The 490,557-nt window shown below is 44.7% G+C and overlaps 1 protein-coding gene, 1 non-coding gene and 2 gene segments (V, D, J or C); 3 read left to right on the top strand and 1 right to left on the bottom strand.

The window, feature by feature from the left end:
* Nucleotides 1-87,017: 87,017 nt before the first annotated feature.
* On the top strand, nucleotides 87,018-87,753 carry LOC115094113. The segment is given in 2 exon segments: nucleotides 87,018-87,091; nucleotides 87,350-87,753. Coding segments are annotated over 2 exon segments (453 nt in total).
* A 12,933-nt stretch (nucleotides 87,754-100,686) lies between these two features.
* On the top strand, nucleotides 100,687-429,799 carry LOC115086821. The segment is given in 4 exon segments: nucleotides 100,687-100,754; nucleotides 100,963-101,260; nucleotides 424,392-424,426; nucleotides 429,233-429,799. Coding segments are annotated over 4 exon segments (711 nt in total).
* On the top strand, nucleotides 150,723-150,794 carry TRNAP-AGG. Its single transcript has one exon. It is a non-coding gene; the product is annotated as a tRNA-Pro (tRNA).
* LOC115086813 (gastrula zinc finger protein XlCGF57.1-like) lies at nucleotides 225,527-270,464 on the bottom strand. Its single transcript, XM_029593185.1, has 7 exons — nucleotides 270,145-270,464; nucleotides 268,161-268,287; nucleotides 256,407-256,520; nucleotides 249,303-249,416; nucleotides 230,276-230,359; nucleotides 229,954-230,061; nucleotides 225,527-227,348 (listed from the first exon to the last, which is right to left on the bottom strand). Exons 1-7 carry the CDS (start codon nucleotides 270,166-270,168, stop codon nucleotides 226,054-226,056), a joined length of 1,866 nt encoding a protein of 621 aa, XP_029449045.1. The 5' UTR covers nucleotides 270,169-270,464; the 3' UTR covers nucleotides 225,527-226,053.
* Nucleotides 429,800-490,557: the final 60,758 nt, after the last annotated feature.

Here is a 490,557-nt window from a genome sequence, read left to right as displayed (position 1 = left end):
CTGGTACCTGTCATTTCAAATGTCATTTCAAATGACATTTGAAATGACAGGTACCAGGAAGTGGATCCCAACTTTAAGCAAAAGAAAACCTAAAAACCTAAAATCCAACGCACCGGGAAAGCCACTCTTCAGATCGCGACTAATCCCATCCCCCAGCCCCCGTTCACCTGCCCTGGCCATGTTCATGGGTGCCGGTCTCCTGGGCAGCCCCAGTCCTCTCTCCCATCCTCCCGGGGGCAGCCGGCGGCGAGAGTGAGAGCAGCCCGGGGCGGATCACGAGGCGGCTTCCAGCAGCCCTCGCCGGCGATGGTGAATGGGCGCACGCCATGACCTCTGACGTCCAGCCGGGCGCTCAGGTCACGGTGTGCATGCGTTCATGCACCTTCGCTGCCATGAGCGCACGCTGTGACCTCGGACGTCCAGCCGGGCGCTCAGGTCACGGCGTGTGTTCATGCACCCTCGCCAGCGGGGGCTGCTGGAAGCCACCTCGCGATCTGCCCCAGGCTGCTCTCGCTCTCGCCGCCGGCTGCCCCCGGGAGGATGGGAGAGAGGATTGGGGCTGCCCCGGAGACCGGCACCCATGGATGCGGCCAGGGCAGGTGAGTGGGGGCTGGGGGATGGGACTAGTCGCGATCTGAAGAGTGGCTTTCCCGGCGCGTTGGATTTTAGGTTGGGCAGGCAAGAGTTTAGGTTATGCTTTCCCGGCGCGTTGGATTTTAGGTTGGGCAGGCAAGAGTTTAGGTTATGCTTTCCCAGTGCGTTGGATTTTAGGTTGGGCAGGCAAGAGTTTAGGTTATGCTTGGAAACAACAGGTCCTTCCTTCCTGCTCCGGAGCTGTCAGCGCACCCGCATGGGAGACCGGCACCATGGACGCGACCAGGGCAGGTGAGCGGGAGCTGGGGGAAAGTTTGCCCGATCCTGGCTCTTGTCCCGGGGGGGTGAGGGGGTCGTTTGCCTGTGAAATTTCGTCTCTCTGACCTGACGCTCCACACTAACGCAGGGGTAAGGGTAGGCAGTAAATTAGCAGGTTAAACATGCGGCAAAACTGCAGGTTAAAAAAGCGATAATCGAGGCGCACGTTACTGTATGGGAGGGAAGAGCTAATCTGATCGTTTACATCTCATATACATGCCGCGGGCGGAAAGGGTTTCCCGTTGATTTAAAGAAGCGGTAAGGATGGGTTGGACTAATGCGGCCAAATTGTGAGTAGAAATCGGGTTAGAAGCAGGGTAACCGCGGCCGCACTTTACTGTATTGGCCTGAATGAAAAGGGAAAAACTTGCACTTCAAAAACCTCTCTGACTGGGGTGATGCTATCACTGGTTTTGCTTATTCTCTGGAGTAGAAGGATAGCTCACAGGTCTTCAGCCCTTGTCCTCTGGGTCCAGGGGAGAAGGTTTAAGGTTTCACACCAGTCACAAAACAGCCAAAATCTCAATAGAATCTCTCTTCCAAAAATGAGGCAGACCTTCTCAGGCAGGGAGTGCACTGATAAGGAATCACCAAAAGAATGAAAAACACCAAGTTGGGTTAGTAGGCCCAACTCAGCAGGGGAAACTTACAACAGCTCCTCACTCGCCAAAAACCAACTCAAAATTATCACGCCCCCCACCCCCCAAGTGGAATAAAGACTACCAATCACAGGCAATCTCAGGGAAGGTGTTGCATAAGAATGTCTCTCTCTCTCTAAGCTATTTAATATTATGGGCAGGGATCTAGGGCTAACTAATGACCAATCAGGGGGTTGCCACACTAGGGCAAATACAAGTAATGAACCCCAGGGAGTCATTGCATTGTAACAGCCCCCAGTATCTCAACCTTTTCAGCTAACAATTGCCATATTTTCTGCTTCAGATGCTACATTGACAACTTCATGTTACTCCCCTGTTAACCTATCTGTTCTCTCTCTCTAACCTCTGCCTAGGTTCTCTCATCTTGTGGAACTTCAACACAGAGGATTAGCAATTTATCTTCCAATTCTTCCTGCTTATCACTAGAGACTTCCATCCTCTATAGTGATGCTTTGTGATCTCTCTTCTGGATCCATCCTTCTCCTGTTCCAAGGCTCTTCTGCGAGATCAATTTGTAACCTCATGTGGGTGATAGTACAATATAAGGCATCCTCCAAATCTATCTGAGACATGACCAGGCAAACTCTTGTGGCACCCTACTGGGTCTGGCCATATGATGTCATTCTCCCTGTCCTTAGAACATACTTGGTAAGAAGCCATCCATACCTTTCAGTCCCTCCCACCTTGAGACTCTGGACTGGATATCTGAACAGTATTTTTAGCCCAGCCATTCTAATGTTCAAGAGGTTCAGTTTGAAGAAGCAGTCAAGAAGTAAAGATGTATTTTTCCACACTCTGGTGGGGCTTCCCAGCTTCAGCCAAAAGAGTTTAATTTAGAAGAGACACCTCCCAGTGCTCTCCCTGCCTGAGGGTCCTTCTTATAATTTACAGAGAGATAGATTTGTAAACCTCATACTCTTTAGGGGCAAAAGGGCTCTCACCAAGTGACCAAAGACCTGTGAGCCTGCTCTAAACTCTAGGTGGGCAAGCACCAGTGATGGATCCTGCTGTGAGAGACAGTAAAGGCAGAGAAGATATCCAGTTTAAGCTTTAATGTATTTTTGGACTTTGAGTTAAGTTGGGGGGGGGGGGGTTGGATTCCCCCCCCCCCTTCCCTACTGAGATTCTGGAGCTGAGAGCTTGTTTGATTCCCATTGACTTTCCCCTAAGAGATGTCCCCAGGAAAAAGAACAATCAAGGATAAAAGGAACAACTAAACCAAAGGAAGGATGAACAAGCATCAGGAGATCCACTCCAGAGTTCCACCCAAGGGACCAGGACAGGCTGGGTGTCTAAGGAGAAGAAGTGGTCGGATTCTTTAGTACAGAAGGAGATACCTCCCCTAGGATTCCCACACAGCTGCTGGGAGAGGGTGCGCAGTTAAAATCACCATGGGTTCTATCCAGAGGTCATCCAGTGCTCCTACCATGTGACAGGGGCCGGCCAATGGCACGGTTACCCTGTCACATGGTAAGGGCACAGGGCCATCGGCGCCATTTTGATTAGTGGCAGCCGACGGCCCGAGAGCGGGAGATCGCTCCCGGGGCCCACTGGACCACCAGGTAATTTAAAAACATTTTTGGGGGGGTCAGGAGGGTGGTGGAGGCTAAGGGAGCGGTTTTAAAGGGTCGAGGTGGGTTTTTTGTTTATCGGATCGGGCACAGCCGATAAAAAAAACCGACTGGGCCGGACGAAGAAAAATGCACGATTTGAATTGGAACTGGAACCGAACCGATTCCAGTTCCGATTCACATCTGTAATGTGTATACCAAGGCAATCTTCAGTTTTATCTCCTTCACTAGCCGCAGTTTAGGTTCCAACATCTGGCTGCACAGGTCGATGCATCTAAATCTGTCTTATGTCTTTAATAATATAGATAGCATAATTGCCATTTCATAGAATAATTCTGAGAAAAACAGTAAAGGAGTAACTCAGTAGCAGAAAGGCATGATGGAAATGGCTGCTACAAGGCCTAACAAAAAGATGCAACAACAAAGAGAAACCAAAATGAAGAACAGGTCATGTGGGAATAGAGGAAGATGAGAAGGAAACCACAAGTTAAGAAAAATTCAGAATCAGAGAGGGTGAGAATTTGATCGCAAAAAGTCACTTGTATTATCTAGTGACCAGTCAGTGCACTACCATCCCCTTCAGGATCCTAGGATGTTCACCTTCATCCCAGATCAGCATTGTTTTTGATTGTTCAGTCGCATCCTATAAATGGATTTTACGTATTGATCCCATCAAGGGTCACCTCCCAGTCTGACTGCAAGTTCCAAGAAGATTGTGTTCACAGTTTAGCTTTGGCAGGACACAAAGACATTCATTCTTAGCCAGTTAAACTGTTCCAGCAAGTCTGGAAACATGTCACAACTCTCAGTCTGCAGATCTCCAACAAGAATGACAGCAGTTTTCAACAGTGGTAGCCCAGCAGGATTCTCCACAGGCCTGATTGCACACTCCATCTTAAACATATAGCAGCACGCAGAGACACTTTCTTGAGCCTGACTGCTCCAATGGCACTCTGCACACTCCTTGTCCCCTCTAAAAACAAGAAAGCTAAACTGCTGGAGCTTTCTGATTCCTCCCATTGCTGATATACATTGCAAATAAAAGGGATCTAGGCTATAATATGCTTTCAGGTTTTAGTAAAGTAAGAGCCAAATTTGAAGAAGACTGCCAAAAACATTTTGCCCTTCACAGCTCTGATTAACACAGTCATTCCTTGCTGAGTAGTAGGATACAGATTTACTAGAGTAGTCACATTACTATGTCTAAAGCTGCTAGAGAACTTTCCAATTTATAAGAAGTCCATGTCTATAAAAAAGTTTAATGAAGTTTGTGTACTTTTTGTATGCAAACATATAAATGTTGCAAATGGTCTGCTATGAAAATTCATAAAATGTGTTGTGGCAGGGAATAAAAAGGACAAGTGGGGCACATTACCAATAGAATATTCATTCCGTGTGCAGCTCCAAAACAATTAATAACTACAAACAAACAGACACTGCCCTTCAAGGGGATAAAAGGAAAAAAAGACAGAAAAAGTCAAATGTCTGCACAAAGTAGAAACTTGAAAAACATTGTCTAGTCTTTTCTATAGGAAAATACTACAAAACAGAGGGAATGAAGCTCCATATGCCAATGCAAGCCTAAAATCCTGTTCCATATTTTCTATCTCTTCCCATAATAAAGTGGACAGGAATTGGGTGTTAAGGTTTTAGCGCTTGCTTTGATGTTCCCAGTTTTCTTCCTCCTCTTTTGATTGGGATCTAAATCCCAATAATGTGATTAATTAGAATCCTAGTGAACGTGATAGCACATAGAAGTAAGTTTTCTGAGATCTAAAGATGATGTTTATGCTTGCCTTCCATTCCTGCTGTACTACCACTCTTTCAGGCACAGGTTAACCTGCAGTTGGATGCGCTATTTGGACGTGCATCCATAACTCCGTATGCAATAAGGGGATTAGCGTGTCTAAAATGTGCATCCAAACCAGTGCGTAGCTAATAGTACTCATCACATGTAAATGCCACATGGATGAAACTATTAGCTGTACCCCTGTATATAAAAAATAAATGTGCACCCAATGTGCACATTTTTACTCTTAAAAATTAACACTAGCCCCAGAACTGGTGTTAAATCTTGAGGAGCCTCAAAAGTTTACAGAAAAGCAGAAAATTCTGTTTTTCTGTGGTTCCTCCAACTTAATATCGTGCACGGGTTAGGAAAATGGACACTCGTAAATTGAGCTTCCGTTTTCCTAACCCCCACATAACCACTTCTCCTGGTGCACAATGCCACAGACGCGCTAGGGATGCACAGTTTTTCCCTAACGCACCCTTTTTAGTGTGGTGGCTCATTTGCCTATTGCATTGAGAGCCCAGGAGAGGTGATTGTGTGTGAGTTCAAAAAAAAAAAAAGTGCGTCCAGTTTGGATGCACATTGTTAGCGCGTCAGTATTGCGTCGGCCCTTTAGTGTAATCTGAACATGCCATAATGTTTTGTGTTCCTCAAAATGATGTTTTGTGCAGTGGAGGAGTGACATGGCAACCTTGAGTGAAAACGAAGCCACTACTTGGCAACTGTAACAGAAAGCAATCATGAGCAGATCCTTTGTAAGAAGCCTGTGAGACCCTTGAATGTTGCCTGGAGAGGGCCCATGATAGGGAAGACCTGCCCCTCTGCACCCTTCTGGAGGACAGAGGTGTGGTGATCTGCTGCTGCAAAGAAGCTTCTGATGTTTTGGAGACTCCGTTTTTGGGAAAAGACCTTTTGGTTACAAGAGCTGGGAGGAAGAGTTTTGCTGCCCCCCTTCCTGCCCTGAGAGCTGTGCGTTCCTATGTAGTTCTGGAGAGTGAGCAAGAGAGACATTTGGAGAACTGTGAATTAGACCATTTTAAAATCTTTAGAAGGCCTTGGAGGCCTCACCCTGAAGAGATGCATTGGGATTCTGTGCAGAGACTGTGTCACCATTGGTTTCTTAGTACTACTTGGAAGTGTTTTCCTGCCCACTCACAGATGCCCAGACCACTCGGGGCCCTCATTCGTCCATGCCCTGGAGGGTGAAAATTTTCCCTTGCCCTGGTGAGAAGAGATTCTTGCACAGATAAAGACTAAGAACTGTAAATGCCAGCTGGGAACTGATGTGAACGGTGTCATTGAGTTCTCAACAAACCCTGTCAGTAAAGTTTAATTTTGGACACTCCTTCAGGTTTGTTGGCATTCACATCTATCTAAGGGAAAGAGAAAGCATTCCTCTCCCAGACAGAAGAAAAAAGTGTCACCACTATCACCCATAGGGCCTTAGAGGAGAATTCCCTGGCCCCTCCAATAAAGAACCCGGTCCCTTGAGGAAGAGACTTGTGAAAGAAATATTGTAAGTGGAGCCAGTCCCCAGAACTATAAATTCTCTTATGGCCCCTGCATTAATTCAACACCCGAACATGGGATTACATACACACACACACCATCCCCACTGCCTTCTCTACCCCCACCCCCCCCCCCCCCCCATATAACCCAACCATGGTAGTTCCAATACTTTAGATTGAGGCTTCCTCTGGATAATGGTCCATCTCTGCCCCTCAAGTCTGGAAATTAAGAATCAATTATGTGCAATGACTGGGACCTCTTCTTGCTCTGGGGCTGTGGATGCTGCCTCTAAGGTTTCCCTGACCAGAGAAGCAGAATCAAGGCTTGGGTGGGGGATCTCCCACAAAGCAGCATGCAGCACTTCCACTGAGTCGTCTCACTGATCCTAGTTAACCAGGCTTTTTTTGTTTAAATAGGTTTTTACCCACAGGGTTGGCTGCAAAATCAAAGTAAAACTAGATAGGTTATTTTGCTTTCATTACGGCCCCCTTAAAAGTATCCAAACAAATTTGCACCTGCATTTTATGGAGGTACTTTTTAAGGCAAAAAACATGCATAGTTGCCTACCCAGACCTAACCCTGACCTGACCTAGGAACACCTACAAAAGTATGTGCATTGTTGATATACATGTATACTTTTAATTACGTAGAGAATGGTCAATAGTCAAATAACTCAATGGTTCCCATTATTGTGTCCTCCATGTTCCTTTTAGGGGTATTTTTCATGTTTTGTATCTTCCTCTAGCAGTTATAAGAACAGGTAAGTGGGGAGAACAAGCTGGTAGGGAGCTCATCCTGGATGCTTTTGATTTCATCCCTCTTTCTAGTCTTTTCCCTCCCCCACACACCTTCTTTCTCTTCTCTTTTACTTTTCTCCCCGCCCCCAAATAGCATACCTCGACAATCTTTCCCCAGCACAACAGTTGGCTATCTTCACCACTCAGGTTGATCAGAGCTAGCTGCTATCCCTGGAGTGCATTGGAATGGCAGATGCTCATTCCTATCACTCCTGGCTGCCTTTTTCCCTTTTTTTATTCCTCTGCTAGATTGGAGAGATGGGAACCCATTCCTGCCACATATGCCATCTTCCCTTCCCTGGATCAATCAGAGTGGCAGGAGCCCATACCACCACCTTCTTTGCTATGCAGGCTTGTGTGACTGAGGCTGTGTGTATGTGCATGTGTTTCTGCCTGAGGGAATGTATGTTTTGTAAATAGGACAGGAGGTCTCAAATCACATTTTGTGAACTATGCACATGCCTCTAGATAGTAATGTTTTAAATTAAATTGTATAACTTTCATGGATATTTGTCTTATTCAATGTCATTTTCTTCTTTGTATTACATACTCTAGTTATATTGTATGCTTTGTAAGTGATTCTGCAAACCCTTGCTAGGAATTAGAATTTAGCTTTCCAGGGGGCCGATGCAATAAATGTGCACAGAAAATGGTTCGCTCTAAAAAGGAGGCACTAGTGACAAATGTGCATTCCTAGATCCTCCTCAGAATCGGGCGCACAGGAGAGGTGGCTGTCAAGCTAGTTGTGAAAACGGATGCTCAATCTACGAGTGTCCGTTTTCTCCTGCTACCTGCACATACACCAACACAATACATGGCCTGGACCGTGTAAATTGTGAGTGTATTGGATGTCCACATTTTTTTTTAAGAATTTTTTTTTTAAATAATAATGCTTTATTTGGTTCTTCCTACATATATCGCTACAATACTGTCAGGAGGAATCTCAGAAAGCAGGATTTTTCCTTTTTTTCAATGCGCCCTTGAGTGTGACATACCTTTACGCCAGCCCCGGGATAGCATAAAATTTGCCATGTTGCAAGGGCGCATTGGCCACATAGAAAGTTTTTTTGGATTGTGGGGGTTAGCTAATAGCCTCATCTACATGGATTTCCATGTGATGAGCACTATTAGTTATGCGGAGATGTGGATGCGCTAATCTCCATATTAGATCGGATGTTATAGACGTGCGTCCAAAACATTTGTCCAATTGCGTGTTAGGCCGTGTTAGAGAAGCAGATAGATCTACCATCAATGGGTTTCTATCATGCTTAGGGACTTGGGCTGATTTCATTTCTCAGTGCTTGACAGGTCTAGATACAATATGGCGGATTTTCAAAAGGTTAAATCTGACTAACTACAGGAGTTAAAAATAGCTCCCTTCTGACCAACTAAATTTAACCTACTAAATTCACAAAGGAGGTAATTTCAAAAGGATTTACATGTGTAAATGTAACTACTATTGCAGCAATTTTCTAAAGCCATTTACTCAAGTAAAGTGCATTTACATGTATAAAATCAGGCCCCTAGTGCATAAGTTTTGTTGGTTAAAAAGGGGTGGGACTAGAGACACGATTACTGATTAGGTCAACAGATGGAACTGAATAGGTTTCTGCAATTTCAATACTAGCCAGTTAATTTAGCTGGTTAGCTGTGAGTGCAAAAATGGCAGTCTTAAAGCTAGCTGCTGAAATTTTTAGATGAATTTTCAGCCACGAACTTAGCCAGTTATGCTTAATTGAAAATACCCCTAAAGAAAAACCAGTTAAGATGAACCAGTTATCATTGCCTCTCAGCAGTTGTTTGAAAGTTGACCCCATTATGTCTTTTAGCAGAGCTGTCATATGAAGCACAGGTACTTGAAGGTAATTTGGAACCTCTGATGGCTGCCCCCTTCATATGATCAGTTCATTTATTCAGGCATGATGCAGTTATCAAAGTTATTAAAATCTGAGAGGCAACTACTGTGGTATCCCTTCGGATAAGAAACCCAATGCAGTTTGCACTGACCGAAAGATGTGTCTGCATTGCCCTTTGAGTTGCATTGGTTTTGAGAGTTACAATGAGGATTTATGGGATAATGGGTTGCTACAGTCCTTTACTATCTCTCTGTTTCAACTGTTGTGGGATGGGCTGAGGGGGAGAAGGGGCAATAGACCAGAGAAGGGGGTGAGCCAATGGTGTTTGACTTAAGCACTGCGTGTTTATACCTTTGAGGTATTTTAATGTTTCTATCTTGTCTCTCTTCTGCTCTGGGGTATATGTAAGCTACTGGGAAGATTGCAGTTCATTTTTCCTGCTGATTAGTATTGACTATACATGACCTTCCTGCTATGCCTCAAACCGCTGCTCTATGCATCCATTGTATATGAAATCTACTATGTACCCATTGTAATCCTAACCTGTTGTAACATGCTTTGAACTCTCCGGCTGGTAAAGCATGATATAAATAAATGATGAGGAGAAGGAGGGAGGATTTTGACATTTTTTATTGACTTTTACAGCAGTTGCATAGTTTGGAATAGTTAATACATCAAAAATGAAGCCCATCACCTATTCATTAAAAAAAAACAACTAAACGACAGAGAACAGTGACCAAGTAGAAATATATCCCCCCTACTAATTTCAAAAGGACTTGCTCAATACTGTGATAACATCAATAACCTGAAACTGGTGTCATAAACGGTGCAAATCTTTTAAAGAACTATTATTATGATAAGGAATTAGATGTTGGTGTGATTCTGATAAGGATACCCCTGATGAGGCACTGAGACATTGAAACCCTGCAGCATCGGGTGGCTTTTCTTGGACACAATAGAGCTATGGCGGTTTTCTACAATTCTGTGGTGAAAATGGAATTTTTTGGATCAGTGTGCTTTAATATTTGGACTTAAAGATCCTTTGGATAAAATACGTATTTTTCACTGCATTTAGAAAACATTTTTTTTAAATTTAAAGACTCTAAAACTGAGAATGAAACGCTGGTGAGTGATTACAATCTGGTGATGGTGCAGCCAGTTATAATAGAGATGTCACCAAATAATTACATCAGCTTCAGTATTGAACGAGTCCTTTTGAAATTAGTAGGGGGATATATTTTTACATAGATGGTCTCTGTTCTCTGTCGTTTAATAAAATTTCCATGTTCCACTGACATTTCTCCCTTCAGGCTCTCAGACTATGGATTCAGTTCATTAGAGATTTATACATAAAGGGGCCGACAGTATGTATTAAAGTGCATTAGTGATAACGCATTAAATAATAGGATGGGTCCCATTAATGAAGCTTGAAAGCTGTAGGGGCTGGTGGGCTGCATGGCTGCTTTTGATTATTCTGGGCTGTGTATTCAATAATTATGTTTGTAGCTGTGTTTCTGTGTTTGATGTTTTTAGATTGCTGCTACTAATAGCTGTTAACATGACTTAATGTCCAAGTAAAATATGCATGTAAGCCCCTTTTCCCAGGGCACTCCCTGCTTAGGTGAGTGGCTACCTATGAGTACCGCAGAGTACAGAAAAACTGGCAACAGTTTTGGATTCGGGTTTTTCCAATATGGGATAGCTCAGGCTGTAAGACCCAAAGGGATTGTACACAATCACTGCAAAAACAAAATCTTCACACCAAATGTGTCCCAAAACACAAAGTTTACTGAAAAACATAGTAAAGTGGCAACAAAACAAAAAGAATCCATTTCAGACTTATGAATTCTCCAAGAGCAGTTTGTAATTCAAGCAATAAAATTACATACCACAGAGCAATAAAGATTCCAGGTGTCCTTCCTGGCCTCCCTTGTCTTCAAGACTTTTCCAGAAATACTGTTAGCCTTGCAGTTACTTTGGCAGATTCTTTTAGTCTTTCAGCAATGGTTCCATTCTCCTCCCTTTGAGATTGACACCCTCCAAAATTTGCACCTACAGAGTCCTCACCAGCTTGCTAAAAAAAAGCAAACATCTCACGACTGTGGATTTCTAAAATCTCACGAGAGATCTTTGGACACATTTGTAGAGGGTTTAGTTTTCCTCCCTTTCCGGAAAAAGCAAAGGGGAAACTCTCCCATTTTCACAAAATATAGAAAATATGGGAAACTGGCCCACTCAGTCTCTGTGAAAAGAAAAATGGCTTTCCTTTGGAAACAGGTGAGAAGTTGGAAAAACCTCTCCAGAGAGCAGGTCAGCTCCATTGCTTCCGCTCTCCACTCCTCTAGGACATCAGACTTCCTTTAGCATCTTGTGGAGACACCTATACAGATTGACTTGGTCCATCCTGGGAGGATGGACCAAGTCAATCATTCACTGTTAGCTATATTCCCTTTATCATAACTGTTGTTAGAAATTTCCACATGTTAGCGTATCATATGGTAACAAAATGCATATGCAAATAGAACGATTACATAGTAATAGGGAACAAAATTAACCTACACAACCCTCCTTCCTCCAGACTTCTTGAAAGTGATGGGGGCCACCCATCCCCCAAAAGTGACATGGCCCATAATGGCTGCTCATCTTCTAGGCCCCCCCTTTACTTGGTAGAAACTTCAGTCCCCAAGCCCACCCAGAAAAGATGACCTGTGACCCCTCCACCAACACTCCAAGTTCCTCTTAGTTTGTGTGCAAACTCCTCTAAAATCATGTCCGGTGCTGCAGCCAAAAGGAGGGGAGACAGCTCCCTCCTACTGGAAGATTCTGGAGGGTATGTTTTTGAAGTAAATAGAGTCTGGGGTGTTGGTGACAGGGCTAGTGCCTCCCACTAGCGAACTAGGCAGTCACCTAGGTCACCAGCCATTAAGGGGTGGCAAAGAGCAGCCATATGGGCCCACGAGCAGAGCCCATCCCACTCACGGCTGAGAGGAGTAGAAACTCGGCAGGCCATGAGTGGAGCGCCTCTGTTTGTGTATATGGGGGTGCAAGAAGGATTGTGTGTGTACAAGAGACGAATGGTGTTTGTGAGAGAGAAGGAGGGAGCCTATGTAATTAAAGTGTGTGAATGACACAAGGAACCTAAGTGTGTATTAGAGAGGGAGCCCGTCTGAGTGAATGAGGTTGGGGACAGAGCCGAGGCCTGGACCAGGGGGGGGAGAGGGCGAAAGGCAGAAGGTTTGCCTAGGGCACCTAATACCCTTGCACTAACTCTGGTTGATGAAGGTGGGATCATGATCTGTGAAAGCTGGCATGACCTTCAGGGATGGGGATTCACCATCTCTTATGGGGGGGGGGGGGGGAAGCTGCAATGGGTTGCATTATTATTATTTTTTTATTGGAGGGGGTCTCACTATTCTGTTGGGGTAAGGAACGTTTCTTCACATTAAATGATCTTTCACTTTGCTTCACTTAATGCAGGGAAACCTTATTTTCCCGTTAATAGCAGGGCTGAATTAGCCATCCTGTCATGGGAACTGTCAGTCAGGGCCCGGGAGGCGGAGCTTTACCAAGCAGAGTCTAGAGTTTTCAGTCTCTGCGGTTGCGCGTTTGTTCCCACACAGGAAAGTAACAGATTCTCCTCAGTCTGTTTTTTCTGCGCGTGGGAGCGCACGCGGAGCTTGATTCTCCTCTCTCTTTTTTCTGGTTTTCTGGTTTTAAACTGTGTCCATGCAGTAAGGTCATGTCTGTCACAGACGGACCTGACCACTGTTACCGCTGCCTTGGTCCGGACCACAGTCAGGCGGACTGTGAGTTTTGTTCAAAAATGTCACCTCGAGCCCAACGTCAACGGGCCTATAAAATGAGGGACCTACTGAGAGAAAATCCTCCTTCCGAGGCACACTCATCTCCTGGCCCATCCAAGCATCTGGGCCCATCGAAGAAAAGAGTCTTGTCATGGGACCCTCAGGCCTTCAGGACTGGAGGTAGGGCAGATAGATGACAAGGTCAGGAGCTGCGCGGAACCCAGGGATCTGGGCCACAAAAATTTATCACACCCGAGCTCACTGCCTCGCAGTATCAAGAGCTGGGACAAACACAAGCGCCTACTAAAACAAAAAGGGCACCGGAGGTACAACTATCGACGCTTGCGCCGAAGAAAAGACATATGACGAGAGACACATCTAAAGATAGACTGGCGCCGAAGATGGCACCGACGATGGGGCAGCAGGCACCGGAGAGGGCGCAACCAGTGCAGCCGGTGCTGAAGACGGGCTACCCTGCGCCGAAGACGGCACATCCAGTGCCAAAGATGGGCCACCCGGCGCAGAAGACGGCGTATCCCGGCGCCGAAGACTGCACACCTGACACCAAAGACGGCACACCCAGCGCCAAAGACGGCGCCCGAATCGTAGGAATCATCCATGCCGCAGCTGTCAACCAAACAACGGATGACAGAGTCAGGGGATGCGGCTCATTTGAAGAGAAGACATTTTTCTTCACGGTGTTCCACTTCGGTTGATTCATCACCAAAGCATTCCCCATCAGTGGGTCACACATATGACTCTACTAAACATTTGAGACAGGACATTACTCTGCGTCAAGATCACAGATCATCATCTACTGGACATTGCCACAAGCATGTCCATCGACATAAACGCAGACATAAAAACAAACACTCGCAGGTTACAGAGTCTGATGTAAGCCCTTCGGCATCTGGCTCATCCCAACATACAATACCATCAAAGTCTGAATACCCTTCGGAACAGGAGGTAGTGCATATTCCATCATCTTCTGCCTCATCACATTCTCGCAGCACATCAGAGTGGACAAGAGACTCCAGTTCACTACCGAGACGGGACGATCTTGAACCCTCTGATGCTGAAAGGAGTTCACGGGACAAGACACCGCAGTCTGGTCACTTAAGTATGGGACCTCGACATGCGTTACCACCATTGACACAGCATGAGAAACCACAAATGCCGCCACAAGCTCGGCAAGTGTTTTTGGATCTATCTCAGTCGCTGTCAGGGTTCTTTGAGAGCCTACAGTCATCCTTTACCTTACCTCCGGAAACACCGTCCAGTCCTAAGGAACTGAGACAGACCTCAAGTGCGTTGTCTGTGGAGCCCCTACAATCACCAGCACCTCCCCTCCCTACATCTCCAGCTCACACACATTCATCCCATGGAGATTCCGTGTCCCCTCCAACTTCGCCTACCTCCTCCACAGGCTAACCTTTGGACCCGCCGGAGCTAGGTGGTGCTCTACATCTTTAATGTCTTCTTGGATTACAAATTTGAGATATTTACTACGATGTGCCCACTCGGACATCGTGCTGAAGGACTACAGCACTGTTGATTCTGAAGAAGAAAAAATCTCTAATTACCAGCCTGGTTATCTGCTGGTGCTACCATCAGTTCCAAAGAAGAAGACATCTCTAGTTACCAGCGTTCGCAATTGGTTCACTCGAAGTAGTGCAAAAAAAAAAATCTTTGGCACTGTTGATTCCGAAGAAGAAGATGTCTCTATCTATCAATCCTATGTTTTACCCATTCGGAAGTCATGCCCAAAAGCCTTTGGCACTGTTGATGCCGAAGAAGAAGATACCTTTCACTCTCATACGTTTGGATTATTCGGAAGTTGTGCTGGAGGTTTTCAGCACTGTTGATTCCGAAGATGAAGATATCTCCATCCATCAGCCTGTTCATTTTGCTGGTATTGCCATCATTTCTCTTCCAGCATCCTGCGGAAGAGCTACTCAGAAGTGGATTTTGGATCAGTTTCTACATCACCACTTCCACTGAAACCTCAGTGATGTCCACGGTAGCCCTCTCATTGCTGCTGACTTCATTATACACTCTGCTAGATTTTTCAAATCTCAACATCTATCTGCCATCGTGATTATATGAACTTGAACTCAAGAAATTAGAGACCCTGGATGTTTGTGCAGAGACTGAGTTTTTGTTGCCTAAAGGGCTTCAGCCCCAAAATCATCTTGGGAGCCTCAGACCTATTGGATAAGAGATGCTTCATCAGTTCCACTCACGCATCTCTGGTACTTAACCTGGTACCCAAAGAGGAGAACGCCCTTTGAAGGGGGGTACTGTTGCGTTCATGCCTATTCTAGCCCTCACCTCACCCTCTACCTTTGTGGCGACTCCCTTCGGGTCTGACGGACAGATGCTGCCGCGGCTTCTCCCTGCCTCTTCGCCCCGGAATCCCTGGGCTGGCTTGACGCTACAGATCTGCCATGTTCCTGATGACATAAGGGCGCGTGCATGCGCACCAGACTTTGTACCAGCAAGGGCGCGAACCTCGGGGCGTCCCCCCGTAGTGACGTCATCCGCTTCCAACTTAAAAGGTCTTTGCTTGCAACTATGAATCGAGTTAGCAAGGGGGGGGAAATCTCTCTCCGCTGCTCTACCTCTACAAACTTACCTAGGGGTACCCGCTCCTCAGGGGCCCCGCTCTCTCTCTTCTTGATTTCAGATTGCTAAGACGGGACCGGTACTCGCTCCTCGAGGGCCTACGTCCCTGAATGTACGGCCTACGTCCCTGAATGTACGGCTCCTGTTCCCGAATGTACTGAAGACTCTCTGTTACATAAGAGACCATTACAGATATCTACAATTGTGAGTGTACCATCTTCTACTGGTTATGTATCCAGCATACCCTGTCTACTCACTATCTATAGTCTCTCTCTACAGCTCAGCAACCCAGAGATTGTAATTCCAGTATCTGAGGGACTTCAGCCCTGCCGGGCACATCAACTCACTACTGCCACCTCTGGTGGTTCAACTTCCAGTCTAATAAAAAACTATCTGTGTTTGTCTCATATCCAGCCTAGCCAGTGGTCCCTCTCAGGATCTCTTCCTGGGGGCGCTGCCATCAGCCCAGGGATTCACTATTTCTACTAAGTGTTTATTCTTACACTACTAGAGCAGGTATCGTACCGACTGCCACTCTGGGAGCCAACTCCACATTAGATCACTAACTACGCCTACGGAGTATTACATATTGCTAGCTCCTCTCCTTGGGGAAACATCATTCTACAGTAGACTAACTCCACCTCTCTGGTGGACACATCACTAACAGATTGCTATCCTTCTCTTCTCAAGGAGTGATTACAATAGATTGCTATCATCTTCCCTCTTTAGGAGTGAAGCCCTACATATTGCTACTTCTCCCTCCTGGCAGGATGAACGCTAACAGATTACTATTCCTCCTGGCGGTGTTATCCATAACAGATGATAGCTCCTCTCACTACAGAAGTATTCAGCAGCCAGATCGATACCAGCATGTTAACTCCTCCCCTTTGGGGAGTAGATCCATAACAGCCCACTAACTCCGCCCTCCTGACGGGGTGAGTGACAACAGATTGCTAGCTCCGCCCTCCTGGCGGGAAAATCTATAACAGTTTGCTACTCCTTAGCAGATTCCATATCAGACCCACAACAATATCAAAACGCAATGTTGACCGTCCGCATCCACCATCACCAATTCTATATGGTCCAGTATATGTATGAATGCATCCAAGCGACCAAAGGCATGCTCACCTCCACTGGAGAAATTATCCCATCTCCACTCCAAGATATGGAGGAATGCTCTCATCATCTCTTACGAGCTGTATACGAAGGATTCGAAACCTCGTCCAGAGCATCAGCTACAGCCATCGCAGCGCAAACATTGGCATGGCTACATGCTAGTGCCATAAGAGAAGAATTGCACAACAAACTGGCCAACTTGCCCTTTACAGGAAACAATCTGTTCGGGGAGCGTTTCCATGACACAGTAAGAAAGCTTAAAGACCAAGCTCTAGCGGTGCAATCGTTAACAATTCCGATTCAATTCCCATCTTCCAGACGGTACTTGAACAGTTCTCGTCAGCAACAGTTCTCTCACAGTCCCTATCATTTGAACCAACAGTACAGAACTCCATCATATTCCACTTATCAAAGGCCACAATCACATCAGCCTCAACAACAACAACAACAAAGGAGAGGCAAACCGAGATCTCAGCGACAGTAAACATGACAACCAGCAGCCCCACTAAAAACGCCACAATCTTTTTAAGTTCACGGCCGCCACCACTCCCTCCAGCACCCCCGGAAAGAATCACGGCTCACCTCTATGCCTGGGAGCCCATAACGTCAGACCAATGGGTGCTAGAAATTGTAAAGAACGGCTATCAAGTTCAGTATATAGCAAGCCCATATTTCCTCATTTGTCCATTCAAGTGCCACAAACATCTCATCCCCAACTCGCCCAAGAAATAACCTTACTTCAAAAACAATGGGCAATCAGACAAATTTCTCTAACAGCCAGTTTCAAGGGCTTCTACTCCCCATATTTCCTAATTCCCAAGAAATCCGGTGGCCTTTGTCCAATTCTGGATCTTCTGGAATTGAACACATTGCTAGTCAAAGAGAAATTCAAGATGGTATCATTAAAATCAATTCTTCCCCTCTTACAACCCAATGATTGGATGTGCTCCATAGATCTGAAGGATGCATATACCCATATTCCAATCCATCCATCCTCATGGCAATATTTTTGTTTTCGATACAAACATCAGCATTACCAGTACAAGGTTCTTCCCTTTGGCCTTTCGGCAGCACCCAGAGTATTCACCAAATACATGGTGGTGGTGGTGGTGGCCTTCCTTCGGCAGCAGGGTATGACAATCTTTCCATACCTGGATAATTGGTTGATAGTAGCCTCAACTCCAGACCTTCTGCTGGAAAAACTTCAACAAGTAATCTCTTGTTTACAAGGATTGGGGCTAGTGATCAACTTTCAAAAATCAATGTTGCTACTTACTCAAATTCTACAGTTTATCGGAGCTCGCCTGGACACCACACGCACCAGAGCATATCTTCCGAACGACAGAAGGCAGGAGATGTGTCGCCTACTATGTTCCCTATATGCAACACAACATCCTACAGCTTGGGAAATCTTAACAGTCTTGGGCCATATGGCGGCAGCAATTTTCACTGTTCCCAACACAAGACTACACATGAGATGCTTACAGTGGGGTCTCAAACGCCAATGGAAGCAACACTCGCTACCATTGACGAAACGCCTATTGCTCACGTCCCAAATGAAGATGGATATCAATTGGTGGCTCCTCAAGCCCACACTAGACAAGGGAGTGTTGTTCAACTCCCTGCCACACAACGCAGTCCTAACCACCGATGCGTCTTGCAAGGGTTGGGGAGCACACCTAGACCTGTTCGAAACACAAGGCCTATGGTCCTTGTCGGAGCAGAACCTTCAAATAAATTTACTAGAACTCAGAGCGATACGCAATGCCCTACAGACCTTTCAAAGATATCTGCGGGGTCGAAGAGTCATGATCTATACGGACAACCAAGTAGCGATGTTCTACATAAACAAACAAGGAGGGTCCAGTTTCTGGTCCCTCTGCAAGGAAGCCCTCCAGATCTTCCACCATTTACATCGACATTCCATACATTTACAAGCTACTTACCTTCCGGGAGTGGCCAATACCAGAGCGGACAGGTTGAGTCGAATATTCCACCCACACGAATGGTCGCTCAGTCCAGAAATAGTTCAAGAGATCTTCGTTCAGTGGGGTGTACCATCGATAGACCTCTTTGCCACAGAAGCCAATGCTCAACTTCCACGGCTCTGCTCAATTCGACCCAGTCACCTACGAATCGCTCAAGATGCCTTCCTCATTCTGTGGACAACCAATCTCCTGTATGCCTTTCCTCTGATTCCACTCATCACCAGGACAATTAAAAAATGCATAACAGACAGGAGTCAACTGATCCTCATTGCCCCAGCTTGGCCCAGACAGCCATAGTACAGCTATCTCTTACGCCTCTTGATCAAACCTTCGATTTGACTGCCGGATTGACCAGATCTTTTAATTCAAGAATACGGCATGCTCCTCCACCCATCCACTCATCCCTCCATCAGACTGCATGGAGATTGAGCGGACACTATTGACTGAGCAAGGTGTCTCAACTGCAGCCCAATTGATTCTTCTGGAATCCAGGAAACCATCAACCAGGCGCAATTACAATTTCAAATGGAAACGTTACTCTACCTGGTGCATAGCAAAGGGTATCCCACCAGTAGACTGCTCACCGTAGTTACTCATGGACTATCTCCATTCCCTGTACATGGCAGGCTTGGCAACATCGTCCATTAGAGTACATCTTAGTGCTATATCAGCCTCCCACAGACCAGTTAATAATCACCCTGTCGCTAGACATCCTTTGCTATATCGCTTTATCAAAGGCTTAACTCATTTTCGACCGCCAGTCACTAAACCACCGGTTCCATGGAACCTCAACATAGTACTAGAACAGCTCATGCTCGCACCGTTCGAACCCTTGGATTCTCCACACATGAAATTCCTCACATGGAAAGTTGTATTTCTCGTAGCAGTAACATCCACACGATGAGTTAGTGAACTACAAGCCTTAGTCCACTACAATCCATACCTACAATTTTACCACAACAAAGTGGTACTCAGGACTCACCCAGCTTTTCTGCCAAAAGTAGTCTCACGATTCCACCTCAACCAATCCATAGAACTTCCAACTTTCTTCCCAAAGCCTCAATCTAACGACAGGGAGCACTTATTGCACACACTGGACTGTAAACGTTCATTGGCATATTACAAAGGAAAAAACACAAACAAATTCTTGTGCATCTCAGCTTTTTGTCTCATTTAACCCGAACACCCCTGGCTTGCCAGTAGCTAAACGCACCATATCCAGCTGGATAGTACAGTGTATCCAGTTTTGCTATGACAAACGGAACTTATGCCTCCCTTCTATCCCCCATGCTCACCAGGTCAGAGCAATATCAACTTCAATAGCACATCTCAGGAATGTGCAGCCAATGGACATCTGCAAGGCGGCAACATGGTCGTCTCTTCATACCTTCACTTCCCATTACTGCCTAGACAAACAGCAGCAGATGTGAAGCTGGGACAAGCAATACTGCACACTTTCTCAACTTAACATACTCGACTACCACACTTAAAGGATCATGCAATCTTAATACAACTCTCTTAACACGTGATCGGGAGCTTTGGACTCCCATGACAGCATGGCTAATTCAGCCCTGCTATCAACGGGAAAAAGCAAGTTTGCTTACCGTAAACGGTGTTTCCGTAGATAGCAGGATGAATTAGCCATGCGGAACCTCCCTCCTCCCTGGTAGTCACCCTTCTATTCCGCTACGCTCAAGCTTAGTTACAGAGTGAGGAGAATCTGTTACTTTCCTGCACGGGAACACACGCGCAGCCGCAGAGACTGAAAACTCTAGACTCTGCTTGGTAAAGCTCCGCCTCCCGGGCCCTGATTGGCAGTTCCCATGACAGCATGGCTAATTCATCCTGCTATCTACGGAAACACCGTTTACGGTAAGCAGACTTGCTTAAACAGACCACAGGCTGCATTCACTGCAGTTGCATGACTAAACCTTGCACCCTGGCAAGGGTTGCTTTCAGCATCCCTCTTCCCTTATGAGCTCACATGCTCGCAGATTTACAGACTGACTCAGAAAGGATATGTGGTGCCTCACTCCCCCTGCTTGACACCCTGGGTCATCACTCTCCTTGTTCACCCCTTATGATGGCCCTGCATGCATTACCATTGCATACTATCTTGAACATGTCATGGTCCCACTGTTGCATTCTGCATATCGCAGTTTTGTACATCGGACATTAAAGCCCAAAGTAATGCTAGCATTAAAACCGAGAGGTAACAAATTACCATGCCGGATTTAATGCTGGTTAGTACATATACCGCCAAATTAATAGGAGTTATGCTGCCGAAAAAAAAAATGTTCATTAATTCCCACTTTTCAAATATGTGCTGATTAATCAATGCAAAAAACCTCCCACAAATATGAATTCATGGAATAATTTGTAAAAGGGTCACCCCTTAGCCTAGCGGTTGAGGAAACCTGTGATTATTTCCCCAGCTGATTTCTTCCTTGGGAGGGCCAGGTCTTGGCTAGCTACTGAAGAATGATTCTCATTCTGTATGGCAAGGACAGAGGCATATACCTGCTCCTGGGGTGACATCTATTGGACAGCTAAAGAGCTGCAAATCTAACTGCTGTGCCTGGCATATGGAGTAGTACATGGGCAGGAATTCAGTCAAATACTAAAAAATGTGCTTCATGAGATGCAGATGAGAGCAATTATGGAAGGTTTTGGAGAAAGGTTGTAATTGGTACAGTAAGGAGATAAAACCGTAAAATGATTACAGTTTTATCTTTTTTTTTTTTTAATCCTCAAAGGACTGTGACGTGTGATTGCAGTAGCTACTTGATCATCATGTTCTTTATAATCACAAATTATGTTGTGAAACTGAAAGCAAGTTACTTTTGCACACTGATTTTGTTAACCATCTCAGGGACATCAACAAGAAATGAATGCCTTCAGGAATGAGGGGATGTATAACCTCTGCTCAACTAACGAGAGAAATAAGCAACAGGAGCTATCAAAAATCCAATAAGCTGTCTCCTAACTGCTGTATCAATAAAGTAATTAGACTTAGACCATAAATGCTTCAGCCAGGAGCTATCAGTCATCTTGATGTTCTTAAATTCTTTCCCTGTATTATTAGAGTAAGAGTTGCATATTCAGAGCTGCTACTAACTTCAGTCTGGAGGTGTTTTAAAAGTTTTGATAAGAACAAAAAAAGCCCTATGGGAAAAAGGATAATTTCTAAAACATTTTTTTAGAATCCTAAAAGAGACACAACAGGATTGGGGGAATTTGATCTGCTTTCAGAAGATGCACATAAAATCACTGCTGAGCAGACTAGATGAACCTTTCTGATCTTTCTCTGCCGTCCTTTACTATGTTACAGTGCTACTATGTCTTTATCCTTTGTAAAAACGAAGACTAATTGTCCCAGCCTTCTACCTTTCCAAAGAAGAAAAAACGAGTATGACTCAGAGCTGCCAAAAGGGAGCAATTTTTAAGGACATTTTCAGTGTGCACATACCCAGAGCCACCAAGGTCCCCCAGTTCCAAGAGGGAGACTTTTCGCCCAATCCCAGTTTTGAACTTACATCCCAAAGCAGTGTGGTGTTTGTAGTCCCTGATTCTACATAAGTACATAAGAATTGCCATATTGGGTCAGCCCAATGCTCCCTCTATTACCCTATCTACTAATGCTGCTCCAGTTTTACCCACTTCTCATGCTCTCCAGCATTCACCCCCTTTTATGCCACTCTGACAGTGGCCAATACAAGTTGCAAGTATCTGGCAGATCCTATAAAGTAGATGTCTTATTACTCACTCCCAGGGATAACAATAGCTATTAGTCTGGCTGGATAATAATGTGTTATGGACATTTCCTCCAACAACTTGTCCAAAACTCTTTTAAACTCTGCTATACTAGTCAAAAATCAGTGCTACAAGTCCCATAATGCATCAGAAAAGGATTGTCAGAAATCCAGGACTGGCTTATATCTCCCTCCTGGAGCTGGTTAACTTGGCAGCTCTGTATGCCCCCTTTGTCCCCCAGTCATTCCAAAAAATGACACCCACATCCTTGGAGCAGCTGATACCGCTTTCCCTTCCCCACCAGCCACACCCTCACACATCCTACTAGAACAGGGTTTCCCCCAACGTTTTGATTGCTTGGGATCAGCTAACTACCTTCCTTAAATTACATGGACCAGTTGCAGTGCTGATGAATGTGTGTGTGTGTTTTTCAGGGATGGGGGAGGTCCCTGAAAATGAAAGAGTATGGGGAGAGGGGGATATATTCCCTCCCCCACCTGATTTTAATCTAATGGGTCAGTCTGCTGCTGGTCTCTGTCATTTTATAAAGGTAACTAGCCAGCTTTAAAAAAATTGTGAAAAAAGGAATCTCTCGTTCTCTCTATCTCTCACCCCTTCCCTTTCCCTGCCAGCTAACAGTATTGTCCTTGGAAAAGAAGAAAAATACCTCCTTCTCTCTCACCAGCCATTCACCAGACGATCATTGAAAAAAAAATCTTATGCCTCTTTCTTTCCCTCCCTATCCAATCAGCCACTGTTATTCATTTAAAATAAAAATGAAAAAAAAAACAACTCCTCTATTCCCCCTCTCCCAGTCAGCAACACTACTACAATTAATAACTCCACCCTGTGGACTTTTATTTTCAGTTGGGGGTCAGTCCTAAGGCTTGATCTCTGAGAGGGGACCAACTGCAATTGAATGTTACAAGCCAGTGGGAGACTGAGCGAGCGAGCATCTGCTCCACTCTCAGGTCTCATGATGCTCCCTCTTCTCCTGGCCTCTGTAGGGGGAGGTGGAGCCGGAAAGTGACGCAGACCTTGACTCAACCTCATGTCTGCTTATGAATATTCAGCTCCCAGAGATGAAGCCTCAGGATTGGCCCTAACTGAAACAAAAAGCTTCATGGGGAAGGGAAAGGGGGAGGGTTAAGAAACGTCTCTGCTAGCTGTGGTGCAGTGTGTGTGTGTGCAGCTATGGAGCAGGCCTCGCTTCCTCCTCATCCTCCTGCAATCACCCTTGCTCCACAGACAAGCAGAAATGATGCTGGGGACTAGTGCCAGTCCACGGGCTGATGGTTGGGAAGCATTGCCCTAGAACAAGTGACACCCTCCATCCCACCTCCGCAACACACACTCACACACGGAAGTAACTAAAACCCCCTCCCCCAGCATGGTTATCATGCACCCCTACCTTGTTTTTTTCTCACCCCCCTGTAATTCCCCCACTTTAAACCAGTCCTATCACACCTACTGGAAAAGACATGGCACCACAGACTCTGGACAGGAAAGAGGTGCCAGGCAGCCCATATTTTCATGGGCTTCAAAGAGGCAGGGGAGGAGATGGAATTTAGTTTTACCGCCTTCCTCATGCTCCCTCTATTACCCTATCTGCTAATGCTGCTCCAGTTTTACCCCCTTCTCATGCTCTCCAGCATTCACTCCCTTTTATGCCACTCTCAATAACAGACCCCTCCTCACCTCCCCCAACATTCATCCCTTTGTGCCATCTCACCAAACATTCATTCCCTCCTTACATCCCCCAATATTCATCCCCTCTCACATGACTCTCCTCTCCCAAAAACATTCTTCCCCTCTTCACCTCTTTCCCATTCAGCAGTTACTCCCTGTTCTCCATAAATCACTTTCAGTTCTCTGACTTGTTCTCCAGGGAGTCTTTTTCCCTCTGTCCCTGGATCCTAAGCCATGCCCCTTTTGAGATTTTAGCTTTTTCTGAGCCATAACTATTGATCTTCTGTACAGTATGCATGTCCTGTTTCAGCCTTTAATTCAGTCTAGAAGTGGCTAGTGTGACGGACAGCCAGATAGATGGACATTTGTGAATGTCCCAGTGTTCTCCTTAAGATTAGCCAATGAAGCCCTCCTTGCTGTGCCTCTGTTGTCTGAGATGAAACTTGCTGGAATCTGGACAAAGGTCTTTTCTTGTGTTAGTACCAGTTTTTGAATTCTGTTGTCAAAGGAACAACTATCTTGTCTTTTAGGAGTGTCAAAAGGCAGAATATAAGTACAACTAACTAAACTAACTAGTTAACAAGGGGGAAGGGGGTGTTGGAAAGGGAGGATTAGCCTAATGGTTGGAGCAGCAAGCTATAAACTAGGACAACCAGTATTCACATCCCACTCCTGCTCCATGTGATAGGATAAGTTGCTTTACGCTATGTTGCTATGTTGCTGAATTTTTGGGGGGCCCAAGGTTAACATGGATGGGCAGCAGGCATACAGGTCTAGGCCCTACTAGTTGTACTCTTATTGATAAATAATGCCTTAGAATGCACCTGACAATAGATTTCTGAGTAGACTGCAACAGCCAACATGCATCATGAGTGACACTTTAAAATATTTTAATTCCTTATTTCAAGCATTTACCAACATTAAAAATGCTTTATTAATCTGAATTCATTTATTTTATATTTGTTTATAAGTACACAAAATGTTATGTAAAAGCTAAACAAAGAATAACAAAGGCTTCAGATTCAATCATGTAATAAAACAAATATCAATGTATCCCTTTATAAATACTCTTTCCAAAAATGCAGGGTATATCATAACTACAATAAAACAGCAATAATCATAAGAACTTAAGATTGCAATGGACGCACAACAGAACAAGAACAGTTCATATTACAACCCAACATGCAAAACAAATATTCAAATTCTGGTGTCACCTCAGTAACAGTAAAATAAACTCCCTCCACTGCCAAACACTGTGAAGTAACACAAACCCTTACAAAAATATAATAAAAAGCCACCTATATATATTTACCTTTGTTGTCTGATCTTATTTTTCTAATCATTTGGTCCCAGTCTCTTTTTTCCCCTCGTCTGTCTTTTCCAGATTCCTTTTTCAGGGGCTTTTTTATTATTTCTATTTCTTTTCTCTCCTCCTGCCCTTTCCTTCCTCCCTGATACACACACATATAGGCTCAATCTCACACACACATGCTTTCTCTCACACAGGTTCTGATTCTCACATGTTCTGTCTCACACACACAGGCTCCCACTCCCACACACTCTTTTACCCAGGCTCCCACTTACACACACAAGTTTCCACTCTCACATGAAGGTTTCTACTCCCACACACACACACAGGCTCTCTTACATGCTCTCTCCCACATGCTGGCTTCCACATGCTCTTTCACACCAACTGTCTCTCACACCCACATGCTTTCTTTCAAACTACACATACAGGTTTCTCACTCCCATGTTCTCTCTCAGATTGTAAGCCCTCCAGGGATAGGGAAATACCTATAGTACTTGAATGTAATCCACTTTGAAGTGCTGAAAAAAAAAGTGTGAAAAGTAGAATATAAATCTAAAATAAATAATTAAAATACACACGCACACACACATATATACAGGCTTCTCACTCCCATGCTCTCTCTCTCATACAAACACACACAGGCATCTCACTCCCATGCTCTCTGTCATACCTACAGAGGCTTTTCACTCTCACGCTCTCTCTCACATATATACACACACACACATACCGGCTTCTCACTCCCATGCTCTTTCACACACATGCACACGCATAAGTTTCACTACCTTTCTGTCTCTCTCTCATACATACACAAACACACACACACTCAATCAGGGCCTCGCCCTCTCTTCCGGGTCTCCTTGCTGCAAGGCCTCTTCTTGGACTGCGTGGGATGAGCTCTGCGATGGACAGGCCTCTTCTCGGGCCCTGCGGAATGAGCTCTGCAATGGCCCTGAGATGGTCGGGCCTCTTCTCAAGTGTCGGGCCGCACAGGATGAACTCCACAATGGCCCTGTGACGGTTAGGCCTGTATTCACGGGCCTCATGGGATGAGCTCCACAATGGCCCTGCCAAGGCCAGGTCAGGCCTTGGGCCGCATTGGATGAGTTTCGAAATGGCCCTGTATTAGGTCTCTCTTCTCAGGCGCTGGGTAACTCTGAGTGGGTGGGCTTGACTGCAAAGTGGGTGGGCCATGGCCCACCCAGGCCCACCCGTGGCTACGCCACTGCTTCCAGTTGTGATGAGGTTCATGATGTGCCCAGGGAGGGTAACCCGGCCCAAATCATCCCAGGGAGGGCCCAGGACAGACCCAGACAGCAGAGACTGCCAAAGGTTCTTGGGAGGACAACATTTCCCTGGCTCTCTGAGGCGGGGGTAAACCAATGGGAAGACGGAGTCAGGCTTGATTGGATACCTGGGGGTGGCACCCTGGGGAAGGGAATACACACACCTGAGCTCATGATGACGGAGGAGGAAATGGAAGGAGAAGCAGTGGGGTTTAAAACAAAACCCAATTCCACTGGGGAGGAGGAAGAATGGAGGTGGGTGTCCCCATAGTGGAAATCGAAACTCTAGGCATGGAAATAGAGTAAGTATGGCTACTCAGGGTTTTGTTTGGTTACTTTCCTTTTGGCTGGCTTGTTTGTTCAAGGATTGGGAAGACCGTTGCCTGCCGCAGAGCAGTGGGAAAAAGGGGCTTGTTGTGCTATTGCCTAGCAGGCCGGTTCGCTTGCTGGAAAGTTAAACTTGCGTGTCTCTCCCAACGAACTGAGGGGAATCTATAATTTATATTGTTTCATTTTTTGAACTGTGAGGAAAGACTGAATCTGACCTGAACAGGACAAGGAGGGGGGGGGGGGGAACTTGCCCCGGAGTGGCCCCCACAGCCATAACTGTGAGAAGAACAGGACACGGGGTTGAGGAGCCCATCGGGAAATAGTTGTCTGGACCGGTGGGCTCGAGAAGGGGGATCACCCTGGACACTGTGCATCAATAATGTGTTTTGGCTGCAAGCTTCCTTTTGTTGTTTCTTTGCTTTGGAGCTGAGCAAGCATTGGACTGTGGCGCTGGACATGAAAAATAGGCTGGATTAGGTGTGTGAACACACCCGGAGGCGACCCCTGAACCAAGAATCTCACTGTGGTACGAGGAATCCTGCAGTGTGGAACTATCCTGGGAAGCTCAATCTGTGGATAGAGGATACTTGGGATCCTCTCCTATTTAGGCGTATGTGAGCCCCTAATTTTAAACATTTACACTAGAAAAAGTTAATCGCATATTTTCCTTAGTACTTATTGGCTTTTACACACACAACTCAGCACATTTTATAACAGGTGTGCGTGAAGGAAATTACCAGTTTGGCCAGTCAATGTCTAGGTCATCAAGACCCCTCTGGTTCTTCAGCCTGAACTCCCCCGCCCCCAGTTTATGCAGACCCTTCATGCAGTCAGTTTTTGGCTATAAAGAATTTTATTCTGACTTAAACCTGATAATTAGCAGAAGTAAATATGCGCAGGTAACAGCTATGAGCGAGCTCCATTCACGAGTTATAAAATCACAATTTCTGAATGGAAATATTGGCCACGCCCCAGAATGTCCCTGACCTGCCCCATTCTGCCCATTTTTTACACAAGCAAAGTTATTCACATACAGGTACTTGCATGCGTATGTGCGAAGTTTATAAAATAGCGCTATCTCAAACAAGTACTATTTGCGAGTATATGTGCTAATTTGTGCATGCTCATCTCTTTTAAAATTCATCTTTAACTCTGATTGGCAAATAACAGTTTATGGACTTCTTCAGGAACCTGTTCAAACCATTTTTAAACCCAGTTGTGCTAACTGCCTTAACCACATCCCCCGGCAATTAATTCTAGAGCTCAAATGTTTGTTGAGTGAAAAAGAATTTTCTCCAGTTTGTTTTTGAATGTGCTACTTACTTTGAAGGTGCTACTTACTAACTTCATAGAGTGTCCACTAGTCTTTGAATTTTTGGAAAGAGTAAATAACTGGGTAAATGTTAATCATTCTGTTCTACTACTGATTTTATAGACCTCTATCATATCCCCCCTCAACGGTCTCATCTCCAAGCTGAATAGCCCCAACCTCTTACAGCCTTTCCTCATAGGGGATCCATTCCAGACCGTTTATCTTTTTGGTTGCCCTTCTCTGTACTTTTTTCAATGCAACTATTTCTTTTTTCAGATGCGGTAACTAGCACTGCACACAGTACTCCAAGTGTAGTGTTGCGTCCATCGGTCGCAAACGGCTGCGACCGCTCTGCCTTACCTCTTTTCTTTCCTTTTCCTCCTCCTTGGGCAAGATGGCTACTTCCGCTGCCGAGTGCCGAGGGCCTCGGCATCTCCAGCTCAGCATGGGCGTCCCAGTCCGCCATGCTCACTCCCGTGGCCTCCTAGAGCGCACACGCGCACATCTCCTACGCTCAAATACACATCATGCTGGGATCCTCGGGGGCGTCCCCACCACATGACATCAATACCTCCGGGTATTTAAAGCTTCCGCTACGCTTCCACCTTTGAGTTAGCAAAGAATACGGTCTAACTTCTCTGACCGCTTTAAGCTGCACGCTTAGACACTGCTATTCACTCCAGGGCCTCGCTCCGCTAGAAGCTCTAGGCACCCGCTCCTCAGGGGTCTCTCACTTCTATCCACCCTTTGGGGCCTCTACTAATTAGACAACCACTCCTCGGGGGTCAATCTCTCTTATTTATTTCAGGATCTCTGGACTATCAGGTTCTCGTTCCTCGAGGGCCTACCGGTCTAGTATCCTGCACCACGGACCTTCGGTCCTACCATCTTCACTACCAGGAAGATGCCTGTACTACATTACAGTGAGTACCTTTATGATCCGGTTCTCAAACTCCACCCACCAGGCTCGGCTTATCCTGCACTGCGGGGTCCTATCTACTTTGAACATCTGGGTGAGATATTGACATCTGAGACTGTCAGAACGTATTGGCACCTTGCCGGACTCCAGGGCCTTTCCTTCCTGCCTCATACCATCTATCTACAGCAGTACAATAAAGCTTTCCACCTACAAGTGTCTGCTCTATGCATTTAGCCTATCGCTGTGGTTCCCCACGGGGCCCCTCCCCATGGGAGGAGTCATCTCCTCTTCGACTAGGGGTCTACAATGCCACAAACATAACATGTAGCCTCACCATGGAGCGATATAGAAGCATTATGACATTCTCTATTTTATTCTCCATTCCTTTCCTAATTCCTAACATTCTGCTTGCTTTTTTGACTGCTGCAGCACACTGTGCTGAGGATTGCAAAGTATTGTCCACGATGATGCTCATATTCTTTTCCTAGGTGGTAACTCCTAATATGGAACCTAACATGATATAACTACAAAAGTGGGTTACTTTTCTCCATGTGCATCATTTTGTACTTGTCCACATCAAACTTTATCTGCCATTTGATTGCCCAGTCTTCCAGTCTATTAAGGCCCTCCTGCAAGTTTTCACAATCTGCTAATGATTTAACAACTTGGAATAATTTTGTGTTAGTCTGCAAATTTCATCACCTTACTCATTGGTTCTCTTGTAGCAGATTGAAGAGGCAAGACTTTCCTTGTGTAAATCCATGCTGGCTATATCCCACTGAACCATGTTTTTCTACATGTTCTGTGATGTTGTTCTTCAGAATAGTTTCCACCATTTTTCCCAGCACCGCTATCAGACTCACCAGCCTATGGTTTCCCGGATCACCCCTGGGGTCCTTTTCAAAGAATGGGGCTACATTGGCCACCCTCCAATCTTTGGGTACATTAGATGATTTTAATGTTAGATTACAAAAATTATTAGTAATAGATCTGCAGTTTCATTTGTGAGTTCTTTCAGAACTCTGGAGTGTATACCATCTGGTCCAGGTTGACTTGCCATTTACTTGTTAATGAAAGTCATTGGAAGATGAACTTCTGAAGAAGTGGACATGAAAGTTCACATACAGTAATATTTGGATAATTCAATAGGATGTATCACAACCTGCAAGAGCCCATATTTCTTCAGAACCCATAAGGCTACTGCACTGTTATAATACTAGCAATGTATAATTTACCTGACAACTGATTTGAAATCTAAACACGTAAGATGCTAAAGAGGAGTGAAATTATCTATCCATAATAAAGAGGAAAGATGCCTTGCCTTACACCTGCATAGCCGGTATGCAAACTGAGCTGTGCCCCTCTCCCTCCCTGTACTTTCCAGCTCTGCCCCTATCTCTCTCTGTATTGTCCAATCTACTCTCTACTACTACATTTGAAAATTGAGCTCCGCCTCTATCTAGCTGTACACTCTAGCTCCACCCCTATCTATGAATAATCAATCCACTCTCTACTACCACACAATACTCCTGAGTTCAGCATGCATGCTCTGTTACCACACTTCCTTCACAGTATTTTCCCATCCTTCGACAGGTTTCTACTACAAGTTTTATTTAAAACATTTATATTACGCCCTTTTCAACAATAGTTGTTCAATACAGATTACAGCACATAATCTTACAATATAAAAACAGATAAGTCATTGCATCAAACAGGACATTAACAAACACCAATTAATAAAATTAAATCACAGTAAATAAAATATTCCAGCATGAAATATAAAATCAACTCAGATCTAAAAAAAAAAAAAAAGAGTATGCCTGATTAAAAATGTTTTTATCTTTTTCATAAGGATTATTATAATTAAATATTCGGACCAAATTTACTACATTTTTTTCCCCAGAGGCCCACAGAAAGCGAGAAAAGCCTTTGTAAATCAGGCCCTTAAAGTTTTATGTATTCAGTTCCCTCATAAAATAGTCAGTGCCTAGTTTGGATGTATGAAGTGATTTTGATATCATGTAAAATAATAGTTAAGTCATCTTCATACAGGGGATATTTAGAGTAGATCTGCATAGTCCCAAAGGTGCAAAGGCTTTTAATGAATATACTTTGTAGTTAATTTCCATCAGAAAATTAGCATAAAGTACACATTCTAAAACCATCCTCATACATTGCACCTGCTATTTGATGAGGTGGCTATGGTGGGGAGGGGGAAAATAGCACTTTCACATTTGAAAATCAAATGCATGCGTGTTGTTTTCCTCTTGTGACCTAAGCATGTTGCGTGGAATGCCTCCTCTAAAGGTATGTGCACTATGGAAACCCGTGTTTACTTCTAGCAGGGCTGAAAAAAAGAGCAATTATCAGACAGGCCAATTTACATAGGTAATTGGCTTTGAAAATTGCCTTGATAATGAAGAAAGCTCTGTTGTGTGTGAGTATGCAAGGCAAGAGGGGATTCACAAAACAGCTATGCCCTATAAAAATGAACAGAATTACAGGCATTTGCATTTTTATGGTGAATGATTTAATCAAGATTTGTAACAAAAGTAGGCTGTTTACCAGTGACTGCGCACCTCTGTTATCAAGGCCCATAATGAGTCTCAAACACTCTCCATTCAAGCAGAGCTTTGTTCACCTCTGAATACCCCTAATCAGAAGATGAATTAATGACTCACCACAGCACCTTTTACAGCTTATCAACAGTTGTTTGGTACAGATTGCATGTCTCGCTAATTTTATTGTTATTGTTTCCCTTCAGTTTACACACTGGAGAAGAATTTTTATCAGCTGCCAAACTAGAATATTCCTTGGTGCCTGGCTCTGCAAGATGCTTTACAGCATAAATTGTACAGTAATATTGAAGGGGTTGCCCTGCAAGGGCCTTTAGATTGTCCGATTTGTAAGAGTGTAATTGAAAAGTGCAGTCGGTCAGATAGCATGATATTTATTTATTTGTTTTTTTTTTAATTTATCTATCTGATTTATATTCTGCATTTCAGCACTGTAAAGTGGATTAAAGTGCTGAATGTATTTATATACAAGGCTTGAAACAATAATAAAACCATAAAAGGATATTCCATTTTACTATCATTTGGTTAATAACAATAAGGGTAATTACGTCCATGTGATGCCATGAAAATTAGATTGTAAACGTTTCTGCTCTGGTTGTAGGAGAAGACTGGAATATAGCATGTATCTCACATTTTAAAATATCTTTTCTGATCACGTTTTTGCAGTTAAAATCAGGAAGGAAATGGGACTGGTAGTTAATATATAGTACTGAACTATACCATTGACTCTGCCACTGGCCATGTACTCCCCTGGAAAAATAATGTTATTTCCTTATGACTAATTTGCAGTTAGAAATAGGATTATTTGCAGGCTGTGATATCTTTTACTGGACCAACCTCAAAAATATCTAAAAATGTTAGACTTCAGCTATTAAACCATATAGGTCCCTTCTTCTGATGGACTCTTGAATGCTCCTCTACAACAGTATTTTTGATCCAATCATCCAATCATCTTGATCCAATTAAAGGCATCACAACCTGAAAAGGATTCAAGGTTTCTTCTTTCCAGGACAAACATGTTACTAGAACTTTACTAGATAGTAGAAACCTGCAAACAAATCATGAAGCAGATCCCCAGGCTACTGAATTATCCTCCCTTTTCCTCATTGGTGGTGGTGGTGGTGGGGGGAGGGGGCAAGGATTCCTGGGTGTAAGGTGACCAGTCTCTAACCTCCTACCCTCCTTGGCCTTGCCAGCAGTCTCTCTTCCCCTTCTCACCTGGGCTGGAGGAGAAAGGATCCTGAGCTTTTCACTATGATATCTCTGTCTCCTTTATTTTATACCAAGGCACCAGACAGATTTATAGTATTTTTGTTCTTAGTGTAAATACAATCATTTTGCTAATAAACAGGATTTGTTGGCAAGACTATAGCATTGACTCTTTCAGAAGGCACCTCCACCATGTAGAACAAACTGAAAATAGCTTTTGTCAAAAATACTCAAACGTTTTTGGGCATTTTTGTATTTGTTGCATTTGGAAAAAAAATCCTCTGACAGCTTGGCACTGTGGCCTAGCAGTGGGCTGAGTCTGAAGCTGCAGCCTAGCATTGGACTGGGTCTGGCACCAAGGCCTAGATATAGGCCTGGCCAACCATCAAGGCCTAGGCCCGCCAAGGCCTATCCCTGAGCCAGGCCTGGAGCCAAGTCCTAGCCCCAGACCAGGCCCAGCACCAATGCCTAGCACTGGTGCTGGGTCCAGCACCATGGCTTAGGCCCAACACCTAGACCTAGCCCTTGGCCATGCCCAGCACTGAATTCTATTCACAGGCTTGGCCTAGTAGTGAAGATTAGCCTCGGTCAGACCTGAGACAGGCCAAGCTTTGAGGCCTAGTCCTGGGACCTGCTCAGATAGGGCTATGACAGTGGAGCTCTCACCCCGGCCCCATCTTACCACCTTCCCAGCTCTAGTATTGAAATGGGCAGGAGTCACGCTGATTTAAAAATGGCACTGTCTGCCTAGTGATTGTGCCTTCATTTTCGCATGATCCTCTGGTATGGCTTGAGGCAGTTGTTTGGCCCGGGAAAGCCAACCAGGGATCACCAGAGGCCTACTTTTATTTTTTTAACAGTTCTTTTTTTTTTGTTTGTTTTTTTTTGTGGGTTTTCTTTGCTTAATTTGTTTTTGGTTTGGTAAAAGTACCAAACTGAATAAAATTCAACAAACTGATGTAGAGACTCCTTTGATTCTCTACCATTGTAGGAGAAAACTACTTTTGTTTTGGCGGGGGGGGGGGGACATAATAGCAATATAGTGTGGGTATAGAGCTCCCCCATGTGGAAGAGAGTACTTGGTAAGTTCCTCTGGTATATAAAACCAAACCACCATTTTCTAGGTGTCGATTTACTGTTCCCTTCCAGGGCAACATGCCAGGGCTGTCCCCTGATTTTTCTGTTGTTTTAAGTTTTAATACTTACATTGAGACTCTTATTTTGGATATGAGCGTCTCTGGTCACCTTCCCTATCTCTTTTATATTGTTTATACTGATTCTTTTAAATTCTGAGTGCCCAGTACCTAGGGACTCATTTATTTTCTGTTTTCTACTCTAATAACAATGAAAGAAGTTCCCTTCAATAAGAGGATTCTGAGATCATAGGGATCTGTGGAGAAGCATGACTTTCAGCCATATGGAGGAAAAGAAGGAAAGAGGGGAGAAAGAGGTTGGAATGGACCCCCTTACAGGGTACATGAACATATCCTAGAGATTTGGAGGAGTAATAGGATTATCTCTCACTTACAAGAAGGGAGAACAGGAGAATAACTGGTGCCATTTAGGTATTTATTTATTTATTTAAACATTTTTATATACCGGTATTCGTCGAAACATCATATTGGTTTATATGGAACTGAACATGGAAAGTACACAAAACAGGGTGGATCAGAACTGGGAGGAGTAACTTGAAAAGTATTAATGGGTAACAGTATATACAGTAGATACACAGGTAACATCATAAATACAAGGGTTTAGTCATGTTATGTACAAATGAGCAAAGAAGTTCGTGGATATACAAGGGTACCATGGCGTTCCGGTTATTTGCTGAGGTACAGTGGGGTTCATGAAGCGGTAATTAGGAGGGAGGTGGGATTTAGGGGGAGAATGTAAGGAGGATATAGGAGAAGGGAGGAGGAGGGAGGAACATTGCAGAAGGGAAGATTTCAAGGGCTTCTGCAAGTATCCAGGGAGGGGTGGGGGGTGGTATTATTCCGGGAAGGCTTTTTTTGAATAGCCAAGTCTTGAGGTTTTTTTTTTAATGTTTGTGTACTTGGCTCTAGCCGAAGATCAGTTGGCATCGAGTTCCAGAGGGTGGGTCCGGCTAGGGAGAAGGCGCTGTCTTTTGTGGCACATAGGTGTGAGGACTTGAGGGTAGGGGCATGGAGGGTTCCCTTGTAGGTGTATCTGGTTGGGCGGCTGGATGTGTGAAGGCGGAGGGAGTTGTCGAGCCAATGAATGTCATTGTTGTGGATTGTTTCGTGAATAATGGAGAGGCATTTGTAAGTGATACGAAAGGAGATAGGGAGCCAGTGAAGCTGCTTGAGGACAGGGGTGATGTGGTCAGTTTTGCGGGTGCTTGTAAGAATTCTTGCAGTTGCATTCTGTAACATTTGGAGGGGTTTAAGGGTAGAAGCAGGGAGACCTAGTAACAGGGCATTACAGTAATCGATTTTTGAGAAGATAGAGGGTTGGAGGACGGTACGGTAGTCATTAAGGTGGAGGAGAGGTTTCAGCTTTTTGAGTTCATGGAGCTTGTAGTAGTATTCTTTAATGGTAGTATTGATGAAGGTTTTTAGGTTGAATTGGTTGTCAAATATGACACCAAGGTTTCATACATTTTGCTGGAAGGGAGTTGGGCAGGGGTGGGGGTTGTAGTTGGTATGGGGTGTGGGGTCATTGTGGGGGGAGATGATGATGAGTTCAGTTTTCGCAGTGTTAAGAGCAAGGTGAAGGTTAGTGAGGAGGGAGTTTATGGAGAGGTACTGTGATGAAACGATGTATTTATTTATTTAACATGTTTATATACCGTTTTACCAATACAAAGATTGAACAAAGCGGTTTACAATAATAAAGATAAAATAAAAACTATAAAATAAAGTAAAGTAAAAGTAAAAAATAAAGTTAGAATAAAAATACAATTATAATTTTGATCAATCAAACTAAAATATACTATAATAGATTAAGGCAAACATTAACTGCTATGTTATAAAAAAACAAAAGAAGGAAAAACATAAACAGATAAAATTTAAAAACCCTAAAATAAATGCAGCATATAACTGTCTTTATCTCCCTGAAGTTAACTACTGTTAAGCGAATTCGAGATTCCCAAATGCTTCCTTAAAAAAATGAGTTTTTAAAGCTTTTTTGAACTCCTTTCTATTGTATATTTGTCTCAAGGAGTCCGGTAAAGCATTCCACAGAGTAGGTCCAGCTACTGAAAAGGCTCTTTGTCTTGTTACATTTAAAGTAGCCATTTTCACTGTGGGAACTTCTAATACATTTTTCCCAGCTGACCTAAGATCTCTTGAGGGTTTGTAAATTCGTAATGTGGAACATAGCCAAATGGAGTCAATATTATTTAACAGAGAATGAATAAGTGTAAGTATTGTATACCATATTCTGTATTTAACTGGTAACCAGTGTAGTCTCTGCAAAATAGGAGAAATGTGCTGTTTAATGGGCGTTGCTGTGAGAAGTCTGGCTGCTGAATTCTGGATTAACTGAAGAGGTCTGATAGTTGATTCAGGTAGACCTAGGTATAATCCATTGCAATAATTTATTCCCGAGAAGATCAAAGCCTGCAAAACTGATCTGTAATCATGAGAAAATAATAGAGGCCGTAATCGCTTTTAACACATGAAATTTAAAAAATGAGTTTTTTACTACTTTGGCTATATGCTGCGATAAAGATAAATTAGAGTCAATCCAAACTCCCAAGTTCCGTACAATTTTAGTGATTTGAATAACATCTTTTCCCAACGTAATATTAGCAGGGGGAGCATTACAAGAGTTCGGTATGAAACTGAGAAATAAAATTTCTGTTTTTTATTTGTTAAATTTTAAATGATTATGGGCCATCCATTGTTCAATGATATTAATGTATAGTTGGATCATGGAGAAAGTTTCTGACCAGGATGATTTATAAGGTACAAATAGTTGGATGTCATCTGCATAAATTTTGTATTGCACACTTAAAGAAGATAAGATGTGACACAGCGGTAGAAGATATATATTGAATAATATAGGTGATAATGAAGAGCCTTGAGGTACGCCTGTTAATTGAGAGTAAAATTGGGAGAAACAGGAACCGATGTTAATTTGACAGGAACGATTAATAAGGAAACTTTCGAACCAACTTAATACTGTGGAGTGAATTCCTATGTGTTGAAGAACAGATACCAGAATTTTATGGTCCAGCATGGCAAATACCACTGAGATATCTAAAAAAATCACTATATATTCAATATAAGAGTCAAATCCTCTTAGGAAAGTGTCAAATGAGGAGAGAAGGAGGGTCTCCGTGGAATGCCCCTTTCTAAAACCATGTTGATTAGGGTTTAGTATGTCATATTCGGTTAGATAATCTTTTAATTGAAATAAATCAACTGATTCCAGCGTTTTTGCTAAAGAGGACAACGAAGCAATAGGTCTCAAATTGGAAAAATCCATGAAGAAGTATTATTCTTTAAAATAGGCAGTACAGAAGTTTGTTTTAATATATCTGGGAATTTCCCTGATTTTAATGACTGATTGACAATCTGACATAGATGGTCAGGGCAACTTTCAGCGATGTTTTTAAACAATGTGCCCGAGCATGGATTAATTGGGGAATTTGATACTTTTTGCTTACTTACAATCTTTTGGATAGCTGCAGGTGTTGTTAGATGAAACTCCGTCCATTCCGATTTAACTGCCTTCTGTTTATAATTTGGAAAAGGTAGAGTAGAAAATTAATGAGTTATGGTTTCAATTTTCTTTTGAAAAAAGTTTGCAATGTTTTACAAGTTTCATTAGAAATTTCAGGATTCACTGTTGAGTGATCCGATGTTAATGATTTTACTATATTAAACAATATTGAGGGGTTGTTATTTGCTGAAGCTATTTTATCCGCATAATAGTTTTTCCTTGCTAAGTTAACTTCTTTCCTGTACATCTTTAAAGTATTATGAAAGTCAGTTTTCGCATTAGGGCTCTTCCGCTTTATCCAGATACGTTCCTTTTTTCTAAGACTAGTTTTTAAAAGATGTAACTTACTGTTAAACCATGAAAGGTTCAATTTATTTTGATTTTTCTGTGTTATTATTTTAAATGGGGCAACCGCATCTAATGTCTTAGTGATAAAGAGGTTCCATTCATCCACCAATTTATCTAAGTTTTCTGCAAGCTTGCAAGGTATATTTAAAGCAAATCATTTAAAAGGACTTCAGATGATATAGTCTTTCTTTTTTTAATTTGTCTCACTGTGTTTTTTTGACCTTTTATCTCCATAGGTGAGACTGAAAAAGATATCAAGTGATGATCTGACCATGGGACAGCTTGGTTATTTAGGCCAGCTAATAATATAGTAATATAGGAAGGATTATAAAACACTAAGTCTAAAATACCACCTTTGATATGTGTCGGACCTGAGATTAGTTGACTCCAACCTAACCCAGACATAGCGCTTAGAAAAGATGTAACTAAAGTGGAGGGAAAGTTGCTATTTACTTGCAAATTGAAATCGCCTAATAGAATTGTTTCTTTTAAGTTCAAAGATAAGGAGGAGATAATTTCTAAAAATTTAGATAAATATTGGCTTAAAGTTCTAGGTAGACAATAAGTTAAAACCAAGTTCAGATGCTTTGTAGATATAATTAAGAACTGAAAAGGATCTGTATTTGAAATCAGTTTCCTAACTGGGTTAAGGGAAGAGTTAATAAAGGCTAGTACCCCTCCGCCTCTATGACCAACTCTAGATACAGAAAACGCATTGTAACTGTTTGGGCATATGCTATTACTAGCACCGAGTCTGATTCAGTTATCCATGATTCTGTGATTAACAGGCAAGCTGGCTTTTTTTCATTTAGCAGATCTATAAAGATGGGAGCGTTTTGTCTAATAGACTGTGCATTACAATAAAGAAATGACAGAATCGGCAAGATTACAGAGGAAAACATCATAACAGAATTAATAAGCTTTAACGAAGACCTGCAGATATTTGTGTGTATATGATAACGCTTTGGATAATGTTTCGACATTTTACCATATCTACCATTACCAGTCACTGTCAGAATACCGAAGTAAAATACTTTCACTCTAAGTCCACTCCGGTACTAACGAAGGGGCTAACAAAGGGGTTCAGAGAAGAACACTACATGAAGAGGTAAGAGATAAAATGGATTTTATCTTTAACAGGTCACATACTCTGGAAGGGAAGTAGTCAACGTGCCCTCTGCCAATGGAATGGGAGAAATAGATTTAAAACTGAATCTACTGGCTTTACCATCTAAAATTTTATAAGACTTTGAGAAGTCATAAATTTATTTAAAAGTGCTTGTAACATCAATAAGTGAATCAAACAAGTGTAAAAACTCCTTTCATCATTTCGCAAAATATCAGTAAAAATACTTTTGGAAACTACCAAAGCTTCCAACGTTGTTTTTGCTGGATAGTGACTTTAAAGCTCATCAGTGCTGTTATCACTGTGGTATACAAGAACTCATACTGGGACTTAAGTATTGCAATGTGAAGGGCCTTGTAAGTATTCGTTTTCCCTGATCAGGGAACCTTGAAATTTAAGACGTTAAAATTATGGGAAGTTTACCATCTGAAACTGTATTTGAGATATGGCCTATGGTACTTCTGTTCGGATACAACCTTCCCAGGGTTACAGTGAAGAAAAAAAAAAGAAACAAACAAACCAAACTGAAAATGTTCATGAGTATTGCCATAGATACAGAACATAAGATATGCAATACTGGGTCAGACCAAGGGTCCATCAAGCCCAGCATCCTGATTCCAGCAGTGGCCAAGTCAAGTCACAAGAACCTTGCATTTGCAAGTGTCCAAGCATTAAATAGATCCCATGCTACTAATGCCAGCAACAAGCAGCGGCTAATCCCTATTAATTAATACCAATTTATGGACTTCTCCAGGAATTTATGCAAACCTTTTTTAAACACAGCTACACTAACTGTCTTAACCACATCCTCTGGCAATGAATTCCAGAGCCCCCTAGTCCATGTATTATCCAAAAGAGTAAATAACTGATTCACATTTACTCATACAAGTTCTTTCATGATTTTGTAGATCTCTATCATATCCCCCCTCAGGCATCCCTTCTCCAAGCTGAACACCCTAACTTCTTTAGCATTTCCTTATAGAGCAGCCGTTCAATGCCCTTTATCATTTTGGTTGCCCTTCTCTGTACTTTCTCCAGTGCAATTATATCTTTTTGAGATGTGTCCACCAGAATTGCACACAGTATTCAAGGTGCGGTCTCACCATGGAGCAATACAGAGGCATTATGACATCTTCTGTTTTATTCGCCATTCCCTTCCTAATAATTTCTAACATTCTGTATGCTTTTTTGACCGCTACAGCACACTGAGCCGACAATTTCAATGTAATATCAACTATGACTCCCAGGTCTTTTTCCTGGGTGGTAGCTCTTAATATGGAACCTAACATCGTGCAACTACAGTAAGGGTTATTTTTCCCTATATGCAACACCTTGCACTTGTCCACATTAAATTTCATCTGCCAAATGGACACCCATTCTTCTAGTTTTGCAGGGTCCTCCTGCATTTTATCACAATCCGTTGTGCCTTAACTACTCTGAAAACAGACCATTTAATCCTTCTCTCTGTTTCCTCCCTTTTAACCAGTTTGCAATCCACAAAAGAACATACAGAAGTGAGATTTTGGGATGATCATGTCTGATGATCTTAAGATAGTGAGTGTTTTAAGATGGCCAGAACCAAAGGGCTACTATGTATGTATTAAATTGTAAATCGTGTAGGCCTCTTTTGTATTAAGCAAATAATTCATTTTAATAAATCAAAATGAAATGAAATGCATAGCCAGTAGAAAAAAAGGAGAAGATAATGGTGATGCCTCTCTAAAAGGTGACTTTTAAGAGATATCATGTCAAAATCGGCAGATGTGTTCATATATAGGGGTAGATTAAAAAAAAACGCGCCTAGGCTCGTACGTGTTATAAATATGATATCCGCATGCACATGTGCAGCGGATTTAACATCCGCGCGCCCATGTGTGGGCAGGTGGCGACCTTCACGCGCAGGGAGTGATATTTTAAAAGACATTGCGCGGTGACATGACTAGGGCGTCCCTAATTCCCTCCCAGTAGGCTACTTAGTTGGAGCTGACTGGCAGGGAACTTCCCTATACCACTTCCTACTCTGCCTCCCTTTTCCCCTCTCCTCCCTGACCCCAAAACCCCTTTCCCTCCCTTTTTTCCTTTTTTTTTAACTCCCTTTTCTGCAGTGCTGTGTGCTTGTTCCTGGCAATTTATTTGGCATAACTGAACCCACAGTGCCAACAAGAATGTATATGTAGATAGTCCTAGAAATGGATTTTAATTTAAATTTAAGAAAACATTTAAAACGAATTTCAAAACAGTTCATATATCTGAAATCAATAATAAAAAAAAATGTCATAAAGCATGGATCTGTTACCTATTTGAATTTTTACCAATGTGAATTGTTATATGCTGCATGGAAGAAACCCACTGCATCAGCAATATGAGATTTGAGCTTTTTAATTATTTTAAACCGAATATCCCTCTGCAACAGTTTTTTTTTCTTTATTGGTTCACGTCAGTAATGTATTCATTATTTCCACTAGATGTCACCTTCTCCCCACATTTGCCACAATAGTTTTGTTGGTTTTAGGTTGGTCTACTATGCACTGTATGATGTGTTTCTCAACAAAATTTATTCTTTGGATTTGAGGCTAATGGAATATAATTTTATCTAGTATTTTGCTTTGAAATAGATCTGAAAATGGCTTGCAATCATTTGTAGAGGGCAATTATCAAAGTATATATTTTGAGACCGAATCACTGGGTACTTTTTACCTCCAGATTTTGCCCCTATTTTCAGAGCAAAAGTATACATGTACTTTTGCATTCAAACCTGCTGTAGCAACAAAGGGGTGAACATTCAAAGGTACTTAGCTGGATAACTTATGAGTTATCGGGCTTAATGCCGACTTTCGAATACGGGGACGGGAGGGCACTTAACTGACTAAAGTTTAGCCAGATTACCTATGATCGGTCTAAAAACAAAGGGACATTCCAGGGGTGTTCCAGGGTGGAGTAACGTTATTTGGCTAACTTAGCCAATTTTTCAGCTGTATCCATCTAAATTAGCCGGATACATTTAGGGTTGCCTTTGAGTAATCCTAAACTTACCTCGCTGTGTGTAGACAGGTAACTTGCCACTTAACCAATTAACAGGCCATTACAATACAGTGCGCTCCAGTGGAGTGCACTGTTAACCTGCATTTGGATGCGCGTTTTGGATGTGCTAGCTTTACCCTTATTCAGTAAGGAGTAATAGCGCGTCGAAAACATGCGTCCAACCTCCCCGAGACTAATAGCGCCCGCAACATGCAAATGCATGTTGATGGCCCTATTAGTCATTCCCGCGCGATACAGAAAGTAAAATGTGCAGCCAAGCCGCACATTTTACTTTCAGAAATTAGCGCCTACCCAAAGGTAGGCGCTAATTTCTGCTGGCACTGGGAAAGTGCACAGAAAAAGAAAAGTTTTAAAAAGTTAAAAAAAAAAAAAAATTGAAATCAGCCCGCGGCGCGCGGGTTGAAAACCAGATGCTCAATTTTGCCAGTGTCCGGTTTCCGAACCCGTGGCTGTCAGCGGGCTCGAGAACCGACGCTGGCAAAATTGAGCTTCGGCTGTCAAACCCGCTGACAGCCGCCGCTCCTGTCCAAAAAGAGATACCAGGGACGTGCTAGTGTCCCTAGCGCCTCTTTTTACCACCGGCCCTAATTTAAATATTTTATTATAGTTTACTGAATTGCGCACACAGGACACTGGCCGCTCGCCCGCTCTCCCGCGAACTTTACTGTATCAGACTGTAAGTGATAGCAAACTAGAGGAAAAAAATTCTTGGGGCCGTTAGGCCTGATTCCCCAACCCTCCACCCCTGAAACCAAATGAAAATGATTGCCGACATAGCATCCAATCCCCCCTCTACCCCCAAACCCACCTGGCCCTAGTGACCCGAGGCTGGCTCCAGCCCTGGTTTTCAGTTTGAATCATTATTGTCTCCTGCCCCCTTGCCCACTCACTAACTACATTGCTCCCTCCCCATTCATTGACTCACACCCCACCCCCAACCACCTTCTGGATCCCCAAAACCCCTGCTAGGAGCACAGGCATCTCTTACCCCTCATTGCGCTCTCTCAGGCCTGCTGGACTATTTTTATTTGGTAGATTAGGGAAAGTATTTTCAGGGGTGGGGAGCTAGGGAATTGGGCCTAAAGGCCTTGAAGTTTTTTTTTTTTCCCCAGTTTGTATCCACTTAACTGGATATAGTTTGACCACATCCAGGTAAGTGGCAAGTTATGTGGGTGCACAATCATGGATAAATTTGTAACTTATCCAATTCTTTTTAAACACAGCTATACTAACTGCACTAACCACATCCTCTGGCAACAAATTCCAGAGTTTAACTGTGCATTGAGTAAGAAAGAACTTTCTCCGATTAGTTTTAAATGTGCCACATGCTAACTTCATGGAGTGCCCCTTAGTCTTTCTATTATCTGAAAGAGTAAATAACCAATTCACATCTACCCGTTCTAGACCTCTCATGATTTTAAACATCTCTATCATATCCCCCCTCAGCCGTCTCTTCTCCAAGCTGAACAGCCCTAACCTCTTCAGCCTTTCCTTATAGGGGAGCTATTCCATTCCCCTTATCATTTGGTCGCCCTTCTCTGTACCTTCTCCATCGCAACTATATCTTTTTTGAGATGCAGTGACCAGAATTGTACACAGTATTCAAGGTGAGGTCTCACCATGGAGCGATACAGAGGCATTATGACATTTTCCGTTTTATTCACCATTCCCTTTCTAATAATTCCCAACATTCTGTTTGCTTTTTTGACTGCAGCAGCACAGTGAACCGATGATTTCAATGTGTTATCCACTATGACGCCTAGATCTCTTTCTTGGGTGGTAGCTCCTAATATGAAACCTAACATTCTGTAACTATAGCATGGGTTATTTTTCCCTATATGCATCACCTTCCACTTATCCACATTAAATTTCATCTTCCATTTGGATGCAGAACACAGCTGATTATACGCACACTGCTGAATATAGCTGGATAAAGTCCAAGTTATTCGGATAACCTTAGGACTGCTGTCTGGTAGAACCAGACTTACCTGGGTAACTTACTTGGATCACTCTGAATATCAGCATTATTCAGCTAAATTAGTCCTATCCTGGAATTCTTCCAATTTATCTGGATAAGTTTTATCTGGTTAAAATCTTACCTTGATAAGTCAGAGGTGGTTAGAGTGGTAGAATTTGTGAATCCTGCAATTTGTCCAGCTAAATCTAAAACTTAGGTAGGCAAACTATTTCAATATGCAACCATGCTCTATGTTATGGCTCGAGTCCTGGCTAGATGTAGGGAACACCATCCTTGGAGTGACACAGGACTGCAGGGCAAGGCTAGGGTTGGATTTCTGCATAACCAGCCCCTCCTCCATAGGTTGAGCCAAGGTCTCTGCGGTGGCAGCCCATCATGGTGAGTTGGGAGCAAGGCTTGGACAGGCTGGTAAAGCTCGAGCAAGGCTTGGACTGGAACATAGTGCAGATAAAGGCTGGAACTGGAACTTGAGTACAGGTAAGAACTGGAACTGGACCTTGCGTGCAGGCAGGACTAGGACTGGAGCTTGAGTGTGGGCAAGGGCTGGAACTGGAACTGGGAGTACAGGCAAAGACTGGGACTGGAGCTGGACTAAGATAGGACAGCCAAATATCAAATTAGACTTAAAGAGTGTAAAAAATATTGATAGATAAAAATGAAAGAAATACACACCAATAACTTTCAGCTATTGGATATCAAAGTGGCTATATATTAAAAAGATGTGGCATAGTCTAAAGCAATATAAACATTTATTGCAAATGTTTATTATACCAAAACATACAAAAATTACAAAAAGTTAAAAAGAATAAAATCCAATCACATAACTGAGCACTCTTATAATAATGCACAAATGTTACTTGAAAAAAATGAATAATGATATGAATAAACTAATTCAAAAGAACCAAAGAAACTCTGCAGATATCCAAATTCGAGGTGAGGAATAGAGGTCACCAATCAATACAAAATCACATAGACCATCTAACCTCAAATATGTCACAGAAATTAAAGATGCTGAAATTAATTGTGAATGACCATTATACTAGGCCTCATCAGTAGTGAACCACCACTTTACAAATCAGCTTTATATATAATCATAGGTTAATATTTAGTCCGAAAGATTCAGCATGAATATTTTTTCAATTTTTTTTTTTTCTATTTAAACTTTATTCAATTTTCATTCAAAAACTTGAAACAAAATAACGTAAGTAACTGATACAATAATATCAAACAAAATAATTATTCATAGCCAATTTTTTAATGGAAGTAAACACAGGAAACAAAATTTCTTTACAATGCAATTCCAACAATAAATTAGTTGTATCCAAATGATAAAAATGCACTTATCTTATCAACGAAGCAACAATCCCTGTTTTATTTCAAAATGTGAAAGTGTAGGTTACTGTCGCTGTGTGTAAATGTAGCCCATAGCGATGCCCATTTGAACACTAAACGTTGCCAGGATTGTCACCGATAGTACTGCTCAATACCGCCGAAAGTACTGCCCGACACGTCGGGTCCGTGTTTCAGATGCTAGCCCTTTTTCATGGGGCTGACGAGTTGCGTTTTATTAGTATGTTAGCATATTCTTATGTCCTTAGCGTTCACTTCTGGCTGTAAGGAATGCAATTGTAAAATTATACAAAAGTTAACACAGCATTCACCTTAATTTTTAGGGTGGTTCACATCCTCAAAAAATATTTTCTCAGATAGTGACACTTGAAATGTTTAAGGTACATCAAATACTTCAATTAAACAAGCTTCATAACACCCGTACGTGCAACAAACGTTTAAGCACTAAATGTTAGTTGCTGCCGCTGCTGTTGCTCTGCACCTGACAAATATAAAGGGAAGTAATCATTTTATTTGCACACAAAAAAAAATCAAACATTGAACCACAAATGCTAGTCTGCATGATAGCAATGGACCAATGATTAAAAATGACCCGTGCATTTCGAGCTTAAACTTTTGTTGCACCTACGGGTGTTATGAAGGTCCTTTTACAGCTTGCTTAATTGAAGTGTTTGATGTACCTTAAACATTTCAAGTGTTACTGTCTGAGAAAATATTTTTTGAGGACGTGAACCATGCTAAAACGTAAGGTGAATCCAGTGACAAAACCAAGCCTGGGATCTTATCCTTTTCGGCCCAACTCACAATATTGAATAGATGCCTGGTATCGGCATTGGAGTCTCATTTTGTGCTTTTTGTCCTTAATTCAAATCAACACAATGCTTCCTCTGACTAATTGCAAATATGGGAGGCATTAGGAGATTGATTCCATATGTATGAAAAAAAGATAATGAGATTGCTATATATTGTACAGAGGCCAATAATGATTCCAAGTGAGCCAACAATTTGTGTAGTTTATCTGGAATATGTAGGTCTCTGAGCTGCTTTTTTGAACATCCCATGCAATTAATTTTGTTTTCCAAAATTCCTGAATATCTTTTGGCCAATATTTTTCTAACCCCTAATTTTGGATAAATTGTATCTAAAGGATAAGAAACTGTACTAAAAAAAAAAAAATTTGATAGCCAAAATGAATTTCAAGTGAATACGTTTAAAAGCTAGTTCAGAAACAGAACGCATATTAAAGTATGTGTCCACTAGGTGTCTCAGAGAACACAATGTTTACAGTCTCGAAATAGCTACAAAACACACACATGTAAATTTCCTTATAAACAAAACAGAGATTTTCCTGCAAGAGTGTTTTATAAAATTGTGATCACAAAAACAACAAAAGGAGGTTGATTCCTCAGTATATATATTCCAGGCACACACGTGGCTGCTGCTGAAAACTCTAATACATCAACCAAAAAGAAATATACAAACTCAACAATGGGGAACAAGATTAATAAATAAACTGAGTGGCAGACTTGGACTCTAGAATCCTGATTGGTATGTCCAGAAAAAAATATGCCACCATCAAATTCTACAGACATTAGCATTGAACTAGCCTGGTATGAACAATCTGACAAACTCCTAAGCTTCCCCTTGAATATATCATCAAACTTCTTCAGGGTTCTTAACTGAACTAATGGAGAAGAGGGGAAATAGATCTGGAACTAGAAAGCTGATGTTATTTCAAATCCTTATAGATAACTGCACACCACAGTGATACAGACTGATACAAAAACCTTCCTTTACCGTTGCAGTATGTTCATATGTATGCGGCAGTGTAACCATGTAATATAACAGTAGTATAACCTATTACTGTTGTGAAAGTATCCAGAAGTCATTAATATTAAACCAGTTTCTAACACATTTAATACACATAGGAAACTAAAAAGCTTTGTCTTTTTTGCTAGTTAACAGTTCCCCATTCGTTCTCCTGGTTTATGAATTCCTCCTCTCTGCCTACCACAGCGATAAGGTGATTCTGAGGTAATAAATGCTCCTCTCTCACACAAGTGAGTGGGCTGCTTATTGTGTGTGAAGGATTTCAGATCAGAATTTGTTTGAAAGACACTATATCAGGCCAAAGCACTTTTCCATCCTCCAGGATCTTCCATTCTGCCTCCTGGGATTAAGCACAGAGGAGTAAGAGCAGTAAGGTAAAATGTCAAGATTTTCAGCCACATTGAAGTCTCGCAGACAAGTGAGGATCTCTTCACAATTTGGATTCTGCTAAAAAAATTTAGGATACTTTACAAATGATCTCATTGCATTAAATACAAAATCCTTCTCCATATTTCTGTACTCTTTTTACAATGGCTTCACCACAACTGAGTGAGTGTGGACAAGAATGTGAAAAACTGTACCAAAGCCATCAAAATCACTGAGGTTTTATTTTTCTAAAACTAGAATAACTAAAAGTAAATCATAAAGGGAGCAACAAAATAAACATGTGCAAAATGAATTTGTCATCTTTTTATTCAGATGTTTGATAAATGGTTTGATTCTACATGCTTCCTACTGAAAACTGAGTTTTTGCTCCAAGAATGAAATGAAAGGCATTTTTCCAGTCCAAATTAAATTGTAGGTGTGACATCTGACACCCCCCCCCCCCTCCATCACCAATTTTCACTTTAAATTATCAAAAAAGATGGATAGGGCCTTTCCATTGGCTTAAAGTCCTTCAGGGTTGCATTTTAGTTCCCAATAAAAATCCCATACACACCTGCAGAAACAAAATAAATGTTATTGCCAAAAGCTAAAAATGTAAACTGAAGCAAATATATTAATGCATTGTTGGTCATCCTGGGGTGTGCAGGTCCGGTAGAGGGTCAGACCTAGGACCCCTGTTCTTGCTTCAGCCTTGTCCTGCTCTTATTACCCATGCTCACACCAGCTCACCTCCTGCGGTGTATCTTGGGGCTCCTTCCTGACTCATGCCGCAGCCCAAGGGCTCACAACACCCGCTTTAGAGACAACCGCGCCTACGAGCTCGTGACAGTAGCCGAGGGCCTCCAAAGCCTCGGTTCGTAACAGCTGCCGGAGGCCGCGCTCGTAACATGATCTACTCATTCATCCTCCACTCCTCTCAGTCCTCCTAATGCAGGTTTCCCTGGTCAGGTGCTCTACCTGGACCCTCTGGGCACTCCTCCTAGAGGATTCACCCTGCCTCGGACATTTTCTCCCAGACTCCTGATTAATTCCCTTGGAGGGGGGAGTAACCCATTCCAAGCACCTCCTTGACATTGACCTCTCTGCTTACTCCTCTCTGGCTGACTCTTCTGGATGAAGAGATGACTTCCAGTTCTTAACATAGTAACATAATAACATAGTGAATGATAGCTATTATTTTGGTCTTTAATGGTCCATCTAGTCTTCCCAGCAAGTTTTAAATTTTTTAAGGGTAGTAAGCCTTCTGTTAAGTGTAGTATACTAGCAACTGCCACTCCGTGCAGACTACCCCCAAGCTCCTACGGGGTTCCACTCCCCTCAGAGGGTCCCTGGACCTCCCAGCCAACAAACTGAGTACTCCAGATGATCAAATTCTGGAGGTCCCTACCCTGAAACGGCAGGGGAAGATAAGAACAAAACCTTGTCAAACTTCCATACTTTTATACCTCCCACTTCAACCATGGGCACTCAGTCAGAAAGCCCCGACACTTTAAGGAAGCAGACGCACATTTCCCCAAAAGCACATTATTACGTGTTAATAGAATGCTCATACATGCAAAATGCCATCCAGTTTGGAAAACATTTAACATTTTCCAAAACAAGGCTGATTAATAACTCATGGGGTTTCTTCTCACCCAGAGCCTTCTGTACACCCACTAGGCTCAAAGAAGAGTGCAACAAGAATTGGGAGGGGCTCCCTACATTAACTTCATTTACAGTCAAGCTGGATTCAAAACATATACTACACCAAAATTAAAAGATGAGGGACTGATCTTCCTAGAGAGGCATATACAACGAGACTGAGCTGGTTCACATATCCCCCAGGCTGGGAAAGATCCTTTTCGGATATTAGATACTAACTGTTTAAATCAAAGGTGTACTTTTCTCAGGGAGGGGCTTCTTCATGCTAGCCCTCCCCGCATGAGATTAACTTTCCATGAACAAGTATTAAATAAATTCAAAAGAGTCCACAAACCTATGACTTTTCACGATGTCCCCAGAGTGAGATACTTCTGGATTCCATTAGACACATGTGCTGTCCTCTGCTGGGAAAATGGAGGAAGAAAGATTTGGGATCTAGGATGGGAAATTCTGAGATCGGGGACTCTGTTGGTTTGGCTCTCTTTACCCCCAAATCAATACCATGAGCCCCTCCTTACCCTCCCAGGAGTTACCTCTTTCATTCCCCAGGCTCTCTTTACCTGTCACTCCTCATTCTCCCATCCTCTGTCCCCCATCCCTATCCTCATCTAATATCCCCAGTTGATCCCCTTTTTATCTCCCCAGCTTCTCTTCACCCCTCTCTCCCCCCACCAATCATTTCCCATCCCCATTTCCTATATCCCCATTTCCCCCTCTGATACCTTCCCTCTCCCCAATGATTTGAGCCAGTAGTGGAAGGAAGAGTTTGCTGGTACCTTGGGCTGTATCCTCCTCTTTTGCCACTTAGGGTCTGACTCATGCTTTGAACCATGTAGGTCACTGTAGTGCCACATGATTTGTAGCACTAGCCATGTCTCGGGTGGCAGGGAAGGAGAATGTGGCTGAGAAACTGCCACTCTCCTGGCTTCTGCTATGGGTCTAGATCAGCAAGAGTGAGAAAGATATCAGTGGGGGCATGACGAAGGGAAAATCAGGGTATATTGGTGGGGAAGAATGGAAATTTAGGATAGAAAGGGGTTGGTGTGAAAAAGAGGGGCAGCCATTCATCCTTGACGTTACTCCTGGTTCTTGTGATTCCATGGAGGACTGGCAATTCTGTGGTCAGTCAGATTTTGCAGTGCTTGGCAAGGCAGCAGAACTGTTACGCTTGGACTCCGGACAGGAGTCGTGCACACCACCCAGCAGGGTGGCTCCAGGTGGAGAGAGACAGGAAGCTCGAACAGAGTCAGGTACCAGGCTGGGTCAGGGCAGGCAGCAAGAATCAGAGTCTGGGTTCAGGCTGGGTCAGGGCAGGCGGCAAGTGGCAGTGTCTAGTACAGGCTGGGTCAGGGCAGGCGGCAGTCAGCAGTGTCTGGGTCCAGGCTGGGTCAGGGCACAGTAAGCAGGGCAGGGCAGGTCAGAAGGCCCGTAGGCCACACACACACACACACGGAGGGCCCGTAGGCCACACACCAATAGCGGGGCAAGGCAGGTCAGAAGGCCCGTAGGCCACACACACACACACGGAAGGCCCGTAGGCCACACACCAATAGCGGGGCAAGGCAGGTCAGAAGGCCCGTAGGCCACACACACACACACGGAAGGCCCGTAGGCCACACACCAATAGCGGGGCAAGGCAGGTCAGAAGGCCCGTAGGCCACACACACACACACGGAAGGCCCGTAGGCCAGGTATGGAAATCAAGGAAGAAGGCCAAAAGGCCGCACAAGGCAAGGCAAGGAAAGGAAAGGCCCGAAGGCCACGCAAGGCAAGACAAGGCAAGGATAGGCCCGAAGGCCACGCAAGGCAAGGCAAGGCAAGGATAGGCCCGAAGGCCACGCAAGGCAAGGCAAGGCAAGGATAGGCCCGAAGGCCGCGCAAGGCAAGGCAAGGCAAGGCAAGGATAGGCCCGAAGGCCGCGCAAGGCAAGGTAAGGCAAGGATAGGCCCGAAGGCCGCGCAAGGCAAGGCAAGGCAAGGATAGGCCCGAAGGCCGCGCAAGGCAAGGCAAGGCAAGGATAGGCCCGAAGGCCGCGCAAGGCAAGGCAAGGGTAGGCCCGAAGGCCGCGCAAGGCAGGCTAGAGCAGGGAGCCCAGGTGAGCTCGATGCCGAAGCACCGAGGCAACTGTCAGGCAGGGTTAAGAGGGCACACCCAGAGCATAGAGTGGACATAGGAGATGGACTGGGCCTGTCAGGAAAGTCAGCACTAGAGGGACCCCTGGTGGTGAGGCGGTAGCACAGCAGCCACAGCTGTAACAGTACCCCCCCCTCAAGGCCTCCCCCTCCTCCTGGATCCCATCTGTGCAGGAGGTAGTCAAGAATAACGGGAGACCACTCCGGGGGTGATGCGGCAGGTTCAACTCCTTTCCGAGGCAAAAAGGCAGTCCATAACCCCTCCTGGGACAAGGCGGCAGGGTGAGACCCCTCCTGGGGTAGCAGAGGCGGTGCAGATTTCCATAACCCCTCCTGGGGTGACAAGGGGAACACAAACCCCACCTGGGGCAGAGAAATAGTCCGTAACCCTTCTTGAGGCGATAGTAGGACCGGTCCGGACCCTTCCAAGGTCGGCATTAAGACCGGTACAGGCCCCTCCAGGGGCGGCAGCTGGGCCAGTACAGCAGGCTCGGATCCTACTCGGGCAATTGTAGCAGGCTCGGACCCCTCTCGGGGCGTTGTAGCAGGCTCGGACCCCTCTCGGGGCGATGAAGCAGGCTCGGACCCCTCTCGGGGCATTGTAGCAGGCTCGGACCCCTCTCGGGGCGTTGTAGCAGGCTCGGACCCCTCTCGGGGCGATGAAGCAGGCTCGAACCTCTCTCGGGGCGATGAAGCAGGCTCGGACCCCTCTCGGGGCATTGTAGGCAGGCTCGGACCCCTCTCGGGGCGTTGTGGCAGGCTCGGACCCCTCTCGGGGCGATGAAGCAGGCTCGGACCCCTCTCGGGGCATTGTAGCAGGCTCGGACCCCTCTCGGGGCGATGAAGCAGGCTCGGACCCCTCTCGGGGCGATGAAGCAGGCTCGGACCCCTCTCGGGGCGTTGTAGCAGGCTCGGACCCCTCTCGGGGCGATGAAGCAGGCTCGGACCCCTCTCGAGGCATTGTAGCAGGCTCGGACCCCTCTCGGGGCGTTGTAGCAGGCTCGGACCCCTCTCGGGGCGATGAAGCAGGCTCGGACCCCTCTCGGGGCGTCAGCAGGACCGGTATGGACCCCTCCAGGGGTGGCAGCAGGACCGGTATGGACCCCTCCCGGGGTGGCAGCAGGGCCAGTTCAGCAGACTCCGATGGCTGACTCAGGAAGTCTGTCAGTAGGACTGGTTCGGACCCCTCTGAAGACGGCAGCAGGGCCGGTTCGGCAGGCTCAGATGGCAGAGGTAGAAAGTCTGTCAGCAGGGCTGGTGCGGACCCCTCCGAGGACGGCAGCAGGGCCGGTTCAGCAGACTCAGGCTCTTCTCGGGGGTAGTGCAGCAGGTTCAGATGGCAGAGTAGCATGGTTAAAGGTGGTGTGCATGGAAGACACAGATTGTACTGCCGTGGGCTTGATACCTCGAGCCAAAGTCTGATGCTCCTGATTTTGTTTCTGGAGGAGCAGTTTAGAGAAGGCACAGGCAGTTCTAGGACGTCTAGGGAAGGTGCTCGTTAGTGTCCACTTGGCAGCTGTGGGAAGCTGAGCCCTGCTAGAGTTAATCAGCTCTCTCCGTTGTAGAGAAACCTGTTCCCGAGGCTCTAGCACTGGTCTCACAGAAGCCTTCTTGGCCAGGTAAGTCCTGGGTTTTTCTACCCACAAACTGCCAGCAAAAATGTCTGTTTTAGTCGAGCCAGAAACAGAAAACTGGTTAGGAGAGCTGATAGCTTTTTCTAATTGCACAGCTGGTCCTAGAGCAGAACAACAGGGGCAGGGTTTGCCTGGAGGTAACAAACACGGGAGACAGGAGCATTTCCACCACCCTGGTTTAGGAGCCAGACAGTTCAAACACTCCTGATAGACAGAGACATTTTTCTTGTTGCAGTTATTGCATGACCAGTGTTCCTGACCAACAAGTTCACAGGCAAGACAGTTCTGATAGCTTGGATAATTCAAAGTCTGACAGGAATGGCAGGTATAAAACTTTAAAGAAGGAGGCATCTTGAATTAGTGAAAAGATGACTCACCGGCAGGACACAGACCTATCTCTTCCCCTGGAAAATGTGATGGCTTCGGCATACTGTTACGCTTGGACTCCGGACAGGAGTCGTGCACACCACCCAGCAGGGTGGCTCCAGGTGGAGAGAGACAGGAAGCTCGAACAGAGTCAGGTACCAGGCTGGGTCAGGGCAGGCAGCAAGAATCAGAGTCTGGGTTCAGGCTGGGTCAGGGCAGGCGGCAAGTGGCAGTGTCTAGTACAGGCTGGGTCAGGGCAGGCGGCAGTCAGCAGTGTCTGGGTCCAGGCTGGGTCAGGGCACAGTAAGCAGGGCAGGGCAGGTCAGAAGGCCCGTAGGCCACACACACACACACACGGAGGGCCCGTAGGCCACACACCAATAGCGGGGCAAGGCAGGTCAGAAGGCCCGTAGGCCACACACACACACACGGAAGGCCCGTAGGCCACACACCAATAGCGGGGCAAGGCAGGTCAGAAGGCCCGTAGGCCACACACACACACACGGAAGGCCCGTAGGCCACACACCAATAGCGGGGCAAGGCAGGTCAGAAGGCCCGTAGGCCACACACACACACACGGAAGGCCCGTAGGCCAGGTATGGAAATCAAGGAAGAAGGCCAAAAGGCCGCACAAGGCAAGGCAAGGAAAGGAAAGGCCCGAAGGCCACGCAAGGCAAGACAAGGCAAGGATAGGCCCGAAGGCCACGCAAGGCAAGGCAAGGCAAGGATAGGCCCGAAGGCCACGCAAGGCAAGGCAAGGCAAGGATAGGCCCGAAGGCCGCGCAAGGCAAGGCAAGGCAAGGCAAGGATAGGCCCGAAGGCCGCGCAAGGCAAGGTAAGGCAAGGATAGGCCCGAAGGCCGCGCAAGGCAAGGCAAGGCAAGGATAGGCCCGAAGGCCGCGCAAGGCAAGGCAAGGCAAGGATAGGCCCGAAGGCCGCGCAAGGCAAGGCAAGGGTAGGCCCGAAGGCCGCGCAAGGCAGGCTAGAGCAGGGAGCCCAGGTGAGCTCGATGCCGAAGCACCGAGGCAACTGTCAGGCAGGGTTAAGAGGGCACACCCAGAGCATAGAGTGGACATAGGAGATGGACTGGGCCTGTCAGGAAAGTCAGCACTAGAGGGACCCCTGGTGGTGAGGCGGTAGCACAGCAGCCACAGCCGTAACAAGAACAGTGGGAAATCAATTGCCCAGATTATGGCTATTATAACTTGTGCTGTGAATTCATACATTATTCTTCTCAATGTTCTTCTTACTCTTTAGATACTGGAATTGTAAAGAATGTTTTTCAGATATAAATTTTGCAAAACTGTCTGCAAAATACTGTGGGATTTGGAACAGTTGAAAATCTGTTTCAGAGAGTGGCAGCAGCATACTGTGAAATGATATTATTGTTACCAAATATTACCAGTTATATAACTATATAGGACCACAGAGCAGAAATGTTAGCAAATCACAAATCCCAATAACTTTATTATAAAACCCACTACAATGTATAAGTAATAGCACCTACGACCTTCATCTAGATAAAACCAAAGAATAGTGACAAAATATAACATTTAAAAAATTACCAGGATCAACTGGCCAGACTGAATACCACCATTGTATTCCTTCTGAGTACTCTGGGTGAGGGCAATAACTGAATAATATTTATGCAATTCATTCTCCAAGTATCCCTCTGTCTACTGGATTATCTTCCTTCCCACCTATCTCTTTCTCCCCATCTTCTACCTTAATTTAAAACAAAAACAAAAAATCCCTGCTGCTGAAAATTCCATCTCCCCCCCCCCCCCCCTCCCCAGATCACAGAGCAAATTATCCAGGCCCTCCTTTTTACTTTCTTGTGATATGGCAGATTAATGGTGCTTGCTGCAAGATAAGGGTGAACACTATTGTTTACAGACTATTTTCATCACTTAGATTAGCAAGGAATCTGTCTTTGCCCAATTGTTCTAGCCTGCAGTTGTCTTTGCAGATATGGAGACCAGATCTGTATTGTTCTTGGGATGAGATCATACCAACCTGCATGCTTTATTTCCTCATCACGTGCATACATGATGCAACGGAGATGATACCGGTGTGAGTATCATTTCTTGTTCCAAATGAAGAATTGGGGACACTGGATCTACATGCAACTATACCTGTGGTAGGCATCAGAGAAACTGGCTAGGCTTGCAATCACCCAGCACCGTTTATCCTTGCCTCTGGCCCCTCCCCAGTCCCCCTGTCTCCCCAGTAACCATTGATCTGCACTGAGGACATGGGGCCAGAATCAAAGGCCAGATTGCTCTCCAGCTGTAGCTTGGTAACCCCCCCCCCCCCCCCCCCCCCACCGTGCGGCCGGCAGCTAAGTTGTGCCCTCGGCCACATGGCGGGGGCAGCAGCCTCATGGTCTTTCCAGTCACAATGCCAAGTTTATCAAAATACATATTTTTGCAATAATATACTTTTTAATGTATTTAAATGTTTTTTTTAACATACAGCCAGAATAAAAGGATTACATATCATGTTATATTAAAACAATTGAACTTAATATACAGAGATCAGAACAGGCCATAAAATGAAGAAAAGAAAAGAATACAACCTGCAGATCAGCTTGATGAAAAGAATCTAAATTATCCAGGAAAGTCCTGACTATAGGGTTACATAAACAGTTTAGAATATACGATAGAACCCCATATTATAACATATTTATAGGTTTCACATTTAAAGTCAAATCGTAACTTTTCCTGGTCTGCAATATCACGAACCTGAGTTAGCCAATACTCCACACTGGGACTAGTTTTCCCAAAAAGTGGCTATAGTGAATCAGGCTGCCAGAAGGAATTGATTGAACAAAGGCCTATACTTAACCATAATTCCCGAGCCAGTCCATCTGCTCAGGAGTGCCAGTGAAGGACCAACAAACAAAGGCCGGTCTAGAATATCAGCAATCTTCTGTGCTACCTGTGGCCAAAATTGACGTGTAATCTGACAGTGCCACCACATGTGAACGTACATGTACCCGGCTTCCCACATCCGCGCCCAAAAATAGTTTGCACCTGGACAAACTTTAGAATAAAAGATGGATGTACGATATGTTCGGTGTAGTAATTTAACTATATATTCAGTTTGTCTGTTCCATATGGAAATGCGATGAGCTGCCACCCGTATAGATTTCCATTCTTTGATATCAAGATTAATGTTTAAGTCAGTGTTTCAAGCATCTATAAGAGTTTGTGGATTAGCAACCCATAATAATAATTTTTGAGAAAATAAAACAACCTCACCAAGAGATAAAAAGATGCTGCTAATATCTGATTTATTTGATGCTAAAATTATGGATGTACTATCATAAGAGCTGGGAAAAGCAGCATCATACCAGTGTGTCTTGTAGATATTAAAGTCCTATCATAAGTATGTTCTGTCAGGGCTGAGAAGTACCTCAAAGATGAATTGAAACATCAAGCACTAATGTTTACAATATATTTTTCCTGATTTTTTTCATTTTTAAGATGCTCTAAATGAAATCATGAATAAATACAGAATTCTTTGTCTTATATATGATCTCAAGAAGAGCACTGAAAATAAAAGTACTGGCACAAGATATCAGCAGAGCTGTACTGCCTTAAACACAGCTTTCCAAGTCACTATTTACTAGGGATGTGAATCGTTTTTTGACAATTTAAAAAAATTGTCAGATATATTTTAAATCGTCAAAAATCGTTAGAGTCGCGATACAATAGAAATTCCCCCGATTTATCATGAAAAATCATAAATCGGGGGAGGGCGGGAAAACCGGCACACCAAAACAACCCTAAAACCCACCCCGACCCTTTTAAAACAAATCCCCCACCCTCCCGAACCCCCCCAACATGTTTTAAATTACCTGGTGGTCCAGTGGGGGGGTCCCGGCGTGATCTCCCGCTCTCGGGCCCTCGGCGCCATTTTGGCTGCCACTAATATAAATGACGCCGATGGCCCGATAAAAAAAAAACCCCACCTGACCCTTTAAAATTACCCCCTTAGCCTCCCCCACTCTCCCGACACCCCCCAAAAACGTTTTACACATACCTGGTGGTCCAGGGGGGCCGCGGGCAGCGATCTCCCGTTCCCACGCTATCAGCTGCGCTAAAAAAAATGGCGCCGATGGCCCTTTGCCCTTACCATGTGACACGGCAAAGGGCCATCGGCGCCATTTTTTTTAGCGCAGCTGATAGCGTGGGAACGGGAGATCGCTGCCCGCGGCCCCCCTGGACCACCAGGTATGTGTAAAAAGATTTTGGGGGGGGTCGAGAGAGTGGGGGAGGCTACGGGGGTAATTTTAAAGGGTCGGGGTGGGGTTTTTTTTATTGGTGCGGGCCTCACTAAAAATAATTAGTGATGTGAATTGGAATCAGAACTGATTCCAATTCACATCTCGTAACGATCAGATTCCCCCCCCACCCCAGCCGAACCCGATCGTTAAAACGATCGGGCACACGATTCACATCCCTACTATTTACTAAGGGATCCATTTTCAAAGAGCCACTGAGCAGTGAAGACAACCAGAGTCATTTTAACTGATTATCTGGAATTTGTTGCCAGAGGATGTGGTTAGTGCAGTTAGTATAGCTGTGTTTAAAAAAGGATTGGATAAGTTCTTGGACAAGAAGTCCATTACCTGCTATTAATTAAGTTGACATATAATAACCACCGCTATTATTAGCAACAGTAACATGGAATAGACTTAGTTTTTGGGTACTTGCCAGGTTCTTATGGCCTGGATTGGCCACTGTTGGAAACAGGATGCTGGGCTTGAAGGACCCTTGGTCTGACCCAGTATGGCATATTCTTATGTTCTTATCTTTAGCCAGCTTTTCAGCTGAACCTAACCAGCTAGGTTTTCAATTGAAAATGTTCCTAAATCTAACTGGTGAAAGTTAATTTGGTTACATATATAGGCCTGATATTTTTGTGGCTAGGGTTGAACGCTTATGCTGTGGGTGGATGTTGAAAAACACCATCAACTGGCTAAGTCTTAAACATGCCCTGGGAATGCGTCTGGCAATGTCCATTTTTTAATCCGCTAAGGTTGCGCATTTTTGGCTCAATTTTAAAAGGACCACAAGTGTAAAAAAACGGGGGTTACACGTGTGGCCTGGCCTTGCAGCACTGCGCGCATTTTAGAACGGGCCCAGCCATGCGTGTAAACCCCATTTCACGCCGAAGTGCCAGGCTGGGGGGTGTGGTATGGGTGGGGGGTGGGGAGGGACAGCGCCATTAGCCACTGTCCTGGGGAAGCATGCTCCGGCAGCTGCCGGTGCGGAGATTACTTTTGGTCCCGGGAAGCAGTATTAAAATAAAAAAATTAGGGATAGGCAGGGTTAGGTTAGGGGTTGGGGAGGAGAGGGGAAGAGGTAGGAAGGGTAGGGTTAGGAACAGGAAAGCTCCCTCCTGGGAGGGAACTGGGGTAGGCCCCATTGCGTTGCTGTGCGTATTTTGCTAAAATGGCCCCCTCTGTGTGCGCGTGGCCATTGGATTTTATAACATGTGCACATGTAAAATCGGCACGTCCATGTGTGCACGCCGGGAACCGCACGCAGTTCTTAAAATCGACCCCTTAGTGCAGTTTGCTGGATAAATTGAATTGGTCAGAGAGGGGATGTTTTTAACTGTTGAGGATTAACCAGTTAACTCCCAAAGTTGGCCAGTTAAACCTTTTGAGAATGGACCTCTAATTCTGCTCCGCTTGAATTATGTTGGAGGTAGCAGGGTATAAAAAGACATATATAGATCAAATAAATAAATGGTACGTATCTAAATAATCATATTCAAATATTACGGTTACCTCCTCCTCTCTCAGACAGAATGCCTGCTTCTAATTCTTCACTGGCCAATTGCAGTTCCGAGCAGACTATTTTTTTGGCACTCTTGAATGACTTTTCTCTAATGAACAATAATAAAATCATAAAACTGAAAGAGATCTAAAATACCCATCATTTTATATTCCTGGATTTCAAATACAGTATTATGTTTGCATACATCAGATATTTGAATATTCACACATGAGTGACATTCCTTCCTGTTGTCATGAATTATAAATGTCACATTCTCCCTTTCTGGTTAACTGATCATCAGCTGTCAGCCTGGAACTATTAATATGATGCAGCTCTCTCAGCTCACTCAGCTCATGTTGGCACTTGCTATCTGGATCCAGGGTAAAGCCATACTGTCAATCAGAATATAAATGTTTGTTACACTTTAAACATTACAATGAGTCAGAAATGTTATATTGATTTGACAGGCACTGAAATATTCATTCATGGGACATGTGATCATGTCATTATTAGTAACTTTGAGGCACTGAAATATTCATTCATGGGACATGTGATCATGTCATTATTAGTAACTTTGTATAAATAATTTCATTTAACTTATTTTTTTCCAGATTCCAGTGGACAGATTGTGCTGACTCAGTCTCCAGAATCCCTGTCAGTGTCTGTGGGAGACACAGTCACCATGAACTGTAAAGCCAGTACAAGTGTGAGCAGCTATGTAGCCTGGTACCAGCAGAAATCTGGGCAGGCTCCCAAGCCTCTTATCTATGATGCTTCCAACCGTCCATCTGGGATCCCAGAGCGATTCAGCGGCAGTGGATCTGGGACTGATTTCACTCTCACAATCAGTGGAGTTCAAGCTGACGATGCTGCAGTTTATCACTGTCAGCAGCGACAAAGCTTTCCTTTCACACAGTGATACAGACCTGTACAAAAACCTTCATGCTTAAATCTACACTGTCACCATTAATCTTGGGTGATAACTGTGTATGAAAACATGGGAGGAATACAAGAATCAGGCAGGAGATTGTTTACTTTTGACTACTTTAATGACATTTGCTCTTTATTATTATTATTATATTAGTAATAGTAGTAGTAGTGGAGTAGCAAAATGCATTACTTTAACATTATATTACTTAGAGGTCAATATTCAGTAATCCGGCAAGTGGAGAAGTTGTCCGGATAAAGTTACCTAGATAACTTTAGCTGAATATACACCAGCACTTATCTTGGTAAAAATGCTGGTGAATATACTTGGTTGACATTACCTGGGTAAAATTATCCAGATACCTTTGCTGTGCACTGGGCTTTTGAATATTAAAAAAATGTGAAGAGCAGTTGCAACCTGATCCCCCCCAACTCTTTGGTTCCCCAGGATAACAAAATGTAGTGGGGAACAAGCAGCCCTCATATCCCATCCCTCCTGCTTCCCACAATATTTAACAAAATATAGCATGGGCCAAGGTCCCCAATTCTCTCCCCAATCCTCTATCTTTAAAAAAGTTTTGCTGCAAATTGTCACCCCCATCCCTTTCCCAGAGTCCCCCAAAGCACTGTGGAAGCCCAGCGGGTTGAGGAAAGGCTGTCAGTATCAGGCCGATTCAGTATGGTGCGCTCAGGCTGAGCGCACTGTTAGCCCCCGTTTTGGCCCCCGTTTTCGATGCGCTATTATTACCCCTTATACAGTAAGGGTTAATAGCACGTGGAAAACACGCGTCCAACCCCTCTCCCCCCGAAACTAATAGTGCCCACAACATGCAAATGCATGTTGATGAGCCTATTAGTTAGTCCCGCTCGATACAGAAAGTAAAATATGCAGCCAAGCCGCACATTTTACTCTCAAAAATTAACACCTGCCCAAAGGCAGGAGTTAATTTCGGCCAGCACCGGGAAAGTGTACAGAAAAGCTAAAAAAACTGCTTTTCTGTACACCCTCCGACTTAATATCATAGCAATATTAAGTCAGAGGCCCCAAAAATTAAAAAAAAAAAAAAATCTGCCAGTGGCCCGCAGGCTGGAAAATGGATGCTCAATTTTGCTGGCGTCCGTTTTCCGAACCCGTGGCTGTCAGCAGGTTCGACAACCGATGCCGGTAAAATTAAGCATCAGCTGTCAAACCCGCTGACAACTGCCGCCTCCTCATTAGCGTGGGCCCTCATTTGCATACTGAATCGCACACCCAGGAGAGTGGCCTGGGCACACGTTGGGAGAGCGGGCACGCACCTTGGAGCGCCATCTCTCCTGCGCATTTTACTGAATCGGCCCATATGTCAGGGAAGGGAACAATCCCAGTTTGGAATTAATTGACAGAGGAGTCTATCCCCCTTTCAGTACTGAGCTCTAAAAGGGGATTGATCTAATTGCTCTGAGTACGGTGAATATATGAATATTATGTGCTGGTATCTATCAATTCTGCCAGCACTTAGGGGCCGATGCAATATTTGTGCACAGAAAGCGGCCGCTGACTTTCCTAACACACCCCCAGGCGCCCATCCTGGGGGTGCCATGCAATATTTAAATTAGGGGTCGCGTTATCAAGAAGGCACTAGGGTTGCTTGTGTGCCCCTAGCGCCTCATTGATAACAGGAGCCTGAGAGTGTTGGTCGTCCACTGGTTAGGAAAAGTGATGCAAAATTTATCGGCATCGGTTTTTTTGAATGGCGCACAGCCAGGAGTTCAGGAAACGGATGCTTGTCAATTGAGCGTCTGTTTCCTGCATCCGACTGCAAGCACTTTTTTTTTAAACTGGTTTATTAAAGATTTTTCCTCCTACTTAATATCGCAATGATATTAAGTAGGAGGTTGTACGGAAAAGCAGTTTTTCTGCTTTTCTGTACTAGTTTTAGGAGCGCTCAGCAATTAACGCGATCCAGGAAACTACAGAGCGGTTAGCCTGACTTCAGTGCCAGGAAAAATAATGGAAAGTGTTCTAAACATCAAAATCACAGAACATATAGAATTAGAAAGACATGGTTTAATGGAACAAAGTCAGCATGGCTTTACCCAAGGCAAGTCTTGCCTCACAAATCTGCTTCACTTTTTTGAAGGAGTTAATAAACATGTGGATAAAGGTGATCTGGTAGATGCAGTGTACTTGGATTTTCAGAAGGCGTTTGACAAAGTTCCTCATGAGAGGCTTCTAGGAAAAGTAAAAAGTTATGGGATAGGTGGCAATGTCCTTTCGTGGATTGCAAACTGGCTAAAAGACAGGAAACAGAGAGTAGGATTAAATGGGCAATTTTCTCAGTGGAAGGGAATGGGCAGTGGAGTGCCTCAGAGATCTGTATTGGGACCCTTACTTTTCAATATATTTATAAATGATCTGGAAAGAAATACGACGATTGAGATAATCAAATCTGCAGATGATACAAAATTGTTCAGAGTAGTTAAATCACAAGCAGATTGTGATAAATTGCAGGAAGACCTTGTGAGACTGGAAAATTGGGCATCAAAATGGCAGATGAAATTTAATGTGGATAAGTGCAAAGTGATGCATATAGGGAAAAATAACCCATGCTATAGTTACACAATGTTAGGTTCCATATTAGGTGCTACAACCCAAGAAAGCGATCTAGGCATTGAAATAGTCGGTTCAGTGTGCTGCAGCAGTCAAAAAAGCAAACCATGTTGGGAATTATTAGAAAGGGAATGGTGAATAAAATGGAGAGGTCTAGAATGGGTAGATGTGATTCGGTTATTTATTCTTTCAGATAATAGAAAGACTAGGGGGCACGCCATGAAGTTAGCATGTGGGAATTTAAAACTAATCGGAGAAAGTTCTTTTTTACTCAACGCACAATTAAACTCTGGAATTTGTTGCCAGAGTATGTGGTTAGTGCAGTTAGTATAGCTGTGTTTAAAAGAGGATTGGATAAGTTCTTGGAGGAGAAGTCCATTACCTGCTATTAATTAAGTTGACTTAGAAAATAGCCACTGCTATTACTAACAAAAGTAAAATGGAATAGACTTAGTTTTTGGGTACTGGCCAGGTTCTTATGGCCTGGATTGGCCACTGTTGGAAACAGGATGCTGGGCTTGATGGACCCTTGGTCTGACCCAGTTTGGCATGTTCTTATGTTAGAATAGTTAATAGTAGAAGTAACTGAACAGGAACATGGTAATTTTTTTGGCTGTTCTAATTAGAGAGGACTGGGATTTTTTTGTGTGTGAAAAGTAACTGCTGTTCCCCTGAAATTAAAGACAGGAATTTCATGATTATCATTTATTTTCTTTAGCTAGCTAACACAGTTTCACCAAGCCACCAAACACCTGCAGTCGAAACTTTTTTAGCTTGCAGATGATAACCGAGTCCCAGGGAGATAGTCTTTGTTTTTTAGTTAGTATACTTAGGTAGTAGGTACCCCCTTGGAGGCAGACACCAAAAGAGGACGGCTGGATGTCAGTGAACTAAGGACTCATCGCCTGGAGGAGACAGTTGCTGTGCCAGAGACCATAGCATTAGAGATTGCATTACAATGGACTGAGCTTGCATGCAACTACAAAAATCACACCTTAGGTCTGGTCAGACTAGAAGGCTAGCAAACTAGCAGAATCTGTTTGAGCTCAATATCGGGCCGATACAGTACAGTGTGCTCCAATGGAGCACACTGTTAGCTGGCATTTGGATGTGCGTTTTCAACGCGTTAGCTTTACCCCTTATTCAAATGCATGTTGATGGCCCTATTAGGTATTCCCACGCGATTCAGTAAGTAAAATGTGCAGCCAAGCCACACATTTTACTTTCAGAAATTAGCGCCCACCCAAAGGTAGGCGCTAATTTCTCCGGGCACCGGGAAAGTGCATAGAAAAGCAGTAAAAACTGCTTTTCTGTGCACCCTCCGACTTAATATCATGGCGATATTAAGTCGGAGGTCCCGAAAGTTTAAAAAAGTTCAAAAAAAAAAAATTGAAATAGGCCCGCGGGTTGAAAACTGGACACTCAGTTTTGCCGGCGTCCTGTTTCTGAACCCATGGCTGTCAGCGGGCTCAAGAACCGACACCGGCAAAATTGAGCGTCGGCTGTCAAACCCGCTGACAGCCGCCGCTCCTGTCCGAAAAGAGGCGCTAGGGATGCACTAGTGTCCCTAGCGCCTCTTTTTACCGCCGGGCCTAATTTAAATACATTTATTTACTGAATCGCACGCACAGGAGAGTGGGCGAGTTTTTTACTGTATCGGCCCGTAGGAAAGTAACACAAAGGAACAGGTGACACTGAAAGTGAACATCAAACACAAAAGACAAAAAGAAAAAAAAAAAAAGAGGATACTTATCATAAGAGGGACTTTTGGGAGCCGATGCAATAAAGTGCACCCAGCCTAGTGTACAGGTTTACATGCGGTTGGATATGCGTTTTGGATGCACTAGACTAGCACTTGATGCAATAAGGTGATTAGAGCATTCAAAAAACACGTCCAAATAAATGTGTAGATGATAGCGTTCATCACATGTAAATTCCATGTAGATGAGACTATTAGCTATTACCCCTGATGCAGAAAATCGCTGGGCACCAACACACACTTTTTAATGCAGGGAATGTAACTCCAGCCCCAGAGGTGGTGTAAAGTCAATCCGCGAGTCAAGGACTCAAGGGAAATTTAAAAATACAGTCCTCTCTGGTTCCTCCTACTTAGTGTTGTTATGACACCTAAATTTACTGCTTGATGGATTGAAAAATAAATGTTCATTGGCTTGATTTAAAAAAAATAAAGAAGCATAATTTAGATGCCCATATCAAGGGGCGCTTGGCTAATGGCGTCTTCAACAACCTCAGCAAAATCAGTCAGAAGAAGAGGGATAAAAACAGAGGCTCGTATTGAGCACCCATTACAATTGTGGGCGCTTGATGCAATTGAGCGCTAGGGATGCACAATACTTCCCTAGAGTGTCCTTTTTTACTCAGCCCCTCATTTAAATACTGTATCAGGTGCCCAGGTGATGTGGCTGCATGCGTATTAGGAAAACGGACACTCAATATAAGCACATGTTTTTAAAGCATGTCTTACTGCATTGGCCACTTGATTTTTAGAATAACCTGGAAAAGAGAAAACCCCCCACAAAGTCTTAATTTCTTATCATACAGATCTGAAGGTTAAACACAGAGTAAAGTAAATAAATCCCAACACACAAAAGAATAAAAGCAATACTTATCTGACTTGGAGTTAAATGCAACAGAAGGTACCTGGAAAAAAAAAAAAAAAAGAATAGAATTGTTAACCTTGTTTTTGCACTGCTACTGTAATAGCTGACCCGACCGAGGCCCTTCCCCCCCCCCCCCCCCCGAGCCGAAGGGAAAACAAAAAAAGGGGGACGGCTCAACACTAAACAAAAAATAAAAAACGCCGGGAAGACCACCCTCTAAGGCCCGACATCAGGACAGGTGCCCCAGAGCCATTTAAATCTGCATGCAAAGGCGCTAGGCGCCCTTTTGGATCCCTGCCTCCCTCCGCTTCAGGTCGGCCCTCCCTGCGCGTCCAGCGCGGACCTGTCGGGGTCAGGGGAGGAGGACCGGGAACCAGAGAAAACTTCCCCACCTGCGAGGCAGGTGAGGCTTGCGGCCATCCCGTTGACCCGACCGAGGCCCTTCCCCCCCCCCCCCCCCCCCGAGCCGAAGGGAAAACAAAAAAAGGGGGACGGCCCAACACTAAACAAAAAATAAAAAACGCCGGGAAGACCACCCTCTAAGGCCCGACATCAGGACAGGTGCCCCAGAGCCATTTAAATCTGCATGCAAAGGTGCTAGGGGCCGCGCGTCGAAGCCCCTTTGTGCACCCCTTCGTGCACACCAGAACACAGAATGCGGTTTCCGAATCACTCACCCCTCCAGCAAACAGTAACCAGCAAACAGACCCACCTTAGAACTTCAGCCGAACTTCAGCCCACCTTCCGGACCCAGTCCTCCCCTCTCAGTCTTCAGCTAGCTCTGCTTCCCATCAGACGGACACCTACCTGACATTCTCAAGCAACATTCACAAGCAACTGCTCAACACCTCCCATCAGACGGACTTCTCATTAGACGGACACCTATTCAACATTCTCTCAAGCAACCGTTCAACACGCTCAGACAGACATCTCCCATCAGACGGACTTCCCACTAGACCAGGGGTGGGCAATTAATTTTCCAATGGGGCCGCATGAGAAATTGGGATGGTTTTAGAGGGCCGGACTAATATAATTAACTCAGTTCTACCCAATACTGTATATAGTATATATACTATCCCTTCATAAACAAACAGTAAGTTAAATACAAAGATTCAATGAAAATATGGAGGACCTAATTACATCATTATTTAATGATGAGATGATGAACTTTAATGAACTAAGCACACAGCTTTACCTTTGGCTTCAGTAAATAAATATTTAGAAGTCCATTCCTTGTTAAAAACTCTGCATTCTCCATCAATCTTTCTTTTTTTAACGTTAGCCGACATATTTAAGGGCTAACAGCTAACCTTGGCTAATAGAGTAATACACAGCCAGCTGTTTGCATATAATACTATACCCCAGCAGAAGTATGATGCCCCAAGAAGAGAGCACAGAGACAGCAACAATAAAAAAACGCGAGTATGATCAGATCTGGGTATGACTTGTATATAATCACCCTGTATCCATACTTACGTGCTTGCTCTGCCTGTCACCGGTGTATCTGGACCTGCTGCCTGTCACAGAGCGCTAAATATTCACTGGATTCGGGCAATAACTACATAGCAGGCAGGAAGGACTGATTACTGCAGCTCTCAGTCTCTGAGGTCACAGATCCCGGCAGATACTGCTACACGGCAGGTATGTGGGGTCCAGCTGCAGCATTTCCCTCGCGCCGATGGGCGCGCGCTCAGGCCCTGTAATGGCGCACGCTCTGTGCTGCGAGGACGGAGCAAGCAGCTTCAGATCATCTCACCGCCACCCCTCCTTGTTTCGTTCTGCTCTGCAAGGGAAGGCAGTGTGCCTTGGCTCGAGTCACTCCCTCCCCCCCACCGGACGCTGTAAAAAAAAGTTCATTCTCCGCTCCCTGCCCCTTTTGCCCAGCACCGGCCAATCGGGGAGCGAGGGAGCGGAGAATGAACTTTTTTTTTTACAGCGTCCGGTGGGGGGGGGGGGTGGAGGAGTGACTCGAACGAAGGCATGCTCCCAGATTGGCCGGTGCTGGGCAATCCGAATTTGGCGGCATGGAATTTTCAGAACTTCAGAAATTAAATTTTTACAGTCCTCTCTAAAAAAAAAAAAAAAAGTTCACACCTCCAACTCTGAGCTAAGACGGGCGGGCTGGTCACAGACAGTAGGCGGGCCGGATGCGGCCCGCGGGCCGCCACTTGCCCAGGTCTACACTAGACAGACACCTATTCAACATCCTCAAGCATCCCTCAGCACTCTCAACCAACTCGTCATCATAAAGACACGCACCCTATACGCACCCTACTCCCAGCGCTCCAGCACCAGCACCTTCCTGCTCAGGCTCCAGCCAACCACAACAGATGAATGCTTACGCAACTCTCTCAAACAACTCCCCATACTTAAGCAGTTTCCAACACTCTCATCCAAACTCACCAACAGTCATCTCTAAGACCAGTTCAAAGACACGAGTCTCAAAGACCACAAATAATAACTCCTACACACAACAACACCCTCTTTTACACCCCCTAAAAAGACACTATGCAAACCTATCCCATCCCTATCATTTACCATCGCCACTCGAAGTGTTCACTACTTCCCCCGATCCATACTACTAGATCACTCATTCCAATCATGACTTCACCCCTCACACAGCTGCTAGGGCTCACGATATTCTCTCTAACCCTCTTCAATGCACAGTCTCTTACAAAGAAAACCTACATCCTTAACAATTACCTCCTGGACTCAAAGCCCGACGTCTGTGCCATTACAGAAACCTGGCTAAAAAGCTCCAACATATCCCTGATAAACTAATTACCAATATACCTTTATGACATTTTCTCAATCCCTAGACACAAAAAAAAAGAGGAGGCTGTCTCCTCCTAGCCACCAAAAACGATCTCAGACTCAGCCAGCAACCTGTCAAGACCTCCTCCACCAATCTGGAACTAGGCCTGTTCAAGTCAAAACATATTCAAATTCTACTAGTATACGCTCCGCCAGGATTACTAGACACTGATGCCTCCCCCCTCATAGAAGCAATTGCCAAACATATCAACACAGACTCACCAGCAATGATCCTGGGGGACTTCAATCTGCATGTCGACGCCTCACCACCTACTCCCAATTGAGAAGCCTTCCTCACCACACTTGGGGCAATGGGCTTTGAACAAATCATCAACAAACCCACCTATAAAGCAGGACACATGCTCGACCTCATCTTCATAAACTCCAGCTTATTATACAACAACATGCCAGACTGCACCCCTGTTCCCTGGTCCGACCATTCCCTGATATCAGCCACCCTCTTGACTCAAGGAAACCCTACTCACCCTCAACCCCTCTCTACCATCCACTTCAGGAAACCTTGTGCATCTGACATCCTCAGCGAATATCTATCCAAAGAACTCCCTAGCTTAGATTCCACCAACCCCAACTCAGCCCTTCTATCTTGGCACAATATCACAGAGTCAATAGCCAATAAACTATGCCCTAAAGTGATGAAAATAATCAACTCAACACAAAAAAGGAAACAACCCTGGTTCTCACCAGAACTTAAGCGGATGAGGCAAGACCTCAGACACAAGGAAGGCATTTGGCGGAAGGCCCCCAACACCACAACAATAGCAGACTATAAATGCACCCTCCATCTCTACAAGAACTCCATTTTACACACAAAAAGACTTTTACGCTAGCAGAATTCACAATATACAATATGATGCTAGGGCCCTGTTCTCCTACATATCCCAACTCACAAAACCCTCTGCCCCTACTATCCCAGACGACCAGGCTCAATCCAAAGCAAATGAGCTAGCACTTTTCTTTCAAAAAAAATTGCAAACACTCTGGCGCTCCTCCCCACCAACTCAATCCCCTCCTCCACTAACTCCACACCATATCGCACCCTGGAGCTACCCTCGACTCCTTCGAGCCCACAACCCCCCTGGAGATCGAGTCCACTCAAGAAGATGAAAGAAGAGTGCTAGTTCATCCCAACAAAACTCCTGTGTCTCATCCCGGGCACTATCTCCAGACCATTGGCTAACATCATAAACTGCTCCCTAGCCCAAGGAATCTACCCTGATGAGCTTAAAACATCCTCCCTCAAACCCCTTCTGAAGAAACCCAACCTGGACACAAAAGAACCCTCCAATTTCCGCCCAATCTCCAACCTCCTTTTGCTAGCTAAACTCACAGAACAAGTGGTTAACACACAACTCTCTGACTACCTGGAGGAACACAAAATCCTATACCCGTCCCAATTTGGCTTCCGGAAATCATCCAGCACAGAAACCCTCCTCATCTCCCTATCAGACCACATCCTCATGGGCCTAGATAAAGGGCTCTCTTTCCTTCTAGTCCTTCTAGACATCTCTGCTGCATTTGACACCGTGAACCATGACATCCTTCTAAATCGCCTCACAGACATCGGATTATCAGGATACGCCCACAGATGGTTCAACTCCTTCCTTAGCAACAGAAGCTTCAAAGTCAGAATCAATAACAAAGAATCCCCAATCTGCAAATGAATTCTAGGCGTACCCCAAGGCTCCTCCCTGTCACCTACCTTATTCAACATCTACCTCCTGCCCCTCTGTCAGCTGCTCACAAACCTAAACTTAATACACTACCTCTACACAGACGATGTTCAGATCTTGATCCCCATAACAGAATCCCTTCCAAAAACACTTAACCACTGGGAAAACTGCCTCAGTTCCATTAACCATCTCCTCAGCAGCCTGAACCTGGTTCTCAATGCAGCCAAGACAGAACTCATCTCACCCGACCACTCAGTCCATACCGATCAGACACCCTTCAAATCCCAAATCACACAAGTAAGAGACCTAGGAGTAATTCTTGACAATCACCTGAATCTAAAGAAAGCGGTCAACACCACCACCAAGGATTGTTTCTATAAACTTCAAGTTTTGAAAAGGCTCAAATCCCTGCTTCATATCCAGGACTTCAGAACAGTCCTTCAGTCTACACTGTTCTCTAAGTTAGACTACTGCAACGCTCTCCATCTTAGCCACCAAACCACTTCAGATGCTCCAGAACGCAGCGGCTAGAATCCTAACCAACGCTAACCGGAGAGCTCACATTACTCCCATACTCCGAAACTTACACTGGCTGCCAATAAAATGCAGAATCTTGCACAAGGCACTCATCACAATACACAAAACCATCCACAATCAGCTAACTCTAGACCTTCAGATCCCTTTCAAACTTTACACATCCTCAAGACCCATCAGAGAAGCGTATAAAGGAACCCTACAAGTCCCACCAACTAAAGCCACGCGTCTATCATCCACCAAAGAACAAGCATTCTCCACAGCAGGCCCTGTCATCTGGAATAACTTGCCAACTGACCTCAGATTGGAACCCTGCCTTCTAACCTTTTGAAAAAAAACTCAAGACTTGGATTTTCCTTCAAGCCTTCCCCTAATTTCCAAAACATCAATATACCATGCAACCGGACTTCATTCACCTGACTAGACGCTCTGCCTAGTTGCAGTATATATTTTCCTTCTAGTTATATTGTCCTCTTCCTTCCCAGCTACTCTAGCCCCCCCAAGTTCTATCTCCCTGTTATATGTAACCTTTTGCTATTTGTTATATGGTTATTTAGTTAGTCCCTATGTTCCATGCAAACCGACTTGATATGAATCTTTTTCATGAAAGTCAGTATAGAAAAGTGTTAACTAAATAAATAATAATAGTCTAATTATCTATTGTTAACATACATTTTTGAAGTATTATTCCAAAGGTACATGCTAAAGAACTTGAATACTTGTATTGTTTACTACAAGATTACTTCTAATCCTTTTCTCTTTGGTAAAAAAATAAACCTATTACTCAGGAATTGTTTATTTCCAAGTTACTCTAGGTAACATCTTCCCTCAGGATGGTTATCCTAAATTTCTCTCTGCTTCCCCTTCCTACTCCTGGGAGACTTTGCTGGGTAGATTCTGGACCCCATTCCTTTGTAGGAGACCCAGTAGGAAAGAGGGCATCGAACAGCAAACCCTGTGAGATTCCACCTAAAGGCCTTGCAACATAGCAACATTTCATATACCATTAGCTTTAGCCATGTGTTACGCTCCACGGTCGCAGACCACTGTGACCTCTGTTGTTCACATCCTTTTTTGCTGCTTTGGCTCCTTTGGGCAAACTTGCAGCCTCTGCCAGCTACCACCGGCCTTCCTGCCTCCGTTCCTAGGCCCACCTGAGCAGTATGGACTCTGCTGACCGCCATCTTACCCTCGGGGTACCCTAGGCACGCGCACTCCTGGGCCTGCTTTAACCACGTCATGGCGGGAACCTCGGGGCCGTCCCCCTCAGATGACATCACTCATCGTGGATACTTAAGCCCGCCTGCCCAGACAGCCAACGACTTGGCAACGAGTTAATCTTGCTGAATCCACCTACTCTCGCTTCAGTGCTTGTTCCGGTTCCTGCTTCCGTGGTGTGAGACCATCGGGTACCCGCTCCTCGGGGGCCCTTCCTTATCTCTCGGCTATCCGATCCTCGGAGGGCCTTCACCCAGATTCCTACCTGCCTCGCTCCCCGAGGCTTCCTACGTAACTACTCCTTGTCTTCAGCCACTGTGAGTAACCACACTGTGGACCTTTGCTGTGATATCTACTTGGAATCCTCTCCGGTGTACCCTGCTCTGCGGACCATTGCCGGATATCGCTAGAAGAGTCCTCTCCGGGTCTACACCGCTCTGTGGTGTGATATCCTAGAGGAACCCTCGCCGGGGTAGCCCGCTCTGCGGACCACTACTGTGACCTCCCACCGAGGAATCCTCTGTGTACCATCTATACAGACCCTAGTGTACTTCTGTGACTGTACTTTTGCTCGACACCCCCACTCCTCGGGTAGTGCTGCACTTATTGCCTGACTCCAGTTATCCCAAGCTGAGTCTGACGTCAGCACCCATACCGTCGTTCCATGGTCCTCCTCCTGGGGTCACCCTCTCTCTCCTTCTGTATCTCATCCCACTGCAGAGAACTTGTCTCTCGACGGTGAGGCTCTGTGGGGCTCCTCCCCTGAGCAGTACCATCTCTCACCTTGGCCAAAGGGCCCACATACCCATAAATTCTAACACCATGATAGCAGGAAAAGGTCTCTGCCACAAGGGGGCTGTGACGCTTTCACCGGTCTGTATACTGCCGCTTGCGTCTGTTCCCGGGATCCAATCCCTGAATGAGCTTCCCTGGTCACTCAGGGACTCAAATAATAGTTAAAGTTATTTTCCTTTACAAAGTCCTCAGGTGGGGTTTGAACCCTCTCCAGCTGGATGGGAGGCGGATGCCTTCCCCACTGAGCCAACTCAGTCTCTGAAGTCTGGCTTCAAAAGTTCATCTCCAACAAATAGATCCAATGTTCAAAAGTCTGGCCCCACTGGGCCTAACTGCCACCACCCACCGTATCTCTTGGGATGGCATCCAAGGGCCGGCAGAACTTAGGAGCAGGTCTCCGAACGAAGACGAGTCTGAAGACGGGAGGCGAAAGCAGAGTCAAGCATGCCAGAGGTCGGGGCCAGCAGCAGGCAGGGGGATCCAAAGACGGGCAGCAGGGAAGGGTAGCAGGCGAGGCAGAATCCAGGGATGAGCTGAGTCAAAACAAGAAGAGCAAGCTGAAGGGATGAGGAACCAGGAACACACAGAGGCAGGAGCTGGAACACGCAGAGGCAGGAGCTGGAAAGCACCGAGGCAGGAATTGGAACACATGGAGGCAGGAGCTGGAGCACACAGAGGTAGGAGCTGGAACACATGGAGGCAGGAACTGGAACACGGAGCAACCAGCGACTCTAGCGAGCGGGACCTGTTGCTGAGACAAAGGTTGGACAGCAGGAGCTGCCTTAAGTAGTGCTGGGGCTGATGACAGCATCCGGGGCCGTGGGTGGTTTTCCTGCTGCAGCCCCTTTAAGTCGGGGGAGAGCCGCACGCGCGAGCGAGCTTAGCAGAAGCTAGGGCCAGCGGTGCAGTGGCGGCTGGGTCGGCTCCCCACCACGTTGGAGGAGGGCGATGGCAGCGACCTGGGGAGCCGCGTGGAGGGCCCGGGTCGGCTCGGGAGGTGAGTGTGGCCAGCCATGAGGTTCTGCGGCTGGCCACCATAACATGTTGCTACTAGCGAATAATGGCATGAGGGGTGCTTCAACACCATATTGAGACAATCTTGAAGTGCTCCTAGTGACTTAATTTGCCAACAGTAGCTTTGCAAGCAGGAGAACACTAACATCCTCCTTCCTGTGAATAATTGCCTCTCCTTAATGGTAGGGCATGGTTCTGGAGGAGAGGGTGGGAGGTCCTTTGGCCATGAGGGATGATGCCTATCGAATCAATGTCTATTGGGGGGTTCTTGATTAGGCACATGAAATTGGCTAATATTATAGCTACGAGCCATGAGAAAATAAGAGTGGTTAGCAATACTCTAACAAAATAACAACTGAAACAACAAATAACAAACACCAACACTTTTATTTTTCTCAACTATATATCTACATTTTTTTAAAATGTTATACCAAATATTTAATATAAAAACATAAAATGGAGCAAACCAACCCACAAATAATTAAGTTATCAAGATTGTCCATGCACTAAACAGGAACATATGTAATTATTCCCACAAGGAACAAGAGAGATTAATTATGAATGAAAGAGAAACTCTCCAAATAAGCCAGAGTGAATATGCAAAAGCCTAACAAAGTTATGAAAATCTAAAAAATGTGCATCCCAAAATACTCAAGAATGTCTTCAAAGAGAGTGTTTCAAGATACTCTCACAAAAATTTAAAGATATAACTTTTAGAACTGTTATCAATTTTTAAGATGACATTCCCAAAAAATGTACACAGGCTCCAGATATAGAAAAAATACTCTCAAATCCACTGCTGACTTCAAAATAGCACTCCTGCATTCAAAATGACACTTCTCAAGTGAAGCACTTGTTGTGATGAAACTCCCACACATTCAGAATAACACTCTCCACCTGGCTGTAAATTTTAAGATGATACTTCCAAAGCTCTCAAAATGATGCTTTCGAATCAGTTGTGGATTTTAAGATGATATTCATGACATGGGCCATGTCTCTGTTGCACTTGGAGGTGGACCCTTGTCCTGAGGCAGAGGAGGACTGCCTCCTGGTAGGGACCAGGAAGCAACTGCCCCCAGGGGGCGGAGCACTGGAAGAGACAGAAGCTAGGAAGAGCTTCACCACTGGAAGCCCGAGGTCCCCACGGGAGGAGCTTGGCTGCTTGGACTGGTGGTGGGCCTCGCAGGGTCTCCTGGGAGAATGGAAGTCCGGAGTGCCCACAGGCAGAAGGGGTTCTAGACTGGAGGTCAGATGGAACAAGGAGGACCAGAAGAGTGTAGGCAATGACAAGGCTAGGAACAGAGCCAGAATCTAGAGACGTAGTCAAGCAGGCAGAGGTCAAAGTCCGATAGTCAGTCCGAGGAGTAGTCAGCAAAGCAGAGGTCAGGTTACGGAGATCAGATGAGGTCACAGGCAGGTCGAGGTCAGAAGGCAGGCAGCAGGCAGGCAGGTCGAGGAACGGACTGGAGTCAGAAGGCAGGCAGCAGGCAGCGAGGTCGAGAAACAGACTGGAGTCAGAAGGCAGGCAGCAAGCAGGCAGGTCGAAGAACGGACTGGAGTCAGAAGGCAGGCAGCAGGCAGGCAGGTCGAGGAACAGACTGGAGTCAGAAGGCAGGCAGCAGGCAGGCAGGTCGACAAACAGACTGGAGTCAGAAGGCAGGCAGCAAGCAGGCAGGTCGAAGAACGGACTGGAGTCAGAAGGCAGGCAGCAGGCAGGCAGGTCGAGAAACAGACTGGAGTCAGAAGGCAGGCAGCAAGCAGGCAGGTCGAAGAACGGACTGGAGTCAGAAGGCAGGCAGCAGGCAGGCAGGTCGAGGAACAGACTGGAGTCAGAAGGCAGGCAGCAGGCAGCGAGGTCGAGAAACAGACTGGAGTCAGAAGGCAGGCAGCAAGCAGGCAGGTCGAAGAACGGACTGGAGTCAGAAGGCAGGCAGCAGGCAGGCAGGTCGAGGAACGGATTGGAGTCAGAAGGCAGGCAGCAGGCAGGCAGGTCGAGGAACGGACTGTAGTCAGAAGGCAGGCAGCAGGCAGGCAGGTCGAGGAACGGACTGGAGTCAGAAGGCAGGCAGCAGGTAGGCAGGTCGAGGAACACTCTGAGGTCAGTACCAGTAAGACAGTCCAAGGTACTACCTGGGAAGACAGACAGACGAACAAGAAGGATGCTGGAGTACTAGGAAGCAGGAACAGACTGGAGTCAGAAGGCAGGCAGCAAGCAGGCAGGTCGAAGAACGGACTGGAGTCAGAAGGCAGGCAGCAGGCAGGCAGGTCGAAGAACGGACTGTAGTCAGAAGGCAGGCAGCAGGCAGGCAGGTCGAGGAACGGACTGGAGTCAGAAGGCAGGCAGCAGGCAGGCAGGTCAAGGAACGGACTGGAGTCAGAAGGCAGGCAGCAGGCAGGCAGGTCGAGGAACACTCTGAGGTCAGTACCAGTAAGACAGTCCAAGGTACTACCTGGGAAGACAGACAGACGAACAAGAACAGAAAGATGCTGGAGTACTAGGAAGCAGGAACAAGGCAGGAACAGAAGGATCCTGGAACGAGACTTGGAACAAGACTGGAGCAAGAACAAATGCAGTGATAATCTAGCACAAACGCCGTCCCGATTGCCAAGGCAAGGAAGTACAAGCAGGGACTTCCTTATAACAGGTAAACAATCAGGGCGCGCCGCAGAGCTAGGACCCGCCCTTGGCCCTACAATAGGCCAGGCGGTCTGCGCGCGCGTGCAGGGGCATGGCCAACACAGCCGAGGATGCCGAACTCTGGCGTGAGGCTGGTGTGCAGTGGAAAGCCTGACAACCACCGTCGTGGGACGCTGGGGCCTGGAAGCGATTGCAGCTGCCACTAGGGAGGCCGACCCAGGACCTGCTGTGGAACCATGGAGGTGAGTAGGCCCGTGCAAGGGCTGGGTGCGGATGGGATGCATAACAGTCTCGCTGTATATATGACTGTTTCAGGGGAATTCAACAATAGAAGATATATGATGAGCACTAAAAAACATCATGGAACCAACAAAATAAAATAGCAAACACAAGAAAGCAAAAGGGGAATCATTTACTTTATAGAAGAGAGAGACACAATTTTTCATTTAAATGGAATCAAAAGGTACCACCAAACTTCAAAACCAAGAATTACTTGATGGCCATACAGCAACAGGAAATTTATAGAGGAATGAAATAAAAATGTCACACATAACACTCATGACCAACAAAAACATTAGGGACCCATCACATTTAAAGCACCGTAATCCTATACAATTAAACAGGAATCATAGACAGTCTTACAAGAAAACTTCCCATTCAGTCTTGGTATTAAGGCCACTGGATTCAATAGTATTTAGACAAAAAAATTCATTTTTATTCAGCTCATAATAAAGAAGCATTATTGTCACTCCCACACCTCAAAATGTTATAAATCAACAAGTCTCCTGCTGAATATAGTTAATCAATATTACGCAGACAACATCTATTGCCACTCTGTCGCCTCCTCTCCGACCTAGGCCTAAAGTTTTTCTATATGCAGATTATTTATTTATTTATTTATTTATTTATTTAAAGGCTTTTATATACCGGTATTCGTAGGGACATCATACCGGTTCACATTTTAACAGCAGGTTTGAAAATACATGTTAACAGGGAGAAAGGAACTGAGAGGGGGATAACAAGTGAAAGTGCAGCAAGAAAGTATAGGTTAACAACAACAATTGAACATAGGGTTCCTTAACATAAGGAAAGTAAGGAAAGCAAATCCTCATCCCCATCCAAGAATCCCTCACCAAATCCTTTCAATTCTGGGAATCTTGTCTTGCATCTATCAACTCCCTTCTATACAACCTCCATCTTGCTCTGAATGCATCGAAAACAGAAATCCTCATTATCTCCAACCAACCTGACAGTATACCCCTATCCATCTCTCACAGCACCACCCCAGTAAACGCCGCCTCGCACACAGTCAGAGACCTAGGTGTCTCCCTAGATCAACATCTAAATTTCAAATCCCACATCAACACTCTACTAAAGGGGGGTTTCTTCAAACTCCATATCCTTAAAAAACTCAAACCCCTCCTCCATGCCCAGGATTTCCATTTAGTACTTCAGGTGATCCTACTATCAAAACTGGACTATTGTAACTCCCTACTTCTGGGCCTCCCCTTTTTCACTATCAAACCCCTGCAAATCCTGCAGAACTCCATGGCCAGGATCATAAAGAATACCCGTAAAGGTGACCACATCACCCCTATTCTAAAGGATCTGCATTGGTTACCTATTTTATTCCGCATCCAATACAAAACCCTTACCATCCTACACAACTCCCTGTACAATCACAATCACTCCTGGCTCGAGGAAATGCCACGCTTTCGTTCATCCAACCGTCCCACCAGAATTTCCCTTGCAGGCACTCTCCATACCCCTTCTCTCAAAACCTTTCACCATGCCTTCACTAGAGCTAGAGCATTCTCTATTGCTGTCCCTCCCTCTGGAACTCCTTACCCACCAAACTCCATCTGGAGCCATCCCTATGCAATTTCAAAAAAGGAATCAAGACCTGGCTCTTCAAACAGGCTTACCCTGACTCGAACCAAACATAGTGAGTTACACAATCTTGGTAGAGCCCTCCTATCCCTTCCCTATAGTCCCTCCAACTCCCTTCGCCAGCACCCCCTTAGCACTACCTTTCGCCCCCCTCATTGTCATCAGAACTGCACAGTTATTGTAATTTTGTAATTTTTGTATGTAGTTACTGCTTCCTATTTATTATTATCCCAAGATCACTATTGTACCCTTCACATGGTGTAATTTTTGTTCCTTAATAAGGTTATCTGATGCCTGTAGCTCTCCTTGTCATTGTTCTTATTTTGTCTCTCTCCTTTTCTCTCAGCTCCACCCCTCTTCCCTCTCATCTCTTCCAGCCTGCTTCCATCTTTCCCGTACCCTTGTTCATTGTAATTTTCTTCCTATTTAGTTATATGTAAACCGGCGTGATGTTCCCACGAATGTCGGTATATAAAAGTTCATGGTAAATAAATAAATAAATAAATAAATAAATAAATAACTTTATCCTGATAATTTTGGCTGTGATGTTGAATATGCTTGGCTAAAATTATACTGGAAAGTTTACCTGGATAACTTGTAACTTAATATCACCGGTTAATCCAAAAAATAAAAACTTGGTTAGCAGGCCCTTCCTCCCCTTCAACCCCTTCCCCCAAAATGAATGAAAATCCTGTGGGAGCGTAGTGCCTGATCTCGCCTCTCCAAAACAATTAAACTCCATGGCCCATTGTGTCTGATGCCCCTCCACAAGCAATTAAAATTTAAAGAATGACTCTGGATCTTCTCCAATCATCCCATCTTCTTGCCACACTGCCACCACTACTCCCAGAAACCCCCAAACCCTTCAAGCCACACAGTGAGCTGGCAGCGTCTGTATCGTGGTACCGGAGCGGAGGCATCTTCCATTGCTCTAACCACAAAGCTAGTAGTATATTTTCTGATTGTCTGAATTTAGTCTTGACTAACTTTCTTGTCTTTTAACCAAGTCTCTTGTCCTCTATGTTTGTCTTACTAGATTGTAAGCTGTTTTGAGCAGGGACTGTCTTTTTTGTATGTTTGTACAGCGCTGCAAATGTCGTGTAGCGCTATAGAAATATTGAGTAGTAGTAGTCGTAGTAGTGGTATATGTTACTATGCTAACACTACTGTTAGAGAAAAACTCTGACAGCATCGTAAGTAGCATACTCTATTACAGTGGTGTAGCCAGAATTGATTTTTGGGTAGGCTATAGGCATGCAGGTCTGATCCCTACTAGTTGTTTTCTTATTGATAAATAATGCCATATACTGCACCCTAGAATGGCTTTCTAAGTAATTTGCAACAGTCATTATGCATCATGCGTGAAACTTTAAAACATTTTACCTCAATTATTTCAAGCACTTACCAGCATTAAAAATTCCTTATTAATCAGAATTTATTTTATATTTATTGCAGTTTATAAATGCACAAGTATAGAAAACAATCAGATCCAATCACGTAATAAAACAAAAATTAATGTATTCTAAAACCCACCCCGACCCTTTAAAATAAATCCCCCACCCTCCCGAACCCCCCCAAAATGTCTTAAATTACCTGGGGTCCAGTGGGGGGGTCCCGGTGTGATCTTCCACTCTCGGGCCACGGGTGCGTTAATAGAAATGGCGCCGGCGCCATTTTGGTTCCTGTCCCCCGACGTCACGAGCGCAGGAGATCGCTCCCGGACCCCCGCTGGACCCCCAATACAAAATGGCGCTGGCCGTATGGCCATATTGCCGTATTGCAAAATGGCATATTGCAAAATGGTTTTAGGGTTGTTTTAGTGTGCCAGTTTTCCCGCCCTCCCCTGATTTACAATTTACACGATTTAAAAAAAAAACAAAACCGCGACGATCCGATTCCCTCCCCCGCCCCAGCCAAAATCTTGCAATACAAAATGGCGCCGGCCGTATGGCCATATTGCCGTATTGCAAAATGGCGCTGGCCGAATGGCCGTATGCCCGGCGCCATTTTGCAATACAGCAAATCCTGTTCGAGTGCAGGAGGTCGCTCCCGGACCCCCGCTGGACTTTTGGCAAGTCTTGTGGGGGTCAGGAGGCCCCCCCCCCAAGCTGGCCAAAAGTCCCTGGGGTCCAGCGGGGGTCCGGGAGCGATCTCCTGTGCTCGTGACGTCGGGGGACAGGAACCAAAATGGCGCCGGCACCATTTCTATTAACGCACCCGTGGCCCGAGAGTGGAAGATCACACCGGGACCCCCCCACTGGACCCCAGGTAATTTAAGACATTTTGGGGGGGTTCGGGAGGGTGGGGGATTTATTTTAAAGGGTCGAGGTGGGTTTTAGGGTTGTTTTAGTGTGCCGGTTTTCCCACCCTCCCCCGATTTACGATTTACACGATTTAAAAAAAAAAAACAAAACCAAAACCGCGACGATCCGATTCCCTCCCTTCCCCAGCCAAAATTGATCGTTAAGACGATCGATCACACGATTCACATCTCTACTAGCCAGGTTCTTGTGGCCTGGTTTGGCCTCTGTTGTAAACAGGATGCTGGGCTTGATGGAAACCTTGGTCTGACCCAGCATGGCAATTTCTTATGTTCTTAATTCTTATAATCTGAATGTGAATAGTAACATTGGTCCATCAGTCTGTCCAGCATGTGGGCTGAAGACACAAATCAGACAAAATTAAACCATTCAATGGAATACAAATCTTAAAGATGATTGAACTGTGATATACACAAGACTGAATAATGATGCTTCAGAAGCCAGATATGACTAATACAATTGAATACTCTAAAGCGGACCAATAATCACCTCAAGGAAACATCTAAAGGTTGATTGTAATTGAATAATAAATATACATCTGAGGCTGATTCCATCATCACAAGCAACACACTGATTTAATCATTCTCAATACAACTATACTACACAGCAGTGTGTGTCCAATATTCCTGCAATTATTGCGCAAGACTATAAAAGCAGAAAAGACACTAAGGAAATACACAAACAACACAAGATCCACAAAGACTCACAAACCAACAAACAACAGATGAAGAAACCAAGAGAAGAGAAAGCAAGAAAACAGAAGAGATCAGTGGATCCAGATCTAGCAGTAAACATAAAAGAGAAGCCAAAAGTGATTTATTATTGTAAAGAAAACAGCGCTCTCTCTTGCATATTTCCCCTAAAAGATTCCAAAAGATAAATTCCAGGAGTTTTTGGTGATGCTATGATCTTAAATTATAATCTAGAAGCATTTAATTTATTTATATAAATAAAGTACTGATTTTGAAAAGAAAACCAGTTTGTTCCTTTGGATTGATCTGCTACCATTTGGGGGCAGCAGACATTTATTGTATTTAACTTTTACCTTTCATGTTAGTTCATGCAAGGAATTACAGTTAGGTAATAATCTTGTTATATTTAATAAATACCTGCCATTCTTATGCTACAAGTGCATCACAATTAAAATATTATTTGCATAATAATAACCCAAATTTGGCACTTTAAAAGCAGTCAAATATATCTGGATTAAAACAGCAGGTAAGGTATTCTGATATGTCAGTTCATTTTGCATATTCACACCCAGGGGGCATTTCACTAATGCTCAGAGGATTTATAAATGTTTCCTTTCATTCTTCATGGTTTATTAATCAGCAGCTGGCAGTCAGGAAGGATGAAGATATCTCAGACTCAACTCATCTGGATCCTGTTCCTCTGGATAAAGGGTAAGAACTGTGTTTAAAACTGAGAAATAGACTTCTGTAATTTGAAAATGGACTAAAAGTGTATCTCAGTCAGTAAATCTTAGTTTATATACACTGCCATAAAGCAGTTGACTTTGATCCTTTTTTATATGTCATTATCAAGTAATATATTCATGTGTTTATATTTTCTTAATTCAGATTCCACTGGGGATACTGTGATGACTCAGACTCCAGAATCCTTATCAGTGTCTGTGGGGGACACAGTCACCATGAACTGTAAATCCAGTAAAAGTGTCAGCAGCTGGATAGCCTGGTACCAACAGAAACCTGGGCAGGCTCCCAAGCCTCTTATCTATGCTGCTTCCACCCGTGTCTCTGGGATCCCAGAGCGGTTCAGCGGCAGTGGATCTGGGACTGATTTCACGCTCACAATCAGCGGAGTTCAAGCTGAAGATGCTGCAGTTTATCACTGTCAGCAGCATAATGAGCTTCCTTTCACACAGTGATACACAGCTGTACAAAACCTCTCTGCTCTGTCTATTGCAGCTGCTCTTCTATTGCTGCATAAAGCATGTAGAAAACTCATAGCTTGCCTGTAGCACAGGATCCTGACTAAAAACAGGACAGTCAGGCCTGGATTATAGCATTGAAAATCAAGTTCCCCCATATCATCTAAAATAGTGGTTCTCAACCTTTTTTTGGCCGGGACACACCTGACAGATAGTGCTCACATGCATGACACACTGAAAATGTGACCATCATGGGGCAAAATGTAAATATACATTCTGCATCCTCAGGAAGCCCCTCGACCCCCAAAAATGGGTGCAGAGCAGAACTAGGGCATTACCAGTACATCTCACCATACAATAAAAGATATTCTGGATCTGATGACATCTCAGTAAAAGCAAAACAAACTCTCTTTACTGGCAGGCACAATACCCCTCCTTATGAAAAGACAGTAATTTACCACTACAAATATTTAACCAGGCCCTAAACACTAATACTCCTCCTATTAGGAAAACAGAGCAAGCCAAGTTGCTATAGATAGATACACACTTAGAAATAATTGTAAAACTATACTAATAAATGTTACAAAACAGCTGATGAACAGAATAACATCCAACAATTAAAAAACTCATAAAACTTATTAAAAATTGTCCAAATATCAATAAAATATTTCAAAATAGCAGACACATCACATAATACCCAATAATTAAAATGGCAGTCAATCAAGAAAAATAAACTTAAAAAGCCGCCTTTACTTACCCTGTCCAGCAACTCTCCTACTCCTTTCCCTTGCAGGCCAATAGCACACACCAGAAGCAGCAAGGGCTGCTGAAGCTCTGCCCTCACAGTCCTCTTCCTTAGGGCCCTCAACCAGTCACAACCAGTCTCTGTCTCACAAAGACCAGTAACCTCCCTAACTAGTATCTCTTCCTCACACACACACACACCCCCACACACACCCCCACACACCCACACCAGTCACCTCGCTGACCAGTCTCTGTCTCTCACACACCAGTCACCTCCCTGACCAGTCTCTGTCTCTCACACACCAGTCACCTCCCTGACCAGTCTCTGTCTCTCTCTCAAACAAAGTTACCTCCCTGATCAGTCTCTGTCTCTCTCTCTCTCTCTCTCTCTCGCACACATGCACACACACACCAGTCATCTTCATGACCAGTCTGTCTCTCTCACAGAAACACATCATCTCTGACCAGTCTCACACACATGCTCTGTCACTTACATACAAGCTCACACATACTTTGTCACTTACAACCACACACACACACACTGCCACTCATGCACCCATTCTACCACACACACACACAAAGTTGCCACTCACGCACCCAGGCACTCATTCTACCCACACACACACACACACAAGCTGCCACTCACGCACCCAAGCGCGCATTCTACCAGACAAACACACACACAAAGCTGCCACTCACGCACCCAGGCACGCATTCTACCACACACACACACACACACACACACACACAAAGCTGCCACTCACGCACCCAGGCACGCATTCTACCACACACACACACACACACACACTCACACATACACATACACAAGCTCATTGTTTGGCCCAATAAGCCTAGCCTCCGCTTATCAGCCGCCACTGGCCTGACCTCCGGTGGTGGTGCACAGATCTCTCCACTCTTCAGCCACCAACAGTGGCACACAGCATCTCTCTTCTCTGCCTGGCCTCCAGCAGTGGCGTGCAGCGTCTCCATTCTTTGGCCCTGCTGGCGGCGGCGCACAGGTGTCTCCACTCTTCAGCTGCCAACGGCAGCGCGCAGCGTCTCACCATTCTTCAGTCCCGCCAGCGGCGGCACACAGGTCTCTCTTCTCTTCGGCCCCTGCCGGCCTGGCCTCCAGCGGTGGTGCGCAGCGTCTCTCCATTCTTCAGTCCCACCCCTAGGGAGAAGGGAAGCACAAGCTGGGCTGTGGAACACAGGGAGCCGCGAAACACCTGCCGGTGCTTGGCGACACACTGGTGCTTGGCGACACACTGGTGCTTGGCGACACACCGGTTGAGAACCGCTGCCCTAAAGAAACCTTTTCCAGCCCCTAGACACACAGAAAAGAAGTCCTCCAAATGATCCCCATCCTGTATCTTCCCAAAATCTGAAGTACCAGATCAGTGCAGAACACCAGTACATTAAGAAGTTAGGAGCTGTGTTTCTGCTCAGCAGGGGCTCTTTTGCAAGTGTCCTGGGGAGATTCAGGGGTTGAGAGAGGGGACCTTATTCTGGAGGGGGAGGGTCATCAAAATAATCAAAGGGGGTTGCCTGGGCTAACTTGTCATTTGGAACAGCCGGCACAGGGAAAAATATCAGAGGCATATGAAATATTAGTTGTGCAATACATGTTACATAAAATCTTTGGGCCATGTGCTTTTTGTGGTCACCTTTTCATAGTCCACATTTATGCATGCTCTAAAATATGTGTTCTAATTTTTCAGAATCATTTTTAGCAAATTTTTATTAAATCTGCCCCACAGTTAGGAATGATAAAATAAAAAGCAAACAGGCATTTTCTGCATCTGCAGCTTTATTTCAATCTCTTGCCTTGTGGAGGAGTAGTCCAGTGGCTCAAGCAGGGGGCGGGAAACCAGGGTTCAAATCCCATTGCCTCTCCTGGTGACCTTACGTAAGTCACGTCACCCTCCATTGCCTTAGGTACAAAACTTGGATTGTGAGCCCTCTGGAGATAGAGAAATACCTAAAATATCTTAATATATTCCCACTTTGAAGTGGCTGAAAGACAGAATATACATTAAAAGATGAAAACATTTCTCAAGAAACATGAAAATGGCAACAGAACAGGTTTCACTGGCACAAATTCCTCACATCTTTCTGGTTTCTTCAGAAATGAATTCTGCAAATTAAACTGCTTGGCAAGAATAAACATGACTGAAAAAAGTTAAATAAATGAGTAGAACTTATGCTCGTGTGTTTTAACTGTCTGAGTTCTCAAAGGACATGGGGCGTTCTAGCAGTGATTTACAAGCGTGCAGAGCTGTAACCACTGGAGGGCAATGGCATCATGTGAAACTCAGCAGAAGCTGCTGCCGCTGCTTCATAAGAATCAACTAGGGAGAGTCTTGATGATCAGCAACACCAGTCAAACACTTAATGAAAAGAAAGATTACATTTATACAAGGGGTAGGCAACATGAGGAGATTTGGTGTAGTTTGGATTTCTTGAGTTGCAACTATAGTGCCTCTGTTTCCATACGGCTTGAATTACCTCTGAAGTAACTTGACTTTAACTCACCCAAATGTAAGGCAGCCCCCTCTCAGCCCCTGTTCAGACACTGAGCTCCTTACTCACTCACAGGTCAATATTTGAAACCATTTAGACGGATAAAGTTATCCGTCTAAATAGCAGGTTTCTGAATACTGAGAAAATTAGCCAGCAAGATTTTAGGTGGATGTCATTAATCGACTAAAACCTAATTGATAAAAAAAAAAAAAAAGTGTTCTGGGGGTGCTCCTAGGCAGGGTTAAGTTATCTGGCTAACCTAGCCGAATTTCAGTTCCATCCAACTAGGTTAGCGTGATAACTTAAGACCCGTTTCGGTACAGGTCTAAACTTCCCACCCTCGTGTGCCTGGATCACTTATGATATAACTGAATATCTTCAAAAAATAACTAGTTAAGTAGCTATGTCTTATTTTAAAAAAAGAAGAAGAAGAAGTAATGGGGCCTCTGGACTGATTTCCTGCTTCCCGGCCTCCATAGTAAATAGATGCTCTATTGGTCCATTCAGCCCCAAGCCACAACCCATATTAATTATTAAATTGTCCCAGGGTTCAATGCTGGCCTGTACCCCCTCCCATTTCTATATATATTAAAATCTTGTGCTGCCACCGAACCCTCCAGGTCCAAAGATGCAGCATGACACTCCTCCCACCCACCTCCACGAACCCTCCCCCTATCCCCCCAAAACCAAAACTCCCGACCGGGAGTGAGGTGTGAATTCACCCACTCCTGGCTCCAGCATAGCTTCTGACACAAGCTGCACTGGAAGCATAAAACGTGTGTAGTTTACCTTTTCAAGATATCTGGTTAAGTAACAGGTTTTCCGGTCACATAAGATCTAACAGCTATATTCAAACATAGCCTGTTAGAATTTTTAGTTATCCAGCTACATGTAGCCAGATAAATTTGGGCAACTATATTCAGAGGGAAGTTTATTCTGCTGAATCTATGGGTCAAATTGTCTGGTAAACTTTAGCCTTATAACTTATTTGCTTGCCAGCTTACTAAATATTGGCCCGTGAGCATCTACGGTAAGATTAATGTCATAATTATCTGGTAGGTGAAGAGCTACACAATGACCACGGGAATGGGCAGGAAAAGCTAGCTTCTGCCCATTCTGACACTCACACTAAAATCCAATTTAGGTTATCGTAAAATTTCACTGCTCCATCCTAGAAATCCATGATGAGTTGCAATAGAAATAGAATATCAGACAATGTGTGGCAGGCCATTCTAAGTGAAGCCAGAAATTTAAATATCAGTGTTAGTTGAGTACTCATTCTGAAAACTGGATTACAATCTAAAACTATACATTAACCAAAATATGGGAAAAGCTTGCAATTCCATCCTCACGTTACAGGCCATTTCTCCACAGTATTTGCATTGAATGCAAATGCTGATGAAAATTTGCATATTTATACCCAAATGACATTTCCTTGATGCTTCTTATATAAATGCATCATTTTTTCAAGATTATTAGTAAAAAAAAATCCACGCAAAACAATCATCATGATCTCATGGACTCTTGTTATCTGTTTAGTAGTGCTCTGGATTCAAGGTGAGAATACAAGAAATGGGTTAAAAGAAGCAGTATCTATAGCCAAGATCACAATTTAGAAATGCTCAAGGGATTTTGATGACAAAACTGCTAGTATTCTTTACTTATGATTATATACAACTTTTATTTAACTAAATAAATGCCATGCAAATTAATGTATTAAATGGTTTAATAATTTATGTATTTATAAATCATTTATAGAGAAAAATGCTAGGAAATCAAACCTTATTAATACCAATATTTTCTTTCTATTTCCAGTTTCCAGTGCAGAGATTGTGCTGACTCAGACTCCAGACTCCTTATTAGTGTCCGTGGGGGACAGAGTCACCATCAACTGCAAAGCCAGTACAGATGTTAGCAACTGGATAGCCTGGTACCAGCAGAAACCTGGGCAGGCTCCCAAGCTTCTTATCTCTTATGCTTCCTCCCGTGCCTCCGGGATCCCAGAGCGGTTCAGCGGCAGTGGATCTGAGACTGATTACACTCTCACAATCAGTGGAGTTCAAGCTGACGATGCTGCAGTTTATCACTGTCAGCAGTATGATGAGCTCCCTCTCCACAGTGCTACAGACCATGACAAAAACCTTCCTCTTCTGTTCACTTTGTGCTGTGCTTTGCTAGATACTGTGCTTGTTCCACTTACATGGAAATCTAATTGTTAAGGTTACGTCAAACTTTACAAGCATCATGAACTAGATATTTTATTGCAAAATGATGAAATACTATAATATTTCACTTTTCAAAAATATACAAAATCCTTATTTATTAATCTAAAGCAATTGTTCCATTACAACGTTAATACTGAGGCATAACTCACATTATTAGACTGAACAGAGATTGCATCTAAAACCTGTTTCAGACCAGTCACTTACAAATTAAGGAGTGAATAGCCAGAAAAAGAGAGAAGAAAAAGGAAAGTGCATTATATGAAGGTGCATTTAGTCACAGGAAAAGAGAAAATAATTTACTGGGGCTCTTTCTGCAGAATTCTTTGCAGCCTTCCTCTTTTTTTTTTTCTTCATTTAAAGTTGTGTAAAGATTTTCTCAATACAAATGCAAATGGCAAAGTGCAGGTTTCACTGGCACATGTTCCTCCTCTAAAATACTACATCTCACCTTTATCTTTCATTCTGAAATCATGAAAGCCTGCTTACAGAGGACAATTTCCACACAGCTCACAGGAACTTTTAGTGCGTGAGCTTTCAGGTAATTTTCAGAAGGGACCTGCCTGGGTAGTTTCACTTTGGAAATGATTTAGCAGAAAGAAATGAGCTGCGAGCATGCACATACTTTGCACAGGATATCTGTGCAGGCGACGGGGATGGAGGGGACAAAATAGCACATGCATGCTTGAAATTCTCATGTATGTGTACTGTTTTCTCCCAACAATCTAGGAAATACTCACCCTGGGAATTCCTCCTTCTAAAGTGGTAACAAGTGTGTGCACTCTGGAACCTGCTCCCCTTTTAGTCAGGTTTAGAAGCACAATTTTCAGACAGGGCAACTTACATGATTAAATGATTATTTACCAGGGCAAATGGCTTTGCAAATTGCCCTATTGTACCTTCTTAAAAGAAGCCTCCTACATCCTTTGCTTCCCCCCAAAAGTAACCCCCCATTAAGAGGACACAAAAGTAAACCCCTGGATGCCACACCCAGAATAATGTACTCATTTCAACTTCACATTCTCTCAAATGAAACTTCCTGAAGAATTTCCCCACAACTTGCATCTCTGAACCAAGACTCCCATGAATGGCCCTCCTGCCTCCCCCTTGACCTTCCTTTAGAAAAGATCCTTCTACCAAAGTGCTCTCCCACCCTGGATCCTTTCAAAAACACTCAGCCCCGTTGTACCCCATGATGCCATTCAAACCCTCTCAAAGAAGGCCCCCACCCACCCTAGGGATCCATTTCCTTCCACTTGACCCTGTCAAAACAAGCCCCACCATGACCCTCCCAATAAAAAAAAAAAACAATCCTCTAAAGAACCCTTTTCCAGTCCCTGGACACACAGAAAAGAAGGTCTTCAAATGACCCCCATCCTGTATCCCACATCGTCCCAAAAATCTGAAGTGCCGGATCTCTGCTGAATGCCAGGACCATAGGAAGTTAGGAGCTGTGTTTCTGCTCAGCAGGTGCTCTTCTGCAAGTGTCCTGGGGGAGATTCAGGGATTGCGAGAGGGGACCGTATTCTGCCAGCTGTACTTTTTGTAGTCAACTTTTAGCCACCTTTATGCGTGCTCTAAGATACGCGTTCTAATTTCTCTGGCTCATTTTTAGCACAGTTTTAGTAAATCATCCTCACAGTTAGGAATGAGAAAATTGAAAATAAACAGGCATTTTCTGCACCTCCAGCTTAATTCGAAACATTTTCCTTGCTTTTCATTAAAGATGAAAAATGTTTCTCGGTAAACATGAAAATGGCAACAGAGCAGGTTTCACGGGCACAAATTCCTCATCTCTTCCTGCCTCTTCAGAAATCAAATCTGGAAATTCAACTGCGTGGCAAGAAGCAATGCTATCCAAATCTAACACCTTGAACGTCAGCTATGTAGAATAATTATAGTTAAATTCTAACTTAAACAAACAAGATTGAAGGAAGTAAAATAAATTGTTAGAATTTAAATGCCTGAGTTCTCAAATTATATTGTGCATTCTAGCTGCGCTTTACAAGTGTGCAGAGCTGTAACCACTGGAGGGCATCATGTGAAGCTCAGTGGGAAGCTGCTGCCTCATAAGAATCAACTAAGGATTAGCAACAACAGTCATGCACTTAATGAAAAGAAAATATTATATTTGTATGTGATGGGCTGTATCAGTCAGTAAGTTATTCATAAATGAGATTTGAATATTCAGGGCAGAAGGAGGGATTTAGGTATGTTTTAGCCCTCTCGAGATGAGACCCCACCTGTTTGGGGATATGGCATCCACGGGGTATATAACAGCCAGGAGCATGCTCTGCGCATCAGTGGTTGGAGTACTGGGTAGGAGAGAACGATTGAAGAGGGTGAAGGAGCTGGAATTTCAAAGAAACTGCAGGAGAAGTAAGAGATCCCCCCTCAGGATTTCAACTATTTTTTAGAAGACGTTTGATCCCCTTAGGATCTTAGAAAAGGAGAGTAGAGTTTGGGACTTTTCACAGGATCTCAAGAGAAGATTTGATTAGTGCTTTTGGATGGGTCTTGCTCTGCACTTTCTGCAGGTGATATTGATGGAGCTCTGAAGGAGATTTTGGAGTTTTTAAATTGACCAGTCTAAAGGGAAGGGTGTGGCCCCCATTCTCCCCCTGGAACCCCAAGGACTGGGGCAAGGATCTGAGCAATCTGGAGAAACAAGGGTAAGAAGAGATTAAGATATTTGAGGATAAGGACTTATGGGTTTACCCCTATTGAGCAATTCCCTATGAATTCAAGAGTTGAAGAATTGACCAAAGTGGAGTTTTGGGATACTGTGTACTTCGAGACAGTTGCACTACAGTTTTCTTGCTTGGGAATATTTTTCTACCTTTTGATTACATTTATGCTGGAACCCCATTCCAGTTACCCCACATTATAAGGGAGAACTTCTTCTCCATGGATCATGGTACAAGGGAAATGAGGAGGGAGCCAACACCTAAGATGGACAAACTGACCATAATTTACACTGCTTTTATATTCCTGATTCTATTTTTGATTTTTGGCATTGTAGCCCGGAATATTCTGTTTAACTTACAGTAAAATCTGTTTTATTTAAACACCACTCTTGGACTCCAGTGAGTATCTTTTCAGATTTTCCTACCCTAATCATTGGCTGAACTGTACGACTGGACATTGGTGTCCATTTATATATCCTTTGTGCTGGTATTGGCTTCATTACTCCTTCTCTGGACTGTTTGGCACCTGTTTGAGGTCCCCTACCTTTTTTAATACTATCTCTACCCTAACTATACTACCTAAGTGTTTAAATTCTGATTATTTAGCCTACTATTTAATTTACTATGTTATTTATATTATGAAAAAATGTATTTACTTCCTTTCTTCTTTTGAAATGCAAATAATTTTAAATGATTAATTGCTAACTACTGTAAACCGATTTGATAAGCTTGCATGAAAAGTCGGTATATAAAAATTATCAAATAAATAAATAAGAGTGGATAGGCACGCTAGGGGATGCAGAAGATTATTCTTCTTTCCTGTCCGGACTGAACCCGAACCATAGCACCCCAAGTTAAGGCTAATACACTGAGAATGGGTGACCTGCTACATAATTTGGTGCCCAAACAGGATCCCACTGGTGTGAATTTTTTGGACAGTATGGAAGAAGAAATCCCCAGTTTTCTACGTGATTCGTGTGGATTTACAGTGGTTTTTGATTTACTGTAATATTGGACCAAGATGGCAGCTTTCCCTCCATTGCAGCAAGAAGATGGTGGTTTGGAACCAGAAAGCCAAGATGAAGAACCTGGTGTGCAGGAGCGTTATCATCCCTCAGCAGTCACTCATTGCAAACCAGCATTCATGGACAGAAGAAGAATCCCCCCAACCATGAGGATCAAAGCATAATTGGCCTGCTTGCCACACTCTGGCACAATTCATAGCCTGATCCAGACCTTTGGGAGATCCCACCATGAGGGTTTGTGATGGATGACCTGGTCAATCGCTGCATGGAGAAGGACACAAACTGATTCAGCTGGAGGACAGGAGGAGCCAGTCAACTATTGAGAATCTTCAAGACTGGGCTAGATGCAGCAATTCTGAAATTTGTAGAGCTGTTGTGCCTACAGTAGAGAAAAGAAATATCTGATACATCTACCATCGAGGACGGCTGAAGCTGTCCTTGCAAAACAGAATCATGATGGAATCAGCAGAATGTATAAATTGCTACATATTCCAGAGACCCCAGCCCAGGGCCCTACCGTTTTGCCAATGTCTGTCGGCAATACTCATGAATGTGGACACCAGTGCAGAGTTACCCAGAGTGACAGATACAGATGCTGCACTGGTAAGTGAGCTAATCCATGAGTCTGCTAAGTGCTGGGTGAGGGCCGCTGGTGATAGAGGAGCTCAAATGACCTACCCGTGTTGTTGGAAAGAGAGACGATGGGTATGGAGTGGAAACCCATAAACCAGAGACCCGGGGTGGTGAGGAGGAGGAGGTCATAGAGGATAAGGGGCAACCCCAGGAGGAGCCTGTGTTTGCTGTGGGAGTTACTGAAACTACACCAGATCCAGAGGTAATAGTGAAGGAAGTGATTGAAGGGAGCACCTGTATCAAGCGGGAATATGAAGAATGAGCCCACTTGATGAGAAGCCGAAGAGGAAGTGGTGCAGTTGGCTCGAGCAGTAGAATTGCTCGCTGTTGGCCAGGGTTCCCCTTCATTAAGGCGTCTAGCTTCTGTTGGGAATGTGAAAGTTGCATGATCTAACTGGGGAATATCGTTGTCGTGAGACCTGCTCTCACCCCAATCGAGATCATCTGATGAGAGCTCCCAGGAGTCCCCAAGTTCTCGAGGGAAGATGTATTGTGGTGCTTTACAAGTATGGTTCCTGCGAGTGGAAGGTGACGGTTACCATAGGCATAGCATCCATAGTGCACAGTGGTGTACAGGCACCACCAACTTTGAAATGGGTTCTGCTGAGCAACACCAACTGTGTGCATATCCAGGAGAGCAGCGGTGAGGAAGAGGCCCAGGAGGCGGACAGTGTACTCCATCTCACTAGTGGACGAGAAGAGGAAGAGGCACAGGAGGCCGCCTAGTGGACCCATTTCATCAGTGGCTGAAGAAAGAAGAGGTCCATGAGGCTGCAGGTGACCGAGAAGAATAGCAGGCCTGAGAAGCCACCGGTGGCTGAGAAGAGGAAGAAGCCTGTTCTCCCGCTTCTCTGTTTGCCGACCTTCAAACCATAAGCACCCAGTATGCATTCTATGCTGATCTCTTGCATTGTGAGATCAGCATAAAGGAAGTGCTAGCCCAGTGAGTTTTGAATGGCGCAGAGCAGGAACATGAGGAACAGCAGGAGAATCGGTTCCTTCCTCTTCTCAGCTGCCGGAGGCCAGCCAGGCCTGCTATTCTTCTCGGCTGCAGGTGAACTTCCGGACCCAATGGGGAGCCTGCTTGAGTTTTGTCTTTGTGTATGTGAATGAAAGGGAACCTGCTTGGGTTTGAGTGTTTATGTGTATGAATTTTAGCCTGCCTGGGTGTGTGTATGAGAGAGAATGGTAAGCTGCCTGGGTGTGTGTGAATGGTAACCTGTCTAGGTGTGGGTGGGTGTAGTGTGAAAGGCAACCTACCTGTGTGTTTGTGTGTGGGGGTGTGTGTGTGTGTGTGTGAATGGGAGCCTTCCTGGGAATGTGTATGTGTGAATTTGGGCCTGTTTGGGGAGGGGTATGTGAATGGGAGCTTGCCTGAGAATGTGTGTGTGTGTGTGTGTGTGTGTGTGTGTGTGTGTGTGTGTGTTAGAGAGAGAGAGCCTGTGGGTATGAGAGCCTATGTGTTGATGTGAGTGAGTGTATGAGTGCGTGTGAGTGGGAGCCTGTGTATCAGAATGAAAATCAGCTTGTGTGTGTAGATTTGTATGGGAGTAGGAGCCTGCATGTGAGAAAGAACATTTGAGAGCTTATGTGTTTGTGTGGCAATATGAAGCTGTGTGAGAGAGAATGTGTGTGTCTATGGGAGGGAATGGGATCCTGCATGTGAGAGACAGCATGTGAGAGTGAGAGCCTATGTGGGTGTGGGTGTGTGTGTGTGTGTGTGTGGGTGTGTGTGTTTAAGAAAGTGGCAGTCTATATGTAAGAACATAAGAACATGCCATACAGGGTCAGACCAAGGGTCAATCAAGCCCAGCATCCTGTTTCCAACAGTGGCCAATCCAGGCCATAAGAACGTGGCAAGTACCCAAAAACTAAGTCTATTCCATGTTACCATTGCTAGTAATAGTGGTGGTTATTATCTAAATCAACTTAATTAATAGCAGGTAATGGACTTCTCGTCCAAGAACTTATCCAATCCTTTTTTAAACACAGCTATACTAACTGCACTAACCACATCCTCTGCCAACAAATTCCAGAGTTTAATTGTGCGTTGAGTGAAAAGAACTTTCTCCGATTAGTTTTAAATGTGCCACATGCTAACTTCATGGAGTGCCCCCTAGTCTTTCTATTATCCGAAAGAGTAAAAAAACGATTCACATCTACCCATTCTAGACCCCTCATGATTTTAAACATCTCTATCATATTCCCCCCTCAGCCGTCTCTTCTCCAAGCTGAAAAGTCCTAACCTCTTTAGTCTTTCCTCATTGGAGAGTTGTTCCATTCCCTTTATCATTTTGGTAGCCCTTCTCTGTACCTTCTCCATCGCAATTATATCTTTTTTGAGTTGCGGCGACCAGAATTGTACACAATATTCAAGGTGCGGTCTGACCATGGAGCGATACAGAGGCATTATGACATTTTCCATTTTATTCACCATTCCCTTTCTAATAATTCCCAAAATTCTGTTTGCTTTTTTGACTGCTGCAGCACACTGAACCGATGATTTCAATGTGTTATCCACTATGACGCCTAGATCTCTTTCTTGGGTAGTAGCACCTAATATGGAACCTAACATTGTGTAACTATGGCATGGGTTATTTTTCCCTATATGCATCATCTTGCACTTGTCCACATTAAATTTCATCTGCTATTTAAATGCCCAATTTTCCAGCCTCACAAGGTCTTCCTGCAATTTATCACAATCTGCTTGTGATTTAACTACTCTGAATAATTTTGTATCATCTGCAAATTTGATTACCTCACTCATCGTATTTCTTTTCAGATCATTTATAAATATATTGAAATGTAAGGGTCCCAGTACAGATCCCTGAGGCACTCCACTGCCCACTCCCTTCCCTTCCACTGAGAAAATTGTCCATTTAATCCTACTCTCTGTTTCCTGTCTCTTAGCCAGTTTGTAATCCATGAAAGGACATCGCCACCTATACCATGACTTTTTACTTTTCCTAGAAGCCTCTCTTGAGGAACTTTGTCAAATGCCTTCTGAAAATCCAAGTACACTACATCTACCGGTTTACCTTTATCCACATGTTTATTAACTCCTTCAAAAAAGTGAAGCAGATTTGTGAGGCAAGACAGAGCCTGTGTGTTTATGTATGTCAACTGGTCTATACTTTTTTATCTGGTACCTGGCTTTCATATTGTCTGGTATACACTTTTTTATCTGCTACCTGGCTTTCATAGACCGTCTTCTGTGTTGCTTTTGGGAGTGGGAACCTGCATATGAGAGCCTCTGTGTTTGTGTGTGATAGTGCATAAAAGATTGAGAGCTTGTGTGAGTGTGTGTATGTGTGTAAGTGTGGGAGTGTGTGTGGGAGTGGGATCCTGTGTGTGAATGAGAGCATGTAAGAGTGAGAACTTTCGTGTGTGTGTGTGGGAATGAGAGCTTGTGTGTGAGAGATAGCATGTGAGAGTGAAAGCCTTCATGTAACAAAGAGCATGTGAGAGAGAGCATGAGAATGGGAGCCTGTGTGTATGTGAGAGAGAACATGCAAGAGGGATGCTATGGAAGAAAATGCTTGCCTGTGAGTGAACACATGTGAGAGAGAGCCTGTGTGTGTATATGGAGGAAGGAAAGAAAACAGGAGGAAAGGGAAGAAACCAAAATAATAAAAGAGACCATGAAAAAGGAATAAGAAAAAGATAGACAAGGGGCAAAAAGAGACTGGGGCCAACTAATTAGAAAAATAAGATCAGACAACAAAGATTAAAAAAAAATTATTTTGCCTTTCAGCAATTGTAATATGCCATCTTTGGGAATGTGCATTTCTTATATATATATATATTATATATATATGTATTTTGGGTTTTCTTTGGTATTCCAGAGTTCACAGAGTCTTGATTTTCCTGCATATTTCTGTTTATAATTTGTAATCCCTTATTCTGTATTATGTAAGGGTCTGTTTGTGATGTGCATGTGTGACAGAGGTGCAGTATTTTGACTAATGTGTAGTTTCTCTGTAGGGATTTGTAGCAATCGGACTTGTTCTGTTTTCCCAGTGGGTGGTGTATTAGTGTTCTAGGGCCTGGTATATCACACACATGCTCTCACAGGCAGGTGTTTGGGAGAGAGAGCCTGTGTGTGTGTGTGTGTGTGTGTGTGTGTGTGTGAGAGCATTGGCATGTGTATGAGAGAGGAAATGTGTGAAAGAATGAATGTGTTAGTATGTGTATGTGAATGAGAGAGAGAAGATATAGTTTGTGTGGCTATACCTCCCCTAATCTATGATAATCTCAGGGTGAGTAGAAATCAAAAGTCCCAGGTATGGAGAGCAGGAGATTTTTTAATCCTTATTATTTTTAATTATTGAGTGTAATTTGATGTTTCTATTGATTTGAAATATTTTATTGTTTTTTCAGGGGATATTGGAACATTTTTTAATTATTGGATTTTTTATTCAGAAGTTTTGAAACATTTTATTGATGTTTTGGAAATACTAAAAAACATTTATGCAATTTGTTTTTAATTATTGGATGTTCGTCAATAATGTTACCATTTATTCTTTTTATTAGCATTGTTTTAATATTATGAATGATGTTTTATATCTCTTGATTTTATTGCTTGATGTTATGCAAGGAATAATAATACATTCGGGTTTCTGGTTTCCAGTACACTTTTTGGTGGCAAATTTCTATTTTGTATTGGGTGAAGATCTGTCTGTATTTAAAAGATCCAGTTCTTGTGTAACTTGAATTTTAAATATGAAAATGATGATACTTATCATCACTGGCTTTTATGGCATTATAGTCCTCACTTCCTCATTTCTGTTTTAAACAGAAGTTTGCTCTTTTAATAATTTCATTTGCATGCAGAAAAAATGGTTTTAAATGTTCTTGCGTACAATTTATTTTTAATTCACATATTTTATTGTAACTGATGTTAGTAGATTAGGCGATTATTTAAAGGGATGGACTTAGCTAATTTTTCCTCTTAAGGATTGGATTGCTGTGATCATAAAATTGATAGGCTTTTTGCATCAAAGAAAGTAGTGCTCACAGGGTAATGTAGAAGGGTGGACTGTGTTCTAGGGCACCTGACAACAGCAAATTTTCTGGTGGATCACCAACTTTAGCAGTCACCCTACGCCTCTGGTGGCTACTGCTGTCATGGCTCGCAGACGCTATATATAGTCACACCTAGAAGCAATGCATTAGTGCGGGGCTCTCGGACTATGCTTGAGTTTTACATTATGTGCACTGATCACACATTTGCATTGTCTGTGGTAGATGAGGAAAGTGATTGATGCCGTGGTTAAGTGGGTACTCTGAGAGGCATATTACATTCTTGGAGAGCGAAATGGCCGAAGACAGTGGATTCTGAGAATTGGTGGCATCCAAGGTATTGGACCATGGGATCCCCGCTGAGATACAGCATCAATCGTGGGTTGTCCCGAGTACAGTTGAAAGAGAACAGTCATTGAGATGGGCATCCGCTGCTGAAAAAATGATGTGACGAAAAGTGTGGGTTACATTATCCTTATGTGCCCATCTCTGTAGTCAACTATATTGAGCGCCACCATGATGAATTTGTCTTTGAGCATACCAACAAGTTGATAATCAAAGCTAAGCAGGATAACATTTTTGTCTGCAGTCATCTGAGTATCCTGGGGCTATTGAACATAAAATCTGAGATATTAAGGTGGGGTGCAATATCCATAATGACAGTGTTCGGTACTACCGCTGAGACGGGTGGGTGGATAAAGTCCTAATTTAATGCCTTCTCCCAAATGGGACTGTGGTTGAAAAAGCACATCTGGACCATTATGAACTTTTACCTTTTGAGGAGTATGAGGAGGCTTATGAGTGATGCCTGGGGTTTATTATATGAGATGTGAAATTGCGAGATATTTGAAGCTGCTGTACTGTTTAACATCAGTTGTGATAAATGTCCATTTGTTATTATTTGCAAATAAAAGCTGCTGCTGCTGCTGCTACTATTTCCAGAATTTGAAAAAACCCATGCTACCTCAAGTTGGGAGGGTTTTTTGTTCTGTTTCAATTACAGACTTTCTGATTATAGCCCTCAGATAGCAACAGGCACCTGGCAATCAAGAGCCATTGATTAGCCAGACCAGAGTTTGAAGGGGGCTATGAAGACCCAGCAAATTATAAAATGCAGTTGGGCTTGTGATTGATTATGGGTTAATCCCAGTTAAGAGTGGGAATATGATATTTGGGTGATTTCCATAATATGAGTATTGTTATGAAAATGGTTATATGATAAGTTAACACTGTTGAATAATGGTTATGATACAGAATATGATATTGGTTTCATATATTTAATTTAATATGAAAAAATTCATAAAAACTACAAAAACATATATAGGTGTTCAGAATAATTATTTGACACTTACATAGAAGCATGACGGCAGAAAAATACCATATGGCCTATCCAGACTGTCCATCTGTCCATTTAATTTAGCATCACTTCCTTCAATATCCCCTGTATTTATCCCATGCTTTCTTGAATTCAGATATTGTTTTTGTCTCTACCACCTCCGCTGGGAGGCTATTCCATGCATTCACCAACCTCTCTGTAAAGAAATTTTTCTTTACACCTGAATCTTCCCCCTTTCACCCTCATAACCCCCTCATTCTAGATCCTCCTTTCCATTGAAAAAGGCTCACCTTCTGTGCATGGAAAGCTTTGAAATGCTTGAATGTCTCTATCATATCTCCCCTATCTTGCCTTTCCTCTAGGATATACATGTTTAGATCTTTAAGTCTATCCCCACATGCTTTAGAATGAAGACTACTGAGTATTAGGGGAGTGCAGAGAAAAAAAAAATTGTTTTTATTTTAGTTTGTTTTTGGGAGGTTTTTTTCCCCACGACTTTTGGTTCATGGAATGTTTGATTCATTTCTTTCATGAGAAAAAAAAATCAAACATTAAAAAAAAAAACTACCCAAAAAAGAAAATGGGGCCCACATGAGGCCTCCCACCCACCTGGAAAAATGCTGGAGCCAGAATTTCCCCAGCCCCCACTTAACCGGTCTGGTGGTAATCCACCAGGAAGGCCTAGGCCTAGGCAGAAGCATCGGCCTTGAATAGACCGAAGATACGTTTGGTCACCGTGACCTCGGCTAACTCAAAGAACACGGCCCAACACCACAGCTGAGGCCTAGGCTCAGGCTGAAGCTTCGGCTTTGCATAGGCTGAGGCCACAGTAGATCCCCATGACCTCAGCCCCAGCCTACTAAATGCTGAGGCTTCTTTCTAGACCGGAGCCTGGGCCGAGGCCCAATGCTGTGGCTGGGCCAGGAGGCCGGGTTCCAAGGCTGAGGCTTTGACTTGGACTCAGGCCTGATGCTGGGACCCAGTCTGGAGGTGTCTAGGCCTGGACACAGGCCAAATGCTGGGGCCCAACCAGAGGTCAGGTCCCAATTCTTGGGCCTCAGCCTAGGCCAGGGCCAGGGCCTAGATCCTATATCTTGGCCCGGTCCAGAGACCAGGTATCAATGCCAGGGCTTTGGCCTAAACCTGGTCCTGATGCCTGGGCCTCAGTCTAGGCCAGAGCCCAGGACCAGCATGATGCTGCGGCCCTGTTCAGGGATCGGATCCCAACACTGGGGCCTTGGCTCGCACCCAGGCCCTATGCTGGATCCCGGCCCAGAGTCTGTATCCTGACACCTGGGCCTTTGGCCAGAGTCAGGCCCAGGCTACGGAGCTCCTCTTCTTCATCTTCTTTCTTTGTCACTTTAAAGCCAATTGATACTGTCCACTGGAGTCACACCAGAGTTAATTAACTCCAGCACATTTATATCAGTAAAATGTATTTTCCTACCTGAATGGCTTTGAAAGTTGCCCTCCCTATGATATCTGGATGAATTTACGAAATAGAGGACTGAGCTCTACATGCTAGATATTCAGGAAGGTCAGATGAATGAATATTTCATACACTATTTTAAGTTTGAAAAGAGGCTCCTCAGGAGCCTAGATAGGAAAATGTAAGCCAATAATGAGCTATTCCTTCCTGCCTTCCCTTCCCTCTACAGAACTCTCTCATCCCCCTTCCCGCAACCGTCCAAGCCAAAAGTGAGTTATTATTGTAAAGAAAACAGCGCTCTCTCTTGCATATTTCTGCTAAAAGATTCCAAAAGAGAAATTCCAGGTGTTTTGGTGATGCTAACAATTCATAAATTATAATCTAGGAGCATTTAATTTATATAAATAAAGTACTGATTTGAAAAGAAAACCAGTTTGTTCCTTTGGATTGATCTGCTAGCATTTGGGGGCAGCAGACATTTATTGTATTTAACTTTTACCTTTCATGTTAGCTCATGCAAGGAATTACAGTTACGTAATAATCTTGTTATATTTAATAAATACCTGCCATTCTTATGCTACAAGTGCATCACAATTAAAATATTATTTGCATAATAATAACCCAAATTTGGCACTTTAAAAGCAGTCAAATATATTTGGATTAAAACAGCAGGTAAGGTATTCTGATATGTCAGTTCATTTTGCATATTCACACCCAGGGGGCAATACACGAACGCTCAGAGGATTTATAAATGTTTCCTTTCATTCTTCATGGTTTATGTAATTTATTAATCAGCAGCTGGCAGTCAGGAAGGATGAATATATCTCAGAGTCATCTCATCTGGATCCTGTTCCTCTGGATAAAGGGTAAGAATTAAATTTTCATACTGGGTTTGAAACTGCGAAAATGAATGAATTTGGAAACAGACTTCTGTAATTTCAAAACGGACTAACAGTTTGTTTCTCAGTCAGTAATTCTCAGTTTATATACACTGCCACAAGCAGTTGACTTTAAGCCTTTTTTATATGTCTTTATTAACTAATATATTCATGTATTTATATTTTCTTAATTCAGATTCCAGTGGGGATACTGTGATGACTCAGACTCCAGAATCCTTATCAGTGTCTGTGGGGGACACAGTCACCATGAACTGTAAATCCAGTAAAAGTGTCAGCAGCTGGATAGCCTGGTACCAACAGAAACCTGGGCAGGCTCCCAAGCTTCTTATCTATTATGCTTCCACCCGTGCCTCTGGGATCCCAGAGCGATTCAGTGGCAGTGGATCTGGGACTGATTACACTCTCACAATCAGTGGAGTTCAAGCTGACGATGCTGCAGTTTATCACTGTCAGCAGCATAATGAGTATCCTCTCACACAGTGATACACAGCTGTACAAAAACCTCTCTGCTCTGTCTGTTGCAGCTGCTCTTCTATCACTGCAGATAGCAGAAAGAAAGCTTGGTTGCCCAATAATAAATATCCAGAGCTTGCACCATTTATATAAACTGATAACAGCACATTATGGGACTGAAAGTCAAGGGCCCCTTTGTTATCTAAACTACAGAAAAAACTCATTATATATTTTTAATTTTATTTTAGTCCTTGCAAATACATTTTTACTAAATATATAGAGGTAATATTCAGTAGGCTAGCAAGCAGTTAAGTATCTGACTAAAGTTAGCCGGAAAACTAAAAAACCTAAATGGCTATTTTTGAATATAACCAGATTGGTTTTTAAGTTAGCCGGCCTTGTGTGCCAGATGACTTGCTATTTAACCAGATATCTTCAAGTAGTACAGTACAGATAAACACCAAATATGTAAGGTGGGTCTGTGGCTCAATTCCCTCCCATCCCTACCAAAGTTGAATATAAGTCCTGCCGGGCTGTGCACTCCCTATCTCACAAAGCTCTCCTAAAATCTGAAAAACATTTTGCAGGGTCAGGCCCAGCCTCCCCCTCCTACCTTCCCTGGTTCTGTTTTGAAATTGAAATTGGGCTCCCCAAAATACATACAATACAATAGCGCTGGAATCATAAACCACCGCTGGCTTACGCTTCCAGCGCTGCTTCTGACTGGAAAAATCTAGGTGTGTGTTTCCTGATGCAAAGTGTTAAACTTAGCCCTCTGTAATTTTGGAATAAAGGAGATTTGTTTTGTTCAGAAGTTTGGCTAATTTTCTAACAACGAGCCGGAGGGTCACTGGTAAATAATAGGTACATACATAAAGGAAGGTGGGGTTAGAAATCAGAGCTCATCTCTGTACACCCCAAGTCCTCCATGGAGAAGTTCTGTTGTGAAAATAGTGGAGGAAACTGAGCAGAGCATGCACAGAGGCCTTGGGGAAATTAAAACCATGAAAAAAATATTCTTATAGAGGCCAGTATCCAAAGTATCCTAAAGTTAGCAGGATACGTTATCCAGGTTATTCAGCAGGATAAACATCCCACTGAATATTGATGAATAAAGTTACCTGGATATACTTACCCAGATAACTCTGAAGCCTAACCGACTATCTTTGAATATCTCCAGTTAGGTTTCAAAATAATTGGCAAAGTATTCCTAGATAATTTTAACTTAATGGACTATATTCAAAGGGTATAGCCAGCTAAGCAGTGCAAGTTTAAAAAAAAAACAAAAAACTGAACAGGGCCGTCCAGTCTGATCCCCCACTCCAGCAAAAAAAAAAAAGACCGGACCTGCCAGCTGATTCTCCCAACTCCCAAGCCGTCCCTTAAAAATGTTAGTTCCATTCAGGTCTATCCAGTACCGAGCGGTAGGAAGAGCTGCGTTAGTGCCCAGGGCACCTGCGGTTGCCGCACGCACAGTGCAGCTCACCTACCGTTCGATCCTGAACAATAATTTTATGCAAATGAAAACCGCGTCTAAGAAGGGTCTGTGAAACCTTAGGCCCGCGCAACCCATTTTACTGGATAGAGTGCCTATACAGTATCCTGGGTGCGCGGGCCTAACGCTTCACGCCACGCTGGTATCTGTCATTTCAAATGTCATTTGAAATGACAGATACCTCTCCCCTCCTCCCGAAGCAAAAAAAAAAAAAAGTGAAAAAAACGTAAAAACAAAAAGTAAGTCGCTTCGCCGCTTCACTGTCAGTTTCTCTTCTTCCCTCCTCCCGGAGCAAGGCTGCTTTTCGCGCCCTGCTCCGGGAGGAGGGGAGAAGAGACACTGACAGCGGCGAAGCAACTTACTTTTTGCAACCCCGATCGGAGCTCTCCTGCCTCCCGCTGGCGACTTACTTTTTTTGCAGCCGTCCGGCCATCTGGAAGAAGGTATCGTGGCTCCCTTGCCTCCACCTGCCTCCCGGGGAAGATGGATGCCAGCACGGGGGAAAGCGGCCCCTGTGCATGCAATTGGCTGCTCAAGACGTGACGTCACGACGTTTGGCGTCACGGCATGTGACGTCACGTCTTGAGCAGCCATGCTGGCATCCATCTTCCCCGGGAGGCAGGAGGAGGCAGGGGAGCCACGATACCTTCTTCCAGATGGCCGGACGGCTGCAAAAAAAGTAAGTCGCCAGCGGGAGGCAGGAGAGCTCCGATCGGGGTTGCAAAAAGTAAGTTGCTTCGCCGCTGTCAGTGTCTCTTCTCCCCTCCTCCCGGAGCAGGGCGCGAAAAGCAGCCTTACTCCGGGAGGAGGGAAGAAGAGAAACTGACAGTGAAGCGGCGAAGCGACTTACTTTTTGTTTTTACGTTTTTTTCGCTTTTTTTTTTTTTTGCTTCGGGAGGAGGGGAGAGGACTGGGGCTGCCCCGGAGACCGGCACCCATGATTGCGGCCGGGGCAGGTGAGCGGGGGCTGGGGGAAAGCTTGCCACCTACCCTTACCCCTGCCTCTACCGCAGGGGTAAGGGTAGGCGGTAAGTTAGCAGGTTAAACGCGCGACAAAACGGCAGGGAAAGATAGCGATAGTTGGGGCGCGGGTTACGGGATGCTAGGGAATAGCTAATTCGCTCGTTTGCATGCAATATACATGCCGCGTGCGGAAGGGGTTGGCCGGGGATTTTAGTACGCGGTAGGAGTAGGTTAAAGTGGATTCGGGATCGCAGGAAGGGATAACGCGGCCGGAAAGTGAGTAAAATGCGGCGTAGGAGCAGGGTAAACGCGGCCGCATTTTACAGGATAGACCTGATTGTGAGCCTGTAGGCTGAAAATGCCTCCCTTTCTGCTCCCCCACACATTAAAGTTTAGATATCAGCTCAGCCAATCAAGAGGGTATGCACCCCCCCCCCCAACCCCTTCACTCCCACCCTATCCTTCTTGCCTTGCCCAGAGCCCCGCCCCTCCCCCACCCTTCGAAACTGAGACCAGGAGTTTGAAACATGCATCCAGTGTTTCTGTCAGAGCAATGTCGGATGCGCTGGGAGCTGGAAGCTTGTTCCAAGCTCCTACTTGCGGTAAGGGTTTTGGGGCCACAACTTGGGATAGGATAGTTAGGATGGAGTGATAGGGTTTGGGTAGGAGGGACTTTGAATGAGCTAATATATCTAGACTTTTGAAAGGGGGGAAAGGTGGAATAGGAAAGGCTTTGCAGGGCTAGAGACCTACAGTGGAACTATAATTTTTTGCGGGGGCTTCAAGGGGCAGGGGTATCAACCAGCAAGGCTGGATTTGTTTTGCTGGGCTGGAATGGGGGGCATCTGACCAAGAAGCCCACTCAGATCATTTATTTTTTTAACTAGCACTGCTTAACCAGCTATTTTCTTTTTATAGCTGGTTAAGTTAAAATTATCTGGCAAGCATCTAGAGACAGCCAAATAACTTACAGGCTGATAACAGTACAGTGCACTCCGATGGCGCGCACTGTTAGCCGGCATTTGGACGTACGTTTTGGACGCGCTAGTTTTACTCCTTATTCAGTAAGGGATAATAGCGCGTCCAAAACACGCGTCCAACCCCCCCGAACCTAATAGCGCCCGCAACATGCAAATGCATGTTGATGGTCCTATTAGTTATTCCCGCGCAATTCAGTAAGTAAAATGTGCAGCCAAGCCGCACATTTTACTTTCAGAAATTAGCGCCTACCCAAAGGTAGGCGCTAATTTCTCCAGGCACCGGGAAAGTGCACAGTAAAAGCAGTAAAAACTGCTTTTCTGTGCACCCTCCGACTTAATATCATGGCGATATTAAGTCGGAGGTCCCGAAAGTTTAAAAAAGTAAAAAAAAAAAAAAATTTGAAATAGGCCCGTGGTTCGCGGGTTGAAAACCGGATGCTCAGTTTTGCCGGTGTCCAGTTTCCAAACCCATGGCTGTCAGCGGGCTCGAGAACCGACACCGGCAAAATTGAGCGTTGGCTGTCAAACCTGCTGACAGTCGCCGCTCCTGTCTGAAAAGAGGCGCTAGGGACGCACTAGTGTCCCTAGCGCCTCTTTTTACCACCGGGCCTAATTTAAATAAAATTATTTACTGTATCACACGCACAGGAGAGTGGCCTCTGCGTGCGTCAGGAGAGCGGGCACTCGCCCGCTCTTCCACGATTTTTACTGTATCGGCCCGTTAATCAGCTAACTCCACTTATCGGAGTTAGCTGGATAAATTTCCTGGGTATCTGACCTCCGATCTGGAATGCCACCTAAATGCCTACCATTTATCCATCTAAATTTTACCTGAATGACTTATCTGGATAAAATATAGCAAGATAAGTGTTGGGAATATTCAAATGTCAGCATATGTTCAGAGTTCTCAAAAGTTATCTGGATAAATGCCTTTGAATTTTGACCTCATAGTATTTTATTTTGGAGACAGGGACCAAATCAATTTAGTAAATCAAGCTTATTTCCAGTGATTTTTCTCCCTGCAAGATCATTTTTGGACTTTATTAATCTGATCCATTTAGGTTTGAAGGGGTTTAGATTTATTGAAGAGTTTGGTACATTACTATTTTTCTTAAAAATGCAAATAAATATGAATTTGTGCAAAATGAGAATCAGAGTACATCAGGATTTCAAAAACAAAAAAGAGTCAGATCTGAATTGGGTTTAAACTGACTCTGATTATTCTGGTCACTCCAAGACAAAATTTGAAAGATCTGATCCAGATTATACCTGAGATAAAAGAGAAAGTTCATCATCGAGTCCCATCTTTGATATCAAGGTTGATAACTATATTGCACTAGATCATTGTGCTCAATTTTCCTCTTTATTTTCCCCATATTTCCACATTTTTGACATTTAGTGTTTTTGGTCTAACACCTTCCATCTGTTCCATTGGGTTTCCAGCTGTAATGGAACAGGTAATGATATTATGAGCCTTCATTAACAACTTCTCAAGGATTTTTCTCCTATTTTATAAACCTCTACCCAGCCCCACCATTCCAGCGACTGTCCTTGGCCAGGGGCCACAGACCACAACTCCTTCCAGAACTCTGTACACTTGCACCAGGCATATTCAGCCACCAGGTGTCACCATTGGCTGAGACGTCCTTCCCTTCATACTCCCCCCTCACCCAAAGGGGCTGTAAAGTTGCCTCACCTCGACTAGGGAGCAGAAGCAGGGCCTGGGAATTGAAACCTTGGTGCACCTGATGGCAGCAACCCGGCCGGGATCCTGCTCTTTATTTTCCTCTGTCTGTTTTGCCTTCTATGGTGATGTCCATCAGCTAGTTTGCCATCAGAATTTCAGAGTACATGACCAGCAAGTCTCATTCAACCATCTGTAATACTGACTGAACTGAAGCACAGAATGTTAAAGTGACTTGATTAAGATTGCAGAGAAGGTCAGTGATAGGGAGAGGAATTAAAAACTGGTAATCTGAGCTGTAGTTCATTCATAGTGCTGTTTCTCTGTTCACTGTCATTGTATATGAATGAGAAGATTGTGCATGTAATAATAATAACAACCCATATCATGGCAATTATTAAACCGGTCAAAACGAAATGTCTTTAAAAGCAGGTGATGTGTACTGATATAGAACAGTTTGTTTTGCATATTTATTCCCAGGAGACATTTCACTACCGCTCAGAGGATTTATAAATGTTCCCTTTTACACTTTATGGTTTATCAATCAGCAATTGCCAGTCAGGAAAGATGAAGATATCACAGACTCAGCTCATCTGGTTCCTGTTCCTTTGGATAAAAGGTAACAATTTGTATTATCTCTTTATTCAGCATGAAAGCATTACCGTAATTAGGAAAATCTATTAATTTTTAAATATATTTTAGGTTGCTTTTTAATAATTGATTCCTTCTTTATATACACTGCCGTGGAGTATTTGGCATTACGATTTTTCAGATCTCTCTATAAAATAACTTGGACATGCCTATATTTATCTTTTCTTTATTCAGATTCCAGTGGGGATATTGTAATGAAGCAGACTCCAGAATCCCTATCAGTGTCTGTGGGGGACACGGTCACCATGAACTGTAAAGCCAATACAAATGTTGGCAGCTATGTAGCCTGGTATCAGCAGAAACCTGGGCAGGCTCCCAAGCTTCTGATTTACCTTGCTTCCACCCGTGCCTCCGGGATCCCAGAGCGGTTCAGTGGCAGTGGATCTGGGACTGATTTCACTCTCACAATCAGCGGAGTTCAAGCTGACGATGCAGCAGTTTATCACTGTCAGCAGGGTGCTGAGCTCCCTCTCTCACAGTGATACACAGCTGAACAAAAACCTCTCTGCTCTATCTGTTGCAGCTACTCTTCTATTACCGCATAAAGCATATAGAAAGTTCACAGCTTGCCTGAGGCACAGGATCCTGAGCATACACCATTTATGTAGACTAAATACAGGAAGTCAGCGGAGTTCAAGCTGATGATGCTGCATGTTATTACTGTCAGCAGGGTAGCAACTGTGATACAGACCCTTACAAAAACCTTCCTCTTCTTTCTAGCTGCTGCAGCTGATATTCTGTTAATCAAATGCAGCACAAAGACAGCACAGAGCTCATCCCTTTACATGGGATCATGTGCATAATGCATACAACATTTATCTAAACCAAAAACCATATTATCAGAACTGGATTAAGCATTTTTGGACCCTTGACAATGAAAAATCAGAGGCTCCCAGATCTCACTTAACATATATAAAAAATTCTCTCTCTCTCTTTTTCTCATGATATAAATGAGATCAATATTCAAAGGGTTTGTCAGGGTAACTTTTGGAATTACCCAGAAAAAACTTTAGATTTCAAATTTTCTCCCTGCTGCCTGTATAAATTTGTCTGGATTACTCATTACCTAGACAAAATGTATCCAGATCCAAAAAAATAAGTTGTTGGTGACTTTCTGGGGATGTGGTTGAGTATTAAGCAGTGAGTGCTGACATTCAGCTAAAATTAGCTGAGTAATTCTGGACAGAAAAATATCTGACTTAGAGTTATCTGAATAGCTTTAACCGGACAACTTTAGCCAAGCATATTCAGTGGCAGATGTATCCAGGTAGATTTTCAGCTCACCATTAGTACTCTGAATATCTACCTCACTATTTATATTCTTATTTATGGCTTTTCTATGGTGCCCTTAATCAAAGTATCATGGAGATTATAGGACTCAAGGGAATTGTCACAGCCTTTCACCGTCCTCTGTAATTGGCTCAAATTCAGGTTGGATCAGTAGGGATCTTAAAAACTTGGCCCTTGTGATATGAGTTGCTGGTTTCTGTCATCTTCCAGAGGGGCCAGAGCAGAAATACAGTCCTGGTCACATTCCTGCCAGTTTATGTATTTGGCTGCACATTACTTTGGCAAGACATATACAAATTGTCACGTCAATACAGTTTCCTAATCTGAATCCTCTCATATTCTCAGGTTCTTCAGGATTAATTGATAGCTTCACTCTCTCTCTCTTAGGAGTAAGGCAGATGGGCTGTTCCTCTCCAACTCTCAAGATCTAATGGTGAAGCTGAGGTGCACCTGCTCATTTTGTATACTGCTAAGATCAATTCTGCAGGGAGGAGGACTGTGATGCAGGAGGTACAGAAACAAAGAGGGCTGCACTATCAGACTGAGATTAATGACAACAACAACCTCCTTAAAAACATCCTGAAGTTGTAAAGTGCCACTGCAAGACAGGAAAAATAGTACATTTTACTCTTGAAAAAAAAAAATCCTGCATATACAGGTAAATCCTAATAAAAAATATTTACAGCAGGTTACTGTTAAATTTTGTGTGTTTTTGTAGGCCCTTGGCCCGAGGTGAGAGATGGTACCGCCCACGGGGTGGAGCCCCACTCAGCCTCACCATCGGGAGGCAAGGTCTGGTAACTAGGTATATAGTACAGCAGTAGCTGGAGAGAGAGAGAAAGAGAGAGAGAGAGACAGAGCCCGGATGGGCTGGTATGAAGGTTTTTGAGTCTCTCCAAGTATAAGTAGGCGCAGCCCTGCAGGGTGGGGGTGCGCAGGGAAATCACACAGTCACAAATGGTGCTAAAGCCGCAGTGCGGGGTGCACCAAGGGAGGGTCCTCTGTAGAAGACGGCAATGGTCCACGGAGCAGGGTACTCCGTTGAGAAGTATTCTGTAGAGTTGTCACAGCAATGGCCCGCAGTGCGGGGTACACCGGGTGAGAGGTCCTCTGTAGAATTATCACGGCAATGGCCCGCAGTGCGGGGTACACCGGGTGAAAGGGCCTCTGTAGAATTATCACGGCAATGGCCCACAGTGCGGGGTACACCGAGTGAAAGGTCCTCTGTAGAGTTGTCACAGCAATGGTCCGCGGAGCGGGGTACACCGGGTAAAAGGGCCTCTGTAGAATTATCACAGCAATGGCCCGCAGTGCGGGGTACACCGGGTGAAAGGGCCTCTGTAGAATTATCACGGCAATGGCCCGCAGTGCGGGGTACACCGGGTGAAAGGTCCTCTGTAGAGTTGTCACAGCAATGGTCCGCGGAGCGGGGTACACCGGGTAAAAGGGCCTCTGTAGAATTATCACGGCAATAGTCCGCAGCGTGGGGTACACTGGGTGAGAGGTCCTCTGTGGAATTATCATGGCAAAGATCCGCAGAGCGGGGTACTCACTACAGGAGAGTCTCTGGTAGAAGAGCAGGCATCTGAGGCATAGGCTCTCTGAGGAGCGGATAGCCAGAGACGAAGGAAGGGCCCCTGAGGAGCGGGTACACAAGTAGTCTCACGCCAATGAAGCAGGAACTGGAGGAGAAATCCGAAGTGGTAGTATCGGATTCATCAATGAGGGAACTCAAGTCAGGGTCAACGGGCTTAAGAGGCTGAGATAGATCATGTCATCCGAAGGGGACGCCCCCGAGGTCCCGCCAAGACATGCTTAAGGCTGGCCCAGGAGCGCGCGCACATGCCTAAGGGACTCCGAGGGTAAGATGGCAGTCGGCAGCGTCCTCACTGCTCTGCAGGTCCGAGAACGAAGGCGGTAATTGGTGGATGCTGTAACTCTACCCAGATGAGACAGAGCAGTGAAACAAGAGGTGATCAACAGCGGTCACAGCCGTCTGCGACCGACGGGCATAACAATTACAGTATCTTTATTAGAGTTTACATTTTGGTGGCTCGGTAGATATGATTCTAATGTTCCTCCTGTTTTAAATCAAGATTTAGAAATACAATTTTATGCCATTGACCCTACAGTTATGTCATTACTAAGAGCTGGGTGAGCTGTTAGTTCAGCTAGAGATAGTGCAGGTTGGTATGAGGGGAAGTTTACCATTTAATGCAGCCCCACCCTTTAAGGGGTCTGGAATGGCCATCCCCCTGAGAGTCTATATAGAAGCTCCCTACAGAAAGCTCAGGAGGCACCACCTTAGGTTTGCTGCTAATTAGGAGGTAGAGAGAAGGTTTTCTTAAGTTGTTTTACAGGTTTAGACAGAGGAGCCAGGCAAGCTCTTCTTGGTGATCCTGACCAGGGTTGGGAGGGTTTTCCTTTTCCAGTCTACTCACTGGCTGGTTAGGATTTTCTCTCTGGGTCTATTTTTCAGGTTTTAAGATTTTAAGTGGTAGGAATCTTCACTGGACACCTGGGCCTTTCTTGGATTCAGAGCATGTGTCTGGGATGCCCAGTGTGTTGTGATAGTGATTGTGGGCTGAGCCGCAAGCAGCCTCTCACCTTTCCTGCTGCACTGCATTTCCAGCACGGCCGGGAGGCCGCCGACACCAGAGCTGGATCTCACGGCAGTCAGGGACCACCGTCGATGTCGTCCCCTGCGGCCCGGAGGGCGCAGCCAGTTCCTGCTCCTCGCAGGCAGCCTGTGCCATCTGATACATCCTCTTCGTGGCTGTGCCACTGCCGGAGTCTTCACATGGCAGGGAAGCCTTCCCTGCCAGTGCCTGCTTCCATCCTTCGTCGTCAGCAGCAAGGTGCCATGAGTCAGTCCACCTTCGCGGAAGGAACACCGCCAGCACTCTGTTCCTGCTCCTGCCTATCTGTAGGCACCGGCGAGCGCCTCTTCACCTCATTTAAAGGGCCCGCGGCCAGATATGCCCCAGGCCCCACCTGATGACTCTTTCAGGGCGTCTTCTGGCCAGCCCTATAAAAGGGCTTCACCTTCACTCCTGCTTTGCCTTGCATCAGAGTTTTTCGCTCCTGGAAGTCCTGTCTTCCAGCGCTCCGTCAGGTCTTCGTTCTTCGTTGGAGCTCCAAGTCCTGTCTTGGTCTTTGATTCCTTGTTACTTGTCCTGATGCTTCATGTTCCTGTCCTGATGTCCGTGATCCAGTCTTTATGTTCCGTGATGTTCCTGCTTTGATGTTCTGAACCCCTAGTTCCTTGTCATCACCTTTCCTGGCGTGCCATGTCCTGGCACAAGCCTGCTTCTTCGTCCGCAGCACAAGCCCCCAGATGGTCATTCTTTCCTATAGCCAAGTCCCTTCTTGGTCCTGTTTCCTGAGGCTCGTTCCGGCCCTCAGATTCCCTTGTGGCTGCTCCGTCCATGCCTAAGACTCTGTTTCAACTTGCACTGCTCCAGCGTGGTCCGCGACCAGCCATGGGCAGCTTTGTAGGGCACATCTTGGTGCAGGCTTCTTCTGAATCTTCGCCATGTTCCAACTTCATCTTCCATGAACTCGTCTGGAGTCTGCCTCGCATCAAGTGTGCTCCGCGACCAGTCCCGTGGGTCCGCCCTGTGGTGGGCTGTGTAGGGTGTGCTACGTCGCAGCCTTAACCCAGTACTAGACTTTGTTCCTGAACCTTGTTCCTGAGATTCCTTGTTCCAAGTTCCTCGTCTGTCCTTGGCCTCTGTCCGGCCTGCTGCTCATTGCCATTACCCAGCGGCAGGTCTGAAAGGGCTTGGAATGGTCGGAGGACCGTTCTAAGACCACCATTGCATTGTTGGTCTTCCTGAAGCGTGTAGGTCTGGTGGAGAGTTCGAACCTTCAGTTTCCACCCATGCTTGAACATGCCTCGCCTACCTCGGTACCGCCTTGGAGCCCTCTGGGGTTGTGCCGTGGCCTAAGGACACACATTTCCCTTAACTGTGACCACTCTTCTAGCATCCCAAGAACAGAATGCAAGGCCATGTGTCCGGTGACCATGTTCCTGTGATGGGACTTGCCTTGTTCCTGGCGTTCTTCTTCAGAGTTTTCGTCCCGAGTTTGTTCCTGGACTTGTAATTGGTCCCAGAAATTTTTTTTTTGACTGGGGACTTCCTTTCTTACGACCTGATGGAGGCGCCAGCTGTCTGGATTCCATGACCTGCAGGAGGCGTCTGCATCCAGACATTCTTTTCCCACCCTTTTCTAGATTGAAGTTTTACGACCTGCAGGAGGCGCCTGCACCCTACCTGGTTTCCTGGTTTAGCCTGTTCCCACCCTGGATTCCTCCTGGGTCTTTCCGGAAGTTCCTGTGTTCCTTGTCTTGTTTCCTTGCTCCTCGTCTGGTCTCTTTGCTTTCTTCCTTGTCATGTTTGTTTGCTCCTTGACTTGTTCCTTGGTGCTGTTTTGTTCGTTTGTTTGTGCTGTTTTGTTTGCTTGTTTTGTGCTGTTGTTGTTTGCTTGTTTTGCCGCTTGTTTTGTTGTTTTGTTCCCTTGTTTCTTGCTTGTTGCTTGTTTTGTTCCCTTGGTTGTTTGCCTGTTGCTTGTTTGTGCTGTTCTTGTTTGTTTGTTGCTTGCTTGTGCTGTTTTGTTCCTTTGTTTTATGTTTTTTTGTTGTTTGTTTTGCTGCTGTGGCTCCCTGTTAGGACTTGGGAGGTGGACCCTTGGTCCGGCGATGAACGAAAACGTCCTATCGTCGGAAGGCGAGGCCAGTTCCGAGGGTCACAAGAAGTGGAAGAGGGTAATCTGGATGCAGGCGCCTCCTGCAGGTCGTGTGGTCCAGATAGCTGGCGCCTCCAGCAGGTCATGTGATCAGAAGCTGGCGCCTCCAGCAGGTCGTGTGATCAGAAGCTGGCGCCTCCAGCAGGTCGAAGGATCATCATGCACAGTCCAGGGATCGATGCCAAGGGAAACTCCGCAGCCAGTCCAGGGGTCAAGAACCATAGAATACTCCGCAGCCGGTCCAGGGGTCAAGAGCCAGGGGAATCTCCACAGCCAGTCCAGGGGTCAGGAACCAAAGAATACTCCACAGCCAGTCCAGGGGTCGAGAGCCAGAGGAATCTCCACAGCCAGTCCAGGGGTCAGGAACCAAAGAATACTCCACAGCCAGTCCAGGGGTCGAGAGCCAGAGGAAGTCAGCAACCAGTCCAGAATCAGATACCAGGGATGAACAGCAGCCAGTCCAGGAATCAGGCACGGAGGATCAAACACAGGAACAGAACTCAGGAACAAACCACGAGAGCCAAGAAGCCAAGGCAAGATCTGAGGTGCAGACCTTGCCTTAAATAGTCTCCAGCTGCTGGAGCCTACAGGAAGGAACCAATCCACTTCCTGTATGGCCCTTTAATTATCTTCAGCCGCGTCGCGCGGCTCAGGAAACCTCGGCGGGGGCGGAGCCAGAGCATGACGAGGGATAGCCGACGCCGCGGCCGTGATGGCAGCATCAGGGAAATCCACCGACACCGACACCGACTACCGTCGGTGATTCAACATGCCACGCCGGTGAGTAGCTGACCCCGGTCCTAACACTCCCTTGTTTTTGTTCCCTTGTTTCTTGTTTTGTGTTTCTCGTTCCATGTCTGCCAGTTTTTGTCCTTTCTTTGCTGTAGCCCTGGAAATTCCAGCTTTCATTTTTGGAGCCTTGATTTCCCTCTGACGGTATGGACTGATACCTTCATCCCCTCTAAGCTGTTGATATGAGGCTTGAGGAGGGGGTCTTTGAGGAGGGGGTACTGTTGTGATACTGCTTGTGGGTTGAGCCGCAAGCAGCCTCTCACCTTTCTGCTGTGCTGCTGTTCTGGAGGCTGCCGACACCAAAACCGCATCTCACGGCAGTCAGGGATCGCTGACGATGTCGTCCCCTGCAGCCCAGAGGCCACGGCCAGTTCCTGCTCCTCTCAGGAAGCCTGTGCGCTGCTGGGGTCTTCACACGGCAGGGAGGCCGTCCCTGCCAGTGCCTGCTTTCATCCTCTGTCGTCAGCAGCAAGTGCCGTGAGTCAGTCCACCTTCGCGGCAGGAACACCGCCAGCACTCTGTTCTTGCTCCTGCCTGACTCTAGGCACTGGTGCGCGCCTCTTCACCTCAATAAAAGGCTCGCAGCCAGCTGTGCCCCGGGCCCCACCTAATGATGTCTTTCAGGGTGTCTTCTGGCCATCCCTATAAAAGGGCTTCACCTTCACTCCTGCTTTGCCTTGCATCAGAGTTCTTCGCTCCTGGAAGTCCCATCTTCCAGTGCTCCGTCAGGTTTTCATTCTTCGTTGGAGCTCTATGTCCTGTCTTGGTCTTTGATTCCTTGTTGCTTGTCCTGATGCTTCGTGTTCCTGTCCTGATGTTCGTGATCCAGTCTTCATGTTCCGGATGTTCCTTAATCCAGTCCTGATGTTCCGTGATCTTCCTGCTTTGATGTCCTGAGCCCCTGGTTCCTTGTCGTCACCTTTCCTGGCAAGCCATGTCCTGGCACAAGCCTGATTCTTCGTCCGCAGCACAAGCCTCCAGAGGGCATCCTTTCCTGTAGCCAAGCCCCATCTTGGTCCTGTTCCCTGAGACTCGTTCTGGCCCTCTGATTCCCATGTGGCTACTCTGTCCATGCCTAAGACTCTGTTTGAACCTGCGCCTCTCCAGCGTGGTCTGCGACTAGCCACGGGTGGCTGTGTAGGGCGCGTCTCGGTGCAGGCTTCTTCTGAATCTTCGCCATGTTCCAGCTTCATCTTCCATGAATGTTGCGACCATCACTGCCCGACGTCTCCACTCCGCTCATCTTACCTCTTTGGTGACTCCCTCTTTGGTTGATGGAAGTTTGGCTGCCGCGGCGTCATCTTACCAACCTCCTCCGGTGTTCCCGGACCGGCTAGACGCTGCCTTCCGCCATGTTCTCCTGAGGCCTAAGGGGGTGCGTGTGGCGTGGCCCCGACTCAAGTACCAGCTGTGGCGTGAACCTCAGGGGCGTCCCCCTGAGATGATGTCATCCTCACCGGATACTTAAGGTCTTCGTTTTTGCTAGCTATTTGAGTTAGGAAGGGGGATTCCTCCAGGTATCACTGCGGATGGGATTCGTTCTCTACATACCTTGCTATTCTGCTTCCTCGGACTTTACCAGGGGTACCTACTCCTCGGGGGCCTCGCTCTCTCTTTTGCTTTTCAGGTCGCAGTCTGGAACCGGTACTCACTCCTCGAGGGCCCATGTTCTCAGACCTGCTACCGATTACAACTTCTGCCAGGAAGTCACTGCTGCCTACAACACCAGTGAGTTACCATCTCTCTCTCAGAGCTTTCCCTGGAACCAGGTACTCGCTCCTCGAGGGCCTACTTCATTGCAGCCTCTGGGCTGCCTCAAGAGACTATTGTGTGAGTGTTACCATCCAGGTTCTGTTCCTGAACTCTGCATACTCTGCCTACTCACTAAATTTCAGTTTCTCTACAGCTCAGCCATCCTGGGATCGCTGTTCCAGTGCCTGAGGGTCTACAGCCCAGCCGGGCTCTTCTGGCTCACTACTGCCACCTCTGGTGGTTCACTTACAGTTTAATAAAAGATCTAGTGTGTGTCTGTCTCCCAACTCTGAGCCTGACCGGTGGACCCTCTCGGGATCTTCCCCATGGGCGTTGTCATCTGCCACCGGCCCAAGGATCCACCCACAAATATCACAAATAATAACAGATTGCTAACTCCATGGATCCGGCATAGCTCAATGTCTTGCAGGCCATAATGGGCCTGATCCGGTGCATTTTGGAGCAGCAAGACGCCTTGGAGAAACTTACTTCAGTGTTTCATCAGCTACACACACAGTAGGTTCAAGGCACAGCTTCCAGCCATGAAGGTCAGTTACAGAAGGTAACTTTAAAGACTGCTGTATCACTGGCAGCTCCAATTTGCTTTCCCGGAGAAATTCAGAAGACCCGGGGCTTTTTAAACCAGTGCTGCATGCATTTTGCCTTACAGCCATCTTTATTCCCTATGGCTTTCTAAAAGACTACCTACATCCTTTCATACCTGGATTGTAGAGCTTTGTCTTGGGCATTTACCTTGTGGGAACGCAAGGACCCCACTTTGCAGGATATGGAACCATTTATGGACTTATTTAAATCCATTTTCAATGACCCTGCTCGAACATCTGTCGCCGGTTCTGCTTTGGTTGAATTGAAGCAAGGCAACAGATCATTGGCTGAATTTGCCATAGAGTTCAAAACTCTTGCGGCTGAACTCTGCTGGGATCCCAAATGTCTCAAGATTCTCTTTTTCAGAGGCCTGGATAACCATTTAAAAGACGAGCTGGCTGCTCGTGAAACACATGACTTGCTGGACGAATTAGTAGCCTTGGCCACTCGGATTGATCACCGGCTCCGGTACAAGGTGAAGGAACTCCGGCCTAAGGGTTGAAACAGGCTAGTGCTATACCTGCATCTGAGATGGTTCCAGTAATCCCTGCTGCTGAGAAAGATGAACCGATGCAACTTGGTCATGAACGTTTGACTTCTACAGAGAGAAGACTTCGGAAGAGGTGTGGCCTTTGCATGTACTGTGATCTGCTCAGCCATGATGTCTCTACATGCTCCATTCATCCGGAAAATGGACAGGGCCTAAGTCCTTCAGGAGGACTGTTCTTAGGCCTCACTATGCCCTCTCCTCCGCTCTCTGTCCCAGTCTCCTTGACCTACGGACCAGTCACGGTTCAGACTCCTGCCCTGGTGGATTCAGGGGCAGGAAGCAACTTCATTCTAAGACGTCTAGTGGAATACTTGAGGATTCCCCTCATCAAGTTGAAAGATCCACTACTGTTATCCTCCATTCATGGAGAGCCCTTACCGGGCGACGTGACTTGCCAAACTATACCAGTTACTCTCTGCACCGGAACTCTCCATACGGAATCGCTCTCCTTCTTTGTACTGGAAAAGGCCATGCACCCTATCGTCCTGGGGTTACCCTGGTTGCAAGTGCACCAACCCCAATTTGACCGGGCATCCTTGGATCTCTCCCGCTGGGGCCCAGAATGTCATGGGAATTGTCTTAAGGAAATCTCACCTATTATTTGCTTGCCTACAACTCCAGTGATGCCAAGTCTGCCGCCCCAATATGCATCCTTTCAGGGATGTATTTTCCAAAGAAGCGGCTGATATTATTCCTCCACATAGGCCCTATGACTGTGCCATAAGACTGAAGCCCAATGCTGAGCCACCGAAAGGACGGGTGTACCCTCTCTCAGCCATTGAAAATAAAGCAATGTCGGAATACATTGAAGAAAATCTCCAGAAGGGCTTTATCAGACCAACTATAAATGATCTGGAAAGAAATACGACGAGTGAGATAATCAAATTTGCAGATGACACAAAATTGTGCAGAGTAGTTAAATCACAAGCAGATTGTGATAAATTGCAGGAAGACCTTGTGAGACTGGAAAATTGGGCATCCAAATGGCAGATGAAATTTAATGTGGATAAGTGCAAGGTGATGCATATAGGGAAAAATAACCCATGCTATAATTTCACGATGTTGGGTTCCATATTAGGTGCTACAACCCAAGAAAGAGATCTAGGTGTCATAGTGGATAACACATTGAAATCGTCGGTTCAGTGTGCTGCGGCAGTCAAAAAAGCAAACAGAATGTTGGGAATTATTAGAAAAGGAATGATGAATAAAACGGAAAATGTCATAATGCCTCTGTATCGCTCCATGGTGAGACCGCACCTTGAATACTGTGTACAATTCTGGTCGCCACATCTCAAAAAAGATATAATTGCGATGGAGAAGGTACAGAGAAGGGCTACCAAAATGATAAGGGGAATGGAACAACTCCCCTATGAGGAAAGACTAAAGAGGTTAGGACTTTTCAGCTTGGAGAAGAGACGACTGAGGGGGGATATGATAGAGGTGTTTAAAATCATGAGAGGTCTAGAACGGGTAGATGTGAATTGGTTATTTACTGTTTCGGATAGTAGAAGGACTAGGGGACACTCCATGAAGTTAGCATGGGGCACATTTAAAACTAATCGGAGAAAGTTCTTTTTTACTCAACGCACAATTAAACTCTGGAATTTGTTGCCAGAGAATGTGGTTCGTGCAGTTGGTATAGCTGTGTTTAAAAAAGGATTGGATAAGTTCTTGGAGGTGAAGTCCATTACCTGCTATTAAGTTCACTTAGAGAATAGCCACTGCCATTAGCAATGGTTACATGGAATAGACTTAGGTTTTGGGTACTTGCCAGGTTCTTATGGCCTGGATTGGCCACTGTTGGAAACAGGATGCTGGGCTTGATGGACCCTTGGTCTGACCCAGTATGGCATTTTCTTATGTTCTTATGTTCTTATGTTCATCAAAGTCACTAGCCGGCGCAGGCTTTTTCTTTGTGGGGAAGAAGGACGGTACCCTACGTCCATGTATCAATTACCGAGGTCTAAACGAAATCACGTTCAAAGACCGTTACCCCTTACCGTTAATCTTGGAGCTGTTTGACCGGCTGCAAGGGGCCAAGATATTTTCAAAGCTCGACCTGAAGGGGGCCTACAACCTCATTCGCATTCGGAGCGGCGATGAATGGAAAATGGCCTTCAATATGTGAGACGGCCACTTTGAGTATCTAGCAATGCCGTTCGGGTTGTGCAATGCACCCGCCATTTTCCAAAATATGATGAATGACATCTTGCAGGATCTGCTGTACAAGAATGTTGTGGTCTACCTGGATGACATATTAATCTTCTCCCAGGATTTGGACACCCACATTGCAGATGTCAAGCAAGTACTCCACCATCTTCATAAACACCAGCTGTACGCTCTGTGCCTTTTCTAGGCTACATAGTGTCAAAAGAAGTCTTCCAAATGGACCCTCACAAACTTGAAAGTATCAAGAATTGGTCCCAACCTACCAGCCTGAAGGCTTTAAGGAGATTCCTGGGGTTCACCAACTATTATCGAAGCTTTATAAAGAACTATTCTTCTTTAACCGTACCCTTGACTGCGATGACCCACAAGGGTGCCAACGCTTCAAAATGGGCAGCGGAGGCCATTTCTGCGTTCGAGAAATTGAAGACTGCCTTCTTCACAGAACCATGCTTGTGGCATCCAGACCCCAACAAGCCCTTTATTGTCTAAGTTGATGCTTCAGATGTGGGTGTAGGGGCTGTGTTGAGCCAAACAGGAGACTCGAAATCCTTACGTCCCTGTTCCTTCTTCTCACAAAGATTTTCTCCAGCCGAGAAAAACTATGGGATTGGCGATAAAGAGCTCTTGGCAATAAAGCTTGCATTCGAGGAATGGCGGCCTTGGCTCGAAGGCGCTCAACATCAAATAACCGTATTCACGGATCATAAAAATCTAGAGTATCTCCGCTATGCACAACGTCTGAATTACAGACAGGCCAGATGGTCCTTATTTTTTAATCGTTTAGATTTTGTGTTGAAGTTCCACCCTGGAGATAGAAACACCAGAGCAGACGCTCTGTCACGCTCTTTTCATTCGGAGGATGTGTCTGATGAGCCACAGCACATAATTGACCTGAAGAAGATCCTCTTGGCATCTACCCAGTCTGTACCCACTGGTAAAACAATTGTTCCTAAAAGACTCAGGAAGAAAGTGATCTTTTGTGCACACAATTCCAAGCTGGCTGGCCATCCTGGCCAACGCCGTACCCTGCTCAAGATACAGAAGCTATATTGGTGGCCTACCATCAAAAAGGATAGCTATTCCTACGTGGCATCCTGCACCAATTGTGCCAAGAACAAACCAGCTTCTGGACAACCATGAGATCATATGCAACAACCACTACCAGTTCCGGAACGGCCCTGGTCGCACATCGTTACTGACTTTGTAGTGGATTTACCCACTTCCAGAGGAATGAATACCATCTGGGTGACAGTGGATTGATTTAGCAAGATGGCACACTTCATGGTGCTCCCTGGCATACCTTCAGCCTTGGAACTGGATTTACGAGTGTAGGGGAGTTGCGCGCCGGCATGCCTATGTTGCATAGGCCGCCGGCACGCGCAAAGCCCCAGGACGCACGTAAGTCCCGGAGCTTTGCTTGGGGGGCGTGTCGGGGGCATGTCGGGGGTGATGCGGCATTCTGGGGTGTTCCGGGGGCGGGAACGTGGGCGTGGTGTCGGCCCGGGGGCATTCCGGGGGCATGACTGAGGCCTCCGAACCAGCTCCCGGGCCGGTGCAAGTTATGCCTGCCTCAGGCAGGCATAACTTTCTGCACAATGGTAGGGGGGATTTAGTTAGGGCTGGGGGGTGGGTTAGGTAGGGGAAGGGAGGGGAAGGTGGGGGGGGGCCGGAAAAAAAGTTCCCTCCGAGGCCGCTCTGATTTTGGAGCGGCTTCGGAGGGGACAGAGGCAAGCTGCTCGGCTCGGCGTGTGCAGGTTGCACAATTGTGCACCCCCCTGCACGCGCCAACCCTGGATTTTATAACATGCGTGCGGCAGCATGTTATAAAGGTTGATACTCTTGTTACTCCTCCCAAAATCTCCAGGAGATGTTCATGGGATCTACTAGGGTCCATTCCAACTCCTTTCTCCTTCTTTTCCTGCAGATGGATGTAAATCATCCTTCTCCACAGATCCAATGATCTCAGATTCCTCTTTGATGAAGGGAAGCTCTCCGATTGTTAATACGATAGAAAACAGGTTGCGCGAACAAATCTATGCCCGTGCATAACTTTAAAAATCTACCCCTTTGAGAAATAGCATGCACTGTTTGCAAATAGTACATGCTATTTGGCACTATTGTTTTTTAAAAACAAATAACCCCCAAAAAACTAATGAAAACATCCCACATAACAAAAGCTGGCCAAAAAACAGGCTAAAAATGAATGGAACAATCTGAAAACAAAACCTCCATGTGCATCCTTAGCTTTTGTTTCATGGCAGCTAGGTAGAGTAGATGCAAGACTCCCAAGCTGGTAGATCTGGGAGATGCTAGTTAGGTGATGCATCAGGGGCATGGCAGCTAGGCAAAGCAGCAGCAAGCCCCCTAACATGGTGTATCTAGAGCATGGCAGATAGGCACTGTAGCAGGAAGACCCCTAAATTGGTAAATCTGGGGCATGGCAGGTAAGCATAGTGGCAGCAAGACCCCTAACGTGGTACATCTGGTCATGGCAGGTAGACAGCTTGGCAGAAATGCTGCCAAGTTGATATATCTGGGGTATCGCAGGTAAGCAGGGAGCGGCAAGACTTCCACGGTCTTTCAGTGTTCTTGCCACTTGCATGGAAATTCAGGAGAGCCCAGCAAAAGCAACATGATTTTCAAAAACACCAACTTGTCCATCAGATCTGGTTCCTACCATGAATGATGACGACTCATGATGTCCCCGGCTGTTGAGAAGACACGTTCACAGAGTATACTAATTGGTGGGCAGGAAAGATAGTGCTGAGCCTCTTTTGCTAGTTCTGGCCAGACTGAGGATTTGTGTGCCCAGTATGCCAATGCATTTATTGCACAGTAAACCCTCAGTGAAGCTTAGTAAATGACCCCTTAAATTTGTACCTGAGACAATGGAGAGTGAAATAAATTCCCTAAGGTCATAAGAGCAATTTAGATCTGTGTCCAAATACAAGTCTCATGTCTCCTACTGCTCCATGTTGTATTATCCTTTGAACTCAAATTCTCCTCAAAGTATCAGGTTGATACTCTTTTATTCCTCTTCTCCCAAAATCTCCAGGAGATGTTCATAGGATCTACTGGGGTCCATTCCAACTCCTTTCTCCTTCTTTTCCTCTGGATGGATGAAAATCATCCTTCTCCACAGATCCAATGATCTCAGATTCCTCTTCGATGAAGGGAACCTCTCCGATTGTTAATACGGTAGAAAACAGAAAATAATTTAATCCCTACTTACTAGGTTCTCAGAACTTAAAAAAAGTCAGTATCAAAAGTTTTAGATAAATAGGGAAGGTGGAAAGAAACTCCCATATCCAAAATAAAAGTCTCCATGGAGAGGTTAAGTGTTAAACTAATAGAAAATTAGGGGTCAGTCATAGCATGCTGCCCCTGCAAAAGAAAACAGAAAATCCTGGTGATCTGGCTTTATATAGCAGAGGAATCTACCGAAAACCTATTCCAGATGTGGGAGCTAAGGTATATGCCCACACTATTATCATTATTTTTCCTCCTAGAACAAAAAGTAGTTTAATCCTATACTGGTAGAGAATCAAGGGATCTCTACAAAAGTAAATAAATATGCCCCTCCTTGTCTTCCTTTAGATAATGATTCAACATAAGAACATAAAAAATGCCATACTGAGCCAGACCAAGATCCATTGAGTCCAGCTTTCTGTCGCCAATAATAGCAAATCCATAACACAGTCACCTGGCAGATCCCATAAAGTATATCCATTTCCTCTTTCTCATTCCCAAAGATAGCAATAGCTTTCTTTGTATGCTTGGCTAATGATATGTTATGGTCTTTTCCTCTAGGAACTTGTCTAAATCTCTTTTAAACCCCTCTATGGTAGCTGCCACTGATTGAAGATTTGATAATTTTGCACATTTATTTGTTGAATATAATTGTACTGGGAGATTTCAAGATTCATGTTCATGAAATCCCTTTATCCATCAAGTGTGATGATTTCTTAGTAGTTATAAGTGCTTTGGATTGGAAACAAATGATCCAGGAACCTACACACAAATTTGGACATACATTAGATTTAATGCTCCTAGGCAAGCCTTCAAGCTCTGAAGCATGTTATGGTCAGACTTGTGAGAGAGTACTGTGGTCTGATCATTTTCTTTGGAAAATGAAAATTCCAAATCCAGAGAAAAAATGCCTGGTCATTGTGCCTAAGAGAGACCATATTGAGGTAGATGAGATATGGCTGTTGTGGATACCCTTGCTAGACATAATAAAATTCTCTGATATTGAGACAGCTCTTAAACTTTAGCAAAGATCTTTACAGAAAACTTTTGTTAGGATAGTTTCTGTGAAGACAGCTATCATGACGAGAGGCATTTACTACTGATCTTAAAAAGACTAAACATCGTGTTCGGTGGGCTGAATGAGTTTGGCAGAAATCTCTTTGTATAATCAAACCAAGAGTATTATTCTTACTGTTTGGATGAGTAGTAGCCAAGTCCCAACTCCAGTCTGGTATCCCTGGTGCTGCATGGAGGAGGAAGGTCTCCAATGGGTAGCCTTGTGGCCTCCGCCAGCTTACGCCAACCTGCATGCTCATGTTCTCGGGCCTCCCTGGATGACATGGATGCTGCTGACCACCATCTTGCCCTCAGAGGTCCTTAGGAGCATGCCTCCGGGCCAGTCTTAAGCACGTCATGGCGGGAACCTCGGAGGCGTCCCCCCTGGATGACGTCATTCTCCATGGACTCTTAAGCTGGCTGGTCCTGCCTGCCTACGACTTGGCTTCACTCACTACGGACTTCCGTTCCAGCTCCTGCTTTCCTGGCGTGAGACATTCCTGGGTACTCGCTCCTTGGGGGGCCCTTTCCTCATCTCTGGCTATCCGCTCCTTGGAGGGCCTTATGCTGAGGACCACTTCATGCCCCACTCCCCGGGGCTACCCCTGGAACCATCACATCTCTACTGTGAGTACTCCACTCTGTGGATCACTATCATTCCATCTCTACAAGAGCCCTCATCGGTGTACCCCACTCTGCGGACCACTACCATATCAGTTCTACAGAAGAACCCTCTTCGGTGTACCCCACTCCGCGGACCACTGCCGTATCATCTCTACAGAGGAACTCTCATCGGTGTACCCCGCTTTGCGAACCATTGCCGTATCATCTCTACAGAGGACTCTCGCCGGTGTACCCCACTCTGTGGATCATTGCCGGACCTTCTCTACAGAGGAATCCTCCTTTGGGTATACACCACTCTACAGACTCCGTGGCACCCCGGTGTCTTTGTGACTTTCTACTATACTCCCCGCTCTGCAGGCAGTGTCTCTCTCTCGCTCTCTCTCTCCAGTTCCTGCTGTCCATCACACCCAGCAGCCGAGACCTCACCTCCCGACGGTGAGGCTCACAGGGCTCCTCCCCATGGGCGGTACCACCTCTCACCTCGGCCCAGGGCCCACATACCCACAAACCAAAACATCCAGACATAGGGTTCCCTGTGCCCTGAGTCTAGGTGATACTCAGGGATCCCACAAGGTTCCTATCCATGAAAAATTGCAAAATCCTAAAACAACCCAGAGGGAAGCTCCAACCATCCAGAAACTTTGCTTAGGATCCCCAGACAGGGTTTACTTGGTTCCTGAAAACACAACAAAATCAATGCTCCTCACTGCCACCTAATTCTCCAGATCCTAAAAACACTGCCCAGTGCTCACAGTCTGTCAGTGGAGAGGTTCCTATAAAACCTTATACAAAGGAGAGGCTATTCCAAGACCCTCAAAGGGAACAGCTGCAACAAATGGAACCTCCCCTATTATTCCACTTTAACTGCACTATCCCTAACTGAAAGGAGATCACCCAGGGAACTACTGTTGCGATCCCCCCTGTTGCTGCCCTACAGGAGGTATCTTACCTTCCTCCCGGAGGCCGCTGCGAAGCCAGGGCCTCTCCTGTGCACCATCCGGGACTTGCTCCAGGGCCTGGGAGGCCTAGCTGTTCCTGAGGTCTGCCTGTGGCTTGCATACCTGCGTTTGGACTTCCTGTTTGGCGACGCCCTTCCCTAGGGGCCGGCCCGCAGCTCTCTACCCCACTTATAGGGCCAGCGAGGGGCGGTCCTGGCAAACTCCTCCCAGGGAGTTGCCTACAACCTCCAGTATATAAGGACTTTCTTGTCACTTGCAACTGGCCTTCGGATCGGGTTCTACAGTCGCCTGTAACCTTCTCCTCGATCCAGGTCATCTGTGGTCTTGCCTGTGTTGATGGTGCCTTGTCCTGTTTTGATGTCTGTTCCAGTCCGTGCTTTGATGTCTGTTCCTGAAGCCGCCTGATCCTGTTCCAGTTCCGGTTGTTCTGCCCTATGTCCTCGTCTGGCTCCTGAGCCTTCTGGCCTGTTGGGCCCTGGTGTGGCCAACAGGAGGGATTCGTCCCCCGGGCTCTTGAGCTTCTGTTCCTGCCAGCCGACGGGGCTTTGGATGTCACTTGTCCCGGCATCGGAGTTCCTTCTCGACTGGACCTTCCCAGCACTCTCCTGTTCCCAGCATGGTCCGCGACCAGCCTCCCTGGGCTGTGTAGGGCGCGTATGGGACGGGGTGGTCCGCGACTCAGTCCCGTGGGTGGGCTGAGTAGGGCGCCCTCAGGGACAGTGCCCATGTCTCCTTCCAGCCCTCGTCTACGATGTCTGCACCTGCCTTGTCTACGATGTCTTCAGTGTAAAGGACTCTGTCTGCCCTCGCCTCTGTCCGGCCTGCCGCCCATTGCCGTACCCAGCGGCAGGTCCGAAAGGGCCGGGAACAGTCGGAGGACCGTTCATCAATCAACTTCCCAGTGTTGGTTGCCATGGGCGTGCAGGTCCGGCTGAGGGTCAGACTCTGTGCCTGCTCCCCTGCTTCTGTACCCGCCTGGCTCACCATGCCTGCCCAGCTCACCTCCCACGGTGTGGCTTGGAGCTCCTCCTTGAGTCCTGCCGTGGCCCAAGGGCTCACCACCCGCTTGAGACGACCGCGCCCGCGCGTGCTCGTAACAACTACTGGCAATTTCCCCAGACGGGCCATTACATTTTTTTTATTTATTTGATTCATATTCTGCTTTAGTTTTTTGACTGCGATAATTGATTATCCCTTTTTGATTGGTTGCATCAACATAAACACACCATCACTGAATTTCAGTGTGAATGGTAGGAAAACTGATTTCACAGCTACAGTGAACTAAGGCCCACAGTTTTTTTCCCATCATTTCCTTGTTGTGTTGTTGCTAGCTGCCACTCTTGCCACTGCTGCCTGGCATACTTCTCCCACCTTTCCTCTCGCCTGGATCAGTGCTTCCTGTATTGTTTTACCCCTGTTGCTGCCTGGCCATCTCCTGTTGCTTTGTCCGTTCTTAGTACCCTGTCTCTCTCTCTTAGTTCAGGGCCTTGCTGTGTTGTTATTAATACTATTACTTTTTTTGCCTGCTCCTCCTGTCCTGCCTCTCTCTTGGCTATACTGGGTGATTTTGTCCCCAAAAACAGAATAATAATAATAATAATAATAATAAAAAGAAACATTCTCTTCTCAAATTGCCTCTTCTGCTTCATTTATTTTATTGTATCTATTTATTTAAAATTTTCTTTCCTTCCCAATCCAAATCCAATATCTTCTGGGCAGATTACATCAACACAGATATCTGTAAATGGGGTAGATAAATTATATATATTTGCCTGGGGTCATGATGTCCAGTGGGGCATGGCAGGGCTGGAGAGTGTGCCCTAGTTGCAAGACTGGTGGGGCTGGTGCTGTGCTGAGCTTAAATATACCGATGCTCAAGACCAGGTCTTATCGTACCGGCTTACAATAAACTAGGGGGGGAAACCAGTTAACACAGAAAGCGAAAGTTACATTAAAACAGGGAATGTAGCACAAGGCCGTTTGAAGAAAAGGGATAGATTAACAATTTCTAACTGGAGGGCAGTGCAGGTAAGCAGAGAGCAATTGCTTACATGGTAAAATTATATACAGTTGACATAGTGGTGTCGATTTGACAAGTTATTTGAGAGAGCAGTTCTAGCATAACAGTTCCTTTGTGAGGCAGAAAGAGGACGCAACCGAGGGGTGCTGGCTAGTGGGTTGTTATCATTGGGTTATTATCATTAACATTAGGGTTAGAAATCTTTAATGAAGGCTTTTATTATTATTTTTACAATTAGTTCTCTCTGGTTTTTTTTTAAATGTTTTCCCTGAGAAAGACATTGTTTAAAGTTATAACATAGCCACCTTATTTTTTTTAATGGGGAGGGGTAGGTTGTATTTTTAAACATCTCATAGAAACAGAGAAACATGATAGCAGAAAAAAGCCATCACAGTCTATCTAATATGGCAATCCACATTAACTAATCAACTGTACAGTCCCTACCATTGTCTCAATTATGCATTTTTTTAAAGTAAATATATATCTATTTCTTAAATTTTGGTGTTGCCACACCCATAAATGGTCTGCCTGTATAATAATGGATTCCCCTTCTGCAAATAGACTGATGAGAAGAGCTGTCCCTGAAATGAGTGATTCTAGGAGTGCACTCAGTCCCTTTAACTGTGAGCCAGTGAACACACCAAGATAAAGCAATGCAGCTTTATTATTTCACGATCCAGGGCAACTTAAGAGAAATAGGCATAAAAGGTTAATCGTAGACAGATCTTTATATTTATTTATTTATTTGTAAAATGTGATAAACCACCCTTCCCTTGGTACATTAAGGTGCTATACAATGAAAAATCCATTCAGCATCTCTCCAGCATCCACTCCACACAAATAAAAACACATATAATACACAGTTTTAAAATCTTTCCCACATAACAGAGCACACCCATCAGCCATACTCTGTTATTAGGGCAATAAATGAATTTCTCTCTGGGGCTGTCTTCACTAACTCTTTTCCTCTTTCTGCTTGTTCCCAAGGTGTGGGTTCTTTTTGTAAGAGGGTGGTGTAGCTTTTCCTTTAGTTGTATGCATTACTATCATTCTCTGTTTCCTTCTATGATGCGGTGCTGCTGGGACAAACAGGCAGTTGTCGGTGGTAAAATTAAATTTACTGATTCTTTAAAATGAAATCAGATTCCAAGAATCGATCCAAAATTGTGAGATTTACAGCCGCCGTTGTTTATACTGCTCTCGCTTGCTCTGGGTATGTGTGCTGCCTCTCAGGATCCTGGGAGGTGGCTCATCACTCCTACACATGAGTGCAAACATTGTCCCAGTCGGCAAGGGAAATCCTACTTGTGGGGAATCCCCTCAATCCCACAAAAATCCTGAGTCCAAATGTTCAGTCTCTTTCACCCAGCCTGTGTCCTAGTCTCTTGGGGTGGAGATCCTGTGGAGGGTCCCCAGATCCTGCTCCTTCTTCCTGAACTTCTGATGGATGTGACTTTTCTGAAGAAAAAGCCTAACGAGAGCAGGAAACCAACTATCCCAGTCTAGCTTCCCTGTGAGGAGGGGCCCCTCACAAACACAAAGGGGAAAAACCTTCTTCAAAGCCAAAATCTCTCTTACTGGGGTGAATGCTGTCACTGATCTTGCTCCTTCTCTGGACTAGAAGGGTGGCTCACAGGTCTTTAGCTCCCTGGCCTCCGGATCCAGGAGATGACCATCACCAAAAAGGGTCCAGGGTTTCACACCACAAACCTTATGAAAATAGCAAAAGTCTTAAACTGTCTCTATGAAAAGGAAAGCAGACCCTCACAGGCAGGGAGTGCACTGCTGGGAATCTCCTTGGTAAGTAAATGAGAGGAGTATGGGCGTCACTCAGACCTAGGGGAAACACAAAATAGCTCTTCACTTCTCGGAAGCCAACTTAAACAAACTATACTACTCTTACTCCTAACCCGCCCCCTCTTAGTGGACTAAGAAACTACCAATTACAGGCAACCTCATTTGGCAGTGCTGCATAAGAATGGTCTCTCTCTCTCTCTCTCTCTCTCTCTCTCTCTCTCTCTCTCTCTCTCTCTAAGTTGGAAAACCTATGGCAGGGATGCAGGCCCATCTAGTGGCAGACCAGGGTGTCACCACATTTTCCTCTCCCCACAAAAAATATTGTTTGAGTGGATGGAGACATTCACAGATAACAGTTTTTAATTAGCTAGACATGACAAACATACAACGTAGTAAGTGGTGGTAATATTAAATCTAGTCCCCAAATGAAGACTATTACCAACCTAGCCTGAAAATCCAATGTCTTACATTAAATGACTAAAATTTAGTATATTACCATGTAATATAATGGTATTACATGTAATTGTATTACATGTAATACATGTAATACCATGTAAGCAATTACTCTCTGCTTACATGCACTGCTCTCCAGTTAGAAATTGTTAACCTATCCTCTTCTAACAGCCTTGTTCCACATTCCCTGTTGTAATGTAACTTTTTCGCTTTCAGTGTTAACTGGTTTCCCCCCTAGTTTATTGTAAACCGGTAAGATAAGACCTGGTCTTGAGCATCGGTATATTTAAAAAAAAAGAATTTAAATAAAATAAATATATTAAGGATATAAACCTTTAATGAAGGCTTTTATTATTATTTTTAGTATTAGTTCTATTTTTTCAATTGTTCTCACTGAGAAAGACATTGTTTAATGTTAAAACAAAGCCACCAAATACCAATCTACGTCTGCTATTCTCCTCGAGAGAGAATCCTCTACTCCACTACCTCCATTCTCCAGAGAGGGGAGAACAACAATTTTTGAGTCGTCACCCAACATCCTGACCATTTTAATGGTCTCTGTTGGACACCAAGGGGGCATCCACATGGTGGTGGGCCTGCTAGCCAAAACCCACGCCCAAATCCAATATACTAGCCCATGGCAGGGACATGGACATCCAGGAGCTGCTTGTATCCTGGCTGTCATGCACTCCCATGTTCAGTTTACAACAGAATTATTTAAGTCTTTATTAAAAGACAACCTAATACATTTTCCCTTACTGAGACCTGCACTGGGGCAAATCTCAAACAGTCTTCTAGGGCTCTCCAGGGAGGAAAGCCTACCACTCCACTACTCCATACTCTTACTCTTTACACCTGGCATGTGAAAGGAAAACTATCATTAGCCAGGGTCACATGACCACAGGAACACAAAAGAATGCCAGCTATAAACTCAGTATCTGTAAATGAGAAATAGATCAGTGCCTAAATTACAGAATCCCATTGGAAAGACTCTAATCTAAAAATGAAATTGCATGGTTAAGCAGCATTTACTTTAAGTGGGTTTTTTTTAGAAATTTACTATTTTTTTGGTATTTTCATTTTTTGTCATACTGATGTTTTGCTCAGAGTTCCATCCCACTTAGTGCAGCGTCACAGGAATATTCCAGGACCTATAAGAGAAAAATAGAACACGCACTCATATAAAGTTCCTTTATTGATTCATCTCTTTTTATAACTGGAATAAAGAATATGCAGTCAACAGCAAAGGGTTGCCTTCTTCTTACACAGGTGCCAACATTGGCAGGTCATGAGTGCCAGCCCATAGCTGATAGGCAGGCACACACTGCTGCAGATGAGGCCAGGGTTCTAGCCCACCATGTCCACACTGCATGCCTGGACCCCATTCTGGACTACTGGGGAGAGTAATATACATATTTGAACATACACAATTGTCTCCAGGCCCTCTGAAAGCACTAGGCTATAATAAAGTGCACAAAGAATTCAACTGAGTGAAGGGATGCCCCTTCTATCCCCGGGGTATGATGATGAGACTGAGGATTCAAGGGTTAACCTTGGAAACACAAAAAAACTTGTTTTTCTGTAATCCATAGGCTCACGTATGACACAGGGAAATAACCATACTTTTAAGGTGGTAGCTTGAGGAGAGTTATTTTCAGCCACTATCCTGGAGTAAAGTCTGAGGGGTCACTAATCTTTAGGGGTGTGCATTCGTTTGCAACATATTGGTAATCGCAACTTATAGGGCCATATTCGTTGTATTCGTGGGGAAGCGAAATGTATCGCGATTCCCTACGAATACAACAAATCTTCACCGAATTGTTCGGTCGTCTAAAGGAGCGAATTTAAACAAACCCCCCACCCTCCTGACCCCCCCCCCCCAAGACTTACCAAAACTCCTTGGTGGTCCAGCAGGGTGTCCGGAAGCCATCTACTGCACTCACGCCGTCAGCTGCCAGTATTCAAAATGGCGCCGATAGCTTTTGACCTTACTATGTCACAGGGGCTACTGGTGCCATTGGTCGGCCCCTGTCATATGGTAGGAGCAATGGATGGCCGGCGCCATCTTGTGCTCCTACCATGTCACAGGGGCCAATTACCGGCAGCACCTCTGCTGTCCTACTCTCTCTTTCTAACTGAAACAAACATCCTGAGCAGATTTGAAAATTCTTATCCTCTCAGCACTCTGATTGGACATTGCTCCTCTGCACTCCCATTGGCTCCGAGAGTCATATGATCATGGGCATATTGCATTCCCATGAGGAAATTATAGGGTAACTCAGCAATGTTGAGAAGGGCTGCAAATATGTTAGAAGCAGCAGTTAATAATGTGGTTGCACTTTTGTGACAGACATGAAAGAATGGGTTGACTGCACAAAGAGCAAGGTTGGAAGGATCTACATTGGGAGCAATTTTTAGACTGTCCACACTGGCACAAAGTTTGCTGATACTTTTTACCATGGCCTTTGCAACCAATTTTTAAAAAGAAAGTACAAATGCACTTTCACATTGAAATTTACTGTGCAAATTACATGCAGACTTACGCACCTGCTTTTTGTGCAGGTATTTTTCCCATGAAAAATCACATTATTTTCCACCTCAGACCTAAACATGGACTTGGAAACATTTACTGTAGATGTGGCTAAAAGAATGCCCATTGTAGAACAATGCATGTGCTTTTTGATTTATTAAGAGAAGGCAATTTTCCGATAGCTAATATATTCATATAAATCACTTATTTAATTGTGTAAATAGCTTTGAAGATTGTCCTCTGATTTGATAAAGCTTTTTTTTTTCTCTTTAAATATTAACTAGACTCTGAGTGTTCTAAAGTGGTTAGTGGAATATCAAATTGTTATGTTCTTGATTTCTATGCATACAATTATGTTTTTTGGGTATATGTTCCTCTATATTTATTATTCAAGAGGCAGTCACCTTGAATTTGTATAAAGGAATTTACATTTTCTATTTTGCTTTAAATCCTTTCTTAATAACATATTATTATCTTTCATGACTTCAGTTGCACATTAGACTCATGTTTTAGAGAAGTGTCCGTATGTTAGGAACAATAAGATCTCTTTCCTGAGGGGTACCAGCCAGACACAGTATAGGAGAAGTAAGGATTGTGTTTTCACTTAGTGCTCAAACTCATCTGCCATAGTACTGTCTGCTCTGAAATATTTGCAAGGTTGAACTGAGACTCAGAGGAAATTAAATTTACATAATCAGACTTTTGCATACTCTCCTGCAGGTGTCTCTCCAGACTGCTCTGTGCAGCTATAAAACTTTCATTTTGTATCTGAAGATGATGCCACAGATTCAGTTTATCTGGATGCTGATCTTATGGATTTCTGGTAATAATTAAATGAAAGAGTAATTTAGCAATCTAATATTAGAAACATTTAAATCTAATTATTACATGGATTATTAGAATATGTTACATTTCTTGTCACTTGCCATCTAATAGTAATGCTAACTTTTCATCAAGACATGCATTTGTCAGTTTTAGCATTCTCTCATAATTTACAGTATTTTCCATGTCTTTTTTTTAATCTTCAGACTCCAGTGGGCAGACTATGATGACTCAGTCTCCAGAATTCTTATCAGTGTCTGTGGGGTGCACAGTCACCAAGAACTGTAAAGCCAGTACAAGTATAAGCTCAAGTTATTTACACTGGTACCAACAGAAAACTGGACAGTCTCCCAAGCTTCTTATCTATAGTGCTTCCATATGACCCTCTGGGATCCCAGAGAGGTTCAGCGGCCATGGATCTGGGACTGATTAAACTCTCACAATCAGTGCAATTCAAGCTGACGATGCTGCGGATTATTAACCCAGAAATCCGGACACCTGTGGGCTCTTATCCTCTCCCCACCCCAGCCCCGCTGGCCTCTCCTGCTTACACACAAGGAAAGCACGACACAGGGCTTGGATGGAAAGGGCGCAGCAGCTTATTAGAATCCCTAACATGGGAGCCTAAATAAGCGCTGAGTCCGTTCATTAATGCTTACAAAATCGCGGTCGGGCAGGTGCCGGTGCTCTAATATTTGCCCAAGCGGAACCACAGGGTCTCACACCCAGTGAGCCCCCGGAATAGGTGTCGTGACCACCAAGAACTGGATGGGATCCTGGCTTCGACCGCCACAAAGCGAGCCCACTGCCATATCCCATTCGCTGGAGGGGATCCCGGCCCAGCCGCCACAAAGCAAGCCTAGGCGGAGCCGCTCCCCATGTAACAGCCTCGATATGTCAAAGCCCCGAGAGCGGGCTCAACATTGATAATTCGTGGCAAGTGGGTGAGGGACCCCAGGCCTCTCACATACGTCTCGGCACCTCCCGGCTTCCTTCTAATGCTTCTCCATTTACAAAGGCACTCCTGGATTCGGTCGCTGCCGCAACAGAGTAACAGATAAACATAACCCACTATCTAACAGAATTCTCTAACTACCCAAGGGGAGAGGGGAGCAAGAAGGAAAAGAGGCTGGCTCGAGGGTGCCGGCAGGATTTAAATCATCCACCGGCCACCTCCCCCGACGTCAGCCATTGGAGCTCCTGTCTGGCCAATCAAGTGGCCCAGCGTCTGGGCATGCTTTGATGACATTGTTGCCCCTGATGTTGGGCCAATTAAGGGAGGAATGTGTCATCAGTGTGGCACCAATGACACAAGGCCGGAGCCATTGATTCCGGCATGTGGAGTGGAAGGGGGGTAGGACCCCTTCCCTCCTGTCCGCACAGGTATGTCGCGGGTCATGGCGGACCACCAGCACAGGTGAATCGGTCGCCCGGTTACCTGCAGCACCCGCACATCCGTGCTGGGGAGGCCGCCCATTACTGTCAGCATTCTAGCAGCTACAGTGATACAGACCCTACAAAAACCTCCCTCTTTCGTTTTGTCAGTGCTCCATTAATAGCTCTCTTAGGAAATCAGGAAGAAGATCTGTCTTAGCAAAATGTAGGTATTTAGTTTGGAGGATTAATGAATGCACTTTTGTACGGGACATTTTGAATGTTGTAACTTTATTCATATGATTCAATAAAACTCTTCTTGTACTAATTCTTTTTCTTGTCTGATATGCAAAAAATTGAATGATTTTTTTTTTAACAAATTAGTGTGGTTACTGTGTTAGTCCTCTTAGATACCTAGAATTAAAGGTCAAATATGTTCTAGATCAGGGGTGGCTAACTCCGGTCCTCAAAAGCCACAAACAGGCCTGATTTTCAGGATATCCACAATGAATATGCATGAGTTAGATTTGCATACAATGGAGGCAGTGTTTGTAAATCTATCTCATGCATATTCATTGTGGAAATCCTGAAAACCAGACTTGTTTGTGACCTTCAAGGACCAGAGTTGGGCACCCCTGTTCTAGATAATTCCTTTTTATTGAACTAACAATGTATTTGTGACTAGTTTTAAGGATTAAAATATGCTTCTTTCATCAGAATGCAAAGAATGCTTTCAAAAATACATTTACAACAGGTTAATTATCATAACTGTAATAAATATAGCCCCTGTCCTGTTCTGGTTCATATGGAGAGAGCCACGGACCATGCAAGGATCCATGACCACCCCGGGGTTCCCTCATGGGGGGGGGGGGGAGTTTACTTTTTTCAAGGCCCTTAGGGTTTTGTACTAACGGGGTTCTTCCAGCTCACCAGTCAAGCATTCCACGTCTGCACCAGCTCTGTTGTTCAAAATGCAACCCCTGAGTTAGGGTCCACCTGAGGAAGGGCCACATCTCAAATCCAAGTTTAGATGTCATGGTCCTCTCCTGAAGTTAATTTACTCTGAGTGTCCCCTCCTCTCTTCCCAGATGTGGGGGGAGAGGGAGGAAAATCTCTTCCTAGGCCTATAGCATTGCTCATTAGTCCCTTCAGATTCCCCTTACCCATCAAACCCAATTATAAACAGCAGTAATAATCACTCTGGAAGAAAGAATTGGTTTCCAACCTATCTTTACTAATTTATGATGAAAATTGATCAAGGTTCCTTTACAGTTCTTGATATTGACAGTATCCAGTTCCACAATTTAGGTCTTAAATAAATTCTTGATATTTTGCTTCCAAATCAATTTAGTAGATGATTAAAGTCATTTTATTAGCTGAGGTAATTTTTAAGCTTCCTCCCCATTTAAAGATGACCAAGAAGATATTCATGCTTTTTGCTCCTTTAATCAACAATTTCCATTCATCCCTACGGTGGTACCTGGGTGGTACTCTCCAAACTCCTTTTTCTCCTGGTAATCTCATTGAGATAGACGTGATCACCCTGAGTGTTTCCACGGGTCTTCTCTCTTCTCATACTTGATTTATTTGATTTCTTGATTTCTTACTTGCCTCTACAAACTGTGACTGAGGTGGGTTACACTTAAAATATTCATAAAACATTCTCCTCCCTGAGAATGAATATCGTCCATTCATCCTTGAGGATACCAATGGTCCTTCGGATCTTTCTCCACAAAAGACCCCCTTCCTCATGATGGTAGAAAACTGCCAGGTGCAACATCTGTGCAAAGTAATGATCCCCAATAGCCCCTGTCTTCCATTGTCCTAATCATATTTTTTTCACCACTATCTATCACGAGAAATGTTGTATGAATATTCTTGCCTATCCAGCCTAGTTTCCAGCCTTCCAACTTATTTTTTTTGTTACTATTAGGATATTGCACGACATATGGGTGATATCTATCACCTGAGTGTGCAGTGCAGGCCACCTACCACATGATGCTTGTTTCCCACTAAAGCTGCTCCCTGCCCCTGCATAGTCCAGTTCCTAACAGTGCATCGTCAGAGAGAGTTAGGCATGTGTAGTGTTTGCATTGGTCCAGACGTCATTGTACCTAAGGCAATGAAGGGTGAAATGACTTTACCAAAGTCACAAAGAGCATCATTTGGAGAAGAAGGTTCACTGGTTCTCAGCCTGCTGCTCTAAGCACTAGGCTACTCCTCTACTATTATCTCCCTACATGAATGCAAAATATTCCTGATAGCAAAGACAGAAGTGTGATTTATTCCAAACCCAAACCAATATCATTAATCAGAGGAAGTAGTACATTTCCATAGATCAGGCTTTTTGCATATTCTCCTGCAGATGTCCCTCCTCATTGCTCTGTAAAATTATAAAAGTTTTGTTTAATAAGGTTTATAAAGGAGAAGACCTTAATTCTGAGTAATGAAGATGATATCGCAGACTTACTTTTTCTGCATGTTACTTTTATGGATTCATGGTAAGAAATTCAAATAGAATACCATTGATTTAAACAGTTAGGGGCGGATTTTCAAAGGCCCGCGCCCACCGGCACGCCTATTTTGCATAGGCCGCCGGCCCGCGTAAAGCCCTGGGACGCGCGTAAGTCCCGGGGCTTTTGTAAGGGGGCGTCCATGGAGTGTGGGAACCTCATGGACATGTCATCCTTCTGCACCACTGTGGGTTCATTTTCCTGCCCATAGAGCATGGGAAGCCCATAGGCAACCTCATCATTTGGCGTCTCCTCAGCATCTTCTTCCTGCCTCTGGGACATGGAACTTCGGCAGGTATGTCATCAATTGGTGCCACCGATGGGGGCCTTCTTTCTGCCTGCAGAGCAGTACGCGTGACCAGATGGCTTGTTGAAACTTTGTCACTAGATATAGTTCCAAAAACAAACAGATAATTATTTTTTTTTTCTAATCTAAGGTGTCCTTTGAGGCAACAAGTGACACGTGTGATGGCTTATGGTGGTTTGTATATACTTTCTTCCTTGCGCTGCAGCAGTTAAATATATATTTTCTGTAGCTCCCTTCTAATAAGCCCTTAAAATATCAGGACCCTAGTTCACCACAAAAAAAAGGAAATATTAAATGGGGAAGGTTTAATATGTTATGCGGCAGATCATTCTTGGCTGATGAAAGCCAGTTTTTTTTCTTCTGCCTTTATGGAAAAAGACGTGTTGAAATAAAATAAATACAGCATATATTCACCTCTTTCACAGGTTTCACAGTTGCTGCTATCTCTGAGCAAATTTCCTTGAGTATCAAAGCATCAGAATTAAAAGTACTCGATTCTCTATTATACATAGATTACGTACAAAGACATATTTGAGATGGGTACTAATGTTGAATCCCTGAGTGACGTAGTGCTCAAAGCTTAAGAGGATTCTGCTTTAAATCTACCTCACTTCAACATTCACTTCAATTTACTAACAAACAAATTTAGCTAAATTAAAATACCCTATTTCAGTTCTCTTATTTTTAACAATATTACTCTGTGCTTTTAGCTTTAATATCTCCACTTTGAGAAAATTGCTAGTTTAAAGTCACTCACACACTCACTCACTCAGTCCTGTGTGTGTCTGATTGTTCTCTCGGTGTCTTTTCAATTTAATTTTACACTGAGCTGCATTTTTGACAGAACTTAGCAATGCACATCTGCTCAATATAGTGTTAACTGTCGCTGTATCCCAGAAATCTAAACTGTAACATCTGTTTAATAATAGAGGCATTCTTGCCCCTCAGATGTCACTCACAAATTGGTGCATATAGGATTTGTGAGTATTCTTTATTACCTATTTTCACCTATTACACTCCTCCTAGAGGTGCAGGCAACCTCTTCGTAATTGATATGTTCTTATTTTTGTTGCGCCCGTCAGTTGTAGACGGCTGTGCCCTCTGTTGCTCACCTTTCTAGTGCCTGCCTTAGTCTCTATGGGCAAAATGGCTGCCTCTGCTTCCACACGCCGACCCCTCCAGGGTCCCCGGACCGGCATGGGCGATTGCGTTTGCCATCTTTCTCCGGGGATCACCTAGGGCAGGCGCGCGCTGCCTCCTCTTTTATGTGCATCATGGTGGGAACTTTGGGGGCGTCCCCTCCCGCATGACATCACGGACTCCGGATATTTAAACTTCCTTTGCTATACCAGCTACGAGTTAGCAAGGATTCCTTCCTGCAACTTCGCCTTGTTACCAGACGCTACCGCTCTGTGTTCTCACTCCGGATGAAACATAGAAACATAGAAATGACGGCAGAAAAAGACCAATCGGCCCATCCAGTCTGCCTAGCAAGCTCCCACACTTATTTTCCCATACTTATCTGTTTCATTATTTTCCCATATGACTTAGGTACCCGCTCCTCAGGGGCCTTGCCTTGCTCCTATCTACCCTTCAGGGTTACCAGCTTCCAGCATGGACGACTTAGGTACCCGTTCCTCGGGGGCCTTGACTCGCTTCTACCTAACCTTCGGGGTTACCAGCTTCCAGCAAGGAAGCCTAAGGTACCCGTTGTTATCTTTTCTGCTGGGAGTTAGCAATCTGTTATCTTTTGATATCTTTTCTGCTAGGTGTTGGCAGTCTGATAGGGTTTGCTCCTCCTAAGGGGAGGAGTTAACAATCCTGTGAGCTTTGCTCCCCCAGAGGGGAGGAGCTAGCAATCTGTTAGCGACTCTGCTAGGGTTAGCAATCTGTTATAGGTTAGGACTGCAGAGTAGCAATCTGTTGTAGGAGCTGCTAGGATTAGCAATCTGTTGGCAAACTGTTATGGAGTTGCTCCCCAGAGGGGAGAGGTCAGCAACCATATAAGATCTGTTCTTCCAGAGAGGAGGAGTTAGTATCTGTTATGGATCACCACACAGAGTGGCAACCTGATATACGAGAGTTCCCCTGAAGGGAGGTGTTGGCCATCTGTATGGTTCCTGCTAAGAAGTAGCAAATGGTTATGATACAGTTCCTGAGGAAGGAGATGTTAACAACAGTTGAGGGTAGACTGCAAGGTAGCAGTTTGTTGTACTCAGCTCTTGAAGTGTGAGAGATGAGCACTCTAATGTAGAATGGTGAATCCTTGGGCCGATGGCAGATGACAGTGCCCTCAGGAGAATATCATGAGAGGGACCTCCGGCTAGGCTGGAGTATGGAGACAGACACAGATAGTTCTTTATTAGACAGGTAGTAAAACCACCAGAGGTGGCAGTAGTGAGCTGATGTGCCCAGCAGGGCTGAAGTCCCTCAGATCCTGGAACTGCTATCTCCGGGTTTGCTGAGCTGTAGGGAGACACTCATAGATAGTGAGTAGACAGGGTATGCTGGATACATAACCAGAAGTAGAGAATAGCCAATGCCATTAGCAATGGTAACATGGAATAGACTTAGTTTTTGGGTACTTGCCAGGTACTTATGGCCTGGATTGGCCACTGTTGGAAACAGGATGCTGGGCTTGATGGACCCTTGGTCTGACCCAGTATGGCATTTTCTTATGTTCTTATGTTCTTATAAGAAGACTCAGTAGCTGGAGAGAGTTAGGCCCTCGAGGAGCGAGTTCCTGGTTCCAGGGACAGCTCTGAGAGAGCGATGGTAACTCACAGTTATCTATCTCTGTAATGATTTCTAGGCAATAGAGAATAGTTAGTATATTCAGGAACAGGAGCCTCTAGGCGAGTACTGGTTCCTATATGCAAACTGAAATAAGAACTCACAATATCTGTGTATGAAATAACTTCTGAAATAGAAGAGAGTCTTTGGAGGGTTTTAGGAACATGGGCCCTCGAGGAGCGAGTACCAGTTCCTATCTGCAATCTGTAATAATTAGAGATGTGAATCGTGTCCTCGATCGTCTTAACGATCGATTTCGGCTGGGAGGGGGAGGGAATCGTATTGTTGCCGTTTGGGTGTGTAAACTATCGTGAAAATCGTTAAAATCGTGAGCCAACCCCCTAAAACCCACCCCCGACCCTTTAAATTAAATCCCCCACCCTCTCGAACCCCCCCCAAATGCTTTAAATTACCTGGGGATCCAGCGGTGGTCCAGAACGGCGGCGGTCCGGAACGGCCCCCTCAATTGAATCCTGTTGTCTTCAGCCGGCGCCATTTTGCAAAATGGCCGCCGCAAAATGGCGGCGGCCAAAGACAAAAACAATTTGACGCAGCAGGTCGTTCCGGACCCCCGCTGGACTTTTGGCAAGTCTTGTAGGGGTCAGGAGGCCCCCCCAAGCTGGCCAAAAGTTCCTGGGAGTCCAGCGGGGTTCAGGAAGCGATTTCTTGCCGCGAATCGTTTTCCGTACGGAAAATGGCGCCGGCAGGAGATCGACTGCAGGAGGTCGTTCAGCGGCGGTCCGGAACCCCCGCTGAACGACCTCCTGCAGTCGATCTCCTGCCGGCGCCATTTTCCGTACGGAAAACGATTCGCGGCAAGAAATCGCTTCCTGAACCCTGCTGGACTCCCAGGAACTTTTGGCCAGCTTGGGGGGGCCTCCTGACCCCTACAAGACTTGCCAAAAGTCCAGCGGGGGTCCGGAACGACCTCCTGCGTCAAATTGTTTTTGTCTTTGGCCGCCGCCATTTTGCGGCGGCCATTTTGCAAAATGGCGCCGGCTGAAGACAACAGGATTCAATTGAGGGGGCCGTTCCGGACCGCCGCCGTTCTGGACCACCGCTGGATCCCCAGGTAATTTAAAGCATTTGGGGGGGGTTCGGGAGGGTGGGGGATTTAATTTAAAGGGTCGGGGGTGGGTTTTAGGGGGTTTTAGTGTGCCGGTTTTCCTGCCCTCCCCCTTCCCCCGATTTACGATTTTTTAACGATAAATCTGGGGAATTGGTATTGTATCGTGGCCCTAACGATTTTTGACGATTTAAAATATATCGGACGATATTTTAAATCGTCAAAAAACGATTCACATCCCTAGTAATAATAACTCACGATCTCCGTACCTGCGCTAGCGTCTTAGACAGAAGAGAATCTTCAGAGTTCTAGGAACATGGGCCCTCGAGGAGCAAGTACCGGTTCCTATATGCAACTGGAATTGAAACTCACAATGTTCACGTCTGTGATCGCTTCCAGGCAATAGGGAGTCTTCTGAGCGTTCAGGGACGTAGGCCCTCGAGGAGTGAGTACCAGATCCCGTCTTAGCAATCTGAAAACAAGAGGAGAGAGTGGGGCCCCCGAGGAGCCGGTACCCCTGGTAAGTTCGAAGAGGCAGAGCAGCGGAGAATGAAGCAGGTCGAGATGATCCCTGCAATCAATCCCTTGCTAACTCGATTCGTAAGCGTAAGCAAAGACCTTTTATGTTGGAAGTGGATGACGTCACTACGGGGGGACGCCCCCGAGGTTTGCGCCCTGGCTGGTACAAACTTCGGAGTGCGTGCCCTACATCATCAGGAACATGGCGGATCCTCAGCATAAGGCCAGCCCGGGGAATCCAGGAAGAAATGGAGAGGAGAAACCACGGCAGCAACTGTTCATCAGACCCGAAAGGAGTCACCTCAGAGGTAGAGAGGGTGGAGCGAAGGCAAGAGCAAGCACGAAACCAACACCCGCTCCTCGGGGGCCTTGCTCCATCCCAGACCTCCACTTCTCGGGGGTCTCCCTCTATACCAACTTCCAGCCTCAGAGTGAGTACATCTACCATTGGTCTGCCTCTACCTTTGTCTCATCTCCTCTAACATAGATTCTCAGCCTACCCCACTCTGCAGACCACTACCGGATCTACCCTCACTGGCATACCGTCAGTGTCTAAATTCTTGGCCTACCCCACTCTGCGGACCACTACCGGACCCATCACCTTCCCAGGACCTGGTGAGACCCTACATCCGCATCTCCACGCTATGGAACAGCTCCCCTATGAGGAAAGACTAAAGAGGTTAGGACTTTTCAGCTTGGAGAAGAGACAGCTGAGGGGGGATATGATAGAGATGTTTAAAATTATGAGAGGTCTAGAACGGGTAGATGTGAATCAGTTATTTACTCTTTCGGATAGTAGAAAGACTAGGGGGCACTCCATGAAGTTAGCATGGGGCACATTTAAAACTAATTGGAGAAAGTTTTTTTTACTCAACGCAAGGTCCGGTTGAGGGTCACACCTTGTTCCCTAGCCCTTGCTTCAGCCATGTCTTGCCTTGTTACCCATGCTCGTACAGCTCACCTCCCACGGTGTGGCTTGGGGCTTCTCCCTGGGTCATGCCGTGGCCCAAGGGCTCATAACCCTGTTTAAGAGACAACCGTGCCTCCGTGCCTCGGAGAGTAATGGCCGTCGGAGGTTGTGCTCGTAACACCTCTCCCTCCAAATCCCCTCCAAGTAGAAGAGACCCTCCCAGAGTATACCTCTCTCTCCTCAATGGAGTGCCTCGGGGATCTGTACTTGGACCAGTGCTTTTCAATATATATATAAATGATCTGGAAAGGAATACGATGAGTGAGGTTATCAAATTTGCGGATGATACAAAATTATTCAGAGTAGTTAAATCACAAGCGGATTGTAATACATTACAGGAAGACCTTGCAAGACTGGAAGATTGGGCATCCAAATGGCAGATGAAATTTCCCTATATGCAAGGTGTTGCATATAGGGAAAAATAACCCTTGCTGTAGTTACACGATGTTAGGTTCCATATTAGGAGCTACCACCCAGGAAAAAGATCTAGGCATCATAGTGGATAATACACTAAAAGCATTGGCTCAGTGTGCTGCAGCAGTCAAGAAAGCAAACAGAATGTTAGGAATTATTAGGAAGGGAATGGTTAATAAAACGGAAAATGTCATAATGCCTCTATATCGCTCCATGGTGAGACCGCACCTTGAATACTGTGTACAATTCTGGTCGCCGCATCTCAAAAAAGATATAGTAGCGATGGAGAAGGTACAGAGAAGGGCAACCAAAATGATAAAGGGGATGGAACAGCTCCCCTATGAATAAAGGCTGAAGAGGTTAGAGCTTGGAGAAGAGACGGCTGAGGGGGGATATGATAGAGGTCTTTAATATCATGAGAGGTCTTGAACGGGTAGATGTGAATCTGTTATGTACACTTTCGAACAATAGAAGGACTAGGGGGCATTCCATGACGTTAGCAAGTAGCACATTTAAGACTAATCGGAGAAAATTCTTTTACACTCCATGCACAATAAAGCTCTGGAATTTGTTGCCAGAGGACATGGTTAGTGCAGTTAGTGTAGCTGGGTTCAAAAAAGTTTGGATAAGTTCTTGGAGAAGTCCATTAATGGCTATTAATCAAGTTTACTTAGGGAATAGCTACTGTTATTAATTGCATCAGTAGCATGGGATCTTCTTAGTGTTTGGGTAATTGCCAGGTTCTTGTGGCCTAGTTTGGCCTCTGTTGGAAACAGGATGCTGGGCTTGATGGACCCTTGGTCTGACCCAGCATGGCAATTTCTTATGTTCTTATCTTGATCCCTCATCCAAGAGGAAGAGTCCTTGCTGGGGCATTTCCTCCCAATCCCCTCCTGCAAGTTAAAAGATCCCTCCTCTGGAGCATCCTTCTCTCTTTTGACCCCCTTCCCCAAAGTAGAAGACCCTCTTCCAGGTCAACCCTCTCTCCTTCCCTCTTGATGCCCCACCCCATCCCTCCTGATTCCACCTAAAAATTCAGAAGAGCCCCTTCAGTGGTTAGTCCCAGACCTCCCACCCCCTCTAGATTGGGAATTTAACCATACTGGAGCTCCCAGTAGCATATCACCAGATAAAAAAAGTGAGAATATGAAAGAAAGAAACTGAATATGTGCAGCTTCCTCAGACGTTCGCATCACTTTTAATGGTGAAAAGATTTACAGGAAAGACATTTATCATGCATTTATCATGCACCTTTTTATACCTGTCACTTTAAGACCAATAAATGTGTGGGTATTTTTCTCCAAAGATTTACAATCTAGTTTTTACCAGTTTTCCTTTTACCGTATAAGAGACAAGAGTCTAATAGAGGCCACAAACTGAGCAGGGAGAAAAGAATTAATGCAAACAGCTCAAACAATTTCTTAAATACAACTAACAATCTTTTGAAAGTGATTGTTTCCTCTCTCTGCATCCCAATAAAAAGCTTGTGAATTTTACAATAATTATACCATTAGGGTAATTTCATAACCAGGTGATGTGTACAGATATAGAGTAGTTTGTTTTGCATATTCACACCCAGGAGACACTTCACTAATGCTCGGAGGATTTATAAATGTTTCCTTTTACGCTTCATGGTTTATTAATCAGCAGCTGACAGTCCGGAAGGATGCGGATATCACAGACTCAGCTCATCTGGATCCTGTTCCTCTGGATAAAGAGTAAGAATAAAACCGATTTAAATCAGAAATAAATTTAGAAATATAATACTGATGTTTAAAAATAGATCAATAGGCTTTTCTTGATACATTTTTCTGGTTCAACAGTTGTTTTTAAGCCTTTTCAAATTTCAATATAATGTTTTTGTTTTCTGTATTTAGATTCCAGTGCGGAGATTGTGCTGACTCAGTCTCCAGAATCCTTATCAGTGTTTCTAGGGGACACAGTCACCATTGACTGTAAAGCCAGTGATGACATCAATGTTGGTTTGGCATGGTACCAAAAGAAACCTGGGCAGACTCCCAAGCTAATTATCTATGAAGCTTCCTACTGTGACTCTGGGGTCCCAGAGCGGTTCAGCGGCAGTGGTGATGGGATGGATTTCACTCTCACAATCAGTGGAGTTCAAGCTGACGATGCTGCAGATTATTACTGTCAGCAGGGATATGATAACCCTCTCACAGTGATACAGACCATGACAGAAACCTCACTGCTCTCTCCGCTCTTGCTGGTATTTCTCTGGTGCCACATGAAGCACAAAATGAATCTCAAGTTCAAAGCTCCTCACACAATACAGAATGTATCCTAAACCACACTGTGGTCACATTTTACATGGAATAAGGAAATATACTTATATTTCTGTCCATTATTTAAAAAAATTAACTTCAGTTGTCAGTAACCTTTCTTCTTAAATATCTTATTTCTCTCATACATGCTGTCTCAATCACACACAAAAAAAGTCCCTCAAACACTTATGCTTGCTCATTCACTCACCCTCCCCCCTGCTGAACTAGTGGCAGCAGCAGTCTCTTCCACTTCCAGCCCAAAAGGCAGTACCAACCTCCTTCACTTTCAGCTCTAGCTGAGAAAGGAGTCCCATCAGCAGTGAGGGATGACGTTGTTCTTCGTTTTTCCCCGCGCTACGCTGCTCATTCCTCAGGCCACGACTCTCTTCTCTTCTTTGGGATGACGAGCCCACACTAGCATGGTTTCTTCTTACCGCGCATGAACTCGCTGATCACCACTTCCTCTTCTGGGCTGTGTGAGAGGGCGGGAAGAAGAGAGCATGCCGGTGACGCAGACTCCAGCAGTCCTCCTGTGTTCCACCCGCGTTATCAGCATTTTAAGCCCGGGTGGAGGACCTATTTTACTCAGGTAGGGGAGAATCAGCTGGGTCAGCAGATGACCAGGAAGTGTGGTAACACAGCCGCATGTGCTTGGCTTGTTGGTATAGAGGTATGATTCTCACTTAGGATGCAAAAAGTCCTGGGTCAGACCAAGCATCCACCAAGCCCAGCTTCCTGTGGCCAATCCAAGTCAAAAGTGCCTGGCGAGAATAGTTCCCTCTAAGCTGAGCACGTGAGCAACTGCTCATTCATTTTGCAGCGTCATTCACAGATTTTACATGGTCGCTCACATAAAATTTTTCTTTCTGCTACCGGCAGATATGTAAGCTAATACCGGTGCTAAAAACTGATGCTTAAAAAAAATTGTTGCTCACGTGAAAAAATATTTGCACGCAACTATTCATTGCTTGGAGGGAACATTGCTGGCAATGACCCAAAATTTAAAGAAATCCCATGCTACAAGAGGCGCAGCAGCACGTGCTTGACCCGTAACCCAGAAATCCGTAGATGGGGACAATCCCCTGCCATTGATTTCAATGCCACCCTGTTTTCGCCCACTATACCTTGCTGTAGCAGTCAAGCAGGAGCTGAACCTTCCCATCCACTGGCTCGTTGGTCTAGGGCAGAGCTTTCCAAAGTATGTGTCGGGACACATTAGTGTGTCGCCTGTAGTGTGGAGGTGTGTCGCCCGGTCCACAGGGCCGGCGGAAGCAGGGAACTATAGCAGGAAGATCGGCGGGCAATGGTGGAGCTTACATCACCATGGCCCGAAGAAAAGGGTCACGTTCACTCCTCCTCCTTCCTGCCTGTGCAGCCCTGGAAGAAAAACGTTGCCGGAGCCACGTGGGCAGGAAGGAGGAGGAGCATCTGCTGCGTACAGAAGAAGAGCAGCATTAATGGGCCGTTGCGGATCCCAACGTCGCGACGGCCCGAGAAGAGGAGGAAACCCGATAGCAGGGCCGCTGCGGATCCCACGTCGCGGCAGCCCGAGAAGAGGAGGAAACCCGATAGCAGGGCCGCTGCAGATCCCATGTCACGGCCAGGGAAGATCAGGGCCTCTGAAGAGCCCATCCTTCGGCAACCCGTGCAGAGGGACAGCATGTGCCAGTGAGAGCCTGTGCTTGAGCAAGAGAGCATGTAGGAGTGAGAGAGCCTGTGTGTGTGAGAGTGAGACAGCATGTGCACGAGAGAGACAGTATGTATGTATGTATGAGAGAGTGGCATGTGAGAGTGAGAGCTGTGGATGTGTGAGATTGCATGTGAGTGAGAGCCTGTGTGTGTGAGAATGTGTGAGATAGCGTGTGAGAATGAGAACCTGATTGTGTGTTTGAGGGAAGACAGATGGAGAGAAAAGAAATAGAAAAAAAGACCCTGTAAAAGGAATTGGCAAAAAAACAAGAAAGGAAAGGTGGAAAAAAAAGCCTGTGACCAACCGATTAGAAAACTAAGATCAGACAGCAAAGATAAAAAAAAATTACTTTTTAGTGATTGGCACATGTAATCTTTGGGAATGTGCAAGAGTAGCACTTTCTCTATGCCGATCTCACAATGTACGAGATCAGCATGGAGGAAGTGGAAGCCTGCAAATATTTATTATGAGATAGGTTGTGTTGTGAAACATTTTATTTATGTATATATTTAAGGAAACATACATAAATTGTTGAAATACATTTTGTTCGTTTAACCGAAATTATGTTTGTCTAAAAAGTGTGTCACCAACATGAAAAGTTTGGAAAGCTCTGGTCTAGGGGTATGATTCTCACTTAGGGTGCGAGAGGGCCTGTGTTCAACTCCCAGACGAGCCCTTGCCTTTGTATGTGTGGAGCTTCAGGAGAAGGCTGATACTAGTCAAGCTTTTGCTGAAAAGAATAACCATTTTAAGGAAGGGGCATCTACGAGATACAGAGTAGACATGGAGAGCAAAGCCAAAGGAGCAAGTGAGACAAGCAGAAACAATTCCTAATTTTTGCACTAGTTTTAATGTTCTGCCTCCTCACAGTCTTCACCTGTCTCGGGACAGACATGCCGAGTAACATTCTAGAGCATATGCAGCCCTCCCTAATCCAAAGTGATGGAGTGCCTATCAGCACAGGCATTTTGCATTATTTCTTGCTAACCATCTCAATTCCTTAATATACAACTGTGGATGTTAAAGTGCTTTATAAGATTTCAAGAAATATTTCAAATATTACACATGAAATAAAACATCGAACCCTAGTAACCAAATATGATGTAATAATGTGCGAAAACTTATTAAGAAAGACAAGTAGAGACACAACATTCATATCAGAGATAAGAGCTGAAAGAACCACGTCCCGCATCTTTGGCTCGCTCTGTCACCATCAGGTTGGAGATAGGAGGTAAGCAATCAGGCCTTAAGCATAACACAGCCTCGATCTTTATAACACGTGACGATAACAGTGGGTGTGTTGATATCATTCCTGTGGTGTTCAAAGGCCTATTTAACGGAGGTGATACTTAGCTTGCTAGAAAGCCAAGAAATAAAATTTCTGGAAATGACATTTCAGAGAGATAGCATCCACTGGGAAATCACCTGCTTGCGATCTCTGCTTCCTTCTCGGTTGATCCTGAGTTTACACTTTATGTTGATTCATTCTGTTAGCCCTCCTGAAGTCAGCAACAGAAGAGACCCTTGAAGAGTCATAGCTGTGCTGTGATATACACCTCTGCTCCTAAGTGAATACTCTTTTGTAGGGGTGTGCATTCGTTTTGAACTTAAATGGAAAACGCAACTTTTTTTTTTTTTAACTTAAAAAAGTGATGAGGCGTAAACGATCGGATTTCCAACGTATTCAACATAGCTATGTTGAATACGTTGGAAATCGCGATTGTTGATCTAAATAAAAATTTAAACCACTCACCCTCCTTAATCCCCCCCCCCCCAAGACTTACCAAAATTCCCCAAGCTGGCCAAAAGTTCCGTGAGGGTCCGGGAGCGGACGCGTGGGGAATCACGTGACGTCCGCGTCACTCCGACGTGACGCCGATGTCACGTGGTCCATCGCGGTTCCACTCCCGGACCCCTCGTTGGACCCAAACGGCACTTTTGGCCAGCTTGGGGGGGCCTCCTGACCCCCCCAAGCTGGCCAAAAGTGCCTTTTGGGCCCAACGAGGGTTCCGGGAGCGGACCCGAGGGGAATCACGTGACGCCGCGTCACTCCGACGTGGCGCCGACGTCACGTGATTCCCCTCGGGTCCGCTCCCAGAACCCTCGTTGGGGCCCAAAAGGAACTTTTGGCCAGCTTGGGGGGGCCTCCTGACCCCCCCAAGCTAGCCAAAAGTGCCTTTTGGGCCCAACGAGGGTCCCGGGAGCGGACCCGCGAGGAATCACGTGACGCCGCGTCACTCCGACGTGACGCCGACCTCACGTGCTCCTTGCAAAGGAGTTCAGAAATGGCGTCCTGACCCCGCTGGACCACCAGGGAGTTTTGGTAAGTCTTGGGGAGGGGGGGGATTAAGGCGGGTGAGGGGTTTAAATTTTTATTTGCACATATGGACATAGACTCAACTTATGGAATTCTCCATATGTCCATATTGACCGCAAATGATCCCCCTTTTCGACTTATGGACTTATGAACTTAAACTTTTGGTCTGCACATCCCTACTCTTTTGAATGAGATGGATAAAATATATGGGGAACAGAGAGAAGGCACTGGGTTAGTCAGGAAATGATGTGGAGAGGGTGTTAATAGCATTATAGTCTAGCCTATTGATAACTGAGGTAAGTGTGAAAAGGCAGCTGGAGCTGCTAAGGGTTAAGTTCACAGAAAGCTGTGATGAGTCATGAGGCCATTGTCTAGGTCAGACCCAGGGTGATGCTGTTCATTTTGTGAACGAGCTCCAGTTACATCCTGGAGTTACATGCTGGAGTGCTCCTTTGAAGTTCCTCTGTAGGAGAATAGCTATTTTAAGGTCAGATAGAGAATGTCCTGGAAGGTTGAAATGTTCTGATACTGGTTTCTGAATGTTGCCATTTCTCATGAAAGATTTATGTCCATTTATTCTTTTCCTTATAGATTGACTTGTTTGTCCTAGGTAGACATCAGAGTGACAAGGCATGTATCACATTGGAGGAAGAGCAGAGAAAGGGGCCGGATGTTGTAGTTGATGTTGTTGGGTCCCGTGATGGTGTTGTCTGGCTTAATCTGTGGACAGAATTGGCATCTGGGTTTCTGGCAGGTCCTGGTACCTAAATTGGTGTCATTGTTGTACAATTCACGGTTGCTGGTGAATATCCGTTTCAGATTGGGGATCAGGATACTGCCCTAAATTGACCATCTGTGCGACCCAGCTTGTCATGTCTGCTTTTCAATAGGAACCTATAATGTATTGAAAAAATAAGCCTAAGTTTCTAAACTATACGATGAGCATGTCAGAAGTGGGATTTGAACCCACACCTCCATCAGGAAACCAGAACACCCAGCACAGGGAAGTAGGAAGACTTGAGTTTGGCACCTTAGACCACGCAGCCATTCTGACAACTGAAAACAAAACTTGGGAAGATCTCCACCTGTGCGGTACAGGTGGTGTTGGGCGGGGGGTGGGGGCGCTACCTTTAACCGTCCTCTCCTGGCAAACCTAGTTGGAGTGCAGGTTGGCGTTAATCCAGCACGACCTCGGCATTTCAACTGCAGATATACACTATAAGCAGGTAAATGGTCTAGGGGTATGATTCTCTCTTAGGGTGCGAGACGTCCTGGGTTCAACTCCCAGACGAGCCCTTGTCTTTCTATGTGTGGAGCTCCAGAAGAAGGCTGATACTAGTCAAGCTTTTGCTGAAAAGAATAACCATTTTAGGGAAGGGGCATCTATGAGATACAGAGTAGAAATGGAGAGCAATGCCAAAGGAGCAAGTGAGACAGACACTTCTTGAATGAGAGAGCTCGGGGCACGAGAAGAGCCCCACGAAGGCATAACTGTTGTGACAGGGCAGTGTGCAGGTGCAAATTCTTCCTGATGTGCAATGTGAGGAGAAAGTAAATACAAATGCCATGCTGGGTCAGATCAAGCATCCATCAAGCCCAGCTTCCTGTCTCCGACAGTGGCCAATCCAAGTCAAAAGTGCCTGGCGAGAATAGTTCCCGCTAAGCTGAGCACGTGAGCGACTGCTCATTCATTTCGCAGCGTCATTCACAGATTTTACATGGTCGCTCACATAAAATTTTTCTTTCTGCTACCGGCAGGTATGCAAGCTAATACCGCTGCTAAAAACTGATGCTTAAAAAAAATTGTTGCTCACGTGAAAAAATATTTGCACGCAACTATTCATTGCTTGGAGGGAACATTGCTGGCAATGACCCAAAATTTAAAGAAATCCCATGCTACAAGAGGCGCAGCAGCACGTGCTTGACCCGTAACCCAGAAATCCATAGATGGGGACAATCCCCTGCCATTGATTTCAATGCCACCTTCTTTTCGCCCACTACGCCTTGCTGTAGCAGTCGAGTAGGAGCTGAACCTTCCCATCCACTGGCTTGTTGGTCTAGGGGTATGATTCTCACTTAGGGTGCGAGAGGTCCTGGGTTCAACTCCCAGACGAGCCCTTGCCTTTGTATGTGTGGAGCTCCAGGAGAAGGCTGACACTAGTCAAGCTTTTGCTGAAAAGAATAACCATTTTAAGGAAGGGGCATCTACGAGATACAGAGTAGACATGGAGAGCAAAGCCAAAGGAGCAAGTGAGACAGGCAGAAACAAATCCTAATTTTTGCACTAGTTTTAATGTTCTGCCTCCTCACAGTCTTCACCTGTCTCGGGACAGACATGCCGAGTAATATTCTAGAGCATATGCAGCCCTCCCTAATCCAAAGTGATGAAGTGCCTATCAGCACAGGCATTTTGCATTATTTCTTGCTAACCATTATTGCAGCTGAACAGCATACCAGTGTCTGCTAATGCTCTTACTGGATAGTAAAGCTAGGATAGTAAAGCTGGATAGTAAAGATAGGACAATTTCAGGTAATTTCAGGTAATTTCACTGCAACATGTTTCTTGTAACCTTTTTCTTGCTCACTAGGTTTTGTGGCAGTAGAATTACAATCTACAATGCTCAAAACCTCTTGGAATAATTCATTTCTTATTTGTTTAAATGCTAATTTTAAAAAAAAGCCTCAGACAGTAAGAAGATTCAAATGTAAGGAACCAATGGATCCATTCTAAGAAAACTATGTCTTTCATTAGAGGAGACATATTGTGGTTGGAGCGAGGCAAAACACATGGGAGGTTCAGGTTAATAGAGTAGATCATTCTAGCTGTGTTACATATATTTATATATATTTACCAGGAAGGAGAATAAGAGAGAAGAGAATGTGCTAAGGAGAGGAAGTATGTTTTTCCTCTTTCCCAAACAATTGTACAGGATACATTCCTACTAGGGATGTGAATCGTTTTTGAACGATTAAAATTATCGTCAGATAATTTTAAAATCGTCCAAAATCGTTAGAGTGCACGATACAATACAAATGCCCCCGATTTATCGTCAGGGGCATTTGTATTGTATCGTTAAATAGGGCGCGGGAAAATCAGCACACCAAAAAAACCCTAAAACCCACCCTGAACCTTTAAAAAAAATCCCCCACCCTCCCGAACCCCCCCAAAATATTTTAAATTACCTGGGGTCCAGTGGGGGGGTCCCGACGCGATCTCCCTCTCTCTGGCCATGACTGCGTTGAAAGAAATGACGCCGGTGGCCCTTTGCCCTTATCATGTGACAGGGCAAAGGTAGCGCCGGCGCCATTTTGTTTCCTGGCTCCCGACGTCACGCGTGCAGGAGATCGCCCCCGGACCCCCGCTGGACCCCCAGGGAATTTTGGCCAGCTTGGGGGGGCCTCCTGACCCCCACAAGACTTGCCAAAAGTCCAGCGGGGGTCCGGGAGCAACCTCCTGCACGCGGGCCGTATTGCCAATCTTCAAAATGGCGCCGGCGCTACCTTTGCCCTCACTATGTCATACGGGCGATGGTCGCCCGTATGACATAGTGAGGGCAAAGGTAGCCATTTTGAAGATTGGCAATACGGCCCGCGTGCAGGAGGTCGCTCCCGGACCCCCGCTGGACTTTTGCCAAGTCTTGTGGGGGTCAGGAGGCCCCCCCAAGCTGGCCAAAAGTCCCTGGGGGTCCAGTGGGGGTCCGGGGGTGATCTCCTGGACGCGTGACGTCGGGAACCAGGAACCAAAATGGCGCCGGCGCTACCTTTGCCCTGTCACATGATAAGGGCAAAGGGCCACCTGCGCCATTTCTCTCAACGCAGTCGTGGCCAGAGAGAGGGAGATCGCGTCGGGACCCCCCCACTGGACCCCAGGTAATTTAAAATATTTTGGGGGGGTTCGGGAGGGTGGGGGATATTTTTAAAGGTTCGGGTGGGTTTTAGGGTTTTTTGGTGTGTCGGTTTTCCCGCCCTCCCCCGATTTACGATTTTTAACGATTTAAAAAAAAAAAAAAAAAAAACACGACGATAAGATTTCCCTCCCCCCCAGCCAAAATCGATCGTTAAGATGATCGATCACACGATTCACACCCCTAATTCCTACAGTTTTAGATCTGAGAGTTTTTCCCTGAAGCCACAGACTACTGACCCAGAAGAAAGGGATCAGAGAGTTGCTATCAGTGACAGTGGAAGGGGTCTGACCACCACTCAAAGGTGGAAGGAACTACAACTTTCCATCCTCTGAACTTGGAATGAATTGTCCTAAGATCTGGGACCTAGTTAAGGATTAAAGCTTAACTAAGAATGGATGTCCCTTTGAAGGAAAAAGAGAAACATCACCAGTCCACATAAAATAAATAAAAAAAATATAAAATCACCAGCAGTAAAACCATAATAATAAAAAGAACAGATTATTTTGAAACAGCTGATGAATGGAATATCCAATAATTAAAAACTCATATCAAATATTTCTAGATACCAATAAAATATTTAAAAATAGCAGTCACAAAGACCCAATAATGAAGAATAATAAGAATAAAAAAATGCTTTGCTCTGCATACCTGGGAATGTTTGATATCCAGCTGTCCTGATATTGTTTTGCATTAGCAGGAGGAGGGATGGTTTGCTTCCAACATTCTCCTTTCTCTCTCAGCCTTACATAAGCTCTGTCTCTCACACTGGCTCTCAATCACACACATATACTCATGCTCTCTCTCTCTCACTTACATAGGCTCTGAATCATGCACATATACATCTGCTTTTTCTCTCTCACTTATATAGGTTCTTAATCACACATCTACACACACGCTGTCTTTTCACCCATACACACATAGGACACATAGGCTTTCAATCACACACTTACATATATCTCTTTCTCTCACACATAGATGATTCTTTCACACACTTACACTTTCATAGGCTCTCAATCATACACATATACACATGCTCTTTCACTTATAGGCTCTTAATCACACAATTACACACATGCTGTCTTTTCACACACACACACACACAGGCTTTCAATCACACAGTTACATACATGCTGTCTCTTTCTCTCACACACATAGACTCTCATTCACACACTTACACAACTGTTCTCACTCTTTCTCTCGCTTACACACAGGCTCTCAATCACATTCATACTCTCTCATCTACACCAGGTCTTAATCACACACAGACACACATGCTCTTTCTCTTACTTATACACACAGTATCTTAATCATACATACACATGATCTCTCTCACTTACACATACAGGTGTGTCACGGTGGGAAAAAGGTTGAGAACCACTGCCTTAGACTATCCTTAAGGTTTACCTTCTGTATAGAGTTAATACTTTCATGGACAATCTAAAGTGCCATTACTCCCGCAAAGCACAAAACAAAAATACCCCTGAAGTGAGAGGATTGCAGCAATGGTGTGCCACACAACATTTACGTTAATGTAGGTTTGGCTTGGGCTTGAAAAGGTTGGGAAACACTGGTATAAAGACTTATCATCTTCAAGTGGCAATACCCTCTTGAAGATGATAAGAGATAATTTTTTTTAACAAAGTAGCAATTGATGATTCTGCTGTGGACCTGGCTCCTACTTTGTGCAGTATCCTGATGACATGTGTGCATGTGGTAGTGAAGGGGGGGGCATGCTGGATCCTCCTCTATATCCCGGTTCATCTCAGCTGGGATAACAAATCGATAGGCATATTGTGATGTATACAGCAAGCAGCACTACCTCTGCAACTGTGAGTCATATATTAAGACCCCACCACCACCACCCCCACCCCCACCCCCACCCCCATTTTGTCAAAATAGCAGAAGAGAAGTGACCATTCAACACGCCAAAGGAGTACTTGATAACCGATTGTATGGATATGAGTGCCTTAATTTACCTTCTAGTGTCCTAGGGACAGCTACAGGGGTGAGAAGCCATGGCAGGTAGCTATATCCTGCACCACCTGTTCCACAGAGAGACTGCACGAGACACACTGACAGCTATCTCACATCATCATAGCTCAGAGGTTTACCTTTAGCCATGAGCACCATAAAGAACAAAGTTATAACTTGAATAGTAGCTTTTCTAGATACAGCCAACCTAACAACCTCATACTTTGCCCAGTAACACCACCATGTACCACATGGCAACTGCAGTAAAACCTCTTATTTGCCTCTACATCTAAAACCTGTTTCTTATATGTTGTCATGTCAAATACATCAACCACCCAAACATGCACCCATGAAATTTCCAGTGCTGCACTCTGTGCATGTAGGTGTCTTTATACCAGTGTTTCCCAACCTTTTCAAGCCCAAGCCAAACCTACATTAACGTAAATGTTGTGTGGCACACCATCTTCCATTGGGCAGGCAGCGCAGACATGGAGAGGACTCACGGTCAAAAGAAGAGCTAGGGAAGCACAAAAAGCTCCCATCAGTCTCTTCCAAATTTTAAAATAAAGGGAGAGAGGAGGCAGAGACACACACAAACTCATCACAATGGGACACTTCATTCTATATAGAAGTGCAAGAGAAGGGAGAAGTCATTGTGTTATGAGCAGCTGGCTTGGTTAGTTATTTTAATTGCCATGTAGGACTGCCTGAACTTCTTCACTGCTGCTGCTCGCAGCACTCAGAATGAGTCATGTCCTGTGCTCAGTTCACAATCCCCCTTTTTCATTTTGAGGTAGATTTTAAAAGGTTACGCGCATAAGTTATGTGCGTAACCCTTTCAAAACCCCCCTGCGCGCGCCGAGCCTATTTTGCATAGGCTCGGCGGCGCGAGCAAGCTCTGGGACATGCGTAAGTCCCGGGGCTTTCCTGGAGGGGGCTGTCAGGGGCGTGTCGGGGGGGGGGGGCGTGTTCCGGGGGCGTGGACACGGGCTTGGTTCTGGCCCGGGGGCATTTCTGGGGCATGGCCGAGGCCTCCGAAATTGCTCCCCGGGGAATCACGTGGCTGCGGCCGACCAGTGCACGCGAGTTACGCCTGCCTGGGGCAGGCATAACCTTCGTGATAAAGGTGGTGGGGGTGTAGATAGGGCTGGGGGGGGGTTAGGTAGAGGAAGGGAGGGGAAGGTGGGGGGAGGCCGAAGGAAAGTTCCCTCCAAGGTTGCTCCAATTTCGGAGCGGCCTCGGAGGGAATGGGCAGCGCGCGCAGGGCTCGGCGCGCGCAAGGTGCACAAATGTGCACCCCCTTGCGCACGCCGACCCCGGATTTTTGTTTGCGTCTGGTGCACGAACAAAAGTACGTGCGGGCGTAGTTTTATAAAATCTACCCCTTTGTCTGGGGATAAGACAGACGCTGGGAGGAAGCTCAGGAGGGGGAAGATGAGAAGGTTCTTTTTGCACTGTATGAGCCACACAGAATTGAGCCTGGCTAACCATAGCCTGCATGCTGCCCATTAATTAGGACAAGCCACATTTCATGCTGTAGCTAGGAAGAAAAGACATACTTGATTGCCTATGTTCTCAGAAAGGAGCTCCTACTGTTGCGGTGAGATGCAGAGAGCAGAGCCCTAGTGCAGGTCTGGATCTGAGCATGATGCAGTGGTGACATTTCTGTGGCACACTTGATAGGGTCTGAAGGCACACCAGTGTGCGATGGTACACTGGTTAGGAAACCCTGCTTTATACTATGAAGATGGTTATGATGAGTTATGAATAGGCCAAAATTAGATCCTGTACTACAGGCCCATTTCCATGGATTTTTCTCCTTGTTCAACAAAGAAAGCAAATCAAGTGCTAGAATCTGACCCAGCAAGCTTTATAACAATGCTTTCCTCCTCCTCATAGCCAAGGCAGCACTAACAGAGCTGGAAGAAGTGAATCCCCTGGTACTGAAGCCTGGTGGTGAGAGTTCAGATTGGAGGTTTGTGCCTTCATGACAGCATCTTCAGCTTCTCTTAACATAAGTTTCCCTGCATCTATATAGAAGCTATGTGTGACATTTAAAAGAGGCGTAGTGAATCATGTGTAGAGGTCTTTGTGACATACACCTCAACTTGTACCCTAACCCTTACCTGTAGGTGCAAGTAAGTGAAAGAGAATGAAACATTACCTTATATGTGGCATAACATGGGCTAATAAACCATATAAAAAGTGAGAAATTGCCTTTATATCTCCAATAAATAAAGATGTATACCGATGCTTATTGTTGTGTTTATCAGTTAAATTTTACTTCAAATTAAAACTTCATTAAATATGATATTATCATTGCTTCCCATATAGATTTATCAAACGTTATAGTCCCACGGGATATCCTGTTTGGTATGCTGAAGGAAATGTTTCCCGGCTACAGTCCCTCCCAAAGAAGCCGCACGGGGACTATAACGTTTGACAAGTCTATATGGGATACAGTGATAATACCATATTTAATGAAGTTTTAGTTTGGAATAAAATAAAATTGAACTGATATAAAGACAATTAGCATCGGTGTACATCTTTATTTTCTGGACATATAAAGGCAATTTTTCTCACCTATTATACGGTTTAATATTTATGTGAGGTTTTGATATCTACCTTTGCCTGATAACATGGGCTATAGCAGATGTTAGGACTCTGTACATGTACATAGTAATAATGCCTATACATCAACAAAGGACTTCTAAGGCACACATAGGGTTGCCATCTGGCTCCAGATTCTGCCTCTAGCCATGATCCTCTAGCCATGAGCCTCACCAACTCTAGTTCTCTTAGACACTACCAATTTTATATTCTACCTCTACTGTATTCCTATTATACTTTTTGATAACTGTATGATCTGAACTGTAACTGTTATTTGACTTTTATTCTAATATTTGTACCACATTTTAAGAATTACTAATTAGATTGAAAGTTGTAAACCATTGTGATGGCGAAACCGAATGATGGTATATAAAACTCAATAAATAAATAAATAAATAGATAAATAAAATAAAAAATAGCAACATCAAATAACAACACCAGCCAGTTATCTTGAGTGAGGAAGAGGTTATGCCAACCTTCCATGCAAGCACCAAGAGAGGAGTTGAATAGCAGAAGCAGTGGCAGTCAAGGAAGCAAAGGTTCTGGCATCAACATTCCAAGGCCTGAAGGAGGACCATGGGAGCAGAAATGGAGATACTAACACCACTCCAAGGCAGCACAAAAAGTGGAAAGGAGTACAAGCAATGGCATGAAAACCTCAAGTCAGCATGAGAGGAGGAAAGAGGCACTCACAACAATGGTATGAGGACCCCCAAAGCACCATAGAGGGGAAGAGCAGCACAAAGAATGGCATGAACAGCGCAAGGCACCAAGAAAGGAGTAAAGTGACACAAACAGTGGCCTGAGCAGTTCAAGGCAGCAAAATAAGGGACAAAGCATCGCAAACAGTGGCACAAACACCTGAAGGCATTCTGAGAGGGGAACAGCAATAAAAGCATGAACATCCCAAGTACCATGGGAGAAGGAAAGCATCATGAACAGTGACATGATGTCAGTGAAAACTGTGGAGAAGGTCCATAGCAATCCTGGCATGCAAATCAATTCTCAATCTTGGGTATAGGGTGGTAGACTAATTGAACCATCTAGTTTCTGGAAGATGGTGAGCTTACTATCCCCGGCAAGATAAAACCAGAGGAAATCTCTGGAAGTGGTCAATAGCAGTCCTGATGTATTTTCCCTATGACAAAAATGGGGGAAGGGTCTAGGGAGTCAGGTTTTGAGGTTGACTTCCCCTTTGCTTTCTCTTCACTAATAATTAATCTTTTATTGAGGGATGTGGTCTCTAGCATGCCATTCTCCCCTGAAAACACTGACAGGAATAAGGTAGCAGGAGTAGAGACATCAACATGCCGAGTGCCAAGGACACAACAGCTGTGGCACGAACGTTCCAAAGTATTGAGTAAGGACTAAGGGAACTGAGGGAAAAACACACTAATGTACCACAAGAAAAGGAAAGAAGCTCAAAGAATGGCATGAACACCTAAGACACTATGAGGGGGGCAAAGCATCACAAACAGTGACATGAAGATCCCAGAGCACCATGAGAGGGGTAAGTCAGCACAAAGTGTGACAGGAAGAAACCAAGGCACTCAGAGAGGAGAAAAGTGGCACAACCATGGCATTAGTAGTTCAGGGCATCATGAAAGGAGCAGGGCATCAGGACGAGTGGCATGTACTGCAACACGGTTTGTTCCTTTATAAAGACATCACAATTTCTAAATAATCTGTTTCCTGCAGGAATAATAGAACTCCTAAAACTCTTCTTAATGTGCTAAAGAAATAATATATTTCTTCTCAACAAACAAATTCTTGTATAAAAATAAATAAAGCCTTTATAGCAGGCCTGTAAATGTGTGAAATTAAAATGACATGAAGGTATGTTTTTATTCCATATTCTCTACTGAAACATTGATATGCCTGGAGTCAACTCACTTTACTGTTCATGCTGATGCCCAAGGCATTGAGTAAGATGTAGGGCAGTAGCAGCAATGACATCAACACCCTGAGGCACAGAGTGAGGGCCACAGCACAAATGGGCTGATTCTGTAAAGTGCGCTCAGCCATGCGCACTGTTGAACATGAGTTTGGCCGCATGTTGTCGAGGGACGTCTATTACCCCTTATACTGTAAGGGGTTTAGCGCCTCGAAAAAGCTTGGCCAAACCCCCTGAAAACTAATAGCGCTCATCAAATGAAAGTGCATGTTGATGAGGCTATTAGTTAGTCACCTGGAATTCTGTAAAATGTGAAGAAATTTTCCACATTTTATACTCATATAAAATGCAAATGAGGGGTCGCACTAAAAGGATGCACTAGGGGCAATTATGCGCCCCTAGCACCTCCTTAGCCCAAGAGAGGTGGCTGTCAGTGGGTTTTGAAAACAGACGCTCAATTTTATGAGCGTCCATTTTCCAAACCCACTGACAGCCATGGGTTAGGAAAATGGACACTAATAAAAATGAGCATCCATTTTCCTATCCTGACCAGCCGGCACAATTCTTTTTAGTTTTATTTTTATTTTTTTATTTTTTTTTATCATTTTGGTTCACTAGGATATTAGGTGAAAGAATATATTGAAAAGTAGTATTTTCTGCTTTCATGTACACGTTTTCCATCTGCTCAGAAATGAATGACTGCCCTTGGGCAGGCGCTAATTTTTGAGCATAAAATGTGTGGATTGGCCATACATTTGTTTTTCAGTATCCCAGGTGAATAGCTAATAGCCTCATCATCATACATTTGTATGTGATGAGCGCTATTAATTTCCAGGAAGGTTGACATGGGTTTTAGATGCGCTAAACCTCTTCCTGTAGTGGACGCGTGTTGAAAATGCGCATCCAAATCGTGTAAAACAGTGCGATAGCCTGGGAGCACTTAGGGGCGGATTTTAAATGCCCTGTGTGCGTAAATCCAGCCGGATTTACGCGCGCAGGGCCCTCACACGCCGGCGCGCCTATTTTGCATAGGCCGCCGGGGCACGCAGAGCCCCGGGACTTGCGTAAGTCCCGGGACTTTGTAAAAGGGGCATGTCGGGGGCGTGCCCGGAGTGACGCGCCATTTTGGGGGCAGCGATACGGGCGTGGTTTCGGCCTGGAGGTGTTCCGGGGGCATGGCCGCGGCCTCCGGATGAGCCCCCGGGTCTGGAACACGGATCGGGGCTGCCGGCCAGCGCGCGCAAAGTTAGGGGGGGGTTTAGATAGGGTCGGGGGGGTGGGTTAGGTAGGGGAGGGGAAGGGAAGGTGCGGGGGGGTGGAAGGAAAGTTCCCTCTGAGGCCGCTCCGATTTCGGAGCGGCCTCGGAGGGAACGGAGGCAGGCTGCGCGGTTCGGCGCGCGCAGACTGCCGATTTTGGGCAGCCTTGTGCGCGCCAACCCCGAATTTTATAAGATACACGCGGCTACGCGCGTATCTTATAAAATCCAGCGTACTTTTGTTCGCGCCTGGTGCGCGAACAAAAGTATGCGATCGCGCAAATTCTTAAAATCTACTCCTTATTGTATTGGACTGACTGTGTATACTGCTGTTATGTGTGTTACACAATACACTATCATTTTTAGGCCAATATAGAGAGCAAGCTATTAGTTACTACATAGTACATGCTAAAAAAAACAGAGACAATCTTTGTGAAATAGTACGTCTTTCCTAAGGACATACATTGTAGCTGTTCTTGACCCTGCTGACATAATATATCACTGTAAAAGTAAGTTTACTTTTCCTTCTGTTAGTAACACTGCTGTGCACAGTACACATTAAGCATAAGCAGCAATACAGTAGTATACAGAACACCTTCTCTCAATTATATTTTACAACTTTTCCTGGAACTCTCTGAAGCAAGGAGATTCACAACCTACGTGCTGACTCTCGGAAATCAATCACTAAAGTCACCTGAAATGGAATCTGTTACAGTTTAGCTTTTTGTTTCTATTTCAGGTAAAATTAAAAAAAATATAATCATGCAAGTTGGATTAAGCTACTTGAAAAACTGCTTACAAATGACTGCTCCTGCTCTTTGTTCCATTCCCCACTCCAGACTCCAGGCTCTTTGAGACTCAAGTTTATTTTGTTGCAGATGAAACAAAAAATTTTTTTGCAGTTTTCACTTCATTTTGAAACAAACGGGATATCTCTCAGATATATGTGTGCCATAGAATAATATTTGTACTACATAATTTTAACATCCAAGGAAAGGGACTTGCATTACGGATATGCATTTATTTTAAAACAAGTTTTTAAAAAATTTTCAGATATGCTCTGGTCATTCAAACAAATGTTAAAAAAAAAATGTAAAGGGATGACCCTGAATTGGCCACTCCGCTACTTCCTCAGAATTCAGGGTCTCCTGTGAACTCTCAGTGCATCCTCATGCCCCCCCCCCCCCCCCCCCCCCCACCATTAAGCTGGTGTTACGGCTATGGCTGCTATGCAGTCGCCTCACCACCAGAGGTCCCCCACGAGCATGTTCTTCTGGCTGGCCCACTCCTTCCTTCCTGTCTACTCTATACCCCAGACTTTCCTTTATAACCCTGTCTAGCAGTTCCATCGGTGCTTTAGCATCGAGCTCGCCTGGGCTCCCTGCTCTAGCCTTCCTTGCTTTGTTGCGTGTGGCCTTCGAGCCTTCTACCCTGCATTGCCTTGCCTTGCCTTTCCTTGCTTACTCTGTGTTTGGCCTTTGGGCCTTCTACCCTGCATTGCCTTGCCTACTCTGTGTATGGCCTTCAGGCCTTCTACCCTGCATTGCCTTGCCTTTCCTTGCTTACTCTGTGTTTGGCCTTTGGGCCTTCTACCCTGCATTGCCTTGCCTTGCTTACTCTGTGTGTGGCCTACGGGCCTTCTGCCTGCTGTGTGTGTGTGGCCTTCGGGCCCTCAGTCCTGCCGTGTGTGTGTGTGTGTGTGGCTTTCGGGCCCTCAGCCCCGCCGTGTGTGTGTGGCTTTCGGGCCCTCAGTCCTGCCGTGTGTGTGTGGCCTTCAGGCCCTCAGTCCTGCCATGTGTGTGTAGCCTTCAGGCCCTCAGTATTACTGTGTGCGTGTGGCCTACGGGCCTCCTGCTTTGCAGTGTGTGTGTGTGTGGCCTTCGGGGCCTTCTGCCATTCCTCGCTGTGTGTATGTGTGGCCTTAGGGTCTCTGCCTTGTCTGGCCTTGTGTTAGACCTTCGGGTCCCCTTCTTGCCTTGTTGCCTTCAGGCTTATGTGTTTCATGTCCAGTGTAGGGTTGTCCTGGGTTGTCTGTCTGTCTTGTCTCCTTAGGTTCCCTCAGTCTAATCACATATACCTCCAGTCAGTTTCACCCTTACCTGCATGCTTTCAGTATTCAGCCTTACCAGCACCCAGTTCCAGTTCCTGTTCACTTTTACTTGCAGTCACTCTCATACATACCTTCATGCTGATCCAGTACTAAAGCTCACCCATACTTCCATGCATCTAGTATCAGATATTGCCAGCCTGTGTTATACTCCATCTGTCTATTCCACCTTCAGAATTACCATAGGGTTTTCTCATTCCTGCCTGCACCAGCCAGTACTAGACACTACTGTCTCTCTCCACCCCGAGACACTCCTCATAGTGGTGTTCACAACATGAGACCTGTGCCCAGTCGTAACAGTATGCTGAAGCCATTCACTTGTGGAGAGACAGAGAGGACTCTATATTCTGAGGGTGAGTCTCCACGGTTTGTTACCTGTATCTCTTGTCAAACCCTGAATTACCCCACATACCAGAACTGTTTAGCTTGTCAGTTTTCTGACCTGGAACATTGGACATGCAGCAATTGTCATAAAAAGAATGTTTCCTTCTATCATGAATGCCTAAACTGTAATGCTCCCAGACCAGGCTGGTGGAAGTGTCTCCGTCTCCCTTGTCTTTTGCCTCCAGGCAAACCCTGCCCCCGCTGCACAGCTAACGGGCCATCTATTCCTCAAAAAGATTCAGCCAGCGCTATTACACTCTGCCCTGCTTCTGGCCCAACTAAGAAAGTTTTCACCCTGGGCAGTTTGCAAACAGAAAATTTCAGCACAACTTTTCACAAGACTTCTCACCAAAAAGTAAGTTATATCTCAAGAAAACCTAAAACTCACCTGGTCAAGAAGACTTCTAGGACTTCCATTCTAGAATCTCAAGAACAAAAGCAACAACCCTAGCAGGGCTCAGCTTCCTACAGCTGCTGATCAGCCTTTAACGAGCACCCTTCCGAGACGGCCCAAACCTGCCTGTGTCTTCACAAAGCTGCAAGTTTCCACTGCAGATTCAAGGAAGCATGATTTGGGGGTTGGACTTACCGCTGTGCATCAGAAAGGGCTTAAGCCTGCCCTGCTGCCCCCAGAGGGGCTGGAATCTGCTCTACCACCCCAGGTGGGGTTTGGACTCACCACTGTGCCCCAGGAGGGGTTTGGATTTACCATTGTGTCTCAGAAGGGGCTTAAGCCTGCCCTGCTGCCCCCGGAGGGTCTGGAACCTGCTCTACCACCCCCGAAGGGGTTTGGACTCACCACTGTGCCCCAGGAGGAGCTTAGAGTTACCGGTATGCCTCAAGAGGGGCCTGAGCCTGCCGTGACATGCCGTGAGGGGCCCGTACCGGTCCAGCTGCCACCCCAGAGGGGCCCGTACCGGTCCAGCTGCTGCCGTCCCCGGAGGGGTCCAAACCGTTCCAGCTGCCGCCCCCAGAGGGGCCCATGCCGGTCCTGCTGCCACCCCCGGAGGGGCCCGTGCCGGTCCTGCTGCCACCCCCAGAGGGGCCCATGCCGGTCCTGCTGCCGCCCCCGAAGGGGCCCATACCGGTCCTGCTGCCGCCCCCGGAGAGGTCCGAACCGGTCCAGCTGCCGCCCCCGGAGGGATCCGTACCGGTCCAGCTCCTGCTGCCTCCGGAGGGGCTGGAACCTGCTCTACCACCACAGGAAGGGTTTGGACTCACCACTGTGCCCCACGAGGGGCTTATAGTTACCAGTGTGCCTCAAGAGGGGCTTGAGCCTGCCGAGCCACCCCCGGAGGGGCCCGAGCCGGTCCTGCTGCCGCCCCCGGAGGGGCCCGTACCGGTCCTGCTGCCGTCCCCGGAAGGATCCAAGCCGGCCGCCTTGCATCAGGAGGGGTTATGGACTATTTTGCTGCCCCAGCTGGGGTTGGTGTCTGCCTCATCACCCCAGAAAGGAGTTGAACCTACCACATCACCCCAGGAGGGGTCTGCCTTCATTATTCAGTACCCCCTGCAAAGTTGGGACCCAGGAGGAGGGGGAGGCCTTGAAGGGGGGGTACTGTTACGGCTATGGCTGCTATGCAGCCGCCTCACCACCAGAGGTCCCCCACGAGCATGTTCTTCTGGCTGGCCCACTCCTTCCTTCCTGTCTACTCTATACCCCAGACTTTCCTTTATAACCCTGTCTAGCAGTTCCATCGGTGCTTCAGCATTGAGCTCGCCTGGGCTCCCTGCTCTAGCCTTCCTTGCTTTGTTGCGTGTGGCCTTCGAGCCTTCTACCCTGTGTTGCCTTGCCTACTCTGTGTATGGCCTTCGGGCCTTCTACCCTGCATTGCCTTGCCTTTCCTTGCTTACTCTGTGTTTGGCCTTCGGGCCTTCTACCCTGCATTGCCTTGCCTTGCTTACTCTGTGTGTGGCCTATGGGCCTTCTGCCTGCTGTGTGTGGCCTACGGGCCCCCTGCCCTGCCGTGTGTGTGTGGCTTTCGGGCCCTCAGCCCCACCGTGTGTGTGTGGCCTTCGGGCCCTCAGTCCTGCCGTATGTGTGTGGCCTTCGGGCCCTCAGTCCTGCCGTGTGTGTGTAGCCTTCAGGCCCTCAGTATTACTGTGTGCGTGTGGCCTACGGGCCTCCTGCTTTGCAGTGTGTGTGTGTGTGTGTGGGGCCTTCGGGGCCTTCTGCCATTCCTCGCTGTGTGTATGTGTGGCCTTAGAGTCTCTGCCTTGTCTGGCCTTGTGTTAGACCTTCGGTCCCCTTCTTGCCTTGTTGTCTTCAGGCTTATGTTTTTCATGTCCAGTGTAGGGTTGTCCTGGGTTGGTTGTCTGTCTGTCTTGTCTCCTTAGGTTCCCTCAGTCTAATCACATATACCTCCAGTCAGTTTCACCCTTACCTGCATGCTTTCAGTATTCAGCCTTACCAGCACCCAGTTCCAGTTCCTGTTCACTTTTACTTGCAGTCACTCTCATATATACCTTCATGCTGATCCAGTACTAAAGCTCACCCATACTTCCATGCATCTAGTATCAGATATTGCCAGCCTGTGTTATACTCCATCTGTCTATTCCACCTTCAGAATTACCATAGGGTTTTCTCATTCCTGCCTGCACCAGCCAGTACTAGACACTACTGTCTCTCTCCACCCCGAGACACTCCTCATAGTGGTGTTCACAACATGAGACCTGTGCCCAGTCGTAACAGCTGGTGCTGGAGCTTCTCTAGATGGGCTGAGTCAAGTTCAGTTGGTGCTTCCCTGGGCTTCCCCCTCACAAAAAAGCAATTACTAGTCATTCCTGCCCCACTGGTATCCCTTAAAATGAGCATTAGCTGGCCCTAAAATGAGGCTGACACCATTTTATTTGACACCAAGCATTTCCTTGGGCCTAAGGCCAGGTGGTGCCATTTTTAAAGGGATGCCAGTGGGTCAGGAACAAGTGGGGATTGCTACTGCTCCTTTCTGTGCTGAAGACTCCCATGGAAGGGATAATTACAGACCAGAGAGGTCCCCAGTCTTATTTGCATGGGAAAGGGAGAGGGAGGTGAAAGAAACCCAAGGAGGCCCCAGCTTATGTTGTTTCAGCCCAGTCAGGTAGGCCCCAGCCCTAGCTTATTGGCAGGGGTGGGGAACCAAGAGACCCAAGAAGCCCCTGGAGATGTCAGGAGACCCTGGAGCCTGCAGCATGGGTGAGGGGCCAGGAGCCAGGGAGGCTGTGTTTCACTTCTAATTTTTTTTTAATGTTTCTTTCCATTTGAAAAACTGAAACAAAATAATTATTAAAAGCACTGAAACCCAAATTAAAAAAAAAAAAATTCTGAGACTGCCCATTCCTAACTCACATCAGGGATTTATAGCAGATGACAAAGCTTAAAATTCAGCAAAATAAATTATGTCTTTCCCTGTAAGCTTTTGAATATGATTCTGCCTGTACTTTGTTTTCTTCTTCTTCTTCTTTCCCACCTGTCCTATCTTTATTTACTTTGAGTCTGTCTTCATTTGTATTTGTGCCTCTGTCTTCTGTTTGTATATCATCTCGTCTTTCTGTGTAGATCTTCTGCACTGGTCTCTCTGTGTTAATTTTCTGTGCAAATGAATCTGCAGGTCTCTGTCCATGTTTTTCTTAAAGCATCTTGTAGGACCAATGAAAAAGGGGACTGCTTTAGATCTAATCCTCACTCTGACATGGGATCTAGTACAAGAGGTAATGATGGTGGAACCACTTGGCAATAGTGATCATGACATAATCAAATTTAACATAATCACTGAAGGGAGGATAGTAGTCTATGGGTGCATTATCAATCAAACTGATTGACAGGTGAGATAAGGATGACAGCAGCCAATCAGCATTCACTTCCAGTCTAAGCCTCGCCCACACTCCACCTACTCCCCATAGAAGAGAATGGGACATAGCCATGCCCCTCCTGCATTCTCCCACCCTCAACCCCACCCCCTCCCACCCCTGACCCCATCCTTAGCTCCACCCCAGACCCCACCCATGCTTCTCCCACAACAGAAGTGAATGGAGAGGCCCCTCCCATGCCCCATCCCAAACCACCCCTATGATGTCACTGATGGCCCTGCCCACACCACGCACCAAGCCACACCCCTATGATGTCAAGGGTATGGCATCACCAGAAGTCGAACTCCTCACTCCCCCAAAAACACACCCCTAGAATGTCATCAGAAAGGGCCCTGTTGGTTTTTAGGACAACAGAATTAGTGGACTCTGGCTGTTTTTGATTATCTCACCAGAAGTACAATACAAAGTCCAAAAATCCCCCAAAAATGTGACCCTAGAACATCAGCAGAATTGTTACTGATGCTTTTTAATGATGACAGAGCCGGAAGCATGCTTTTTAGTCGGAAGTATGCTTTTTTTTAGCCCCTTCTATTTTTAAAAAGTTACAAGCGGTGAGGTGGCAGGAAACTGTGGCTCAAAGATGCTTATTTGCTACAGAAACTTGATAGGGTACATTTTAAAAGAAACAAAAGGTGGTGAACTGCATGCAATGTATTTTGCACAGGCATGACCAAACTTGCAAGACCGGAGTAATCTATGGGTATGCTGTCACTCAAACCCCCAAGCCAAATCTCAAATAATCTCATGGGTATAACCACCGGAAGTCCACTCCTTACCACACCCCTCCCCCCCAAAAAAAAACACGCCCCCTAGATCGTCAGCAGAAATGTCCCTGATGCTTTTTAATGTTGACAGAGCCGGAAGCATGCTTTTTTTTCTAGCCCCTCTGTTTTAAAACTTACTAGCTGTGAAGTGGCAGGAAGCTTTCTCTCATTCTGTACACAGAGACAGGGAGAATCTCACCCCCCTTCTCTCCTCCCCTCACTGTAGATATGCATGCCCAACCCCCAACCGCCCCTATCATGGCAGAGTGAAATCTAAGCAGAGGATAATTAACAGCAGGGTGTTGGGTGTGGGTCTGCAAAAGTGGATAAAACACAAGGATTTAGTTTTCTTTTAAAAAACAGACTTCTGTGTTTACAGATGTATAAAACAAGCATGCACCAACAGATTTTAAAGAAAATGTATTAAGACCCAAGGGTACATTTTAAAAGAAATAAAAGGTAGTGAACTGCATCCAGTGGGAACACTGAGAGGAGAGGATCACCTTGCTGGTGGCTGAAAGGAATCAGTAAGTTTTTGCTGGGACATTGTCTTTTTAAAAAGTATTAGGGCAAAGTTAACTATTTGGGAATATTATTTAGTGTGTTTGTGTGTGTGTGTGTGTGTGTGTGTGTGTGCTTTTAATAGTCAGAAAGGCAGGGAATAAACAAGTTAAACTGTTTGTATTTTTAAATAGTCAGTCAATAAGCTAGCTAGTAAGCAGTAGGTAGTGTGTTAAGTTTTAAAAGTCTGCAGAACTGAGTGTTCTGCAGACTTTTAAAGAACTGAGTGTTTGTATTTAATACAAACTGTTTGAATTAAAAAAAGAAAAAGAAAAAAATCCCCACCAAAAAAAACCCCAAAAGTAGCCAGAAGCTAGAAATAAGTTAGGAGCAGTGTATATCTAAAAAGGTTGAAAGGTTCAGCTCAGTTACTCACCTTGGAAAGGTGTTGAGGTAGTGTGATTGGGTTGAATAGGTATCAACATTTGTTAATCAAGAGAGCAGTAAGTCACTCTGGCTGACTAACTGAAGATAGATTGTTTGTATTTGGCAATAGTGATCATAATATGATCAAATTTGATTTAATGACTGGAAGAGGAACAGTGTGCAAATCCACGACTCTCGTGCTAAACTTTCAAAAGGGAAACTTTGATAAAATGAGAAAAATTGTTAGAAAAAAAAATGAAAGGAGCAGCTACAAAAGTAAAAAATGTCCAAGAGGCATGGTCATTGTTAAAAAAATATCTTTCTAGAAGCACAGTCCAGATGTATTCCACACATTAAGAAAGATGGAAAGAAGGCAAAATGATTACCGGCATGGTTAAAAGGGGAGGTGAAAGAAGCTATTTTAGCCAAAAGATCTTCATTCAAAAATTGGAAGAAAGATCCAACAGAAGAAAATAGGATAAAGCATAAACATTGGCAAGTTAAATGTTTGACATTGATAAGACAGGCTAAGAGAGAATTTGAAAAGAAGTTGGCTGTAGAGGCAAAAACTCACTGTAAAAACGTTTTTAAACATATCCGAAGCAGAAAGCCTGTGAGAGAGTCAGTTGGATCGTTAGATGATCGAGGGGTTAAAGGGGCACTTAGAGAAGATAAGGCCATCATGAAAAGATTAAATGATTTCTTTTCTTCGGTGTTTACTGAAGAGGATGTTGGGGAGGTACCCATGATGGAGTAGGTTTTCATGGGTAATGATTCAGATGGACTGAATCAAATCACAGTGAACCTTGAAGATGTGGTAGACCTGATTGACAAACTGAAGAGTAGTAAATCACCTGGACCGGATGGTATATACCCCAGAGTTCTGAAGGAAATAAAAAATGAAATTTCAGACCTATTAGTAAAAATTTGTAACCTATCATTAAAATCATCCATTGTACCTGAAGACTGGAGGATAGCAAATGTAACCCCAATATTTAAAAAGGGTTCCAGGGGCGATCCGGGAAACTACAGACCGGTTAGCCTGACTTCAGTGCCAGGAAAAATAATGGAAAGTGTTCTAAACATCAAAATCACAGAACATATAGAAAAACATGGTTTAATGGAACAAAGTCAGCATGGCTTTACCCAAGGCAAGTCTTGCCTCACAAATCTGCTTCAGTTTTTTGAAGGAGTTAATAAACATGTGGATAAAGGTGAACCAGTAGATGTACTTTACTTGGATTTTCAGAAGGCGTTTAACAAAGTTCCTCATGAGAGGCTTCTAGGAAAAGTAAAAAGTCATGGGATAGGTGGCGATGTCCTTTCATGGATTGCAAACTGGCTAAAAGACAGGAAACAGAGAGTAGGATTAAATGGACAATTTTCTCAGTGGAAGGGAGTGGGCAGTGGAGTGCCTCAGGGATCTGTATTGGGACCCTTACTGTTTAATATATTTATAAATGATCTGGAAGAAATACGACGAATGAGATAATCAAATTTGCAGATGACACAAAATTGTTCAGAGTAGTTAAATCACAAGCAGATTGTGATAAATTGCAGAAAGACCTTGTAAGACTGGAAAATTGGGCATCCAAATGGCAGATGAAATTTAATGTGGATAAGTGCAAGGTGATGCATATAGGGAAAAATAACCCATGCAATAATTACAAAAAGTTGGGTTCCATATTAGGTGCTACAACCCAAGAAAGAGATCTAGGCATCATAGTGGATAACACATTGAAATCGTCTGTTCAGTGTGCTGCGGCAGTTAAAAAAAGCAAACAGAATATTGGGAATTATTAGAAAGGGAATGGTGAACAAAATGGAAAGTGTCATAATGCCTCTGTATCGCTCCATGGTGAGACCACAACTTGAATACTGTGTACAATTCTGGTCGCCGCATCTCAAAAAAGATATAATTGCGATGGAGAAGGTACAGAGAAGGGCTACCAAAATGATAAGGGGAATGGAACAGCTCCCCTATGAGGAAAGACTAAAGAGGTTAGGACTTTTCAGCTTGGAGAAGAGACAGCTGAGGGGGAACATGATAGAGGTGTTTAAAATCATGAGAGGTCTAGAACGGGTAGATGTGAATAGGTTATTTACTCTTTCGGATAATAGAAAGACTAGGGGGCACTCCATGAAGTTAGCGTGTGGCACATTTAAAACTAATCGGAGAAAGTTCTTTTTTACTCAATGCACAATTAAACTCTGGAATTCATTGCCAGAGGATGTGGTTAGTGCAGTTAGTATAGCTGTGTTTAAAAAAGGATTGGATAAGTTCTTGGAGAAGTCCATTACCTGCTATTAAGTTCACCTAGAGAATAGCCACTGCCATTAGCAACGGTAACATGGAATAGACGTAGTTTTGGGGTACTTGCCAGGTTCTTATGGCCTGGATTGGCCACTGTTGGAAACAGGATGCTGGGCTTGATGGACCCTTGGTCTGACCCAGTATGGCATATTCTTATGTTCTTATATTCTTATGTGTTTTGCATAGGCACACTCAAACTTGCAAGACTGGATATAGAAGTAAGCATGTGATAGTGATCACATGAGAACAATCTCCAGGCAGAAGGGGTGTAGCTGTATGAAACACCTATATGGATGGAAATGGAAAGTGAGCAGCAGCAGCCAAAACTAAAGAGGTGCCATAAATGAAGAGGCCTTCTGAAAGATGTTGAAACAGAAGTTGATACACCAGTGCACAAATCATACACAATTCACTGGAAGCGGAGGGTAGAAGAAATCACAGAGACAGAATTTGATTAACTTCCATTGGGACAAAAGCTTTTTGATTCGCAGGATCCAGACTTGGTCAATGAAAATGCTATGGACTCTGCAGATATACAGCTGCACCAAGCCATATTAGATGCCAAAGCAGATTATTTGCTGGGAAAGCTTGAGTGTAAGGTAAGAAAAATCTCTTTCCTTGTAATTAGGCATTTTAGGGGGGGGGGGGGGGTGTTTGGGAGCTATCTATAATAGAGAGCTTGTTTAGAAGAGGGTTTTAATTTAGTGTTTATATTATGTTTTATAGGAAAATGAAGGATCTTCACAAACAGAAGTATATGGGGACACCCCAGACACTCAGAAGGTGATCAAAAAAAAAAAAAATCAAACCTGAAGATGTGCATGATTTCAGCTGGTGGAGCTATATAGGATTTCTAAAACCCCCGCCGATACATGGCCTTTTTCAAAAAACAACATTTAGATCAATCGTAAGGGAGGATGTGTACAGCATTCTTACAAAGTGTCTGGCCGGCATTCGCCATTATGACTGTGACGGCTGTCTCATTGATGAACCGAGTCAGGAGGATCATAGTTGTTTTTATTGGACTGCCTCTGACACCCAGGAAAAATTAAGGGCCACTTGTAACAGGTTGTGCCTAGAACATATTTTGAATCTTATTGTATTAGCAGCATATAAAAGAGGCGTATTAAGTCTAAACAATAACAATTTGAATCTGGTCATATATCTTATACATAGCATTAAAACTGCTCAAAATCCTGTTCAAAAACTAAACAGCATGCTTAGACCTACAGATGAGGTTTTAATGATAAAATATATAAATGCCATCATCTATGGGAGAAAGCACCAGTTCTTTTTTTAAAAATGCATAATAAAACAGCCTTTGTTTGCTAGTAATTTTTTCTTGTCTGTATTTTCAAAGGTGTGTATTGACAATGAAATACTTTGTGATATTTAATAAATTTTGTCATGTGTATAGATTAGTTAATAAAAACAACTAATAATATATATCAGAATTAACAAAATGTGTCAATCGTGATTTAAGGATCTATGGAAGGTTTTTGGGGGGGTTTACAAAGGGGGGATATCTTATGGTTTTATTAAGTCTCATTGATAATGCACAGACTGTAAAATGTTTGATACAGCAACTATTTCATTAACTAAGGAATGAACATAGCAATGACCTAAGTGTGTGTGTGTGTGGGGGTGGGGGGGGAGGTTGTCTGGTCTCAAGATCTGTAAATGGTTAATCTAATCAGGATGAGACATCATGTAATGTGTAATCTTTGGAAGAAGAAAAAAAAAACAAGAGACCTGGATGACAAGCCATTCAAGAGAGAAAAGCATTTCCCATAAGGTGTGGTGGGGCAGCTGTAGTCAATACAGTTGTTCAACACATGACAGAGATAGGCCAGGTAGCTTTTGTGTTACAATACATAATATTATTTTTAGGATTGCTGTATGGGTGGGATGAAGGAATACACAGAGGGTGACCATTAAAGCACTGAAAAGCTCATCAGTCTACATTTTGTAAAGTGCCCCCAAGATCTAAAGAGGCAACGATAACACACTACCTTTCATGAAAAAAAGGGGGTGGATATTGTAATGACTTAGGTGCGAGTAGACGTCTGGACTCATGATCTAATCAGGGAGAAACAATGGTCATGAACCATTAAATCGCAGAAGGTTCAACAGACTGTAGTTTTGTGAAACAGCTTCAGATCTAAAGAGATATTGATAATACACACAAAAGGCTTGTAAATGATAATCCAATCAATAGAACTATCTTATTCTATAAGGGGGGTTTCTGGGGGGTAGTTGTAGCAGATGTCAATCACATGACAGAGAGAGGCCAGAGAGCTTTTGTGTTACAATACACAAGTTTTAAGGGGTTGTTGGTGGTTACGCCCTTATGCTGGTGATAAAAGGGCATAGCCAGTGACCAGAAAGGTTCAGCAGTCTGTAGTTTGTAAGGTCTGAAGAGTTTGAAATAGAAATTGATTCTCCAAACAAAGAAAGGCAGAAGTCTGGATTTATTAATAAATTGTCACTCATTAAACGAAGGCAACAAAGAAAACTGAAAGGTGGGTTAATAGTTTTATTGTATTTTTTTTTATTGTTGTTTTTAGATATGATTTTAAAACAGTGTAAAAAAGTGTTTGTTTTATTATTAGAACAAGAAAATATTGCAAAAACAGATACAGAGTTGAGCACAGGCCAACAACTGGGTTGCAGCAAGACCTCAGAGCAAAAAACAAAACCCCAAGACATTTCTGACAATAATACAAATTGTTGTGTCCATTGGTCGCAGACGGCTGCGACCGCTGTGCCTCACCTCTTTTTTGCCTTTCTCCTCCTCCATGGGTAAGATGGCTGCCTCCAGTGCCGAGTGCCGAAACCCTCGGCGTCTCCAATTCAGCAGGGGCGTCTCCATCCGCCATGCTCCTTCCGTGGCCTCCTAGGGCGCACGTGCGAACGCTGCCTATGCTTATCTACACATCGTGGCGGAAACTTTGGGGGCGTCCCTACCGCATGATGTCAGTACCTCCAGGTATTTAAGCCTCCACTCTGCTCACCACCAACGAGTTAGCAAGGACTTCGGTTAAGCTACTCTGACCATCTCTAAGCTGCTCACTTAGACTCCTCACTACCCTCCGGGGTATCTTGCTCTTAAAGAAGCTGAGGGCACCTGCTCCTCGGGGGCCTCTCGCTTCCAACTATCCTTTGGGGTTTTTCTCTACTAAGACAACCACTCCTCGGGGGTCTCTCTTGTCTTTCAGGATCATCTGTGCTTCTGGGTACTCGCTCCTCGAGGGCCTATCTTGCTCAGAAGTATCCTGCATCACGGACCACTGGTCCCATCTTCATCAGCTACCAGGAGGTTTCCAGCACTACTCTTCAGTAAGTATCTTTATGATCCAGCTCTCCATTTCCATCCACCAGGTTCGGCTTATCTCGCGCTGCGGAACAATATCAACCTTATACATCTGGGTGAGACTTTCCATCTGAGGCTGTCTGAACGTATTGGCACCTTGCTGGACTACAGTGCCTTCTTTTCCTGCATTATTACCATCTATCTACAGCAGTATAATAAAGCTTTCCATCTCCAGTGTCTGCTCTCTAAGTCTAGCCTATCGCTGAGGTTCCCCACGGGGCCCCATCCCCGTGGGAAAAGTCATCTTCACAGTGACCAAGAGTCCACATTATGCCTCAAACCCAACACAAATGAAGGTAAGAAATGTCTATGTCCAAACATCTCTTTTCCGCCATAACAACCAATGAAGCAGAGAGCTATGTGGCAAAGACATCAAAAGCATGTGTGACCCAGTGTTTTTTTTTATTTCTAATTTTTACAACGTGAAAATGATGCAAATGAACCTATTTCCAAAAGAAAGAGAAAAGAGTCTGAAGAGTTTGAAACAGAAATGGATTCTTCAAACGTATTATCAGAACAAGAAAATATTGCAAAAACAGATACAGAGTTGAGCATAGACCAACAACCGGGTTGCAGCAAGGCTCCTTCCTTCTTAGTGGTGTATGGTAGTACATTTAAACTACCTTAATCAAGGTCTCTTAGGGCCTCATTTTCTAAAGTATCGCAGGCCTGCGATACTTTAGGAAATGAGGGGCAGGGGACCGAAACGGGGTGGAGGGCCTGCACTAGCCGGCATTGATCGGACCGTTGCGGTGCGACCGATGCCGGTTTCGCACCCAATAGCGCCACCATAGGAGGTGTAGCTATTGGGAGCGAAATAGGACGCGAAAAGGGCCTTATCTTTTCGCTGTCTGCAGCGTCGGTGCAGAGTCGGCCCCGGTGACACTCCGACTCCTCCTCTTCCAGGGCCAACTCCACCCCGAATCCGCCCCCATCCTGGTATCGCGTGCGAGCCTCTTAGAAAATGAGGCCCTTAGTTTGACAAGTTCAGAAAATTAACAGTAAGTATGTTGTTGCCCACTCTGAAGGTAGTTATCCTAATCATGACCTTAATGTAGGGATTATCTAATTCTTGGGTTAATGATCATAGAGTGAAGGTTTTTCATCACATCAGGGTTTGATTGTGGTAGTGATTTGGAAAGCAAAACAAAAATTACTTTCAGTTGTCTTAGCTCTGACATAGGATACTGAAGAGCTAAAGGTAATACCAGACACAGAGGGAGTGAATTCAGCTTTGAGCTTCTGCTGGCAGGGGGACATAACTCATTTATTTGGATTGGTCTGCCAGGTCTAAAGAAAAGATATTAACAAGTAAGGTTAAATTTCACCATTGTAGCAGTGCCAAAAGGCAGTCCTAAAATTATTTAGATAATTACCCATATAACTTTGGGTTGTCTGGGTAAATTCAGTTAAAAAAACAAAACTGTATGTGTATGATGTATTATTCAAACAAGAAGACACAGAAACATCATATACTTAAGCTGAAGAGTAATATAGTTGAAACGTGTGGACACCTCATAAATTATACGTGGGATTATTTCTAAATGTCTCACGTTAAAGGGCATGCAGCGTTTTTAAGAAGCTGCTATGCACGTCAATTAACTTGACCTTGACTGTGCACCGATTGTTTTTAATCATTGGTGACCACACTGTTTTTTGTTCAATTTTTGATTTTAATCAGAATTAGTTGCAGAAGAAACCGGACACTTATCTGAGCATTGCTTGGGCAGTATCTGAAAACACCGACCCGACCAGACACGATGCTTGTTTCGTGGGCTTCATCAGGGGTGGAAAACCTATGCGGTGTATTCTGTCTCTGTCTCTCTGCATGCACGGCTTCTCGGCTCGGGTCGGTGTTTTCAGATACTGTCCAAGCAATGCTCAGATAAGTGTCCAGTTTCTTCTGCAACTAATTCTGATTAAAATTAAAAATTGAACAAAAAACAGTGTGGTCACTAATTATTAAAAACAATCGGTGCACAGTCAAGGTCAAGTTAATTGACGTGCATAGCAGCTTCTTAGAAACGCTGCACGCCCTTTAACGTGAGACATTTAGAAATAATCCCACGTATAATTTATGAGGTGTCCACACGTTTCAACTATATTACTCTTCAGCTTAAGTATATGATGTTTCTGTGTCTTCTGGGTACATTCAGTGGCATTTATTTATTTATTTATTTAACAGCTTTTCTATACCAACATTAAAGTACACATCATATCGGTTCACATAATAACAAAAAGGTGGAAAGTACATTTAACAGGGATGGGGGGGAGGACAACTGATAGTAGGTCCGAACTGCGAACCTGAACAAACTAACTGAAGGAGAGAAGCATGATAGAGGTAACATGGTTAACAAGTATGGGAGTATGTAGATTATACAAGATTACTTAATTTACAAATTTACAATTGGGACTGATAAAATTGCATGGTCTACAGGGATGTTTTATATTGATTACATAGGGTTTAACAGGGTTACAGAATTAAAAGTGAGTGTAGGCTAGAGGAGGGCAGGAAGGGAGGTGAATATAAGGTATAACTTACCCAAGTACGTTTATCCAGATAACCTATCTGGACAAACCGCTGCTGATTATCAACCTCTATATTTTCTGGGTAATTTTACTAATCTTAATCCAATTTACATTAAACTAATCAAAATAGAATCTTTTCATTTAACCACAGAGGAGATATGAACACCATTAGAACAATTTTCACTTTGAAGCTGATTGGTTGCAGTGTTGTGACATTCAGCTGATATTGCATCTAGAGAAAATAAAAGAATTCAGAATAATCAATTTGATTCAGTTTTTCATGAAGGTTAGTCAGAACCAATCTAAGCTTATATAATAGATTTTATAGCCATCACAGCTGAAGTTCTCAGCACTTGGGATAAAGATGAGCTGCAAAAGGGAGTGCAGCTGCTGTCTTGAGCTGAGGGACTGTGGTGGCAACTAAAGTGAGAGCGAACACCACACAGAGCTGTGTTACAGGTCACAGTCACTATAATGAAGGCCATTATAATCCTGATTTACTAAGCTTTTTTCCATTAGAAACAGAATGAGGAAAAAAGCTTAGTTGTTTTTTTTTTATTTATTTACTGATTTTTATATACCGGGGCACATAAGTAACATCACCTCGGTTTACATTCAAACATTAATTCAGCATAGCGCTTTACAATATAACATAATAACTGAAAGAATACAAAACCATGTATAACTTTGTATTAAGAGAATAAATATCAATATATGAGTGTCTGTGGAAATAAACTAGAATGAATAGAATAGGACTCAGTTCATTAATAGTAGGCTTTTTTGAATAACCAGGTTTTTAGGTTTTGTTTAAATTTTTTGTGGCAAAGTTCCTGGCGTAATTCAGAGGGCATGGTGTTCCATATTGTGGATCCAGCAATGATGAATGAACGTTCTTTCGTAGTAGAAAGATTGGTCAGATTAGGAGCGGGGATCTTCAGTTTAGCTAGATGCTGGAATCTGGTTGGGCGGATTGATGTTTTGAATTGTAGGTGATCAGTGAACCAGTGCATATCTCTGTTGTGAATGGCTTTATGTATAAGCGTCATGGATTTATATATTATCCTGGAAGCCACGGGTAGCCAGTGCAATGACTGAAGTACAGGAGTGATGTGCTCGTGGCGGCTTGTGTTGGTGATGAAGCGGGCAGCTGCATTTTGTAACATTTGCAAAGGTTGAATTGAAGTTTTAGGTAGACCTAGTAGCAGTGCATTGGAGTAATCAATCTTTGATAAAATAGTTGCTTGTAAGACTGTGCGGAAGTCATATTGGTATAAGAGAGGTTTAATACGTTTTAGGGTGTGTAGCTTAAAGAATCCATTTTTAACCGTATCTGTGATGAATTTTTTAAACGTGAGATTGCTGTCAATGATGATGCCAAGGCTGCGTACTTGCTGTGTCATAGTAGAGATGTCTTGTGTAAGACCAGTGTTGCTCAGTGTCGCATTTTTTGGAGGTGAGATAATGATAAGCTCAGTTTTATTGGTGTTGATAGCCAATTGGTTGTCCGTGAGAATTGTTTTAATTTCTAATAAGGCTGCATTCCAAGTGTTCAGGGCATTTGTGATTGTGCTGGTAATAGGTATGAGTATCTGAACATCATCTGCGTAGATGAAGTGTTGAAGACCCAGCTTTGAAAGCCGGCATAGTGGTGTAAGGTAAATATTAAACAATGTAGAAGAAAGGGAGGATCCTTGGGGGACTCCTTGAGAGAGATTTCTTGGCTTGGATTCACTTCGTCCACTTTTAACACTGTAAGTTCTGTTGCTCAGGAATGACTGGAACCATAGTAGTGCCGAGCCAGTAATAACTATTTCAGAGAGGCGGATTATGAGGGTGTTGTGATTTACCGTGTCGAATGCTGCTGATATATCAAGAAGGGCGATGAGATATGAGTTTCCAGCGTCTAAAGCTTTTAGTAGCACCTCTGAAAGTGATATTAAAAGTGTTTCCGTGCTGTGGTACTTTCTGAACCCATATTGGGATGGGAATAGTAGTTGATGTTCATCTAGGTAATCAGTGAGTTGTTTGTTGATGACTCTTTCCATTATTTTTGAAAGGAAGGGTAGGTTTGATACTGGGCGAAAGTTTGCTGTGTCAGATGAAACTAGGTTTGATTTTTTCATCGTAGGAGTTATGATAGCATGTTTGAGTAGAGAAGGAACTATGCCTGTGGTGATGGATTTGTTAAGAATCTTTGTAATGGGTTTTGCTATTGTAGAACGTATTGAGAGAAGAGTCTTAGTGGGCATGATGTCTGTGGGGTGGAGAGCTGGTTTCATTTTCTTTAGAATTGACTCAACTTCAATACCGGTAGTGATCTCAAGATTAGTAAGCTTTGTTTCGGATTTATTTTGAGTGGCTGATGTAGCTTGGTTGGTGTGAGTAGAAGCGGTATAGTATGGGGGATTGCTGATGTGGGTGGAGTTGAAGTTAAAGTTTGAGTTCAGTGCAATTTGTGTATTAAATCGCATTAAAATAGATTTTATTTTGTTATAGAAGTACGTAGCTAGTTCCTCACATTTTGAATCATCGTCATTGTTTGGGCTAGTGTGAGCTGGAGCAGTTACAAGGCTTTTGACATATTGGAAGAGTGTGTGAGGGTTGAATTGATATTGATGGATTTTGGCAGCGTAGAAATCTTTCTTCATTTTATCGGTGGTTTGGCAATATTTGTATAACAAAGATTTGAATTTTAATAAAGTAGTAGAATTTTGGTTTCTGCGCCATTCTTTTTCTGTTTTACGGAGCTCCGTTTTCATAGCTTTTAGATTGGGAGTATACCAAGGGTTTTTTTTAATTATCTTTTCGGTATTGATTTCTTTGGATTGTATGGGACAGAGATTCTCTGCTATGTTGCTGGTAATTTTAAACCAAGATGAGGTAGCTGTTTCTGCGTCTGTGAGATCTAAATTTTTAAGATCTTCAGATATCACATTAATAATTTCATCTTTTTGACCTTGTTTTCCGAAGTAGATAGTTTTTTTGCTGTGAAAATTAGTTGGTGAGTGCTTTATTGTGCAGCAAGTATCAAACCGGAAGTGGTCAGACCAGGGAATAGGAGTGCAGCTGGGATGTTTTGTTTCAATAAGGGAGTTAGTAAAAATGACATCAAGAGCTTTGTGAGTCAGGTTGGTCACAGCTTGTTGAAAGCCTAGGGCATTCAGGAAGGTCATTAATGCTTCACAGGCTGGGGTTAGTGGGAGGCGATCAAAGTGTAAGTTCAAATTCCCGAGTATAATTGTTGGGAGATGTATATCAATGTTTTTGGTGATAAATTCTGTAAGGAAAGATGGGTTATTTTCAAGTATGCTAGGGGGGGGAGTAGATCAGGCAGATTTGAAGTTCCTTGGATTTGAAAAGGCCAGTCTCAATTTTGTGAAAGGGGGAAGTAGCTTGAACTGTAAGGTTAAATTTCTTTTTGGCAGCCAGGAGAATGCCTCCACCTTTCTTTTTGTTCCTTGGAATGGAAAAAACATTGTATGTGTCAGTGGGTAGTTGATTTATTATGGCTGTGTCGGTGTCTTTTAGCCATGATTCGGTGATCGCACATATGTCTGGCTTTTCTTCTGTGAGAATATCGCTTAGTAGTGTGATCTTTTTTAGTAGTGATTGTGTATTTAAAAAAAAATAGAGAAAGTTATTAGACCTAACATTTGAGTGATAGGCGTTACCATAATGGGAGTTAATGTTTGTTTGTTTTTTCAGTAGATCAGGACCGCAGGTTATGCTCTCTCATCTGCTGGAGTCAGAGATATTAGTAAATCAGATAGAGCATCCTAGAAGAAACAGTAAAGGCAATAAATACTAAGATTACATATTCCTAATTATTCCTATAAAATAATATAATATATTTTATAATAGTACCTGAGCATTTATACTAGCAACTGGTAGAGTATTTATTTATTTAGTTATATTTTGAATTTAGAAATACAGTAAATGATGTGTAATGAATACATGCCTATTAACCTATATATTACCTTGCCTGGTACCAACAGAAACATATATATATATATATATAAACCTATTTCATAAATGATATCTTCTATGTTACCAACCATATGAACCATTTTTGGAAACACTGTTAAACATCGTAACTTTGTAAACCGTTGTGATGGCGAAACCGAACGACGGTATATAAAACTCGATAAATAAATAAAATAAATGCCAGGTATGCAAAGTGCAATTCAGGGCCCTAACTGACTCTCACACACCTCCCAATACCCTCATCAATCTTCTCACTTACCTCACACTCCCTCCAATCCACTCAAATATATCTTATACCCCCTCCTATCTCTCACTCAACCCACACTCTCTCCAATCCCTTCACTAACACACACACACACCCACACCCACTGTGATCCCATCAATTACTCTTCTTGAACCTCCTCCAATTCTCTCACACTCCACACACATCATTCAATCCATCTACTCATCCCACATTCCATCCCTCCCTCATTCACCCACTCACCGCACACTCCCTATGATCCCCTCATCCACTCACACCACACCCATCCAAACCCTCACTCACATATACATTAAAATCTTCCCCAACCACTGATCCCATTTCCCACCCCTCTCTCAACTTTTCCCACATCATTACAATCCCCCCCCTCCCAGCCAATGTCTTTTCACCACCCCCTCTATCTGCTAATCAGGATGATGGTGTTGACCTGATGCTTCATGCTGCTTCCTTTCTGCTGCCCGAGGCTGGGGCATTGCACTTTCAACTGCAGGGAGACTGTAGTGTCACACGGTTCTAAGGGCAACGCTCCAGCTCTGGGCAACAGAAGAGGCAATATGAGGTGGTGGTGCAATGCCACTACTTTCCTCCTCCTAATTCAAGCTTGGATGTGTGTGAGGGTGACAGCGGGGAGTGATGCACTCATCCTGGCCCTCACTCTCTCACAGTGATTCCTCTAAGAATGGGGAATTCTGTGCTAAGGATCAGATTCTGAGGCCCTTTTATCATTGTGGTGGAATTGTGTAAGACCAGGGTTACTGCCTATAGCCCACTCTGCTAGAAGAACCATCAGTACTGGCAAGGTTTCAAGAGATAAGAAAGCAGCAATGTTATTGTTATTATTATTACTCAAGTACCGAAGCTGAATAAACTAAAGCACCAAAAGTAAAGAGGACCTGCTGGTCACTGCTCAGAAGGTCAGTGAGAGACCCAAGACTTCGGAGGAATTCTAAACAGTTTCATAAATCATCTTTAGATAAGTAAATCAGACTTTCTGCCTGCTTTCATTACATCTCATTGCAAAGATTATGTAGTTAAAGGTAATTTCCTGTGGAATGACAATTTTGAAAGCAGTCACGCATCTCTTGCTTATAAAAGCAGGTGATGTGTACTGATATAGAGCAGTTTGTTTTGCATATTCATTCCCAGGAGACATTTCACTAATGCTCAGAGGATTTATAAATGTTTCCTTTTTTTCTTTATGGTTTATTAATCAGCAACTGCCAGTCAGGAATGATGAAGATAATACAGACTCAGATCCTCTGGATCCTGTTCCTTTGGATTAAGGGTAAGAATCAAACTTTTAAACAAAGAAATGATTTTGGAAATATGTCAACAGGTTATTTTTCAACAATTAAATATCTGCATGTACTTGCTGCTGTACAGCTGTCCTCTTGTTATATCTCCATATTATATTCACATGAATATATTTACTGTTTCTTTATCCAGATTCCAGTGGGCAGATTGTGATGACTCAGTCTCCAGAATCCGTATCGGTATCTGAGGGGGACACAGTCACCATGAACTGCAAATCTAGTTCCAGTCTTCTACATTCTAATGGCAACACCTACCTTGCCTGGTACCAACAGAAACCTGGACAGGCTCCGAAGCTTCTGATCTACTATGCTTTTACCCGTGCCTCTGGGATCCCAGAGCGGTTCAGTGGCAGTGGATCTGGGACTGATTTCACTCTCACAATCAGTGGAGTTCAAGCTGATGATGCTGTAAATTATCACTGTCAGCAGGGTTATAGCAGGCCTTTCACACAGTGCTACAGACCCTGACAAAAACCTCCCTCTTCTGCTTAACATGCAATGATTATTGCAACTGAAGATAATACCGGTGTCTGATGATGGTATAACTTTTGATAGAGCTTATATTAGAAAAAATTCAAATGATTTCACTTCAATTTACTTGTTATAGCTTTTTGCTTGCTTATATGGTTTAGCAATGTTTTTGCATAATAAGGATTTTCTTGAATCTCTACTCCGTGAATGAATCAATTAGTCAGCTTCATGGAGATTGATTGAGACCTTTGACCTCTTACTTAGGCAAATTATTCTGGTTGCATTCTTGATCCCTGTCACACCTGGCACCTGATATCGACCCATTCGGACCTACTGAACCATTACTGAGCTTTAGACATTTCATCCTTAGTGAAGGTTTATTACCTGACTCTTTGAAATAGGCGATCATCCCCTTATCAAGAAACTAGCTTAGACCCAACTGTTCCTGATAAGTACTCTCCAGCTCCAATTTTATCTTTTTATGGAAATCTTATTAATTTACTTATTTATTTTAAATATTTCTATTCTGGATTTTTTAATAAATCACATGGACATCAATGTAAACCAAATAACATCATAAATATAAGAAGCATGACATAAAACAACAAGAAATAAAAGCCGGAAGGAATCTAAAAAGCTCAACATTGAATGCTCAGAAATGACTATATGAGATTTTGAAATCCTCTGAAGTTCCATTTATTCTTTGCTGTTTTTTAATTGATTTCTAGCTCTTTACTTGTATCTAGGTGTGTGCTGTTGTTTATCTCATTTCGTTTTGATTAATGCACACTAATTTTTTTAGTGCACAGTAATATTTTAGCACACTAAAATTAAGCACACACTAAATGGGACATCATCCACATTAAAAAGTTTTAGTGCACACAAAAGCAAAACAAACTAAAAACAGCAAATTACAAAAAAACCCCAAAGAAAAACATTTTTGGCTGCAACCTCTGCTAGAATCTGGTTTGCCCTGGCATTCCAACTACAATTTTATGCAACTATCCATTGTGATATTAGATGTGCTTTGCTGCTGATCATATATTGAGGTATTGTTGCCCTTATTTTATAATTTGTGTCATTGTAAGTTTGTTTTATTTTTTATTGATGGTGTTTACTGTTTTTCAATGCTTTATCCATATTAATGTTTGATTATTTATTTTTACGATTGTTTGAGATTGTAATTAATGTTATTTTAAGCAGGCTTGGATTTTATATTTGAAAAGTGGGAAAAAGTAGAATCAAATAAATAAAGTGGAACTCTGCTTAGATACTGTCTTTTCTCTGCACTTTTCTTACCACTATAGAAGGTAAGTAGAAAACTGAACATTTACCAACAGCACACATACAGAAAATAGCTTTTCATAGAAGACTCTGCAATCTAATGTGGATAGTGCTTTTTTTATTTTTTTACCAATTTAAGTCAAGATAACCAGCACTGAAATTAAACTACAAATAAGGAGAATAAATGTAAAAAAAAGAAAGAAAAAACAAGTCCCCTCTCTGAGATGTTGTCCAGACATAAATATCCTATTTATTTGGTCCATCAGAGTTAGGGTGAGCTGCAATGGTGATAGACTCAGGCCCTGGGTGTTGGGCTGATGGTCACATCAGGGGGTAGAATTCAATGGACTAGAGAAATTAAGGTATAGAAAAGAAGGCTATGGGACTTGATTTTGGTACATAGCAGAATACAAAAGGATCAACTCCCAGTTGAGCTTTTTGGTTTGTATACACATATACACACACGTAGATCCAGGGAGTTGAAGATTAGAAATATTCATGATGTCATTTTTTTTCTTGGGTACTGGGTGAATGGAGGTTTGTTTTAGAGCATCTGGAAAGATGCCAGAATCCAAAGATTGATTTACAGAGTGGCATAAAAAGGGGTGACTAATTTGTTTAATTCTTTTAAAAGGTGACCAGAGCAAGGATTTAAAGGAGATGTTATTATCTTGACCTTTTGTAATATATGAAAAATGGTTAAATGACTTGTGTGAGAAAAAACAGACCAGCTGCATACTGGGGAAGGGAGGGGTGACTGCAAATTGATGGGGTGCGTGAAGCTGTTAGTAATTTTAGAGATTTTATCTTGAAAATGAGTGGTGATGCAATTATAGAGAGAATTGTTTAATTTTGAGTGATCAGAATGAGAGGTAGTTGTTAAAGACTTAACAATCTTAACAAAACAGATAAATTTCCATTGGCGGCATTTATTCTATTGGAGTAATACGTTTTCTTAGCAATGTTTGTTTCTTTTTTATGTTTTCTTAAGCAGGGAAAATAAGAGTTTTTGGCAGAGGCAGTATTATATTTATGCTGAGATCTTTTATGGCATCGAAGAGAAGTTTTTAGCAACTGTAGCAATTTTGTGAACAGGCGACACATGTCTTTGGTTTGACAGATACAGGGCCTCATTTTCCAATATCGCATTGGTATCGCATGCGATACCAAAAAGGGGTGCACCTTATGCTAATAAGCATGTGTTTTGCAAATTGCGATATCAGCTATGTGAAAAGCTGTTATCGCAAGTTGCACTATTAGCCCAATTTGGGCTACATTGCCAGTATATATCATGGTTCATGATGTTTCCGGACAGGCCTGTTTCAGTATGGGGAGAGAGAGAGAGAGAGCACCTTGCTTTAGTGCCTCCTCCCTAGACAGGTATTTGTATCCCTATGGGAGGCCCACCTAGTAACTAGAGGTGAGGGTTAAGTAGCAGTGTAGGGGGGTAGGGGACACTTTACATTCAATGTGAGATGTACAAACAGAACAGTGGTCTCTTGTGAAGATTTGCTGGCCTTCGGAGTGAGGAAACTCACTCCAAGATGAGATTTGGGCAAGGTTCTCTCAACCTAGCTTGATGTTACCCAGGTAGAGAGTCCCTCAAGCTAGGTTGAGAGAACCTTGCCCAAATCTCATCTTGGAGTGAGTTTCCTCACTCCGAAGGCCAGCAAATCTTCACAAGAGACCACTGTTCTGTTTGTACATCTCACGTTGAATGTCAAAGTGGCCCCTACTGAAACAGGCCTGTCCGGAAACATCATGAACCGTGATAAACCTTTACTGGCCTCTAGCGCACAACATAATGCAAATGAAAGAGGTGTAGTTATTGGCCGCGTTAACACTGCAGCTGTTTCGCAGCACACGATAAATCCTCCCTACTTTACATTTACTCTGCCCCTGAATGCAAAATTAAAAATTCACAAATCACGTTAACGGCTGTTAGCGCGATTTGCGGAATTATCACCCGCGGTAACTCCTTGGAAAATGGCTCCCACAGAAACAAACGGAGCTATGGTATTTAAAGTTATTACTGATTGCTGAATTCCAAGCAGATACCATACTATTTACATCGGCACTGACTGTCGAGGGCATGTTTGGGAGAAAAGCCTCAATAAAGGATTCTGTGGTAAACTTTTTTCTTTTAGTGCATGTCAATGTGTTATTGTTGTTAGGATTTGTAGGTATGTGGGCCCTGGGCCGAGGTGAGAGATGGTACCCGCCCACAGGGAGGAACCCTATGAGCCTCTATCGTCAGGAGGCGAGGTCTCATCTGAAGTCAGACACAGTTAGCTAACTAGAGTCTTTATTAAAGAGGTAGCGTGGCACTGCCCGCGGAGCGGGAAGTGTAGGACGAAGTCACACTGACACAGAGGTGCCACAAAATCTGAGAAGTGAGGTATACCCAAGGAGGATACCTCAGTAGAGGAGATACGGCAAAGGTCCGTAGAGTGGGGTTCACCGATGAGGCTCTTCAGTAGAGATGAGACAGTAGTAGTCCGCGGAGCGGGGTACACCGATGATGGTTCCTTAGTAGAGATGGTACAGTAGTGGGCCGAGGAGTGGGTACACCGATGAGGGTCCTCAATAGAGATGATACAGTATTGGTCCACAGAGCGGGGTACACTGATGAGGGTCCTCACTAGAGATGATACAGCAGGTCCGCAGAGCGGAGAACTCACAGAAATGATGGTTCCAGGAGAAGCCCCGGGGAATGGGGCAGTCAGCAGTCCAAGGCGCAGGGCCCTCCAAGGAGTGGATAGCCAGAGACAAAGAAAGGGCTCCCGAGGAGCGGGTACCCGGGATGTCTCACGCCAAAGAAGCAGGAGCTGGAATGGGAATGATTTAGTGAGTGAAGCAGATTCAGCAAGGAGGGAACTCATTGCCAAGTCATAGGCAGTAGGGATTAGAGATGTGCATTCGTTTTTGCCGAATTGGAAAATTGCAACGAAATTGTCCAATTCGGCATGTTTCAGGGAGCCCGAAAAAAATCAGGATTTTCCCATTTTTTCGCAAAAATTCGTTTTTCCGGTTAGTGCGCACTAACGGGAGTCAGTGCGCGCTAACTCCCCGTTAGTGCGCGCTAACTCCCGTTAGCGCGCACTGACAAAAACTAACAAAAAGTAACAAAAAATAACAAAATCTAACGGTTTTTGTTAGTGCGCACTAAAGAGAGTTAGTGCGCGCTAACGGGGAGTTAGCGCGCACTAATAGGGAGTTAGCGCGCACTAACTAAAAATCGATTTTTCGCAAAAAAAAAGACCCGAACCGAAAAAAACCGACATTTTCCATGGCAGCCGAAAAACGAAGAACGACACGAACACAAAAAACGATGCACATCTCTAGTAGGGATGTGCATTCATTTTCAAAAAATGTGCAATCTGCAATGCATAAGTCCCTATTTGTTTGATTCATGGGTTCACGAAACGCATGGCGATCCCTCACGATTAAAACATATCATTTTAGTTTCATTCTTTTGGTTCGCAGTGATTTCTTAGCAGCCACTTGAAATAGGAGAAGGCCATGTGGGAGTATCCATAAGAAAAACCAGCCCTTTCCTGTGAGTCATAAGTGACTTCACAGCCCTGTCATAGAGTGGGTCAGTCAGATTGGCAAGGAGATGAGAATGCAACCTATCAGAGCTAAGCATTTTTCTAATGCAGCCAAATGCCGCTCTCACTCAGTGCTCTGTGACGCTGTTCCTGATGACGCTGTACTATTTATACCTTAAGCACACGGCACACCATGCTCTTTCTTTGCGGGGCTGGTGCGGGGAGGTGGATTTACTCAGAGCTAGTCTGAGTGTCTGAAATCTGTATTCAACTGCTAGCTACTTTGATAGAATTTTCCATTGAAAAAGATATTTCTTCGTTTTTGCTGCAGTGCCAGCCAGCCAGGCTTTTTTTGACCGCACTTTTTTCTATTGAACTCAGACGGTCTCTCTGTCTCTCCCACTGAGACAAGCTGCTAGCAGTGGCATTTTGCTGATTATCTTACGCCCCTGGGGTAGGTAGTTGCAGCACAGGCAGGGTGTGGGTGGGAGATAGTTGAGTTGGTATTTTCAAACAAGAAGCAGCATCACTAGGAATTGTGCTGGCTCAGGCTTCCAGTCAACTTTTTTCTCTGTTCTTTCATTGTTTTGTGCACACAGAGCAGTCTCAGTTGTAGTGTACATCAAGGCACTGCATCGTGCGTCTGTGGGCAGTTTTGCATACTCACATATATTGGGACAGCAGTGCTCTTTGAAGCCAAATCCCCAGTAGGCATCTTTTTTAGTTACAAGTTTGGTGTGTGCACATAGAGGTCCCAGTTGTAGTGTATATCAAGGTACTGCATTGTGCATCTGTGGGCAGTTTTGCAGACTCACATATATTGGGACAGTGGTGCTCTTTGAAGCTAAATCCCCAGTAGGCCTATTTTGTAGTTACAAGTTTGATGTGTGCACATACAGCAATCCCAGTTGTAGTGTATATCAAGGAACTGCATCGTGCATCTGTGGGAAGTTTTGCAGACTCACATATATTGGGACAGCAGTGCTCTTTGAAGCCAAATCCCCAGTATGCCTCTTTTGGAAAGAATTATTTTAATTGAAATCCCTAGTAGGCAGTGACAAATCCATGATGTCAGGGAAAGCTAGACATGGTCGAGTGATTGGGATTGGCAGAGGAGGCACTTCAAAAGGCAGTGCCAATCCCTCACTAAAGTTAAAAAGGGAGCTGTTCCAATCTAAAATCTCTGGAGGGGCAGGCAGTTCCATCTGGAAAAAACTGAAATTTAAAGATGATGCATCGCCACCACCTGTTTCTGACCCTGTAGTTTTGGAGGTGAGGGAAGGGGAGGCTGAGTCATGCAAACAAAAGGATGAGACCCAAAAGCAGCAGTGTGACAGCAGACTCGACTTAGCATTGAAAATGTAACGCAGGCATGAGTTGCTTCTGATTCTGATGAAGAATCATCTTGTGTAGGATTCTCATCATCAGAAATGGAAGAGCTAATAGCTGAAGGAGGTTTAGGAGGATTAGTTAGTTCTGTCTTAGCCTTCACTTCAGTGCTGCATGGGAGAGATGAAACTGATGATGAGGAGGAGGAAGAGCATTCAGCGCAGGCACAGAGTGTGACTGATGCCCCTGGCATTGCTTCTCAGGGTGCACCCACTACTTCAACTGCAGTGTCAGCATCCACCCCGAAGGCTATAGAGAAGGGATCACAAAATAAATCTGTGATATGGAGCCACTTTAAAGTGACGGAGGACCCATGTTTTGCTCAGTGTAATTACTCTGCCAGGGATATTAGCATAGGCAAGCAAATGGGACATCTAACTAATTTTGGCATGATGCATCATATGCAGAAGCAACACCCAACAGTACTGCCATCTGGGAATGTCAATGTGTTTTTGTTACTTTTGGAGATTGAGAAGAGATCATTAATGTTTGCAAATAAGTGAATGAGCGAGTGATCAGCCCAGGGTACGCTGATGATAGAGTATTCGGCAGAAAGGAGATGAAATTGTGATTGTAAAACAACAGATCGAGGGTACATCCTAATTTATGGGTGTGGACAGGGCCGGTGCAAGGGTATTGAGCACCCTAGGCAACACTTGCACTGCCACCCCATCACTCCCCCTCCCCGGTCACGCCCACCCCCTACCTGTTTCAGCGCCGACTGTGTGCTTCTCAGGATGCCGAGCTATAGGGGGCGCTGAAGAGCAGCCATGTAGTGCCACAAGTGGGGCCTATCCTGCTCACGGCAAAGAGAAATAGAGACTGTGTGTACACAGTCTCAAGGCCTTGAGAAGCACAGTCTCTATTTCTCTTTGCCGCAAGCGGGATAGGCCACGCTTGCAGCACCATATAGCTGCTCTTCGGCACCCCCTAGGGCTCAGCGCCCTAGGCGACCACCGAAGTTCGCCTAATTTCTATTTATCTCCCTTTAGTAACCAATATTTATAGCTTTTATTTTTTAGTACGTCTTGGCGCGGAACGCAGCGTTTCAAAAGTATTTATTTTTAGTCACATTTTGCTTCAATTTTTACAAAAGGACCGGTATGTTGTTGGCACAGCCTCAGTCACAATAATGTTTGGCGCAGAACGTAGCGTTTTAAAAGCTTTCATTTTGAGTCACACTTTTTTACAGTTTTCACAAAGGGACTGGTATGCCACCGGCCCTACTTCAAGTAAGCGTTTTGGCTCCCTTACTTTTGCAGCCGCTAATTACACAATAGACATCCTTTGACTGTTTTCTGTGAGTCCTTAGATTAGCCCAAGCCGCGCTGCATTTTGATTTTTGGCTTTACTTAATCGGCATAAATTTCAGCGCGATCCCCTCTGCATATTTATTTACACATATATCTAAGTTAAACTTCAAGCAAGCCATTACCTCATGTAAACTTTTACATTCATTCTAAGACACATTTTGGTCTCCAGTATGATTGTGGGAGTCTTATACATATATAAGCATATATATGTGTATATATATTTTTTTTTTTTAATTAGTTTTATACATGTTGCTGTAATACAGTTTTTCGTTGATTGTCAGGTAGTTTTGCGCCCTTTTACACCCTTAATTTTTAAAGTTTGTTTTCATAACGTTTCACCTTTGAATTAAGGTTTCAATTTGTATTTTTTATTTTTTGTTTCCATCAGATGTATAAACAATTATATTTTTTATAGACTTTCTGATAAACTTAGAGATATTTCATACAGGTAAAATCATTCATTTTTTCACATATTCATATTCTTTGGTTGTCGAGCTACATTTTTCATGGTGTATGTTTCAAAATATATGTTTCATTTTATATGTTCCACTCTGCCTGTTACCATTTATGATTTTATATTTGATTTATGTATATCCTGTATTGTTAGTTATATTCACTATTTGTGTATTGTAGCCACTGAGGCAGCCCCATTGTGTGGGCGAAAGTCGGCCTGAGCCGGGCTTTTTATTGGATGAATGAGTATCCAGAATAAAGATTCTAAACAGACAGTCTGAAGTTGGACAGCAGCCAGGTCATATGGAGAAAAAGCTCACAGGAGGAAGATCCTGCAGCTCAGAGACCCAACGTGCTAAACAGATTACTACCAGAAAAAAACTGTCTTCAAGGTAAGCAGCCGCAAGGAAAGTGTACGCAACGGTAAAAAAGTCGGACCTGCAAAAAACTCGAGGACCAAGTTAAGGACCCCACAGAGGCACCGGAAGCCACAATGGAGGAGTGAAGATGTTTAACTCCATGCAAGAAATGGGACACATCCAAATGGGAAGATAAAGGTCCTCCAATCAGTCTTCCCCTATAACAAGCCAGGGCTGCAACTTGAACCTTCAAGGTTCTAAGGGCCAAACCCTTAAGCAAGCCATCCTGTAAAAATTCCAAATTCAAAGGAATATCCACCCTGAGCAGTGAATACCTGGCTCAGAACACCAGGCCTCGAGATCCTCCAAACTCTAACATAGGCTAGAGAAGTAGAAAATTTCCGGGCCCAAAGAAGAGAGGAAATTAAAGCAGGCAAAACTCTCCGCTTCAACAAGCGATCCCTTTCAGTGGCCAAACTGATATCAGAATCGACCCAGATCCTCTTGCAGAATGAGTCCCTGGCATAACAGATCCATCCGAGATGGTAGTCCAAGGGGACTGTCCACAAGAAGTCTCTGGAGATCAGCGTTGCATGGCATTCAAACCCAATCCGGAGCCAGCAAAGGATGGGGTTGGCATGAATTATAATCTTTCTGGACCAGCCTGCCTATCAGAGGCTAGGAGAAAATACAAACAGCAGGGCCCTGCGTGGTCACTCCTGAACAAGAGCATCAATGCCCATCATTTTTTGGTGCAGCCTACAACTGAAGAAATGTGGAACCATCACGTTGAAGTTGGCCAACAAGCCTAGATACGATAGGCCCCAGTGGTTCACCAGGAAAAGAAGACCTCATCTGCCAGCTCCTATTCTTTTAGATCCAAGTTTTTCCTGATAAGGAAATTGGCTCTGATGTTGTTCTTTCAGGCCATGGGAAAGGCAGATATGCTTGGGAGAAGCTGCTCTATCCACTGGGTGAATCGCTGGCACATCAAACAAACCACTCATGCTTCCAGTTTATTGATATTCCATTGTTACTCTGCTGTATTCCAGCGCCCTTGCACAATCCACTCCTAACAGTGAGCCCCCCCAGACCCGGAGGCTTGCATCTGTCATGAGTACCAACCAATCCGGCGTCAGAGAAATTTCTTTCCTAAGATGATTCGCCTGTAATCACCAGTCCAACTGGAATCTCATCTCTAATGCGAGGAATAGTCTCACTGCATGGTTCTTCGACTGCGAGCTCCAACAGGAGATCAACGGGCATTGAAGAAGATGCATATGTGCCCTCTCCCAGGGAACCATGTCTATTGTGCAGCCATTGACCCCCAGACCTGTAGATGAGACCCCTTGGTCAGACACACAGAGTTATGCAGGGATCGAACTCGCAGCATCAAGGTCTGGATCCAAGACTGCAGCAGGAATACTCTGCCCTGCCTTGTATCAAACCAAACCTTGAGACACTAGGGTCTGAGACGGCTGCAAATCACTCTAGGCCAGATTCACCACTGAGCCTGTAGCAGGGAACCACCCTGCAGGAAGCAGGAAGACTCCCTTCTACAGTTTTGGTTCAAATCAACAAGTCGTCCAGATAGGGATAAACTAGGATGCCTTCCTAGTGGAGAACCACCACTACCACCGCCATGACCTAGGAAAAAGTTCCCGGGCACTGTGGCTAGCCCGTAAGGCAAGGCCTGAAACTGGTAAAGATGATTCAGAATAGTAAAATGGTCCGTTGATGTTCCCGACGGATAGGGATATGCATCCAGTATGGACCAAAATGACCCTTCTTTCTTGGGCATGACCAAATAAATGGAATAACAGGCTGTATATCTCTGCAATTCGGGAACACGGATCACTGCTTTTAGAATCATCTTCCACTTCTACCCTCTGCTGAGGGGAGTTAGATAGAGAGACCATGAAGGCATCCAGAGGAATGCAAAGAAATTCAAGAGCATGCCCGTCTCAAAAAGCTTCAAGAACACACTGATCTCAAGAAATTTTGACTCACCTGTAGTAAAAATAGGATAGACACTACCTATCTCCTAAACAAACAGGTGAGCCTGCAAATCTTCCTTGGAAGACAGAGGGGCTCCACCTCTAGAGTCCATATCCTTCCGAGGTCCTCAAGGGCGAAAGGACTGAGATCTGTGGAAGGGACAGAACCTCTGGGAAGAGCCTCCTCTATAAGGCTGAAAATGCCCCAAAGGCTTTGGTTTAGGATAGCCTCAATCCTCCTATCCCGAGCATCCGCCAGTGCTGCACAACCCTCTATCTGGGATGGTGGTACATTTCGTGGTAGAACACTCCAAGACATCCACCCTAGGGAAACATAACTAATCTCTGGTCTACGGATTCACGGAGTAAAAATCTTCCAAGACACGTCCGCCTTTAAGGACACCCCGGTGCACTTCATTCTAGCTTTCTCTTTATAAACAACATATTATTAGTACTCTAATACCACTTTATCCCACTTAAAATACCCCCATATCCCATCTGTACAATATCAAACCCACATCATTCACACCATATACACACCAATTATCATAAAAATCCAACAAAACAGGATCCTATTTGTTTCACCTGAATAAGGCTTCCTCAGGTAATATCTCTCAGGTCATTTACATATCCATTGATTCACAAGAAAATTTATTCCAATCTGTCTAATCAATTCTACACCATAATTCTTCCCATATCGATGTCAATGTCATTTATATCCTCTTCAACCACATGTTCAATATCGAGGTCAATATCCTTACAGTTACAATTATCTGTTATGGTTTTGACTAGGAGTTTTTTCAAGTTTGAGGATCATGTGTTTTCAACAAGTGAAAGGGATCCCGATGGGATCACCAATGGCTCCAGTAATAGCACGTCTATATGTGTGGGGGTATTTTAAAACACATATATATATTAGGGATGTGCTTCATGTTTTTCTGCCGGGTCGGGCTACGGGTCGTTTTTTTTCTCTCCGCAATTTTCACCGAAAAAAAAACCCACCCCAACCCTTCAAATTTAGTTAATTACAATTCCACCCCCCCCCTCCCCAAATTTGCCTAAAGTTCCTGGTGGTCCAGCGGGGGTCCTGGGAGCGATCTCCCACTCTCAGGCCGTCAGCTGCCAGTGAACAAAATGGCACCAGTGGCCCTTTGTCCTACCATGTGACAGGGGCTACCGGTGCCATTGGATGGCCCCTGTCACATGGAAGGAGCAATGGATGGCCTGCACCATTTTCTAAGATCAGAACTTGATAGGGTGGTATGTTCTATACCATTTTCTAGTAATGTAACGAAAATTAAGAAGATCATTCGGAGGCATGGGCATATTTTGGCGGATGATCCACTGTTTAGAGAACTACCGGTATTTGCCATACAAAAGAATAGATCATTGAGGGACCTAATAATTAGATCTGATGATGTCCTACAGGTAAATGATGGTGAAGATGGTAGGGGATGGAGCCCTGTGGACAATGTTCGGTTTGCCCACTAGTGTTGAGAGGTTCAGCATTGTACATCCGTGTACTGGTCAGGTTTATAGATTGAGAGGAAAATATAATTGTAGGAGTATGCAGGTGGTTTATACTGTGATATGTCCTTGTGATGTTTTGGAGTGTGCAGTCAATAAATAATTTTAAATAATTAAATAAGTGGAAGATAGAGTGGGCATGTGTGTGAATATGTAACATAGAGTCAGAGCAAGCATGACTGTGTATATTTGGGAGAGAGTGGGCATGTGTGTGTGTATGTGGGATGAGAAAGGGAAATTCACACTTTGCCCAGTTACACCACCATGTACTACATAGCAACTGCAGTAAAACCTTTTATTAGCCACTACATCTAAAACCTCTTTCTTATATGTTATAATGTCAAATACATCAACCACTCTGTCATACAGGTGTCTTTATACCAGTGTTTCCCAACCTTTTGAAGCCCAAGTCAAACCTACATTAACGTAAATGTTGTGTGGCACACCATCTTCCATTGGGCAGGCAGCGCAGACATGGAGAGGACTCACGGTCAAAAGAAGAGCTAGGGAAGCACAGAAAGCTCCCATCAGTATCTTCCAAATTTTAAAATAAAGGGAGAGAGGAGGCAGAGGCACACACAAACTCATCACAATGGGCCACTTCTCTCTATACAGAAGTGCAAGAGAAGGGAAAAGTTGTTGTGCTATGAGCAGCTGGCTTGCAGGCCGATACAGTACGGAGCACACTGTTAACCTGTCATTGGACGCGCATTTTCCCTTACCCCTTATTCAGTAAGGGGCGGAAAACGCGCGTCCAACCCGCCAAACCTAATAGCGCCCTCAACATGCAAATGCATGTTGACGGCCCTATTAGGTATGCCCGCGCGATTCAGTAAGTAAAATGTGCAGCCAAACCGCGCATTTTACTTTCAAAAATTAGCGCCTACCCAAAGGTAGGCGCTAATTTCTTCGGGCACCGGGAAAGTGCACAGAAAAGCAGTAAAAACTGCTTTTCTGTGCACCCTCCGACTTAATATCAAGGCGATATTAAGTCGGAGGTCCCGAAGGATAAAAAAAGTAAAAGAAAAAAAAATTTGAAGTCGACCGACAGATGTCGGGTGGAAAACCGGATGATCAATTTTGCCGGCGTCCGATTTCCGAGCCCGTAGCTGTCAGCGGGCTTGAGAACTGACACTGGCAAAATTGAGCATCGGCTGTCAAACCCGCTGACAGCCGCCGCTCATGTCAAAAAGGAGGCGCTAGGGATGTGCTAGTGTCCCTAACGCCTCCTTTTGCCCGTTTCTACCGCCGGGCCTAATTTAAATACTGTATCGCGCACACAGGCGAGTGGCCTGTGCGCGCGCCGGGAGAGTGGGCGTTTGCCTGCTCTCCCGCGGACTTTACTGAATCGGCCCATTGGATATATGGGGCTCCCTGAACTTCTTCATTATTGCTGTTTGCAGCACTCAGGGGCCAGTGTAATACTATATAACCAGCAGATGGATGTGGTTTGTAAAGGCGCTAACTAATGCAATAAGGGGATTAGTTAGCGCCTCCACAACACGCGTCTAATGCAGAGTGAAACTAATAGCGCTCATCACGTGCAAATTCATGTGAAGGCGTCTATTAGCTATTCACTCCCAATGCAAAAAAAAATGTGCATCTAGGATGCATATTTTAGCGATCAGAAACTAATTAAAATAAAAGAGATCAGAAACTAATTAAAATAAGAGTTTATTAAAAAAGCGCTGGCAGTCGGGTGCTGGAAACGGACAATCAATTGACAAGCATCCTTTTCCTGAACCCCCTGGCTGTCAATGTTTAGGGAAACCGATGCCGATAAGATCGGCGTTGGTTTTCCTAACTGGCGGATGGCGGACACTCTCGGCTCTCCTTATGTGTGTTGGGGGAGGGGGGGGGAATTTGAGGCCTTGGGTCTTTTTAACAACCATCTTGGGGACATTGAGATGCACATTAGCATCCCAATGACCCCAGGATGAATTAAATACACCTCCTTCAAATGCAATAAAATAATGTGGCTATTTTTTTTTTTTTTAATATATCAATGCCACATGCACAGTGTTAAATAATCCAAAAAATCAAAAAGGAACCAAAAAGGTTCACTCACTGTGAAAAACATTTGTGTGTATACTATTGCAAAGCTTTTGTTGTTTTTAAATGTTTTTTTAAATTTTTATACACCTACACAAACTGTGGAATTCTCTTTATTGAATATAATTTTTTGTAGAGGGGTTGGAAGGGTCTCATATAATCGTGTAGGCAACCCTGCCTCATTTGGCATGTTATTATCATAGAACCGCCAACCTCCTCCATTTTTTTGTGCCTTTCTATGCAAATATTGTGTTTTTAAAAACTTTGATAATTTTTACTGTGTTTAGAATTACCCAATGACATCTAGTGCAAATAACTCAACTAGATGCAGATTGTTCTTTGTTGTTTTCAAATACCACGGCACCACCGTTGATATTCTATCAACTATGATCTCTGATCCTTCTCTTGTTGAGAACTAACTCTATTCTTATTACTGTATATCAGATCTCACAAGTTGTCAATATCCCAACATGTACATGTTTCGGACACGGATGCGTCCTTCCTCAGGGGATGTTCCAGCGAGTGATGTTTAAACCCGCTTCTTGATGCGGTGCCCCGTTCCGATTTCCTTGTATGTCTACTCCATTAGTTGAGAGACTTTGCTGATAGCAGTCCTTGCTGGTAGCTGCCGTGGTATTTGAAAACAACAAAGAACAATCTGCATCTAGTTGAGTTATTTGCACTGGATGTCATTGGGTAATTCTAAACACAGTAAAAATTATCGAAGTTTTTTAAAACACAATATTTGCATAGAAAGGCACAAACAAACGGAGGAGGTTGGCGGTTCTATGATTATAACATGCCAAATGAGGCAGGGTTGCCTACACGATTATATGAGACCCTTCCAACCCCTCTACAAAAAATTATATTCAATAAAGAGAATTCCACAGTTTGTGTATGTGTATAAAAATAAAAAAAAAACATTTAAAAACAACAAAAGCTTTGCAATAGTATACACACAAACGTTTTTCACAGTGAGTGAACCTTTTTGGTTCCTTTTTTATTTTTTTTTTAAGCCAGCCACATTATTTTATTAGCATTGTATTGCTTATACATTAACTGCTACATTTAGCTGCTTTGCAAATGCATGCAAAGCAGCTAAATTCAATAGGGGTGGATATTTAGTTTAAAAAACACGATACAGTGAATATCGCGCATTATCACCTTGATATGGATGTATAGAATGATAAAGTGTGTTTATCACAGAATAAATGGTGTTTTATGTGCTTTATACCCTTATTGCAGCTTAGTAAATCAACCAATTACTTGGTAATGGTAATACAAAATTAAATGCAATAGTCTTTTGTGACCACTAGATGGTACAAACAGGCTAAAATTATTTTTAGTACACTGAATCACTATAACAATGTGAAAATGTTATTAATGGAAGCTTACAGATTAGATATTCCATTTACAATAACAAATCATTTCTTACAATTTATTGCTGCTTGTACACTTGTATTTTTTTAGGATCTTCAGAGAAAAATATTAGGGCTATGTGCAAAAAAACATTTTAATTATGCATCATTACTTCATTTTGTTTACCATTCTGTGTCTTTTTGTTGATATTATTTCCCAAGCTATGTCATACTTTTTCATTATGTCATATTTTGTTTCCATTAGCGTCTCTGGGGGAAGTAATGCATTCTATTTTTGACTGTAACATTAGGGTGTTCCATCCAAGTTTAGCAAACTTGCAGACAAGCGGCAGCAGCAGCCCAAGACAACAAGAGTTGAACAAAGTTGAATAAACAGCCCACAGCACTACAAGAGGACAAAGCAATTGAATAGAGGCATGAATGCCTCACAGCAACATGAGAGGGGCAAACCAGTTGAACAGTGGAACAAAAACCTCAAGGCACTGTGAAAGGTGCAAAGCATAATGAATAGTGGCAAGGAAAAGCCCAAGGCATCATAAAAGAGTCAAAATATCACCAACATGGGAATGAAGACATCAAGGAACCAAAAAAAGGGCAGTGGGCACAAACAACAGTGGCACAAATAACCCAAGGTATTGTAAGAAGGGCAAAGGAAGCATGAAGACCTCAATGCACCAAAAGAGGGGCAAAGAACATCAACAAGAATGGCATGAGTACCCAAAGGCATCAAAAAAGGGACAAAGTGAAACAATAACAGTGCCTGGTCATCCAGAACAATTATTTCCCCCAATATATTGTTGAGGTTCATATTAGTCCTGACCTTTAAATCTGTCATCTGACCGAGTTAAATGGTGAAAGTCTAATCAAACTATTAGGATGGTGAACTTACTAACCTTGGGCAGGGTGAAGCTAGAGCAAACAGGAGAGGATCTGTGGTGCTCCTGATTTGTAAATCAGTCATCTGACCTGATTTTACAGGTGAAATACCAATTGAAACATCTAATAGCTGAAAGATGGTGAACTATCCTTGGGTAGGGCAAAGTCAATGGATACTTGGAGGAGGTCCATAGCGTACTGATGAAATCTCTTTATGGTGTCAATGGGGGGAAGAGGATAGGGGGTCAAGTTTGGAGATTGACTTCCCCTTTGCTGATGCTTGTAGTGAGGGAGAGGTTATGACACAAAATTAAGGGAAACACTAGTATCTATCAACAATAAAAATAATTGGCTGGTGTTGTTATTTGAGGTTGCTCTGGCTTCACCCTGCCCAAGGTTAGTAAGTTCACCATCCTAATAGTTCGATTAGACTTTCACCATTTATCCCGGTCAGATGACCGATTTAAAGGTCAGGACTTATTTGAACCTCCACAATATATTGGGGGAAATGATTGTCTGGATGACCACGCACTGTTCCTTTGGGCTATGGCAAATGTAGCAAAGGCTCGCTATTTAAACCTAATGACCCAAGTCAAGCACACCGGTCCTATTTTATAAAGACCTGGCAACGCGCGTAAAGCCCAGGGACGCGTCTAAATCCCGGGGCTTTACAAAAGGGGCAGTCTGGGGTGGGGCGGTCCGGGGCGGGGCCAAAGGCCTTCGGCGCAGAGGCCATTTGCCACTGTGTCGGAGGATCGCGTGCCGGCAGGCTGCTGGCACACGCAACTTGCATCTTATTAGGGGGGGTTAGGATAGGGCTAGGGGATGTGAGGGTTAGGGGAAGGGGTGGAAAGGTTAGTTTAGGGGGAAGCCAAGTTCCTTCCAGTCCCCACAATCCATCCCTCCTACCCAGAAAAATGCCAGGGCAAGTATCCTCCCCGGCCGCAAGGGGTGATCCGCTGATGAGCCCTAAGCCCAAACTGAAGACGGCCTTATATAGGCCTAGGCCACAGCAGATCACCACGACCTTGTCCTAACCTCAACACAAACGCCAGGTTGGAGATCTGGTTCTGAAACCTCTTCCTAGTCCCAATGCAGAGGACGAGTCTAGATGCTAGGGTCTCGGCCTCAGCCAAGGCTGAGGCCCAACGCCGAGCCTGGTCCAGTGGTTGGGTCCCAACACCTGGGCCTGGGCTTTGGCCTAAGCCCGATGTACAAAGGTTTTTGATGCCTAAGCCGAGGCCCAGGCCCAACACCAGGGTCAAGCCCGGAGACCACAGCTCAGGCCTCCTATGCCACCATCTTCCTCTTTCAAAAGACAGCATCCACTAGGGATGCAACAGAATTAATCAACTCCAGCTCCTCCTTTCTCAGTGGTGTATGGAAGTTCATTTAAACTACTTTAATCAAGGTCTCTTAGTTTAACAGGTTCAGAAAATTAACAGTAAGTATGTTGTTGCCCACTCTGAAGGTAGTTATCCTAATGACCTTAATGTAGGGATTATCTAATTCTTGGGTTAATGACCATAGAGTGAAGGTTTTTTGTCACATCAGGTTTTGGTTGTGGTGGTGATTTGCAAAGCAAAACAAACTATTGCTTTCAGTTGTCTTAGCTCTGACATAGGATACTGAAGAGCTAAAGGTAATACCAGACACAGAGGGAGTGAAGTCAGCTTTGAGCTTTTCTTCTGCTGGCAGGGGGACATAACCCATTTATTTGGATTGGTCTGCCAGGTCTAAAGGAAAGGATATTAACAAGTAAATTTATATTTCACCACTGTAGCAGTGCCAAAAGGCAGTCCTAAAATTATTTAGATAATTACTCATATAACTTTGGGTTGTCTGGGTATATTCAGTGGCTTGGCTGCACAACCATGAAAATATGGTATAAGTTATCCAAGTACGTTTATCCAGATAACCTACCTGGACAAACCACTGCTGATTATCTATCTCTATATTTTCTGGGTAATAAGATTTTATTAAATTGTTTTGCTAATTCTAATCCGATTTACATTAAACTAATCAAAACAGAATCTTTTCATTTAACCACAGAGAAGATATGAACACCTACAGAACAATTTTCACTTTGAAGCTGATTGGTTGCAGTGTTGTGACATTCAGCTGATATTGCATCTAGAGAAAATAAAAGAATTCAGAATAATCAATTTGATTCAGTTTTTCATGAAGGTTAGTCAGAACCAATCTAAGCTTATATAATAGATTTTATAGCCATCACAGCTGAAGTTCTCAGCACTTTGGGATAAAGATGAGCTGCAAAAGGGAGTGCAGCTGCTGTGTTGAGCTGAGGGACTGTGGTGGCAACTAAAGTGAGAGCGAACACCGCACAGAGCTGTGTTACAGGTCACAGTCACTATAATGAAGGCCATTATAATCCTGATTTACTAAGCTTTTTCCCAATAGAAACCGAATGGGGGGAAAAGCGTAGCAAATCAGATAGAGCATCCTAGAAGAAACAGTAAAGGCAATAAATATACTAAGATTAAATATTCCTAATTACCAAAGTACAGAAAATAAAGGTGATTTTATAATATTACCTGTGTATTTATAGTAGCAACTGGAATTTATTTATTTTTATTTTGAATTTAGAAATACAGTAAATGAAGTGTAATGAATACATGCCAGGTATGCAAAGTGCAATTTAGGACCCTCTTACAGTCTCACACACCTCCCATACCATCACCATCCCCTCACTTACCTCACACTCCCTCCAATCCACTCAAATATATCTTATACCCCCTCCTATCCCCTCACTCAACCCACACTCTCTAAAATTCCTTCACTAACACACACACATACCCACACCATGATCCCATCAATTACTCTTCTTGAACCTCCTCCAATTCTCTCACACTCCACACACATCATTCAATCCATCTACTCATCCCACATTCCATCCCTCCCTCATTCACCCACTCACCGCACACTCCCTATGATCCCCTCATCCACTCACACCACACTCATCCAAACACTCACTCACATAGACATTAAAATCTTCCTCAACCACTGATCCCATTTCCCACCCCTCTCTCAACTTTTCCCACATCATTACAATCCCCACCCAGCCAATGTCTTTTCACCACCCCCTCTATCTGCTAATCAGGATGATGGTGTTGACCTGATGCTTCATGCTGCTTCATTTCTGCTGCCCGAGGCTGGCGCATTGCACTTTCAACTGCAGGGAGACTGTAGTGTCACACGGTCCTAAGGGCAACGCTCCAGCTCTGGGCAACAGAAGAGGCAATATGAGGTGGTGGTGCAATGCCACTACTTTCCTCCTCCTAATTCAAGCTTGGATGTATGTGAGGGTGACAGCGGGGAATGATGCACTCATCCTGGCCCTCACTCTCTCACAGTGATTCCTCTAAGAATGGGGAATTCTGTGCTAAGGATCAGATTCTGTGGCCCTTTTATCATTGTGGTGGAATTGTGTAAGACCAGGGTTACTGCCTATAGCCCACTCTGCTAGAAGAACCATCAGTACTGGCAAGGTTTCAAGAGATAAGAAAGCAGCAATGTTATTGTTATTATTATTACTCAAGTACCGAAGCTGAATAAACTAAAGCACCAAAAGTAAAGAGGACCTGCTGGTCACTGCTCAGAAGGTCAGTGAGAGACCCAAGACTTCGGAGCAATTCTAAACAGTTTCATAAATCATCTTTAGATAAGTAAATCAGACTTTCTGCCTGCTTTCATTACATCTCATTGCAAAGATTATGTAGTTAAAGGTAATTTCCTGTGGAATGACAATTTTGAAAGCAGTCACGCATCTCTTGCTTATAAAAACAGGTGATGTGTACTAATATAGAGCAGTTTGTTTTGCATATTCATTCCCAGGAGACATTTCACTAATGCTCAGAGGATTTATAAATGTTCCCTTTTTTTTTCTTTATGGTTTATTAATCAGCAACTGCCAGTCAGGAATGATGAAGATAATACAGACTCAGATCCTCTGGATCCTGTTCCTTTGGATTAAGGGTAAGAATCAAACTTTTAAACAAAGAAATGATTTTGGAAATATGTCAACAGGTTATTTTTCAACAATTAAATATCTGCATGTACTTGCTGCTGTACAGCTGTCCTCTTGTTATATCTCCATATTATATTCACATGAATATATTTACTGTTTCTTTATCCAGATTCCAGTGGGCAGATTGTGATGACTCAGTCTCCAGAATCCGTATCGGTATCTGAGGGGGACACAGTCACCATGAACTGCAAATCTAGTTCCAGCCTTCTATATTCTAATGGCAAAACCTACCTTGCCTGGTACCAACAGAAACCTGGACAGGCTCCGAAGCTTCTGATCTACTATGCTTTTACCCGTGCCTCTGGGATCCCAGAGCGATTCAGCGGCAGTGGATCTGGGACTGATTTCACTCTCACAATCAGTGGAGTTCAAGCTGACGATGCTGCAGATTATCACTGTCAGCAGGGTTATAGCACTCCTTTCACACAGTGCTACAGACCCTGACAAAAACCTCCCTCTTCTGCTTAACATGCAATGATTATTGCAACTGAAGATAATACCGGTGTCTGATGATGGTATAACTTTTGATAGAGCTTATATTAGAAAAAATTCAAATGATTTCACTTCAATTTACTTGTTATAGCTTTTTCCTTGCTTATATGGTTTAGCAATGTTTTTGCATAATAAGGTTTTTCCTAAATCTCTACTCAGTGAATGAACCAATTAGTCAGCTTCATGGAGATTGATTGAGACCTTTGACCTCTTACTTAGGCAAATTATTCTGTTTGCATTCTTGATCCCTGTCACACCTGGCACCTGATATCGACCCATTCGGACCTACTGAACCATTACTGAGCTTTAGTCATTTCATCCTTAGTGAAGGTTTATTACCTGACTCCTTGAAATAGGCGATCATCCCCTTATCAAGAAACTAGCTTAGACCCAACTGTTCCTGATAAATACTGTCCAAGCTCCAATGTTATCTTTTTTTAGGAAATCTTATTATTTACTTATTTATTTTAAATATTTCTATTCTGGATTTTTCAATAAATCACATAGACATCAAAGTAAACCAAATAGCATCATAAATATAAGAAGCATGACATAAAGCAACAAGAAATAACCGGAAGGAATCCAAAAAGCTTTTGAAATCCCCTGAAATTCCATTTATTCATTGCTGGGGGGTTTTTTTCATTGATTTTTAGCTCTTTACTAGTATCTAGGTGTATGCTGCTATTTATTTTATTTTTTTTATTTATTTAGATTTTTTATATACCGGCATTCATGAACAGGTCACATCATGCCGGTTTACATAGAAACAAGGGGTGCATCGAACAGTAGAACTAGAACTAGTGCAAGGGGAAGCAGTTACAAAAAACCAAGGGTAGAATAACTGGGAGAAAGAGAGTAAAGGAACAGTGAGGAGTAGGAAAGAACTGTAAGGGGTTAAGATAAATAACCTAATAATTATTTACATTATACATTATTTATCTCATTTCGTTTTGATTAATGCACACTAATTTTTGTAGTGCATAATCATATTTTAGCACACTAAATGGGATATCATCCACATTAAATTTTTTAGTGCACACAAAAGCAAAACAAATTAAAAACAGGAAATTACAAAAAAAACCCAAAGAAAAACATTTTTGGCTGCAACCTCTGCTAGAATCTGGTTTGTCCTGGCACTCCAACTACAATTTTATGCAACTATCCATTGTGATATTAGATGTGCTTTACTACTGATTATTTATTGAGGCATTGTTGCCCTTATTTTATAATTTGTGTCATTGTAAGATTGTTTTATTTTTTATTGATGGTATTTACTGTTTTTAATGCTTTATCCATGTTAATGTTTGATTTATTTTTACGATTGTTTGAGATTGTAATTAATGTTATTTTAAGCAGGTTTGGATTTTATATTTGAAAAGTGGGAAAAAGTAGAACCAAATAAATAAAGTGGAAGTCTGCTTAGATACTGTCTTTGCACTGCACTTTTCTTACCACTACAGAGGGTAAGTGGAAAACAGAACATTTACCAACAGCAACACATACAGAAAAGAGCTTTTCATAGAAGACTTTGCAATCTAATGTGGATAGTGCTTTTTTATTTTTTACTAATTTACGTCAAGATAAACAGCATTGAAATTAAACTACAAATAAGGAGAATAAATGTAAAGAAAGAAAGACAAACAAGTCCCCTCTCTGAGATGTTGTCCAGTCATAAATCTCCTATTCATTTCATCCATCAGACTTAGGGTGAGCTGCAGTGGTGATAGACTCAGGCCCTGGGTCTTGGGCTGATGGCCACATGAGGGGGTAGAACCTCCAGAGGGAATATGGACCGAAATCGAAAGGAGAATGGAAATGGCAGATGAAGCCTTCTGTCAGGTTTTTTAGCAACTGGAAGAGTCAGAAGCCAGCTCCATGCTTCACTAAGGAAGGAAGAGATAAAGGGCAGCATTCCTAAAATGTAAAGAGGCACAGAAGGAGAAAAATAGACACAATTTATCAGGAAAGTAAGCAGACATAGAAGATGGAAGCACACTGAAGACTCTGCTGTAAATCACAAAACAAATTAGAAAGGTACAATAGGTGAGGGAGGTCCCTGCTCTAGAATTTTATACTTGCTTGGTACAGGAGAATGGATCTGTTCTGTCAACTCTGATTCAAGAGGTTCTGTGAAATGCAGTCCTTCCTCTTGTTTAACAGTTACTGAGGACATGGACATTTCAATTGGATGGTCTGTTATGGAAAAACAAATATCTTTAATAATTTAACAATGAGGACCTAATGGTAATAGATTATGAAATTGATTTTTCCACTCCAATCATTTGCTGCTAATGACATGTCCCCCTTTTTTCTGGGATCTCACAATTCATAAGCTTTTAAATCCATAGGGTATTTTAGCTCATTCCTTTTCACAGTAGCTCAAGGCAAGTTACATTTAGGTACAATGGGTATTTTCCCTGTTCCCAGAGGGCTCACAACCTAACAGGCCGATACAGTAAAGTCCAGCCGCGGTTACCCTGCTTCTAACCCGCTTTCTACTCACAATTTGGCCGCGTTAGCCCAACCCGCGATTCACTATCCCTTTTAACCCATCCTTACCGCTTCTTTAAATCAACGGGTAACCCCTTTCCGCCCACGGCATGTATACGAGATGTAAACGATCGAATTAGCTATTCCCCCCCATTCAGCAACGCGCACCTCGACTATCGCCTTTTTAACCTGCAGTTTAGCCGCGCGTTTAACCTGCTAATTTACCGCCTACCCCTACCCCTGCGTTAGAGGCAGGGGTAAGGGTAGACGGCAAACTTTCCCCCAAAAGAAAACCTAAAAACCTAAAATCCCCTCCTCCCGAAGCGACTGGACATGTAAAATATGTAAAACCTAAAATCCCTCCTCCCGAAGCGACTGGACATGTAAAATATGTAAAACCTAAAATCCCTCCTCCCGAAGCGATTCGACATGTAAAATATGTAAAACCTAAAATCCCCTCCTCCCGAAGCGACTCGACATGTAAAATATGTAAAACCTAAAATCCCCTCCTCCCGAAGCGACTGGACATGTAAAATATGTAAAACCTAAAATCCCCTCCTCCCGAAGCGACTCGACATGTAAAATATGGGGCGGATTTTCAAAGGCCCGCGCGCGCCGGCGCGCCTATTTTGCATAGGCTGCCGGCGCGCATAAAGCCCTGGGACGCGCGTAAGTCCCGGGGCTTCCTGTCGGGGGCGTGTCGGGATGACGCGGCGTTTAGGGGGCGGGGCGGGGCGTTTCGGGGGGCGGCGACGTGGGCGTGGTTTCGACCCGGGGGCGGGGCCGCGGCCTCCGGAACAGCCCCCGGGACCGGACCACGGAGCGGGGCAGCCGGCCGATGCGCGCAAAGTTAAGTTAAGGGGGGGGTTTAGATAGGGCCCGGGGGGTGGGTTAGGTAGGGGAAGGGAGGGGAAGGGAGGGGAAGGTGGGGGAGGGCGAAAGAAAGTTCCCTCTGAGGCCGCTCCGAAATCGGCGGGGGCAGCCGGCGGCTTCCAGCGGCTTCCAGTGGCTTCCAGCGGCCCCCGCCGCTGGAAGCGAAGATGAACGCCCGCCCGTAGTGCACGGGCACTCAAGCCAGTAAAAGCACATGAACGGGCGTGCGTGACGTCACTGCGTATGTCACGCACACCCGTCCGTGTGCTTTCGCTGGTTTGAGCACCCGTCAATTTGGGCGCTCTAGCCAGCGAAGCGTACGCCATGACATCATGCGCTCCGCTGGCTAGAGCGCCCAAATTGACGGCGGGGGCTGCTGGAAGCCGCCGGCTGCCCCCTCCGGAGGACGGCAGAGAAAGCTGAAAAAGAAACAAAAAGTAAGTTGGTTACACTTATTCACATATTTTACATGTCGAGTCGCTTCAGGATGAGGGGGTTTTAGGTTTTACATATTTTACATATCGAGTCGCATTGGGAGGAGGGGTTTTTAGGTTTTCTTTGGTTAAAGTTGGGATCCACTTCCTGGTGCCTATCATTTCAAATGTTATTTGAAATGACAGGTACCAGCGCACCCAGTATACTGTATAGGCGCTGTATATAGCACCTATACAGTTAAATGGATTGCGCTTCATGGACGCGCGTTGGACGCGGCTTGAATTTGCATGCAATTTTAATACAGTATCGAGCGGTAGGTGAGCCGGACTGTGCGTGCGGCAAACGCGGGTGCACCCAGCACTAACGCAGCTCTTCCTACCGCTCCTTACTGTATCGGCCTGTAAGTTGGTACCTGAGGCAGTAGAGGGTGAAGTGACTTGTGTAAAGTCGTAAGGAGTGGCAGTGGGATTTGAACCCTGGCTTCCCCGGTTCTAGGGCCAGTGAAAGCACTAGGTGAACTAGGTGGCCGCCTGGGGCATCAGAGGTTGGGGGGCAGCAGCTTAGTGCTTCCACTTGCCCTGCTTAGATGTGGTTTTCAATCAGAAGTAGAGAAATATCTGACTCTTCCTGGAGTCACCCTTCAATGCGCAACATGGGCACCCTCCCAGGCATGAAAGTGTTCTCATTCTCTGCTCCCAGTTGCACACTACTCCAGATCACTTCATCACAGGTGCTGTTCCGACTCCTGAAACTTCTTTCTTCTGGTCCCATGGGGCCAATCATCAACACTGCTCTGCCTCCTGAAGCTTCTTTCTTCCAGCCCCACCGAGCCAATTGCCAACACAGTTACACCTCCCAAAGCTTCTTTCTTTCGACTTACTCGGGGACAATCGCCATCACCGCAGGAGGCATCGGTAGACAAAAGAAGCAGGTGTTACAGGTACATGCAGCCTAAAGGACAAGGAGCAGGAACAGCTTTGGCAAGGCTCCCATGACTGAAGAGAGGAGGAGGACAGCATCTGCCCTACAAACAAGAGAGAGAGGAGGAGGGCCTGAAGAGGAGCCTGCTACTGCTGCTGAGAAAAAGAGCATTGCATTGTGTATGTGTGAGAGACAGCATGTGTGTGTGTGTGTGTGTGTGAGAGAGTGTGTGTATATGGGCATGTGAGAGTCATGTAAGAGAGGGCATGTGTGAGAGAACATATGTGGAGAAATTACTACGGATAATTTCCTTTCCATTAGTAAAGGGTAGATCAATCCCAATGAGTGGGCTGTACCTCTGCCAGCAGATGGAGACGGAGCAAAAACTGACGTCATGGCCATATAGTCCCGCCCGACATCAGCCCGCCAGTATTCCCTGGAAAAGTCAAATTGTGGACAAACTGATTATACTTGAACAATATTATCAATAGGCAAACATTCATGTTTCTCAACCAACAGGAACACTGAACTTAGACAAAGAAAGGAACATATCTAGCAAATTAAGGGCTAGAGAAGACAATGAAGAGCAGGAATCATATTCTGCATAGCTCGTCTTAAGAAAGACTAACCACAAATTCAAACAGCAGCAGACCAGGGCAGGTCTGGGATTGACCTACTCTTCACTATAGGAAAAGAAATTATCAGGTAAATAGTAATTTCTCCTTCCTTAACATTCAGGTAGGTCAATCCCAATGAGTGTGATGTGCCAAAGCTAATCTTGAGAAGGGTGGGAGGCTGCTGCCGCGGCATCCTCCCTATGTTCGCTTGCCGGCCACAGGGCCCCGCGTCTGGCCGCACTCACCTCTCTTTGTCACGTTCCTCCCGCACCACCTGGGAGCCATCTCCGACCCGCGGCGCAGGCAGCTGGTCCCTCTGCTGCCGAACTACTCCACCTTCTTCTCGCGGCTCAGAGCTGCCGCCGCTGCCAACTTCCTTCACCCGCCAGCAATCCTTTAGTTGCGCGCGCATGCCTCTCTCCTCCGCTTAAAGGAGCAATGGCAAGAAAACCTTAGCGGTCCTCCCTGACGTCAGCACTCCCAAACTACTTAAGGCCAGGTCCTGCCCTTGCTCCTGGCCTCGGCAACAGGTCGTACTCCGTGCGAGTAGCTGGTTGCCTGACTCCGTGTTCCTGACCCCGTGCTCCTGTCCCGTTGTTTATTTATTATATTTAATTTAAAATATTTTCTATACCGTCGCTATGTTATATACCATCGCAACAGTTTACATATAGGCACATAAATTAATGTAGATGAGGGCGTACTATAGTACATTCTAACAAGTGCCGTTCAAGGTTCAGTTACAATATATCATTAAATACAATCAATTGTTTAGTGAAGTAGGTCATGACCAAATGTACCAGTAAGATACTGTTCACGGGTAAAATTCACTATTCATAGCGTTACAATTATGTTTATAGTGACGTAGAGTTTGTAAACCACTCTACTGTGCATTCCTAAGTGCTGTGCGCCGGTGTTCTTCTGCCTATTCCTGTATATTTTCTATTCTCCCATCTCTTTATAAAATGCTTGTTTAAAAAGCCATTTTTTTAAACTTTTCTTAAATGTTTTGAGATCTCTTTGTAATCTGATCTCTAGAGGCATTGTGTTCCAAAGTATGGGGCCTGCTAGTGATAAGGCCCTTTCTCTCACTTGGGTTAGTCTTGCCGTTTTTACTGAAGGAATGGTTAAGAGTGCTTTATTTGCTGATCGAAGGTTTCTGTGTGGGACGTGTACTCGTAATGCTGTTTAGCCAGTCCGATTTCTCATCATATATTAGTTTATGTATGGTACATAGGGCTTTGTATTTAATTCTGTATTCGATAGGTAACCAATGTAATTCCGCCAGGGTTTCAGTTATATGGTCCCTCCTCCTTTTTCCGGTTAGTATTCTAGCTGCTCTGTTTTGAAGTATTTGAAGTGGTCTTAATGTTGTGTTTGGGAGTCCTAGTAGAAGGGCATTACAGTAGTCTGTGCTGGAGAAAAGTAGTGCCTGTAGAACTGTTCGGAAATTAGTTAGTGTTAGTAGTGGTTTTAGTTTTCTGAGTACCATGAGTTTAGCATAGCCTTCCTTTACTTTCAGTGATATGTGCTGTTTTAGATTGATTTCAGGGTCCATTATTATTCCAAGGTTTCGTACTTTTTCAGCTAGTTCAATTGTCTGCTTGTTATTGAGGGTTATTGGAGTTTGGCTGATTACAGTATTTTTTCGTTCTAGCTGTAGAAATTCTGTTTTATCAATATTAATAACAAGTTCCATTTGGGTTAGTAGTTGTCTTATAATGTCTAGGTACATGTTAGCCAGTTTTAATGTTTTCTCGAATGTGTCTTCTATAGGTAGAAGTAGTTGAATATCGTCTGCATAAATGTAATGTGTGATTCCTAGTCCTGCAAGCAGATGGCATAAGGGCAGCATGTATATGTTAAAGAGGGTTGCAGACAGGGCTGATGTTGTCTCATCTTCCTTGGATTGACTCTTGACTCTGACCTCAGAACTCTTCCTGGACTTTCTTGATTGCCACCTGAACTGACCTTGGTACATTTCCTGGCATTGCCTGACCGCTGCCTGCTTCGACCGTTGGCCTGCTTGCTGAACCCCATTGTTAGCTTCCTGCCCTGACCCTTGGTAAGTCCCAACTCGTCTTTCATTGTCTGTCCATCATGGGAACCTTCATCACCAGAGACCTGTGCCTAAGTCCAGCTGGCCCCGACACCCAAGGGCTCAACCTGTGGGGAACGAAGGCTGGTAGTGGTGAAGGTCCTGTTGGGTCTCCACACTGACCAATACCACCTGCCAATGACGAGGACCTGCAGGGCTCCCCCTGTGGGTAGCATCAACCTCGTCTCAGGCCAAGGGTCCACTCATCCAACAGCTTGCAGAGGCCATGGACCTGGTGGATCTCTCAGGCCTCCAGGCCTTTCCAGGCTTGGCACAAAAGATCCAGTAGCAGCAGCAATTTCTGGAGGCCCTGGCAGGCACTGTGTAACACCTTAGTGCCTGTCTTGATGATACCTCCGCCATAACAAGCTCCTCGGCACCAATGGCTCCTACTTCTATACTGATGGCATCCTCTATCCATTTCCCAGTGCCTCCTAGGTACTTAGGGGACCCCAAGCTGTGCCAGGGCTTCTTAAACCAATGCTTTATGCATTCCTCGTTGCAATCCGTGCAGTTCTCCAGCGATGCTATCAAGAAGACCTTCATCCGATCTCTCTTCGACAGGAAGGTGTTGGCATGGACCTCCCCACTATGGGAGCAGGGAGATGCACTTCTTCAAGACCTGCCTCAATTCATCAAGGCCTTCAAGCATGTCTTTGACGAGCCTAGCCGTCTGGATACAGTCGTGTCATCTGCTGCATTTGCGACAGGGTACCAGGACCCTAACTGACTATGCCATCAAGTTCCGTACTTCGGCTACGGAGTTAAATTGGAGAGAGGACAGCCTCCACAGTATATTTTTGGGACTCTCCTCTCGGATCAAAGTTGAGTTGGCAGCCCAGGAACTGCCAGAATCGCTGGATGCCCTTATTGACTTGGTCGAGAGGATCGATCAGCGCCTTCAGCAAAGAGTGCGTGAGCCTCGAGTTCCGCGTAGACCCGTGCAACTTGCGCCATCATTTTCGCGCCCCCTCGCTCCCTTACCTGTGGTGAACCCTACCTCTGGTCATCAAGAAGAACCGATGCAGCTCGGGCAGGCACCCTGGACCCATTGGTCCACCGATTTCATGGTGGACCTCCCTCTCTCTAATGGCTGCCATGTTATCTGGGTCATTATTGACCGTTTTTCTAAAATGGCCCATTTCATGGCTCTTCCTGGCCTCCCTTCTGCACCGGAACTGACAAAGTTTTTTACCACCTACATCTTCCGGCTACATGGACTACCTCAGCACATTCTTTCTTATCGAGGAGCCCAGTTCACAGTAAAGTATTGGCGCTCTCTTTGCCAGAAGTGTTAGGAGGTGGACTCTTGGGCCGGGATGAGGTTGATGCTACATGCAGAAGGAGCTCCCCCCTGCAGGTCCTCATCGTCGGCAGGCGGAACTGTGCGGTGCAGAGACCCAACTGGACCTTCACCGATACCAGCCCTCGTTCCCCACAGGTTGAGCCCTTGGGTATCGGGGCTGGCTGAACTTGGGCGCAGGTCTCCGGGCGATGAATCCGATGAAGACAGCAGGCAAGGCGGAGTTCAGGAGGCAGGCAGAAGGTCGGGGCAGGCAGCAGATGAGTCCAAGAGGAGGCCAGAGATCAGGTCAGGCAGCAAAGAAAATGGAGTCAAGAGGCAGACAGACAGTCAGGGCAGGCAGCAGACAAGCAGAAGTCAGGAGAACATACCGAGGTCAAGCTAGAGATTCAGTCCAAGGGAACAGGGGCATGGAGCCAAGAACAAGAACACGGAGTCAGGAGCAGGAACACGGAGTCAGGAGCAGGAACACAGAATAGCAACTCGTAATTCAGGAGAGCTCGACCTGTTGCTGAGGCAAGAGTATGGCAGCAAGGGCTGCCTTTAAATAGCTCCAAGGGCTGACGTCATCATTCAGGGCTGCGGGAAGTTGTCCCACCATGGCCTCTTTAAATCCAGGGAGAAGCCGGGCGCATGCACCTAGAGGCAGCAGTGGCAGGTTGCGCGGTGGCGCGTCGGGAGGAAGCAGCGGTAGCGGTTCCCCAGTGATGCGAACAAAGCAGGGACGTGGCCGGCTCAGCGGGGACTGAGGCCGGCCGCGTGCCTCCGTGGCCAGCCATCGCAACTGTATCCCCTCCTCTAAGCCCCCTTCTCACCTTTGCTTTTCATGGACATAAGGAATGCAACCAAGTTTTATTAATAAATAATAAATGTTAATAATAAATTCAACCAGGGTTACACAGGGAGTGGAATTAAATTGGGGTCTTTAAGATTTGTGCTTTTCACTCTCAACACTATGCTACATTACCTAACCAAATAAAGGGGTATGAGAGAAGCTACGATGGTGACCCCTGGATGTCAAGAGGTTAGAGGGGGGTCACCATCGAAGCTTCTCTCACACCCCTTTATTTGGTAAGAGGTAAGGGGGTGACAAGTGTTCCTTCCCTCTTGACGTCAGTACGCTGTGAATCACCTTCAAGACATTTTTATGCAGCTCCTACTGCCATTCTTCCACAATGTCCCACTCGGCTTCCCAGAAATAAGAGGCAACATCATTGAATGCGACAATGCCCGAAACAGAAATTGAACACACTCAGTCCCTCGCTTTTCAGTTTCCATGCCAAACTGCATCTCCCAGCAAAATCAACTCTTAACTAGACAGTGTGAAGACAATCAATTTTCTCTAAAATGTCGTAAATCATCTTCTAAGCTGAGCACATTATATGGGCAGTTTGAGTTGATTCTGGGTCTCTCAGAGAGACCAGGCACTGCAGAGACTGGGACTACTGCAGAAGATCTGACTCTGCTGCTGCTTTCCCTACCTCCTGTTTCTGTCATTAACTGGCTCGTTCTGCTCTCCAAAAATCAATCAGGCCGATTCAATATCGGCACATGAAAAATGGGTGCTCATGACTGAGTGCCCACTTTCCTAGTGTGCACCCATCTACCCCTCCCGGGCACACGATGCAATAGATAAATGAGGCGCTGTGTTAAAAAGGAGGCTCTAGGGGAAATTGTGTCCCTAGTGCATCCTCGGCATTGGCGCCCAGGAGAAGTGGCTGTACCTCAATTAGGAAAACGGAGGTGCGCTCAATTTTACAAGCATCTGTTTTCCTAAACTGTGCACAGACAGATCATTGAGTGTCTGTTTTCCTAACCTGACCGCTGGCAAGACTTAAAAAAAAAAAATTACCTTACTCTTCTTTTCCTCTGACTTAATATCACTACAATATTAAGTCAGAGGAACTACAAAAAAAGCAGTATTTTCTGCTTTTCTGATACCTTTAGGGGTTCCTCAAGATTTTACACCTGCTCCGGGGCTAGTGTTAATTTTTGAAAGTAAAAATGTGCGCATCAGGTGCACATTTATTTTTTAGATAAGCGGGTAATAGCTAATTGCCTCATCAACATGAAGTTACATGTAATGAGCGCTAGCAGCTACGTCCGTTTATATATATTTTTTGTTCTGAGGGCTGTGAGCCACGCAACTTACCAGCCCGCCGACTTCCCCATATCACTCTCCTGCTCTGACCTAAATCTACGCCCTAACTTTGGCCTCCGGCGCTCTAGGAAAGCGCCTACTCCAGCGAGTGCTTTGGCCAGCCCTAGACAATTCCTTTTGTTTTCTCTCTGAATTCTGCAGCCTTAAGGACGGATTCAGGCTCCAGGCGTTCCATTTCCTGGAAAGATGCTGAGAAAGATTAATGAAACGGGAGGCAGATGGGTTGATTCCTGAGGTCCTCAGATACAGTCTTCCCTCTCCCCCTCTGCAAAGCGAAAGGGACAGGTCTGATGCTCTGATTTACAGTCTTGGGGAGGCAGGACGCTTCCGCTTTGTTTCTGAAGCTTTTCTGCTCTTTGCAGCAGTGCGGACACTGGAGGAAGACAACGCAAGCACAGAAAAACGCCCCGTACAAAGCATGCGCAAAGCTGTCCCAGCTGAGGCCAGGCTGCATTCCCTGCATTGTGTGCTGGGAGTATCCCAGCTTCTTAAGGTGGATCTACTGAAATACCACTGAATCCAGTCCTTAAATAATTAACTGATTTACAGAACTAATAAAGCACGATTATCAATTTATAAAGAAGATTTTCATGTCTAATCTGATATAGAGTTACTGATGAGACCCGTAGCTCAGTTATAAAACAATCAGCACATATCTAAACCACCTACTTAAATGCCAGCACATTCAAGCTTCTCTTATTGCCAGGAATATAGTACCAAAGTAAGTGCTAATTAAGGATTTTTGGTGCTGTTATCTAATCATAGTTTACTGTCAAAACATCTACAATCTAAGATGTTATTGAACATTTGGGGGGGGAGATTTAAATTTGCTAGTGCTACTGTCTAGTTTTACATTTTCTGAATGCACTTAAAGTACTTTGTTGCAGACTCATTCAAAGTTCAGGGTTTGTAGCATTTTGGGTAATAATATTTTACAGTTTTACTAAATAAAATCCCTGTCAAGTACAGAGTAGGCATGCTTTGTTACCCCCAAGTAGAAAGCTTGTGCCGAATAATGCAAAATGTTTTAAAAGAAAGATTTTTGGAGCTGCAGAAATCCAGTGTAAATGGGGGAAGCAGACTGTGACTGTCTGTCATTTACTTGATTCATATTCCACCTTTCAGCCACTTCAAAGCGAATTAAATTCAGGTACTGTAAATATTTCCCTGTCGCCAGAGGGCTCACAATCTAAGTTTGGGGCAGAGAAAAAAGATTAAAGAGCTGTAGAGGCAGCAGAGATGTGAAAAACAGATGATGGTGGGAAAAAAAAGCAGTGGAAAGATAAGAATTGCTCTGCTGGGTCAAACCAAAATCCATTGAACGCAGCATCCTGTCTCCAACAGTGGTCTATCCAGGTTGCATGTACCTGACAGATCCCATAAAGCAGATCTTTTTCCTGTTATTGAGTCCCAGAGATAGCAATAGCTTTCTTTAGTTTACCTGGCTAATAATGTGTTATGGACTTTTCCTCCAAGAACTTGTCCAATCCTCTTTTAAACCCCGCTATGCTGGAAGCCTTACTCATGTCCTCTGGCACATCTTGGTAGTGCGCTGAGTTAAAACGAAGTTCCTACAATTTGTTTTGAATCTGCTGATTATTAGTAGAGATGTGAATCGGAACCGGAATCGGTTCTGATTCCGGTTCCGATTCACAATACCAATACCTGAAAATGACCCAGTGAAGAAAAAATGTAGTTTCATCCTCAGCTCTCTTTGAGGTGGTCATAAAGGTAGACTTTTGTCTCTGATCAGCAGTTGAATACTTTCATCTGCATATCTTTGTTTCTGTTTTTCCAACCCAGAAGAGTACAAAGAGAGGAGCCAGGATCCTCCCTCACATCTCTCCCTCCTCTAGTGTTGGTGAGAATGCTGCTTCTGTCCTGGCTCCAGCCACCAGGCACAGAGAGAAAAAGGAGAGGCTAATTCCCAAGATAATTCTGTCCTTTGTCTTCTCCTGCAATTCAGACAGCAGTAGCCAACAGGAGGACCAGATGGAAGAGCATAGTTCAGATCACAGACATTCCCAGCCTCGCCACCTGCTTCTGCCATCCATCAACTAGCCCATAAAACAGATGCTGGGAACAGGGACCCTGCAAAATGACCCAGAATCACGGTTGGTATCATTCTGATTACTTCTGGTTGCTAGCTATCAGCGCTAAGAGCACAGGCAATTAGGTAAATACAGGGTAAACTTTACAAGGGGGGGTGGGGGCAGCAATATAATACAGATAGCAAGCGTTAAATACTTTTATGATGGTATTCCCCAACTCCACATAAAGACCCATTGATCATCCTAAAGCAGTGGTCCCCAACCCTGTCCTGGGGGCCCACCAGCCAGTTGGGTTTTCAATATATACACAATGAATATGCATGAAAGAAAATTTGCATGCACTGCCTCCATAACATGCAAATTTTCTCTCATGCATATTCATTGTGGATATCATGTCATGCCAAATCAATGTTTTTAATGAAATCATTGCAACCTTTCCTTAGCACCATTCTGTGCAGGCACATTATTCCTTGTGAATGGAGATATGTAAATGTCTTTACCAATACACTTATATTGTTAGGATTTGCAGCTCGCAGGAAGGCCCCTGTGAGTCGCTAATTCAACCCTGATGCTGCCCACAGCTGGTCTTGATGATGTGGCAGGATGCCACTAGGCTCCCCTCGCATGGCATGGGATGCCACCATGACCGCCGCTCCTCCGATCCTCCTTAGGTGGTGCAGAACCTCTAGCCACTTAAAGAGCCCACTGCAAGAAAAGACCACAGCGCTTACCAATGATGTCAGCAGCCTCGGCTCTATATGGGGCTCCCCGAACTTCACAACTCACCTCAGCAACAGGTCTCCTGCCTAGCAGAGTGTATTGCTACAGTGTTCCTGTGTTCCAGTCCAGCCTTGTCCAGCCTTGCCTTCCCATCCAGCTTGTCTTCCTCATTATTTCTTCCAGTGTCGTCTGTTTGTCCACATCCCCCCTCGGCTTGTCGTTCCAGATCTTGAACCTTGCTTGGACCTGGCCTCCTGCCTGGACCCAACTACGTTTATCCGCTGCCTGCCCCAACCTTGGCTCTCCTATGACTCTTGTAAGCCTGCTGTCTACTCTGTCTCTGGTGTGTCTCTGGACTCTTAATTACCACCTCTGCCTTAGGGACCCACCTAAATCCTGCCCAGCAGCCAGAATCCAAGGGCTCAACCTGCAGAGGAGGCGACGGGTAAAGGTGAAGCTTCAGACTGTCCCACTACAGGGTGTGCTCAACAGCTGCTGGCGTAGGCCTCTGAGGTTTGTCCTCAAGCCTGCATCAATTACGCTGCAGCACTAAGGGCTCACAACCCCCGTCCCTGCACATTTCCCCTCCCCCGACCACCTTAGTTAATGCACGTATCTCTTGCTAAAATGTATGACATATGAACACATCACGTGAATGCAATTGGCCACCTATAATATTTGTGTTTTGATGTAAACTGTTGTGATCTTCATTTGGAATGATGATACATATAAAATGGCTAAATAAATAAATATCCTTTACAGGTTGCTGAGGCCATGAACTCAGTGGATTCGCCCCCTGCCTCTGCCATTGCTGGCCTAGCACACCAGCTTCAACAGCAGCAGGATCAGCTGAATACCATGTCTTGCTCTCTTCAGGCATTGTGGCCCGGCCTGCTCCAGCACCCATCTTCCGACTTGGCATACCCTTGCTTCATTTGCCTCCACATCCAAGATATGATGGGGATTCCAAAAGCTGTAGAGGTTTTCTTAACCAGTGTTGGATGCAATTCGAACTGCAGGCCCTATTATTTCTGACAGACTTAGTCAAGGTAACTTACATTCTTTCCTTGCTGGGTGGTACCGCATTGGCCTGGGCTCCGGGCTCCGGGCTCCCCGCCCCCCCCCCCCCTCCCAAGAAAGGGATGAATCACTCTTGGGGGAATGTGGCACTCTTCCTATAAGACTTCTAACAAGTGTTTGATGAGCCCAATTGTAGAACTTCCAAGGCTCCTGGTCTGTGTGGGAGAACATGGTGCACTTCCACACCTTGGCCTTTGAACTCCAATAGGGCAGTGACAACATGACTGCTGGATGTCTGAGAACTACCATCTACTCTAGACAAGCTGATCATTCTAGCCGTGCGAATAGACCTGAGGTTCCAGGAACGAGCTAAAGAAAGAAGCTTGATCCATCGTTCCATCCATCTTGCTCCAAATTTTCAGAGGCCGATAACTAACTGTTCTCCTTCGGAGTCACCATGCAAGTGGATCATTTCAAGACTTTAAACGATGAGATGCAGAGGCATTGTACACTTAACCTCTGCTTATACTGTGCTGCCTCCTTCCATTTTGCAAGGCATTGCCCAAAGAAACCAGGAAGCTCAAGGATCTAGGTCTGGTGGGAGAGGCCACCCTAGGTCATCCTTGCATCTCTCAACAACTATTGGTTCCAGAACATCTGTCTTGTGAGGACATTATTGTCGATGCTGGAGGTAGTTTTATCCATTAAGCTGTGGACCAACAGTATAACATATCCACAGTCCCCTGGAATTCCCTACTTTCGATAGCCTCCTTTTACAGAGATCCCCTGCCTGGACAGATTACTAAGATCACCATACCACTAACCATGAAAACTGGAGTCTTGCATATAGAGCAAATCAGCCTCTATGTTTTGCCAAAGGCAATCATTGCAATTATTCTGGGTCTGCCATGGTTCCTGCTTCACCAACCCCACATTGACTAGACAATGATGCAACTGGACAGATGGGGTCCTGTCACAAATAATTACCAAGCTTTCTCCTATAGTACCTGCGGCTCAAACTGTCACCTCTGAACTCTCAGGCCTGCCACCACAATATACCAATTTCACTGATGAATTCAGTAAACAGCAGGTGGAGGTCCTGCATCTCATCGCTTCAATGATTGTGCCATAGCTCTAATCTCAGGCAAGGCTCCACCCAGAGGCAGAGTTTATCTGCTTTCTGCTCCTGAAACTATGCTATATCTAAATACATTAAGAGAATCTGGACCAAAGCTTTATTTGTCCCTCTTCCTCACCTGCAGGGGTTAGATTCTTTTTCATTGGGAAGAAGGATGGGTCCTTACATCACTGCATTGATTATCAAGGCCTCAATTATATTACTAAGAAAAATTGATATCCACTTCCCTTGATCTCAGAACTCTTTGACCACCTCTGGGGCACATAAATATTCACAAAGCTGGACCTCCAGGGGGCATACAACTCGATCTGAATTTGAGAAGGCGATCGGTGGAAGACACCTTTAACACCCGTGTTGGACACTAGGGGGCAGATTTTAAAAGCCCTGCGCATGTAAATCTAGCCGGATTTACGCGCGCAGAGGACTTGCGCACCGGCGCACCTATGTTGCATAGGCCACCAGCGCGTGCAAAGCCACGGGACACGCGTAAGTTTTGGGGCTTTGATTGGGGGGCATGTCACGGGCGGCATGGCATTCAGGGGCGTGGGCATGGTGCCGGCCCAGGGGCGTGACCGAGACCTCCGAAACAGCCCCCGAGCCAGGGAATGGCGCGCCGGCAACCTGCCGGCCCGCGCAAGTTACGCCTGCCTCAGGCAGGCGTAACTTTATGCACAAAGGTGGGGGGGTGATTTAGTTAGGGCTGGAGAGTGGGTTAGGTAGGGGAAGGTGGTGGTGGGGGGGGGGGGGGGGGGGGTCGGAAACAAAGTTCCCTCAGAGGCCGCTCTGATTTCGGAGCGGCCTCGGAGGGAACAGAGGCAGGCTGCTCGGCGCGCGTATGTTGTACAATTGTGCACCCCCCCGTGCACGCCGACCCTGGATTTTATAACATGCGCATGGTAGCACGCGCATATTATAAAATGGGGCGTAGATTTGTTCGCGCCGGGTTGCATGAACAAATCTATGCCTGCGCATAACTTTCAAAATCTACCCCTATGAGTTCTTAGTAATGCCCTTCGGGTTGTGCAACACCCCCACAGTCTTCCAGTTCATGGTAAACTAGATCTTTTGGGGCTTGCTCTACTCCCATGCGATGGTTTACCTAGACATCATCCCGATATTCTCAAAGTCATTGCCTGACTACTGATACCATTTGAAACAGGTTCTTTAAAGGCTCAGTGAGCACCATCTCTACACTAAGGGGCCGATTCAGTAAAAACGCGGGAGAGCGGACGAACGCCCGCTCTCCCAGAGCGCGCACCGGCCACTCGCCGGTGTGCGCGATTCAGTATGTAAATTAGGTGGTGCGGTAGAAACAGGCAAAAGGAGGCGCTAGAGACACTAGAGCGTCCCTAGCGCCTCCTTTTGACCCGGAGCGGCGGCTGTTAGCGCGTTTGACAGCCAACGCTCAATTTTGCCGGTGTCGGTTCTCGAGTCCGCTGACAGCCACGGGCTCGGAAACCGGCAAAATTGAGCATCCGGTTTTCGGCCCGACAGCCGCCGGCCCATTTAAAAATTTTTTTTCTTTTTTTACTCTTCGGGACCTCCGAATTAATATCGCCATGATATTAAGCCGGAGGGTGCACAGAAAAGCAGTTTTAATTGCTTTTCTGTGCACTTTCCCAGTGCGGGCAGAAACTAGCGCCTACCTTTGGGTAGGCGCTAATTTCTTAAAGTAAAATGTGCAGCTTGCTGTATCGCGCGGGCATACCTAATAGGGCCATCAACATGCATTTGTATGTTGAGGGCGCTATTAGGTGCCGCGGGTTGGACGTGTGTTTTCCGTCCCTTACTGAATAAGGGGTAAGGGAAAATGCGCGTCCAAGGGCAGGTTAACTGCGCTCCATCGGAGCGCACTGTACTGTATTGGCCTGTAAGTTAGAAAAGTCTATCTTTGAACAGGAAGAAATCCCCTTTCTGGGGTATATTGCCTCATGTCAAGGCCTACAAATGGACCCAGAGAAGGCCATATTAGAGTGGCCCTGGCCTGTAGGTCTCAAAGTAATGCAACGCTTCCTTGGATACACAAACTACTACAGGCAATTTACACTTGAGTATTCCACCCTGTTGGCCCCACTCACAGCCCTCACAAGAAAGGGTTCAGACACTAAGAATTGGATTTCAGATGCGATTCAGGCCTTTGAACAGTTAAAGGAGTTCACCTTTGATACGTGCTTACATCATCCAGATCCATCTCAACCACTCTGAAGGTAGATGCATCTACCCTCGGGTTAAGTGCTGTCCTCTACAGAATAACTCTACTGGTACACTCATGACTTACTCCTATTTTTCAAGGAAATTCTATCAGACAAGAATTATATCATCAGTGATCGTGTGCTGCTAGTGGTCAAACTAGCCTTGGAAGAATGATGACATCTCCTGAGGGGGTAAGCATCCCTTGACCATTTATACTGATCATAAGACCCTTGAACATTTGGCACAAGCTCAGAGGCTGAACCCTAGGTAAGCCTGCTGGTTTTTGTTTTTCAATCAGTTTAACTTCCAGCAGCAGCCTGGTGACAAGAACCATCGAGTTGATGCTCTCTCCAGGTAATTTGATACTGAAGGAACCCTGGAATCCCCACAGCTCTTGACCCAGCCAAGATTGTGGTCACCACAACTTTCACAGTTCCCCCCAACAAGATGGTGGTAGCCCGACACCTATGTCAAAAGGTTCTTGAATGACTCCAGTCTACCTGGTGATACTGGTGTCACCTGGATAATGGAATTGATTGTACGACACTAATGGTGGCCTCAGATGAAGACCGATGTTCAGTGTTACGTAGGGTCCAGTCCTACATGTGCCATGCATAAGGGGGACAGAACATGACTGTGGGGTTGTTATAGCTGCTGCCACCCTCCTCGGAACCCTGGACATATGTGACCACAGATTTCATCTGTGACCTTCCCCTCTCTGGTGGCAATTCCACCATATGAGTAGTCGTGGATAGATTCTCAAAGATGGTGCATTTCATCCCTCTTCCCAGACTGCCATCTGCGTCTGAATTAGCTAAACTCTTTGTGCAACACATCTTCTGCCTGCATAGGCTACCACTTCACATCCTGTCGGACCAAAGAGTTCAGTTCACAGCCGATACTGGAGAAGTCTATACAGAAAATTTGGAATTACGTTGGATTTCACTTCTGCTTATCACCCTCAGAGTAATGGTCAAACCGAATGGGTGAATCATAGCTTCAAAGCCTTGCGGCAGGCTTATGTGAAGCTATGTCAAGACAATTGGGCCTCTCTCCTTCCATGGGCCTAATATGCCCACATCAATAATGTAAGTAGCTCCACAGGACCATCCCCCTTTTATATTGTCTTTGGGCGACATCCTCATGTACCCAGACCAATTCCTATCTCTGATAACTGTCCAGCAGCTAACTTGATGGGACAGGAGCTTCAAGAATTTTGACACAAGCCCCACCTTCTTCTAGACAAAGTGGCAAATCATTATTAAAAACAAGATGATAGGAAATGCCATCCTGTACCTCAGCTGCACCCAGGAAACTTAGTTTGACTCAGCACCAAGAACTTGAGACTCAAGAAGCCTTCTATGAAGTTCGACCCACGGTTCCTAGGACACTTTTCTATCGACCGACAACTAGGCCTTGTGCCATACAAGCTCAGACTAACTGTCCTTGAGGAGTCACAATGTATTTCACGTCTGTTAAAAACAAAAATTCTCTCTTGGCCAGGCAGATTGCCCCTCCAGACCACTGAAGTGGCCATCAAAGAAGATACCCAGTTCAAGGTACAAGAGATTCTAGATTCACGTAAGGTCCAAACTCAACTACATTATCTCATTTCCTAGCAGAACTATGAACCTGAGGAAAATTCTTGAGGGCCAGCTGCTAATCTGCAAGCTCCACAACTACTCAAAGACTTCCACAAAAGATTCCCCAATAAACCTGGGCCCAGGAAGATAGGGAGGGGGCTACTGCTAAGATTCGTGGCTCGAGAGAAGGACCCAAGAGCTGCTGGACTCACCCCCTTGAGGTCACGGCAGGACACTGCCAGGCTCCCCTCATGTGGCATGGGACGCCACCATGACCATCCTCCTCTGATCATCCTTAGGCACATGTGTATCCAACCTCTGGCTATTTAAAACACCTGCGGCGGGAATGACGGCAGCAGCCTCAGCCTTATAAAAGGCTCCCCTGACTTCCCCACCTTGTCCCAGCAATGGGTCTCCTGCCTAGCAGTGTGTTGGCACTATAAAGCTGCGCCTAGCTGCATTAGTGGCACTAGCAACAGGGGGCACCAGAAACTTGAAATCAGCCCCCCGCCCCTAGCAAGAAACAGTGCTTATTTGGGAAGGGGGAAAAATGATAATTTCTTATGTTCTTATAAAACTTGTTACTGTGCAGGATCTGCAGTGATGCACAGTAATGGGAGTTACTGTCTGTGAACTGCTTTCCTGCAGTTATGGGAGTTACTGTATGGGAACTGTTATTGTGCAGTAACTCCCGTTACCAATTAGTAAATATGAAATTTGGGGGAAAAAGAAAAAAAAAACATTTTTAAAACAAAATACCAACAAAAATGACCTATCTTTCGTCAAATCCTGACAGACCAGTCCAAATCCCACCCTGAATATAGCTAATAGAGGAAGTGAGCTGAGAGATCAGGAACAGGAGGGCCGGAAAATGCCTCCAACAGAGGAGAAGCAGAGAGAATGTCCATTGGAAATTAGTGTCTTAGACTAATAGATATTTTTTTGAGGGTCATAAAAAAAAAAAAAGGAAGAAATAAAGAAGAAAGCAAAAATGAAGGGAAAAACATCCTGGGGAAGGAAGGGGCTTTGTTGAATTGGGCGGGCAAGAGAATATTGCCTTTGCCAACAATATTGCTTTGAATGTATACAAAAAGAAAGGGGAACATACGAGAAGGACCAGCTTTAGTAACAGCCTACTGACTCCTTTCCTGCTGTACCAGCCTATAGAGGGAGGTGACATCAGCGAGGAATCTGGCACTCTACCTCCAGCTACAGGTAGGAGGGGAAAATCCCACTGGGGTAGACTGATGTCAGGACTTGAGGAGAGAAAATTATCAGGTAAACCCTAATTGTACCATGTGTTTATTATGTTATAACCATGTGGTAAAAGGAATAGGAGGGGAGCTTGTGAGATCACAAACATTTAGGGAAAGGGGACACAAATGTATTCTTTAGCACAAAGAATGGTACAGTCTTGTATATTCCCAGTGGAAGTACAGTGAATGATCTTTGCCTGCAGAAGGGATGCAGAGTTTCTGAACCTGTCTCAGATACAGAAGAGGCTCCCCCTGCCCCAGAAGCGACAGTGCAGTGAGCGCCTTAAGATCTGATTGTTCCCCAATAGAGGAGAGACATTTTGTGATCAGATAACTGTTCTAGCTGCCACAGTAGAGTGAAGAAGCAGAGAACAGCGGTTTAAAGACTTCAGGTGCTGCCACAAAAGCCTTTGGGCTATGAACTAAAAAAAAAGACCTTTCTATATATCCAGTTTGGAAACTGTGAGTAACATTCAAGCAGATAAGTGAATTCCTTGGAGCCCAGTAACTATATTCACTTGGGAAAACAGAAAAAGACCCAGGAGAATTTCAGTGGTGGGTAGATGACAATACTCTATTGGCATTAACAGGCTGGGTCGGAAATAGGTGGAGTTTATGGCAGAGGCAAGGGAGGACTTTCTTACTCAAGCATTTCGAAAGAGACATTGTGGAGCTTTACCCTCTGGCATCGAGGAGCAGAAGAACTGTATAAACAGATATCAAATTCCTACCTCTAAGTAAAAATGCGTTTTTGGGAATTGCATAAGCATGTGTGGTGGGTTTTGTGTGAGATCAAGTAAAGTGAAAAGTGCATTGTTCACTTGATAGACAGTCCTAGATATTTTTCTCTTCCCCTCCCTCCCTATCCTTGCATCCCACCAACAAAAGGACAAGAACCCCCAGAGCCTGCTTTATGTCAAAGAATGAGCCAGGGCTACATTCTTCCTACACCGAAAACCATTCCAGCAAAAAGAAACCCATCCCTCTGTCCTGAAAATGAAGAGGTGAGACATCAGTCATTTTTTTTTTTTTATCCAGAAGCAACAACTGCAAATAAAGAGGTTGGAGAACATGTGGCAGGCGATTGTTTTAGCCCAGAGAAACAGATTATCTTTAAATTAGTTCCGCTTTTATGTCCCTTGAGATCCTGGGAGTTGCTGTTTTGAGTAAAGGTCACAAATTATCCTACCTGCAGTAGGATTTCATTTATTACTGAGGTAGGCCAGATGCCACTGTCAACATCATCACCAATAGAGCCTGAATGGATCCAGTATGTGTGAGGTCATCTGTGACATACATGGCCACTCCCAGGAATAAAAGGAACTGTATGGCAGCAGATTAAATAATTTCAGACAAAGTGAAATGCTCACAACATGTTTATTTGAAACAAGATAACTATGTCTTCTGTGCACTTTTAATATACAGTACAGTAATTTGTAAGCACAGAGGTACTCAAATAAAAAAAAACAGTGAAATTCACTTTTTATTATGTCAAAGCTGTTTGATTTACAAACAGAAAACAGTGCTGATACTTTATGCAGATCCTCCTTACTCTCTGAACAACTGGTGCTGTTGTGCTGTTGGTCATTAGAAATTTGTGCATATATCACCTCCCATCATGGGAAGGAGATTTTGGAAAATGTTATTTGGGCATAATAGTATACATTCCTAAAATTTAAAAATAATATATCTTTCATCGGTTCAGAAATCAGAAAGATGACCTGAAAGTCACCCTTGCAATAAGCAGGAGTTAAATGATACAAAATAGACAGCATTAGAGAGACTCATTTTGGATGGTTCTCATAATTATTTTCTTCAGACTATCATTCTTTCACAGATGTGATGAAACCTGGGTTATTTCAGTCCTTGGTGGGTCCCTGAGGCCTCATACTGCTGCATTTTTTATTTGGAGTTGCTCTTGCATTTGCTGAGACTTTTCTTTGCTATGAATTGTAAAATGTAGTAAAAGGTTTCCTTTCTTCGTGAACCCCATTCCACAATCAGTACAAGTAAATGGTTTTTGTCTTGTGTGAACACTTTTATGACGTGCAAGCTGTGTTTTCTGAGCAAAGCATTTTTCACATTCAGAACACTTAAAAGGCTTCTCACCAGAGTGGAGTCTTTTATGTACCTTAAGGTTTGATTTATGAGCAAACATTTTCTCACATTCAGTGCACTTAAATGGTTTCTCTCCTGTGTGAACTCTTCTGTGCATTGTCAGATCTGATATCTGGAGGAAACATTTCTCACATTCAAAACATTTAAATAGTTTTTCTCCTGTATGAAATCTTTTATGCATTTTAAGCCATGACCTGGAGGCAAAACATTTTTCACAGTCAGTGCACTTAAACGGTTTGCCACCTATATGAACTCTTTTATGTGCTGCAAGGTTTGATAGTTTAAAAAACTTTTTCTCACATTCAGTACATGCAAATGGTTTCTTTCCCACATGCATTTGTTTATGGGCTAGGAAGCTTGATTTAACTCTGAATCTTTTGTCACACTCAGTACAAATGAATGCCTTCTCTTCTGTTTCAGCTGTTTCATCTGCTATAACGTGTGAATCTGTTGCAAATGTTTGCTCAGATTCACTTAATTGAAAATGTTTCTCTCTAGTGTGAAGTTTCTCTCCAGTGTGAAGTCTTGTAGTACATTGACGATCTGAAATATGGGCAAAACATTTTTCACATTCAGTAGATGTAAAAGGTTTCATTTCAGTAGGATCACTTCTCTGTGCTAGAAAGTTTGTTTTTTTAAGGAACAATTTCTCACATTCAGAACACGGAAATTGGTTTTCTCCTGTATAATCTTGATGGATAAGTCTTTGATTTGGATTCTGTTTTAACATATTCTCACATCCATGTATTTGTTGGTGTTCAATAAAATCTGAATTTGTGTTGAAGCTTTTGTCACATTTAATGCAAGTAAATGGTCTCACCTTTTCATGGAACATCTGAGGATGTACAAGCTCTGGGATATAGTTAGAATTTGTCTCACTTTCAGTACATGCTTTTTGTCTCTCTCCTCTTCTTGGTCTCTCTTTTATCCGGGGTGGAGTTACTCTACTACCACTTCCTTCACAGTCAGCAGAAAGACCTGGGCTGTCTCTATGTTTCCATTCCTCCATCCGTTGTGCTTCATACAGTCTCTGCTCCTCACTATTGTTCCTGGATTCATCATCTGTTGGATAATAAGGAGAGTTTGCACTGCTAATGATAAAAAATCTGGAAACATTAAAGCCATGAGAACCATTAAAGTCCTTTGTTTGACTGAGGCTCCATCTGAAATATACTATTAATTAGTTATGGCTTGTAGACAGGTATAGGAGGGCAATTCCACTCCATATCGGAGAAGATTGGACTGAACCAAATCACGGTGAACCTAGAAGATGTGGTAGGCCTGACTGACAAACTGAAGAGTAGTAAATCACCTGGACCGGATGGTATACACCCCAGGGTTCTGAAGGAACTCAAAAATGAAAATTCAAAACTATTAGTAAAAATTTATATCCTATCATTAAAATCATCCTTTGTACCTGAAGACTGGAGGGTGGCTAATGTAACCCCAATATTTAAAAAGGGCTCCAGGGGTGATCCGGGAAACTACAGACCAGTTAGCCTGACTTCAGTGCCAGGAAAAATAGTGGAAAGTGTTCTAAATATCAAAATCACAGAACATATAGAAAGACATGGTTTAATGGAACAAAGTCAGCATGACTTCACCCAAGGCAAGTCTTGCCTCACAAATCTGCTTCACTTTTTTGAAGGAGTTAATAAACATGTGGATAAAGGTGAATCGGTAGATGTAGTATATTTGTCAAACACCTCAGAAAATCCAAAGTTCCTCATGAGAGGCTTCTAGAAAAAGTAAAAAGTCATGGGATAGGTGGCTATGTCCTTTAGTGGATCACAAACGGGCTAAAAGGCAAGAAACAAAGAGTAGGATTAAATGGACAATTTTCTCTGGAAGGGAGAGGGCAGTGGAGTGCCTCAGGGATCTGTATTGGGACCTGTACTTTTCAATATATTTATAAATGATCTGAAAAGAAATACAACAAGTGAGGTAATCAAAGTTGCAGATGACACAAAATTGTTCAGAGTAGCTAAATCACAAGCAGATTGTGATAAATTGCAGGAAGACCTTCTGAGACTGGAAAATTGGGCATAAAAATGGCTGATGAAATTTAATGTGGATAAGTGCAAGTTGATGCATATAGGGAAAAATAACCCATGTTATATAGTTACACAATGTTAGGTTCCATATCAGGAGCTACCACCCAAGAAAGAGATCTAGGCGTCATAGTGGATAACACATTGAAATCATCGGTTCAGTGTGCTGCGGCAGTCAAAAAAGCAAACAGAATGTTGGGAATTATTAGAAAGGGAATGGGGAATAAAACGGAAAATGTCATAATACCTTTGTATCGCTCCATGCTGAGACCGCACCTTGAATACTGTGTACAATTCTGGTCGCCGCATCTCAAAAAAGATATAGTTGCGATGGAGAAGGTACAGAGAAGGGCTACCAAAATGATAAGGGGAATGGAACAACTCCCCTATGAGGAAAGACTAAAGAGGTTAGGACTTTTCAGCTTGGAGAAGAGACGACTGAGGGGGGATATGATAGAGGTGTTTAAAATTATGAGAGGTCTAGAACGGGTTAACGTGAATCAGCTATTTACTCTTTCAGAAAATAGAAAGACTAGGGGGCACTCCTTGAAGTTAGCATGTGGCACACTTAAAACTAATAGGAGAAAATTCATTCACTCAACGCACAATTAAACTCTGGAATTTGTTGCCAGAGGATGTGGTTAGTGCAGATAGTGTAGCTGTGTTCAGAAAAGGATTGGATAAGTTCTTGGAGGAGAAGTCCATTACCTGCTATTAATTAAGTTGACTTAGAAAATAGCCACTGCTACTACTAGCAACGGTAACATGGAATAGACTTAGTTTTTGGGTACTTGCCAGGTTCTTATGGCCTGGATTGGCCACTGTTGGAAACAGGATGCTGGGCTTGATGGACCCTTGGTCTGACCCAGTATGGCATTTTCTTATGTTCTTATGATACAGGCGATGTTTCATGTTATCACACTGGTTGTGTGAAGCTCATGCTTACCTCCACTCTTTGCCAAGTTTCCTTTCAGTCCGATTATACTCACTAACCAAAAGCTCTTAAAAACCCTTTTGGGTAGAGATTTGGGATTTATTCTGGGTATCTGAATTTTGGCCCATTCATCTTAAAGATGCTGTAGTGGGGGATGGCTCAGTGTCATAAGGACAGTGCAATGTGTATTGTCATGTGGAAGAGCTGGGTTCAGTTTCCAGGCCAAGTCTTCTCTTTATCTGGGCTGACTGGGGCTGGGGATGTGATGGAGGTAGAACTCAGATCACCTGGGAAGGAGGAACTATTACTATTGTGCAGCACAAGACACTAAGTGGCTGGATTTAGAACCCATGATGGCAGGGCTTGCAGCCTTCCTGAAGAAGCCTGGATGCATGGCCCCTGGCAAAAGTCTATTGCCATGATGAATGGACTAAGTGAATTGGGAGGGAATATAAAACAGGGAAAGAAATCTCAGGGCGTTGCAAATAAAGACTGATGGTGGTATTGTGTAACAGAGGCCAGTTCCAAATGAGCTAGAAGCCTCAAAGAACAGGAGGAAAATGTGAGATGAAAAAAAAGAGATGCTGAATTATGACATAATACAAATTTTAACTGACATAAGTGAAGTCTTTCTAAGTTTTCACTGAGTATTTGTCTGTAAATAATTTTACTTCTAATTTACCTGTTATCGACTCAATAATCTCCTCTCCTCCCTCAGACTGATCACTGGCATACGGATCCTCAATTTTCAGAATCTGCACAGAGGAGTCGGGACTGAAATCTGAATTGCCTGTTATAACAATGGTAAAATGCCATCAGTTACAGCAAAGCTCAGCAGGAAGTAAGAGGTGGTGTGAAAGCTGATAGTTTTAAGTATCCTGGTAGAAGTTCATTGTTACAGCGTTATGAAAGCAATAAATGATAACTATGTGTTACAGCTAGCTCTGGTCTTCCTGTCATCACTTTTTGGACTGTCCTATCACTGCCTCTGCTAGGCATGTTACCTCTTTCCTCAGATTCCTGTTGATCTGTCCAGAATTCCTCTTGCTTAATTCGGATTAAGATGTCAGGACGGACATTAGAACAGCCTGGAATGAGAAAAGATGGTTAGACTATGTTTAAAAATGCTGCTGTAGACCTACATGGCCAATAAAAGAGTCCCCAGGTCTTATCTATTTGCTTGCAATCTCCTTTATATCTGTATGTCATATCCGTACGTATCCATTACTTATGAACTCAATGCCCTGTTACTTTACATACTCTGCCTTGAGCCTGTCATTAGGAAGCCAAAATATAAAATGCTTATAAAGAAAGAAGAGAGCCGATTTACTGATCATAATCAGGATCCTGTGCTGGCAGCACTCTGAAACAATTAAATGCATCTTAAATCTCAGCCGAGTAAAGCTGAGATTGTAAATGTTTAAAAAAAAAAGCAAAGCATTCATAATATATGTTCCAGACTTTGTCATAAAAAACAAAAACTAAAATAGAATAGAATTTACATTAAAAAAAAAAGAAAGGAGACCAAGGCCAAAGATAGACAGGAGTAGGAGGAGGAGAAAGACTCAGATTCAGAGATGGTGATTGTTTGAGGGCCATGGGAAATACTTTCAAGAAATACTTCAAGAGTGAAGTTGCTCCTGAGCTCCAGAAAGAATTACTGTTTAACAGAGAGACTCTGCAATCAAACCCCATTCATTACTTATTTTTTACAGTTCATAACCCTAGAGGCGGACTTTAAGAGCACTACATGCGCAAAAATTAGCATGTAAGTACATTAAGCAGCCGCTACATGCGCATACAGAGGTAGATCTTAAAAGAATACGCGATCACGTACTTTTGTTCGCGCACCAGGCGCAAAACAAAAGTACGCTGGATTTTATAAGAAACGCGCGTAGCCGCGCGTATCTTATAAAATCCTGGATCGGCGCGTGCAAGGCTGCCGATTTTAGGCAGCCTGTGCGCGCCGAGCCACACAGCCTGCCTCCGTTCCATCCGAGGCCGCTCCGAAATCGGAGCGGCCTCGGAGAGAACTTTCTTTCACCCTCCCCTCACCTTCCCCTACCTAACCCACCCCCCCCCCGGCCCTATCTAAACCCCCCCCTTACCTTTATTCCTCGATTTACGCCTGCTAGAAGCAGACGTAAATTTACGCGCACCAGCGGACTGCTGGCGCGCCGTCATCCGACCCGAGGGCTGGTCCGGAGGCCTCGACCACGCCCCCGGGCCGGCGCCATGCCCCTGGTCCCGCCCCTGAAACGCAGCGTCATTCGGCCCTGCCCCCGACACGCCCCCTTTAAAAAGCCCCGGGACTTGTGCGTGTCCCGGGGCTCTGCGCGCACCGGCGGCCTATGCAAAATAGGCGCGCCGGTGCGGGAGGGCCCTGCGCGCGTAAATCCGCCCGGATTTACGCTCGCAGGGCATTTAAAATCCGCCCCTCTGTGTTTTAATAAAGTTGCGTGCATGCATGTATGTATATTCACTTTCAATCAAGTGTGAATATGCACGTGTAAAAAAGGGGCGGTCTGGGGCATTCCAAGGCTACACATGTGTGTGCGTAAATTGCTATTTTAAAAGATGTCTGCACATAGGGCCTGATTTTGAAAAGCATTTACTCAAGTAAAACTAGATTTTCCTCAAGAAAATGCACTTTACTCGAGTAAGTGGGCTTCTGAAAATTGCTACAATATATACCATTGAATTGTCCATAGGGTTCACTCACGTAAGTACACGTTACTTGACTAAATGGCTTTTGAAAATTGCTATGATAGTATGCGACATTTATGCATGTAAATCCTTTGAAAATTACCTCCATGCCTTTTCCAACTTACTTGCGTACAGTTACACCTGCTAATTATCTAGTGTATGTGATAATAAATGTGTTTATTGTGTAGTACGAACTGAGGGGGGCAGGTCTGGGTAAACTGGGGGAAGTTCAGGCTGAAGAACCAGGAGGTCTTGATGGCCTGGAGAAGGCCTGGGTGAACTGGTGGACTAAATTGGTAAAACTGGTAATTTCTTGGACATGTGCATGTTGACAGAGTTACACGTGCAAATTGGGACTTATGCAAGTAAGTCCTTGTTTACTTATGTGTGTAATTTTATGCTCGTATATGTTTAAAACAGGTGGGTAAACTATACACTCTCAATACACTGAAATATGCAATTTCAAAGCATGGTATGTATTCACATGTAGGCCTACATATGCACACATGTTATATAGCAAACATACACGTATTTTATAATACTGAGTGTATGTGAAATGCAAATATCATAAAATACTATAGTAGAATTGTGTGCACACATATACATGCATATATATGGACACGTATGTGACGTTTCAAAGTTAGCCTATTAGTGAATACTGAAGAATAGGGTCACATTTCTCCATCTTTATTAGTTTTAATTATTAGGTGTCTGATGTGCCAGCCATTTTGAAATATTTTATTGCTGTTTGGAAAAATGTTAAAATTTTGTATGAGCTCTTAATTATCAGGTGTTGTATTCATCAGCTCACTGGAAATATTCTTGTTATTAGCATGGTTTTTATTAGTTTTGAAGTGGGAGGAGCCATGAATGAGGAGATCCAGAGGGGGCAGGGAGGGGGTGAACCAGAGATCACTGGGGGCCAAATAGCTTTAGGTACACCACTGGTTGAAGCCTTAATACAATTGGTAAAAGAGGTCTTTTTAGCAGTGTTAATGAGTTGTCTGTACTGATTCAACTGAGCTTTATAGATGATCAGAGGGTCCTGTGTTGAATTTTAATTCCAGCAGATTTCTAGCTTACAGAGCACATGCTTTTGAAGTTCTGTATAAAGCATCCGATTGTCATGGCAAGACCAACAGACAGCAAGTAGTGTAAAGGAATTTAAAAAGAACCTTGAAGAAAGTCAGAGCAGAGACAGAACCACTGGCATTTAAAGGCATAAACCATAGGTGTAGAGCAAGGGAACAAGAAGAGTATCAATGTCCCAAGACATTGAGTGAAGGCTGAGGAAGGAAATAAAATGACAACAAATCTCCAGGCAACAAAACAGGGGCAAAGAGCACAAACAACAATGGCATGAACACCACAAGACACCTAAAAAAGAGCAAAGGGTACCAACAATAGTAGCATGTGCACCATAAGGCACAATGCTTGGATCCCACTGTGGGCTATTTAAGAACACTGATATGACTGTTTTCTTTAATTTACAGGAAAATTGGTTCTTACTTGCTAATTTTCATTCCTGAAGTACCACGGATCAGTCCAGACCAATGGGTTTATGCATCCCTACCAGCAGATGGAGGCAGAGAACAAAACTTGGAGGCACTGCTACAGAACCAAGAGTGCCACCTGCAGTCCCTCAGTATTGACCTCTACCCAAACCAAGATGTCTAACTTAATAAATCCCAATAAACCTTGGGCGAACTGAGACTTAAAGTTGGAGCCCCCTGCAAACTAGGTCCCCTTGATCTAACACAAAAACATGTGCCAAACTATGTACACTGCTCATGAATCCGAGTATATCATATGCCAGCTCAGCCATATCCAGAAGCGAAGAAGTCTTTCGACAGATGGGGACGGGTCTCTGGACTGATCCGGGGTACTTCAGGAATGAAATTAGCAGGTAAGAACTAAAATTTTCCTTTCCTGTTTGTACCCTGGATCAGTCCAGAAGAGTGGGATGAACCCAAGCCCCACTATCCTGGGCGGGAAGTTGAAAGAACGGCGCACAAAACACTCTCCCCAAATGTCGCCTCTTCTGGGGCTCACACATCTAAGTGGTAACGTTTGGTAGAAGTGTGAAGAGAAGACCACATTAGCGCCCAACAAATCTCCTGCAGAGAAAGCAGTTGACACTTTGCCCACGAGGTTGCCTGCATCTTGGTGGAATGTGCTCTCAATCCCTCCGGCACTGACCGGCCCTTACAGATGTAAGCTGAAGCTATCATTTCTTTTAACCATTGTGCAATAGTGCCCTTGGAAGCCTTATTTCCTTTCTTTGCTCCACTGAACAGGACAAACAGATGGTCAGACCTCCACAAAGCATTTGTCACCTTGAGATATCGCAAAAGAATTTTACGCACATCCAGTAAGTGAAGCTCCCTAGCCATCTGAGTATCAGCTGTTAAATTCAGAAAGACCAGAAGCTTGACAACCCGATTAAGGTGAAAGGAGTACTCCACCTTAGGCATAAAGGAAGGAACCATACGTAAAGAAACCCCAACCACCAAAAAGCGCAGGAAAGGGTCCTTACACGACAATGCTTCCAGCTCAGGTTTTCACCTGGTTGAACAGATGGCCACTAGGAAAACCATCTTCAGGGTTTTCCTGGTTCGAAGGAAGGGCCACACAGTACCTGAAGAACTAAATTCAGATTCCATGCCAGACAGAACTTCCGCACCGGAGGACGCAGATGTTTTGCCTCCTTCAGGAAACAGACCATACCCGGATGAGAAGCCAGCGGTTTTCCCTGAATCCTATCGTGAAGGGAAACCAAGACTGCTACATGGACCCTTAGCCAAACTGCTCTGCAAAAAAGCTAGGATCTGCTGAATGTTCACCTTTAAAGGCTGAAAACTGTTCTGCAAACACCAAGATTCGAAAACCCTCCACACCCGGACCTAAGCCATTGAAGTGGAAGGTCTCTTCGCCTGAAGCAAAGTCGCAATCAAACACAGTCGCCGCCTCTCAAAAGCCAAGTCGCTAGACAGAAGTGATCCTCCCGGTCTGAAAATATGAGTCTCTGCTCTAGCAACCCTGAGAGATGAGCCAAGGAAACGGGACCGTCCACCGCCAGGCACAGACGGTCCACAATCCACAGCCGCCGCGGCCATTCAGGTGCCACCAGAATCACCCTGCCCAGATGGAGCTCGATGCGCCGCAGCACTCGACTTACAAAAGGCCATGGTGGAATCACGTACAGCAACAGATGTGTAGGCTACAGTTGAATGAGAGCATTGATGCCCTCCGATCTGACCTCCCTTCTGCGACTGAAGAACTGATCTGCTTTTGTGTTTGCTGGAGTCGCCATAAGGTCTACTACTGGTCTGCCCCACCTTGCCAGGAGCAAGGCGAAGGCTTCTGCTGACAACTCCCATTCCCCTGGGTATCGAAGCATGCTCCCAGATAGTCCAACGACTGGGTCGGCATCAAATAACTCTTTGCGAGGTTCATTACCTAGCCCAAAGACTCCAGAAGCTGCAGTACCCACTGGAATGAGCGACCACACTCCACCTTCGACTTTGCCCATATCAGCCAATCATCCAGGTATGAATGTACCAGGATACCTTCCTTCCTGAGTGCCGCCACCACTACCACCATCACCTTTGTTAATGTGTGTGGTGCCATCGCCAACCCAAAGAGAAGAGCTCGAAACTGGAAATGTTCTCCCAGAACCTTGAACATTTGGTGTTCGGTCCGAATGGGGATATGAAGATAGGCTTCTGACAAGTTCAACAACGCTAGTAACTCGCCTTTGTGCACCACCATTATCACCGTGAGCAACATCTCCATCTGAAAGTGCGACACCCGGACAGCAGAATTGACTTTCTTCAGATCGAGAATGAGTTGAAAGGTCCCTTCTTTCTTCGACATCACGAAGTATACGGAATACCTGCCCTGCCCCCTTTCTTCAGGGGATATCGGTACAATGACATGCAGATGTTGTAACCGATATAGTGTATCCCACACCGCCTCTTGCTTGCACTGGGAGACGCAGCAGGAAACTACAAAGCTGTCCCTGAGTGGCTGAGAAAATTCTAAGGTGTAGCCATCTCTTATCACCTCCAGGACCCACTGGTCCGACGTGATTCTGGTCCACTCCTCATAAAAAAGAGACAGCCTCCCTAAGATAGCCTCCAGGAAGGAACAGACCAACACGCCTTCATTGCCCAATCTTGTTTCTGCTCCCCCCTCCTCCCCAGGAACCACCATCACTTGGGGGTCTGTGCTGATTCTGAAAGGGCTGCTGTCTGCCAGAATTCTGTTTCTGCGATGCCGGTGCAGGGATCCTGCCAGTATGAAATCTCCTCACCTCTCAAAAACGGATTCATGGTGGAAAAGACTTCTTAGGGCCCTTCCTGTCCTCGGGAAACGTATTTCTCTTCGACGCTCCCAACTGCTTCATGAGCTGTTCCAAGTCCTCTCCAAAGAGAAGCTTCCCTCTCAAGGGGAGGTTTGACGGCTGGCTTTAGACTATATGTCCACTGAACAATTTCACAGCCACAGGAGCCTCCGCGCCACCATAGCAGAGACTATACTCCTAGCGGAAGTCTAGATGTCATACAGAGATTCGGCCACATAGACCACACCCGCCTCTATGCGGGTCACCTGCGCTGCTTCAGCCATCACTCCTGACTGCTTGTTATGCACCTTCTGTACCCAGGAAAAACAGGCTCTCTGCATCAGACTTCCACACACCACTGCATGAAGAGTCAAAGCTGAAACCTCAAACAGCCGCTTGAGTAGAATCTCCAGTTTCAGATCCTGGGCATCTTTAAGGCCTCCACCCCCGCTACAAGAAGATTCCCACTTCCGATCCATCAACTTCTTCACCTGCTTCAGCAACGGGAATGCTGTATGGGGTCCACGCAATCCCTCCAGGAACGAGTTCACCCCTTCCTTATCCGAGTCCTCTTGGGCGACTTTAATCCTCAGCTCTCCTCCAGCACCTGGGGAATCAACGGACCCAGTTCCTCCCTGCGGAACAAACGGATCACTTACAGGTCACCACCTTCTGTGACTGGAACCGCATTCGGGTCTTGAGCATCTGGATCTTGTCTTGGATCCCCTAAGATATCCACTGGATCCTGGTCCGGATCCTGCATTGGATTCCCCACGGCACCAACAGGATCCTTGTCCGGCCCCACTGGACCCCCTTGCAGCTGATCAGGATCATCTGTACCTTCTAACGAATCTTCCCCCTTCGGGGCCTGACCGAAGTCCAACATGCCAAGATCCCTCCTGTCTCCACCGACCCTCTAGCCTTTTTGGTCGACCAGGACTTCCTAGGTAGGGGTCTCTTTGACTTTAACTTCTTTCTGGCTAAATTTGTCTTATGGAGGAGAAGAAAAAAAATCAGTGGAAAATGCATTCAGATCAGAAGAGGAAGAGTCCTGATCAGTGGCCTCCCGAGCCTTTCCCCGTCCCCTGCCACCAACAGGGTCCTTTCCCACAGGAAAAAGCATGGGAGAGGAGTCCTGAGGCTCTGGAATGGCAGCCTGCACTCAGAATGTGCTGTCAAAATGGCTGCCGGCTCCTCTGTCCCCCCACCCCAGGGTCCCAGAGCCACCCAGCCGCCTTCCCGTTTTGTGTGCCCCCCCGGGGGTCCCACTGACATCCTGCCCCCCCCAGGCACATTTGTGGCAAAACAAGGCCGAATCGAGGCAAGCTTGCCTTAAACCGCAACAAACTTTGCATGTACACACAGTTGGGCCTAAAAATAATTGCTGCCGATGCGAATGCTCCCTGACCCTGTCCAGTGCTTAACTACTCAGCACTCGGCCACGACAAATGAAGGCAATTAGGCCTGCTCCCTCCTGCCTGCCTCCCAGCAGCAAAAAATAAACGTATCCGCTACTTCTGCCCTGCCGCAGCCTCTCTCCCTTCATCTCGCTATTTTTTTTTTTTTAAATACATACCAGTCCTAACCAGGGTAGACAGGGAAAGGGAAAGGACTATTTCCCTGCTTCTGGAGGCCACACCCTGAGGAGACCGAGGGAGTGAAGGGCCCAGAGAGAGTGAGGGAACCAGGACCCCTGGCTATCAAACTCCCCTGCCAAGAAGGGCCGAGTCAAGACAGGGGTTACCAACCCCCCATTCGCCCTGCTCCATCCAAGGGATGGCCCACGAAGGAACCTAACACCTCAGGGAGCCAAATCTTCTTCCTACCTATTCTTTCTTTTTTTTTTTTTTAAACTCCAGACTGCAGATTTGAACCTCCACCATCTGCTGGAGACAGAGGAATACTGAGGGACTGCAGGTGGCACTCTTGGTTAAGTAGTAGTGCCTCAAAGTTTTGTTCTCTGCCTCCATCTGCTGGTAGGGATGCATAAACCCACTCATCTGGACTAATCCAGGGTACGAACAGGAATGTCATTTTATATTTTTATTTCTCACTGTGCCCTTTTTCTTTATTCAAGTTTAGGTTAGTATATGTAATTTGGAAAGCAATAAAAATAAAGTTAAAAAAAAATATGCTTCATCTTGATTGGGCCTGATTTCTGGTTGGTCCTTTCTCTCCCTTGCAACCCAGGCTCTGGGAAGTCTGGGGTAGGGTGTTACATCACTGGTTTCTAAGCAGTAAGCACTGTGCTTTGTGTACTAGGGGGCAGGTGCCTTCAGAAGAAAAGCTTCTGCAATTTAGCTTGTCCCTTAGAGTTTGCTGGTAAACAAATATGAATGCAGATGAAAATTGTTAATTTCTGGGGCATTGGTCATTCGTATTCATTTTCCAAACTACAAAACAAAAATGCCTGATTCAGTTCAGATTTCTTATTTGTTTTAACGACTACACATCCCTATTAATTTTCTCTCTGATTCAGAGCTTGGCCTCATTAGTATAAAATATATGCCTTCCTTGGAGGCAGTCCAAGCCCCCAAGGAGTCTTTCCACTAACAAATGCTCCCCCATAGAGCCCTGACAGGATCCACAGTAATTCAGAGAACAGCCAAGCTCACAATGTATATAACAGATCCTCGAAGCAACAGGCAAAACAATAGTTATAAAAGCTTTTATAACTGTTTAATACTAAGCACTCATGTATGTCATCATACCCACTAACCTTTGACTTGCCTGCCTTGAAAGTCCCCTCTCACGTAACTACTTGTAATAAGATACCTATTTTAGCTTCTGAAACATGTCCCTGCCCCGTATAAACATGCAATATATGACTTCAGCTGGTTTGATGCACTCAGAGTGACAGGAGTCTCAGCAGATCTTGCCATTGATGTAATTTATATTGCCAGTGGATTAAGGAGGAACCTCACTCAGTACTGGGAGGGATGAGCTAAAACCCTTTTTCCAAGTGAAAGTGTGTAAGTGTATTAGGTTATGAGAGAGTGGATGTGAAGTTTTCTAGATGTCCACAGTAGGGACAAATAGGCTTCATTTGTGTGAAAGTATGATCAGTAGTCCATGACGGTAAGATAGCTGAACAGGATAGGATGTCCGTGAAAAGAACAATTTTGACTCCATTATAGAGATACATGGCAAGCACATAGTGATAGTTAGATGTAACTGTCATTTAGATGCCAGTGCAGAGTAGAGATCTTAAAAGGCAGGAAACTAACCACAAGCTTCAAAGATAAATTCAGGAAACTAGTCCATTTTCTAAGCATGCACCAGAAATGCAAGGCTAAAGAGCATAAAGGGAGAACAATAAGAGACTGGATGATACCCTGTCGAGAGCTGAACCCAAATAGGTTGGCGTGATCCCTCAACAATAAAGGAAAATTGGTTCTGCTAATTTTCATTCCTGTAGTACCACGGACCAGTCCAGACTCCTGGGTTTATTCATCCTTGCCAGCAGATGAAGACAGAGAAAGTTTCACTAACACTGCTTCATAATCCCTGTTGCCACCTGCAGTTCCTCAGTATTGATCTGTACCTGAGCACAAAACCTTAAAAAATGTCTTTCAACGAGTCTGTATTTCATAACCTTAAAAATCTGTACCAAAAAGATTATAGCTGAGTGGACGACTATACAGCTCCATAGATCGAGCATGTTCTTAACTGATCCGTGGTACTACAAGAATTAAAATCAGCATGTAAGAACTAATTTTCCTTTCCTTTACGTACCTGGATCAGTCCAGACTCCTGGGATGTACCAAAGCTCCCTACTTATGGTGGGACCTGGAGCGTCCCACTCGTAAGACACTCTCGCCAAAAGACCGAGACTCCGGATCCCCTACATGTAGATGGTAGTGCCTTGCAAAAGTATGCAGAGACTTCCAAGTCTCCGCCCTACAAATGTCCTGTGGTGAAACCAACTAGGCCTCCACCCATGAGGTCGCCGGAGAACATGTAGAGAGTGAGCCCTAAAACCTTCAGGCACCTGATGGCCTTTGAGAATGTATGCCGACCCAATAGCCTCCTTAAGCCACCTCACAATGGTAGCTTTAGGATCCTGGGTACCTTTCTTCACACCACTCCATAAAATGAACAGATGATTAGATCTTCTAAAATCATTTGTTATTTATTTATTTAATGTTTTTTCTTAACCAACATTCATCAGAGATATCAAGCTGGTTTACATGTAACAGGGGAAAACAAGATAGGAAAAGAGCAGTTACAAAAAACAGGGTAAAGAAGAACTGGGAGGTGCATACAAGGAATGCACTGTAGACGGGCACAAAAGGCATGTAAGAAAACAAAACTAGAAAACTTATATACACAATATGTATCCCAAACTTGCATTGGGTTGTGAAAGAACAGGTAGCCAGAGGCAAGTACGTTACCTTGAGATACCTCAGCAAAGTCCTACAGACGTCCAATAGCCTAAGCTCCTGCACATGAGGCGCAGAAGCATCCAATTCTGGGACAGCCAGAAGCTCCACCGTTTGATTAACAAGAAAAGCCAATACCACCTTGGGAAGAAACAAGGGAACCATCCACAAGGACACTCCTGAATCCGAGATCTGAAGGAATGGATCGCGGCAAGATGAAGCCTGCAACTTAGAGATTCTCCATGCAGAACAAATGGCTACCATGAAAATGACTTTCAAGGTCAAATCCTTAAGAGTCGCTCTGTGGAGAGGTTCAAAAGTTGGCTCACACAAAACTCAGAGAATGAGATTAAGATTCCAGGATGGACAAACTCTCCTAACCGAAAGGTGCAGATTCTGAACCCCACCCCCCGAAGAAATCAAACCACATCGGGATGAGAGGACAACGTGTGACCCTCAACTCTACCACATAAAGAAGCCAGAGCCGCTACCTGTACTCTGAAGGAGTTGAAAGCTAGGATTTTAATCAAACCTTCCTGAAGGAAAGATAAAACCTGAGACACTGAAGACCGTAAGGCCTGTAGCCCGTTAGTTATACACCATGCCTCAAAGACCTTCCATTCTCGGATATACGACAACAAAGTCGATGTCCGTCAGGCTTGCAGAAGAGTAGTTATGACTGCCTCTGGGTACCCTCTTCGTCTCAAACATCGCCTCTCAAAAGCCAGGCTACTAGACAAAAGTGATTTGCCTGGTCTGAAAATATGGGACCCTGCCAAAGAAGACGAGGAAGATGACTAAAGCGTAACTGTCCGTCCACTGCCATGTTGACCAAATCCACGAACCATGCCAACGAGGCCACTCCGGGGCTATCAACACCACTTCTCCCGGGTGTTTCTCTATCCAATGGAACACTTTGCCGATCAGAGGCCAAGGGGAAAATATATAAAGAAGAATCCCCCGAGACCAGGGTATTACCAGAACGTCAACCCCTTCGGCGCTATACTCCCGTCTTCGACTCAAAAAATGAGATGCCTTAGCATTGAGATGTGTCGCATTAGATCTACATGGGGACCGCCCCACCTCTCTCGGATGAGCTGCATCGCTGCCTTAGAAAATTCCCATTCCTCTGGATCTAGAGTTGTGCAACTTAGAAAATCCGCGTGGACGTTTTCGACCCCTGCGATATGAGATGCCGCTATCTGAATCAAGTGCTGCTCCGCCCAAAGAATTAACTCCTGAGCCTCCTGGGCCACCGCATGACTCTTGGTTCCTCCCTGCCGATTGATATATGCCATAGTCGTATTGTCCAACAAGACCCTCACCGAGCGGCCTTGAACCAAAGGTAGAAAAACAAGCAATGCTAACCACACTGCTCTGGTCTCTAAGTGACTGATAGACCAAGAGGCTTCTTCCAAATGCCCTGGACCGATTGTCGCTGGCATTCTGCTCCCCAACCTGAAAGAGTGACATCGGTAGTAGGAATTACCCAATCCGGGACCTAAAGATTGACCCCACGGACCAAATTGGACGACTGCAGCCACCAAGCCAGACTGTCCCATGCATGACCATTGAGCGAGATAGGCATATGAAACTCCTCCGACAACAGATTCCACTGTGCCAACAGAGCTCTCTGTAGTGGTCTCATATGTGCAAAAGCCCATGGCACCAACTCCAGCGTTGAGGCCATCAAGCCGAGAACCTACAAAAAAATCCCAAGCTCTGGGAACTTGCAAAGCCAATAGAAGTCAGACTTGCATCTGTAACTTGCAGGCTCTCTCCTCCGAGAAGAACAGCGTGTTGAACTGAGCCCCCAAGTAGTCTAGGATCCGAGATGGTATCAGCTAGCTCTTTGCCAAATTCACCACCCAGCCTAGAGATTCTAGGGTGGTGATTACCTTCTGTACAGCCGCACGACAATCGACTTCTGACTTTGCTCTAATGAGCCAATCGTCTAGATAATGATGCATCGGGACCCCCTCGCACCGTAACACCGCTGCCACCACCACCATTATCTTGGTGAATGTGCGGGGCGCCAAGGCCAGCCCAAAGGGGAGAGACTGAAAATGGAAATGCTGACCCAGTATCTTGAATCTCAGTAACCACTGGTGATCCAGACGAATGGAGATATGTAGGTAGGCCTCCTTCAGATCCAAAGAAGCTAGGAACTCGTCCTTGTGCACCGCTGCATTTACAGACTGCAGAGTTTCCATGTGAAACCTCAGGACCTTTAGCACCACATTTATCCATTTTAAATCCAGAATGGAGCGAAAAGAGCCTTCTTTCTTTGAAACTATGAAGTAGATGGAATACCGACCTTTGCCTCATTTGCTCTATGGAACTGGAACCACCACTCCTAAGGCCCATAACCTGTCTAACATCTCCCGGAGCAGCCGACGCTTTTCCATCAATCCGCAGGGGGAAACTAGAAACAAGTCGCAAATGGGCCGAGCAAATTCTAATGCATAACCGTGATCTTGGTCCACTCCAAATAAAATCGTGTTAGACAAACCCCTATAAAAGGAACGGCGGAGTGGAACAGCCTCGCCTCATTGTGAGGATTTGGCTCCAGCAGCCCCACTAATGGAGGAAGCTCTGAATGGCCATCAACTGTCTCGAAAGGACTGCCCCCAGGACTGATCTCGAGAAGAGAACTGCTTTTGCGAGGCTGGGGCTCCTCTCGCCTGTCACTACCTCCTAATATCCCGAAAACACAACCTAGATTGAAAAGGCCACTTGCCCTTAGGCTTATCTTCCGGCAACTTATGCACCTTTTTCTTACCCAGGTCCTTCATCAAGCGCTCCAGATCCTCACCGAACAAGAGGCACCCCTTAAAAGACAGAGAACCTAAATAAGACTTAGACAAAACATCCGTTGACCAGTTGCATAACCACAATAACCGCCTGGCTGAAACCACGGAACCCATAATACGGGAGGAAATTCTGACCAAGTCATACAAAGCATCCATCAAGTAAGCAACCGACACCTCAAAGCACTCTGCTTTATCTGCTTCGACACCCAAATTTGCCTGCCCGTCGTGAAGCTGTTGAACCCAGTGCAGGCAAGCCCTTTGCATGAAGCTGGAGCAGACAGCCGCCCGCAGACTCAGGGCCGATACCTCAAAAATCCTTTTGAGCTGAATTTCCAAATTCCAGTCTTGAACATCTTTCAACGGCATGGAATCTGCAACAGGGATAGTCGTTTTCTTTGTGACCGCCAAAACCGCAGCGTCCACCTTTGGAAGGGAAAAGAGCTCTATTGTCTGTTCTGGCAAGGGATAGAGCTTAGCCATTGCCCCTCCCACTCTCAAGCTAGTTGGGCACTCCCCATTCTCGATCCACCATCTTTTTCACCAACTTATGATAGGGAAAAGCTCAGGGGGAGCCCGAAGCCCATCTAGAAACGGATCTGCTCCTTCCATATCTGAGTCATCCTGTGGGAGTTTCAGCCCTAGTTCCTCCAAAACTTGAGGAATCAAAGAGCCTAACTCCTCTTTCCAGAACAAGCAGAGCACTTTAGGTTCATCACCCTCCGAGACTGGAAGATTATCTAGATCATCTCTCCTTGAGATACGCAGACTTCATCTGGATCAATAATCTGATCCTGCAACAAGGCCTCCTGCATCCTGGGGTCCCCCTGAGACCCAATCGAGTCATCGAAGTCTGCCTCAGCAAACCCAGGACACCGCGAATGCTGTCCCAGAGAAGGGTTCCAACATCGGGATTGCTCAGGCCCCAGATTCCTCTCTGACCCCCTAGCGGGTGAGACTGGCTACCCAAACCTGCCTACTGAGCTAAATATGCCTCATGTAGCAGGAGAACAAAATCAGCAGACAACGCCTGAGAAGTCTGAGAGAGCTGTGAGGGCACAGTCTCCATGAACACTGGCACTGGCAGATCTAAGCGCACTGCCTCATCTGCCCGCCCCCCCCCAACCCTCTACAGTAGTCGGGTGGGCTGGAGAAAGATGTGGAGGCAAATCTCCCCATCGTCTGTCTGAACAGACCGCACTGCTGGGGGAGCCAAAATGGCCACTGTTCCCACATTGAAGGAAATCAGAGGCTTGCACATCGGTGCTTCACAGAAACCCTCGGGGGAGAGCCTGAACGATGGTTACTGCCTCGTGCGGTCGCCAGAGCTCCTGATGGACCCTCTCCCCCCGAAGTGCAGGTTGCACATAAACTAAACCTGGCTGAGCCGCGCTGATCCTGCACCACATGTGCGGAAAACAGAGCCATGAACTTTGCTGAACCCCCCCCCCCCCCCCCCCGAGCCCCAGACAAAGACGCAAATGGGAGCAAAAAAAACAGAGCCTACACCCTGCTACAAACAGGGACCAGAAGGAGAGAAATGCCTGCAAGTCAACCTTACCTCTTTTTTTTTCTTAAAACAACTTTAAAACACTGTAGAGAGCACGGAGCTGTCCAGCTCAGGTTCAGCAAACGGCAAAAAGAAATAAAGAGAGACTGAAACCAGAAATTTAAAGAAAGAAAGGCGAGCTGATGAAAGAAAAAAAAAAAAAAAAGATACCAGCCGCCCTGAGCAGCCTTGTGAAGGGGAGGGATCTGGACCACCAGATTTACACCCCATGGTCTAATGGAGCGAGCATACAAAAAGGTCACTGACCTCCAGCTCAGTCACATCAACCAAACAGGGAAGGATCCGCCAGGACCCAAACACCCCTGGGAGGAAAGGCTCAGACCCAAAAAAGAAAAAAAAATTCACCAGACCTCAGAACTGCAGGTTTATGCACCAGCCACCATCTGCTGGAGACAGAGAAATACCGAAGAACTGCAGGTGGCACCAGATTTTATGAAGCAGTATCAGTGAAATTTTCTCTGTCTCCATCTGCTGGCGGGGATGACTAAACCCAGGAGTCTGGACTGATCTGGGTACCTACAGGGAACAAAGGATTCCCAGTACCGTTCCAAATCTTTCCACCGAGACTGCTTGCGAGCCACTGTCTGGAGAGCTAGAAAGGGAAGACACTCTTTCAGAAAAGTGTCAAGCTTTTGCTAGACCACTTGTATATATTTTTATCCCTTTTAGCTGAGGGAACTATTTATACTGCTGTATTGCATATATAATTTGTGTATGCCTATAGCCATTCTTATAAGTGAATGGTTTGTAATATTCTACTTTTACAAATAATAATGTAAGCATTTGTGGGGTGTGTTAAGTTCCAGGGCACACAATCACATTAATTTCTCGGGGCTGCTCCAGCTAGCTAACTTGTCCCCAAGCTTGACTCCTGATCCATGGGGAAGATACTTTCTGTGGGGGGAGATTCTCATCTATGATCCAGACAATGGTGTGTGATCCCGAGTGTGTTGGTAGCTGTGGCAGCATCCTGAAGGGAGCTGCTCTAACAAATCAAGCAGGACCAGGTACTCTGTGATAAATGATAATTTACTGATTGTTTTAAGACAAAATTAAAGTCTATCTTTAAATACCTGTGCAGTTAAGAGTGATTCACTGTGGGAAGGTGTCCTTTTCTTTCAGCACACTGGTCGAGCTTCCCATGGTGGTATATATTGTGCAGTCAAAGCTCTCCCAGCGGCATAACCAATATTTCTATGTCAAGGGGTCCTTCCTAGCATAGTAAAAAAGCTACCTTACAGTTCCTTCCTGAACTCCCAGCACTGTATTCTGGTCCCATTCTTGTAGAGATTTCAGATTAGGGCCTCCTTGATCTTATTTAATTCCTTTGGTTTTTCTAAAAGTTGACTCCTCAGGTTGAAAAGTCTAAGGGTGGGAACCTGCTGACCCAATCAGGCTTCCATTGAGGAGGGGTGGCCAAAAAGCCTCCTCACAACCAAAGAGAAATACTTTCTTCTACAAAACTTTTCTAGACTGGACTTCTGCTGTCACAGATGCTTGCCACATTAGTGGGGAAAATAGGCTTTCTAGTCTTCAGCCTCTGCACTCTAAATCCAGCAAGTGAGGATGACCTTCATCAAAGGAACAGAGTGAAATACAGTGCCTTCTGTGGTAAGAGTTTTCCAGCCTTCACACACACCTCACACCTGTAACAGGTGCTTGGGACATTCAGGGAATGAATGGGCTCACTGGTCTTCAGTCAAGGAATGCAAGTTCCAAAAGGATTCAGGCCAAAAAGATATTTTTACTGAACCTAAATACCTGAAATCCATCGGCAGGTTGTGTGCAGTGAATCCCCTCCAAAAAGGGAAACTCGTGAGGCAGGCCTCACCAGGGAGGGAAAAGTCTCTACATCTTGTCTCTCTGATGCCTGCTCTCCACTGACTCTAGTCACACCTACTGTTGCAAAATGGCTGGTTAAATAGGGCATTAGCAACTAATCCCGGCTCTCCTAGGTAGGAGGGGATGGATAGCTTTAAAGGTGTTTTAGTAATAGAAATGGAACTAGGGCATGTAGTGACAGACTGGAGGATCCGGTCACAATAACAATACAGCTTCTTAATAATATATATTACTAAGTAGTCAAGCGTCATTATTTCCTTTGGGAAATTTGGATTATTCCTGTTATGGTCATCTACCCCCTCTCTCTCTCATAACCCCACCATTCGACTCCACCCAAAGACAGCTATTTTTGACAGACAATGAGGAAGAAGAATAATTCTATGACCTGGCATCCTGGTAGTTATACAGCCATCTCCCGCAGAGTGGCTTCATAGAGCTTGTCTTCTCTGAGGGGGCCTGAGAAGTTAGGAAGGAGGAGAAGAATCCCAGGATAGAAGCTCCTGGGGTCCCAGAAGAGAGAAAGAGGAGTTCTGCAGAATTGGTGGACCTGTGTACTGGAAAGTGCCAGAGGAAGGGCAGCCGGCCTGGTAAAGTTCACCACAGTCTACTGATTCAACTACCATCAACCTGAGAGTGAGAGATAAGAGAAAAAAAGAATTTGGAGAAAAGAGTGCAACTACCAAACAGGTACTGGGGAAGCCCAGGGTAGGAGTATCCATCCAGAAATGCTGACCTGTTTTGGGAGGACATGAGAGATGGTAATATTTTATTTTTTAGACTTTTGACAGATCGATTTGCAGCTTTGGTGCACTAATCTTAGGGGCAGATTTAAAAGCCTACGCACGTAAATCCAGGTGGATTTACGCGCGCTGGGCCTATTTTCAAAAGACCCAGTGGCACGCAAAAAGCCCCGAGACGCGTGTAAGTCCTGGGGCATGAAAAAATGGGTGGGGAGGGGGCGTGGCTAGAGGTCTCTGTACGGCTGCTGGGTTGGGGGAATCGCGCATCGGCACTTGGCTGGCACGCGCAACCTACTCCTGCCCAAAGGCAGGCGCAACTTATAAAATAAAGGTTAGGGGGGTTTTAGGTAGGGGAAGGGAATGGGGAAAGCCATTGGGGCTCCCCTAGGGCTCGGCGCGTGCAAGGTGCACTAGTGTGCACCCCCTTGCACGTGCCGACCCCGGATTTTGTAACACACGCGCAGGTTATAAAATCAGGTGTACAATTGTGCGTGCCGGGTTGCGCGCACAAATGTACGCCCTTACGTACATCTTAAAGTCTGGCCCTTAGTATGGTGTTTTTGTCACCAATTTTGTCAGTAAAGATTTTATTTGGAACATCAGAATTGGAGTGAAGAGTGATTTTTGGTGTGCTTGACATGTGAACATAAGAGCTCCCAGAGATAAAACCCTGAGGGCCTTGAAAACTTGCTCCTCCCCCCCCCATATGTAAACCCCGGGACAGTCATGAGGCCTTGTATGGTCTGTGGCCCTCCCCGTGTGCCCAGCATCAGAACAGAATAGGATCTACATACTCATTTCATCACTTAGTAAAGAGCAATAAAGTCAACAAATCTTTAGAGAGGAGAGAAGGGATATAGCAATAATGCCACAAAATGGCCATAAATTGTTCCAGAAAATTGCCACTCCCAGAAGCAGGAGCCTTCCTTTCATGGCAGAGGTTTTCCTACTGGAAAAGCAAGCTGGCACTGTTCTCTGGCAGGATAATTAGCTTGCATTTCTTTTATTACAACAAGTCTCTCATTATTATATAAACTACTGTAGGATAGCTATGATAAGCAATGCTCTGCAAGATTTATACTGCACGGGTCCCATTTAAAATAGCCTGAATTTAGTTTCAAATGTATAAAATTCAAAAGATTCATTGATATGTGCCAGGACATTTGTTGCATTTAATGGTGACACATATTTACTAATGGTTCCAGCAACGTGTGATTTTTGGTTCCAGCAGACTAGACTTGGAGCCTTTTCATATTTACCACCACCTCTGTGGAATAGTTTGCCGACAGACATTTGGCAACAAGAGCGCTGTAAAATTTTTTTAGGAAGAGTCTTAAAACCATATTTTTATGGATGCTTTTAAAAAACTTAGAATGTTAATTTAAATCTTTGTAAATAAATAAATAAAATTGAATTTTACAGTCATTTATAATTAGAGATATTTTAAACTAAAATGGAATAGATTACATACATAAATAAGAGAAGCACATTGAGGCCTCCGCTGTAAGTCATTATAGGGATAAAGGACTCATTAACACAAATCATAAAGGTGCAACAGATGAGGGAGGTCCCTGCCCCAGAGAGCTTGCAATCTATAACAGGAAGGAAAGTTGTCTTGGAGGAATTTTATACTTGCTTGTTACAGGAGAATGCATCTTTTCCGTCAACTCTGATTCTAGAGGGTCGATGAAATGCACTTCTTCCTCTTGTTTAACAGTTACTAAGGATATGGACATTTCAGTCGGATGGTCTGTTATGACAAAATAAACTTTTGTAAGAATTAAAGGAAAATTAGTTTTTACCTGATAATTTTCATTCCTGTAGTACCACGGATTAGTCCAGACCATGGGTTATGCCTCCCTTCCAGCAGGTGGAGACAGAGATAAACTTTAGAGGCACCCACCATAAGCTGTATCTCTTCAGTATTTAGAATATCAAAGCAGAATAAAACTAACAAAGAATCAAGCAAGAATAGAACTTTAATAATCAATTGTTGAACTTGTAAACTGTAGCGTTCCGTCTTAGTATGCTGCAATCACTGAACCAGAAAAATCACGCACACGGACTCGAGATGTACCCGGGTAGGCATCTGGACTGGTCCGTGGTACTACAGGAACGAAAATTAGCAGGTAAGAACTAATTTTCCTTTCCCTGTACGTACCCGGATCAGTCCAAACCATGGGATGTACCAAAGCTTCCCTAAACCGGGTGGGGCCTTGCTAGTCCCAAAATCCTCATGAATTGGAACCTGAATGTCCAGGCGATAGCTGCAAGCGAAAGTGGGCAGCGTTTTCCAAGTCGCGACACCAAATGGCACCCGACCCAAGAGGCTACCTGAGAGCGAACAAAATGGGCTTTCAAGCCCTCTGGAACAGGTTGATCTTTACAAATGTATGCCGACGATTTGGCTTCTTTCAACCAGTGTGCAATCGTTGCCCTTAGATACTTTATGACCTTTCCTGGGACCGCTCCAAAAGACAAACAAATGATCTGAAAGACTAAACAGATTTGTGACTTCCAAATATCGCAACAGAGCTCTTCGAACATCTAGACAACGAAGTTCACATGCATGCGGATCGTCCCTCAGACACGGACTGACTCAAATGAAAGATAGACACCACCTTTGGCAAAAATGATGGAACTGTTCGGAGAGAAACCCCCGAATCAGAAATCCTCAAAAAAGGTTCTCTACAAGAAAGAGCTTGTAATTCTGAAACTCTGCGAGCTGAGCATATAGCCACCAAAAACACCGTTTTCAACGTAAGGTCCTTAACCGTTGCCCGTTTAATAGGTTCAAATGGTTGGTCACATAATACGCGAAGAACCAAATTGAGACTCCATGAAGGACATACTGGACGGACAGGAGGCTTCAAATGCTTGACTACTCTAAGGAAATGCACCACATCTGGATGTGAAGCCACCGAGCTACCAACCAGAGTCCCGAGGGCCGCTACCTGTACCCATAGGGAGTTAAAGGACAAGCCCTTAGAGAAACCATTCTGTAGAAAGGCTAACATCTGAGCAATAGAATTGTCTTTGGGGGGAATCCCTTGCTCACGACACCACGTCTCAAAAACTCTCCACACCCTGATATAAGAGAGAGAAGTAGACGTTTTTCTGACTTGCAACAATGTGGTGATAACTTCCTCAGAGTACCCTTTCTTCCTCAATCTCCTCCTTTCAAAAGCCAGGCCGCTAGATAAAAGCGGTCGGCCTGGTCGAAATATACAGGACCTTGATGGAGAAGATGTGGAATATGCCTGAGATGTAGAGGGCCCTCCACGGCCAGATTGATGAGATCCGCAAACCATGGACGCCTGGGCCACTCTGGAGCCACTAGGATTACCCTTCCTGGGTGAGCGTCTATCCTGCGAAGCACCTTACCCACCAGAGGCCAAGGAGGGAACACATACAGGAGAACTGAGGCTGGCCAGGGAAGTACTAGAGCTTCGACCCCCTCTGTGCCGTGGTCTCTTCTGTGACTGAAGAAGCGAGGCACCTTGGCATTGTCCCTCGTGGCCATCAAGTCCATATGGGGAGTCCCCCCCATCTGCGGTAAATGAGAACCATTGCACAGTCCGAGAGCTCCCACTCTCTGGGATCTATGCACCTTCGACTTAAGAAGTCCGCTTGGATGTTGTCCTTCCCTGGCTATGTGCGAAGCTGCTAGCCTCGCAAGATTGTGCTCTGCCCAAGCCATGAGCATTTCTGCCTCGTCAGCCACAGCCTGACTTTTGGTGCCCCCTTGATGGTTGATATAGGCCACCGCTGTCGCATTGTCGGATAGAACGTGAACCGTCTGATGGCGTAAGAGGGAAAGAAAGTGTTGCAAGGCCAAGTGAACCGCTCTGGTCTCCAGTTGATTTATTGACCATCCGGACTCCTCCGGTGACCAGCTGCCCTGAACTGAATGATACTGGCAAACAGCTCCCCAGCCAGAGACTGGCATCTGTGGTCACCACTATCCAGTTCGGGACTTCCAAGTCCACTTCTCGCGACAGGTTGTCAGGGCAAAGCCACCACCCAAGACTGGACTTGGCGTGATCGGTGAGTGGTAGAGGGAACTGGAAATTCACCGACTTGGGATCCCACCGGGAAAGTAATGCTCGTTGTAAAGGTCTCATATGAGCAAATGCCAAGGGAACCACCTCTAGAGTAGATGCCATCAAGCCTAGACCTAAAGGTAGTCCCAGGCCTTGGGTAGAGGAAGAGCCAACAAGTGACGAACTTGTCCCCATCAGCTTGTTCCGTCGATCCGTGGGGAGAAAAACTTCCGACAGTCGTGTCGAAACGGGCTCCCAGAAATTCCAACGTCTGAGTGGGGACGAGATTGCTCTTGGCCTGACTCATTACCCATCCGAGGGACTCCAATAGTGTGGTCACCTTGTGTATCGCGTCCACACAGCAATCACTCAACTTTGCTCGGATAAACCAATCGTCCAGGTAGAGATGAATGAGAATTCCTTGTCATTGGAGAAACGCAGCAACGACTACCATGACCATGGAGCGGTAGTGAGACCGAAAAACAGAGCGCAGAATTGATAATGCTTTCCCAGGATCATGAAGCGAAGGAACCTTTGCTGATCCTCGTGAATGGGAATGTGCAAATATGCCTCCATCAGATCCAGAGAGGCCAGAAACTCTCCCTTGCATACTGCCGCGAAGACTGACCGCAGGGACTCCATGTGAAAATTAGGTACCTTAAGAGACTTGTTTACCTTTTTGAGGTCCACAATCAGGCGGAAGGATCCCTCCTTCTTTGGCACAACGAAGTAAATGGAGTACCTGCCTGTCCTCTAGTGCTCTGGAAGTACCGGCTTCACAGCTCCGAGAGCTAGAAGACGTTCGAGAGTCTGACGCACAATCTGCCTTTTGGCCTGGGGACCGCAGGGAGACATTAGAAAGAAATCTCGGCGAGGCCGAGCAAATTCCAAAGTACAGCCTCGTTCTATGATGCTTAGCATCCACTGATCGGAAGTAATTATGGCCCATGCCTCGTAAAACCGGGACAGGCGACCCCCAACCCGAGAGATCGATGGATTTGCCGGCCCCATCTCATTGTGTAGACTTGGAGGCAGGGGCGGAGGAGGAAACACCTCTGCACCCTCAAAAGGACGAGGTCCAGGCTTGGGTCTATGCCAATGGTTGCCGATGTCCAGCCGTTTGCTGTCTGTTCTGCCGAAACCTCTGTTGTCCCTGAAAACAACAAGATGTGGAGGGCCTCGGCTTGTCCTCTGGTAACTTGTGAACTTTATTCTCTCTCAGGGACTTGATCAATTGCTCCAAATCATCCCCGAATAAAAGACACCTTTAAAAGGAATAGCTCCGAGCTGAGCCTTGGATGAAACATCCACTGACCAGCTGCGGAGCCACAGGAGCCGCCTCGCCGAAACTGTCGACAACATAGTGCGAGAGGAGGTGCGATGCAGATCATATAGGGCATCCGCCCCGTATGCTACCGCAGCCTCCAACTGCTGCGCCTGTTCTGATTCTCCCAGAGGAAGATCTCTAGTCGCCAGCAACTGCTGAACCCAGAGCAGACTGGCTCGCAGCATATAACTACTACAAATCACCGCCCGGAAACATAGAGCGGACACCTCAAAAATGCGCTTGAGCAACACTTCCAGTTTGTGGTCTTGAAGATCCTTGAGGGCTGTTGAGCCGGCGACCGGAATAGTGGTTCTCTTGACAACAGCCAAAACTGAAGAGTCCACTTTAGGGGACCGAAGTTCCAAAAACTCATCTAACACCGGATAAAGCTTATCCACAGCCCGGCCAACCCTTAGACCAGCCTCCGGAGCTTCCCACTCCCTGGTCACCAGCTGCTGAAGCATAGGATGGACAGGAAATGCCCAGGTCGACGTTCGCAAACCGGCGAGAACCGGGTCCACCAAGTCCTCTTGCGGAGCTTGCGGGGGGAGCTCGACTCCGAGCTCAGCTAGCACTGCCGGTATGAGGGATTCTAGTTTCTACCTCTAGAAAAGATGGACCACCTTCGGGTCATCACCCTCTAAAGGAGTCTGTTTCCCCTGATCGTCATCCAGACCCCCACCCGCGGGGGGAATGGAGAGTCTCTTATATCTGCAGCCACGTGGACCGGAACCTCTGGAGTGGCAGACCGACTTGAAGCCATAGCGTCTTTTAACTTTGCGACCCTCAGAGACGCAGGAACATCGGTATGCTTGGCTACCTTAGGGGGGGGGGGGGTGTTCCTGCGTAGGTCTGACTGGCAAGGCACCACCCTGCAGAGACCTGGAAGCCAAAAAGGCTTTATGCATAAGGAGGACAAAATCTAAAGAAAAAGAATCAGAATCTAAATCCTGATCCCTGTAAAAACAGGGTCCTCCTCTAAAAAACATTCTGATCCTGATCTAAAGTCTCATCAGGCATGGCAGGGACCGGAGACAGCGCTGGGGGAAGCTACCCCTCCCCCACAGCCTGTGCTGCAGCAAAGGTGTTTAGATGGCTGCTGTGCCTGCTCTGAGGGGAAAGGGATCAGCCCATAGCCCTCGAGGATCTGATTGTTTTTGAGCCCCCCCCCCCAGGGTTTATTTACTGCTGCAGACCCTGAAAAAGAGCTGCCCTCCCCTCCAGGGAGGCAGCGAGAGCAAATCCCAGCCCTTAAAAGCCACGCGGCCGATTCTCCACATGCCACAACACCAAGATGGCCACGGCTCAAAAAACATGGCAAAACTGCTCAAATACTTGGCGAATCAGGTGGGTAGGGGTCCTCGAATGCAGCAGACCAAAAAAGAAAAATTTTCAAAAATTTTTTTTTTTTTTACACAGAGCACAGGAACACCACGGGTGAAGAGAGGGACTGGACCACCAGTAATCTCTACCCCGGTTGCTTACCTTGCAGGAGCCCTGCAGGGTTACCAACCCCATCTCCTATAACCTGCTACCAGAGAGGATGACCCTTCAGGGTCTAACAACCCTCTGGGAGGATTACACTGCCTTCTGACAGGAAAACGTCTTCTGGTCTCTTGCTTTCTTTTTAAAACTTGCTTGATTCAATGTTTAAGCTAGTTTACTCTCAGTTAATTTTAATTTGTAAGGGATAGCCTAACCCCAGAAACAGGGCAAGACTGCAGGAATTGCACTACCACCTCCTGCTGGAGACAGAGAAATACTGAAGGGATGCAGGAGGTACACCGGGTTCAGTGAGGGTGCCTCTAAAGTTTATCTCTGCCTCCACCTGCTGGAAGGGAGGCATAACCCATGGTCTGGACTGATCCAGGTATGTACAGAGAACAGTGAAGTCCTAATTCTTCTACTAGATATGGAAATGGATTTTATAACTCCAGTCATTTGCATTTAATGACATGCTTTCCATTGCCTTACATTCAGAGCAATGCTGGGGCAAGCTCCAAAGTATCTTCAGGATGGCTTAAAATTATATGGATATCCAACAATACACCAAAACAGCGAACTGCTATTAATCAAACAAAAATCAAGAGCAAAAGCTCTGTCGCTGGACAATTAAATAAATTTTTTTGAAAATGTAATATTATTTTTCTAGTGTTTTTGATTGAAATAAATACCTACACTATCCAATGGGAAAAAATTTTTGTGTGTTTATGTGATTTATAAAAAAATATATAATGGAGTCAGAGAAAGGTTTCATACTAGTGTAGGTGCCCTGCACCTCTGTAAGGTGAACATATAATCATCAACCTTCCTCCTCCTCCTCGATAAACTTATAATATAATTTTTTTAAAAAGAATTTTTTATATGTCTGCTTGTGTTATCCCTGAAAACACCTACAGGATTCTTCCGTGGCAGTCTAATTTTTTAAATGCAATGCTGCAAACTAGTTACTCAGTACTACTCAACGAGAATGCTAATAAAGGGTGTAACATAGAGGAACATGGACACACCAACCAAAAACGGGGAAGTCTGTTTTTACACCCTTTATTAGCATTCTCGTTGAGTAGTACTGAGTAACTAGTTTGCAGCATTGCATTTAAAAAATTAGACTGCCACGGAAGAATCCTGTAGGTGTTTTCAGGGATAACACAAGCAGACATATAAAAAATTCTTTTTAAAAAAATTATATTATAAGTTTATCGAGGAGGAGGAGGAAGGTTGATGATTATATGTTCACCTTACAGAGGTGCAGGGCACCTACACTAGTATGAAACCTTTCTCTGACTCCATTATATATTTTTTTATAAATCACATAAACACAAAAAAAATTTTTTCCATTGGATAGTGTAGGTATTTATTTCAATCAAAAACACTAGAAAAATAATATTAAAATTATATGGGCCTGATAGGACACTAAGATCAGAGCCACAGACACGGTTAATGGTTCCATCCATTAAAGACTATCCAGGACTAGAAATAGGGCCTTCTTCTGTGCGGCACCAGGGTTATGGAATAAAATGCCTAATAACCTGTGATTTATTGAAGATTATGGCTTGTTTAAAGAGAATCTTAAGACCTGGTGGTTTGTTCTAGCTTTTCCAGAAGATTCAAATTGAAGGTTTACTGGTTGAATATAGTATTTGAAGATGTATGAATAGGAGATTGGAGTGGATATTGTATAGGGTGGGAGGAATGATAGTTGCTTTACATTATTGTTGACTGTAATTTGGGAAGAGATACTAGTATTTGTTTTACTAAGTTTATGTTAAATTATGTTGGTGCTATGCCATGAACCCATTTGGCAAGAAAGCATGTAAGAAATAAATATTATTTTAAAATTCAAAACTTTTAAATCAGTAACATTACTTACCAATAGTGGAGTCATTAATATTTTCTTTTTCCTCCCAGTCATGGTGCTGAGTGAAATATTTCCCATCATGATGTTTAACTCTGATTAGAACATCTGGGTTAACAATTGAAAAACCTGTTAATAAAAAGAGAATTACCCTTTAAAAGTCCTTTGCTGTAGAGTCATCCAGTGCAGGATTTGTGATGATTGGGTGAGTTTCAGAGAGGCAAATCCTCCCTCCTGTTCCCATATAAGCAGATTCAGGTGTATAGCAGAGACAGGAAAATTGGTTCTTACCTGCTAATTTTCGTTCCTGTAGTACCACGGATCAGTCCAGACTCCTGGGTTATTCATCCCTGCCAGCATAAGCTGGCACTGCCTCATAGGCCCCAGTGCCACCTGCAGTTCCTCAGTACAGATCTGTACCCAAGCATAAAGCAGAAAAGACCCACATAAAAAACTCACAATGCAAACATATGGTAAAACCATGAAAGGTATATCAAACAGAACTGAAGTCATAAACCAATCCAGAGCTGAGCGGGCGACTCTCCACCTCTTAGAAAACGGGCGGGTTCTGGACTGATCCATGGTACTACAGGAATGAAAATTAGCAGATAAGAACCAAAGTTTCCTTTCCCTGTACGTACCCGAATCAGTCCAGACTCCTGGGATGTACCAAAGCCTTTTACTTAGGGTGGGACCTGGAGAGTCCCGCTCGCAGAACACTCTTGCCAAATGAAAGAGAACCGGAATCTCCCACATCCAAACGATAGTGTCACGCAAAAGTATGCAACGACTTCCAAGTCGCTGCTCTGCAAATCTCCTGAGGAGACACCAACTGCGCCTCCACCCAGGAGGTAGCCTGTGATCGCAAGAATGAGCACGTAAACCATACGGAATCACCTTGCTGGCCGTAATGTACTGGAAGCAATTGCAGCTTTAGAAGCATTAAAACCTTGTCTCTCGCCATTCCACAAACAAAGAGGTGGTCGGACCATCTGAAATTATTCATCATCTCGAGATAGCGCAATAGAGCTCGATGAACATCTAACAGTTTGAGCTCTTTCGCATGCGGAATGGAAACATCGACAGATGGAAATTCTGGAAGCTCGATCATCTGGTTTACATGAAAAGCGGAAACCACTTTAGTTAAAAACGAAGGCAGTGTCCTCAATGAAACCCCCAAATCCAATATCTGAAGGAAGGGATCCAGACAGGACAACGCTCGTAATTCCGAAATCTGCCTAGCAGAACATATCGCTACTAGAAAAAACTACTTAGAGAGAGTCAAGTCCTTCAGCGTTGCTCTCCGGAGAGGCTCAAAAGATGCTGCACACAAACCTTGGAGGACAGATTAGGGTTCCAGGATGGACAAACTCTACTGACCTGAGGTAACATTTCTCGTTCCTCTGAGGAACCTGATAACATCCGGATGAGCCAAAACAGTGGAGTCCCCAATATTGCCACGGAGACAGCCTAAGGCTGCCACTTGAACTCTAAGGGAGCTAGTAGACAAACCTTTGGCAAAACTGTCTTGCAGGAAGAACAAAACAGACAATGGAGGACTGGAGGGCGCGGATTCTATGAGCAGCACACCAAGTCTCGAACACATTCCATACGCGAACGTAAGCCAGATTAGTGGATTTCCTCCTGGCTTGCAATAAAGTGGTGACGACCGATTCCGAATAACCTCTACACCGCCTCTCAAAAGCCAAGCCGCTACACAAAAAAGTGATCGGCCTGGCTGAAAATATTGGACCCTGACGAAGTAGGCCCAGCAGATGACTGAAACGAATCGGACCAACCACCACAGGTTGATGAGATCCACAAACCACGGACGCCGCAGCCACTCCGGAGCGAACAATATCACTTCTCCGCAATGTTTTTCTATGCGACGCAACACCTTGCCCACTAACGGCCAAGGAGGGAACACGAAGTAGAACCCCCTGAGGCCAAGGCAGAACCAGAGCATTGACGTCCTCATCCCTGTGTTGTTGACATCAACTGAAGAAGCGAAATGCTTTGGATTTTGACGAGTTGCCATTAAATCCACGTGAGGGGATCCCCAAACGTCACCTGATAAGCCACATCACCACGTCCGATAATTCCCACTTGCCTGGATCTAACTGAGTCCGACTTAGGAAATCCGCTTGAACATTTTCGACCCCAGCTATGTGAGATGCAGCTATCCCTTCCGCCCAATGCATTAAGACTCTCACCTCTCAGGCTACTGCCTGAGAGGTGAGAGTCTTGGTGCCACCCTGCCAATTGATATATGCCACTGTTGTCGCATTGTTGGAAAGAATCCTCACCGACCATCCTTTCACTACCGGCAAGAACTACCTCAAGGCTAGACAGATCACCCTGGTCCCCAAAAGGTTGATAGAACACGCAGATACTCTCGCAGACCCTGGACCAATCTATGCTGACAAACGGCTTCCCCAGCCACATAGATTGGCATCTGTAGTAACTATCATCCAGTCCACCCCGCGAAGGAGATTGGGAGTGTGGAGCCACCAAGCTAGACTGTCTCTGGCCATGCCCTCGGGAGGCAATGGCAAGTGAAATTCCTCCGAGATTAGTTTCCACAGCACCAAAAGCATCCTCTGCAACAGCCTCATATGGAAAAACGCCCACGGAACCAATTCGAAATTTGAAGTCATGGAGCCTAGAACATTAAATAATCCCACACCTTGGGAACTTGCAGGTTCAACAACCGGCTGATCCAATTCTGCAGATTGAGCACTCGGTCTTTCGAAAGATACACCCTGCCGAGCGTCGAACTGAGCGCCCAAGTATTCCAAGGACTGAGTCGGGGACGAATGACTCCCTGCCAGGTTTACTACCCAGCTGAGAGACTGAAGAAAGGAAAATTGGTTCTTACCTGCTAATTTTCGCTCCTGTAATATCACAGATCAGCCCAGACCAATGGGTTATGCACTCCCACCAGCAGATGGAGGCAGAGAACAAACTTTGAGGCACTGCTATATATACCAAGTGTGCCACCTGAAGCTCCTCAGTATTGATCCAGCGAGCCAAGGAGGCCTTCTCACCCTTCTTCGGACCCCCAAACAAAACGAAAAGATGGTCCGATCTCCGAAGAGTTAGTGACCTTCAAATAAAAAAGGAGAACCCAGTGAACGTCTAGAAGATGAAGGTCTCTTCCCAAAGCAGAGTCATGAAACCATTCAGGGAAACCTGGCAACTCCACAGTCTGAATGACATGGAAGGCAGATACCACTTTAGGCAAAAAGGAGGGCACCGTACACAGAGACACTATCAGTCGAAATATGCAGGAAGGGAACCCTACAGGACAGGGCCTGCAATTCTGATATTCGCCTAGCAGAACAAATGGCCACTAAGAACACCATCTTTAATGTAAGGTCCTTTAAGGAGGCGCGTCCCAGAGCACCTGAAGTACCAGGTTAAGATTCCATTCCGGGCCCAACTTGCGAATCGGAGGACGGAGATACTTTACCCCCTTTCAGGAAACGGACTACGTCCGGGTGGCTGGCCAGGGGCCTGCCACCATTCCGACCTCTGAGACATCCTAGGCCCGAAACCTGAACCCGCAGGGAATTATAAGCCAAGCCTTTGGACAACCCCTGTTGCAGAAACGCCAAGACCTGAGGAATAGTTACCAAACACAGCACCCTCCCTTGCTGATCACACCAGGTTTCAAACACCTTCCATATCCGGACATAAGCCATAGAAATCAAGGGCCGCCTGGCCCGAGGTAGGGTAGAAATCACCTGTTCGGAGTACCCCTTCATTCGTAACCACCACCTCTCAAAAGCTAGGCCGCAAGAGAGAAGCGAACCTCCCAATCCAAAAAGATGGGACCTTGGTGCAAGAGGCCCGGCAGATGAACCAGGCACAACGGGCCGTCGGCTGCCAGCCGGACCAGATCCGCAAACCAAGGCCGCCGTAGCCACTCCAGGGCCACCAGGATTACTGGACTGGGATGATCCTCTATGCACCGCAGGTCTTGTCCAATCAACGGCCAAGGAGGGAAAACATACAGGAGGATTCCAGTTGGCCACATGCAGACTAGGGCGTCTATTCCCACCATCACAACTTCCTTCTTTTGGCTGAAGAACCGATCCGTCTTTGTTGATGCGGGTCGCCATGAGGTCCAGCTTGGGGGGGGGGGGGCTCCCCATCTGGTATAAATGTAAATCCAAGCCTCCCGGGACAGTTCTCACTCCCTGGGGTCCAGTTGCTGATGGCTAAGGAAGTCCGCCTGTACTTTGTCTACACCTGCCACGTGAGAGGCTGCGATTTCTTCCAGATGAAGCTCAGCCCAAGCAAACAGGAGATAAGCCTCCTGTGCCACGGCCAGACTCCTGGTTCCTCACTGGCGACTGAGGTAGGACACCATAGTGGCATTGTCCGAGAAGACGTGAACCATTCTCCCCGCACTAGGGACGAGAATGCTACCAATGCCTTGAGGATTGCTCTCATCTCCAGGCGATTGATGGACCATGACCGTTCGGGCAGGGACCAGATACCCTGAGCCGCATGACCCAGGCATACCGCTCCCCAGCCCTGGAGGCTCACATCTGTCGACACGATCCCCCAATCCGGGACGTCGAGGGGCATCCCCTTTTGTAAGTTGGCTTCTGACAGCCATCACTCCAGGCTGGACCTGGTCTGCTGCGACAACGGCAAAGGTAACTGGTACTGCTTCGACACCGGGTTCCACCGAGACAGTAGTTCCCTCTGCAACGGTCTCAGGTGAGCGAATGCCCAAAGAACCAATTCCAGTGTCGATGCCATAGAACCCAAGACTTGCAGATAGTTCCACACTCTGGGGATCGGGAGATGTTAGTAGAAGATGCACTTGATGCTGCAGCTTGTACATCCTGTCTTTTGTAAGGAACACCCTGCCCAGGAAGGTGTCGAAACGAGATGCCAAGTATTCCAGGGACTGTGACAGAGTCAAATGACTCTTCGCCTCGTTGATCACCCAACCTAGGGACTGGAGACAATGGGTCACCCGGTGTACCGCCTGCACACAGTCCTCTTCCAAATTGGCTCGAATCAGCCAATCGTTGAGGTACGGGTGAACCATCACCCTTCCTTCCTGAGGGCAGCTGCCACCATGACCATCACCCTGGTAAAGGTGCCGTTGCCAGGCCGAATGTCAGTGCCCGGAACTGGAAATGTTGACCTAGAATCTTGAAACGCAAGAACTTCCAGTGATCGCTGCGAATTGGGATGTGTAGGTATGCCTCGGTGAGATCCAAGGAGGTGAGGAATTCTCCCTTCCAGACTGCTGCGATGACAGTTTGAAGAGACTCCATTCAAAAGCGGGAGACCTTTAGGCTGCGATTCACCTTCTGCAGGTCTAGAATGGTGTGGAATGTGCCCTCTTTTTTGGGAACCACAAAATAAATGGAATACCGCCCCTTTCCCTGCTCGTCTGGTGGCACGGGGACAATGGCATTCAGGTCCAGCAATCTGTGTAGGATGTCTTCCACCGCGGCCCACTTGTTGCGGGAAACACAGCGCGATTCCAGGAAGGCATCCATGAGAGACCGAGAAAATTCTAAGGCGTAACCATCCTTGATCACATCCAGCACCCAGCGATCGGAGGTGATCCTGGCCCACTCCTCGTAAAAATGGGAAAACCTGCCCCCGATCATCCCGCACGAGGGGTGGACGGGCCTGACTTCATTGGGCAGGTTTACCAGTTCCAGCCCCCAGCCTCCTCTTGCAGGGCGGCTGGCGCCATGAAAGAACTGTGGACAAGAAGTGGACTATCTGGCACCAGAGAAGGGAGCACTCCTCCCTGACCTGACTTTTTGGGAATCCTGAAAACAGGTCTGAGGAGCGAAGGACTTCTTAAAAGGCTTCCTATCTTCAGGCAGCTTATTGCCTTTGGATTCCCCCAGAGATTTCATCAGCTGGTCCAAGTACTCTCCAAACAGAAACTTCGCCCGAAAGGGAAGGTTACATAATTGCGACTTAGAGGAAGCATCCGCTGTCCAATTGTGGAGCCACAGGAGTCGCCAAGTCGCCACTGATGAAATCATGGTCCGGGCAGCCGTACACACCAGGTCATATAAGGCATCCGCCACATAGGCGACCACTACTTCCAGACGGGCCGCCTGAGATGTGGACAGTACACCTGAGGATGCCATTTCCTGTGCTTCTAAATCCAACATAAACACACCCGCTGCATCATGCTCGCACACTCCGCCGCCCGAAGGCCCAAGGAGGAGACCTCGAACAAGCGTTTCAGATGCAATTCCAGCTTGCGGTCTTGCATGTCCCTAAGTGCCGCAGCCCCTGCCACCGGGATGGTAGTCTTCTTAGTGACTGCTGATACCACCGCGTCCACCTTAGGGACCTTAAGACGTTCCAAATGCTCATCCAGTAGCGGATACAATTTTTGCATAGCTCGGCCGACCTTAAGACCTGCGTCCGAGACTCCCACTCACGACTGATGAGCTTCTGAATCTTCTTCGGGATGGGAAAAGCGCTAGGCGGACCCCGGAGGCCATCCAGGACCGGGTTCACCCCGTCACTATCGGAATTTTCCAGAGAGAGTTTGACCCTTAATTCCTCCAGCACCTGGGGAATAAGGGGCCGCATCTCCTTCCTCCTGAACAGCTGTACTACGCGGGGATCGTCTCCTTCCGAGCCAGGATCCACCTGACCCTGATCACCATCGACCGCATCCAGGTCCGGGGAGACCTCCTCCTGGTAGTCAGTGATGTCCCTCGGGGGAGGTAGGGCCTCATCCCCCAGCGAGTCGTCCGAGCCATCCAAATCCTCCCGCGCCAGCACTGAGCGGTAAGTACGATTGTCCGCTCATAGATAGGGATGCTTAGGGGCCCCCCCACACTCCCTTCCTGGGATCTGCGCTTCGCTAACTTCCTTGCCAGGAATGCCTCATGCAAGAGGAGCACAAATTCCGGCGAAAAACCGCCCGGGCCAGTTTCATCACTGCTAGAGTCTGACTCCGCGTCCCTCAAGTCCTCCTGCCTCGGCTCCCGCACCGCGGAAGACAGCAGAGGTGGGTCATCCTGGGAATCTTTTCCCACCGGGGGAGCAGAGGTCCTACCTTTGGACCCAGCCCCTGAGCCTGACCCGCGAGCGGCCTCTTCGGCTTAGAGCCCTTAGCTGAGGAACCTACACCCTCCCATAGCACACGTAGTGTAAAGTGAGAGGGGGTTCAAATAGGCAGACCATACCCCTCAAGCCTTGCAGGGCTCCACCAAAGGCTTTTCTGCCATTGTCCCACTCAAAAAACACCCCAAGGGGACTTTCCCGGGGTGGGGGGGGGGGGGAATTAAGTGCTGCCTCAGAAGACTAATCTTCCCCAGCAAATTCAGGCCCAGCACCACTAAACTTAAATCAACCAGAAGAAGAAATTAACTGTCCCCAAAGGGTTACTTTTCTGAATTGGCAGGCACGGAGAGGGAGCCTTCGGGCCATTGAAGGAGCCAGTTCCCTGGCTATCAGGGGCCCCCGGAACCAACTAGCTAGCACTGTCAGGGGTATCCGACCCCCCGTTTGCCCGGCTCTACCCAAGGGATGGTCCAGAAAACTGAACCTGGCACCTCGAGGAGCAAGAATCCAAACCCAGCTCAGAGCTGCAGGTATGCACCACCATCTGCTGGAGACAAATACAGAGTAACTGCAGGTGGCACACTTGGTATACAGTAGTGCCTCAAAGTTTGTTCTCTGCCTCCATTTGCTGGTGGGCGTGCATAACCCACTGGTCTGGACTGATCTGGGTATGTTAAGGAAAGAGAGTTTCCCATTTTTCCCTGATAAGCCAATCGTCCAGATCTGGGTGCACCAGGACTCCCTCCTTCCGAAGCACCGCTGCTACCACCACCATCACCTTGATTAAGGTGCGTGGGGCTATAGCTAGTCCAAAAGGAAGGGCCCGAAATTGAAAATGCTGGCCTAGCACCATAAAGTGGAGAAAGCGCTGGGAGTCCAGGTGTATTGGAATATGCAGATAGGCCTCCATGAGATCCAAGGATGCCAGAAACTCCCCCTTGAGAACAGCTGGGATCACCGAATGCAAGGTCTCCATTCATAAGCAGGGCACTTTGAGGGCAGCATTCACCTTCTTCAAACAGAGAATGGGCCAAAATGTGCCCTTCTTTGGGACTACAAAATAGATGGAGTAGCGATCCGTGTGAAGTTCCACAGTGGGGATAGGAATCACCGCTCCCAAGCTCTGGAGACGTGCTAGGGTCTCTCACACCGCCAACTGCTTGCTCACTGGACCGCAGGGGGAAAGTAGAAAAAGATTGCGAATGGGCCGAGCAAAATCTAACACGTAGCCGTTTCTTATCACACTGAGAACCCACTGGTCCTGCGTAACTTTGGCCCACTCGCCGTAAAATTGCGTCAAGCAACCTCCTATAATAGGAATGCTGGAGTGGGCCGGCCTCGCCTGATTGCGAAGGACTTGACACCGGCAGCCGAGCCTCCTGCAGCTCCTCCAAAAGGCCTACAGGCTCCTCGAAAGGACTGCCCCCAAGACTGACCACGAGAATAGAACTGTCTCTGAGAACCAGGGGTAGATCGTAACGGTCTGGATCTCCTGTCCGATCGAAACCAAGACCTGGCCTGAAAAAATCTTTTGGCTTTAGGTCTATCCTCGGGTAAGCGGAGCGACTTGTTATCTCCGAGAGATTGAATCAGTTGCCCGAGGTCTTCACCAAACAAAAGGCGACCTTTGAAAAGCAAGGAACCTAACTGCACCTAGCCGAAGCCGTAGCTCTAGAAGAGGTACATACCAAATCGTAAAGAGCATCCGCTCCGAAAGCAACCGCTGCTTCGATGCGCTCAGCACTGTCTGTATGGTCTCCAGCCTTGGGAAGGTGCTCCTGCAGCTGCTGCACTCAGCAGAGGCACGCACGCTGCATAAAGCTGGAATAAATCACCGTATGCAACCCTAAAGCTGAGACCTCAAAAATCCGCTTGAGGTGCACCTCTAACTTGCGATCTTGCATATCCTTCAGGGCCGTGAAACCCACCACCGGAATAGTGGTCCTCTTAGTAACCACAGACACCGCCACATCAATCTTAGGGAGTGCAAAAGATTCTAAATCCTCCTCCGGAAGGGAATAAAGCTTTCCAATGGTACGAGCGACCTTCAGACCAGCATCAGGCGTCCCCCATTCCGTGGCTACCATCATGCGAACCGACTTATGGAATGGGAAAGAAACTGGGGGACTCCTCACCCCATCCCTCTAAGTCCGTGTCGCCCTGGGGCATCTTAACCCCCAGCACTTGAAAAGCTAGCGGGAATAAGACCTCTAGTTCCTCCCTTTTAAATAAACGAACCTCCTTCGGGTCCTCTGTCTGTGGAGTAAGGCACCCAGAGTCGTCCCCAAGACCTGCATCCCCGGTCGGATCACCCGGATGCACCGGTGAGTCCTGGTCATGCGCCTCCCTGGATAAACTGGGAGCCGGACTCGAATCAGAAGAGCCATCTCTGGGATGAACGAGGGATGACAAAGGCTTACTTACCGAGGCTGGACCAGAACTAGCCCTCTGCAATGAGGACCCCCCCAGCAGCTCCTCCAGGTCGTGCCTGAATGGACCTGGTCACCAGAACTGCCCTACTGACCTGCCAAAAATGCATCATGCATTAGGAGATTGAATTCTGGGGAGAACACTCTCCCAGCCCCAGTCCCTCAGAGGAGGGTAGAAGGAACAGGCAATATGGCAGCTTCCTCCTCCCCTGTCCCCCGCCCCCCCGATCGAAAATTAAGTCAGACTGGGCTGGAGACAAACTTGGAGGACTCTCCCCCACTGTCCCCAATGGCACTGGAACAGTCGCCGCGAAATCCAAAATGGTCACCTTTCCCGCGCTGCCGGAGGAAGAAGCAGCACCTAGGACAAGGCCCCGATCGAAAATAGCACTGAAATCACTGGAGCCGCAACGCCGCTTCGTGGGCAGAGGAGCCACCAACAAGCCCTCCCCACCCTCTGTACATGCTGCACAGAGACCGGCTCGATTGAGCCGTGATCTCGCCGAGCCACAAGCCCTGCACGTGGTACCACGCGCCATGAGGAAGAGGGAAAAACGGACCGAAGGATACTGACCAAAAAAAAAAGGAAAAATAAACACCAACAGTCCCCCTCCCGAATCAGGCCGACTCTACAGTCACAGGAGGAGGAAGTCACCCGCTGAGCTGCTGCCTGCGTTTATACCTGTCCTGGTTTCCTTCTTTTTTTTTTAAACAAAAACTTTACCAAAACAAAAGGAACTGAGACCTAAACCTGCAATAAAAAGAAAGCCAGGCAGTCACAGAACCAGAGGGCAAGCAAATTAAAAAAAACCCCAGTGAGCCTGCAGCCGCCAGAGTGGCCTCGTGAGGAGAGGGATCTGGACAACCAAATGTACACTTTCCAGGCGCACAGATGGGCATACAAAAGGGTGACAGCCCTCGACCTGTCCGCCTCAACCGGACGGGGTAGGATCTATCAGGCCAAAAAAGAAACCCCCGGGAGGAAGGTTGAAAAGAACACAGTCCTAGAAAAAAAAAGGGTAGAACTGCAGATATCACAGCCTCTGCCATCTGCTGGAGACAGAGAAATACTGAGGAACTGCAGGTGGCACTGGGGCGTATGAGGCAGTGTCAGTAAAACTTTCTCTGTCTCCATCTGCTGGCAGGGATGAATAACCTAGGAGTCTGGACTGATCCGGGTATGTACAGGGAACCAGATTCCAGCTCTTGCTGACTGAAAGCTTCTGGTTTAAATTGAAAACATTTTATCTTACAGGAGAAGTTTTCCTGCTGGCATCAGCTCACCTCATTTTGCCATTTAGGAACCAGGTCTCTATTCGCCCTGAAGTTACAAAGATTCTTTCCCCTGTGAGCTTGTATTCCAAGCAGGGCAAGTTATTCATCCAGGGCTACATAGGAAGGGGCCTTTAAGCTTTGTTGGGCCGATACAGTAAAAATCGAGGGAGATTGGGCGACTGCCCACTCGCCCAGCGCGCGCACAGGACACTCTCCTGTGCGTGCGATACAGTAAATTAATTTATTTAAATTAGGGTCCATGGCAAAAAGAGGCGCTAGGGACACTAGTGCGTCCCTAACACCTCTTTTTGGACAGGAGCGGCAGCTGTCAGCGAGTTTGACAGCCGACGCTCAATTTTGCCGGCATCGGTTCTCAAACCCGCTGACAGCCACGGGTTCGGAAACCGGACGCCGGCAAAATTGAGCGTCCGGTTTTAGAGCCGCGGCCCATTTTAAATTTTTTTATTTTTTACTTTTTTTTTAACTTTTGGGGCCTCCCATGATATTAAGTCGGAGGATGCACAGAAAAGCAGTTTTTACTGCTTTTCTGTGCACTTCCCCAGCGCCGGCAGAAATTAACGCCTACCTTTGGGTAGGCGCTAATTTCTTAAAGTAAAACGTGCGGCTTTGCTGCACATTTTACTTACTGTATCACGCGGGAATAACTAATAGGGCCATCAACATGCATTTGCATGTTGCGGGCTCTATTAGGTGCCGCGGGTTGGACGCGTGTTTTCGACGTGCTATTACCCCTTACTGAATAAGGGGTAAAGCTAGCATGTCGAAAACGTGAGTCCAATCGCGGGTTAACAGTGCGCTCCGCTGGAGCGCACTGTGCTGGAGCGCACTGTACTGTATCGGCCTGTGTGTTTGTCAGTCTCAACACTGGCCAAATAAAGGGGTGTGAGAGAAGCTACAATGGCAACCCCCCCCCCCCCCCCCCAACCACATACTACAATGGGTGCATGAGTAACAGATAAGTCCTCCTTACCTCTTGACATCAGAACATTGTGAATCTCCTTCATGACCTTTTTATAGAGCTCCTTCTGCCATTCTTCCAAAATGTCCCACTCGGCTTCCCAGAAATAAGCAGCAACATCATTGAATGAGACCGATGCCTGAAACAAAAATCGAACACACTCAGACCCTGTCCTTTCAGTTTCCATAAACCATGCCAAACTGCGTCTCCCAGCAAAATCAACCCTCAACTAGATTCTGTGAAGAAAAGCAATTTTCTCTAAAATGTCCTGAATTACCTTCCATGCTGCATGTATTAAATGGGACTGGGCTATCATCTGACACGTTGTACTGAGTCATCGGATTCACACTGCTTACGCACAGTGTGTGACTCCCCTGCTAATATACTCACAAGCTTGCTGTCCATCGGGATGGGAGATTTCTGATTTGGACCCCAGCTCCCTTCTGAGCCACCACAAATCTCCTAACAAGATGAAGTGAGGAAGGGAAGTTTGAAGAAGTGCAGAAAACAGGCAGCAACCACAGGCAAAGAAACAGCAAGAAGACATAGCAGAGGAAACCGATCCTATATTGCCAGATTCCTTCCTGGTGACAGGCATGACGCCAGCTAATCTAGTGACAAGCAATGTACAGGCAAGCATTATCCTGACTTCTGATGAACACTGGATGGAGGCCCCCCCAGGAGTTTTTAATTCCATTCAAACAAATATTTTTGGGAAACTGAAGCTACTTATTTTAATGCTAACATAGGATTTTTTTTTTAATTAACATCATGGTAAAATACAGAAGAGGGTATTTCTAGAGGTCATGTGCAATATTCAATATAGATGGGTTGCCTGATCCTAGAAATGCCCCTCAAAATAAAATAGGTCACAGGAATGGCTTGGAGTTTCAATGCACCTTTTTTTCATTTCATATTATTTTTTTAATGTTTTCTTTTTCTGTTTTAATGTTTTCATTTTGTTTTGCTCATTTAAAATGAAACAAACAAATAAAAAAAAGAGAAAAAAAAAACAAGAAAGAAATGAAAAAAAAAACCCAACCCCCAAATAAAAAAAAAAAAAAAAAAAAAGGATAAATGGTGTCAGGTCCAGGGCTCTGCCTCATTCCCCTGCCAACAAGAATTATTAAAAGCAAATCCCAGGCTCCTCTCTACCCCTTCCCCTGACTTAATTCATTAGCTCCAAATGGGAAGACAGTGATGTACCCTCCCAGCTGGCCCCACCATTGATATTTCTCAAAATGGAAGCGGCAACCCAAGGCCCACGCCACTTTGCTGTATGAAAGGTTACTGGCAGCATGTTCATATATAGCAGTGGTGGGGCAGCAAATGGGGTAAGGTAGTGGAGCCTGGGGTTGGAGGTGGCAGAGAAGGGCCCAGAATGTTAAAAATGAACAACATTTAATTCCTTTTATTTTATTTTCAAACTGAAAGGCAATGAAATAGGAAATGTTGTTGACATTTCCTGTTTTATTTCCAATGAGAGCGCATCCCTACAAGAAATGGATAAATATCAAGAAAAATGTTCTTTAAATATTCCTTAGCACTAATTTTGCAGATGTTACCAAACTTGTTGAACAATTTTCTGATTCTGACCTGATGTTGGGTTTGGGCAGTTCTAATGGGAAACAATGGTTCTGTTTTCCTTTCTAATAACTACTGTGGATAATTATGTTATATAATCCAGATGAAGCTCAGGTGATGGACTGATACATTGGCTAAGATAATAATGCATTTAATGTTCATTTTTACCTGATGTACTTGACTTGCTTAACCTCAATGGGCTTATTTTCTTTTTTTTGTTATTACAGGTTCTTTAGGACCTTTGTGTTGTGATATAATTTCTGATGTTAAAATCACAAATTGAGAAAGGGACCACTTCAATCCATATTCCCCTCTCTACCAATGAAAGGTCAAATAGCAGACACAGAGAGAAAATGGATTTCCTTTATGCTTTGGGATTCTGAACAAAGGAGATTGCAAATGAATTGCTTACCAGATCAGAAATAAGTGCAGACATTTCCTTTCTTTTGTCTCTGAAATCTGAAGCTGCGAGTATGGATTCAGGCTGCAGAAAGAAATCCCTTTTCCTGAGAAAGATAAGACAGGAGGGAGATTCAGTCCTTCCTCTCCCCCTCGGCAAAATGGATGTGGCAGATCTGGGGCTCTGGCTTACGAAGGTTTCCAGTCCCAGCGAACAAGGAGGAGTCTGCTTTGTTTGGGAAGCTTTGCTGCTCTCTGCAGCCCTGCAGACACTGGAAGAAGAGAAGGCAGATAAAGAACAGCTTCTGTGCAGAGCATGCGCAAAGCGTTCCGATGAGGCCAGGCTGCATGCCCTACAATGCATGCTGGGAATATCCCAGCTCCTTAAGGTGGATCTGCAGAGATATCAGTGAATCCAGGCTTAAAACAATACCGTAACTGCATGAATTACAGAACTAATCAAGTAAGATCAATTAATATGGTAGTTTCTTATCTTTAGTGGTGTGCAAGGGGTTTGTTTTGATTTAATTTCATTGGCTGTTTTCATTCCATTTTGTAAAAAAAATAAAATGTTTCATTTCATGCTAAAAGGAAGATATTTTTTAAAGGTAGTAGCAGCCAACCCTGGAGTCCCCCACCCCTGCCACAAAAATCACAATTCTACAAAATGGAACAAAGACCTGCCAGATCTTTACTCATTCCCCCTACCTATTCAGAACTCCACCACCCCCTATCTCCTATAGACTGTTCCCCATCCTCCATACCAGTTTACCTGCAATTGTAAGCTTCTTCATAGGGAAGGAGTGATTGGCAGATGCTTCTGTCCTGCCTCTGTTTTATTCAAAATGGTCCTGGTGAACAAAGAGGCTAATGTCATTTTGTTGCAGAGATGTATTTTTACCTCCTTACAGAGGTATTTTCATATAATAAAATGGCCCAGCCTCACAACTTGCTGGTGCCATTTTCAATAGAGCACCAAAGGGACAAAGAAGTTTCAGGATTGCTCCTACCACAGGAAGATGTTTATAATTGCAGATAAGCTCAAGAGGGAGGGGGAATCCCAATGCCTAGGGTGGATAGAAAAAAGTTCAGGTGGTATTTTGATGTATTATGCTTACTGTTCAGAATTATTGGCCTCCACTCACATTGCCTTCAGATGTTCTGACCATTGTGGGTGGCTACTTTGCTCTTCTCTTGGTGCTTTGAGGTTTTCATGCTATTGTTTGTGCTGCTTTTACACTCTGTCAGTAACTTGGGGTATCTCTTGCCACCTTTGCAGCTTTGTTCCCCAATTCTCTTTTGGTGCATTGGGGTCTTCATGTCACTGTTAGTGTCCTTTGTCCCTCTTTTGGAGCTTGGGATGTTCTTAATAATTCTGGTGCTGTTTTCCTCCTCTCATGGTACCTTGGGATGTTGATGCCTCTGTATGGGCTACTATGCCCTGTCACAGTGTCCCAGGCCACTCATGCCATTCTATGTGCAGTTCTACCCCAGTCTTGGACTGTTCTTTCCTCTGTTGATGTCTGCTTGCAAATTTCACCAAACTTGAATAGAAAGGAGAAATTACTACTTACCTGTTAATTTCCTTTTCTTTAGTTAAGACAGGTTAATCCACACCAGTGGGTTATGCACCTCTACCAGCAGGTGGAGACATAGCAAATTAATGTCATGGAATATATACCCCTGCACCAACATCAGCCCATCAGTATTTTCTGCAAAGGTTAACTGTAGACAATTAAACAATACATGACCATAACTATTAAAGACAAATATTCAGTCAGTTAACAGAAAAAACACTGAGGTCAGACAAGGAATGTAATATTACTAATCTAGGGACTGCATCTAACACTTACCAGTAATCCTCAGAAAAGCAGCCATTCAGGAGGACAACAGCACCACCATCCGACAGCCAAGGGTGCATCACTAAAGAAAAGGAAATTATCAGTTAAGTAGTAATTTCTCCTTTCTTAGCATTCAGACAGATTAATCCACACCTTTGGGATTTACCCGAACAGGGGGGGAGGCTGCCCATGGTCCAATCAACACCGCATGCATGAAGGCTGTGTCTCCTGGGCTTGCACAACCAGGTGATAATGCTTGGAAGTTGTGTAAGAAAAACCACGCCGCAGCTGGGCAAATCTCGATGGGAGACAACCATCTAATCTCCGCCTATGACACTGCCTGAGCTCAAGTGGATTGAGCGCTAACCTGACTAGGCAACAGCTGCTCATCAACCACATACGTGGCCATGACAACCTTCTTAATCCAGTGGGCTATCATAGCCCACGACGCGGGCTCACCCTTTTTACTCTCACCATGGAGTATAAACAGCCGGTCTGTCTTCCTGAGAGGTTTAGAAGCCTCCAGTACCTCATGCTATGCCATTTGACAATATTCATCCAAATCATTCTCCTTGCCCAGAGTTGGCAGGGAATTGATTAATTCAAGTGAAAATCTGAAAACACCTATGGCCAAAAAGATGGAACAGTTCGCATCTAGACCGCCCCCGGAATCACTCGCTGAGATGGTCCCTGGCAAGACAGATCCCGCAGTTCGGAAACTCTACGCGCAGAACACCATCCTCTTTAAATAACCTCAAGAAGAGGCTACGCAGTGGTCGAAAACTGCGATCCTCCAGAAATCCAGAACCAGATTAAGATTTCACAAGGGCACTGGCAACCGCAAGGGGGGACGAAGATGCTTCATCCCTTTCAAGAACCGGGCCATAACTGGATGGGCTGACAAGGGTTCACTACTCACGTGACCTCGGAAACAAGCAAGAGCCGCCACCTGTGCCTTGAAGGAATTATGGGCCAGGTCCTTAAACAACCCATCCTGCAAAAATCCAAACTGAGCAGGATTTTAACCAAACAAGGATGAACCCCTCATTCCTCAAACTAAGACTCAAACACTTGCCAAACGTGAACATATGCTAAAAAAGTGAATAACTTTCGCAATTGAAGCAAGGTGGAAATCTCAGCTGTGGACTACCCATGCTTCAGCAACCAAGCCCTCTCAAGGACCACACTGTAAGATAAAAACCAAGTCCAGGTTTGAGAAGAATAGGCCCCTGCCATAGAAGATCCCTGTAGACCGGTAATCGGAAAGGAGAATACACCAGAAGCCTCAACAGATCTACATACCACAGCCTCCCAGGCCATTCTGGCGCCACCGAAATACCAACTCCTGAGCCTCCAAATCATTCTGCCCATCATGGGCCATGAGGAAAAGGCATATAGAAACTTGCCTTCCAGCCACTCCTGCACAAAAGTATCAATGCCCGAAAATTTCATATCTCTCCTGCGATTAAAGAAGTGAGGAACCTTCGCATTCTGTAAATTTGCCAGTAAGCCTAGGAACGAGAGGTCCCAGCAGCCCACCATGAGCTGGAACTCTTTCTTGTACAATTCTCTTTCTCCTGGATCCAAACTCTGTCTGCTGAGAAAGTTGGCTCTTACAATGTCTATTCCTGCAATATATGAGGCTGAGACCTCCTGCAGATGCACTTCCACCCATTCCACGAGTTGGGCTATTTCCTACAACACTTGCTGGCTCTTGGCTTCTCCCCAGTGATTGATGTAAGCCACTGTAGTCGCATTGTCCAACATCATTCGGACCGCTCGACCCTTCAAGCGGTCGACAAATCGCAAGCATACCAACTGAACGTCACGGGCTTTCAGCTGATTGATGCTCCATAGGTACTCCTCTGTTCTCCAATGCCCTGCACTATCAACTGCTAATGGTGAGCCCCCCAACCCTGGAGGCTCACATCTGTCATGCTTAGTAGCCAGTTCTGTGTTCGTAGAACACCCTTCATAAGATGATCCTCTTGCAACCACCATTGCAGTTGGATGCTGATCCCCACCAATAACTGAAGTCATATCAAGTAGTCCTTAGACTGTGGACTCCAATATGCAAGCAGTGTGCGCTGAAGAGGATGCATATGCACCCTTGTCCATAGAACCATCTCTCGGGTGGCTGCAATCAACCCGCACAGCTGTAGATAAGACCACAATGCTGGGTGTATTGTTTCTGTCAATAGTTGCATCTGTGCCATCAGTTCTGAATGCGATCCCCCAGCAGGAACACCCTGTCTTGCTTTGTGTCGAAAACGACACCTAGATACTCCAGTATTTAGGATGGCTGCAGATTGCTCTTGGCCAAATTCACCATCCAACTTAGTTTCTGCAGCAAGGAGATCACCTTGCGAGAGGCCTGAAAACTCCTTTCATGACTCTTGGTCCAAATTAGCCAATTGTCGAAGTATGGGTGGATCGGAATCCCATCCTTTCCCAACACTACTGCTACCACCAGCATGACCTTAGAGAAGGTTTTGGCCGTGGTGTCCAAATTGAAGGGTAGCAGTTAAAAACTGATAATGTCACCCCAAAATGGCAAAACGCAGAAAACTGAAGAAATTTAAGAAACTCCCCTGACTGTACTGCCATTATCAGCAAGCGTAAGGCTTCCATGAGGGCGCAAGTCACTTGCAAAACCCGGTTCACTCCCTTGAGATTCAGGATGGGGTGAAAGAAGCACCCTTCTTGGGTACAATGAAATAATTGGGTACAATGAAATAATTGGAATATCAGCCTGAATTATCTTGTGACATGGGCACTGGGATCACAGTCCACTGGCTGAGGAGTCTTGACAACATGCACTCCACTGTCTGTCTCCTTTGAGGAGAGCTGCAGGTAGACAACATAAAAAAGGACCAAGAAAAGCTGAGAAACTCTAGAACATAGCTATCTCTTATCACCTCCAGAACCCACTGTGCTGACGTCTTTTCTATTTACCTCCAAGCCACTGAATACTGCTTTATTTCTGAAGGCGAGTGGGAGAAGGAACTGTGCATTCTTGGCAGCCAATGCTCCTATAAGCAGCTACCTTTAGCTTCAGGATTCACTCACACAGATATTCCAAATTAGAACGCGGAGCTTTATGATGCATGCTTGGCAGCCATTTTTCCAACAAGCAGGTGCTTTTAGCTTCAGGGTTGACAACCGCTGATATTCCGAATGAGAACACTAAACTTTATGATGGGAAACTGTATCCTTCTGATTTAAAAATTAATGGAGGCCTTACAATTGACTCCACATTAGTGGCGGAGGCTTTGATCCATTGACCTTTGGGTTATGGGCCCAGCACACTCCCACTGTGCCACTCTGTTTTCTGCTAAGATAGTCCACCATTCTCTTTAAGTGTAGTAGGTCACGTCCATGACGCTCAAGGCCATTAAAGGGTGCTCTGGTTTATGTCTTCTCCCGCTTGCTTCACTTGTCCATCTCCTTGCAAGCGTACCTACCTGCCCACAGTGTGCTTTTTATTGCAACACCTTGTCACATCCTGAAAGCTGATTATACTCAAAAATGCCTTTTTTCCATTGGACCAGTCATCCTGGATCAGAGCTCTGTGAATGATGAATGAACATCATATTATTCGTATCCTTCTCAGTTTGCAGAAGTGGTCCTCTTTGGGAACTGCTTGCCCTTTACCGGCAGGAAAAGCAGTGGGTCCTTCCATTTCTGCATTCCCATTGCATGATCTGATTTGTTCAGAGCGGGAGCGGGTACGGCCTGAAACTCTCTTAGCTCCTTCTGTATTCTGCCATGTACCAAAATCAGATCTCATAGCCTTCTTTTTTCTACCTTCATTTCTCCAGTCCATCGAATTCCGGCATCTCAGTAAATGGCAATGCACTCGGCCCTCTTCCCCTTGTTTTCTTGCCATTTGCCTTTGCTCCATCCCGCTCTCCTTGCTGGGTGAACACCGGGCAAGTGCATTGCTTTATGCTATCTGCTTTCTTCTGATTTCCTCTTCACTTAAAACATAGTAACAGGAATGATGGCAGAAAAAGACCAAATGCTGCATCCAGCAAGCTTCTTGAAGTAGTATCCTCCACCCTGCGCAGCCTACTCCCATGTTTCTCTTAAGGGCAGTAACTGCCACTCCATGCAGTTATCCCCAAGCCTTACAATAACCCCCAAAAATTGCAGCTAGCAACCTTTTCTACTGGGTGAGGGGCTTTCTTGAAAATCCGGACAGTGCTGCTCGATGTGCTTTGCTTATGGACTTGGTCGTAGAAGCAGTGTCACAGTTGCATTAGATACCACACGCAAGCGCACCAAAAATGTCTTACGTATTTCAGAGGGATTAAAAAACTGATGTATGTTATTAAACCACAAAATCACCTCATCAAATGGTCTTTGCCTGCTTTTGAAAAACTTTCATAAAGTGTTTTAATCTCCCAAGTGGGTATCTGGTGCAAATATTTTAACACAAGTTTTGTTTTTGTTTTTTTAAATACACAAACTAAATTTTTTTAGCTGAAGAGGAAAGTTTCATACCAAGTTTTTAAACCCAACCGGGTGATATCTCTCATGTTGTAATCATAAACTGACCTCCACCAGCCAATGTGTTTTTTTCTATGAAATTTTCTGTATGTGAATTTAAAATCTGCCGTTACATGAACCTCCACTTACAAAAGTTGAGTTATCATTTAATTTTTTAAATTTAGTCAAACACGTCCCGACTTATCTGTCCAACTTTTCCAGGTCCCAACGTGGCCACGTTTCAAATCCTTCACGGATTTTTCCTCAGGGGGTATAGATCTTTTCTCACACAAAGTTGGAATCTTCCTTGTCCAATCCAAATTTTAACTAATCCGGCAGTTCTGTTGAAATTCAAAATCTTATTTCACAGCGGCTGTGCTGCTGTGAAATAAGATTTTGAATTGACACTGCATTAGCAGAGGATGGTTTTGATCTATTGACCTCTGTGGGCCCAGCACACTCCTACTGTGCCACTCTGTTTTCTGCTAAGAGAGTCCACCATTCTCTTTTAAGTGTAGTAGGTCACATCCATGACGCTGAAGGCCATTAAAGGGTGCTCTGGTTTATGTCTTCTCCCGCTTGCTTCACTTGTCCATCTCCTTGCAAGCGTACCTACCTGCCCACAGTGTGCTTTTTATGGCAACACCTTGTCACATCCTGAAAGCTGATTATACTCAAAAATGCCTTTTTTCCATTGGACCAGTCATCCTGGATCAGAGCTCTGTGAATGATGAATGAACATCATATTATTCGTATCCTTCTCAGTTTGCAGAAGTGGTCCTCTTTGGGAACTGCTTGCCCTTTACCGGCAGGAAAAGCAGTGGGTCCTTCCATTTCTGCATTCCCATTGCATGATCTGATTTGTTCAGAGCGGGAGCGGGTACGGCCTGAAACTCTCTTAGCTCCTTCTGTATTCTGCCATGTACCAAAATCAGATCTCATAGCCTTCTTTTTTCTACCTTCATTTCTCCAGTCCATCGAATTCCGGCATCTCAGTAAATGGCAATGCACTCGGCCCTCTTCCCCTCGTTTTCTTGCCATTTGCCTTTGCTCCATCCCGCTCTCCTTGCCGGGTGAACACCGGGCAAGTGCATTGCTTTATGCCATTAGCTTTCTTCTGATTTTCCTTTTCACTTAAAACATAGTAACAGGAATGACGGCAGAAAAGGACCAAATGCTGCATCCAGCAAGCTTCTTAAGGCAGGCACGGGATAAGGATTATTGGAAGCTGTGGGCAAAAGGAGGGGTCACTATCCGAAATCATGGATAAGATAAAATATGGTTTGGCCCAAATGGCGAGGTAGTGGCCCCCTGACATATACTGCCCCATATCTTACTTTCTATACCCCAGACATCCCATGTAGCTCTTGCAGCATTAGTGGTCATGTTTTTTCCTCACCGGTGGGGATTGGTCCCAGCATTCAAGGCTCTGGCTATTACCATATGTTCCCAGTGTATGCAAAATAATTTGTACAAAGCATTCAAAGGTTTGGTCATCACACCCGCATACCTAAAGCGCCCCCTAGGACCTTTCTTGCAAATCCAAATTGATTTTATTGAATTGCCTTTATGTCAAAATTACAAGTACGTATTAACAATGGTTTGCTGTTTCCCAGGGTGGGGGGAGGCTTTCCCAGTAGTAAAGGCAGATGCAATCTCTGTAGCTAAGATTCTGCTGAGAGAATTTATCCCAAGATATGGAATTCCAGAATTAATTGATAGTGATCAAGGAACACACTTTGTGAATGACATAGCTTAAGTAAGGCGTTAGGCATCTCTCTCGGGTCCCACACCCCTTACAGACCCCAAGCCTCTGCCCTCATAGAAAACTTCAATGGCAGGTTAAAAACTTAGTTGGGTATTATCATGGCTGCAACAAATTTAACTTGGCTACGGGCTCTCCCTTTAGCACTAATGGCCCTGCGGGCATCACCTCATTCCAAGACAGGGCTTACCCCATTTGAGATAGTCACTGGACGACCAATGGCTATTGGTCCAATACCGAAACCCTCCACTGCCCTCATATTTTCCCAGAAAGTTTTGGCTTCACACTGGCAGAAAGTACGAGCATCTTTTCCTCCAGTGGACCCTGCACCTACTGAGAATATGCAACCAGGTGGTTTTGTTTTTCTGAGGATTTTTCGACGAAAGAACTCCTTGGCCCCCAGGTGGAGGGGACCCTATCAGGTATTTTTGTCCTCACATTCTGCAGTGGAATTAGAAGGACACCCTTCTAATTGTACATCTTTCCCACTGTAAAAAGGCCTACAGTACTATAATAGCAGGAAGCTCCTGAACATAGAACTCTCTCTCTCACAAGGCTGCTGGAACAAACATGATCCTGCTTTTGCTTCTGATGTATCTACACTTCACAGAGGCATGACCCTATTTGGGGCCCCATGTACAGACTTATCTGGCCTATATTAAAACACTGCAGAAATCTTTGAATGTTTCAGATTGCTGGCTATATTATCACCTAAAGCCGGATGTCTCTGGGTTTGTTCCAGTACCCTTCATTGAATCATTCATCTTTAATCGGGATACTTATATTGCATCTACTGCTGTCTCTCTTACCCACGCTAACCCTTATGCCCTACCCCTGCGCACCAAACAGGCAGGGTGGTGTTTTCAGCCGGAGGGTGCCACACTTTGGACAAACTGTACTGATACTATCACCATGACCTATAAGAAGGATTATTACTGTGTGGTGAAATACCATTTGTCTGCACGATGGAGCTTTGTGCCCGAATATTTTGACCATGAACTAAACAAGACTATTCCTCTGTACAAGGTTAACAACAAGGTGGTGGCCCTCTCCGGGGCACATCCTTCGTATTGCGGCAACTATAAGCATAAGTGTCCCACCTATCCCCCCTGCTTTAACAGGACTTTGCCTTGTTGTGACTACAGCAGAGGCAGCCAGTCAGTCCATGCGTGCCCTATAGAAGCTGGGAAAAAGATCCATAGGACCTGCTGTACTGGCTATGGATGCAACCGCAGGTGTACTGGGAATTATACTCATAATGAGTATACCCCTTCCCCCATGTTTCTGCTTGCCAAAGCTTATATTGAAGCACAGGGCTGTTCTGTGTTGGGCCTTCCTGTTGCTACCAGAGAGAACATATCAAAAATCTACTTCACCACCTCTGAGGTAAGAGTAAATGACAGCAGACCTTCGGTTTATAAAACCTCAGGACTATGGTTCTTTGCACCGTGGGGAGCAGTAAAGACTATTTCCTTTAATACTACTGCTCAGTTTTCCTTTGGATACATTGTACCATTGTTTTCCCTAAACAAGCATCACCAGAACTGGTTTACCCCTAAGAGAAGGCACAGGTCACTATTTGATCTCCAGATGGACAGTGATCCCTTTCATCGTGTTTTGAGAACCTTTTTTTCCTGGTTTAGGAGTTTTTGAACTTGAAAGTACTTTAAAAAATCTTTCTGCCACTGTGGAAGTCACAATGAATGAGACAATGAAGATTATGGGACTAATGCAACAAGAGATTAAGGGCCTCATTTTCCAATATTGCATTGGTAACGCATTAGGGGGCGTTACCAATGCAAATGAGGCTTCTTTCGTGCAGTGGGGAAACCGCATGCGGCGATGTTTTCGCCATTCGCGAAAACATTAGCACCGCACGCGATGGGGGGGGAGAGAGAGAGAGAGAGAGAGAGAGAGAGAGAGAGAGAGAGAGAGAGAGAGAGAGAGAGAGCGAGAGCACCTTACCATAGTGCCTCCTCCCTAGACAGGTATTTTAATCCCTATGGGAGGGCCACCTACTAACTCGGGGTGGGGATTAGGTATCAGCGTCGGGGGTTGGGGGCCACTTTCGCATTCCACATGAGACCTACGGAAAGAACAGTGGTCTCTAGTGAAGATTTGCTGGCCGTCGGAGTGAGGAAACTCACTCCAAGAGGAGATTTGGGCAACGTTCTCTCCACCTAGCTTGTTGTTGCCCATGTAGAGTGTCCAGCAAGCTAGGTGGAGAGAACGTTGCCCAAATCTCCTCTTGGAGTGAGTTTTCCTCACTCCGACGCCAGCAAATCTTCACTAGAGACCACTGTTCTTTCCGTAGGTCTCATGTGGAATGCGAAAGTGGCCCCCAACCCCCGACGCTGATACCTAATCCCCACCCGAGTTAGTAGGTGGCCCTCCCATAGGGATTAAAATACCTGTCTAGGGCATAGGCACTATAGTAAGGCGCTCTCTCTCTGAAACGGGCTGTCCGGAACTATCGTGGATGGCGATAATCCTTTTCTGGCCCGTAGCGCAGTCCATAACGCAAATTTGAGGGTTGTAGTTATTAGCCGCGATAGCAGCCGCGCTAACACTGCGGCTGTTTCGCCGCACACGATAAACAGGTTCCCGCTTTACATATGCTCCGCCCCAACTCCGCCCCCTGAATACCAAATTACTAATATGCATTCGCAAATCGCGTTAACAGCTGTTAACGCGATTTGCGAATTTATCGCACGCGGTAAAGTGCTTGGAAAATGAGGCCCTAAGTCTCTTAAATAAATTGTTTTATATAATCGTATGGCACTAGATATGTTGCTTGCTGACAAAGGAGGGGTTTGTCAATTTTATTAATTCTTCTTGTTGTTACTATATTAATAATGATAGCAGTATTAGCAATCATAAGCAAGCCATAGATACTCTACCTTCACACCTTACTCACTTTACTGACACAGAAAAACCCTCATGGGATGTCTTTTGGTTTGAGAAAAATGCTAGGACTTTGGGGTCAATGGTTACTAATGATACTTGTAACAAAAATAGTATTCCTTCTTGTTTTATGTATATCCATTCAATGCATTTTAATGTTATGTAAAAGAAGCATTCCTAAAATAATGCTCTCAACAACACTTGCAGTGCCCCAGAATGTATCCTCAGATGAAGAATTGAATAGGTTATGCACTATGAGTAATCATATAATAGACATTTAAGACAAGTACTGCCCCCTGGACCTAAGGAGGGACTGTGATAATAAAATTTATTAGAGGCATCTGTTTAATGGAAAATTACCAGAAGAGTTCCAGGAGGCATTGTTAGGTCTTAAAACCATCTCTGAAACTGTCTCACACTTAGATAAGAGAAAGACAAATTTATCTTTTTGTAATTTTAGATGCCACAATGAAGAATTATAAAAAATGTATGTCTTCAAGGTTAGTTAGTGTTCTCAGAACAATTAGGAATGTTAATGTCAGCAAATGTTTTTCACCTTGTGATCTTAAATCAAACAAGTATTGTAGTAATGTCCTGGGCAAAAGTGTATTTAAGTGAAGTCAGGTGGATATCTGATTAAGTCAGACCCTGCAACTTTAAGAGCCGACTTCCTTATGCACATAAGAATAAAAACTTTTAATTCTGAGAAGCATACAGTCTCCGTTGTTATTGTGTCCTCGGTATAACCTTTTACGGTGCAGAAATTAAAGGAATAGATATTTATAGGACACAGCAGATTAACATTAGCATAGGTTTTGTGTTTAAACTCGCAAGAGCTAATGTATGCATATTTAAAATCTATTAGCTTACACATGTTAACAGTGATTTTTATAATAATACAAGAACCATATACAAGAATAAAGGCCACTTATATGAAGAGCATAGGTGTTAAACCCTCATAGGTGAGCACAAGGCATGAACGCAAAAAGCATTTTTTTAAATTTGTTGTACACTTATTATAAAGTGTAACATTAGTGCCTGCTCGACTTGTTTAATCACGGGGTTTGTTAACACTCTGTGAAAAGATGTTGAGCCACTTTGATTTGTTTTTTTAGTTTTTTTGTTTTTTTCAATTTGTTAAACATATATATATATATATATATTACTCCAACGCCAAAAAAAGCTTAAAAAGACACTTATCCTTTAGAGTAGTGCAAGAGTGTTAGACAACAACTCTACGACGCCCAACACCATGGGTGTTTCGGTATCTTCGTCAGGGGGCTATTGATGTCACTAAAAAGAAAAAATATTCTATATATGTCCAAAATAAGCATAGAAACTTTCTTCAGTTAGAAATACATACGTGTCTTAGTTGGAGATCTATTATGTGGCATTGGCGTTTTAGCAGGGATTCGCCATTTTGAAGACTACGTTTATACAGCGTACACTTGAATCATGGACTGAACAATCAGGGATAACGATACATGAGAGCCAATCAAAATGCAAAGAACAGCCCTTTTAAATTAATGATGACCATTCAATGTTGTCATTCATCCCTTGAATAAACTCAGTGGATAATGTGAAAATTCACCTTTGTTCTTTGTAATTAAGTAGATTCTGACTATTTCCTCCTCTGATGTTATCTAAGACTGTATCCAAAATAGTCCGTCACTGTGAAAAATTATGATGTGCTGTTAAACAATGCTTCACGATTGGGGCTTCAATGTTTTCTGTGTTGAGCCGACTTCTGTGATCCCTTAGCCTCGTTCTAATAGGCCTTGAAGTTCACCCCGCGTAAAAAAGGGGGCACTCGCATTGAATCACATAGAAACATAGAAACATAGAAATGACGGCAGAAGAAGACCAAACGGCCCATCCAGTCTGCCCAGCAAGCTTCACATTTTTTTCTCATACTTATCTGTTTCTCTTAGCTCGTTGGTTCTATTTCCCTTCCACCCCCACCATTAATGTAGAGAGCAGTGATGGAGCTGCAACCAAGTGAAATATCAAGCTTGATTAGTTATGGGTAGTAGGGGAAGTAGGGGAAGTAACCGCTGCAATAAGCAAGCTACACCCATGCCCATCTGCTTTACCCAGACCGTGCCATTCAGCCCTTATTGGTTGTTTTTCTTCTCCCCTGCCATTGAAGCAGGGAGGTATGCTGGATATGCTTGTAGTATCAGTTTTTCATCTCCCCTGCCGTTGAAGCAGAGAGCCATGCTGGATATGCGTGAAGTATCAGTTTTTCTTCTCCCCTGCCGTTGAAGCAGGATATGCATTGAAAGTGAAGTATCAGGCTTATTTGGTTTGGGGTAGTAACCGCCGTAACAAGCCAGCTACTCCCCGCTTTGTGAGTGCGAATCCTTTTTTCTTCTCCCCTGCTGTTGAAACAGAGAGCTATGCTGGATATGCGTGAAGTATCAGTTTTTCTTCTCCCCTGCCGTTGAAGCAGAGAGCTATGCTGGATATGCGTGAAGTATCAGTTTTTCTTCTCACATAAATGACATTATTAGAATTACAGGAAGACCTTGTGAGACTGGAAAATTGGGCATCCAAATGGCAGATGAAATTTAATGTGGATAAGTGCAAGGTGATGCATATAGGGAAAAATAACCCATGCTATAGTTACACACTGTTGGGTTCCATATTAGGTGCTACAACCCAAGAAAGAGATCTAGGCGTCATAGTGGATAACACATTGAAATTGTCGGTTCAGTGTGCTGCGGCAGTCAAAAAAGCAAACAGAATGTTGGGAATTATTAGAAAGTGAATGGTGAATTGATTATGTACCAACATTTGTTAATCAAGAGAGCAGTGAGTCACTCTGGCTGACTAACTGAAGTTAGACTGTTTGTATCGCAGTGAATGATGACATAGACTTAATTGGCATCTCACAGACATGGAGGAAGGAGGACAACCAATGGGACAGTGCTATACCGGGGTACAAGTTATATCGCAATGACAGCGAGGAGCACCCGGGAGGCAGACTCTATGCCATCTCCGAACCATCCACTGCATGAGACTAAGGGGCAGATTTTCAAAGTGTTACGCATGTAAGATACGCGCGTAACCCCCGAAAAGCTGCCCCTTCTACCCCCTGCGCACACTGAGCCTATCTTGCATACACTCTGCGGCGTGCATAACATAGAAACATAGAAATGACGGCAGAAGAAGACCAAACGGCCCATCCAGTCTGCCCAGCAAGCTTCACACACCTTTTCTCTCATACTTATCTGTTTCTCTTAGCTCTTGGTTCTATTTCCCTTCCACCCCCACCCCTAATGTAGAGAGCAGTGATGGAGCTGCATCCAAGTGAAACACCTATCTTGATCAGTTAGGGGTAGTAGGGGTAGTAACCGCCGCAATAAGCAAGCCACACCCGGGACTTTCCTGGGGGGGCATGTCGGGGGGCGTGTTGTGTCATTGGGTGGCGTTCCGGGGCTGGGGCCGCAGGCATGGTTCTGACCCAGGGGCGTTCCGGGGAAATGGCCGCGGCCTCCAGACCAGCCCCTGGATAGAACATGGCGCACTGGCAGCCGGCCGGCGCGCACAAGGTACGCCTTTCTCGGGCAGGCGTAACTTGTAAAATAAAGGTGGGGGGGGGGAATTAGTTAGGGCTGGGGGGTGGGTTAGATAGGGGAAGGGAGGGGAAGGTGGGGGGGGGCCGGAAGGAAAGTTCCCTCCGAGGCCGCTCCGATTTCAGAGCAGCCTCGGAGGGAACGGAGGATGCTGCGTGGCTCGGCGCACGCAGGCTGCCGATATTGCGCAGCCTTGCACACACCGAGCCTGTATTTTATAACATGTGCGCGGCAGCGCGTGCATGTTATAAAATCGCACGCACCTTTTAAAATCTACTCCTGTATGCACAATTGAATCTTTATTGGTAGAAATCCCTTATGTGTCGGGGAAGACTATAGTGATAGGAGTATACTACCATCCACCTGGTCAAGATGGTGAGACTGATAGTGAAATGCTAAGAGAAATTAGGGAAGCTAACCAAATTGGTAGTGAGATAATAATGGGAGAATTCAATTACCCCAATATTGACTTGGTAAATGTATCTTCGGTACATGCTAGAGACATAAAGTTCCTGGATGGAATAAATGATATTTTTATGGAGCAATTGGTCCAGGAACCGACAAGAGAGGGAGCAATTTTAGATCTAATTCTCAGTGGAGACAGGATTTGGTGAGAGAGGTAACGGTGGTGGGACCATTTGGCAATAGTGATCATAATATGATCAAATTTGAATTAATGACTGGAAGGGGGATAGTAAGCAAATCCATGGCTCTTGTGCTAAACTTTCAAAAGGGAAACTTTGATAAAATGAGAAAAATTTTAAGAAAAAAACTGAAAGGAGCAGCTACAAAGGTAAAAAGTGTGCAAGAGGCTAAGTCATTGTTAAAAAATACCATCCTAGAAGCACAGTCCACATGTATTCCACACATTAAAAAAGGTGGAAAGAAGGCAAAATGATTACGGCATGGTTAAAATGGGAGGTGAAAGAAGCTATTTTAGCCAAAAGATCTTCATTCAAAAATTGGAAGAAGGATCCAATAGAAGAAAATAGGACAATGCATAAGCGTTGGCAAATTAAATGTAAGACATTGATAAGACAGGCTAAGAGAGAACTTGAAAAGAAGTTGGTCGTAGAGGCAAAACCTCACAATAAAAACTTTTAAAAATATATCCGAAACAGAAAGTCTGTGAGGGAGTCAGTTGGACCATTAGATGATTGAGGGGTTAAAGGGACACTTAGAAAAGATAAGGCCATCGTGGAAAGATTAAATGATTTCTTTGCTTCGGTGTTTACTAAAGAGTATATTGGAGAGATACCCATTCCGGAGAAGGTTTTCATGGGTAATGATTCAGATGGACTGAACAAAATCACGGTGAACCTAGAAGATGTGGTAGGCCTGATTGATAAACTGAAGAGTAGTAAATCACTGGACCGGATGATATACACCCCAGGGTTCTAAAGGAACTAAAAAATGAAATTTCAGACCTATTAGTAAAAATTTGTAACCTATCATTAAAATCATCCATAGTACCTGAAGACTGGAGGATAGCTAATGTAACCCCAATATTTAAAAAGGGCTCGAGGGGAAATCCGGGAAACTACAGACTGGTTAGCCTGACCTCAGTGCCAGGAAAAATAGTGGAAAGTGTTCTACACATCAAAATCACAGAACATACAGAAAGACATGGTTTAATGGAACAAAGTCAACATGGCTTTACACAAGGCAAGTCTTGCCTCACAAATCTGCTTCACTTTTTTGAAGGAGTTAATAAACATGTGGATAAAGGTGAACCGGTAGATGAAGTATACTTGGATTTTCAGAAGGCGTTTGACAAAGTTCCTCATGAGAGGCTTCTAGGAAAAGTAAAAAGTCATGGGATAGGTGGCGATGTCCTTTCGTGGATTGCAAACTGGCTAAAAGACAGGAAACAGAGAGTAGGATTAAATGGACAATTTTCTCAGTGGAAGGGAGTGGGCAGTGGAGTACCTCAGGGATCTGTATTGGGACCCTTACTTTTCAATATATTTATAAATGATCTGGAAAGAAATACGACGAATGAGGTAATCAAATTTGCAGATGATACAAAATTGTTCAGAGTAGTTAAATCACAAGCAGATTGTGATAAATTGCTGGAAGACCTTGTGAGACTGGAAAATTGGAAAGGCAGATGAAATTTAATGTGGATAAGTGCAAGTTGATGCATATAGGGAAAAACAACCCATGCTATAATTACACAGTGTTGGGTTCCATATTAGGTGCTACCACCAAGAAAGAGATCTAGGCGTCATAGTGGATAACACATTGAAATTGTCGGTTCAGTGTGCTGTGGCAGTTAAAAAAGCAAACAGAATGATGGGAATTATTAGGAAGGGAATGGTGAATAAAAAGGAAAATGTCATAATGCCTCTGTATCGCTTCATGGTGAGACCCCACCTTGAATACTGTGTACAATTCTGGTTGCCGCATCTCAAAAAAGATATAATTGCGATGGAGAAGGTACAGAGAAGGGCAACCAAAATGATAAGGGGAATGGAACAGCTCCCCTATTAGGAAAGACTAAAGAGGTTAGGACTTTTTAGCTTTGAGAAGAGACGGCTGAGGGGGGATATGATAGAGGTGTTTAAAATCATGAGAGGTCTAGAACGGGTAGATGTGAATCGGTTATTTAGTCTTCAGATAATAGAAAGACTAGGGGGCACTCCATGAAGTTAGCATGTGGCACATTTAAAACTAATCGGAGTAAGTTCTTTTTTATTCAATGCACAATTAAACTCTGGAATTTGTTGCCAGAGGACGTGGTTAGTTCAGTTAGTATAGCTGTGTTTAAAAAAGGATAGGATAAGTTCTTGGAGGAGAAGTCCATTACCTGCTATTACTTAAGTTGACTTAGAAAATAGCCACTGCTATTACTAGCAACGGTAACATGGAATAGACTTAGTTTTTGGGTACTTGCCAGGTTCTTATGGCCTGGATTGGCCACTGTTGGAAACAGGATGCTGGACTTGATGGACCCTTGGTCTGACCCAGTATGGCATGTTCTTATGTTCTAATGTTCTAATGTTGTATTATTATAGATTTATTTACCACATAGTTACCAGTACTTTACTTCAGTGATTTTTAGGCACATAGTTATATTTGCAAGTTTAAGTGCACGTTATTGCATTAGCATTTCATTTCATTTATTAAAATGTATTAATCGCTTAACACAACAAAATTGTGGCCTAGGCGATTTACAATAAAACATCCATAAAGTAGTATCACAAACAAACACCAAAAATATCACATACAACAGCATTGGAATCTAATACATCACAGAAACTATCAGCATTTAGAAATTCAGACCTTGCATCAAGAGCATTGAAGGAGGAAGTTTTTTAGGGAAAGTCTAAATTTCTATATTTGAGTCAAGCTGTACCTTTAAGATGCTTTATGTTCAAAATCTTTAGGCCGTGTGTTACTGTATAAACTGCAGCACACATGTACTTGGTAAATACTCTCTTATATTGTTCAAAGGTAAACATTGCAGCAAGAAAGGTTGTGTCTCTGCCCTTCAAGTACTATATGTGAGTTTGCTAATATCAAGCTCTACCTAATGTCACATTTATTACTGGTAAAAGGATGAGATAGTTACAGGGTTGCTCTGTATTGCAAACCCTGTTCTGGGACTCAGAGGAAGGAAATTTACATAGCTCAGACTTTTTGCATATTCTCCTGCAGGTGTCTCTCCAGACTGCTCTGTGCAGCTATAAAACTTTCATTCTGCACCTGAAGTTTTATAATTGAGAAGCTCCTAATCCAGAATAATGAAAATGATGCCACAGACTCCGTTTCTCTGGATGCTGATCTTATGGATTTCTGGTAATAACTACATAAAAAAGTGCACAGATTCAGCAATTAAATAGCAACAGTTTTAGCAGACAGTATAACATGGTTTATTCCTTTAGTATATCATTTAATACTAGAGGCTAAACCTGTTCAAGCTGAAATAGAAATGTATTAAATGTTTTAATCTATTATACTGTCCAGTATTTTCCATGTCTGGTTTTTCTTTCTGTCTCTAGAATCCACTGGTCAGATTGTGCTGACTCAGTCTCCAGAATCCCTGTCAGTGTTTGTGGGGGACACAGTCACCATCAGCGGTAAAGCCAGCACAAGTGTATCCAACTATTTACACTGGTACCAGCAGAAACCTGGGCAGGCTCCCAAGCTTCTTATCTCTTTTGCTTCCACCCGTGCCTCTGGGATCCCAGAGCGGTTCAGCGGCAGTGGATCTGGGACTGATTTCACTCTCACAATCAATGGAGTTCAAGCTGACGATGCTGCAGATTATTACTGTCAACAGAGTAAGAGCTTCCCTCTCACACAGTGATACAGACCCTGACAAAAATTTCCCTTATCTGCTGCTCTGTTCATGCTCTGATAGCTGTCTATTAACTCATGCAAAGAAATTACTTCATGTGAAGAGCTCATGTTCTAAGCTTGAATGAGTACAGATTGCTTTTTGTATCAGGATATTCTTTTTTGTTTACTTAAATATTGTGATTGAATTCACAAGAATTCTTTATATACAATTTAAGCAAATCAACATTAACTCATCTGGGAAGAGAATACACAAGTATTGTACAACATAATTCATCTCATTCATATCCAGAAATATAATCTGAATTTAGTCAACAGCATTATTTGCTCATAAATTAATAGTTCTTGCTTTCCATGAACCCCTGTTTCATTCAGATTGTATCAATGAATTTGAAATCTATACAAGATAGTTTTGGTATCAACATTGAAGTGCACCAGTCCTTCTAAGTGAATCCTCTCAGAACACAACTGTTAACATTGACAGATCTGACCACTCCCATCTCTGTCCCTTCTCTCACCCCTTCCCAGGCTGAGGCACCGCACTCACAGCCCAATACAATAAGGTGCGCCCAGCCTAGTCTACGAGTTTACTTGCGGTTGGACACATGTTATGGGTGTGCAATAATAGCGTCTGATGCAGCAAGGAGATTAGCGTGCCTAAAACGTGCGCCTAAACAAAACGATACCGGATAGCGCCCATCACATTTTAATTCCATGTTGATGAAGATATTAGGTATTACTGCCTGATACCGGAAAGTGCACCCAAAGGCTGGGCAAGCAACGAACGTTATTTTACGCCAAATAATGAACTCCTTGGCTCTAGGACACTACCACAGGTCTGGGGGACTTGATGAATTGCTCCAAGACCCTCACTCCTGCCGCTCCCTCTAAATATAAGCAGAGGATAAAATCAATCTACCAGGACTATGCCCTGGTGGTCACGAGTGTTGTGCAATATCCAAAGATGGGTTCTCCTTTAAAAGTCCAGGCAATCAGGAGAGGCTGATTTGCACCCTGTAATCCGTGTATTTGACTAATAGCTAATTTAATTTAAACTGCAATACTGAAAAGAGATATTACTCACTGATATAGAATTTCACAGCTTTAGGTGCAGAATTCCCCCAGGTGTAATATAATAATTTGTCTCCAGACCCTTCCCATCCCATCCCCTCCTTCCCCCACCGCCGACTGCTAGGGATGACCCCTCCAGCCTCCCCCTTACCCAATCCCAGTATATTCTTCCTTATCCCCCTCAAGCCTAACCACAACATCACCTTTCTCTCTACTCTCTTCTCCCAGGCCTGTCCCAAGCACTCACCTCCCTCTCTCCTCCTCCCGCTCCCACATAAAGTAATCCCAGCACTTTCTCTTTCTTCCCCCTCCCCTCCTAGGCCTGACCCCAGCACCCACTCTCTCACCAATGCCCTCCTCCCGTCCCGGGGCCTGATCCCAGCACTCTCTCTCCCCATTCACCAGAACCAAAGGAAAAGGAGTGTGAGGAGCTCGGCTCAAGATGGAGAGGAATGACTAAGGGAGAACCTGAGCAGGCAGTGAATGAGGAGCTCACTGGGGGAAGGGAGTGTGAGGCAAGGATAGAGGTGTGAGTGAGGAGCACAAGGTGCGGGAGCAAGCAGTACCATGAGGAATGAGTAAATGTCCTAGAAACTCAGAGAGGCAACCTATCACTAGAAATTGTGGAAGACAATACCATAAAACTGAAGCGAGCAGGGCTCTGCTGTAAATCAGAACAAAAAATTGTACAAATAATCATTGGTCCATAGAGAAGGAAAGAGGGGAGGAGCTGTTCCTTTCATCCAATGACATTCTCTGCAACCTTTGGTCTTCATGGGGGCCGAGGTAATAAAGCGCTGACGTTAGTGCTGGGTTTTACTCCTTCTTTAGCATGCATTTTCCCACTATAAACTAACCCTGGAATTTAACAGGGTACTTTAACAAAAGAAATGTGTACTAAAATAGGAGTAAAAACCAGAGGTAAAACTAGCACTGGTGCATGCAAATCCCATGCAAAAGAAGCAATGCAGGGAGAGGGCAGACAGCTTACAGTACATTTGCTTCAGGCTAAAAATTTACTCCTGGATCTGAGGTGGAATAAAAGTTAACTCACATTTCAGGTAGCCATGCTATTCTATTCCTGTGCCCATGTGATAGGGTCTAGCTGTTTCTACCACACTGGGTACAGTAATAGACAAGAAATAGGAGTTTACTCCACCTCAGACCCAGGAGTTAAATTTCCAGGATAAACTCTCTGGGGTGGGCACCTACAGCTGAATAGTAGAAAGCTGTTATGCAGCCTGACTTTGGCGTATTGTTCAGCTGTAGATACCTACCCTAGAGAGCTTATACTTTGATTCTACTTGACATCCTTTACCAAACTGGCATTGCATGTGAGGCTGGTGCTGTTTCTCCTGACTTATATACACATTCTCGCATCCAAGACCATTTTGGCATGGCATAGCAAGTAAAATCAAAGTATAAGCTCTCTGGAGTGGGCACTACAGCTGACCAGTACATAATTTGGTGTGTGCCATCCACTGCCCCCAGAGAATGTACACTTTGATTTTACTTGCCATGCTGTGTCAAAATGGCATTGCATGCGACTTTGTTAATGTGGATTTTGACACTGGGCACATTTTCACATCCAAGGCCATTTTAGCATAGCAGGGCAAGTAAAGCTCTCTTTGGCAAGCACCAACAGCTGAATAAAAGATAAGTTCGTTGGGTCGGGCAACTACAGCAGAGCAGTATGCACTTTGATGCTGTGCAATGTGTGTACTGTTCAGCTGTTTACAAAAAGCAAAAAAACAATCCTGTGCTTGGTGCCTTCCCCAAAGAGCTTATGCTGGAAATTTAATTCCTGGGTTGAAGATGGAGTAAAGTCACATTTCTGCTAGCCATTTTATGTTATTTCTCTGCCCATGTGGTAGTGTCTCTTGCTGCTTCTACCTCACTGGATACAGCAATAGAATAACATTGTCCATCAGAAATGTGAGTTTATGTTATCTCAGAATTAAATTTCCAGTGTTCTGCCAGCTGAAGTAATTTCAATTGACCCCCAGCCTCATAGCCACTAACATGCACAGCGGCAGTTCTAATATGAGGCAGAGTGAGGTAGCCATCTCAGGTGGCAAAATTTTGGGAGCGGCAAAAAGTACCCCTGAAAACACTCCTGTGGTGACGGCCTTCCCTTGCCAAAGAATGGGGCCACAGCACATGCCATCCCACTGCAGCCTAAGGAGGGGTCCTGTAAGCCACCGTGGACCCCATCATACAGTGGCCACAGAAATGAGGGAGATAAGAGAATGTGTGTGCTTAAAAAAAACAGAGTCTATGTGTGTGTGTGTGTGTGTGTGTGTGTATTGTGGAGCAGGCGTTAATAGCTGAGCGCATGTAAAAGAAGTACAGAAAAATAGAAAAAACTGCTTTTCTGTACTTCTTCAGTAAAAAAACAAAAAAAATAAAAATACCTTGGCAGATCGCCAAGTTATGAAGACCGACGCCGGTAAGCTCGGCATCAGTTTTCATAACCGGCCGTCTACCAGGAATGAAAACGGACGCTCTCCGTCTTGGGACAAGATGGCGCCGGCCGTCCATTGCTTCTACCATGTGATAGGGGCCGACCAATGGCACCGGTAGCCCCTGTGACATAGTAAGGGCAAAGATTATCAGCGCCATTTTGAATACCGGCAGCCGACGGCCCGAGTGCAAGAGATCGCTCCAGGACCCCCACTGGACCACCAGGGACTTTTGGCAAGTCTTGGGGGGGTCAGGAGGCTGGGGGGTTGTAGTTAATTAAATTTAAAGGGTTGGGATGGGGTTTTTTTTTGGGAAACGAATACATATGTAACTAATGAGTGGATCGGGGTCCCCCCGAGAACGGATGCAATGGATTTGGGTCCCGACGAATACGAATACTGAATGGGACGAATCCGTCCCTGCTGCACATCCCTAACACAGATACCTTGCAAGTCAAGGCCATGCTATAGATGGAGATGTAATATAGGAAACAATGATTATCTCAGTTTTAGAATATTTCATTCTAGTTTGTTAATCATTGTTTTACTGAATTTATACAAAGAGATAATAACTGAAATGTGTAAGCCCTTGATGAATCATATGGAATAAAGAACTGGATGTCAACAATGTAAATTTTATAATTCACACCAAGACAAGCCAGAACTGTACAAAGAGGATTAATGTAAATATTGAACAGAATAGCTTATAATAATGAGCCTTGAGATATGGCAGTGGGTACTGCAAATCAATTTGAGAAGACATTACCATTTCTAATCTGTTGTATATTATTACTCAGGTATGAAGTAAATCGATTAAGAGCTGTGCCCGCTGTAACAAAGGAATGAAGATTAGAAATGAGAATACCAGGGGAGGAGCCAAGATGGCTGCATGATTCAGCCATGGTGTCTTAATCTGCCTTCATTTCTTTATATTTGTTTCCTTTTCCTGTGCTACCTTAGAAATGGAAAGGGAAAATGCTCACTGTTCCCTCTGAAGCCCAGCTTTCCCATAGCCAGTGGTTCATCATGGACTTTCGTGGCTGCGGCTCTTCCGGAAAGGGATATGTATCCCATTGCCGAGTCTCTAAGAGAAGCATCAGACTCCTCTGGGAATGTATCGCTGAATCCCTCAGATGATCGACTCCTGCCAGCTGCATGTACAGCCCAGATTTCAAAGGCATTTGAGTCCCTAACTGATGATGTCATTGGAGGTGCGACAGAAAGAGCTGCTGCCTGTGGAGACTTTGGAATGTGGGTTTCTGCGGAGAGGAGGGAAAGTTCTGGGTCGTATATTGTGGATCGACTGCAGTCATCGTTGGGAATGAGAGCTGAAACAGTTTCCTCTGATACAGCTGTTATTTCTTCCTTGTAGCCACTCTTGTTGTCGACTGATTTCCTAGTAGTTCAGAGATCTCCTTCCCTCCCTAAGGCTATGGTAGTGATCCTGCACTCACGTTGGGACTTACTGATCAAGTTTGGTTCTGACTTTTTGGAATGCTGAAGTTACTTTGATTTCTAGTGGACTGACATTTTGAACCAGGATTATAATGGTCAACTGTAGGAGCAGGCTGGAAGGATTCAAATGCTGGAAGAAGAGCTCAGAGAGAGGATAAAGTTGAATCTCCCTCTTCCCTCAATCCAGGACAAGGTCTAGATAACTGGAAATCAAAAGATCTCAGGTATGGAGAGTGTGGAGTTGTTTTATTTTTATATATTTTAATTGTTGCTTATTTGATGTGTCTATTGTTTTGAAATATTTTATTCTTTTTTGAGGACTTTTAAAAACAAATTTTGAGTTTAGTTATTGAATGATCTGTTTGTCAGCTGTTTTGAAATACTTATCCTTCCCATCAGCATAATTTTACTATTATGATTGATGTGTTATGTTTCTTCATTTTATTACTGTTTTATCTTTTATCTTTATGAAACATTTCTTAATTGCCTTTGCTCCAAGCTTTAGCTGTTGTAAGAACATAAGAACATAAGAAAATGCCATACTGGGTCAGACCAAGGGTCCATCAAGCCCAGCATCCTGTTTCCAACAGTGGCCAATCCAGGCCATAAGAACCTGGCAAGTACCCAAAAACTAAGTCTATTCCATGTAACCATTGCTAATGGCAGTGGCTATTCTCTAAGTGAACTTAATAGCAGGTAATGGACTTCTCCTCCAAGAACTTATCCAATCCTTTTTTAAACACAGCTATACTAACTGCACGAACCACATTTTCTGGCAACAAATTCCAGAGTTTAATTGTGCGTTGAGTAAAAAAGAACTTTCTCCGATTAGTTTTAAATGTGCCCCATGCTAACTTCATGGAGTGTCCCCTAGTCTTTCTACTATCCGAAAGAGTAAATAACCGATTCACATCTACCCATTCTAGACCTCTCATGATTTTAAACACCTCTATCAGATCCCCCCTCAGTCGTCTCTTCTCCAAGCTGAAAAGTCCTAACCTCTTTAGTCTTTCCTCATAGGGGAGTTGTTCCATTCCCCTTATCATTTTGGTAGCCCTTCTCTGTACCTTCTCCATCGCAATTATATCTTTTTTGAGATGCGGCGACCAGAATTGTACACAGTATTCAAGGTGCGGTCTCACCATGGAGCGATACAGAGGCATTATGACATTTTCCGTTTTATTCATCATTCCTTTTCTAATAATTCCCAACATTCTGTTTGCTTTTTTGACTGCCGCAGCACACTGAACCGACGATTTCAATGTGTTATCCACTATGACACCTAGATCTCTTTCTTGGGTTGTAGCACCTAATATGGAACCCAACATCGTGTAATTATAGCATGGGTTATTTTTCCCTATATGCATCACCTTGCACTTATCCACATTAAATTTCATCTGCCATTTGGATGCCCAATTTTCCAGTCTCACAAGGTCTTCCTGCAATTTATCACAATCTGCTTGTGATTTAACTACTCTGAACAATTTTGTGTCATCTGCAAATTTGATTATCTCACTCGTCGTATTTCTTTCCAGATCATTTATAAATATATTGAACAGTAAGGGTCCCAATACAGATCCCTGAGGCACTCCACTGTCCACTCCCTTCCACTGAGAAAATTGCCCATTTAATCCTACTCTCTGTTTCCTGTCTTTTAGCCAGTTTGCAATCCACGAAAGGACATCGCCACCTATCCCATGACTTTTTACTTTTCCTAGAAGCCTCTCATGAGGAACTTTGTCAAACACCTTCTGAAAATCCAAGTATACTATATCTACCGGTTCACCTTTATCCACATGTTTATTAACTCCTTCAAAAAAGTGAAGCAGATTTGTGAGGCAAGACTTGCCCTGGGTAAAGCCATGCTGACTTTGTTCCATTAAACCATGTCTTTCTGTATGTTCTGTGATTTTGATGTTTAGAACACTTTCCACTATTTTTCCTGGCACTGAAGTCAGGCTAACCGGTCTGTAGTTTCCCGGATGGCCCCTGGAGCCCTTTTTAAATATTGGGGTTACATTAGCTATCCTCCAGTCTTCAGGTACAATGGATGATTTTAATGATAAGTTACAAATTTTTACTAATAGGTCTGAAATTTCATTTTTTAGTTCCTTCAGAACTCTGGGGTGTATACCATCCGGTCCAGGTGATTTACTACTCTTCAGTTTGTCAATCAGGCCTACCACATCTTCTAGGTTCACCGTGATTTGATTTAGTCCATCTGAATCATTACCCATGAAAACCTTCTCCATTACGGGTACCTCCCCAACATCCTCTTCAGTAAACACCGAAGCAAAGAAATCATTTAATCTTTCCGCGATGGCCTTATCTTCTCTAAGTGCCCCTTTAACCCCTCGATCATCTAACGGTCCAACTGACTCCCTCACAGGCTTTCTGCTTCGGATATATTTTAAAAGTTTTTACTGTGAGTTTTTGCCTCTACAGCCAACTTCTTTTCAAATTCTCTCTTAGCCTGTCTTATCAATGTCTTACATTTAACTTGCCAATGTTTATGCTTTATCCTATTTTCTTCTGTTGGATCCTTCTTCCAATTTTTGAATGAAGATCTTATGGCTAAAATAGCTTCTTTCACCTCCCCTTTTAACCATGCCGGTAATCGTTTTGCCTTCTTTCCACCTTTCTTAATGTGTGGAATACATCTGGACTGTGCTTCTAGAATGGTATTTTTTAACAATGACCACGCCTCTTGGACATTTTTTACTTTTGTAGCTGCTCCTTTCAGTTTTTTTCTAACAATTTTTCTCATTTTATCAAAGTTTCCCTTTTGAAAGTTTAGCACGAGAGCCTTGGATTTGCACACTGTTCCTTTTCCAGTCATTAAATCAAATGTGATCATATTATGATCACTATTGCCAAGCGGCCCCACCACCGTTACCTCTCTCACCAAGTCCTGTGCTCCACTGAGAATTAGATCTAAAATTGCTCCCTCTCTCGTCGGTTCCTGAACCAATTGCTCCATAAAGCTATCATTTATTCCATCCAGGAACGTTATCTCTCTAGCGTGACCCGATGATACATTTACCCAGTCTATATTGGGGTAATTGAAGTCTCCCATTATTACTGCACTACCAATTTGGTTAGCTTCCCTAATTTCTCTTAGCATTTCACTGTCCATCTCACCATCTTGACCAGGTGGACGGTAGTATACCCCTATCACTGTAGTCTTCCCTGATACACAAGGGATTTCTACCCATAAAGATTCAATTTTGTATTTAGTCTCATGCAGGATGTTTATCCTGTTGGACTCTATGCCATCCCGTACAAAGTTAAAGCTTTCATTTATTTATCACTTGAACCTTGGGGGGAAAAGGGGGCTACCGGCCTATTTGTTCTATTGAAAAGGGAGGGGATAAGGGAAACTTACCACCTTTATTATACATTGCTAAGGGAGGCTGGGGGGGTTCTATGTGTCACTACTAAGGAGTTGATGGGCGGAAGAGCCTGCATTATTGTGCAGCTTCATACCAGTGATTTTCAACATCTTTGAGGGCCAGACCACCTTAATTGGCGGCCCCAGGGTGGAGGTAGGGTGAAAATGACCTCCGGTTCTTATCTTTGCTATTTCAACCACATGGCCCTTTAAGTCTAACGAAGGAGCATCGGGACCCGTGTTAGAGCCTAGATGCTCCTGCGTTAGATTAATGTTTTTCAGAAATGGGTATTTAAAATAACCTTACTAACTCACTTCTTAAGTTAACTGTATTATTCTATTTACCTTAAATTACCTATGCATGAGCCGCTTTGCTTGGGGTTTGCAAAATTCATGTATGCAAATGCCAAGCAAAGCAGTTCATTGGCATAGAGGAGGGAATCTAGGACATTTTATTCAAATTATTAAAAATATTGCATAATATCACCACAATCGGGCTATATCACATGATATACACAGTGTTTATTGCACGATATAAGCTGTTTAATGCATGCTATAGCACTACCGCAGCATGATGCATCTAGGCCTGTGTTTGCTAATGAAAATGTCTAAAACCAGAATTTGTTAGAACTGAATTCCATAGCAAATTTCAAATTACCATCAAGGAAATTAAGTCAACTTAAAGAAAGGTATAACTGTTCAACAGTTGAATTCTAAAGACAGAAAACGTCATCAATTTACTGAACCTATATCACAAAATATTGATAGCCCTGAGATAAATACATGAAAGAGTCCTCAAAATGCACACATATAGATTATTTTTATTTATTTTATTTATTTTTAAGCTTTTATAGACTGTCGTATAAGTGTAGACCATCACAATGGTTTACAGTAAGCCACCCAATAAATTACATTATAAAAGCTAAAGGTTCTAAACATCCGGTTACAAAGTAAAATATAAAAATGTTAAAAACAAATCAAAGTTTTATATCATGACTGCCTAAAATCTAAATCATCTATAAGATGATAATACCATATATATAAAAATCAGGGGCAAGATTAGCCTCCAGTGCAATGCCATGCAATTGTTGGTAAAAATATTGTTGGAAACAAAAATATTTCTGGCAAAGAATCAACAATCAAAAGGGCTAGCTGACTAAGAAAATGTGTCTGTATAGGTTGAGGCTGCAGTGTAGTATTTAATATAGAATCGATCAATTCCTAAGCAGCAAGTTGAGGAATAAGAGACAGTACCTTTAAAAACAAGCGCACGCGCTCCTACATAAACTGGAATATTAAATCGTCCATGCACGTGCACACGTATAATACAAAATATGCCTGCACGCGTACGAGTACTCCTAATATTAAGTGGTTAACCGAGGAAACGTTATTCACGTATCTTTTCATAGGACGTGTCAGCTTTTAAATAAGCAAGTGAGCACATTTTAAAACAATCAGGCGTGAAAGAAATAACCAGTTTGCCCACTTAGTCCACCAGTTTGCCCAGTCTCCCTCTAGGTCATCAAGATCCCTCTTTCCTTCTGCTTCCACCCCTCCCAGTTCAGCCAGGCAGTTTTTGGTTATAACTAGTTTCATTCTGACTTACACCAGAACAAGACAGAAGTAAATACGCGCAGGTAACAGCCCGACTCAGGCTGCATTCACCGGTTTTAAAATCAGGATTTATGTGCGCAAATGTTGGCCCCGCACTAGAATGCCCCGACCCTCCCCAAATCTGCCCCTTTTTTTGCACGTTTTGCTGCTTGCACTCGGGCATATATGCACATAATTTTCCGCTCCTAAAGTAAGAGTTGCTTACGCTCTGCCCAAAGACTCACAACCTACGGTATATAATGGCCTTTTAACATGAGTAACTCTTTTACAATTCACCCCATAGTGTATAATGATTGAAAATCAAAAGTCATGTGCTCTGTTACCTCATTCACCTGGCTGAGCTTGTCAGGCATATCTGAAGAGTCTTTTATGTATGACTGAGCTGAACACAAATCTGACAAGAAAATAATCAAAAAAATCAAAAGGCCCTTGTGCCTGATTTGTTGCACACCCCCAGCAAAGGTTTTCACCCTGAGCCCTGGCAGACTAACTTTCCCCCATTCAGAGAATCCACATCTGCAGCTGTTTAGACTTTGTGAGGACTTAGCCCCAGGACCAAGTGTGATCCCTGCCTTCTTAGCACTGCCTAGAAGAGGGGCTACATTAGCAAAGCCCCAGTTCCAAATCATTTTACCCATAATTCACTAAATCACCTCATTTAGAGTGTTCTATGGTAATTGAAGGAATAAATATTTATAAGACACAACAAATTAACATTACCATATTTTTTGTTTTAACATACTCATTCAAATGTAGCACAGGGCAAAGACCATATTTAAATATCAAATATAAATGAACATATAAACAGGATAAAACAGTTGTCTTCTTATCTGTAAATGTAACACAAATTAAAATACAAAACAAATTGCCATAATATCTACAGGTATGGAAAAGGTAAAGTATAAAACCTAACAAAAATAATAAGAATCAGAAACCTTAATAATGATTTCAAAGCCTGACACCTAGGCCTAATATTCAGCTTAAAAACAGGCCAAATCTGTTGCAAGAAGTCCCCTCCATGGCAAGCATAACAAGAGAACCTAAAAATCGGTCCAAACCTTTCAGATTTCCAGTTAGCAAGTAATAGTAAAGATCTCCACTAGAACTGGGCCCTACTCTAGGAGCTGTGAGGAAAGTAGACGTGAAGCGTTTCACTTGGATACAGCATTCCCTTTCTGATTGCTGTACTGGTGGATTCCCGCCTGCTCAAGAAGAGGTGGGGGCATAAGATCAGCGTGGCATTTTGGTTTGGAGTTAGAGGAGAAAGGAGCTATTTTCTTTCTTCTTCCCCTGTTCTAGTTTCACTAGGCCTCACCTGGGTTAAACAGAATAGGAAGTGTGACAGCTTCTTTCTGGTCCTTAACCTGGTCAGTTAATGTAGCTCAGCATTTTGGGGTCTTTCTCATTGGGATTTTTCCTGGTTCCTTTATTCCTTCTCAAGGAGGGAAACACCTTGCTCTGGGAAAGGCTAGGAAGAGAGAAATCCAGTTTTTCCAGCTCATAATCATTGGTTGGAATATGGTGACTCTGCCTTTCTTTGAATGCTTTTTGGAGTTTTTGAGTGTTCTGTCTTTTTGGTTTCAGAAATATGTTTTCTGCCATCCTTTCTGTTCAGGAGTGGGTAAAGAGGAGTATTTTCCTGCTGGGCTGATTTGGGACTTTCAGGAAGAAAGATTCAAGTAACATCTGCTGGCGAGTGGGAGAACTGAAAAGGATTTCAGTCAGAGACACCGCCTAGGGCCGCCCTCCCTCTCAGTCATATACCAAAAAAACAAACCACCAAAAAAACAAACCATTCCAGCATTTTAATTAGTATCCCTCTCTTATTGTATTTAGCTGTCACTATTAATCTCTGTTTAGATACTAATATTGGGGCATAAAGTTCTGTGGGATCATTTAATATCTAAGGACAAGTAAAGGTCCAGAAAGTGTCCTACTCTACCCAGCTTGACCAAGGTTTAACTGTTTAACTCCTTCCCACTCTACCCCTCTGCCCACCCACCCCTAGGTTTGTTTTTCTGATGTAGTCTGCCTAAATTCATAATTGGCAACAAGATAAATTAGTAAATTAGTATTTCCTTAGCTGTTAACCATCAAATAAATTACCAAAATGAGGACTATCCAATGTAGCTATTGTGGAGCCTTTATTCTGAGAGAAATCATCTGGAAACGTAGGGCTTGCCCCATTTGTGCAGAACTCTCTTCCTTGAAAAAGGAGCTGGCTGAAGTTAAAGCTGAATTAGCTTCAACAAAGAAAGTCTCACCCAATTCCCTATTACCACAGAAAAACCAAAAGTCAAGAAAAAAGAGATATACAGTGGGCTCAGGTAGGATAAGACCTGTGACCCACAGACACCCGTTCTTGACAGCTGTGCAACCCACAAGTCTAACACCCCCCCCCCCCCCACTCACACAGGGCATTAAGGAACTCAAAAAACAATAGGATTACAGTGGGCTCTGGTAGAATTAGAACTGTGATGCAGAGACACACACTATATCAAGTGCAACAAGTACAAAAAGCCTTCTCTGTATTGAATACTGAAGAAGTTCTTGAGAAAAAGATTGAAGTGATCTGAGAAGAGAGAAGAAATCCAGTGCATACAGAAATTCCAAATCAGTAATCAAAGGAAAAAGCTCATTGCTATGGATGAATCTGTCATCAGAGGCACTAATCTTTTCCTTTCCACAATTGCAAAGGGAAAGGGTGAAGTGAATAACAAAATCATCTAAAGTCACAAAATGAGTCCATGAAAAGGTAACCTGAACGAGAAAAGCTGGAAAACTATGAGCACAAATGCTCGTAGTTTGGGCAATAAAATCCCAGTTCTGCAAGCCCTAATGGTGGAGGTGGACTTGGACGTTGTTGCTGTCATGGAGACGTGGTTCACGGAATCTCATGATTGGGATACGGCCATACCGGGCTATAACTTGTTAAGGAAGGACAGAGAGGTTAGGAAAGGGAGAGGAGTGGCTCTGTGTCAGAAACAATATCCAAGCATCTGAGCTGCAAGGAAGATGGGGAAATGAAGAAGCACTATGGGCCAACCTAAAAAAAGATGATAGGGCATCCATATATATTGGAGTGGTTTACAGACAGAGATCTGGTTGAAGATATCCAAAAGATGTGAAAGAAGGGAGAAGTGGTGATCGTTGGAGACTTTAATCTGCCAGATGTTGACTGGAGAATCTCTTCTGCTGAATCTAACAATAGTAGAGAAATAGTGGATGCCCTGCAAGGGGCTTTGTTAAAACAAATGGTAATGGAACCCACGAGAGAGGGAGCTATATTCGATTTAGTACTCACTAATGGAGATAATGTCTCTGATGTCCAGGTGGGCGCCCACCTCAGCACCAGTGATCATCAAATGCTATAGTTTCATATCACACAAAGGAGAGACAGAAGAAGCACGAAGTCCCGAGTTTTGCAGTTCAAAAACACACACTTTGATGAAATGGGGAAGTACCTGGAGGAAGAACTAAAAGGCTGGGAGAACAAGACCAAACTAAAAGGAGCAATTATCAAGGCAACTAATCTATATGTTAGAAAAGTAAAGAAAAGCAAAAGAAAAATAAAACCTATATGGTTCTCAAAGGAGGTGGCTGACAAAATAAAAGCTAAAAGAACAGCATTCAAGAAATATAAAGGATCCCAAAGGGAGGAGCACAAAGAAGAATATCTGGTACAACTGAGGGAGACAAAGAAAGTAATCAAGATGGCAAAAAGTCAAGTGGAAGAAAGGATTGCCAAAGAGGTAAAGAGAGGTGATAAAACATTTTTCAGATACATCAGAGAAAGGAGAAAAATTCAAAGTGGTATAGTGAAATTGAAAGGTGAAAAGGATCAATGTGTAGAGAGAGACGAAGAAATGGCAGAAATATTAAATAAATACTTCAATTTGGTGTTCACTAAAGAGGACCCAGGAGAAGGACCATCATTAGTTAACAAGAAACTGGAGGGGAGTGGAGTAGATGTAACTCCGTTTACAGTGGAGAAAGTGTGGGAAGAGCTGGGAAAACTGAAAGTGGACAAAGCCATGGGGCCTGATGAGGTTCATCCCAGGATACTGAAGGAGCTCAGAGATGTGCTGGCGGGTCCGCTGCGTGACCTGTTCAATAGATCCCTAGAAACGGGAGTTGTGCTGAGTGATTGGAGAAGAGTGGTGGTGGTCCCACTTCACAAGAGTGGGAGCAGAGAGGAGGCTGGAAACTACAGGCCGGTTAGCCTCACCTCAGTGGTGGGAAAAGTGATGGAGTCGCTGCTGAAAGAAAGAATAGTGAACTATCTACAGTCGGAAGAATTGCTGGACCAGAGGCAGCATGGATTCACCAGGGGAAGATCCTGTCAGACAAATCTGATTGACTTTTTTGACTGGGTGACTAGGGAATTGGATCAAGGAAGAGCGCTCGATATCATCTACTTGGATTTCAGCAAGGCTTTTGATACGGTCCCGCACAGGAGGCTGGTGAATAAAATGAGAAGCTTAGGAGTGAGTGCCGAGGTGGTAGCCTGGATTGCAAACTGGTTGATGGACAGACGACAATGTGTGATGATAAATGGAACTTACTCTGAAGAGAGAGCGGTGTTAAGCGGAGTGCCGCAGGGATCTGTGTTGGGACCGGTCCTCTTCAATATCTATGTAAGCGACATAGCAGACGAGATAGAAGGTAAGGTTTGTCTGTTTGCGGATGACACTAAGATCTGCAACAGAGTGGACACGCCGGAAGGAGTGGAGGGAATGAGATGAGATTTAAGGAAGCTGGAACAGTGGTCGTAGATATGTCAGCTGAGATTCAATGCCAAGAAGTGCAGAGTCATGCATATAGAGTGTGGAAATCTGAAAGAACTGTATTCGATGAGGGGTGAAGGGCTGATGTGCACGGAGTAGGAGAGAGACCTAGAGGTGATAGTGTCTAACGATCTAAAGTCGGTGAAACAATGTGTCAAGGCGATAGCTAAAGTCAGAAGAATGCTGGGCTGCATAGAGAGAGGAATATTGAGTAAGAAAAGGGAAGTGATTATCCCCTTTACAGGTCCTTGGTGAGGCCTCACCTGGAATACTGTGCTCAGTTCTGGAGACCGTATCTCCGAAGGGATAGAGACAGGATGGAGGCAGTCCAGAGAAGAGCGACAAAAAGGTGGATGGTCTTCATCGAATGTCTTATGAGGAGAGATTGAAGAATCTACATATGTACACCCTGGAGGAAAGGAGGAGCAGAGGTGATATGATACAGACTTTCAGATACTTGAAAGGTTTTAATGATCCAAATATAACGACAAACCTTTTCCGTCGGAAAAAAATCAGCAGAACCAGTGGTCACGATTTAAAACTCCAGGGAGCAAGACTCAGAACCAATGTCAGGAAATATTTCTTCACGGAGAGGGTAGTGGATGCCTGGAATGCCCTTCCAGAGGAAGTGGTGAAGACCAGAACTGTGAAGGACTTCGAAGGGGCGTGGGATAAACACTGTGTATTCATAAAGTCTAGCAAATGTGAATGAAGAGTGGGTGGCTCTTGAGAATGACAGCTACTACCTGGAGATAATACCCTTATTCAATAAACATACACACAGTTAACGCGACTCCAACATTGTCTAAGTTTCAATGGCAAGAGGTAATGTGGAAAAAAGGATTTCCATTCACAAAAAAGCGGGGAGTAGCTTGCTTGTTATGGCGGTTACTACCCCAAACCAAATCAGCCTGATACTTCACTTTCAATGCATATCCAGCATAGCTCTCTACTTCAATGGCAGGGGAGAAAGACTGATACTTCACTTGATACGGCGGCTACTACCCCAAACCAAATAAGCCTGATACTTCACTTTCAATGTATATCCAGCATAGCTCTCTTCTTCAACAGCAGGGGAGAAAGACTGATACTTCACTTTCAATGCATATCCAGCATAGCTCTCTGCTTCAATGGCAGGGGGGATGAAGAAAAGTGGATCTATATACAGACAACAAACAACAAGGACTGAATTACATAGTCTGGGTAAACAAATAAGCATGGGTGTAGTTTGTTTATTGCGGCGGTTACTACCCCTAACTAATTAAGCTAGATATTTCACTTAGATGCAGTTCCAACACTGCTCTCTACATTAATGGCGGGGGTGGAAGGGAAATAGAACCAAAAGGTTACTAAGGGCCAAGAATAACAGATAAGTATGAGGAAAAAAAAAGAGTGCGAAAGCTTGCTGGGCAGACAGGATGGGCTGTTTGGTCTTCTTCTGCTGTCATTTCTGTTTCTATATACATATACATAAAGGAATCTCTGCTCCTGAAGGAAAATAGTATCAATGTGGCAAATAACTTTGAGCTCAGGTATTTTTTCTACTTCTGGGTGAAAAAATCAATTTAAGCTTGGGGCCGCCATTTCTTTCTGGGAGTCTTCTCTCCAATAACCTGGAGGTGAGAACATCTCAGAGTCCTGCCATCATGAAGATCACTTGCTTAGATTAAAGAGAATTGGATTTGACTCTGGGAAATTGATGTAAAATTGAGAAAATGTGATTGGTGCCAGCTTGTCACCATTGATAAAGTAACTGAGTAACCCCCATCCTCAGTGTCCAGTTAAACTCTTTGGCACTTCCATACATCAGACATACCTACAGAGTAGACACACACCGCAAAGGTTTTCCCCTCTGCCTTGGTTCCTGGAGGACTATCCTTCCCCCCATCAGTGAATCCATCCTTGGGGCTGTTGAGACCAAGTGTGATCCCTTCCTTCTCAGCACTACCTAGAAGAGGGGCTAAAATATCAAAGCCCTAGTTCGAATTAATTTATTTTACCCTCACTTTAGTAAATCAACTCATTTATATTCTTCTATGGTAATTAAAGGAATGGATATTTATAGGTCACAGCAGATTAACATTAGCATAGTTTTTGTGTTTAAACTCGCAAGAGCTAAAGTATGCATATTTAAAAATCTATTAGCTTACACATGTTAACAGTGATTTTTAGGCACATACTTACATTTGCAAGTTTAAGTGCACTTTATTGCATTAGCCTCTATAGGGGCCGATGCAACATTTATGCACAGAAAGCAGGCGCTGAACAGTCAGCACTCGCATTCTTAATGCGCCCCCAGGAGACCCTTCTGGGGGCGCCATGCAATATTTAAATTAGGGGTCGCGTAAGCAAGGAAGTGCTAGGGTTGCTTGTGCGCCCCTAGTGCCTCCCTACTAACGAGAGCCCAAGAGCGTCTGCCGTCCACAGGTTAGGAAAAACGACGCTGAGTTTGTCGGCATCGGTTTCCCTAAACGCTGCACAGCCAGGGGTTCAGGAAATGGACGCTTGTCAGTTGAGCATGTTCTTAGTTGTATGTAAACCGATACGATGTGCAAACGGCTATCGGTATAGAAGAAATTCAAAATAAATAAATAAATAAATTTCCTGCACCTGACTGCCAGCGCTTTTTTATTTTGTTAATTTACTTCAGTTTTCTCTCCTGCTTAATATCGCATAAGGGGATTAGTTAGCGCCTATATAACCCACTTTCACCTGCGAGTTATAGAGTGAGCTCGCCTGAGCACACTGTATTGCATTGACCCCTATATTTGAGTCAAGCTGTACCTTTAAGATGTTTTAAAAACAAAATCTTTAGGCCGTGTGTTACTGTTTAAACCAGTGGCGTAGCCAGAATTGATTTTTTGGGTGGGCACAAGGTTAACATGGGTGGGCTGTAGGCATGCAGGTCTACTAGTTGTTTTTTTACTGATAAATAATGCCAAATTATGCAGCATAGCATTCACATCTATGCTAAGTATGAGGTTTACTTAATGATACAAACATAATTCACGGTGATTTGTGGTACTTTAGCCTTCTTATTATTACGATTTTATACACGGCTCCTACCTGTCCATAAATTTTGAGAGAGCGGTTGTGTTGCTTATATTTAAATTGCTAACATCTCAAAATACAGATATATATTTTTACCTTTGTTGTCTGATCTTTGTATTATTCTAATCAGTTGGTCCTGGTCTCTTTTTCCCATTTTTTCCCTTATAGCTCATTTCCTAATTCCTTTTCAGTGTCTTTCTTCTATTACTGTCTTCTTCCCTTCCACACACACACACACACACACATACACGCTTTCTCTCACAGACTCCCTTCTCACACACTCAAGCTGTCACTCTCATATGCTCTCCCCCCCCCCCCCCCACAAGCTCACATTCTCTGCAGACACACATACAAGTTCTCACTTTCTCACCCCTCCCCAGGCTTATATTCTTATGCACACACACAGACGCACATCCAGGCACCCATTCTCACCCACACACATAAACCCAGACTCCCATTCTCACCCACAAACCCATGCTCCCAGTCTCATCCACACATATTCAAGCTCCCATTCTCATCCATACATATACACATTTAAGGTCCTATTCTCACCCACACATACACACATTCAAGCACCCATTCTTATCCACATATTCAAGCTTCCATTCTCACCCACACACACAAACCCAGGCTCTCATTCTCACCCACACATACACACATTCAAGCACCCATTCTTATCCACATATTCAAGCTTCCATTCTCACCCACCCACACAAACCCAGGCTCTCATTCTCACCCATATATACACACATTCAAGCTCCATTCTCACCCACCCACAAACCCAGGCTCCCATTCTCAACCACACATACACACATTCGATCTCCCATTCACCCACATATTCAAGCTTCCATTCTCACCCACATACACACCCAGGCTCCAGTTTTCACCCACACACACTCCATTCTCATCCACACATACACATTCAAGCACGTGCACAGCTTCCGCTTTCTCCCCCAGAGCAGGAAGATCAGCTGCCTCTCCTGCTGCCACCGGCCTCCTGCTATCTTCGGGCGTCGGGCCGTACTGCCCGCCGAACTTCCTGTCGGGGGGGGGGGAGCGGAAGCGCCGCGCACAACGTCCGCTTCCTCCCTCCCCCCCCCCCCCCCCCAAGCAGGAAGATCGGCCCGACGCCCGAAGATAGCAGGAGGCCGGTGGCAGCAGGAGAGGCAGCTGATCTTCCTGCTTTGGGGGAGAAAGCGGAAGCTGTGCGCGGCGCTTCCGCTCCCCCAAACAGGAAGTTCGGCGGGCCGTTTGGTCCGAAGAATGCAGGAGAACGGGTGGCAGCAGGAGAGGCAGCTGATCTTCCTGCACTGGGGGGAGGAAGCGGAAGCTGCGCGCGGCGCTTCCGCCCCCCCCCGAACAGGAAGACTGGTTGGCCATACGGCCGCAGCAGCGCTGCCCCATGTGTGCCGTGATGGCGCGCGAGGCGTGGGTTCTCTTGTTCGCTGTCGCGGGGATGGGATCCCATGACAGCCTTGCAGTTCCGGTGCCAGTTGGGTGGGCTTGGGACTAAGTTGGGTGGGCACCTGCCCACCCAGGCCCACCCGTGGCTACGCCACTGGTTTAAACTGCAGCACACATGTACTTGATAAATACTCTGTTATATTGTGCTAAAGTAAATGTTGCAGATGGGAAAGGACATGACTCTGCTCTTCATGTACTTTATGTCAGTTTGACAATATCACGTTCTATCTAATGTCACATTTATTACTGGTAAAAGGATGAGATAGTTACAGGGTTGCTCTGTATTGCAAACCCTGCTCTGGGACTCAGAGGAAGGAAATTTACATAGCTCAGACTTTTTGCATATTCTCCTGCAGGTGTCTCTCCAGACTGCTCTGTGAAGCTATAAAACTTTCATTCTGCACCTGAAGCTTTATAATTGAGAAGCTCCTAATCCAGAATAATGAAAATGATGCCACTGACTCCGTTTCTCTGGATGCTGATCTTATGGATTTCTGGTAATAACTAAATAAAAAGTGCACAGATTCAGCAATTAAATAGCAACAGTTTTAGCAGACAGTATAAAACGGTTTATTCATTTAATACTAGAGGCTAAACTAGTTCAAGCTGAAATAGAAATGTATTGAAAGTTTTAATCTATTATACTGTCCAGTATTTCCCATGTCAGGTTTTTCTTTCTGTCTCTAGAGTCCACTGGTCAGATTGTGCTGACTCAGACTCCAGAATCCCTGTCAGTGTCTGTGGGGGACACGGCCACCATGAGCTGTAAAGCCAGTACAAGTGTATACAGCAACTTACACTGGTACCAGCAGAAACCTGGGCAGGCTCCCAAGCTTCTTATCTATAGTGCTTCCTCCCGTGCCTCCGGGATCCCAGAGTGGTTCAGTGGCAGTGGATCTGGGACTGATTACACTCTCACAATCAGAGGAGTTCAAGCGGATGATGCTGCAGATTATTACTGTCAGCAGGGTAGCAACTGGCCTCTCACAGTGATACAGACCCTGACAAAAACCTCCCGTATCTGCTGCTTCCTTCATCCTCTGATAGCCGTCTATTGAATCAGACAAAGAAATTACTTCATGAAGAGTTCATGTTCTAAGCATGAATGAGTACAGATTGCTTTTTGTATCAGGATATTCTTTTTTATTACTTAAATATTGTTATTGAATTCACAAGAATTCTTTATATACAATTTAAGCAAAAAAAATTAACTCATCTGGGAAGAGAATACACAACTATTCAACAACATAATTCACCCCTTCACATCCAGAAATATAATTTGAATTTAGTCAACAGCTTTATTCCCATAAAAATGAATAGTTCTTGCTATCCATGAAACCCTGTTTATGAGAAATCTTATCATTGAATTTGAAATCTATACAACAAACCTTTTTTATTATCAGGATTGAAGTGCACCAATCCTTCTAAGTGAATCCTCTCAGAACACAACTGTTAACATGGACAGGTCTGACCACTCCCATCTCTGTCCCTTCCCTCGCCCCTTCCCAGGCTGACGTACCGCACTCACAGCCCAATACAGTAAGCTACACCCATCCTAGTGCACGAGTTTACTGGAGGTTGGACGCGTGTTATGGAGCTTAGCGCGCCTAAAACGTGCTCCTAAACAAAAGGATACCGGATAGCGCCCATCACATTTTAATTCCAATTAGATGAAGATATTAGGTATTACCGCCCGATGCTAGAAAGCGCACCCAAAGGCTGGGCAACCAATGAGCATTATTTTACGCCGAAAAATGAACTCCTTGGCTCAGGGACACTACCACAGGCCTGGGGGACTTGATGAATTGCTCCAAGACCCTCACTCCTGCCGCTCCCTCTAAATATAAGCAGAGAATAAAAACTATCTACCAGGACAATGCCCTGGTGGCCTCTGGTAAGCTGCTGTTAAATGAGTGTTGTGCAATATCCAAAGATGGGTTCTCCTTTAATAGTCCAGGCAATTGGGAGAGGCTCATTTGCACCCTGTAATCCGTGTATTTGACTAATAGCTAATTTAATTTAAACTGCAATACTGAAAAGAGTTATTACTCACTGATATAGAATTTTACAGCTTTAGGTGCAGAATTCCCCCAGGTGTAATGTAATAATATGTCTCCAGACACTTCCCATCCCATCCCTTCCTCTCCACACCTCCCACTGCTAGGGATGACCCCTCCAGCCTTCCCCTTACCCGATCCCAGTATATTCTTCCCTCTCCCCCTCAAGCCTAACCACAACATCACCTTTCTCTCTACTCTCTTCTCCCAGGCCTGTCCCAAGCACTCACCTCCCTCTCTCCTCCTCCCACTCCCACATAAAGTAATCCCAGCACTTTCTCTTTCTTCCCCCTCCCCTCCTAGGCCTGACCCCAGCACCCACTCTCTCACCAATGCCCTCCTCCCGTCCCGGGGCCTGATCCCAGCACTCTCTCTCCCCATTCACCAGAACCAAAGGAAAAGGAGTGTGAGGAGCTCGGCTCAAGATGGAGAGGAATGACTAAGGGAGAACCTGAGCAGGCAGTGAATGAGGAGCTCACTGGGGGAAGGGAGTGTGAGGCACAGGATAGAGGGGTGAGTGAGGAGCACAAGGTGCGGGAGCAAGCAGTACCATGAGGAATGCACTCAGAGAGGCAGCCCACCACACTAATTAGAAATACTTAGAAGAATGGATGTGGAAATTGTGGAAGACAATACCATAGAACTGAAGAGAACAGGGCTCTGCTGTAAATCAGAACAAAAAAATTGTCTGTACATATACTCATTGGTCCATAGAGAAGGAAAGAGGGGAGGAGCTGTTCCTTTCATCCACGGACATTCTCTGCAGCCTTTGGTCTTCATGGGGGCCGAGGTAATAAAGCGCTGACGTTAGTGCTGGGTTTTACTCCTTCTTTAGTTTGCATTTACTGCTTTAGCTGCTTTAGCTTGCATTTACTTCTGCTTTAGCTTGCATTTACTCCTGCTTTAGCTGTAACTCCTTCCTCCTAGGGCTCCCCTATTCCACCATAAAACTGCTTCAAATGCTCCAGAATGCGGTAGCAAGGAATATTACAAATGCCCGCAAATCAGCCCACATCACTCCTATCCTTAAAGACCTCCATTGACTCCCCATCTCTTCACGTATTCTATATAAAACCCTTACCATCATCCATAAATCCATATACAATCACAATTCCAACTGGCTCCATGACCCTTTCTGCCTTACACGCTACAAACGCCCCACCAGAGCAAACAATAAAGGAACCCTCTATGTGCCCTCCCTCAAAAGGCGCTCCTCTCCTCTATGAGGGATCGTGCCATCTCCATTGCTGGTCCCACACGATGGAACTCATTACCTACATATCTCCGACTCGAACCTTGCACCACCAAATTCAAAAAGAAACTAAAGACGTGGCTTTTCAATCAGGCTTACCCAGATTAGTTCCCTATCACATTAACCTGAAGCTGCGTCATCATCTGACCTGTACCCATGTATATAGTTTTTTTATATTGTTCTCCTGTTATTTATACTGATAGTTTTTTGATATTTATTCTGTTACTTATATATTATTTGTTGCTCTGTGTGCTTTCTTTCGGCCTCCTCTTTTCTCTCCTGTCCCACCCTGTCCAGGTTTTATATATTTTCCACCTTTGGTTCGGATGTAAATCGGTATGATGTACCCACTAATGCCGGTAGAAAAAAGTTTAAATAAATAAATAAATAAATTTTCCCACAATAAGCTAACCTCGGTATTTAACAGGGTGCTTTACATGGAAGAAATGTGCACTAAAATAGGAGTAAAAATCAGAGGTAAAACTAGCACTGATGTGTGCACATCCCATACAAAAGAAGCAATGCAGGGAGTGGGCAGACAGCTTACAGCACATTTGCTTAAGGCTGGAAATTTAACTACTGGATCTGAGGTAGAATAAAAGTTAACTCACACTTCAGGTAGCCATGCTATTCTATTTCTGTGCCCATGAAGTAGCGTCTAGCTGTTTCTACCACACTGGGTACAGTAATAGATAAAAAATAGGAGTTTAGTCCATCTCAGACCCAGGAGTTAAATTTCCAGGAAAACTCTCTGGGGTGGGCACCTACAGCTGAATTGTAGGAAGCTGTTATGCAGCCTGACTTTGGCATATTATTCAGCTGTAGGTACCTGCCTTAGAGAGCTTATACTTTGATTCTACTTAACATTTACCAAACTGGCATTGCATGTGAGGCTGGTGCTGTTTCTCCTGACTTATATACACATTCTCGCATCCAAGACCATTTTAGCATGGCATAGAAAGTAAAATCAAAGTATAAGCTCTCGGGAGTGGGCACTACAGCTGAACAGTACATAATTTGGTGTGTGCCATCCACTGCCCCCAGAGAATGTACACTTTGATTTTACTTGCCATGCTGTGTCAAAATGGCATTGCATGCGACTTTGTTAATATGCATTTTGACGCTGGGCACATTTTCACATCCAAGGCCATTTTGGCATAGCAGGGCAAGTAAAGTTCTCTTTGGCAAACACCAATAGCTGAATAAAGCATAAGTTCATTGGGTTGGCCAATTACAGCAGAGCAGTATGCACTTTGATGCTGTGCAATGTGTGTACTGTTCTGCTGTTTAGGAAAACCTAAAAAAGAATCCTGGGATTGGTGCCTTCCCCAAAGAACCTATGCTTGAAATTTAATTCCTGGGTCGGAGATGGAGTAAAGTCACATTTGTGCTAGCCATTTTATGTTATTTCTCTGCCCATGTGGTAGTGTCTCTTTCTGCTTCTACCTCACTGGGTACAGCAATAGAATAACATTGGCCATCAGAAATGTGAGTTTATGCTACCTCAGAGTTAAATTGCCATTGTTGTGCTAACCGAACTAATTTGAATTGACCCCAGCCATAGGGCCACTAACATGCACATAGAGGAAGAGTAAGGCAGCCATCTTAGGTGGCAACATTTTGGGAGCGGCAAAATATGCCCCTGAATATACTTCTGTGGTGGCTGCCTCCCCTTGCCAAATAATGGGGCCACAGCGGAGCCCGTCCTGTTGTAACCTAAAGAGCAAATGCCTGGCAGGGCCACAGCACATCCTCTCCTGCTCAGCCTGAGGACGCCCCATAAGCCAACACGGATTACATCACACAGCAGCCAAAGAAATGAGGGGGGTGCCCTAAGAGAATGCGTATAGAGAGTGAGAATCTATGTGTGTGAGTGTGAATGTGTGTGTGTGGCTGAGTGTTTAAGAGAGCCTGTGGGCATATGTGTGTATGAAAGAGAGAGATTGTGAGTGAGTGCCTGCATGTAGGTGTGTGTGTATGAGAGAGAACGCCTGTGTGCATGTTTGTGTGAAAGCCTGTGTGCATTTCTATGTGAGAGAGAAAAAGGGTGTGAGTGCCTGTATACATGTGTGAGTCTGTGTGTGTGTGAGAGATACATTATACATTGTTGAATTTCTATTCTGCATTTCCATACTACATATCCCAAGATGGATGACAAATATGTGCATACATAATTTAAAAACACAACATGGAAATAAAACAAAAACTGAATAAACTGTTGTGTATTATTTAGCAATCCAAATGAAAACCTGATTAGATTGTCAAGTTATTTCAAAAGCCAGGACAAACAAATCTTTAAAGCCTTCTTAAAAGCTTTTGGGAAATCGTAAAATGCTGAGATTCTGGGAGAGAATTCCATAGGCACGAGCCAGCCATGGAAAAGGCCCTGTCTCTTGTTTTAGAAGAATGGTCCAATTTTGGGGAGGGAACCTCAAGAAACATTTTATTCAGTGAGTGGAGAACTCTTGTAGGGATATTATAGCCATAGGATTGCATAAAGCTTGCTTTATTTGATTCCATCAGTATCCAAAGGGAACCTCTTTGTGTATCAACAATGGTCAAAATTTCAATTAATATAAAATATTGAAGTACAACATTTGATAAACAATGCAATCCAGCTCCTCATCCCATAGATAAGATTCCAATAAAATATCTAAAATCCATTGTTGAGATCATTTTGGGAAGCATTGTAAAAATAGTTAATTTATCCTTAGTTGGAGGACAACTACTGTCACAACTAAAATGTGCCTTCATTAAACCATTGTTAAAATCTAATGATCTAATCCTGTACAATTAAGAACATAAGAACATGCCTATACTGGGTCAGACCAAGGGTCCATCAAGCCCAGGATCCTGTCTCCAACAGTGGTCAATCCAGGCCATAAGAACCTGGCAAGTACCCAAAATCTAAGTCTATTCCATGTTACTGTTGCTAGTAATAGCAGTGGCTATTTTCTAAGTCAACTTAATTAATAGCAGGTAATGGACCTATATCTACACTGCCCTTTCTGGTCAAAATCATAGTAAAGACAGTGTATATAGAAATTCTCAGGTACATCAAAGCAAACAATATTTTATATCCAAATCAGTTTGGCTTTAGAAACAACTTCAACTTGGAATCACTTTTACTCTCATTGTTTGACAAGGTTTTGAGAGGATTTTATACAGGTCAAACCTATTTGCTGATACTATTAGATCTATCTGTGGCTTTCGATACCGCAGACCATGCGATATTGCTTAACAAATAAATGAAAATAGGAATTACCGGTACTGTACTAGGATGGTTCATTTCATTCTAATCACAGATCACAAAGAGCAGTATTGCGAACCTATCCGCTCTTAATGCCAAAAATCACAAAAGGTTTCGCCAAGTTCACTTTATAGTATGCTCATCACCATTTGCCAGAAAAATCATATGAAATAAATTTATAGTGAGAAACGGGACTGCATCAGCAAGCCTTTGACGACATGCTCAGTAACCTCGCCGAGCCGTACGGTCTATTCAATCATTTGCAGACCGTAGACTCTGACTTTGACATCTTTGACTCCTGATGAAACAGCCGAGTGGCTGCGAAACACGGCCACTGTCGAGTCATCTACATTGAAATCATGAAAGTGCAGACCCGTTTCTCACTATAAAATTATTTCGTATCATTTCATTCTAAAACATCATACAATTAAAGTTAAAATTGAAAAATACATCATCAAACCAAGATGAGGAATAAGAGACGGTAACTTTAAAAACGAGCACACGCCCTCCTACATGTGCTGGAATTTTAAATCGTCTATGCAAGTGCGCACGTATAATATAAAATATGCCTGCACGCGTACGAGTACTCCTAATATTAAGTGGTTACCCGAGGAAACGTTATTCGCGTATCTTTCCATAGGACTTGTCAGCTATTAAATACGCAAGTGAGCACATTTTAAAACATTCATGCATGAAGGAAATAACCAGTTTTCCCCTTAGTCCACCAGTTTCCCAGTCTCTCTCTAGGTCATCAAGATCCCTCTTTCCTTCTGCTTCTACCCCTCCCAGTTCAGCCAGGCAGTTTTTGGTTATAACGAGATTTATTCTGACTTCCACCAGAACAAGAGCAGAAGTAAATACGCGCAGGTAACAGCCCGACGCAGGCTGCATTCACCGGTTATAAAATCAGGATTTATGTGCGCAAATGTTGGCCCCGCACCAGAATGCCCCGACCCTCCCCAAATCTGCCCCTTTTTTGGCACGTTTTGCTGCTTGCACACGGGCATATATGCACATAATTTTCCAGTTGTAAAGAGTTGCTCACGCTCTGCCCATAGACTCACAAACTACGGTATATAATGGCCTTTTAACATGAGTAACTCTTTTACAATTCACCCCATAGTGTATAATGATTGAAAATCAAAAGTCATGTCCTCTGTTACCTCATTCACCTGGCTGAGCTTGTCAGGCATATCTGAAGAGTCTTTTATGTATGACTGAGCTGAACACAAATCTGACAAGAAAATAATCAACACACCCCCAGCAAAGGTTTTCACCCTGAGCCCTGGGCCCTGGCAGACTAACTTTCCCCCCATCAGAGAATCCACATCTGCAGCTGTTTAGACTTTGTGAGGACTTAGCCCCAGGACCAAGTGTGATCCCTGCCTTCTTAGCAATGCCTAGAAGAGGGGCTACATTAGCAAAGCCCCAGTTCCAAATCATTTTACCCTTAATTCACTAAATCACCTCATTTAGAGTGTTCTATGGTAATTAAAGGAATAGATATTTATAGCACCCAGCAAGTTAACATTACCATATGTTATTGTTTAAACTTGCTAGAGGTAAAGCAGGCATATTAAAGGCTCCATTAGCTTGATGTCTTAGAAGTGCTTTTTAGGAACATAGTCTCGTTTGCAAGTTTAAGAGCACTTTAATGCATTAGCCTCTATATTTGAGTCAAGCTGAATCTTTAAGATGCTTTACAGACAAAATCTTTAGGCTGTATGTTACTGTTTAAACTGCAGCACACATGTACTTGATAAATACTCTGTTATATTGTGCTAAAGTAAACGTTGCAGATGGGAAAGGCTCTTCATATACTTTATGTCAGTTTGACAATATCACGTTGTATCTAATGTCACATTTATTACTGGTAAAAGGATGAGATAGTTACAGGGTTGCTCTGTATTGCAAACCCCTGCTCTGGGAAATTTACATAGCTCAGACTTTTTGCATATTCTCCTGCAGGTGTCTCTCCAGACTGCTCTGTGCAGCTATAAAACTTTCATTCTGTAGCTGAAGGTTTATAATTGAGAAGCTCCTAATCCAGAATAATGAAAATGATGCCACAGACTCCGTTTCTCTGGATGCTGATCTTATGGATTTCTGGTAATAACTAAATAAAAAGAGCAGGGATTCAGCAATTAAATAGCAACAGTTTTAGCAGACAGTATAAAATGGTTTATTCCTTTAGTAAATCATTTAATACTAGAGGCTAAACCAGTTCAAGCTGAAATAGAAATGTATTAAAAGTTTTAATCTATTATACTGTCCAGTATTTTCCATGTCTGGTTTTTCTTTCTGTCTCTAGAGTCCACAGGTCAGATTGTGATGACTCAGACTCCAGAATCCCTGTCAGTGTCTGTGGGGGACACAGTCACCATCAGCGGTAAAGCCAGTACAAGTGTGAGCAGCTATGTAGCCTGGTACCAGCAGAAACCTGGGCAGGCTCCGAAGCTTCTTATCTATGCTGCTTCCACCCGTGCCTCCGGGATCCCAGAGCGATTCAGCGGCAGTGGATCTGGGACTGATTACACTCTCACAATCAGAGGAGTTCAAGCCGACGATGCTGCAGATTATTACTGTCAGCAGGGTTATAGAACTCCTTTCCACAGTGCTACAGACCCTGACAAAAACCTCCCGTATCTGCTGCTCTGTTCATGCTCTGATAGCTGTCTATCGACAAGTAAAATTAAGCATAAGCTCTCTTCATTGGGCACCAACAGCTGAATAAAGCATAGGTTCCCCCTCATGGAGATTCTACCTCCTGCCTCCCTCCCTTGCCAATTATATTCCACCCCAGAGGAACTTGGCTACATTTAATGCCAAACAATGATTTTATATATGCTTTTATTTCACAATCTTATCAACAATACATTTTAACAAAAAGTGCCAAGTGCAATAAACAGTACCCACATTAAAATATTCCCATCATACTTGCATACATACCACACATACCATCACACTTCACACACCATACTATTAAAAAAACATCATATACATCAGCAATGTTAATAATACAACTTATAACCCCCGATATTGTAACACATTGTACTTCAACAAATTCACTCGTTATACAGAGGAGACTCAGTCTCTACAGCTTGTTAACATGATTTTTTCTTCTAAATTGAACAATAGTTTCCAGTGTTATACCAGATACAAAGTATCTACCATGTGTCACCAAATGATAACATAATATATTATTTCAATTTATACAATGTAATACCCAATGCTACAATGCCCGACAGAATGCCCGTTTCACCCCTGCCTAGGGGCTTCTTCAGGGAAAATTGCTGAGTTATTCATATGAGCATCATATATCGACATCTTCATCCCACGTGTTATTCAATATCCATACGCCCATCCAACATCATTAAATCCATGATGCTCATTGAGTGGATGTTGATTGCACAAAGCGATCACTTCTACAATGATTTCAACACGCTTGACTTGCGGCCACAAATTTGCAGGAAATGTGTTGTCTATACCTCCTTAATTTTTCATATGAAACTTGACCACAATGTTTCCATACCTCAATCTGCCATGAGCAACCTTCTCCATTTGAGAATGTCAGTTCAAAACTTTCAATGTACGACAGACGCTACCGCCATGCCCAGGTCTTCCCGAGGAAGACCTGGGCATGGCGGTAGCCCTCTGGGGAAGTAGAAGATGTGTGAATGGTGGGCATCTTTGTGTGGTGCACTCTCACCCTCATCTGTACAGTCTTCCTCCCTCTCTCTTTCCATCCCTTTCCCCCCACTCATCTCCCTTTCCCCCTCCTTCCCTCCCCCTTCCCTCCCTTCCCATCTCATTCACACTGCCCCTTCCCTTCCTTCTCACCCCATTTCTTTCCCCTCTCCTTCCCTCACCTCTTACTCACACACCCTCTTCCCATCTCCGTTCCTTCCCTCCCCTTGCCCTCACACACCCTCTTCCCATCTCCTTTCCTTCCCTTGCCCTCACACACCCTCTTCTCATCTCCTTTCCTTTCCTTCCCTCCCCTTGCCCTCACACACCCTCTTCTCATCTCCTTTCCTTCCCTCCCCTTGCCCTCACACACCCTCTTCTCATCTCCTTTCCTTCCCTCCCCTTGTCCTCACACACCCTCATAAGAATATAAGAACATGCCATATTGGGTCAGACCAAGGGTCCATCAAGCCCAGCATCCTGTTTCCAACAGTGGCCAATCGAGGCCATAAGAACCTGGCAAGTACCCAAAAACTAAGTCTATTCCATGCTACTGTTGATAGTAATAGGAGTAGCTATTTTCTACATCAGCTTAATTAATAGCAGGTAATGGACTTCTCCTCCAAGAACTTATCCAATCCTTTTTTAAACACAGCTACACTAACTGCACTAACCACATCCTCTGCAACAAATTCCAGAGTTTAATTGTGCGTTGAGTGAAAAAGAACTTTCTCCGATTAGTTTTAAATGTGCCACATGCTAATTTCATGGAGTGCCCCCTAGTCTTTCTATTATCTGAAAGAGTAAATTATTGATTCACATTAACCTGTTCTAGACCTCTCATGATTTTAAACACCTCTATCATATCCCCCCTCAGCCGTCTCTTCTCCAAGCTGAAAAGTCCTAACCTCTTTAGTCTTTCCTCATAGGGGAGCTGTTCCATTCCCTTTATCATTTTGGTCACCCTTCTCTGTACCTTCTCCATCACAACTATATCTTTTTTGAGATGCGGCGACCAGAATTGTATACAATATTCAAGGTGCAGTCTCACCATGGAGCGATACAGAGGCATTACGGCATTTTCCGTTTTATTCACCATTCCCTTTCTAATAATTCCCAACATACTGTTTGCTTTTTTGACTGCCACAGCACACTGAACCGACGATTTCAATGTGTTATCCACTATGATGCCTAGATCTCTTTCTTGGGTAGTAGCTCCTAATATGGAACCTAACATTTTGTAACTATAGCATGCGTTATTTTTCCCTTTATGTATAACTTTGCACTTATCCACGTTAAATTTCATCTGCCATTTGGATGTCCAATTTTCCATTCTCAGAAGGTCCTCCTGCAATTTATCACCATCTGCTTGTGATTTAACTACTCTGAACAATTTTGTATCATCTGCAAATTTGATTACCTCACTTGTCGTATTTCTTTCCAGATCATTTATAAATATATTGAAAAGTACGGGTCCCAATACAGATCCCTGAGGCACTCCACTGTCCACTCCCTTCCACTGAGAAAATTGACCATTTATTCCCACTCTCTGTTTCCTGACTTTTAACCAGTTTGCAATCCACAAAGGACATCGCCTCCTATCCCATGACTTTTTACTTTTCTTAGAAGCCTCTCATGAGGGACTTTGTCAAACACCTTCTGAAAATCCAAATACACTACATCTAGTGGTTCACCTTTTTCCATATGTTTATTAACCCCTTCAAAAAAATGAAGCAGATTTGTTAGGCAAGGCTTCCCATGAGTAAATCCATGTTGACTGTATTCCATTAAACCATGTCTTTCTATATGCTCTACGATTTTGATCTTTAGAATAGTTTCCACTATTTTTCCTGGCACTGGATTCAGGCTTACTGGTCTATAGTTTCCAGGATCACCCCTGGAGCCCTTTTTAAATATTGGGGTTACATTGGCAACTCTCCAGTCTTCAGGTACAATAGATGTTTTTAATGATAGGTTACACATTTTATCTAATAGAACAGAAATTTCATTTTTTAGTTCCTTCAGTACCCTAGGATGCATACCATCACGTCCAAGTGATTTGCTACTCTTTAGTTTGTCAATCTTGCCTCCTACATCTTCTAGGTTCACAGTGATTTGGTTCAGTTCATCTGACTCATCACCCTTGAAAACCATCTCCGGAACTGGTATCTCCCCAACATCCTCATTAGTAAACACAGAAGCAAAGAATTCATTTAGTCTTTCTGCAATGGCCTTATCTTCCCTAAGAGCCCCTTTAACCCCTCCGTCATATAATGGTCCAACCGACTCCCTCACAGGTTTCTTGCTTCGGATAAATTTCAAAAAGTTTTTATTATGAGTTTTTGCCTCTACAGCCAACTTCAGTTCAACCCTGATATAGCACTGTCCCATTGGTTATCCTCTTCCTATCTCCTTTCCTTCCCTCCCCCTGCCATCACACACCCTCTTCTCATCTCCTTTCCTTCCCTCTCCTTGCCGAAACGGCCTTGCATATGAGATTGTGTCCAAGTCAGGATCGACAGTGTCAATCTCACATGCAAGGCCATTGGGTCATTGTGCCCTTGTGCCCTGTTCAGCAGTTGGTGCCCACCCCTGAGAAGCAAGGGCTGGAAAGTTGGAAAGAGTAAGAGCAAAAGAGCCTTGCATGCAAGACTGACAATGTGGATCCCAACAAGGGCACAATCTCGCATGCAAGGTCATTTGGGCAAAGCATGCCAAGTGAAATGAATGTCTAAGCTTTCTAGAGAGGGCACCTATAACCAAACTGTTCACACTTTTGTGCCCAAATCAGGATACACAGCAACCTGAGAGCAAGGACATAAATGTGAGCCCAAGAAGCAACAGACAGGCCCTCTGGGAATCCAGGAAAAGACAGTTCCTGTAAAATAACAGTTCTATCTCTTTGTTTGTAAGGAGAAGGTACTTCTTGTAGCAAATGCTATCCTAACTAAGAATGCTGTAATTGAAGTTACCATTTTTGGACATTTTAATCAGTAAATCGGATGGAGAAATTCGCACTACCTTGTATTGAAAGTCAACAGACAGAAATAATTTGTTGCAATTCGAGAGCTATAATCCGCATCTTTTTAAATGTGGCTTCCTAGTGGGGCAATTTTTTCGGTTGCGAAGAATTTGTTCCGATAAGAGAAAATTTCAGCATCAGTCGGAGGAATTGGAACAAAGGTTTCACTCTCATGGGTACCCTAAAAAATCCATTAAGTGGCTCGTACATGATCATGGTTTTCAGATCGTGAATTATTGCTACAATATAGAACATTGTCAAATGATGCAGGATTACTATGTGTTCTCACATATACAAGCATGGCTCTTAATATTAAAAAGATCAAACAACGACATTGGCATATATTTAGTACACACCAAATATTCTCTCATCTGCCAATGTATGCCCACTCATAAGGATGTAATATTAAACAGCATTTAATTAGAGAAGCGTTACTGGATACAGTAAACACAAGTAATGTGTTACCAAGGCATGACCCCTGTCATCAGTGTGACATCTATGATTCCACCACTTCAGGAGCACATTGTGCAGCTCCCAACTTGAATTGTGTGATCAAGTGCCGCTACAACACAAATTGTTTGATGAGTTGTGTCATCTACGCATTGATGTGCCCCTGCAATAAATTGTATACTGGACGCACAAAACGCCCAATTAGAAGATGTCGTATTGAACACCGTAGTTGTGTCAACACAAAAGACGAACATGCACCTATTTTCTCCCATTGTATTCAAGCGGGACACCTGTTTCAAGATATTTTATGGACTGTATTGGAATTTGTGCCTCTTCCACCACAGGGAGCCATCATTCAGTATTATTAAACTGATGGGAAAATTATTGGATTTTTAAAATAAACACAGTTCATCCAGCTGGTCTCAATGACAGAATATTGAGGCACTCATTATAATCTTTTTAAAGTTATATATGCTAAGTACTAGAAATAAGTGTCTTTGGTTGCAAATTATTTTTCAATGATTCACAATTTTGTTCCTTTATGCTTTTTTAGAAACTAGGCCATACAACACGGAGATGCAAACATAGCGTTCACTCCTGAAGAAGGATGTTTATCTGAAACATTGCAATGTTGGGTGGAAGTTAAGGGTTGCACAAAGGAAGACCGAGTTGGTTTATGTGCACCGGCGCTCAGAAATAGCTGTTTCTACCTTCACCTTCAAATTCAGCATGCTTAAGATAAGTTTATCTGATGCATTTATTGAACATTTTTATTTGCAAAAGAAAAATATGTAAAAAATGTATTACTGCTGGCTCAAGATATCAATAGTGGGATTTTACATATTGACCGATGATTATACTTCTGCACATTCATTTATTAGGAACTTATAAGTATTTAGGCCTGAAAAGTGCAATATGAAGGTCACCCACCACTTTTGAATCATGAATCCTTTTATATTCTCCAAGATATAACACATTTTGAGTGAGATTCTTACTGTTGTTAGATCTTTCATTTTTTTACTTCAAGTGTCTGAACTGGCGATAGTACAGGAATGCGCTTCTGCTACAGCCAATTCAGGAGAGATCAAGCTCCTTCTGGCATTGTTGCTGAGAGCTGGATTAAGCGCCTTTTACCATTGCTGCCTGGGGGTCAGATGAAATTCAGCCAAAGGCCACATCCAGCCTCAAGCCATAGTTTGGGGACCTCTGTTGTAGGGCAGTGGTATTCACTCCCTCCCAGCTCTCAAGGACCAGAAACAGGTTGGGTTTTCAAGATATTCTAATGAATATGCATGAGATAGATTTACATGCACATGATCATGATCATGTGGATGCACAGGAAGGGCCACAGACCACTCCTAGGGTTTCTGCACAGGGGGAAATGTTCACTTTTTTCAAGGCCCTTAGACTTTTGCACTCACAGGAACTCATCCTGCACACCAGTCAAGCACTTCAAAGAGATCATGTCCACCTGCTCTGTTTTTCAAAATAAAAATCTTTACTCACTGATAACAGGGAAAATACAAAGTCCAAAAGTAGATGCACTTCTGAATAGTGCCCCACTGTGTAACTCTGAATGTAATCCATTTTGAAGTACTGAAAAAAGTGCAAAAAGCGGAATATAAATCTAAATAAATAAATACAAATAAAATAACTCAGTTCATAAAAATAAGTCACAAAAATAAGCATAGTCTCATTCACCACTCCACACTTCTTCTCCAAAATAGGGCAGCTCTCAGGGATGTTACCCCTTCCATCCTGGGACCTCCCAATATCTGTTTGGTAGCGCTAATCTTTTCTGCAATGTCTTCTCTCTTTCTCTCTCTCTCTTTCAGTCCTTTAAGTCTCAGGCTGATTGTGGCTCAACCAGTCTCTGAAATTTCCCAGGCTGTCTGCCCTCCTTCTGGCACCTTCTATTACAGCGATCCACCAACTCTCAAGGGAAATCTCCTTAGGGTCCCCTCTTCACTCTGGCAGACTTTTCCATGTAGGTTGTCCATCTGGCACCTACTACTATACTCGTCCCCAGTTCTTTTAGATACTCTTTACAATGCAGTCTTTTGAACTTCCAGGATCTCCTCTCCTCAAATCCTTCTCCTCTACTCCCATAGGACTTCAGTGCTTAGAATCCTCTCCTCACTCCACAGGCCATCCCTGGAAAGGGATAAGGCTACTCAGATGCCTTCCGCAAGGAGAGACACCTACTGCTCAGCCCTGAGTTAAGGCTAATTCTTGACTCCTCCTATGTCATATGGGCATAGGAGTTTTGTTAAACCTTAGACCCCTCCCAGTGGGAAGTGGTACTCTGACCTCATACATAGGGGCAGGGTCTGGATGGAGACCTCTGACTCACACTGCTGGAAGGATGACCTGTTGAAGACACAATCACCATTCCACTAAAGAACAAACACAGTATTGCGTTCATGCCTACTCTCTGCCCTTGCTCCACCCTCTCTACCTGTGTGGCGACTCCCTTCGGGTCTGAGAAACGGCTGTTGCTGCGGCATCCTCTTGCCATGTCTCTCCGGACTGGCCTGACACTACAGATCTGCCATGTTCCTGATGACATAAGGGCGCGTGCGTGCGCTCCAGACTTTGTACCTGCAAGGGCGTGAACCTCGGGGGCATCCCCCCGTAGTGATGTCATCCATTTTCACTTTAAAAGGTCTTTGTTTGCTAACCTCTGACGAGTTAGCAAGGATTGAATCTTACTTCTTGTTTTCGATTCACCCTGCTACTCTGCTTTATGTACTTACCAGGAGTACCTGCTCCACAGGGGCTCCGCTCTCTCTTCTTAATTTCAGATTGCCGGAATACTCAAAAGACTCCTCACTGCCTGGAAGCGATTGCGGACATGAAGACAGTGAGTTCTATTGTAGTGTTTAAAAGGCCCAATGCAAAGTTAAGAGTGTTTAAAAGAACAACTCTGATTCTACTTTTTGTTATTATTCTTTAATGTAAATCATATACTGTGTATAAACAAACAGAGAGCGATACATACGGGAAGCAAAAAAAAAATATACTTACATTATATTAAAGAGCACAGCGCTGGCTCTGGAACAGATTCCTTGCTTAGCGCCCTACTACATACCATACCCGAGCCAGCCAGGAGTCGAACCTAGAATCTTCTGAGTAAAATGGTATCAGAGTTGTTCTTTTAAACATTTTTAAGTTGGGCCCTTTTTGTTAACAGTAGATAGGAATCGGTACTCGCTCCACGAGGGCCTACATTCCTATAGCTCTGAAGACTCCCTTCCGTCCAAGACGTTATCGCAGGTACGGAGATCGAGAGTTATATTGGCAAGATTGCAGATAGGAACTGGTACTCGCTCCACGAGGGCCCATGTTCCTAGAATCCTTTACAGACTCTCTTCTACTCTAGAAGCCATTTCATATACAGCTATTGTGAGTTCTTATTACAGACTGTTTAGAGGAACCAGTGCTCGCCTACGGCTCCTGTTCCTGAAGGTACTGAAAACTCTCTGTGGCATAGAGACCATTGCTAACATCTACTATTGTGAGTGTACCATCTTGTATCCAGTATACCCTGTCTACTCACTACTTCTAGTCTCTCTCTACAGTTCAGCAACCCAGAGATTAATTCCAGTTTCAGAAGGACTTCAGCCCTGCCGGACACATCAACTCACTTCTACCACCACTGGTGGTTCAACTTCCAGTCTAATAAAGATCTATCTGTGTGGTGTCTATACTCCAGCCTAGTTGGTGGTTCCTCTCAGGATCCCCTCCTGGGGGCGCTGTCATCTGCCATCGGCCCAGGGATTCACCAATTCCACAACGAGCGGTATTCCACAAACCACCACTCTGTAGGAGCCAACCCGCTACAGACCATTAGCTCCGCCGACAGAGTATTATAATTGCTAGCTCTTCCCCTTGGAGGAGCAGCATTGAACACACAGCTATAGAGGGAAGACTTTGATATCATGTTACATATGTAAGCTATCTCATGGTTATTCATTAGGGATGAATAATTGTGACCTGTTAGTGACTCTCGAGGGCAGAGAGTGAATACCAGTGCTCTAGGGTTTACATACTTAGGTCCATAAAGGTGAATATTTGGACCCGAACATGGGAGTCCATGTGCACGTGATTCCCTGGGAGCACACATGGACACGCCAATTATCTAAAATGTGCATGCCGATGTGCACACATTATTAAATTGGCTACCCACGCGCACACGCATGCCCGATTTTATATCGGCGCACGAGCAAGCTGGGGGCATTTTATCAAATGTGCGTGGTGATGGACTGGGCCTTTCTCCAGTTCCCTCCTAGTCCTCTCCAATAAAGGAGCGGACTGGAAGAGAACTTCCTACACCTGCTATCTACCCTGCCTTCCTTTTCCTGACTCCTCCCTGACCTCTAAATCCCCTCTAACAAGTTTTTTTTTCAAGTTTTGTGCACCGGCTGGGTGCTGTCATGCACCTCACCTGGACAGTGTCTAATGGTGCTGTCCTAGCCATCCCCGCCCCCGCCCCGGCCCCACCCTTTTTTTAAAACTGGCTCTTCCGCCCATACCAAGAGATACATGCATGGCCACGGGCCTTTGAAAATGCCCACGGAGTGCACGCAGCCCAGCCACATCCATATCTCTGTTTTTTACACTCGCTGGCGTTAAAAATTTAACTGTTAAGTCTCAACTTACATGGCTTTTGGTGCAGACACCACACTATTTCTTGGTACTATCTCCAGCCTCTCTGCATCATTTTCATACTTGGGAACTTCTGAGTTCTGTTCACCCTGAGATTAGTGGGGAGAGCTGGAATGGCTGAACAGACTTTCTCTCTTCCTCCACCCCCTCCTCCCTTCTCCCCCTACACTGGGAACAACTTTCTTCTTAATTTATGTTCTCTATCAGATAATAAAATAGCTTCCAGCCTCCTTTCTCTTATTCTCTGCACTTATCTCTGTTCCTTTCTTTGCTTTTAGCCACTCTGTCTCTCTGGTGTCCTCCTTCCTTTTGATTTTCTATCTCTTCCTTACTTCTTTATTTCTTTCCTTCAGCAGCAGATACTTTAACTTTGCTTTCATAATTCTTCCTCTGTTTTCTCCTGCACTCTCTCCTCCATTCCTCATCTCCTTCCTTCTCTATTATCACCCTGGATTCCTTCCCCATCTCCTGCTAGCCGTAGTCCTCACTCTCAACTCTCTCTTCTTCTTTCCCATTCCCTATATTTTCTCCCCCTCTCCCTTACTCCCATCTTCCCCAATTCAATTCTCTCTCCTCCTTGTTATTACCTTCTCCCATTCTCTCTCTCTCACATTCTTGCTCTAGTTTGGCTGTCCCCTCTCACTCCGCATTGCTGCCATCAATTCCAGATCTAAGATTTTCACTCCCATAGGCAGAACCGGAGGGCAGGGCAGTGTCTTCCCCTCCCTGTCCCAGAAAGCAAAGATTATAGATGGGGGGGGGGGGGGGGTCTGGCTAGACTGCCACCGTGGAGCTCATTTGAAGTGCCACCCAGCCCTAAAGTCAAGGGGAAGAGGCTCCTCTTCAGCCTTAGCCTTAGCCTTTGGCCTCTTAGTATTGGTGCCCAAAAAACATGATCCCCCAGGCACTTGCCTATGCTGACTATGACTACATTTGGGCCTGGCTGCCATACCCTGACTTAGCACCTTGAGAGTCTTGCAGCCCCCTGCCTTCTGTCATTCCCCAGACTCTACACCTTGTAGTGTCCTTGCCACTGCGAGGGGCTGCTTTGCACCTTTCATGTTGTCTTGATATGTTGGTGCCACTCTTAGTTCTGCCTTACTGCTTTGTCAGTGCCTTGGGGTTTTTCTGCCTTTTCTGCTTCGTTTCCCCTTTATGGTGCCTTAGGATGTTGATGCCACTCTTGATGCTTCTTTGCGTCTCATGCTGCCTTTCAGGATTCACGCCACAGTTCTTGGTGCCCTCATTAGAAGCCTTGGTATGTTCTTCCCACTCTTGCTGCTTCTCTGCTCCACTGATGGTGCTCTGGAGAACTCCTGCCACTGCTTGTACCCCTTTGCCCCTTTACAGTGCCCTAGACTAATGATGCCACAGTCTCAGTACCTTGGAGTTCTTTCCACCTTCTGATGATGTCTTTCCACAACTTTCATTAGAATTGATGAGAACCCCAAGTTTGGAGCCCAAAATAGGCTGCAATGCTTCCTCAACTGACTTTAATGGTAAACAAATGATAAAAAATAATTCTTTTGAACTAAAGAACTGAATGAAAGTGCCCTACCAAACGAATGAACAAACCAGGTCTTCTGCCTCCATCTGGCCAGGAGGATAGAGAGGTCTGTATCAGAAAGTGGGGTGAATATAACATAATACTAACAGGATTGAGGTGGGGAGAGGAGAAAGAAGTGTGTGGGGATGAAAGAGAGAGAAGAGGGAGGAGGTGAGTGAGGGTAGAGGGGAGAAAGGAAAGTGGGGATGAATGGATGGATGGAGAGAGGGCAGTGAGGAAGTCAGCTGGTGAGGAGGGAAAGAACAGCATCTGGATGGAGAAGGAGATATATATATCTATAGATATGCATGGATGGGGAGAGAGTGCTGTGCGCTCACCAGGGAAGGAGAGCGCTCATCACATACTCCAGTCACCCACACCCTAAAAACAAATTATTGAGTGGGGAAGCAGAGGAAGGAGCGGATGGTGAATGACTTTGGAAATTTTCCAATCATCTTTATATTTTTAAATAAATATTCTTACTGGGAAGATTGTCCAGAAGAAGATATTTTGCTTCAAACATGGCCGTGTTGAAGATTTTTAAAGATGTTTTTCCTTTTTCTCGTAATTCAATTTTCTTTATATTTTGATTTTACAGTGTTTTCAAATAAAGTTTCAGTTTCGTGCTCTGGTTTATATGAAAACCCCTCTCTCTTCCTTTTTGTGGCATTTTCCTCCACAGTTGTCTCCACCATCCTTCTAGGTCCAAGACAAGGCCTTTAATTTGAACAGGAGTCTCCCACACTGAGTCAGCTCTGGTTCTAGCAGTGTTTTACAAGCACAGTGAAAGATGAGGTTCTCCTTCCACATGCAGGGTGTGAAGGGACGGAAAGCATGAGAGAGTAAACAAAGGGAACAATTTTAGCAGAGTGGGTCAAGAAAGAGTGGGAGCACACAAATTCATTCTTGGGTCTCAGGCTGAACCAAAGATGAAAGTTCCCAGGGATGCAGATGAATGTAAGTTAGGAGAAGGGCAGGGGAGAAAGGGAGAGGGAGAAGGGAGAAATGGGAGCTGGTAAGAGAGGAGAATGGAGGAAATGGGAATTGGTGAGGGAGGAGAAATATTACATGGATAAGAAGCATAATTGTTATTTTCTAGGAAAGCAGCAGGTGTGTGTGTGACAGAAACTATAGACTCATGCAAGTGTTTATGGGAGGCAGTCTTTGGTTGAGTAATTATTTATATTTCTTTTGTTTACCAGTATGAAGTTATTTGTACTAAGAATAAAGAAAAGCTGAGAAATTTTTATTTTGCACTGATACCTGTTTAATAGTAATATGTCAACAATATTTCACTAAAACACAGGATTCCCAGATTTTGTTTTTTTAATTATTTATTAAATTCAAAGTTTACAAAAATCAAGAAACACTCTTGAATCAGAAATATTATGGACAGCAATATAAAAGAAACTAAATATAATAAGAAATTCAACCTCCATTTCTTAGACCATTAATTGGGAAATCTAATAAAAAAAATAAGAAATTACCCAAAATATAAGGCATAATATCAACCCAAAACTCACACAAGGAAATTTTACCATAAAGGGAAATTACCTATTGTATCTTAGCTGGAAGAAGCAATGTATGCCTTAATTGTGTTGATTCAGGCAAGTCAGGAAATACTATCCTATGTGTAACCCTGTTTTGGGGTTATCCTGTTTTGGGGTAACCTCCAACTAGCAATGGGGCCATAAAAGAAAGTGTTATTCTGTGCAAGGATCTCTTGCTACCAAGACTCACCTTCCAGGTAGGAGATCCCTGTGTGGGTGGGAAAACACCCCTCCCAAGCTGGTTAAAATTTGTAAAACAGTCTACAACAGAGTCCTCATTTCCTTTCTCCCCAGGGGTGAAGACTCCAAGTGAAGGTCTTCAGGATTGGTTCGATATTGGTCTTATTCACAGTTCTCCGAATATAGTTCTCGCTCACTTTCTCTCTCGAATCCTTCGATGGTAAGGATCCAGACAGGAACACGCAGCTCTCACATGTTCCTCCTAGGCCAGGAATGGGTAGCAAAACTCTTCCTCCTGGTTCTTATAACCAAACATTCTCTTTTCACACACTGAGTCCAAAAATCACCAGACGCTGTCTGTAGCCAGTCACCACCATACCTCTGTTCACCAGGAGGTTGCAGAGGGAAAGATCTTTCCTATTCTGTGTCCCCCAGGGAAAGGTTTCCCCGTGACCTCTCTCCAGACATCACCCAAGGTCTTCAGCTTCTTACAAAGTAAAATCTCAAAAATCCCAAAACCTAGCCAGCCCGTGAGTGGCCTGGAAGGGCCTCTTCCCAACCTTTTCTCAGGGACACCAGGCAGGGCTTGCCTTAATCTCAGAAGTAGTACCAAAAATCCAACACAGGAAAAAAACCTCCTGCACCTCCTCTACTTTCAAAACCAAAACTGAACTGCCTCCGGTCTCTCAGTAGAAAGCTGCTTTTGTTACCTTCTTAGGGGGACAACCATCCCAGCACCCTCAAAGGGAGTGGCCGTACCAAATTCTGCCTCCCCTCAACTTCCACCTTTCTGTCCCTAACGGGCCGATACAGCAAAAACGCGGGAGAGCAGGCGAATGCTCGCTCTCCTGTGCGCGCAATACAGTGACTTAATTTATTTAAACTAGGGCCAGCGGTAAAAAGAGTCGCTAGGGACACTAGTGCGTCCCTAGCGCCTCTTTTTTGACGGAAGCGGCAGCTGTCAGTGGGTTTGACAGCCGATGCTCAATTTTGCCGGCGTCGGTTCTCGAGCCCGCTGACAGCCACGGGCTCGGAAACTGGATGCCGGCAAAATTGAACATCCGGTTTTCGACCCGACATCCGCCGGCCCATTTAAAATTTTTTTGTTTTTTAATTTTTTACTTTTTTAAACTTTCAGGACCTCCGACTTAATATCTCCATGATATTAAGTCGGAGGGTGCACAGAAAAGCAGTTTTTAATGCTTTTCTGTGCACTTTCCTGGTGCCCGGAGAAATTAGCGCCTACCTTTGGGTAGGCGCTAATTTCAGAAAGCAAAATGTGCAGCTTGGCTGCACATTTTGCTTTCTGAAACGCGTGGGCGCTATTAGATTTGGGGGGGGGGGGGGGGGGGGGGTTAGATGCGCGTTTTGGTCGTGCTATTACCCCTTATTGAATAAGGGGTAAAGCTAGTGCGTCCACAACGCGCGTCCAAATGCCGGCTAACAGTGAACTCCGTGGGAGCACACTGTACTGTATCGGCCCGTAAAGGAGTTAAACTAAGGGCACTACTGGTAATGAACCCCAGTGGGTCACTACATATGTCCTAGAAAAATGTTTAGCTCAGAAAAACATTTTCATAATCCAGTCTTTTTCAGGTTCTAACGCATAAGCAACCGCCTATGTAGCTCTAGTAGTTACCTCTGCTTGATGCAGTTAAATCTAAGCTATCTGAAGCTAGCTCAGTTCTCACAGGTGTTCTCACAGCAGGCTCGTCTCTGCTATGACCAGAAACACAAAACACCTTAGATATGGAGCAGCCCTAAAGTCCTCCTGAACCTGTGCGGGACCAGGCATCTAGCCTTGATTACCTTAAGAGCCAGAGAGTCAGAGAGCTCTGCAGGTGGGGGCCCTAAGAGTAAGAATAAGAGCTAGGACCCAGGTGGGAGTAGGCAGGCCAGGCCCAGGGAGCAGGCAGCTCCTGCCTCATTCCTCTCTGGAAAGTGAATCCTGTATGTGAATGTTGAAGGTACTTGTGATTACTGCTGAAGGTAAGCACATATGCTGTGGTTTCATGTGCACTCTAAATAACAGCACTCAGAGAAGCCTTGACTGCTCATTTACCATGTCACACTGGGGAATAGATTCTAAAGAAATATTTGTTATTTCTTGGTAAAATTATTTAAGCATATTTAACAGAGAAATCAGTAATCACTGGGGACTTTGGAAAATTTTAAAAATGTAAATTAAATCTTCTGGACTGGTTTTCAAAATGTTCCATTTTACAATAAAAGGCATTTTTATCTTTCATCAAAGCTATATCACTAGAATACAATTCTTTATACTGATGTTCAAGCTGATTTAATCTTTCCCCATGATTTCTAACTGTTTGCACATGAGAATTAACATGAGTATGCAACACAGCAAAGGACAACAATGCACTATCAACTTTAGCAGTCATGAACGTTTGCAGCCTGTCAATAGCTGTCCATTCCCTGACACTGAAAGTCTAACTAGAAGGGACGGGATGGTCAAATCTTAGCTACTCTGAACAACAGATCCCATTTGATTTTCCACAAATCTTAATGTCAATGTATCAGCAAAGACGTCCCACCAACTGGAACAGAACCTTTAACAACTTTGGCCAATTATTCTATATCCAAGACCCTGAAAAAGTCCCTTTCCAGTTACTGGAGGCGTACGACTTTCAGGTCTGGGTGACACCAGAGTCTCATTACGATCGTCATGAGCCACAGCATCAGGCTGATGCAATATAAACATGCTAAAAACGAGCGCTCGTACTGAGCACCTGTTTTCCTTGCACGCGCCATTCCGCCTCTTCTGGGCGCGTGGTGCAATATGCTAATGAACTGCCGCATTAAAAAGGATGTGCTAGGACAAATTGTGTGTCCCTAGCGCATCCTTGGTATCGGCGCTCAGGAGATGTGGCTGTGTGTGGATTAAGAAAGCGAACGCTCAGTGTGAGCTTCCATTTCATCCCGAGGCTGCTAATTGACCGGCACAGTATACATGCACAATATAAAAGAGCCTGGAGCTTGCATATTGTGTGTGTATATATTGTGCACCCAGAAATTTTTTTTTCAGGCAAGCCATTCTAATTTTGCAACTATACTATCTAGGAGGAAGCACAAAAAAGCAGTATTTTTTTTGGTTTTAAGTTGAGCCCTTGATGCATGGCAAGACATTGCACCTGCGCCGGGGGCAGGCATAAAATTTAACAGGTTAAAAAGTGCACTTCGGGCGCACAAAGATTTTTTGCATCGCAGGGTAATAGCTAATAGCCTCATCTACATGGCATTTGCATCTGATGAGTGCTATTAGCTACACCTTTGTTTGGAACTGTGTTTTGGATGCGCTGATCCCCTTACTGCATCGGGAGTTAGTCCAGCGCATCCAAATTGCAAGTACAACCACTCGTTACCCTGTGCTCTAGGCTGGGCCCACTTTATTGCATCGGCCCCCAAGTCTATTAATCCCTGAATTTGAACTTGACCAGGACAACAATAAACCCCTCAATTGCTGAATAAGCCACACAAGGGGATGGGACGGGCCTAGATGGGATAGCCTGAACACATCCTTTCCCCTTTTTGACTATAAACAAATTCAGACCAACCAATAGAGGAGATGTCCAAAGCCTTGAGAAATAAAGCACGGTGAGGAGGAAAAAGGTATTCACAGAAATAATAACACTTCTCATGGAGGGAAACACCTTGCTCTGGGAAAGGCTAGGAAGAGAGAAATCCAGTTTTTCCATCTCATAATCATTGGTTGGAATATGGTGACTCTGCCTTTCTTTGAATGTTTTTTGGAGTTTTTGTGCGTTCTGTCTTTTTTGTTTCAGAAGGATGTTTTCTAGGGTTGTGCAGCCAGAAAGTATTCGTTGCATTCAGGATATGTATTCGTCAGGGGCCATTTTCATTGAATTCGTACAATGGCGCCCCGATACGTTGATATGTGCATTTGTTTTCCGGTTCCCATTAAAGTCAATGGGGGAAGGATTTGCAGCCTATTTTTGGCTGCAGAATTGGGGTTTTATTATCAATTTTGATGAAACTTCTGGGGAGCAATCATCAGAACAACAAAACAGCTCCAAGGTGCTTAGACTGTGGCAAAAGTGGCATGAATAGCCTATGGTACTTTAAAGGGGCAAAGGGGTACCAGGAGTGGCAAGAAGAGTGCTTTAATAGAGGCACAAAGTAAGTAGTTGCCAGCCCTCCAACATCTGTCTGATGCATGCTAGAATATTGGCTGCGGTATGGGCCTGGTCCGTCAGGTGGGTGTGCAGTAAAGCCCACCTCCACCCTGATACTTGTTCAGTAATAGAGCTGCTGGCTGCCCCTGCCTCAGCCAGGTCCCACCAGTGTGCTGTCAGAGAGAGGTAAGAGTGTGCAGCATTCATGGCGGTCCAGATATCGCAGGTGAAATGCACTCTCCCCTCTGCCTTAGCTAGCAGCGCTTGCATGTGACTGCAACACTGCTTGTACAGGCTGGGGATGACCTTTCTGCTAAATGTGCTTCTGGAGGGGACTTTGTAATATGGAACTACGACCTTCAGAAAACGCTTGAAACCCACATTCTCCACTAACTGCAAGGGCCGGTCATCAAGGGCACAGCAATCGAGGATAGAGTCAATCCCACATAGAGACATAAGGCCCGGACTGACAGGCAAAGCAGTCGAGGACAGAATCAATCACATGTAGGGACATAAGGCCTGGACTGACAGGCAAAGCAGTCGAGGTCAAACCCTTGTAGGAACATCAGGCCTGGACTGACAGGCACAGCAATCGAGGTCAAATTCTTGTAGGAACTTAAGGCCTGGGTGAACAGGCAAAGCAGTCGAGGACAGAGTCAATCCCAAGTAGGGACATAAAGCCTGGACGAACAGGCAAAGCAGTCGAGGTCAAACCCTTGTAGGAACATCAGGCCTGAATGAACAGGCAAAGCAATCGAGGTCAAACACTTGTAGGAACATCAGGCCTGAACTGACAGGCACAGCAATTGAGGTCAAACCCTTGCAGGAACATAAGGCCTGGACGAACAGGCAAAGCAGTCGAGGTCAAAACCTTGTAGGAACATCAGGCCAGGATGAACAGGCAAAGCAATCGAGGTCAAACCCTTGTAGGAAAATCAGGCCTGAATGAACAGGCAAAGCAATCGAGGTCAAACACTTGTAGGAACATCAGGCCTAGACTGACAGGCACAGCAATCGAGGTCAAACCCTTGTAGGGACATAAGGCCTGGACAGGCAGGCACAGCAATCGAGGTCAAACCCTTGTAGGAACATAAGGTCTGGATGAACAGGCAAAGCAATCGAGGTCAAACCCTTGTAGGAACATCAGGCCTGGACTGACAGGCACAGCAATCGAGGTCAAACCCTTGTAGGAACATAAAGCCTGGACGAACAGGCAAAGCAGTCAAGGTCAAACACTTGTAGGAACATCAGGCCTGGACAGACAGGCACAGCAATCAAGGTCAAATCCTTGTAGGGACATAAGGCCTGGATTGACAGGCACAGCAATTGAGTTCAAACCCTTGTAGGGACATAAGGCCTGGACGAACAGGCAAAGCAGTCGAGGTCAAACCCTTGTAGGAACATAAGGTCTGGATGAACAGGCAAAGCAAGCGAGGTCAAACACTTGTAGGAACATCAGGCCTGGACTGACAGGCACAGCAATCGAGGTCAAATCCTTGTAGGAACATAAGGCCTGGACTGACAGGCACAGCAATCAAGGTCAAATTCTTGTAGGAACTTAAGGCCTGGGCGAACAGGCAAAGCAGTCGAGGACAGAGTCAATCCCATGTAGGGACATAAGGCCTGGGCGAACAGGCAAAGCAGTCGATGTCAAACCCTTGTAGGAACATCAGGCCTGAATGAACAGGCAAAGCAATCGAGGTCAAACACTTGTAGGAACATCAGGCCTGAACTGACAGGCACAGCAATTGAGGTCAAAACCTTGTAGGAACATAAGGCCTGGATGAACAGGCAAAGCAGTCAAGGTCAAATCCTTGTAGGAACATCAGGCCAGGATGAACAGGCAAAGCAATCGAGGTCAAACCCTTGTAGGAACATCAGGCCTAAATGAACAGGCAAAGCAATCGAGGTCAAACACTTGTAGGAACATAAGGCCTGGACTGACAGGCACAGCAATCGAGGTCAAACCCTTGTAGGAACATAAGGCCTGGACGAACAGGCAAAGCAGTTGAGGTCAAACCCTTGTAGGGACATAAGGCCTGGACAGACAGGCACAGCAATCGAGGTCAAACCCTTGTGGGAACATCAGGCCTGGACTGACAGGCACAGCAATCAAGGTCAAATTCTTGTAGGAACTTAAGGCCTGGGCGAACAGGCAAAGCAGTCGAGGACAGAGTCAATCCCATGAAGGGACATAAGGCCTGGACGAACAGGCACAGCAATCGAGGTCAAACACTTGTAGGAACATAAGGCCTGGACAGACAGGCACAGCAATCAAGGTCAAACCCTTGTAGGGATATAAGGCCTGGACAGACAGGCACAGCAATGGAGGTGAAACCCTTGTAGGAACATAAGGTCTGGATGAACAGACAAAGCAATCGAGGTCAAACCCTTGTAGGAACATAAGGCCTGGACTGACAGGCACAGCAATCGAGGTCAAACCCTTGTAGGGACATAAGGCCTGGACAGACAGGCACAGCAATCGAGGTCAAACCCTTGTAGGAACATAAAGTCTGGATGAACAGGCAAAGCAATCGAGGTCAAACACTTGTAGGAACATCAGGCCTGGACTGACAGGCACAGGAATCGAGGGCAAACCCTTGTAGGAACATAAGGCCTGGACTTACAGGCACAGCAATCGAGGTCAAACCCTTGTAGGGATATAGGGTCTGGATAGACAGGCACAGCAATCAAGGTCAAATCCTTGTAGGGACATAAGGCCTGGATTGACAGGCACAGCAATTGAGTTCAAACCCTTGTAGGAACATAAGGTCTGGATGAACAGGCAAAGCAATCGAGGTCAAACCCTTGTAGGAACATAAGGCCTGGACTGACAGGCACAGCAATCGAGGTCAAACCCTTGTAGGGACATAAGGCCTTGACAGACAGGCACAGCAATCGATGTCAAACCCTTGTAGGAACATAAAGTCTGGATGAACAGGCAAAGCAATCGAGGTCAAACACTTGTAGGAACATCAGGCCTGGACTGACAGGCACAGAAATCGAGGGCAAACCCTTGTAGGAACATCAGGCCTGGACTGACAGGCACAGCAATCGAGGTCAAACCCTTGTAGGAACATCAGGCCTGGACTGACAGGCACAGCAATCAAGGTCAAATTCTTGTAGGAACTTAAGGCCTGGGCGAACAGGCAAAGCAGTCGAGGACAGAGTCAATCCCATGTAGGGACATAAGGCCTGGGCGAACAGGCAAAGCAGTTGAGGTCAAACCCTTGTAGGAACATCAGGCCTGAATGAACAGGCAAAGCAATTGAGGTCAAACACTTGTAGGAACATCAGGCCTGAACTGACAGGCACAGCAATTGAGGTCAAAACCTTGTAGGAACATAAGGCCTGGACGAACAGGCAAAGCAGTCGAGGTCAAATCCTTGTAGGAACATCAGGCCAGGATGAACAGGCAAAGCAATCGAGGTCAAACCCTTGTAGGAACATCAGGCCTGAATGAACAGGCAAAGCAATCGAGGTCAAACACTTGTAGGAACATAAGGCCTGGACTGACAGGCACAGCAATCGAGTTCAAACCCTTGTAGGAACATAAGGCCTGGACGAACAGGCAAAGCAGTCGAGGTCAAACCCTTGTAGGAACATCAGGCCTGGACTGACAGGCACAGCAATCGAGGTCAAACCCTTGTAGGAATATAAGGCCTGGACAGACAGGCACAGCAATCGAGGTCAAACCCTTGTAGGAACATAAGGCCTGGACGAACAGGCACAGCAATCGAGGTCAACCACTTGTAGGAACATCAGGCCTGGACAGACAGGCACAGCAATCAAGGTCAAACCCTTGTAGGGACATAAGGCCTGGATTGACAGGCACAGCAATTGAGTTCAAACCCTTTTAGGGATATAAGGCCTGGACAGACAGGCACAGCAATCGAGGTGAAACCCTTGTAGGAACATAAGGTCTGGATGAGCAGGCAAAGCAATCGAGGTCAAACACTTGTAGGAACATCACGCCTGGACTGACAGGCACAGCAATCGAGGTGAAACGAACATAAGAACGTAAGAAAATGCCATACTGGGTCAGACCAAGGGTCCATCAAGCCCAGCATCCTGTTTCCAACAGTGGCCAATCCAGGCCATAAGAACCTGGCAAGTACTCCATGTTACCATTGCTAATGGCAGTGGCTATTCTCTAAGTGAACTTAATAGCAGGTAATGGACTTCTCCTCCAAGAACTTATCCAATCCTTTTTTAAACACAGCTATACTATCTGCACTTACCACATCCTCTGGCAACAAATTCCAGAGTTTAATTGTGCGTTGAGTAAAAAAGAACTTTCTCTGATTAGTTTTAAATGTGCCCCATTGTCAAACACTTGTAGGAACATAAGGCCTGGACGAACAGGCAAAGCAATCGAGGTCAAACCCTTGTAGGAACATAAGGCCTGGACTGATAGGCACAGCAATTGAGGTCAAACCCTTGTAGGGATATAAGGCCTGGACGAACAGGCAAAGTAATCGAGATCAAACACTTATAGGAACATCAGGCCTGGACGAACAGGCACAGCAGTCAAGGACAGAGGTCAATCCCACATTGGGACATAAGGCCTGGACAAACAGGCAAAGCAGTCGAGTTCAGAGTCAATCCCACGTAGGGACATAAGGCCTGGACGAACAGGCACAGCAGTCGAGGACAGAGGTCAATCCCACCTAGAGATGTAAAGCTTGGACAGACAGGCAAAGCAGTCGAGGTCTAACCCTTGTAGGGACATAAGGGCCTGGACGAACAGGCAAAGCAATCGAGGTCAAACCCTTGTAGGGACTTAAGGCCTGGATAAACAGGCACAGCAGTGGAGGACAGAGGTCAATCCCACCTTGGGACATAAGGCCTGGACAGTGGACGGACAGGCACAGCGTTTTAGGTCAGGCCCTTGTAGGGACATACGGCCTGGACAGTGGACGGTCAGGCACAGCGTTTCAGGTCAGGTACACGTGCTGTAGTGCTTATATTATCTATCTGGAGCATAGGAGGCAGTTGGAGCTGCTGCAAGGCTTTCAATTGCTTTTATTCATCTTGCCATTCACAGGGAAAATTTGGAAACCCAAGCAAAGGCAGGCTTACTTTCAAAAACACCAGCATTTCCATCAACTCTGGTGCCAGCCTTGAGCGGTAAGGGCTCATGATATCCCCTGTCATTGAAAAGACACGTTCACTGGGCATACTGGTTGGTGGACATGACAGATATCACTGAGCCACTTTGGCTAGGAGTGGCCAGACAGTGGACTTGTGTGCCCAATATGCCAGCGGATCTGTCTGCATGTTCTGTATCGGCTCTGAGAGATACCGTGTCACTGACAGCTGTGCTGGTGTCTCCTTTGCTTGGGCGGGCTGAGAGTCACTCATGCCAGCTGCTTTCTCTCTCGCCCATCGCACAACAGATGAATCTTTATGGGCAACATGCCTTTGGCGTTCTGAAGTGGAGGACGAGTTACTATCTGTCACTGACACAGTGCTGATCCTGCTTGGGCTAGCAGCACAAATCTCTGAAGTGCCCGCTCTTTCCACCTCTGCTTCAAGCCTAATCTGTCTCTGCCTATGGCACTCCTGTTCACGGTCTTTTGCTAACAGCAAGTCCTTCACCAATAAGAGACAATCATACTGTAGGGCGAGTTTCCCTTTCACACGGGGATCAAACACTGTGGCGAGCATGTATGTGTTCTGTGATGTTAAAGGCCTTAATCTCTCTTTCACCTGCTCCTGCAAAACTTCCAGACAATGCAGCACCTCAACTGTCATTCCCTCTTCCTGTTTAAAGGCCTCCAAATGTTCATCCAGGAGATTAATTATAGGGATGATGTCAGCCAAGGTGGCACTTCTGGAACTCAGCTCCTCCATGACATCCTTGAAGGGCTGCAGGATTTTTACCAGCTGACTCATGACTAACAATCAAGATGCCCTAGGGGATTCTGCCCAACTATGTCCATTGTACCAGAAAGTTCTTGAAGGGCTATCTGCAGCTCCATTAACCTCTCCAGCATTAGAAAGGTGGAATTCCACCGGGTGGCATTGTCTTGAATGAGACGCTTGTGAGACATCTCCAAATCAGTCTGCTTTTGTCGGAGAACCTGCCTCGCCTTCACACTTCTGTGGAAGTACACTGCTATGTTCCTGCTCTTCTGTATTATCCTATGCAGGTATTCATTCTCTTTGTCATTGGAATCCAACCCCAGAGCTGACTTCACTAACAGGTGCAGAGTGTGTGCAAAACATTGGATGTTCTTAAAGCGCCCGTCATTTATTGCCTTAACCATGTTTGCACCATTGTCTGTGACAAAGAACCCTCCCTGAGGATTTCTGTCTCGCTGGTATAGCTGCCAGCCCTCCAGCAATGCATCTATCTGATGCATGCTAGAATATTGACTGCGGTATGGGCCTGGTCCATCAGGTGGGTGTGCAGTAAAGCCCATCTCCACCCTGATACTTGTTCAGTAATAGAGCTGCTGGCTGCCCCTGCCTCAGCCAGGTCCCACCAGTGTGCTGTCAGGGAGAGGTAAGACTGTGCAGCATTCATGGCGATCCAGATATCGCAGGAGAAATGCACTCTCTCTTCTGCCTTAGCTAGCAGCGCTTGAATGCGAGTGCGACACTGGTTATATAGGCCGGGAATGACCTTTCTGCTAAATGTGGTTCTGGAGGGGACTTTGTAATTTGGAACTACGACCTTCAGTAAACGCTTGAAACCCACATTCTCCATTAACTACAAGGGCTGGTCATCAAGGGCAATCATTTCCCCAGTGTTCCTGGTTACAACTTTTGAGGCTGCCTGCCTCCTACCCCGGGATAGCGTTACCGCACTCCACCCCATTTCCTCCATGGTGGGTTGTCACTTCTGACACATGTCAGGGGGTTGCTGGCCTGCCACCTGACTGCTAGAAGGGGATGAGGGCGTGGGCTGACTCTGCTGCTTTTGAACCACTTTGCACGGCTTGGAAGGGGTCCCCTGACTGGTACTGCCACCATCCCCAGATGGCAGTAATCTTGTTGGGTGTTGCTTCTTCATATGATGTGTCATGCCAAAATTAGATAGATGTCCCATTTGCTTGCCTCTGCTAATATCCCTGGCACAGTAATTACACCGAGCAAAACGAGGGTCATCCGTCACTTTAAAGTGGCTCCAGATCACAGATGTCTTTCGTGATCCTCCCTTTTCTAAAGCCTTGGGGGTGGATGTTGGCACTGGAGCTGAGTTAGTGGGTGCACCCTGAGAAGCAATGCCAGGGGCCTCAGTCACCTGCGGCTGCACTGACTGCTCTTCCTCCTCCTCTTCCTCCTCATCAGTTTCATCTCTCCCCTCCTGCACTGAAGTGGAGGCTAAGACAGGGCTAACTGATCCTGCCAAAGATTCATCAACTATTACTTCTTCCGTTTCAGATAAGAATCCCACACAAGATGATTCTTCATCTGAATCAGAAGCAAACAGTGACTGCGCTACATTGTCAACGCTAAGGGGTAGATTTTGAAAAACTGCGCGATCGCGTACTTTTGTTTGCGCAGCAGGCGCAAACAAAAGTACGCTGGATTTTATAAGATACGCGCGTATCCTGTAAAATCCTGGATCGGCACACGCAAGGCTGCCGATATTGGGCAGCCGGCGCGCGCCGAGCCGCGCAGCCTGCATCCGTTCCCTCCGAGGCCGCTCCGAAATCGGAGCGGCCTCGGAGGGAACGCTCTTTCGCCCTCCCCTCACCTTCCCCTCCCTTCCTTTACCTAACCCACCCCCCCGGCCCTATCTAAACCCCCCCCTACCTTTATCCATGGATTTACGCCTCCCGGAGGGAGACGTAAATCCACGCGCGCCAGCGGGCTGCTGGCAAGCCGAGACCGGACGCAGGGGCGGTTCCGGAGGGCGCGGCCACGCCCCAGAACGCCCCGGCCTGAAACCACGCCCCCGGGCCCACCCCCGAAATGTCGCGCCCCGCCCCCAAAATGCCGTGTTATTCGGCCCCGCCCCCGACCCACCCCTGACACGCCCCCTTCCGAAAACCCCGGGACCTACGCGCGTCCCGGGGTTCTGCGCGCACCGGCGGCCTATGGAAAATAGGCGCGCCGGCGCGCAAGGCCCTGCTTGCATAAATCCAGGCGGATTTACGCGAGCAGGGCTTTGAAAATCCGCCCGTAAGTGTTAGTCGAGACTTCTATTCCCCTGCTGCTTTTGGGTGTCGACATTTTGTCTGGCATGACTCAGCCTCCCCTTCCCTTACCTCCAAAACTACAGGGCCAGAAACAGGTGGTGGCGATCGCGATGCATCATGGTCAGATTTCATTTTTTTTCTGCATGGAACAGCCTGCCCCTACAAGGAGGTTAGATTGTGACAGGTGCCTTTTTAACTTTAATGGAGGAGTGGCACTAGTGTCTTTTGAAGTGCCTCCTTATGGATTTAATGTCACTGCCTAGTGCCTATCGGCTGCCCACTGTCACGGTGCCTTGCTATGCACTAATGTAACGTGTGTGGTGTGCACACGCAAAGCTTGCTTGTAAGCAGAAAAGAGGCAGACTGGGCACTTGACTGCACAGACTCTCCCAATAATAATGTTCAGTCTGTTAAATTGCCCACTGCCCACTTTCACGGTGCCTTGCTATGCACTAATGTAACGTTTGTGGTGTGCACACACACGCAGCTTGCTTGTAAGCACAAAAGAGGCAGACTGGGCCTCTGACTGCACAGACCGTCCCAAAAATAAAGTTCAGTCTGTTAAACTAATCACTGCCCACTGAAGCCCAGTGCACAGAGTGACTGAGTGACTTGAATTAAACAAACTCACTTTAAAAAAGCTGGAATTGTTGGCACACCAGGAAAATGGATGAAAATATATATCTCCCAGCCACAACAAACACCCTAATGGTGCTTGCTTGCAGACTAGCCCAGAGGGTGAATGGAAAAAAATGGCACTGCTAGCAGCTTCTCTCCCTGACCCAGCGTCTCAGATCACCTAAATTATAAACTGCTTCAAACAAACATAAACAGGGCTAGCTGACACAGACACTGCAACCAAATAAAGAATAATTAGCTTTTTTTCTGTTTCCTAACTAGCCAAAATTGCTCTCAGTGCAGCCTCCTTCCACAAAGCCCACCTCCCCACACCACCCCTGCAAAGAAAGTGCATGGCATGCCTCGTGCTGATGTATATATACTGCTGGCTGATCGTAAAATCCTTAGAGAGCACTGAATGACAGCGCGATTGGTTGCATTCAGTGCATTTCCCAAAATGTCAGCGCTGATACGCTGCATTTCGGTACCAATGCCGACCTGTCCGACCCTTTCCCGTGAGTCACTGTGACTCACAGGAAAGGGTCAGACAAGTTGGCATGGATACCGGAATCCAGGGTATGAGCGCTGACATTTTGTGAAAAAATCATTGCAAATGGCGGCGAAAAAAATTATACGCTGCGCGCAACACATTAAACAAATGATAAGTTACATTCATGGGTAGTCACGATGCGTTTCGCCTCCCCACGAATATAACAAAAATCGCCATATACGTTGCAGATCGCCGATACAGCGAAATAGAATGCACACCCCTAATGTTTTCTGTCTTCCTTTCTGCCCAGGACTGGATAAAGAGGAGTTTTATCCTTTTGTGCTGATTGGGGACTTTCAGGAAGAAAGATTCAAGTAACATCTGAGTCACTAATATCCATTAAGAGACCTTACTGCACAATGTTAATTATTTACTTCTGTAAAGATACTTTTATTCTTGTCTCCTCCTCCCCCAGTTCCAGCAACCCTGTTATAATGTAACTTTTTGTTTTGTTTCCTCTGCACTTGTTAAATGTACAAAGTTATTGCACCCCCTGTTATTTGTAAACCGGCATGATATGATTGTATCATGAATGCCGGTATAGAAAAGCTCTAAATAAATAAATAAACAAACAAACAAACAAACAAACAAACATCTGCTGGTGACTGGGAGAAGTGAAAAGGATTTCAGTCAGAGACACCGCATGGGGCCTCCCTCCCTCTCACTCACATACATGTACACAAAGGAACCTCAGCTCCTGAAGGAAAATAGTATCATTGTGGCAAATAACTGTCACCTCAGGTATTTTTTCTACTTCTGGATGGAAAAAAACAATTTAAGCTCGGGGGCCCCATTCCTTTCTGGGAGTCTTCTTTCCAATAACCTGGAGGTGAGAACATCTCTGAGTCCTGCCATCATGAAGATCACTTGCTTAGATTAAAGAGAATTGGATTTGACTCTGGGAAATTGATGTAAAAGTGAGAAAATGTGATTGGTGCCAGCTTGTCACCATTGGTAAAGTAACTGAGTAACCCCCATCCTCAGTGTCCAGTTAAACTCTTTGGCACTTCCATACATCACACATACCTACGGAGTAGGCACACACAGCAAATGTCTTTCCCTCTGCCTTGGTTCCTGGAGGACTATCCTTCCCCCCATCAGTGAATCCATCCTTGGGGCTGTCGAGACCAAGTGTGACCCTGCCTTCTCAGCACTACCTAGAAGAAGGGCTAAAATATCAAAGCCCTAGTTCAAGATAATTTATTTTACCCTCACTTTACTATATCAACTCATTTATATTCTTTTATTGTAATTAAAGGAAAAGATATTTACAGAACAGAGCAGATTAACATTAGCATAGTTTTTGTGTTTAATCTCATAAGAGCTAATGTACGCATAATTAAAAATCTATTAGCTTACACATGTTAACAGTGATATTTAGGCACATTTATTTATTTATTTATTTATTTATTTATTTAAAAGTGTTTGTATACCGTCTTTACAAGCAGTGTTTAATCAAAACGGTTTACATAACTAAATAAAAAAAACAAATGTAAATAAAGATTTAAATTTAAAAGAACATAAAGATTATCAAATTATAAAAGCTCAAAATTACAAAAATATATAATAAAAATAAAAAATCTAAAACAATGAATAGTTTACATAAAAAATAAATCAATATATAATAATGTTGTGCCCTGTGTGATGGAGAAGTAGTTATGTTATTTAGTGTGTGATATATGGAAAGCAGATTGAAATAAATGTGTTTTTAGGGATTTTTTGAAGTGTTTGGAGTTGGATATGGATCTTAAAGAGTCTGGTAATGCGTTCCATAAGATTGGTCCAATGACAGAGAATGATCTTTTTCTGGTGATGTCAAGACGGGCCTGTCGTGGTGATGGGATGTCTAAGAGGTTTTTGTCCAGTGATCTTAGATGTCTGGTGGGTTTGTAAATCCGGAGAATGGAACATAAGGTAATTGAATTAGGAGTGTAGATGAGAGAGTGTATAATGGACAGGATCTTGAATTGTATTCTGTATTTAATTGGTAACCAATATAATGATTGAAGTATCGGAGTGGTATGATTTTTTATGGAAGAGTTTGTTAAGATACGTGCTGCTGCATTTTGGATCAGTTGAAGTGAGTGAAGTGTGTTATCTGGGAGACCTATATAAAGAGAATTACAGTAGTCAAGCCCCGAAAAGATGAGTGATTGAAGTATAGTCCGAAAATCGTGAAAGAAAAGTAGAGGACAAAGCCGTTTCAAGAGTTGAAGCTTATAAAATGAATTTCTGGTAATTATGGATATGTGTTGTTTTAGTGAAAGATCTGAATTAATGGTTATACCTAAATTTTTTGCAGATTTGGAGATGGGGATAGTGATACCGTTAAATACTAATTGAGGGGGGGACCTATGGATGAATCTGTAATTGATGAGAGGTGGACTATTTCTGTTTTTTTGGATTTAGTTTTAGTCTATTGTGAGAGAGCCATGTGTCAATAGTCGTGAGGTATAAAGATACTAAGGATAATGTGTGAGTCCAAGAGGTGTTGTATGGTACCATAAACTGTATGTCATCGGCGTAGATTTTGAATTGTATGTTTAGTGAGGCTAAGATGCGGCAAAGAGGTAGTAGATAGATGTTGAAGAGAATAGGGGTTAGAGAAGAACCTTGTGGAACACCCGATGCAATAGAGTATGGTTCAGAAGAATGATTGTTTATATTGACTTGTTGAATGCGATCAGACAAAAATGAAATAAACCATTGTAATACAGCACCCGAAATACCTATAGATTTGAGAATGGAGTTGAGAATTTGGTGATCAACAGTATCAAAAGCCGCGGAAATATCTAAGAAAACAATGATGTGATCTGTGTAAGAATCAAAAGCCCGAAATATAGTGTCAAATGAAGTCAACAGAAGAGTTTCAGTGGAGTGACCCTTGCGAAATCCATGTTGGTTTGTGTGTAGTATGTCATTTGCAAGTTTAAGTGCACTTTATTTCAGTAACCTCTATAGGGGCCGATGCAACATTTATGTGCAGAAAGCAGGCGCTGAACAGTCAGCACTCGCATTCCTAATTCGCCCCCAGGAGACCTTTCTGGGGGCGCCATGCAATATTTAAATTACGGGGTCACATAAGCAAGGAAGCGCTAGGGTTGCTTGCACGGCCCTAGTGCCTCCCTGCTAACGAGAGCCCAAGAGCGTCTGTTGTCCACCAGTTAGGAAAAATTACGCAGAGTTTATCGGCGTCGGTTTACCAAAATGCCGCACAGCCAGGGGATCAAGAAATGGACGCTTGTTAATTGAGCATCCATTTCCTGCACCCGACTGCCAGCGCTTTTATTTTTGTTAATTTACTTCAGTCTTTTCTCGTACCTAATATTGCATAAGGGGATTAGTTAGCGCCTTACAACCCACATCCAACTGTGAGTTATAGAGTGAGCTCGCCTGAGCACACTGTATTGCATCGGCCCCTATATTTGAGTCAAGCTGTACCTTTTAAATGTTTTAAAAACAAAATCTTTAGGCCGTGTGTTACTGTTTAAACTGCAGCACACATGTACTTGATAAATACTCTGTTATATTGTGCTAAAATGAACATTGCAGATGGGAAAGGCTGTGACTCAGCTCTTCATGTACTTTATGTCAGTTTGTCAATATCACGTTGTATCTAATGTCACATTTATTACTGGTAAAAGGATGAGATAGTTACAGGGTTGCTCTGTATTGCAAACCCTGCTCTGGGACTCAGAGGAAGGAAATTTACATAGCTCAGAGCTTTTGCATATTCTCCTGCAGGTGTCTCTCCAGACTGCTCTGTGCAGCTATAAAACTTTCATTCTGTAGCTGAAGCTTTATAATTGAGAAGCTCATAATCCAGAATAATGAAAATGATGCCACAGACTCTGTTTCTCTGGATGCTGATCTTATGGATTTCTGGTAATAACTAAATAAAAGGAGCAGGGATTCAGCAATTAAATAGCAACAGTTTTAGCAGACAGTATAAAATGGTTTATTCATTTAGAAAATCATTACATACTAGAGGCTAAACCAGTTCAAGCTGAAATAAAAAGGCATTAAAAGATTTAATCTATTATACTGTGCAGTATTTTCCATGTCTGGCTTTTCTTTCTGTCTCTAGAGTCCACTGGTCAGATTGTGGTGACTCAGACTCCACAATCCCTGTCAGTGTCTGTGGGGGACACGGTCACCATCAGCGGTAAAGCCAGTACAAGTGTGGGCAGCTATGTAGCCTGGTACCAGCAGAAACCTGGGCAGGCTCCCAAGCTTCTTATCTATGCTGCTTCCACCCGTGCCTCTGGGATCCCAGAGCGGTTCAGTGGCAGTGGATCTGGGACTGATTTCACTTTCACAATCAGTGGAGTTCAAGCCGATGATGCTGCAGATTATTACTGTCAGCAGGGCTACAGCTTCCCTCTCACACAGTGATACAGACCCTGACATAAACCTCCCATATCTGCTGCTCTGTTCATGCTCTGATAGCTCTCATAGTGCCATTGAGTACTGTTCAACAGTAGGTGCCCACCCCTGAGAAGCAAGTGCTGGAAAGTTGGAAAGAGTATGAGCAAAAGAGCCTTGCATGCAAGACTGACAATGTGGATCCCAACAAGGGCACAATCTCGCATGCAAGGTCATTTGGGCAAAGCATGCCAAGTGAAATGAAAGTCTAAGCTTTGTAGGGAGGGCACCTATAACCAAACTGTTCACACTTATGTGCCTAAATCAGGATACACAGCAACCTGAGAGCAAGGATATAAATGTGAGCCCAAGTAGGAATAGTCAGGCCCTCCGGGAATCCAGGAGATGACAGTTCCTGTAACATAACTGTTCTACCTGTTTGTTTGTAAGGAGAAGGCACCTCTTGTAGCAAATGCTGTCCTAACCAAGAATGCTGTAACTGAAGTTGGGCTGCGAAAGTAAGCAGATTGCTGATGCATTATTGTAAATAAAAGTACTTATAAAAACCAAAGACCATTTGCACCATTTTACAGACCTTGATTACTTTTTTTTTTTGTGCCTCCCCTCTCTGACCATGGGAGAAGCACTGAAATCACAAGCTGGCAAAGGAGTCAGCCTCCCAGCAGGGCAACATCTCCCCCTTCTCTATCAGTCCTGTCACCTCTTGGGACCTCAACTGACACCTCCTCCGATCCCTGTCTGCCTCACAGCTAATGTCAGCAAGCTCTGCGGAAACTGGCAACTATTCCTCCTGCCCTGATGTTACTGATACCACCTCCTGGTAAGTGACAAGGAGTTCCTCAGGCCTAAACCCTCCCCCAGGCAGGGAGCACACCTCATTATTTCCTTTTTGGCAAAAGTCTCCAAAACACAACAAAGTTCCCAAAAATCACTTTTTATATCGGTTTCCACCAACAGTCGTAGAATCTGTCCAACAGATGCTTCCGGGACCTGTTCATGCAACCCTTTTTTTAGGGAGATTCCCAGAATACCAGGACCACATTTACACCTGGACCTCTGCTTCTCTTTCTCTCTCCTCCATACAACTCTCCACTGGCCCCAGTGTGCCGAAGTCCGTTCCGGTAAGGAAAAGGATACACCTCCGGGACCCTAGGCTCTCGGGGTGGAGTACACCCTTTCAGTCTTTTCGCTCTCACAGTAAGGCCTCACTGTCAGTTGCCTCAGCTTTAGATACTTTCTCTTAGAAGAACAGGCAGGACAACTTGAATGGTGTTCAAAAAATAAAACTTTACTGCAACAAAAATAAATGTGAAAGTCCAGTTCATAATCAAAGTCTAGGAATCTTCACACAAAACAAAAAAATTATACACTGCTTATTACCACCTGCTCTTCTCTGAACCAGTATCCCTATGGGATAGGGACCTCTCGAGAAAAAATAGCTCTTATGCCTAGTGGGCTCTTAGCAAAGGACCAGGTCTCAGTCCCGCCAATGAAGAATTACAACACTCCTAGGAACTTGAAAGGAAAAGTAAATAAAAAATCTCCAAACTATAGTTCCCCTCTTCTCATTCTAGCAGGCGCATCCCCTCCCCCAAAACTGGATGGAAAAACAGCTGGCTTCTCCAATAACACTGCTCTTCAACAGGGAAACAGAAAACTCCCCTTTACGGCTCGATCCAGTAAGGACGCGGTAAAAACAGTGCGGTAGTGTCAGGCGCACCCTTCCTCCCCGCACGCACAGTTCTCTTCACTAACTCCCCAATACTCTCCTCTAATCGCATGCAAATGCATGCCGCGGCTTTAAAGCGGTAGGGAAGGGTCATGGCCGCGTAACCCATTTTACTGTATAGGCGCTTAATACAGCGCCTATACAGTAACCTGGGTGCGCTGGTACCTGTCATTTCAAATGACATTTGAAATGACAGGCACCAGGAAGTGTAAAAATCAAAATTTGTAAATACCTGTCGGAGGGCCGCGTGGGTCCAGGCGGCCGGCGGGATCCGGGGGGCCGGTGGTCGCGTGTTAAATCTAGGCCGCGGGCGGGTGGGCGCGGCGGCAGCGGCGGCGGGGGGACACGCGTTAGTTCGAGACGGCCGGCGGGCGGCGGGTGGTCGCGTGTTAAATCTAGGGCCGGGTCCGCACAGGCGCACATTCATTCATTCACTGCCGGTGGGGGCTGCCGGAGAGGCAACCCCCACCGGCAGTGAATGAATTCATTCATCCAGGCGGAGGAGCCGGCTGCTTTCGCCACTGGCTCCTCCGCCTGGATGAATGAATGCGCGCCTGTGCGACCCCTGCGTTTCGGCGCTCAAGGCGTGACGTCACGGCATGTGACTGCCTTGAGCGCCGAAACGCAGGGGTCGCACAGGCGCGCATTCATTCACTGCCGGTGGGGGCTGCCGGAGAGGCAACCCCCACCGGCAGTGAATGAATTCATTCATCCAGGCGGAGGAGCCGGCTGCTTTCGGCACCGGCTCCTCCGCCTGGTAGGTGGCAAAGTAAAGATGGCCGCCAGCACGGGAAAATCGTGCAATTGGCCGCTGAAGACGTGACGTCACACCCCGTGACGCCAAACGTCGTGACGTCACGTCTTCAGCGGCCAATTGCACGATTTTCCCGTGCAGGCGGCCATCTTTACTTTGCCACCTACCTGCCTGCGCGATCGAACATGCTGCCGCTGCTGGCTCCCCGGATCTCGCTGCCACCCCCGGACCCCGCTGCTGCCTACCCGCCGCTCCCGGATCCTGCTGCCGCCCCCCCGCTGCCCCGGACCCCCCGGACCCCGCTGCTGCCTACCCGCCGCTCCCGGATCCTGCTGCCGCCCCCCCCCCCCCCCCCGCTGCCGACCCGCCCGTGCGATTTTGGCGCTCAACCAGGCAGGGGAGGGAGGGAGGAAGGGAGAAGGGACTACCGGATGCCGCTGATGGCTGCCCGCCGCCCACCGGCCACCTGGACCCACGGCCCTCCGACAGGTATTTAAAATTGTTTTATTTTTTTATATAACACACAGGTTTTTTGTTTTTTACACTTTTTACACTTACCATAGCAGGCCCGAGCCTTGCTACTTTTTCGTTTGTTTTTTTTGCCCTGGTCCCGTCCGGTCTCCTGCAGCCCCGTCCGGTCCGGACGGGGCTGCAGGAGACCGGACGGGACCAGGGCGGGTAAGCAATGTTTTTACCCTACACTACACTACACTAACTCCTACTAGGGGGAGGCGGTAAACTAGCAGGTTAAGGCCGCGGCAGAACAGCGGGTTACGGAGGAGATAATATCAGCGCCCGTTACAGTATCGCAGGGGAATAGCTAATTCCTTCATTATACAGCTTTTTCGTTCATTTACATGCCGGGTGCGGAAAGGGTTATGCGTCTGTTTTCAGAAGCGATACGGACGCGTGAAACTGGACACTGTATCGCCGAACTGCCTTGCGCGCCCGAATTGTGCGCTACGAGCACGTTACAGACGGGCAGTCCTCGAGCGGACGATACTGGATCGAGCTGTTAGTAAGTAGGAAGATGCTGCTGCACCTCTTCTTGATCCCTCAAGCAGGGGAGGTTTTCTCCTGATTGAAAACAAGTCAGATACAACACGGTTCATCTCAAAAACCAAACTCCTTCTCTCCACCTCAACCCTTAGAGCATAGGCCGGTGGGGGGGGGGGCGGGCTACAAAGGGTTTTCACCATTCCAAATCTCAGCTCCAAAAAGTCACTTCAAGAAGTCACCCACTGCCCATGCTTGCCCCAGTATATAGGGAAGAGCTGACCATACAACCAAACGGGGATGGTCTGAAAGCATCTGGTCCCTTGAAGTTGGTAAAAAAAAAAAAAAAAGGGGAAAAACTCATTGATAAGGGATCGGAATATCTCTTATGCGATATTTAAATTTAAAAGACAAATTATAAAAGACAAAACTAATGAAATGAAAAAAGCTAAAAGCAAACAGAATAATAAAACAATTTTTTGCAGTGCACATCCCTACGTTTTAGGCACATATGTTTGCAAGTTTCAAATGCATTTTTTTGTTACGCACGCTGGCCACAGCAGACCCGCGGCTCGGCCTCCTCTCAGCTCTCTTTAAGTAATCCAGCGCCTGGTCCCTCGTCTCTGGCAGTGGGAGGCCGCCGGCTCCATCCTCCGTCCACAGGCCGCCCCAATGCCTCCGGCTCTTCTGCAGCTCCTGATGCTCCGCGTTGGGCCTCTCCACGTGGCCCATGGAGAGACGCCGTCCCAGCAAGCGCCGCACTCCTCCCTAGGCGCTTGCGCACAGCTAACCTTTAAATAGGGCCGAGCCGTAGCCCCGGATGATGACGTCAGCAGAGCTCCGGTACTTAAGCCCGGGCTCCACATTTTCAGATTGCCTTTGCAACAGGTCCCCTCGCTAGTCGAGTACTTGTTGCTTCTTCTGTTCCTGGTTCCTGATCCTGATTGTCTTTGTTCCTGTTTCCTTGTTCCTGAGTTCCTGTTCCTTCATCTCTCCTTTGGACTGCTGACCTGGTTTGACTCTGCATTGCTTGACTACTCCGTTGCCTCTCTCCAGCCCTGGACCTCTGCGTCACCTGACTACTCTGTTGCCTCTCTCCAGCCCCGGACCTCTGCATCACCTGACTACTCCATTGCCTCTCTCCAGCCCCGGACCTCTGCATCGCCTGATTACTCTGTTGCCTCTCTCCAGCCCCGGACGTCTGCATCGCCTGACTACTCTGTTGCCTCTCTCCAGCCCCGGACCTCTGCATCGCCTGACTACTCTGTTGCCTCTCTCCAGCCCCGGACCTCTGCATCGCCTGACTACTCCGAGGCCTCTCTCCAGCCCCGGACCTCTGCATCGCCTGACTACTCTGTTGCCTCTCTCCAGCCCCGGACGTCTGCATCGCCTGACTACTCTGTTGCCTCTCTCCAGCCCCGGACCTCTGCATCGCCTGACTACTCCGAGGCCTCTCTCCAGCCCCGGACCTCTGCATCGCCTGACTACTCTGTTGCCTCTCTCCAGCCCCGGACCTCTGCATCGCCTGACTACTCTGTTGCCTCTCTCCAGCCCCGGACCTCTGCATCGCCTGATTACTCTGTTGCCTCTCTCCAGCCCCGGACCTCTGCATCGCCTGACTACTCTGTTGCCTCTCTCCAGCCCTGGACCTCTGCATCGCCTGACTACTCTGTTGCCTCTCTCCAGCCCCGGACCTCTGCATTACCTGACTACTCCGTTGCCTCTCTCCAGCCCCGGACCTCTGCATTACCTGACTACTCCGTTGCCTCTCTCCAGCCCCGGACCTCCGCATCGCCTGATTACTCTGTTGCCTCTCTCCAGCCCCGGACCTCCGCATCGCCTGATTACTCCGTTGCTTCTCTCCAGCCCTGGACCTCCACATCGCCTGACTACTCCGATGCCTCTCTCCAGCCCTGGACCTCCTCATCGCCTGACTACTCCGTTGCCTCTCTCCAGCCCCGGACGTCTGCATTGCCTGACTACCCCATTGCCTTTCTCCAGCCCTGGACTTCTGCTTCGTCTGGCCTTCCATTTGACTCTCTCCTCGTCCAGACCTCAGCCTTGCTTGCCTCCACTCCCAGATTACCACCAGCCCTGAACCTAGCTTGCTCAACGACGCCTCTTCAGTCCTCATCCTGGTCTCGGCCTATTCAGGCTTCGGCCTGCTCTTGCTCAGGTGCCTTCTGTCAGACTGTGTTCCTATTGGTGCCCGGGTCTCCGAGACTCCACCTAGTCCAGTACAGACTGATACCAATACTTGTTGCTGCCTCTGGGCTGCCCTCGATCCACCCATCGACGACCACCAACGGAGGCCACCTAAGTCCAGCCAGCCCCGGCACCTAAAGGCTCAACCCATGGGGGAATGAGGGCTGGTATTGGTGAAGCACCAGCTGGCCTCCGTCCATCAGCCCTCTCTGCCTACCGACAGTAGGGACCTATAGGACCCTTCCAACGGGTAGTGTCAACCCCACCTCGGCCCTAGGATCCACCTCCGGCACAACACTTTATTACATTAGCCTCTATATTTATGTCAATCTATACCTTTAAGATGTTCTATAGATAAAATTTCTAGGCCGCAAGTTAATGTATAAATTGCAGCACGCAAATACTACATAAATACTGTCTTATTTTGAACTACTAAAAAGTGCCCGGCATTGCTTGGGTTGTCTGGTCCATAATAGCTATACATTTTAAAACTGACAAAAGTGAAAATGATAAATATTAATTTAAGCTATTAAAAGCAAGCATATAAAAATTTAGGGAATTCCTCCATAAACTACACTGACAGTATATTAGACATCTCTAGTTGCCCACCTCTAAAGAGAGCTAAATAGCAATTGTTATAGATGAAAATTAAAAAGCACCGGTTCCAGTACAGATCTCTGAGCACTGCACTTTTATCGTCCTCCATTGAGAGAACTGACTACTTAGTCTTACTCTCTGTTTCCTTCTTTTAACCAGTTTACAATCCTTGTGGATTATGAACTGGCATATAAGAACATAAGAATATGCCATACTGGGTCAGACCAAGGGTCCATCAAGCCCAGCATCCTGTTTCCAACAGTGGCCAATCCAGACCATAAGAACCTGGCAAGTACCCAAAAACTAAGTCTATTCCATGTTACCGTTGCTAGTAATAGAAGTCATGGGTTGACCTGGGAGGGCTATGGCCCACCTACTTAGGGCTCAGGCTCATGCAATCAGGGCTGCCTTCAAGCATGAGCCTGCAGGATGGGCACCGCAGTTCCCATCCTACGGTGGTCAAAGAGGAGAGAGCCACCACAGACCCCACCCCACAGCAGCTGAAGAAAGAGTCTAGCGTGCCTGAAGAAGATGCCCCGTGAAGATGCCCAAATGAAGCAAGATGTTCAGGCCTATATGGATTTTTGTCCCACCTGCACCCAGTAGAAAACTCTATCAGGATGACCCTGGGGATTGTTATAGCCATTGCTAGTCCCCAAGGAACTTTGTACTCATTTGTCCACGGATTTCATAGTGGATCTCCTGCTCTCAGACGGTGCCACTATAATTTGAGTGGTAGTTGTTCGATTCTCTAAGATGGCTCAATTTATCCCTCTTCCAGGACATTCCTTTACAGCAGAATAAGCACACTTGTTTATGCATCACATCTTCCATGTGCACGGACTATCCAAACATATTACATCGGTCTGGGGAGTACAGTTCATGGCCAGATAGTCGATCACTATGTAAGAAATTCGGCATCACCTTAGACTTCACAACTGCTTATCAACCACAGGGAAATGGCCAGGCCGAGCGTACCAACCAAACACTTAAGACCTTCCTACGGGCCTACACCAAAGAATGTCAGGATAACTGGGCCTCCCTTCTGCCATAGGCAGAGGTCTCTCACAATTCTCATATCCGCAGTACCACCGGGTCTTTGCCTTTTCAAATAGTCTATGGGAAGCAGCCTTTTCCTCCCTGCCTCTTCCTGTGGCTGTGTCATCAACAGCAGCTCAGTTGTCCACTCAGGAGCTCTGGAATCTCTGAACTTTCACCAATGACATGATCAAAAAGGCAGCCGAAAGGACCAAAAAGACCATAGATGTGCATTGAAGACTCATAACACGTTTCAAGGCAGGGGAGAAAGTATGGTTAAGCACGTGCCACATATGTCTCAGGGTGCTATCCATGCCTCTTGCCCCACGGTACATCGGACCGTTTAATATCCTTCATCAAGTCAGCCTCATGGCTTACAAGTTGTGACTAACATTTTCCAAATTTCTTTATTAAAACCTTTAATCCTCTACTGGTGCCACAATATTCTGTCATTGAGACCAGCTGGATGAACTGTGTTTAATTTAAAAATCCAATAATTTTCCCATCGGTTTAATAATACTCGATGATCACCTCCCTGTGATGGTAGAGGCACAAATTCCAATACATTCCATAAAAAATCTTGAAACATGTGTCCCGCTTAAATACAATGGGAGACATTAGGTGCATGTTCGTCTTTTGTGTTAACATGACTATGATGTTCAATAAGACGTCTTCTAATCGGGTATTTCATGTGTCCAATATACAATTTATTGCAGGGGAAGATCAATGCATATATGACACAACTCGTCAAGCAATTTGTGTTGTCTCGGCGCTTGATCACACAATCTGAGTTGGGAACTGCCCAATATGTTCCTGCAATGGAGGAATCACAGAAGTCACACTGATGATAGGAGTCATGCCTTGGAAACGCATCACTTGTATATACTGTATCCAGTAACACTGCTCTAATTAAATGTTGTTTAATATTACATCCTCGTGAGTAGGCAAACATCGGTGGATGAGAGAATATTTGGTGTGTGCTCAGTATATGCCAATGTCGATGTATGATCTTTTTAATATTATGAGCCATGTTTGTATATTTGAGAACACATACTCGTGTATGGGCCACCTTAATGGATTTTTAAGGGTACCCGCAAGAGCGAAACCTTTATGCCAATTCCTCCGATTGTTGTTGAAATTGTCTCATATCGGAAAAATTTCTTTGCAACCAAAAAAATTGCCCCACTGGGAGGCCATATTTAAAAGGATGCAGATGATAGCTCTTGAATCGCAACAAATTATTTCTGTCTGTTGACTTTTGATAGAAGGTAATGCAAATTTCTCCATCCGATTTACTGATTAAAATGTCCAAAAATGGTAACTGTTGATTGTTGTAGGTGATAGAAAATTGAAAATTTTGATCAACTTGATTAAGCCATGTGAAACAATTCAATACTTCAGTCTCTGAACTGGTCCAGATGAAAAAAATGTCATCGATAAATTTCGACCATTGATTCTTCAATTTTTGTCACATATAAATTAGCAACAGCAAGGGCCATGGCAGAGCCCATGACTATCCCATGTATCTGATGGAAAAATTCAGAATTGAATTGAAAAAAATTATTGAACAATACTAATTCTGATAAGTCAATAAGGAAGCTTGATGGAATGCGTTGTGGACCCTCTCGCTGTGACAGCACTTCATGAACTATATCAAGAGCTGTCTTTTGAGAAATGTTCATGTACAGGGATTGCATATCCAGGATGACAAAGAAATGATCATGAGATAGATGTCTTAATTCAACCAGTTTACATAACATGTGAGAGGTGTCTTGAATGTATGACTGGGCACATTGTACAAATGGTTGTAGGAACACATCCACAAAGTGTGCCAAAGGCTATAATAATGTGGCTTCCCCATAAGGCAGTGGCGTAGCCATGGGTGGGCCTGGGTGGGCAGCTGCCCACCCAATTTAGACCCAGGCCAACCCAACTGGCACCGGAACTGCAAGGCTGTCGTGGGATCCCATCCCCGCGACTTGTGAAGAGGAGGACCCAGGCCTGGCGCGCCATCACGGTACATGTGGGGAAGCGGTCCTGCAGCCATATGGCCGACCAATCTTCCTGTTTGGGGAGGGGAGCGGAAACGCCGAGCACAGCTTCCACTTCCTCCCCCCAAAGCAGGAAGATCAGCTGGCCTCTCCTGCTGCCACCAGCCTCCTGCTATCTTCAGGCCGTACAGCTGACCGATCTTCCTGTTTGGGGTGGGGGGGAGGAGAGCGGAAGCACTGCGCACAGCTTCTGCTCCCCCTCCCCCTAGCAGGAAGATCGGTCCGATTTCGGAGCGGCCTCGGAGGGAACGGGCAGCGCGCGCAGGGTGCACAAATGTGCACCTCCTTGCCCGCGCCGACCCTGGATTTTAAAAGATACGTGCGGCTACGCACATATCTATTGAAATCCGGTGTACTTTTGTTTGCGCCTGGTGCGCGAACAAAAGTACGCGCTCGTGCTTTTTTAAAAAATGTACCCGTGTCTTTTTGAGTTTGGAGTTATTTGATAGGTATATAAATTAGGATTTTGACAGTTGATTCGGCAATAAGAAGTTTTTTGTAAAATTGCAGTTCTCCATCAGGTTGGGTATATGTGATTCTGGATTGTGGTTTTGAGAACAAAAGAATAAAAAGGTTTTCTGCTGAATTTTGTGTCTTTTTGAGCTTGCAGTGATTTGATAGGTATATAAATAAGGTACGCGCGTAACCCTTTTAAAATGCCCCGCACGCACCGAGCCTATTTTGCATAGGTTCGGCGGCGCACGCAAGCTCCAGGATGCGGGGCTTCGCCAGGGGGGCATGTCGGGGGCATGTCGGGTGGGTGGCGCGACATTCGGGGCGTGTCGGGGGCGTGGTGCTGGCCCAGGGGCGTTGCAGGGGCGCAGCCGAGGCCTCCAGAACAGCCCCCGGGTCGGAAGATGGCGCGCCAGCAGCCTGCTGGTGTGTGTGAGTTATGCCTGCCAGAGGCAGGCGTAACTTTTCAAATAAAGGTAGGGGGGAGGTTTAGATAGGGCCTGGGGGGTGGATTAGGTAGGGGAAGGGAGGGGAAGGTGTGGGGGTGGAAGGAAAGTTCCCTCCGAGGCCACTCCGATTTCGGAGCGGCCTTGGAGTGAACGGGCAGCACGCGCAGGGCTTGACGCGTATCTTATAAAATCCAACGTACTTTTGTTCGCGCCTGGTGTGCGAACAAAAGTACACTCACGCGCTGTTTTTTAAAATCTACCCCCAAGTGTTAGCGGCTAAGCTCACAGCCGCGGTGGGAAGTGAAGATTCATGTTAAAGCTTGAAGCCACGTTAAGAAGTATCCCTGTTGAAAGATTTATGGGTGAGTGTTAAAAAGATTTGTGGGTGAGTGTGTGTGCTCTGTTTAGCGTTTGTATTGTGGTGATTAGGCATGTTGGAAGAAGGGGGAATGGGTGGGATTGAATTTTGTTTGTTTTGGTTTTAATGGGTTGGTGGTTACAATTGGGTATTGGAATTTTTTATTGATATTTAGAAGTAGTGTGTTCAATTCCATGTTGAAAGAACGTATGATGAATTAATGTCTATCTTGATATTGTCAGTTTAAATTCATCATGTACCAGTGAGTTGGTGGCATTCCGTAAAGCTGATAAATAATCCCCTGATGCAGGTGGTAGGAGGACCGCCGAAACCCAATGGCGTCGGGCATGTTATGAAGCAAGTTTCTTTGGATGTGCTGTAAAGCAAATTTGAGCGTACTGTGAAGCAAGTATCCTTGGGTGTGCTGTGAGGCCAGTTCCTCCTTGGAACAGGAGTATATGATTGACATCTTTAACTAGCAGTCCTCATGGGCATACTGTGAAGCTGTTGAGCATGCTGTGAAGAAAGTTTTTTGGGAATATATAATTGACAATTATAACCAGCAGTCCTTGCCTTTAAGGCACATTTATCCGGAGGAACTGTAACCAGCAAGTAATTAATTGAAGATGCCAAGGATATATAGATTCTGAACATATGTTTTATTGTTCCCATGACATTTTTCTAGTGTGGAAAACTGTTAAGAAATTTATTGCAATTGTAAAAATTGTTTTGTGGGGGTAGTTATGGGCATGTATTTTATTGGGTAGGTGTGAATGGGGTAAAGGTTTGTATGAATGGGGTAAAGGTTTGTATGAATGGGGTTAGTTTGTGAATGGGATATGTTTGTGTGAATGAGCAACTAAGGGATGTTGTTTCATTGGGTGAAGGAGTAATGTGTATTACCTGTTGAAACCTTTATAGGATAACATTTGTGGAATAAATAAAAGTTTGTACTTTCTCTAAAGGGGTTATTTATTCTGATAAAAGGTTATTAGTGAGCTGGGTAAAGACAAGTGGGTGGCCTGTATAGGGTATTTATAAAGTATAAAACCCAACAAAAATAATAAGAATCAGAAACCTTAATGATTTCAAAGCCTGAATCCTAGGCCTAATATTCAGCTTAAAAATAGGCCAAATCTGTCGCAAGAAGTCCCTTCCATGGCAAGCATAACAAGAGAACCTAAAAATTGGTCCAAACCTTTCAGATTTCCAGTTAGCAAGTAATAGTATAGATCTCCACTAGAACTGGGCCCTGCTCTAGGAGTTGTGAGGAAAGTAGACGTGAAGCATTTCACTTGGATACAGCATTATCATTGTGATTGCTGTACTGGTGGATTCACGCCTGCTCAAGAAGAGGTGGGGGCATAAGATCACCGTGGCATTTTGGTTTGGAGTTAGAGGAGAAATGAGCTATTTTCTTTCTTCTTCCCCTGTTCTACTTTCACTAGGCCTCACCTGGGTTAAACAGAATAGGAAGTGTGACAGCTTCTTTCTGGTCACAACCTGGTCAGTAAATGTAGCTCAGCATTTTGGGGTCTTTCTCCTTGGGATTTTTCCTGGTTCCTTTATTCCTTCTCAAGGAGAGAAACACCTTGCTCTGGGAAAGGCTAGGAAGAGAGAAATCCAGTTTTTCCATCTCATAATCATTGGTTGGAATATGGTGACTCTGCCTTTCTTTGAATGCTTTTTGGAGTTTTTGAGTGTTCTGTCTTTTTGGTTTCAGAAATATGTTTTCTTCTATCCTTTCTGCTCAGGAGTGGGTAAAGAGGATATTTTCCTGCTGTGCTGATTTGGGACTTTCAGGAAGAAATATTCAAGTAACATCTGGGCACATTGGATTAATTGCCTAAATCTATCAACACTCTGCTATCCAGCCTGAACCTCATACTCAATTCAAAGAAAACAGAAATCCTCATCATCTCGCCAGACGAAAACCATACTCTTATCAACTCCCAAAGCGCAACACAATTCACAAAATTATCTATCAACCACTCCCCTTCCGTCAGAGACCTAGGGGTGCGTCTCGACAATAAATTCAACCTTAAATCCTTCATTATCAACACAACTAAAGAATGTTATTTCAAACTTCAAGTGCTACGAAATCTGAAACCACTCCTCCACTTTAGTGACTTCCGTCTAGTAGTCCAGTCTATAATTCTGTCTAAGTTAGACTACTGCAACTCTTTACTGCTAGGTCTTCCGCTCTAATCTACAAAACCCTTACAGATGGTGCAGAACGCTGCGGCGAGGTTACTCACCAACACAAATAAAAGAGCCCACATCACACCTATTCTTCACAGCCTTCACTGGCTTCCTATAAAAGCCAGAATTACCTTCAAGACATTATCAATGATCCACAAGGATATTATGGGCATCGCCCACCTAAATCTAAACTCACAACTCCGCCCTCACACATCACAAAGACCTATTAGATACAACTACAAAGGTTCCTTATATGCTCCCCCGATCAAAACTTCACTAACAAAACGAGCACTCTCCACAGCCGGGCCCACCCTCTGGAACTCATTACCGCCGGATCTACGCCAAGAGACTTGTCATCCAACTTTTAAGAAAAACCTAAAAACATGGCTCTTCCGGCAAGCCTATCCAGAATCACAGGAACATTCTGACACCGGTCAAAGAGCAAAATAGTTCACCATAAGCTTCTCGACCACCCATGATCTGGACAGCCCACTTGTTTTGAAAATACTCTTTTGTTGATGCATTAGTTCTTCGAGCTCTTGCATTACTCATGTTTGTGCCCATCAACACAGTTTCCTGTTAACTGTATATCCCAAGTTACACTACCCCTTACTTTTAGCCATTCCCTATATTTATTTACGTTATTTTGACGAGTTATTGTGGTCTATGTAATATTTATTTATGTTCTTATGTTCAGAAACTCTGTTTATTGTAACGCCTTAACCGCGACAGTTTTGTTCAATGGAAACCGACCTGATTTGATACTTGTATTGAGAAGGTCGGTATATAAAAATCCTAAATAAATAAATAAATAAATAAATAAATAAATAAATCTGCTGGCGAGTGGGAGAAGTGAAAAGGATTTCAGTCAGAGACACCGCCTAGGGCCGCCTTCCCTCTCACTCACACACATGTACACAAAGGAACCTCAGCTCCTGAAGGAAAATAGTATCATTGTGGCAAATAACTGTCACCTCTCTACTTCTGGATGGAAAAAATCAATTTAAGCTCGGGGCCCCCATTCCATTCTGGGAGTCTTCTCTCCACTAACCTGGAGGTGAGAACATCTCAGAGTCCTGCCATCATGAAGATCACTTGCTTAGATTAAAGAGAATTGGATTTGACTCTGGGAAATTGATGTAAAAGTGAGAAAATGTGATTGGTGCCAGCTTGTCACCATTGATAAAGTAACTGAGTAACCCCCATCCTCAGTGTCCAGTTAAACTCTTTGGCATTTCCATACATCACACATACCTACGGAGTAGACACACACAGCAAAGGTCTTCCCCTCTGCCTTGGTTCCTGGAGGACTATCCTTCCCCCCATCAGTGAATCCATCCTTGGGGCTGTCGAGACCAAGTGTGATCCCTGCCTTCTCAGCACTACCTAGAAGAGGGGCTAAAATATCAAAGCCCCAGTTCAAAAATTTATTTTACCATCACTTTACTAAATCAACTCATTTATATTCTTCTATGGTAATTAAAGAAATGGATATTTATAGGTCACAGCAGATTAACATTAACATAGTTTTTGTATTTAATCTCGTAACAGCTAAATATGCATAATTAAAAATCTATTAGCTTACACATGTTAACAGTGATTTTTAGGCACATACTTACATTTGCAAGTTTAAGTGCACTTTATTGCATTAGCCTCTATAGGGGCCGATGCAACATTTAAACGCAGAAATCGGGCACTGAACAGTCAGCACTCGCATTCTTAATGCGCCCCCAGGAGACCCTTCTGGGGATGCCATGCAATATTTAAATTAGGGGGTCGCGTAAGCAAGGAAGTGCTAGGGTTGCTTGTGCTCCCCTAGTGCCTCCCTGCTCACGAGAGCCCAAGAGCGTCTGCCGTCCACCGGTTAGGAAAAACGACGCCGAGTTTGTCAGCATCGGTTTCCCTAAACGCCGCACAGCCAAGGGTTCAGGAAATGGACGCTTGTCAATTGAGCAACCATTTCCTGCACCCGACTGCCAGCGCTTTTTTTTTGTTAATTTATTTCAGTCTTTTCTCCTACTTAATATCGCATAAGGGGATTAGTTAGCGCCTTACAACCCATGTCCAACTGCAGGTTACGCAGTGCGCTCGCCTGAGCACACTGTATTGCATTGACCCCTATATTTGAGTCAAGCTGTACCTTTAAGATGCTTTATAGACAAAATCTTTAGGCCGTGTGTTACTGTATAAACTGCAGCACACATGTACTTGATAAATACTCTCTTATATTGTGCTAAAGTAAATGTTGCAGATGGGAAAGGATGTGACTCTGCTCTTCATGTACTTTATGTCAGTTTGGCAATATCACGTTGTATCTAATGTCACATTTATCACTGGTAAAAGGATGAGATAGTTACAGGGTTGCTCTGTATTGCAAACCCTGCTCTGGGACTCAGAGGAAGGAAATTTACATAGCTCAGAGCTTTTGCATATTCTCCTGCAGGTGTCTCTCCAGACTGCTCTGTGCAGCTATAAAACTTTCATTCTGTAGCTGAAGGTTTATAATTGAGAAGCTCCTAATCCAGAATAATGAAAATGATGCCACTGACTCCGTTTCTCTGGATGCTGATCTTATGGATTTCTGGTAATAACTAAATAAAAAGTGCACAGATTCAGCAATTAAATAGCAACAGTTTTAGCAGACAGTATAAAACGGTTTTTTCCTTTAGCATATCATTTAATACTAGAGGCTAAACTAGTTCAAGCTGAAATAGAAATGTATTGAAAGTTTTAATCTATTATACTGTCCACTATTTCCCATGTCTGGTTTTTCTTTCTGTCTCTAGAGTCCACTGGTCAGATTGTGATGACTCAGACTCCACAATCCCTGTCAGTGTCTGTGGGGGACACGGCCACCATGAGCTGTAAATCCAGTACAAGTGTGGGCAGCTATGTAGCCTGGTACCAGCAGAAACCTGGGCAGGCTCCCAAGCTTCTTATCTATGCTGCTTCCACCCGTGCCTCCGGGATCCCAGAGCGGTTCAGCGGCAGTGGATCTGGGACTGATTTCACTTTTACAATCAGAGGAGTTGAAGCTGATGATGCTGCAGTTTATTACTGTCAGCAGGGCTACAGCCTGCCTCACAGTGATACAGACCCTGACAAAAATCTCCCGTATCTGCTGCTTCCTTCATCCTCTGCTAGCTGCTTATTGAATCATACAAAAAATTACTTAATGTGAAGAGCTCTTGTTCTAAGCATGAATGAGTGCAGATTGCTTTTTGTATCAGGATATTCTTTTTTTATTACTTAAATATTGTTATTGAATTCACAAGAATTCTTTATATACAACTTAAGCAAAACAACATTAACTCATCTGGAAAGATAATACACGACCATTGTACAACATAATTCATCCCTTCACATCCAGAAATATAATTTGAATTTAGTCAACAGCTTTTTTCCCCATAAAAATGAATAGTTCTTCCTATCCATGAAACCCTGTTTATGTGAAATCTTATCATTGAATTTGAAATCTATACAACATACCTTTTTTTATCAGGATTGAAGTGCACCAGTCCTTCTAAGTGAATCCTCTCAGAACACAACTGTTAACATGGACAGGTCTGACCACTCCCATCTCTGTCCCTTCCCTCACCCCTTCCCAGGCTGACGCACCGCACTCCCAGCCCAATACAGTAAGCTGCACCCAGCCTAAAGCACAAGTTTACTTTAGGTTGGACGCGTGTTATGGAGCTTAGCGCGCCTAAAACGTGCGCCTAAACAAAAGGATACCAGATAGCGCCCATCACATTTTAATTCCATGTTGATGAAGATATTAGGTATTACCGGCTGATACCGGAAAGCGCACCCAAAGGCTGGGCAACCAACGAACGTTATTTTACGCCGAAAAATGAACTCCTTGGCTCAGGGACACTACCACAGGGCTGGGGGACTTGATGAATTGCTCCAAGACCCTCACTCCTGCCGCTCCCTCTAAATATAAGCAGAGAATAAAATCAATCTACCAGGACAATGCCCTGGTGGCCTCTGGTAAGCTGCTGTTAAATGAGTGTTGTGCAATATCCAAAGATGGGTTCTCCTTTAAAAGTCCAGGCAATGAGGAGAGGCTGATTTGCACCCTGTAATCCGTGTATTTGACTAATATCTAATTTAATTTAAACTGCAATACTGAAAAGAAGTTTTACTCACTGACATAGAATTTTACAGCTTTAGGTGCAGAATTCCCCCAGGTGTGATATAATAATACTAGCCGTTAAGCCCGTAACAACGGGCTTCATTTAAAAAAAATTTTTCGGTCTATTTCCTTCCCACTTCCTCCCCCCTCCTCCCTCCCCCCACCTCACTCTCTCCTCCCCTCCTTCCTCTCACCTCCCCCCTCTATTCTCCCTCTCCTCCCCTCACCTCACTCTCTCCTCCCTCTCACCTCCCCCCACCTCACTCTCTCCTCCCTCTCACCTCCCCCCACCTCCCTCCACCTCCCTCTCTCCTCCCTCTCATCTCCCTCTCTCCTCCCTCTCACCTCCCCACTCTATTCTCCCTCTCCTCTCTCCACCTCACTCTATTCTCCCTCCCACCTCCCCCCTGTATTCTCCCTCTCCTCCCTCCCCCTCCCCTCACTCTCTCCTCCCTCCCCTCACTCTCTCCTCCCTCCCCCTCCCCTCAGCTCACTCTCCTCACTCTCTCCTCCTCCCTCCCCTTTCAGCTGATCACAACCGGCAGACAGGGGGGTGTCCCTCCCTCGCGCGCGCGTGCGTCGCCGCCGCTACTGCTCCTCCCTTCCTCCCTCCCTCGCGCGCGTCGCCGCCGCTACTGCTCCTCCCTCCCTCGCGCGCGCCGCCGCTCCTGCTTGTCGCCGTCGCCGCTCCTACTCCTCCCGCTCGTCACTCCTGCCGCCGCCGCCGCTCCTGCTCCTAAGGAGCAGGCGCCATTTTTTTGGGGGGGGCACGCTCTGCTCTGGCCGACGTGCTTGCATGCGCAGTAGAGCTGCTCTCTACTGCGCATTTGTGGCACGTCGGTCCGGGCTCCCTTATAGGTATGATGTCTCCAGACCCTTCCCATCCCATCCACTCCTCCCCCCACTGCTAGGGATGACCCTTCCACCCTCCCCCTTACCCGATCCCAGTATATTCCTCCCTCTCCCCCTCAAGCCTAACCACAACATCACCTTTCTCTCTACTCTCTTCTCCCAGGCCTGTCCCAAGCCCTCTCCTCCCTCTCTCCTCCTCCCGCTCCCACATAAAGTAATCCCAGCACTTTCTCTTTCTTCCCCCTCCCCTCCTAGGCCTGACCCCAGCACCCACTCTCTCACCAATGCCCTCCTCCCGTCCCGGGGCCTGATCCCAGCACTCTCTCTCCCCATTCACCAGAACCAAAGGAAAAGGAGTGTGAGGAGCTCGGCTCAAGATGGAGAGGAATGACTAAGGGAGAACCTGAGCAGGCAGTGAATGAGGAGCTCACTGGGGGAAGGGAGTGTGAGGCACAGGATAGAGGGGTGAGTGAGGAACACAAGGTGCGGGAGCAAGCAGTACCATGAGGAATGCACTCAGAGAGGCAGCCCACCACACTAATTAGTCATTCTTAGAAGAGTGGATAAGGAAATTGTGGAAGACAATACCATAGAACAGAAGAGAACAGGGCTCTGCTGTAAATCAGAGCAAAAAAATTGTTTGTACAAATAATCATTAGTCCATAGAGAAGGAAAGAGGGGAGGAGCTGTTCCTTTCATCCACGGACATTCTCTGCAGCCTTTGGTCTTCATGGGGGCCGAGGTAATAAAGCGCTGACGTTAGTGCTGGGTTTTACTCCTTCTTTAGCATGCATTTTCCCACTATAAACTAACCCTGGAATTTAACAGGGTACTATAACAAAAGAAATGTGTACTAAAATAGGAGTAAAAACCAGAGGTAAAACTAGCACTGGTGCATGCAAATCCCATGCAAAAGAAGCAATGCAGGGAGAGGGCAGACAGCTTACAGTACATTTGCTTCAGGCTAAAAATGTACTCCTGGATCTGAGGTTAACTCACACTTCAAGTAGCCATGCTATTGTATTTCTGTGCCCATGTGGTAGCGTCTAGCTCTTTCTACCACAGTGGGTACAGTAATAGATAAGATATAGGAATTTACTCCACCCAGACCCAGGAGTTAAATTTCCAGGATAAACTCTCTGGGGTGGTTATGCAGCCTGACTTTGGGGTATTGTTCATCTGTAGGTACCTTCACTAGAGAGCTTATCCTTTGATTCTCCTTAACATTCTTTACCAAACTGGCATTGCATGTGAGGCTGGTGCTTTTTCTCCTGACTTATATATATATATATATATATATATATATATATAAGTCAGGATCACGCCCATCTGCTCAGCACGCTGTGGGGCTTTGCTGGGCTTCAGGCCTCCGGCTTCGCTCATATACCACGTCCCGTCCACTTGCACAGCTCATGCACAGCGCTGCTATGGACTCCTCCCGGCCTCTAGTCAGAGTGCCAGGCCTAGTCCTGGCACTCCCAAACAGTACACAGAAAAAAGAGCTTTATCACAAAGAGGGTTTAATGTAGTCCTGTAGCCTCACCGGCTGCAGCCCTGCAATAATGCCTTGTTGACCTTACAAACCCCAAGCCTAACTGCCTAGGTTCTCCTTAGCAAGCTCAGAGTTAAACAGCATTTAAATCACAATTTCCTTCCAACCTTTCTCAAACATCCTTGTATAAACCCAGGATTTACCATCCCCCCAACCTCCTGGTTATTCCACCTCCATAGAGGAACAGCTGGAGCTTTCCTCTCCCCAGCTTACCTCCATCTCCTCCTCCTCAGACTCTGAGGAGCCAGGCTTTTGTGGCCAGCTCCATTACAGCGGCACGCCCTCTTCCTCAGCTTCCATAGACTCTGCTGAGTCATAGGGATCAGTCCCAATTTCCTCTACCTGTTCCTGCTCACTCTCCAGCCAGGGGTCAGGTGTCGGTTCAGGGAACCTGGGAAGTGTAGTCTTTGCTACTTTCCTCAGTGCCCTCCGGTGGATATTCCCCGCGGGATGCGGGGCACAGTTGGGTTCACTACACAGTATGTCCTTCGAGATGCAGGGCAGTATTCAAAATGGCGCCAATCGCCTTTGCTCTCACTATGTCACAGGGTCCGGCCATCGGTTCCTGTGACATAGTGAGGGCAAAGGCGATCGGCGCCATTTTGAGTACTGGCATTGGATGACGGCATGCAGGAGGTCGCTCCCAGACCCCTACTGGACTTTTGGCAAGTCTTGTGGGGGTCAGGAGGCCCCCCCAAGCTGGCCAAAAGTCCCTGAGGGTCAAACGGGGGTCCCGGAGCGACCTCCTGCACTCCGGCCGGCCGATGCCAGTACTCAAAATGGTGCCGATAGCCTTTGCCCATACAATGTCACAGGGGCTACCAGTGCCATTGGTCAGCCCCTGTCACATGGTAGGAGCAATGGATGGCCGACGCCATCTTGTACTCCTACCATGTGACAGGGGCTGACCAATGGCACCGGTAGCCCCTGTGACAAAGGCTTCGGCGCCATGATGAAACTGGCACCGAGGGTGTGAGTGCAGGGGATGGCTCCTGGACCCCCCGCTGGACCACCAGGGAGTTTTGGTAAGTCTTGGGGGGGGGGGTTCAGGAGGGTGGGGGATTTGTTTAAATTTTTATTTAGGTGGCCGTATAATTTGGCGAAGATTCGTGTATTCGTGGGGAATCGCGATACGTTTTGCTTCCCCACGAATACTACGAATAGTGCAATATACATTGCGGATCGCCAATACGGCGAAAACTAATGCACACCCCTAGTGTGGAGTCTGAGTGGGAATTGCAGGTCTATGGGGACCTGGTTGTAAATGGTTTTATGAATGATGGTGAGGGATTTGTGTAGGATCCTAAAGCTTATTGGTAGCCAGTGTAGATTTCTGAGGATGGGCGTGATGTGATCTCTTCTGTTGGTGTTTGTTAGGATTCTAGCGGCCGCGTTTTGGAGCATCTGAAGAGGTTTGGTGGAGGAGGCGGGAAGGCCTAGCAGGATGGAATTACAATAGTCTATCTTGGAGAATATAATGGCCTGGAGGACAGTTCTGAAATCGTGAAAGTGCAGGAGAGGCTTAATTCTTTTTAGCACCTGTAGTTTATAGAAGCAATCCTTGTTTGTGTGGTTGACCAATTTCTTTAAGTTCAGGTGGTTGTCGATTATTATCCCGAGATCTCTAGCTTGGGTGACTAGAGTGTTGAGGTGGGTCAGATGAGGGGTATCACTATATTCAGGGGATATGAGTAGAAGTTCCGTCTTGGTAGAGTTAAATACCAGGTTTTGACTGGTGAGGAGGAGCTTGATAGATTGGAGGCAGTTGTCCCAGAATTTTGGCATGGCATGATGAGTAAAATCAAAGTATAAGCTCTCTGGAGTTGGCACCTATAGCTGAACAGTATATGATTTGGGTGTGTGCCATCCATTGCCCCCCAGAGAATGTACACTTTGATTTTACTTGCCATGCTGTGTCAAAATGGCATTGCATACTAGGGATGTGCATGCATTTGCAACGCATTGGCAATCCGCAACGTATACATCCCTATTCGTTGTATTCGTGGGTTAGCGAAATGCATCGCGATCCCCCACAAATACAACATATCATATTAGTTTCATTCTTTTGGCTATTTCTTAGCGGCCGTTTGAAATAGGAGATAGCAAAAACCAGCCCTTTCCTGTGAGTCATAAGTGACCTCACAGCCCTGTCACAGAGTGGGTCAGACAGGTTGGCAAGGAGACCAGAATGCAACCTATCAGAGCTAAACATTTTTTGTAATGCAGCCAATCGTCGCTCTCAATCAGTGCTCTGTGATGCTATTCCTGATGACGCAGCACTATTTATACGTTAAGCACGTGGCATGCCATGCACTTTCTTGGTGGGGATGGTCTGGGGAGGTGGTCTGGGGAGGTGGCTGTACCCAGAGCTAGTCTGAGTGTCTCAAATCTGTATTTAATTGCTAGCTACTTTGATAGAATTTTCCATTGAAAAAGATATTTGTTCGATTTGGCTGAAGTGCTGCTGCCAGCCAGCTAGCGTAGCCATGCTTTTTTTGACCGCACTTTTTTTATAGATCTGTCTGTGCCACTGAGAGAAACTGCTAGCAGTGGCATTTTTCTGCTTATTTTACCCATTGTGGTAGGTTGCAAGCAGGATTTGAGTGTTGTGGGTGGGAGATATATTAAATTGCTAGCTACTTTGATAGAATTTTCCATTGAAAAATATATTTCTTCGTTTTTGCTGCTGTGCCAAGCAAGCCATCCTTTTTATTTAACTGCAGTCTTTTTTATTGAACTCAGGCTGTCTCTTTGTGCTCTTTTAAGCCAAGAAGACATGCAGTGCACTCACTGGGCGTCAGTGGGCACTGGGCAGTTTTGCAGACTCACATATATTTTATTGGGATAGCAGTGCTCTCTGAAGCCAAATCCCCAGTGGGCCTCTTTTGTAGTTACAAGCTTGGTGTGTGCAATCAGTGGTCCAGGTTTTAGTGTACAGCCTCATGGGCCAGTGGGCACTTTGCATACTCACTTTGCATGGCTCTCTGAAGCCAAATCCCCAGTGGGCCTCTTTTTTAGTTACAAGCTTGGTGTGTGCATATACAGCAGTCCCAGTTTTTGTGTACATCCAGGCACAGTCTCATGGGCCTGGCGGCACTTTTGCATACTCACGTATATTGGGACAGGGGTGCTCTCTGAAGCCAAATCCCCAGTGGGCCTCTTTTGTAGTTACATGCTTGGTGTGTGCATATACAGCAGTCCCAGTTTTAGTGTACATCCAGTCACAGCCTCGTGAGCCTGGGGGCATATTTGCATACTCATTTATATTGGGACAGTGTTGCTCTCTGAAGCCAAATCCCCAGTGGGCCTCTTTTCTAGTTACAAGCTTGGTGTGTGCACACATACAGCAGTCACAGTTTTAATGTACATCCAGGCACAGCCTCGTGGGCCTGGGGGGCACTTTTGCATACTCACATATATTGGGACAGGGGTGCTCTCTGAAGCCAAATCCCCAGTGGGCCTTTTTTCTAAATAATTCTTTTAATTAAAACCCCTAGTAGGCAGGGACATTAAATCCATAATGTCAGGGAAAGCTAGACATGGTTGAGGGATTGGGATTGGCAATCTAAAATCTCTGGAGGGGCAGGCAGTTCCATCCGGAAAAAAATGAAATTTAAAGATGATGCATCGCCACCACCTGTTTCTGACCCTGTAGTTTTGGAGGTGAGGGAAGGAGAGGCTGAGTCATGCCAGACAAAATTGCGACACCCAAAAGCAGCAGTGCAACAACAGACTCAACTTAGTGTTGACAATGTAGTGCAGGCACTGTTTGCTTCTGATTCCGATGAAGAATCATCTTGTGTGGGATTCTCATCATCAGAAATGGAAGAAGTAATAGCTGAAGAAGGTTTAGGAGGATTAGTTAGTCCCTGTCTTAGCCTCCACTTCAGTGCAGCAGGGGAAAGATGAAATTGATAATGATGAGGAAGAGCAGTCAGCGCAGGCACAGAGTGTGACTGATGCCCCTGGCATTGCTTCTCAGGGTGCATACACTACGTCAGCTCCAGTGCCAGCATCCACCCCGAAGGCTATAGAGAAGGGATCACGAAAGAAATCTGCGATCTGGAGCCACTTTAAAGTGACAGAAGTCCCGCGTTTTGCTCAGTGTAATTACTGTGGCAGGGCTATTAGTAGAGGCAAGCAAATGGGACATCTATCTTAATTTTGGCATGACGCATCATATGATGAGGCAACACCTAACAACAGTACTGCCATCTGGGGATGGTGGCAGTACCAGTCAGGGGACCCCTTTTTCCAGGCAGCGTAAAGTGGTTGAAAAGCAGCAGAGTCAGCCCACGCCCTCAGCCCCTTCTAGCAGTCAGGTGGCAGGCCAGCAGCCCCCTGCCATGTGGCAGAAGCGACAACCCACCATGGAGGAAATGGGGTGGTGTGCGGTAATTCTATCTCAGGGTAGGAGGCAGGCAGCCTCAAAAGTTGTAACCAGCAGCATTGGGGAAATGATTGCCCTTGATGACCAGCCCTTGCAGATAGTAGAGAATGTGGGTTTCAAGCATTTGCTGAAGGTCATAGTTCCAAATTACAAAGTCCCCTCCAGAATCACATTTAGCAGAAAGGTCATCCCCAGCCTGTGCAACCAGTGTCGCAGTCGCATTCAAGCGCTGCTAGCTAAGGCACAGGGGAGTGTGCATTTCACCTGCGATATCTGGACAACCATGAATGTTGCACATTCTTACCTCTCACACTGGTGGGACCTGGCTGAGGCAGGGGCAGGAAGCAGCTCTGTTAGTGAACAAGTATCAGGGTGGAGGAGAGCTTTACTGCACACCCACCTGACCGATGAGGCCCATACTTCAGCCAATATTCTAGCATGCATCAGACAGATGCTGGAGGGCTGGCAACTACACCAGCGAGACTGGAATCCTGAGGCAGGGTTCTTTGTCACAGATAATGGTGCAAACATGGTAAAGGCAATAACTGACGGGCGCTTTCAGAACATCTGATGTTTTGCACACACTCTGCACCTGGTAGTAAAGTCAGCTCTGGGGTTGGAGTCCAATCACCAAGAGAATGAATACCTGCATACGTTAATACAGAAGAGCAGGAACCTAGCAGCGCACTTCCACAGAAGTGTGAAGGCGGGGCAGGTTCTCCGACAAAAGCAGACTGATTTGGAGATGCCTCACAAGCGTCTCATTCAAGACATTGCCACCTGGTGGAATTCCACCTTTATGATGCTGCAGAGGTTAGTGGAGATGCAGACACTCCTTCATGAACTTTCTGGTTCAATGGAAATAGGTGTGCAGAATCCCCTAGGGCATCATGATTGGTTAGTCATGAGTCAGCTGGTAAAAATCCTGCAGCCCTTCAAGGATGTCATGGAGGAGCTGAGTTCCAGAAGTGCCACCTTGGCTGACATCATCCCTATACTTAATTTTCTGGAGGAAAATTTGGTGGGCTTTAAACAGGAAGAGGGAATGACATCTGAGGTGCTGCATTGTCTGGACATTTTGCAGGAGCAGGTGCAAGAGATATTAAGGCCTTTAACAGAAAACCAGACATACATACTCGCCACAGTCTGTGATCCACGTGTGAAAGGGAAACTCGCCCTACAGTCCAATTGTCTTTCATTTGTGAAGGAACTGCTGTTAGCAAAAGTCCGTGATCAGGATCACCATAGGCAGAGACAGATTAGGCATGAAGCAGAGGAGGAAACAGTGGTGGGCACTTCAGAGAGTTGTGCTAGCCCAAGCATGAGCAGCACTCTGTCAGCGACAGCTAGTACCTCCTCCTCCACTTCAGTACGCCAAAGGCATGTTGCCCATAAAGATTCATCTGTTCTGCTATGGGCTAGAGAGAATGCAGCTGGCATGAGTGACTCTCAGCCCACCCAAGCAAAGGAGACACCAGCACAAATATCAATGACACAGTATCTCTCAGAGCCCACAGAGGACATCCAGACAGATCTGCTGGCATATTGGGCACACAAGTCCACTGTCTGGCCACACCTAGCCAAAGTGGCTCAGAGATATCTGTCATATCCACCAACAAGTGTGCCCAGTGAACATGTATTTTTAATGACAGGATATCATGAGCCCGCACCGCTCAAGGCTGGCACCAGAGTTGATGGAAATGCTAGTGTTTTTGAAAATAAACCTGCCTTTGCTTGGGTTTCCAAATTTTCCCTGTGAATGGCAAGATGAATAAAAGCAATTGAAAGTCTTGCAGCAGCTCCAACTGCCTCCTATGCTCCAGATAATATCAGCACACGTACCTGACCAGAAACGCTGTGCCTGTCCGTCCACTGTCCAGGCTGTACATCCCTACAAGGGCCTGACCTGAAACGCTGTGCCTTTCCATCCACTATCCAGGCCGTACGTCCCTACGAGGGCCTGACCTGAAATGCTGTGCCTGTCCGTCTACTGTCCAGGCTGTATGTCCCTACAAGGGCCTGACCTGAAACGCTGTGCCTGTCCGTCCACTATCCAGGCCGTACGTCCCTACAAGGGCCTGACCTGAAACGCTGTGCCTGTCCGTCCACTCTCCAGGCTGTACATCCCTACAAGGGCCTGACCTCAAACGCTGTGCCTGTCTGAGTTTAGTTCTAGTATTTCTAATTTCAGTTTCATGTATTTGGGCATCATTTCCTTCCAGAATATTCTTTTCTGTTTTGCAACATTTGGAATGTAAGAACATAAAAAGCTGACTTCAGATGTTTGGAGCTTGCATAATTCATATGCTCAATAGTTTTCCTGACCTTCATAATATGGGCCATGTTCCCGAAATCTTTCTTAGGTGCCAACAGTAATGTTTCTAGTAGTATAGAAAACTGGTGGTAGTTGCACTCTAGTTCATCCTCTGTCTTCCCATAGTTTACAGAGGCACTGTGTAAACTACAAAGTCAACATAGGTTGAGATTGTAGATTTGGACTTGAGAAGCGGTTTTCTTATTTCTGAGAGCTCTTCATGTTCCTTTGTCATCAGCTGAAGAGCATACGTACAGTTAATAGCTTCTGGGTATTCACAAATAATCTCCATATCAGTTCTTGCTTCACAAATGGCAGTCTCTATTGCTCTAAAAGCATCCTCTGTTGAATTATCTTTCAGAAACGAAAAAGGTGCCATTTTCTTCTGGCAGTGAACCAGTTCAAGAAGAAGTGACAGATCAAACCACAACATACCTGCACAAAGGAAATCCTCTAATGCTGTGCCTGTCTGTCCAGGCCTTATGTCCCTATAACGGCTTGACTCCTATCCTCTAATGCTGTGCCTGTCCATCCAGGCCTTACGTCCCTACAAGGGCTTGACCTCGAATGCTGTGGCTGCCCATCCAGGCCTTATGTCCCTAAAAGGGCTTGACCTCGAATGCTGTGCCTGTCTGTCCTGGCCTTACGTCCCTACAAAGGCTTGAACTCTATCCTCAAATGCTGTGCCTGCCTGTCCATCTAGGCTTTACGCCCCTATGAGGGCTTGACATCTATCCTCGAATGCTGTGCCTGCTGCTTGTCCATCCAGCCTTTATGCCCCTACGAGGGCTTGACCTTTATCCTTGAATGCTGTGCCTGCTGCCTGTCCGTCCAGGCTTTACGACCCTATGAGACCTTGACCTCTATCCTCGAATGCTGTGCCTCCTTGTCCATCCAGGTGTTATGCCCCTACGAGGGCTTGACCTTTATCCTTGAATGCTGTGCCTGCTGCCTGTTCATCCAGGCTTTATGCCCCTACAAGGGCTTGACCTCTATCCTTGAATGCTGTGCCTGCCTGTCCATCCAGGCCTTACGTCCCTATGAGGGCTTGACCTCTATCCTCGAATGCTGTGCCTGCTGCCTGTCCATCCAGGCCTTATGTCCCTAAAAGGGCTTGACCTCTAATGCTGTGCCTGTCCATCCAGGCTTTACGTCTCTACAAGGGTTTGACATCTAATGCTGAGCCTGTCCGTCCAGGATTTACATCTCTACAAGGGTTTGACCTCTAATGCTGTGCCTGTCCATCCAGGCCTTATGTTCCTACAAGGGCTTGACCTCTAATGCTGTGAATGTCCGTCCAGGCCTTATGTCCCTACAAGGGCTTGACCTCTAATGCTGTGCCTGTCTGTCCACATTTGGAATTTAAGAACATAAAAAGCTGACTTAAGATGTTTGGAGCTTGCAGATTTCATATGCTCAATAGTTTTCCTGACCTTCATAATAAGGGCCATGTTCCCGAAATCTTTCTTAGGTGCCAACAATATTGTTTCTAGTACCATAGAAAACTGGTGGTAGTTGCACTCTAGTTTCATCCTCTGTCGTCCCATAGTTTACAGAGGCACTGTGTAAACAACAAAGTCAACATAAGTTGATATTGTAGATTTGGGCAGGAAATGACATCAGCGCTTCTTTTGGTCCTAACAGCTGAACCCTTGTTGCAAAGGGAACCCTCAGTCTCTGGCAATTCAAAATACTAATCCTTCACAGCATGGATCCTTAATTAACACAAACATGCTTTGAAGGCTCGTGCTCCACTCTAGGGGCCATCCCATTCCAGGGAGCCCTTTCCTGCTCAAAGGAAAGGGAACTCTTCCCAGGTGTAGCAGCCTATCTCTTAGGCTGCCACTAATCAAAATGGCGCCGATGGCCCTTTGCCCTTACCATGTGACAGGGTATCCGTGCCATTGGCCGGCCCCTGTCACATGGTAGGAGCACTGGATGGCCTGTTTCCATGTCTTCAAGTCTATTCCCGCTGGTTCAAGTCCTCGGAAGCCATCCTTGTTCCAATACTCCAGTTTCCTAGTTCCAGTCTCATGGAACCTATCCAGTCAACAGATCTCCTTGTTCCTAGTTCTTAGCCTAGTTCCTTGTTCCTCACCGGATCCCTGTCTTCAGTTTGTGTGGATTCCTTATCAAGCCTGGATTTCCATCTCAGGCCTAATTCTAAGTCTTCAGTGCATTCGTCTAAGTTCCAAGTCTTCAGTGCCTTCATCTAAGTTTCAAGTCTCCAGAGCCATCTTCATATCCTCAGCCTCCATCTGTCCTGACGCTCAAACCATTCCCAACGGCAAGTCCAAAAGGGCTTCTGGAGTGTCCAGAGGGCTACCCCAGAGAACATCATTGCATTGCTGTTTCTCACTCCTTTGCATGCAGGTTCACCAGAGGCTTGAATGTTCCCCAAGTGTTCCAAGTCTCCAAGTGCTTCTAAGCTTCAGCATAGCCCATGCCCAGGTGTGCTAGTCTACCCACAGTGCATATCTTGGAGCCTTGTCCTGGGGTTGTGCCTTGGCCCAAGGGCTCACACTCACCCACTGATGAGGCCTCAAGTCCGATCACAACAGATTGCAAAGGCCTCGTGACTCTCGACGGATAGCGAGACCCCAGACTGCAACAGATTACAAATGTTATGAGCTCGGTGAACATGTCTTCATGACGGGCCTTCCACTCTTTGATCTTTGTTCCTTCCTGAGTGAAATTTTTTTTTGACGACCCGTAGGAGGCGTCTGCATCTGTTCCTGAGTTTTTTTTGCCTAAGACCCACAGAAGGTACCTGCATCTAAGATTTTATTCATGTTCTTCAACCCTTTCCAAGTTTCTGGTTCAGTCTCCAGGAAGTTCCAAGCCTTCAGCTATATCTGGGCTTCTGTTTTGTACAGCCTTGGTTCAAGCATTCAGTTATGTTTCAAACCATCAGTTTTGTCCCAAACTTCCAGCTACATTATCATCTAAACTTTCAGCTTATTTCACCCTTTCAGCTATGCTCCAGCCTCTCACCTAGCATTGTGCAAACTATCAGTCTTGTTTCAAGCCATCAGTCTTGCCTTTGCCCAATCTTCAGATAAGAAATATGATCAATGTTACTTCTGGATACTACTTGTCTCCTACATTAAACTTAACAAAACTCTTGCAACAGAACGGAGTCTATCCCTTATTTGAGGAAGCAACAGTGTAACAACCAATTTCTTCAATGACACTGATTTGGGAAGTGTTATTTCCCGTTCTAAAGAACATCTGTCACTATTATGTAGTTGTTATCATTCTCCAATGCCATCACTTAAGAACTCTCTTAAAATCAGCAGTCTAACGTGATCTGGCAGTGAATTCTAATTAATATTCTAGTTCCGCTATTGTGGTAGCTATTAATGCTCTCCCCGCTGACAGCACAATGGACCTAAATAAATGCTATGTCTATACAGCTCTGAAAGACTGCCATAGATTTCTCCCAAGGCATAATGCTCTAAATGGAACTTGCCAGTGACGATCTTGGAACCTCTTCGTTAACTCATGACTTCTTTTCAGAAGAGTTTTTGGGTCAGCACCCTTACCAATGAGTCTAATCAAAGGATGTCTTTCCACCTCATTCATGAGCTTCATGATTGCCTTGGGAGGGTGATTTTCACAGTACAGCTGTCCTACAGCATTGCTTTAAGCCACCTGCTGAGATCCTACACCATCTGCCTGATTCATCACCTCATTAGTCAGTCAATCTCTACCACCCAGCCAAGAAATTATACTTTCTAGAATAAAATTTTTGAGACTCTACTTCTGCCAGAAAACATCCTAAGAGCAACCATTGATTATGAAACTTTGAGACACTGATGCTGACTTGCAAGAAAGTGGGGCAGTCATTGTAAGGAAAAACATAAGAGTGTGACTGATCTCTAGTGGTGATAATCCTCATCTAACAGAGAACTCTGTCCTTGCTAGTGTCATTCAATCCCCTAAAGTATATGTAAGATCTGCTCAAATGTTTATTTTATTTTATTTATTTATTTTAACATGTTTTGTATACCGTATTTTCGGTTTTGCCATCATAATGGTTTACATTAGGAGAGTGACATTAGAGTTTTAACAAAAATTTAAAGATAAAGTTGGGTAGCAATCGGGGTAAAAAAGGGTTAGGTTATATAGGGAAAATTTAGATTTCTGTTATAGAGTTTGTGGTTTGATTAGTCTGTCGTAAATTGATAGGATGGTGTCTTTGTTTTCTTTGGAGTTGTCTGGTTGGGAGTTTGTTGGTGTTGATAGTTGAGATCTTCTGAAAAAGGTCTGGTAAAAAGCCAGGTTTTTAATTCTTTTTTGAAAGTTTTGGTGTCAACCTGAGTTCTTAGATTCAGGGGTAAGGCGTTCCATAGCAATGGGCTGGCGATGGATATAGCTCTCTCTCGGGTTGATACTAGGTGCGTGATTTTAGCATGAGGAATTTTGAGGAGGCCTTTATTCATTGAGCGAAGATTCCTTTTTGGAGCATGTAGTTCAATGTGTTCAGTTAGCCTATGGTTTTGTTGTCCTGTGATTAATTTTTGGAGGATTGATAAAACTTTGTATTCTATTCTGTATTTAATTGGGAGCCAGTGCAAGGATATGAGAGTAGGTGTAATGTGATCTTGTTTCTTGGTTCCTGATAGAATCCTGGTGGCTGCGTTCTGAAGAATTTGTAGTGGATGTATGGTGGTAAAAGGGAGGTCGAGGAGTAGGGCATTGCAGTAGTCTAGGTTTGCAAAGAGTAGTATTGAAGAACTATCCTAAAGTAATTTTGCGTGAGGAAGGGTTTGAGACGTCTGAGTATCAATAATTTGTGGTAACCTTCTTTGATTTTATTTGTTATATGGGTTTTGTAGGATAATTCATTGTCGATTGTAATTCCAAGGTTTCTGGCATGGTCAACAGGAGAGATTACTGTTTTTGGGTTTTCTGTTTTGAGTGATTGTCTAGGTGAGTCATTGATTTTTTTGTTGAGAATGATTAATTCTGTTTTATCAATGTTGATTATGAGTTTTAGGTTGGAGAGGCATTGCTTGATTTTTGAGAGTTAAGAGATTATTTTCTTATAGGTTTCTTCTAGCTTATTTTGGATTGGGACTAATATTTGGATGTCGTCAGCATAAAGGAAATGGGTCAAACCTAGACTGATCAGTGTGTGACAAATAGGTAGGAGGTAGATGTTAAAAAGTGTTGCTGACAGTGCAGATCCTTGTGGGACTCCTGTATTTAGATTCACTTTATTTGATAGGTTGTTGTTAAATATTACTTGAAAACTTCTTTGGGATAAATATAAGGTGAACCATTTTCCACTAGTGCCTGATAGTCCTATTTCAGAAAGTCTGTCAAGTAAAATTGCATGGTTGAAAGTGTCAGAGGCGGCTGACAAATCCAGGACTATTAAAATATAACTTTGTCCTTTGTCGAATCCTCGAAGAACTGTGTCATTAAGAGAAAGGAGTAATGTTTCTGTGCTTAAGTTTTTTCTGAAGCCGAATTGTGTGGGGTGAAATATGTTATTTGTTTCTAAGTAATCTGATAGTTGGGCGTGAACGATTTTTTCTATGATTTTTGCAATGAAAGGTAGGTTAGATATAGGTCTGAAGTTTTGGATGTTTTCAGGATCTAGATTGCTCTTTTTTAATAGTGGTTTGATGATTGCAGATTTAAGGCATTCAGGATATATCCCTTCAGTGAGGGAGAGGTTTACTATGTCCGTTAAAGATTTTATAATTGAGATATCAAGTAGCTTAATTGTTTGTATGGGGATGCTGTCAATGGGGTGGTTTGCTGGGATCATTTTTCTGATTATTCTTTGGATTTGAAGTGTTGAAGCAAAGTCGAAATAATTACAGGTTGATGTTATTTCCAGAGGAGGTATAGGAGGTTGGATGTTTGAAGTGTTGTAGATGTTAGAGTTGCTTAATAGTTTTCTGATTTTTTCAGTAAAGTATTCTGCAAAGTCGTTGCTATTACAAGTGTTTGGAGGTGTTCTTGTTTCATTGGGTGATTTGATGAGGTTTTTTACTATGGTGAAAAGCATTTATTATTATTATTATTATTATTTATTAATTTCTATACCGGCTTTCACGACCAAAGGTTGCATCAAGTCGGTTTACATTTAACAAGTCGTGTAATAAACATAGAACTATGGTAAATGAACTGGTGCAGAAAATAATAGTTACAATGAACAAGGAAATTACCAACTGGGATAGGAGGAAAAAAGAGAAAAGGGACAGGAATATTTACATAGTAAAACGCATTTACAGTGAATATTTACATAGTATGCAATAAAGGATCTGTGTCAAGAGGATGTCGAGCTAAATGCAGTCAAGGACGGGGAGGGGTATGGGCTGGTGGGGTTTACACTAGGATAGAGGGAAGAGGGAGGTTAGGGGTGACAGATGGTGGTTGAAAGGGAACCTGGATCAATCTGATCAATCAATCTGATCAATCAATCAATCAATTTGAGGGTTCTGTTGGTATTTGATTATTTTGGTTGAGTAGAATTCCTTCTTTGCATTGTAGATAAGCTTTTTGTAATTTGCTAAATGGGATCAGTATGCATTGAGTGATGGAGAGGTTTTATTCTTTCGCCAGAATCTTTCTTTTCTTCTGAGTTCTCGTTTAGCTGATTTTATGGTATCATTGTACCATTGATTGTTATTTTTAGGATTCTTTAATGTTTTTGTGATGATTGGGTTTGTTCTATCAGCTATGGATTTGGTAATTTTATCCATGATGTCATTGCTGTTTTCATGATTGAAAGATCAATATTCTTGAGTTCATTTTGGAGATGTTGTTGCAGTGTTTCGCTATCAAAGGGAGGGCAATATGAAATGGTTTTGTTGTAATTTTCTGTTGAGGTAGGTATACTGTTCTGAATAAGGGTGGTATTGATGAGATAGTGGTCTGACCATGGGATTTCGGTGATTTTTATATGATGTGAGTTCCAGATGTTGGTGTTGATGAAAATGAGGTCAAGAGTGTGACCTGCTTTGTGTGTTGATCCATTGACTATTTGTTCTACTCCCATTGTTGCAAGAGCATCCGTGATTGTTTTGCAAGTTTTTGATAGGGGGCTTGTGTCCATGTGTAAGTTAAAGTCACCAAGGATAATAATTGGTTTATTGACGGTTAGGTTGGCAATCTCAAATTCAATAAATGGGGAGCAATTTCGTTCCAAAGTCGTGGGAGGACAGTATACTAGACAGATTTGTAATTTTGCAGAATCAAATAGGGCTATTTCGCAAAGGGAGCATGCCTTAGTTGTGGTAAGTTTCATTTGAAAGCTTTTCTTGATGATTAGCATTAGGCCACCGCCTTTTTTTCTTGGTCTGGGAATTGTGAATAATTTGTATGATGGGTCTTCTATTTGATTAATAAGGACTTTGTCAGAGTCTTTTATCCATGTTTCAGAGATTGCTATGAAGACTGGTTTCTTATCAGAGAGTAAGTCTGAGATGATAGGCATTTTTTTTAACTATTGATTGTGCATTAATAAGGATGAATGATAGGAATAAGCATTTCTGTATGTTGAATTTGAGAGATTGAACTTACTTGTTTTCTTGTGAATCCAGGTTTTTCTATTTGAAGTATTTTTAGGAGGGAGCTTGGAGGTTTCCATTTTGTTAGGTGGAAAGTTGAGAAGAGGTGTATTGCTAGCAAGAGTTTCTGTTTGTGAAGCCCTAAGGTTTGCACTAAGGGGTGCACAAAGGGGAGTGCCCCTTTGTTGCGCTCCTTAGTCGCTCGATGCCTAGGTTTAACTCTTCTTTTAAATGGTGAGATTCTGGTGAGGGTGAGGGGCAGTGGTTATGACGTCGGTGGGGGCAGGGCTTCGGGTCAGGTGCTCACCTGGCGCTCCTGCCCTCTCAAATCCCTTCCTTTCCCTTCTTTTCTTTTCACTTCTTTTCACTGGGAAAGGGTTTGGGTGCCTGCCGCTGAGCTTTTCTTGATGGAGTCAACAGACTCCACAGAATTTGTTTATTTTATATCCTTTGTTTATTCCACTTCCAGGCCATCTCATACTTTTTTAACCAATAAATTATCGGTGTTGCATGGCTTCATTATTGTTATTCAATATCCATTATCTTCTCTTTGGTGTGCTTTACTACCACCTATTGTGCATTTCTAGTCCTTACAGCCTTTAATCGCCTTAGAATGTTTACAGATGTATAAATGCAGTACTACTATTAAGTAAATGTTGCTTTTCATTGTATCCATGTGTGTTATGACTTCAGCAGAGAACTAATTATTATTTGCCTGGGTGGGCTACATAACTTGCTACTGAATTCATGATTTTTTTTTTTATCAGTAACAGGCACATCTGGTGAAAATTTATATGCACTAAATTATAGAACAAGCTAGAATAACAGCACAATAATTTATAATGAATACAGACAAAATTATGCACATGGAATAGTTTAAAAAAAACAACTACATTTTACATAATTTTTCTTTAATTTTTGGAAGTCAAAATATGCAATGCATACAAATTTAGAAATATATGTGTCTTTAGAAGTCAAAATAATATGAAAACTCAATACTTTAAAAGAGAAGAATACTGGAAGTAAAACTAATTTTTATAAATCTTTGCCTCTGAAGAGGAACAGTACATATATTCAGTCCCATAAAACCTTTTCATAATACAATACACTGTCTGTGCAAGAACCATAAAACCTTTTCATAATACAATACACTGTCTGTGCAAGAACCATAAAACCTTTTCATAATACAATACACTGTCTGTGCAAGAACCATAAAACCTTTTCATAATACAATACACTGTCTGTGCAAGAACCATAAAACCTTTTCATAATACAATACACTGTCTGTGCAAGAACCATAAAACAGTTTCTTTCATAATACAATACACTGTCTGTGCAAGAACCATAAAACCTTTTCATAGTACAATACACTGTCTGTGCAAGAACCATAAAACCTTTTCATAATACAATACACTGTCTGTGCAAGAACCATAAAACAGTTTCATAATACAATACACTGTCTGTGCAAGAACCATAAAACCTTTTCATAGTACAATACACTGTCTGTGCAAGAACCATAAAACCTTTTCATAATACAATACACTGTCTGTGCAAGAACCATAAAACAGTTTCATAATACAATACACTGTCTGTGCAAGAACCATAAAACATTTTCATAATACAATACACTGTCTGTGCAAGAACCATAAAACAGTTTCATAATACAATACACTGTCTGTGCAAGAACCATAAAACCTTTTCATAGTACAATACACTGTCTGTGCAAGAACCATAAAACAGTTTCATAATACAATACACTGTCTGTGCAAGAACCATAAAACAGTTTCATAATACAATACACTGTCTGTGCAAGAACCATAAAACCTTTTCATAATACAATACACTGTCTGTGCAAGAACCATAAAACAGTTTCATAATACAATACACTGTCTGTGCAAGAACCATAAAACCTTTTCATAATACAATACACTGTCTGTGCAAGAACCAGCAGTGCTGGAATCTGTTAGATGCCGTACTTCAGAACTGGTCTTACAATTCAAGGATAGGCAGTCCTAACTAATCACTTATACTACATAATAATTTCCATAGTGTCTTATACTTCTGTTGCCAAACAGCAAATAACCAAATTGTTACAAATGTGACAATAATGCAGAATGTTTGCTATTAGGAATTTAAATACTATTATTAAACATATTTTTTGCTAAGTTGATATTTATTATTTTGGACTGGCAGATTGCGCCTGCACCTTTAGACTTTCAGTTCAATTAAAATCAGCTTCTGCTGTGCCCAGATGCCTTCAGCCTTCATTACCACTACATGGCTTTTGTCTTCTATTTATAACCTCCCACATCAATGTTCCTTAGCCAGGGACCACAGACTATGGTTTCCTAAGGAAACAGGCATTTGTGCATGCTGAGTTTGGCCACTAGGTGTCATCAGTGTGCAGACTAAAGGTTCATCGAGCCCAGCTTGCTGCTCCAGCAGTGGCTGGTCTTGGATGGGCATTAGGAAGTACGCAGCAGATCCCAAAGAGCAGATCCATTTCTTGCTGCCCATTCCCAGCGATAAGCAGTGGCTTTCCCCAAGTCTCACTAGCTAATAATTTATGGATTTCTTCCTCCATGAACTTCTCCCCTTTTATATCCAGTTATGCTTAGATGCCTTGACCACATCTTCTGGCAACAAATTCCATAGCTTCATGTGCATTGAGTTAAAAAATACTTTCTCCAATTTTTTTTTTAAGTCTGCTACTCAGTTTCAGAGAGTGTCTCCTAGTGCTAATACTGTTTGAGAGGGTAAATAACTGTTCCCTATTAACCTACTCCACTCTATTCATGATTTCATAAACGACTATTATATCCCCTCTCAGTCATCCCTTCTCCAAGCTGATAACCTGTTTAGCCTTTCTTTATAATTGGGTCTTCCCCAGATTTAGGTGGTCTAGAAGGCATCTCTCCATCTCAAAGCAACAAATGATATCTTCTACTGACCATATACCATTTCAGCAAAATTGAGTACAGTAAGTAGAACCGAGAAACAAAACCCCATAAAAACCTAGCAAATACTCAAAAATGGAAGCATATGGAAGAAATTTTAAAGAAGTTACGCGTGTAAATGTAACATACTATCGTAGCAATTTTAAAAAGCCATTTCCCTGCATAAAGTGCACTTACAAATGAATATCCTATGGACAGTTCGATGGCATATATTGTAGCTCAAAAGCCCATTTAGAAGTGTAAAACCCAATTTAGTGTACATAAATGCTTTTTCAAATCAAGCCCATAGTATATAGCTTTTTGCTTACAAAGAAAACTTAAGCATTAAATATATTTTTCTGGGTGTTAATAGAGTAAACAGTGATACTGAAACAAGAAATGCTGGAAAGATGTAATTACTGGTAATAAAAATAGTGGGGGCTCTGTTTTTTTCTTTTAAGATTGGTGAATAAAATGTATAAACTTGCTGAAAGCATCATGATAGGAAAAAAAGACCAAGTAAAGAACATTGCTCAGCCACATAAACCATAGCTGGCAGAGCCACAGGTCATGGTGCCTTGAGAAGAAGCTCAACTGCTCCACCTTCTGACCAAAGGCAGAACTGCCAAGTTGCACTAATAGAGCTGCTGGAATGAAAGAGCCATAAACCCAACTGGTTACTCACCTGCCAGCCTGCCTGCTGTGCCTTTTTCAGCACTCATTAGACACACACCTTTCAAAAAAAACAATCAAGAAATACTTATGAGTTGTTGCTCCCCCTCATTAACTTGCCTTATAGGGGCACAGCCCTACATTGCCCCCTCCAGCAATCCCAATAACATTCAAGCATTCAATGTTATTGCTTCAGTTTGCATAACTGAAGGCATCTCGGTAGCATCAATGGGGCCATGCAGGCCTCCAATCACTTCTGGCCTTTACCAGCTCCTCCAGCAGTGTCAGCTCTAGCATGCAAGGTGTTCCTACTTATGTCTGTGGCTGCAATCTCTCATTTTTGGGACATTTGCTTTCATTTCTTTGTGCTGGATCTGCTTCATTCTCCTCCCCCCCCCCCCCCCCCCCCAAGTCTTTACTCCCAAGCTACTAACAACCCCTGGCTTAGCCTCCCAAATTCTCGTCTTGTGTGCCACCGCCCTATGTGCCCTTAACAGTGTATTGTACTTCTTGCACACAGGCTGGATTAAAAGGATCCTCTTTTTCATGGAGAATCGAGTATTCCACACATGCATCTTGTTCTCCATCCGCTGCTTGCTGCTATCTTGTGGGGGCCCTACCTTCAAGAAACCAAACACAATACACTGACCCAAGCACAGAACAACTTAATATTCCCCCCTACACCACTGATTAGCACACACAAACACAAACAAACAGCAAGTTAAACATGCACCAGTCTAGCAAACAGCCAGAACATTTATCAAGGAATTTCTTTAATGAGGATGTTTTGAGCTCTCTCCCTACCACACAGACAAAATGGACTCCATGGAAGAGTCAGCCACCATGACTCCTGAGAAATTTTGCGCAAAAAAAAAAAAAAAGAAAATTCTGCACCAAAAAAATTAAAAATTCTGCGTATACATTTTCTAAATTTTGCAAAATTCTGCACATTTGTCAAAATAACAAACAATGGGATAGATATTTAAAGAAGAGCGCGCGGGGTACATTTGTGCACGCTACCCGGCTAGCACAAATGTACGCCCGATTTTATAATGTTATAAAATCCAGGGTTGGTGCGTGCAAGGGGTTGCACACTTGTGCACTTTGCACGCGCCGAGCCCTAGGGGAGCCCCAATGGCTTTCCCTGTTCCCTCTGCTCCCCCCTACCTTCCCCTCCCTTCCCCTATCTAACCCACCCCCCAGCCCTACCTAAATCCCCCCCGCCTTTATCTCAGGAGTTAGGCCTGTGCGCCATCCCCCGGCACAGCCTCTGTGCCAGAGGCCTCGGTCCCGCCCCCGGATCGGTGCCACGCCCATGGCCCTGCCCCTTCCCGCCCCTTTTTCAAAGCCCCGGGACATACGCACGTCCTGGGCTTGCGCGTGCCGCCAAGCCTATGCAAAATAGGCTCGGCACGCGCAGGAGGGTTTTTAAAGGATTACGCGCGTAACCCTTTGAAAATCTACCCCCGATATGTTTTGCAAATTATCATTCTGCATTTCACTGCAATGCAGTATTTACATTTTTCTCACTTAGCAAGGATGTGCAGCGCCCTAGGCAGACCAATGTTACTAACACCGCTCCCCCCTCTACCCCACATGCCCAACCCACCCTAATTTGAAAATGCCCCTGTTATAATGGTATATAGAGATTTCATGTTAAGAGCTTTATCTCTCACACACACACACACACACATATATATATATATATATATATATATATATATCCTTGTTCCATGACACACACACACACACACACACACAGAGAGAATGTCAGCGGCCTGGATTCTGCCAGGTGAGGGGGGGGGGAATCTGTGGGAAGGGGCAATTCTGTGCATATTCTGCAGTAGTGAAGAATTCCCTCAGGACTAACAGTTGTGTGGCTTTTACAGCATGTATTACATCACTTGAAAGCCAAAACTATTTTTTTTAAATTATGAGAACAAAATGTATTTTTTCCCAGATATTAATTTGAATGTGCATTGCAGGAATAACTTTGCTCAAAATATATTTTATAGGCAGAAAAACATTGTATGCACTATCATGGGATTTGCACCATTTTTATTTATTCACATACATTATTTTTTTATACTTAGAATCAATGTTGTTTTCTGTACACAAAACATTCTCAGCTACCTTGAAAAAAAAGTGAGTGCACAAGCTTTTGCACATTTTGCTCACACATTTTCTTCTTGTGTGCACTTTTTTACACTGCCATGTTTGTGTGTGATTAGTCTTCTGCATCACAGGTAAACTCTTTTCTTTGCATGAGTAAAGAAAATGTGCAGTGACGTTCAACACATACAGTTTTATTACAATGGGTCCTAAGTGAGCCCTTGGAAAATTTGAACTTGAATTTAGATTATTTCCAAAGGCAATAAATCAGAGGACATCATTTATAAGTTAGGTCCTACGTGTGCTCATCTCTTTCTGGTGTTTATGAAGCCCAATATCACACAGACATCTGAGCATGAAGAGCCTTGAATGATCTGAGGTAAGTTCCGCATTCAGTTTTTGCAGGAAGAAGAAAACTGGGAACTGCTTTAAATAAAAGTGTCAATATTAAATTGAACATTGAAAGCGGGGGAGAGAGAGAAAGAGAGAGCACCTCTGGGGAGATCCTCATGGTTTTCAACTATTTATACATTTATATCAGCTAATAACTCGAGGTGAGGATTTGATGGTGGTTTAGGGTTTTGGGGCCAGTTTGACATGCAGAGTGAGATGTACACTTCAATGAAGATTTGACGTGACTAGCGCATGGTGCGGTAACTCTAAAGTTATCATAGCCAAGCTCCTTTTCCTTATTGTGGGCGTTATTCATGCGAAATTATAACATTTTGATGAACCTAGGCCTAAGTTAGGAGCTTAAGTTCAGCCGAAAATAAGCTTCCTATGTTTTTAGATGAAAATTCATCTAAATTTAGGCCTGCAATTCATTTTCTTGACTTAGGGCTAGATTTTCCTATGTCGCAGGGCTCCCTGAATCGCGTGCTAATAGGGGGCGGGCCTGCGAAAGCCGGCAGCGATCGCACCTCCTGTTCCGGTCTTGACGCCGCCCCCATTTAGTGATCGCCTAAATTAGGTGCCTAGAGCTAAAAATCAGAGCTAAGCTCTTAACTTTGTTTTACCTGCCCTTACTCTGCTCCTGTAGCCACCCACGTTTTAGGATCCTTAAATGTAGGATTCTAATGAAACTAGAACCTTAAAGTCAGCCCCAGTTATTTCTCATAAAGGAAAATTTAGGAGCCTAACTCTGAAAGTTATGAGTCTAAACACTATGAACATTGGCCTCACAGTCAGTTTTAACACCAAAATATTTCAGATCCAATATAAAAATCTCAGGGATGCCAGGCATGTCCTGAACCAGAAAAGTCAAATCAGACAACAAAATTCTGCTGCTCCCAAAATGAAAATTCAGTGTAGGAGGTCCTTGTCCATTTTGAACTAAGTCCCATAATATTTTACATAATAATTTCTGTCAAATAAAATCGTTCCCACCGAAACTCCCCTGCCCCCTTACAACTCACAATATAACAAATGTATTCAAATTTTGGTGTCATCTCAGTAACCGTAACACAAGCTCCCTTCACTTCCAGGTACTCTGTGAAATACAAAATCCTGCTAAAAAAGAAAAATACCCCCAGCACATAATTAGCAAATCTGCCATACCAAATCAACAAAACCTGAACTAGGAAAAGACAGCACAGCAAAATTACACCGGGCCTAGAACACTAATACACCTCCTACTGAAAAAACAGAACAAGTCGGACTGTGACAGATCCCTACATAGAGCCTACACGCTAGCAGAATCTCTCCCCTCGGTCTCAGACGCACACAACATGGATAGAACCTCACCAAATAAAGAATAAGTGACCACAAATATGAAATATTCAGACAAAAGATGAAATGGGACCCCCAAGAATCCCAATTCTACATGCAATGCAACCCTGGAGAAATACAAATAGAAATATATTTTCTCCTGTACTAAAAAAGTACAAAAATATAAGACATACACATTGCCAAAACTGACATATTTCAATCACCAAAGTGAAAAAAAAATTCTATCTTTGTTGTCTGGATATTTTAGTTTTTTAATCATGTTGGTCCTGGTCTCCACTTTCCTGCTTTTCTTGTCTGTCTTCTATTTTTCCTGTCCATTTTCTGTTTTTTCTCTTTCCTCTTGTCTTTTTCATTCCTCTCCTACATCATCTGACAATTATCTTTCCCCCTGCCCTGCATCTCCCTCTCTCTTCCCACCCCTATTCAGCATTACCCCTCTCTTTCCTCACTTCCCAGCATCTCCCATCATTCTCTCTCTCTTCCCTCCCACAACCACACCCAGCACCTCTTGTCTTTCCTCAACAATCCCCTGTCCCAAATCTCCCATTATTCTCTCCCCTTACCAGCATCATGCTTTCTCTTCCAAACCTCCTGCCCGGCATCTTCCCTCTCTCAACAACCCCCTTCCCAGCATCTTCCACCTCCACCCAGTGTCTCCCACCATACTCTCCTCTATAATCCCCACTCAGCACCTCTCCCTTCCCATCATCTCCCATTACTCTCTGCCCCCCTACCCATCTCCCATCTCTCCTCCACAGCCCCCACCCAGCACCTCCCCTTTTTCAACAACCCCCTTTCCCAGCATATCCCACCATTCTCTCCCCATCCTTCCCAGCTCACCATTCTCTCCTTCACTATTCTCATCCAGTACCTTTCCTCTCTCCTCCACAACCACCTTTCCCAATATCTCCCACCACTCTTTCAACAGCTTCCTTCCTGGCATCTCCCATAGTTCCCTCTCTGCCCAGCGTCTCCCTAGGGCCACAATCCTGAGTGCTCCCCCTCACCTGGCTTGATTCAGCTGATCCAGGAAGACTCGAGACTAGAACACAGGAAGGGTGTGCTTGCACAAAAGCTGCATCGCCAAAAGGCAGCAGCAAGCAAACAGAAATTAAACGGGGCCAATCTTTGAACTGGTGCACTCAACCCTGTGGTGAGCCCACCCCTAGCATGGATTTCCTAGGTAATAGGAAACCCATGTGGAAGAAGAGACAGCGTTGCCACAGAGCTGAGTGCTCCTGCTCACAGATCAGTCCCGCGTTTGCTTTCTGTTTGCTTGCTGCTGCTTTTTAGCAATGCAGCTTTTGTGCAAGCATACCCTTTCTGCTTTCTAGTCCCCGCACTACCACACAGTGGAAAGGGGAATGGAACTAGGGTGTCAAGCAATTTTTTTAGGGGAGCACTTGCCACCCTTTGCATTTCCATGATGAAAGAATTTACTGGGGATATTTTCAGGCTCCAGCAGACCTATCTTCCAGAGCTGTAGCGTGCCTATGCCAATATGGCCACGGTCATAGGCACCGCTACCGCTACTATATGCCAAGGAGAGCCGGCAGGCCCTCAGCAAAAGAGAAAGGAGCATGATCCATTGAAATCAACAGCGTGGTCAGTGCAGCCTTAGTAAGTGGAAAAGCAGCGTGGTCCCACTGCTGATTCTGGCAGAGCTGCGCTGCTTTTCCACTTAATAAGGCCACAGAAGTAGTCCTATGCCCCGTGGACGGAAGTCGTTCCCTTGGCCACAGGAGTGGAAGAAGATTACTGCTGCCTACTAAGTCAAGGAAGAAGTAAGTGAGAAAGAGTATGTGTGCGGAACATGAGAGCATGTGTGTGGGAGAGTGAGAGCATGTGTGCTTGTGTGTGTGAGAGTAAGAGTATGTGGGTGGAACTTGAGAGCATATGTGTGGGAGAGTGAGAGTATGTGTACTTGTGTGTGAGAGAGTGAGAGAGCATGGGTGCATGTGTGTGGGAGAGTGAAAGAGCAGGTGTGTTTGTGTGTGGGAAAGTGAGAAAGAGCATGTGTGCTTGTGTGTGGGAGAATGAGACAGCATGTGTGCTTGTGTGTGGGAGAGTGAGAGAGCATGTGTGCTTGTGGGTGGGAGAGTGAGTATGAGTATGTGTACTTGTGTGTGTGAGAGAGTGAGAGAGCATGGGTGCATGTGTGTGGGAGAGTGAAAGAGCATTTGTGTTTGTGTGTGGGAAAGTGAGAAAGAGCATGTGTGCTTGTATGTGGGAGAATGAGACAGCATGTGTGCTTATGTGTGGGAGAGTGAGAGAGCATGGGTGCATGTGTGTGGGAAAGTGAAAGAGCAGGTGTGTTTGTGTGTGGGAAAGTGAGAAAGAGCATGTGTGCTTGTGTGTGGGAGAGTGGAGAGCATGTGTGCTTGTGGGTGGGAGAGTGAGTAACAGTATGTGTACTTGTGTGTGAGAGAGTGAGAGAGCTTGGGTGCATGTGTGTGGGAGAGTGAAAGAGCATGTGTGTTTGTATGTGGGAAAGTGAGAAAGAGCATTTATGCTTATGTGTGGGAGAGTGAGAGAGCATGTGTGCTTGTGGGTGGGAGAGTGAGAGAGAACATGCATGTGTGTGCACAACTACCCCAGTTACTCTCTGCCTGCTAATTCATGACAATTTCAGGGCATCTGGAAATCAAAAGTTCCAAGGTATGGATAATGGGGAATTTTTAAATTGTTGGGTGTTATTTGATATGTCTGTTTTGAAATATTTTATTGATGTTTGGAAGATTTTTATATGAGTTTTTAATTATTTAATGCTCTTCTATTCATTAATTGTTTTGAATTGTTCTTTTTATTAGTATGGTTTTACTAATTTTGTTTTATGAGGAATGGTAATGTTTCTGTTTTTTACATCTTTGCAGTGCATACAGAATTTGGCTTGTTGCGGTTTCCAGTTCAATTTTTGTCTGTACATTTCTGTTCATACTGTATAGTCTCTTTATTCTGTATTTGACGGTCTATCTGTGTTTTGCATGTGTGAATAAAGTGAGTTATTCCATTAGTGTGTAGTTTCCTTATAGGGATCTATAGCAGCTTGGACTGTTCTGTTTTCCTAATTGGGAATTTATTACTATTTTAGGCCTGATATAATATTTACAGTATTAACTTTCATAGGAGGGTTGTTCCTGTTTGAGTGGCTCTCTGAGGGTCATGCCCATGCCCAAGATGTATTACAGTAGGTCTAATACCATATAGGTTCCAAGTGTCTCTTGCGCAAAATTTTGAATGGAGGAGTATCCTTGTGGTTAGAACAGGCTGAGAACTGGGAAGCCAGGGTTCAAATCCACTCATGTTGTGTGTGACCTTGGGAAAAATCACATTATCTTCCATTGCCTCAGATATAAACTTTGGTTGTAAGCCCTCTGGGAGCAGGGGAATGCTTAATATAACTCAGCTTGAGCCGCTAATGAAAGTGTGAGGTAAATTGAAAGAACCCCCCCCCCCACAAGATTTGGATCTGGAATAGGGGAAGGTGTTGGCTGGGAGGTGGTGGAGGGGTTGAAATTCATTAAGGTGGTGGCTGTTGAGGAATCTTTCCCTGTGTTAACTGGTCTGTAACTCAGTGGGGTGAATCACTGCAGTCTGAGGCATCAACATGCTTCTTTGTCCTCTTGCCTGCTTCAGTTGGTAGCAGTGGTGAGTAAGAAGAGGTAACTGGAGATTTCAGAGGGGAGGTTTGAGATAGAGAGCGGCTCCCCAATTCCTGTGATTCTGTGAGAACTTGATAATTCTACAGCAAGGATCAGATTTTGCAGCCTTTGCCACGGCATCATGAAAGGCCAGGGGCCCTGATGTTAATCCAGGCCATATAATACTCCCTATTATCTCAATGTATACATGCAATCACTACTGTTTCCGTGGGATTGAAACAGGTCTAACAAATTGACAGCTTCCTCTCCAGCTCTCTTGGCACCACAAAAAGGCTTCCTTCCTGGGGTTTAGCATCAGCGATCATACAGAAATAGTTTGTCACTATTATTAGTATCTATAGGGTTTCACTCCATACCATATTAAGCAGCGGCTGCTTTCTGCCAGTAGGGAGGGGGAGAACGACTCTGCAGGTTTCTGAGCTCCCTTCCACCCAAGAAGCCAAGTAGTCCAGGAACCACATCCTCCAATCGTAAACATATTCTTCATAACCAAACTCATTAGAATTGCTATCCCCTGAAATAACTAAATACCTTCTGTCTTTGGATGACATGGAATAATATGCTTCTGATACTCTGATGTTTCACACAGAGTTTGTGTGGAATATTCTGCTATCACAGATAAAAACAGTTTCAAAGGTTAGAAAGTGACAGGCTGAAGAGCTGCCTCAGCACACAAATAACACTGACGCAGGGGTGAAGAGCACGGACCCTGGAAAGCAGGGGTGGGGAAGTGGGAGCAGAGGAAGTCTTAGAAATTCCCTAAGATTTCTTTCCTTTCAGGAATTGAACACACAACTTGACATAGGAAAGAGAAAGAGCCAGTGAGAACATGATAAACCCACATTAACATTTGGAAAGGGAAAGTTTAAAGAGTTACCAGCAGCACCAAGAACAGACAGGGAGATGATAAATAGGGCTGTCCTGCTCTCTTGTGCCCAGATCTGGAAGTGCCCCAGGGCTTTACAGCACAGGCTAAATCAGTGGTGCTCACTTCCAGCCCTCAAGGACCACAGACAGATGGAAACTTTCAGAGAGATGCTGAAAACCTGACCTGTTTGTGGCCCTTGAGGTCTGGGATTGAATACCAAAGGGCTCCCCCCCCCACCATCAGAAGGCGAAGATGAGGAGTCTCAGGGTGATTGGAATGATTATGAGGATACATTGTTAAATCATGAGGGAAAAGTTTATGGCACTCCGGGTACTGGCCACTTACGTTTGCCCCAGCTGTTATACCAAAATAGGGGAGAACAACCAGGGATAAGCAGAAACCTGAAACTGCCGCTCACTATCATCCCTGGATCCTGAGAGATGGAGAGGAGCAGCCCGTCCACCTCAGACCAGAAAGTGGCAGAGAAGCTACCCACCATCCCTGGAACCTCAAAGTGGGAGAGGATTCAGATTCAGGAAACGTTATTGGCAAGACACTCTGTACGTTTGTTGACAAAGTACTATGTGGTCTGGTCAGCACCCCTGGACACTGAGTTTGAGAGAGGAGCTGCCCATGTGCCTCAGACCAGAGAGTGGAAGAAGAGTTGCCCGCATGGAAACATAGCAACACAATAATGACAGCAGAAGAAAGACAAAATGGTTCATCCAGTCTGCCCAGCAAGTTTCTTACAGCAGTAACTGCTACTCTATGCAGGTTACCCTCAAGTCTTATGTTAATGTAGCATTATTTACAATAGAAACCAAGCAACTGTCAAATCCATAACAGAATTCTGGGGTGAGTAGCCTTCTTGATAATTCAAACAATGCTGCTTGAGCGTGCTTTGCTTTTGCTTTTTCCTTAATGTCTGCATATAAATACTCCAGACCATAAAAGTCGGGGCCCAGCATTGACTAACATCTGAATCCAATTCCTCTTTTTCCTCTCACCATCAAAAATGGTGCATGTTGAAGAACATCCTCCATCTTCTGAACAGAGTTTGAAGACTTGAGGCCACTGGCACCACTGTCGCCTGCTGAGTAAGATAAAAATAAGATAAAACTAAAAGTCAATATGTTGGATTATTATGGTTCAAGTTCAGTCATTGAAAATGGAGGGAAAAAGAATCTAGAAGTTAAATATATCGGGTAACAGGCTGGGGAGCAGATGGTGGGAGGAGTATATGATGTTAAGAGTCACACCCTTCTAGTCATCCGAAGAAAGAAGCAGAACTGTTAAGGTTTACAGAAATTCTATTACTAGAAAAAGGAGAGAGACCATGTAAATTTTATGAAAAAGAACTGACTGGCAACATGCTGGTCTCATTACTTGGCAACTGGTTCAGTTGATTGGTTAGCAAAACTAACACCAGACCAGGAATCCAAGATATAGAGAGATGTAACCAAACTTGGGGGGGGGGTGCCCTGACCAATTGCATGGATGGAAGTGGAACTGCAGCTCAGTTTGCTCACGCCTGGTCTAGGATGTGCTCTACATAATTGTTTAAGAAAAATATGAAATTTATGTTGGAGACATTTTGCCTCAATTCTGCTGCCAGACTCCAGGTCATGTGATGGTACCCCTCAATGATTGGCTTGGTGCGCTTTTGGGAGCTCTTGAAGCGCATGCTGCACAGAAAGCACATGAGGTTAGTTTTGAAAAAAATCCCCTGGACAGATATTTTCCTGCAATCCACCCCTGACCACAGCATAGATATGAGGTTGTAATATGAAGGTCCTCTTTTTTGCTCTCCCTGCAGGGTGAGATTTCTCAGTGACACCAACTATCCTCACTGGGCCCAGGAAATGTAAATTTACCAAGAATGGTCAGTTGCATATTTATTCCCAAGAGACATTTCCTCACTGCTCTGATCAAATATAAAGTTTCCATTTACTCTTTATGGTTTAGTGACTGATTTTGTGTGTCTATCTGATACCATCAAAATGATCTGGACCTATCAGTATCTGTATATTTTTGCCTTGTATTCAGGGTAAGACTCAAAGTAGGACAAGACTAAATGTACTGATGTGGGTCCGGAGAGATGAGTGTACTCACCGAGGAACAGTCCCGATGAAACTCCTCTCCGGAAGGTGGTGTGGGCAACCGTCCAGGCGAGGGCGAACCTCAGCTGCTAAAAGCCCTGGAGGCGTCGGGAAGCCCCCGAGGAGCGGGTACAACCAGAGCTCCAAAGCAGGCGGCAACGTGGAGTCTGAGTCCAGGCAAAGGTCGAGGCAGGTGGCAAGCATGGCAGAGTCGGAATCCAGGCAAGGTCAAGGCAGGCGGAAGACAAATGCAGAGTCGGTGTCCAGGTAAAGTCAAGGCAGGCGGCAGGCAAAAGCAGAGTCGGTGTCCAGGCAGGGTCAAGGCAAGCGGCAGGCAAAAGCAGAGTCAGTGTCCAGGCAGGGTCAAGGCAGGCGGCAGGCAAAAGCAGAGTCGGTGTCCAGGCAGGGTCAAGGCAGGCGGCAGGCAAAAGCAGAGTCGGTGTCCAGGCAGGGTCAAGGCAGGCGGCAGGCAAAAGCAGAGTCGGTGTCCACGCAGGGTCAAGGCAGGCGACAGGCAAATGCAGAGTGGGTGTCCAGGTAGAAACAAGGCAGGCGGCAGGCAAAAGCAGAGTCGGTGTCCAGGCAGGGTCAAGGCAGGCAGCAGGCAAAAGCAGAGTCGGTGTCCAGGCAAGGTCAAGGCAGGCGGCAGGCAAAAGCAGAGTTGGAATTCAGGCAAGGTCAAGGCAGGCGGAAGACAAATGCAGAGTCGGTGTCCAGGTAGAGTCAAGGCAGGTGGCAGGCAAAAGCAGAGTCAGTGTCCAGGCAGGGTCAAGGCAGGCAGCAGGCAAAAGCAGAGTCGGTGTCCAGGTAGAGTCAAGGCAGGCGGCAGGCAAAAGCAGAGTCGGTGTCTAGGCAGGGTCAAGGCAGGCGACCAAGACATCCAAGGCAACCAAGGGCCAGATCTGGTGAAAGCTAGCCCAGGCCATCACTAGGTGCAGCGAAGTACCAAGGAGCGGGGAACAGATCACCCACCAGTACAGGAATATCAAGGCCCAGCTGAAAGCCAAGGTGGCAGCCCGAAACAAGTACCAACAGCGGACCGGAGGATGAGCCCCTTGTCCCCTTGTCATCACCCACATGGAGAATCAGCTCATCCAAAGGATGGGACCGGATATATTTGAGGGCATGGATGAGCAGCTGAATACCACATGAGCCACAGCTGGTAAGTTCACCTCGCCTCTAAAAGGGCAGGCAGTAATGGGTGCACACATCATTTGGCATAAGATGCTCACAAAGCTAAGAAGCAACGTGCACCTCTAATGCCAAAAGATAAAAGGATATTTGCTGTCATTGGTACTTATGTCTTATGTTTGTTTCCACAGTTCTCACCCACGAAGCTGCCAACCCAGCCAAGAAAACCCCAGGGACCAGCCACGATGCCCCAGGGACCAGCCAGCAAGGCCCATGGATCAGCTGGCCACCACCAGATTTTGAAAGGCCTTTCCTCATGGATGCCAAGATGCTGATTAGTGATCAGGAGGAGGAGGAGCAGCAGGAGCCACAGGCTCCAGACCCATTTGCGATTCTGCAATCTATGGGTTCACCCAGCCAATTAAATGTCTTCCTCAACCTGTCACAGTTAATGGAGGAGTTTAGTCTGGAGTGGGAACCTCCAGGATTTGCAGAAGGTTAAGCCAGCACATCACAGCACCACCCAAAACCAGCACGACCTCGGCAGGAGGAGGCCACAAACCTGCTAATGCCTATTTTGCAACCACAAATCCCAGTACCACCACCAGCACCGCCACTAACACTGCCACCATCACCAGCACCATTGGCATCCCCGGCACCAGAAGGATCCATGCATGAGCAGCTGCATCAGTTGCAAAGGAGCCATGGGGAACAGCAGAGATGCATATGGACAGAGCTAGTGCGGCTCAGGAGGGCTGTAAACAGACAAAACAGGATTCTGAAACAGCAAACAGCCGCCCAAACATGCAATGTCACGACGCTGATGGCAGCAATTAACAGCATTAGCAATGTACTGACTCAGATCCTACAAAGTATGCTGGAGCTGGCAACTGAGTCGTTCCCAGCATCACTAAATTCGACACCGCACAGCAGTCCCTGTGATGGTAGACACCCGAGTGTAGGCCCACCAAATACATACCCCCACCCCAACTGGCAAGCCGTGACATGGCAAGGGGCCATTAACATTGTGACCACCTGGCATCTAAGTGCAAACAACTACACTTATAAGACAAGCGTGGCCTGGCCTCTGCACAAAGTTCCTGTGCCGGCTAGATGGAAGAAGCCTGCTGGGCCTGTCTCTCTACAAAGTTTCCATGCCAGCTAGTTGGAAGAAGCCTGCTGGGCCTGTCTCACTATGAGTTCCTGTGCCAGCATGCAGAAGGGAGGTTCAGCTGTGAACTTTTGTCTTCCAGCAGCCCTCCTCCATGCTTTGCCCATATTTCATGCCTCCAGTGATAGTAAAGCTGCTTCCTCTTCTCAGCATGTCTTATCTCCTGCTCTAGATGCTGGTGTCTCATCTCATCTCATCTCATCTCATCTCAATTGCTGCTGCTGCTTCCTCCATGTTTCTGGGTCTTCACCTGAGCCTTCTGCCTCCATGCTGCTGGGTCTTCACCTGGGCCTCCTACCTCCATGGTGCTGACTCTTCACCTGGGCCTCCTTCTTCCATGCTGTTGGGTCTTTACCTGGGCCTCCTGCCTCCATGCTGCGCTCTCCAGTCCTGGTCCTGCTGCCTACATGTTGAACTCTGCTGCCTTGGCCCTTAGGCTGTCCCCTTGAGTGGACTTATTCAACATGGACTGTCTGGGGCCTTTTTCTAGCCATCACATCGCAAGACTTCTATCAGTTCCAACATTAGAGCTGTACTGTAGCTATTGGGGGTGCCACTTCTGCTTTCTAACGGGCCGATACAGTAAAAACTGCAAGAGAGTCGGCACTCTGAGGCATGTGCAAAGGCCACTCTCCTGGACACGCGATCGAATATTTAAATGAGGGCCTGCGGTAATAAGGAGGCGCTAGGGACACTAGCGTGTCCCTAGCGCCTCCTTATTGACAGAAGCAGCAGCTGTCAGTGGGTTTGACAGCCGACGTTCAATTTTACCGGCATCGGTTCTCGAACCCGCTGACAGCCATGGGTTCGGAAAATGGACGCTGGCAAAATTGAGCATCTGTCTTCCAACCCGCGGGCCGTGATTGCTTTTTTTAATTTTTAATTTTTTTTTATTTTTGGGGCCTCCGACTTAATATCGCTGTTTGGCGCTGGAGTGCTCAGCCTATGTGCTTTAAGGGTGGTCACAGATCATATCAGGACTGTAAGGGATACTAGCTATCGCTCAAAGCAAAATACTCTGCATATTTTCTGTGTACATACATACGTATATACAGCTGTACCACATGACTATCAGTGAGCCATAATGGCCAAGGCCCTTGCAGCACCCTGACATCTCAAAATCTCTGTAAGACTAGCTGTGATCCCTGAGTTGAAGGCAGGAGGTTCAAACACACCTAACCGTTGCCTTCAACAACATCAACCTTTGCTCAGGAGAGATATGTATGCTGTTAGGGTCATTAGAAACTATAAGGTGATGGTGATATCTCAGAGGTCATTGGAAAATACAATGAAGGCAGGACACTATTGCATTCCCAATCCTGCCGTCACAGAGCCAGATGTGCATCTTGGTGTAGGCTCACCAAGAAGCTTACCTAAACTACATTATATCACAACAGCCAAGGCCCTCATCTTCTGCACATTATCATTTACTTATTGCATACGTAGGTGTAGTATGGTGCATGTGTGCCAGGGTGCATGCAACCACCAAGAGATATGATACCTTCAAAGGATCTGTGCGCATTGTGAGAATGGCACCAGGTAGCACAGATCCTTTAGCTAAGGCTGTAAGGGAAAGCATGCTACTAGAGCACTGATGTCAGCTAAAGGGTTGCCAACTGCCTCCAATTTTCCAGACAGATTAATCCTGTCCTGGTTTGGAACACATTACATTCAGGGATTTCATCAGATTTCCTATAGCTTTTCCAAGCAAAACCAAGACTATCAATATCTGCATGCATGTGAGTAAGATCAGGACTGGATTAACATATCCAGGAAATCTGGATCCAGTTAGAAAACCTATTCATCAGTGGCTCTGAAACAAGTGATGTAGTGGAGTCAGCTGTGTCTTGCCATACCCATGTGACAGTAAGCTGACCCAGCACAGGTGTATAACTTCACATGCACACATTTCTCAGCTACAGATTAAGGCAGTAAATTGGGAAATCTGTCATTGAAACCTTTAACTGCATTTCTTGAGCTGTAGTTCTCCATGCTCCTCGAGCAGCTGGGGTGCCATCACACTTGTGGCACTATGTAATCTACATGTGAGAGGTAGGCTAAGGTCCAGTGGGGAGGGCTGACAAGCCACACGGCGCTAGCTAGGCCACAAACCTTCATGCCACACATGCCTCTTTTACTGTCACAATCAGTAGAACAGATAATTGCAGCCACATGCATGAGATGTAATGTTTACTTTCACTTTTTTTTTTTTTTTTTTTAACACAGTCCAGTGCTCCATTGTGAAGAAAAATTCAGAGTAGGCATACAAATTTACGGTTATACAGTGACTTACTCAGAGAAGCAGTGAGAGAAAGAAAGCTGATAGCGATGACAACAGCACCTAACAATCTTCTGGACTCCCTTCCCTGGAAGGGGATGTGGTAGGTGAGGGCTGTCAGGAAAAGTAGTGTTATATAAGGTTTTGGAGAAGCTGCCTGCCACTTAGCGTGCTGTCCTGGGCTCGAGCGGGGACACTGGGGGGATCCGGGGGGAGATCCAGATGTATCTCCATTCATAGTCCATGGCATAGAGCAAGACTATGGAAGAGACAGCAAAGCAACACTATCTGGTCAACTTTGGGTGGGGCATACATTAAAGCTCCACCCGTCCTGTCCAAACAGGGAAAGTGACTTTTGAGAACTCTGAAGGTGCATTCAATGACACAGCGGGTAGCTCATAAGGCCTCGTTGTACCTCGTCTCTGCTGGCATGTTTGGAATGGCAACAGGGGTGAGAAGCCAAGTCTTGCACCGTATCCAGAATCTCCTGTTGTAATGGCGGATTAAAGCCATCAGTTGTCACTTCCAGATGTGGCTGGCAAACCACTGCATCCTATATGACTAAATAAGGTAGTCTGTACCTTTGCCGGAGCCTAGTCTAAGTGCATATCACATTGTTGAGAACCACTATATGTTCTGGCTTGCTGTAGGCAAAAGAGGCTCAGCTGTTGAGAACTACTAACTCGCTTCTGGGTATTCAAACTATTGTGTGCCTGGCACTCGCAAGCGAGCTAAGGCTACTGGTGTGTGGCAGGCTGGCAAACTTGAAGCGATGCATAACAGCTGCCACACCTGTGTTAGCTCCAAAAAGGGTGCCTCATGGTATGGTTGCTATTGTCCCTGGCGGGTCGCCAGGGACAATAGCCAGGATGTCCTTTGGTGAGGGCAGACACAGAGATCAGGGCACGCCACCAGCATGCACAGGACACTGCTTCTGGTGGCGGTTTGTGAGGCTCAAGACAAACTGTGGCACACAATCTGCATGACGCGCCACTAACCGGCCACACATGATCGTGCACCCGCAGCAGCGTGGACACATCAAGCTTGCCATTAACCAGTGAGATTGAAATTGCTCAGAATGGGAGGATAGGAGCGGGATCATGTTGAAAATAGACACCTTGAAAGTGTATAGTGCCTGCTCACGCCCCTAGCTTCAGAACCGGAGCATTGCTTGACGTCATAAGATTTGCAGGGGAAAAGAAAAAGGCAGGTCCGTGTGCCAACGGCCTTCAGACATGACTGTACAAGGCAGCTGTCTTGGCAGCAATGCTTTTTCTCCCACCCCCCATTTGCATGCACTTTGCCAGAAACAGATATCTTACCTATGAGCCAACCATCACCGTACAGCCTGTCCTCAGATTTTTCAAAGAGCCCCAATTGCCTAAGTATAAAGGAATTGTGCGCTGCTCCTGAGAACCTGGCCACCATGTCCAGGCTGCGCATTCCAGCGTCACAGACCATTTGCACTTTGATGGAGTGGAAGAGCTTTCTGTTGTGGTACATCTCCTCCCTGTCACAGGATGGTATGATGACCTCGTGAATGCAGTCTATAGCTCCCAGAACATTGGGAAAGTTTGTGAAGGCATAAAAGCCCTTTTTTAATAGCATCAGGTCCTGCCTATGGCAAGGAAATGCTATGTAGTGATTAATGCAATCAGAAACTGCTTCGATGACCTGGTTCAGACGGCGTGAAAACGTGGTTTGGGACATTCCCCTCATGACCCCTACTGTCGTTTGGAAGGAGCCGCTTGCCATGAAATGCAGGGTGGCCATCAGTCTGGTGAGGCCAGGCACAGCGTGGGACCTTTCGGTGATGGAATCCAGACCCCATCGGATTTCTTATGAATAATAGGGATGACAGGAGGGGTTAAATGTATAAAAAGTAGGGTAATTCTACTAGTAATAAATAAATGGGTGGCTTTCTATGATAATTTTGTAATATGTTTTAGTTTAATTATATATTGGCTATGTAAGAAACATCAGGGTATGTTATATGTTTGTGTATTTACTTGAGTTTTGCTACTGCAACTCAACTTTATTGTAAACCGCCTTGAAATGAACTTGAAAGTCGGTATATAAGGATATATATATAAATAAATAAATAAATAAATAAATAATTCCAGGATAGCCCGAGAGCTGAGGCGATACCTGCAAACCGCATAGTCCTTTGGCCTGCCCTGCAAGGATGTTCATGGAGGAAAGATGTGCTTCCTGTATCTCCTATGCCGTGGCCGCCTGCGAGGCCCGTGGCTCTGGCTGCGGGTCAGGGACTTCCCTAGGAGGGCTTAGAGTTGGCCTTGCTGGTTCTTCAGCTTGTTGTTGTTCCGGTTCTCATTGTCGTGGCGAGCCTGCCGACGCATCCAATATGCCGCAACCATTACACCTGCCACAAACATTATGGTTTTTTTATTGGGCCAGGAAGGCCTGGTAGGTGTGTCCTATTCAATTGGACTTTTTATTGCGTGTGATAGTCGCTGCGATAATACCAAGGTCCGCGATATCGGCCTCAGTAAATACTTTTTTCACCCTACCACCCCAAAAAAAGGTGTAGTTATTTACCACGTTAGATCCCGCGATAGTGTGCAATACTGTATCGCACACTGCGCTAGCAGACCCTCATTTCCATTAACCCCACCCAAACTCCTCCCACGTGACTACTAATTTTGAATTTGCAAACATATTTCGCAATGCGATAAGGCCCTAACGCGATTTGATAAATGACCCTGTAGGTTTGGTATGGGTAGTAAATAGGAAGTAATCACTGCAGTACACTTACAGAAAAGGAAGCAAGGTGGAGATAAAACATAGGTATATCTCTTCGATCAGTTTACACTTTGTGACACTGATATACTTTCCTACCTTCTCAAATTTATTTGTGGGGTAAGTAAGCAACACAGTTCTGATTTAAGTTTTAACCTCTATTAAATGAACTTTCCTTCAAGGACAAAAGTTAGACCGTGGCATTGTATGTCACATTTCTGGTCAATCTGACAGGTTATCTCTTTTAAGCCCCATCATAAGCAGAGAATTGCTTTGATAGAGGGAATAGGCACTGGGTGATCAACGTGGTTCACTTTCGGTAATGGTACCACAGAGGAGATAAAAAGTAAGTCTGTTGTCTCACTGTAAAACTAAATACTTTCAATTTTGATAATTTGACTCACACGTTTAGAAAAATAATTCTTTCTTTCTGTCTATCATGCTCATTGTTTCTTGACAACCAGTATATTAATAAAATAGAATGGGGAAGACTAAATGGGAATCTTTGCCAGGAAAATTCTATCATCTCTACAATGTGTGGTAGCAATTCGACTATAGAGGTTGCTAATTACAACTCTTTGTGCTGTTTCTGAAACACACTGCATGATGGCCATGGAGCTCTCAGAAATTGGTGTTAAATTATTTTATGAAAGCAGAGTGTTATTACCAAGCAGAACAGAGCTGGCAGGAGCCTCTTGATAAGAAAGTGGAACTACTCCACTGTATCCTGCTATTAGAAATGTATCAGCAGTCTCTTGAGTTTAACAATGGAGCAGAATTATTTAGTCTTTAGTTTAGCTCTGTTTCTTTATAACAAGTGCCTGCCATTAGGTTACAAGGAATCATGATCAGTCTAATATAGTGCATTAGTACTGCACAATGTGGCACTATAAAAATTCATTAAAAATAAATGAAAATGCAAAAATAAAAATTACATTAAAAAATATAAAAAGGTAGAAAAGATCTTTAAATACAGATTCAAGGCTTTCTTTTTTAAAATCCTAAATCTGGTGATGGGTAAAACTATTAAAAATAGAAAAAAAGTTATGGAAAATCATCTATGAAAGATATAATATAGCCATTGAAATATACTGTACATGAAATATGAACATGCCACTGCAACGCCAACGCATGCTAAATTACTTCAGTAGTTATTTTTGTGAGTTTTATATGTAACAGGTCGATACAGTACAGTGCGCTCCGACGGAGCGCACTGTTAGCCAGCTCTGGACGCGCGTTTTCCCTTACCCCTTATTCAGTAAGGGGAGGAAAACGCACGTCCAACCCGTGGCACCTAATAGCGCCCTCAACATGCAAATGCATGTTGATGGCCCTATTAGGTATGCGCGTGGGATACAGAAAGTAAAATGTGCAGCCAAGCCACACATTTTACTTTCAGAAATTAGCGCCGACCCAAAGGTCGGCGCTAATTTCTTCCGGCGCCAGGAAAGTGCACAGAAAAGCAGTAAAAACTGCTTTTCTGTGCAACCTCTGTGTCCCGAAAGTAAAAAAAAGTAAAAAAAAATAAAAATAAAAATTTGAATTCGGCCCGCGGCTGTCGGGCCGAAAACCGGACGCTCAATTTTGCCGGCGTCCGGTTTCCGAGCCTATGGCTGTCAGCGGGCTCGAGAACTGACGCCGGCAAAATTGAGCGTCGGCTGTCAAACCCGCTGACAGCCGCCGCTCCTGTCAAAAAGGAGGCGCTAGGGACGCGCTAGTGTCCCTAGCGCCTCCTTTTCCCCGTTTTCACCGCGTCACCTCATTTGCATACTGTATCGCGCGCACCGGCGAAGGGCTGGTGCGCACGCCGGGAGAGCGGGCGTTCGTCCGCTCTCCCACGGTCTTACAGTATCGAGCTGTATGTTTGGTAAAGACAGAATAATGTGCTGTATTCAAATTTGTATAAAAGAGTTGATGATGAAATATTGTATATATACTCTATAAGTAACATTTATATGTGACTCTGCATGACTTACCGGTACGTGAAAGTAATTTAAATTTAGGTCTTTTTAGTAAAAACAAATTCTGAAACCTTAGACAAATAGAATTTAAACCGATTTATAAACAATTCATTCATCCTATATAAAGGTCTTATTAATTGGAGTAGCCTAGTGGTTGGAGCAGTAGGCTATGAACCAGGGAAACCAGGATTCAAATCCCACTGCCTCTTTTTGTGACCATAGGCAAGTCACTTCAGCTTCCATTGCCTCAGGTTCAAACAAACGTACGGGCCGATGCAGTAAAGTGCGCTCAGGCTGAGCGCACCGTTATCCCCCATTTGGACGCGCGTTTTCAACGCACTATTTTTACCCCTTATACACATTTTACTTTCAGAAATTAACGCCTCCCCAAAGGCAGGCGTTAATTTCAGCCAGCACCGGGAAAGTGTACAGAAAAGCAGAAAAAACTGCTTTTCTGTACACCCATCGACTTAATATCATAGCGATATTAAGTCGGAGGCCCCAAAGATTAAAAAAAAAAAAATCTGCCTGCGGCCCACGGGTTGGAAAACAGACGCTCAGTTTTGCCAACGTCTGTTTTCCAAACCCGTGGCTGTCAGCGGGTTCGACAACCGACGCCGGTAAAATTAAGTGTCAGCTGTCAAACCCGCTGACAACCGCTGCTTCTGTCAAAAAGGAGGCACTAGGGACGCGCTAGTGTCCCTAGCGCCTCCTTTTTACTGCGGGCCCTAATTTACATACCTTGGCTTCCTGAATCGCGTGCCCAGGAGAATGGCCAGGGCGCGCGCCGTGAGAGCGGGCCCTCGCTCTCCCACAAAGTTTTCTGTATCAGCCCGTTAATGAATCCATTCATAAAGCTGCTTTAGGGCTTTTGCATCTCCCTGCCCAGAAACCCTCCCCTATTACAATGACCTTCTTTGCATGCAATTTGCATGCACAAATAATGCAAATGCATGCAAAGAAGATCATTAATAAGCAATTTCATGCTAATATTTTATTGCGGCCGACCAAAAAGATGGTCAGCCACAATAAAATAACAACACCTCCTAGGGAGGCGCTAGATATGTGGCTGGAGACCCAGGACCTTAATGCAGGTCGAGAAGCTATCACTGCAAATTTAAAGTGACCGTAAAAAAAAAAAATGAGGCCAAACGGGGAGGTTGAGTGGGGGTCAGTTTCATCCCTGGGCCGCCTTCATAGATGTCCCTGACTCCCCAAAACTGAAAAATAAGTGCAAATATGCATGCAGCAGCAATGGTGGGGCCCACCCCACTGAAGTCTAACCAATGGCCCCTCAAAGTGTCAAGTCCCCAATCCCTCAGGCCCCGCTGAAGGCTCTAGCCAAACACCCCCACCCCTGGCCTCATGAAGACTCAATCCAAACACTCCCTGGCCCCCCAAAAGGCTCAAGGCTCACACCCCAACCCCTGCTCCCCTCCAGAGCCCCCCTTGCCGTATCCTGGATCCATGCCTCAGCCATATGACTGGGGTAAGGTCCAGGGGTCGGATCCAGGCCATGTGACCTTCAGGAGACCGGGGGGCTTGACACTTCAGGAGGCCAGGGGGGCCAGGGGGATGGAGGGTATTTGGATTGAGCCTTTAGGGAGGGGCCAGGGGGTTAGACCTCATAGGGGACACTGCCGTCATGTGCATATTTGCACTTATTTTTCATTTTCGGCGAGTCAGGGTTGCCTCAACCTGCAGTAAGCGTTGAAACAAAGGTCAACACTAACCCGTACTCAATCTCCCCCATTTGCTTGTGGTTTTCTTTTTTTGGGAGCCAATGGCCCTTTAAGCTGATGGCTGCCCTGTGAGGTTGGGGCCACCGACACATTAATGGGTTTCTCGCAGCGTTCTTTTGTGTTGCAGTGTTTGGCCACGACACAAAAGAACGCGCCATACAGCCGCGATGCATTTTAGGGGGAGGGGGCCCCACTATCACGGCACACTCCCCATGATAGTGGGACCCCTCTTGTGAAAAAAATCACGATTTGATGAATCTAGGCCTTAGATTGTGAGCCCTCTGGAGACAGGAAAATACCTGCACGTAATCTGCTTTCAAGTGCCTAAAAAGCAGAATCTAAATAAATTTAGATCTACAGAATTAAAAACATATTTTTCAGTATAAGGTGAAAAATAGTTCCAAATAAATAAGCTTAAATCAATAAATAATGTGCAAAATTAATATTTGTTATTTTCAAGACAAGAAAAATATGCCTTGGTTAAAGTTGACGGGCTCTATTATATAACAAAAAATATAATAATAGTAACAGGAGTTGGTTAAAGTTTGCTTCAGATAATTGGCAATCAAGATATTCACCTTTCAAAATCATACTGATGTAGTCAGAACCCTAAGGCAAAATGGATCCTTAAGTATACATAATAAAAATTGATCATGACATAGTTCCCATCTATTTGCTATATCTATTTTGCATGTAGCTTGAACATTACCCTATTACTTTACAAATCATTTTTCTTTTACATATCTATTCCATATTTGTGCTATTTTTAGTAGAAATATGGTATAAGGCTCATCACAAATGCTGTCACTCGTTTGCATAGCATTACATAATGTCAGTGTAATATATGCGCAGGCCTGGATTTGTCAGTCAGCACACTAGACCTCTGCCTATGGCAGCAAAATGCTGGGGGGGGGGGGGGGGGGGCAGCAGAAATCACTCCCCTGTTGCCTGATCCAGCCTCTCCTCTCCTGTCCTTACCCTCCCCTCCCAGGCAGCGTGGCAGAGAACAGGAAGGAAGGGCTGAGGCTGGAAAGGACACAGCAGAGCAAAGAAAATCTGCTTTTCTCCCTAATCCAACCCTTCCCCTCCTGTCCTCCCAGTTATGCTGGCCTGGATCAGCAGCAGTAAAGAAGGTATGAGCTGGGTATGAGAGAGAGAGAGGGATCATGGGACTGGTGTGGGGTGAAGAGAAGAGAATGAAGGGAATGAAGGGAGATATTGTGGTAGGGGAGGAATGGCTGAGAGAGAGAGAGATCATGGGAGGGGGACCAACTGGGGATGAGGGAGCAAAGGGGAATCATTTGGTGGAGGTTAGAAAGGATGAGGAAAGGGATCACTGAGGTGAGAAGAAGGGCTGAGAGGGAATTGGCTGGGAGGCAGGTGTCTATGTGGAAGAGAGGGGGAAGGGGGAGGATGGAGATATTTATTTGTCTGATTGTTCCAGATGTGTGTGTATGTAATACAGGGATGCAAGATCATCCCTTGGCTCCCTTCCCTTGCACCAATAAACACAAAGACTTAATGGCATTATAAAAGGCCGCAGTTTATTATTATTATTACCCAAGCCTTTACAATTAACAATCCAACACCCCCCTCCCCTTTTCTTTATTTGCCTCCTACTCTGCCTCAACCACCACGTCCCAATGGTAAGGCATAAGGAATAGGACCTCCCCCTCCCCCTTTGCTTACCCCGCCTCGTCCCAGCGAGGGTAAGCTTCGGCCTTGAGCTTAGCCCCTCACTCACCGGCCGTCCTGTGTAGCAGCCCCCCCAACTACATGGGACTCTTCCTCCCCCCCCCCCAATCTAATTTAACAATACATTATTTCAACATAACTTGGGCTCGGGTTTACCACGTTCACTGCGACACATTACACTCCAAAATGAACCACAATCGTAACAGATAACGCATAATCAATCAGGTGGGAGGGAGGGACACCGAACCTCGCGCACCCTGCTCCTCAGATCGCCGCGTCCGACTGCCCCCAGCTGTTACTGCCTCCCAGCAGGCATAGGCTCACCCCGGCCAATGGGTGTGCTGCGATTTAAATCGCTGCATTCCCATTCGTATACTTGGACGACATCCTGATATTCTCAGACACCCTGGCCGCTCACCATCAGCATGTCATCCAGGTATTGCAACGCCTCCGAGAACACCAGTTATATGCAAAACTGGAAAAGTGCCTCTTTGAGAAGGAGTCCCTTCCCTTCCTGGGATACATCATATCCAGTGAAGGGTTCCATTTGGACCCCCAGAAATTGAAAGCCATTCGCGAATGGCCCCAGCCGTCCGGATTAAAGGCACTCCAGCGATTCTTGGGTTTCGCAAATTATTACCGGTCATTCATCCCACACTATGCGTCCATAGTGACCCCAATGACCGCCCTGACCCGGAAAGGTGCAGACCCCAAGAAGTGGCCTCCAGGAGCAGAGACCACCTTTCATCGCCTCAAGGAGGCGTTCCTGCAACAACCGTGCCTTCGGCACCCGGACCCGCAGCAGCCGTTCATCATTGAAGTAGACGCCTCCTCAGAAGGCGTAGGCGCCATTCTGAGTCAGACTTCTGAAAGCCATAAACTATGCCAGTGTGCCTTCCTCTCTCGCCAGTTCTCCCCGGCGGAGCAAAACTACGCCATAGGCGACAAAGAGCTCTTAGCGATCAAGGTCGCCCTTGAAGAATGGTGCCCTTGGCTAGAGGGGGCACAGCACCAATTCACGGTCTACACAGACCATAAGAATCTCGAATACCTGCACCGAGCGCAGCGGCTCAACCCACGGCAGGCACATTGGGCTCTGTTTTTTACCCGGTTTAACTTTGTCCTTCGTTACAGACCGGCAGGGAAGAATATCAAGGCCGACGCCCTATCACGGGTATTTGAATCCACGGAGGGTTCTGAGGAACCACAGTACATCATTGAGCCATCCTGTATCCTCCTGTCTGCTACCATGACCATCCCTCCTGGGAAAACTCTGGTCCCGCCGCGCTTGCGGAAACAAGTGCTGGCATGGGCTCACGATTCCCGCTGTTCCAGTCACCCAGGGCAATCCCGGACGCTGCAGACCCTGCGCCGGTACTACTGGTGGCCAAAGGTTAATAAGGATGTCCGGGCGTATGTGGCATCCTTCCAGTCCTGTGCTCGCCACAAGAGGATCTCCGGTTCGACCCCAGGCTTACTTCAGCCATTACCTGCGCCTTCTGAACCGTGGACCCATGTGGCAACTGACTTAGTGGTCGACCTGCCACTATCCAGTGGCAACACGGTAATATGGGTGGTCGTCGACCGCTTTAGAAAAATGGCGCACTTCGTGCCCTTGCCAGGATTGCCATCCGCACCACAGCTGGCTCAGCTGTTCGTCCAGCACATCTTCAGGCTACATGGCCTACCTAAAGGCATCCTGTCGGATCAAGGGCCTCAATTCACTGCCAAGTTCTGGAGGGCCCTCTGCCAGAGGTTCGACGTCACGCTAGACTATACGTCCGCTTACCACCCACCGACCAATGGTCTTGCGGAGAGAACAAACCAGACTTTGAAACAATTCCTCCGCCTGTATGTCAATGAGAAACAAGATAACTGGGCTAGCCTGCTACCCTGGGCCAAATTTGCACTAAATTCTCATATCTCCACGGCTACGGGATCCTCTCCGTTTCAGATAGTGTATGGGAAACAGCCACGTCCGCCACTGCCTGTTCCCATCACAGTTATGTCTCCGGTAGCTCAACTCTCTGCTGATGAGTTGCACCACCTGTGGATATTCACACAATGTGCCCTGATCAAGGCCAGCCAGGCAGCTAAGAAGTATGCTGACCAGCGTAGAAGACCGTGCCCGTCTCTCAGGGCAGGCCAAAAGGTTTGGTTGAGCACGCAGTTCATCCGCTTAAAGATACCATCATCGCGACTGGCCCCGCAATTCATTGGGCCGTTTCCCATCATCCGGCAGGTGACTGCTGTCTCGTATCAACTTCGTCTTCCCCCATCCCTCAAGATACACAACACGTTCCACGTCTCCCTCCTGAAGCCTCTAGTATTGTCGTGGCCTTCCAGCATGCCTCCGACTCCTCAACCTGTTGCCTCGGAAAATGACATCACCTATCAGGTCCGGGAGGTTTTAGAAGTGAGGAAACATCGGAAGACGTGGGAGTATCTGTTGGCGTGGGAAGGCTTTGGTCCCGAAGAAAACTCCTGGGAGCCATTGGTTAACATTCTGGACCGGAATCTGTTGGAGCAGTTCCACAAAGACCACCTGGCTAAACCCAGGCCTCCAGGGAGGCGCCCTAAAGAGGGGGGTACTGTTGTGTTCCGCAGCCGTGGCAGGCCATGACCGCGGTCCCTTACCTTGCCCGCGGCGGCGAACCACCGCGGGAGCCCCAGGGCAGGGCCTTGACTTCAGGCCCGTCGCTCCGGAACGGGCCACAGTGCCACTCCCTGCTGGGGGAGCCGTCCCTGCTCCCGCCTCGCAGTGTCCAGCAGCGTTTCTCCTCCACGGGGGAAATCAAAGATGGCCGCCTCCATCTTTAGGCGCGAGGCCGCGCCTCCTTCACAGATTTAAAGGGACCTGATCCCTTTAACAAGCTTCACCTGTTCCTGATCAGCCTGAGCAGGGGAAGAATAAAGGGAAGCTTCCTCTGCTTATTCCCTGACTTGGCAACGTTCTCCAGCGCTGTCTAGTCTGCTTGCTTCGGTGAGTTCCCTGTGCTTTGGATCCTTGTTCCTGTTACGCTTTGGTGTTCCCGGTTCCTGACTTCGGATTGGCTTACGGTAATTCTGTGGTGTGTGACTTCGGACTGGTAAGCGACGACCCTCTGGCACTTGACCTTGGACTTCTTCTGGACTACCGTCTCCAAGGGCCCGCCTAAGTCCCAGCAGTTCGGGTCCCTACGGGCTCCTCCCGGGGGACCGCGGGCTTCTAGGGCAAAGCTCCAGTCAACCCTTGCACCGATACCTTGACCTCTCAAAGGTCCATCTAAGTCCCAGCGGTTTGGGTCCCTACGGGCTCCTCCTGGGGGGATCGCAGACTTCCAGTGGTGAAGACACAGGTCATCTTCTTGTCTCTTCGTCTGCCTCCGCAGTCGCCTCAGTCTCCAGTGCCGAGGTCAGCTAGACTCGTCTTCTGCTCTGCCTCGCCACCCGATGAGAGAACCTACGGATCTTCCGCAAGGTATACCATCCTCCCGTCGGCCCAAGGGTTCACAAGCCTGAGCTTAACAGCTTGTATCTCTTATGCTCCATTCTATTTGCACTGATTCTTGGTAAATCCTCTAATTGCACTGTTTTTCATTGTAAACTCTCTAATTGCACTGTTTTTCTCTGTAAACCGATTCGATGTGCAAACGGCAATCTGTATACGAAAACCTTAAAATAAATAAATAAATAAACACCACGTTAAAGTATTTTATTGCATATGAACTTTATCTGCTCCATAGCTCTATAGAATCTCATATCCTGCCATCAAGGGGGCTGATGCATAAAAAGAACGCTGAAAGCGGGTGTTGCGGTCCCGACCGCCTCCTCCATGTTCGCGGTCAGGTCCGCTTACCTCCACTCCGGTCCACTAGAAGACGCGCCAAGGTCCCGGTCCGGTGGACCACATGGTCGCGGCTTCCCCACATGGAGAAGGCCGTCCAGGCCGCCAGAAGCTCCGCCCCTCTCTTTGCCTCGCCACGCGCAAGGAAGGCCCTTATGTGCGTCCAACACCCGGAAGTACGGGACAACCCCCGAGCTGACGTCACACCCCGGGTCTGCATTTAACCAGCGTCCAGACTCCTAGTAGACGCCTTGCAACGAGGTTCTTTGAATGCTAGTTGCCTTCCGGACTCTGCTGGTTCCTGGTTCCGTTCCTGTTCCTGCTTCAGAGACTTCTCGATTGTCTTCCTGGTTCTCGACCCCAGCCTGCTTCAGTACTTTGTCTGCCTGTCGCCTGCCTCGACCCCAGTCTGTTTCAGTGCTCTGCCAGCGTGCCGCCAGCCACGACCTCGGTTTGTTTCAGCACTCTGCCAGCTAGCCGCCAGCCATGACCCCGGTCTGCTTCAGCACTCTGCCAGCTTGCCGCCAGCCACGACCCTGGTCTGCTTCAGTGCTCTGCCAGCTTGCCGCCAGCCACGACCTCGGTTTGTTCAGAACTCTGCCTACTGGCTGCTGGGCCTGCCCTTGGCCCGCTTCCGAACTCTGCCTATTACCTGTCTTGACCCGATCCGGCCTCAGTACACTTTTGGCTAGCGGCCTGTTTGTCCCAGGCCTGCTTCTGAACTGCTGGTTGATCTCTACCTAACCTGGGCCTACTTCTGCCATACCCTCTGCGGCCCACCTTCAGCCTAAGTCCCAAGGGCCCGGAGCCCTACGGGCTCCTCCCGGGGGGATTCTGGGTCCCGGGTGAAGCCCTGCCAGACCCATAGACTCCGCCTCCTGGTCTGCTTAGGAAGCCTCCTTGCAGTCCAGCCCAAGGGTCCACTGTATCACTACCACAGTAATCACAACAGTTTGCAAGGCCATGGACCCGGCGGAGGCCCCTGGTCTACAGGCCATTCCCGGAATGGCGCAGCGCCTCCAACAGCAGCAGCACTGCATCGACGCCCTCGCTGCCACCGTGGAGCGCTTGGTTACCCGCCTAGAAGCAACGCCCCCGGACACGCCCCCAGCGCCACCTCCGGCTCCAGTGTTCAGCACCGCTCCAGTTACCCAGCTGCCTGCACCTACTCGCTACGCCGGAGATACCAAGGCGTGCCGGGGTTTTTTGAACCAGTGCTATGACCGGTTCTCCTTGCTGCCGGCACAGTTCCCATCTGACTCAGTAAAGGTAGCCTACATCTTCTCCCTTCTGGATGGAAGGGCACTTGACTGGGCCTCTCCCATGTGGGAGCGACAGGACCCTCTGTTGCACAATCTCCAGGAATTTGTGCTTAATTTCCGACAAGCCTTCGATGACCCAGCTCGCCAAGCCACTGCGGCATCCGAACTATTGCATCTCAGACAAGGAACTCGGCCCGTGGCGGAATATACCATTGAATTCCGTACCCTCGCCATGGAAGTAGGCTGGCGAGATGATTGCCTAAGGAGCATTTATCTGGAGGGTTTGGCGGGCCGTATCAAGGATGAACTGGCCGGTCGGGACCTCCCTGACGATATCAACGACCTCATTGACGTAGCGGGCCGGGTGGATCGCCGGCTACAGCAACGGGACAAGGAGGGCCGCTCCCCACGTAGGCCTCCAACATCGACCCAAGTGCCCGTCAGGCCCTTGGTTCCCAAGCCACCATCCGCTACCCTCCTCGCAGGCGAGCCGATGCAACTGGGCCACGCCCCCTAACTGCCGAAGAGAGAAAAAGACGTCGGACCCAGGGGTTGTGCCTGTACTGTGGCGGGAAAGGGCACTTCCTAGCCCACTGCCCGGAGCATCCTGGGATGACCGAGCCTAGGCCATTCGGAGGAGCTACTCCTAGGCTATGCGGGCTCAGCTCCTCAATGCTCTGCTCCAGTGACTCTCAAGTATCCCGGAGGCGAACTCCAGACCTTAGCCTTCATTGACTCTGGGGCCGAGGGGAACTTTATAGTAGCGGACCTGGTTCAGCAATTACGCTTGCCCACGCTGCCCAGACATCCTCCGTTACGCATCACCTTCATCCGTGGCACCCTGCTCCCCGGGACCATCTCTCGCTCCACCGCGCCTTTGACTCTCCAAACAGGGGCGCTCCACTCCGAAGAAATATCCTTTCTGGTGTTGGAGAGGGCCGTGCATCTCCTGGTACTAGGACTTCCGTGGCTGCGCCGCCACTCCCCCGTGATTCAGTGGGACACTCTGCAATTGACCCAGTGGAGTCCCTTCTGTTTCCCGCACTGCCTCCAAGTGCCACGCCCTCCACGACCAGTCCTGCTCAGTGCCTCGAACCTCTTACCAGTGCCCTACCAAGCCTTCGCAGAGGTGTTCTCCAAAGAGATGGCGGAAATCCTCCCTCAACATCGGCCCTTCGACTGTGCTATAGACTTGCTACCCGGTACCACACCGCCTCGAGGCCGGGTATACCCCCTATCCTTGCCGGAGACTACTGCCATGTCCAAGTATATCACAGAAAATCTCGCCAAGGGTTTTATTCGTCACTCCCGATCTCCTGCCGGGGCTGGCTTCTTTTTCGTGGGGAAAAAGGACGGCTCGCTCCGCCCCTGCAAAGATTATCGGGGCTTGAATGCTATCACCAAGAGGGACCGCTACCCGCTCCCATTGATCCCTGAGCTCTTGGATAGGCTCCAAGGAGCCAAGCTGTTCACCAAACTCGACCTTAGGGGAGCCTACAATCTCGTCCGCATATGCCCCAGAGACGAGTGGAAGACTGCCTTCAACACCAGGGATGGGCATTACGAGTACCTGGTAATGCCCTTCGGCCTCTGCAACGCCCCGGCAGTCTTCCAAAACCTCATGAATGAGGTCCTGAGGGAGATGCTCCATTCCCACATCATCGTGTATCTGGACGATGTACTGATATATTCCAAAGATTTGGAGTCCCACAGACGGCACGTTAAGCAGGTGTTACAGGTTTTAAAGGAAAACCGCCTATACGCCAAACTGGAGAAGTGCCTGTTCGAGTGTGAATCATTGCCCTTCCTGGGCTACATAGTTTCCTCTACCGGTTTCCGGATGGACCCCGAGAAGGTGTCCGCCATCACCAACTGGCCCCGCCCATCTGGATTGAAGGCTCTGCAGAGATTCGTGGGGTTTGCTAACTTCTATAGACATTTCATTCCCCATTACTCTCATAGAGTGGCTCCTTTCACGACCTTGACCCGTAAGGGAGCTGACGTCAAGTCTTGGCCCGATTCAGCTGCTGAGGCCTTCACCGACCTTAAACAAGCCTTCCTGACTGACACCTGTCTGCACCACCCGGATCCATCACGCCCCTTTGTAGTAGAGGTAGATGCCTCCAGCGTCGCAGTGGGAGCAGTCCTTAGCCAGCACTCACCTTCTGGACACTTACTACCCTGCTCGTACTATTCCAAGAAATTCTCGCCTGCCGAGGCTAACTACTCCATTGGTGACAAAGAACTCCTAGCCATCAAGCTCGCCTTCGAAGAATGGAGGCAATGGCTAGAGGGTGCAGCTCACCCGGTAACGGTCTACACAGACCATAAGAATTTGGAATTCTTGTCCCAAGCACAGCGGTTGAACCCCCGACAAGCCAGGTGGTCGCTTTTCTTCAACCGATTCAACTTCACCCTTCAGTATCGTCCTGCCTCTAAGAATGTCCGAGCCGACGCGCTGTTGCGGACCTCAATGTCTGAGGAAGATCAAGAACCCCCGCGGTACATCCTTGACCCATCTAAGGTTCGCCTGGTGGCTTTGACTGTGCTATCCCAAGGGAGAACTGTGGTCCCAAGCGCGCCCGGGTAAAAGCACTACGCTGGGCCCACGACTCTCTGACAGGAGGTCATGCCGGGCAGGAGCGGACCCTGGAGCTACTGAACCAATACTACTGGTGGCCCAACCTCCATCGAGACGTTCGGGTCTACGTGAGCTCCTGTCCTACCTGTGCTCAACAGAAACCCAACCTCGGACCCCCTTGTGGCCTCCTTCAGCCGCTTCCGATTCCTACAGAACCATGGACCCACATTGCCACGGACTTCATGGTAGACTTGCCTCCGTCTCAAGGGAAAACGGTAATCTGGGTTACCGTGGACCGTTTTTCCAAAATGGCCCACTTCGTGCCACTACCCAAGCTACCGTCAGCCCCGGAGCTAGCACTCTTGTTTGCACAACATATCTTCCGTATCCATGGGCTCCCCCAGGACATCATCTCCGACCGGGGCCCGCAGTTCACAGCCCGGTACTGGAGAGCTCTCTGTAAGTGCTTCAAGATTCAGCTCAGCTTCTCCACGGCCTTCCACCCGCAAAGTAACGGCCAATCCGAGAGAATGAATCGCTCCTTGAAAACCTTCCTGCGCGCCTTCATAAATGAGAGACAGGATAAGTGGACTGAGCTCCTACCCTGGGCGGAGTTCGCATATAACAACCAAAGCCATGCTGCCACCGGAAGCTCTCCTTTTCAGATTGTGTATGGGAAGCAACTCAAGCCTCCGCTGCCCATTGCTACACCCAGTTCCTCTCCCGCTGCTCAGCTATCCGCGCAACAGCTACAGAGTCTATGGCAGGCTACCCAAAACAAACTTGCCACCTCCGCCACAGCAGCCAAGCGATGTGCCGATCGACACTGCCGACCCGCTCCAGTATTCCTTCCTGGGGATCGCGTCTGGCTCAGCACTTGGAACATCCATTTAAGGATGCCCTCTAGGAGATTTGCACCCAAGTTATGCGGGCCCTTTCGGATAGCCGAGAGGGTAGGTTTGGTCTCCTACAGGCTGCGGTTGCCATCCTCCTTACGGATCCACGACGTCTTCCACATCTCCCTCTTGAAACCACTGGTCCTCTCCCGCTTCCACCGCAAACCTCCTGACACCACTGCCACACCCGTGGCCGAAGATCCCACGTACCAAGTAAGAGAGGTCGTCGACGTGCGCTTCTTCAATCGCAGATGGGAGTACCTCTTAGCCTGGGAGGGCTGCGGAGAAGAGGACAATACCTGGGAGTCTGCCCGCAACATCTTGGACAAATCCCTCCTCCGACAGTTCCACCTCGATCATCCAGGGAAACCTGGCCCATTGAAGAGAGGGCGTAAAGGGAGGGGTACTGTTGTGGAGCCGACCGCCTCCTTCATGTTCGCGGTCAGGTCCGCTTACCTCCACTCCGGTCCACTAGAAGACGCGCCAAGGTCCCAGTCCGGTGGGCCGAATGGTCGCGGCTTCCCCACGTGGAGAACGCCATCCAGGCCGCCAGAAGCTCCGCCCCTCTCTTTGCCATGCGCGCGCAAGGAAGGCCCTTATGTGCGTCCAACACCCGGAAGTACGGGACAGCCCCCGAGCTGACATCCCACCCCGGGCCTGCATTTAACCAGCGTCCAGACTCCTAGTAGACGCCTTGCAACGTGGTTCTTTGAATGCTAGCTGCCTTCCGGACTCTGCTGGTTCCTGGTTCCGTTCCTGTTCCTGCTTCAGAGACTTCTTGATTGTCTTCCTGGTTCTGCTTCAGTGCTCTGCCAGCTTGCCGACAGCCACAACCTCGGTTTGTTCAGAACTCTGCCTACTGGCTGCCGGGCCTGCCCTTGGCCCGCATCCGAACTCTGTTTGCCTATTACCTGTCTTGACCCGATCCGGCCTCAGTACACTTTTGGCTAGCGGCCTGTCTGCCCCAGGCCTGCTTCTGAACTGCTGGTTGATCTCTACCTAACCTGGGCCTGCTTCTGCCATACCCTCTGCGGCCCACCTTCAGCCTAAGTCCCAAGGGCCCGGATCCCTACGGGCTCCTCCCGGGGGGATTCTGGGTCCCGGGTGAAGCCCTGCCAGACCCATAGACTCCACCTCCCAGTCTGCTTAGGAAGCCTCCTTGCAGTCCGGCCCAAGGGTCCACTGTATCACTACCACAGTAATCACAACAGCGGGTGCTGATTATTCAGCGGCTGCTTTCCTAGCGCGCCCCCAGGACATAAGGGGATTACATAGCACCTATACAACCTGCGCCCAACTGCGGGTTATTGCATTGGCCCCTTGGTCATCACTGACAGGCTGCTGGCATCTTTTGCAATGTTCTCCCAGATCCTTTTCTTTTTCTTCGAGGATGTCTTCTGCCTGAAGACTGCACTATGCTTTTCACCAGAAAATCCTTCTCTTCTTCCGTGCATTGACGCCACTTCTCCTCCAGCTGCTGGCTGCTGGTTCATGCCTGATTGTCTCTTCCAGATGATGACTGGGGTGGGTCCCTACCTCCCTAAGCATTGCTCACCTCCCCACCTCTCTCCTCCTGCTCTGAACCCTCCCCCCACTTTATCTTCCCCTCTAACTCAGGCATGCCCCTCTCCTCCCACCCCATCTCCCCTCCCTGGCTACATTCCACCAACTCTCCACCTTCTATTGTCTCACTCAGCTGCCTGTCACACTCATCTGGTCCCTCACTCGCACCCCTTCTGTCATGCTCCATTCTCTCCACAGCCTTGAATACCCACTCCACTCTTTCAGGAACCTAAACATAAAAGTGAACAAAAAGACAGAAAATCACAGGCCAACAATCACATACACTGTAAAGATTCTCTCAAGAACACAGACAAAGACAAAATGATGGAAAACAGCAAGGGAAAAGTCAAGCAGCTCAATAGATACCAACCTGCAATCACAACTGAACAACTACCAACTGCAACACCAAGAAAATCTCCAATGCCTTAGTCCAGAGCTCACCTTAACACCACCCAGCACTGACAAAATGGTCCTGGAAGAGGCTGCCTTTTATTTCCATGCAAGGAGGAGTGTCCAAGAATACTGATGGACATCTGTGTACCACCAGTCACACCATAGGTCAGTCTAGGCCACTTTTATTTTATTTATTATTTTTATATACCAACATTTGATCTCAATCAAGATATCACACTGGTTTACATTCAGGTACTGTAGGTATTTTTCTATCCCCAGAGAGCTTACAATCTAAGTTTTTGTACCTAAGGCAATGGAGGGTAAAGTGACTTGCCCAAGGTCACAAGGAGCGACAGCAGGACTTGAACCCTGGTCTCTTGGTTCATAGGCCACTGCTCTAACCACTAGGCTATTCCTACAATCAACCAACAGGGAACACTATAGCATTTTTTTAAACTAGCGCCAGATTTTACCGTGGTTCTCTGAATGTCGGTTTTAATGCTGGTTTAGGCATGCTTTTGAGGCTTACTGCGGATTCTTAGTGCTGGTTTCATTTGCATACCATCTGTTTACGGCATCGAGCAGGACTGCATGTTTTTAACATGCATAATGTTAAAAACCAGCACTAACATTTTGCACCGGTTTGGCACGGGTTTCATCACATCGGCCCCCAGACGTCTGTGAACCTGTGTGCACCCGAGGAGGGTACTCATGTTCCCAAGGAACATCATATAGCAATCTGATCTCCACTCCAAGAGGCTTTCATCCTTCACAAACATTGGCTGCAGCAAACAGCTTTCCTTTCACAGACTGCAGAGGCCCGTCAGCAGCTCTCAGCAAAACGTAATTATAAAAGCGGAGTTTTCTGTTGTTGAGCTTTTTTGTATTTGTGTAACCCCTGCTTCAGTTGGCTGCTGTATACCGCAGAGGCCACAAAAGAATTTGTAGTTCTTTTGGGGCCACGGCTAACTTGAACTCTCTCTCACACAAGTCTCTTTTCTTCAGAGCCTGGTTCTTTTACTGGTGGGAGGTGAGGAGGAATCTCTCCTCAAGGCCTTGGGTGGCAGGGGGTGACACTGTTACTTTTCCCTAGCAGAAGAAAGCCTTTTCTTTTCCCCTAGTCAGTGGATGTGAGTGCCAAACAAGCAACGCAGGAGACTCTGGGCGAGTGTCCAAAATTAAACTTTACTGACAGGGTTCATTGAAAAGTCAATGGCAAGGTTCACATTGGTTCTCAGTTACCCGATGACAATTACAGTTTATCTGTGCAAGGCTCTCTTACTACCAGGGCCAGAGAAACACTCACCCTCCAGGGCTTGGATAAATGAGGTTCCCAGGTGGGCAGGGGAATCTTGACTGGGCAAAAACCCTCTCCAAACTGGTAAGCAAAAAGGATATCTCAGTCTCTGCACAGAGTCCCACTTTACCTCCTCCCCAGGATGAAGACTCCAAGTGGTGGTTCTCAGAATGTTCAACTTGGTCTTACTCACAGTTCTCCAAAGTATCTCTTTCTCTCTTTCTCTCTCTGGATCCGTAGCTGGACAGGATCCCCTCAGGAACACACAGCTCTCATGAGGTTCCTCCATTCGGCAGGAAGAAGGGCAGAAAAACTCTTCCAGTCTTCTAAGCAAAAAGTAACTTTTCCCAATAAATGATCTTAACACCAGAAACACTTGAAGCAGGTCATCACCGTTCCTCTGTCCTCAATGAGGACACAAAGGGCAGGTCTTCCTTACCCTAGCACCCCCTCCCCCTCACCAGAGGGAGACTTCCCCATAATCTTCCTCCAGGCCAAAAACCAGGGATCTCACAAGGCTTCTTACAACAAAAATGGTAAAGTCCCAGAAACTCACACTGCAGCCAAGGTGTGGACTGCAGAGGCAACCTCCATGACCTTTCCCAGGGACTACAGGCAAGTGGTACCTGAGTCCAGGGGAAGGCCCAAAAACCAGTGAACTCCAAAAGCTCTTGCACTTCCTCCTAACTCTAAAACCAAAATGCACTGCCCCCAGAGTTCTCAGGAGAGAGCTACTTTCATTACCTCACCAGGGGGACGGCCATCCCAGCTCATCAAAAGGAGGGGCTGTAGCAAATGATGCCTCCCAACAAACACCACCTCTCTGTCCCTAGCTAAAGGAGTTAAATTAAGAGCACTATTGGTATTAAACCCAACAGGTCATTACATATTGTCTAATCTTTATGAATGTTTTTATTCTTTGTTACCTGTCTAAAATGATAGATAGGTAGGCTATAAATTTCTTAAATATATAAACAAAACAAACACAGCAAGGGTGCTGCAACTCCTATTGAGTTGCAGTTGATCCTGTCCCAAGCTAGTTACTTAGTTTCTGTTGCCCAGTCTAACAGGGATACTTACTGTGGAAATCCCTGCAGAAAACAGAAGACCTATTCAGACAGAAACATAGTTAGCAGGTCTGCTGTTCTCTCTGTCTCCCCCAAAACCTGGGCAGATTTTGAAATCTCTCAGAATCCTGTGTTCTGAAGCATAGTGCAGTTGAGGCAGCCATGTTGGGAAGCACTGCAAAAGTCTCAGAAGCAATAAATCATTAGTGACCCAGCCGCTTCTCTGTAACAAGCACAACAATATAGTATGACTGCACAAAGAGCAAGGTAATAGGGTACTATAGTACATACAATTATAATTGAATAATTGTGTATTGTCTGTAAAGCAATTTGGATATTAAAGGACCCAAATAAATATTGTTTTATGAAAATATTCCTCTATCTATAGAAAGAGAATATTAATTTTATAAATTAGGAAAAGGACTCTCTTAATTTGTTTTGTGTGATGCAAGAAAATGGGTCCAGGGAGTTGATTTTATACCAAATGGCCATTTTTTTCCATTTGCAGTTTTATGACATCCTGGTAGACTCCTTTCAAGCAGCCAGCACAAGTAGGACTTCAGACACTTCCTGAGACATGCCAGATCTCTACATATATAGCCCACTCTTAGAGGCAGGAATAGAGATTGGGGTGAAAGAGAGTGCAACAGTGAAAGGCCAGTTATATTTGACTTTTTCAGACAAAATATAATTAGTCCTAGTCTCTAAAAGAGGCTTTGGTTGTATAATGAGCCTTCTCTAATGATCAAAGCCTGAAAAGCATCGGTGCTACTGCCTTTGACACAAATAGATTCCTTCACGGCTTAAGCAATATAAATCCTGCTTCAGATTCCCACTTCTAATCCCAGCAGGAGCAGACATCCTCACAGTCAATGCCAACTATAGATCTGAATTGCATGAGCTATGATGTTCTCCTATTGCACCTAACACAACAAATGCTGAAAAAGCGTCTTTGACTCTGTATAAATTCAAATTGTTTGTGCATCCTTTCTTGAAAGTCAATATTTGTTAAGGAAGAAGATTGTGTAATGAGTCCCACTAATGTGTAAACTCTGAAATAATAGAGCTACCAGCACCTTAGAAAATGGAGGATCTACTTTAGCTGAAGTGGAAGCTAGCATTGGTACTTTCATATTTGGCTAGCGCCCGGTTGGATTTCCCAAAAGAAAGGTTTGCCCATACCTAGTGCTGCTTCGTTGATTATGTGGATTGCTGTCACTGAACTGTATAATATAGAATGCATATAGTTTTGATATTTAAGGAGATGACTCATCCTTCCTTTATACTCCTGCAGTGTTGCTAGAATTCTACTGCAGCTGTGCAGAGGTTTCCTCATCCTCCAGTCTGCCTGTTTTTCTAGTGGCTTCTTGGAATAGATGTTTCTGGTTTCCACATGCTTTGCACATGTGAAAAATCTTTTGAAGCCAATTAGTCTTTTTATTTATTTATTTGTTTTAGTATTAACTGCATCATTGTAAGCCACATTCTTCAGCACAAATGAACACATAACTCTTAATGGACTGACAGATTCATACAACTGAACATAATCTCTGTAAGAAACTTGGCTCAGGTAATGCCTTCCTCTTTTGCATACAGTTTATGTACAGCAAGTCAATAGCAGTTCCTCACTGTGGTGGACTTTTGGTAAAGGAACGAAGTTAGACATAAAACGTGAGTATAATCTGGCAGTTTTCCTATATGTTAATGTCTGAATATTTATAGCACTTCATTTTCTTGTTTTTTTATCTTTGAACTGAGGATAATGCTACAAAGTGTACCAGAGCAATGCAGCAAAAACAAAATATAAGCATACCACATGTAACAAAGGGTTTCTCTAAAGCCAGGAAGCTTTGTTTCTAAAACTAGAAATGACCCTAAAATGTCAGTGAAGAAATAGTGTCTCAGGTTGTGAGCTAAATGTAAAGAAGTTTGGGCTTAAGAATATTTGTTAAAAGGATGTACCTAGTTATTGTAAGTGCATAATAAAGGGTAAATCTGATCTGCGTAATAATTTCATCAGTCTTTGAAAGCCAGATATCTGTGTCCAATGTATGTTTTAGTTGATAGTTTTTATGAGTCCAAACTAAACCATAACTTTTTTAACCATAATGAACATAATGGTAGTCATAACCAGTAAGTTTCAGAGTGTAGTACATCAAACAGACTACAGACCAGGTTTTGTAGATGGCTTAGGTAGGAAGCAACTGTTGCGGTATAATTTTGGGAAAGGAACCAAGGTGGAGATAAAACATAAGTACATCTCTTCAACCATTCAACCATGTTTTTCTGTCTCAGCTTTTCACATTTTACAATCTTTATTTAATTTGTGCAGTGATGTACAATATCCCAGTGGTCGCCGTGGTGGCTTAATGCAAGTCTTAACTGGCAGGTTTCAATGTATTTTGACTAGAGAGAAACTGAGGGCTCTATTCTGAAATGTTTCACCTTTAACACAGACTAGGAGAAACCCATTTGAAAATAAAGCCCTAGGTTTTTCTATGAGGGGTAAATAGGAATTATTCACTATGGTGGACATTCAGTCAAAGAACCAAAGCAGAAATCTAATGTGAGTACAATCTGTGATTTCATTCATATATGTTAATGTCTTAATATTTAGAACACTTCATTTTCTTCAGGTTTAGCTTTGATGCCTGCTTTTATACCTCAGGCACTGGATAATTCTAGAATGTGAACAAGAGCAATGCACTAAAAACAAAATGTAGGCATATCATACTTCATCTAGAATCGGAAAATTTTGTAAAGAATTTTCCATGACTCTAAACTTTAAAAAAAGGAGTACAGTGTTCTCTCACATGATCTAATATAAAACTTTGAATGACCCTACTATGTCAATGGAGATACCTTGGAGATACCTTGGGAGTTAAATGTTAAGAAATGTTAAGAAACTCTAATTTAGGAAAATATTCACAGTGAAGCTTCTGCTTCACAAAATTTGCCAAAAAAGACTTCTGGTTATTACACTGGTTTGATGGACCTCGTTACTTGTCAATACATAGTAACGAGTACATTTGATCTGCATAATAATTCCACCTGCCTGTGATAACCAGAAATGTAGGTTCAATATATGTTTTCATTAATAAATATCACTTGAATGAATCTAAACCTTAATTAATAAAGTGGCAGCCATAAATAACCTAATGGTAGCTATAACTAGCAGGTGTCAGTGTAGAATACAAGGAATAGACTGAAGTTCAGGTTTTTGTACAGGGGATAGGTTGGATGTAATGGCTGTGGTACACTTTCGGGGGAGGAACCAGAGTGGACCTGAAACGTAAGTACTTTTATTCAGTCATTTTATTCTTGCTCAGGTTTTCACAGTTTGTCTTTTTTTTTTTTAATTTTGAGTGGTAAATGTACAATATGTCAGTGGTCTCAGTGGTAACTCAATGTTAGTTTTATCCAATGAGTTTCACTGTAGTTTGACTTAGAAAGGCTAATGTCCTATTCTGCCTTAAACACAGACTAGGAGAAACGGATTTGAAAGTAAAGTTATAGGTTTTTTGTGGAGAGCCAGGTAGGAAGTAATCCCTGCGGTAAACTTAGGGAAAAGGACTCAAGGTGGAGATAAAACGTAAGTGCATCTCACGGACCAGTTTACGCATTTTGACACTGATATACTTTCCTACCTTCCCAAAATGTATTTGTGGGGTAAGTAAGCAACACAATTCTGACTCTTAAGTTTTTAACCTCTATTAAATGAACTTGTCTTCAAGGACAAAAGTTAGACCGTGGCATTGTATGTCACATTTTGGGTCAATCTGTCAGGTTTTCTCTTTTAAGCCCCGCCCGTCATGAGCAGAGAATTGTTTTGATAGAGGGAATAGGCACTGGGTGATCAACGTGGTTCAACTTTGGTTCAAGGACCATGGTGAAGATAAAAAGTGTTTTCTCATTGTAAAATTGAATGTTTTAAAGTTTGTTCATTCGACTTCCACATTTCTGTCATATTCATTGTATTTTGCCAACCAGTAGAGGAATACCATAGAATGGGATAGACTAAATGGGGAGTCTTTGCCAGGAAAATTCTATCATTTCCACAATATATGGTAGTACAGCTGATGAATTTGACTATAAAGTTTGCCATTTACAACTCTTTTGTGCTATTTCTGGAAAACACTGCCAGTGATGTCCCTTGGGCTCCCAGGAGCCCTTTCTTAAATTATTTTATGAAAGCAACGAGCATTATGCCATGCAGAACAGAGCTGGCAGGAACATAAGAAACTGATAGTGGAAAGAGCCCCTTGAAAAGAAATTTGTACCACATCACTGAATCCTGCAATTAGAAAGACATCAGCAGTCTCTTGAGTTTAACAGTGGAGCAGAATTATTTACTCTTTATTTTAGATCTATGTCTTTCTTAACAAGTGCCTGCTATTAGAATATAATGATTTATAATCAATCTAATTTAGTGCATTAGTACTGCACAATGTGACACTAAAAAAATTCTATAAAAAATAAGAGAAAATGCAAAAACAAAATTGACATTAAAAAAGTTTAGATAAGAGCTTTAAATTCATATTCAAAGCTTTCTTGTTTCAAATCCTAAATCTGAGGTATAAATACAGTAAAATAGCGAAAAGGTAATAGAGAATAATAAATGTAAGATTATAATATATCCAGAGAAATATATTGTACATGAATTATGAACATGCCACAGCATTGCCGATGCATGCTAAATTACTTCATTAGTTATTTTTGTGAGTTTTATATGTAAAGGTTTGGTAAAGGCAGAAGAATGTGCTGTATTCTAATTTGTATAAAAGTATTGATTACATCCTATAGGAAATATTGTATGCATATAATATACGTAATATTTACATGTTTCTCTGCATAACATATTTGAAAGACATTTAAATTAAGGACAGTTTTAGTAAAAATAAATTCTGTAACCTGAGAAAAAGAGAATTAAAAATAATTTTTTAAATATTAATTCAACCTATTTGAAAATCTTATTAATTTAGATATAGGGATTTTAAGCTATATATGGTAATTTTAAGCTATATATGGTGAGAAATATTTTAAGCTATATATGGTTTTAAGCTTTTAAGCTATAGATGGTGAGAAATATTTCTAGATAATGTGCAGAATTAACAATATATGTTAGTTTTCAACACCACATAAATGGGCTTTGGTTAAAGTTGAAGAGCTCTCTAACAAAAAATATTTTAAGAGTTGGTTAAAATTTTCATAAGATAATTAGCAATCAAGGTATTGAGCTTTCAGAGGTATACTGAAGCAATCAGATCCCTATTGTTAACTTGAGCCTTAAGTATGTATAATAAAATTTGATAGTGATATATTTCCCATCTATTTCATACATCTGTTTTGTATGTAGTCTGAACATTACCCCATTAATTTACAAATGACTTTTCTTTTACAAATTAAGTAATGTCTATCTAATCCATATTTATCTGCTGTCTTTAGTAAAAATGTATACTGTAAATGTGCCTAATACAAATAAGGCACATCACAGTTGCTGGCACTCATTTGTACAGCATTACACAATGTCAGTGTAATATACATTCAGTACATTAGTGAAGGGATAAGGAGCTTACATGGCTCCTGCTGTATCAGTTTCTGACAACTTATTAACTTAATCAATTTTTCCATTGCATTTTTATAGTACAGCTAAAAACCTTTTATTATATTAGTGCTCTGTTCAGCAGCACTCTAGACACCTGTTCCATGGCTGCTTGACACTTTGAACACCAACGGCTGTGCGGCCAGAAGGGCTTCTGAGCAGAACCAAGTGTCAGCCCTGGTTTATGCACCTGTCCTGTGACCAAGTCTCAGGACAGGTGCACAGAACCTAAAAAAGCAAAAGAGGAAAATAGTGTTTTTAATAATGGGGTATGGCAACCGAACTAGTCACATGAGTTGGATGGGCTTCAGAACTGACTGTAAAGCCAGCTTCCCCAGACAATCAGTTCCAGATCTGTGCAATACCAGTCTTTATTAGCGTATGTAACCACTTTAAAGTATTCCCTGATAAAGGATGCACAAATGTGATTAACAAGGTTCTTCAGACATGTTAAAGTATTTTATTGCATATGAACTTTATCTGCTCCATAGCTCTATAGAATCCCATATCCTGCCATCAAAAAGTAGAAATCTGTTTCCAACAAATCTCATTTTATATGTTGCATATGTGTTATATGATTATTGTTCCTATCCTGAGTTAGCTTGCCAAGTAGTACTTATTAAAATAAACTAAAAGTTACCATAGTCATTATTTTCAAGACTACTGGAGCAGAGAGATAATTAAAATTAATAACTGTTTGCACTAATTAGAGAAAAATAGCACCAACAAACACTTTGTGCAGATAAGTGCCTGACACTGCTGATTTTGCTTAATGAATTCCATGTAACATGGTCATTGGCACAGTTCTGTCTTCTGCTGCTTTGTTACTCTGCTGGTTTTAGTCCATTTCATCTCAGAAAGAAAGGATGAACTACAAAATCCCCAAATTCTTTATAAGGAGAGCTAAATATCTAACAATAAATTATCCCACTGTTCATGAGGCCCTCTGCACTCCCCTCCATAAATCAGTGCTACTTTGTGCACATTGCCATTCAGTAGCCACGCTCCTCCTCGTTTTCCAGTGTGCTCAGACATCAGAAGCTTAAGCTCTTCCATTTAATATTTACCTGTCTTCACTAAAAAAAAAAAAACTAGTCCTTTAGCAGGTGCCAAAGTTTTGTTAAGTTTGAAATATGAATAACATTTTTTGTGTCATTTCCGTTTAAATTAAATGTGCTACAGTATACGAAGGGTTATTTAATTACTAAGCACAGATACCCAGAAAGGAAAAAAAATATTTCAGTTACCTTTATTCACTCAAGCCCCTGCAGAGTCAGAGTTTACTCCCTTCTGGGCCTGGACAAACCACCTTTACCGAATGGAGGTACAGTTCATTTTTCAACAAATACAAAATAGACAAAAACCCTTACAGAAAAATCCGAATGATGGGTCTTCTTGCTTTATAATTCATCTCTGTCTATGCCACCAGAAAGTTAGAGCACCCCCCCCGCCGCGAAATCTCTGGCCAACATAGCATTGTTGACAACCCTATCCTATTATAAATCTAACTCCAGCATATAGCATAACACCTACACTTTTCTTAAGACTATCAGTATCTAGCATTTATAGGTAGGTAGCATTAGGACCTTTGGTGGTTTGTATCAAATTATTGATGGGTATGTATATGTTGTGTATGGTTCTTTACATCTGTTTAATAAGATCATCTTTCTATAAGCATATGGCACAATAGGTTCTTGAGGCTTGGATTGGCCTCTTTTGGAAACAGGATGCTGGGCTTGATGGACCCTTGGTCTGACCCAGCATGGCAATTTCTTATGTTCTTATGTTCTTAGTGATCTTTATTTCCAAATTTCACTTTATAGATCCCTCCAGACTTTGAAAATAGCCAAGAGGAGGTGATATAGGCATAAACCGTGAAGTTAGTCTTAAGACTCTGCTATAAAACTGGACATTAGATATGTAATGAGCAGTAGGGTTGTGTGAAAGTAGACCCTTTTATGCAAGGAAATCCACACCCAGCAAAGCCTCTGCATCACACTAAGTACCATTTCCCAGCCTTGTGAGGCATTCTGTAAATACAGAACACTTGTTTTACCTTCCTGTCATGAGTTAATTTTATACAAAGTGCTATCTGCAATTTGTAAGGAGAAGGGGAAGCACAACTGGAAAGCAAACTAGGAAAAATAAAGCAGAGGTGAAAGTAATGTGAATATCTTACAATTCCAAACAGGTAAAAGATTTACCACAGTGCACCTTAGAAATATTCTTTTACACAGAGTAGGGATTTGCAGGAAAGGGGGGGGGGGGGGCATTAAACTAGATTTGACAGAATGTTAGGGATAAATTCACACTTTGTGACTTCACAGAATGGGAAATGCTGTCTTGTTTGGAGAATACCTGAAGATAGCAGGGGTAACTGCTTAGAAGTTGCTTATAACTTTCAGGCTGCACCCTTGTGTGATGATTGGTTGCATTTCTCTATACTGCGTTTCCATCATTAAAACGCTATTCTCTGATTATTTTTATTTTTTACAGGTAGGGAAAATGCTAAACCTTCTGTATTCATCTTCCCACCTTCGAAAGAAGAACTCCAGGAGGGGAAGGCAACCGTTGTTTGCTTAGTCAACAACTTCTATCCAAGTCAGTTGACTGTGACATGGAAAGCAGATGGAAGCGCCATCAGCACTGGTGTGGAGAAAAGTCTGATGTCAGACACTGACCTCACGTACAGCCAGAGCAGTACCCTCACTCTCACTAGCAATGACTACAATCGTCATAAGGCGTTCACCTGTGAGGTTGGCCACACAACCCTGACATCACCTATCACGAAGAGCATAACTGTATCAGAGTGCTCTGCCTAGGGGGCTCAGAGAAGAAGCAGCCATTCATTTCTTTCTTAGCATGTATTCAGCCTTCTTAAAAATAAAATACAGTACAATTCTTATTATCGGCAGTCAGGGATAAGATCTTTGTTCTTCTCTGTCAATCGCTGAATCTAAAGAATATAAACTGTCTGGAATAGCTTTAAAAGTCTGTCATTTTTCTGCTTTTATCATGTAAAGTTTGAACAGTGAATAAATGAATAAAAATTATTCTGCTCTACCCTTTTTGTGCTTGTTTTGTAAATCCCAGTAATTAATCACATAAGTATCTATACACAAATAAAATTTAAAAAAAAACTAGAATCAGCTGTTCCCATTGGCCTGCCAGATTAACTCATATTAGCCAAACACAAAGAGTTCTGACGGAAAATTCCTCTGCTACAGTGCAGTCTGCAAACCCGGCTTCTGGTGTACATGGAGCCAGATTAAAGTTTCAGGTTAAAGCAAGGGAAAAACAAGGTGGAAAAAGACCACATGTCCATTTGCCTGTTCACCTTTGAAACATCACACCTGTTGACTAAGAATTTAAATTCCTGCAACTTCAAGAAAGAAAAAAAAAAAATCCACAGCAGAAAACTTTGCAACTAAAATCTTCTTCAAAGAGCATGGTATGCCTTTTTCCTGAAAGTATTAAATGTAAAAGTGAGGGGATAGTCTCAGGGCACTGTTTGCTCAAGTTTGTGCTTGCAGAGTGCTGAACAGAATGAAGTTGTGCACTACATACTGCCTCCATAATAGGTCTGAAAACTATTTGTAGCCTCATTGTCATTTAACAAAAGCCATGCACAGAAAGGATAGCAACAATATATCATAATCCCCTCCTATTTCTAGATTATTACACAAGGGTCTAACACTCCCATGGGCCCAGCAAGTAAGGAGTTTGTTTCAAAATAGTAAACTGTAATTGATGTACCACACTTTGGGCCTTATTCAATAACATTTTTTCCATAGGCACAGGATTGGAAACCATCTATTTTTGAATGAAGCCCTATTTGTCTTGTCTGTGTGAGACACATACCATGCAATGGCTTTCCATAAACAGGCCCAATTCAGTAAGGGTGTCTCAGTCCGTGTGCTGTGTTACCAAAGGATGTTGCTGAAAGGGTGGTAGCCTATTCCATAAGAAATGATCCCTGAGGGCAGCCATGCTTACAACAATACCACACATAACCTCACACCGAAGGAGACTGGAAAGGGTTCATGTAGTGTGTGTGATTTCTAAGGGTCAATCGCACCTGCTGATATGTTACTGAATGGCTTCCCCAGTGCTGGTGCAAGGGTCTGAGCCCCCTAGGCAAACCAATGTAACACCACCACCCCATCTCACAACCAACACCAAAACCCACCCTGAGTTGAATGTGCCCTCCCTTACAGTGAGATATATAGAGTCAGAGTCTCCTTTTTAGAGTTCTCTCTCTCTCTCTCTCTCTCTCTCTCGTTGATTACCGTAACCATGATTGCCACCAATCAACCTTTAAATATGGTGCCCTTCCGTCCACACATGCTGCCCCGCCCTCCTACGGCACCTTAAGCAGCCGTCGAGATTGCCTAATATGACCTGCTGGCCCTGGCTTCCCCCAGAGGGAATTACAGGGAAACATCCTAAAAAACCCACAAAAATAATGAATTAAAATGTTTAAATGAGAGAACATGAGTATTGCTGCATGCACAGGCCTTTTGAAGCAATGCAGCATGGATCGTTTTCTTGTAATGTAATGAAATGTTGGCAAACTCTCTTTCCAGCCCCCACAATCTTCATCTTAAGTACCAGATTGTACCCTCCCCATGACAGCAGTCGGCACAGTGTGTTGTGGCGGTCAAAAAAGCAAACAGAATGTTAGGAATTATTAGGAAGGGAATGGCAAATAAAACCTTGAATACTATGTACAATTCTGGTCGCTGCATCTCAAAAAAGATATATATTTGCACTGGAGAAAGTACAGAGAAGGGTGACCAAAATGATAAAGGCATGGAACAGCTCCCCTATGAGGAAAGGCTAAAGAGGTTAGGGCTGTTCAGTTTGGATAAGTCGGCTGAGGGGGGATATGATAGAGTTCTACAAAATTATGAAAGGACTTGAACGGGTAAATATGAAACGGCTATTTAATCTTTCGGATAATACAAGGACTAGGAGGCACTCCATGAAGTTAGCAAATAGCTCATTTAAAACAAATTGGAGAAAATTCTTGTTCACTCAATGCATAATCAAGCTTTGGAATTCGTTGTCAGAGGATGTGGTTAAGCCAACTAGTGTAGCTGGGTTTAAAAAAGGTTTGGATAAGTTCCTGGAGGAGAAGTCCATAAACTGCTATTAATCAATAGGGAAAAGCTACCTGTTTGTTGCCAGCTTTAATAGCATGGGATCTATTTAATATTTGGGCACTTTCCAGGTTCTTGTGACTTGGATTGGCCACTGTTGGAGACAGAAGGCTGGGCTTGATGGACCCTTGGTCTGACCCAGTATGACATATGTTATTTTCTTCTTTGTCAATGAAGCCTCTTGTTAGTTATATATCACAAACTGCTTTTTATAAGCTAAAACTACCGGTAAGGTCTTTTTTGCTCAAGGTATTATTTCGGATTGTTCTTCAATCACTGGTTTTGGGACATTTCGATTATTGTGCAACATTGCTGGTGGGTTTACCAGATAACTTTCTGAGAATATTGCTGCTAGTACAGAATGCAGCAGCGTAGATTCTTTTAGGCCTGTTCAAATTTGAGCACTTGTCATCCACGCTCTAGCCTCTGCAGTGGTTACCAGTAAAATTTCAGGCAAGGTTTAAGCTAATGGCCATGGTAAACTGTGAGCTGAAGGAAATGCTGTCTTATTATACCCCAAGTAGAACACTGCAATCAAGTTAATGGGATTATTGAATGTGCCATCATTGAACAGGAATATGTTAACTCAAATTCGAACTAGAGCCTTTTCATTTGTCACCCCAACACATTGGAACAGTTTGCCAGTTCACTTGAGGGGACTGTTGGAGATAAAGGAATTTAGGAGGGAGATGAAAACATTTTTTTTCGGGAGGCATATGGTATAAATGAGATGTGATAAGTGTTTGATTTTATGATATATTTTATAGTTGACAATTGTTTTATATTTATGCGTTTATTCATGTGATCCACCCTGGACACATTTTGTATTTGTTACCGTGTTTCCCCGAAAATAAGCCATTCCCTGAAAATAAGCCCTAGCTTGATTTTTCAGGATTTTTCTAGTGGGCTTGAAATATAAGCCCTACTCCAAAACTAAGCCCTAGTTATAAGTGGACATGCGGTTGCACCCCAAGACATGCCTGACCCCCCCCCCCCCCCCCAAGATTTACCAAAAGTCCCTGGTGGTCCAGCGGGGTCCCGGGAGCAATCTCCCCCTCTTGGGCCGTCGGCTGCCACTAATCAAAATGGCACCGATGACCCTTTGCCCTTACCATGTGACAGGGGCTATCCATGCCATTGGTTGGCTCCTATCACATGGTAAGAGCAATGGATGGCCCGCACCGGCAAAGGGCCATAAGCGCCATTTTGATTACTGGCAGCCGATGGCCCAAGAGCAGGAGATTGCTCCTGGGACCTCCGCTGGACCACCAGGGAATTTCGGCAAGTTTTGGGGGGGTCAGGAGGGTGGGGTGGTTGCAATTAATTAAATTTGAAGGGTTGGGGGTGGGTTTGGGTGTTTTTTGTTTTTTTTACAACCCCGTTGTAATTAATTAAATTGGAAGGGTTGGGGCGGGTTTTGGATATCGTCTCCGGGGCAGCCGAAATAAAATCGGCCCGAACCGCAGGAAAATGAAATTTCCCGTGGCAGGCCGAAAACAAAGGCTGAACCGAAAGGTTATGGAAAAAAAATAAGACATCCCCTGAAAATAAGCCCTAACCTTTTTTTCGGAGCTAAAAATCATATAAGACCCTGTCTTATTTTCGGAGAAACACAGTAGTTGCAGAATATAAGCATTTTAAATAAATATATAAAATGGTGAGAAAAGAATCAGGATGACAAAAGTAACATAAAGGCTAATGGTGGGGAAAGAAACATGAAGGGGTAGATGATGATGATAAGAACAAGAGGAGATGAAGAGAGATAGAGACAAGGAAAAGAACATTAGGAGAGATGCTAGGTAGAAAAACATGAAGAGAATTGAGAGAAAAAAGTATAGGGTAGATGTCAGAAAAAAATAGGGATGTGCACACAGATTTTTTTTTTATCTTCATTTTGTTTTTTGGGGGGTTAGATTTTTTTTGTTTTTATGTTGTATTTTTTTCATTTTTGGGAAATAATGTGTGCTGTTTGCAAATAGGGTGCACTATTTGCTAACAGTATGCCCTATTTGTTAATATTGCACACTATTTTTATTTATTTATTTATTTATAGGTTTTATATACTGTTATTCAGTAGAACCATCACAATGGTTTACATAATAAAAACAGAGTCAGGCTAAACAACATATTCTAGAAAATAAAATTACTAAAATGGTACAAAAAATGCAATTACAAAAGACAAAGAATAAAATAAGATCATTAAAAGTAATAATAAAAGTCAGCTGGAATTGTTATCAGAATCTCATATGCTTGACGATTGTTCTGAATCCTCATAAGTTTTCATGAATAGCCAGGCAATGGCTATGCATAGTGGCAATGGTAAAATGTTCCATATTGTAGGGCCAGCAATGTTGCGCTGGAGGTGGTCTTTATTCGAGCAATGGCGCGAACCTCTGGGGCATTCCCCTCTACTGACATCATGCCATCCGGGTATATAGCCTGTACTATGTTGCTAGCTCATTGAGTTAGCAAGGGCTTGGTCTTGGCCGGTCTAAGCTACTCTGCCGCTTCCGTGCTGCTGCTGGAAGCTCTCTCTCTGCCCTTCGGGGTAATTGCTAACCTGGGTACCCGCTCCTCAGGGGCCCTCTGCTTTATTTCAGGTGCCTTACAGGGATTAGGTACTCGCTCCTCAAGGGCCTGCTCTCCCTGCCTCGGTGCCTGCATCATCTTCTTCAACCTGGTGGAATCACATACCTACAGCAACCATCTAGTGAGTAATCTAACTCTCAGTCTATCTCATCCTCAGTACTGCCTGACTGGAAAACCTACACTGGAATTCCCCTTTACCAACGGGGTGAGAAGGGTCCCCTCTGCCGAGAGTCCTGAGACTGCTACATCCAGACTACCTCACTACTGCCATCTCTGGTGGTATACTTCAAGCTGTCTAATAAAGAACTATTCTGTGTTTGTGTGTCCTGCATTTAGCCCAGTACTGTGGCACCTCACTGGGCTCCTCCCCATGGGTGTGGTCATTTGCCACAGTACCCGAGAATCCACCCAAACACCGCTTAACCATAACAGATTGCTAACTCCATGGATTCGACCCAGCTCACCGAACCAGTATGTCTGCGGACTAGTGCTCTCCATTCTGAAACTATCTCCTTTTTTGTTTTAGAGAAGGCCATGCACCCTATAGTACTGGGGCTACCGTGGCTGCAGCAGCATATGCCTCAATTCAATTAGGCTACTCTGGAGCTTTCACAATGGGGTACAGATTGTCATGGTAGATGCCTGATGGAGGTCACTCCTAAACCCTGCATGCCAACTTCCCCAGTGATGCCGGGGTGCCGCCTCAATAAGAGACATCAGAAGACAGGAACATGAGGAACATCAATGAAGATACTTGATAAGTGGATAGACGAAGGCAAGGCTAAAACTCAGGATGACGGAAGGATCCAGGCAGCTCTCATAGCAGGTTCTGACCGGAGTGAAGGCTTCAGTGACCCAGCGTGGCAGATTCCCAGAGAGGGTCATCAAGAAGTGGAATCAGCCGAGGGGAGGCTAGGGCTGGACCTGGCACCAGGGACATCCGAGGATGAGGGCATCCAAAGAGAGGAGCTGGAAGAAGTGGATGCCTGGAGTGGAACATCTGAAGATGAAGACATCAGGATCATTTGAAGACAAGGACATCTGAAGATGAGGACACATGATCCAATGAGAGACCAGGAAACATAGACGAAGACAGGACGAAGGACCAGGAACCACAAAAGAAGACGATGAGGGAATTCCCATGAAGAGTGGAGTGCCTTGAAGAAGTTGGAATCAACGAGAAGTCCAGGAGCGGACTGGCTTCTTGCGAAGGCGCTGAAGGACTGGCAAAGGGCCCTTTTATAGAGCAGAAGTGGAGACACCCGGATGACATCATCAGATAGGACTGCAGTGGGCTACTCCCAGCACAGGCCCTTTAAGAAGGCAGGAGAGGCACGGCCGCATGCCTGGGAGGCAGGACCATGGAGAGCGGCGTCCATACCGCGAAGAGGAAGCAGGAGCAGAACGATGGGTGTGGCAGACTCCAGGCTGCATGGGGGCACGGTGGCGGCTCCCTTCTGCTGCACCGAAAGAGGAGGATTTCGGCAGCCACTGGGCCATGAAGGCAGGACAGCGGCGGCAGCCCAGCCCACCGCAGGAGAGAGGACGATGTCGGCAGCCTCCAAGCTGCATGGAAGCACAGCGGCCCAGACGCCATGCTGGAGGATGGCGTGGGAGGCCTCCCGGCCGCAGAGGCTAAACGGCGGCAGCTCTGACCACCACAGAAGACAGGCGGCGGTCTCCAGGCCGCAAGAGACAGCATCGGGGGCAGACTGGCGGCGGAGGTAAGATGCTTCTTGCGGCTAGGCCCACGAGCAGCATTGCAACAAAGGAGGAGTAAAGAAACTGTAATGGGGCCAGGAAAGAATCAAAATGGTGATATGATAAGGGGAAGGTCAGGATAGACTATGGCCAAATGGAGAAGAAACTAAATGAGAGTAAGGGAAAGTAGTGGGGGAAACAGTATAGCTAAGGAAAGAAAGAAAGCAAGAAGAGGAAAGGAGAAGCAGTCATTAAGAACTGAGAATGGAAAAGGTACATCATAATGTGTAATAACTCACACCAACATGATTTGCACAGCTACATTTTTATTAAAACTTCTAGCATCCAGTCAGCTGCTGCCCTGCTTCCTCTTCAGTTATTTCCAGGTCAAACCATCAACTAGTCCACACAGACTGTCAAATGCCCCAGGCATTACACATCAGCATTGGCTAGGGTCCATCTGACAACTAACCATGCCAGAATCATCTAAGAAGAGCTAACCATCAACAACTGGCGTCCTTGTAGCTTAAGGTTGTACTACAAATTCAACTGGTCTGGTGATTGCACTGGTCTTTGTGACTTTCAAAGTGTGGCTGCTTTAGTATCTCATGATGGTGCAGTAGCCTCTTTATGCCCCACCAATTGCTCGCTCAATATTTCATCATCTTGATGTGTTTGCTAAGTAAAACAATCATCCCCCTTGAGTAATGTTCTCAGCTTCTAACGCATCAATAGCTCTGGCACTTACATTCATACTGTTCTTCTCACTTATCCCCCACCAGCTCTGTTCCTTCCTCTACCCCAGGGGAACTGCAGCCCAAGCTTTCTGAATGTAGTCCATATCACTTTACCACTGTCCCAGATGCTAGAAGTACCTCAACAGGCACTATACCTGTTTCAGTGCATGATATTCCAGGATTTCAATATCATCAATAACTAACATCACTATATAGCAGGGGTGCGCAAATGGCAGGGGGGCGTGCCCCCTCAGGGGGCCACCAGAGGCCGGGACAAAAAGACAAGAGTGCCCGCCTCTGCTGTCTGGGGCCTAGTGGAATGTCATACCATGGGGGAAGGTGCATTGGGCTGCTGGTGGACACAATCCCACTGGCGGCCAAAAAATAGAGAGCGCAGTCACCAGTGGACCTCATCCCACCGGCAACTGAGCAGAGAAGGACACCCTTCCCATCTGTGCAGGCATGCGGTATTAGAACTTGCTAGATTTTTAATATCGCGGGACCTGCACAGAAGAGGAGGCAGCAGAACGGGTTTCAGTACCAGAAGCAGCGACAAGCAATCGACTCCTCCCCAAAAGCCACGCAGCGGCAATGACAGCGACAGCAGGAATGAGAGAGATTCCGAGGCTGCCGACAAAAGAAAGAGAAGGAGACGATATTTTTTAATAAGGTCTTTTAATTTCTACCTTTTATTGTTTTTACTTTTTACCTTTACTATGTAATTAATAGTTTTAAAATTTAGATATTTAGATATATATTTATAATATAATAATTGTAATTTTTCCATTTCTGCCTATTTTAAATACTATGATTAATTGTAAACCGCTGAGATGGATCCGTCTGTGCAACGGTGAAACAGTTTTAAATAAATAAATAAAGTTAGTGTGTGTATGTATATGAATGGGAGCTTGTGTGTGTCTGTGTGAGAGAATGAGTGCCTGCCTGGGGGTCTCTCTATGTGTATGTGTGTGTGTGTGTGTGTGAGAGAGAGAATGGGGGTCTGTGTGTGTGTGTGTATGTGAGAGAGAGAGAGAGAGAGAATGGATGCCTACCTGGGGGTTGATCTGTATGTATGTGTGTGAGAGAATGAGTGCCTGCCTGGGGGTCTGTGTGGGTGAGAGCCTGTGTGTATATGAGGGAATCTGGGAGAGTAAGAGCTTTTGTGTGTATGGGGAGGGGAAAGGGACTTAGAGCCTGTGTATGAGAGTGTGTGGGTATGCATGAGAGCATGTATTCTAATCTCATAACCTGACTTATATGATTTATATGTAGTTTTTCCTCCCTGTTTACTTCCTAGCTACTATAGCTCCCAAGTTCAATCCCCTTGTTAAATGTAACTTTACTTGTTTCGGCCTTCTTGTTTGGTTACTCTGGTTTATCCCCTAGTTCCATTTAAACCGGCCTGATATGAATCCCATTCATGAAGTCCGGTATAGAAATATGTTAAATAAATAAAATAAATGTGTATGTGTGAGAGAGGATAAACATGCAAGAGTGCATGTGTGAGTGAGAGAGGATAAAGTTTGGGTGTCCCCCTAGCCCTCTAATCCTCGACAATCTCAGGATGACTGGAAGTCAAGTACCCATATTTGATATGTGTGCTGTTTTGAAATATTTTATTGGTGCTTGGGAAATTTTAAAAAATGTATATCACTTTTATAAATGTTGTTCTATTTATCAGTAGTTTTGAAATATTTATTCTTTTCTTAGTATGATTCTACTGTTATAATTGATGCTTTATGTGTCTTGATTTTATTGTTTTTCTATCGTTACACTGCAGACAGATTTTGGCTTCTTGAGGTTTCCATTTCAGTTTTTGTTTGCATATTGCTGGTTCCAACTTGTGATCCTTTATTCTGTATTTGGTGAGGATCTGTCTCTGCTCTGTGACTGTGACCAAGGTGAGAGATTTTGCTAGCATGTAGAGTCTGTGTAGGGGTCTATAACAATTGGGTTTGTTTTGTTTCCCCAGTAGGTGATATATTGGTATTCCCCAGTGTAATATTTACAGTGCTGCTTTTTCACAGGTAGGGTTCTTGTTTGAGTTCTTGGTGTTACTACTGTTACTTTATGATAGGTTTGCAGTATAGATTTTGAGTGTCTTTTTTGTAAGGTTTTGTATTAGTTCACAATCGGGCTGATACAGTAAAAGTCCCAGGAGAGCCGGCGAGTGCCCGCTCTCCCGACGCACTCACAGGCCAGTATCTTGGGCGCGCAATTCAGTATTGAATTAGGGCCCGCGGTAAAAGGAGGCGCTAGGGACACTAGAGCCTCCTTTCTGACAGAAGCGGATGCTGTCAGCGGGTTTGACAGCCGACGCTCAATTTTACCGGCATCGGTTCTCGAACCCGCTGACAGCCATGGGTTGGGAAAACGGATGCCGGCTAAATTGAGCGTCTGTCTTCCAACCCGCAGGCCACAAGCAGATTTTAATTTTTTTTTAATTTTTAATTTTTTTTTAATTTTGGGGCCTCCGACTTAAGTCGGAGGATGTACAGAAAAGCAATTCTTTCAGCTTTTCTGTACACTTTCCCTTTGCCAGCTGAAATTAACTCCTGCCTTTGGGCAGGCGTTAATTTCTGAAAGTAAAATGTGTGGCTTCTCTGCACATTTTACTTTCTGTATCGCACGGAAATTATCGCACGGAAATAACTAATAGGCCCATCAACATGCATTTGCATGTTGCGAGTGCTATTAGTTTTGGGGGGGTTGGCCGCGCGTTTTCCATGCACTATTACCCCTTACTGTATAAGGGGTAAAAATAGCGCGTCGAAAACGCGCGGCCAAACGGGGGCTAATGGTGCGCTCAGCCTGAGCACACTTTACTGCATCGGCCCAAATGTGTCTGGCAGTGGAAGGAATTTGTGCTGCTATTACTCGGGCTGATACAGTACGGTGCGTTCCGAAGGACCAGACGCTCAATTTTGCTGGCGTCTGGTTTCCGAACCCGTGGCTGTCAGCGGGCTTGAGAACCGATGCTGGCAAAATTGAGCGTCGGCTGTCAAACCCGCTGACAGCCACCGCTCCGGTCCAAAAGGAAGCGTTAGGGACAGGCTGGTAAAATTGAGCATCAGCGGTCAAACCCGCCGATGGAGCGCACTGTTAACCCTCAATTGGATGTGCGTTTTCGACGTGCTAGCGTTACCCCTTATTCAGTAAGGGTCCAAAAACGCGCATCCAACTCCCCTGAACCTAATAGCGCCCGCAACATGTAAATGCATGTTGATGGCCCTATTAGGTATTCCCACGCAATTCAGAAAGGAAAATGTGCTGCCAAGCTGCACATTTTACTTTCAGAAATTAGCGCCTACCCAAAGGCACTGGGAAAGTAAAAAACTGCTTTTCTGTGCACCCTCCAACTTAATATCATGGCGGCTCGTGGGTCGAAAACCGGACGCTCAATTTTGCCGGCGTCTGGTTTCCGAACCCATGGCTGTCAACAGGCTCGAGAACCGACACCGGCAAAATTGAGCGTCGGCTGTCAAACCCGCTGACAGCTGCCTCTCCGGTCCAAAAGGAGGTGTTAGGGACGGGCTGGTGTCCCTAGTGCCTCCTTTTTACCTGTTTTTACCACCAAGCCTAATTTGCATACTGAATCGCACGCACAGGAGAGCGGGCATTCGCCCGCTCTCCCGCAGACTTTACTGTATCAGCCCGACTGTGAGGTGCTTGTCTGGATGTAGTGTGGTATCTCCTTCTCTTTGTGTTTGTTGTGTGTATCTGATTGCTCCTAACAGCAACCTGAAAGGAATCAAAACTGGAAATTTGAGCTTCTGGCTGGCGGCGTGAGTGCCCATTATTTGGCATGTGTGAGAGAATGAGTGCTTGCCTAGGGGTCTTTTTGTGTGTGCGAGAGAGACTATATATAAACACACACACGTACACATATATAAATATATATTATATACATTATGTAACCCAACTTTGGTGGGTGGGGGGCCCAACAAATTATACGGCTGGAAGGGGAGATCGAGGCTCAAGAAGTTTGCTTGCCCCTGCCATATAGCAATAAGCATGCAGAGGGAAGGGAGACGAATACATGGCACAAGAAAGGAAGAGGAGCGTAAGAAAAGAAGAGGGAGGAAATGGGAAAACAAATACAGGCAGTATAAAGTCAGTGCAACATTTGGAAATGCAGTTTTATAAACAGGAGGAGAAAGAAAACAGATCACACAGAAGGGGGACAGATGAAAGGAGGCAAGGAAAGAAAAGACAAAGGAAAAAAGTGAAGAAATGTGGCAGAGCTCCTCATGGACCAAGACCAAGAAGCAGAGGTGAAACCTTCAATTACATAGAAGGGGAAAAACTCTAAAATAGGCATTTAAGGTTGGGAAAGAGAGGTGGATAGTGTGGCCCAAAAGAGAATGAGTTGTAAAAATCAGGGCCAACATAGCAGCAGCTGCAGACCAGCTGCCATTAAAATGAATGGGCCTAGCAGCCGGGTGGCCATCCTACCTAGAGTTATTCCTGCCTGAGGCAAAAAAAGTGGAGTTATGCAGCAGCTTGGAGGCTACTTGGGGGCAAAGCTGAGGGAATATATGGCGGCCATGCCTTCTGTGAAACCAAAACATTTTTCTGCTTCCTGAGGTAAATGCCTTGAATGTTCAAGTGAACATCTTTAAAAAAAAATGTATATTCACCAAACTCACATAATAAATGATGGCAGATAAAGACCAAAAAGGCCTATCTTGTACAGGCTTCAGCTGAACTAGTCTATTAATTAAATACCTAGCATGGTACATATCAAAATGGAAACAAAATATGGCAGAAGATAATGACTACAAGACCCATCTATTCCACCCATTTTCTCATCCACCATCCATTCTATGAAGAATTATTTTATCTTACTCCTGAATCTACTCCCTGTCATTCTCACACAGTAGCCTTCTGTTCTAGGATGTTGATTCTTCTGAAAATTCTTGCTTCTGGCAGGCCTAGATTTATCAATAGGCACATTAGGCCTGTACCCTCGGTTGCAAAAGTCTAGGGGCAGCAGGCTGACTGAAGATTTGCTGCCTTCCAGCTGTGCTTAATTTCACTTGGCAAAGAACGGCCCTCGGCTTCCTGATCCAGTCCTTCTTTCTCCCAGGAAGCATGCAGCAAACAGGAGGGGGATGGATGAGCCTGAAGCAAAGATAGAATAGATACTTTGCTCCTTAATCCAACCCCTCCCTTTTTGTCATTGAAGGGCAGGAGCCTGGAGCAGAGAGAGCAAAGGTTGATCATTTTGGTGAGGTGTGGAAAGGGTAGGTTGGGGGTGAGGCTGGGTGATAAGGGGGATCAGCTGGGGGCGTGAATCTATATGTGAGAGAGGGGAGTTGTTTATGTATGTGTGAGTGAAGGGATTGGTGCCAGGTGGGTATTTTAGTATGCCAGACTGGGTGGCAGGTTAGAGAGGGGATGGTAGGATCACCTACCTCCTATGCAATTCATATCCTCTTTCCCTTGATCTTGGATTCCATCCCTTCCTTCTTACCTCTCCCTTCTTACCTCTCTCATCTCTCTAGATCCTGAAATACACACCCATCCCTCCTACTCCCCTTCCCCAATCCCAGAATCACCTTCTCTCTCCCTCCTCCCATCCCAGATTCTTGATCTCTTCTACTTCCCCAACCTTCCCCATCTCCTATCCTTTCTCCCTCCCTTCTCCCTAGTCCTCTCCTTTTCATACTCCTCCTCCCAGCCTGTCACCTTCTTTTCTCCCCATCACTGTCCCTCTCCCACTCTTATTTCCTGTCCTAGTCCCTGAGATCTCCTCCCTGCAGCGATACATGAGATTCATTTTCTCATGTACACAGACACAAACAAGGTTGGAAAACTATTTTGTAGCTGAGATTCTACCCTTGAGCTGCTACAGGCAACTAGGGATGTGGGTAATGGGCAGTACCTTAGACATGCTGCTGTCCAACTGTAAGGGGATAACATGCAACACCAATGCATGCATGTTATAAAATAGCCTAGAAGTGTGTATCTGTGCCCCTGCTTTTAAGCTTGTGCACACCCAGCAGCGTAAATCGGCTTACAGACGTGCAGCTCCCAAGGACCAGTTTCACCAGTTCATCCACCAGTTTGCCCAGTGTTCTGCTAGGTCATCCCAACCTCCCTGGTTCTTTAGCCTGCACTCCTGCCAGTTACCCCACATCCCTCAAACCCCTCACAGATGCCTTTAACTTTTTAATTTTTTTAAACTTATACCTCTTCCGCAGCAGAAGTAAAGTTACGCAGCACGGGACCTAAGCACACTTGCACGCACAACTCTTGGCCCTACCCCGGAACACCCATATCCTGCCCACAACACGCCCCTTTTTTGGCCAATGCGAGATATTCGGGCACTGGCACTTATACGAGCCTCTGCATGCCTTATAAAATTGGGTGGACACTTGCAAGTGCCAAATGCACACCCATCTCCCAATTTTGGCACGCATCCAGCTTTTATAATTCATCTTTAAATATTTCAAAACAGCTGATGAACAGATCATTCAATAATTAAACTCAAAAGATGTTTTTAAAAGCGCTCAAAAAACAATAAACAGACATTTCAAATAACACCCAACAAATAACACTAATAACAAAAATTCCCCACTCTCCATACTTGGGATCTTTTGATTTCCAGTCTCCCTGAGATTGTTGTGGATTGAGGGAGGGGGCTGCGCAAACTTTATCCTCTCTCTCTCACACACACACACGCTACACTCTCACAAACATACACACACTCTAGGGTCTCTCTTTGGTTATGGCAGGTTGGGATCCACCGTGGCCCTTGTTTGGTCTGTGGTGGCATGGGGTTTGCCGCAGCCCTGCTGGGTCTCACATTTTGGGCTGCATTGGGATGGGGTCCACCACAGCCCTACTGGGCTTTGCTTTTCAGGCCACAGAGGGATAGGATCTGCCAGAGGCCTGCCAGGCCCTCCTTTGGCAAGGCAAGGCAGCTGCTAACGGAGTCTTGGGGGGGGGGGCATGTTTTGCTATCCCCAAAATCTTTCCACTTGAGGCAGTCACCTCACCTTGTCTAATGACAGAACTGCTCCTGAACGTGGAAGACACTAGTATGGCTCCCTGTACTATAATTTCCTCCTCAACCTTGTTCACAGTGCCAGTAATTTAAAAGTGCCAACAATCTATGGTCACCTTGTTGCACATTTGCTGTAAGTTGCTGTGAAACCCCACCCTGACTCCATCGACTTCAGTGGAACTAATGAGTACTCACTAATTTACACTCTCAGAGCTACTGTCTTTCATTAATATGCTCTCCTCGCTGCATTTCACATCCCCATTCTGTTAATTCCTTTTCTTACTTTTTTCTGCTATCAGAAGTTGTGTAGATATTTGTTGTGAGATAGCATGAAGGCTCATTCCAGATTGTACCGAGTTTTCTTGTTTTTTTACCTGTTTGATTTTTGGTTTTTGGTTTTTTTTGTCTGTGTTTTGAGAATCATGAAGCTTCAGTATTTTTGTACTAGCTATTGCTTCATAATTGTTCAAGATGAAGATGGACAATAGGCATTAAAAAAAAAAAATTCACCAAGATCCTGACCGCTGAAGGAATCAGGTGGCAAACACACGCTTGACTGACAACGGCCCAGGTCTTGCATAGCTATTTGGCTAGCTTGTGCCAGCTCTTTTAACGCTATGTTTTGCACCTTAAGTTTAAGTTCTCGAAAGTATTGATTTCTCATGAGTTGTAAACTAAAGCTATAACTCTCTGTGCTAGGACACACTGAAGAGATTCCACCGTATCCTCGTTGTTGTCACGATATCTTCAATAAGGGAAGTGGAGTGCACTTAAAGGAAGCTACGATGCATGCTGCATTAGCAGGACTACCATACTCTCAGTGAATGAATGGCTCTGGGCACCAAAGTGGATTCGTTTTGCTTTATCCTTTATAGATTGACTTATTCACCTTTCCAAACCCATGTTCAAGGCGGGCTCTATTCAGGTACAGTAGATATCCTCGCCCCGGAGAACTTACAATCTGAGGAGATCATTTACTAAAGATTTTCTCCCATTTTGTGCCTAGGGAAAAAGGCTTAGTAAATCAGGTCCTAAGTGTTTTACTTGAGGCACAGTGTATCCGAGCACAGTGAAAAAGCACTCTTGCTTGCTAGGAATCGAGAAACAAACACCAGTGGGAGAAAGCTATATTTTTTAAATGTTCTTAAAACAAGTTCAGTTTGCTACAATCAAGAACATACATTAGAAGTTCTGCTTCTCATCATATTGATTTTATCACTATCAACATATCAACAGGCCAGGTGGGCAGACTGGATGGATTGGGCCATATGGTCTTTTTCTGCTGTCGTGTTTCTCTGTTTCTAGACTGTATTCATTTTTAGTCATTTGGTAAGTGATGCCTCCCCCTCCCTCCCACGCCCCATGCTCGCAGCTGAAACTCTAGAGGAACTGCATAGAAGTCTAGTGATTTGTGTACTAGAGGGGTAAAAAGGCAGGTGCACTGGAGAGCTTTAAAAATTAAGGTGTACATTAAGATAAGTGACATTCTTTGATTCTGTATATGAATTTCAATCATTTCAAAAGACTGTTTTGGTAAAAAAAAGACTGTTGAGTGAAAGATCTTCAATACATAAAAAAAGACAAGAAGCATTTTTTGCAAGAAGAGTTTTGTTTCCAAATCTGGGTTGTTTTTTTTATTATATTCAAAACAAGAAAAAATAAGTAATTATCAATAAAATTGGACTGATGAGTTAAAACAGGATGTACGGTAATTGTAACATTCTGATTTCTTGAAGGTCCTACAAATAAGAAAAAAGAAAAAAAACAAGAAAAAAAGTTCTGTGTAGCGGTAGAATATATTGAGATAAAAATTTACTACTGAAGAGACCTTTTGTCTGTTTTGTGATTGACCAGTCCTCAGATTACATTGTATTTTGGGCTTTAGTTAATTGAGTTTTAAAAATTGCCATTAAAATAAATATGCACTTTTCCATAATCCATTGCACACATTAGATCTCTGCTCCGAAAGTTCGATGAAAGGCCAAAAGAGAAATGCTGTAAGAAAATTACTGCACTCTTCCTCAAAAGATATACCATCTCTATCGAGGAATATCATGACTATCCCATACGTACATTACAGCACGCTCAGCCCTTTGGTGGCATAGTAGGTTTTAGAATCTCAACCTGTCACATCTAAAGGAGATTCACGTCAACATTTTATTATTAGCCTTTTTATTCTGTGATCTGTTTGCAGATTTTATAAAGTAGTCACCCTCCTCTGTTTTGATAGCCTGTACACCCCCCACTCATCCCAGAACCTTTAAACCACTCCAAAATGGCTCTTTATTTTTTTTTAATATACTTTCATGTCATACATAGCAGAAGTAAGGTTGCACGGCAGGGGGCTAAAATATCCATGTACTGCCCATGTCCTGCCCCCTTTTGAGAAGTTCCAAGATGTGCAGGCTGCGGTATTTACGCATGAATCCGGGCAGTTTTAAAAATCCGCTCGGCGTGCATGAGCCCAACGTATTCACGCATCCCCTAATTAATGCACACCTCAGGCTTTTAAAATTCACCTTTAAAGTATGTACCTGAGGCAATGGAGAAGAAAGTGACTTGCCTAAGGGCACAAGGAGCAGCAAAAAGATTTAAACGGTAGCGTCCCTGGTTCATAACCTGCTGCTTTAACCATTATGCTATTCTTCCATTCAAAGAACAGCCTTGCAAAAGAAGACAAGGGAACTTTGAGCCAGCCTGGAATTGAACCTAGACTCTCCTGATCCATAGTCAGATGTGTTATCCATTTCACCACTGGTCCACTTTCCTTATAAAGAGGCCCACCTCCTCTGCATGGACACCTTGGAAGTATTTAAATGTCTATCCTGCCTTTCCTCTAGGGTATACAGATCTTTATGTCTGTCCATGTATGCCTGAGAAAGAAAACCACTGACCATTTTAGAAGCCACCCTCTGGCCAGCTCCAACTGGTTATATCCTTTTGAAGATACTGTCTTCAGAACTGAATACAATATTCCAAAGGAGGTCTCACTAGGGACTTATAGAGGAGCAATATCACCTCTTTATTATTTATTGACTTTTAATATACCGACATTCATTGGAACATCATGTCGGTTTACAATGTAACAGAGAGGAGGAAAATACATAAAACCAGGGGGAGGGAAGAGGGAGCAGTTAGAAAAGGAGAGACGAGGAAAGGATGGAAATGTAGGCAGGGAAGGAAAAGGACCAGTGAGTGAAAGGGAGCCACCGAGAGAGTTACAATATAACGTGGTAAACTGTGCTTTCCGGGGAAGGCACTGCGCTCAACTTTATACAAATAGAAGAGCAAATTGAGGAACTCTGATACATTATGTGAAATACTCTTATACATTATGTAAGATATATACACTATGTGAAATAAATGCACAAAAAAACAAGAAAAAAGGCACTATGTACACTGAAAAGCCTTGTCTTAGGGATGGAAGGGAGGGGGGTGGGGCGCTATGTAAGATCCGAATCAGGGTAGGCCAGTTTGAAGAGCCATGTTTTGACCTCTTGGTTCTGCTGACAGCTCCTCTCCCTATGCACCCAGGCATCTTTCTGGCTTTTGCCATCATGTTATCCACCTGTTCGGCCACCTTAAGATCATCAGACATGATCACCCCCAGATCTTGCTCTTCCCTCATGCTTAGAAGAATTTCACCCCCTGTACTGTACTTCTCCCTTGGGTTTTTGCACCCTAAATGTGTAATTGCATTTTTTAGCATTAAATCTTAACTGCCAGATCCTAGACCATTCCTTCAGCTTTGCTAGATCCCTCCTCATGTTTTTCATACCTTCCTAGCTGTCTACCCTATTGCAGATTTGGGTATCATCAGCAAAAAGACAAACCTTTCCTGATAATTCTTCTGCTATGTTGCTCACAAAAATGCTGAAAAGAATCATCCCAAGGATTGACCCCTGTGGTAACCTGTTAGTAATATCCCTCTCCTCAGAGTGAGCTCCATTTACTACTACCCTTTGTTGCCTCCCACTTAACCAGATTCAGTCACTTTTTTGCCCATAACAAGAGTGCTCAATTTAATTATAAGTCACCTATGTGGAACCGTGTCAAAGGCCTTACTGAAATCCAAGTCACACTACATCTAGCGCTCTGCCCTGATCCAACTCTCTGATTACCCAATCAAAGAACTTGATCAGATTCATCTGACAGGACCTACATCTGGTAAAAGCCATGCTGCTTCAGGTTTTGCAATACATTGGGATTCCAGAAGCAGCACTATTCTCTGTTTTAGCAGCCATTCCATTCATTTGCTCAGCACAGCAATCAGACTAATTGGCCTGTAGTTCCCAGCCTCCTCCTTATTTTTACTTTTGTGAATGGGAACCACATCTGCCCATCTCCAGTTCTCTGGAACTACTCTTGATTCTAAAGAAGCATTGAAAAGGTCAGCAGCAGTGCTGCCAGAACTTAAGTTCCCTTAATACCCTCAGATGTATCCCAGATTAAAACTGGACTATACTGGCAAAGCTAAATAGTGTAGTTTCACTCACCTTCTACTATGCCTGATCCATATTATTAATATTAGCAGGTCCCTTTCATAGACATTAAATTCACCTGATTCAGACGATTAAGTCAATTAAACAGGTGGATCCTGAAACATAAAAGAAAATCTGCAGCAATCCTACATATTTTTCCATATTACAATGTCAAAAAACATCTGATTTAAGCTATAAAAATATTATTTAATAAACAAAATATTGCACACATAAATTGCAAACTATAGTCTTCATTCACTAAAGTTCCCTCTCCCCACCCCCATAGACAAGAATTTAGTAAATCACACTCTGACTTTTTTTTTTTTTTACTTTATTGGTATCACAATGCCACGTCGAGTTTTAAGAAGAAACTAAACTACAGGCGTTTCCAACTGATGCTTCTTTCTGTTGCAGAAGGTTTCAGATATAATGGTTTTTTAAAAAAGTTATAAAAAGCACTAAACAGCCCAGAGGGAGAGCCCCGGCTACCAATATAGATGTTGCTATGCCAACAGGCACAAAATACTACTCAACTCTAAAGTTTAGAGGAACCGAAAACAAGCATGGAATGCAGCTGGGGTTAGCCAAGCATCAAACAGTGGCACTCACCGCTCACACCATCCGCACACCTGCCAATACTTTCTGCTTCGGAACAGAGACAGGAGGGCACCTCTGAACCCACCCACATCTCGGGGGGGGGGGGGGGTGACGCCTTCTCTGCCTTCACCACCTGTTTACTTGTAGATTTCAATGGTATCATGCTCTTTGATGTAGTTACTCCGTTGCAATTATTAAATTGCATTTTTCTTGTAACTACAGTATACATTTATCAGAAAACTGCATTTACTCTTCTTATTATCAGTATTATAAGACTGACTTTCAAGACAGGTATTACTGCATATTCTAGTTATGTTAATATTAGAGTATGCTTTGCAAGTAGAAAATACAAATACTGAAAGTGGGGCTACTGATATTATCATAAGCGTTAAACATTATATATGTTTATAACTCTCTTACTATACAATTGTGAATTTAATGCTGGCCTCTTTTGTGCCTAATCTTGAAAACTTTACAAACAGGTTGAATTATTTTGTTTCTTTCTGTTTACTCTCCTTTTTATTTGTGTGTTCCCCTCTGAATGAAATCCTTTTAGATAACATGTGAAACACATTGCATTCTCTCTCTCAAAATATAGAAAGTCATCTTTATGCATGAACCTGGAACTTGGAAGGCATTTCTGTTAAAATTACTGATAGCTATTCTGCAGCACTGAGAGGTGTCCAAAAAACATGCAGGACAGCTATATACTCTAAACCAGCCAGAATAATTTGATTTTAGCATGACAAAAATGACAAATACCTTGAGGAGTTTGACCATTTATATAGCTCAGCAAATTCTTGTGGGATTGAGGCCTTTAATTCAACTCCCAAATCTAATCCAGATTTCTTTCCTCACTCGCTAGTCTTTCAATACCAGCATTCTAGAAGACACATCCTCCGCTTCTCCTGTGACTGCTATGGACCCTTGCAGCTGTGGTGAGGTTGATGCACCTGTAGGCCCTCACCAAGAGCTGGCAATTGAGAATAGTCGATGACCAGGCCAAAAGGTCAGAGGCAGGCAGTGAATGAAAACAGACAGGGTCCACACAGGAGGTTAGAGGCAGGCAGCAATCTAGAGTACTTGGGGGTCCAGGCAAGAGGTCAAGCCAAAGAGTCAGGCTGAAGGGAGACAATAACACACAGAAGGCAGGAGATGGACCAACAAGGCAAGTAGGCAGGACAGGGCAAAGTAGGACAGCAAGAGAGGACAAGATGAGCTGGACAAGAAGACAAGGCTGGAGCAGGAGAACAAGGCAGGAGCCAGGGATGCAGGAGAACATCGCTGTAGCAACACACCCACTGGAGAATAGGAGACCTATTGCTGAGGCAGAGAAGCACTGTGGGGGCTTGGGCTGAAATAGCCCTGATATGATGATGTCATCATAATGCGCTGCTCCTGTTTCCCACCTCAGGGTCCATATAGTGCATGTAGGAACACACTCCCTTACAGGGAGCAACATTGTGGAAGGATTGTCGGGAAAGGTTTGTCTATTTTCCAATGATACCAAAATCTGCAACAAGATAGATAGCCAAGAAGGTATAGAAAATATTAGGAGAAATCTAGTAAAACTCAAAGAATGATCTAGGGTCTAGCAGCTAAGATTTAATGCAAAAAAATGCAGGGTTATGCATTTAAGCTGCAAAACCCCAAGGGAGAGGTACAATATTGGGGGTGAAATTCTTTTAACCAAGAAAGAAGAGCAGGATCTGGGGATGATTGTATCTGATGGCCAGACAAGTGGATAAAGCAACAGCAAAAGCCAGAAAGATGCTTGATTGGATAAGGAGTGAATGGTCAGCAGAAAAATGGAGGTGATACTTCCCCTGTATGAGTACCCGGTGAGACCTCATTTGGAACAGAGTGTACAATTCTGGAGACTGCACCGTCAAATTGATATAAACCAGTGGAGTCAGTCCAGAGGGTGGCTATTAAAATAGTCTGTAGTCTTCATTCTAAAGCATATGGGGACAGATGTAAAGATCTAAACATGTACACCTAGAGGAAAGGCAAGATAAGGGTGAAAGGAGAAAGACATTTAATTCTTCCAAGGTTTCCATGCATAGGAGGCGAGTCTCTTTCAATGGGAAGGAGGCTCAAGAACGAGAGGTCATGAGAGGAAGGTGAAAGGGGATAAACTCGGGAGTAATCTAAGGAAATGTTTCTTTACAGAGAGGGTAGTGGATGCGTGGAACTGCCTCCCCGTGAAGGTGGAAGAGACAAGAACTGTAGCTGAATTCAAGATAAAAGGCAAGTTTATTCAAAGTGCAGAAGACTACTGTGGACTTAAATTTCCACTGATTGCCATTCATTATAACATGAGTGGAAAGCTTGAACCCATCCTAAAGCCAGGCAGCTGCCAATGACGCCTAATAAAAATCCAACTAAGCAACTATGAGGTTGAGAGGATTATTTGAGTGCACAGTCTCTGCTAATCACTAGTTTGTGCTTGAATAAGACTCTCCACTGATTGACTCTGTACAGAACTCATCTTCTGCCAGCTATTGTACTGCCTGTAATTTCCCAGCTGGACTCCACAGTCAAATACTGATCTAGATTCGATTCTAAAATACATTTTTAACAACATTTTTTCAGGGTAATTCCTTTTATAGCAAAACTGCTGTCTAGTATAATCTATAACTGAATTCAGGAAAGCATGCCTCTTTGTTCTCTTGATTGAAGGAAATATTCTCTTGACCCTTGAGCTAACATGGGATCTGTTCAACCCCCATTCATTTTGGGCTCCGGAGGAGAAATATCTCCAGGTATTCAGATTTTTGCTAAATAGCAACTATCAGAAAAGGATCAATCTGGAAGATATGTTGTAAAGTAAAAGAAAAAAAATTAGCATAGCTCAGTTAAGAAACTTGGGGATGCACAAGAGGCAGAATTACCATACAAGCTCCATTAAATTTTCACTTTGCTCAGACTAGCATACAAAGGGCTGATAAGCACATAGTTATGCCATTTTTTTTATTTACCTCCCAGTGTCCATAATGCCATGTATATTTACTCCAGCTCCAGGAAAGAGCATCTCGAAAAAGTGCTTTGCTGTTGCTGCTGCCTAGCTCCTATTCTAGTCTATGGAAAAGATTGTCACTTTTCTAAAGAACATAAGAACATAGGAAATTGCCATGCTGGGTCAGACTAAGGGTCCATCAAGTCCAGCATCCTGTTTCCACCCCCTGTACTGTATTTGGGTGTTTGGGTACTTGCCAAGTACTTGCCAAGTACCCAAACACTAAGAAGGTCCCATGCGACTGATGCCAGTAATAGCAGAAGCCATTCCCTAAGTCAACTTGATTAATAGCAGTTCATGGACTTCTCCTCCAAGAACTTATCCAAATCTTTTTTAAACCCAGCTACACTAACTGCACTAACCACATCCTCTGGCAACAAATTCCAGAGCTGAATTGTGCGTTGAGTGAAAAAGAATTTTCTCCGATTAGTCTTATATGTGCTACTTGCTAACTTCATGGAGTGCCCTCTAGTCCTTTTATTGTCCAAAAATGTAAAAAACCGATTCACATCTACTTGTTCATGACCTCTCATTATTTTAAAGCCCTCTATCATATCCCCCTCAGCCGTCTCTTCTCCAAGCTGAACAATCCTCACCTCTTCAGCCTTTCCTCATAGGGGAGCTGTTCCATCCCTTTTATCATTTTGGTCGCCCTTCTCTGTACCTTCTCTATCGCAACTATATCTTTTTTGAGATGCGGCGACCAGAATTGTACACAGTATTCAAGGTGCTGTCTCACCATGGAGCATTATGACATTTTCCGTTTTGTTAACCATTCCCTTCTTAATAATTCCTAACATTCTGTTTGCTTTTTTGACTGCTGCAGCACACTGAGCCGATGATTTAAAAGTATTATCCACTATAATGCCTAGATCTTTTTCCTGGGTGGTAGCTCGTAATATGGAACCTAACATCGTGTAACTGCAGCAAGGGTTATTTTTTCCTATATGCAACACCTTGCATTTGTCCACATTAAATTTCATCTGCCATTTGGATGCCCAATCTTTCAGTCTCGCAGGGTCCTCCTACAATTTATCACAATCCACTTGTGATTTAACTACTCTGAATAATTTTGTATCATCTGCAAATTTGATAACCTCACTCATCGTATTCCTTTTCAGGTCATTTATAAATATATTGAAAAGCACCAGTCCAAATACAGATCCCTGAGGCACTCCACTGTTTACCCTTTTCCACTGAGAAAATTGACCATTTAATCCTACTCTATTCTTGTGGCTGAATGAGCAAAGATAACTCAAAGAAGCCATACAGTTGGACTCTATCAGTTGCCATAAGTAGGAAAAATAGCAAAACCTTCTTTCTGAAAACCTCTGGCTGCATTTGTTTTATGGCAAAATCCAACTTTACAAAAATAGTACCACTTTCTCCACAACAGATTCCAGGCACTCATCTTTTTAAAAGATCCTACTCACGCAGCATAAAATTATCACTTATCACTTATGTCCCCCATCCAATCTTATTTCATGCTCACATCCTCCATGACACACAAACACTACCTGTACTTACATGGAATACATACTGCATACCCAACTTCATACTCACACACACTACACCTATAAGAAAGGATGGCGAATGCCAGGTTTATGCAAAAAAGAAATTGCTACATTTTTGGATAAAATATGTAGCTATCAAAAACACATGGCACACTTTCTTTTTTTGTTGCCTCTGCTGAGAGTACAGTTCCTCTCATTGTCTCATGGAGGATTTTCTGCTCCTCCATGTCTTCCTCTAGCTTGTCCTGGACCCCGAGGACAGCATGTCATGGTGTAGCTGAATGAAATCAAGCCACTTAAGAAATCGTCTTCTACAGACTTCTGGCACAAAGCAACACAAGAGTGTAGGCAGCACATAGAGCTCTACATGCGAAAGGGTTATCTGTTGCACTCCAGGGTATACCTCAACGCATCCATCTATTGAGAGAGAACCTGGATTGGAAGAGTCAAGTCATTTAGAGAGGGGGTTGCATGGTCTCTATGCATTCCAAAATCATGAGGAAAACACAAGTAAATTTGGATGGGTACTACTGCACATATGATTATACACTGAAACATGAAAGTTAGAAGCTATAGAAGAGAAAAGAAAGACGATAATGATAGAACACACATATGGAACAACATATGTAGCCACACACATATGGAACAACATTTTCCTTTACATACAATAGCAAATCATGCCCAAAACACAAAATCAAAACTGTGACACACAACACACACACACACACACACACACACACATACACAAATGATCCAGAAAAGTGGCAAAATCTGAGTACTCTGGAATAAAGAGGAAGAATGATAGCAAGTAATGCTTGGAAACAAGCTTATTAGTGAGCCTTATGTTCAAGCTCCAGTCCATAGGCAATCAATGAGCCACTAAAAACAGTAGCGTCCAAAGCTGCACTACAGAAAGAATCTACGGTTTCCCAATTGCCGAGGTATAATACAGAAAACAATACTTCTGACAATATTAAATGCATTGTTTTCTGACTAGAAGAAATTATGGTCAAAATATTTGGAGTTTTTGCATGTGGGTAAATATTTTTTTAATACTGGCTGACTTCAATTATTTCAAGTTATACAGTAGCTATTAAAGCAATAGTAACATACTGGGGGGGATCTTAGACCTATAAACTGAGTAAGAATGTACTAGCAAGATTATCCGCGGGTGCCTGACGCAGGAGCAGGGGTTCAGGTGACTGCTAACTAGAGGCAAACATGTCATGATTGCTCTTACAACCCTGAAGATAGAAATACTATGTGATGTTTGTAGCCACTGATTTAGAGTTTTTGCTTTGCTTCCATACTCTACCCTGCTAATTTGATAAAAGGAAAAAATGGTAAATGATGTTCAGAGTTTCATGAATATTCAGCAACAACTCTCCCTAAAACTTTACCATTCCAGCCAAGTCCCCATTTATATCAAACAGAATGCTGCGGTTTTATTAACTTCACCCTTTACACTCAGCACACAATTAAACTAAAAAAAGAGCTTGAACGAGTTGCTGAAGAAAAGGTCCATGAACCACTATTTGCCATGCTTATCCCTGGTTGTGAGCAAGGAGAATTGGATCTACTCTTGGAGATCTCGCCAGCTACTTGTGACCTGGATTGGCCACTGTCGGAGGTAGGATGCCAGGCTTGATGGACCTTTGGTCTTGACCAGTGTGGCTATTTCTTAGGTTCTCATGTAAGTGTTAGATCATTTTGAATTCTCCTTAAGAAATAAGATAATGAACTACCTCAAGTAAAACTGTCACTCACCTTTCTACCATAATAGGTTGGCAAATTGCTGCTCTAATTCTTACAAATCATTGAAATCAAGATGACCATTAGCAGAAAAAAAGGTTTCAATAAATCTACATTAATAAATAAAATGAGAAAACAACTGAGCACCCTGTCAAACAGGTTGCAAGGAACATTTGCCACCACGCCTGACTACCTTTGCTTCAAACTCACATTTTTAGCATTAGACTTTTTTTATAGTGAGAACATCTGCTGCAAAAGGTGCCCTGGTGAGAGAAATTAGCACAACTCACAACATCTAAAGCAATTTCTGTTACACATTCAAAGACTCACAAAAAGAAAAAAAATCCCAATTCAGTTTTTTTTTAATTAACGGTAATGTACCATTCTTTGCGCCACATATCCAAACGTTTATAACATGATTGATCATTTGTAATAATGTCTAATGAAACTGTTGCTCAGTAGAAAGAAACTATAGAAACATAAAAATTACTTTAAAGTTATTAGTCACAGCCTGGTATCAGCATCAGTCACACAAACTCAACTAAGTACAATTGTGCTGTGTAACTTAGAACCAAAGTAAGCACACAGTTACCTTTTCAGGGACTTTAACATGAAATACATCACATCAGCAGAGTTTAATCCTCAGTACCAACTGTGATATGGATATTATTTAAAAAAATAAATAAATAAAACACTCTGGACAGAATGCACGACAGGTATAAACCAAAGCCAACAGTCTGTTCACAGATTTCTTTTGAATTATAAAATCCTTTAAAACATAAAAAAAACAACCCACTTATTTACAAAAAAAAAAAGGCCCATTCCTTAAGCAAGTTATCTTCTTTAAAAGAATCAAGGAGAACCCTAAGGGCTCAGGTTAGGCATTAAAGAGAAGGAAACTACATTTTCAACAAAATGTGATTCTGTGCACGTCTGGTTAAATAAAGAGAAGAGAAACTGGTTGCATTAATTGCTTTCTAAAATGGGTAGGTATAGAACTTAGAAGTGTAATTACTTTATGGAGTACTATGACAGAAATATAGTGTGGAAATCAGCTGCAGCTTTAAAAATGGGCAAATCTGTTAAACTAAGCACAGTAGACAAAAAATAATCAAAAAGGGCAGCTGAAAGGTTTTTTTCTGGCTGTATGCCCAATTTACAGAAGCATGTAATTCTTGTAATAATGTTACAATTTGCACAAGTAAATAATATAAAAAGGTGCAGGTGAAAGAAAACTGGATTTGTTTAAATCATTTCAGACATTACACATAGGTCTCCTAATGAGCAATTTGCTACAGGAAGAAAATATTTTGTAGATTATGATTATTGATTATCAATCACAAAGGATATTTATAACAATTTACATTATAAATGACTAACGGTGGAAGAAAGATGACAGCACCAGAAGAAGGGAAATTGAACAGTAAAGAACAATCTTGCTGGGTATTCATAGAAAATGATAACCTTCCCTTCACCTAACAGGCAAGAATCACTGCAGGGGTAAGTCATTAGGATATGGCATAGGAGACTGGAGGAAAATAATGTGGGGAGCAGTCACAGGGAGTCTTGGATGTGGCATGAGAGACTGGAGGAAAATAATGTGGGGAGCAGTCACAGGGAGTCTTGGATGTGGCATGAGAGACTGGAGGAAAATACTGTGGAGAGCAGTCACAGGGAGTCTTGGATGGTGCATGAGAGACTGGAGGAAAATACTGTGGAGAGCAGTCACAGGGAGTATTGGATGTGGCATGAGAGACTGGAGGAAAATACTGTGGAGAGCAGTCACAGGGAGTCTTGGATGTGGCATGAGAGACTGGAGGAAAATACTGTGGAGAGCAGTCACAGGGAGTCTTGGATGTGGCATCAGACTGGAGGAAAATATTGTGGAGAGCAGTCACAGGGAGTCTTGGATGGTGCATGAGAGACTGGAGGAAAATACTGTGGAGAGCAGTCACAGGGAGTCTTGGATGTGGCATGAGAGACTGGAGGAAAATACTGTGGAGAGCAGTCACAGGGAGTCTTGGATGTGGCATGAGAGACTGGAGGAAAATACTGTGGAGAGCAGTCACAGGGAGTCTTGGATGTGGCATGAGAGACTGGAGGAAAATACTGTGGGGAGCAGTCATAGGGAGTCTTGGATGTGGCATGAGAGACTAGAGGAAAATACTGTGGGGAGCAGTCACTGGGAGTCTTGATGTGGCGTGTGAGATTGGAAGGTATCATTATGAGGATATGTGACAGGGATTGCTGACTGCACTGCCCAGAGTTAGAAAGTTTCACTGTGTGGACAAGTAAGGAGGAATCTAAGATGGAAACGTGGGACTTAAGGCTTCATTGTCAGGTAGGTGTGGGGTGAGCTGATGACACAGGAAATGTGGAACATACCGCTATATTTTCTGTATGCCTCATGGGCAGGTTTAGCTTTCCTGTAGAATTTCCTTTTTTGTTACATATTACTATTTTTTTACATGTAATTGTTTATTTTCTGTTTCTTCTGTGGATAATATATCCACTTTGTACATTGCAAACATTCATGTTCTTAACAAGTGCTTATAAAGAGCAGCATCTGCACCTTTCCATTAATTATCTTTTTATAAAACACCTCCATGTTTCTCAGTTATCAGTTAACTGTTTTTATGTTCAATGTACAATATCAGAAGCACCCAGTAACAATATTATATTACATTTATTCAATCCATAAGTTAAAATAGTCAAACATATACATTACAAAAAAATATATATTCCTATTAAAAGCTTGCCCCACAAATGAGCAATAATCAACATCCCCAATGTAACAATTATAATAAAAAATTCCCCCAACACCTCCACTTTAGTATCTGTAGCCAAAGGATTCCCAACAATGAGCCCTTGTTTTACAGAGAAAAATCCGGCTTTTTGGGAGACAGCGCCACTTTTATATTTGATGGATTTGGTATATATATGGATAACTTGAGAAGATGCCGTGGTGAAAAGGTTTTAAAATTATTGGTGCATGATGTGCAGTGGTTACTTCTGTATTGGGCAGGAGGCTATTGTGGCTATTGTTAAGGAAGGAAGGTTAATGAATAGAGAACTCATTGTTTAAGACAGAACACCTAGCACTGCACACCACGTCAGTGGCATAACAACTATAGGGGATTGAGAGCACCCATTGTTCCCTGAAAGACAAAAATGTGGAATGAAATCAAAACCAGACTGAAGAAAGGGGAGCAAACTGCAATATTGCACAAAAGCACTATTTATGCACAAAAGCACTATTTATGCACACAAGGGTCATTTTTAAGACCCGCGCGCATGCGTCCATGTGTGCGCTGTTCCCGGTGCGCGCACATGTTATATAATATGATATCCGTGTGCACATGTTTAGGCAGGTGGGCTCTTCTGCAGGCAGGGGGGGATTTTGTAAATTAAGCACGGCGACGCGATCGGCCTTTTTCCAGTTACCTCCCAGTCCACGCCAATTAAGGAGCGGACTGGAAGGGAACTTCCCTACCTAAACTTCCTCCCCTTTCCCCTCTCCACCCCGACCCCTAACCCCTACCTATCTACCCCAATTTTTTTTTTATTTCAGTACTGACTGCTCCTCTGGAGCAGCAGTAGCTTCCCACACTGGCCGGCTGCTGGTATGCACTTCCCCGGGACAGGGCCTAATGGTCGCTGTCCCAGCCGGCCCCTGCTCTGCTCATCCCTGCCCAGACCATGCCCCTGGCCCGTCCCTTTTGAAAGGCCCGGCACTTCTGTGCTTACTGGGGGGTTATGCGCATGGCCGAGCAGTTTGCAAAATGTACACGGCGCGCGCAAGGCCTGGCCGTGCACGTTACCCCCAACAACATTTACACACGCAGGGCTTTTAAAATTGGCCCATAAGTGCTTTTGAGGTTAACTTTCGGCGTGGGGTGAGGGACATACGATCTGATATAAATCTAGACAGATCAACCACATTTAAGGTTTAACAAGTTTAACAGAAGGGAGCTGAGCCTATAAATGATTTACTGCCAAGAAATGAGGCGCATGACTGCAGGAGTGGGTATGGTCAGCCTCATATATTCCTCTGAAACTTAAGTGTTATCTGCACATTTACAATCATTTTGTTGATATAAGACTCACAAACATTCTTGAAATGTAAAATTCATTAAATGTAACAGTGTGGTTACCATATCAGTCCACTTGAATGCATAGAAATAAAGATTAACAAACCAGAAAAATAACAGAAAGTAATACATTTTTATTGGACTAACAATTCATTTTTTTATTAGCTTACTGATTACGCAGCATGTGCCAACCCGACTTGTGCACATATCTCCCAGTTTTGGCGATTGCCAGACTTTTAAAACTAATCTGTAAATGTAACAAATAATTTGGTATAGTAAGTGGTATCTGAATGGCTCTTAGTAAGGAAAAAAAAATCAACAGGAATTTCTGCAGGCTGTGAGTCAAAAGAAATGGAAAAAAACCCCAAAAACAACAAACCTTAATACTCTGCCAGTAATTGATAGAATTACACCTCTCATTAAGGAATATAGGGCCTAACAATGAAGCCTCAGATTTTATCTGTATGAGGTTTTTATTATTGTTGTTATTATTATTATTATAGCAAACACTACAGCAAGTGCATCCATCTTTTACTGAGGAAATGTTCTCAAGTGGACATTACATCTCAGCTAAATTACCGTAAAGGCTTATATCTAGGCTTACCGAAAAAAAAAATATTATCTAAACTTCAGCTACACGACAACTCGCTTTTTAATAGGGGCCTCTAGAAGAGACAGAATTGCTACAATTTTAAAATCTTTACATTGGTTACCAGATACAGTGCCTGCTAACAGTCATCACACCCTTGTACAAATTTTCACATTCTGCTGTCTAAATTACACAAATCAAAATGTAAAGTAGGAGTTTGTTTTTCTGATCTACACAGTATACTCTATATTTTCATTGTAAAAGAACAATTATACAAATATTCCCAAAGTAATTAAAATACCCAGGGCTCAATATTCAACCGTATCTGGCTAAGTTACAAGGGTTATTCAGCGTCACGGCTATGCCGCTGAATATCTATGCAGAAATCGCCACTTAGCCAGATAAGTTACATCCGGCTAAGTTAGACCAGCTCTATGTCTGGTCTAATTTATCTGATTAAGTTAATCAGATAACTAGCACGCCCTGATCTACCCACTGCCCGCCCGCAAATTGACTGGCTGAAAGATAGCCAGATAAGTGACTTATCCAGCTAGCGAGCGCTGACCACGCTTTGAATATTAGGCCCCCTGTGTTTAAGCCACATATACTATACACGACCATCTCACTCTAATACCACCATCTCTAGAGTAAAGCATAGTGGTGGCAGAATTCTGTAGTGGGGATGCTTTGCATTAATGGGGACAGGGAGGCTTGTGAAGATGGAGAGAAAGCTGGATGATGCAGATTACAGGCAGATCCTAGAGGAAAACCTGTATCAGTCTGCCATAGATTGGGACCGCGTAGAAGATCCACCTTTCAGCAGGACAATGATCCTAAGCACAAAGCTAAAACAACAACGGAGTGAGTGGCTCAGCAAGATGAAAGTGAATGTCCTCAAGGGACCCAGTCAAAGCCCAAACCTGAATCCAATAGAAAATCTGTGGCAAGACCTGAAGGCTGCAGTCCTCAGATGATTCCCAGGCAACTGGACAGAGCTTAAGCCTTTCTTCCAAGAACAATGGGCAAAAATTGCAGCATCCTGATGTTTACCCTAAACAACTCATGCCTGTTATTGCTACAAAAGGGGGCTTCCATCAAATATTTTTTATTTTAATTAATGTAATACATTTAAAGCTCCATCTATCATTCTAAGTGGGTATCAAATAAAAACATACATAATTAGAGAAGACCAAAAAACTCAACAAAAAACTGTGTTTTCTAATTACATTTAGTTCAATATTGAGTCAAGGGGCATGAAGACTTATGCAATCCAGACATTTCTTTTTAAAAAGTCTTAAGATGTGTACAGTGCAGTACGTGTAGGTTAAACACAGCACCACATCACTCTAATAACACCATCCCTCTAGTGAAGCATGGGGGTGTGGGGAAGATTTGCAATAATGGGGACAGGGAAGCTTGTGAAGAACAAGGGAAAGTTGGATGGTGCAGATTACAGGCAGATCCTGGAGGAAACCCGTTTCCAGTCTCCCTGGGTCTGGGGAGAAGATTCAACTTGCAGCAGGACATTTTATTTGGATGGTGGTCTGCTGAGTTTATAACAATGTACAAACAGGTGATGCCAATGTACGTGATTTTTTTTCCTAGGCAGATGTGCAGAAAAATATCACACAAGGAAGCAGGTGCTGTTAAGAAATGCACTTAATAAGGCAAGACCCTTACCCCCTACACTCAGTTATCTACAGGTTAACTTACAAGAGTCATATGAGGAATTAGGCAACTGCTTACATGGAAAAACAAATTAAAATCTTTCAGCCCCAATTTACATTAAAGAATACCATATGGCATCTATTTTGTTGTTGGCTGTTCACAGGATTTCAGTTATTGTGCCCCATGACCTCAATTATAAGAAATATCTAAGTTTTTGACACTGATTTTTAAGAAAAAATGTATTCTGGTTTATATAACCCCCTAATTATTGTCCATGATTCTCATGGACTATTGTTTGCAAAATGAAAAAACAGTTTTATTTCATATTCTGTGCATCTTAAGCCTGTTTCAGTTCTTTCTTTTTAGGTCTTGATCGGGAAACAGATGTCACAGAGGCACATATCTGTTCGGCAGGTTTTTGCTGGTAAAAAACTTCTGTTAGCTCTTTGTGGTTTTATTCTCTATTTCTCGGAGGTGACTTTTTTAATGGATGTAAACTGGACTGATATAATATGTTCTATAAAGGCTATTCATACTGAGCTTGCTGAATTAAGAGTATGTAATTTATTACAATCCATTCTTCCACAACTTTTTTTTTTCTCAATATTCCAATAAACTCCAGAACACCAAGAACATCAAAAAAATAAAATGTTTCCTATATGCTAAAAAATGTTTCATGGCACCTTTTAAGGTAAACGTTGTAGAAGAGGCATTGTTGTTAAACGTAAGAGTTTCTGCACGGGAGATGGATTACCAGTGCACATTGTGGAAAAGGGAACCTTTAAATCTGAGAATCAGAGTCATACATAATGCAGAATATAGAGATAATCTACCACTTGGACAACTGCAAAACAATATAGGTGCATTCCATAATCTCTCCCTTCCAAGGGCATGTCAAGGAAATCCTCTCTAGCTCCTAGAGAGCGAGATGCAAAGAGTTTCACTTGGAAAGAATAATCTGTTTGTGACAAAGCAACCACAGGTGTGTTTATTAGCAGTTGCAAAAAGAAAAAAAATCAGTCCGGTTATCTTTCTAAAGTCTCAGAATGTAATTTTGATATGTGTATTACTTAAGATCTGGTTCTAACACCTGCAGAAGGAATTCACCTTGCCCTTCGGGGAAAGACCACGGTTAAAATATTTCACATTGCTCACTGAGGAAAGTAAATGCACCGTAAAATTAGCAGCATGGGGACTGTGTCTGCAGCAAGTGGACTTAGATGAAGTATGTAATAAAATTAGGAGTTAGAGTGCATCTGTACAACAGCCAGCAAAAGAAAAGAAAACCTGTCAATTCTGAATTAAGCTACATTTGTCAATGCCTATTAGCATAGATGAGCCCTAGAATAGTATATAAAACTAAGCTTTTCAACTTTCCCACAGAGAAGCTCTGACAAAAGACTCTAAATTTGTAATGAAAGGGAAAAAATGAATCTCCTTCACATCAAGGGGAATTTTGGCTTGTAACTGCACTGGGTTTTGTTTTTTTTTGAGTAATGGGAAGAATATTTTTTTACAGCTACGAAACAGCACAGCTATTGTAAAACATAAAACAGCTCATGCTTAAAGTTTGCATTATTTAAGGGAAACCATCAAACTCTACAATCATTTTCATGGCAACTTTTCAATATCTTTGGTGGTTGGAGATATTTCAGAATTCTCTTCTGCACTACAAATGCAGAGTCAGGCTATGGAAAACAAATGTACAGTGCATTTTCACATAGTAATGAGCATAGAACAAGAAGAGTTATGGAAGTTGTACCCAATAGTCACAAATCTTTAGAGCAGCAGTGCCTCTTAGAGGCTTGTCTCAAAAAGTTGATAATATTGCTTCGCTCATCATCAGAAAGATTTTCTAATTTTTTTTCCTTGGAACTGTTTTTTATTTATCAAAATTTTTTACTTTCCCTAAAGCTAAAAGCATTCTAGGCTAGTTACAACAATAAATTAAAAACAATAATGACACAAATCATTAACTACTAAAAAAATAAATAGCATCAACAAAAACAATACACAGACAATGCACTAAAACACCATTACACAACTAAAAATAGCATCAGAAGCATAGACAAACAACATCAACAAAAATATATAATGCAATAAAACACTCACATACATACAAATCATAGCCATAAGATAATAAATATACATACACAAAAATAAAACTGACAGCCACTATGCCATGCATCCTTATCCTACCCTGCTGCCTCCTGCTATGATACCTCCTCACCAGCAGAGGCTTCTAACAAATTTTGCCCTCAGCCAGCAACTCAATGACCAATCTGACTCTGTCTGTGGTGCAGCCTTCTCTCCCTTAGGAGTCCTCAGCAGGCATGGCTTCCAGAACTTGCCAGGTTCCTCCTTCCTGCCTGCACCACACCCAGCCCCAGCTCTATTTAGATTTGCCTTGCCAGAATCTCCTCACTGGTTCATTGAGTCATTCTTATCTTTTGTCCTGGCCTCTGTTCTTGTTCCTGCTCTGTGACCCCCCAGCTTTCTTGCTCCTTGTCTTACTTGCCTTGTGGCCTCCTAGCCTTCTCACTCCTTATTGTGCCTCGTGGCCTAAGGGCCTTCTTGTCACTTGATTATCTAGGCCTTTTCTTGCCTTTGCCCTATGGGGCCTCTTGCTTAGAAGCTTTTGGGCCTTCTAGCTTTGCTGCCTTTGGGCTTATTTTGTTATGTGTGGTCCCTATAGGTTCTTCCTTGTCTGCCTTGTTTGAGTCATATCCTTGTCTGGTTTTGTTGTGCCCTGCCCAGACCAGTTCTAAGTATCCTGTCCACAGCCCCTGTCTGTTTCAGTACCTGGTCCACTGCATCCTGCCTGTCCCATTATCCCGTCATCTACTCATTGCCCGTTTCAGCCTCTCTGTTCACTATCTCCAGCCTGTGTCTGCTCAGCCCTGACCAGCTTATTCAACCTGCGCAGCTAAGTCCGACTGGCCCCCAGAACACAAGGGCTTAATCTGCAGGGAAGGGGGCTGGCTAGGCAGAAGACAAATCCAGCTCCTGCCTTGTGGTCCTACCCCACTCCTGAGAGGGTATCCCTGAACCACACCTGTTGTGATACTTTAATCATCACTGGTGGGGAAAAAAAAATATCCCTTTAAATATTCTTCAGCGGGAAATATCCATTTGTGGAAATCGCTGGGCTTGTTTCATGGCACAGTCACTAAAACTGAGTTTGCATGTTAAATGTTGGCAACAGCAAACTTATAGTGACTTCTGTCTAAGGGTAATATTGTCCATTTGTGAAAAAAGCTGAACTTGCTTGATAGCGCAATCACGCAAACTTAATTTACATGCAGTATTAGATGTTTGCAGAAGAAGCCTTATCTTAACTTAAATCTGTTAGATATATAAATGTTTAATAAAAACCTGAAATACAGTATATGTGTGAATGCAAACAACTTCTTTCCTGAATTCCAATGAAACTTTGAACTGCACTGTTCATATGTAAATCTTGCTGCAATCTCCAGACCTTTAAATTGTTGCCATTGATCTATAAAGGAAAAACTCAAAATTAGTCAAATTTTCTAAAAGGTTATTTAAATGCAGTGTCACAACACATGCATACCTGTGGCCTTAAAGGTGAATTTTAAAAGCCCGGCATACACATTAATTAGGGGATGCACAAATAAGTCAAACTTGCACGTTCTGAGCGGATTTTAAAAGCCTCCAGGATACCGCATATCTTTCAAAGTACGCACATCTCAAAACCTTTCAAAAAGGGCTGGGGCCTGGACAAAGAGAGGCATGCGTACATACGTGCATGCTCCAGCATGTGCGCAGGAAACCCTGCTGTGTAATTTTACTTCTGTTAAGGATGGCGCATAGGTTAAAATAAAAAAAAAGATTGAGCTATTTCAGAGGTGTTTAAAGGGTCAGGGGTAACTGGGGGGAGTACAGGCTATCAATCCAGGGGGGTCTGGAGGGGATATGATGGAGGTCTATAAAATCATGAGAGGACTAGAATGGGTTAATGTAAATCAGTTAACTCTTTCAGATAATAAAAGGACAAGGGGGCATGCCATGAAGTTAGCGAGTAGCATATTTAAAATAAATTGAAGACAATTATTTTTTACTCAACACATAATTAAGCTCTGGAATTTAAGGATGTGATTAAGGCAATATGCTTATCTGGGTTTAAAAAAGGTTTGGACAAGTTCCTGGAGGAGAAGTCCATAAACTGATATTAGTCAAGTTGACTTAGGAAATAGCCACTGTTTATTACTGGCATTATAGTATGGGACCTATCTAATGTTTGGGTACTTGCCAGGTACTTGTAGCCTGGATTGGCCATTGTTGGAAACAGGATGCCGGGCTTGATGGACCCTTGGTCTGACCCAGCATGGCAACTTCTTATGTACTAAAAGGTTTTCAGCTTTGAGCAGGATGCTATATTCATTTGGATATATATGTGAAAGTCATGAATTCCAAGAAGCAGACTTGGTGCAGCAACATATTCTAGAACACACCACACAACAATAATAGTAGGCCATATCTTACATCCTAAGCAGGCCATACAGAAGTGGCCTAGGCTACTACAGCTCTGAGCAGCTTCTCTCTTCATCATTCTTTCCAGTATGATAGCCTCTCAGTCAGATTTGACCGTAGCTGAAAATCTAGCTACAAAGTAGACTATAAAAGCCAAGGCACATAGGAAAGTATCTGTCTCTAATAGGGGGGAGTCAATATTTATTTCATCTCTTCATAGACTGAGTAAATGTTCTGCCACCTGAGCCCAAGAATTACAAGAAGAAAATCCAGATGCCATGCTAGACATCAGTGGCATAGGAGTTCCTTTAATTTTCAATATTCATTCCTTCCACCTTCACCATCATTAGACCCTTTATAACACTCGCTGCAGTTTACACCCTGGCCAGTAGATGTTGGCCCAGTCAGAACAGGAGGAAGGGTCCCTCCCACATAAAATGTGTGCTCATCACCTAGCTAAGCACACTCACTTAGAGACACTTTGAAAGAGCCGCGCGGGGGCACATGTGCTCATGTATGCTGGCTCACACCAAAGGACGCGGCCATATTACAACACATGCATGTGTATGCGTGCATGGTATAAAATAGTCTGTATGCATGTACGTGTGCACACTTTTATATGGACATGCGCATATGCACGAAAATGCCGCCTCTATCACATAACTGGAGGGATTTTAGTAGACGGCAGGCCGCCTCAACTACCAGTTTCCCCAGTTCTTTCCCAGTTCACCCAGTAAAGGATAGAACTTCCTAACCCTCCTAGTTTATTAGTCTCCCTTTATCCCTGTTAGCTCCTATCCTTAAAACCCCGCTGACAAGCTTTTTTTTTTTTTTTTTTTTTTTAGGACTTACACGCCCTCCATAGCAGAAGTAAAATTATGCAGTAGGGGACCCCAGCATACACCTTTGCACATAAATATTAACGTGCTCATTTCATTCATAAATCCTGGAATGCTCATGCCCCGCCCCTTTTCAGAAAAAAGAATTTAGTGCGTCTAGTGGGAGATACATGCGCGCACCTTTTAAAATCGGCTCGGCTGCACCCACCCAGCTTCTGCGGGTATCTCCCTGCTTTGGCGCACACTGGGCTTTTAAAATTCACTGTTTAGAGCACTTCTCGATGCAAACCAAACTGGAATGCAGAGACTAACTGAAGGTCATGTAAGAATGGCATTTTATGTTGCAACATTTATAATTTGTGGGAGCAAGAGAGGAGCTGGGTAGCAATCTTCAGACATCTCTTGGAAAAGCAGACTGACCTTTATGCAACATTTACTAAAAAGATTTTCATATATGTGATGAATTGCAGGCCTACTGCCAACAGAAATGTGAATTTATTTTGAAGGAAAAGGGAAATATAGTCACTCTAGAAGCAGAGGTGTCGTGCACCAGTGCCTGCCAGAAATTTTATAGAATAGCTCTTAAACTATCAAACATAGGCCTGGATTTATCAAAATGCACTAAGTATTGCATGTGATAGGAAAAGGGGCATGTTTATAGTAATAGGCAGTTTATCACAATTTATGCTAATACCTATGATGTTACATCAAGCTAGGTTGAGAGAACATTGCACAAATCTCATCTTTGGGTGAGTTTCCTCACTCCGAAGGTCATCAAATCTTCACAAGAGAGCACTGTTCTGTTTGTACATCTCACTTTGAATGTCAAAGTGGCCCCTAACCCCTACACTAATACCTAAACCTCACCTTGCGTTACTAGGTGGGCCTCCTATAGAGATATAAATACCTACCTAGGATAAGGGCATTATAGCTAGGCTTGCTCACACTTCCCCCCCCCCCCCCCCCCCCGTGGTTGTAGAAGGGCCCTGATAGCTTGGCTGGCTCTCCAGGAGCTTAAAACTACTAAAACCAGCCCTATCACACAGCTTTACACAAATGAAAAAGGTGTAAAGTCATGTGATATGGCTTCACAAAACTGTGAGCCCAGCCTACTTGGCCACATATACCACCCCAAACTCCTATTTTTCTCATTTGCATCGCACCATGCGTTATGGTGCTTTCGCATGCGTTAAAGGTGCTTAACACATGTGAAAATACCCTATAGCACTTTGATAAATGACCCACATAGAGATAATGTCTATATAGACCATGCCCACTTTATTTTTTGCTATGGAGTACAAATAAATACTTGGCTCTTTTTAAACTATTTGTTGACACTGAATATTTATTAGGACCACACAGAGGAAGAAGACTTCCCTTCACCTACACAATTCTATCCCACTACATTTTCTCAAAGTGGTGCCTCCCATGTTTCATTACCTTCCCCTCTCATTCCACAGACCAATCATCTCGATGTGTCTCTCAAAACCCATTGTATTGACACCCTGTCCAACACTTGGCCCTAATTCTACACAAATGCTTGTTCTCTATTTTTCCCCATTTGATCCCCACTGGTATCCCCTTACTATTCCTTTTGCACAGACACTTACCTGGCATATTTGTAACCTCATAGCCCCAGCTCATACTCTACCCTCCCCTCCTTTTCTATCCCTCACTACTAAATCAAATTAGAAAGCAGGAGTGACTCCAGAAGCCTGCAATTGTGTTGAGGCCTTCCTTCCTTGCTGCAGAATCTGCAGATTCTGCTGCCAGGTTGGCCATGATCAGCTTGGAAGAACTGAATAGTAAGCTCTTTAGGATTTGTTCTTCGATGGGAGAGATCAAGTGTGGAGGGAAATGATAGAAAAAAGTATTAATGGAGACTCACATCCAGGGATGTGCAGGTGTGACATACGCAGTGGGATGGACAAGAGTTTCCTTGAAACGTTGAGTAGGAGAAAGCACCTATAAGAGATATTGTTGGCGAAAAGGAAGGATAGATATGGAACTGCAGAAATCAATGAAGAATACTTGAATGGGAATGGTTAATAAAATGGAAAATGTCATAATGCGTCTGTATCGCTCCATGGTGAGACCGCACCTTAAATACTGTGTACAATTCTGGTCACCGCATCTCAATAAAGATATAGTTGTGATGGAGAAGGTACAGAGAAGGGCAACCAAAATGATAAAGGGGGTGGAACAGCTCGCCAATGAGGAAAGGCTGAAGAGGTTAGGGCTGTTCACTTTGGAGAAGAGATGGCTGAGGGGGGATAGGATAGAGGTTTTTAAGATCATGAGAGGTCTTGAACAAGTAGATGTGAATCGGTTATTTACACTTTCAAATAATAGAAGGACTAGGGGGGCATTCCATGAAGTTAGCAAGTAGCACATTTAAGACTAATCGGAGAACATTCTTTTTCACTCAATGCACAATTAAGCTCTGGAATTTGTTGCCAGAGGATGTGTTTAGTGCAGTTAGTGTAGCTGGGTTCAAAAAAGGTTTGGATAAGTTCTTGGAGAAGTCCATTAATTGCTATTAATCAAGTTTACTTAGGGAATAGCCACTGCTATTAATTGCATCAGTAGCATGGGATCTTCTTAAGTGTTTGGGTACTTGCCAGGTTCTTGTGGCCTGGTTTGGCCTCTGTTGGAAACAGGATGCTGGACTTGATGGACCCTTGGTCTGACCCAGCATGGCAATTTGTTATGTTCTTATGGCTTCAAAATTCATATGAAAATTCCCTCAAAACCCAGTACTGAAGACAATTGTGGACAGTCTGAGGGATACAAGCTGGTCAGGAGAAGGGCCAAGCAACTTTTACCATAAGAGATGAATATTCTTAGAGCCAGTTTCCCACACTTAAGGTGTATATTACTCTCCTTTGCTGTTAAAAATTATTTCTTGTAGTCAGGGAGGTCAATATTCAAAGCGCGTTCAGCACTATTTAGCCAAATAAGTGGGATTTATGAGGCTAAATATTGATCACTAAATATGCACCCATGTTCAGCAACCGTCGCTTAGCCGTATAATTGCCTTATAAAAACATGCCATACTGGGTCAGACCAAGGGTCCATCAAGCCCAGCATCCTGTTTCCAACAGTGGCCAATCCAGGCCATAAGAACCTGGCAGGTACCCAAAAACTAAGTCTATTCCATGTTACCGTTGCTAGTAATAGCAGTGGCTATTCCCTAAGTCAACTTAATTAATAGCAGGTAATGGACTTCTCCTCCAAGAACTTATCCAATCCTTTTTTAAACACAGCTACACTAACTGCACTAACCACATCCTCTGGCAACAAATTTGAGTTTAATTGTGCGTTGAGTGAAAAATAATTTTCTCCGATTAGTTTTAAATGTGCCACATGCTAACTTCATGGAGTGCCCCCTAGTCTATTATCTGAAAGAGTAAATAACCGATTCACATCTACCCCTTCTAGACCTCTCATGATTTTAAATACCTCTATCATATCCTCCCTCAGCTGTCTCTTCTCCAAGCTGAAAAGTCCTAAGCTCTTTAGTCTTTCCTCATAGGGGAGCTGATTCATCCCCTTTATCATTTTGGTCGCCCTTCTCTGTACCTTTTCCATCGCAATTATATCTTTTTAGGATGCAGCGACCAGAATTGTACACAGTATTCAAGATGCGGTCTCACAATGGAGTGATATAGAGGCATTATGACATTTTTCATTTTATTCACCATTCCCTTTCTAATAATAAGTTAGCCGCATAAGTTGTACACAGGCAGTGGGTGGATCAGGGTAGAGCAAGTTAGCTGATAACTTGCTGATATTTGGACTTAGCCACTTAAATTGTACAGCTAAGTTTAGACGTGCATTAGAGCAGGTCTAACCTTAGCCCGTTAGACTCATTCGGCTAAGTGCTCATTTATATGCTTATAGTCAGCAGCATACCCATGCTGCTGACTATAAATTATAACTTAGCTGGATAAGTTCCTACCGGCTAAGTTACTTAAAGGGTCAATTTTGAATAATGACTCCAAGGGGGTCATTATTCAAAATTGACTTAACTAAACTAAACTAAACCAAGGGGTTTAGTTAAGTTTTACATTTTAGAAGCTAACAAATTCTACATATTCAAATTTGGAAATATTCTCAAGGCTTTGGCTATTAAAGCAGGGATAAGAAATATGTTTCAATTAAAACAGACTACTTATGGAATTACTTCCATTTGCTGAGTTTCCGGTGGCATTTACACATTTGTTTGGAAGTGAGAAAATTACAGAACAAAGCGAGCTGAAGGCTCTACTTGATGCACCATAGGTTTGTCTCTCTATTGCCAGACCATGTTTTGTTTTTTTTTAAGGATCTGGAGTTTGGTTATGGAATTAACTAACTTTAAAGGAATGAAATATATGCCGTATTTTATATTTCAATTTGAATTTATATAATGCTTTTAACCTAAGGAGAAGCCAGAGTCACAAAGAGGTCAGAGTCTACCAAATCTTGCAAGAGCACCAGGCATTAGGGATGTGAATCGTGTCCTCGATCGTCTTAACGATCGATTTCGGCTGGGAGGGGGAGGGAATCGTATTGTTGCCATTTGGGGGGGTAAAATATCGTGAAAAATCGTTAAAAATCGAAAAATCGAAAAACCGGCACACTAAAACCCCCTAAAACCCACCCCCGACCCTTTAAATTAAATCCCCCACCCTCCCGAACCCCCCCCCAAATAACTTAAATAACCTGCGGGTCCAGCGGCGGTCCGGAATGGCAGCGGTCCGGAACGGGCTCCTGCTCCTGCATCTTGTCGTCTTCAGCCGGCGCCATTTTCCAAAATGGCGCCGAAAATGGCGGCGGCCATAGACGAAAAAGATTGGACGGCAGGAGGTCCTTCCGGACCCCCGCTGGACTTTTGGCAAGTCTCGTGGGGGTCAGGAGGCCCCCCACAAGCTGGCCAAAAGTTCCTGGAGGTCCAGCGGGGGTCAGGGAGCGATTTCCCGCCGCGAATCGTTTTCGTACGGAAAATGGCGCCGGCAGGAGATCGACTGCAGGAGGTCGTTCAGCGAGGGTTCCGGCGCCTCGCTGAACGACCTCCTGCAGTCGATCTCCTGCCGGCGCCATTTTCCGTACGAAAATGATTCGCGGCGGGAAATCGCTCCCTGACCCCCGCTGGACCTCCAGGAACTTTTGGCGCCGGCAGGAGATCGACTGCAGGAGGTCGTTCAGCGAGGGTTCCGGCGCCTCGCTGAACGACCTCCTGCAGTCGATCTCCTGCCGGCGCCATTTTCCGTACGAAAACGATTCGCGGCGGGAAATCGCTCCCTGACCCCCGCTGGACCTCCAGGAACTTTTGGCCAGCTTGTGGGGGGCCTCCTGACCCCTACGAGACTTGCCAAAAGTCCAGCGGGGGTCCGGAAGGACCTCCTGCCGTCCAATCTTTTTCGTCTATGGCCGCCGCCATTTTTCGGCGCCATTTTGGAAAATGGCGCCGGCTGAAGACGACAAGATGCAGGAGCAGGAGCCCGTTCCGGACCGCCGCTGGACCCGCAGGTTATTTAAGTTATTTGGGGGGGGGGTTCGGGAGGGTGGGGGATTTAATTTAAAGGGTCGGGGGTGGGTTTTAGGGGGTTTTAATGTGCCGGCTCACGATTCTAACGATTTATAACGATAAATCGTTAGAATCTGTATTGTATTGTGTTCCATAACGGTTTAAGACGATATTAAAATTATCGGACGATAATTTTAATCGTCCTAAAACGATTCACATCCCTACCAGGCATGAAAACTGGCTAAACAATAGTCAGAGTCTTTAATTTCAAAATTTTATGAATAAATAAGTAGCAAACACTACCATAGGGGCTCTGGAGTTGTAAAGGTACACACATGCACAGCTGCACTCTTTGGGGATTTCTTTACCCACAGATGCTTTTAGCATGCAGGAAGCTTGTAGCTCAAGATGAAACTTTATTGCAATTGAATAACAGCTGTTCTAACCAGAAGGGGGATTTCCTATTCCTGGGTGTACAGAGCCAAGGTATGGATCATATACTGATGTGTCAAAATCAGATCTCAATGGTGTAGCTGTCAAAAAACAAATAGTAAATATATTCCCCTTGTTAGCAGTGTACTCTACTACAAAGCCTTCTCAGACTTACCCATTTTATCATGAAAAACAACTTGTAGTTAATTCCCTTTGCATTTCTTCCTTGCAGACTGCATATTGAAGACCAGGAGTGAGATAAAAAGATTAAGTATTTATAAAAGATCTAAAATAACAGTAGTGTGTGTCCGACTACAAAAAATTCTCAAGATGATAGATCATTTTCCACTGCATATAATTCTTTGCACTTGAATTTAGAAATTAAATTTGAACTACTAAGCAAAACAAAAAGCTAATTTGATCTTTAGAAATTAAATTTGATCACTCATTTTAAACCAGATTTTGGATTCCACTGAAGAACTTTCAAGTGGCCTTCAGTGGTAAAAATCACCATATAGAAAAGTTTAAAGCTGGAAGCTGCCGATGCATAATTGAGCAGTCTGTAGCTTCCAGCTCATATTTGCTCAGTTTCCCAGTTAATGTTCCCTTTCCTAAACATTCTGTACCTTCTATACCTTGAAAATGGATGTCATAGGATAATCAAACTAGCTGTCAACTGTTGAAAATGCAATGGAGAACATGTGGGCCCCACACCTGACCCCAGCACTCTCATCGCTGCCTCCCCAGCCTTCTTCTCCACCAATCTCCAGGTGTTCTCTGCCTCCCTCCAGCCCCACGGCTCTTCACAACGTACACCTGTCTGATAGCACAGCCTGGTCCCAGCATGTCCCTTTTTCCTGCCTCTCACTTGGCAATTTGCAGATGTCCTCTGTGCCACAGTCTGTCAATCCTGTGGCCTCATTCCAGGTGTGGTATGTTCTTGCCAGAGCCCAGCAGCTATGCAAACAGCACACGTGGTATTGCACGCAGCACACCCTCATCACAAGAGCCACAACAGTACAAACAACATGGTCCCCAATAAACAGACACCAATTTAAGTGTGCTTCATATAGACAGAAAGATAGAAGATTCTTGCCACATTGTGGTTATCATTTATTGGACTAATATTAAAAATTATCCTAAAATTATGTACATGAGCTTTCCAGACTAAGTAAGGTCTCTTCATACAGATATGACAGCTGAAAAAGACACCATCTGTCCACAAAAGGGTCATGTGTATCCTCCTCCTGAGTAGTCCCTGTCTGTTCAGTCACTACTCCTGGAGGATGAAGCACTAAAAGAAATATTCCCTGCCCCACAGGTACTGGCCTTCAGACAACCACCTAATAATGTGAAACAAAAATTTGCAAAAACCAAGCTTCAAACAGAAATTCAGAAAGGAGAATATGGCACATATGCCTGTAATATACCAAGTTGCAAACTTTGCCAGCACATATCACAGGACTTTATAATCACCCTCATGGGAAAACCATTCGACATAAGGGGACTTTACTCATGCTCCTCCTCTAATACAGTCTATTATTCAATACAGAAAATGCAAAGAAGCATGCTACATTAGTGAGACAGGCCAAAGGCAAGAGCCAGGTTACACAGATATAAAATCATATACCAAAGGAAAGACCAGTCTGACAGCTCTGTGGAACCAGGTCACTACACAATGAACTTATGATCAGGAGAATCAAAGGAAAACTTAAAACAATCCAGGAACCAAAGACTTTTGAATTTTAAATGATCAGACAGTTTGGAACTGACAAAAAAAAAGAACTCAATAAAGTTTGTTTTTTTTAATCACGGTATATACTATAAAATAATAATGCTTATCACCTTCTGATCACCCTTCCCCTTCATCCTATCATGGGAATGCCTTTTATAATTCACTTATGCAGCTACTCTACTCTTTGGGGCTGATGTAATAAGGTGCACTGAAGCTGCCGTAAGTTTATGCGCAAAGCCCTATACGGGGATGAAATAAGGGTTTTGTGCGTGGGAAAAAAGCGCGTACGAATGCGCTTACAAACCTGCAGGTTTTCCTGTGCGAATGCATGCCAATGGAATGCAAAGGAGGCGATGTGATTTCCTAATCATAGGCAATGTAGGGAGCCGCGCTAATGCTAATGTGGATTTTTTTACCGCCACAGTCAGGGAACGAGTTAAGTAACAGCACTGACTCGGGAGGCCATTTTATTCCATTGCTTGGTTGTGTGTCCCCGTGCCACTCTGGTGTGATTTCTATGATGTAGATTTCTGATTGTGTCCAGCTGCTCCTGATGCCGTGGGATATCCTGCGGGTTTGCCAAAGGATGACAGCAGCAGACAGAGGTGATGGCAAGAGAGAGAGGCTCCAGAGGAAGCGGGCAGAGAGGAGGGACTGTGAGGAGCAGGCTGCTCTGACTAGATTCATGATTAGCTAGGCGCCTTTCTGGGCGCCCGAGCATCCAGTTTCAGGCCCGGCTGAGCGCCTATCTCTGCAACCAAGCGGCCAGATACGTGGCCAACAGATCACCTATCTCAGCACACCGAGCATCTGGATTCACACCCGGCTGAGCACCTCTCTTTCTCTCTGCAATTGAGCAGCTGAATACGCGGCCATCGGCCCACCTATCTCATGTGGCCAGAGCATCTTGCTGCCATGCAGTTGTCACCCACATATAAAAGTTCGCTTTTATATGTAGATTATTGGTGTGGTTTTTCAGCACGGGTGCAGCCACTTATTATATAGAGCCTTACCACACTTAGGTATGCACATTTCTTTATAACTGTGCAGCTTTCTGTGCACAAATCATTTGTATAATTTATTTTTTTGCATCCCGCGGAAGCTGCAGCTTCAGCCGTGTGTAGTGATAAAAACCTGTGCTCAAAACTACCGCCTGTTTTGCCGCGGGTCTTATTACATCGGCCTCTTTATTTCCTGGTAATGTTGAGGCCAATATGCAGAAGCCATTTAGAAGGATAACTGAAAAGTTATCCTTCTAAATGGCAAAGCGGTGATATTTGAAGCTGAATGTGGCTAAATTCTAGTTGCATAATTCAGGGGTGGGCCACAGATAGCCGCATAAGTTATGCGGCTAACTCCAGTCTTCAGAGTTAGCCGCTTATACTATGCAGCTAACTCTGGTCACACCATAGGGTTATCCTAAAATTAGCCAGATATACTTAACTTTAAGTTAAGTGGGTATATTCAGCAGTGCGGCTGTGATGCTGAATAGCCCAGTTAAGTTAGCCAGATATGTATGTCTGGCTAACTTAACTAGCTCCTCCATGGCCGAATATGGACCCCGTCCTCTTTTGCTCATTTGAATTCTGACTCAAAGAAGAGAGTAATAGCTCGCAAAAGCTAGCCAAAAAAATGTATTTAGTCCAAGAAAAAGGTATCATCTTATGTATTTTTTTTTTAGTTTTTGTAAACTTTTTATTTTTGCATGTTTAGAAAAGGAATTAATTCAGCTTTCTCCAGGACCAGTATCCAGGCATGAGAACCTAGCTCTGATATTATGAGAGAATGTCCACATGCTCTAGGATCCAGAAAGGAAAACATCCTGAGCTTTATATTCCATGTTTATTTCCATCGTGCATTTACCTGTTGCACAAAAAAGTAATTTTACGCAGCAAGCCGTGCAAACATGAATTGAGACATGGCAGAGCAGGCACGTATAAGCAACACAGAGCTCTTTCCACTGTACTTTTATTATTCATTGACCATACTAAAGTTTCATAAAGCAGTTTTCACTAGGGCCATCCAAATTCACCTCAACACCAACTGAACTTTTCTTTGAAGAGAAAGCTTGAGTGTCAGCAACTCATCACACCCACCTCCTTAAAGGAGCAAGGATGGACTCGTGGTGCTTCTACAGTACTCCAAATGCTGCCAGGCCACTCCTGTATTCTGTAAGGGGGTACATCTGATGGGATGCTGCTGCTCAGGCTGACTGCTACTTAGAAGAAAGTTCTCCCTGAGCAGGAAGAGGAAGTTCCCCTTTTCAGCCTAGTGCCCAGAGTGGAAAACCCAGTCCTGACTGTGGCTGTGGGCTTGGTACACTCTCCTATGCTGAGATCCTGACCGCTCTCTCTTAACCTGATCCTATCTTTCCCCTTATTGCTACCCTCTGCAAAGCCACCCCCACTTCCAACAACTGGAATATAATAGGATGGGCAAGTGCATTTTAGGGCCAGCACAGGGAGGAGGTCCATTTCCTCTTGCTAGCTTTTTTCAGTGTCTCCATAAAGAGAAGCCTTTAATTCCATATAGAGCAAAACAGATGGCCAAGAGACCACTGAGAGACAGAGAGACCGATGCAACATTGTGCACAGGCTGCAGCGCACAGCTCAACGTGCAAGTGGACATGAGTTTTGGACATGTGTTTATAACCCCCGATGCAAAACGTCCAAAACGCACGTCCAATCACTCCCGTAGGTAATAGCGCTCATCACATGTAAATGCATGATGAGTCTATTACCTATTCCCCCCAATGCCCACATTTTTACTCGTCAAAATTAACGCCTGCCCTGAGCAGGCGTTAATTTTGGAGGAGCCCAAAGAGTGTACAGAAAAGCAGAATTTACTGATTCCTTTTAGCCACCAGCAAGGTGATCCTCTCCTCTCAGTGCTCCCACCATACCAGTGATTCCGATGGATTTAAACATATGAGTAAAATGTGATTCAGAGTGTCAGATGCTGCAGATTTGTCTAATAGAACTAAGATGCAATCAATGTTCAAATCAAACCCTCATGTTATGGTATCAAAAGAGGATAGCAGCAGAGTCTCCATATTGTGACCTTTTCTAAAACCATGTTGGTTTGGGTAGCGAATAGAATCCTCGTTGATGTAATCTGTTAACTGATGCAAGACGACTCATTCAACAACCTTTGCTAGTGTAGTTAGAGAGGTAATAAGCCAAAGATTGATGAAGTCAGTGAAATCAGCATTTTTCTTTTTTGGGATGTGCAGTATGGACACTTGTTTTAAAATGCTACCCTTACCTTTCAGGAACCACATTTTTTATTTTAATAGAGAACAACAATAATTTCTAAGTTACGTAAAACTCATTAAGCAACAAACACATATTTCCCTAAAGAAATAATACACTCTCTGTATGTCTCAGCCAGGAGCGGATTGCAGGAAAATATCAGCCTGGAGGATTTTTTTTTCAAAACCAGCCCACAAGTTACCTGAGTCTCTTGTGCATTTTCCCTGTAGCATGTGTTTCAACAATTCCCAAAAGCATGCCAAAGTGACCCATCATAGGTCTATCATGTGAAACTGGACACTGGAAGAACTGAACCAAAAAATCCCCAACATAAAATGTCACATTTTCCCTAAATAACTAAGTAGTAGAACACACCCTAGACCAGAGCTGAGCAAACAGAACTGCATGCTCTCATCCATCCATGCAATCAGATGCCATCTCTCATAATTATATCTTGGATTCCCGGTCTGGTATTAAAGCCTCTTGCCAACCAATCAGCTCTTGAACCAGTTGCTAAGTAATGTGACATCCACACTGCCAGCCAGTGTCAGATACATACATAGTCTCTCAGACACAAAGACGTTCACACACACCCACACTCTTACTCACACTGTATGCATGTGTCATACTGCTGCTGCTCATAAGCTCACACAGTGAGTTCCCCTGCTCCAGTTCTGACATGATTATCTAAAACGTTTTTGCTTGCTGCCAGCCCTTCCCCAGTCTGCAGGTGCACTCACTCTCTTCCTTTCCCACCCTCACTCCAGGAGACTCACTGTTTCCAGAGTCAGTTGAATCTTTCAGGAGGAAAGCCCAGCCTACAGAAGTCTTCCCAACACTGCATAGGTACTCTCTCTTGGCTCACCCCATCCCTTTTTGTGATTGTACCTAGTCTCCACACCCCCCCCCCCCCCACCCACCACCACCACCACCACCATTCCAGTACATCCCCATTGACTGAGTGCTATATTAAAATCATCCATTGCACATGAAGACTGGAGGGTAGTCAACGTAACCCCAGGGATGATCCAGGAAACTATAGATCAGTGAGTCTGACATCAATGCTGGGAAAAATAGTGGAAACTATTTTAAAGATCAAAATCGTAGAGCATATAGAAAGACATGGTTTAATGGAACAGAGTCAGCATGGATTTACTCAAGGCAAGTCTTGCCTCACAAATATGCTTCATTTTTTTTGAAGGGGTTAATAAACATGGGGATAAAATGTGAACAGTAGATTTACTGTATTTGGATTTTCAGAAGGCGTTTGACAAAGTCTCTGAAGAGAGGCTTCTAAGAAAACTAAAAAGTCACGGAACAGGAGGTAGTATCCTTTCGTGGATTACAAACTGGTTAAAAGATAGGAAACAGAGTAGGATTAAATGGTCAATTTTCTCAGTGGAAAAGAGTAACCAGCGGAGTGCCTCAGGGATATGTGTTGTGTCCGTCGGTCACAGATGGCTGCGACCGCTCTGCCTCACCTTTCTCCGCCTCCTCCTTCGGAAGGATGGCTGCCTCCGCTGCTGTTTGTCGAACCCCTCGGCATCTCTGAGCCAGCATGGGTGTCCCCATCCACCATGCTTCTTCCTGACGCCTCCTAGGGCGCACGCTGCCCACGTTCTTAAAAATGTCATGGTGGGAACCTCGGGGGCGGCCCCACTGCATGACATCAGTACCTCTGGGTATTTAAACTTCCATTCCACTCCAATACGAGTTAGCAAGGACTTTAGTTTTGCTACTCTGACCGCTTCTAAGCTGCTCGCTTGGATTCCTCACTACCCTCCGGGATATTTCGCTACCTACTGAAGCTCTGGGTACCCGCTCCTCAGGGGCCCCTCGCTTCTACTGTCTTCTGGGGTTATTCAGCCTAACCAACAGGACACCCACCCCTCGAGGGTCTTGTCTGCTTTATTCCAGGTACCCTTCTTGTGCTCCTAGGTACTCGCTCCTCGAGGGCCTATCCTGCTCTGGGTATCCTGCACCTCAGACCACAGGTCCTTCTCTTCACTCGACTACCGAAGAAAGCTATCATCGCTTCTACCCAGTGAGTACTACTATGCTCCAAGCTCTCCTCGCTCCACCCTTCAGGTTCATGTCCTGTCCCACGCTGCGGAACACTACCGGACCTTCGCTACATCTTGGTGAGATCAACAACTACATTATTACTGAGACTAGAGCTGGAGCCTTATTGTGATATCATTGGACTACAGCACTGTCTGTTCCTCGGACAAGCATCATCTTCATCACAGCAATATAATAAATCTTTCTTTCCTCTGTGTCCGCTTGCTATTGAGTCTAGCCTATCGTAGTGGTTCCCCGTGGGAGGAACCACTACGGTACTTCGAGCAAGAGTCCACAATATGCCACAAACCCAACAATATGTAATTGGTCTGGTGATTTTCAATATATTTATAAATGATCTGGAAAGGAATACGATGAGTGAGATAATCAAATTTGCAGATGATACAAAATTATTCAGAGTAGTTAAATCAAAAGCAGATTGTGATAAATTGCAGAAGGACCTTGTGAGACTGGAAGATTGGGCATCCAAATGGCAGCTGAAATTCAATGTGGACAAATGCAAGGCGATGTACATGGGGAAAAAGAATCCATTCTGTAGTTACACGACGTTAGGTTCCATATTAGGAGCTACACCCAAGAAAAAGATCTAGGCGTCATAGTAGATAATACATTGAAATTGTCAGCTCAGTGTGCTGCAGCATTCAAAAAAGCAACAGAATGTTAGGAATTATTAGGAAGGGAATGGTGAATAAAATGGAAAGTGTCATAATGCCTCTGTATCACTCCATGGTGAGACTGCACCTTGAGTACTGTGTACAATTCTGGTTGCCGCAACTCAGAAAAGATATAGTTGGGATGGAGAAGGTACAGAGAAGGGTGACCAAAATGATAACAGCTCCCCTATGAGGAAAGGCTAAAGAGGTTAGGGCTTATCAGCTTGGAGAAGAGAGACAGCTGAGGGGGGATATGATAGAGGTCTTTAAAATCATGAGAGGTCTAGAATGGGTAAAAGTGAATTGGTTATTTACTCTTTCAGATAATAGAAGGACTAGGGAGCACTCCATGAAGTTAGCAAGTAGCACATTTAAAACTAATCGGAGAAAATTATTTTACACTCAACGCACAATTAAGCTCTGGAATGTGTTATCAGAGGATGTAGTTCGTGCAGTTAGTGTAGCTGGGTTTAAAAAAGGTTTGGAGAAATCCATTAACTGCTATTAATCAAGTTGACTTAGAGAATAGCCACTGCTATTACTGGCAGCAGTAGCATGGGATCTACTTAGTGTTTGGATACTTGCCAGGTACTTGTAGCCTGGATTGACCACTTTTGGAAACAGGATGCTGGGCTTGATGGACTCTCGGTCTGACCCAGTATAGCATTTTTTATGTTCTTAGTCTGCTGTTTTTATAGTTCCCCAGGCTCTGCACTGCCTACTTACTCTTACAGCAGGTCCTAAAACAATAATACACCTGATATTAGGATAACAAAACAAGCCATGCTGTTATAGATCCCTACGAAGAAACTACATGCTAGCAGAATACCTCACCTAAGTCACACATGCAGAACACACAGCCCCTCACCAAATACAGAATAGACAATAACGTTTAATTAGAAATATGCAAACAAAAACTGAATTGGAAACCATAAAAGACAGACTCCATATGCAGTGCAATGATGGAAAAACAGAAACATCACTATTCCTCATGAAACATCAAACAATAAAATCAAGATATATAAACCATCAATCCATTTTGATGACTTAAACCCACATTCTATTACAACATCTTTCATCGATGCCCTATTAGGTTTAGGTTGGCTTCATAATATTACTACCCCCACCTCTGCAATTCAATATTCATAAAACCTGGACACCACACTAGTCACATATCAGACTCCCCGGTCTGATCACAGTTTGATTTATCTATCCACCTACTTAAAGACTAACACTAATTCGACTCAGTCTTCAACCCCTCCCTCCATCTACAAACAGAAAAAAATTGACCCTGAAGAGTTTGTAACAAATCTCACAGAAAACTTACCTGATTCCATATTAAATGACATTAACTCAACAGTTGACCTTTGGAATAACACCATCTCCAATGTCCTAGACTCCTTAGCCCCTATCTCTCGTTTTCACATTAAACCCAAACCCTCAGTTCCCTGGTATACAACCGAACTCAAAATGTTAAAAACCAAACTACGACAATCTGAACGCGCATGGAAAAACCATAATTCCCTTAACTCAAAAAATATAGGAAAGAAGTCACATTAGCAAAAAAGAACTTTCACTCATCTAAAATTAAAGCAGCCATGGCAACACCTTTGTGCTATTTAAACTAGTGAAGCAGTTAACCTCTCTTCCATCGCTTGTCCCCCTATACTCAGTAACGATTTTTGCAATGAAATTGCTTCATACTTTAAAGACAAAATTACCAACATATCGTCGAAATTTATACATTTCCCTACCCCAAAGACCTCATCCATAAAGCTGACTGTTCTTGGTCATCATTCTCGCCCACTGAATCAGACACAGTCATACGCATTTTTCATAAAACAAAAATATCCTTTTTTCCTTTCTATCCCTGTCCTGGACTCTATCTGAAATCACTTATTTTACGAATATACAATTTTCTTGTTAACCTCATAATCAATCACTACTCACTGGTGTTTATCCTGACCATTTTAAACTGACCTCAGTACTACCTATCCAAAAAAAGAAAAATGAAGACTTCTCCAACCTCAACAATCTTCGCCCAATTACATCACTCTGTACTCTTGGCCAAAGTAACAATCTATTGTTCTCTATCAGTTAAATAACTACCTCTACGATATCGAGCTTCAAACCAACACAGTTTCCAAAAAAGTCACAGTACAGAAACCCTGCTGATTTCCTCCTTTGATATGCTATAAAGAGGATTTGACTCCAACATTGATTACATACTAGTGCTCTTAGACATCTCGGCAGCATTTGACACCCTTGATCATTCTATATTACTGTCAAGACTGCATTCAATTGATATCTTGGACATGGTTCACAGCTGGTTTAACTCCTTCCTCACCAATCGTCAGTATCAAATCCATTTAGGGATGTGTGCATCCTCGCATTACTCAATATCCTCAGGGGGTCCCACACAAGGTTCTTCACTTCCCCATTCGGTTTAACATCTATCTTTTACCCTGTTTAACATCTATCTTTTATTTTAGACAGTCTCAATATCCAATTCAAAATATATGCAGATGATATCCAGTTTTTTGTTCCGTACTCAAAATCATGGTCCAACACTCTATCTTTGGTTTCCTTATACATCAACACCATAAAATCCTGGCTTTCTCACAATCGTCTGAAACTTAACACCTCAAAAAACAGAAATTGTACATTTATCTTCCATCCCAATGTCTGACTTCTGTTATGCTCAGGCTTGTGGACCCTTGGGCCGACGAGAGGATGGTATACCTTGCGGAGGATTCGTAGGTTCTCTCGTCGGGTGGCGAGGCAGAATAGAAGAGGAGAGCAGCTGACCCTCGGCACTGGAGACGGAGGCGACTGCAGGCATATGAAGAGACTAGAAGCGGAGCTGTGTCTTCACCCCTGGAAGTCTGTGGTCCCCCCAGGAGGAGCCCATAGGGACCCAGACCGCTGGGACTTAGGTGGACCCAGAGGAGTCACAGTATCAGTGCAAGGGCTGACTGGAGCTTCACCCTGGAAGTCCACGGTCCCCCCGGGAGGAGCCCGTAGGGACCCGGACCGCTGGGACTTAGACGGACCCTTGGAGACGGAATCCAGGAGGGGTCCAAGATCAAGTGCCAGAGAGTCGTCGCTACCCAGTCCGAGGTCACACACCGAGGGATCACCACTTGCCAGTCCGAAGTCACACCAGAGAATCACCGCTTGCCAATCCGAGTCGCACACCAGAGAATCACCGTAAGCCAATCCGAAGTCAGGAACCGAGAAGATCAAGACGTAACAGGAACTAGGATCCGAAACTCAAGGAACTCACCGAAGCAATCAGACTAGACAGCACTGGGACATTGCCAAGTCAGAGAATGAGCAGAGGAAGCTTCCTTTTATGCTTCCCCTGCTCAGGCTGATCCAAGACAGGTGAGGCTTGTTAAAGGGATCAGGTCCCTTTAAATTTGTGAAGGGGGCGTGGCCTCACGCCTAAAGATGGCGGTGGCCATCTTTGATTTCCTCCGCGGAGGAACAGCTGCAGGAACGGTGTGGGGCAGATCAGGGACGGCTCTCCACCTGACGGTCAGGTCGGGGACCCGCGCCGGAGCACCGAGCACCCGGTCATGGGTTTCCCCCAAAGCTGTCGCGGCGGTTTGCCGCCGCAGACGAGGTAGGGGACCTTGGTCGTGGCCTCCCACGGCCGTGGGACACAACAAATGCAGACCTCCTGCTCATCTTGATCTTAATGTACTCTTTTACCAATCACATTCAAAGCCCGCAACCTTGGAATCACTATTGACTCCAGTCTTTCCATGTCACACCACATATCCCTAACAGTAAAAAAAACCTCTTTAAGCTATACATGCTGAAACGTCTCAAACCCCTACTCTTTCATCAAGACTTCAGAACAATCCTTCAATCTTTAGTAATTTAGACTACTGTAATGCCCTGTTCTTTGGGCGCCACCAAATTGCTATCCAACCACAAGTAATTCAAAACTCAGCAGCACGCATCCTTACAGGCAAGTCACGTAGAAACCATATTGCTCCTGTACTTTACTCACTACACTGGTTACCCATCGAATTCAGGATTAAATTCAAAATTCTTTACAGTATTCATAATTTATTAAATGATGACACCTCAACCTGGCTCAGCTCCCAATTACGCATCTATAGACCTTCCAGAAACTTACGCTCATCCCAAAATAACTTTCTACAAGTTCCTACTATCAAAATGGACATAGACATAACGAGACGCCGTGCATTTTTCAGTAGCTGGCCCACAACTTTGGAATTCCATCTCGGACTATATTAGACACCTAAATAGCAGGACCGAATTGAAAAAGAGCTTAAAAACCTCTCTAAGTGTGCTTTTAACATCCATGAGGCAATTAATCTCACCTCTCCTATATTGCTTTTTTGAATTGCGTCAAGCTCCATTGTCCTCATTCCTTCCCTCTTTCTAGAGCTTTTAATTTGTTGTTCATTTTATTTAAGAATAAAACTCTGGCTCTCACACATGCTCAGTGTTTTAAACTGTGCTCTTGTTCACACAAATGCTCATCGGTGTGCTTGCTCTCTCTCACTCACATATGTGTTAATTGGTTCACTCACTTGCCCTGGAAAACACATAGTAAGCCTGACTTATGCATTGCAACAATGGAAAAAACAGAAACATCATTTCTCATAAAACATTAAGCATTGAAGTCAAGAGATATAAAACATTCATAATATTAAAAACATACTAAACAAAAAAAGAATACATGTCAAGCAGACAACAGCCATCGAACATCCAGTAATTAAAATAAGATTTTTGTAATATTTCCCAAACATCAAATATTTCAAACAGCAGACATGAAATACTCTAAAATTTAAATTAATAGGATTAAAAACTTCCAGGTCTCCATATCTGGGATCCTTTGATTTCCAGTCACCCACAGATTACTGCAGATTGGGTAAAGGGGCTTCAAAATCTTTACCTCTCCCTCCCCCAACTCATGCTGTCACACACACAGGCTCTCTCTCACTACATATAAGCTGTCACACACACAGGTTCTTTCACTCTCTCACAGTTTCAGGCTCTCACAGACACATACAGGCACTCTCACTCATACACAGACTCTGTCACACTTTCATACATATGCAGTCTGTCTCATACATACATGCAGGCTCTCTCTCATACACACACACCGGGGTGCTCTTTTCTCATACACACATAGTTCTCAGGCAGCACTGCTCTTCAATATTGAAAGGGAGGTGGAAGAAGACTACTTCTACCCCCAGCTCCTGCAAGGTGGGGGGATGGGAGGGCCTCTGCTGCTTCTGCGCAGGCCTCTCTTCGTCCCACAGAATGATAGGCACACAGGCCTCTTGTTGGGCTGCGGCAGGATGGGCAATCTGCAATAATCTGAAGTACTGGAAACCACACTTGGCGAGGTCAGTGAGGTGCTATCAGGATCATGCATCCCTTGTCCTGACGTAGCTTCACGAGAGTCTTCGAGAGAAGTGGAGGTGGAGGGAATGCATATAGGAGACCGGTTGCCCATGAGAGGGAGAATGCATCTCTTGGCTGTGAGTGTTGGCTGTGAGTGAGAGAGCAAAAGTTCTCTACTTTGTGGTTTTGAGGTAATGCAAAGAGGTGTATGTGAAGATAACCCCAATGTTGGAATATTGAGTCCGCTATTGTGGGGTTGAGAGACCACTCGTACGGCTGAAAGGTGTGACTCAGCTTGTCTGCCAACACATTGTTCACTCCCGGCAAGTAGGTGGCCTTGAGGTACATCAAGTGGGAGAGGGCCTCCGCCCATATCTGTGCAGCTTCCTGACACAGTAGGTAGGAGCCAGTCCCTCCCTGTTTGTTGATGTACCACATGGCCACCTCGTTGTCCGTCTGAATCAGGATGACCTGGTTGGAAAGGCGAGCCTGAAACACCCTGAGAACATATCTGATTGTTCACAGCTCCAGGAAATTGATCTGGTGTTTGGCTTCCTCTGTAGACCAAGCTCCTTGTGTCTGCAAAGTGGCGACATGAGTTCCCAAGCCGAGGTTGGAAGCATCGGTGGTGAGAATTATTTCAGGGTCTGGAGCCTGGAAGGGTAGTACTTGGAGGAGATTGATCTGATTTTTCCACCAGGCTAGAGACTGACGAAGTGGGTCGGTGATATGGACAATGGTTGATAGAGGCTGGACGGACTGAGTCCATTGTGACCTTAGAGTCCACTGCATGACTCTCATGGCGGGCCATTGGGGTAACCTGTACTGAGGATGTCATGTGTCCCAGCAGGATGAGGAAGTGGCGTGCAGTCGAGCGGTGCGGAGACTGTAGCTGGTGTGCAAGAGAAATGAGAGTGAAAGCTGTCGAGGCAGAAATGCCTTTGCTTGAAAGGTGTTCAAGTCTGCTCCTATGAAGGACAAAGTTTGAGATGGGACTAAGCAGGATTTCTCGTAGTTGACGAGAAATCCTAGCGAAATCAGAGTGTGTAAGGTAAGATGTAGGGACGACAGAGCAGCTTGCTGAGTGGGAGCCCTGATCAACCAATCGTCTAGATAGGGGTAGACATGAACACCTTGAGTCCTGAGGAAGGCTGCTACTATGATTCACTTGGTGAAAACTCATGGTGCAGATGCCAGGCCAAATGGCAGCACTTGGTACTGCTAATGCTTGGGGCCTACCAGAAATCTCAGGAATCTGCGATGAGATGGAGTTATCGCAATGTGTGTGTATGCGTCCTGGAGGTCTAGAGAGCAGAGCCAGTCTCCTCTTTGGAGAAGAGGAAGGAGGGAACCCAAGGTTACCATCTTGAACTTTTCTCGATGGAAGTACTTGTTGAGGACACGTAGGTCCAGAATTGGACGAACGCCACCTGATTTTTTGGGGGATTAGATAGTACCGGGAATAGAATCCTAGGCCTAGCCACCTTTACTTACCCCCCTCCAGCAGCTCTCCTACTCCCCTTCCATGCAGGCCGTGGCACACACCAGAAGCAGCAGTAGAAACTAAGTTCTATACTCATGGTCCTCTTCCTTAGCGCCCATGTCTCTCACACACACACACCATATCAGTCATGCCCCCATGACCAGTTTCTGTCTCTCACACACCAATCATCTCCCAAACAGTCTTGATTGACTGCCATTTTAATTATTTAATATTATGTGATGTGTCTGCTTTTTTTGAAATATTTTATTGGTGTTTGGAGAATTTTTAATAGTTTTTATGAGTTTTTAATTGTTGGATGTTATTCTGTTCATAATTGTTGTGAAACATTTATTCTGCTTATTAGTATAGTTTTACAATTATTTCTGTGTGGGGATCTATAGCTGCTTGCTAGTTCTGTTTTCCTAATAAGAGGTATATTGGTTTTTAGGGCTTGATTTAATATTTGAAATGTTGCCTTTTCATAGATAGGGTTGCTCCTGTTTGAGTGTATTCCATAATACAGGTGTAACTGTGTGCGGATTAGTTTATGTGCATTACTACAGATCCTGGGAGTATGTTAGGTTGGTTCTGTGTTTGTTACCGAGATATTTTACTAGCATGTAAGCGTTTGTATCAGTCTTATTTGTTGTGTTTTCTCAAGAGGACATGCATTGGTGGTAAACTGCTGTCTTTTCATAAGTAGGGCTATTGAGCCTGGAAGTAGAAGGAGTTTGAGTTGCTGTTACTGAGATGACACCAGAACCAGAATATCTTTTTTGTAGGGTGAGTTGTATGGGGAATGTCATAATTCTGCTTTACATCCATTATTGTGGGTCAGGGGGGTTTCCCGTGGATGCAAACTGTACTTTTACATCTAGCCCTGTGATGATCATGGGTCAGTGTGTCACGCATGTGAGAACCATCTGTCAGGTGTGTCCTGACAGAAAAAAGGTTGAGAACCACTGGTTTAGAGGAATGAGTGTGAGGGTGAATGGTAATTTAGGAAATGTATGTTTTTTAATGAATATTGTAATAAAGAATTTAGTTGATTTAACAAGAAAATACGGGTATATTTATTTATTTATTTAAATTCTTTTACTATACCAATACTCAAGACGAGGTCTTATCGTACCGGTTTACATTAGAACAGGGGAAACCAATTAACAACTAAGTAGAAGGTAAAGTTACATTAAACAGGGAGCAAAAACATGGGCAATGGAAGACAGGAAAGATTTTAAAACGATAACAACTGGAGAGTGATAAAATAATCAACTAAAAAGCATAGAGTAGCGAGACTTAAACAGAGATTTATCCTAGGCGATTATTAACATAATATATCCGGTGGGAGGAGGAGACATGGAGAGGTGAGCAGGGGGGGTTGGAGTCAGGTCAGGGACTGGAAACAGGGAGGGGGGGAGGGATTAGGGAAGAAATTGAAGGGTGAGAGTCAATGTTGGTTAATAGAGGTTCCTTCAACGGTAAGCTTGTGTGAACAACCAGGTTTTCAGTTTCTTTCTGAAGGAGAGATGGCATTGTTCTAGGCGTATATCTGGGGGAAGCGAATTCCAATGGTGCGGACCTGCTGTCGAAAATGCTCGCTTGTGAATAGAGTTGTGGACCGAGGATATTTTGGGGGGGGGCCTTGAGCGAACCTTTGTAGGCAGTTCTGGTCGGCCTTGCGGAAGTATGTAGTTCGAGAAGGTTGGCGAGTTGGAGTGTGGATTGTTGGTAGACGGATTTGTGGATGATGGTGAGAGCCTTGAAGAGTATTCTGTATTGGATGGGTAGCCAGTGTAGGATTTTTAGGATTGGTGTGATGTGGTCCTTACGCCATGTGTTTGTAAGGATCCTGGCCGCTGCGTTTTGCAGCATCTGTAGAGGTTTAGTAGAAGAGGCGGGGAGACCGAGTAGTAAAGCGTTACAATAGTCGATCTTTGAAAACAGTATGGCTTGAAGCACTGAACGGAAATCCTGGAAGTGTAAGAGCGGTCTTAGCTGCTTCAGGACCTGAAGCTTAAAGAAACATTCTTTAGTTGTAGCGTTAATGAACTTTTTGAAATTCATTCTAGAGTCAAGGGTGGCCCCAAGGTCTCCAACCTGGCTTGCTAGTGGAGTAATTGAATTGTTAGTGAAGGGGTTGTTATCGCTAGGGGAGATAAACAGGAGTTCTGTTTTAGATGTATTAAGGACCAGGTTGAGACTCGAGAGAAGAAGGTTGATGGCGTGTAAGCAGTTGTTCCAAAAATTTAGAGTAGAGGAGAAGGGGTCCGAGATGGGGATTATGATTTGCACATCGTCCGCGTATATAAAATGGGTGAGGTTGAGGCTATTGAGTAGCTGGCATAAAGGGAGTAGATATATATTGAACAGGGTAGGGGAAAGTGAAGAACCCTGTGGTACTCCTTGATTTGAAGGAATGGGGTGGGATTCTTTGTCATTTATTTTAACTTTATAGTGCCTGTTGTTCAGAAAGGATTTGAACCAGAGCAGTGCAGAGCCAGAGATGCCTATTTCCATTAGACGGTTGATGAGGATAGAATGGTTTACTGTTTCGAACGCTGCGGAAATATCGAGTAGGGCTAGAAGGTATGATTGTCCCTTGTCGAGGCCCATCAGAATGTTGTCCGTTAAAGAAAGAAGGAGAGATTCTGTATTTAGGCGTTTCCTGAATCCGAATTGAGAAGGGTAGAGAATATTGTGAGAGTCCAGGTAGTCTGTGAGTCTGATGTTGACAAGCCTTTCCATTAGCTTGGCTATAAACGGTAAGTTTGCAATAGGGCAAAAATTTATAGGGTTGGCTGGGTCCGGGTTGGGTTTTTTTTAGTAAGGGTTTCAGCGAAGCAATTTTTAAACAGTCAGGGACAGATCCTTGATTGAGGGAGCAATTTATGATGTCTGCCAGAGGTTTCGCAATGGTGTTAGGAATGGTGAGAAGAAGTTTGGTCGGAATTTGGTCCAATGGGTGTGAAGAAGGTTTCATTTTCTTGATTATCGATTCTATTTCCATGGATGATGTAGGTTCAAGAGATTCTAGAGT

Source organism: Rhinatrema bivittatum, chromosome 1, assembly GCF_901001135.1.
Source record: "Rhinatrema bivittatum chromosome 1, aRhiBiv1.1, whole genome shotgun sequence".
In the NCBI taxonomy this organism is placed as follows: domain Eukaryota; kingdom Metazoa; phylum Chordata; class Amphibia; order Gymnophiona; family Rhinatrematidae; genus Rhinatrema; species Rhinatrema bivittatum.
The sequence above is the reverse complement of the archived record's forward strand: the minus strand, read 5'-3'. Positions and strand labels throughout refer to the sequence as shown.

Excerpts from the sequence above, each read along its gene's own strand:
- LOC115086813 (XM_029593185.1), bottom strand. The coding sequence starts at position 270,168 with ATGTCTGCACTTATTTCTGATCTG. Across the intron at positions 256,521-268,160 it reads CAATGTTCTGATGTCAAGAG|GTTTTTCAATTGTTAACCCA; the intron begins GTAAGGAGGACT and ends TTTTATTAACAG. Across the intron at positions 230,360-249,302 it reads GATGCATTCTCCTGTAACAA|GCTGTTCTAATGTCCGTCCT; the intron begins GCAAGTATAAAA and ends TTCTCATTCCAG.